Source organism: Chiloscyllium plagiosum, unplaced genomic scaffold (assembly GCF_037043375.1).
Source record: "Chiloscyllium plagiosum isolate Xiang-an unplaced genomic scaffold, Cpla_swu_hap1 HiC_scaffold_45, whole genome shotgun sequence".
In the NCBI taxonomy this organism is placed as follows: Eukaryota; Metazoa; Chordata; class Chondrichthyes; order Orectolobiformes; family Hemiscylliidae; genus Chiloscyllium; species Chiloscyllium plagiosum.
The window spans coordinates 35,271,449-35,719,714 of record NW_028270183.1 but is presented as its reverse complement, the minus strand read 5'-3'; the positions used below and the strand labels follow the sequence as shown (position 1 = coordinate 35,719,714).

At 53.7% G+C, this 448,266-nt stretch overlaps 2 protein-coding genes across 7 annotated transcripts; one reads left to right on the top strand and one right to left on the bottom strand.

The window, feature by feature from the left end:
* The first annotated feature begins 83,821 nt into the window (after nt 1-83,821).
* LOC148136469 (uncharacterized) lies at nt 83,822-95,312 on the top strand. The gene is made up of 2 exons (XM_087983161.1): nt 83,822-83,867; nt 93,375-95,312. Exon 2 carries the CDS (start codon nt 93,540-93,542, stop codon nt 94,701-94,703), a length of 1,164 nt encoding a protein of 387 aa, XP_087839287.1. The 5' UTR covers nt 83,822-83,867; nt 93,375-93,539; the 3' UTR covers nt 94,704-95,312.
* A 38,369-nt stretch (nt 95,313-133,681) lies between these two features.
* Nucleotides 133,682-418,571, bottom strand: LOC122552159 (CD209 antigen-like protein C). Of its 6 annotated transcripts, none has more exons than XM_087983484.1 (9): nt 418,481-418,571; nt 418,248-418,372; nt 417,422-417,541; nt 192,771-192,845; nt 187,192-187,266; nt 176,152-176,223; nt 168,281-168,429; nt 157,760-157,872; nt 151,447-152,393 (listed from the first exon to the last, which is right to left on the bottom strand). In XM_087983484.1, the coding sequence occupies exons 2-9, from the start codon at nt 418,333-418,335 to the stop codon at nt 152,108-152,110; spliced, it is 978 nt and encodes a 325-aa protein (XP_087839610.1). In that variant the 5' UTR covers nt 418,336-418,372; nt 418,481-418,571; the 3' UTR covers nt 151,447-152,107. The 6 variants fall into 6 exon arrangements, with proteins under 6 accessions (XP_087839613.1, XP_087839610.1, XP_087839614.1 ...); XM_087983488.1 differs by lacking the exon at nt 418,481-418,571 and adding an exon at nt 417,851-417,937 and having other exon boundaries at nt 418,248-418,371; XM_087983487.1 differs by lacking the exons at nt 151,447-152,393; nt 418,481-418,571 and adding an exon at nt 133,682-145,341 and having other exon boundaries at nt 418,248-418,434.
* Between the last annotated feature and the right edge of the window lie 29,695 nt (nt 418,572-448,266).

Genomic DNA, 448,266 nt, shown 5'->3' with positions numbered 1-448,266 from the left:
CGCAGCAGGTCAGGCAGCATCCAAAGAGTAGGAGAATTGACATTTCGGGCATGAGCCCGAAGAAGGGCTCATTCCTGGAGAAGGGCGCATGCCTGAAATGTCGATTCTCCTGCTCCTTGGATGCTGCCTGACCTGCTGCGCTTTTCCAGCAACACATTTTCAGCTCAGACTCAGATTTTTGGCAACGTCTGAGGAGGAATAGAGTTAAAGGGGAAGGTTAGAGGACAAAGAAGACTAAAGATCACGGGTGTCATAGAACAAGGGGCAAGAGTAAAAAATCATCCTTTAACAAGTTATCAAACCAATTGAATAGAAAATTTTGGAACCCACGGTTTTCCACACGTCATCTGGAAAAGAATTTGAGTGTTTTACAACAGATATAGGAGACAACTCAAGTAAGCTTGATAAAATTCTACAATTAGTCCTTGGCTGCCCGAAGGAGCAGGTTTGCGTGGTGGTGGTGGCAGTGATTGGACCATCTATGATATTTTTACATAATTTATGAATTTATTTGGACCTACAATAAGACATATTTCAGAGAGCAGGAACCTTCAAATTTGGAGACATGACTGGCTCATCTTAGCAGCAGAGTTCTTTGCCACACAGTGTTTAGCCATTGTGTGTAGAGATCCCTTTTCTCCTTCTCGCCTTCCACCCTCGTCTCTACATTCATCCCCACGCATTTGTGTCTCCAAACCTTCACCTCCTATCCTTCCCATCTCCATTTTCTCCCTCGCACTCATCTCACCCCATTCTTAACCCCATCCACCTCACTCCTTCCTCCTCTCATCCTCAATTTCCCCAGCTATTATTCTCCCCTCCCTCTCTGCTGCACCATTCGCACCATTCCTGGTTGGTTCTGTAAGATTCTTGTTCTCCATGATGAGGTCCTGCAAAAAGACTCAACTTTTGTCTGAACTGAGCTGCGAGTTTACATTCAGGTACCTGATAACTTGAAGCCAACATTAACATATAGGCTGTAAGAGCAAACCATTCAGCAGCTCAATCTGTATCTGTAGATTGTGTGGCAGTTGGTATTTGTAAAATTGTAAAATGGGGAAAGCATTGCATGGTCCCTTTAAAAGATACTTTCGTTTTCTGTGCTTAGAGATATAAAAAGGGATGTCTGTGAGCAGCTTGGGGGGATTTGCAGGTGCATAGAGAGCAGAGAAATTGCAACACATCAAAAAGCCAGACAGTTAGCAGACCAAGCAGCATTTTTACCAAGGCAACAAGGTTTGAATTTGGCCAATCAATTTGAACCAGGCACTTCGATACCAAAAACCTATCAAATTTAAATCTGATGATTTTGACAATCTAGGACCAATCCAATTGTAAAATATTCATAGATCATCAGGTTTTAAAAGAAGGGGGCAGTTGGAAAAAGCCCCACAGCTAACAGTAACAGCTCTCAGACAAAGCACTATCTACTTACCATGGTACCGCAGCACACTATGTAAATTCCTGACAGAAGAATCTAGAGAAAACGTTCCTGACAGAAGGAACAAAGTTCTGGAAGGCATGTAACCTAGTTGTAATTTTGAGAGACTAAATTATATTGTTTTGTTATATAAGTGGGGCTTTTATTTATTGGATCAGCATACCACTGGAATCTTGCCTTATTTGGAAAAAATTAGTAGCTAGAGGGAAATTGTTCTGTCTGTGAATAGTTTAGTTAATTTGTTCACTGTTAGAGTTAGATAACTAAATAGTTCCTTGTAGATTGTAAAGTGAGCAGCAGGGATTTCTTTTACTTAACCACAAGAAGTTGTTGAAAAACTGATTACATCTCTTCTCACACTCAGGGATGGGTGAGTTGGGTGATTTGGGTGATTTGGTTTTAGTTCTCGGAGGGAAGTTGACCTGTGCTTTATAACAAACACACAACACAGCCTTTCCTCAGGTTCAAAAATACAGAGATACAGAGCTAATGTTTCAAGTCGAAAATGACTCGATGTTGGGCTATGGAGCTGATCCTGAGATACCACACAATTTCATGCCATCCCAAACACCCACTGGATTAACAAGGATTCCCTGAATTTTTTTAAACTCCTAAACTTCTTAACATCAGCAGTCAGTTAGTGGCTGCCACATTGCGCCTTCTTGAAATTTTTAGTTTGGTCCTATTCTGTCTTGTCTTGGTCATACCTCCAGGCAGCCAGACAGTTTCCTTTGTTGGGTTTACCCAGCCAATGTACCAAAGACAGGCTGTACCTGTCCTCACCTGATATCCACACACGCACTGACCATCATTGAAGAGACAAAAAAACTACAGATGTTGGGATCCAAAATAGACAGTCAGGAGGCTGGAAGAACACAGCAAGCCAGGCAGAATCATGAAGTGGAGAAGTCAACGTTTCGGGTGCAACCCTTCTTCAGGACTGAAGAGAGGCAACCCTGATCACGCAGCTAACAAACTCAGAGCTCCAAAGATTTACAGTTTATCCCGCTGTTGATTTATTCCCAAATACTGCCTAACACGAGTACTTTAGGCCCTTATCTTTGAATTGACTGCAACAGGAAGTGAAACTTCTTTGCAAGTTTGACTCTAAGGCAACATTTCCAGTTGAATCTGTTTATATATTATTGTCACAATGAATTGCAATTTACCAACATGCTACATTCACTCAGTAAGTGAGATAGCCATATGATTCATGTTGTTATGACCTATTGTGGAAAGTTCACTGATTCTTAAGCTCCATTCTTCACAGGTTTGCCACAAAAGCTCATGATCTAATCAAAGGACACAAAGTTCCAAATTTACCAACCACTGGAATAAAATTTTCAGAACAATGACCAAGTTTGTATACTTAACATAATTTACTACTAATCACAAGTATGCAGCATAGTGGTTCAGTGTTTAACACTGCTGCCTCACAGAACCAGTGTTGATTTCATCCTGGGGCAACTGTCTGTGTGAAGTTTCATGGAATGGCCAGAGAAATGCAGGGTTTCAGGGATAGGGTTGGTATGGGTAGGATGCTCTTCAAAAGGTTGGTGTGGGCTCAAAGGAGCAAATGACCTGCTTCCACAGTGTAGGGATTCTATGTATAATTAAACAGCTAAGAACATATTCCCTTTTAAGACCCCTACACTCAAGAGAGAAATACTCAAGGAAACAAAATGATTTTATGGGTGGAGGAAAAGAGAACTGGGAACTGCAGCTCAATAGTGCCAGTACACAAGAATTATTTTAGTTAGTGGTTAAAAACAACAGTTTATAGCAACTAGTGAAAGCAAAAACTGAACCTATTTCAAGCTTCAGTTATTTTTACTGTAGAGACAGGGAGGAATCAGAGCTTTAGGCTTTTAATATTCAAGACTGGTCACAAGTGCACAAACCAATTAGCTATCTGTTGCTGGCCAAATTCCACTCTGCAAATTACCTTGGTGCTGTGCCACTTACATGCTGCAGCCCTCTTTGCTAGAACAAACCCACAATTGGGTAAACACTGCACACAATGAGTTTCAGTCATTTACTTTTGGAAATAACAGAATACCTTCCACAGCCTTTAGTTTTAAAACTACCCTTTTCTCCATTTTAGTCCACAATCACAAATACAGACAAAAAAAATGATATAGTCTTTACAATAAACATTCCCCAAAGTACATTTTGCACTTCATGGGTCTGTTGTGTACAGAAATATTATTGATTTAAAAGAAATACACACTGCTCCACTGAATTCTGTAGTTAACTTACTCCCACCTTCTTACACACTCAGTTTCTCCTTCCTCTCTCTCTGTCCCATTCTCTTGCATTACATTTCTCTCACCCCTGCTTTCACTCACTCTGTCTCTCACACAACACCATGCTTTTAGTTTCAACACTCCTTCCTTAATTCTCTTTCTCCCTATCCAGCCTCCATCCCTTTCACATCTTTTCCTCCTAACTTTCCACATACTGATACTGCATGTTCGTCTCTTCTCATTCCCTGCCTCTTAGACACAGCCTTCCTCATGATCCAAACTTCTACTCACTTACTTCAATGCTCTAATCTTCTCAATTCATCTCGAACTTTTAACCTTCTATCTCACATCCTCCATCCTCTGATTTTCAATTTGTTTATAGACAGCAAAACTGGCTATCATTTACCTGTGGCACGTGCAAATTCTATACATCCACTCAGTAGTCCTGTGCAATTGATCAGCTGCTAAGGTACAGGAAGGTTGTATTGTTCACTTTTTACTCAGGAATCTGGATAAAGAAACCAAGTCTTAGTGTTGAAATTCCAAGATTGTCTGGTCATTTGAAGAGAGTTTCAGCACCTCAATGAAGACACGAACACAATGAGATAAGTTTCTGCAATCCTCTGTGTATCATTCCTTGGCTGTTCTCACTATGGAAATAGGAAACCTGCGGCAATAGCTAATCAGGTTAAATAATGTAAGGTGTCAAATTATTGGTATTCTGATTTCAGATAATGTACAGGCGAGGACTGCGCAAATCCTTTTTCCAGGACATTACACTTTGAGTACGATAGTGATCTGTCCCTGGGATGAGGGAGGCTCATGCATCACTAACTCAAAGTCCTTTCTCACGTTTCCTTTTAAAATGACTAATTACAGAAGTGCAATCTGCGCCATTTTCACTTTGGGCAATAATGTATCAAATCAATGGCTTGTACCTTCCTTGTACAAGATTCTCATTGATTCACCAATAAATGGAAAATCAGCAGAAATGTAACAAGAAGTCAGTTTGAGGTTGCCAGTTTTCATGGATTTCTGCTAGATAAGGGTTCTGGGATATAGAGCAAGGGCAGTTAATTGCAGTAATCCCCTTTGAGTGGTGGAGGTGGACATCCATCGTGTGTTAACAGGGCCTGACCAAGGCACTCTAGTGTTAGAAAGTGGGTGGAGGAATCCAATAAGAGTCTAGAGCCCTCTCCAGTGATCCCTCGACATGACTATACCCTTCTCCCCAATGGGTGAGTTTCCCCTGAGGGTTTCTGTCTAGTGGTATTATTCACTACACTGTTAACTCAGAGATCCTGGTAATGTTCTGGGGAGCTGGAAATGTATTGCTGGAAAAGCGCAGCAGGTCAGGCAGCATCCAGGGAACAGGAGAATCGACGTTTCGGGCATAAGCCCTTCTTCAGGACTTATGCCCGAAACGTCGATTCTCCTGTTCCCTGGATGCTGCCTGACCTGCTGCGCTTTTCCAGCAACACATTTCCAGCTCTGATCTCCAGCATCTGCAGACCTCACTTTCTCCTCCCTAATGTTCTGGGGACCAAGGTTCAAATACCATAATGGCAAATGGACTGAATGATTGTACACGATAGCATCTCAGCCCAGCTTCAAATTGTTCATGTGCTTTTAATGTTCAATAAGGAGATGCTTTCTTTCCGATTTACCAGACAATGTTCAAATCCTACTGCTACGTTCCCCTTCGGCTTTACTAAGATATTTATCAAAAGTCTATGAGAACTTCTCAAAACCAATCATCATTGCGCCAAGTGAATTCCCCTATCCGAGATCCTTCAAAAACATTCAAACAATATCGATGTAATTTGCTTTTACCACTTCATAAATTTTGAATGCTGATTGTCTCATACTTGAATAGATGTTCTCTAACTAGAGTCACAGAATACGAAAGTCATATTGTTTGAAGAATTGTATAGAGTTCTGTTGTTTTAAAATCTTCAGGACCCTGGGACAACATTGAGAAAATGTCACACAACTGCACATGACTGAACATAAATAGCACGGTCTTGGTGGAGTTAGCACAGATGACACCAGACCACACTAAACTAGACAAGAATGGAGAATTTTAAGAGCAAAAGGATGTAAACATGCAGATGAATATATCGATTAATCCAAACGTAATCTATCATTAGATCAGAACTTGCCACATGTCTGATTACCATGTATAGCACCATTTAATATTAATTTATAATAAATTATAAATTGAAGCCTTGAAGTTGCCTTTTCACTAAAAGCCTGTACTGAACCCAATCTCATTGTACAACATCAAGTCACACAATAAATACGTTTGTCTGGCATCCAGGCCTTAATTCCTCAGTCTACCTGCCTTTACAGCCTTGTGATAAAACATTTTCTTCAAAAAACCCTCTGCGAAGAGATATATATAGTACATAGAAATTCCACGCTGCGCAAACAGACCATTAGGCCCAACTGGTCCACACCAACCCTCCAAAGAGTATCCCACCCAGACCCATTTCCCCTAACTAATGCACCTAACTAACACATCCCTGAACACTATGGGCAATTTAGCTTGACCAATTCATCTAAGTTGCACATCTTTGGATTGTGGGAGGAAACAGGACCACCCGGAGGAAGCCCACACAGACAAAGGGAGAATGTGCAAACTCCACACAGACAGTCACCAGAGGCTGGAATTGAACCCGGGTCACTGGCGCTGTGAGGCAGTAGTGCTCACCACTGAGCCATCATGCTGCCCCACAGAAAGTATGGCCCAACCTTGCTTCTCACTCTATCAGCAAGACAGTTCCTAGTTTCTAAAGCAGAGACTATCATTCAGTCTAGAAGACAACACTGAAATTTAACCATTGCTGGGACCAACGTTGGTAATGAGGCCCGAAATGGATTAGCGATCTCAAATTTTGGTATTGCGAGCTCAGAAGTAGCAACAATAGAGCTGTCCCATCCACCCCCAGTGTCATCATCTTTGTCCCCCACGGAAATACCTCAGTTTTCACTGAAGGGTCACAACATTGTTTAAGATTCATAATAGCATAATTGGGATGAAAGTTTGAGAAATTCTAACGCTAGAGAGCTAGGGCTCATTGGAAATGTGGCTGTTTAAAATATAAAAATACAGATTTGTTAGAAATTCAATTGCTCCAGTGCTTAAAAGATGACAAGCAGTTATAAAACCAATGGGTTGGATATTATGCAAGCAATGTTCAGCCTGTAAAACACCAGATACAGGTGTTCCAATGGAAACAGTAAACCATTGCCAAACTGGAAACAAACAACGGAAACTGAGAGTGAAACTAAATCTACATGTACAATAAACTCCAGATCAAATTCCTAATGCTGAAAACGAAACCACCAAGGAAGGATAAACTTTAATCTAGTTCTTTCAAATGAGAGGTTTCACATTGACAGGAGGGAGAGATCAGACTGGCTGGTTTGCTGACCATTAAAGAAGCAGGAGGGTTTGATTAATATGGGCCCAGAATTTACCACAGGCTCCTTCTATACTCCAACATCCTGGTAAAAGGCTTAGCCACATGGGCCAGGCAGAAATCATAGGCTTAGTGCTGTACCTGGCCTGCCTATACTACCTTCCCTAGGCCCCAGTCGGAGCAGCTATGCCCCAAGCACAAGGCACCCTCATCTCCAGAAGCACAGGGCCTAATTGTTAGCGTTCAATATACACTCACTGTCTGGGCCCTGATTTATGTTAAGATTAGGGCTTCAGAGGTGGAAGGGGAGGACATGCATTTGGATGGTTTTCTGATCCGTTCCCATTGAGTTTTCCCAGGGTAGGGTTAAGAAGAGGTTGATTTTCCAGCCACACAGAGAGGGGTAGTTGATTTCAATATTGGTGGACAGTTGAGCACAATTTTCCTTCTTTCAAATGACATTTTGAGTACTTCATTTTCCTTGGTGTGTGCAGTTGCACGCTCATATAACACTTTCCTTGGACATATCAATTGAAAATCTGAAACTGGCCTAATAAAAGGTTTTTAATTAGCTCCACATCTTAACAGTCACTTAACAGCAGCAGGTTTCAAATACCCCAATCCACTGCCCTCTCACAAAAAGTGCACTGCATTCAAGGGGCCCTGAAATCCCTGTGGGAATACAGTATTCAAATTGTACCCACTCCAGATTCTATCATTAGCTGAATATTGAATAAGAGGTTGAGCTAATGTTCAATGTGAGACCGTCATAGATGCAGCTTTGGAGAGAACCAGTGGGTAGCAGCTACAGTTAGTGTCAGTACCCCAGCTGAGAATCTAACATGGAAGAAGAAATCACAGAGCAACACTGAGCAGTCTTTTTAAAGAACACCATTTCTATATCTGCGTGTCCATGGTCAACACAACATCCAGTTGGGCTTGGCAATATCACCATATCCCAAGCTAGAGATATGTCCGAGGCAGAGAAATGAAAGCAAGGATGTTGCAAACAACTGAACATTCATGAATGAAAAAACTCTATTTACTTGACCTGATCTTGGGAAATAGGGCAGGACAGGTGAATGAGGTGATATTGGGGGAGCTTTTTCCGACCAGTGACCATAGTTCTATTGATTGCAAAAGTTATGGAGGGGGGAAAAAACTAGTCCACAGGTTCAAGTTCTAAATTGGGGCAAGGCAGGTTTTGATGGAATTAGACAGGAGGTGGCAGGAGCTGATTGCACTAGTTTATTTGAAGGTTAAGGGACATCTGACAAGTGGGAGGCCTTTAAGAGTAAGATAGAGTTCAAGATCTACATATTACTAAGAGGGTGAAAGGCAAGGTTGACAGGAATGGGGAACCCTGGTTGACAAGAGATGTTGAGGCTTTGACTAGAAAAGAAAAAGTGTAATGGCTCAGGTACGGGCAGCTGGGATCAAGGGAATCAAGATTCTGACATAAGGTATACATGCATTTAGAAAGTCGGAATTTAATTAGGAATAGTCAGCATGGCTATTTGCATGGAGATCATGCCTTACAAACTTGTTAGAGTTCTTCGAAGAAGTGACCAGGAGGGTTGCCAACAGCAGAGAGGTGTATGTAGTCGATATGGATTTCAGTAAGGTCTTTGATAAGGTTCCACATAGTAGGCTGCTCTGGAAGGTTAGATCCCATGGAATCTGGGGGAGCTGGCAAATTGGATACACAATTGGCTTGATAGTAGAAAGCAGAGGATAATAGTGGAACAATACTTGTTGGAATGGAAGCCTGGGACTAGTGGAGTGCCTCAAGGATCAGTGCTGGGCCCACTGCTGTTTGTTATCTATATCAATGATTTGGATGAGGGTATACAAGGCAGGATTAGTAAGTTTGCAGATGACACTATAATAGGCAATACCGTGGACAGTGAGGAAGGTTGTCAGAAATTGCAGCAGGACATTGATCAGCTGTGGAAGTGGACCGAGAAATGGCAAATGGAGTTTAATATAAATAAGTGTGAGGTCTTACATTTTGCAAAGTCAAATCAAGGAGTTTCATGGTGAATGGCCGGGCTTTAAGCAGTGTAGTGGAACAGAGGGACCTTGGAGTTCAGGTGCAGTGATCTGAAAGTGGAGTCACATGTAGGCATGGCAGTGAAGAAGGCTTCTGGCACACTGGCCTTCATCAGTCAAGGCACTGAGGCTTGAAGTTGGGAAGTTATGTTGCAGGTGTACAAAATGTTGTTGAGGCCGCACTTGGATTACTGTGTTTAGTTTTGGTCACCGAGGAAGGATGCTATTAAACTGGAAAGAGCGCAGAAGAATTTTACAAGGATGTTGCCAGGATTCAAAAGTCTGAGCTATAGGCAGAGGTTGAATAAGCTAGGACTTTTTACTTTAGAGAGTAGGAGACTGAGGGAGGATCTTACAGAAGTGTATTATCATGAGAGGCATGGATAGGGTGAATGCACTCAGTCTTTTTCTCAGGGTTGGAGAATCAAAGACTAGAGGGCATATTTTTAAGGTTAGAGGGGAAAGAATAAAAGGGAACCTCAGGGACAACGTTTTATTACACAGAGGGTGATGTGCATATGGAATGAGCTGGCAGCAGTAGTGGTTGAGCAGGTACATTAACAACATTTAAAAGGTATTTGGACAGATACATGGATAGGCAAGGTTTAGAAGGATATGGGCCAAGTGCAGGGAAATGGGGTTAGTATGGATGTACATTTTGGTTGGCATGGGCCAGTTTGGGCCAAAGGGCCTGTCTCCTTGCTGTAGGACTCTATGACTCCATTTACAGAGGGGACCATCACAGGCTGTATCAGAATCTTCTCCTTTGGTCTCTTATTACATGTGATCTGACATAATCTGACATCACTGATGATGCACACTGGACATCAGTGTAATAGTCATTTACCCTTTATATCACAAACTCTACTAGTTTCATTGAAAATTATGTTGTATACACCTTATTTCTATCAGACACCCACCACTTCTATCCTCAGCCTACACTGCCTCTGCATTTGCAGGGGAGGCAATGGCCTAGTGGTACTAATGCTGTATTGTTAAATCAGACTCATGTAATGTTCTGGGTACCCGGGTATGAATCCTGCCATGCTAGATGGTGGAATTTGAAGAAAGAAAGAGTCAAATAATTACTATGAAACCATATCAATTGTCAGGAAAAATCCATCTGGTCTTTTAGGAAAGGAAACTGCTATCCTTACCTCATCTGGCCTATATGTGACTCCAGACCAACAACAGTGTGGCTGACTTTTAAATGCACTCTGGAATCGGCAATAAATGCTGGCTCGTGACACCCTCATCCTGTAAGTGAATTAAAAAACTGAAATATTATAAATGTCAAAATGGAATGACAGTAACAATGCTGTTTTGAGAATGTGTGGCTCAGACTACATTTAAAGGATTTCAGTATGGAACTATTTTGTAGTGCCATTTTTACCACTGTCATTTTGAACTCAATAAACTGAGGGCCTGGCTCTCTGCACAAGCAACACAGCTTTTATAATAAGAACTGACCATCAGCTCTGATAAAGACTCATCTCGACTTGAAACATTACACCTTGCTCTCTTCCCACGGATGCTGCCTTACCTGCTGTGATCTCAAGCATTTGCTGACTCAGTACAGATTCCAGCATCTGCAGTAATTTGCTCCTACATTTTCTAATTAGAAATTGACTACAAGTGTTTGCTTAGTTTCCCACAGAGACTTTTGTCAGCTTTAAAAATACTTAACTGTTTCCTCTAACAGAAAGCAAATTGGAATGAGGACAGAAACTGCAATGTTCTCTCTTTCTCTGTCCCGCTGTATGTCATGGATATAGAGATACTGGTGTAATCTGCCAGGCCCCCCCCACTAACTTGGGAGCATTAACTTGCTCAAATGAGGAAACCAAATGGGCTGATTTCAGCAAATTTCAGGCGAGCAGACCTCAACTTAAAACAGGGTGCAATTTAGACGGGGGGGGGGGGAACGGTGGGAAGTAGTTTAAAGGAGACTAACAGAAGGTCGGTACAGAGATGAGCTGTTTGGAAATGAGAAGTACTGACTGCAACATAAAGGGAATGGTCAGGTGCACCAGAAGGATCCTTGGGAATGGAGGGAATAATCATCCCATTTATAATGTCCTATTTATAATTGGTGGAGCAAGTTAAAATTATCCTTTTCATTCCCAATTGCAGATCACCTGTCTAGATTAAGAACTGATTGAAGCCAAGACATTGACTTTTCTGCTTACAATCTGAATGTTGAAGACAGTAGGAACCATGGAAAGCTCATCCAATATCTTGGAAGAAGATACTCAACATAGATCTAAATAAACTCTTCAAATTTGGGATTTCTAGAGCAGTTTTAATGCAATGGGTCTGGGCTGGAGGACGACAGGAAGCATGGCACATTTGATGGACACCACAATGACACTAAGACATTCCAGAAACATGAATCTAGTTCAAAAAATCAAAAAAGTCGATTAAGATAAAAGGTGCAAAACCGTTTGCGTCTGGTGGACTTCAGTTCCAGATAGGGGAGAGGACGATCCCAGATCAACATCCTCTGCACTAATACCAGTTTATGGGTGCTTGCCAAATGTACATGTATGAAGCTGTTTTACTTTAAGTGTGCATTCAGCCAGTGTGCTAAATATTAAGTTTAATTTCACAACAGTAGATATGCTTGGTTTTAAAGCTGCTGTCATTTCATTGATGCAGAATGTGCTGAGAGTCATTTGATAATTGGGGAGAGGACCTGTAGGGCAACGATTTCAAAAGTGAGAGGTCAAGACCACAACTGATTTGCAAGTTTAAATTCTGGGGCTGTGAAATGGTAGCAATGGCTGCTATAAGACCATAAGACATAGGAGTGGAAGTAAGGCCATTCGACCCATCGGGTCCACTCCACCATTCAATCATGGCTGATGAGCATTTCAACTTACCCTCATTCTCCCCATAGTCCTTAATTCCTTGTGACATCAAGAATTTATCAATCTCTGCCTTGAAGACATTTAGCGTCTCGGCCTCCACTGCACTCTGCGGCAATGAATTCCACAGGCCCACCACTCTCTGGCTGAAGAAATGCCTCCGCATTTCTGTTCTGAATTTACCCCCTCTAATTCTAAGGCTGTGTCCACAGGTCCTAGTCTCCTCGCCTAACGGAAACAATTTCCTAGCGTCCACCCTTGCTATGGAGCTCAGATGCAAGTTACACCAGCTGTACTCCTGCTCTAACAGGGCCCTGTCATCACAGATTCCCCCTGAAACTGCAGCTGTGAAGGTCTCATGTTGAGCTCTAGTTTTAAAAGGGGTCACAGTGGGAAAGATATTTGGGAAGCACAGCTGTAGAGGCTAGATTATTTTAGAGAATTTACTCAACCGGTTAGAGCTAGTCTCAGTCCAGATTGTTCCATTTGTTCCAGTTCAGCAGGCCATGAATTTGAAATTATATCTTAAAATAGATTCAATTTCCACTTTGCCCTTGTTGTAATATTTAAGAAAATAATTCTTGCAACTTTTCAGATCTTATGCTAATTGACAATTGCATTATTCCATTTTCCAGTATCATAAGTCTTTACAGTTGTTTTAAAATGAGTGGGTTACCCAAATTCCAAAAGCTAAACAGGAAAACATGAACAAAATAAAATTAATAAAAGAAATCCCATTTCAATCTGCATTGTTTTTAATCATCCAAAACTATTAAATCTTGATGCTCTAAGAGATTTTAGCATCCTTGTATAAAATTCACCCAGTTAAAATGTAGAAATGACAAAAAAAAAGAAAGAAAATGCTATGTTGGCCTTTATTGTGAGGTACAGAATACAATAAAGAAGCTTCACTGTAATTATACAAGGCCTTAGTGAGACCACATCAGGTGCACTGTGTACAGTTTTGGTCTCAACATCTGAGGAAGGAATACTTAAATTTGAGGGATCACAAGTCCTTGTCTAATAAGGAAAAATGGACTTAAACAGGCCTATACCCCCTGGGGTAATAAGAGCTGGCCTGGTTCAAACAGAGATGATTTTGAAAGGACTCTCAGGACAAACACAGAGCTATATCCTCTGGCTGGAAAGTTTGGACCTACTAAAGGACACATTACCAGAATAACAGGACTGCCATTTCATTATGTGCTGAAGTGAAATCTCGTCACTCGCAGGCTTGTGAATTTTTGGAATTCTCTACTTTAGAAGGCTATGAATGCTCGATAGATGTTTGGGTTTTAGGTTAAGGTATCAGGTAGGAATGTGGACTTGAAGATCTTATTTAGTAGGTGGATCACCGTCAATGGGCTAAATTAACTGTGCCTGCTTTAATTTCTAATGTTTGCAGAGAAAATGGGCTTAAACCAATAGATGGTAATTGCAACAGAGGGGAAGGAGAAATTGGAACAGCAGCATTTTTGTGTTGCTCCTGTCCGCAGTTCTGTTTGTGCATTGATGTATTTCCTAGTTTCCCTGTGGGAGGGGCTTATTGGAGTAGAATTCAAGGTTCCTGCTTATCTTTTGGTTCTCCCTCTGATTAAATAGGAATATTGTTTGCTGATAAAGTGGAAACCTCATCTTTTATTGAGACTTATTTGGTGTCCATATTCTTACAAAATGTCTTCAAGAGTTTAAGATGCTCAGAGATCTCTGTATAGCAGTTATAGAGTCAGGGCTGTACAGCATGGAAACAGATCCTTTGGTCCAACTCGTCCATGCCGACCAGATACCCCAATCTAATCTAGTTCCATTTGTCAGCACTTGGCCCATATCCCTCTAAACCCTTCCTATTCATTTATCCATCCAGATGCCTTTTAAATGTTGCAATTGTACCAGCCTCCACCACTTCCTCTGGCAGCTCATTCTATACATGCACTACACTCTGCATGAAAAAGTTGTCCCTTGGGTCCCTCTCACCCTAAACCTATGCCTCCAGTTCTGGACTCCCCCATTCCAGGGAAAAGACTTTGTCTATTTACTCTATCCATGCCCCTCATGATTTTAAAGCCTCTTTAAGGTCACCTCTCAGCCCCTGACTCTCCAGGGAAAACATTCCCAACCTATTCAGCCTCTCCTTATTGCTCCAAAATGGCAACATTCTTGTAAATCTTTTCTGATCCCTTTCAAGTTTCACAATATCTGTCCTATAGGAGAGATACCAGACTGCACACAATAATCCAAAAGTGGCCTAACCAATGTCCTGTAGAGCTGCAACATGACCTCTCAACTCCTATACTCAAAGCTCTGACCAATAAAGGAAAGCATACCAAATGTCTTCTTCACTATCCTATCTACCTGCGACTCCACTTTCAAGGAACTATGAACCTGCACTGCTGAACTCTTTGTTCAGCAACACTTCCCAAGACCTTACCTTTATTGTTGAAGATTGCTATATTATTCATAAAAGACAGTGGTGAGCAATTAATGGATTTAATCAATCATATATTCAATCCTACGTTAACCTTTCATGGTAATCTGTTGCAGTTAAATAGTAATGGAAAAAGTATGTCACCTTGCTGATGGGCCTATTGATATGTAACTATAGCCCACCTCAGACATTATCACTGACTAGTCACATTTACTGCGGTCATTCTTTGTATTCTTGATGGTTCTACCAGTATCAAACATCATTGGCTAAAACAACTTTGAAAGAATGCAAGATGAACAGTGATCTTTGTAGACCACAGCCTACAGTGATGAGAAGGCTGTGTGAAGAGACTGCATGAGATCAATAGGAGTTGAGCCACAAGGAGTTTACTGTTTTCACAGAAGTGTCGATGGTCAATGAATACACATTCAAAATGATATTTTCAACTGCTGTGAAGATGATTTATACTTAATATTTTATCTGTGAACTTGATTTTGAAAGAATATGAAAAAATTGATTTATTTCAAGTTTTGCGTAGGTACCTGGATTGGTTTCTTTTAAATAAGCTATTAAAAGTTCACAACAGATATTGGAGCATTTGTTTTTACCAACATTTGCTAGAAATCAGATGAAGACTTTAATGCAGCAGGCTACAGAAGAAGGCTGATGATATGTTCCTGATACTTCAGACATTCAAAAGCCTGCCCTAGAGATATAATTTTAGTGGTTAAAAGAACCTGGTGGCACCCAATAAATTGGCTCTAATTTCTCTGTCAAATTTGCTTCTCCTGTTCAACTAAACATCTGAAGTTGATATTCAAAACAAATCCAGCTTTTTGTTTAGTGTTCTACATCTCAGATATGGTCCAAAATGTGCAAATGAAAAGTGAACTCACTTTACAGAGGAAACATAATTTGTTCCATCCATCCAGCATTTTAGAGATGGAAATATGGAGTCCAATTCAGTGATTTCCCTTCTGAGTTCAAATTTGTATGAATGCCTGTCATGAAATTAAAAGAGTTACTTCATTAATAAGAGTAGCACAGGTTGTAAGAGATATGAATAACAAGCTTTCTAAATGGCAATCTTCCATCTGAGTACTTAATCTATTCATTTTAAACCAGCTTTTCTCCCAACTGCAATAAGGAACAGATGAGATTAAAGACTTTGCTGAAAGATTAGTGTGGGAGAAATGGGTCTCAATTGATAGGGCCACAATGCAGCGAAACAGGCAGCTGTTCTATTACAAAAGCCTTCACTTGAACTATGATGGAAGCAGTGTTCTGGAGAATCAAGTAATAAGGGCTATCAAAAGGGTTTTAAACTAAATAAATATCTGAAGAGTTGGATAGGAGACCATGACAATTGTGTAGCATAACAATAAGAGTGTTAATAGCCAATGTGTAACAGAAAGAGACTGACCTTACAAGAATATCTCTGTTCAGGTAGTTCTTCTACAACACCGTAGTTGCGTACCCATGCAATGCCATGTTATAGAAAATCAAGCAATACAAATAATGGGGCCTATGGGAAAAACAGGGTTGAGGCGAACCACCAAAAATACCAATAAAAATCGAAACAAAAATAGTACTTAACGTAACAAACTGTAGCATAGTCTGACCTGAATTTGACCTGTTATAATCGACCTGTTGAATGGTACTGTACAGAGCAATTCATCAGAATCTTCAACTGATTACACTTGGTTGGCATTTATACCTGCTGGCTGCATTACATTCCAGCCAGTCTTTTGATTCCATCCAATGGTAACATTGCACAAGTCAGATCCCAGAATGAAACCTGCCTTGATAGATCAAGGGCTGAATCTTAGCAAAAGAAACTAAATGTCAGTTTTCAAGTTTTTTGGAGGGTTTCCTGTCCCCAAGCATCACAATGTCATTCACCTCATTTCACAAAGCCTGCCTCACTTATTACCTAACCCACCCTTTGGTGCTCCTCTCTCACATTCCTGCATCATACCACATGCCATTTCCAAAATAACTCACCACTTTCTGGATATCCTAGAATTGACCAGAATCTGGGGATTATCAGACTGCACCATCTTTATAAAGACGCTTTGCACAGAGACAAAGGGTTGTCAATCTAGAGCTGCCCTGCATGGTTCCTGACTTTAGCCCTGGATGTGGCAGACACTGAAAAATATATGCCTCTCCTTGTGGGCATGGACATGGAGATGCAGCTGATGGGGATGGATTGATGCAGAAGCAGGACATCCTTTCCCCCTATACCAGAGGATGCCATTCTACTGGTACCATGCCAACCTGGACTAGGGTTGCCAATCAGGAGAAAGTGAGGACTGCAGATCAGAGTTGAGAGTGTGGTGCTGGAAAAGCACAGCAGGTCAGGCAGCATCAGAGGATCAGGAGAATTGATGTTTTGGGTGTAAGTCCTTCATCAAGAATCTGATGAAGAGTTTATGCCTAAAACATCGATTCTCCAGCTCTTCGGATGCTGCCTGACCTGCCGTGCTTTTCCAGCACCACATTCTCGACTAGGGTTACCATTCAGTCCAGTGTAGTCTTAAGCATCTGCAATAATGCACATAATGTAGGAAGAAGATCAGTGACCTTCTCCACTCTGCCACACCTTCTCATTGATACCTCACATTCACTCTTTCTTTGCTACTGTGCCCACCATTTTCTGCAACATCTTCCCCTCTCACTCTCATCCTCGCTAACATCTGACCCTGACTAACCCCGAATCTCTTCTGCACAGCCGACTCACCTTTTCAGGGGCGGCAAAGTGGATAGCACTGCTGCCTCACAGCGCCAGAGACCCGAGTTCAATTCCCGCCTCAGGTCTGTGTGGAGTTTGCACATTCTCCCTGTGTCTGCGTGGGTTTCCTCCGGGTGCTCCGGCTTCCTCCCACAGTCCAAAAATGTGCAGCCCAGGTGAATTGGCGATGCTAAGTTGCCCGTAGTGTTAGGTGAAGGGGTTGCTCTTTGGAGGGTCGGTGTGGACTTGTTGGGCCAAAGGGCCTGTTTCCACACTGTAAGTAATCTAATCTAATCATTTTCACACATACACTGAAAGGAGCAGTGTGCTACCTACCTTTCTCTCCTTCACCCACTACATGCAGAGTTTCCTGACTCTGCCACCCTGAGCAGCTGACTGACCATATCCAAGCCCCTGTACTGCTTTTTTTTTTGCAGTTAGTTACCATAACGATTGGTCGCTGAAACAGATTCACATAAGTTTGCAATTTTATTTTAAAAACGTCTAGACATATTTTTTAAACAGAGTCAAAAGGTCTGGTGCTGAAATAGCGCAGCTGGTCAGGCAACATCCGCAAAGCAGGAGAGTCGTCATTTCGAGCATCAGCTCTTCATCAGATCATGCTCGAAACATTGACTCTCCTGCTCCTCTAATGCTGCCTGACCGGCTGCGCTTTTCCAGCACCACACTTTTCGACTCTGATCTCCAGCATGTGCAGTCCTCACTTTCTCCGATATTTAACAATAGAGAAAAGAAAACACTTAATACAAACAACAAAGCCAAATTTCAAACTGCTCCTCAACGCTGTTGTCCTTTCACTGTCAATCAATTCCAATGAAGTTTCATTCTTTTCTCAACGCTTAAAAGTTTTAAATTAACAGGTTGCTCCCAGCTTCTTGTCTTCAGGCTGTAGGCATTTTCACGATTCTTTTCCAAGTCCATTAGCATAAACATTTCACAATATCTTTCACAAAGCTCTTCACGAGAAAGCACATGAACCAATTGACCATGTGATGTCAACACGGCGTCCAATCCTCTGTGCACCATGACACCTAGTGCCGGGGATGAGCGAATGTGAGTTCACTTTATAAAAAAAGTTAGCAATTCACAAATCGCATTACAGGGCAATTTACTTTTAACAAACGAGCATTATAGGAGAACTATCCGTATTAGTGAAAAGTGTTGGAGGAGGCAAAAATGATAAAATTAGAAGCTTCTGCATTAGTAACAAGGCTGAAGAATTGAATGCATAAAAAGAAATAAATCTTGGATGACGTTTATCAGAATCTGGGGATTATCAGACCGCACCTTCAATAATTTGCTTACTTTTATTTTCTGATAGTAATTTTTTGAGTTCTTCTATCCCTTTCATTTTCTGAATTATAGATACTTGCAGAGTGTTGTTTGAAACCTCCATAGTAAAGACACGTTCACAATACTTGTTCACTATATCTGCGACTCAATTTTCTCAGGTGGACTATTTATTGATCAAACTCTCAATTTGTTAAATTTTCTTTTTCAAATATCTGTAGAATCTTTTACTATTTGTTCTTATACTCCAATTACTTTCATTAATCTTTTAGTCAATTTTTAAAGATATTCTGTCAAAACTTCAGAACTACTACCCACCGTCACATAATTATACACTTTTTATAAGTTTGAAACTATCTTTAGGTAACAACAGCATGTGATTCCAATCTTTGAATTTTTCTTTCTCATTGGAAATATATCAATTTTGTATATTCTAAAATAATCTCTCAAATGTCCATTGATATCATATTTCTATTACCCTATTTCTAAACCTAATTTGAGTTACTTCAGCTTCTTGCCTTCAAAATTGCCCTTCTTTAATTTTAAGACTTCAACTGAATGTAAAATTCAATTATATTACGACTCATGTTACTGCCTTCACTATGTGACTATTAATTAATCATGTCTCATTGCATTAAAAAATGTTTCATACAGCTTGCATGCTGGTTTGCTTCAAAATATTCTGTTCTAAGACTAACTTCTCATCACAGCTACCATTGCCCTTCTGATTTTCCTAATCTATTTGTAGATCAAAATCCCTCATGTTATCGCTGTACCTTTCTGACAAGCTCCCATCATTCCTTCTTTTATACTCCATCCTACCAGATGGGTGCTGTGGTGCTGGTGCTGAATTGGAGGGGGTGGGGTGGTTGAGAGACAGTGAGTGACATCTTGTCCTTATCATTTCTCATCTCCAAGAAGCTTTTAAGATTAGATTACATTACAGTGTGGAAACAGGCCCTTTGGCCCAACAAGTCCACACCGACCCGCCGAAGCGCAACCCACCCATACCCCTACATTTACCCCTATACCTAACACTACGGGCAACTTAGCATGGCCAATTCACCTGACCTGCACATCTCTGGACTGTGGGAGGAAACCGGAGCACCCGGAGGAAACCCACGCAGACACGGGGAGAACATGCAAACTCCACACAGTCAGTCGCCTGAGGCGGGAATTGAACCCGGGTCTCTGGCGCTGTGAGGCAACCAGCCTCACTGTGCCACCGTGCCTCCCACTATCCTGGTTTCCCTAAACTTTGGTCAACCTTCTCTTTCATATCGATAGCATCATTAATTAACAGAGTCACCCTCCCACTGTCTCCTAGTTCCTGTTCTTCTGAAATGTACCTATCAACATTCAGGTGCCAATCTATGTCACCCTGCAAGGGGTCGCTGTAATGGCTACCAGGTTAAATTTCCAATGGCCATCTATTTTCTAAACACTGAGGGTGGCACGGTGGCTCAGTGGTTATCACTGCTGCCTCACAGCGCTACAGACCCAGGTTTGATTCCTGCCTCGAGCAATTGTCTGTGTGGAGTTTGCACATTCTGTGTCTGCGTGGGTTTCCTCCGGGTGTTCCGGTTTCCTCCCACAATCAAAAAATGTGCAGGTTAGGTGAATTTGGCCGTGTTAAGTTGCCCATAGTGTTAGGTCCATTAGTCAGGAGTAAATATAGGGTAGGGGAATGGGACTGGGTGGGTTATTCTTCGGAGGGTCAGTGTGGACTTGTTGGGCCAAAGGGCCTGGTTTCATATTGTAGGGAATCTAATCTGAATGCTGTTAGCCTTCAGTTTTGTGCTTTTATTATTTTTGTAATTGCTAGCTTTATCTGTTGTTTCACCTTTAGGTTTTTACTCTCCACCCCTTCCTGACAAGTCTCACTTATTTCCCATATTAATTCCTTTCTTGCTTGCCTGGTTTCTATTCTTTGATTTAATCATACTTTACTAAATTTGCATTCTTGCCCACATTATTTAATTTAACAGTTTCTCAAATTCCTAGTTATGCAGTTCTTTTGTCAAATAATTTAATGATGTTGGTCAGACAAGAATTCCTTGAATTGCCCAGCCCTTTCCAAACTTAAGATTATTATATTCTATTAAGGAATTCAATAACTTCTCTGCCACTTACATTAACTAGTTGGACTGTCAATTTTGGGTTCTTTCTTCTCTCCTTTGTTCTTTTTATTTATTCACTCATGGGATGTGGGCATTGTTGCCTGGCCAGCAGTCATTGCCAGTCCCTATCTGCCCTTGAGAAGATGGTAGCGAACTGCCTCCTTAAACCACTGCAATCTATATGCTGTGATTTGAATCACAATGGCCACAGGGAGGGAATTCCAGGATTTTGACCTAGCGACAGTGAAGGAAACAGTGATACATTTCCAAGAAAGTATAATGAATGGCTTGGAGAGAACCTTGTAGATGGTGTGCTCCTATATCTATTGGCCTTTTCCTTTGAGATGGAAACAATTGTAGGTTTGGAAGGAGGTGTTAAAGTATCTTTGGTGAGTTTCTGCAGTACACAATGCTGCTCCTGAACATTGGTGTTGGAGAGTGTGCTTGCTTGTGGATGTGCTGCCAGTCAATCCAGCGGCTTTTAACCTGAATTATGTCAAGCTTATCAAGTGCTGTTTGGTCATGCAGGATTCAGTGATGGTAACGCTCATGATTCACAATAAAGAGCTTATGCTCGAAACATCAACATTCCTGCTCCTTGGCTGTGCTTTTCCAGCACCACATTCTTCACCTCTGATCTCCAGCATCTGCAGTCCTCACTTTCTCCTAACACTAATTAATGTCCGGGGTGATGGTTAGATTATCTCTTATTGAAGTTGGTCATTGCCTGGCATTTGTGTGGCAGGAATGCCATTTGCCACTTGTCAGCACAAGTCTGCATAATGTACAGATCTTGTTGCACTTACACATAATCTACTTCAGTATCTGAGGAGTCGCGAATGGTGCTGAATGTTGTACGATCATCAGCAAGTATTCCCACTTCTGACCATATGGCTGAGGGAAAGTCAATGCTGAAACAATTGAAGATACTTAGGCCAAGGACACTACCCTGAGCGACTCCTACAGAGATGGCCTGGACCTGAGACCACTGACCTCCAACAATTACAACCATCTTCCTATGTGCTGGATATGACTCCAACCAGCGAAGCCTCGTGATAACCACTGACTCCAGTTTTGTAGGCTCCTTAATGCCATACTTGGTAGAATGCAATCTTGATGTCAAGGTCTGTCACTCATCTCAGATTTGGAATTCAGCTTTTCTGTGCATGCTTGATCCAAGTCTGTAATGAGGTCAGGAACTGAGTGTCTCTGGCAGATCCCAAACTGGATATGACTAACCAGGTTATTGCTGAGCAGATGCTGTTTGATATCATTGCTGATGACACCTTCCATCATTTTACTGATATTGAGAATAGACTGATGGACAACAATTGGCAGGGTTGGATTTGTCCGGCTTTTTGTGTACCAGACATACCTAGGCAATTCTCCTAGGTATGGCAGAAGAGGAGCTTGACCAGGGGAGCGGCAAGTTATTTTTTTTTAGATTACGTACAGTGTGGAAACAGGCCCTTCGGCCCAACAAGTCCACACCGACCCGCCGAAGCACACCCACCCAGACCCATTCCCCTATATATACCCCTGCACCTAACACTACGGGCAATTTAGCATGGCCAATTCACCTAACCTGCACATCTTTGGACTGTGGGAGGAAACCGGAGCACCCGGAGGAAACCCACGCAGACACGGGGAGAATGTACAAACTCCACACAGTCAGTCGCCTGAGGCGGGAATTGAACCCAGGTCTCTGGCGCTGTAAGGCAGCAGTGCTAACCACTGTGCCACCGTGCCGCCCACTATGCCACCGTGCCGCCCACCAGAGCTTCTAGAGCACAAGTCTTCAGTACTAATGCTGAAATATCATTACGGCCATAGCCTTTGCAAAATCCAGTGCCTCAGTTACTTGACATCACGTAAAGTAAATCCAATTTGCATTTAACCCTGGTTTCTGCAATGCTGGGGACCACTGGTGGAGACAATGATGGTACTTCTGGCTGAAGATTGCTATGAATAATTCAGCCTTATCTCTTGCACTAATGTGTTGGGTTCTACTATCATTGAGAATTGGGATATTTGCGGAACTTCCTCCTCCAGTGAGTTGTTTAATTGTACACCTCAATTCATGACTGGATGTGGCAGGACTGCAGAACTTAAGTCTGATCTGTTGCTTCTGGGATCACTTAGCTTTCTACCACTTACTGCTTATACTGATCGGTGCGCAAATAATCCTTTTTGTAGCTTCATCATGTTGACAGCTCATTTTTAGGTATGCCTAGAGCTACTTGCAGCATGACCTCCTGCACTCTCCATTGAACTAGGATTGATCCCTGGCTTGATTGCAGTGGTTGAATGCAGGATATGCTAGACGGTAATTTGGGCTAGAATACAATTTCACTGCTGTTGACGGCCCATAGTACCTCATGATTGCCCAGTCTTGAACTGCTAGATCTGTTTGAAGTCTGTCCCATTTAGCATAGCGATAGTGTCACACTATTCTCAATGTGAACAAGGGAACTTCATCTCTTGAATAATGATGTATTACGAACAGCCTTGCAGTGTTACTTCAAGATGTAATGATGATTAAAATCTGCACTCAGAATCATTGAATTATTGTGCACTAAGTGTCCATTCATCCCAACATGTCTGCAGTAGCTTACAGAGCATTTTGAATTCATGTGAAATCCTACCTTTTCCTTATAACCCTTCTATTTAAACAATATTTCAAAGCTCTTTTGTGTGCCTCAATCGAACCTTCTATTACACTTCCAGGTAAAGCATTCTGTACCCTAACTACTTGCACATGAAATTTGTTTTTACACAGAGTCATAGAGATATATAAGCAAGGAAACAGACCCTTTCAGTCCAACTCACCCATGCCAACCAGATATCCTAAATTACTCAACTCCCATTCACCAGCACTTGGCCCATATCACTCTACACCCTTCCTATTCATATACCCATCCAGATGCCTTTAAAATGCTGTAATTGTACCAAACTCCACCACTTCCTCTGGAAGCTCATTCCATACATGCACCATCCTCTGTGTGAAAAAATTGTTCCTTAGGTCACATCTAAATCTTTCCCCTCTCGCCTTAAAACTATGCCCTCTAGTTTTGGACTTCTCCGAGGGTAATAATATCTGGATTACTCTCAGTGCTATGAGCTAGTGAGTGTAGGAATAGGAGGGTAGAACAGACAAATGTGTGACTGAGATGGTGGTGCAGGGGAGAAGAGTACACATTTTTGGATCATTGGAATCTCTTCTGGGGTAGAAGTGACCTGTATCTGAATTGGAAGGGAACTAATATACTGGCAGGGAGATTTGCTAGAGCTACTTGTGAGGATTTAAACTAGTAAGGTCAGGGGAGTGGGACCCAGGGAGATATTGAGGAAGTGAGACTGGTACAGTTGGAAAAAGAAGCAAGTCAAATAGTCAAGATAGGACTGACAAATTAAACTGGATTTATTTCAGTGCAAGAGGCCTAACAAGGAAGACAGATGAACTCAGTGCATGGTTAGGAACATGGGACTGGGCTATCATAGAGATTATAGAGATGTGGCTCAGGGATGGGCAGGACTGGCAGCTTCATGTTACAGGATACAAATGCTATAGGAAGAACAGTAGGGAGCGAGAAGGGAGGGGCTAGTGGAGTTTTTGATAAGGGATAACATTATGACTGTACTTAGGGAGGATATTCCTGGGGATACACCCAGGGAAGTTTATTGGGTGAAACTGAGAAATAAGGAAGGGATTGGGATTGTACGATTGACCCCCAAATAGTCAGAGGGAAATTAAAAAACAAATTTGTAATGAGACCTCAGTTATCTGTAAGAATAACAGGGTGGTTATGGTAGGAGATTTCAACTTTCCCAACTTGGACTGGGAATGCCATAGTGTTAAGGGTTTAGATGGAGAGGAATTTATTAAATTTGTACAAGAATTTTTTCTGATTCAGTATGTGGATGTACCTACCAGAGAAGGTGCAAAACTTGACCTGCTCTTGAGAAAGGCAGGGCAACTGACTGAGGTATCAGTGGGGAGCATTTTGAGCCAGCGATCATAATTCTATTAGTTTTAACACAGTGATGAAAAAGGATAGACAGGATCTAAAAGTTAAAGTTCTGGACTAGAGGAAGGCCAATTTCGACAGTATTAGGTAAGAACTTTCAATGTTGATGGGGGCGGATGTTCGCAGGTAAAGGGACGGTTGGAAAATGGAATGACTTCAAAAATGAGATAACAAGAGTCTACAGACAGTATGTTGATGTTAGGATGAAAGGCAAGGCTGGCAGGTATAGGGCATGCTGGATCACTAGAGAAATTAAGGTTTTGGTCAAGAAGAAAGAAGTGTTAGTTAAGAAGGGGTAAATGTAGGGGTATGGGTGGGTTGCGCTTCGGCGGGTCGGTGTGGACTTGTTGGGCCGAAGGGCCTGTTTCCATACTATAATGTAATGTAATGTAATCTAATCTAATCTAAAAGAAGGAAGAATATGTCACATGTAGACAGCAGAGGTCAAAGGAATCCTTAGAAGAGTATGAAGGCAGCAGGAGTATACTTGAGAGAGAAATCAGGAGGACAAAAATTAGACATGAGATAGCTTTGGCAAATAGGGTTAAGGAGAATCCCTAGGGACTTTATATACCTATACTTTAAGAACAAAAGAGTAACTACGGAGAGAATAGGACCCCTCAAAGATCAGCAAGGCAGCCTACATGTGGAACCGCAGGAGATGGAGTAGATACTAAACAAGTATTGTTAAAGTACCTGTGCGAGTTGGCTCAGGGAATCCCTAATGGAGTCAACCTGTAAGCCTCTCTTGGTTCTTCTAGGAGAAAGTGAGGACTGCAGATGCTGGAGATCAGAGCTGAAAAATGTGTTGCTGGAAAAGCGCAGCAGGTGAGGCAGCATCCAAGGAGCAGGAGAATCGATGTTTCGGGCATAAGCCCGATTCCTGAAGAAGGGCTTATGCCCGAAACGTTGATTCTCCTGTCTCTTGGTTCTTCCCAGAGATTGTATTCTGTGGTAATCTGGTATACAAAACTCTTACAGACAGTTTAGCTTAAATTATTACCTTTAATTGCCAATGGCATCAATGTTACACTGTAACATAGATACCTACAAGCCAGGCTTGAGCTAAGATTTTAAAAACATTAGCAGAGTAGTAGCGCCAAATCTTACCCCTAAGAGCTCTCTCAGGATACTCCCCTTATTGCTGCAAACAAGCTGTCTTTATATGGAAATTGGTATCAAAATTACAAAAACACCACATGCCCTTAATCAGATATGCAGCAATAAAATGACAAAAGTTTGCAGAGAAAGAGAAAGTCATTGACAGTTTTGAGTACACTTGACTAATTAAGCTACGTGCACTCAAAGTGGGAAATCCTAATCAAGCCAGGCTAAATGGCCAATTGCTTTTAGCTAGATAAGCTTCCCTTCTGACAGTACCTTCTGAGAGATGAGCCTAAACTATGTGAAAAAGACCATGAGGTAACTACACTTAGCTAACATGCCCAGTATCATCGTTCTACAAAATGGCTTTTTCATTTCAAATCATCTTAGATTCCCAAAATACAAATTAAATTCATAACATTCCGGATCTTGAGCTCCAGTGAACAACACGCAAACATTCAATTCATGACAAGTGTGCGCTCAAATCAGACCACAAAGAGTTAACCTTTCCACCAGCTTCCATTCCTGTCTTTCCCTCTCTCTCTCTCTCTCTGTGTCCCTTGAACATTTACAGAAGAATACTCTCTCTCTCTCTCTCACACACACACATGCATGGACAAGTTCCAACTTTCTTATGATGTCAGTTTCAGCCTTTGTATTTTCCTAGCTTGTAAGGGTAATGAGACATTCACATTCCAGAACAGTCAAGATTAGGGAGCTGTGCTTCATAAGTTCAAATCTGCTCAGTGTGATATCCATGAAAATGTATCAAGATTGTTCTAATTTGTGCATATTCCACTCATCTTATTAAATTACAAGTTAGTTTCCTATTGAGTATGAGTTTTGTTAAAAGTATTCAATATAAACCAGAAATTCAGTTACCAGCATCCCACTACGAAATGTGCACAGCGTCCAGCCCTCAGGGTAAAAAGGAAATACTGCCACCCATTCCTCAAGTGAATAAACGTTATCACCTTATTTACATCATCCATTGACACTAAGAACAGATGCCCTTAATTCTTCTGAACAGATGCCATGACCACCGCACCCCACCCCCAACGTTGGTCAATCGCTTTCCCGCATATTCTATTGCAGATGTGCAAGTCTACCAGCTTTCTCAGTATTTTGCATCACTGATCAGTGTTTTCTGTGGAGAAGGACATGAAAGATATAGAATGTGGGGAAACAGATGGTGACATCTCCAAAAATGTCCATGTGTCAGAGGTGGTCCTGGATGGCTTAAAATCCATAAAGGTGGATAAATCCCCAGGACCTGATCAGATGCATAGACAACTCTGTGGGAAGCTAGGGAAGTGATTGCTGGGTCCTTGGCTGAGATAGTTGGATCATCAATAGTCACAGATGAGGTTCCGGAACACTGGAGGTTGGCTAACATGATGCCATTACTTAAGAAAGGTAGTAAGGAAAAGCCAGAGAAGTATAGACTGGTGAGCCTGCCACCAGTGGCGGGCAAGTTGTTGGATGGAATTAACGAGTTTTACGAAGATTTGTAGCTTAGGTGGAGGTTCTAGATGTAGGTTTGCTCGCTGAGCTGGAAGGTTCGTTTTCAGACGTTTCGTCACCATACTAGGTAACTTCATCAGTGAGCTTCCGGATGAAGCACTGGTGGTATGGCCTGCTTTTTATTTGTGTTTAGGTTTCCTTGGGGTTGTGATGTCATTTCCTGTTCTTTTTCTCATGGGGTGGTTAATGGGATCCAAGTCAATGTGTTGGTTGATTGGAATGCCATGCTTCTAGAAATTCTCACGTGTCTCCCTGTTTGGCTTGTCTGAGGATGTATGTGTTGTCCCAGTCGAAGTGGTATCCTTCCTCATCTGTATGTAAAGTTACTCGTGAGAATGGGTCATGTCTTTTTGTGGCTAGTTGATGCTCATGTATCCTGGTGGCGAGTTTTCTGCCTATTTGTCCAAGGTAGTGTTTGTTACAGTTCTTGCAACATACTGGGCGGCACGGTGGCACAGTGGTTAGCACTGCTGCCTCACAGCACCGGACACCCGGGTTCAATTCCCGCCTCAGGCGACTGACTGAGTGGAGTTTGCACGTTCTCCCCGTGTCTGCGTAGGTTTCCTCCCACAGTCCAAAGATGTGCAGGTAGGTGAATTGGCCATGCTAAATTGCCCGTAGAGTTAGGTAAGGGGTAAATGTAGGGGTATGGGTGGGTTGTGCTTCAGCGGGTCGGTGTGGACTTGTTGGGCCAAAAGGCCTGTTTCCACACTGTAAGTAATCTAATCTAATCTAATTTTGTAAATGACATTTGTTGTCTGTATAGGGTATTTCAAGTTCATTAGGTGCTGTTTTCGTGCGTTGGTAGGTTTATGGGCTACCATGATGCCAAGACATCAGAGTAGCCTGGCAGTGATTTCCGAGATGTCTTTGATGGAAGGGAAGAGCAGCTAGGGTTTCTGGACGTGTTTTGTCTGTTTGTTTGGGTTTATTGCTGAGAAACATCAGCGGACTATATTCACTGGGTACCCGTTCTTTTTCAATACATTGTATACGTGATTTGACTCTGCTATTCGTAGTTCCCCTGTGCAGCAGTGAGTGTTGGCTCACTGAAATAATGTTCTAATGTAGCTTCGTTTGTGGATATTGGGATGATTGCTTCTGTAGTTGAGTATTTGGTCCGTATGTGTTATTTTCCTGTAAACGCTGGTTTGAAGTTCCCTGTTGGCTGTTCACCCTACTGTTGGATGGAATCCAAAAGGACAGGATTTCATGTATTTGTAAAGGTAAGGACTGATTAGGATAGTCAACATCACTTTGTGCATCGAAAATCATGTCTCACGAACTTGACTGAGTTTTTTGAAAAAGTAACGAAGTGGACTGATGAGGGCAGAGCAGTGATCGTGAACTTGATGGACTTCAGTAAGGCGTTCAACGGGTTAAATCACATGGAATACAAGGAGAACTATCCATTTGGATACAGAATTGGTGGTGGATGGTTGATTTTCAGACTGGAGGCCTGTGACTAGTGGTGTGCCACAAGGATTAATGCTGGGTCCATTGCTTTTCATTATTTATATAAATTGGATGTGAACATAGGAGGTATAGTTAGTAAGTCTGCAGATGACACCAAAATTGGAGGTGTAGTGGAGAGGGGAGAAGATTGCCTCAGATTACAACAGGATCTTGATCAGATAGGCCAATGGCAAATGAGTTTAATTTAGATAAATGTTAGGTGCTGCATTTTGGAAAGGCAAATCAGGACAGGACTTACACACTTAATGGTAAGGTCCTGGGGAGAGTTGCTGAACAAAGAAGAGACTTTGCAGTGCAGGTTCATAGTTCCTTGAAAGTAAAGTCAAAGATAGTGAAGGTGGTGTTTGGTATGCTTTCCTTTACTGGTCAGAGCATTCTGTAGGAGTTGGGAGAATTAGTAAGTTTTCCATCAACCACCATTCGCTGCCTTCTTTCAGAAAGCCAGTTTCCAATCCAAACTGCTAAATCACCCTCAATTCCATGTCTCTGTATTTTCTCCATCAGCCTACTATGTGGAACCTTATCAAAGGCTTTACTGAAGTCCATGCACACCACGTCAACTGCCCTACCCTCATCTACATGCTTGGTCACCTTCTCAAAAAACTCAATGAGGTTTGTGAGACACAACCTGCCCTTGACAAAACCATGTTGACTGTCTGAAATCAAATTGTTGCTTGCTAGATGATTATAAATCTTAACTCTTATAATCTTTTCCAAAACCTTTCCTACAACAGAAGCAAGGCTCATTGGTCTATAATTACCTGGGTTATCTCTGCTGCCCTTCTTGAACAAGGGCACAACATTTGCAATCCTCCAGTACTCTGGTACCAAACCTATAGACAATGACGACTCAAATCTGCTATCTCTTCCCTAGCTTCCCAGAGAATCCTCGGATAAATCCCATCCGGCCCTGGGGACTTGTCTATTTTCACTCCTTGTAGAATTGATAACACCTGTGCGTTACTAATGTCAATCCTTTCTAGTCTAATATCTCGTACCTCATTTTTCTCCTCTACAAGATTCTCCTTTTCCTGAGTAAACACCGATGAGAAATATTCATTTAGCACCTCTTCAATCTCTACAGGGTCCACACTCAACTTCCCACTTCTGTCTTTGACTGGCCCTATTCCTACCCTAACCATCCTTTTATTCCTCACATACCTGTAGAAAGCTTTAGGGTTCTCCTTTATTCTATTTGCTGAAGACTGCTCGCATCCTCTCTTTGCTCCTCTTAACTCTCGCTTTAAATTCTCCCTAGCTGATCTGTAACTCTCCATTGCCTTATCTGTACCATCTGCCTCATCAACACATAAGCCTCCTTCTTCTTCTTAACAAGAGATGCAATTTCTGGAGTAAACCACGGCTCCCTTACCTTATCATTTCCTCCCTGCCTGACAGGGACATACCTATCAAGGACACGCAATATCTGTTCCTTAAACCAGCTCCACATTTTGATTGTCTGCATCCCCTGCATTTTGCTACCCCATTCTATGCATCCTAATTCTTGCCTAATCGCATTATAATTGCCCTTGCCCCATTGATAACTCTTAACCTGTGGCATGTACCTATCCCTTTCCATTGCTAAACTAAACGTAACTGAATTATGGTCACTCTCTCCAAAGTGCTCGCCTACAACTAAGTCAAACACCTGGCCTGGTTCATTACCAAGCACCAGCGTGGCCTCCCCTCTTGTCGGCCCTTCGACATACCGGGTCAGGAAACCCTCCTGTACACATTGGACAAAAACTGATCCATCTGACGTACTCAAGCTATAACACTTCCAAGTCAATGTTGGGGAAGTTAGAGTCCCCCATATTGACCACCCTGTTCCTTTCACTCCTACACAGAATAATGTTGCTAATCCTCTCTTCCACCTCCCTGGAATTCTGCAGAGGCCTATAAAAAACTCCAAGCATTGTGACCTCTCCTCCCCTGTTTCTAACCTCAGCCCACACTACCTCAGTAGACGAGTCCTCATCAAAAGTTCTCTCAGCCACCGTTACACTTTCTTTGACTAACAAGGCCACACCTCCCCCTCTTTTACCGCCCTTGCCTGTTTTTAATGAAAGATCTAAACCCTGGAACCTGCAACATCCATTCCTCGCCCTGCTCTATCCATGTCTCCGAAATGGCCACAACATCGGAGTCCCAGGTACATGTCCATGCTGCAAACTCACTTACCTTATTTCGGATACTTCTGGCGGTGAAGTAGACACACTTCAAACCACTTCGCTGTCTACCAGCACATTCCTGTGACCCTGAAATCCAGTCCCTGTCCTTCCTACTCTCATCCTCCTGTGCCCTGCTATTACACCTCCGCTTCCCATTCTCTTTGCGATCTGAAGACTCCACTCTCCAGAAGAAACTGTCTTAGACGCCTCGACGGAAAAGAAAAACATTAGTTTGGGAGAGCCCAGCCATGGGGTTTTAAGATCCTCAAAGTCACTGATGGGGGGGGGGGCGGGGAGAGAGCTGCTGATTCCTCAGGCTCTCCACCACAGCCACTTACTGAAAGGCAGCCCCTTGGAGCGGGGAAGACAGGCCGCTCCTCACTCTCCCCGACCTCCGAAGATCACCCAGTGGCCCCTTTCTGACCCTGTTCCCTGCCTGGAGTCACATCCTTCCCACACCAGGCCCATTGCTCTCCGTTCAGGCAGGTGGCCCGCCGCCAGATGTACTCGCCCCTGGAATGTTCCAGAAGCGCTCGGCCTCCGCGCGGGGGGGGGGGAGGGGGCGGAAGGCCGCCTCGAGCCCCCTCACAGCTCGCCTCGATGACCGCCACGTGCTCCAGATTCACCAAACACAGCCTCTCCCCTTTCCCGCTCTCCGGTCCCTCGTGCGGCGACCGTTGGGCTGACACGGCCCCGCCCCACCACGTGCCCTAGATTGTCCAATCAGAGCTTCCCCTGTTGGCTTTAGGGCTCAACCCCGGTCAGTGCTCGGATCGCCCGGAGGGTGTTCGGCGGCCGGTTCTAACTTCCAATTTAAATAAGATGTCGAGAGTACTGGTGTCGGACTAGGGCGGACAAAGTCAAAAATCACATGACGCCCAACAGGTTTATTTGAAACCACAAGACCCGCTCCTTTTTCAGGTAGCTAGTGAGAGAGGATACATTGGTCACAGAATTGATAAGTAAACTATCCAAGGGTAATGCAATTGATATGAATGTATCAACAAACCTAAATGGCAGGAGTGTCTTTAATCAGTTAGAATAGGGATACAAATTTTGAATGATTTAATATGAAAATCCCAGAAGTTATTTCACGGTTCCTGTGAGGGTGAAAAGCAAGATTGACAGGAATTGGGAACCTGGATGACAAGCGATATTGAGGCTTTGACCAGAAAAAAAAATGGCTCAGGTAGAAGTAGCTGGGATTAAGGGAATCTCTGGAGGTATGTAGGAGTTCACTGAGAAAGGAAATCAAGAGGGCAAAAAGGGGGCATGAGATAACCTTGCCTAAGAGGATTAGGGTGAACCCAAAGAGGTTCCTTTGGTATATTAAATTGAAAAGATTAGAGAGAGAATAGGACTCCTCTAGGACCAAAGTGGGCAAGTATGTACAGAACTGCAGGAGATGGACAAGGTCCTCAATGAATATTTCTCTTCTGGATTTACTGTGGAGACAGAGATGAAAATTAGAAACTTGGGGAAGTTAGTGGTCATATTTTGGGGTCAGTCCATATCACAGTAGAGGTGCTGTTGGATGTATAGGAAGGTGGATAAACCTGACCAGATATATTCAAGAGCACTGTAAGAGGCTAGAGAAAAAACTGTGGGGGTGCTGGCTGATAGCTTGCATCATTGTTAGCCATGTGTGAGGTCCTGAAAGACTGGAGGGTAGCAAATGTTGTTCCTTAGTCATGAAGGGCTGCAAAGAAAAAGCTGGCAACTATAGACCAGCAAGCCTAACATCTGCGGTAGTTAAGTTACTTAAGAAGATTCCGTAATAAGTTATACATTCATTTGGATAGACAGGGTTTGATTAGGAGTAGTCAGTGTGGCTTTGTGCCTGGGGATCATATCTCACAAATTTGTTTGAATTCTTTGTTGAAGTGACCAGGAAGGTGGTTGAGGGCAGGGCGGTAGGTGTAGTCTATATGGATTTCAGTAAGGGCTTTGATCAGCTTCCACAGGCTGCTCTGGAAGGTTAGATCGCATGAAATCTGGGGGAGCTGGCAAACTGGATACACAATTAGCTTGATAGTAGAAAGCAGAGGGTAATAGTGGAAGGATACTTGTTGGACTGGAGACCTGTGACTAATGGAGTGCCTTGGTTTGGTGCTGGGCCCATTACTCTTTGTTATTTATAATCAATGATTTGGATGAGGGTGTACAAGGCAGGATTAGTAAGTTTTCAGATGACACTAAAATAGACAGTATCGTGGACAGTGAGAAAGGTTATCAGAAATTGCAGCAGGACATTGATCAGCTGGGGAAGTAGGCTGAGAACTGACAAATGGAAGTTAATATGAATAAGCATGAGGTCTTACATTTTGGAAGTTCACCAGGAGTTTCATGGTGAATGGCCGGGCTTTAAGGAGTGTAGTGGAACAGAGGGATCTTGGAGTTCACGTGCACTGATCTGAAAGTGGAGTCACAGGTAAGATAGGGCAGTGAAGAAGGCTTTTGGCACACTGGCCTTCTTCAGTCAGGGCAGTGAGTATAAAAGTTGGGAAGTTATGTTGCAGTTATACAGAATGTTGTTGAGGCCGCACTTGGAATGTTGTGTTCCATTTTGGTCACTTTTTTATAGAAAGGGTGTTATTAAACTGGGAAGAGTGCAGAAGAAATATACAGGGATGTTGCCAGCTCTCAAGGGATTGAGTTACAGGGAGAGATTGGACAAGCTAGGATGTTTTTCTTTTAGAGCGTGGGAGACTGAGGAGGGTTCTTGCAGTAGTGCATAAGATTATCAGGGCCATTCATAGGCTGAATGCACTCAGTCTTTTTCCCAGGATTGGGGAAATCGAGGACTGGAGGGCATCAGTTTAATATCAGAGGGGAAAGAATAAAAGGGAACCTGAGAGGCAACTTTTTTACGCAGAAAGGGGTACACATATGGAATGAGCTGCCAGCAGAAGTGTTTGAGGCAAGTACATTAACAAGATTTGAAAGGCATTTAGACAAACACAGGGATAGGGAAGGATTAAAAGGATATGGGCTAAGTGCAGGAAAATGGGGTTAGCGTTGATGGACATTTTGGTCGGCATGGATCAGTTTGGGCCAAAGGGCCTGTCTCCATGCCATAGGACTCTATGACTCTACGTCACTGCCCCGAGATACCTTAACTTTATAACATATGGAAGCAGAATTAGGCCATTCGGCCCACCGAGTCTGCTCTACCATTTGGTCATGGCTAACATGCATTTCCCTGTACTTGCATTTCCCTGCCTTCCCCCTGTGACCCTTCAACCTGTAACCAATTAAAAATCTGACTAACTCCTCCTAAAATTTACTCACTGTCCCAGTAACTACCACACTTTGGGGTAGCAAATTCCAGAGATTCACAGTCCATTGGAGAAGTAGTTTCTCCTCAACTGTTTTAGATTTGCTGTCCCTTATCCTCAGACTATGACCGTTCATCCTGGAATGCACCACAAGAGAAAGCATCTGATCCCCATCTACTTCATCAATACCTTTTGTCATCTTCCCTCATTCTGTTAAATTCTAGATAGTATAGGCCTAAACTGTTCAATCTGTCTTCATGTAACAAACCCCTCAGATTTGGGATCAATCTAGTGAACCTCCTCTGAACTGCCTCCATGCCACTACAGGGAACATAACTGTGCACAATACTCCAGGTGCAGTCTCAGCTTAAAAGTGCTGACATTTCAAGTCAGACATAAAACTTCAGCCCTCAATGTTGTGCTGATATTTTATCCTAAACACAATATTCCAGTGCAGTCTAACCAGGGTTCTATAACACTGAAGATCTGGACCTCAGTGTGGGAGGTCTCCGTTCTGTGATCGGTCAATAAGTGCTCACAATCGTTCCGGTTCTTTAAGACTTCATTCTTCATTTTCTTCATACGACTGGGCACAGATCATCCAGAAACAAAGGTTATAGACTTTTGTGTTCCTTGGAGGAGCTGCGTACATGGCTTAAAACAAAGACATTTTTATACTTTTAAAGAAAGTTTGGATGCGAGCATAAGAGGCATAGTTAGTAAGTTTGCAGATGACACCAAAATTGGAGGTGTAGTGAACAGTGAAGAGGGTTACCTCAGATTACAACAGGATCTGGACCAGATAGGCCAATGGGCTGAGAAGTGGCAGATGGAGTTTAATTCAGATAAATGCGAGGTGTTGCATTTTGGGAAAGCAAATCTTAGCAGGACTTATACACTTAATGGTAAAGTCCTAAGGAGTGTTGCTGAACAAAGAGACCTTGGAATGCAGGTTCATAGCTCCTTGAAAGTGGAGTCACAGGTAGATAGGATAGTGAAGAAGGCGTTTGGTATGCTTTCTTTTATTGGTCAGAGTATTGCGTACAGGAGTTGGGAGATCATGTTGCGGCTGTACAGGACACTGGTTAGGCCACTGTTGGATTATTGCATGCAATTCTGGTCTCCTTCCTATCAGAAAGATGTTGTGAAACTCAAAAGGGTTTAAAAAAGGTTTACAAGGATGTTGCCAGGGTTGGAGGATTTGAGCTGTACAGGCTGGGGCTGTTTTCCCTGGAGCGTCGGAGGCTGAGGGGTGACCTTATAGAGGTTTACAAAATTATGAGGGGCATGGATAGGATAAATAGACAAAGTCTTTTCCTTGGGGTCAGGGAGTCCAGAACTAGAGGGCGTAGGTTTAGGGTGAGAGGGGAAAGATATAAAAGAGACCTACGGGGCAATGTTTTCACACAGAGGGTGGTATGTGTATGGAATGAGCTGTCAGAGGAAGTGGTGGAGGCTGGTACAATTGCAACATTTAAGAGGCACTTGGATGGGTATATGAATAGAAAGGGTTTGGAGGGATATGGGCTGGGTGCTGGCAGGTGGGACTAGATTGGGTTGGGATATCTGGTCAGCATGGACGGGTTGGATTGAAGGGTCTGTTTCCATGCTGTACATCTCTGTGACTAAAGGTACAGGCCATAATCATATCGTATATTCAGACAATTTTTTACCAATCAATTTATGGTGTTATTTGACAGCTACTTGGTCCGATGATATTTCCTGGGAACCAACTTTGTTTTCCAACAGTCAGGCCATCCTTATCTCACTAACTGAGTCTTTGCACCTGCATCTGAAGGTCAGTTAGGATGGCCAATAACGTTTTATCTCGTCTAGTTATTTCTATGGTGTAAAGGAAGCATTGTCTGCTAATCTCTGTTGAAGCAGACTGTGAATAGTCAATTATGCAGCTATAGCAGAGTCAAAAGCCATTTTATGCAGCTTTTAGCAGAATTGTCAATTTGCAGCCTAGAAGCCATTTTGTAACATTATTTACATTGAGAAGCCTTTTTGTTGCCACCTAAGTTAGAAAGAGCATGTGTGAAGTGGTTGTTCCTGACAACTAGTTACCTCAGCTTGTATTCAGGTTTCAGATCCTCAACGCTGTAGCACAAGCTCGCGGCTCTTAAATTCAATCCCCCTGCTGATGAAAGCCAACACACCACATGTCGCTTCATTACCCTTTCAGCTTGGGTGGCAACTTTGATGGATCTATGGACATGGACCCCCAAGACTGTGTGAAGAGAAGGGACAGTATGTGTGTGTGTGCAGGGGAAGACAGAGTGTGCGCATGTGGGAAAGAGAGAGTGTTTGTGTGTATGGGGGGCAAAGGAAGAGTGTGTGGGGGGGGAGCGGAGTGTGTGTGGGAGAGGGGGAGAGAGTGTCTGTGTGGGGGGGGAGAGAGAGTGTTGGGGGGGAAGACAGAGGGTGTGTGTGGGGGGGCGGGAGGGAGAGGGTACATGTGTGGGAAAGGGAGTGTGTGTATGTGAGTGTACGTGTGAGAGAAAGGGAGAGTATGTGTGGTGAAGGGAGAGTGTGTGTGTGGGAAAGGAAGAGTGTGTTTGGGGGGTTGAAGGGGCAGCGTGTGGATGTGTATGTGTGAGAAATGGAGAGTGTGTGCACAGGTGTGGGTGGGGGAAATGGAGAGTGTGTGTATGCGCGTGTGTGTGTGGAAAATGGAGAGTGTGTGTGTGTGTATGTGAGTGTGTACATGTGAGAGAATGGGAGAGTGTGTGTGTATGTGAGTGTGTACGTGTGAGAGAATGGGAGAGTGTGTGTGTGGGAAAGGGAGTGTGTGTATGTGAGTGTGTACATGTGAGAGTGTGTGTGTGTGTGGGAAAGGGAGAGTGCATGTGTGGGAAAGGGAGAGTGTGTGTGAGTGTGTACATGTGAGTGAATTGGAGTGTGTGTGTGCATAGGAAAGGGAGAGTGTGTGCGCGTAGGAAAGGGAGAGTGTGCGTAGGAAAGGGAGAGTGTGTGTTGGGGGGGAAGGGAGAGTGTGTTGGAAAGGGAGAGTGGGTATGTGTGTTTGGGGGGTGAAAGGGCAGTATGTGTGTGCACGCATGTGTGGGAAAGGGAGAGTGTGTGTGTGGGAAAGGGAGTGTGTGTGTGTGGGAAAGAGAGTGTGTATGGGAAAGGAGGAGTGTGCGTGTGGGTGTGTGTGGGAAAGGGAGTGTGTGTGGGAAAGGAGGGTGGGTGTGTGTGTGGGAAAGGAGGGTGTGTGTGTGTGGGAAAGGAGAGTGTTTATGTGTGTGTGTGGGAAAGGAGGGTGTGTGTGTGGGAAAGGAGGGTGTGTGTGTGGGAAAGGAGGGTGTGTGTGTGGGAAAGGAGGGTATGTGTGTGTGGGAAAGGAGGGTATGTGTGTGTGGGAAAGGAGGGTGTGTGTGTGTGGGAAAGGAGGGTGTGTGTGTGTGGGAAAGGAGGGTGTGTGTGTGTGGGAAAGGAGGGTGTGTGGGAAAGGAGGAGAGTGTGTGTGGGAAAGGAGGGTGTGAGTGTGTGTGGGGGAAAGGAGGGTGTGTGTGTGTGGGAAAGGAGGGTGTGAGTGTGTGTGGGGGAAAGGAGGGTGTGTGTGTGTGGGAAAGGAGGGTGTGTGTGTGTGGGAAAGGAGTGTGTGTGTGTGTGGGAAAGGAGTATGTATGTGGGGGGGGGGGGAGGAGTGTGTGTGAGTGTGGGAAAGGAGGAGAGTGTGTGTGTGGGAAAGGAGGAGTGTGTGTGTCGGAAAGGAGGGTGTGTGTGGGAAAGGAGGGTGTGTATGTGTGTGTGGGAAAGGAGGGTGTGTGTGTGGGAAAGGAGGGTGTGTGTGTGTGGGAAAGGAGGGTGGGTGTGTGTGTTGGAAAGGAGGGTGTGTGTGTGGGAAAGGAGGGTGTTTATGTGTGTGTGGGAAAGGAGGGTGAGTGTGTGTGGGAAAGGAGGGTATGTGTGTGTGGGAAAGGAGGGTATGTGTGTGTGGGAAAGGAGGGTGTGTGTGTGTGGGAAAGGGGGGTGTATGTGGGAAAGGAGGGTGTGTGTGTGTGGGAAAGGAGGCTGTGTGTGTGTGGGAAAGGAGGCTGTGTGTGTGTGGGAAAGGAGGGTGTGTGTGGGGGAAAGGCGTATGTGTGTGGGGGAAAGGAGTGTGTGTGTGTGTGGGAAAGGAGGAGAGTGTGGGAAAGAAGGGCGTGTGTGGGAAAGGAGAGTGTGTGTGGGAAAGGAGGGTGTGTGTATGTGTGTGTGGGAAAGGAGGGTGTGTGTGTGTGGGAAAGGAGGGTGTGTGTGTGTGGGAAAGGAGGGTGTGTGTGTGGGAAAGGAGGGTGTGTGTGGGAAAGGAAGGTGTATATGTGTGTGTGGGAAAGGAGGGTGTGTGTGTGGGAAAGAAGGGTGTGTGTGGGAAAGGAGGGTATGTGTGTGTGGGAAAGGAGGGTGTGTGTGTGTGGGGGGGAAAGGAGGGTGTGTGTGTGTGGGGGGGAAAGGAGGGTGTGTGTGTGTGGGAAAGGAGTGTGTGTGGGAAAGGAGTATGTGTGTGGGGGGGGAAGGTGTGTGTGTGTGTGGGAAAGGAGGAGAGTGTGTGTGTGGGAAAGGAGGGTGTGTGTGTGTGTGGCGGGGGAAGGAGAGTGTGTGTGGGAAAGGAGGGTGTGTGTGGGAAAGGAGGGTGTGTGTGGGAAAGGAGGAGAGTGTGTGTGGGAAAGGAGGAGAGTGTGTGTGGGAAAGGAGGGTGTGTGTGTGTGGTAAAGGAGTGTATGTGTGGGGAGGAAAGGAGTGTGTGTGTGGGGAAAGGAGGAGGGTGTGTGTGGGAAAGGAGGAGTGTGTATGTGGGGGAAAGGAGGAGAGTGTGTGTGGGAAAGGAGGAGTGTGTGTGGGAAAGGAGGAGTGTGTGTGTGTGTGTGGGGGGAAGGAGAAGTGTGTCTGTGTGTGTGTGTGGGAAAGGAGTGTGTCTGGGAAACGGAGTGTGTGTGTGTCTGTAAGGGAAGTATGTGTGTGTTTGTGGAGGGGGAAGGGAGAGAGTGTGTGTGGGAAAGGGAGAGAGTGTGTGTGTGTGGGAAAGGGAGAGAGTGTGTGTGTGTGTGTGGGAAAGGGAGAGAGTGCGTGTGGGAAAGGGAGAGAGTGTGTTTGAGGTGGGGGGAGAAGGGAGAGTGTGTGTGGGGTGGGGGGGAGAAGGGAGTGTGTGTGTGTGGGGGCAGGTGGGGGATGGGAAGGGAGAGAGTGTGTGTGTAAGGGAAGTGTGTGGGGGGGGGTGGGGAGGGGAAGGGAGAGAGTGTGTGTGTGTGGGAAAGGGAGAGATTGTGTGTGTTTCTGTGGGAAAGGGAGAGTGTGTGTGTAAGGGAGGTGTGTGTTTATGGGGGGGAGGGAAGGGAGATTGTGTGTGTGTGAAAGGGAGAAAGTTTGTGTCTGGGGGGGTAGGGAGTGTGAGTTTGAGTGTGTGTGTGTGAGAGAAAGAAAGAAAGGCAGAGTGAATGTGTGTGAGAAAGAAAGGGAGAGTGAGTATGTGTGTGAGAAACGGAGAGAGAGAGAGTGTGCGTGAGAGAAAGGGAGAGTAGTGTGTTTGAGAGAAAGGGAGAGACAGTGTGCATGTAAGAGAAAGGGAGAGAGTGTGAGTGTGTGTGAAAGGGAGAGACTGAGTGTGTGTGTGAAAGGGAGAGACTGTGTGTGTGCAAAAGGGAGAGTGTGTGTGGGGGGGAGCAGGGATAGAGTGTGTTTATGTGGGGAAGGGCACAAGAGAGATTGTGTGTGTGGTAAAGGGAGAGACTGTGTGTGTCTGTGGGAAAGGGAGTGTGTGTGCCTGTGTAAGGGAAGTATGTGTGTGTATGTGGAGGGGGAAGGGAGAAAGTGTGTGTGTGGGAAATGGAGTGTGTATGTGTGTGTGTAGGAAAGGGAGAATGTGTGCGCGCGCACGTGTGGGAAAGGGAGAGAGGGTGGGTGGGTGTGCGCGTGCACACGCACATTGTGTGAAGGGGAGACTGTGTCTGGGGGGGGAGGAAAGTGAGAGAATGTGCGTGTGTGGGAAAGGGAGAGAGAGTATGTATGTGTGTGTGGGGTGGGGAAGGTGGAGAGTGTGTGTGGAGGTGTAAAGGAGAGAGTGTGCAAGAGAGAGGGAGCGAGGAAGAGAGTGTGTGTGAGAGATGGATCACGGGAGAGAGTGTGAGAGAGGCAGAGAGAGAGAGAAAGTGTTTGTGAGAGCAGGGGAGAGAGTGTGTATGTGAGAAAGAGGGAGGGAGAGAGAATGAGAGAAAGTTTGTGTCAGAGAGGGAAAGAGAGTGAGAGAAGGTGTCTAAGAGAGAGGGTGAGAGAGTGATTGAGAGTGTGTGTGAGAGAGGGAGAGAGAGTGATTGAGAGTGTGTCTGATAGAGTGAGGGAGAGAGTGTGGCAGAGAAGGAGGGAGTGACAGATTGTGTGTAAGAGAGTGGAGGGAGAGAGAGTGTATGTCAGAGAGCAAGGAAATGACAGTTTGTGTGAGAAGAAGGAAGAGGCTGAGTGTGCGTGAGAGGGAGAGAGTAAGAGAGAGTGTGTGTGAGGGAGGAAGAGTGTGAGGGAGTGTGTGTCAGAGAGGGAGGGAGAGAGAATGTGTGTCAGAGAGGGAGAGAAAGAGAGAGTGTGTGAAAGGGAGAGGAAGAGTGTGTGTGAGAGGGAGTGGAAGAATGTGTGTGAGAGGGAGAGGAAGAGTGTGTGAGAGAGGGAGAGGAAGAGAGAGTGTGAGAGGGGAAGAGAGAGAGTGTGTATGTCTGAGGGGGGAGAGAGAGTGAAAGAGAGAGGGAGAGAGTCAGTGTGTGTGAAAGGGAGAGAGTGAGAGTGTGTATGTAAGAGGGAGGGAGTGACAGAGTGTGTGAGAAAGGGAGGGAGAGAGTGTATGTGAGAGAGGGAAGGAGTGACAGAGTATGTGTAAGAGTATGTGTGATGGGGAGAGAGAATGTGAGAGAGAGTGGGAAAGACTGTATGTGTGAGAGGGTGAGAGAGTGTAACAGACAGAGTGTGTGTGTGTCAGAGGGAGAGAGTGTGTATGTCTGAGAGAGACAGTGTGCGTGAAAGTGCAAGAGAGACAGAGAGGGAGGAATGGACTGACAGATGTGTGACAGAGAGGGAGTGAGAGACTGAGAGAGGGAGGTAGAGTGTGTGTGGGGGGGGGGGGGAAGGAAAAGAGTGTGTGTGTGGGAAAGGGAGAGAGAGTATGTGTGTGTGCGCAAAAGGGAGAGTATGTGCGTGGGGGGGTGAGCAGGGAGAGTGTGTTTGTGTGGGGAAGGGCAAGAGAGTGTGTGTCTGCGTGTGTGTGGAGGGGGGAAGAGAGAGACTGTGTGTGTCTGTGGGAAAGGGAGTGTGTGTGTCTGTGTAAGGAAAGTGTGTGTGTTTGTGGAAGGGGAAGGGAGAAAGTGTGTGTGGGAAAGGGAGAGTGTGTGTGCGCGTGATTGTGGGAAAGGAAGAGAGGGTGAGCCTCTGTGTGTGTGCGCGCACACGCACATGTGTGTGGGAAGGGGAGAGAGTGTGTGGAGGGGAGGAAAGTGAGAGAATGTTCGTGTGTGAGAAAGAGAGAGTATGTATGTGTGTGTGCACAAAAGGCATGTGTGTGTGAGGCGGGGAAGGTGGAGAGTGTGTAAGAGAGGGAGAGAGAGTGTGTGAGAGAGAGGGAGCGAGGAAGAGAGTGTGTGTGAGAGAGGGATCACGAGAGAGAGTGTGTGAGAGGCAGAGAGAGAGAGAGAGAAAGTGTTTTATGTGAGAGCCGGGGATAGAGTGTGTGTGTGTGAGAAAGAGGGAGAGAGAGAGAGAGAGGAAGAGAGGGAAAGAGAGTGAGAAAAAGTGTGTGAGAGAGGGGGACAGAGTGATTGAGAGTGTGTGTCTGATAGAGTGAGGGAGAGAGTGTGTGTGTCAGAGAGGGAGGGAGTGACGGAGTGTGTGAGAGAGTGGAGGGAGAGACTGTATGTCAGAGAGCAAGGAAATGACAGAGTTTGTGTGAGAAGAAGGAAGAGGCTGAGTGCGTGAAAGGGAGAGAGAGTGTGTGTGAGAGAGGAAGAGCGTGTGAGGCAGTGTCAGAGAGGGAGGGGGAGAGAGCGTGTATCAGAGAGGGAGGGAGTGACGGAATGTGTGTGAGAGAGGGAGGGAGAGACGGAGTGTGAGAGAGGGAGAGAAAGAGAGTGTGTGAGAGAGTGAGAGAAAGTGTGAGAGGGAGAGAGAGTGTGTGTGTGAGAGGGAAAGAGAGTGATTGAGAGTATGTGAGAGAGAGGGAGAAAGCGTGAGAGTGTGTGTCTGATAGAGTGAGGGAGAGAGTGTGTGTATCAGAGAGGGAGGGAGTGACAGTGTGTGTGAGAGAGTGAAGGGAGTGTGCGTGAGGGAGAGATTGTGTGTGTGAGAGACGGAGGGTGTGAGAGAGGGAAAGAGTGAGAAAAAGTGTGTGAGAGGGGGGGAGAGTGATTGAGAGTGTGTGGTAGAGTGAGGGACTGAGTGTGTGTCAGAGAGGGAGGGAGTGACAGAGTGTTTGTGTGAGAGTGGAGGGAGAGAGAGTGTATGTCAGAGAGCGAGTAAATGACAGAGTTTGTGTGAGAAGAAGGAAGAGGCTGAGTGTGTGTGAGGGAGACAGAGAGAGTGTGTGTGTGTGTGAGAGAGAGAGGAAGAGAGTGTGAGGGAGAGAGTGTCAGAGAGGGAGAGAGTGTGTGTGTCAGAGAGGGAGGGAGTGACGGAGTGAGAGAGAGGGAGAGAAAGAGAGAATGTGTGAGAGGGAGAGGAAGAGTGTGTGTGAGAGAGAGAAAAAGAGTGTGTGTGATGGGGAGAGAGTGTGTGTGTGATGGGGAGAGGTGTGTGAGAGGGGGGGAGAGAGAGAGTGTGTGTGTGAGAGGGGGAGAGTGTGTGTGTGTGAGAGGGGGAGAGAGTGTGTGAGAGAGGGAGAGAGAATGTATGTCTGCGAGGGGGAGAGAGAGTGAAAGAGTGTGGGAGACAGTGAGTATGTGTGAAAGGGAGTGAGATTCAGTGTGTGTGAAAGGGAGAGAGTGAGAGTGTGTGTGTGAGAATGGGAGAGTGTGTGTGAGACGGGGAGAGAGTGAGAGTATGTGTGAGAGAGGGAGGGAGTGACGGTGTGAGAGAGAGAGTGTGTGTGAGAGTGGGAAAGACAATGTGTGAGAGGGGAGAGTGAATGTGTGACAGACAGAGAGTGTGTGTGTGTGTCAGAGGGAGAGAGAATGTATGTCTGAGGGGGAGAGAGAGAGTGTGTGCAAAAGTGCGAGAGAGACAGACAAAGAGAGAGAGAGGGAGGGACGGAGTGACAGAGAGGGAGGTAGAGAGAGTGTGTGGGAAAGGGAGAGAGTGTGTGTGTCTGTGTCAGGGAAGTGTGTGTGTGTTTGTGGGGGTTGCGGAAGGGAGAGAGTGTATGTGTGTGGGAAAGTGAGCGAGTGTGTGTGGGAAAGGGAGAGTATGAATGTGTATGTGGGTGGGTGAAGGGGGAGTGTGTGTGTTTGTGGGAAAGGGAGAATGTGTGTGGGGGGAAGGGAGAGAGTGTGTGTGTGCGCGCGTGTGTGGGAAAGGGAGTGCGCGTGTGTGGGAAAGGGAGAGTGTGTGTGTGTTTGGGGGGGGAACGGGCAGTGTGTATGTGTGTGAAAGGCAGTGTGTGTGTGTGTGTACGCGCGCACGCGTGGGAAAGGGAGTGTGTGGGTGTTTGTAGGAAAGGGAGTGTAGGTATGTATTTGTGTGTGGGAAATGGTGAGTGTGTGTAAGGGGGAGAGATTGTGTGTGCGTGTGGGTAAGAGAGAGGGTGTCTGTGTGTGGGAAAAGGGAGTGTGTGTGGGGGGGAGGGGAAGGGAGAGAGTGTGTGTGTCTGTGTGGGAAAGGGAGAGTGTGCGTGTGTCTTTGGGAAAGGGAGAGTGTGTGCATGTGTAAGGAAAGTGTGTGTGTATGGGGGGGGGAGGGAAGGGAGACTGTATGTATGGGAAAGGCGAGAGTTTGTGTCTGGGGGGAAGGGAGTGTGAGTTTGTGTGTGGGAGAGAGAAAGGAAGAGACAGTGAGTGTGTGTGTGTGAAAGGGAGAGAGAATGTGTGAGGGGGGATGGGGAGAGAGAGACACACTGTGTGTTGGGGGGAAAGGAGAGTGTGTGTGTGTGAGAAAGGGAGAGTGTGTTGGGGGTGGGGTGGGGAAGGTGGAGAGTGTGTAAGAGAGAGAGCGAGGAAGAGAGTGTGTGTGAGAGATGGATCGAGCGAGAGAGTATGTGAGTCAGAGAGAGAGGAAGTGTTTGTATGCGAGAGTGGGGGAGAGAGTGTGTGTGAGAGAGTGAGAGAAAGTGTGTGAGAGGGAGAGAGAGTGTGTGAGAGGGAAAGAGTGATTGAGAGTGTGTGAGAGGGAAAGAGTGATTGAGAGTGTGTGAGAGGAAGAGAGTGTGATCGAGAATATGTGAGAGAGAGGGAGAAAGAGTGAGAGTGTGTGTCTGATAGAGTGAGGGAGAGATGTGTGTATCAGAGAGGGAGGGAGTGACAGTGTGTGAGAGAGAGTGGAGAGAGAGGGAGTTTTTGTGAAAGAGCATGGAAATGACAGAGTTTGTATGAGAAGGGAGAGACTGAGTATGTGTGAGAGGGGAAGAGAGAGAGAGGGAGAGAGTGTCAGAGAGGGAGGGAGTGACAGTGTGTGTGAGAGAGTGGAGGGAGTGTGCGTGAGGGAGAGATTGTGTGTGTGAGAGACGGAGGGTGTGAGAGAGGGAAAGAGAGTGAGAAAAAGTGTGTGGGGGGGAGAGTGATAGAGAGTGTGTGTCTGGTAGAGTGAGGGACTGAGTGTGTGTCAAAGAGGGAGGGAGTGACGGAGTGAGAGAGAGGGAGAGAAAGAGAGAGTATGTGAGAAGGAGAGGAAGAGTGTGTGTGAGAGGGAGAGAGAGAGAAAGTGTGTATGTGATGGAGAGAGAGTGTGTGTGATGGGGAGAGTGTGTGTGTGATGGGGAGAGTGTGTGTGTGATGGGGAGAGAGAGTGTGTGTGTGATGGGGAGAGAGAGTGTGTGTGTGATGGGGAGAGAGAGTGTGTGTGTGAGAGGGGGAGAGAGAGTGTGTGAGGGGGGGGAGAGAGAGTGTATGTCTGTGTCAGAGGGAAAGAGAAGTGTATGTCCGCGAGGGGGAGAGGGAGTGACTGTGTGTGTGAGAGAGGGAGGGAGAGACGGAGTGTGTGAGAGGGAGAGAAAGACAGTGTGTGTGAGAGGGAGAGGAAGAGAGTGTGTGAGGGGGGAGAGAGAGAGAAAGAGTGTGTGTGTGACGGGGAGAGCGAGTGTGTGTGTGAGGGGGGAGAGTGTGTGTGAGAGGGGGAGAGAGAGTGTGTGCCTGAGGGGGAGAGAGAGTGAAAGAGAGTGTGTGAGAAAGGGAGTGAGAGTCAGTGTGTGTGAAAGTGAGTGGAGTGTGTGTGAGAGAGTGAGAGAGACGGGGGGAGAGAGAGAATGTGTATGTGTGAGGGAGGGAGTGACAGTGTGTGAAAGAGAGAGTGATGGGGGGAGAGAGTGTGTGAAAGAGTGGGAAAGACTATGTGTGAGAGGGGGAGAGTGAGTGTGTGACAGACAGAGAGTGCATGTGTGTGTCAAAGGGAGAGAGAGTGTATGTCTGAGAGAGGGAGAGAGAGCATGAGAGATAGTGTGTGCGAAAGTGCGAGAGAGACAGAGAGAGGGAGGGACGGAGTGACAGAGTGTGTGACAGAGAGGAAGTGAGAGACATAGAGGGGGGTAGAGAGAGTGTGTGTGGGAGGGGGGGTGGTGGAAGGAAAAGAGTGTGTGTGTATGTCTGTGTCAGGGAAGTGTGTGTGTGTTTGTGGGGGGGTGCAGAAGGGAGAGTGTATGTGTGTGAAAGTGAGCGAGTGTGTGGGAAAGGGAGAGTATGAATGTGTATGTAGGGGGGTGAAGGGGGAGTGTGTGTGTTTGTGCGAAAGGGAAAATGTGTGCGCTCGTGTGTCGGGGGGAGGGAGAGAGTGAATGAGTGTGTGTGTGTCTGGGAAAGGAAGTGTTTGTTTGCGGGGGGGAAGGGGCAGTGCGTGTGTGTGAAAGTGTGTGTGTGTGGGAAAGGGAAAGCGTGTGTGTGTTTGGGGAGGAAGGGGCAGTGTGTTTGTGAGTGAAAGGCAGTGTGCGTGTGTGTGCGCGCAAGCACGTGGGAAAGGGAGTGTGTGGGTGTTTAGGAAAGGGAGAGTACGTGTGTTTGTGTGTATGTGTGTGGGAAATGGTGAGTGTGTGTGTAAGGGGGAGAGTGTGTGTGCGCGCGCGTGAGGGTAAGGGAGAGTGTGTTTGTGGGTAAGGGAGAAGGTGTGTGTGTGTGGGAAAGGGAGTGTGTGGGGGGGGGAGAGGGGAAGGGAGAGAGTGTGTGTGTGTCTGTGGGAAAAAGAGAGTGTATGCATGTGTAAGGGAAGTGTATGTGAATGTGGGGGCAGGGAAGGGAGACTATGTATGGGAAAGGCGAGAGTTTGTGTCTGGGGGGAAGGGAGCGTGAGTTTGTGTGTTTGAGAGAGAAAGGAAGAGACAGTGAGTGTGTGTGTGTGAAAGGGCGAGAGAATGTGTGTGGGGGGGATGGGGAGAGAGAGAGACAGTGTGTGTGTTTGTGTGTGTGGGGAAAAGGAGAGTGTGTGTGAGAAAGGGAGAGAGTGTTGGGGGTGGGGTGGGGAAGGTGAAGAGTGTGTGAAAGAGTGTGTATGAGAGAGGGAGCGAGGAAGAGAGTGTGTGTGAGAGAGGGAGCGAGCGAGAGAGTATGTGAGTCAGAGAGAGAGAGAAAGCATTTGTATGTGAGAGTGGGGGGGAGAGAGAGTGCGTGTGAGAGTGAGAGAAAGTGTGTGAGAGAGGGAGAGAGTGAGAGTGTGTGAGACAGGCAAAGAGAGTGAGAGAAAGTGTGTGAGAGGAAGACTATGATTGAGAGTATGTGAGAGAGGGAGAAAGAGTGAGAGTGTGTGTCTGAGAGTGAGGGAGAGAGTGTGTGTATCAGAGAGGAAGGGAATGACAGTGTGCGTGAGAGAGTGGAGGGAGAGGGAGTATATGTTAAAGAGCATGGAAATGACAGAGTTTGTGTGAGAAGGGAGAGACTGAGTGTGTGTGAGAGAGGAAGAGAGTGAGAGTCTGAGAGAGGGAGAGAGTGTCAGAGAGGGAGGGAGTGATGGAGTGTGTGTGAGAAAGTGGAGGGAGAGAGAGTGAGTGTGCATGAGGGAGAGATTGTGTGTGTGTGTGTGTGAGAGACGGAGAGAGTGTGTGGGTGTGAGAGAGGGAAAGAGTGAGAAAAAGTGTGTGAGAGAGAGGGAGAGAGAGTGTGTGTGTCTGATAGAGTGAGGGAGAGAGTGTGTGCGTGTGAGAGGAAGAGAGAGAGAGTGTCAGAAGGAGGGAAGGAGAGAGTATGTCAGAGAGTGAGGAAGTGACACTTTGTGTGAGAGGAAGGGAGAGAGAGAGTGTGTGAGTCTGTGAGGGAGAGTGTGTCTTGAGAGAGGGAGGGAGGGAGAAAGAGTGTATGTAAGAGAGCAAAGAAATTACAGTTTGTGTGAGAAGGGAGAGACTGAGTGTGGGAGAGAGGGTGAGAGAGAGTGTGAGTCTGAGAGGGAGAGAGTGTCTGAGGGAGGGAGAGAGAGTGTGTGTCAGAGGTAGGGAGTGACAGTGTGTGTGAAAGGGAAGGAGAGACAGAGTTTGTGTGGGAGAAACAGTGTGTAAAAGAGTGTGTGTGAGAGAACATGGAACAGTACAGCATAGAACAGGCCCTTCAAACCACGATGTTGTGCCGATCATTGATCCTCATGTGAACTCTCAAATTTCTGTGACCTTAAATATAGAACATAGAACATAGAACAATACAGCACAGAACAGGCCCTTCGGCCCACGATGTTGTGCCGAACTTCTAACCTAGATTAAGTACCCATCCATGTACCTATCCAAATGCCGCTTAAAGGTCGCCAATGATTCCGACTCTACCACTCCCTGCCCCCACCACTCTCTGGGTAAAGAACCCACCCCTGACATCTCCCCTATACCTTCCACCCTTCACCTTAAATTTATGTCCCCTTGTAACACTCTGTTGTACCCGGGGAAAAAGTTTCTGACTGTCTACTCTATCTATTCCTCTGATCATCTTATAAACCTCTATCAAGTCACCCCTCATCCTTCGCCGTTCCAACGAGAAAAGGCCGAGAACTCTCAACCTATCCTCGTACGACTTCCTCTCCATTCCAGGCAACATCCTGGTAAATCTTCTCTGCACCCTCTCCAAAGCTTCCACATCTTTCCTAAAGTGAGGCGACCAGAACTGCACACAGTACTCCAACTGTGGCCTAACCAAAGTCCTGTACAGCTGCAACATCACTTCACGACTCTTGAATTCAATCCCTCTGCTAATGAACGATAATACTCCATAGGCCTTCTTACAAACTCTATCCACCTGAGTGGCAACCTTCAAAGATCTATGTACATAGACCCCAAGATCCCTCTGTTCCTCCACCTGACTAAGAATCCTACCATTAACCCTGTATTCCGCATTCTTATTTGTTCTTCCAAAATGGACAACCTCACACTTGGCAGGGTTGAACTCCATCTGCCACTCCTCAGCCCAGCTCTGCATCATATCTAAGTCCCTCTGCAGCCGACAACAGCCCTCCTCACTGTCCACAACTCCACCTATCTTCGTATCATCTGCAAATTTACTGACCCACCCTTCGACTCCCTCATCTAAGTCATTAATAAAAATTACAAACAGCAGAGGACCCAGAACTGATCCCTGCGGAACTCCACTTGTAACTGGGCTCCAGGCTGAATATTTACCATCTACCACCACTCTCTGCCTTCGACCGGTTAGCCAGTTTTCTATCCAATTGGCCAAATTTCCCTCTATCCCATGCCTCCTGACTTTCCGCATAAGCCTACCATGGGGAACCTTATCAAATGCCTTACTAAAATCCATGTACACTACATCCACTGCTCTTCCCTCATCCACATGCTTGGTCACCTCCTCGAAGAATTCAATAAGACTTGTAAGGCAAGACCTACCCTTCACAAATCCGTGCTGGCTGTCCCTAATCAAGCAGTGTCTTTCCAGATACTCATAAATCCTATCCCTCAGTACCCTTTCCATTACTTTGCCTACCACAGAAGTAAGACTAACAGGCCTGTAATTCCCGGGGTTATCCCTACATTCGCTACTCTCCAGTCCCCTGGTACCACCCCCGTTGCCAGTGAAGACGAGAAGATCATTGCCAACGGTACTGCAATTTCCTCTCTTGCTTCCCACATAATCCTAGGATATATCCCGTCAGGCCCGGGGGACTTGTCTATCCTCAAGTTGTTCAAAATGTCCAACACATCTTCCTTCCTAACAGGTATCTCTTCTAGCTTACCAGTCCATTTCACACTCTCCTCTTCTACAATACGGTCCCTCTCGTTCGTAAATACTGAAGAGAAGTACTTGTTCAAGACCTCTCCTATCTCTTCCGACTCAATACACAGTCTCCCACTACTGTCCTTGATCGGACCTACCCTCGTTCTCGTCATTCTCAGGTTTCTCACATACGCATAAAATGCCTTGGGGTTATCCTTGATCCTATCCGCCAACGATTTTTCATGCCCTCTCTTAGCTCTCCTATTCCCTTTCTTCAGGTCCCTTCTGGCTATCCTGTATCCCTCCACTGCTCTGTCTGAATCCTGTTTCCTCAACCTTATGTAAGCCTCCTTCTTCCTCTTTACCAGACATTCAACCTCTCTCGTCAACCAAGGCTCCCTCACACGACCATTTCTTTCCTGCCTGATAGGTACATACATATCATGGACACGTCGTATCTGCTCTTTGAAAAAGTTCCACATTTCCACCACATCCTTCCCTGACAGCGTATGCTCCCAACGTATGCTCCTCAAATCCTGCCTTACAGCATCGTAATTTCCCTTCCCCCAATTATAAAATCTACCTTGTTGTGCGCACCTATCTCTCTCCATAACCAAGGTGAAAGTCACAGAATTGTGGTCACCATCACCAAAATGTTCACCCACTAACAAGCCCACCACTTGTCCCGGTTCATTACCGAGTACCAAATCCAATATGGCCTCCCCTCTGGTTGGACAATCTACATACTGCGTTAGAAAAGCTTCCTGGACACACTGCACAAACACCGCCCCATCCAATCTACTTGATCTAAAGAGCTTCCAATCAATATTTGGGAAGTTGAAGTCGCCCATGACTACGACCCTGTGGCTTCTGCACCTTTCAAAAATCTGTTTCCCAATCTGTTTCTCCACATCTCTGCTGCTATTGGGGGGCCTATAGTAAACACCCAACAAGGTGACTGCACCTTTCCTATTTCTGACTTCAGCCCATACTACCTCCAGAGGCAGATCCCCCTCAAACTTCCTTTCTGCAGCCGTTATACCATTTCTAATTAGCAATGCCACCCCCCCCCTCCTTTTTTCCCACCCTCCCTAATCTTACTGAAACACCTGTAACCAGGAACCTCCAACAGCCATTCCTGTCCCACATCTATCCACGTTTCCGTGATGGCCACAACATCGTAGTCCCAGGTACCGATCCACGCCTTAAGTTCACCCACCTTATTTCTGATACTCCTTGCGTTGAAGTATACGCACTTGAGCCCATCTCTGTGTCCGCAAGTAGTCCCTGTCAGTGCTACCTTCTCCACAGCCTCCCTACAGTCTTGGGCAACCTGACAAATAGCTAATCTACTTGCTGGACTACAAGTCCGGATTCCATCCCCCTGCCAAATTAGTTTAACCCCCCCGAAGAGTGCTAGCAAACCTACCCCCCAGGATATTGGTGCCCTTCTGGTTCAGGTGCAACCCGTCCTGTTTGTACAGGTCCCACCTTCCCAGAATGCAGTCCAATTGTCCAAATATCTGAAGCCCTCCCTCCTACACCAGCCTTGCAGCCACGTGTTCAACTGCACTCTCTCCCTATTCTTTGCCTCACTGTCACGTGGCACCGGCAACAACCCAGAGATGACGACTCTGTCTGTCCTAGCTTTTAGCTTCCAGCCTAACTCCTTGAGCTCTTGAATGACCTCCCCACCCCTCTTCCTACCTATGTCGTTGGTGCCAATGTGCACCACGACTTCTGGCTGCACACCCTCCCCCTTAAGGATTCTGAAGACACGGTCTGAGACGTCTCGGACCCTAGCACCCGGGAGGCAACAAACCATCCGTGAGTCTCGCCCATGTCCACAGAACCGCCTGTCCGTCCCTCTAACTAGAGAGTCCCCTATAACTAGCGCTCTCCTCCTCTCCCCCTTTCCCTTCTGAGTCTCAGAGCCACAGACCCCTTCACTGCAGCTTACACCTGCAACGCTGTCCCCCCCAACAGTTTCCAAAGCTGTATATTTATTTTTTAGGGGAACGACCACAGGGGAACCCTGCACTGCCTGCTTCTTCCCCTTCCCACCTCTAACTGTTACCCAGCTACCTCTGTTCTCCGGCGTAACTATGTCCCTGTAGCTTCTATCAATCACCCTCTCAGCCTCTCGAATAATCCTCAGTTCATCCAACTCCAGTTCCAGTTCCCTAACTCGTTCGGTGAGGATCAGGATCTGACTGCATTTCCTGCAGACGAAGTTGGCAGGAGTATCGGTGGTCACCCCTACCTCAAACATCCTGCAGGAGGAACATTCCACCGCCTGCGCTGCCATGACTGTACACTTTCTCCAAAAACAAGAACACTGAGTCAATAACACTGAGTCACTTACCTGTGGACTTTAAATATCCCCATGACCTCGCTTCCACAACTGCTGCTGGCAACGCATTCCATGCTCTCACAACTCTCTGCGTAAAGAACCCGCCTCTGACATCCCCTCTATACTTTCCGCTAAACAGCTTAAAACTATGACCCCTCGTGTTAACAATTTCTGCCCTGGGAAAAAGTTTCTGGCTATCAACTCTATCTATGCCTCTCATTATCTTGTACAGCTCAATTAGGTCCCCTCTCTTCCTTTTTTCCAATGAAAAAAAGTCCAAGCTCAGTCAACCTCACTTCGTAAGGTAAGCCCTCCATTCCAGGCAGCATCCTGGTAAACCTCCTCTGAACCCTCTCCAAAGCATCCACATCTTTCCTATAATAGGGTGACCAGAACTAGACACAGTGTTGCAAGTGCGGTCTAACCAAAGTTTTATAGGGCTGCAACAAGATCTCACGGCTCTTAAACTCAATCCCCCTGTTAATGAAAGCCCAAACACCATATGCTTTCTTAACAACCCTGTCCACCTCGGTGGCAATTTTAAGGGATCTGTGTACCTGCATACCAAGATCCCTCTGTTCCTCCACACTGCCAAGAATCCTATCCTTAATCCTGTACTCAGCTTTCAAATTCGACCTTCCAAAATGCATCACTTCGCATTTATCCAGGTTGAACTCCATCTGCCACCTCTCAGCCCATCTCTGCATTCTGTCAATATCACGCTGCAGCCTACAACAGTCCTCTATACTGTAAACGACACCTCCAACCTTTGTGTCATCTGCAAACTTGCTGACCCATCCTTCAATCCCGTCATCCAAGTCATTAATAAAAATTACAAACAGTAGAGGCCCAAGAACAGAGCCCTGTGGAACACCACTCACCACTGACCTCCAGGCAGAATATTTTTCTTCCACTACCACTTGCTGTCAACCAGCCAATTCTGTATCCAGGCAGCTATATTTCCCTGTATCCCATTCCTCCTGACCTCCTGAACGAGCCTACCATGGGGATCCTTATCAAATGCCTTACTGAAGTCCATATACACAACATCCACAGCTCGACCCTCATCAACTTGTCTAATAACATCCTCAAAGAACTCATTAAGATTTGTGAGGCATGACCTGCCCCTCACAAAGCTATGCTGACTGCCTTTAATCAAGCCATGCTCTTCCAGATGGTCATAAATCCTATCCCTCAGAATCCTTTCCACCACCTTGCAGACGACAGATGTGAGACTTACTGGTCTGTAATTGCCGGAGATTTCCCTATTTCCTTTCTTGAAGAGAGGAATTACATTTGCCTCCCTCCAGTCCTCAGGTACGACTCCGGTGGAGAGCGATGATGCAAAGATCTTCGCAAGCGGCAAAGCAATCACATTTCTCGCTTCCCAAAGCAGCCAAGGACAAATCTGGTCTGGCCCTGGCAACTTGTCAATCTTAATGTTTGTCAAAATTTTCAACATATCAGCTTCCTCAATCTCTATCTGTTCCAGCATGTTTACCTGCTCCTCAATGGTTTCATTCACTACAAGGTCCTTTTCTTTAGTAAAGACAGATGCAAAAAACTCATTTAGGACTTCCCCTACCTCCTCAGACTCTATACACAAGTTTCCTATGCTATCCCTGATCGGCCCTACTCTTTCTTTGATCATTCTCTTATTCCTCAAATACATGTAAAATGCCTTTGGATTCTCCCTAATCCTTCCTGCCAAGCCTTTTTCATGCCCCCTCCTGGCTCTCCTCAGACCATGTTTGAGCTCCTTCCTTGCCTGCCTGTAATCCTCTAGATTCTGGATCAGTGGTGCTGGAAGAGCACAGCAGTTCAGGCAGCATCCAACGAGCAGCGAAATCGACGTTTCGGGCAAAAGCCCTTCATCAGGAATAAAGATACTGAGCCTGAAGCGTGGAGAGATAAGCTAGGGGAGGGTGGGGGTGGGGTGAGAGTAGCATAGAGTACATTGGGTGAGTGGGGGAGGAGATGAAGGTGATAGGTCAGGGAGGAGAGGGTGGAGTGGATAGGTGGAAAAGGAGCTAGGCAGGTCAGACAAGTCATGGGGACAGTGCTGAGCTGGAAGTTTGAAACTAGGATGAGGTGGGGGAAGGGGAAATGAGGAAGCTGTTGAAGTCCACATTGATGCCCTGGGGTTGAAGTGTTCCGAGGCGGAAGATGAGGCGTTCTTCCTCCAGGCGTCTGGTGGTGAGGGAGCGGCGGTGAAGGAGGCCCAGGACCTCCATGTCCTCAGCAGAGTGGGAGGGGGAGTTGAAATGTTGGGCCACGGGGCGGTTTGGTTGATTGGTGCGGGTGTCTCGGAGATGTTCCCTAAAGCGCTCTGCTAGGAGGCGCCCAGTCTCCCCAATGTAGAGGAGACCGCATCGGGAGCAACGGATACAATAAATGATATTAGTTGATGTGCAGGTAAAACTTTGATGGATGTGGAAGGCTCCTTTAGGGCCTTGGATCGAGGTGAGGGAGGAGGTGTGGGCAAAGGTTTTACAGTTCCTGCGGTGGCAGGGGAAAGTGCCAGGATGGGAGGGTGGGTCGTAGGGGGGCGTGGACCTGACCAGGTAGTCACGGAGGGAACGGTCTTTGCGGAAGGCGGAAAGGGGTGGGGAGGTAAATATATCCCTGGTGGTGTGGTCTTTTTGGAGGTGGCGGAAATGTTGGCGGATGATTTGGTTTATGCGAAGGTTTGTAGGTTGGAAGGTGAGCACCAGGGGCGTTCTATCCTTGTTACGGTTGGAGGGGTGGGATCTGAGGGCGGAGGTGCGGGATTTGGCGAGATTCGTTGGAGGGCATCTTTAACCACGTGGGAAGGGAAATTGCGGTCTCTAAAGAAGGAGGCCATCTGGTGTGTTCTATGGTGGAACTGGTCCTCCTGGGAGCAGATACGGCAGAGGTGGAGGAATTGGGAATACGGGATTGCATTTTTGCAAGAGTTGCGGTGGGAAGAGGTGTAATCCAGGTAGCAGTGGGAGTCGGTGGGTTTGTAAAAAATGTCAGTGTCAAGTTGGTCGTCACTAATGGAGATGGAGAGGTCCAGGAAGGGGAGGAAGGTGTCAGAGATGGTCCAGGTAAATTTAAGGTCAGGGTGGAATGTGTTGGTGAAGTTGATGAATTGCTCAACCTCATCGCAGGAGCACGAGGTGGCGCCAATGCAGTCATTAATGTAGTGGAGGAAGAGGTGGGAAGTGGTGCTGGTGTAATTACGGAAGATCAACTGTTTTATGTAGCCAACAAAGAGACAGGCATAGCTGGGGCCCATACGTGTGCCCATGGCTACCCCTTTGGTCTGGAGGAAGTGGGAGGATTCAAAGGATAAATTGTTAAGGGTGAGGACCAGTTCGTCCAAACGAATGAGAGTGTCGGTGGAAGGGTACTGTTGGGGACATCTGGGGAGGAAATAACGGAGGGCTTGGTGGCCCTGGTCATGGCGTATGGCCTCCATAACCAGCACAACTCAGGACATTCCAGAAGATTCCCCTGGCCTTGGAAACTCCATTAGCCATGCGGCTGATGCAGCTCCCACCCCCACACTGATTGATGATGTCATTTCCGCCCCCATCATGGCCACTCCCACAACCACTTCCGCCCCTTACAATTCCTCATGCATCACACGTGACATCACTTCCGGCCCTCACATCATCGCTGATGCCACATGCTCAGTGACTTCCGCCACCCCGACTGCCGTGGTCACCACCACTTCCGCCCCCACCAGCGCTACTCACCTGCATTCTGCTGACACGCCCCCCACAGACCCCACTGTCACTATCCCCACCCCCCAGAACCCCGAGGGGAACACTACCCCTGCTCATGACTCCACCCCCATTCCCCCCACCATCACACCCACTCGAGGTACTGGCTCCGACCCCACTCCCAGCTCCACACTCACACCAGATCCCAGCTCCCAGCCCTGCCGAGTTTTCACCATCCCTCCAGACCTCCCCCTCATTGAGGACAAACGATCAGTCCTCAGCAAAGGACTCAACTTCATCCCCCTCCGTCCACGCATCAATGAATTTAATACACGCTGTGACGTCGAACAATTCTTCCGTCGCCTCCGCCTCCAAGCTTACTTTCACAATCAGGAATCCCGCCCACATTCCAAGGACCCCTTCGCCCACACTGCATCCACCTGGACACCCCGTGCTGGCCTATTACCTGCCCTCGACCTCTTCATTTCCAACTGCCGCCGGGACATTAACTGCCTCAACCTGTCTACCCCCCTCCCCCACTCTAACCTCTCACCCTCACAACGCGCAGCCCTCCAATCCCTCTGCTCCAATCCCAACCTCACCATCAAGCCAGCGGATAAAGGGGCGCATTGGTAGTCTGGCGCACTGACCTCTATACCGCTGAAGCCAAACGCCAACTCGAGGAGACCTCTTCCTACTGCCCCCTCGACCATGACCCCACCCCCCCATCACCAAACCATCATCTCTCAGACCATACAGAACCTCATCACCTCAGGAGATCTCCCACCCACAGCTTCCAACCTCATAGTCCGGGAACCCCGCACTGCTCGGTTCTACCTCCTTCCTAAGAACCACAAGCCTGACCACCCTTGCCGACCCATTGTCTCAGCATGCTCCTGCCCCACTGAACTCATCTCTCCCTACCTTGACACTGTCCTATCCCCCCTAGTCCAGAAACTCCCCACATACGTTCGAGACACCCACCCAAGCCCTCCACCTCCTCCAAGACTTCCCTTACCCCGGCCCCCAAGGCCTCATCTTCACCATGGATATCCAATCCCTCTATACCTCCATCCGCCATGACCAGGGCCTCCAAGCCCTCCGTTTTTTCCTCTCCAGACATCCCCAACAGTACCCTTCCACCGACACTCTCATTCGTTTGGACGAACTGGTCCTCACCCTTAACAATTTCTCCTTTGAATCCTCCCACTTCTTCCAGACCAAAGGGGACATGTATGGGCATATGTATGGGCCCCAGCTATGCCTGTCTCTTTATTGGCTACATAAAACAGTTGATCTCGTAATTACACCGGCACCACTCCCCACCTCTTCCTCCGCTACATTGATGACTGCATTGGCGCCACCTCGTGCTCCCGCAAGGAGGTTGAGCAATTCATCAACTTCACCAACACATTCCACCCTGACCTTAAATTTACCTGGACCATCTCTGACACCTCCCTCCCCTTCCTGGACCTCTCCATCTCCATTAGTGACGACCGACTTGACACTGACATTTTTTACAAACCCATCGACTCCCACAGTTACCTGGATTACACCTCTTCCCAACCCATCTCTTACAAAAATGCCATCCCGTATTCCCAATTCCTCCGCCTCCGCTGTATCTGCTCCCAGGAGGACCAGTTCCACCATAGAACACACCAGATAGCCTCCTTCTTTAGAGACCACAATTTCCATTCCCACGTGGTTAAAGATGCCCTCCAACGCATCTCGTCCACATCCCGCATGTCCGCCCTCAGATCCCACCACTCCAACTGTAACAAGAATAGAACGCCCCTGGTGCTCACCTTCCACCCTACAAACCTTCGCATAAACCAAATCATCCGCCGATATTTCCGCCACCTCCAATAAGACCACACCACCAGGGATATATTTCCCTCCCCACCTCTTTCTGCCTTCCGCAAAGACCGTTCCCTCCGTGACTACCTGGTCAGGTCCACGCCCCCCTACGACCCACCCTCCCATCCTGGCACTTTCCCCTGCCACCGCAGGAACTGTAAAACCTGTGCCCACACCTCCTCCCTCACCTAAAGGAGCCTTCCACATCCATCAAGGTTTCACCTGCACATCCACTAATATCATTTATTGTATCCGTTGCTCCCGATGCGGTCTCCTCTACATTGGGGAGACTGGGCGTCTCCTAGCAGAGCGCTTTAGGGAACATCTCCGAGACACCCGCACCAATCAACCACACCGCCCCGTGGCCCAACATTTCAACTCCCCCTCCCACTCTGCCGAGGACATGGATGTCCTGGGCCTCCTTCACCGCCACACCCTCACCACCAGACGCCTGGAGGAAGAACGCCTCATCTTCCGCCTCGGAACACTTCAACCCCAGGGCATCAATGTGGACTTCAACAGCTTCCTCATTTCCCCTTCCCCCACATCATCCTAGTTTCAAACTTCCAGCTCAGCACTGTCCCCATGACCTGTCCGGACTTGTCCGACCTGCCTAGCTCCTTTTCCACCTATCCACTCCACCCTCTCATCCCTGACCTATCACCTTCATCTCCTCCCCCACTCACCCATTGTAAACTATGCTACTCTCTCCCCACCCCCACCCTCCCCTAGCTTATCTCTCCACGCTTCAGGCTCACTACCTTTATTCCTGATGAAGGGCTTTTGCCCGAAACGTCGATTTCGCTGCTCGTTGGATGCTGCCTGAACTGCTGTGCTCTTCCAGCACCACTGATCCAGAATCTGGTTTCCAGCATCTGCAGTCATTGTTTTTACCTCGTTGTAATCCTCTAGAGCTGAGCAAGACCCTTGCTTCCTCCACCTTACGTAAGCTGCCTTCTTTCTTTTGACGAGAAGCTCCTCCGCTCTCGTCATCCAAGGTTCCTTTATCTTACCCCTTCTTGCCTGTCTCAGAGGAACACATTTGTGTATCACTCGCAACAACTGTTCCTTAAACAGTCTCCACATGTCTATAGTGCCCTTCCCATGGAACAATTGCTCCCAGTCCATACTTCCCAACTCACGTCTGATAGCATCATAGTGTCCTTTTCCCCAATTAAATATCCTCCCATTGTGCCTGCTTCTCTCCTTCTCCATAGCTATATGGAATGTGAGGCAGTTGTGGTCACTGTCACCAAAATGCTCTCCCACCGCAAGATCTGACAACTGCCCCGGCTCATTGCCGAGCACCAAATCCAAAATGGCCTCTTCCCTCATCGGCTTGTCAACGTACTGAGTTAGGAAACCCTCCTGAACACACCTTACAAAAACAGCTCCTTCCAAACCATCTGCTCGAAGGAGGTTCCATTCAATATTGGGAAAGTTAAAGTCACCCATTACAACAACCCTACTACATTCACACTTTTCCAAAATCTGCCGACCTATGCTTTCTTCAATCTCCCTGCTGCTATTGGGGGGCCTGTAGTAAACCCCTAATGAGGTGACTGTTGCCTTACTGTTCCTAATTTCAACTCATACTGACTCAATAGGCAAATCTTCCTCGACAATGGAAGCTTCTGTAGCTGTGATACCCTCTCTGATTAGTAGTGCTACACCCCCTCCTCTTTTTCCCCCCTCCCTATTCTTTTTAAATGTTCTAAACCCTGTAACATCCAGCAATCATTCCTGCCCCTGAGAAACCCACGTCTCTGTTATGGCCACAACATCATAGCACCAGGTACTGATCCATGCTCTAAGCTCATCACTTTTATTCCTGATACTTCTTGCATTAAAGCAAACGCACTTTAACCGGTCCCTTGGTTCTTTCCCAGGAAATTCCTTCCCACTGGCTGCGCTACCTCTTGCTATTGCCTCATCTTCATCAACTCTCACCTCCGGTATACAGCTCAGGTTCCCACCCCCCTGCCATACTAGTTTAAACCCTCCTGAACTACTTTGTGCAAACCTTCCACCCAGGACATTGGTCCCCTTCCAGTTCAGATGCAACCCATCCTTCATGTACAGGTCCCACCTTCCCCAGAAGGCATCCCAATTATCTACATATCTGAAGCCCTCCCTCCTACACCAGCTGCGCAGCTACGTGTTAAACTGCGCCCGCTCCAAGTTCCTCGCCTCGCTATCTCGTGGCACCGGTAGTAAACCCGAGAACACTACTCTGTTTGTCCTGCTCTGCAGCTTCTACCCTAACTCCCTGAAATCACTTTTTATATCCTCGATCCTTTTCCTGGCTATATCATTGGTGCCAATATGTAACACGATTTCTGGGTGTTCGCCCTCCCCTTTCAGAATCTTATACACCCGATTGGGGACGGCCCAGACCCTGGCACCATATCTTCCGGGAATCCTGATCTTGACCACAAACTGTCCTGTCGATTTTCCTAACAATCGAGTCTCCTACTACTAGCGATTCTCTGATCTGCCCCCTTCCCTTCTGGGCCAGTGTCAGTCTCAGTGCCAGGGAACTGACCACTATGGCTTTCCTCTGGTAGGTCATCCCCCAAGCAGTATCCGAAATGATATACTTATTGCTGAGGGGAATGTCCACAGAAGGAGAGTGTGTGTGTGAGAGGGGAGAGAGAGAGAGTATGTGTGAGAGGAGAGAGAGAGTATGTGTGAGAGGAGAGAGAGAGAGAAGGGGAGAGAGAGAGAGAGTGTGTGTGTGAGGGGGAGAGAGAGTGTGTGTGTGTGTATGAGAAAAGGAAAGTGTGTGTGTGAGAAAAGGAGAATGTGTGTGTGAGAAAAGGAGAATGTGTGTGTGAGAAAAGGAGAATGTGTGTGTGAGAAGGAGAGTGTGTGTGTGAGAAAAGGAAAGTGTGTGTGAGAAAAGGAGAGTGTGTGTGTGAGAAAAGGAGAGTGTGTGTGTGAGAAGGAGAGTGTGATTACATTAGATTAGATTACATTACAGTGTGGAAACAGGCCCTTCGGCCCAACAATTCCACACCGACCCGCCGAAGCGCAACCCACCTATACCCCTACATTTACCCCATACCTAACACTACGGGCAATTTAGCATGGCCAATTCACCTGACCTGCACATCTTTGGACTGTGGGAGGAAACCGGAGCACCCGGAGGAAACCCATGCAGACACGGGGAGAACGTGCAAACTCCACACAGTCAGTCACCTGAGGTGGGAATTGAACCCGGGTCTCTGGCGCTGTGAGGCAGCAGTGCTAACCACTGTGCCATCATGCCACCCACAGGTCCCACCTTCCCCAGAGGGAATCCCAATTATCTACATATCTTCCCTTGTGTGTGTGAGAAAAGGAGAGTGTGTGTGTGAGGAGAGAGTGTGTGTGTGTGTGTGTGTGTGTGTGTGAGGAGAGAGTGTGTGTGAGGAGAGAGTGTGTGTGTGTGTGTGTGTGTGTGAGGAGAGAGTGTGTGTGTGAGGAGAGTGTGTGTGTGAGAGAGAAGGAGAGAGAGTGTGTGTGTGTCAGAGAAGGAGAGAGTGTGTGTGTGAGAGAAGGAGAGAGAGTGTGTGTGAGAGAAGGAGAGAGTGTGTGTGAGGAGAGAGTGTGTGTGTGTGTGAGAGAAGGAGAGAGAGTGTGTGTGAGAGAAGGAGAGAGAGTGTGTTTGTGTGAGAGAAGGAGAGAGAGTGCGTTTGTGTGGGAGAAGGAGAGAGAGTGAGTTTTTGTGAGAGAAGGAGAGTGTGTAAGAGAGAAGGAGAGTGTGTGTGAGAAGACAGTGTGAGAGAGAGGAGAGAAAGAGATTGTGCGTGTGTGAGAGAAGGAGAGAGAGCGTGTGCGTGTGTGAGAGAAGGAGAGAGAGCGTGTGTGTGTGTGAGAGAAGGAGAGAGAGCGTGTGTGTGTGTGAGAGAAGGAGAGAGAATGTGTGCGTGAGAGAGAAGGAGACAGAGTGTGCGTGAGAGAGAAGGAGACAGAGTGTGCGTGAGAGAGAAGGAGAGAGAGTGTGTTTGTGTGAGAGAAGGAGAGAGAGTGTGTTTGTGTGAGAGAAGGAGAGAGAGTGAGTTTGTGTGAGAGAAGGAGAGTGTGTGAGAGAGAAGGAGAGAAAGAGATTGTGCGTGTGTGAGAGAAGGACAGTGTGTGTGAGAGAGAGGAGGGAGAGCAAGATAGTGTGTGTGAGAGAGGAAGAGAGAGTGTGTATGAGTCTGAGAGAGGGAGAGATTGAGAGAGGGAGGGAGAGACAGTGTATGTCAGAGAGCGAGGAAGTGACAGTTTGTGTGAGAGGAAGGGAGAGACAGAGGGTGTGAGAGAGTGAGAGAGAGTGTGTATGCGTGAGAGAAGGAGAGAGAGAGTGTGCGTGAGGAGAGAGAGAGAGAGTGCTTGAGAAGGAGAGAGAGAGTGCGTGAGAGGGAGAGACAGAGTGCGTGAGAAGGAGAGTGTGAGAGAGAAGGAGAGAATGTGTGCGCAAGGCGAGAGTGTGTGTAGGAGAGTAGGAGAGAGAGCATGTGTGAGAGAGGAAGCAAGAGTGTTTGTATTTGAGAGGGTGAAAGGGAGGGAGAGTGAGTGTGTGAGAGAGGGAAGGAGAGGGAGTGTGTGAGGGAGGGAGAGGGAGTGTGAGAGAGAAGGAGGGAGTGGGAGTGAGAGGGAAGGAGAGGGAGTGAGAGAGAGAGAGAGAGGGAGGAAGTGTGAGAGAGAGAGGGAGGGAGTGTGAGAGAGAGGAGGAGGGGAGAGAGAGGGAGGGAGGGAGAGGGATTGTGAGCGGGAGGGAGAGGGAGTGTGAGAGAGAGGGAGTGTGAGAGAGAGGGAGTGTGAGAGGGAGGGATAGTGTGTGTGAGAGGAGAGAGAGTGTGTATGTAGGAGAGGAGGAGAGAGAGCATGTGAGAGAGGAAGCAAGAGTGTATTTGAGAGGGTGAAAGGGAGGGAGAGTGAGTGAGTGTGTGAGAGAGGGAAGGAGAGTGAGTGTGTGAGAGAGGAGCGGAGAGGGAGAGAGGGAGAGGGAGTGAGAGAGAGAGGGAAGGAGAGGGAGTGTGTGTGAGAGAGGGAGTGTGTGAGAGAGAGGGAGTGTGAGAGGGAGGGATAGTGTGTGCGAAAGGAGAGAGAGTGTGTATGTAGGAGAGGAGGAGAGAGAGCATGTGTGAGAGAGGAAGCAAGAGTGTATTTGAGAGGGTGAAAGGGAGGGAGAGTGAGTGTGTGAGAGAGGGAAGGAGAGTGAGTGTGAGAGAGAGGGACGGAGAGGGAGTGTGAGAGGGAGGGAGAGGGAGTGTGAGAGAGAAGGAGGGAGAGGGAAGGAGAGGGAGTGTGTGAGAGAGAGGGAGGGAGAGTGTGTGTGAGGGGGAGAGTGTGTGTGTGAGAGAGTGTGAGAGCGAGGGAGGGTGTGGGAGGGAGGGAGAGAGTATGGGAGGGAGGGAGAGGGAGTGTGAGAGAGAGGGAGGGAGAGGGAGTGTGAGAGAGGGAGTGAGATAGAGCGAGAGAGTGTGTGTGAGAGGGAGGTAGAGAGTGTGTGTGAGAGGGAGGGAGTGTGTGTGTGTGTGTGAGAGAGGGAGGGAGGGAGAGGGAGTGTGAGAGAGAAGGAGGGAGAAGGAAGGAGAGGGAGTGTGTGAGAGGGAGGGAGAGTGTGTGTGAGAGAGAGAGAGTGAGTGCGAGGGAGGGTGTGGGAGGGAGGGAGAGGGTGTGGGAGGGAGGGAGAGGGTGTGGGAGGGAGGGAGTGTGAGGGAGAGGGAGTGTGAGAGGGAGTGAGAGCGAGAGTGTGTGTGAGAGGGAGGGAGAGTGTGTGTGAGAGGGAGGGAGAGTGTGTGAGAGAGGGAGGGTGTGTGTGTGTGTGTGTGTGTGTGAGAGAGGGACGGAGAGGGAGGCAGGGAGAGGGAGTGTGAGAGAGAAGGAGGGAGAAGGAAGGAGAGGGAGTGTGTGAGAGGGAGGGAGAGTGTGTGAGAGGGAGGGAGAGTGTGTGTGAGAGGGAGGGAGTGTGTGAGAGGGAGGGAGAGTGTGTGTGAGAGGGAGGGAGAGTGTTTGTGTGAGAGGGAGGGAGAGTATGTGTGTGAGAGGGAGGGAGAGTGTGTGTGTGAGAGGCAGGGAGAGTGTGTGTGTGAGAGGGAGGGATAGTGTGTGCTTGAGGAGAGAGAGTGTGTATGTAGGAGAGGAGGAGAGAGAGTATGCGTGAGAGAGGAAGCGAGAGTGTATTTGAGAGGGTGAAAGGGAGGGAGAGTGAGTGAGTGTGAGAGAGAGGGACAGAGAGGGAGGGAGAGGGAGTGTGAGAGAGAAGGAGGGAGAGGGAAGGAGAGGGAGTGTGTGAGAGAGAGGGAGGGAGAGTGTGTGTGAGGCGGAGTGTGTGTGCGAGAGAGAGAGTGTGAGTGCGAGAGAGAGAGTGTGAGTGCGAGGGAGGGAGGGAGAGGGTGTGGGAGGGAGGGGGAGGGAGAGGGTGTGGGAGGGAGGGAGAGGGAGTGTGAGAGGGAGGGAGGGAGAGGGAGTGTGAGAGAGAAGGAGGGAGAGGGAAGGAGAAGGAGTGTGTGAGAGAGAGGGAGGGAGAGTGTGTGTTAGGGGGAGAGTGTGTGTGTGTGAGAGCGAGGGAGGGTGTGGGAGGGAGGGAGAGGGTATGGGAGGGAGGGAGAGGGAGTGTGAGAGGGAGAGGGAGTGTGAGAGGTAGAGGGAGTGTGAGAGGTAGAGGGAGTGTGAGAGAGAGCGAGAGTGTGTGTGAGAGGGAGGGAGAGTGTGTGTGTGTGAGAGGGAGGGAGAGTGTGTGAGAGGGAGGGAGAGTGTGTGAGAGGGAGGGAGAGTGTGTGTGTGTGAGAGGGAGGGAGAGTGTGTGTGTGTGAGAGGGAGGGAGAGTGTGTGTGTGTGTGAGAGGGAGGGAGAGTGTGTGTGTGAGAGAGAGGGAGAGTGTGTGTGTGAAAGGGCGGGAGAGTGTGTGTGAGAGGGAGGGAGAGTATGTGTGAGAGGGAGGGAGTGTGTGTGTGTGTGTGTGTGAGAGAGGGAGTGTGAGAGGGAGGGAGGGAGAGGGAGTGTGAGAGAGAAGGAGGGAGAGGGAAGGAGAGGGAGTGGTGAGAGGGAGTGAGAGTGTGTGTGAGAGGGGGAGAATGTGTGTGTGAGAGAGAGTGTGGGAGGAAGTGGGAGTGTGAGAGGGAGGAAGGGAGAGGGTGTGTGAGAGAGGGAGAGGGAGTGAGAGAGAGCGAGAGTATGTGTGAGAGAGGGAGGGAGAGTGTGTGTGAGAGGGAGGGAGAGTGTGTGTGAGAGGGAGGGAGAGTGTGTGTGAGAGGGAGGGAGAGTGTGTGTGAGAGGGAGGGAGAGTGTGTGTGTGTGTGAGAGGGAGGGAGAGTATGTGTGTGTGAGAGGGAGGGAGAGTATGTGTGTGAGAGAGGGAGGGAGAGTGTGTGTGTGTGAGAGGGAGGGAGAGTGTGTGTGAGAGAGGGAGGGAGAGTGTGTATGAGAGAGGGAGGGAGAATGTGTGTGTGAGAGGGAGGGATAGTGTGTGCTAGAGGAGAGAGAGTGTGTATGTAGGAGAGGAGGAGAGAGAGCATGCGTGAGAGAGGAAGCGAGAGTGTATTTGAGAGGGTGAAAGGGAGGGAGTGTGAGTGAGGGGGTGTGTGTGTGTGAGAGAGAGTGTGAGTGCGAGGGAGGGAGGGAGCGAGAGGGTGTGGGAGGGAGCGAGAGGGTGTGGGAGGGAGGGAGAGGGTGTGGGAGGGAGGGAGAGGGTGTGAGAGGGAGGGAGGGAGGGAGAGGGTGTGGGAGGGAGGGAGGGAGAGGGAGTGTGAGAGGGCGGGAGGGAGAGGGAGTGTGAGAGAGAGAAGGAGGGAGAGGGAAGGAGAGGGAGTGTGTGAGAGAGAGGGAGAGTGTGTGTGTGTGAGAAAGAGAGTGTGAGAGTGAGGGAGGGTGTGGGAGGGAGGGAGAGGGAGTAGGAGGGAAGGAGAGGGAGTGTGAGAGGGAGGGGGAGTGTGAGAGGGGGAGTGAGAGCGAGAGTGTGTGTGAGAGGGAGGGAGAGTGTGTGTGTGAGAGAGGGAGAGTGTGTGTGTGAGAGGGAGGGAGAGTGTGTGTGTGAGAGGGAGGGAGAGTGTGTGTGAGAGGGAGGGAGTGTGTGTGTGTGTGAGAGAGAGGGACGGAGACGGAGTGTGAGAGGGAGGGAAGGAGAGGGAGTGTGAGAGAGAAGGAGGGAGAGGGAAGGAGAGGGAGTGTGTGAGAGGGAGGGAGAGTGTGTGTGACGGGGGAGAGTGTGTGTGAGAGAGAGAGAGTGTGAGTGCAAGGGAGGGTGTGGGAGGGAGAGGGAGTGTGAGAGGGAGGCAGAGGGAGTGTGAGAGGGAGGAAGGGAGAGGGAGTGTGAGAGAGGGAGAGGGAGTGAGAGAGAGCGAGAGAGTGTGTGTGAGACGGAGGGAGAGTGTGTGTGAGAGGGAGGGAGAGTGTGTGTTTGAGAGGGAGGGAGAGTATGTGTGTGAGAGAGGGAAGGAGAGTCTATGTGTGAGAGAGGGAGGGAGAGTGTGTGTGTGAGAGAGGGAGGGAGAGTGTGTGTGTGAGAGAGGGAGGGAGAGTGTGTGTGAGAGAAAGGGAGGGAGAGTGTTTGTGAGAGAGGGGGGAAGAGTGTGTGTGTGTGTGAGAGGGAGGGAGTGTGTGTGTGAGAGGGAGGGATAGTGTGTGCTAGAGGAGAGAGAGTGTGTATGTAGGAGAGGAGGAGAGAGAGCATGCGTGAGAGAGGAAGCGAGAGTGTATTTGAGAGGGTGAAAGGGAGGGAGAGTGAGTGAGTGTGAGAGAGAGGGATGGAGAGGGAGTGTGAGAGAGAGGGATGGAGAGGGAGTGTGAGAGAGAAGGAGGGAGAGGGAGTGTGTGAGAGAGAGGGAGGGAGAGTGTGTGTGAGGGGGAGAGTGTGTGTGTGAGAGAGTGTGAGAGCGAGGGAGGGTGTGGGAGGGAGGGAGAGAGTATGGGAGGGAGGGAGAGGGAGTGTGAGAGAGAGGGAGGGAGAGGGAGTGTGAGAGAGGGAGTGAGATAGAGCGAGAGAGTGTGTGTGAGAGGGAGGTAGAGAGTGTGTGTGAGAGGGAGGGAGTGTGTGTGTGTGTGTGTGTGTGTGTGTGTGAGAGAGAGGGACGGAGAGGGAGGGAGGGAGAGGGAGTGTGAGAGAGAAGGAGGGAGAAGGAAGGAGAGGGAGTGTGTGAGAGGGAGGGAGAGTGTGTGTGAGAGAGAGAGAGTGAGTGCGAGGGAGGTTGAGGGAGGGAGTGGGAGGGAGTGGGAGGGAGAGGGAGTGAGAGCGAGAGAGTGTGTGTGAGAGGGAGGGAGAGTGTGTGTGAGAGGGAGGGAGAGTGTGTGAGAGAGGGAGGGAGAGTGTGTGAGAGAGGGAGGGAGTGTGTGTGTGTGTGTGTGAGAGAGAGGGACGGAGAGGGAGGCAGGGAGAGGGAGTGTGAGAGAGAAGGAGGGAGAAGGAAGGAGAGGGAGTGTGTGAGAGGGAGGGAGAGTGTGTGTGAGAGGGAGGGAGAGTGTGTGTGAGAGGGAGGGAGAGTGTGTGTGAGAGGGAGGGAGAGTGTGTGTGAGAGGGAGGGAGAGTGTGTGTGAGAGGGAGGGAGAGTGTGTGTGAGAGGGAGGGAGAGTGTGTGTGAGAGGGAGGGAGAGTGTTTGTGTGAGAGGGAGGGAGAGTATGTGTGTGAGAGGGAGGGAGAGTGTGTGTGTGAGAGGCAGGGAGAGTGTGTGTGTGAGAGGGAGGGATAGTGTGTGCTTGAGGAGAGAGAGTATGCGTGAGAGAGGAAGCGAGAGTGTATTTGAGAGGGTGAAAGGGAGGGAGAGTGAGTGAGTGTGAGAGAGAGGGACAGAGAGGGAGTGTGAGAGAGAAGGAGGGAGAGGGAAGGAGAGGGAGTGTGAGAGAGAAGGAGGGAGAGGGAAGGAGAGGGAGTGTGTGAGAGAGAGGGAGGGAGAGTGTGTGTGAGGCGGAGTGTGTGTGTGAGAGAGAGAGTGTGAGTGCGAGGGAGGGAGGGAGAGGGTGTGGGAGGGAGGGAGAGGGTGTGGGAGGGAGGGAGAGGGAGTGTGAGAGGGAGGGAGGGAGAGGGAGTGTGAGAGAGAAGGAGGGAGAGGGAAGGAGAAGGAGTGTGTGAGAGAGAGGGAGGGAGAGTGTGTGTTAGGGGGAGAGTGTGTGTGAGAGCGAGGGAGGGTGTGGGAGGGAGGGAGAGGGTATGGGAGGGAGGGAGAGGGAATGTGAGAGGGAGAGGGAGTGTGAGAGGTAGAGGGAGTGTGAGAGGGAGAGGGAGTGTGAGAGAGAGCGAGAGTGTGTGTGAGAGGGAGGGAGAGTGTGTGTGTGTGAGAGGGAGGGAGAGTGTGTGAGAGGGAGGGAGAGTGTGTGTGTGTGAGAGGGAGGGAGAGTGTGTGTGTGTGAGAGGGAGGGAGAGTGTGTGTGTGTGTGAGAGGGAGGGAGAGTGTGTGTGTGAGAGAGAGGGAGAGTGTGTGTGTGAAAGGGCGGGAGAGTGTGTGTGAGAGGGAGGGAGAGTATGTGTGAGAGGGAGGGAGTGTGTGTGTGTGTGTGTGAGAGAGGGAGTGTGAGAGGGAGGGAGGGAGAGGGAGTGTGAGAGAGAAGGAGGGAGAGGGAAGGAGAGGGAGTGGTGAGAGGGAGGGAGAGTGTGTGTGAGAGGGGGAGAATGTATGTGTGAGAGAGAGTGTGGGAGGAAGTGGGAGTGTGAGAGGGAGGAAGGGAGAGGGTGTGTGAGAGAGGGAGAGGGAGTGAGAGAGAGCAAGAGTATGTGTGAGAGAGGGAGGGAGAGTGTGTGTGAGAGGGAGGGAGAGTGTGTGTGTGTGAGAGGGAGGGAGAGTATGTGTGTGAGAGAGGGAGGGAGAGTGTGTGTGTGTGAGAGGGAGGGAGAGTGTGTGTGAGAGAGGGAGGGAGAGTGTGTATGAGAGAGGGAGGGAGAATGTGTGTGTGAGAGGGAGGGAGAGTGTGTGTGTGAGAGGGAGGGATAGTGTGTGTGTGTGAGAGGGAGGGAGAGTGTGTGTGTGAGAGGGAGGGATAGTGTGTGCTAGAGGAGAGAGAGTGTGTATGTAGGAGAGGAGGAGAGAGAGCATGCGTGAGAGAGGAAGCGAGAGTGTATTTGAGAGGGTGAAAGGGAGGGAGTGTGAGTGAGGGGGTGTGTGTGTGTGAGAGAGAGTGTGAGTGCGAGGGAGGGAGGGAGCGAGAGGGTGTGGGAGGGAGAGGGTGTGGGAGGGAGAGGGTGTGGGAGGGAGGGAGGGAGAGGGTGTGGGAGGGAGGGAGGGAGAGGGTGAGGGAGGGAGAGAGGGAGAGGGTGTGGGAGGGAGGGAGGGAGAGGGAGTGTGAGAGGGCGGGAGGGAGAGGGAGTGTGAGAGAGAGAAGGAGGGAGAGGGAAGGAGAGGGAGTGTGTGAGAGAGAGGGAGAGTGTGTGTGTGTGAGAAAGAGAGTGTGAGAGTGAGGGAGGGTGTGGGAGGGAGGGAGAGGGAGTAGGAGGGAAGGAGAGGGAGTGTGAGAGGGGGAGTGAGAGCGAGAGTGTGTGTGTGAGGGAGGGAGAGTGTGTGTGTGAGGGAGGGAGAGTGTGTGTGTGAGAGGGAGGGAGAGTGTGTGTGTGAGAGGGAGGGAGAGTGTGTGTGTGAGAGGGAGGGAGAGTGTGTGTGTGAGAGGGAGGGAGAGTGTGTGTGAGAGGGAGGGAGAGTGTGTGTGAGAGGGAGGGAGAGTGTGTGTGAGAGAGAGGGAGGGTGAGTGTGTGTGTGAGAGGGAGGGAGAGTGTGTGTGAGAGGGAGGGAGTGTGTGTGTGTGAGAGAGAGGGACGGAGACGGAGTGTGAGAGGGAGGGAGGGAGAGGGAGTGTGAGAGAGAAGGAGGGAGAGGGAAGGAGAGGGAGTGTGTGAGAGGGAGGGAGAGTGTGTGTGACGGGGGAGAGTGTGTGTGAGAGAGAGAGAGTGTGAGTGCAAGGGAGGGTGTGGGAGGGAGAGGGAGTGTGAGAGGGAGGGAGAGGGAGTGTGAGAGGGAGGAAGGGAGAGGGAGTGTGAGAGAGGGAGAGGGAGTGAGAGAGAGCGAGAGAGTGTGTGTGAGACGGAGGGAGAGTGTGTGTGAGAGGGAGGGAGAGTATGTGTGTGAGAGAGGGAGGGAGAGTCTATGTGTGAGAGAGGGAAGGAGAGTGTGTGTGTGAGAGAGGGAGGGAGAGTGTTTGTGAGAGAGGGGGGAAGAGTGTGTGTGTGTGAGAGGGAGGGAGTGTGTGTGTGTGAGAGGGAGGGATAGTGTGTGCTAGAGGAGAGAGAGTGTGTATGTAGGAGAGGAGGAGAGAGAGCAGGCGTGAGAGAGGAAGCGAGAGTGTATTTGAGAGGGTGAAAGGGAGGGAGAGTGAGTGAGTGTGTGAGAGAGGGAAGGAGAGTGAGTGTGAGAGAGAGGGATGGAGAGGGAGTGTGAGAGAGAGGGAGGGGGAGTGTGTGTGTATGTGAGAGAGAGAGAGTGTGAGTGCGAGGGAGGGAGAGTGTGCGTGGGAGGGAGGGAGAGGGTGTGGGAGGGAGGGAGAGGGTGTGGGAGGGAGGGAGAGGGTGTGGGAGGGAGGGAGAGGGTGTGGGAGGGAGGGAGAGGGAGTGAGAGGGAGGGAGAGGGAGTGTGTGAGGGAGGGAGATGGAGTGTGAGAGGGAGGGAGAGGGAGTGAGAGAGAGTGTGTGTGAGAGGGAGGGAGAGTGTGTGTGAGAGGGAGGGAGAGTGTGTGTGAGAGGGAGGGAGAGTGTGTGTGAGAGGGAGGGAGAGTGTGTGTGAGAGGGAGGGAGAGTGTGTGTGAGAGGGAGGGAGAGTGTGTGTGAGAGGGAGGGAGAGTGTGTGTGAAAGAGGGAGGGAGTGTGTGTGTGAGAGGGAGGGAGAGTGTGTGTGTGTGAGAGAGGGAGGGAGAGTGTTGTGTGAGAGGGAGGGAGGGAGAGTGTTGTGTGAGAGGGAGGGAGTGTGTGTTTGTGAGAGGGAGGGATAGTGTGTGCGAGAGGAGAGAGAGTGTGTATGTAGGAGAGGAGGAGAGAGAGCATGTGTGAGAGAGGAAGCGAGAGTGTGTGTGAGAGAGAGGGACGGAGAGGGAGTGTGAGAGGGAGGGGGGAAGAGGGAATGTGAGAGAGAGGGAAGGAGAGGGAGTGTGTGAGAGGGAGAGAGTGTGTGTGAGAGGGGGAGAGTGTGTGTGTGTGAGAGAGAGAGAGAGTGTGAGTGCGAGGGAGGGTGTGGGAGGGAGGGAGTGGGTGGGAGGGAGACGGAGTGTGAGAGAGAGGGAGGGAGAGAGAGAGAGCGAGAGAGAGAGTGTGTGTGAGAGGGAGGGAGAGTGTGTGTGAGAGGGAGGGAGAGTGTGTGTGTGAGAGGGAGGGATAGTGTGCGCTAGAGGAGAGAGAGTGTGTATGTAGGAGAGGAGGAGAGAGAGCATGCGTGAGAGAGGAAGCGAGAGTGTATTTGAGAGGGTGAAAGGGAGGGAGAGTGAGTGAGGGGGTGTGTGTGTGTGAGAGAGAGCGTGTGAGTGCGTGGGAGGGAGCGAGAGGGTGTGGGAGGGAGGGAGGGAGTGTGAGAGGGCGGGAGGGAGAGGGAGTGTGAGAGAGAGAAGGAGGGAGAGGGAAGGAGAGGGAGTGTGTGAGAGAGAGGGAGGGTGTGTGAGGGGGAGAGTGTGTGTGTGAGAAAGAGAGTGTGAGAGTGAGGGAGGGTGTGGGAGGGAGGGAGAGGGTATGGGAGGGAGGGAGAGGGTATGGGAGGGAGGGAGAGGGTATGGGAGGGAGGGAGAGGGTATGGGAGGGAGGGAGAGTGAGTAGGTGGGAAGGAGAGGGAGAGGGAGTGTGAGAGGGGGAGTGAGAGCGAGAGAGTGTGTGTGAGAGGGAGGGAGAGTGTGTGTGTGTGAGAGGGAGAGTGTGTGTGAGAGGGAGGGAGAGTGTGTGTGAGAGGGAGGGAGGGAGAGTGTGTGTGTGAGAGGGAGGGAGAGTGTGTGTGTGAGAGGGAGGGAGAGTGTGTGTGAGAGGGAGGGAGTGTGTGTGTGTGTGAGAGAGAGGGACGGAGACGGAGTGTGAGAGGGAGGGAGGGAGAGGGAGTGTGAGAGAGAAGGAGGGAGAGGGAAGGAGAGGGAGTGTGTGACGGGGGAGAGTGTGTGTGAGAGAGAGAGAGTGTGAGTGCAAGGGAGGGTGTGGGAGGGAGAGGGAGTGTGAGAGGGAGGGAGAGGGAGTGTGAGAGGGAGGAAGGGAGAGGGAGTGTGAGAGAGGGAGAGGGAGTGAGAGAGAGCGAGAGAGTGTGTGTGAGACGGAGGGAGAGTGTGTGTTTGAGAGGGAGGGAGAGTATGTGTGTGAGAGAGGGAAGGAGAGTCTATGTGTGAGAGAGGGAGGGAGAGTGTGTGTGTGAGAGAGGGAGGGAGAGTGTGTGTGAGAGAGAGGGAGGGAGTGTGTGTGTGTGAGAGGGAGGGATAGTGTGTGCTAGAGGAGAGAGAGTGTGTATGTAGGAGAGGAGGAGAGAGAGCATGCGTGAGAGAGGAAGCGAGAGTGTATTTGAGAGGGTGAAAGGGAGGGAGAGTGAGTGAGTGTGTGAGAGAGGGAAGGAGAGTGAGTGTGAGAGAGAGGGATGGAGATGGAATGTGAGAGAGAGGGAGGGGGAGTGTGTGAGTATGTGAGAGAGAGAGTGTGAGTGCGAGGGAGGGAGAGTGTGCGAGGGAGGGAGGGAGAGGGTGTGGGAGGGAGGGAGAGGGTGTGGGAGGGAGGGAGAGGGTGTGGGAGGGAGGGAGAGGGAGTGTGAGAGGGAGGGAGAGGGAGTGTGAGAGGGAGGGAGGGAGATGGAGTGTGAGAGAGTGTGTGTGAGAGGGAGGGAGAGTGTGTGTGAGAGGGAGGGAGAGTGTGTGTGAGAGGGAGGGAGAGTGTGTGTGAGAGGGAGGGAGAGTGTGTGTGAGAGGGAGGGAGAGTGTGTGTGAGAGGGAGGGAGAGTGTGTGAGAGGGAGGGAGAGTGTGTGAGAGGGAGGGAGAGTGTGTGTGAAAGAGGGAGGGAGTGTGTGTGTGAGAGGGAGGGAGAGTGTGTGTGTGTGAGAGAGGGAGGGAGAGTGTTGTGTGAGAGGGAGGGAGAGTGTGTTTGTGAGAGGGAGGGATAGTGTGTGCGAGAGGAGAGAGAGTGTGTATGTAGGAGAGGAGGAGAGAGAGCATGTGTGAGAGAGGAAGCGAGAGTGTGTGTGAGAGAGGGACGGAGAGGGAGTGTGAGAGGGAGGGGGGAAGAGGGAATGTGAGAGAGAGGGAAGGAGAGGGAGTGTGTGAGAGGGAGAGAGTGTGTGTGAGAGGGGGAGTGTGTGTGTGTGTGAGAGAGAGAGAGTGTGAGTGCGAGGGAGGGTGTGGGAGGGAGACGGGAGTGTGAGAGAGAGGGAGGGAGAGAGAGAGAGCGAGAGAGAGAGTGTGTGTGAGAGGGAGGGAGAGTGTGTGTGAGAGGGAGGGAGAGTGTGTGTGTGAGAGGGAGGGATAGTGTGTGTGTGAGAGGGAGGGATAGTGTGCGCTAGAGGAGAGAGAGTGTGTATGTAGGAGAGGAGGAGAGAGAGCATGCGTGAGAGAGGAAGCGAGAGTGTATGTGAGAGGGTGAAAGGGAGGGAGAGTCAGTGAGGGGGTGTGTGTGTGTGAGAGAGAGCGTGTGAGTGCGTGGGAGGGAGCGAGAGGGTGTGGGAGGGAGGGAGAGGGTGTGGGAGGGAGGGAGGGGGTGTGGGAGGGAGGGAGGGAGTGTGAGAGGGCGGGAGGGAGAGGGAGTGTGAGAGAGAGAAGGAGGGAGAGGGAAGGAGAGGGAGTGTGTGAGAGAGAGGGAGGGTGTGTGAGGGGGAGTGTGTGTGTGAGAAAGAGAGTGTGAGAGTGAGGGAGGGTGTGGGAGGGAGGGAGAGGGTATGGGAGGGAGGGAGAGGGTATGGGAGGGAGGGAGAGGGTATGGGAGGGAGGGAGAGGGTATGGGAGGGAGGGAGAGGGAGTAGGAGGGAAGGAGAGGGAGAGGGAGTGTGAGAGGGGGAGTGAGAGCGAGAGAGTGTGTGTGAGAGGGAGGGAGAGTGTGTGTGTGTGAGAGGGAGGGAGAGTGTGTGTGTGTGAGAGGGAGAGTGTGTGTGTGAGAGGGAGGGAGAGTGTGTGAGAGAGAGGGAGGGAGAGTGTGTGTGTGAGAGGGAGGGAGAGTGTGTGTGAGAGGGAGGGAGTGTGTGTGTGTGTGAGAGAGAAGGACGGAGACGGAGTGTGAGAGGGAGGGAGGGAGAGGGAGTGTGAGAGAGAAGGAGGGAGAGGGAAGGAGAGGGAGTGTGTGAGAGGGAGGGAGAGTGTGTGTGACGGGGGAGAGTGTGTGTGAGAGAGAGAGAGTGAGTGCAAGGGAGGGTGTGGGAGGGAGAGGGAGTGTGAGAGGGAGGGAGAGGGAGTGTGAGAGGGAGGAAGGGAGAGGGAGTGTGAGAGAGGGAGAGGGAGTGAGAGAGAGCGAGAGAGTGTGTGTGAGACGGAGGGAAAGTGTGTGTTTGAGAGGGAGGGAGAGTATGTGTGTGAGAGAGGGAAGGAGAGTCTATGTGTGAGAGAGGGAGGGAGAGTGTGTGTGTGTGAGAGAGGGAGGGAGAGTGTGTGTGAGAGAGAGGGAGGGAGTGTGTGTGTGTGAGAGGGAGGGATAGTGTGTGCTAGAGGAGAGAGAGTGTGTATGTAGGAGAGGAGGAGTGAGAGCATGCGTGAGAGAGGAAGCGAGAGTGTATTTGAGAGGGTGAAAGGGAGGGAGAGTGAGTGAGTGTGTGAGAGAGGGAAGGAGAGTGAGTGTGAGAGAGAGGGATGGAGAGGGAATGTGAGAGAGAGGGAGGGGGAGTGTGTGTGTATGTGAGAGAGAGAGAGTGTGAGTGCGAGGGAGGGAGAGTGTGCGAGGGAGGGGGGGAGAGGGTGTGGGAGGGAGGGAGAGGGAGTGTGAGAGGGAGGGAGAGGGAGTGTGAGAGGGAGGGAGGGAGATGGAGTGTGAGAGGGAGGGAGAGGGAGTGAGAGAGAGTGTGTGTGAGAGGGAGGGAGAGTGTGTGTGAGAGGGAGGGAGAGTGTGTGTGAGAGGGAGGGAGAGTGTGTGAGAGGGAGGGAGAGTGTGTGTGAAAGAGGGAGGGAGTGTGTGTGCGAGAGGGAGGGAGAGTGTGTGTGTGAGAGAGGGAGGGAGAGTGTTGTGTGAGAGGGAGGGAGGGAGAGTGTTGTGTGAGAGGGAGGGAGAGTGTGTTGTGTGAGAGGGAGGGATAGTGTGTGCGAGAGGAGAGAGAGTGTGTATGTAGGAGAGGAGGAGAGAGAGCATGTGTGCGAGAGGAAGCGAGAGTGTGTGTGAGAGAGGGGGACGGAGAGGGAGTGTGAGAGGGAGGGGGGAAGAGAGAATGTGAGAGAGAGGGAAGGAGAGGGAGTGTGTGAGAGGGAGAGTGTGTGTGTGAGAGGGGGAGAGTGTGTGTGTGTGAGAGAGAGAGAGTGTGAGTGCGAGGGAGGGTGTGGGAGGGAGGGAGTGGGAAGGAGGGAGACGGAGTGTGAGAGAGAGGGAGGGAGAGAGAGAGAGTGTGTGTGAGAGGGAGGGAGAGTGTGTGTGAGAGGGAGGGAGAGTGTGTGTGAGAGGGAGGGAGAGTGTGTGTGTGAGAGGGAGGGATAGTGTGCGCTAGAGGAGAGAGAGTGTGTATGTAGGAGAGGAGGAGAGAGAGCATGCGTGAGAGAGGAAGCGAGAGTGTATTTGAGAGGGTGAAAGGGAGGGAGAGTGAGTGAGTGTGTGAGAGAGGGAAGGAGAGTGAGTGTGAGAGAGAGGGATGGAGAGGGAATGTGAGAGAGAGGGAGGGGGAGTGTGTGTGTATGTGAGAGAGAGAGAGTGTGAGTGCGAGGGAGGGAGAGTGTGCGAGGGAGGGAGGGAGAGGGTGTGGGAGGGAGGGAGAGGGTGTGGGAGGGAGGGAGAGGGAGTGTGAGAGGGAGGGAGAGGGAGTGAGAGAGAGTGTGTGTGAGAGGGAGGGAGAGTGTGTGTGAGAGGGAGGGAGAGTGTGTGTGAGAGGGAGGGAGAGTGTGTGTGTGAGAGGGAGGGAGAGTGTGTGTGACAGGGAGGGAGAGTGTGTGAGAGGGAGGGAGAGTGTGTGTGAAAGAGGGAGGGAGTGTGTGAGAGGGAGGGAGAGTGTGTGTGTGTGAGAGAGGGAGGGAGAGTGTTGTGTGAGAGGGAGGGAGGGAGAGTGTTGTGTGAGAGGGAGGGAGAGTGTGTTTGTGAGAGGGAGGGATAGTGTGTGCGAGAGGAGAGAGAGTGTGTATGTAGGAGAGGAAGCGAGAGTGTGTGTGAGAGAGAGGGACGGAGAGGGAGTGTGAGAGGGAGGGGGGGAGAGAGAATGTGAGAGAGAGGGAAGGAGAGGGAGTGTGTGAGAGGGAGAGAGTGTGTGTGAGAGGGGGAGAGTGTGTGTGTGTGAGAGAGAGAGAGTGTGAGTGCGAGGGAGGGTGTGGGAGGGAGGGTGTGGGAGGGAGCGAGTGGGAGGGAGGGAGACGGAGTGTGAGAGAGAGAGAGGGAGAGAGAGAGAGCGAGAGAGTGTGTGTGAGAGGGAGGGAGAGTGTGTGTGTGAGAGGGAGGGATAGTGTGCGCTAGAGGAGAGAGAGTGTGTATGTAGGAGAGGAGGAGAGAGAGCATGCGTGAGAGAGGAAGCGAGAGTGTATTTGAGAGGGTGAAAGGGAGGGAGAGTGAGTGAGGGGGTGTGTGTGTGTGAGAGAGAGCGTGTGAGTGCGTGGGAGGGAGCGAGAGGGTGTGGGAGGGAGGGAGAGGGTGTGGGAGGGAGGGAGGGAGTGTGAGAGGGCGGGAGGGAGAGGGAGTGTGAGAGAGAGAAGGAGGGAGAGGGAAGGAGAGGGAGTGTGTGAGAGAGAGGGAGGGTGTGTGAGGGGGAGAGTGTGTGTGTGAGAAAGAGAGTGTGAGAGTGAGGGAGGGTGTGGGAGGGAGGGAGAGGGTATGGGAGGCAGGGAGAGGGAGTAGGAGGGAAGGAGAGGGAGAGGGAGTGTGAGAGGGGGAGTGAGAGCGAGAGAGTGTGTGTGAGAGGGAGGGAGAGTGTGTGTGTGTGTGAGAGGGAGAGTGTGTGTGTGAGAGGGAGGGAGAGTGTGTGTGAGAGAGGGAGGGAGAGTGTGTGTGTGAGAGGGAGGGAGAGTGTGTGTGAGAGGGAGGGAGTGTGTGTGTGTGTGAGAGAGAGGGACGGAGACGGAGTGTGAGAGGGAGGGAGGGAGAGGGAGTGTGAGAGAGAAGGAGGGAGAGGGAAGGAGAGGGAGTGTGTGAGAGGGAGGGAGAGTGTGTGTGACGGGGGAGAGTGTGTGTGAGAGAGAGAGAGTGTGAGTGCAAGGGAGGGTGTGGGAGGGAGAGGGAGTGTGAGAGGGAGGAAGGGAGAGGGAGTGTGAGAGAGGAGAGGGAGTGAGAGAGAGCGAGAGAGTGTGTGTGAGACGGAGGGAGAGTGTGTGTTTGAGAGGGAGGGAGAGTATGTGTGTGAGAGAGGGAAGGAGAGTCTATGTGTGAGAGAGGGAGGGAGAGTGTGTGTGTGAGAGAGGGAGGGAGAGTGTGTGTGTGTGAGAGGGAGGGAGTGTGTGTGTGTGAGAGGGAGGGATAGTGTGTGCTAGAGGAGAGAGAGTGTGTATGTAGGAGAGGAGGAGAGAGAGCAGGCGTGAGAGAGGAAGCGAGAGTGTATTTGAGAGGGTGAAAGGGAGGGAGAGTGAGTGAGTGTGTGAGAGAGGGAAGGAGAGTGAGTGTGAGAGAGAGGGATGGAGAGGGAATGTGAGAGAGAGGGAGGGGGAGTGTGTGTGTATGTGAGAGAGAGAAAGTGTGAGTGCGAGGGAGGGAGAGTGTGCGAGGGAGGGAGGGAGAGGGTGTGGGAGGGAGGGAGAGGGAGTGTGAGAGGGAGGGAGGGAGATGGAGTGTGAGAGGGAGGGAGAGGGTATGGGAGGGAGGGAGAGGGTATGGGAGGGAGGGAGAGGGTATGGGAGGGAGGGAGAGGGTATGGGAGGGAGGGAGAGGGAGTAGGAGGGAAGGAGAGGGAGAGAGCATGTGTGAGAGGGAGTGAGAGCGAGAGAGTGTGTGTGAGAGGGAGGGAGAGTGTGTGTGTGTGAGAGGGAGGGAGAGTGTGTGTGTGTGAGAGGGAGAGTGTGTGTGTGAGAGGGAGGGAGAGTGTGTGTGAGAGAGAGGGAGGGAGAGTGTGTGTGTGAGAGGGAGGGAGAGTGTGTGTGAGAGGGAGGGAGTGTGTGTGTGTGTGAGAGAGAAGGACGGAGACGGAGTGTGAGAGGGAGGGAGGGAGAGGGAGTGTGAGAGAGAAGGAGGGAGAGGGAAGGAGAGGGAGTGTGTGAGAGGGAGGGAGAGTGTGTGTGACGGGGGAGAGTGTGTGTGAGAGAGAGAGAGTGAGTGCAAGGGAGGGTGTGGGAGGGAGAGGGAGTGTGAGAGGGAGGGAGAGGGAGTGTGAGAGGGAGGAAGGGAGAGGGAGTGTGAGAGAGGGAGAGGGAGTGAGAGAGAGCGAGAGAGTGTGTGTGAGACGGAGGGAAAGTGTGTGTTTGAGAGGGAGGGAGAGTATGTGTGTGAGAGAGGGAAGGAGAGTCTATGTGTGAGAGAGGGAGGGAGAGTGTGTGTGTGTGAGAGAGGGAGGGAGAGTGTGTGTGAGAGAGAGGGAGGGAGTGTGTGTGTGTGAGAGGGAGGGATAGTGTGTGCTAGAGGAGAGAGAGTGTGTATGTAGGAGAGGAGGAGTGAGAGCATGCGTGAGAGAGGAAGCGAGAGTGTATTTGAGAGGGTGAAAGGGAGGGAGAGTGAGTGAGTGTGTGAGAGAGGGAAGGAGAGTGAGTGTGAGAGAGAGGGATGGAGAGGGAATGTGAGAGAGAGGGAGGGGGAGTGTGTGTGTATGTGAGAGAGAGAGAGTGTGAGTGCGAGGGAGGGAGAGTGTGCGAGGGAGGGGGGGAGAGGGTGTGGGAGGGAGGGAGAGGGAGTGTGAGAGGGAGGGAGAGGGAGTGTGAGAGGGAGGGAGGGAGATGGAGTGTGAGAGGGAGGGAGAGGGAGTGAGAGAGAGTGTGTGTGAGAGGGAGGGAGAGTGTGTGTGAGAGGGAGGGAGAGTGTGTGTGAGAGGGAGGGAGAGTGTGTGAGAGGGAGGGAGAGTGTGTGTGAAAGAGGGAGGGAGTGTGTGTGCGAGAGGGAGGGAGAGTGTGTGTGTGAGAGAGGGAGGGAGAGTGTTGTGTGAGAGGGAGGGAGGGAGAGTGTTGTGTGAGAGGGAGGGAGAGTGTGTTGTGTGAGAGGGAGGGATAGTGTGTGCGAGAGGAGAGAGAGTGTGTATGTAGGAGAGGAGGAGAGAGAGCATGTGTGCGAGAGGAAGCGAGAGTGTGTGTGAGAGAGGGGGACGGAGAGGGAGTGTGAGAGGGAGGGGGGAAGAGAGAATGTGAGAGAGAGGGAAGGAGAGGGAGTGTGTGAGAGGGAGAGAGTGTGTGTGAGAGGGGGAGAGTGTGTGTGTGTGAGAGAGAGAGAGTGTGAGTGCGAGGGAGGGTGTGGGAGGGAGGGAGTGGGAAGGAGGGAGACGGAGTGTGAGAGAGAGGGAGGGAGAGAGAGAGTGTGTGTGAGAGGGAGGGAGAGTGTGTGTGAGAGGGAGGGAGAGTGTGTGTGAGAGGGAGGGAGAGTGTGTGTGTGAGAGGGAGGGATAGTGTGCGCTAGAGGAGAGAGAGTGTGTATGTAGGAGAGGAGGAGAGAGAGCATGCGTGAGAGAGGAAGCGAGAGTGTATTTGAGAGGGTGAAAGGGAGGGAGAGTGAGTGAGTGTGTGAGAGAGGGAAGGAGAGTGAGTGTGAGAGAGAGGGATGGAGAGGGAATGTGAGAGAGAGGGAGGGGGAGTGTGTGTGTATGTGAGAGAGAGAGAGTGTGAGTGCGAGGGAGGGAGAGTGTGCGAGGGAGGGAGGGAGAGGGTGTGGGAGGGAGGGAGAGGGTGTGGGAGGGAGGGAGAGGGAGTGTGAGAGGGAGGGAGAGGGAGTGAGAGAGAGTGTGTGTGAGAGGGAGGGAGAGTGTGTGTGAGAGGGAGGGAGAGTGTGTGTGAGAGGGAGGGAGAGTGTGTGTGTGAGAGGGAGGGAGAGTGTGTGTGACAGGGAGGGAGAGTGTGTGAGAGGGAGGGAGAGTGTGTGTGAAAGAGGGAGGGAGTGTGTGAGAGGGAGGGAGAGTGTGTGTGTGTGAGAGAGGGAGGGAGAGTGTTGTGTGAGAGGGAGGGAGGGAGAGTGTTGTGTGAGAGGGAGGGAGAGTGTGTTTGTGAGAGGGAGGGATAGTGTGTGCGAGAGGAGAGAGAGTGTGTATGTAGGAGAGGAAGCGAGAGTGTGTGTGAGAGAGAGGGACGGAGAGGGAGTGTGAGAGGGAGGGGGGGAGAGAGAATGTGAGAGAGAGGGAAGGAGAGGGAGTGTGTGAGAGGGAGAGAGTGTGTGTGAGAGGGGGAGAGTGTGTGTGTGTGAGAGAGAGAGAGTGTGAGTGCGAGGGAGGGTGTGGGAGGGAGGGTGTGGGAGGGAGCGAGTGGGAGGGAGGGAGACGGAGTGTGAGAGAGAGAGAGGGAGAGAGAGAGAGCGAGAGAGTGTGTGTGAGAGGGAGGGAGAGTGTGTGTGTGAGAGGGAGGGATAGTGTGCGCTAGAGGAGAGAGAGTGTGTATGTAGGAGAGGAGGAGAGAGAGCATGCGTGAGAGAGGAAGCGAGAGTGTATTTGAGAGGGTGAAAGGGAGGGAGAGTGAGTGAGGGGGTGTGTGTGTGTGAGAGAGAGCGTGTGAGTGCGTGGGAGGGAGCGAGAGGGTGTGGGAGGGAGGGAGAGGGTGTGGGAGGGAGGGAGGGAGTGTGAGAGGGCGGGAGGGAGAGGGAGTGTGAGAGAGAGAAGGAGGGAGAGGGAAGGAGAGGGAGTGTGTGAGAGAGAGGGAGGGTGTGTGAGGGGGAGAGTGTGTGTGTGAGAAAGAGAGTGTGAGAGTGAGGGAGGGTGTGGGAGGGAGGGAGAGGGTATGGGAGGCAGGGAGAGGGAGTAGGAGGGAAGGAGAGGGAGAGGGAGTGTGAGAGGGGGAGTGAGAGCGAGAGAGTGTGTGTGAGAGGGAGGGAGAGTGTGTGTGTGTGTGAGAGGGAGAGTGTGTGTGTGAGAGGGAGGGAGAGTGTGTGTGAGAGAGGGAGGGAGAGTGTGTGTGTGAGAGGGAGGGAGAGTGTGTGTGAGAGGGAGGGAGTGTGTGTGTGTGTGAGAGAGAGGGACGGAGACGGAGTGTGAGAGGGAGGGAGGGAGAGGGAGTGTGAGAGAGAAGGAGGGAGAGGGAAGGAGAGGGAGTGTGTGAGAGGGAGGGAGAGTGTGTGTGACGGGGGAGAGTGTGTGTGAGAGAGAGAGAGTGTGAGTGCAAGGGAGGGTGTGGGAGGGAGAGGGAGTGTGAGAGGGAGGAAGGGAGAGGGAGTGTGAGAGAGGAGAGGGAGTGAGAGAGAGCGAGAGAGTGTGTGTGAGACGGAGGGAGAGTGTGTGTTTGAGAGGGAGGGAGAGTATGTGTGTGAGAGAGGGAAGGAGAGTCTATGTGTGAGAGAGGGAGGGAGAGTGTGTGTGTGTGAGAGGGAGGGAGTGTGTGTGTGTGAGAGGGAGGGATAGTGTGTGCTAGAGGAGAGAGAGTGTGTATGTAGGAGAGGAGGAGAGAGAGCAGGCGTGAGAGAGGAAGCGAGAGTGTATTTGAGAGGGTGAAAGGGAGGGAGAGTGAGTGAGTGTGTGAGAGAGGGAAGGAGAGTGAGTGTGAGAGAGAGGGATGGAGAGGGAATGTGAGAGAGAGGGAGGGGGAGTGTGTGTGTATGTGAGAGAGAGAAAGTGTGAGTGCGAGGGAGGGAGAGTGTGCGAGGGAGGGAGGGAGAGGGTGTGGGAGGGAGGGAGAGGGAGTGTGAGAGGGAGGGAGGGAGATGGAGTGTGAGAGGGAGGGAGAGGGAGTGTGAGAGGGAGGGAGAGGGAGTGAGAGAGAGAGAGAGTGTGTGTGAGAGAGGGAGGGAGAGTGTGTGAGAGAGGGAGGGAGAGTGTGTGTGAGAGGGAGGGAAAGTGTGTGTGAGAGGGAGGGAGAGTGTGTGAGAGGGAGGGAGAGTGTGTGAGAGGGAGGGAGAGTGTGTGAGAGGGAGGGAGAGTGTGTGAGAGGGAGGGAGAGTGTGTGTGAAAGAGAGAGGGAGTGTGTGTGAGAGGGAGGGAGAGTGTGTGAGAGGGAGGGAGAGTGTGTGTGTGTGTGAGAGAGGGAGGGAGAGTGTTGTGTGAGAGGGAGGGATAGTGTGTGAGAGAGGAGAGAGAGTGTGTATGTAGGAGAGGAGGAGAGAGAGCATGTGTGAGAGAGGAAGCGAGAGTGTGTGTGAGAGAGAGGGACGGAGAGGGAGTGTGAGAGGGAGGGGGGGGAAGAGGGAATGTGAGAGAGAGGGAAGGAGAGGGAGTGTGTGAGAGGGAGAGAGAGTGTGTGTGAGAGGGGGAGAGTGTGTGTGTGTGAGAGAGAGAGTGCGAGGGAGGGTGTGGGAGGGAGGGTGTGGGAGGGAGGGAGTGGGAGGGAGGGAGACGGAGTGTGAGAGAGAGGGAGGGAGAGAGAGAGAGCGAGAGTGTGTGTGAGAGGGAGGGAGAGTGTGTGTGAGAGGGAGGGAGAGTGTGTGTGTGTGAGAGGGAGGGAGAGTGTGTGTGTGTGAGAGGGAGGGAGAGTGTGTGTGTGTGAGAGGGAGGGAGAGTGTGTGTGTGTGAGAGGGAGGGAGAGTGTGTGTGTGAGAGGGAGGGAGAGTGTGTTTGTGAGAGGGAGGGATAGTGTGCGCTAGAGGAGAGAGAGTGTGTATGTAGGAGAGGAGGAGAGAGAGCATGCGTGAGAGAGGAAGCGAGAGTGTATTTGAGAGGGTGAAAGGGAGGGAGAGTGAGTGAGTGTGTGAGAGAGGGAAGGAGAGTGAGTGTGAGAGAGAGGGAAGGAGAGGGAGTGTGAGAGAGAGGGAGGGGGAGTTGTGTGTGTGTGAGAGAGACAGTGTGAGTGCGAGGGAGGGAGGGAGAGGGTGTGGGAGGAAGGTAGAGGGTGTGGGAGGGAGGGAGAGGGAGTGTGAGCGGGAGGGAGGGAGATGGAGTGTGAGAGGGAGGGAGAGGGAGTGAGAGAGAGCGAGAAGTGTGTGTGAGAGGAGGGAGAGTGTATGTGAGAGGGAGGGAGAGTGTGTGTGTGAGAGGGAGGGAGAGTGTGTGTGTGAGAGGGAGGGAGAGTGTGTGTGTGAAAGAGGGAGGGAGTGTGTGTGTGAGAGGGAGGGAGAGTGTGTGTGTGAGAGGGAGGGAGAGTGTGTGTGAGAGGGAGGGAGAGTGTGTGTGAGAGGGAGGGAGAGTGTGTGTGTGAGAGGGAGGGAGAGTGTGTTTGTGAGAGGGAGGGATAGTGTGTGCGAGAGGAGAGAGAGTGTATGTAGGAGAGGAGGAGAGAGAGCATGTGTGAGAGAGGAAGCGAGAGGGAGTGTGAGAGAGAGAGACGGAGAGGGAGTGTGAGAGAGAGGGAAGGAGAGGGAGTGTGTGAGAGGGAGAGAGAGTGTGTGTGAGAGGTGGAGAGTGTGTATGTGTGAGAGAGTGTGAGTGCGAGGGAGGGAGTGGGAGGGAGGGAGGGAGGGAGAGGGAGTGTGAGAGGGAGGGAGTGTGAGAGAGAGGGAGGGAGAGAGAGAGCAAGAGAGTGTGTGTGAGAGGGAGGGAGAGTGTGTGTGTGTGAGAGGGAGGGAGAGTGTGTGTGTGTGAGAGGGAGGGAGAGTGTGTGTGTGAGAGGGAGGGAGAGTGTGTGTGTGAGAGGGAGGGAGAGTGTGTGTGAGAGAGAGGGAGAGTGTGTGTGAGAGAGAGGGAGGGAGAGTGTGTGTGAGAGGGAGGGAGAGGGTGTGTGTGTGTGTGAGAGGGAGGGAGAGTGTGTGTGAGAGAGGGAGGGAGAGTGTGTGTGAGAGAGGGAGGGAGAGTGTGTGTGAGAGAGGGAGGGAGAGTGTGTGTGTGAGAGGGAGGGAGAGTGTGTGTGTGTGAGAGTGGGAGAGAGTGTGTGTGAGGGAGCGAGTGGGAGAGTGCGTGCGAGAGGGGAGAGAGAGTGTGCGCGAGAGGGGAGAGAGTGCGCACGCGAGAGGGGGAGAGAGAGTGCGTGCGTGAGAGAGGGAGAGAGAGTGCACGCGCGAGAGAGAGGGAGAGAGAGTGCGCGCGCGCGAGAGGGAGAGAGAGAATGCGCGCACGAGAGAGAGGGGGAGAGTGCGCGCACGAGAGAGAGGGGGAGAGTGCGCGCACGAGAGAGAGGGGGAGAGTGCGCGCGCGAGGGAGAGGGAGCGAGTGAGCATGCGCGCGAGAGAAATAGCAAGGGGGAGCGTGTGTGAGAGGGAGCGAGGGAGAGAGAGAGTATGTGTAAGAGCAGATACGAGGGAGTGAGTGTGTGAGAGAGAAAGGGAGAGTGTGTGTGAGAGGGAGAGCATGTGTGTGAGAGAGACTGAGTGAGCGAGAGTGCTACAGCGGGCGCACAGAGAGGGGAGCCAGAAGGTAAGCGGAGACCAGTTTAAATTAACGTTTTTCTTTTCACAGTCTGTTTTTTTTCCAACTAGGAGCGGGAACCCGGAAGTCGTCAATAGAGGCTTCTGGGAAGGTAAGAAGTTTGAGTGGAGAAGGAACCCGAGACACTACACGTGTAGTGTCTCCCACCCTCCCTCCTCCTGTAACCTAAAAAAAATCACTCAGTCGGCTGAAGAGGTAAGCTACTCAGTGTTCTTGTTTTGGAGACTAAGTATAGAGTAATGGCAACGCAGGCAGTGGAATGTTCCTCCTGCAGGATGTTTGAGGTAGGGGTGACCATCAATGCTCCTGCCGACTTCACCTGCAGGAAGTGCAGCCAGCTCCAGCTCCTCACAGACCGCTTTAGGGAACTGGAGCTGGAGTTGGATGAACTGAGGATTATTCGAGAGGCTGAGAGGGTGATAGATAGAAGCTACAGGGACATAGTTACACCAGAGAACAGAGGTAGTTGGCTAACAGTTAGAGGTGGGAAGGGGAGGAAGCAGGCAGTGCAGGGATCCCCTGTGGTCGTTCCCCTCAACAATAAAAATACCGCTTTGGATACTGTTGGAGGGGACAGCCTAGCAGGGGTAAGCTGCAGTGACTGGGTCTCTGGCACGAGGTCCGGCTCTGAGGCCCAGAAGAGAAAGGGGGAGAGGAGGAGAGCGCTAGTTATAGGAGACTCTATAGTTAGAGGGACAGACAGGTGGTTCTGTGGACATGGGCGAGACTCTCGGATGTTTTGTTGCCTCCCGGGTGCCAGGATCAAATACATCTCGGACCATGTCTTCAGAATCCTTAAAGGGAAGGGTGTGCAGCCAGAAGGTAGGTAGGAAGAGAGGTGGGGAGGCCATTCAAGAGCTCAGGAAGTTAGGCTGGAAGCTGAAAGCTAGGACAGACAGAGTCGTCATCTCTGGGTTGTTGCCGGTGCCCATGACAGTGAGGCAAGGAATAGGGAGAGAGTGTAGTTGAACACGTGGCTGCAAGGATGGTGTAGGAGGGAGGACTTCAGGTATTTGGACAATTGGACTGCATTCTGGGGAAGGTGGGACCTGTACAAGCAGGACGGGTTGCACCTGAACCAGAAGGGCACCAATATCCTGGGGGGGTAGGTTTGCCAGCACTCTTCGGGGGGGGGGGGTTTAAACTAATTTGGCAGGGGGATGGAATCCGGACTTGTAGTCCAGCAAGTAGATTAGCTGTTTTTCAGGATGTCCAAGAATGTAGGGAGGCTGTGGAGAAGGTAGCACTGACAGGGAATACTTGCAGACACAAAGATGGGCTCAAGTGTGTATACTTCAACGCAAGGAGTATCAGAAATAAGGTGGGTGAACCTAAGGCGTGGATCGGTACTTGGGACTGCAATGTTGTGGCCATCACGGAAACGTGGATAGAAGAGGGACAGGAATGGTTGTTGGAGGCTCCTGGTTACAGATGTTTTAGTAAGATTAGGGAGGGTGGTAAAAAAGGAGGGGGTGTGGCGTTGCTAATTAGAAATAGTATAACGGCTGCAGAAAGGCAGTTCGAGGGGGATTTGCCTTTGGAAGTAGTATGGGCTGAAGTCAGAAATAGGAAGGGTGCAATCATCTTGTTGGGTGTTTACTATAGGCCCCCCAATAGCAGTAGAGATGTGGAGAAACAGATTGGGAAACAGATTTTGGAAAGGTGCAGAAGCCACAGGGTCGTAGTCATGGGCGATTTCAACTTCCCAAATATTGATTGGAAGCTCTTTAGACCAAGTAGATTGGTCGGGGCGGTGTTTGTGCAGTGTGTCCAGGAAGCTTTTCTAACTCAGTATGTAGATTGTCTGGCCATATTGGATTTGGTACTTGGTAATGAACTGGGACAAGTGATGGGCTTGTTAGTGGATGAGCATTTTGGTGATGGTGACCACAATTCTGTGACTTTCACCTTGGTTATGGAGAGAGATAGATGCGTGCAACAGGGCAGGTTTTACAATTGAGGGAAGGGTAAATACGATGCTGAAAGACAGGATCTGAGGAGCATAAATTGGGAGCATAGGCTGTCAGGGAAGGATGTCATTGAAATGTGGAACTTTTCCAAGGAACAGATACGACGTGTCCTTGATATGTATGTACCTGTCAGGCAGGAAAGAGATGGTCGTATGAGGGAACCTTGGTTGACGAAGGAGATTGAATGTCTTGTAAGGAGGAAGAAGGAGGCTTACATAAAGCTGAGGAAACAAGGTTCAGACAGAGTGTTGGAGGGATAAAGGATAGCCAGGAGGGAGCTGAAGAAAGGGATTAGGAGAGCTAAGAGAGGGCATGAAAAATCTTTGGCGGGTAGGATCAAGGATAACCTCAAGGCCTTTTATGCATATGTGAGAAACATGAGAATGATGAGAACGAGGGTAGGTCCGATCAAGGACAGTAGTGGGAGACTGTGTATTGAGTCGGAAGAGATAGGAGAGGTCTTGAATCAGTACTTTTCTTCAGTATTTACAAATGAGAGGGACCGTATTGTTGAAGAGGAGAGTATGAAACGGACTGGTAAGCTAGATGAGATACTTGTTAGGAAGGAAGATGTGTTGGGCATTTTGAAAAACTTGTGGATAGACAAGTCCCCCGAACCTGACGGGACATATCCTAGGATTATGTGGGAAGCAAGAGAGGAAATTGCAGAACCGTTGGCAATGATCTTTTCGTCTTCACTGTCAATGGGGGTGGTGCCAGGGGACTGGAGAGTGGTGAATGTTGTGCCCCTGTTCAAAAAAGGGAATAGGGATAACCCCGGGAATTACAGGCAGTTAGTCTTACTTCGGTGGTAGGCAAAGTAATGGAAAGAGTACTGAGGGATAGGATTTATGAGTATCTAGAAAGACACTGCTTGATTAGGGACAGCCAGCACGGATTTGTGAGGTGTAGGTCTTGCCTTACAATTCTTATTGAATTCTTTGAGGAGGTGACCAAGCATGTGGATGAGGGTAGAGCAGTGGATGTAGTATACATGGATTTTAGTAAGGCATTTGATAAGGTTCCCCAAGGTAGGCTTATGCGGAAAGTCAGGAGGCATGGGATAGTGGGATGTTTGGCCAGTTGGATAGAGAATTGGCTAACCGGTCGAAGTCAGAGAGTGGTGTAGATGGTAAATATTCAGCCTGGAGCCCAGTTACAAGTGGAGTTCCGCAGGGATCAGTTCTGGGTCCTCTGCAGTTTGTAATTTTTTATTAATGACTTGGAAGAGGGAGTCGAAGGGTGGGTCAGTAAATTTGCAGACGATACGAAGATTGGTGGAGTTGTGGATAGTGAGGAGGGCTGTTGTCGGCTGCAAAGGGACTTAGATATGATGCAGAGCTGGGCTGAGGAGTGGCAGATGGAGTTCAGCCCTGTCAAGTGTGAGGTTGTCCATTTTGGAAAGACAAATAAGAATGCGGAATACAGGGTTAACGGTAGGGTTCTTAGGTGGAGGAGCAGAGGGATCTTGGGGTCTATGTTCATAGATCTTTGAAAGTTGCCACTCAGGTGGATGTAGCTTGTAAGAAGGCCTATGGTGTATTAGCGTTCATTAGCAGAGGGATTGAATTCAAGAGTCGTGAGGTGATGTTGCAGCTGTATAGGACTTTGGTAAGGCCACATTTGGAGTACTATGTGCCGTTCTGGTCGCCTCATTTTAGGAGAGATGTGGAAGCTTTGGAGAGGGTGCAGAGGAGATTCACCAGGATGTTGCCTGGAATGGAGAATAGGTCGTACGAGGATAGGTTGAGAGTGCTAGGCTCTTTCTCATTGGAACGGCGAAGGATGAGGGGTGACTTGATAGAGGTTTATAAGATGATCAGGGGAATAGATAGGGTAGACAGTCAGAGACTTTTTCCACGGGTACAACAGAGTGTTACAAGGGGACATAAATTTAAAGTGATGGGTGGAAGGTATAGGGGGGATGTCAGGGGTAGGTTCTTTACCCAGAGAGTGGTGGGGGCATGGAATGCGCTGCCTGTGGGAGTGGCAGAGTCAGAATAATTGTTGACCTTTAAGCGGCAATTGGATAGGTACATGGATAGGTCCTTAAGCTAGGACACATGTTCGGTACAACATCGTGGGCCGAAGGGCCTGTTCTGTGCTGTATTGTTCTATGTTCTAGGAGTGTTTGTATTTGAGAGGGTGAAAGGGAGGGACAGTGTGTGTGAGAGAGAGGGAAGGAGAGGGAGTGTGTGAGGGAGGGAGAGAGTGTTGAGAGAGAGGGAGTGTGAGGGAGAGGGAGTGTGAGGGAGAGGGAGTGTGAGGGAGAGGGAGTGTGAGGGAGAGGGAGTGTGAGGGAGAGGGAGTGTGAGGGAGAGGGTGTGTGAGGGAGAGGGAGCAAGTGAGAGTGAGTGTGTGAGAGGAGAGTGAGAGCGCGTGTGAGGAGAGTGAGAGCGCATGTGAGAAGGAGAGAGAGAGAAGGAGCAAGGGAGAATATGTGTAAGAGCAGGTACGAGGGAGTGAGTGCGTGAAAGGGAGAGCATGAGTATGTGAGAGACTGAGTGAGCAAGAGTGTTTGTATTTGAGAGGGTGAAAGGGAAGGAGAGTGAGTGTGTGAGAGAGGGAAGGAGAGGGAATGTGAGAGGAAGGGAGAGGGAGTGTGTGAGAAGAAGGGAGAGGGAGTATGTGAGAGGGAGGGAGAGGATGTGTGAGGGAGGGAGGGAGAGGGAGTGAGGGAGGGAGAGGGAGTGAGAGAGAGGAAGAGGGAGTATGTGGGGGAGGAAGGGAGAGGGAGTGAGAGAGAGGGTGGGAGAGTGTGTGTGTGAGAGGTAGGGAGAGTGTGTGTGTGTGTGAGGGAGCGAGTGAGAGAAGGAGAGAGGGAGTGTGTGAGAGGAGAGGGAGTGTGCGTGAGAGAAGGAGAGAGTGTGTGCGCGAGGAGAGAGAGTGTGTGTGTGTGTAAGAGAGTGTGAGAGAAGGAGCGAGGGATAGGGAGAGCATGTGTGAGAGAGGGAGCAAGGGAGAGAGAGCATGTGTGAGAGAGTGAGCGAGGGAGAGAGAGTATGTGTAAGAGCAGGTACGAGGGAGTGAGTGTGTGAGAGGGAAAGGGAGAGAGTATGTGAGAGGGAGAGTATGTGTGTGAGAGAGATGGAGTGAGGGCGAGTGTATTTGAGAGGGTGAAAGGGAGGGAGAGTGAGTGCGTGAGAGAGGGAAGGAGAGGGAGTGTGTGAGGGATGGAGGCAGGGAAGTGGGGTATGAGAGAGGGAGGGGGAGGGAATGAGAGAGGGAGGGGGAGGGAATGAGAGAGGGAGGGGGAGGGAATGAGAGAGGGAGGGGGAGGGAATGAGAGAGGGAGGGGGAGGGAATGAGAGAGGGAGGGGGAGGGAGTGAGAGAGGGAGGGAGAGGGATTGTGAGAGAGAGGGAGGGAGAGTGTGAGAGGGAGGGAAAGGGAGTGTGTGATGGGAGGGAGAGGGTGTGTGAGGGAGGAAGAGGGAGTGTGAGAGAGGGAGGGAGAGGGAGTGGGAGAGGGAGTGTGCGAGAGAGAGGGAGAGCAAGAGGGAGGGAGAGAGTGTGTGTGAGGGGGAGAGAGAGTGTGTGTGAGGGGGGAGAGGGAGGGAGAGGGAGTGTGTGTGAGAGAGAGGGACTGTAAGAGAGAGGGAGGAAGAGAGTGTGAGAGAGAGGGGAAGAGAGAGGGAGGGAGTGGGAGTGTGAGAGAGAGGGGCAGAGGAGGAGGAGTGTGTGAGAGAGGGAGGGAGAATGTGCATGTGAGAAAGGGAGGGAGAGAGTGTGAATGTGTGTGAGAGAGAGAGAGTGTGTTTGAGAGGGGAAGGGAGAGAGAATGTATTTGGGAGGGGGAGAGACAGAGACTCTGTGTGAGAGAGGGAGAGAGTATGTGTGAGAGAGGGAGAGAGTGTGTGTGAGAGAGGGAGAGAGTGTGTGTGAGAGAGGGAGAGAGTGTGTGTGAGAGAGGGAGAGAGTATGTGTGAGAGAGGGAGAGAGTGTGTGTGTGAGAGAGGGAGAGAGAGTGTGTGTGAGAGGGAGAGAGTGCGCGTGAAAGAGAGGGAGAGTGCATGTGTGAGAGAGGGAGAATGTGCACGTAAGAGTGTGTGTGTGAGAGAGAGGCAGGGACCAAGAATCTGTGTGAGAGGGGGAGGGAGGGAGGGACAGTGAAAGGGAGAGAGAGTGGGTGTGTGTGAGTGGGAAAGAGAGGGAGAGTGTGTATGAGGGAGAGGGAGAGTGTGTGTGAGAGAGAGGGGGGAGAGTGTGTGTGAGTGAGGGGGAGAGTGTGTGTGTGAGAGAGGGAGCAAGAGAGAGAGGATGAGAGGGAGAGAATGAGTGTATGGGAGAGAGGAAGGAAGAGAGAATGTGTGAGAGAGTATATGTGAGCGGGAGAGAGAGAGTGTGAGAGAGAGGCAGCAATGGAGAGAGTGTGTATCTGTGAGAGAGGGAGCAAGGGAGAGAGAGTGTATGTGTGAGAGCAGGTACGAGGGAGTGAGTGTGTGTGTGAGAGGGGGAGAGACAGTGAGAGGGAGAGAGTGTGTGTATGAGAGAGGGAGAGAGTGTGTGTGTGTGAGAGGGAGAGAGAGTGTGTGTGAAAGAGAGGGTAAGTGTGTGAAAGAGAGGGAGAGTGCATGTGAGAGAGAGGGAGGAAGAATGTGCGTGTGAGAGAGAGGGGCAGGGACCAAGAGTCTGTGTGAGTGGGAGAGAGAGAGAGTGAGTGTGTGTGAGAGTGGGAAAGAGAGAGAATGTGTTTGAGAGAGAGAGGGGGAGAGTGTGTGTGAGAGAGAGGGAGAGTGTGTGCGAGAGAGGGAGAGAGAGGGGAAGAGAGAGAGAGAGAGAGTGTGTGAGTGAGGGAGAGAGTGTGTGTGAGAGAGAGGTGGAGAGTGTGTGAGAGAGAGGTGGAGAGTGTGTGAGAGAGAGGGAGAGTGTGTGCGAGAGAGGGGAACAGAGAGAGAGTGTGAGTGAGGGAGAGAGTGTGTGTGTGAGAGAGGGGGAGAGCATGTGTGTGAGAGAGGGGGAGAGCGTGTGTGTGAGAGAGGGGGAGAGCGTGTGTGTGAGAGAGAGAGGGAGAGAGTGAGAGAGGGAGAAAATGAGTGTATGGGAGAGAGAGTATATGTGAGCGGGAGAGAGAGTGTGAGAGAGAGGCAGCAATGGAGAGAGAGTGTGTCTGTGAGAGAGGGAACGAGGGAGAGAGAGAGAGTGTATGTGTGAGAGCAGGCACGAGGGAATGTGTGTGTGTGAGAGGGAGAGTCAGTGTGTGTGAGAGGGAGAGGAAGTGTGTGTGTGTGAAGGGGGAGAGAGAGGGTGCATGAGAGAGGGTGAGAAAGAGAGTGTATGAGAGAGGGAGAGAGAGTGTGTGTGGGCAGGAGTGTGGGAGAAGGAGAGAGTATGTGAGAGCTGGAGAGAGTGTGTGTGTGGAAAATTGAGAGTGTGTGTAAGAGAGGGAGTGTGTGGGCGAGAGAGAGAGAGAGAGAGTGTGTGAGAGAATCACCAGGTCATCATTATGAATCATCTTGAATAAAATTGAGTTCTGCTATCAATAAATTTTGAATTTTCTTTGGATTGACTGATCCATGTTGATGTTTATGCTTCATTTTAGACACCTCCCTTGCATCATCTCTCTGTTCCAACGTACCCTCTGTTCCTGTCTCTCTGATGTGTTCATTTATGGGGTGTTTAGGGTGTAGGTTTGCTCACTGAGCTGTAGGTTTGATATCCAGACATTTCATTACCTGGCTAGGTAACATCATCAGTGGCGAAGCTGTTGTCTCCTGCTTTCTATTTATATGTTTGTCCTGGATGGGGTTCCTGGGGTTTGTGGTGATGTCATTTCCTGTTCATTTTCTGATGGGTTGATAGATGGTATCTAGATCTGTGTATTTGTTTATGGCGTTCTGGTTGGAGTGCCAGGCCTCTAGGAATTCGCTGGCATGTCTTTGCTTAGCCTGTCCCAAGATAGATGTGTTGTCCCAGTCGAAATGTTTTTTTTCCTCCGTGTGTAGGGCTACAAGAGAGAGAAGGTCGTGTCTTTTTGTGGCGAGCTGGTGTTCGTGTATCCTGGTGGCTAACTTTCTTCCTGTTTGTCCTACATAGTGTTTGTGGCAGTCCTTGCATGGAATTTTGTAGACTATATTGGTTTTGTCCATGGGTTGTACTGGGTCTTTTAAGTTTGTTAGTTTTTGTTTGAGAGTGTTGGTGGGTTTGTGTGCTACTAGGATTCCGAGGGTCTTAGTAGTCTGGCTGTCATTTCTGAAACTTCTTTGATGTATGGTAAGGTGGTTAGGGTTTCTGGCTGTGTTTGGTCTGCTTGTCGTGGTTTGTTCTTGAGGAATCTGCGGACTGTATTTTTTTGAGTATCCGTTCTTCTTGAATACGTTGTATAGGTGGTTCTCCTCTGCTTTCCGAAGTTCGTCTGTGCTGCAGTGTGTGGTGGCTCGTTGGAATAGTGTTCTGATTCAGCTTCGTTTGTGTGTGTTGGGATAGTTGCTGTTGTAGTTAAGTATTTGGTCAGTGTTTGTCCGTTGTCTGTATACGCAGGTTTGTAGTCCCCCGTTGTTTGTTCTTTCGACTTGAACGTCCAGGGATGCGAGTTTGTTGTCGGTTTCTTCCTCCTTGGTGAACTTTATGCCCCCTGTGAGGATGTTGTTGATGATATTGAATGTCTCTCCTATCTTGTTTTGTTTTGTGATGACAAAGGTGTCATCTACGTAGCGGACCCAGATTTTTGGTTTGATGGTTGGTAGGGCTGTTTGTTCTCGTCTTTGCATTACCGCTTCTGCCATGAATCCTGATAGCGGAGATCCCATGGGTGTGCCATTGGTTTGTTTGTAGATTATGTTGTTGAAGGTGAAGTGGGTGGTGAGGCACAGGTCCACTAGTGTCATGATGTTTTCGTTGGTAATGTGATTGATGGTGGTTGGGGTGTGTGTGATGGTCTCTTCTAAAAGTGTGGTAAGTGTTTCCTTTGCCAGGTCGATGTTGATGGAGGTGAACAGTGCTGTTACGTTGAATGAGATCATTGCTTTGTCTTCCCCTATTTTGGTGTTTTTGATGATTTTTAAGAATTCCTGGGTGAGTGGATGGAGTGCTGTGACTCTTCTACTAGGTATTTCAGTCTTGCATGTAGTTCTTTGGCCAGTCTGTAAGTTGGTGTTCCAGGTAGTGAGACTATGGGTCTGAGGGGGGGGCTCCTGGTTTATGGATTTTTGGCAGTCCATAGAATCGTGGGGTGTTGGTCCTGTCTGGTTTCAATTTTTGGAATTCCATCTTGTTTAATTGTCCGGAATGGTGTAATTTTCTTTAGAGGTTATGTAATTTTGTTTCCTAGTTGTGGGGTCGGTCTAGCGCCACCTGTTGGTAGGTGTTGGTGTCTGCGAGTAGTGCATTGGCTTTCTCTATGTATTCCCTCTGTTCAGGATGACTGTGAGCCGACCTTTGTCTGCAGGTAATGTAACGATGTTTTTGTCTTTTTTGAGGTTTTCTAGGGCTTTCTTTTCTTGTGTGTTCAGTTTGTTTCCTTCTCTCTTTCAGCTCAGAGTAGGTGCAACTGTCTGTCTGTCCCCGTGAGATTGTTGTCCTTCAGTGTGGTTTCTAATGCCGCTAGGAAATCCTTCTTGTCAGCGTCTCGGTAATTGAAATTTAATCCTTTTACTAGTACCGCCTTTTCTGTGTCTGATAGGGTTCGGTCTGATAAGTTCTTAATCCATGCCCCTGTGTTATCGGTTTTGTCTTTGTTTGTCAAGTTTTTTCTTCAGGTCCCGAGTTTTCTTTTTTTGTGTTTGTCGTCCATAGTCCCCTCAGACCCATAGTCTCACTACCCGGAACACCAACTTACAGACTGGCCAAAGAACTACACGCAAGACTGAAATACCTAGTAGAAGAGTCACAGCACTCCATCCACTCACCCAGGAATTCCTAAAAATCATCAAAAACACCAAAATAGGGGAAGACAAAGCAATGATCTCATTCAACGTAACAGCACTGTTCACCTCCATCAACATCGACCTGGCAAAGGAAACACTTACCACACTTTTAGAAGAGACCATCACACACACCCCAACCACCATCAATCACATTACCAACGAAGACATCATGATGCTAGTGGACCTGTGCCTCACCACCCACTTCACCTTCAACAACATAATCTACAAACAAACCAATGGCACACCCATGGGATCTCCGCTATCAGGATTCATAGCAGAAGCGGTAATGCAAAGACGAGAACAAACAGCCCTACCGACCATCAAACCAAAAATTTGGGTCCGCTACGTAGATGACATCTTTGTCATCTCAAAACGAAACAAGATAGAAGAGACATTTAATATCATCAACATCACCCTCACAGGCATAAAGTTCACCAAGGAGGGAGAAACCGACAACAAACTCGCATTCCTGGACGTGGCAGTCGAAAGAACGGACAACGGGGGACTACAAACCTGCGTATGCAGAAAACCAATAAAACTGACCAAATACTTAACTACACCAGCAACTATCCCAACACACAAAAAAGAAGCTGTATCAGAACACTATTCCAATGAGCAACCACACACTGCAGCACAGACGAACTTCGGAAAACAGAGGAGAACCACCTATACAACGTATTCAAAAAGAACGGATACTCAAAAAAATACAGTCCGCAGATTCCTCAAGAACAAACCACGACAAGCAGACCAAACACAGCCAGAAACCCTAACCACCTTACCATACATCAAAGAAGTTTCAGAAATGACAGCCAGACTACTAAGACCCCTCGGAATCCTAGTAGCACACAAACCCACCAACACTCTCAAACAAAAACTAACAAACTTAAAAGACCCAGTACAACCCATGGACAAAACCAAAATAGTCTACAAAATTCCATGCAAGGGCTGCCACAAACACTATGTAGGACAAACAGGAAGAAAGATAGCCACCAGGATACACGATCACCAGCTCGCCACAAAAAGACACGACCCTCTTTCTCTCGTAACCCTACACCATTTCGACTGGGACAACACATCTATCCTGGGACAGGCTAAGCAAAGACATGCCAGCGAATTCCTAGAGGCCTGGCACTCCAACCAGAACGGCATAAACAAACACATAGATCTCGATACCATCTATCAACCCCTCAGAAAATGAACAGGAAATGACATCACCACAAACCCCAGGAACCCCATCCAGGACAAACATATAAATAGAAAGCAGGAGACAACAGCTTCGCTTCACTTGGAGGTCGCCACTGATGATGTTACCTAGCCAGGTAATGAAACGTCTGGATATCAAGCCTACAGCTCAGCGAGCAAACCTACACCCTAAACCTCAACCTGAGCTACAAACCTTGCAAAAAGTGCTCATTTATTCCACCTATTATGTATCTATGGTGTTTGCCAAAACTGTTTCTTTGTGTTGGCACATATTCTAGCTCCTCCAGTTTTTGATCCCTAACAAGGGGATACATCTTCTTGAAGTTTATGTTATCAAACCCATACATAATTTTCAAGGTCTCTGCAGGGTCCCTGCTCAGATTTCTGTTTTCTGAAAGAATGGGCCCCAATACCTGCTGTATCATCCCTATGAATCTTTCACACATATTCTCCAGTGTCTCTGTATCCTTTTTGTAAGATCGGGATCAGAACTGTTTATCAATTTTGGATTGGAAACTGCCACAGAATATCGAAATGAGGTGCCTGGCCCCACTCTGAGTTTCCTTTGGGAGATTTCCTCAGAGCTTGTGCCCTGACAAACCCGAATACATAGAACATAGAACATAGAACAATACAGCACAGAACAGGCCCTTCGGCCCACGATGTTGTGCCGAACTTCTAACCTAGATTAAGTACCCATCCATGTACCTATCCAAATGCCGCTTAAAGGTCGCCAATGATTCCGACTCCACCACTCCCACGGGCAGCGCATTCCATGCCCCCACCACTCTCTGGGTAAAGAACCCACCCCTGACATCTCCCCTATACCTTCCACCCTTCACCTTAAATTTATGTCCCCTTGTAACACTCTGTTGTACCCGGGGAAAAAGTTTCTGACTGTCTACTCTATCTATTCCTCTGATCATCTTATAAACCTCTATCAAGTCACCCCTCATCCTTCGCCGTTCCAACGAGAAAAGGCCGAGAACTCTCAACCTATCCTCGTACGACTTCCTCTCCATTCCAGGCAACATCCTGGTAAATCTTCTCTGCACCCTCTCCAAAGCTTCCACATCTTTCCTATAGTGAGGCGACCAGAACTGCACACAGTACTCCAACTGTGGCCTAACCAAAGTCCTGTACAGCTGCAACATCACTTCACGACTCTTGAATTCAATCCCTCTGCTAATGAACGATAATACTCCATAGGCCTTCTTACAAACTCTATCCACCTGAGTGGCAACCTTCAAAGATCTATGTACATAGACCCCAAGATCCCTCTGTTCCTCCACCTGACTAAGAACCCTACCATTAACCCTGTATTCCGCATTCTTATTTGTTCTTCCAAAATGGACAACCTCACACTTGGCAGGGTTGAACTCCATCTGCCACTCCTCAGCCCAGCTCTGCATCATATCTAAGTCCCTCTGCAGCCGACAACAGCCCTCCTCACTGTCCACAACTCCACCTATCTTCGTATCATCTGCAAATTTACTGACCCACCCTTCGACTCCCTCATCTAAGTCATTAATAAAAATTACAAACAGCAGAGGACCCAGAACTGATCCCTGCGGAACTCCACTTGTAACTGGGCTCCAGGCTGAATATTTACCATCTACCACCACTCTCTGCCTTCGACCGGTTAGCCAGTTTTCTATCCAATTGGCCAAATTTCCCTCTATCCCATGCCTCCTGACTTTCCGCATAAGCCTACCATGGGGAACCTTATCAAATGCCTTACTAAAATCCATGTACACGACATCCACTGCTCTTCCCTCATCCACATGCTTGGTCACCTCCTCGAAGAATTCAATAAGACTTGTAAGGCAAGACCTACCCTTCACAAATCCGTGCTGGCTGTCCCTAATCAAGCAGTGTCTTTCCAGATACTCATAAATCCTATCCCTCAGTACCCTTTCCATTACTTTGCCTACCACAGAAGTAAGACTAACAGGCCTGTAATTCCCGGGGTTATCCCTATTCCCTTTTTTGAACAGGGGCACAACATTCGCTACTCTCCAGTCCCCTGGTACCACCCCCGTTGCCAGTGAAGACGAGAAGATCATTGCCAACGGTACTGCAATTTCCTCTCTTGCTTCCCACATAATCCTAGGATATATCCCGTCAGGCCCGGGGGACTTGTCTATCCTCAAGTTGTTCAAAATGTCCAACACATCTTCCTTTCTAACAGGTATCTCTTCTAGCTTACCAGTCCATTTCACACTCTCCTCTTCTACAATACGGTCCCTCTCGTTCGTAAATACTGAAGAGAAGTACTTGTTCAAGACCTCTCCTATCTCTTCCGACTCAATACACAGTCTCCCACTACTGTCCTTGATCGGACCTACCCTCGTTCTCGTCATTCTCAGGTTTCTCACATACGCATAAAATGCCTTGGGGTTATCCTTGATCCTATCCGCCAACGATTTTTCATGCCCTCTCTTAGCTCTCCTAATCCCTTTCTTCAGGTCCCTTCTGGCTATCCTGTATCCCTCCACTGCTCTGTCTGAATCCTGTTTCCTCAACCTTATGTAAGCCTCCTTCTTCCTCTTTACCAGACATTCAACCTCTCTCGTCAACCAAGGCTCCCTCACACGACCATTTCTTTCCTGCCTGATAGGTACATACATATCATGGACACGTCGTATCTGCTCTTTGAAAAAGTTCCACATTTCCACCACATCCTTCCCTGACAGCGTATGCTCCCAACGTATGCTCCTCAAATCCTGCCTTACAGCATCGTAATTTCCCTTCCCCCAATTATAAAATCTACCTTGTTGTGCGCACCTATCTCTCTCCATAACCAAGGTGAAAGTCACAGAATTGTGGTCACCATCACCAAAATGTTCACCCACTAACAAGCCCACCACTTGTCCCGGTTCATTACCGAGTACCAAATCCAATATGGCCTCCCCTCTGGTTGGACAATCTACATACTGAGTTAGAAAAGCTTCCTGGACACACTGCACAAACACCGCCCCATCCAATCTACTTGATCTAAAGAGCTTCCAATCAATATTTGGGAAGTTGAAGTCGCCCATGACTACGACCCTGTGGCTTCTGCACCTTTCAAAAATCTGTTTCCCAATCTGTTTCTCCACATCTCTGCTGCTATTGGGGGGCCTATAGTAAACACCCAACAAGGTGACTGCACCTTTCCTATTTCTGACTTCAGCCCATACTACCTCCAGAGGCAGATCCCCCTCAAACTTCCTTTCTGCAGCCGTTATACCATTTCTAATTAGCAATGCCACCCCCCCCTCCTTTTTTCCCACCCTCCCTAATCTTACTGAAACACCTGTAACCAGGAACCTCCAACAGCCATTCCTGTCCCACATCTATCCACGTTTCCGTGATGGCCACAACATCGTAGTCCCAGGTACCGATCCACGCCTTAAGTTCACCCACCTTATTTCTGATACTCCTTGCGTTGATGTATACGCACTTGAGCCCATCTCTGTGTCCGCTAGTAGTCCCTGTCAGTGCTACCTTCTCCACAGCCCCCCTACAGTCTTGGGCATCCTGACAAACAGCTAACCTACTTGCTGGACTACAAGTCCGGATCCCATCCCCCTGCCAAATTAGTTTAAAAATATACATTAGTTTAAAAATACAGTTTCAGTTATTTATTTAAGGTCAGGTCTGAGCAATTAGAAGGTTAGCCGTGTTTTTAAAAAGGGACTTTGAGCGAAGCCAGGGAATTATAGACTAGGAGGACTAACATTAGTAATGGGGAAAATACTGGAATCCATTATCAAGGAGTTTGTAGCGAGCATTAAAACGTAGTGGCAGGATCAGATACAGTCAGCATGGGTTCAGGAAGGGGAAATCATGCTTGACAAATCTGTTGGACTTCTATGAAAATCAGGAAGTCATAGAATCATAGAAATCATAGAATTCCACACTAGAATTATAGTGTGGAAACAGGCCATTTGGCCCAACAAGTCCACACCAACCCTTCGAAGAGTATTCCACCTAGACTCATTCCCCAACATTTCTCGTGTCTATTGCACCTAACCTTTTCTTCCCTGAATATTGAACAACAATTTAGCATGGCAAATTCACCTAAATTGCACATCTATGATAAGAAACCAGAACACCCGGAGGAAACCCACTCAGACACGGGGAGAATGTGCAAACTCCACACAAACCATTTAAGGTGCTGTGAGGCAACAGTGCCAACCACTGAGCCATCCTGTCACCTTAGTTACAGAAACTGTAACTACAGTGGAACCATGATTATCCGAACAATATGGGCAGGCAGTATTTCATTCGGCTGATTGATTATTCGGTTAGTTGATTCAGTCCTTTCCTCTGGGGCTCGGAGTTTTCTGAAGTTTACTTTTTCCTTGTAGTGCCTGCCTTGCTCCCTCTGTGTCAGGGTTTGGGTCTGAGCAGACACACATTTTTGTGTGTAAGGGACCTGCAGCATTGCTGAAGTCACCCTCTCCCAACAGCCCCCATCAGTTCAATGGGATTGACACAGCTAGCACTTACTAAGTCCGCTGCCCATTCAGGAGACTAGGCAGCAGCACACAGCGTGCGCGCCCCCAACCCCATCCCATCTACCCTCACCCTACCTACCCCCCAACCTCGTCCAACCCTGACCCGGGTCCGCCTCCCCACCCTCCCCCAACCGCACCCCTCCAAACAGAGACATGAATGAGAATTCCTAGAAGCATGGCATTCCAACTGGAACTCTATTAACAAACACATTGACTTGGATCCCATTTACTACCCCCGAGAAAAAAGAACACGGGCGGCACGGTGGCACAGTGGTTAGCACTGCTGCCTCACAGCACCAGAGGCCCGGGTTCAATTCCCGACTCAGACGACTGACTGTGTGGAGTTTGCACGTTCTCCCCGTGTCTGCGTGGGTTTCCTCCGGGTGCTCCGGTTTCCTCCCACAGTCCAAAAGATGTGCAGGTCAGGTGAATTGGCCATGCTAAATTGCCCATAGTGTTAGGTAAAAAGGGGTACATGTAGGGTGGGTTGCGCTTCGGTGGGTCGTTGTGGACTTGTTGGGCCGAAGGGCCTGTTTCCACACTGTAAGTAATCTAAAAAAAAACAGGAAATGATGTCACCACGGGAAATGATATAATCACAGGAAATGATATCACCAACCCAAGGAAAGCTAAACACATACATAGAAAGCGGGCCGTACCACCAGTGCTTCATCCAGAGGCTCACTGATGATGTTACCCAGTATGGTGACGAAACGGCTGCAAATGAACCTTCCAGCTCAGCGAGCAAACCTACATCCAGTTATTTAAAGTCTCCATTCTCCCTGACCAACCAGATGGACAATTAGGGATGAAGTAGGAGATGGCACAGGGCAGGGTGACACTAGGCACATGGACACACAAGATGGCCTCTGAGCCACAAGTTGGCCACTGGATGCACAAGATGGCCACTGGACCACAATATGGAGAGACACAGCAGAGCAAATACAGACACTGCCTGGGGCTACCAGAATGCAGCACAATACACTCACATACTAGTTGATTAGTTTAAGGCAGGTGGAGGAGAGAATATAAAAGAGTAGCATACACTGCCCACCGAAGTGTGGGCCAACATCTTTGATAGAAATGCTAACGGACTCAATACGAAGTGCTAATAGCCAGGGCTGCAGTAATTAGCGCCCATTACTACAGCAATGGACTTCTGTGTAGACATTGAAACTGGCAATGATTGTGCTGAAACTGACAATGATTCTGCAATGTTTGCCATAAACAAACCATGCTATAAAGACAATAACCTCATCAAAGACCTACTATTACAAAATATATAAAAGTATCTTGACGTGTGCTCCAAGTGGAGAGAAGAATTGTAGCTGACGACTGTGCTGTTGGTGTCGTTCCCTTCCCGGAGCTGCAGTATTTCCTTGTACAACAAACTCTATTGTTGAACCCCGACTCTGACTCAGAGGCTGCTGATTTTCCCCACAACAGGGGCATGACTGCATGTGAGAATTTCTCTCGCAGTCCTTAACATTAACCTCAGACTTCACAAAGGCTCATGGTTTTTGGTTAAGGGGGCAGGTGTATTTCCCACACACCATTCAACATTCAATGAAGCAGCTTCCCTCGACATTGGATAGTGCTGGGAGGAAGGGCTGAATGTACCAGTGCACATAGCATAACCTGTTATGAGTTGTCGATTGGTCTATGTGATAATCTAAAACCAGCTTGTGCCTCGGGAAGGATCTTCTCGGCTAATGGCTTGAGCTGGTTGTTCACGACGTGGGTGAGGATCTTCCCTGCTGTTGCTAACAGCGAAATTCCATGATAGTTTCTGCATTCAGTTCCACCTTTTGTAGGTGGTAACGATTGCTGAATCTCTAAAGTCTTTTGGTACGTCTTCGTTTATCCAGATCTTGATGAGAAGTTGATGCAGTTGGTAATGAAGCAGGTTACCTCCAATTTTGTAGACATCTGCTGGTATTTCATTGAGTCCAGCGGCCTTGTTTCATTGACTTCTTCAAGTGATTTTTTTGTTGTTTAGGGAGTCATAAGTAGGCTGTTTTGAAATGTTGTTGATCACATTCCTGTCAAATGGGACGGTTTGATTTTGAAGATGTTCAGAGTTCTCCCTCCATCTAGAATTGATGTCAACATTGCTGTTTTACTTTTGAGAGGGGCTTGACTGTGAGTGGATGGGCCAAAATAGCTTTAGTTGCATTGAAGAAGCTTCGAATGTCGTTGGCATTCTCTAGTTGTTAGATTTCCTGAGATTTCTTCCTCCACCATTGGTTTTTCAGGTTTTGGGTGCTCTTTTGGACTGCAGCCTTCTCTTTCTGATAGCGTTTCCTTTTGGACTGAATTGTCATTCTCATGGTAGATGAGATGAATCAATGGTCTGCCCACTGTAGTAACAGCGCTTGTTATCAATACATCTTGGTCACGAGATCGTACTATGATGTCGTCGATGAGGTGCCAGTGTTTGGAGCATGGATGCTGCCAGGAGATTTTATGCCTGTATTTCTGGCAAAATAGGGTGTTTGTAATCACCAGATTGTGTTCAGCACATTTGGTGAAGAGGAGTGTTCTATTGGCGCTGATATATATTGATAAAACCTTAAGTTATCTCGGGGCTGTGACTTGAAAAAATTCTGGGATTTACATGTTGATCAATTTAAACCTGCATACCCATTCCAAGTGATTAAAGACTTAACAGCAATCTAAGTTTGTTCAATACATCACATCAATTGTATGACACTGAACTTTTACTGTAAATTCTGTGTCCTATGATCCTGCCCCATTAACTACCTGGCGAAGGAGCAGATTCTAATTTAGTGTTGTGATTTTTAACCATGTGCAGGCAGGCTTTGACCTGCAGGCCCCCATTGCCTGGTTTAGTCACCCCTCTCGGGCTCACATCCTTTATAATGGACTCAGCAAAGGGTTCTATATAAAACACAAACAAGGCTAAAGAGAGTGTGCCGCCTGACTCTGCCTGGACTGGTTGGGTGTTGGGGAGGAGGTTGGAGGACTTGGAATTTGGTGGAATCTCCATCTTGACACCATCGCCTTCAACTTTGAGAGGCCTGGAGTCCGAGCATCCAGAATCAACTGCCTGTAGGTTTTGCGGGCATGTGCTTCCTGCTTTCCAGCTGCCGATGTGCGGCAGATGTCATGCACGGATCATCACCTGGTGTGGGCAAAACTCCTTCTGTTTGGTGACCGCATACTGGCACTTTAATAATCTTTTGCTGGAGGACAAGCGCTTTCAGGACTCCTTTAATTGGTTCTGGGCTGGTGGCAGAAGGAAGCCGGCAGGCTTCCCCTCCCTGAGGATATGGTGGGACGTGGGGAAGGCTCACGTCCGTGATTTCTGTCAGGTGTACACGAGCAGCTGGACAAAGAGGTGGAAATCCAGGATTTTGGAGGAGGAGGCGTTTTATCTGGAGTCACGTCTCGGTCAGCCCGATGTGTACTCGGCCCTGCTTGGCTGTATGAAAAGAAGAAGGCCGCACGCAGGATGCAGTTTGTCACTCAAATCCGACTTTTGTACACTGCTGCAGAGTGTCTGGTTAAAGTTAACAGATTCCTGACCGCTCCCCTTCACTTTGGGAGAGGTATATGTCAAGGCGGCCCCCTGTGTTCCCTGTGCGTGGAGCTTTTCCAGCGCCTAAAGCACGAATGTATTGTATCAGGTGAGGCTCTGAAACTGCTGGATTTGTCAAAAACATTTGGACATCGTCTGCATACAACGAAATGTTATGTAACTTTGACCCCACTTTTGGAGCTGATATATTGGGATCCCCACAAATGGCCTCCGACAATGGTTCAATCACCTACGTAAAAAGCAGTGGTGAAAGGGGACAGCCCTTTGCCTGATCGTACCCCGCTGCTGATGAATGCTGTGAGAGAGCCACTGTACAGAACCTTTACCCATTTCGCCCAAACCAAACTGCTCCAGAGTATAGAAAAGGTACGGCCACACAACTCGGTCAAATGCCTTCTCTGCATCTACAGAAATCATCAATTCCTGTATTGACTGTTGTTGACATTCTTGAATTACATTAAGCAGCCTCCTAACATTATTGGAGTATCTGCGACCCTTTATGAAGCCCATCTGATCCTCTTTAATAATGGAAGGTAATACAGTGTCCAGCCTTAATGCGAGTCTTAGGATTTTAAAGTCCGCATTTAAGAATGAAGTGGGCATGTATGAACCAGTCTTCGAGGTCCTTCCCTTTTTTAAGAATAAGTGAAATATTGGCCTCTCTCAGGAGATGGTGGGAGACAATCATGATTGTATGAATCATTAAACATATTGAGCATTGGGCCTAACAGTATACTTTTAAATTCCTTATAGAATTCACTGGGCAGTCCATCAGGACCGGGCGCCATTCCACTCTGAAGTTGCCTCACAGCTTCCTGCACTTTTGCTCTGATAAGGGGGCATTGAGAAAGGACACTTGTTCGGGAGTCACGTCTAGGAGCTTCAGATCGTTAAAAAAGATTTCATTTTGGCCTGCCCCTCCACACAACCCTTAAATTGGTATAACTTATAGTAAAATCTTGGAATGCAACATTAATCTTTTTAGAATCACATATTAGGTTCCCAGACTCGTCCCTAATCGCCATAATGGCTTGTAGGGCACTCCTTTTTCTGGTGAGATACGCTAAGTATTTGCCTAGTTTGTCACCATGCTCACATAACTTTTGTTTTGCAAAAGCCAGCTCCTTCTTTGCCGTCTGCGTAAGCACGGAATTTAATGCAGACCGCAGCGCCATAATCCTCTGTAGTTTGACCAAGGGTCTGTCAAAGCAAACGTTCTCAGCTGCCTTCAACTGTGCTTCAAGGAGACATTGCTTCTCACCCTTCTGCCGCTTCCTACTGGCGAATAGGAAATAACTAACACTCTAGCATAGGCTTTGGCAGTTTCCCAGAGAACGGATGAACTACCAACTGAGCTTAAGTTGTTGTCTTGGAACGCCTGAAATTCCCTAGAGAAATACTGGAGGATAAAGGGATACATTTGCCAGTGCCTCAAACCCATTGTAACGTCCTTAATCTTAACTGTAAGGTACACTGGAGCATGATCAGAGGTGCTAATATTACCAATCGTACAAGATGCCACCAAATCCAGGGTTACTGCAGGGGTCAGAAAAAAATCAATCCTTGTGTGACACCTGTGTGGATTGGAGAAAAACATAAAATCTCTGACTGTAGGGTGGAGACGCCTCCAGATGTCCACCAACCCTAACACCCCATATAGACCCACTAGCTGTTTAGTTTGTACAGAGGGTATCGAGGGACCCGTTAGGCAACCTGTCTACTGTGGGATCCATGAGATAGTTGAAATGTCCCTCTATAATGGGACTCGAGACTTATCAGTTTAGAAAAAGCATCAACCAAAAATTTAAGGGGATGAGCTGGACGGCAATAAACATTTAAAATACAATATTCTTCCCCATTTATCAAGGCTTTGATAGTTACAAACCTCCCGTGTGTGTCTTTAACACATTCTAACAACTTAAATGGGAGATTCTTCTAAACCAATATAGCCACTTCCCTACTTCTGGTATTAAATGATGAAAAATAAATTTGGTCAAAGCCATTCTGCTGCAATTTCACATGCTCCTTGTCATCCAAGTGTGTCTCCTGTAATAAAGCAGTATTCACCTCCTTTCTAAGACTCAAGAGTACCTTCTTTCTTTTAATTGTTGAGTGACTTCCCTTGATATTCCAGGTACACCATTTAATCAAGTCATTAGCCATAACCTTCTGCATTTACATTTAAATTCCAGACAGGAGGAACCCGAACCACAAATCACTGAGCCTTAGTGTCACATGATCCACCAAATATAAAAACTACATAAACTAAAACCACTACATTTAACAAACCTACAAAACTATTAAAAATTAAAAAACAACAAAAACCAAAAAACAAGCCAACATATAAAGCACCAACAGTGCTGAGTAGGGGACCCCCACCCAGAGGGGACAACTACCCATCCCAAATTGCCCATACGTAGGCATCTAACCATCCCAGCCACCTTCACTTCTCCCAGCTACAGGTGCACCACAAACACAAGCAGAAAAGAGTAAACACCCCATAGAACACCAATATGAATAAAAAAAGTTCTTTAAAAAAGGAATAAATACCCCACCCATCCTTTGGTGTATCCTAGCATAGAAATTAAAAATGTATATCTCAACTGCCGCCAAACATAGTGTAAACCAAATTATTATCAATAAGGAAAAAAATGAAAAATAAAGCTCCAACCAGACTTAAGACATACCCAAACAACACTACATGTACTAAATTTGTTCAAATTAGGTTAATTTGTCCACAAAGTCTCTTGCCTTTCCGACGTGTCAAGATGATGTATGGATCCATCTAAGGTGTTCTGAAGCACTGCCGGATACCTCAGGGAGCACTGAATCCCAAGCTCCCTCAATTTTGACATCGTTGTAAGATTTTCATTTCTGGATCACTGCCACTGAGAAGTCCTGAAAGAACATGATCTTAGAGCCCTTGTAAATTAGAGCCTTCAGATCCTACGCCAGACTCTGGAAGCCTCCATGACTCTCTCCTTATCCCAGTAATGATGGAACCGCAAGGAGACGACGAAGATGTTGACCCAGACCCGATCTCCATGCTGCGACCTGGTGAGCCCTCTCTATCTTCAATCATCTCATGCCAACATCCAAGTCAAGGAATTTCAGCAGCCAGTTCTCAACAAATTCCATAGGCCGCTCATCTTCTTTACCCTTAGGCAGACTGATGATCTGAATTTTTTTCCTCCTGCCCCTATTCTCAAGATCATCCACTTGGTCATGCAAATTATGGATCTGCGTCCCCAGGGTTTGGATCCTATCCTTGGATGAACTGACATCAGCTTCTATCACTGTGACTCTGTGCTCCACCGCATCTGTCCTCTTCTCCAAGTCTCTCAGCTGTTGCTCATGCTTCTGCAGCATGAGAGAGATTGGAGCCAGCTTTTCTTAAATCTGTTTCCCCAGCATTTTGTGAGCTTGTTTACCGGGGCCTGGAAAGTAATCAATTCCGAGGATTTTGCAGGATGAGCTGCAGACCCAGCCTCGGATGCTCGACCTCCCTTTTACAGCATCTGTGGACGGCTGGAAACGCAGGTAAGTTAACTTTTAGAAGTTTCTTGGGACTCCATGATCCTTCTGGAGCCCCAAGATATCGCGATAGTCTGGGTTGGGCGGGTTGTAGGTTCGTCTGCTTGTGCTGTGATACGGAGCTCTGCAGTGCGATCTTCTTAGATCACGGCCATCTTTGATCCCTTCACTCCCTTTTTGATTTTCTTAAAAACCTTCACCTCTGTTTTTGGTTGCACTTTAACCACACAGACCTGATTTCTGGGCACCCGGTGCCGGTGGTGGGGTTGGGTAGGTCAGAGGACCCTCTTGTGGACCTGCTCCTGGGCCTGGCCATACTGGCTAAAAACATTGCCCTTTGATGAGAAGGACATTGCTTGTCACTGGCCATCCTGATGTTTTCCTTTCTTCCTAGTGGTGGAAATTGAATAAAGATTTGTATACCTGTTGTCTTTCACTGTGTCTCACACCTGCACACACACAACATGGGTGCTGGGGAAAATATAACCACTACAAAAAAACCGCAGGATACTTAGAGTTTCGTCAGTTTAGGGGACTGACTCTGTGCTGGCTGGGCCACTGTCAGTGTGTTACTGCTGCTCATATCTGTGCTTTGGAGGAAGAGAGTTTTCCTTTTCTTTCTCCTCCTCTCTCATTCCTCCCCCCCCCCCCCTCTTTCCAGAGGAGATATAAAAAAAGGAATAATTACGCAGCATTGGCCTTTGATGAGAAGGGCATTGCTTGTCACTGGCCACTCAGGTGTTTCCTTTCTTCCTAGTGCTGAAATACAAATATTTAAATACCTGTTGTTCTTCACTGTGTCCTACACCTGCATACACATGACATGGGTGCTGGAGAAATATAAGCACTACTGCAGTTAGGCAGTAAGTGGGGGGGTTAAGAAAAAAATAGATTTGTACACCTGTTAATTTTCACTGTGTCTCACCTGCACACACACATCATGGGTGCTGGGGAAAATACAAGCACTACTGCTGTTAGGTTGTAATGTGGGAGAAATAGAGAAAAAAAGCTGCAGATTTGGAAAAAGAAATACCCAACTCCCTTCGGACTGAGGAGGGCTGGAATGGAGTTCCATCCAGTCACCAGACAGCCCTCACTTACCTGGCATGTCTCGTCTTAGTAATAACCCTCATGTAGTGAATGTGTACACTGTGTCAAAATGTAAATTGTCTATTTCATAATATGTTGAAGTGTCCATATGTGAAAATGACATGTAAAGTGCCTGTACATATATTTGTATCATATGAATTGTATGTTGAGAACCTTTGTTAGTAACGAGTTTTTTTTCTTCTGGCATTGGTATTCTGCATTGAGTGCAAGTTGGAGAAAGGCTGGTGTTTGTCCCATACTGTATATTGTCTGAGTCTACTGATTTTCCACATCCACATTTGTTGCTCTATTCTGCACTGTAGACCAGTGTGAAGCATGAGGTTAATTCGCTGCATCACCAGCCAGCACTCTATTCTGCAAGCAAACCATGAACTGACATGTACAAGGCTTCCTGATGTGAGAGCCACCTAGGGGTAACACCTTTGTTGCAAATTGGTTGATCAGATAAAAAGGTGTGCAAATGTCAGCAGGCAAATTGACAGTAATGCTTGTGGTTGTCAGCCATTATAACACTAACACAGAGTCATAGAGTCCTACAAAACAGAGACAGGCCCTTTGGCCCAAACTGGACCATGCTGACCAAAATGTCTGTCCACGTTGAGTCAATTTCCTTGTTCTTGGTCCATTTCCTTTTATTACCTTTCCTATCCATGTATTTGTCCAAATGCCTTTTAAATGTTGATAATGTACCCGCCTCAACCACTTTTACTGGCAGCTCATTCCATACCCGTACCACCCTCTGTGTAAAAAAAAGTTGCCCGCACGTTCCTTTTTATTCTTTCTCTTAGCTTAAACTGATGCCCTCTAGTTGTCAATTCCCCAACCCTGGGAAAAAGACTGAGTGCATTCACCCTATCCATGCCTCTCATGATCTTATACATTTCTATAAGATTACCCCTCTGTCTCCTATGCTCTAAAGAAAAGTCTCCTAGCTTGTCCAACCTCTCCCTCTAACTCAGACCCTTGGGTCATGGCAACATACTTGTAAATTTCCTCTGCACTCTTTCCAGTTTAATAACATCCTTCCTATATCAAGGTGACCAAAACTGAATACTCAAAGTGCGGCTTCACCAAACTCCTGTACACCTGCTACATAACTTTCCAACTTCTATACTCAATACCCTCATTGATGAAGGCCAGTGTGCCAAAAGACATATTCATTGCCCTGTCTCCATGTGAATCCACTTTCAAAACTATGCACCTGAACTCTAAGGTCCCTCTGTTTCACTACATTCCTTAAGGCCCTACCATTCACCATGAAACTCCTGCCTTGATTTGATTTTCCAAGATGCAAGACATCATAATTATCTATATTAAACTCCATTTGCCATTCCTCAGCCCACTCCCCCAGGTTCTGCTGCAATTTCTGATAATCTTCCTCACTGTCCACGATGCCGCCTATTTTAGTGTCATCTGCAAACTTACTAATCCTGCCTTGTACATTCTCATTCAAATCATTGATATAGATAACAAACAGCAGTGGGCCCAGCACCAACCCTTGAGGTACTCCACGAGTCGCAGGCCTCCAGTCCAACAAGCATTCTTCCACAATTACGCTCAGCTTCCTACCATCAAGCCAACTGTATATCGTATTTGCCAGGTCCCCTTGAATTCCATGAAATCTAACCTTCCAGAGCAGCCTATCATATGGAGCCATATCAAAGGCCTTTCTGAAATCTTAGAAAGACCACTTCCACCATCCTGCCCTCATTATCCTTCCTATTGTGTTGAGGAGAGGGGATGACACTGACTTCTGAACAGCCTGGAACCACACAGTCAGTGTACCTTATTTACTGCTGTTGGTGTCTTCCTACTGAGGGGAGTTTATTTTGACATTCTGTTTTTCTTTATTGATTGTGATTTTGTTTTCTGGGTTTTCTTTTTCCTTATTTCTGTTAATCTGAAGCTGTGCTCAGCTACACAGGCAGTTGCTACCACTACTGCTGCTACAGCCTGGGCCTGTTCCTGGAGCCTGGACCTCACCTGCACCCCAGCACTGCTGCTGCTGCCTGGGCCTACCAACACCTGGGCCTGCTTCCATTTCTGCTGCCTGGGCCCCACCTGCATCCAAGCCTCTCTCTACTGTTGCTGCTTGGGCTCCACCTGCACCTGGCACTGCGGCTGCTGCCTGGGCCGCACCTGCACATGGCACTGCTGCTGCCTGGGCCCCACTTGCACCTGGCACTGCTGCTGCCTGAGCCCCACCTGCACCTGGCACTGCTGCTGCCTGAGCCCCACCTGCACCTGGCACTGCTGCTGCCTGGGCCCCACCTGCACCTGGCACTGCTGCTGTTGTCTGTGCCCCACTTGCACCTGGCACTGCAGATGCTGCCTGGGCCACACCTGCACATGGCATTGCTGCTACTACTGCCTGGGCCCCACCTGCACCTGGCACTGCTGCTACAACCTTGGCCGCACCTGCACCTGGCACTGCTGCTGCCTGAGCCCCACCTGCACTTGGCACTGCTGCTGCCTGGGCCCCACCTGCACCTGGCACTGCTGCTGGTACCTGGGCCCCACCTGCACTTGGCACTGCTGCTGCCTGGGCCCCACCTGCACCTGGCACTGCTGCCTGCGCCCCACCTGCACCTGGCACTGCTGCTGTTTCCTGGGACCCACCTGCACCTGGCACTGCTGCTGTTGCCTGGGCCCCATCGACACCCTGGCCTACTACTGCTTCTGCCTGGGCCGCACCTGGCACTGCTGCTGCCTGAGCCCCACCTGCACCTGGCACTGCTGCTGCCTGGGCCCCACCTGCACCTGGCACTGCTGCTGCCTGGGCCCCACCTGCACCTGGCACTGCTGCTGTTGTCTGTGCCCCACCTGCATCTGGCACTGCAGATGCTGCCTGGGCCACACCTGCACCTGGCACTGCTGCTGGTACCTGGGCCCCACCTGCACTTGGCACTGCTGCTGCCTGGGCCCCACCTGCATCTGGCACTGCTGCTACTACTGCCTGGGCCCCACCTGCACCTGGCACTGCTGCCTGCGCCCCACCTGCACCTGGCACTGCTGCTGCCTGGGCCCCACCTGCACCTGGCACTGCTGCTGTTATCTGTGCCCCACCTGCACCTGGCACTGCTGCTGTTGCCTGTGCCCCACCTGCACCAAGCACTGCTGCTGCCGCCTGGGCCCTACCTGCACCTGGCACTGCTGCTGCCTGGGCCCCACCTGCACTTGGCACTGCTGCTGTTGCTGCCTGAGCTCCACCTGCACCTGGTACTGGTGCTGCTTCCTGGGCCCCACCTGCACCTGGCACTGCTGCTGCTGCCTGGGCCCCACTTGCACCTGGAACTGCTGCTGCTGCCTGGGCCCCATCGACACCCTGGCCTACCACTGCTGCTGCTGCCTGGGCCGCACCTGGCACTGCTGCTGCCTGGGCCCCACCTGCACCTGGCACTGCTGCTGTTGCCTGGGCCCCACCTGCACCTGGCACTGCTGCTGCCTGAGCCCCCCTGCACCTGGCACTGCTGCTGTTGCTGCCTGGGCTTCACCTGCACCTGGTACTGCTGCTGCCTGAGCCCCACCTGCACCTGGCACTGCTGCTGCTGCCTGGGCCCCACCTGCACCTGGCACTGCTGCTGCTGCCTGGGCCCCACCTGCACCTGGCACTGCTACTGCTGCTGCTTGGGCCACACCTGCACCTGGCACTGCTGCTGTTATCTGTGCCCCACCTGCACTTGGTACTGCTGCTGCTGCCTGGGCCCCACCTGTACCTGGCACTGCTGCTGCCTGGGCCCCATCGACACCCCAGCCTACCACTGCTGCTGCTGCCTGGGCCTCACCTGCACCTGGCACTGCTGCTGTTGCTGCCTGGGCCCCACCTGCACCTGGCACTGCTGCCCATGCTACCTGGGCTCCACCTGCACCTTGAACTGCTGCTGCTGCCTGGGCCCCACCTCCACGAGGGTGCCTAGGCCTAACACCTCTGCTGTTGCCAGGGCCACCGATACTCAGGACTGCCGTGACTACTGCCCCCAGCCTCCAAGTCTCATGACTACCATCTTCTGAGGCGGAGGAAGAACACCCGATGTTGCCCATCAGCATGTAATGGCGAGCCAAAAAATGGCCGGCCTTAGCCGCTGGTATAGCTGCTGCACTAGGTTCGGATGCTTCAGCCCGGGTGTAATCCCATCCCCCTTCAGGCACCTCACTAAATGCCTGAGCGTCAAGGCCTATTCCCACCCGAGTATGACCATCGAGGCTTGCAGCAGATGGCTAATGTGGTTGGGCCGCTAGCCACCGTCGCTGTTGCCTGAATGTATGGGAAGGCCATATTCTTCCTGAGGACCGAGAAGGCCGTCCACCTGACCATAGAGAAGGTCCTTGCTGTGAGCGAGACTCACCTACCCCTCGACCCACTGGAGGTCACGGCCTAGAGGGTCATGATCTCTAACATCCCGCCCTTTATTTCCAGCGAGCTTCTTCTCCCCCATCTCAACACCTTGGGGGAAATCCAGTGAGGTGTCCAACCGGTCCTGCTCAGTCAAAAGGACCCTGCCCTTAGGCACGTATTCCCCTTCCGGTGCCAAATATTCATTTGCCTGGCCCGGGAGGAGGTCACTGAGGGTTCTTTCACCCTCCTCCATGAGGGTGGGGCCTACTGCGTCTTCTGGACAGCGTGCGGTACCTCTTGTGCCACAAGGTGGGACACATATGGAAGAACTGCCCCACCCAGAAGTCTGCCCAGCCTACACCAGCAGCTGCAGTTGGCACCGCTGGACAACACCCACCAGCGAGAGTTAAGCCAGGGGCTTCTGGCAGGGAGGTGGGTGAGCAACTGGCCGGACTGAAGGCACGGAATACGACCTGGCATGCCAAGCCCATCCCTGTGGAGACAACCCCATCACCTCCTTCGAAATCTGACCCTCACCCTGCCTCATGTTAGTGCGACAATGCCCCTGTGGCCACACCATCAGTGTGGGAACCCTGACCCCCAGCCTCCCGTTTCCATGTCTCCTGACCACATGTCCAAGCCCCTTTCTGTTAAGGCAACCCATGGGGCATTGATGCCAGTCTTTGCCAGCAACACCTGGCCCAAGGGTTCCTGAGTCCAGGGCCTGCCCCATTCACCCAGTCCCGGGCACCAATCTTGGGGGACCCAATGCTGACCTCCATCCTGCAAGCAGCTCTTTCTCTGTTCAAAGTTTGTGAGAAGATTTGTAGCTCGTTGCTGTGGTTCTGTTCGCCGAGCTGGAAGTTTTTGTTGCAAACGTTTCGTCCCCTGTCTAGGTGACATTCTCCGTGCTTAGGAGCCTCCTGTGAAGCGCTTCTGTGGTGTTTCCTCCGGCATTTATAGTGGCCTGACCCTGCCGCTTCCGGTTGTCAGTTTCAGCTGTCCGCTGTAGTGGCCGGTATATTGGGTCCAGGTCGATGTGTTTGTTGATGGAGTTTGTGGATGAGTGCCATGCTTACATAGAACATAGAAGAATATAGAAGAATACAGCGCAGTACAGGCCCTTTGGCCCTCGATGTTGCGCCGATCCAAGCCCACCTAACCTATACTAACCCACTATCCTCCATATACCTATCTAATGCCCGCTTAAATGCCCATAAAGAGGGAGAGTCCACCACTGCTACTGGCAGGGCATTCCATGAACTTACGACTCGCTGAGTGAAGAACCTACCCCTAACTTCAGTCCTATATCTACCCCCCCTTAATTTAAAGCTATGCCCCCTTGTAATACCCGACTCCATACGCGGGAAAAGGTTCACACTGTCAACCCTATCTAACCCCCTAATCATCTTGTACACCTCAATCAAGTCACCCCTAAACCTTCTTTTCTCTAATGAAAACAGCCCCAAGTGTCTCAGTCTTTCCTCATACGATCTTCCTTCCATACCAGGCAACATCCTGGTAAAGCTCCTCTGCACCCGTTCCAGTGCCTCCACATCCTTCCTATAGTATGGCGACCAAAACTGCACACAATATTCCAGATGCGGCCGCACCAGAGTCTTATACATCTGCATCATGACCTCAGGACTCCAGAACTCAATTCCTCTACCAATAAAAGCCAGTACGCCATATGCCTTCCTCACTGCACTATTTACCTGGGTGGCAACTTTCAGAGATCTGTGTACATGGACACCAAGATCCCTCTGCTCATCCACACTACCAAGTATCCGACCATTAGCCCAGTACCCCATCTTTTTGTTATTCTTCCCAAAGTGAATCACCTCACACTTAGCTACATTGAATTCCATTTGCCACCTTTCTGCCCAGCTCTGCAGCTTCTCTATATCCTGCTGTAACCTGCCACATCCTTCCTCACTGTCAACAACTCCACCGACTTTCATATCATCCGCAAACTTGCTCACCCAACCTTCTAACCCCTCTTCCAGGTCATTTATAAAAATGACAAACAGCAATGGTCCCAAAACAGATCCTTGCGGAACACCGCTAGTGACGGCACTCCATGAAGAAACTTTGCCATCAACTACTACCCTCTGTCTTCTTCCATCCAGCCAATTCCTAATCCAAACCTCCAACTCACCCTCAATGCCATATCTCCGTATTTTCTGCAGTAGCCTACCATGGGGAACCTTATCAAACGCCTTACTAAAATCCATATATACCACATCTACCGCTTTCCCCTCATCAACCTCCTTCGTCACCTTTTCAAAGAATTCAATAAGGTTTGTGAGGCACGACCTGCCCTTCACAAAACCATGCTGACTATCCTTGATCACATTATTCCTATCCAGATGTGCATAAATCCTATCCCTTACAATTCTCTCTAAGACTTTGCCCACAACAGAAGTGAGACTCACCGGCCTATAGTTACTAGGGTTATCCCTACTCCCCTTTTTGAACAAGGGAACCACATTTGCTATCCTCCAGTCTTCTGGCACTACTCCAGTAGACAAAGAGGACATAAAAATCAAGGCCAATGGCTCTGCAATCTCCTCCCTTGCTTCCCAGAGAATCCTAGGATAAATGCCATCAGGCCCAGGGGACTTATCTATTTTCACCTTTTCCAGGATTTCCAACACCTCTTCTCTACATACCTCAAAGCCATCCATTCTACTCATTTATGACTCAGTATTCACATCGACGACAATGCCCTGTTCCTGAGTAAATACTGAAGAAAAGTATTCATTCAGTGTCTCCCCAATCTCTTCCACCTCCACACGCAACTTCCCACTACTATCCTTGACTGGACCTATTCCTACCCTAGTCATTCTTTTATTCCTAACATACCTATAGAAAGCCTTAGGGTTTTCCCTAATCCTACCGACTAAGGACCTTTCATGTCCCCTCCTTGCTGCTCTTAGCTCTCTCTTCAGGTCCTTCCTGGCTACCCTATAACTCTCAATCGCCCCAATTGAACCTTCACGTCTCATCTTGAGATAGGCCGCCCTCTTCCATTTAACAAGGATTTCCAATTCCTTATTAAACCACGGCTCCCTCGCACGACCCTTTCCTCCCTGCCTGACAGGTACATAATTATCAAGGACACTCAATAGTTGCTCCTTGAACAAGCTCCACATATCATTTACACTCTTGCCTTGGAGTCTACTTTTCCAAGCCACACATCCTAAGTCATGCCTCACCGCATCATAATTTCCCTGACCCCAGCTATAACTCTTGCCCTGTAGTACACACTTATCCCTCTCCATCACGAGAGTAAAAATCACCGAATTATGGTCACTATCCCCAAAGTGCTCACCTACCTCTAATTCTAACACCTGGCCTGGTTCGTTACCCAGAACCAAATCCAGTATGGCCTCACCTCTTGTTGGCCTCTCTACATATTGTGTCAGGAAACTCTCCTGCACACATTGAACAAACACTGACCCATCTAACGAACTTGAGCTATAGCTTTCCCAATCAATATCAGGAAAGTTAAAGTCCCCCATAACAACCACCCTATTACTGTCACTCATCTCCTGAATCACCTTCCCTATCCTTTCTTCAATGATTCTAGGACTATTAGGAGGCCTGTAAAAGACTCCTAACAGGGTGACCTCACCTTTCCTATTCCTAACCTCAGCCCAAACTACCTCAGATGGCAAGTCCTCATCCATCGTCCTTTCCACCACTGTAATACTATCTTTGACAAGCAATGCCACACCTCCCCCTCTTTTACCCCCACCTCTGACCCGACTAAAACATTTAAATCCTAGAACCTGCAACAGCCAATCCTGTCCCTGTTCTAGCCATGTCTCCGTAATAGCCACAACATCGAAGTCCCAGGTACCAACCCACGCTGCAAGTTCACCTACCTTATTTCGTATACTTCTTGCATTGAAGTATACACACTTCAAGCCACTTTCCTGTTTACAGACACCCTCCTTGGAAATTGATGCCATGTTCCTAACCTCCCTACACTCCAGGCCCTGCACCCTGAAGCTACAATCTGGGTTCCCATGCCCCTGCAGAGTTAGTTTAAACCCCCCCCAAGAGCACTAGCAAACCTCCCCCCAAGGATACTGGTGCCCCTCAGGTTCAGGTGTAGACCATCCTGTTTATAGAGGTCCCACCGTCCCCAGAAAGAACCCCAGTTATCCAAAAACCGGAATCCCTCCCTCCTGCACCATCCCTGTAGCCACGCATTTAAGTGTTCTCTTTCCCTATTCCTCGAATCTCTATCACGTGGCACGGGTAACAAACCAGAGACAACAACTCTGTTCGTTCTAACTCTGAGCTTCCAACCTAGCTCCCTGAAAGCCTGTCTAACATCCTCGGCACTCCTCCTACCTATGTCGTTGGTGCCAATGTGGACCACGACTTCGGGCTGCTCCCCCTCCCCCTCCAGGACCCGGAAAACACGATCAGAGACATCACGTACCCTTGCACCTGGGAGGCAACATACCAAACGTGAGTCTCTCTCGTTCCCACAAAACCGCCTATCTGTGCCCCTAACTATCGAGTCCCCAATTACTACTGCTCTGCTCTTCTTCACCCTTCCCTTCTGAGTAACGGGGACAGGCTCCGTGCCAGAGACCTGAGCCCCGTTACTTACCCCTGGTAAGTCATCCCCCCCACAAGTATCCAAAACGGTATACTTGTTCTTGAGGGGAACGGCCGCAGGGGGTCCCTGCACTGGCTGCTTCCTCCCAGTCCCCCTCACTGTCACCCATCTATCTGCCATCTTTGGAGTTACTACCTCCCTATAACTCTGATCTATGACCCCCTCTGCCTCCCGAATGATCCGAAGTTCATCCAACTCCAGCTCCAGTTCCCTAACACGGTCTTGGAGGAGCTGGAGATGGGTGCACTTCCTGCAAGTGTAATCGGCAGGGACGTCGATGGCATCCCTCACCTCATACATGTTGCAGGAGGAACATTGCACTGCCTTCACTGCCATCCCTCCAAAGCTAACTTATTTTAAAAAAAAACTGGGTCTAAAGAATACAACAAGCAAAATTCAGCACTTACCTACTTACCAAAACAGGTGTTATTATTAGGTTAGAGGAGGAGGGCGGGTGGGAGGCACTACCCGTGTAGTGCCTCGGGTTCCTCTCCTTCGCGCTTTTAAAGGGGGAAAAAACCTACCCAGGTAAGCTTACACTAACTGCTTCCGGGTCTCGGCTGCCCCTCTGGTCGTCGTCACTTCCCCCTGGTGCTCCCGCTCTTTCTGTGAAGAGAGAGTGAAAGAGAAAAAAAAAACACCGCTGCCCGCTACCGGTAAGCACTTTTAAAACCAAACGGTCTTACCTTCGCTGCTGCTCGCACTGGAAATGACCGACCGCCTCGAAGGGTGAGTATAAATACTCACCGCTTTCCTTCCCGGCTGCACCTCTGGCTTCTAGGAATTCCCTGGCTGTTCTTTGTTTGGCTTGCCCTATAATGGTAGTGTTGTCCCAGTCGAATTTATGTTGCTTGTCGTCTGCGTGTGTGGCTACTAGGGATAGCTGGTCATGTCGTTTCGTGGCTAGTTGGTGTTCATGGATGCGGATCGTTAGCTGTCTTCCTGTTTGTCCTATATAGTGTTTTGTGCAGTCCTTGCATGGGATTTTGTACACTACATTAGTTTTGCTCCATAGGACAGAACAGAACTACACACCGCAAAAAAACGGCACTAAAAGAAAAAATGGCCAAACTAACACACAACAAAGAGGACACCACAACACACATCAACAAAGAGGACACCACAACACATGTTAAAAACATCTCCCACAGACAGCTCACAGACACGGGAAGAACAATACTGGCCAAGAGACTCAACTACAACCACAGGGACGCCAAGACAGCAGACTTCCTAGCAGCCTTAGAATGCACACTCAGGAACAATGGACTAACAGAAGAGACACAACAAACAGTGAGACAAAGTATCGTACCCCTGATAACAAGGAAAAGACAAACACATAACCTCAACACCAAGGAGAGGGAAGCACTAAAATCACTAAGAAATGATAAGAACACAATCATACTACCAGCAGACAAAGGCAGAATGACGGTTATCCTGGACAAAGCAGAGTACATCCAAAAGGCACAACAACTACTTGCAGATACCAAAACCTACCAAAAGAGGGAGTTTGACCCCACCCCACAACTCACCAATAGGATAAACAACACACTGAGGAACCTACAAAAAAATTGGACAGATAACCAGGTCTGACCTACAAAGAATGAAACCTGAAAGCAACAACACCCCCAGATTCTATGGACTACCTAAAGTGCACAAACCAGACATCCCACTCAGACCCATAGTATCACTACCAGGGACACCATCACACAAACTGGCTAAAGAACTACAGCAGAAACTGAAACACCTGATCAGCGGATTCAGACACTCTATACAATCAACACAGGAATTCTTGGACATCATCAGAAATATACACATAGACAAGGAAGAAACCATGGTCTCATTCGACGTAACGGCACTGTTCACCTCTATTGACAAAGCCCTAGCCAGAGAAACAATAGCCAACCTGCTGAACAAATAACAGACAACAAGACTTTGAACCCATCAACAAAGACAGCATACTTAAACTACTGGACTTGTGCCTCACAACACACTTCACATTCAGATATACGAACAAATCAACGGAACACCCATGGGCTCACCGATCTCGGGACTCATAGCAGAAGCAGTAATGCAAAGGTTAGAACAAACAGTCTTACCACAAATTCAACCCAAACTCTGGGTCAGATATGTTGATGACACCTTTGTAATCATTAAAAACAGGGAAATAGAAAAACACACCTGATCATCAACTCCACACTCACAGGAATCCGATTCACGAGAGAGGAAGAAAAGGACAACCAACTCCCATTCCTAGACGTGATGGTACAGAGAACACCAAACGGAGAATTCACCACTAAGGTACACAGGAAAGCCACACACACAGACCAAGTCCTGAACTACGAAAGCAACCACCCCAATACACACAAACGAAGTTGCATCAAGACACTATTCAAAAGGGCCACAACACATTGCAGCACACCAGAACTGCAAAAAGAGGAAGAGGAACACCTATACAAGGTATTCGCCAACAACGGATATCCTCGCAATTTCATCAACAGATGCCTAAGGGAAAGACAACGGAACGAGGAAATGCCGCAACCCAAAGGACTAGCCACACTACCATACATCAAGAACATCTCTGAACTGACAGCCAGACTACTGCGACCACTAGGACTTATAACAGCACTCAAACCAACAGCCACACTCAGACAACAACTCACCAGAACGAAGGACCCGATACCCAGCATGAGCAAAACTAATGTAGTGTACAAAATCCCATGCAAGGACTGCACAAAACACTATATAGGACAAACAGGAAGACAGCTAACGATCCGCATCCATGAACACCAACTAGCCACGAAACGACATAACCAGCTATCCCTAGTAGCCACACAGGCAGACGACAAGCAACATGAATTCGACTGGGACAACACTACCATTATAGGGCAAGCCAAACAAAGAACAGCCAGGGAATTCCTAGAAGCATGGCACTCATCCACAAACTCCATCAACAAACACATCGACCTGGACCCAATATATCGGCCACTACAGCGGACAGCTGAAACTGACAACCGGAAGTGGCAGGGACAGGCCACTATAAATGCCGGAGGAAACACCACAGAAGCGCTTCACAGGAGGCTCCCAAGCACTGAGGATGTTACCTAGACAGGGGATGAAACGTTTGCAACAAAAACTTCCAGCTCGGCGAACAGAACCACAGCTCTTTCTCTGTGTCCGGGACAGGATGCTGTGCCCCACTCCATCCGTCATCACCTAGTAACTTGGGGCCGGACAGGAAGTGACAGAACTAGCTCTCCTGACCATTGCCACGCCTCCCTGTCTTCCCCCACCCAATCGTATTCTGCAAAAAGCTGGGGGGAAGAACCTCGGGTCCCATGACCATCAGAGTGGGCGGGAAGGGGAAAGCCTTCCCCACAGCCACTGTCACCTCAGGGAACAGGAGTGGGAGGGCATCCCCGCGGCATTCCAACAGCACTATCTCCATGACACCTCCTGGCTTTCCCACACCGTAGCCTGACCTGGAACCCCAGGGGTTGCAGCAGAATTCCCTGATGACACCACATCACCACCCCCTGGGGATAAGCCTATGCACCATGTAGGCCACGGTGTGGGCTGTAATAACAATTTTAATACTGCTGGGTCATCAAGTGGTGGATGGAGAAAGGTGTTATCCCCACTCCTCCCTCCAAGACTGTTTATCCAGGCACCTTGGCCCTGGGGGAAGACCTTTTCCCCAAGGAGCTGAGCGTCCCAGTGTTGGGAGAAGAGCAGGGCCCCAATCCTCCGCTGCCCAATGACCTGACCTCCGGGCACTCCTAGAAATGGCGCACTGAGGAAGTGATGCTGGGGGTGGGGTTGCAGGGGGTTTAAGGCCAATTGGAGGTGTCAGACCAGGCGAGGCGACTTCCCGGAGGAGGGTTTGGGTTCGGTGGTGGGCACCGGGGACGACGCGGAGTCTGTCTCCAGTGAGTTTTTTGAGTCCCAGGTGCTCCCCACTGAGCTGCCCCTCACCCCCCTCGAGGAACGCTAGGAATTTTTCAAGGAAACGCACAGTTGCCGAGATAGAGCTCAACTGGCACTCGACCGCTGGAGCTCCTTTGAGCAAAAGCATGTCAGAAACTTCCTCGGTGCACTCCTGGTGAGGGCGAGGGACTTCTGTGCCCCTCCCTTGTCCTCCCAGTAACTGTATACAATCCAAGCTCCTGGGCTGGATGCAAATGAGCAAAAGCATGTCAGAAACTTCCTCGGTGCACTCCTGGTGAGGGCGAGGGACTTCTGTGCCCCTCCCTTGTCCTCCCAGTAACTGTATACAATCGTACTGGTGGTGCACAGTACTGCTGACATGAAGACGACTATAGCCAGCCTCAACATCAAGGGCAAAAGGAGTCACAGCCCAGATTCCATAACTTTTCCGTCCTTGGGGATAGGAAGTATGCGGTGTGCTTCATGCAAGAAACCCACACTACCCCAGGAGATGAGCCACCTGGCTCCTGGAGTGGCAAGTGGGGGTCTACATGAGTCATCTCACCCGCAGATCTGGCAGGGTGGCTATCTTGTTGGCCCGGCATTTTCAGCCGGAGATCTTGGGGTCAGGGAGCCTGTGCCAGGCTGTTTGCTTCAGTTGACGGTTCGGCTGGAGTGGCATCGTGCTTCACTTCGTGAACATCTACGCTCCCTTGGCCAGACCAAGCCAACCGAGCTTCTATGGAGAAGTGTCCGTTCATCTTGCCTCCATCAACAAGAGCCTGTGCATTGTCTTCGAGGGAGATTTTAACAGCATCCTGGAGGACAGGGACCACGGCGGTGCCCGGACTAGTTGGTTGTCAGGGAGGAGGTTGGGGAACTTGGTCAAGTCCTTCGACTTCATGGATGTCTGGTGGAATCTCCATCCTGACACCATCATGTTCACCTTCGTGAGGGCTGGAGTGGGCGCGCGCAGAATCAACCGCCCGTGTGTTTCGCAGTGCTTTCCGGCAGCCTCCACATGGCAGGTGTCATGCATGGACATCACCTGGTGTGGACGGAGCTCCTCCCGTTTGGCGCCCAGCTCGGCTCCACGTACTAGGTAAAAATCCTTCCTGATGAAGGGCTTTTGCCCGAAACGTCGATTTCGCTGCTCCTTGGATGCTGCCTGAACTGCTGTGCTCTTCCAGCATCACTAATCCAGAATCGGTTCCACGTATTGGCACGTTAGTAACCTGCTGCTGGACGAGAAGTTCTGGGACTCGTTTCATCTTTCTGGGCCGGCTGGAGAAGGAAGCGGGGAAGCTTCCCCTCCCTGAGGCTGTGGTGGGCAAGGCTCATGTCCGCGTTTTCTGTCAGGAGTACGCGAGTGGGTCAAGAAAGACGCAGAAATCCAGGATCAAGAGTTGGAGAAGAAAGTATTCGATCCGCAGTCATGTCTCGGTCAGGCTGATGTGGACCCGGCCCTGCGGGAGGTGTACAAAGAGAAGAAGGCCATACTCCAAGACCTGCAGCTCATTGGGTCCCAGGGCACATACTTGTGGTCGCAGATGGACCATGGCTCCCTCTTCTACTCACTGGAATAAAGGCGCAGTACCTGTCAGCAGCCTTCTTCTTTCCAATGAGAACAGACCCAATTCTCTCAGCCTTTCCTCATAAGACCTTCCCTCCAGACCAGGCAACATCCTGGTAAATCTCCTCTGCACCTTTTCCAATGCTTCCACATCTTTTCTGTAATGAGGCGACCATAACTGTACACAATATTCAAAATGGGGCCGCACTAGTGTTTTGTATAGTTGCAGCATGATATTGCGGCTCTGGAACTAAATCCCTCTACCAATAAAACCTAACACACCATGTGCCTTCTTAACAGCACTATCAACCTGGGTGGCAACTTTCAGGGATCTATGCACATCCACACTACCAAGAATCTTTCCATTGACCCAGTATTCTGCCTTCCTGTTATTCTTCTCAAAGTGAATCACCTCACACTTAGCTGCATTGAACTCCATTTGCCACCTCTCAGCCCAATTCTGCAGTTTATTCAAATCCACCTGCAACATTGCTCCACACTGTCCACTACTCCACCAACTTTAGTGTCAGCTGCAAACTTACTAACCCATCCACCTATGCCTGCGTGTAAATCATTTGTAAAAATGACAAACAGCAGTGGTCCCAAAGCAGATCCTTGTGGCATACCACTAGTAACCAGACTCCAGACTGAATATTTTCCATCACCACATTCTCTGCCTTCTTTCAGAAAGCCAGTTTCTAATCCAAACTGCTAAATCACCCTCAAATCCATGCCTCTGCATTTTCTCCAACAGTCTACCACTGGGAACTTTATCAAAGGTTTTACTGAAGTCCATGTACACCACATCAACTGCCCTACCCTCATCCACATGCTTGGTCACCTTCTCAAAAACTCAACGATGTTTGTGAGACACGACCTGCCCTTGATAAAACCATGTTGACTATAAATCAAATTGTTGCTTGCTAGATGATTTTCTTTCTGTATTTTATGTGCATTTTATTTCTGTAACTTGTACCTTGTTTGAAATGAAGCTGGGAGTGATGCCATTAACAAATGAGGGCACTGAAAGGCTAATTGGACCGTGTTAATTAACAGAATCGACACTTAGCAATCTGAGACAAAATTTATTCAGATGGGGTATAGCTCAAAGGTTCTCTACTGAGTTACCAATAGTCATGAATGTTTTTTACATAAAATACTATCACATACCTTACTCTGGAAGACAATCTACCTATCTCTAATCTTGATATATGTTGCCTGATATAAATGCTAACTAAATGTTAAACTGGCTGGACAGGGGTCCAAACAACACTTAAATATAATACAACTTTACTACAGTTAAGTGGGATGAACTTATTCAAAGCTAGATAAATACTCATTTAAACAGGCAAAAATTAACATCATTTTCTCATAGTAATACTTTGCAATCTACCTCCCTAGCTTTCTAGTTAACTCTCACTAAATGGCATGTAGTGCCTTGATTGGTCAGAAGGTGCAAGCCCGACCCCTCAGCAATTTAACTAATCATTGTCCTGAGACTCCACGAAGGTTTGTTGACTGGTCCCAACAGAGCTTTGAGTTCTGTCAGTAATTTTATACACAATGGGCTATTTGGCATTAACCTTGGTCTGCCTTATAACACTAGGCTGTTTCTGTTCCTTTGTCATTTCACTCTTCAGCAGGGCATGTCCGTACAGCCCTGATTCAGTCCATGGCCAAAACACCATAGGTGCATTGACCCGGTGAAATTCCATCATGGGACTTGCTCACAGAGCTGATGGAGCTTGTACAAGTCCCACTCACATCTGCCTACTCCAACAAGCCAACATAACTGACTTCATCAGATAATATTTCATCCAAAGTTACTATTGGTCAGACTTAGTTTTTCTCTTGAGTTATACCTTGTGTAAGGTAGTGACACAGCATTTTAAAACTAAAACATGCAGCAAGATCCATAAGAGGCCACACAGTCCGAAGTCTCAGGCGAAAAAAAAAGCCTCCAGGAAACTATCACAGTTCTGAAAAGAATCCAGGCAATCTGCAAGTACACCCTGGAACTATTGAAGTTGGGGTTCAGGTTGATTCTCTCTGGATTGCCTAATCTAGTTCTCTCCAACATTACAGGAATTCTATCATTGAGAACCTGCAGTCTAAGGTTTATGAAGAGAAACCTATCACAAATCAGAATTCTCCACCACTCTTTGGAGATAAGCATTTTCCACAGGACTGTTAAGTGTAAAAGCCCAACAATTTTGCAAAACTTTATACCAACTGCTGGTGTACAGCCCCTGTTCCCTCAGGCCACGTGAGCTGATTCTTAGCTTTCACTTCAGTTGCACAGATGTTCATTGATATGAGGAACTCAGGATTATTTTGAGCTGGAACTGTCACCAATGGAAAGAGATTTTCAAGAGCTACTCGGTGGGGGTTAAACTCATCTGGGGGGGCAGTCGTGGTTGTGGCACAGACACTAGTGAGACAGAAAAGAAGGCTGAAGTTGCTACAGAATAGAAGTCGAAAAAAGCAAGTTAAGTGGGTAAGGCGAGCAAGAGCATGGCATAGAATGGGGGAAGACTGATGAATTAAAATGCATTTATTTAAATGCAAAAGGCTGACAGGTAAGGTAAATAAACTTAGGACATGGATGGGAACTTCGGACTGGGATATCACACCTAATGGGCAGCACTGTGGCTCAGTGGTTAGCACTGCTGCCTCACAGCGCCAGGAACCCAGGTTCAATTCCAACCTCTGGTGACTGTGTGGAGTTTGCACGTTCTCTCAAGATGCTCTGGTTTCCTCCCAGTCCAAAGATATGCAGGTTAGGTGAATTGGCAATGCTAAATTGCTATAGTATTCAGGAAAGTGTAGGGTAGGTGCATTAGTCTGGGGAAATGTAACGTAATAGGGTAGGGGAATGGATGTGTGGAATAATCTTTGAAGGGTTGGTGTGAACTTGTTGGCCTGTTTCCATACTGTAGGGATTCCATTTTTACATAAACATGTCTGAGGGAGGGACAGAACTAGTAGCTCAATGTTCAGAGCCTCAGATGCTTTAGGAAGGAGGAAGGGGAGGCAGGAGAGGAGGGCGAGTGGCATTTTTGATGAGGGAAAACATCACTGAGTACTTATGGAGTATATTCCTGAGGGATCACTCAGTGAAGCTATGTGGGTGAAATACAGAGAACTAATAAGGCTGGAACTCCACACAGTCACCAGAGGTTGGAATTGAACCTGGGTTCCTGGCGCTGTGAGGCAGCAGTGCTAACCACTGAGCCACAGTGCTGCCCATTAGGTGTGATATCCCAGTCCGAAGTTCCCATCCATGTCCTAAGTTTATTTACCTTACCTGTCAGCCTTTTGCATTTAATAATTTTGATGACTAAGTCAATATTGGGTCTACTCTGACAAGTTACGTTAGATCCCATGTGCTTTATCTTCTTGATCAGTTTCCAAGTTGGAGCTTGTCAAAGTATTTGGTACAATCCTTCTAAACTATATCAACAGCACTCCTTAGAACTGCGGATGCTGGATATCAGAAGCAAAAGCAGAAATTGCTGGGAAAACTCAGCACGTGGTAGCATCTGTGTAGAGAAAGCAGAGTTAACGTTTCATCCACACACCTAGTCACCCTCTTGAAAAATTCAGTTAGATTTGTTCAGCATGATCTCCCTCTGACAGGGCCATGCTGGTTATCCCTGATCAAACTTTGCCTCTTTAAATAGAAATTAATGCTCTCCTTCATTATTTTTGACAATAGTTTCCCTACCATTGATGTTAGTCTCTCCAGTCTGTATTTCCCTGGTCTCTTTCCCCCACCCTTCTGGTAAAGTGGAACTACATTAGTTGTCATCCAGTCTTCTGGTACCTACCCTGTGACCAGAGAGGAATTAAAAATTACAGTCAACGCCACTGTAATGTCTCCCTCATCTCCCATAGCAGTCTGGGATACAATTCCTCTGGACATGGGGATTTGGCCACTTTTAAGCCTGCCAAAGCTTCCAATTCCTTCTTACGCCCTATGATAACCTGCTCACAAACTTCACAATCCCTCTCCCTGAATTCTGTACCTACATCCTCCGCCCAAGTGAGGACAGATGTGACATACTCTTCGAACATTCTACCACAGTGCACTGACTCGCTGTACAGATTGATCACTTGGTCATTAATAGGGTCTACTCTTTCCCTGGTTATCCTCTTCCTTTTAATATACTTATGGAATATCTTGGGATTCTTCCTCATAATGTCTAAGATGTAGCTAGTCACTTGCATCGCCAAGGCATACAACGCTAAGGACCAAGTGTTGGAAAATGGGATGACAGTAGTGAGATGGTTGCTTTTGATTGGTGCGGGTGACATAGGCTGAAGGATTATTTTCTGTGCTGTAGATCTCTATGGCTCCCTAGGTTTACTGGCCAGTGTTTTTTCTTTGCTTTCCGAATTGCTTTCTTAAGTTCCCCTCACCCACTGCACTTTCCACACTCCACCAGGGTCTTCATCGAGCTGCTCCTTTTCTCTCTGTGAAAAGCTTCTAATTTGCCTCTGACCAAAGTGCCCTAAATGCTATCAGTGTCTGAGTTTTCCTCAACTAAAATCAATCCTTGATGATCTTTAATCAAAAACAAGCTGATAGCCTTCAAGATTTATTTCACCTGTCATTAGTCATCAAAGTATAAGCAATCTTCCATTAACAGCCTTTTCTGACAGAATCTGGATATCTGGATTTCAGGAGTTAGGTTATGAGAAGAGATAATACAAATTAGGCCTGTTCTTTCTAGAATTTAGAAGGTTAAGGAGTGATCTGATCAAAGTCTTCAAGATATTAGCAGGATAAGACAGAATAAATAAACTCTTTCGATTGGCTGGGGATTCTAGAACTAGGGGGCCATAGTCTGAGAATTCAGGAGAAATGTTAAGAAGCATTTCTACACACAAAGGGTGGTAGAGGTTTGGAATTCTCTTCCACAAATGGCAGAGGTTCAGTTGTTAATTTTAAATCTGTGACAGATTTTTTTGCAAAGCAAAAATAATAGATATGGGATTACAGACAAAGGCAGGTAAATGGAATTAGGTCACAAATCATCAATGATCTGATTGAATGGTGAAATAGGCTCAAGGGGCTGAATGACCTACTCCTGTTCCAAAGTTCCTACTGTTCCAGAAGGACTACCTGACATAGTTAGTGTTAAAATAAAAATACTGAAGTAACCAACTCAATCTGCCATTTTAAAATCTGGATTCCAAACACTTACAGAATCTGACATTGCTTTTAATCTTATTACCTGTACTTTATCTTGTAACTGTAATGTTTTGCTTTCTTTCAGCAATAGATGTATCAAAATAATAATGAATTCATCTTTAGAACATAGAACATTACAGCGCAGTACAGGTCCTTCGACCCTTGGTGTTGCGCCATCCCACGGAACCAATATGAAACATATCTATCCTACACTATTCCATTTTTATCCATATGACAAATATTGATTGTGTTAAAAATTAAAGCTGTGCTGATTAACGAAATAACTACATGGAGACCAGTATCCCATAAGACCAAAAGACATAGGGGCTGAAATTAGGCCGTTCAGCCCATCAGATCTGCTCTGCCATTCAATCATGATTGATATGTTTCTCAACCCTATTCTCCCACTATCTCCCTGTTACCCTGATCCCCTTGATACTCAAAAATGTACTATCTCTGCCTTATACTCAATGATCTGGCTTCCACAGCCTTTTGTGGCAATGAATTCCACTCACTGGCTGATGAAGTTTTTCCTTATCCCCATTCTAAAAAGGTCTTCCCTTTACTCTAAGCTTGTGCCTTCGGGTCCTAGTCTCTCCTACCAATGGAAACATCTTCTCTGTCCACACCATTCAGTATTCTGTATGTTTCATTTAGAACCCCTCCCCCCTCCCATTTCTTCTAAACTCCATCGAGTATAGACCCAGAGTCCTCAAACGTTCCTCATATGTTAAGCTTTTCACTCCTGGGACCGTTCTCATGAACCTCCTCTGAACATGCTCCAGGGCCAAGACATCCTTCCTGAGATATAGGACACAAAACTGCACATAATATTTCAAATGTGGTCTGACCAGAACCTGATAGTTTCTCAGAAGTTCATCCCTCTTCTATATTCAAGTCCTCTCAAAATAAATGTCGTCATTGCATTTGCCTTCCTGTCTTCCGACTCAACCTGCAAGTTTACCTTGAGAAAATCTTGGACTCACCTCTCAAGTTTTTTTGTACTTCAGATTTCTGAATTTTCTCCCCATTTAGAAAATAATCCATGACTTTTTCTTCCTACCAAAGTGCATGACCTCATACTTTCCAATGTTGTACTCCATCTGCCATTTCTTTGCCCACCCTCCTAAATGCCCAAATCCTTCCGCAGCCTCTCCATCTCCTCAATGCTACCTATCCCTCTACCTATCTTTATATTGTTTGCAAACTTAGCCAGAATTCCCTCAGTTCCTTCATCCAGCTTGTTAATGTATAAAGTGAAAAGTTATTGTCTCAACACTGAGCCTTGTGGAATACCGCTTGTCACTGGCTGCCATCCTGAGAAGGACCCATTCATCCCCACTGTCTGCTTTCTGCCAGACAAGCTTCCATCCATGCTAGCACCTCGCCTCCAACACCATGGGCCCTTACTTTACTCAGTAGTCTCCAAGGCAGCACCTTGTCAAAGGCCTTCTTGAAGTCCAGGTAGGTAATATCCATCGGCTCTCCTTGGTCTAACCTGCTTGTGACTTACTCCAAGAATTCTAACAGATTTGTCAGGCATGACCTACCTTCGATGAAACCTCGCTGACTTTGCCATTTTACCACACACCTCCAAGTATTCAGAAATCTCATCTACCACAATGAATTCCAGGATCTTACCCATGACCGAAGTTAGGCTCATGGGTCAGAAAGTTTCTGTCTTTTGCCTTACTCTCATTTTAAACAGGGGTGTCATGTCAGTGATTCTGCAGTCCTCTGGGATCTTTCCTAACTCTAGCAATTCCAGAAAGATCACTACAAACTTCAGCTATCTCCCTTATTAATACCCAAGGTGGGGGGGGGGGGGGGGGGGGGGGGGCACAGCCCTGTCCTTTTTAACTACCCCTAGGAGGAGTTTATGGTCTGTCACTGTGACAAATCCGTAGAGTATTGCTGGAACTTTGACACACCACGGATGACTGGCATACCTTACTCCTCTATCTGGGCGTATCTTCCTATGACATCTACCAAGATCCGGGAAATATACGCTATCGGGTGTTCCTCTCCACTGGTGAGCCACATTGTCCTGATAACGCACAGGGAGGCATCACATGTCAGCACCACATCTCCCATTGGGATCATAGTGGGCCAACACCTTAGACAATGATACCTGCTACTTCACTTCCTTAAAGGCTATTTCTTGTGTATGAGACAATTTCCAAGACTGTTTTAAATAGCAGATGTAAGGGTGTCAGGATGGAGGCCGGTTACGTATGAATTTTCCGTAATGATTCACCAACCCAAGGAAAGACCTAAGCTCTAGTATGGATATGGAAGCGAAGGCATCTTCAATCATCCTCACTTTATCTTCCAGCATGTGTAACACTGTCTTGTTGACTCTGCATCCCAAATAAGTCACTTAGGACACCTTGAACACACATTTTCTGCCTCCTGTCATTTAGTTTGAGTACTATGTCCAAGTTCTCTAAGTGCTCTTTCTTGGTCTTCCCAGTTATTAGCACATCATCCAGATAAATGTATCGTCGACTGGAAAATGGCAGGCTGACAATACCCCAAAAGACAGTGCCATATATTGGTACTAACCCTTATAGGTAATAATTGTAGCATATCTTTGAGAATCCTCATCTCACCGCAATTGTAAAGTACGCTTGGCTCATTTCCAGCTTCGTGAAGGACAGTCCCCTCACCAGTTTTGTGTGTAAGTTCTCAATGTGAAGTACTGGGTATTTATCCAACTGTGAAAACCAGTTTACCATTTGTTTAAAGTCTCCACAAAGACAAACTGATGTACTGGGCTTCATAATCTCTACAACTGGTGCTGCCCATTCCGCAAACTGTACTGATGCGATGATTCCTTCGCTTTCTAGTCTCCTGATTCCTGCCTCTACTTTTATGGGTAATGCTTCCTGGTCAACATACAAGGAGGCCTTGTTTCCTATTATGGTCCTTAGACATTGCTGAAAAACACTGATTTGGAGATGCCGGTGTTGGACTGGGGTGTACAAAGTTAAAAATCACACAACACCAGGTTATAGTCCAAAAGGTTTAATTGGAAGCACTAGCTTTCGGAGCGACGCTCCTTCATCAGGTGATAGTGATCACACAATCACCTGATGAAGGAGCATCACTCCGAAAGCTAGTGTGCTTCCAATTAAACCTGTTGGACTATAATCTGGTGTTGTGTGATTTTTAACTGAAAAACACTGGGTGTTTCATTAGGACTTCACTCAGGCAGCTATTTTCTAAACAAAAAATGTGATTCCAATCAAAGCGAATCTTTCTCAATCAATTTTGCCCCACCAAACTTGGGCCTGAGTTTTTTCTCCAGAGGTAATTGAACCTGTTGCTTCTCATTAAAGAACAGAACCGAAGTTGTACCCTTAATCTGTAAAGGTTCCCTGGTAAAGTTTCTCAGCCTGGCCAAGGTCTTATACAAATTTCAGGATTGGAATCCAGAGCGGATTTTGGTAAGACCTGGTTCTGCTATTACTACGATGCTATCAACTCCATTAGAACTGGGTGATCCTTTAACCAGATTTTTAATTTATTCTGATTTGAATGGTCCTCAATGATTTAACTGTTCCAGAGCTTATGTTGGTGGACTTTCCTGGATACCGACCTATGAGTTCTCTTAGCTGAAGATGTGTTGCTGGAAAAGCGCAGCAGATCAGGCAGCATCCAAAGAGCAGGAGAATCGATGTTTCAGGCATGAGCCCTTCTTCAGGAATGAGGAAAGTGTGCAATGAGTTCTCTTACTCGATTTAGTTTGAGTGGGACTCCTTTGCTGTCTCAAGCCCGCATATCAGCAATAAATATAATCATCTACAGGCCCTGATCCTCAAGAAAATTTTAACCATTTGGCTGAAACATGGCTTTGTTTTCTGGTTTTGCTGTGGGCTGACCTAGAGTCCCTCTGTTCAAGATGTATCCTGAGTGATGTTATGCAATTAGCTTCACTCTAGTGCTGTTCCCAAAACTAAGTCAGCCTGGCGAGGGTGTTCACTTCCATGGGCAGACCCTGTAACTCATAGCCTCCACTTGCCATATTTTCTAATGACAAAACTGGTTGTAGGTCCTGTTTGAAGTCCAATTGGGTCTCAGCTAGAAGGCACTTGTGATGTTCAGATCATTAATCCCACACACCGTATCATCTCTCAGCATTTCACTTAGGGTTAAACCAAAATCACATGCCTTTGCCAGTTGTCTTAACCTCGTCAAAATTCCCGGTATGAATTCCCCTGGTTCTTGTACTGCCAAGTGAAACCAACAGCTTCTTAGAATTAGAGGAAGCAGAAGGTCATAATATTCCTTAGCTTAATTCATCAAGTCTTGAAAGATTTAGGATCAAGTGCCACAGGGAAAGTAAGGCTCCTAAAACCCTAAAAAAAAACCTGTCGGCCGACTTTTTGTCTGCCCCAATGTCATTTGCCCAAAAAATAATACATTCTTTCCACATACAGGGCCCAGTCTTTGACAGGAGAGTTGAACGAGTCAAGTTTCCTAATTAGAAGCATTATGAAATGAATACCTAATCTAACTGAACGATGACTGTTGTAAGCGAAACACTTCAAGAATGTGGTTATCTCTTGTCATCACTGAAATAACTCCATGCAGTCCAGTATTCTGTCAGCAAGTCACCCGGTATTTACATGCTCAGAGCTCAAATCTGATCCAGTGAACTCACAGCTGGCTCCCAGAGTAAACAGAATCCCTGATGCTCCATCCTCCTGTTTATTTCTGTCAGCCAGGGCTCCCTGACTGTACCAGGTTAACAGGCCCAAACATGGAACTCCTATTCGATGTGACTCACCTGGCTGATCTCATTCCAATCACTACAGTAAATTTTAAAACTGGAGCACTCAGAAAACTGAATAGGAGCCAAATGAGCTAAACTAATTCATGTATTCACTGACCGCAAGGCACGGAGCCTGGTGGTGCTGACAGAGGATGCAGACCTGAGTATAGAGGGTCCTACCTCAAATCTTTTCACTGCTCAATCTGAGCAGTAACTCATTATGAATTTCCTTACATAAGTTCCTCTGCAAGTCGTTCACAATTCTCAGGTTTGTTTTCTAATCTTTCTGTGGCCATGGGTGACTAAATCTCTGTCAACTGCTCCAATTCTACACTTCTTTATGTCTTTGTATCCTCATTTTACATTTCTGAACTCTGTCATCTCCTCCAAACCTGCATATCTCTGTAACTTGCTCCAGTCCTATGAATCTTCCCTTCATCTCTCATTTCCTCCAAATGTACAGCCTTCTTCAAATATAGAAGATTCTCTGAGGACTGACAGGGTGGATGTTGTGGCGTGGGGTGGGGGTTAGGAAGACAAAGTGAGTGATATTGGTGACAGGTCTAACATGCCAAGTCAAATTTCCCAAAATTTGCATCATGACTTTCAAGCTGATTATTGGGCATGGAAAGATGCTACTGTCATCGATTAAGCAGCCCAAACAGTGTACTCTGTCCCATTCACCAAAATGTTTGATTATTAAAGGCTGTCTTCTGGGACACAGAGACTGGAGCTCACCATAGTGGACATTCTGTTTATGGAGGAGACCGGGAAGAAAAGTTGCTGAGTTTAGGGCTCAGTGGGTATCATGAAAGAGGCTTAGAAGGCATACAGAAAGATTACTGTATGGGGAAATGAGGTGTATTCTTTGAGCAGGCAGGTGAGGAGGGGCAGTGGTATTTGAATTTTATTGGGAAGAGTCGCATACAGTGATTGCAGAGAACGTAAATATTTGCATCAGTGACATCAAAAACATGGAAATTCACGAAGTTATCAAGTGCAATATTTGTAAAGTTCACAGTATGAGATGTTAAAACTCATTTACCAGAAAGGGATAATGTGCAAGTTGATAACTTCTAAGTAAAAGAGGAAATCACAGCATTCTGTGATCTCAAGGCAGAGCTACAATGTAATTCAGTTAGATGTTATACTATATTTAAGTTCATCATGAAAAATGTAAAAATACTTATCCAGTGCAAAAATACAAACAGAAACTCACAAACCAAGAATCATTCTTAAACAATGCAGTTTCAGCATATTGAAAACCAAACGCATAGTTATTGATAAAGAATGTGCAGGAAATTGACTCTTATAGTTTGTTTAGATTAATTAAAGCTGTTTTTGCTGACCCCATTAATGCATACCCATACTGCATGTGTGAAACATCTTGCCATGGCAGCTGAGGACACATTTATTTTCAAGGATTTTTCAATGTATATTTGTTCCTGAAATGACATTGCTGGTAAAAGCCAGCCTTTGACATGTTGAGGGAGTGGGCAGTTGCATTGCTGATGAAGTATAATGTGGATAAACGTGAGGTTTTCCATTTTGGCAGCAAAAACAGGAAGGCAGGTTCTTACCTGAATGGTGAGAGATTGAGAAATGGAGAGGTGGAACAGGACCTGGGTGTCCTTGTAGGAGTAAGTGAGGACTGCAGATGCTGGAGATCAGGGCTGAAAATGTGTTGCTGGAAAAGCGCAGCAGGTCAGGCAGCATCCAAGGAGCAGGAGAATTCTTCCTGAAGAAGGGCTCATGCCCAAAACGTCGATTTTCCTGCTCCTTGGATGCTGCCTGACCTGCTGCGCTTTTCCAGCAATACATTTTCAGCTCTGGGTGTCCTTGTAGACTAGTTGCTGAATGTAAGCATGTTGGTGCTAAAGACTGTGAAGGTAAATGGTACTTTGTCCTTCGTGATGAGAAGCTTCAAGTACAGGAGCAAGGATGTCTTGCTGCATTTATACAGAGTATTAATGAGACCACACCTGGAATACTGTGTTCAGTTTAGGTCTACTTATCTGAGGAAGGATGTTCTGCCAATGGTGGGCTTGCCACAAAGATTTACCAGACTGATATCTGGGATGACCGGACTGATGTATGATGACAGACTGGATTGGTTATGGTTATATTAACTACAATTTAGAAAAATACAAGATGATCTCACAGTAACCTATAAAATTCTAACACAGCTAGACAGGGTACACACAGGAAGGATGTTCCCAATGGCTTAGACAGTGTAGTGGTTAGCATGTATAGTAAGGTGATCACACCACAGGTTCACACTTCACAGGCAGGAAGGGAATGGGTGACCTCCAGGCAGGGCAGGAGGGCTAAGCAGGCATTACAGGAATCTCCAGAGGCTATTCCCCTGTAAAACAGATTGACTGTTTTGGATACAGTTGAGGGGAATGGCCTCTCGGGGGATAACAGCAGCAGCGATATTCATGGCACAGAGGGAGGGAGAGATAGGCTTAGAAATGCTGTACAGGGGATTCAATTGTGAGGGGAATAGATAGATGTTTCTGTGGCCACAAATGCGAGTCCAGGGTGGTGTGCTGCCCCCTGGTGCTCGGGTCCTGGATGTCTTGGAGCAGGTCCACAACATTCTGGAGGGGGGAAGTGGTCATGGCACCTATTGATACTAACAACAGGGAACAAAAAAGGGATGAGGTCCTGAGAGCAGAACATAGAGAACTAGGAAGAAAGTTGAAATGTAGGAATCAAAGATTGTTACTTCAGGATTCCTACCAGTGCCATGAGCTAGTCAGAGTAGAAACAGCAGGATATATAGGATGAGCACAGGAAGGTTGGAAGATGGTGCGAGGGGAGGATTTGAGATTCGAGGGGCGTTGAGACCAGTTCTGGGGGAGGTGGGACCTGTACAACTTGGAGGGGTTACACTTGTGCAGAACTGGGACTGATGTCTTTGTGGGGGTACTTGGTAGAGTGGTTGGGGAGGGTTTAAGCTAGTGTCGCTGGGGGATGGGAACCGGAGGTGCAGGGCAGTAGATGCAGAAATTGCAGGAGAAGTAGAGACCGAGGCAAACATTACTAATTTCAAGAACAAGCAGGGAGACCCTGTAGAAAAGTGCGGGGAGGTGCTCTGAAATGCATGTGTTTCTATGTGAGAAGTATAATAGGCAAGGGAGATGAACTTAGAGCTTTGGTTAGTACATGGAACTATGACATTGTTATGATTTCAGAGATTTAGGGAAAACAGGGACAGGACTGCCATCTGAATGCCCCAGGATTTAGATGTTACATTTAGATCACAACTCCTTGACCTTTATTACTGTCATGGAGAGGGGCAGGAGCAGATGGTATGGGAAAGTATTTATTTTGGAGAGAGGGAATTATAATGCTATTAGGCAGGAATTGGGGTGCCTAAGTTGGAAACAGATGTTCTCAGGGAAATGCACGACAGAAATGTGGAGGCTGTTTAGGGAGCACTTGCTGATAATGCTGCATAGGTTTGTCCCACTGAGGCAAGGAAGGGTGATGACAAGGGATGTGGAACATCTAGTCAAGAGGAAGAAAGAAGCTTACGTACGTTTGAGGAGGCGAGGATTAGACAAGGCTCCAGAGGGTTACAAGGTAGCCAGGAAGGAACTAAAGGATGGACTGAGGAGAGCTAGAAGGGGACACGAAAAAGCGTTAACAGGTAGGACTGAGGAAAACCCTAAGGCATTCTACCCCTATGGGAACAAGAGGATAGCCAGAGTAAGGCTATGGCCGATCAGGAATAGTGGAGGGAACTTGTGCCTAGAGTTGGAGGAAGTAGGGGAGGTCGTTAATGAATGCTTTGCTTCAGTATTAACTGCTGAGAGAGACTTGATGTTTATGAGGACAGCGTGAAACAAGTTGATATGCTTAAACAGATTGATGTTAAAAAGGAGGATATGCTGAAAATTTTGAAAAACATTAGGATAGATAAGTCCCCTGGGCCAGATGAGATATACCCAAGGTTTCTACTGGAAGTGAGGGAAGAGATTGCTGCACCTTTAGTGAAGATCTTTGCGTGCTCACTCTACACTGGAGTACTGCCAGAAGATTGAAGGGTGGCAAATGTTATTACTTTGCTCAAGGAAGGGAATAGGATAATCCAGGGAATTAGAGACCAGTCAGTCTTAATGTCTGTGCTGTGCAAAGTGTTGGAGAGAATTCTGACAGACAAGATACATGATTACATGGAAAACTATAATTTGATTAGAGATAGTCAGCATGGCTTTGTGAAGGGTAGGTCATACCGAACAAGCCTTATTGATTTCTTTGAGGATGTGACAAAAGTTATTGATGAAGATATAGCAGTGGATATGGTGTACATGGATTTTAGCAAGAGATTTGATGACATTCTCTAAGGTAGGCTCATTCAGAAAGTAAGAAGGCATGGGATATTGGGAAATTTGGCTGTATGGATACAGAATTAGCTGGTCAGTAGATGACAAAGGATGGTAGTTGATGGAAAATATTCAGCCTGCAGCTCACTGACCAGTGGTATTCCGCAGGGATCTGTTCTGGAACTTCTGCTCTTTGTGACTTTTATAAATGACTTCACTGAGGAAGTGGAAGGATGGATTAGTAAGATTGCCAATGATATGAAGGTTGGTGGAGTGGTGGATAGCATGGAGGGCTGTTGTAAGTTGTAACGGGACATTGACAGGATGCAGAGCTGTGTTGATAAGTGACAGGTTGAGTTCAACCTGGAAAAGTGTGAAGTGATTCATTTTAGAAAGTCAAATTTGAAGGTGGAATACAAGGTTAAAGGTTGGATTCTTGCCAGTGTGGAGGAACAGAGGAATCTTGGGATCGATGTCCATAGATCCCTTAAAGTTGCCATACAAGTTGATAGGGATGTTAAGAAGGCATATGATGTGTTGGCTTTCATTAGCTGGGGTATTGCATTTAAAAGCCACAAGGTCTAACATACGAGGAACGGCTGAGGATCCTGGGATTGTAACAAAAGAGTAACAAAAAGATGGGGTACTGGGCTAATGGTCGGATACTTGGTAGTGTGGATGAGCAGAGGGATCTTGGTGTCCATGTACACAGATCTCTGAAAGTTGCCACCCAGGTAAATAGTGCGGTGAAGAAGGCATATGGCGTACTGGCTTTTATTGGTAGAGGAATTGAGTTCCGGAGTCCTGAGATCATGTTGCAGTTGTATAAGACTCTGGTGCGGCCGCACCTGGAGTATTGTGTGCAGTTTTGGTCGCCATACTATAGGAAGGATGTGGAGGCACTGGAACGTTTACCAGGATGTTGCCTGGTATGGTAGGAAGATCGTATGAGGAAAGGCTGAGGCACTTGCGGTTGTTTTCATTGGAGAAAAGAAGGTTTATGGGTGACTTGATTGAGGTGTACAAGATGCTTAGGGGTTTAGATAGGGGTGACCGTGAGAACCTTTTTCCACGTATGGAGTCAGCTATTACAAGGGGGCATAGCTTTAAATTAAGGGGTGGTAGGTATAAGACAGATGTTGGGGGTAGGTTCTTTACTCAGCGAGTCGTGAGTTCATGGAATGCCCTACCAGTAGCAGTGGTGGACTCTCCCTCTTTATGGGCATTTAAGCGGGCATTGGATAGGCATATGGAGGATAGTGGGCTAGTGTAGGTTAGGTGGGCTTGGATCGGTGCAACATCGAGGGCCAAAGGGCCTGTACTGCGCTGTATTCTTCTATGTTCTATGTGCTATGTTCTATGTATTCATTGGCATTTAGAAGATTAAGGGGAAATCTAATAGAAACTTACAAGATAATACATGGCTTGGAGAGGGTGGATGCTAGGAAATTGTTTCCGTTAGGTGAGGAGACTAGGACCCGTGGACACAGCCTTAAAATTAGAGGGGGTAAATTCAGAACAGAAATGCGGAGACATTTCTTCAGCCAGAGAGTGGTGGGCCTGTGGAATTCATTGCCACAGAGTGCAGTGGAGGCTGGGACGCTAAATGTCTTCAAGGCAGAAATTGATAAATTCTTGATGTCACAAGGAATTAAGGGCTACGGGGAGAATGCGGGTAAGTGGAGTTGAAATGCCCATCAGCCATGATTGAATGGCGGAGTGGACTCGATGGGCCGAATGGCCTTACTTCCGCTCCTACGTCTTATGGTCTTATGGTTATGCTGCAGCTCTTTCGAGCCTTTGTTTGTACCACATGGAATATTGTGTTCAGTTCTGGTTGCCTCAAACCAGGATGCTCTCTGCACAGGAGGGCATGTCTTATAAAGAAAGGTTGAGGGAGCTCGGGATTTTCTCATTGGAGTGAAGAAGGGTGAGAGGCAACTTGGTAGAGCTGTACAAGATGATGAGAGGCATAGATAGAATGAATAGTTAGAGACTTTTTCTCAGGTCAGAAATAGCTATCACAATGGGGCATAACTTTAAGGTGACTGGAGGAAGGTAGAGGAGAGATGTCAGAGGTTGGTTCTTTACACAGAGTGGTGGGTGCATGGAATGCCAGCAATGGTAGTAGAGTCAGATCATTAGGAGAGGGGCAGGCGAGGTGAGGAGCCTGTGACAGGCAGTCAGTGTCACTGAGAGGGGCACTCGGCCTTTTGGCTAAGATCAAGTGTCTGTTCTTATCAGGACAGGGGTCGAGTTGCGAGTCATCAGAGCTAGTGGAGATCATCGCTGGATTGTGATTGGACGTTGGAGGATCGTTTGGTTGTGCTGACCTGCTATTGGTGGATCTTCATGCTGGCTTCGGCCTAACGCCAATTCAGGGACCAGCCAACCACAGAGCTATGGCCTCAACAGCTGCCCACAGCCCTGGGCAGGGGGTTCGAAACACAGTCCGGGTGACTGTGAAGAAGGTGGAGGATCGTACACCGGTGGATCGCATCCTGTTTATTAAGAAGATACTGCTGGGATGCTGTGGGTTCGCTGCAGCGGATGTGTACTGTCTGCAGGATTTCTCTGGGGCAGGCTACTTTGATGTGACCTTCAGGAGTGTGAAGCAGTGCGAACAGCTCCTGAAGGTCTTCAAGGAGAAGGAAGGGGAGCCGCTGTTTTCATCTTGTCAGCAACCCCATTGTGTGTGCTTCCTGCACAGAGAAATCGGGTTGTTACAATCCATATGTACAACCCCTATGTTCCAGCGACTGATGTCCTGACCTTCCTGGGAAGGTACGTCCAAGTTGAGGGAGAAGCCACTGATGTGATCGACACCTTTGGAGTCTGGACCAGTAAGCGGCAGGTGAGGGTGACTCTGAGGGTCGATGGCAATGGGAACATTCTCCACCCACCCTGGAGCTTCGCAATTGGAGGGAGCAGAAAGTGTGCCGAACCTGCGGGAAGCCGGGACACGTGGTGGCGGATTGCAAGGGGACCATCTGCAGGAACTGCAAACAGGAGGGTCACCTGACTAAGGACTGTCAGGAAGAACAGAGCTGCAACCTGTGCGGAGAGGCGGGCCACATGTACAAGACCTGCCCAAGACGGGGGGGGGGGCCCACTTACGCACAGATGGCTGGAGGTGGCAATGCGAGCCGTGGACCCCCAAAGACCAGTAAGGTGCACCCAGACAGCAGGGAAACAGAGTCTGGTGGCACCCAGAAAGAAGAACAGGCTGGAGTGGAGGAGGTGGCAGCCAGCGGAGAGACACAGCAGCTGATCCTAGCTCGAGGTGGGCAGATGGAAGCAATGGAGGAGAAGGTAATCGAGCAGAGGAGTGGATACCTGTTAAAAACAGGAAGAGAAAATCCGGCCAGGCACCCAAAGGGGGAAAAGACAGCTGCACGAGGGAGGGACGGCCAGCTCTTCGGATGGGGAAGATGGGCGCAAAGAATGTCATCACCACCAGAAGAAGAGACAGAGCGCCGTAGATAAAGAGGAGGGCATTTCCTCCCAACCAGGAAACAACGGGCCCCCCGAAGTCCACCCTCCACCCAGTGAGAACCAGGGGGTACCCACTGCCCCACAACTACAGACAACTGAGAGCTGCGATCCTTTGACAGTCCCATTGTCAGACACAGAACTGGACGGTGCGGACCCTTGCCTTGGCTCAATGACTCCAGAGCAGGTAAATGACCCCAGTGAGGAGCTGGATAGCTACCTCAGCCCAGCGAGGGTCCAGCAGTTTGTGCTCACCATGGGGATGCAGACAGCTTCCCCAGAGACAGGACAGTCAAATGGACAACAGTAACCCCATACACTGGGATTAAAAAAGGTTCATTTGCTATCGTATAACAGGGCACCCACTCAGTAGGTGTGTTCTGCTGAAGCCACAGCTAAATAATAAGAGACTGGATGGTTAATAAAGGGAACTGTAAATAGGATAAGTGTAAATTCGAGTAATTCAATCTGTTTTTTGTAATGTTAAGACATGCAATGTATATATCTATGAACGACATGACAAATTGTACAAGTACCAAAGATTTATTTCTATGAATAAAGTATATTTTAAAATTTTAAAAAAAGTAGAATCAGATCATTAGGGACATTTAAACAACTCTTGAATAGGCACATGGACGATAGTACAATGAAGGATATATAGGTTAGTTTGAACTTAGAATAGGATAAAAGATCAGCACACAACATTGAGGGCTGAAGGGCATGTACTGTGCTTTACTGTTCTCTGTTCTATGTTTCAGGTGTGATAGAAAAGGATGTATAAGGCATGGGGGAGTTGCATTACTGGCAAAGGAGTACCTCACAGCTGTACTGAGGGAGGATATATCAGAGGACTTGGGCAGTGAGGCAATATGGGTAGAACTCAGGAATAGGAAATGTGAAATCACAGTGTTGGGGGTATACCACAGGCATGCTGACAGCCAGCTGGAGATAGAGAAGAGAATATGTAGTCAGATTTTGGAAAGATGTAAAAACAGCAAGGTTTAGTGGTGGGTGATTTTAACTTCCTCTACATTGACTGGGACTCACTTTGTTCTCAGGGTTTGGATGGGGCAGAATGTGCAAGGACCATTCGGGAGGGTTTCTTGACATAGTACGCAAGCCGTTCCACCAGGGAAGGGGTTATATTGGACCTGGTTTTGGGAACTGAGCCTAGTCACGTGTGTGAAGTTTCAGTGGGGGAGCATTTCGTGAGTAGTGACCATTATACCTTAAGTTTTAAAGTACTCATGAATAGGCTTAACAGCAGTCTTCGGACTAAGGTGTTAAATTGGGGGAAAGTGAACTATAACATTAGGCAGGAACTGGACAGTGTTGACTGGAGGCAGCTGTTCAGGTGTAAATCTACACTGGGCATGTAAGAATATTTTAAACATCACTTGATAAAAGTTCAAGAGTGGCACATTCCTGCAAGAATGAAGGATAGGTATAGCAACTTATGTGAACTGTGGATGATCAGTGATGTATGGCTTTGGTCATAAAGGAAAATGAAGCATACATAAGGTGTAGGAGGATGGAAAGTGATAAAGCTCTTGAAGTATATAAGAAAAATAGGAAATAACTTAAACAAGTAATCAGAAAGATTAAAGGGATAATGAAAAGTCATTAGCGAACAGGATTAAGGAGAATCCCAAGGCTTTTTATAAAGATATAAAAAGCAAGAGAGTAGCCAGGGAAAGGGTTGGCCCACTCAAGGACAAAGGAGGGAGTCTATGTGTAGAAGAGGTAGGTGAGCTCCTAAATGAAGACTTTGTGTTGGCATTCACCAAAGAGAAGGAATTGGTGGAGATGATAACACGGAATGAAGTGTCGAGTTTCTAAGCTAAGTTACTATTAAAAAGGAAGAGGTGTTGTGCAACTTAAAAAGTATTAAGGTCAAAAAGTCCCCAAATCCTAATGGGATCTATCCCAGTATATTGAGAGAGGCAAGAGAAAAAATTGCTGGTCCATTGACAGACATCTTTGTATCCTTTTTGGTCACAGGTGAGCTCCCAGAGGACAGGAGAATAGCCAATTTTGTCCCATTATTTAAGAAGGGTAACAAGGATAATCCAGGAAATTACAGGCCTGTGGCCCTCACATTGGTGGTAGGGAAATTATTGGAAAAGTTCTCAGGGACAAGATCTATACGCATTTAGAAGGAAATGGACTTATGAGTAATAGACAGCATAGTTTTGGGTGGGGGAGGCCATGCCTCACTATCTTCGAGGTTTTTGAGAAGGTGATGAAGATGACTGAGGGAAAAGTCGTTGATGTTAAATACATAGACTTCAGTAAAGCCTTTGACAAGGCCCCTCATGGCAGACTGGTACAAGAGGTAAAGTCACATAGTATCAGGCGTGAGCTGGCAAGATGGATACAGAATTGGCTAAGGCAAAAGTGAGGACTGCAGATGCTGGAGATCAGAGTCTAGATTAGAGTGGTGCTGGGAAAGCACAGCAGGTCAGGCAACATCCGAGGAGCAGGAAAATCGATGTTTCAAAGCTTCATTCGTGATGAAGGGCTTTTGGCCGAAACGTTGATTTTCCTGCTCATCGGATGCTGCTTGACCTGCTGTGCTTTCCCAGCATCACTCTAATCTAGACACAGAACTGGCTTAGTCCTCAGAGACAGTGGGTAGCGTTGGAAAGATGTTTTTCAGAACAGAGGGCTGTGTCTAGTAGTGTTTCACCAGGATCAGTGCTGGGAACTCTGCTGTTGGTGATCTCCATAAAGGATTTGTAAGAAAATGTAGCTGATCTAATTAATAAGTTTGCAGACGATACAAAGATTGGTGGAGGTGCAGATAGTGAGGAGGATTGTCAGATGATACAGCAGGATATAGATCAGTAGGAGGCATGGGTATAAAAATAGCAGATGGAGTTTAATCTGGACAAATGTGAGGTGATGTACTGTGGAAGGTCAAGTACAAGTGGAAATTATACAGTGAATGGCAGAACCGTTAAGAGTATTGATATGCAGAGGGATCTGGATGTACAGGTCCACAAAATACTGAAGGTGGCAGCACAGGCAGGTAAGGTAGTAAAAAAGGCTTATGGCATGCTTGCCTTCATTGGAAGGGGCATTGAGTATGAGCTGTAGCTTTACAGAACTTTAGGCAAGCACACTTGGAATATTGCGTACCGTTCTGGTCACCACACTATCAGAAGGATGTGAATGCTTTGGACTGGGTACTGAAAAGGTTTACCATGATGTTGCCTGGTATGGGAGATTTTAGCTGTGAGGAAAGGTTGGATAGGCTGGGTTTGTTTTCACTGGAACACAGGAGGTTGAGGGGTGACCTGATAGAAGTTTAGAAGATTGTGTATGGAATGGATAGAGTGGAAAACATGAGGCTTTTTCCCAAGGTGGAGGGGTCAATTACTAGGGGGAACAGGTTCAAGGTGCAAGGGGGAAGGTTTAAAAGATTTGTGTGAGGCAAGTTATTTTACACAAAGAGTGAAGAGTGCCCAGAACATGCTGCCAGAGCAGCTGATGGAAGCAGATATAATAGCAGCATTCAAGAAGTACTGAGACGAATACATGAATAGGAAGGGTCCAGAGGGATGTGGATCCTGTAACTTAAGACAGTTTTATGTGGAAGGGCAAAATACATCAGCGCAGGCTTGGAGGGCTGAAGGGCCTGTTCCTGTGCTGTATTGTTCTTCATTCTTTAACTAGAGTCCAATACCAGGGTCACAGTTTAACAATATAGGGTTGGACATTCTAAACAGCACAACATGTTTAAGATCCCTTTAGTTCCTTTGCTTCAATGGGATTGGCTGGTGGGTGAAAGGAACAGAACACTTCAGTGTACAAACAGTGCACTGTCCCTTAAACATTGCGGAAATACGGAATTAAAATAGAAAGTGCTGGAGAAAATCAACAGGCCTGGTAGCATTTACGGCAAGCCATATAGATTTTGAGATGAGACAAAATATTTACACTCAGACAGTGGTGATCCTGTGGAATTCTCTGTCACAGAAAGCAGTTCCGGTCAAAACACTGAATATTTTCAAGAAGAAATTTGACAGCGTTATCAGGGCGAAAGGGATCAAAGAGTATGGGAGAAAGTGGAAGCAGGATACTGAATTGAGTACTCAGCCATGATCATATTGAAGAGCTAAATGTTCAACTCCTGCTCCTATTTTCTGCATTTCTGTTTCTTGCTGTCCAACCTGAACTGTCCTTTGAGAAAGTATTGGTGAGTCACAACGAGGTCATATTAGAAATTAATTGATGAAGCAGCATCATAGTTCTTTGCTTGCTTTGAATATGAATTACTCAGCAAGGGCAGGGTTATTTGCAGTATTTCATCCTGAATCTCACACACTCACTGCATTGCACACTGAACGCTATGCTGATTTGATATTGGTCCACTAGTCCATTGTCTTGTTGGGAATATAAAGCAAGGGAAGGGAGAGCAAATGATTCAACTCGTACAAAGTCTAATAATTCCATCCATTTAGAGTAGCTTCAAAGCATTTGTGTTCACTGCAGATCATACAAAGTGCTGTAATTGTATGAAGCCTAGTCGCAAAAAATGTTCAGATCAATCTGGTTTCAGCTGCTAATTTTCCAAATATTTGGCCTTTGATAACCTTCAGCCCTGAGTTACAGACCCATTGATCTAATCAGGTAACCTTGTTAAACAATGGTCTCCCAGGAAAGGGGAGGTGTTAGAGGACATGCAAGTGGCAGGGGCACAGAGTATGGGAATGGGAGGGCTGACAGGCGTTGGGGTGGGGAGGAAGAAATGAGAGGCAGAGATGGAGGGAAGAGGGGGAGGAGAATGATACCATGCTGCAGCTCATCTCTCTGAGGTTAGGCTGAAGCAAAACCATGGCGGTGGGCTTTTCTGTCCACACACTGAGAGCTAAAGGAGCAAGAATGGCTCATAATCCATTACATCCCTTGAAGGAGGAGGTGAGATGTCATGAATTCTAAACAGCCAACATGTTTAAGATCCCTTTAGTTCCTTTGCTTCAATGGGATTGGGCTGGTGGGTGAAAGGAACAGAACACTTACACTATCCCTTAAACATTGCAGAAATATGGAATAAAAATAGAAAGTGCTGGAGAAAATCAACAGGTCTGGAAGAATCTATGGCGAGCCATAAAGATTTAATGTTTTGAGTCCAGTATAACTTCTTCAGAACTAAAATATTAACTCTTTCACTTACCACACACACTGCCAGACCACCTGAGTTTCTATGGTTCTTATTACATATCTCCCAGCATCCACAGTATACCGTAATTATTGATCTGAATCAACATAGTACAGGAATATAGGGACCGTGCAACATACGAATCTTCACATCGCTGAATTGAGATAAAGGGGAATAGCCTGATTGCTTTCAGTGGGATTTTGGAACGTTACGGTCAGGAGAGTGAGGGAGATCACTTGCTACTCCCTTCTCCTGCCAATCCCAGCTTAGAGTTATTTACCCAAGGTACAACAGACTGAGCACTTCAAAGTGATTTACTTCCCTCCCTTTCCACTGGTGGAACATTAAGGAGAATTAAACTGTGCTGGCTTTTCACAGATCCAATGTTGAGAGACATTACATGATAGATCATTCCATTCTCCATTACTGTATATTTCTGCACAGTCTTCATCAGAAGCATTATTTGGTTCACCCTCAGACCAAAACCTAAAGAAAAGAGGAAAATACAATTCATGATAAGAATTCATACTGCAAATTAATGCAAAATCCCAGTGAGATTCAAACAGTTGAACTTCTAAGAATGGCTGAGTGTGCCTGTTGGTTGTACTAAACCACAGTAATGAAACCGAATGGATTAACTGGCATTGACATGGCACCAGAAAAGACAATAGTTTACCTCACCTTACTAACCTTGAAAATACCTCCTTCCTAACATTTGGGCTGAGGGTGTGGTGTGGGGCGCAGACCCAAAATTGTCTCACAGACTAGTCAAGAAATAGCCTGTGACCATCTTACCCACAGAATCCAAACATCCAAACACCACCATCAACAGAATAGGGTGTTTACCTGTTCCACAGTTAGGTCAGACACATTCGTGATGGCACACTAGTTTCTGGTTGGGAGGGAATAATCTTGGAAAGTCCTCAACCATTTGTCCAGTCAAACATGGTCAAGAAAACCTCCTGCTGACCATCATCTAATGCCCTCTCTGGGCTAATAAGTCAGTTCTGCAGCATACTGAACATTACTTGAATTCAAAGCTGAACTCAGAGCACAGAATGTACTGTGTGTGGGGGAACTGTGCCCAGCGCTGAGAATGATTCAGTAGGACCTCTGCTGACTGAGCTGGCCAGTGACATCGGCTTGACTGAGCTTGAGGTTGAGGTAATCAACACGAGGGATAATCGACTTTTGACTTTGACCTCCCCAAACTACCTATTGCGGATGCATCTATCCATGTCAGTAAGTTAAGAGCAAAAGGGATTCAGCACTCGAAACTGGGCATCATTGAGGTGCTATGGGCCATCAACAGCAGCAGAACTGTGGACGATTGTAACCTCATGGCTGGCAGAGTGAAGAGTGCAGGAAGGCATGCTAAGAGTAGCACCTGGTGCATCAAAAACTTGTCAACTTGGTGAAGCCACAGTACAGGGCACAGAAAATCAGAGAAATCAGTGCATGGTAGACAGTACTAAAAGATCTCAACAACCAACAAATCAAAGCAAAGTACTAGAGATGCTGGAAATCTGAAACAAACAGAGAGAATCCTGTATAAAGTAGCAACTATAACACCTCCAGTCAAAAATGAAGAGAAACAAAACATTTAATTTGATGTCTAGCATAGAGAAGGTGTCAGAATTCATCATGAAGGAGATTACTGCTGGGCATTTGCAAGAAATAAAACCAGGAAGTACTGGAGAAACTCAACAGGTCTGACAGCATCTAAGGAGAAAGAAATAGACTAGGTTTTTCTCTCTCTATTGATGCTACCAGACCTGCTGAATTTCTCCAGTACCTTCAGTACTGTTCAGTACCTACGCAGGCACTGTGCCCCAACTCTTCTGCCGTTACATCGATAACTGCTTCATTACAGCGGCCTGCAAGCAGGCTGAGCTGCAGCAGGTCATGACTTTGTCCACAACTTACTTCCTGCCCTCAAATTCACTTGGTCCATCTCGGACACCTCCCTCCCATTTGTTGACCTCTCCATTTCTGTTTCCGGCGACAGTCTCCAGACGGATGTTCACTATAAACCCCCAAACTCCCACAACTACCTGGATCACACCTCCTCCATTCATTATTCTGTAAGAACCCATCCCATTTTCCCAATTCCTCCGCATCTGCTTGGACGAGGAGACATTCCACTCGTGAGCATCCCAGACATCCACCTATTTCGAACAATGTGCTTTTCCTCCCTGTGATTCAGACAGCCCTCCACCACATCACTTCCATTCCCTGTTCCACTGCTTTAACAACTCCCCACCCCAAACGCAATAAAGACAGACTCCCCCTTGTCCTCACCTACCACCCCACCAGTGTCCGCATCCAACGCATCATTCTTAAACATTTCCGCCCACCCCAACTAGACCCCATCACCAAGAACATCTTCCCCTCCCCATCCCTCTCTGCCTGCTGCAAGGACAGACAGACCTTGGTTTGTGCCACTCTCCCCACCAACCATCCTGAACCCTCAGGTACCTTTATCTGCAACCGGAAAAGATGCAAAACGTGTTGGTACAGCACCCCCTTCATCTCCATCCAGGGCCCCAGATAGCCCTTCCAGGTGAGACAGAGGTTCACCTGCCTCTCTTCCAACCTAGTTTACTGCATCAGGTGCTCCTGATTTGGTCCTCTCTACATTGGGAAGACCAAATGTAAACTTAGGGAACGGTTCACCGAGCATCGCAGCCAAACTCGCAGGGGCCAACCTGACCTCCCAGTCACTGCCTATTTAATTTCCCCTTCCCATTCCTTCTCCAATTTCAAATAACCTTCATTCTAATCCAACAACTTCATTCCTCCCACTGACCAACCAGGTTGTACCCTGTACCTGTCGTCACCTCACCCCACTTCACCGCTCTGCCCCCACCACCCCCTTTATCTGCAGCTCCCAATGCATCCACCCCCAGTCCTGAAGAAGGGTTACACCCAATACTTCAACTTCTCCACCTCCTGACTCTGCCTGGCTCGCTGTGTCCATCCAGTCTCCTGTCTGTCTGCTGAATTTCCCCAGCATGCTTTGTTGAGATCAGGTTGAAGTTCTGTCAGCCCACCACATCCAGACGTGAATGGTAGTGGACAATTAAACAACTCACTGGAAGAGGAGGCTCCACAAATACCCCTATCTTCTGTGATGGAAGAGTCCAATACATCAGTGCAAAAGATAAGTCTGAAGCATTTGCAGCATTATTCAGCCAGAAATAGAGTGGATAATCCATCTTGGTCACCTGCAGTGGACCCTAGCATCAGAGATGCCAGTCAGGAGAACCAAGATGGCGGCGACCTAGCAAGTCTGAGTCTGTAGTGCTCTGCCCAAGACTCAGGAAAAATGGGCTTCCCACCTCCACCTGCCAAACCATTCAAAACAAGTTTTATTCAACACATTTAATCATTTTGCATCAAACTTGAGTAGTTTGGTGCTTTGCCAAACTGACTAAGGGAAAGAATGCCCGCAGCTCGTAGCAGGCAAGAACCCCTCCCCCCCCCCCCTCACCCCCCCCCCCCCACCCCCCCAGCTGCAGCAGAGACGTCCACAGCTGCCCCGGGGGACTTACCTACGTTGGCGAGCCTTGTTGCAGTAATTATCAAGCTGGAAGAGAAGATCGACGTCTTCATGGAGGAGTCCAGAAGCAGGTGGCAGTCGCTCTCGGTCGCACTGCAAAAGCACGACCGAGATATTGAAAAGATCGAACACCGAGTTGGAGGGGCGGAGCTAAAGGCCGTGACCTCTAAAGCTGCTGTGGAACCAGCCATGGGTCGAGTCCGGACTCTTGAACAGCAAGTCCAGGCCTTAGAAGATCACGTCGATGACCTCGAGAATCGGGGTCACCGAAAAAATATTCATTTGCTGGGCCTTCCCGAACGGGAAATGGAAGGCCAGCTTGCAGTGTTTCTGGAGCAGTGGCTCCCTTAGATGTTGAAGCTGGAGGCTGGATCAGGCCAGGTGCGGGTAGAGTGGACCCACCGGATTGCTATACGCAGGCCCAGATCGGACCAGCGCCCCCACCCGGTCCGGTTCCGGCTTCAGTGCTACAGAGAGAAGCAAAAGCTCTTGGAAGCCTCCAGGTCCCTTGAGAAAGATCCCCAGGCCATGACATATAAGGGATCTAGGATTATGCTGTTTCAGGATTTCTCCCCAGCTTTGGTCCGCAAGAGGAGGGCGTTTGATGAAACGAAGAAGTGTCTAAGGGACTTACACATCCGGTACTCCTCGCGCTACCCAGCAACGCTGCGTTTTAACCACAAAGGATCCGTCTATAACCTCAGATCACCGGAGAAGGCCAAGGAGTTTTTGGACTCTCTTAAATAGATTGTAAGAATTAACCCGTGTGGCTAATGATGCTGTTCTGCTCCCCCCCCCCCACCCCGGTTTACCCTTTTTTTCCCTTATTTCCTTTATTGTTTAATATCATTTCTGGGGGGTGGGGCTTATTTATTCTCCACTATGCGATTTGCTTTTTCTTTATAGGCCGGGCGGTTTAGTTGATTCAGGTGAGGGGGGTGGGGGCGTTTGCTTTGTCCTATGTTATTTCTTTCTTTTAAAGCGGGGTTTTTACTCTTTTTTTGTGTTATTATACTTAGTTATTACCTGCTGAGACTGTAACTTTATAGTTTTATATGTTTATACGTGGTATTATCTTTACTAAATGTATCCAGGTGTTCGTATGGGTGGGGGGGGGGGGGTGGGGGGGGGTAGGGTACTCACCGTTAACTTTAGCTTTATAGTACACTTTAATTTTTCTATTTTATTATGGGGTGCCTGGGTCGAGGGTGGGGCGCTAGTTGGGAGAGGATACGATGGGTTTTCAAATAGGAAGTGATGTCCCCTGGAAGCAAGGGGGAAAATCTCCTCTTAAGTATGTTTTTTATAATTTAGAAATAGTTTTTTACTATATTGGCGTGAGTGTGTTAAAGAATCTCTATTTTTGTGAATTTTCTATGGTCTATGCTCAGGGTGCTTTAGATGGGGTTCTTCCTCCTGGGGGTCTCAGACTTGCCTGGAGGATTATGGTTAGTCATTCGATTAAATGGTGCACCTGGAATGTCAAGGGGAGTAATTCGCCAATCAAAAGGAAGAAAATGCTATCAAACCTCAAAAAAGAAAGGGTTGATATAGCTCTCTTACAGGAGATACATTTACTGGATAAAGAGCATTTGAAATTACAACAGGGTGGATTTGATCAGGCCTTCTTTTCATCTTTCAGTTCAAAAAGTAGGGGAGTAGTCATTCTCATTCGGAAGAATCTCCCTTTCAAAATCTTAAGTCAGATAAAAGATGAATCTGGACGGTACATACTGATTAAAGCCCTTGTAAATGGAGAGGAATATGGGATTTTGAATCTTTATTGTCCCCGGCACATCCTTTCAAATTCATAATGGAAGCATTTTCCAAACTGATGGTTTTCGGGGTTCGCTACACAATTATAGGGGGAGATTTTAATTGCATCATGGACCCGGAGATAGACAGGATACCCAAGAGTACTGTGGGTAGATCCCCCGGATCCAGGCAATTGGCAGGTTTGAATAAAGAGCCAGGATTAGTAGATGTGTGGAGATGCCTCCACCCGCAAGGCAGAGATTTCTCTTTTTATTCTAATCCGCAGAAGTGTCACACTAGAATTGATACGTTTTTTGGCCCTTCGACCTTTTTGAATTCCATATTATCCTGCAAAATAGGTAATATAACAATTTCTGATCACGCTGCAGTGTATGTGGAAATCAAGGCTAGGAACAATGAAACGGCCCCCCGACATTGGAGAATGCATTCTTTCTTCATGAAGGATAGTAAATTCGTAAAATATTTCTCTCAAGAATTCAAAACCTTTTTGGAAATTAATTCAGGTACGGCTCGTAACCCCGTTGGTGATGTGGGAGAGCATTAAGGCTTATGTACGAGGTCTGATCATTTCATACTCGGAGACCCAGGAAAACCAAAAGGGAGAACAACGGCGTCTACTTGAGGCTCGCTTAAAGGCAGCTGAGACAGCGTACGTTGATAGGCCCTCTGTTGCTAAATTACAAAGGGTTATGGCCCTTTGGACAGCCCTGAATACCGCGCTTACCCAAACGGCAAAGAGGGAAATATTATTTGCAAAGCAAAGATTATATGAATATGGCAATAAGCCTGGGTAGATACCTAACGTTTCTCGCAAGTAATAAAAAGGCCCCTCAAGCTATCGCGTCCATCAGGGAAAGTGCTGGTACTCTGACTCTGATCATAAAAGGATCAACTCAATCTTCAGAAAGTTTTACTTTGTATAAATCGTAGGATTGTGAAGATAGAGCCAAGAAGATGGAGTCCTTTTTTAAAAGCCTGGCCTTTCCGGACTTAATCCCGGAACAGGTGTCGATCCCCTAACAACCCAGGAAGTACTTGACGCAATCAGGCAGCTTCAGAGCGGTAAAAAACCTATTCCAGATGGATTTCAGGTTGAATTCTACAAAGGGTTTACAGGAGTACTAGCTGGTCCACTTATGGACGTGTACAACTACTCATATAGTCAGGATTTGGCGATGCCGGTGTTGGACTGGGGTGTACAAAGTTGAAAATTACACAACACCAGGTTAGAGTCCAACAGGTTTAATTGGAAGCACACTAGCTTTCGGAGTGTTGCTTCTTCATCAGGTGATAGTGGAGGACACAATTCTAAGGCACAGAATTTATAGCAAAAATTTACAGTGTGATGTAACTGAAATTATACATTGAAAAATACCTCGATTGTCTGATGAGTCTTTCAACTGTATGAATACCATGATAGTTTCACTTCTTTCATGTGTAAATCACAAAACCTTTTTTTAAAAGTTGCATTCTCAGGTTAGCTGTTAATAATGGCGATAGCTAGACAATGATCTATGCCATCAATCTATGATTGATTCTAATCTAAAAAGTGAGAAACAGAGTTTTCCATGAATTCATGCAGTTTTTGAGCAAAGTACAATGTAACTCTGCAAATACAAATTCACCCCACAAAATATATGTGTGCATGTGGGTCTTTGTCTGTATGCGTGTGTCTGGGGTGGGGGGGTTGTGAGTGTCTGTGAGAGAGAGTGTATATGTGTGTGCATGAGTGTGGAGTTGTCTAAGTCTCTGAGAGGATGCCTGTGTGGGTGTGGGAGTGTGTGTGTCTGTAAGGGTATGTGTGAGTGTCTGTGTGCATGTCTGTGTATATGTGTGTCCGTGTGTGTGTGAGAGAGTGTGTGTGTGTGTGTGTGTGTAGGAGTGTCTGTGTGTGTGTGTATAGTGCAATGGTGATCACCTGTAATGTGACATGAACCCAAGGTCCCAGTTGAGGCCCTCCCTATGGGTACCGAACTTAGCTATCAGCCTCTGCTCGGCCACTTTTCGCTGCTGCCTGTCCCGAAGTCCGCCTTGGAGGATGGTCACCCGAAGGTCCGAGGCTGAATGTCCTGGACCACTGAAGTGTTCCCCAACTGGGAGGGAACCCTCCTGTCTGTTGACTGTTGTGTGGTGCCCATTCATCCGTTGTCGTAGCCTTTGCTCAGTTTCCCCAATGTACCATGCCTCAGGGCATCCTTGCCTGCAACGTATAAGATAGACAATATTGGCTGAGTCACATGAGTACCTGCCATGTACATGGTGGGAGGTGTCCCCATGTGTAATGGTGGTATCTATGTCCACACTTTGGCACGTCTTGCAGTGCCTACCGTGACAGGGTTGTATGGAGTTGTCCTGAGATCCGGGCAGTTTGCTACGAACAACGATCTGTTTGAGGTTTGGCGGTTGTTTAAAGGCAAGTAGTGGAGGTGTGGGGAAAGTCTTGGTGAGGTGCTCATCCTCATTGATAATGTGTTTGCAGGTCACGAAGAACATGGCGTAGGTTTTCAGCTCCTGGGAAATACTGAACAACGAAGGATACCCTGTCAGTTGCAGCTCATGTCTGTCTCCTGAGGAGGTCATTACAGTTCCTTGCTGTGGCACGTCGGAACTGGCGGTCGATGAGTTGGGCATCATACCCCGTTCTTGTGAGGGCATCCCTGAGTACTTCCAGGTGCCCGTCCCGTTCCTCCACATGTGAACAGATCTGCTGTATGCGTAGGGTTTGTCCATAGGGGCAGAGTTACATTGTAGTTTGTTCAAAAACTGCATGAATTCATGGAAAACTCTGTTATCTCACTTTTTAAATTAGAATCAATCTAAACACTATGGCATAGACAGAGAACATAGGGGGCTAACACCTTCAACATATTGTCGAGCTAACACCCATTGTTACAGCTAACCTGAGAATGCAACTTCTAAAAAAAGGTTTTGTGATTTACACATGAAAGAAGTGAAACTATCATGGTATTTGAACAGATGAAAGACTCAACAGACAATCGAAGTATTTTTCAATGTATAATTTCAGTTACATCACACTGTAAATTTTTGCAATAAGTTCTGTGCCTTAGAATTGTGTCCTCCACTATCACCTGATGAAGGAGCGTCGCTCCGAAAGCTAGTGTGCTTCCAATTAAACCTGGTGTTGTGTGATTTTTAACTTCATATAGTCAGGGCTGCCTCCCGCCTTCGTTGAGAGAAGCGAATATTTCTCTCATTCTCAAAAAAGGATAGGACCCAGAAGATTGCGCATCATACAGACCAATATCCTGGCTAAATGTAGATTTTAAAATTCTTTTTAAAACATTAGCATTGAGGCTGGAGAGGGTATTGCTATATATCATAAAAAAGGATCCGACGGGGTTTATCAAGGGCCGTAGATCATCTAATAATATTAGAAGGGTTTTGAATGTGATTCAAGTCTGTCATCAGGAAAAAGTACTGGGAATAGTAGTCTCATTGGACGCAGAGAAGGCATTGGACAGGGTTGAATGGTCATACCTGTTCTATACACTGGAAAGGTTTGGTGTTGGAAAGGTATTTGCTAAATGGGTCTCAACATTGTATAATGACCCCAAAGCAGCCATGATCACTAATGGTTTAGGCTCAGATAGCTTCAGTGTGGGTCAGGGATGTCCTCCCTCACCGTTACTATTCACGCTAACAATTGAGCCACTAGTGGAAGCTGACCCTAATATAACGGCCCCAAGGGTTGGCATGGGTAAACATAAAATTACCCTTTATGCAGATGATGTTCTCCTTTTTCTCAGTAATCCTTTGATGTCCGTGCCCCGCCTGATCCAAGATTATTAATTTATTTAGTGCACTCTCAGGTTACAAAATTAATTTCTCAAAATCGGAAGCCATGCCGATGGGTGTCCTCGCTAGTATGTCCCACTTATTGGACGGATCTTATTTTCCCTTTCAGTGGTCTCTTATTCTTATAATTAGGTATTCCTATCACCCCAGTATTTGGCCAGCTATACAAGGTCAATTTTATGCATCTACTGAAAAGAATAAAGCAGGACCTTCAAAGTTGGGGGGATATTCCAATTTCCTGGCTAGGTAGAATAGCTCTAATTAAAAAGAATGTCCTGCCCCGTCTCTTATACCCTATGAGAATGCTCCCGGTGATCCTGCCGAGGCCGGCATTGCACAAATTGTAAGGTTGGCTTGGTTCTTTCATCTGGAATCATAGACGGCCCCTCATTAAGTTAAAGAAGCTACAGCTTCCACAGGCAAGGGGAGGGCTGGATTTTCCAGACTTAGGAAATATCAGCTGAGTTCTCTAGTAAGCTACATAGCCGATTGGGTCTCGTCTGATCCGCAATCACTCTGGCTGGACATCGAGACTTCTCAAGCAAAGTGTCCTCTTATTAACCTCTTATTTTTAATAAGATGAAAGTCATTATGGAGCATTGTAAGAACCTTATAGTATTAAACACAATTAAAGCTTGGAAGATAATGTGGCAAAACGAGGGTAATTCACATAAAACCTCCCCTTATACTCCTATAGTGTGGGCATGGGGTTTTCAACCGGGGCTCACAGATGCCTCATTCAAATCCTGGAGATCCAGGGGTATCTCCTGTTTAGGGGATCTGTTTGATGAGGGGGTCATGATGTCTTTTGAACAGCTGCACCAGAAATTTGGACTACCTAATCGAGACCTCTTTCGATACTTTCAAATTCGAGATTACATACAGAAGAAGACTACATTATTAGATAGCCTTTATAAATCAGATAGGGAATGAAGTGTGTTGTGGCCAATGGGTTTACCCTCGGTCAGCACTCTCTATCATTTATTACATAACGAAGTTTCGGAAGACATGAATGATTACTTAGAACATGGGATCAGGAATTGGGGTTGGAAATATCCACAGAAATGAGGGACGACATCTGGGAAAGTGCCAGAAAAATCTCCATCTATAATAGAACCCAAGCCATTCAGTTAAAAATACTCCATAGGACTCATATAGCACCGGAACAACTGGCAGAATTTAGGGCAGGAGCATCTCCAGTGTGCCCCAAATGTAAAATAGAGGTGGGCACTCTCACACACTGCTTATGGACATGTCGTAAGATCCGTAAATACTGGGTCAGTGTAGCAAATGCTTTGACAGAATTCTTGGGAGCGGAAATTAAAGTAGATCCAGTATCTCTTCTCCTGGGCTTTTCGAGCTTGCCTTCCCTGGATGTGCACGGGAGGAAATTATTTTCAATTCTCTCCTTTTGTGCAAGGAAAAATATCTTAGTAAACCGCGTAGCTGAGGGCCCTCCAGGACTTTCGAATTGGTATTCGAATTTGGTCATGGAATGTATTCCCCTTGACTTCCTTACAAATATGGTGCTCCAAAAAACTAAATTATTTTATAAAATATGGCAGCCCTTCCTGAATTATATAGATACAGATATTTCAGCCATTTTGTCAAGGGCTTTCATCTAGTTGTGGCAGTGGTTCTGGCTGGTCCGGGGAACCTTGGGGGAAGGAATCCTGCATGAATATGGGTTTTATTATGACTTGATGTTAATTTGTTCTGAGCATGCACTTCACTATTTAATTACTATGTTATCCTTTTTTTTCTCGAGTAATGTAATATATTTTATTATACACTCTGGTTAGTTATAGGTTAGATTAGTAGTTAGTTGAGTTTTGTTTTCTCTTTTTTTTTCTTTATCTCTTCTTTTTGTTTGTTAGGTTTTGGTTATTATTTATTTAATATTTAATTGTATATTAATGTTTGTATTTGTGTGCATTATTTTGTAAGTTTGTAAAAACATGTTAAATTTTCAATAAAATTATCTATTAAAAGAAAAGAGATGCCAGTCTTGTGCCAATGATTCACTCTACCTGAGATCAAGGAATGATGTGAGGCACTGGACACTGCAAAGACTATAGGCCCTAACATTCTGGCATCAGTATTGGAGACTTGTGCTGCAGAACTTGCCACTCCACAAGCCAAGCACTTCCAGTGCAACAACAAATATGGCTTCCAGTTGCAATAATTGTCTGCCAGAAAAAAATGATGTTTGGTCAATAGCATTTTGTTTTAGTCATCTAATGCAAAAGTTATTTAAAAATATGAATTTTAAAGTATCACCTCAGCTAATCACTGATTTTCAAAGTTTTCAAGTCATTATTGATGTCTACAAACATTACTACAATATCTAATCTTCCATCGATCATCTTCAAGTGAGTGGATGGTTTAAATATCCATTTCTTATTTTCTCCCTCCCTGTTATCCAAAACAAACATTTGCTCTGTATCATTTCAAACACCTAAATGCTGCTTCCTGCTCTGACAGTGAGCATGAAGACAGTCAAGATGCACTGTCACTCAGTCTGACAAAAACAACCACCAGGTCAGAGATAGATACTGTGAGCAATTTAAAAGGTACAAGAGAATTAGGATCTGCAAACGTTGAGCATTGCTGTCAGGTCTGAGAGAATGGAAATCTCAGTTGCCAGCTCACCAGAAGGTGGGTTTACCCTCTGCTATGGCTGTAGAAGATGCAGAAGACAACTTCAATGCCCAGGCTATACAGGAAGAGTGATGGGTATGCACTTTAAAGTGCTCAGGGAATTGAGAATCTTGCCAGAAGGTCTGCATCCAAATTTCAAGGTGCACTGAAGAATCTGGTACTAACTTGGCACAGGGCTTTGTGCAGAGATTGGACCCCATTCCTGTCAGCAAAGTTTGGATGGTCACCTTCATTAATAAATGTGTGGAATTAAACAGGGTCCAGAATCCTTACAACAAATGCACCATTGTTGCAATATCTTCGTGGGGGAGTAGAAGTAAGACTGATGCTATCCCTCTTAATACCAGTATGTAATGCAATTTCAGCAAAGCTCGGGAAAAAGCTATTCTCTATCAAGAGTGCTCCCTTATAAGCTCTGCCATTGTGGTACCTGTTGAAAATAGCTACTTTTATTCTTCCCTTCCTCTTCAAGCAACTTGTCATGCTCTGCATGGCCTCTCCTCACTGTCCCAGTCATTCTCAATGTGAGGAATAAACATTCCTCAGGCAGCACTGGAAGTAACTGGTTTATGAACAAATCCTTCAGTCACCAAAATAAAATTAGCTAAATTACTCCTTATACTCTATTAAAACATTTAAAAAGTCGAGAAATGCTCTGGAAAATACACAGAATTGTAGCAATGCGCTGAATAAATATTCCAGCAACTGACCTGTAACTAGTTGTTGGTCTTTTTAAAGAACACTGCTGGGAGGTGCTGCATGCCACTGAGGGTGTGCTCAGATGTGGGAGTTTGAGGTTGGAGGTTAGAGGTCTGGATGAGTTACATCAAGGTCTGCCTGCTTGAAACAAAGCTGGTGTACACTGATGTGTGTGTACACACACCAGAGATGTCATTTTGCAACTTAAAGGGATCTTATAATGCCCTTTAGACAGCTCCTGTCCTGCCAGGCTTCACTTCATTTATCTCTAAATTAATTTTCCAGCCTAACGAAATAGCTGAAGCTCAACATCAAAACACATTCAGCTTTTTGTTTTGTGTCTAGTGTCCCAAATATTGTCCAAAATGTACAATCAGAAAATGAGCTCACATTACAGAGGAAGTGTAGTTTGTTCCATCCACCCAGCGCCAATCACCTTCAGAGTCAGAATCAGTGAGTCCAATCCAGTGATCTTTGTTTTGGAGCCACTTTTTTACAAACGCCTGCCAAGAAAATAAGAGAGTTGTTACAGGGAATGGAATAAAGCAACTTGCTGGTAATGGTAATGACAAGTTCTTTACTTCACAATCTTCCATCTGAGGCCTTAACCCGTTTATTTCAAACTAGCTTTGCTCCCTCTGAAACAGCTGTGATTACCGTAATTGTTTCTGTGAACAATTCAGTACTTTTTTCTTTTTATTCTATTTTCTATTCATTCAACGCACGTGGGTAGTAATTGTTGATCATCCCTAATTGCTGGTGGTGAGTCGCCTTCGAGAATGGTAGCAGTCTAAGGGGAGTGGTTTAAACGATTTTAACCAAGCAAGTGTGAAGGAACATCGATACAGCTCCAAGTCAGGACGGTGTGTTTCTTGGAGAGGAATTTGCCTGTGATAGCCCTGAAAATTTCACAGGTTTGGAAGATGCTGTTGAAGCAGCCTTGGTGAGTATGATGTTAGATACTGTTCCCACTGTGCAGTGTTGACGGTTGACTGCTGAAAGTGGTGATGTGATGTCGATCAACAACAACAAAGGCCACTTTGTCCTGGATGGTGTCAAGATTCTTGAGCACTGTTGGAGCTGCATTCATCCAGATGGTGGGGAATATTCCATCACACTCCTGACTTGTGCCTTGTAGAGAGTCTTTGGGGAGTGAGGAGGTGAGTTATTTGCTGCAGGATTCATAAAGTCATCAAGCAAAGAAATAGGCCTTTTGGCCCACCATTTCTATGCTGACCAAGAAGCATAAAACTATGCTTATTCCATTTTCTCTGCACTCTGTCCATAGCCTACCACGCCCTGGTCCTGAAGGGCTCATCCAGGTGTTTCTTACATGTTGCAACAGTATCTATGTTCACCACCTCTTCAGGCAGCATGCTCCAAATTTCTATCACCCTCCAGGTGAAAAATCTTTTTTTAAAACCCCTCTTAATGACTTAGTCCTCACCTTAAACTTATGCCCTCTGGGCTTAATCAAGTCTGCATGGGGAAAAATTCCCCTGTCTATGCCTCTTACAATTTTGTAAAGAGCCTTATAACTGGGATTTTCAATCCCCCAGGCAACATCCCGTTAAATCTCCTCTGCACTATCTCCAGTGCTATCATGTTGTTCCAATAGTGTGGTGATCAGAATTGCACATGGTATCGCATCTATGGACTAACTAAAGTGTTATAAAGTTGTAGTAAGACTTTCTTCCTCCTGTATTCTCTGCCTCAGCTAAAATGAAAGCAAGCATCCCATATGTCATCTTCACTACCCTGTCTACCTGTGCTGACACTTTCAGGGATCTATGTGCTGAGAAACAAAGGTCCCTTTGTTTCTCAGTACTTCCCAGGGACTTACCATTCACTGTGTGTACGTTTCCTTGAGTAGACTTTCCAAAATGGAATATCTTACACTTATCAAGGTTAAATTCCATTTGCCATTGCTCTGTCCAATTTACCAACTGATCAGTATTAGGCTGTAGCCTGAGACTATCCTCCTCACTGTCAACATAACAACAATTATAGTGGCATCTGCAAACTAATTATACTTTCTATAATCACATCCAAGTCATTAACGTACATAATAAACAGCAAGGATTGATATAAACCACATTTTCTGCACAACTTTTAATCAAGATAATTAGCCACCTTTTCAAAAAAGCTCAAGTTAAGTCTAACCATTTGGATACAGAACTGGATCGAAGGTAGAAGACAGAGGGTGGTGGTGGGGGGTTGCTTTTCAGAATGGAATCCCATGACCAGTGGTGTGCCACAAGGATCGGAGCTGGGTCCACTGCTTTTCATGATTTGGATGTAAACATAGGAGGTATAGCGAGTAAGTTTGAAGATGACACCAAAATTGGGGGTGTACTGAGCTAGGAATGATTTGGAGGTGCCAGTGTTCGACTGGGGTGGACAAAGTAAAAAAAAAAATCACATAACAAAAGGATTCTGGGTAATCCAAGATGGAGGATGAGAAAAATTTCTGGCTGTAACAGTGGCTCCTTTTTTTGAGGTATTTTCGGTGTTGGAGGTGATTTCTGTTTTATGTGCTTTTGCATTGTTTTAAACTTTGGGGAAAAAAAAGTCAAAACAACAGCAGTTTTAAAAGGGAGAAGAACAGACAAAGGAAGCACATGGTGAGGACAGTGCAGGAGAGAGAGAGAGAGAAAGAACTTGCACAGTTACTGCCTTTACTGTTTTTGAATTCATGTATCACTGGACATCAGAGTGAATCGGGGAAAATTAACAAACAGTGAATTTCACAACTAATCTTGGAGGAACCTGTTTGGGCAAAGTTCACAACACAGAATCAGATAAGTTAGTCGTTGTTTTAAGTCTATCCAATAGAAAGGCTGCAGTAGTGAGTAGAGTGGGTTCTTTCTTGATTATATGTCTTTGGAGATAAGTCTCTTGATTAAACTTAAAATATAAGCCATAACTATTAATTTAACCTGGGGCAGTGTTTTGTAGAGGAATAAGATGGTGTTACTTTCTAGGTCTGTAGATTGTGAAGGAGCAAAAATGGCCTTTGCAGTGATATGTACTTCTTGTCAGATGTGAAAGTTTAAAGAGAGTTTAAGGGTTACTGCGGATCATATCTGCCATAAATGTTGTTGGATGCGGATCTTACCAGATCGAATGGATCGGTTGGAGAGACAGTTAGAAACAATGAGGAACTTGCAACAGCAACAGTACGTGATGGATGGCAGTTATAGGAAGGGGGGAAAGTCTCAGATAGAGTCGCATAGATGGGTTAACTCCAGGAAGGGTAAGAGAGGTCGGCACCTAGGGCAGGAGTCTTTTGTGGATATACCCATTTCAAACAGGTATGCTGTTTTGGAAAATGTGATGGATTGTCAGGGGAACGTAGCACAAACAGCCAAGTTTCTGGTATTGAGACTGGCTCTAATGTAACGTTGGTTTCCAAGCGATCAATTGTGTTAGGGGATTCTGTAGTCCGAGGTACAGACAGACGTTTCTGTGGCCAGCAGAGAAAAAGCAGAATGATATGTTGTTTCCCTGGTGCCAGGATCAAGGATGTCTCAGAGAGGCTGCAGAATGTTCTCACGGGGGAGAGGGGCCAGCAGGAGGTCATTGTCCACATTGGAACCAACGATATAGGAAGGGAAAAGGTTGAGATTCTGAAGGGAGATTATAGAGAGTTAGGGAGTTATTTAAAAAGGCCCTCAAGGGTAGTAATATCTGGATTACTCCCAGTGCTATGAGCGAGTGAGGGCAGGAATAGGAGGATAGAGCAGATGAATGCATGGCTGAGGGGCTGGTGTATGGGAGAAGGATTCACATTTTTGGATCATTGGAATCTCTTTTTGGGTAGAAGTGACCTGTACAAGAAGGACGGATTGCATCTAATTTGGAAGGGGACTAATATACTGGCAGGGAAATTTGCTAGAACTGCTTTGGAGGATTTAAACTAGTAAGGTGGGGGGGGGGGGGGGGGGGGGGGGGTGGGACCCAGGGAGATAGTGAGGAAAATAGATCAATCTGAGACTATAACAGTTGAGAACAGAAGTGAGTCAAACAGTCAGGGCAGGCAGGGACAAGGTAGGACTAATAAATTAAATTGCATTTATTTCAATGCAAGAGGCATAACAGGGAAGGCAGATGAACTCAGGGCATGGTTAGGAACATGGGACTGGGATATCATAGCAATTCCAGAAACATGGCTCAGGGATGGACAAGACTGGCAGCTTAATATTCTAGGATACAAATGCTACAGGAAGGATAGAAAGGGAGGCAAGAGAGGAGGGGGAGTGACATTTTTGATAAGGGATAGCATTTCAGCTGTGCTGAGGGAGGATATTCCCAGAAATACATCCAGGGAAGTTATTTGGGTGGAACTGAGAAATAAGAAAGGGATGATCACCTTTTTAGGATTGTCTTATAGATCCCCCAATAGTCAGAGGGAAATTGAGAAACAAACTTATAAGGAGTTCTCACCTATCTGTAAGAATAATAGGGTAGTTATGGTAGGGGATTTTAACTTTCCAAACATAGACAGGGACTGCCATAGAGGTAAAGGTTTAGATGGAGAGGAATTTCTTAAGTGCGTACAAGACAATTTTCTGATTCAGTATGTGGATGTACCTACTAGAGAAGGTGCAAAACTTGATCTATTCTTGGGAAATAAGGTAGGGCAGGTGACTAAGGTGTCAGTGGGGAAGCTCGTTGGAGCCAGCGACCATAATTTTATTCATTTTAAAATAGTGAGGGAAAAGGATAGACCAGATCTAAAAGTTGAAGTTCTAAATTGGAGAAAGGCCAATTTTGATGGTATTAGGCAAGAACTTTCGAAAGCTAATTGGAGGCAGATGTTCGCAGGTAAAGGGACAGCTGGAAAATGGGAAGCCTTCAGAAATGAGATAACAAGAATCCAGAGAAAATATATTCCTGTCAGGGTGAAAGGAAAGGCTGGTAGATATAGGGAATGCTAAATGACTAAAGAAATTGAGGGTTTGGTTAAGAAAAAGAAGGAAGCATATATCAGCTATAGATTAGATTAGATTATTTACAGTATGGAAACAGGCCCTTCGGCCCAACAAGTCTACACCGACCCACCACCCACCCTGACCCATTTCCCTACATTTACCCCTTCACCTAACACTACAGGCAATTTAGCATGACAAATGCACCTAACCTACACATTTTTGGATTGTGGGAGGAAGCCCACGCAGACACAGGGAGAATGTGCAAACTCTACACAGTCAGTCACCTGAGACAGGAATTGAACCCGGGTCTCTAGCATTATGAGGCAGCAGTGCTAACCACTGTGCTACTGTACAGGATAGATCAAGTGAATCCTTAGAAGAGTACAGAGGAAGTAAGAGTATACTTAAGAGGGAAATCAGGAGGGCAAAAAGGGGACATGAGATAGCTTTGGTAAATAGAATTAAGGAGAATCCAAAAGGTTTTTACAAATATTGTAAGGACAAAAAGGCAAATACGGAAAGAATAGGGCCCCTCGAAGATCAGCAACACATTTTCAGCTCTGATCTCTAGCATCTGCAGTCCTCACTTTCTCCCCTCAAAGATCAGCAAGGCGGCCTTTGTGTGGAGCTGCAGAAAATGGGGGAGATACTAAATGAATATTTTGCATCAGTATTTACTATGGAAAAGGATATGGAAGATATACACTGTAGGGGAATAGATGGTGATATCTTGCAAAATGTCCAGATTACAGAGGAGGAAGTGCTGGATGTCTTGAAATGGGAAAAGATGTATAAATCCCTAGGACCTGTTCAGGTGTACCCGTGAACTCTGTGGGAAGCTAGAGAAGTAATTGCTGGGCCTCTTGCTGAGATATTTGTATCATCGATAGTCACAGGTGAGGTGCCGGAAGACTGGAGGTTGGCAAACGTGGTGCCACTGTTTAAGAAGGGTGGTAAGGACAAGCCAGGGAACTATAGACTGGTGAGCCTGACGTCGGTGGTGGGCAAGTTGTTGGAGGGAATCCTGAGGGACAGGATGTACATGTATTTTGAAAGGCAAGGACTGATTAGGGATAGTCAACATGGCTTTGTGCGTGGGAAATCATGTCTCACAAACTTGATTGAGTTTTTTGAAGAAGTAACAAAGAAGATTGATGAGGTCAGAGCAGTAAATGTGATCTATATGGACTTCAGTAAGGCATTCGACAAGGTTCCCCATGGGAGACTGATTAACAAGGTTAGATCTCATGGAATATAGGGAGAACTAGCCATTTGGATACAGAACTGGCTCAAAGGTAGAAGACAGAGGGTGGTGGTGGAGGGTTGTTTTTCAGACTGGAGGCCTGTGAGCAGTGGAGTGCCACAAGGATCGGTGCTGGGCCCTCTACTTTTTGTCATTTAAATAAATGATTTGGATGCAAGCATAAGAGGTACAGTCAGTAAATTTGCAGATGACACCAAAATTGGAGGTGTAGTGGACAGCAAAGAGGGTTACCTCAGATTACAACAGGATCTGGACCAGATGGGCCAATGGGCTGAGATGTGGCAGATGGAGTTTAATTCAGATAAATGCGAGTGCTGTATTTTGGGAAAGCAAATCTTAGCAGGACTTATACACTTAATGGTAAAGTCCTAGGGAGAGTTGCTGAACAAAGAGACATTGGAGTGCAGGTTCATAGCTCCTTGAAAGTGGAGTTGCAGGTAGATAGGATAGTGAAGAAGGCGTTTGGTATGCTTTCCTTTATTGGTCAGAGTATTGAGTACAGGGGTTGGGAGGTCATGTTGCGGCTGTACAGGACATTGGTTAGGCCACTGTTGGAATATTGCATGCAATTCTGGTCTCCTTCCTATCGGAAAGATGTTGTGAAAACTTGAAAGGGTTCAGAAAAGATTTACAAGGATGTTGCCAGAGTTGGAGGATTTGAGATCCAGGGAGAGGCTGAACAGGCTGGGGCTGTTTCCCTGGAGCGTCGGACACTGAGGGGTGACCTTATAGAAGTTTACAAAATTATGAGGGGCATGGATAAGGCAGGTAGGCAAAGCCTTTTCCCTGGGGTTGGGGAGTCCAGAACTAGAGGGCATAGGTTTAGGGTGAGAGGGGAAAGATATAAAAGAGACCTAAGGGACAACGTTTTCACGCAGAAGGTGGTACGTATATCGAATGAGCTGCCAGAGGATGTGGTGGAGGCTGGTACAATTGCAACATTTAAGAGGCATTTGGATGGATATATGAATAGGAAGGGTTTGGAGGGATATGGGTCGGGTGCTGGCAGGTGGGACTATATTGGGTTGGGATATCTGGTCGGCATGGACGGGTTGGACCGAAGGGTCTGTTTCCATGCTGTACATCTCCATGACTCTATGACCAGGTTATAGTTCAACAGGTGTATTTGGAATCATTCAATTTCCTGGCGCTGCTTCGAAAGCTACTGATTCCAAACAAACCTGTTGGACTATAACCTGGTGTTGTGTGATTTTAACTCTGAGCAAGGAAGGTTACCTCAGAGTACACCGGGATCTAGATCAGATGGGCCAATGGGCCTAGGAGTGGCTGATGGAGTTTAATTTAGATAAATGTAAGTTGCTGCATTTTGGAAAAAGCAAATCAAGGCAGGACTTACACATTTAATGGTAAGGTCCTGGGCAATGTTGCTGAACAAAAAAGCCTTGGAGAGCAAGTTGATAGTTCCTTGAAAGTGGAATCGCCGGTTGACAGGATAGTGAAGAAGGCATTTGGTATGCTTTCCCTTATTGGACAGAGCGTGAGTGTTGGAGTTGGGAGTCATGTTACGGCTGTACAGGACATTGGTTCGGCTACTTTTGGAATATCGTCTCCAATTCTGGTCTCCCTCTGCTCCTTCAATTGTGGAGAACACAATTGAAAGACAGAATTTATAACAAAAGTGTGATGTAACTGAAAAATATCTTGATTGTTTGTTAAGTCTCTCATCTATCAGAATGACCGAGTTAGTATCACTTCTTTCACATGTAAATCGCTCCGAAAGCTAGTGCTTCCAATTAAACCTGTTGGACTATAACCTGGTGTTGTGTGATTTTTAACTTTGTACAAAGAAATGAAACTTGTTGGACCACAGCAGTGGTTCAAGAATGCAGCTGACCACCACCTTCTCAAGGGTAACTGGAGACAGCAGTGTGGCTCCTTGGTTAGCACTGCTGCCTCACAGTGCCAGGGACCCAGGTTCAATTCCACCATTGGGTAACTGTCTGTGTGGAGTTTGCACATTGTCCACATGGGATTCCTCTTGGTGCTCTGGATACTTTCCACATTCCAAAGTTGTGCAGATTAGGTGGATTGGCCTTGCTAAATTGCCCATTGTATCCAGGGATGTGTAGGCAATGTGGATTATCTGTGGGAAATGCAGGGTATAGGGTTGGGTCTGGATGGGATGCTCTTGTGAGGGTCAATGTGGACTTGATGGGCTGAATGAACTGCTGCCACACTGTAGGGAGTCTATGAACTAGGGAACAGCAATAAATGCTGGCCCAGCCAGCGATGCACAAATTACTGACTAAGAAAATGTTGAAATTCCATCTGACTAAATCCATGTTTCTCTCACATGATTTGCCTACATTATGATTTGCCTACATTACTCTTGCTACATATCCCTGATCTCTTGAAGAGCATTAAGGTGGATAAGTCCCCAGGGCCCAATGGTATCTACCTCAGATTATTGAGAGGCAAGAGAGAAGAGTGCTGGAGCCTTGACCAAGACTTGTCTTCATTAGCCACAGGAGAGGTCCTCAAGGACCGGCGAGTAGCTGATGTTATTCCTTTGTTCAGGAAGGGATAATCCAGGAAACAATAGACCGGTGAGTCTCATATCAATGCTTGGGAAATTATTGGACAGAATTCTTTGGGATAGGACTTACACACATTTGGAAAGGCATGGCCTAATTATGGACAGTCAGCCTGACTTGGTGCAGGGCAGGCCAGGTCTAACAAACTTGGTTGAAGTTTTCGAGGAGGTGACAAAGGCAATCAATGACGGTAGTACAGTGGATGTTATCTAGATGGATTTTACTAAGACTTTCGACAAGGTCCCTCATCCAGTAGATTAAGATACATGAGACACCTGGCCTCATGGATTCAGAATTGCCTTGCCCATACAAAGTGGTGGAAGGGTGTTTTACTGGCCAGAGGTCAATGACTAGTGGTGTTCCACAGGGATCTGTAAAGGGACCTGTATTTGCGATATATATACATGATATGGATGAAAATGTAGATGGGTTGGACAGTGAGTTTGCAGGTGACACAAAGATCGGTGGAGTTGTGGATACTATAGAAGGTTGTCAAAGGATACTCTGTGATATAGATTAGTTGCAGATGTGGATGGAGTTATGGCAGAAGGTGTTTACTCTGGGCAAGAGTGAGACTTTGGGAGACCAAATGTTAAAGAAAAGTATACAGTGGATGGCAGGACCTTGAACAGCATTGACATGCAGAGAAGTGTTGGGGTTCAAGTCCATAGCTCCCTGAAAGTTGTCATGCAAGTAGATAAGGTGGTGAAGAAGGTGTATGGCATGCTTGCCCTTATTGGTTGGAGAACTGAGTACAAGATTCAGAATGTCATGTTGCAGATTTATAAGGCTTTGGTTAGGCCATACTTACAGTATTGCATTCAATTCTGGTTGTCACATTACAGGAAGGATATGGAGGCTTTGGAGAGGATGCAGGAGAGATTTACCAGGATGCTGCCTAGATTAGATTACATTACAGTGTGGAAACAGGCCCTTCAGCCCAACAAGTCCACACCGACCCGCCGAAGCGAAACCCACCCATACCCCTACATTTACCCCTTACCTAACACTACAGGCAATTTAGCATGGCCAATTCACCTGACCTGCACATCTTTGGGCTGTGGGAGGAAACTGGAGCACCCGGAGGAAACCCACGCAGACACGGGGAGAACGTGCAAACTCCACACAGTCAGTCGCCTGAGGCGGGAATTGAACCCGCATCTCTGGCGCTGTGAGGCAGCAGTGCTAACCACTGTGCCACCGTGCCGCCCTAGATGAGCTATAAGGAGAAGCTGGACAAACTAGGGTTGTTTTCTCTGGAGTGACAGAGGCTCGGGGAGACTTTTTTTTATAGACAGTGGTAGGAGTCTGGAACAGGCTGCCAGGGATGGTGTTGGAGGCAGATACAATAGGGCCATTTAAGGGACTTTTAGATTGGCACATGAATATGCAAGGAATGGAGGGATATAGACCAAGGGCAGGCTGATGGGTTTAATTTAATGTGGTGTCATGTTTGGCACATCATGGGCCGAAGGGCCTGTTCCTGTGCTATGTTCCTTCTATAGGTTATTTAATTGTCCACCACTTTTCATGACTGGATGTGACAGGACCACAGAGCTGAATTCTGACCCGTTGGTGTGAGCTCACTTAGCTCCGGCTATCACATGTTGCTTATCCTGTTTAGCAAGCAAGTAATCCTGTTTGGTAGCTTCACCAGGGTGAAGTCTCATTTATTTCGGTATGCCTAGTGCTCATGTAGTATGATCTCCTGCACCCTACATTGAACCAAGGTTGGTCTCCTGGCTTGTTGATATGTTGTGTGGGGGATATGCTGGGCCATGATGTTGCAGACTGTGCTGGGGTATGATTCTGCTGCTGTTGCAGATGGCACCCCGTGCCTCATGAATGCCCAGTTATAAGTTTCCAGTTTATTCACAATCTGTTCCATTTAGCATGGTGATCATGCTACACTACATGATACACATTATCCTCATGAGTACACATCCTTGACATTCCCACAAAGAAGGATACTGGACAGGGAGTGGAATCTGACATGAACGCAAATGATCGTCCAAGATTGATTTGAATAATAGGGCAGGATTTGGGCTGATGTTGTTGCACTTTACTTCTTATATTCTCTCTCTCTGAATTCCTGATTTGACATTTTCTGTGAGGTCACTGAGGAATTGGTGAGTTCAAAACTGTTTGAATCTCTTACCTGTTTCCAACGCCTATTAATGACAACAAGATTGGCATCCAGTGATGCACAGGATCTCTGGGCCTCTGTCCAATTCTTGCTTTCTGATGAAAAGTAATAACAGTTTCGTTGAAATCGCCTCCAGTCTTCAGGACACTCCCTCGATAGTTCTGTGAGGACATGGAAATAAATGTTTTGAGGCTGGAAAATCAGTTCACCCAACACAATGGTTTGTAACTGAAGACCTGTAGATCCCAATCCCAGAAGCAACTCGCCAGTCCCAGAATTCACCAGGATCAGTTGATCTTGCAGCAGTTAATTAGAGAGAGCCAGAGGGGGAAGCAGTCAGAGAAGGATTTACAGCGGAGAAGATTTGGTAAGCAGGATAGAAAAGGAGTGAGAAATATAGGGGCCTTGGGTAAGGGTGGTGTAGTGAAGCATGCGAGTAGAGGCTGCAGAGAAAAGGGACATTTGAGAGCCTAGGGCATCACCTGAACAACAAGCTCAGTGTCATTCAATGACTCAGCTAAAAATCACTTGAGGCACCCCTTTAGGAATAAGCTGTTGAGAAGTTTCTAGGTTTGCTTTACACAGTTTAGTTTCATGAAGTATACATGGGGATGCTAGGCTTCACCTGACAAAGGGGCAATGCTCCAAAGCCCTGTGATTTCAAATACACCTTGTGGAAGATAATCCAGTGTAGTGTGACGTCTAAGCTTTCCATGAAGATGGATGAGAAGGGCTGCATGTGGGCCATGCATTGACAGACTGTGGAAGTCAATAATTCTGCTCCTGTTGGTGGCCCATAGCATTTTGTGGATGCCCGGTTTTTGCCAACTAAGTTGCTCATGGACTATCCCATTCTGTGCGGTGACAGTGCCAGACTCCACAATGGAGGGTGTTCTCAATGTGTTAATAGGAGTTTGATTTCTTCAGGACTGTTCCAGTGTTCATTCCTACATGTGTCACAGTGGAGAGACAAAGTCTGTAATGCGTGGGCTGGGTGAGGAAGAGTACAAACAGTATCTGTCATCACAATGATTTCCTCACTGTTAAAGGGCAATTCTGGAGGTTTTCACACTCATCCACTGACTGTACCGCTGAGTAACAATAGACAGTGGGCTCTGAAACCACAGCAGGTCACACTTTGTGCACTGGTACCTTCAGCCCATCCTCCCAGCACGATACAATGTCGAGTTGAAGGTTGAGTGGTGTGTGTGACACTGGGAGACACTCTTGCCCACTTGACCAAAAGCCATAATCCTTTGTGAAGACAGAGGTTAATGTTGAGGACTCGGAGAAATTCTCACATGACTAATTGTCAATCTGATTGGTCAGTTCTGTTGACAATTGGACACTTTAAATACAGTTGATCAGGAATTTCGATGCTACATGGAGCTGAATAGGGTTCTGCAGCTTTCAATCAGCTGAGTCTTATCCTTAACAAAGTTGACAGCAGCATTTCACCTGATTTTATAACTGAAGACCTTACTGATCCACTTCAGAGATCATTAGTAAAGTTTGGTGGGAGTGAGACAGACTACGTAGGTGCTAGCAAGTTCCTGCTGCCTTAAGCACACTGGAGAACCAAGATTACTTTCCTTTGGTAACAACTTGTCCTCACCATTTAACCCTTCAAACACGGCTAACCCTCTAATTAGTCAGACCTGACCTTAAATAAATAACTGAAGTTGTATTTGGGTCTGTCAGGGCACAGGCTCTGAGGAAATCTCCCGATGGAAGCTCAGAGTGGGGCCCGGGCACCTCATTTAAATTCTCCGTGGCAGTTTCCTGTCCAAAATCGATGAAAAGTCCTTATCCCCATTTTACAAAAAGGATACAGAGGCACTGGAGAATATGTGTGAAAGGTTCATGGGGACTATACAGAAGGTGAGAGGCTATTTTTATCGGGGCCCGGTCTTTCAGAAAACAGAAATCTGAGCAGGGAACCTGCAGAGACGTTGAAAATTATATACGGGTTTGACAACATAGACTTCAAGAAGATGTTTCCCTTTGTTAGGAATCAAAGATTAGAGGAGCTACAATGCAGATCTTGCCACCGCAATGAAACGGTTTCAACAAATGCCATAAATACATTACAGATGAAAATAGATGAGCACATCAGGGGGAGTGGAATAGAGGTTACATTGAAAGAGGGAGTTGATGTCAGGCTGGGAGATGTCTAAAATGAAGCATAAACATCAATGTGCATCAGTCAATCCAAAGAAAGTTCAAAAGGCATAATTTTATTGACATCACAACTGAAATTTCTTCAATATTATTAACAATGATGTCCTGGTGATTCATTTTCAATTCCTGAAGAGACTGATGAAACCAGGGTGTGCTGACAAGGCAATGTGACACAGTGGGGCAAGATGGCGGGACACTTTGATGTGCCATTCATACAAAATGAAACTAAAGTGTCCACCAATTGACCTGATCCTCTCTGGATTCCTGGCTTCTGGTCATTAGCAAAGCCCTGGTCTTAGGCAATCGTGGTCACCCAGCAGTAGGGCCGTGGACTGTGTGGGTCAACTGCACCGCAGTTTTTCTAAGTGGGCCAATGAGAAGACACCTCTGGACACCAGCATTTATTAATAAAACTGTTTGGCTGTTGAAAATTATTGGAGAGGATTCGGAGAGACAGGATTTATGATTCGGACAGCACGTTGGTCAGTGGTCAGCACTGCTGCCTCACAGCACCTGGGATCCAGGTTCAACTTTAGCCTCGGGCAGTCTGTGTGGAGTTAACACATTCTCCCTGAGTGTGTGTGGGTTTCTTCCCACAATCCAAAGATGTGCACGTTAGGTCAAATGGCCATGCTAAATTACCCACAATGTTAGGGGATGCATAAGATTAGGTGCATTTGTCGGGGTAAATGTAGAGTAATAGGGTAAGGGAATGGGTCTGGGTGGGTTACTCTTTGGAGTGTCAGTGTGCACTATTGAGCCAAATAGCCTGTTTCCACACTATAGGAATTCTATGATTACTTGGAAAACCATAGTTTGATTAGAGATAATCAACATGGCTTCATGCCTCATAAGCATTATTTAATTCTTTAAGGATGTGACAAACACATTGATGAAGGTAGAACAGTGGATATGGTATACATGGATCTTAACAAGGTGTTTGATAAGGTTCCCCATGGTAGGCTCATTCAGAAATGAGGAGGCATGGGATATGGGGAAATTTAGCTAACTGGATAAAGAATTGGCAAGCCCATAGAAGACAGAGGGTGCCAGTAAAGGGATAGTATTCAGCCTGGAGCTCGGTGACCAGGCGTGTGTCACAGGGATTTGTTCCAGGACCTCTGCGCCTTGTGATTTTTATAAATGAATTGGATGAAAGTAGAAGGGTGGGTAAGTTTGCTGATGACAAGAAGGTTGGTGGAGTGGCGGATAGTGTGGAGGGCTGATTTCGGTTGGAATGGGACATTGACAGGATGCAAAATGGACTAACATGTGGTGGATGGAGTTCAACCTGGAAAAGTGTGAAGTGATTCATTTTGGAAGGTCAAATTTTAATACAGAGTTAAAGGCAGGATTCTGGGCAGTACAGAATTCTTGGTACAGAGAAATCTCAGGGTCCATGTCTGTAGATCCCTCAAAGTTGCCAACCAACTTGATAGGGTTATTAAGAAGGCTTGTGGTATGTTGGCTTTCATTAGCATGGGGATTGGGTTTAAGAGCCACGAGGTCATTGAATCCTATTGATTGGGATTCACTTAGTGTTCTTCTCTAGTTGAAGAAGAATTTGTATGGTGCACCCAGGAGGGTTTTATAGAGCAGTATGTAAATAGTCCAACTCAGGATAGAGCCACACTGGAACTGGTGTTGGGGAATGAGCCCAGCAAGGGGGTTTGAAGTTTCACTAGGGGATTACTCTGGGAATTGTTATGAAGATGTGGGTATACTTTATCTTTAAAAGAGTTAAGAGCTAGCAGAACTACCTGACAGCACCAAGTGTTCAGAATAAAGTAACAATGTAACGCTTGGTCGAAAGCTAGATTATCTGGGTTGCCTGGAAACGACAAAACAGATTCGAATTAGACCAATCAATTTAAACTATGCCCCAAAAAATACCAAACTTCAATCAAGTTTGAATTCAGCATATTGACAACCTGATGCTTCGGGGTTATAAAGGCCCGGGAAAACTGAAAAGGTGGGACAGCTACCAAGCCACCAGTGTCTGTAGACTGCCCAAAGACAAGCTCTCTTAAAGGTACCTTTATCGATCAGTAACCTGTGAAACAGAAATTCCCAAGAAGAAGAAAAGAGGACCAAGGAAGAGAAGCCCCGACATCTGGCTGGTTTTGAAAACTTGAAGTTTTGATAAATCTTAATAGGATGGTTTTATCGGACTAGTATTGTAGAAGGGGAAGGTAAAAGATAGGTTAGAGGAAGGAGTTGTAAATAGTTGTTAGTTAATTATTCTCTGTTATACCTTAAGAAATAAAGTTGTTAATTTTTACTTTAAATAATTCTTGGCCTCTCAAATTTTCAGATTATTGCACGGGATAAACATTTTTTTGTGTTGCTGGTTTTAATTAAGCAGGAAAGGTTTAGCCCATGTCGTAACAGTTTGGGGGCTCGTTGTTGGGATTTTAACTTGTTCAGACAGAATTGAATAAATCTGGGAATACGAAAAATCCCAGCAGATTTAAACACTTGCAGGTTAGTGTCCTTTAACACAGGTGAAGTCCTGGAGGACTGGAGAATTGCTAATTTTGTGACCTTGTTTAAGAAGGATAGCAGGGATAATCCAGGTATTTATAGACCAGTGAGCCTGATGTCAGTGGTAGGGAAACTGCTGGAGAAGATACTGAGGGATAGGATCTATTTACATTTGGAAGAAAATGGGCTTATCAGTGACAGGCAACATGGTTTTGTGCAGGGAAGGTCATAGCTTACCGACTTAATAGAATTTTTTGAGGAAGTGACAAAGTTAATTGATGAGGGATGTAGGTGTCACATACATGGACTTCAGTAAAGCTTTTGATAAGGTTCCCCATGGTAGGCTGATAGAGAAAGTGAAGTCGCAAGGATCCAGGGTGTACTAGCTAGGTAGATAGAAAACTGACTGGGCAGTAGGAGACAGAGAGTAGTCATGGAAGGGAATTTCTCAAAATGGAGAACTGTTTCCAGTGGTGTTCCACAGGGATCCATGTTGGGACCATTGTTGTTTGTGATATACATAAATGATCTGGAGAAAGGTATAAATAGTCTGATTTGCAAGTTTGCAGATGACAGTAAGATTGGCAGAGTGGCAGATCATGAAGGGGACTGCCCGAGAATGCAGCGGAATAGAGATAGATTGGAGAGTTGGGCAGATGGAGTTCAATTAGGCAAATGCAAGATGATGCATTTTGGAAGATCCAATTTAAGAGCTAACAAATGGTAAATGGAAATGCCCTGGGGAAAATTGATATACAGAGAGATTTGTGTTTGCAGGTCCATTGTACCTTGAAGGTGGCAACGCAGGTCGATAGAGTGGTCAAGAAGGCAAATGACATGCTTTCCTTCATCTGTCAGGGTATTGAGTGCAAGAGTTGGCAGGTCATGTTACCATTGTATAGGACTTTGGTTCAGTCACATTTGGAATACTGCATATAGTTCTGGTTGCCACATTACCAGAAGGATGTGGATGCTTTGGAGAGGGTGCAGAGGAGGCTCACCAGGAATGGAGGGTGCTAGATATGAAGAGAGGTTGAGTAGATTAGGATTATTTTCATTAGTAAGATGGAGGTTGAGGGGGTGGGGGGAGGGGGTACCGCATCAAGGTCTACAAAATCATCAGAGGTATAGACAGGGTGGATAGCAAAAAGCTTGTTCCCTAGAGTGGGGGACTAAATTACTGGTTCGTGGTGAGAGGGCAAAATCATTTTGAAGATGTGCGCGAGACGCTTTTTATGCAGAGGATGGTGGGCGACTGGAACGCACTGCCAGCAGAGGTGGTAGAGGTGAGCATGATAGCGTCAGTTCAGATGTATCTAGACAGATACATGATACAGATCCTTAGCAAATAGAGATGGGTTGGCACAGTGGCTCAGTGGATAGCACTGCTACCTCACAGTGCCATGGACCCAGGTTCAATTCCAGCCTCTGACGACTGTCTATGTGGAGTTTTCACATTCTCCCCATGTCTGCGTGGGTTTCCTCCAGGTGCTCCCACTTTCTCCCACAATCCAAAGATGTGCAAGTTAGGTGAGTTGGCCATGTAAATTGCCCATAGTGTTCAAGGAGTATAGGTTACGTGCATTTGGGGTAAATGTAGACTAATAGGGTAGGGGAATGAGTCTGGGTGGGTTACTCTTTGGACAGTCAGTGTGGACATGTTAGGCCAAATGGCCTGTTTCCACATTGTAGGGATATAGGTTTAGATAGAGGATCTGGATTGGCACAGGCTTGGAGGGTTGAAAAACCTGTTCATGTGTTGTAATTTCTTTTTTCCTTGTTATGCTGCAGCCCTTTTCAGTCCTGCTTAGTCCACACTTGGAATACTGTGTTCAGTTCTAGTCGCCTCATTAGAGGAAGGATGTGGAAGCTTTAGACAGGGTGCAGAGGAGATTTCCCAGAATGCTGCTGAGACTGGAGGGCATGCCTTATGAACAAAGGTTGAGGGAGCTTGGGCTTTTCAGATTAGTGCAAAGAAGGATGAGAGGTGACTTGATAGAGGTGTACAAGATGATGAAAGGCATCATCTGGATAAAGTGAATAGTAAGTGATTTTTTTTCCCAGGGCAGAAATGGCAATCACAAAGGGGCATAATTTTAATGTGATTGGAGGAAGGTTTAGAGGAGAGGTCAGAAGTCAGTTCTTTACAGAGGGCGGTGGGTGAATGGAATGCACTGCCAGCAGTGGTAGTAGTTGAGTCAGATACATTAAGCGACTTTTGATTAGGCAAATAGGTGATAGCAAAATGAAGTTATGAAAGTCAATTTGATTTTAAGAGTCGGATAAAAGGTCGGCACAACATCGAGGGCTGAAGAGCCTGTGCTGTGCTGTACCATGTTCTAAAAACTGCACAAGAGCTTCCAACCCAGGAATACAGAAAGGAGGAAATCATTTACTGATATTATCACATCACATAGAAGCACATTTTGCATGAAAAACTGGTAATAACTATTTGTGCTGTATTATCAATTCACTTGGTGCTATGGAAAATAAAGAGCATGAAACCAAGGGAAGGGTTAAAGCATGGAGACCACTGCTGATCTGTTGCAAGCGGTCTGTGGAATGCAAGATGGGATAAGAACAGTGGAATGCTCTTACACCAATTAGCAGAGTAAGGTTGAGGCTGACAGGTCGCTTTGGCAAGATGAGATAACACAGGTATCTCACTTGCTAAGTATCATAACAGCAGGATTGGGACCATAAATATTTGGGACATAACATTAAATATCAAATTAATAGTTAGTAGAGTCAGCCTGCTTGAGACTATTGACAATAAAGACATTAGGAAAATATTAAGTAGGGTCTGGAATGAAAGACCATTGTTGCAAAAGCTGACACTAAATATCTAATCGTGACATTAGAATAACATTAAATAGAATGTAGGAAAAACTATAGGGGCACAACTAAAGAGATAATGGGAACTAACATCACTGGTTTATCGTGTAGCTAGAGTGAGGAGCTTTAATTAATGTAGTTGGACATACTGATAAGCTAACAGAAACATGATAAAAAAGGTATAAAAAACCACAGACCCTGAGGTTCATGGGCATTCAAGTATCTGTTTTCTGTGTGTCACAGTTTTTTGTTTGTAAATAGAAAGACCTACTTCTTGAAGAATTCTCAGTGTTTCCTGGTGATTCTCTACATTTTCTCCACGACAATCCCAGTGCTTACCAATTTGATAGATGTTTTACTCTGTAACAGTAAGAGTAACTTACTCTTCTTCAGCTGTGAAATATCATTCCAAAGTTCATCAAGTGATCTGTTTGTCTTCTCAGTTAATCCTGTAACTGAAAGTGGAACAACAATTTAGATGACATGATGGTCTAACTCCAAGAGGTCACCATCAGCATCCTGTGGCAGATGCTTATGGTCTAAATCAGAAATGAAAAATCAGCATAAAGTGACTGTCCTTCCCTCTGTTCCCATTCTGATTCTTTGAAGTGTGATGTACACGATCAGAACACATAAATATTGGTGAATGTTTCCCAAAGTACAGAGGATGGCAGGAATATCCTATCAGGAGAGGTTGATTCAACAGGGCCTGTATTCACTTGAGTTTAGAAGGCTGAGAGGGGATCTGATTGAAATGTACATAATTCCAACAGGGATGGACAGACTAGATGTAGAAAGGATATTTTCCTCATTGTGAAGTCAAAAACAAGGGGGGCACAGTCTCAGATACAGGGTGGACCATTTAGGATTGAGACCAGGAAACATTTCTTCACTTTGAGGCTGGTAAATCTGTGGCATATGTTGGCACAGAAGGCTGTGGCAATTGGTCACTGAATATATTCAAAAAAGAGATTTTAAACACCTCCACAGATCTCGATAACTCATCACCAAGTCACTATTGCCTTACACATGGTTAGTACTTGACTAGTCCAGCTTCCTCACAGCCAGCTCTCAGAGCGAACAGCATGATATTTCTGACACTTCTGTTTATATCTGTCAGCCAGGGCTCCCTGATTGTACCAGGTTAACAGCCCCAATCAGGGAACTCATATCCTATGAGTCCTATTGGCTGACCTTATTCCAATCACTAAACCCTTCCCCCTCTAAATCCAGGAACGTAGGCATGTTCTTTTTCTCATAGCCTCTCCTGGGGATTTTTCACACTGGGTACGGTTCCTCCGACTCAGCATCGGATATGGGCAGGACGTACTGCACTGTAGTCTGCCTCTTGGACTTGGAGTGTCTCAGAAGATCAAGGCTTCTATGATGTGACATCTACTGTGTCTGACTCAGAGTCCAAGGTTTCTTCAATGTGAGGCAGTGGGAGTGATCCCGTGGGTTCTGACAACCTTCCTGGCTGTTCTGATCAGCCGGGTATGTTGAGGAAAGCTTGTCTGCTGAGTCAGTATGGGTGGAAGTTAGGAACAGCAAAGGAGCAGCCACCTCATTGGGGATTTTCTACAGACCCCCTAATAGCAGTGGAGAGATTGAAGATCTCATAGGCTGGCAGATTTTGGAAAAATGCAGATGTAGCAGGGTTGTTGTTATGGATGACTTCAACTTTCCCAACATCAACGGGAACCTCCTTAGTGCAGATGGTTTCGATGGAGCCATTTTTGTCAGGTGTGTTCAGGAGGGTTTCCTTACTCAGTATGCAGACAGGCTGACAAGGGGAGAGGCCATTTTGGATTTGGTGCATGGCAATGAGCCAGGACAGGTGTCAGATCTCACAGCGGGAGAGCACTTTGGTGAGTGACCACAACGGCCTCACATTTACTATAGCCATGGAGAGGTAAAGGAGCAGTTACCATGGCAAAATATTTAATTGGGGAAAAGGAAATTATTACATTATCAGACATGAGTTGGGAAGTACAGATTGGGAGCGTTTGTTCCACAGAAAGGGCACAACAGATATGGGGAAACTGTTTCAGGAACAGTTGCGAGTGATGCATAAATTTGTTCCTCTGAGGCAGGCAAGAAGGGGTAAGATTAAAGAGCTTTAGATAACGAGAACAGAGGTGCTTCTCGTCAAAAGGAAGCAAACAGCTTATGTAAGGTGGAGGAAGCAAGGATTTAGCACAGCTTTAGAGGTTTACAGGTTTACAGGTCTCCCTAATCCTTCCTTGGCGGGAAGGATTAGGGAGAACCCAAAGGCATTTTACTCATATATGAGGAATGAGAGAATGATCAGGGAGAAGGTAGGACCAGTCACGGATAGCGTAGAGAACTTGTGCGTGGAGTCTGAGCAGATAAGGGACCCCTAAATGAAAATTTTGCTTCAGTTTTCACTAAGGAAAGGGACCTTGTTGTGAGTGAGAACTTTGAGGAGCTGGGAAACAGGCTTGAACAGATAGAGATTGAGGAGGATGATGTGCTGGAAATTTTGGCAAACATTAAGACTGCTAAGTCCTCAGGCCTAGACCAGATTTATCTTAGGTTGCTCCGGGAAGTGAAAAAGGAGATTGCTAAGCTGCTGGTGAACATATTTGCTTCCTCACTCTCCACGGCAGTTGTACTGGAGGATTGGAGGGAGGCGAATGTTGTTCCTCTTTTCAAGAAGGGTAATAGGGAAATCCCTGGAAATTACAGACCAGTCAGTCTTACATCTGTGGTCAGCAAAGTTTTGGAAAGAATTCTGAGGGATAGGATTTATGACTATATGGAAAAAACATAGCATGATTAAAGGCAGTCAGCATGGCTTTGAAGGGGGCAGGTCATGCCTCACCAATCTTATTGAGTTCTTTGAGGAGGTGACGAAACAGGTTGACGAAGGTTGGACTCTGGCATTGATGTATATGCACTTCAGCAACCATTTGATAAGGTGTCCCATGGTAGGCTTATTCATAAAGTCAGGAGGTATGGGATACAGGGAGATTTGGCTATCTGGATTCAGAATTGGTTGGCTGACAGAAGGCAGAGAGTGGTTGTAGATGGAAAGTACTGTGTCTGGAGGTTATTGGTGAGTAGTGTTCTGCAGGGCTCTGTTCTTTGCCTCTGCTCTTTGTAGTTTTTATAAATGACTTGGATAAGTAGGTTGACAGGTAGGTTAGTAAATTTGCCAATGACACAAAGGTTGGAGGTGTCATTGATAGTATCGAGGGCTGTTGAAGGCTGCAGTGCGTCATTGACAGGATGCAGAGCTGGGTGAGAAATGGCAGATGGAGTTCAACCTGGACAAATGCGAAGTGATGCAAAAGTGCATCAACTCATATTGCCAGTGGGTTATAGAAAGATGATGTTGCGAGGTAGTGCATCAGCTACCAGCAGGGGTCATTTAGGAATGAGAAAAACAGAAGCTAAAATGCAAAAGCATTTTTGCTGGCCTGGACTGCACAAGGTTGTAGTTGAATTTTGCCAGATATGTCAGATATGTCCAGGTAATTGGAAAACCACAGGCAGAAATAAAATCTGAACTTTTAATCGCTATTCCTGCATTTGAGGAACCTTTTATAAGAGTCTTAATTGATTGCGTAGGACCCCTACCTAAAACAAAAAGTGGGAATCAGTATTTGTTAACAATAATGGATGTGACGACTAGATTTCCAGAGGCTGTTCCATTACACAACATCACAACTGAATGGATTATAGAGAAACTCAAATTTTTCACTAGATATAGACTACCCACAGAGATACAATCAGATCAAAGATCAAACTTCACAGCAAAATTATTCAAGATGTTATGGACAGCTTAGAAATAAAACAATTGAAATCTACTGCATACCTTTCAGAGTCGCAGGGAGCGCTTGAAAGGTGGCAATAGAAAGGTGGACCATGTTGAGGACTTATAGTCAAGACTATCCAGATATTTGGGATAAGGGAATTCCATTTGTGTTTTTTGTGATCAGAGATGCACCAAATGCATCAGCCAAATTCAGTCTGTTTGAATTAGTTTTTGGGCATGAAGTGAGAGGACTGCTAAAATTGATTAAGGAGAAATTGGTAAGTCAGAATTCAGAAACCACATATTTGTACTGTGTGTCAAATTTTAGAGATCAATTAAATAGAGAGGGGGAATTAGCTAGATAGTATCACAGCATACAATAAACTGGAAGCAGAAAAGAAATCAAAAACTGGCAATTTTGCTATCAGGAATAAGGTGTTGTTGTTACTTCCAGTGATAGGTGAACTTTTAAAAGTGTGGTTTTGTGGACCTTATTAAGTCAAAAGGAAATTGAGTGAGGTGAACTATTTGATAAGGACTCCAGACAGAAAGAAGTCTCACAGAGTGTGCAATTTCAATCTGCTCAAAAGATATTTTGACAGGGAAGGAAAGCCAAAGGAGACTGTGTTATTGGTTCCAACGCAGAGTAAAGAACCAAGTTCAGAGGATTCTGAATTGGACATTCCACAAATTAAATTGGACGTTGAGGAAATTGTCATAAATTGAGATAAATTATTGAGTTACTTTCCAGAGAAAACCGAAATGACCTGAGTTATTACTATCACATGGGGAGATATATGGAAATAACCTGGGAAGTACTAATCTAATTATGCATAATATAGATATAGAAGATGCTATTCCTATTAAGCAACATCCTTACAGGCACAACCCTCTAAAGTTGGCACAGGTTCAAAAGGAGGTTGAACGCATGCTCCAAGATGATAAAATTGAAGTGAGTTACAGGGACTGGAGCTCGCCCATTGTAATGGTGCCAAAACCAGATGGTACCCATTGGTTACATGTGGACTATTGCAAAGTCAATGCAGTTACAAAGACTGATGCATATCCGATTCCGCATTTGGAAAACTGTGTTGAGAAGGTGGGACAACCAACTAATATTTGTAAGTTGAACTTGCTCAGAGGATGCTGGCAGGTACCTTTGTCAGAACGAACAAAGTCAATTTTGGCTTTTGTAATGCCGAATGGACTGTATCAGTTTAAAGGCATGCAATTTGGTATGAAAAATGAACAAGCCACATTTCAGAGACTAAGCAATAAGGTCATTGCCAGAATACCTAATTATGTCATGTATATATTGAAGGCCTGGTGATTTTTAGTCACACATGGAAGGGACATATGCAACATTTATCGGACATGTATGATTGACTTCGGAAGGCAGGCTTGGTGATAAACATGGCTAAAAGTGAATTTGCCGAAGTCCAAGTCACCATCCTATGCCATGTTTTTGAATATGGACTAATGGCCTAATGGGATGCAAAAACAAAGATAATTGGGGTGTTTCCCATACCATCGACAAAAAGAGCAGTACTACAGTACCTGGGAGTGAATGGATTTTATCGAAAATTCGTACCAAATTTGAGCAGTGTCGCTGCTCTGCTCACTGAGTTGCTAAAGAAAGGCAAGAGGTTTCAGTGGACAACAGACTGTCAGAAGGCATTTGACAGCCTGAAAGCTGTGGTAACCAATGCCCCAGTACTAGCCACACCTAATTATCAAAGACATTTAAGGTAGCTATAGATGCAAGTGATGTGGGTGTCAGTGCTGTGCTCCAGTAAGAAGACAATGAGAAAATAGAAAGACCTGTCAGATATTTTTTCAGGAAACTGAACATTCATCAGCAGAAATATTTGACAGTTGAGAAGGAGACTTTGAGCTTGGTGTTGGCATTAGAACATTTCAAAGTTTATGTTACCAATCACGAATATGAGACAATCATATTCACTGATCATAACCCATTGAAGTTTGTACAGAAATTTAAGGACAAAAATACCAGATTGTTTAGATGGAACTTGTTGCTACAGCCATTCAATGTGAAAATTGTGCAGGTGGCAGGACGAGAAAACATTATTGCTGATGCATTATCAAGACTCGAATGAGAAATGGAGGCATTCAGTGGCAGGAGTACAACAGATTGAAATGGAATTAGTGTTGCATATTTGTAGTCAATGTAATGCATGAGTGTTGTAGAGTAAGATTAAAGAGTTTTAAAATGAAGCCATCTTTGGATATTGATGATTCATCTCTTTTTAAGGGGGAAGGTGTGACGGAGCTGTTCTTTTGAAAAAAGGACCACACAACCTTGTTAGATAGGTCATAAAAGACACAGACTCCGAAAAGTCTAAGTTTAAGGGTTTTAGGACCAGTTTGATTATAGGTAACAGATGCTGCCTCAGGCAACAGGTTTCAAGTTTTTGAAAAAACACTTGTACAATGAAAGAGGAGTGGCCAGTTCTCCCAGCTCAGCTTTTCTCTGGGTTGGTTTGGTTTGGATTTTCGCAGTAGTGTTGAAAAAGACTGCTGAATCCAAAGGAGCCAGTCCATGTTGATCTGTCTCTGACTTCGCTCAGTAAGAAACTGTGTTTGATATTATCTTTTGTGTCAAGGGGTATTTATGGAGATGGTTGCAAGGATTTGGAATGGCATCATTAAGTTGGGATGATCTGTTGGGTTTTTGGATCGGTTAAGTTATACTATATTCCGTTCTCTTTTGTGTTTCATCCCGTAATCTTGTAAACATATTTAAAACTATGTGGGTTAGCAAGCTGCATCACTCCTGAAATATTTGTGTCATAGAACATAGAACATAGAAGAATACAGCGCAGTACAGGCCCTTCGGCCCTCGATGTTGCGCCGATCCAAGCCCACCTAACCTACACTAGCCTACTATCCTCCATATGCCTATCCAATGCCCGCTTAAATGCCCATAATGAGGGAGAGTCCACCACTGCTACTGGCAGGGCATTCCATGAACTCACGACTCGCTGAGTAAAGAACCTACCCCTAACATCTGTCCTATATCTACCCCCCCTTAAAACCTACTTAAAACATACCTACTTAAAACAATTAGCAAAGCTAGGATCTGGGCCACTTTCTTGAGGGGGTCCAGCCTGGTCTTCAATGGGCATCCACAATGACTAATAACAAAAAGCCCATTAAAGGGCCAGTAAAGTCAACATTCAGCAAGTCCAGGCCATTCTGGTGAATGTGGTGTCATGCTGGTGGTAATTTTTGTCCATGTTAGTGCTCTGAGCACTATCCCAACAACGTGGTGATATCTATATCCAGAGGGGAATTTCTGTGTGGAGGTTGCACACTCTCCCTGTGCCTACCTAGTTTCCCTTCAGGTGATTTAGTTTCCCCCACAGTCCAAAGGTATGCTGGTTAGGTTAGGTGGACTGGCCATGCTAAATTGCCCATAGTGACCAAATGACCAAGTTGATTGATGAAGGAAGGCCTGTTGATGTCATATACACGGACTATAGTAAGCATTTGATAAGTTTCCCCATGGTAGACTAATGGAAAAAGTGAAGTCACGTGGTGTGCAGGGTGTTCTAGCTAAGTGGATAAAGAACTGGTTGAGCAACAGGAGACAGAGAGTAGTAGTTGAAGGGAGTTTCTCGAAATGGAGAAAGGTGACCAGTGGTGTTCCACAGGGTCCACTGTTGTTTGTAATATACATAAATGATCTGGAAGAGGGCACTATTGGTATGATCAGCAATTTTACAGATGACACAAAGATTGATGGAGTAGCAGAAAGCATAAGGAACTGTCAAAGAATACAGGAGAATATAGATAGATTCGAGAGTTGGGCAGAGAAGTGGCAGATGGAGTTCAATCCAGGCAAATGTGAGGTGATGCATTTAGGCAAGATTAATTCTAGAGCGAATTATACAATGAACGGTAGAGCCTTGGGAAAAGTTGATGGGCAGAGAGATCTGGGAGTGCAGGTCCATTGTACCCTGAAGGTTGCTGCACAGGTGGATAGAGTGGTTGAGAAGATATATGATATGCTTGCCTTCATTGGACGGGGTATTGAGTATAAGAGCTGTCAAGTCATGTTAAAATCGTACAAGACATTGGTTCAGCCGCATTTAGAATACTGCGTACAGTTCTGGGCGCCACATTACCAAAAGGATGTGGACGCTTTGGAAAGGGTGCAGAAAAGGTTTACGAGCTGTTGCCTGGTATGGAAGGTGCTAGCTATGAAGAGGTTGAGTAGGTTAGGTTTATTTTCATTAGAAAAAAGGAGATTGTGGGGGGACCTAATTGAGGTTGACAAAATCATGAAGGGTGTAGACAGGGTGGATAGAGACAAGCTTTTTCCCAGGGTGAAGGATTCAATAACGAGAGGTCATGGTTTCAAGGTGAGAGGTGGAAAGTTTAAGGGGGAATACACGCGGCAAGTACTTCACACAGAGGGTGGTGGGCGTCAGGAACGCATTGCCAGCAGAGGTGGTAGAGGCAGACATGATAGATTCATTTAAGATGCATCTGGACAGATGCATGAGTAGATGGGGAGCAGAGGGATACAGATGCTTAGAAATTGGGCGACCGGTTTAGACAGTAGATTTGGATCAGCTCAGGTTTGGAGGGCCGAAGGGCCTGTTCCTGGACTGTAAATGTTCTTTGTGTCCAGGTAAATTAGTCATGGGAATTGCAGGGTAGAGGCATGTGTTTGGGTGGGATGCTGTGGACTGTGTGGTTCAGTATGGACTCAATGGACCTGCTTCTACACTGTAGAGATAATATTCTATGATTCTCATCAACATCTTTGTTTGAGTCTGAGGTCTGTTATTATTACGAATTTACATCCACAAAGGTATTGGTGGAACACTCTCACAACAAAGATGACCACCTTCCTTCTCTATCTGGGCGTATTTGCACTCTGCATCAGTCAAAGCCCAGGAAGCATACGGTAATGGGTGTTACTCTCCACTGGGTTGTCTGTGAGCCAACACGATCCCATATGATGAGGCACTGCAAGTCAGTACCAGATCTCATTTGAGATCATTATGTGCCAATACCTTGGACAATGATAGCTGCTTCTTCCCTTCCCTGATGGCTGACCCCTTTTCAATATCCGATGTAAGGGTAACAAGATGGAGCCGAGGTTACATTTGAACTTCCCGCAATACTTCACTAATGCAAGACTGAAGCTCCTGTACAGATGTGGGACCCTTGGTAACTTCCCTTTATCTTGCAACACGTGTAACCCGAACTTCATGACTCTTAGCCCAAATAGGTCACTTGGGGTTCCTGGAACACATTTCTTTTCCCTTCCAAGCTGTATGTCCACCTTGGTGAAATATCTAACAACTATGTCCTAGTTCTCAAAGTGTTCTTTATTTGTCTTCCCTGTTATTAATATGTCAGGCAAATAAATGGAAACCTTGGAAAGACCACATAAAATGTTCTCCACCATTCACTGAAAAATGGCACAGGCTGATAATACCCCAAATGGCAGCTTGCATTTTGGTACAAACCCTTCTGGGTATGAATTGTAGCATTCTTCTGGCAAGTGTGTATTGCTCATGTCCAGCTTTATGAAGAACAGCTCCCTGCCAACTGAAGTCCTCTATGCAAAGGATTGGGTATTTTTCCAGCTACAAGAAGCAGTTTACTATTTGGTTAAAATCTCTCCAAAGGCCCATCTCAATTCACAATGGTTAAGACAGGTGTTGTCCATTCCACAAATTGCATTAAGGCAAATGGTACTGGGGGAGGGGGGAGCGTGCAAAATCATGGAATCTCCCCCTGGTCAACATGCAAGGTGGCCTCGGCTCCTTTCATAGTCCTTAGACCTTCTGAAAAACATCCAGGTATTTAATTAGGACTTCACTCAGGCAGCCATTTTCTAATCGGAAAATCAAGGGGAATATTTCTCAACCAATTTCATCCCATCAGGTTTGAGCCCGAGCCTTTTACTACAGTCAGTGGGAACTGAACCAGCTGCTTCTCAAAAGAGAGCAGAACCAAAGTCATACCCTGAATCTGTAAAGTTTCTTTAACGTAGGTTCTCAATCTAGCCAAGGTCTTGCAAATGGAAGGGTTGAAGTCCAGACTGAATTTTGTGAAATACTGGCTCTGTAATCACTGATACAGCCATGTCACTATCATCCTCCAATGGAACCGAGTGACCATTTAACCAGATGTTTATTTTTATTGGCTCTGATTTGGATGTTGCTAACAGTGTCCAGCGAGATGTAGGTGGGCTTTTTGGGGTGTGCATTCTCCTGGATACCAACCTCTTACTCAAGTTATGTCAGACTCTTTTACTGTCTTGAGTCTGCATACTGGCAGCAACTAAAATGGTTTACCAACCCGGATCCTGAAGAAAATGTGAACTGCCTGGCCAAGGCATGGCTTTGTTTTGGGGTTTTCCTGTGGGGCTTCTGTTCAGGATACGTCCTGAGTGAGGCTATGCAATTGCCTTCACTCAAATGGTGCCCCCCTCCAAGCTCAGTTGGCCTGGCTAGGACGTCCACTTCCATCAGTATACCCTGTAACTCAACCTCCACTTGCTGTATTTTCTAATGACAAAGGCAGATGTAGTGCCTATTTGAAGTCCAGTTGGGCTTCAGCTCTTAGGCACTTTTGCATGGTAACATTATTAGTCCCACATATCTAAAGGTCTCTCAGTATCTTATTAAGGGTTAAATCAAAGTCACACCATCTGCTAGATGTCTTAACCTCATCAAAGATCTCAACAAGGAATCCTCTGGTTCTAGAACTGGTGAGTAAATTCAATAGCACCTCAGAATTACAGAAGGCTTGGAGTTGTAATAGTCTTTAACTAAATCCTTAAACTCTTGAAAGGTTTTAGTATCTGGTGTCTCCAGGAACATTAGGCTCTTAATAGCCAAAAAAAGCTGTGGGTCCACAAGCTGTCAAGAGAATTACTTATTGCTGTTCATCTGCCCCAAAGGTGTTTGCTTGGAAAAACTAACGTATTCTTTCTGTATGTTGGGCCGTGTCTTCGATAACAGGATTGAATGAGTCAAGTTTCCCAAATCAAAGCATGATGCCAAAAATACTAACCACAGCTCAAAGATGAGTGTTCTGACAGAATTTCTTCAGAAGCATATTTTTTGTCTCATGTCACCACTGAAATACCTCTGCAAAAGTTGGTATCCCATCACCAAGTCACCCATTACTTACACGCGCATAGCACTTGATACTGATCCAGCTTCCTCAGAGCTAACTGTCAGAGTAAACAGAACCTCTGACACTTCTATTTATATCTGTCATTCAGAGCTCCCTGACTGCATCAGATTAGACAACTCATATTCTATGTGGTGCACCTGGCTGACCTCATTACAATCATTACACTTCTGATACATTTTTAGATATTACACAGCATTTTACCTGTGCTGACTGACAGTTAGATTTTAGCTCCTGACACAAACCAAACCCCGGTCATAATACCCAATGCTTACTCCAGTTACTGTCACACCAACAGAACCACCCTCCTTTATACTGTCCATTGGCAGAGCTCCAACCCTCCTGAATCAAAAGGATTTCAGCCCGGTCTCAGAGTGAGTGTCAAGAGAATGACCAGAGCCTATGACAAATTGAGGAACTCTCTGAATTGGAGACATGGTGATTCGTCAGGTCCACTCACCGCTACTTAGCAATTGGGTTAGATCCATCTTGATGTCAGTTTCTAACATTTTCATGTTGCTGAACAGCTGTGTAACTGAAAAGGAAACAAGATGATGATTCACACATCAGCATAAAGTTTAATCTGTCTCTCATGTCCCACAGGGAGAAAATCACATGATAAGACCTCTATTTGTACCTTGTCTTTAATGATCCCAACTGCTGTGTGTACACAATGTTGTTACTCTGTCCAGCTAAAGATTCTGCTGTGGGTTTACAAGCTTGACAAGTTTAACTAACATAATCAACAGAGTTAATCAATTGATGAGGTGTCAAGAACTACATTCAGTCTGAGTGCCAGAAGCAGTATAGTATTAGTAGAACTAGGCGTTTCCATAAAAAAGAAATGTTGTCAAGGTCTGCAGTTCACCATATTCAGTGATGGATCAAGATGAGGGACAAGTCAGTAACATGCCCAACCAAAATGTTGGAACAGCTCAAATACATAGAATGTGAATTCAAAATGCAGGACTGAGGATTTCACAATAATCTTCACCCTGATGTACCAAATGGGTGACATCCCAACAGGCCCAGTCTCACAGAGGTCCATCTTCACCTAATCCGATTCATTCCATGTGATTTTGAGAAACAGCTGAGAGCACTCAGTGCAGCAAAGGCTACAGGAGCTGACAATATAACAACTGCAGCATTGAAGACCTGCGTTCTATGATTTGTCTGCTTCAACTCAATCAAATTGTCCCAGGGAAGCTACAACATTGGGATCTCCTGCCTGTGTACTGTCAGTGCTGGGGCTAAAGGAGAGAGGCAGTAATGTCACACAGTGGGGTAGTGAGAAGAACGAAGGGGAAGTGATGGGACATAGTCTACTTGTAGAGATTAAGGAGAAAGTGAGGTCTGCAGATGCTGGAGATCAGAGCTAAAAATGTGTTGCTGGAAAAGCGCAGCAGGTCAGGCAGCATCCAGGGAACAGGAGAATCGACGTTTCGGGCATGAGCCCTTCTTCAGGAATGAGGAAAGTGTGCCAAGCAGGCTAAGATAAAAGGTAGGGAGGAGGGACTTGGGGGAGGGGCGTTGGAAATGCGATAGGTGGAAGGAGGTTAAGGTGAGGATGATAAGGTGAGGGTGATAGGCCGGAGTGGGGGTGGGGGCGGAGAGGTAAGGAAGAAGATTGCAGGTTAGGAAGGTGGTGCTGAGTTCAAGGGTTGGGACTGAGACAAGGTGGGGGGAGGGGAAATGAGGAAGCTGGAGAAGTCTGAGTTCATCCCTTGTGGTTGGAGGGTTCCTAGGCAGAAGATGAGGCGTTCTTCCTCCAGCCGCCGTGTTGCTATGGTCTGGCGATGGAGGAGTCCAAGGACCTGCAGGTCCTTGGTGGAGTGGGAGGGGGAGTTGAAGTGTTGAGCCACGGGGTGGTTGGGTTGGTTGGTCCGGGTGTCCCAGAGGTGTTCTCTGAAACGTTCCGCAAGTAGGCGGCCTGTCTCCCCAATATAGAGGAGGCCACATCGGGTGCAGCGGATGCAATAGATGATGTGTGTGGAGGTGCAGGTGAATTTGTGGCAGATATGGAAGGATCCCTTGGGGCCTTGGAGGGAAGTAAGGGGGGAGGTGTGGGCGCAAGTTTTGCATTTCTTGCGGTTACAAGGGAAGGTGCCGGGAGTGGAGGTTGGGTTGATGGGGATGTGGACCTGACGAGGGAGTCACGGAGGGAGTGGTCTTTTTGGAACACTGATAGGGGAGGGGAGGGAAATATATCCCTGGTGGTGGGGTCCGTTTGGAGGTGGCGGAAATGGCCAGCCATGATACGATGTATATGGAGGTTGGTAGGGTGGTAGGTGAGGACTAGTGGGGTTCTGTCCTGGTGGCGATTGGAGGAGTGGGGCTCAAGGGCGGAGGAGCAGGAAGTGGAGGAGATGCGGTGGAGAGCATCGTGAACCACGTCTGGGGGGAAATTGCTGTCTTTGAAGAAAGAGGCCATCTGGGTTGTTCGGTATTGGAACTGGTCCTCCTGGGAGTAGATGCGGCGGAGACGAAGGAATTGGGAATATGGGATGGTGTTTTTACAGGGGTCAGGGTGGGAGGAGGTGTAGTCTCGGTAGCTGTGGGAGTCGGTTGGTTTATAGTAAATGTCCGTGTTGATTCGGTCGCCCGAGATAGAAATGGAGAGGTCTAGGAAGGGGAGGTCGGGGTGGAAGGTGTTTGTAAAGTGGATGAACTGTTCAACCACCTCGTGGGAGCATGAGACAGCGCCAGTACAGTCACGGTGGTGCCAGTGTAGCTGCGGAAGATGGACTGTTCCACATATCCTACGAAGAGGCAGAGATTGTAGAGATTAAGGCCTGACATCACAAGACAGAGCATGGAAATTTCAAAGGCCCCAATCTCCTGTCCAGCTGAGGCAGAGTTTGGGAGGTTTTTAATTCACTCCAAGCAACTCAACAAACGTTAATCAGGACGTCATGAGTGAGATGGAACTGCTTCATTTGTCATTTCACTGCTTAGAGTTACAGTGGAACAAATTAGACAGTAATGTATCTGTGCTGATTAACTGTTAGAGTTTAGCGATGGAAATGTGTTGCTGGAAAAGCGCAGCAGGTCAGGCAGCATCTAGGGAACAGGAGAATCGACGTTTCGGGCATTAACCCTTCTTCAGGAATGAGGAAAGTTGGTCCAGCAGGCTAAGATAAAAGGTAGGGAGGAGGGACTTGGGGGAGGGGCGTCGGGAATGTGATAGGTGGAAAGAGGTCAAGGTGAGGGTGATAGGTCAGACTGGGGTGGGGGCGGAGAGGTCGGGAAGAAGATTGCAGGTTAGGAAGGCGGTGCTGAATTTGATGGATTTGACTGAGACAGGCTGGGGGGAGGGGAAATGAGGAAACTGGTGAAATCCGAGTTTATCCCTTGTGGTTGGAGGGTTCCTAGCCGGAAGATGAGGCGTTCTTCCTCCGAACACGCGGCGTGACATCGAACAATTCTTCCGCCGCCTTCGCCTCCGTGCCTACTTCTTTAACCAAGACTCCCGCCCACCCTCTGACGACCCCTTCTCCCGCCTCCAATACACCCCATCCACCTGGACACCCCGTGCTGGCCTCCTACCTGCCCTCGACCTCTTCATAGCAAACTGCCGCCGCGATATTAACCCCACCCCTCTCACCCACTCCAACCTCTCACCCTCGGAACGCGCAGCCCTCCACTCACTCCGTTGCAACCCCAACCTCACTATCAAACCAGCAGACAAGGGAGGCGCGGTAGTAGTTTGGCGCACCGACCTCTACACCGCTGAGGCCAAACGCCAGCTCGCAGATACCTCCTCCTACTGCCCCCTTGACCATGACCCCACCCCCCACCACCAAACCATCATCTCCCAGACCGTCCATAACCTCATCACCTCAGGGGATCTCCCATCCACCGCCTCCAACCTCATAGTCCCACAACCCCGCACCTCCCGCTTCTACCTCCTGCCCAAAATCCACAAACCTGACTGCCCCGGCCGACCCATTGTCTCAGCCTGCTCCTGCACCACCGAACTCATCTCTGCATACCTCGACACGGTCCTGTCCCCCTTAGTCCAAGAACTCCCCACCTACGTTCGGGACACCACCCATGCCCTCCACCTGCTCCATGATTTTCGCTTCCCCGGTCCCCAACGCCTTATTTTCACCATGGACATCCAGTCCCTGTACACCTCCATCCCCCATCACGAAGGACTCAAAGCCCTCCGCTTCTTTCTTTCCCGCCGTACCGACCTGTACCCTTCCACAGACACCCTCCTTCGACTGACTGAACTGGTCCTCACCCTGAACAACTTCTCTTTCCAATCCTCCCACTTCCTCCAAACGAAAGGAGTAGCCATGGGCACCCGCATGGGCCCCAGCTATGCCTGCCTCTTCGTAGGATATGTGGAACAATCCATCTTCCGCAACTACACTGGCCCCACCCCCCACCTTTTCCTCCGCTACATCGATGACTGTATCGGCGCCGCCTCGTGCTCCCACGAGGAGGTTGAACAGTTCATCCACTTCACCAACACCTTCCACCCCGACCTCAAATTCACCTGGACAGTCTCAGATTCCTCCCTCCCCTTCCTCGACCTTTCTATTTCTATCTCAGGACCGAATCAATACGGACATCTACTACAAACCAACCGACTCCCACAGCTACCTGGACTACACCTCCTCCCATCCTGCCCCCTGTAAAAACGCCATCCCATTCTCCCAATTCCTTTGACTCCGCCGCATCTGCTCCCAGGAGGACCAGTTCCAAAAACGCACATCCCAGATGGCCTCCTTCTTCAAGGACCGCAATTTCCCCCCCGACGTGGTCGACGATGCCCTCCACCGCATCTCTTCCACTTCCCGATCCTCCGCCCTTGAACCCCGCCCCTCCAACCGCCACCAGGACAGAACCCCACTGGTCCTCACCTACCACCCCACTAACCTCCATGTACAGCGCATCATCTGCCGCCATTTCCGCCACCTCCAAACGGACCCCACCACCAAGGATATATTTCCCTCCCCTCCCCTATCAGCATTCCGTAAAGACCACTCCCTCCGTGACTCCCTCGTCAGATCCACACCCCCCACAAACCCAACCTCCACTCCTGGCACCTTCCACTGCAACCGCAGGAGGTGCAAGACTTGCGCCCACACCTCCCCCCTCACCAAGGCCCCAAAGGAAACTTCCATATCCGCCACAGATTCACCTGTACCTCCACACATATCATCTATTGCATCCTTTGCACCCGATGTGGCCTCCTCTATATTGGGGAGACAGGCTGCCTACTTGCGGAGCGTTTCAGAGAACACCTCTGGGACACCCGGACCAACCAACCCAACCACCCTGTAGCTCAACATTTCAATTCCCCCTCCCACTCCACCAAGGATATGCAGGTCTTTGGACTCCTCCATCGTCAGACCACAGCGAAATGACGATTGGAGGAAGAACGCCTCATCTTCCGGCTAGGAACCCTCCAACCACAAGGGATGAACTCGGATTTCACCAGTTTCCTCATTTCCCCTCCCCCCAGCCTGTCTCAGTCAAATCCATCAAATTCAGCACCGCCTTCCTAACCTGCAATCTTCTTCCCGACCTCTCCGCCCCCACCCCAGTCTGACCTATCACCCTCACCTTGACCTCTTTCCACCTATCACATTTCCGACGCCCCTCCCCCAAGTCCCTCCTCCCTATCTTTTATCTTAGCCTGCTGGACCAACTTTCCTCATTCCTGAAGAAGGGCTAATGCCCGAAACGTCAATTCTCCTGTTCCCTAGATGCTGCCTGACCTGCTGCGCTTTTCCAGCAACACATTTCCATCTCTGATCTCCAGCATCTGCAGACCTCACTTTCTCCTGTTAGAGTTTAGCTCCTGACTCAAACCAAACCCAGGTCCTAACACTGAATGCTTACTCCAGTTACTGTCATACAAACAAGATCATTCTCCCTTACACCAGCACGGACGGAGCTCCAATCCTCCTGAATCAAAAGGATTTCAGCCCAGTCTCAAGATGAGTGTTGAGAGAATAACCAGAGCCTATGACAAATTGGGAACTCTCTGAATTAACATCATGGTGATAGGTCACACCCACTCACCGTTACTATGCAATTGGGCAAGATCCATCTTGAAGTCGGTTTCTACCATCTGCATGTCGCTATATGGCTGTGTAACTGAAAAGGAAATAAAATTCATATATAAGCACAAAATTTAACATGTCTCCCATGTCTCACAGGAAGAAAATCACATGGTAATTGTGTTGTGCGCGTATATTGTCTTTAAGGACCTCGTGCTATGTGTACACTATGTTGAAGGAATGATGAATGGAGAAATGATATATTGCTATGCTTTTATTACAGTGAAATACAACAAAATACAGTGAGAAGCTTCTGTTTGTCACCATAATGCAATGCTATTTTGATGGTTTAAGAATAAGACAAAATGAAAAGAATTAGCTAAAAGAAAATTCTCTCTGAGTGAAAGCTCCTAGCCGGCTCAGAACCACCACCGCCTCACTAGACTTTAACACCAAAATCGCCAAACCTCCATTGCCATCTTTAGCTGCTGGGTCTACTGCCCTCAGTGCTGGGCTCCCTCTCCCCTCCACACTGGGCTCCCTCTCTGTGCTGGGCTACCCCTGTCCTCAGTGCTGGGCTCCCTCTCCCCTCACACTGGGCTCACTCTCCTCCCTCACACTGAGCTCACTCCCCTCCCTCACACTGGGCTCACTCTCCTCCCTCACACTGAGCTCACTCTCCTCCCTCACACTGGGCTCACTCTCCCCCCCCCACACTGGGCTCACTCTCCTCCCTCACACTGGGCTCACTCACCTCCCTCACACTGGGCTCACTCTCCTCCCTCACACTGGGCTCACTCTCCTCCCTCACACTGAGCTCACTCTCCTCCCCCCACAGTGGGCTCACTCTCCTCCCTCACACTGAGCTCACTCTCCTCCCCCCCACACTGAGCTCACTCTCCTCCCCCCACACTGGGCTCACTCTCCTCCCCCCACACTGAGCTCACTCTCCTCCCCCCCCCCCCCACAGTGGGCTCACTCTCCTCCCCCCCACACTGAGCTCACTCTCCTCCCCCCCACACTGAGCTCACTCTCCTCCCCCCACACTGGGCTCACTCTCCTCCCCCCCACACTGGGCTCACTCTCCTCCCCCCACACTGGGCTCACTCTCCTCCCCCCACGCTGGGCTCACTCTCCTCCCCCCACACTGGGCTCACTCTCCTCTCCCCACACTGGGCTCACTCTCCCCCCCCCCCCCACAGTGGGCTCACTCTCCCCCCCCCACACTGAGCTCACTCTCCTCCCCCTCACACTGAGCTCACTCTCCTCCCCCCACACTGAGCTCACTCTCCTCCCTCACACTGAGCTCACTCTCCTCCCCCCCACACTGGGCTCACTCTCCTCCCCCACACTGAGCTAACTCTCCTCCCCCCCACACTGAGCTCACTCTCCTCCCCCCCACACTGGGCTCACTCTCCTCCCCCCACACTGAGCTCACTCTCCTCCCCCCCACACTGGGCTCACTCTCCTGACCCCCACACTGGGCTCACTCTCTTCCCCCCACACTGGGCTCACTCTCCTTCCCCCACACTGAGCTCACTCTCCTCCTCCCTCACACTGAGCTCACTCTCCTGACCCCCACACTGGGCTCACTCTCTTCCCCCCACACTGGGCTCACTCTCCTCCCCCCCACACTGGGCTCACTCTCCTCCCCCCACACTGAGCTCACTCTCCTCCCCCCCACACTGGGCTCACTCTCCTGACCCCCACACTGGGCTCACTCTCCTGACCCCCACACTGGGCTCACTCTCTTCCCCCCACACTGGGCTCACTCTCCTCCCCTCACACTGAGCTCACTCTCCTCCTCCCTCACACTGAGCTCACTCTCCTCCCCCCCACACTGGGCTCACTCTCCTGACCCCCACACTGAGCTCACTCTCCTCCCCACCACACTGGGCTCACTCTCCTCCCCCCACACTGAGCTCACTCTCCTCCCCCCACACTGGGCTCACTCTCCCCCCCCCTCACACTGGGCTCACTCTCCTCCCCCCACACTGAGCTCACACTCCTCCCCCCACACTGAGCTCACTCTCCCCCCCCCTCCCCACAGCGGGCTCACTCTCCCCCCCCCCCACACTGGGCTCACTCTCCCCACCCCCCCCGACAGTGGGCTCACTCTCCCCCCCCGACACTGAACTCACTCTCCTCCCTCACACTGGGCTCACTCTCCTCCCCCCACACTGGGCTCACTCTCCTCCCCCCACACTGGGCTCACTCTCCTCCCCCCACACTGAGCTCACACTCCTCCCCCCACACTGAGCTCACTCTCCCCCCCCCTCCCCACAGCGGGCTCACTCTCCCCCCCCCCCACACTGGGCTCACTCTCCCCCCCCCCCCGACAGTGGGCTCACTCTCCCCCCCCGACACTGAACTCACTCTCCTCCCTCACACTGGGCTCACTCTCCTCCCCTCACACTGGGCTCACTCTCCTCCCCCCACACTGGGCTCACTCTCCTCCCCCCACACTGGGCTCACTCTCCTCCCCCCACACTGAGCTCACTCTCCCCCCCCCTCCCCACAGCGGGCTCACTCTCCCCCCCCCCACACTGGGCTCACTCTCCCCCCCCCCCCCCCGACAGTGGGCTCACTCTCCCCCCCCGACACTGAACTCACTCTCCTCCCCTCACACTGGGCTCACTCTCCTCCCTCACACTGAGCTCACTCTCCTCCCCCTCACACTGAGCTCACTCTCCTCCCCCACACTGAGCTCACTCTCCTCCCTCACACTGGGCTCACTCTCCTCCCTCACACTGGGCTCACTCTCCTCCCTCACACTGAGCTCACTCTCCCCCCTCACACTGGGCTCACTCTCCTCCCTCACACTGGGCTCACTCTCCTCCCTCACACTGAGCTCACTCTCCCCCCTCACACTGGGCTCACTCTCCTCCCTCACACTGAGCTCACTCTCCTCCCCCCACATTGAGCTCACTCTCCTCCCCCCACACTGAGCTCACTCTCCCCCCTCACACTGGGCTCACTCACCCCCCTCACACTGAGCTCACTCTCCTCCCCCCACATTGAGCTCACTCTCCTCCCTCACACTGAGCTCACTCTCCTCCCTCACACTGAGCTCACTCTCCCCCCTCACATTGGGCTCACTCTCCTCCCTCACACTGGGCTCACTCACCCCCCTCACACTGAGCTCACTCTCCTCCCCCCACATTGAGCTCACTCTCCTCCCTCACACTGAGCTCACTCTCCTCCCTCACACTGAGCTCACTCTCCTCCCTCACACTGGGCTCACTCTCCTCCCTCACACTGGGCTCACTCTCCTCCCTCACACTGAGCTCACTCTCCTCCCCTCACACTGGGCTCACTCTCCTCCCTCACACTGGGCTCACTCTCCTCCCTCACACTGAGCTCAATCTCCTCCCTCACACTGAGCTCACTCTCCTCCCTCACACTGGACCCACTCTCCTCCCTCACACTGGGCTCACTCTCCTCCCTCACACTGGGCTCACTCTCCTCCCTCACATTGGGCTCACTCTCCCCCCTCACACTGAGCTCACTCTCCTCCCTCACACTGGGCTCACTCTCCTCCCTCACACAGGGCTCACTCTCCCCCCTCACACTGAGCTCACTCTCCTCCCTCACACTGAGCTCACTCTCCTCCCCTCACACTGGGCTCACTCTCCTCCCTCACACTGGGCTCACTCTCCTCCCTCACACTGAGCTCACTATCCTCCCCTCACACTGGGCTCACTCTCCTCCCTCACACTGGGCTCACTCTCCTCCCTCACACTGAGCTCACTCTCCTCCCTCACACTGAGCTCACTCTCCTCCCTCACACTGGGCTCACACTCCTCCCTCACACTGGGCTCACACTCCTCCCCCCCACACTGAGCTCACTCTCCTCCCCCCACACTGGGCTCACTCTCCCCCCCCCCTCACACTGGGCTCACTCTCCTCCCCCCACACTGAGCTCACACTCCTCCCCCCACACTGAGCTCACTCTCCCCCCCCCTCCCCACAGCGGGCTCACTCTCCCCCCGCCCCACACTGGGCTCACTCTCCCCACCCCCCCCGACAGTGGGCTCACTCTCCCCCCCCGACACTGAACTCACTCTCCTCCCTCACACTGGGCTCACTCTCCTCCCCCCACACTGGGCTCACTCTCCTCCCCCCACACTGGGCTCACTCTCCTCCCCCCACACTGAGCTCACACTCCTCCCCCCACACTGAGCTCACTCTCCCCCCCCTCCCCACAGCGGGCTCACTCTCCCCCCCCCCCACACTGGGCTCACTCTCCCCCCCCGACACTGAACTCACTCTCCTCCCTCACACTGGGCTCACTCTCCTCCCCTCACACTGGGCTCACTCTCCTCCCCCCACACTGGGCTCACTCTCCTCCCCCCACACTGGGCTCACTCTCCTCCCCCCACACTGAGCTCACTCTCCTCCCTCACACTGAGCTCACTCTCCTCCCTCACACTGGGCTCACTCTCCTCCCTCACACTGAGCTCACTCTCCTCCCTCACACTGAGCTCACTCTCCTCCCTCACACAGAGCTCACTCTCCTCCCTCACACTGGGCTCACTCTCCTCCCTCACACTGAGCTCACTCTCCTCCCCTCACACTGGGCTCACTCTCCTCCCTCACACTGGGCTCACTCTCCTCCCTCACACTGAGCTCAATCTCCTCCCTCACACTGGGCTCACTCACCCCCCTCACACTGAGCTCACTCTCCTCCCCTCACACTGAGCTCACTCTCCTCCCTCACACTGAGCTCACACTCCTCCCTCACACTGGGCCCACTCTCCTACCTCACACTGGGCTCACTCTCCTCCCTCACACTGGGCTCACTCTCCTCCCTCACACTGGGCTCACACTCCTCCCTCACACTGGGCTCACTCTCCTCCCACACACTGGGCTCACTCTCCTCCCTCACACTGAGCTCACTCTCCTCCCCCCCACACTGAGCTCACTCTCCTCCCCTCACACTGGGCTCACACTCCTCCCTCACACTGGGCTCACTCTCCTCCCACACACTGGGCTCACTCTCCTCCCTCACACTGAGCTCACTCTCCTCCCTCACACTGGGCTCACTCTCCTCCCTCACACTGGGCTCACTCTCCTCCCTCACACTGGGCTCACTCTCCTCCCTCACACTGAGCTCACTCTCCTCCCTCACACTGAGCTCACTCTCCTCCCTCACACTGGGCCCACTCTCCTCCCTCACACTGGGCTCACTCTCCTCCCTCACACTGGGCTCACTCTCCTCCCTCACACAGGGCTCACACTCCTCCCTCACACTGGGCCCACTCTCCTCCCTCACACTGGGCTCACTCTCCTCCCTCACACTGGGCTCACTCTCCTCCCTCACACTGGGCTCACTCTCCTCCCTCACACTGGGCTCACACTCTTCCCTCACACTGGGCTCACTCTCCTCCCACACACTGGGCTCACTCTCCTCCCTCACACTGAGCTCACTCTCCTCCCCTCACACTGAGCTCACTCTCCTCCCTCACACTGAGCTCACTCTCCTCCCCTCACACTGAGCTCACTCTCCTCCCTCACACTGAGTTCACTCTCCTCCCTCACACTGAGCTCACTCTCCTCCCTCACACTGGGCCCACTCTCCTCCCTCACACTGGGCTCACTCTCCTCCCTCACACTGGGCTCACTCTCCCCCCTCACACTGGGCTCACTCTCCTCCCTCACACTGGGCTCACTCTCCTCTCCTCACACTGAGCTCACTCTCCTCCCTCACACTGAGCTCACTCTCCTCCCTCACACTGAGCTCACTCTCCTCCCTTACACTGAGCTCACTCTCCTCCCTCACACTGAGCTCACTCTCCTCCCTCACACTGAGCTCACTCTCCTCCCCTCACACTGGGCTCACTCTCCTCCCTCACACTGAGCTCACTCTCCTCCCTCACACTGGACCCACTCTCCTCCCTCACACTGAGCTCACTCTCCTCCCTCACACTGAGCTCACTCTCCTCCCTCACACTGAGCTCACTCTCCTCCCTCACACTGAGCTCACTCTCCTCCCCTCACACTGGGCTCACTCTCCTCCCTCACACTGAGCTCACTCTCCTCCCTCACACTGGACCCACTCTCCTCCCTCACACTGAGCTCACTCTCCTCCCCCACACTGGGCTCACTCTCCTCCCTCACACTGAGCTCACTCTCCTCCCTCACACTGAGCTCACTCTCCTCCCTCACACTGGGCTCACTCTCCTCCCTCACACTGAGCTCACTCTCCTCCCTCACACTGAGCTCACTCTCCTCCCCTCACACTGGGCTCACTCTCCTCCCTCACACTGAGCTCACTCTCCTCCCTCACACTGGACCCACTCTCCTCCCTCACACTGAGCTCACTCTCCTCCCCCACACTGGGCTCACTCTCCTCCCTCACACTGAGCTCACTCTCCTCCCTCACACTGAGCTCACACTCCTCCCCCCCACACTGAGCTCACTCTCCTCCCTCACACTGAGCTCACTCTCCTCCCCTCACACTGGGCTCACTCTCCTCCCTCACAGTGAGCTCACTCTCCTCCCTCACACTGGGCTCACTCTCCTCCCTCACACTGAGCCCACACTCCTCCCCCCCACACTGAGCTCACTCTCCTCCCTCACACTGAGCTCACTCTCCTCCCCTCACACTGGGCTCACTCTCCTCCCTCACACTGAGCTCACTCTCCTCCCTCACACTGGGCTCACTCTCCTCCCTCACAGTGAGCTCACTCTCCTCCCTCACACTGGGCTCACTCTCCTCCCTCACACTGAGCTCACTCTCCTCCCTCACACTGAGCTCACTCTCCTCCCTCACACTGAGCTCACTCTCCTCCCTCACACTGAGCTCACTCTCCTCCCTCACACTGGGCTCACTCTCCTCCCTCACACACTGGGCTCACTCTCCTCCCTCACAGTGAGCTCACTCTCCTCCCTCACACTGGGCTCACTCTCCTCCCTCACAGTGAGCTCACTCACCTCCCTCACACTGAGCTCACTCTCCTCCCTCACACTGGGCTCACTCTCCTCCCTCACACTGGGCTCACTCTCCTCCCTCACACTGGGCTCACACTCCTCCCTCACACTGGGCTCACTCTCCTCCCTCACACTGGGCTCACTCTCCTCCCTCACACTGAGCTCACTCTCCTCCCCTCACACTGAGCTCACTCTCCCCCCCCCACACTGGGCTCACTCTCCTCCCTCACACTGAGCTCACTCTCCTCCCCCCCACACTGGGCTCACTCTCCTCCCTCACACTGGGCTCACTCTCCTCCCTCACACTGGGCTCACTCTCCTCCCTCACACTGAGCTCACTCTCCTCCCCCCCACACTGGGCTCACTCTCCTCCCTCACACTGGGCTCACTCTCCTCCCTCACACTGAGCTCACTCTCCTCCCTCACACTGGGCTCACTCTCCTCCCTCACACTGGGCTCACTCTCCTCCCTCACACTGGGCTCACTCTCCTCCCTCACACTGGGCTCACTCTCCTCCCCCCCACACTGAGCTCACTCTCCTCCCTCACACTGGGCTCACTCTCCTCCCTCACACTGGGCTCACTCTCCTCCCTCACACTGGGCTCACTCTCCTCCCTCACACTGAGCTCACTCTCCTCCCCCCCACACTGGGCTCACTCTCCTCCCTCACACTGGGCTCACTCTCCTCCCTCACACTGGGCTCACTCTCCTCCCTCACACTGGGCTCACTCTCCTCCCCCCCACACTGAGCTCACTCTCCTCCCTCACACTGGGCTCACTCTCCTCCCTCACACTGGGCTCACTCTCCTCCCTCACACTGGGCTCACTCTCCTCCCTCACACTGAGCTCACTCTCCTCCCCCCCACACTGGGCTCACTCTCCTCCCTCACACTGGGCTCACTCTCCTCCCTCACACTGAGCTCACTCTCCTCCCCCACACTGGGCTCACTCTCCTCCCTCACACTGGGCTCACTCTCCTCCCCCCCACACTGGGCTCACTCTCCTCCCTCACACTGGGCTCACTCTCCTCCCCCCCACACTGAGCTCACTCTCCTCCCTCACACTGGGCTCACTCTCCTCCCTCACACTGGGCTCACTCTCCTCCCCCCCACACTGGGCTCACTCTCCTCCCTCACACTGGGCTCACTCTCCTCCCTCACACTGAGCTCACTCTCCTCCCCCACACTGGGCTCACTCTCCTCCCTCACACTGGGCTCACTCTCCTCCCCCCCACACTGGGCTCACTCTCCTCCCTCACACTGGGCTCACTCTCCTCCCCCCCACACTGAGCTCACTCTCCTCCCTCACACTGGGCTCACTCTCCTCCCTCACACTGGGCTCACTCTCCTCCCCCCCACACTGGGCTCACTCTCCTCCCCCACACTGAGCTCACTCTCCTCCCTCACACTGGGCCCACTCTCCTCCCTCACACTGGGCTCACTCTCCTCCCTCACACTGGGCTCACTCTCCTCCCCCTCACACTGGGCCCACTCTCCTCCCTCACACTGGGCTCACTCTCCTCCCTCACACTGAGCTCACTCTCCTCCCTCACACTGGACTCACTCTCCTCCCTCACACTGGGCTCACTCTCCTCCCTCACACTGGGCTCACTCTCCTCCCCCTCACACTGGGCCCACTCTCCTCCCTCACACTGGGCTCACTCTCCTCCCTCACACTGAGCTCACTCTCCTCCCCCCCACACTGAGCTCACTCTCCTCCCCCCCCACACTGAGCTCACTCTCCTCCCTCACACTGGGCTCACTCTCCTCCCTCACACTGAGCTCACTCTCCTCCCTCACACTGGGCTCACTCTCCTCCCTCACACTGGGCTCACTCTCCTCCCTCACACTGAGCTCACTCTCCTCCCTCACACTAGGCTCACTCCCCTCCCTCACACTGGGCTCACTCTCCTCCCTCACACTGAGCTCACTCTCCCCCCTCACACTGAGCTCACTCTCCTCCCTCACACTGAGCTCACTCTCCTCCCCCCCACACTGAGCTCACTCTCCTCCCCTCACACTGGGCTCACTCTCCTCCCTCACACTGGGCTCACTCTCCTCCCTCACACTGGGCTCACACTCCTCCCTCACACTGAGCTCACTCTCCTCCCTCACACTGGCCCCACTCTCCTCCCTCACACTGAGCTCACTCTCCGCCCCCGCACTGAGCTCACCCTCCTCCCCCACACTGGCCCCACTCTCCTCGCTCACACTGAGCTCACTGTCCTCCCTCACACTGAGCTCACCCTCCTCCCCCACACTGGGCTCACTCTCCTCCCTCACACTGAGCTCACTCTCCCCCCCCGCACTGAGCTCACTCTCCTCCCTCACACTGGGCTCACTCTCCTCCCTCACACTGGGCTCACTCACCTCCCTCACACTGGGCTCACACTCCTCCCTCACACTGAGCTCACTCTCCTCCCTCACACTGAGCTTACTCTCCTCCCCCCCCACACAGAGCTCACTCTCCTCCCTCACACTGGGCTCACTCTCCTCCCTCACACTGGGCTCACTCTCCTCCCTCACACTGGGCTCACTCTCCTCCCTCACACTGGGCTCACTCTCCTCCCCTCACACTGAGCTCACTCTCCTCCCTCACACTGAGCTCACTCTCCTCTCCCCACACTGGGCACACTCTCCTCCCCTCACACTGAGCTCACTCTCCTCTCCCCACACTGGGCTCACTCTCCTCCCCTCACACTGAGCTCACTCTCCTCTCCCCACACTGGGCTCACTCTCCTCCCTCACACTGGGCTCACTCTCCTCCCTCACACTGGGCTCACTCTCCTCCCTCACACTGAGCTCACTCTCCTCCCTCACACTGGGCTCACTCTCCTCCCCTCACACTGAGCTCACTCTCCTCCCTCACACTGAGCTCACTCTCCTCCCTCACACTGGGCTCACTCTCCTCCCTCACACTGGGCTCACTCTCCTCCCTCACACTGAGCTCACTCTCCTCCCTCACACTGAGCTCACTCTCCTCCCTCACACTGGGCTCACTCTCCTCCCTCACACTGAGCTCACTCTCCTCCCCCCCACACTGAGCTCACTCTCCTCCCTCACACTGGGCTCACTCTCCTCCTCTCACACTGAACTCACTCTCCTCCCTCACACTGGGCTCACTCTCCTCCCTCACACTGGGCTCACTCTCCTCCCTCACACTGAGCTCACTCTCCTCCCCCCCACACTGGGCTCACTCTCCTCCCTCACACTGAGCTCACTCTCCTCCCTCACAGTGGGCTCACTCCCCTCCCTCACACTGGGCTCACTCTCCTCCCTCACAGTGGGCTCACTCTCCTCCCTCACATTGTGTTCACTCTCCCCCCCCCACACTGGGCTCACTCTCCTCCCTCACACTGGGCTCACTCTCCTCCCTCACACTGGGCTCACTCTCCTCCCTCACACTGGGCTCACTCTCCTCCCTCACACTGGGCCCACTCTCCTCCCTCACACTGGGCTCACTCTCCTCCCTCACACTGAGCCCACTCTCCTCCCTCACACTGAGCTCACTCTCCTCCCTCACACTGGGCTCACTCTCCTCCCTCACACTGAGCTCACTCTCCTCCCCTCACACTGGGCTCACTCTCCTCCCTCACACTGGGCTCACTCTCCTCCCTCACACTGAGCTCAATCTCCTCCCTCACACTGAGCTCACTCTCCTCCCTCACACTGGACCCACTCTCCTCCCTCACACTGGGCTCACTCTCCTCCCTCACACTGGGCTCACTCTCCTCCCTCACATTGGGCTCACTCTCCCCCCTCACACTGAGCTCACTCTCCTCCCTCACACTGGGCTCACTCTCCTCCCTCACACTGGGCTCACTCTCCCCCCTCACACTGAGCTCACTCTCCTCCCTCACACTGAGCTCACTCTCCTCCCCTCACACTGGGCTCACTCACCCCCCTCACACTGGGCTCACTCTCCTCCCCCCACATTGAGCTCACTCTCCTCCCCCCACATTGAGCTCACTCTCCTCCCCCCACACTGGGCTCACTCTCCTCCCCCCACATTGAGCTCACTCTCCTCCCCCCTCACACTGGGCTCACTCTCCTCCCCCCACATTGAGCTCACTCTCCTCCCCCCTCACACTGGGCTCACTCTCCTCCCTCACACTGGGCTCACTCTCCTCCCCCTCACACTGGGCTCACTCTCCTCCCCCCACATTGAGCTCACTCTCCTCCCCCCTCACACTGGGCTCACTCTCCTCCCTCACACTGGGCTCACTCTCCTCCCCCTCACACTGAGCTCACTCTCCTCCCTCACACTGGGCTCACTCTCCTCCCTCACACTGGGCTCACTCTCCTCCCCTCACACTGGGCTCACTCTCCTCCCCCCACATTGAGCTCACTCTCCTCCCCCCTCACACTGGGCTCACTCTCCTCCCTCACACTGGGCTCACTCTCCTCCCTCACACTGAGCTCACTCTCCTCCCTCACACTGAGCTCACTCTCCCCCCTCACACTGAGCTCACTCTCCTCCCCACACTGAGCTCACTCTCCTCCCTCACACTGGGCTCACTCTCCTCCCCCCCACGCTGGGCTCACTCTCCTCCCCCCCACGCTGGGCTCACTCTCCTCCCCCCACACTGGGCTCACTCTCCTCCCCCCACACTGAGCTCACTCTCCTCCCTCACACTGAGCTCACTCTCCTCCCCCCCACACTGGGCTCACTCTCCTCCCTCACACTGGGCTCACTCTCCTCCCCTCACACTGGGCTCACTCTCCTCCCTCACACTGAGCTCAATCTCCTCCCTCACACTGAGCTCACTCTCCTCCCTCACACTGGACCCACTCTCCTCCCTCACACTGGGCTCACTCTCCTCCCTCACACTGGGCTCACTCTCCTCCCTCACATTGGGCTCACTCTCCCCCCTCACACTGAGCTCACTCTCCTCCCTCACACTGGGCTCACTCTCCTCCCTCACACTGGGCTCACTCTCCCCCCTCACACTGAGCTCACTCTCCTCCCTCACACTGAGCTCACTCTCCTCCCCTCACACTGGGCTCACTCTCCTCCCTCACACTGGGCTCACTCTCCTCCCTCACACTGAGCTCACTCTCCTCCCCTCACACTGGGCTCACTCTCCTCCCTCACACTGGGCTCACTCTCCTCCCTCACACTGAGCTCACTCTCCTCCCTCACACTGAGCTCACTCTCCTCCCTCACACTGGGCTCACACTCCTCCCCCCCACACTGAGCTCACTCTCCTCCCTCACACTGGGCTCACTCCCCTCCCTCACACTGGACCCACTCTCCTCCCTCACACTGGGCTCACTCTCCTCCCTCACACTGAGCTCACTCTCCTCCCTCACACTGAGCTCACTCTCCTCCCTCACACTGAGCTCACTCTCCTCCCTCACACTGAGCTCACTCTCCTCCATCACACTGGGCTCACTCTCCTCCCTCACACTGAGCTCACTCTCCTCCCTCACACAGAGCTCACTCTCCTCCCTCACACTGGGCTCACTCTCCTCCCTCACACTGAGCTCACTCTCCTCCCTCACACTGGGCTCACTCTCCTCCCTCACACTGAGCTCACTCTCCTCCCTCACACTGGGCTCACTCTCCTCCCTCACACTGAGCTCACTCTCCTCCCTCACACTGAGCTCACTCTCCTCCCTCACACTGGGCTCACTCTCCTCCCTCACACTGAGCTCACTCTCCTCCCTCACACTGAGCTCACTCTCCTCCCTCACACAGAGCTCACTCTCCTCCCTCACACTGGGCTCACTCTCCTCCCTCACACTGAGCTCACTCTCCTCCCCTCACACTGGGCTCACTCTCCTCCCTCACACTGGGCTCACTCTCCTCCCTCACACTGAGCTCAATCTCCTCCCTCACACTGGGCTCACTCACCCCCCTCACACTGAGCTCACTCTCCTCCCCTCACACTGAGCTCACTCTCCTCCCTCACACTGAGCTCACACTCCTCCCTCACACTGGGCCCACTCTCCTCCCTCACACTGGGCTCACTCTCCTCCCTCACACTGGGCTCACTCTCCTCCCCTCACACTGGGCTCACACTCCTCCCTCACACTGGGCTCACTCTCCTCCCACACACTGGGCTCACTCTCCTCCCTCACACTGGGCTCACTCTCCTCCCCTCACACTGAGCTCACTCTCCTCCCTCACACTGAGCTCACTCTCCTCCCTCACACTGGACTCACTCTCCTCCCTCACACAGAGCCCACTCTCCTCCCTCACACTGAGCTCACTCTCCTCCATCACACTGGGCTCACTCTCCTCCCTCACACTGAGCTCACTCTCCTCCCTCACACTGGGCTCACTCTCCTCCCTCACACTGAGCTCACTCTCCTCCCTCACACTGAGCTCACTCTCCTCCCTCACACTGGGCCCACTCTCCTCCCTCACACTGGGCTCACTCTCCTCCCTCACACTGGGCTCACTCTCCTCCCTCACACTGGGCTCACACTCCTCCCTCACACTGGGCCCACTCTCCTCCCTCACACTGGGCTCACTCTCCTCCCTCACACTGGGCTCACACTCCTCCCTCACACTGGGCTCACTCTCCTCCCACACACTGGGCTCACTCTCCTCCCTCACACTGAGCTCACTCTCCTCCCCTCACACTGAGCTCACTCTCCTCCCTCACACTGAGCTCACTCTCCTCCCCTCACACTGAGCTCACTCTCCTCCCTCACACTGAGTTCACTCTCCTCCCTCACACTGAGCTCACTCTCCTCCCTCACACTGGGCCCACTCTCCTCCCTCACACTGGGCTCACTCTCCTCCCTCACACTGGGCTCACTCTCCCCCCTCACACTGGGCTCACTCTCCTCCCTCACACTGGGCTCACTCTCCTCTCCTCACACTGAGCTCACTCTCCTCCCTCACACTGAGCTCACTCTCCTCCCTCACACTGAGCTCACTCTCCTCCCTTACACTGAGCTCACTCTCCTCCCTCACACTGAGCTCACTCTCCTCCCTCACACTGGGCTCACTCTCCTCCCTCACACTGAGCTCACTCTCCTCCCTCACACTGAGCTCACTCTCCTCCCCTCACACTGGGCTCACTCTCCTCCCTCACACTGAGCTCACTCTCCTCCCTCACACTGGACCCACTCTCCTCCCTCACACTGAGCTCACTCTCCTCCCTCACACTGAGCTCACTCTCCTCCCTCACACTGAGCTCACTCTCCTCCCTCACACTGAGCTCACTCTCCTCCCCTCACACTGGGCTCACTCTCCTCCCTCACACTGAGCTCACTCTCCTCCCTCACACTGGACCCACTCTCCTCCCTCACACTGAGCTCACTCTCCTCCCCCACACTGGGCTCACTCTCCTCCCTCACACTGAGCTCACTCTCCTCCCTCACACTGAGCTCACTCTCCTCCCTCACACTGGGCTCACACTCCTCCCCCCCACACTGAGCTCACTCTCCTCCCTCACACTGGGCTCACTCTCCTCCCTCACACTGAGCTCACTCTCCTCCCTCACACTGAGCTCACACTCCTCCCCCCCACACTGAGCTCACTCTCCTCCCTCACACTGAGCTCACTCTCCTCCCCTCACACTGGGCTCACTCTCCTCCCTCACACTGAGCTCACTCTCCTCCCTCACACTGGGCTCACTCTCCTCCCTCACACTGAGCTCACTCTCCTCCCTCACACTGAGCTCACTCTCCTCCCTCACACTGAGCTCACTCTCCTCCCTTACACACTGGGCTCACTCTCCTCCCTCACAGTGAGCTCACTCTCCTCCCTCACACTGGGCTCACTCTCCTCCCTCACACTGAGCCCACACTCCTCCCCCCCACACTGAGCTCACTCTCCTCCCTCACACTGAGCTCACTCTCCTCCCCTCACACTGGGCTCACTCTCCTCCCTCACACTGAGCTCACTCTCCTCCCTCACACTGGGCTCACTCTCCTCCCTCACAGTGAGCTCACTCTCCTCCCTCACACTGGGCTCACTCTCCTCCCTCACACTGAGCTCACTCTCCTCCCTCACACTGAGCTCACTCTCCTCCCTCACACTGGGCTCACTCTCCTCCCTCACACTGGGCTCACTCTCCTCCCTCACAGTGAGCTCACTTACCTCCCTCACACTGAGCTCACTCTCCTCCCTCACACTGGGCTCACTCTCCTCCCTCACACTGGGCTCACTCTCCTCCCTCACACTGGGCTCACACTCCTCCCTCACACTGGGCTCACTCTCCTCCCTCACACTGGGCTCACTCTCCTCCCTCACACTGAGCTCACTCTCCTCCCCTCACACTGAGCTCACTCTCCCCCCCCCACACTGGGCTCACTCTCCTCCCTCACACTGAGCTCACTCTCCTCCCCCCCACACTGGGCTCACTCTCCTCCCTCACACTGGGCTCACTCTCCTCCCTCACACTGGGCTCACTCTCCTCCCTCACACTGAGCTCACTCTCCCCCCCCCACACTGGGCTCACTCTCCTCCCTCACACTGAGCTCACTCTCCCCCCCCCACACTGGGCTCACTCTCCTCCCTCACACTGGGCTCACTCTCCTCCCTCACACTGGGCTCACTCTCCTCCCTCACACTGGGCTCACACTCCTCCCTCACACTGGGCTCACTCTCCTCCCTCACACTGGGCTCACTCTCCTCCCTCACACTGGGCTCACTCTCCTCCCCCCCACACTGAGCTCACTCTCCTCCCCCCCACACTGAGCTCACTCTCCTCCCCCACCACACTGAGCTCACTCTCCTCCCCCCCACACTGAGCTCACTCTCCTCCCTCACACTGGGCTCACTCTCCTCCCTCACACTGAGCTCACTCTCCTCCCTCACACTGATCCCACTCTCCTCCCTCACACTGAGCTCACTCTCCTCCCTCACACTGGGCTCACTCTCCTCCCTCACACTGGGCTCACTCTCCTCCCTCACACTGAGCTCACTCTCCTCCCTCACACTAGGCTCACTCCCCTCCCTCACACTGAGCTCACTCTCCTCCCTCACACTAGGCTCACTCCCCTCCCTCACACTGAGCTCACTCTCCTCCCTCACACTGGGCTCACTCTCCTCCCTCACACTGAGCTCACTCTCCTCCCTCACACTAGGCTCACTCCCCTCCCTCACACTGGGCTCACTCTCCTCCCTCACACTGGGCTCACTCCCCTCCCTCACACTGGGCTCACTCTCCTCCCTCACACTGAGCTCACTCTCCCCCCTCACACTGAGCTCACTCTCCTCCCTCACACTGAGCTCACTCTCCTCCCCCCCACACTGAGCTCACTCTCCTCCCCTCACACTGGGCTCACTCTCCTCCCTCACACTGGGCTCACTCTCCTCCCTCACACTGGGCTCACACTCCTCCCTCACACTGAGCTCACTCTCCTCCCTCACACTGGCCCCACTCTCCTCCCTCACACTGAGCTCACTCTCCTCCCTCACACTGAGCTCACTCTCCTCCCCCCCACACTGGGCTCACTCTCCTCCCTCACACTGAGCTCACTCTCCCCCCCCGCACTGAGCTCACTCTCCTCCCCCACACTGGGCTCACTCTCCTCCCTCACACTGAGCTCACTCTCCCCCCCCGCACTGAGCTCACTCTCCTCCCTCACACTGGGCTCACTCTCCTCCCTCACACTGGGCTCACTCACCTCCCTCACACTGGGCTCACACTCCTCCCTCACACTGGGCTCATTCTCCTCCCTCACACTGAGCTCACTCTCCTCCCTCACACTGGGCTCACTCTCCTCCCTCACACTGAGCTCACTCTCCCCCCTCACACTGGGTTGACTCTACTCCCTCACACTGGGCTCACTCTCCTCCCTCACACTGAGCTTACTCTCCTCCCCCCCCACACAGAGCTCACTCTCCTCCCTCACACTGGGCTCACTCTCCTCCCTCACACTGAGCTCACTCTCCTCCCTCACACTGGGCTCACTCTCCTCCCTCACACTGAGCTCACTCTCCTCCCCTCACACTGAGCTCACTCTCCTCCCTCACACTGAGCTCACTCTCCTCTCCCCACACTGGGCTCACTCTCCTCCCCTCACACTGAGCTCACTCTCCTCTCCCCACACTGGGCTCACTCTCCTCCCCTCACACTGAGCTCACTCTCCTCTCCCCACACTCGGCTCACTCTCCTCCCTCACACTGGGCTCACTCTCCTCCCTCACACTGGGCTCACTCTCCTCCCTCACACTGGGCTCACTCTCCTCCCTCACACTGAGCTCACTCTCCTCCCTCACACTGGGCTCACTCTCCTCCCTCACACTGGGCTCACTCTCCTCCCTCACACTGAGCTCACTCTCCTCCCTCACACTGGGCTCACTCTCCTCCCTCACACTGGGCCCACTCTCCTCCCTCACACTGGGCTCACTCTCCTCCCCTCACACTGAACTCACTCTCCTCCCTCACACTGAGCTCACTCTCCTCCCTCACACTGGGCTCACTCTCCTCCCTCACACTGGGCTCACTCTCCTCCCTCACACTGGGCTCACTCTCCTCCCTCACACTGAGCTCACTCTCCTCCCCCCCACACTGAGCTCACTCTCCTCCCTCACACTGGGCTCACTCTCCTCCCTCACAGTGGGCTCACTCTCCTCCCTCACACTGGGCTCACTCTCCTCCCTCACACTGGGCTCACTCTCCTCCCTCACACTGGGCCCACTCTCCTCCCTCACACTGGGCTCACTCTCCTCCCTCACACTGAGCCCACTCTCCGTCCTCACACTGAGCTCACTCTCCTCCCTCACACTGAGCTCACTCTCCTCCCTCACACTGGGCTCACTCTCCTCCCTCACACTGAGCTCACTCTCCTCCCTCACACTGAGCTCACTCTCCTCCCTCACACTGGGCCCACTCTCCTCCCTCACAGTGGGCTCACTCTCCTCCCTCACACTGGGCTCACTCTCCTCCCTCACACTGAGCTCACTCTCCTCCCTCACACTGAGCTCACTCTCCTCCCTCACACTGGGCCCACTCTCCTCCCTCACAGTGGGCTCACTCTCCTCCCTCACACTGGGCTCACTCTCCTCCCTCACACTGAGCTCACTCTCCTCCCTCACACTGGGCTCACTCTCCTCCCTCACAGTGGGCTCACTCTCCTCCCTCACATTGTGTTCACTCTCCCCCCCCCACACTGGGCTCACTCTCCTCCCTCACACTGGGCTCACTCTCCTCCCTCACAGTGGGCTCACTCTCCTCCCTCACACTGGGCTCACTCTCCTCCCTCACACTGGGCTCACTCTCCTCCCTCACACTGGGCCCACTCTCCTCCCTCACACTGGGCTCACTCTCCTCCCTCACACTGAGCCCACTCTCCGTCCTCACACTGAGCTCACTCTCCTCCCTCACACTGAGCTCACTCTCCTCCCTCACACTGGGCTCACTCTCCTCCCTCACACTGAGCCCACTCTCCTCCCTCACACTGAGCTCACTCTCCCCCCTCACACTGAGCTCACTCTCCTCCCCCACATCGGGCTCATTCTAACCCCAACACTGGGCTCACTCTCCTCCCCCACATCGGGCTCACTCTAACCCCAGCACTGGGCTCACTCTCCTCCCCCACATCGGGCTCACTCTAACCCCAACACTGGGCTCACTGTCCTCCCCCACATCGGACTCACTCTAACCCCAACACTGGGCTCACTCTCCTCCCCCACATCGGGGTCACTCTAACCCCAACACTGGGCTCACTGTCCTCCCCCACATCGGGGTCACTCTAACCCCAACACTGGGCTCACTCTCCTCCCCCACATCGGGGTCACTCTAACCCCAACACTGGGCTCACTGTCCTCCCCCACATCGGGCTCACTCTAACCCCAACACTGGGCTCACTCTCCTCCCCCACATCGGACTCACTCTAACCCCAACACTGGGCTCACTGTCCTCCCCCACATCGGACTCACTCTAACCCCAACACTGGGCTCACTCTCCTCCCCCACATCGGGGTCACTCTAACCCCAACACTGGGCTCACTGTCCTCCCCCACATCGGGCTCACTCTAACCCCAACACTGGGCTCACTGTCCTCCCCCACATCGGGCTCACTCTAACCCCAACACTGGGCTCACTGTCCTCCCCCACATCGGGCTCACTCTAACCCCAACACTGGGCTCACTCTCCTCCCCCACATCGGGCTCACTCTAACCCCAACACTGGGCTCACTGTCCTCCCCCACATCGGGCTCACTCTAACCCCAACACTGGGCTCACTCTCCTCCCCCACATCGGGCTCACTCTAACCCCCACACTGAGCTCACTCTCCTCCCTCACACTGGGCTCACTCTCCTCCCTCACACTGAGCTCACTCTCCTCCCTCACACTGAGCTCACTCTCCTCCCTCACACTGGGCTCACTCTCCTCCCTCACACACTGGGCTCACTCTCCTCCCTCACAGTGAGCTCACTCTCCTCCCTCACACTGGGCTCACTCTCCTCCCTCACACTGGGCTCACTCTCCTCCCTCACAGTGAGCTCACTCACCTCCCTCACACTGAGCTCACTCTCCTCCCTCACACTGGGCTCACTCTCCTCCCTCACACTGGGCTCACTCTCCTCCCTCACACTGGGCTCACACTCCTCCCTCACACTGGGCTCACTCTCCTCCCTCACACTGGGCTCACTCTCCTCCCTCACACTGAGCTCACTCTCCTCCCCTCACACTGAGCTCACTCTCCCCCCCCCACACTGGGCTCACTCTCCTCCCTCACACTGAGCTCACTCTCCTCCCCCCCACACTGGGCTCACTCTCCTCCCTCACACTGGGCTCACTCTCCTCCCTCACACTGGGCTCACTCTCCTCCCTCACACTGAGCTCACTCTCCTCCCCACCACACTGGGCTCACTCTCCTCCCTCACACTGGGCTCACTCTCCTCCCTCACACTGGGCTCACTCTCCTCCCCCCCACACTGAGCTCACTCTCCTCCCCCCCACACTGAGCTCACTCTCCTCCCCCACCACACTGAGCTCACTCTCCTCCCCCCCACACTGAGCTCACTCTCCTCCCTCACACTGGGCTCACTCTCCTCCCTCACACTGAGCTCACTCTCCTCCCTCACACTGAGCCCACTCTCCTCCCTCACACTGAGCTCACTCTCCTCCCTCACACTGGGCTCACTCTCCTCCCTCACACTGGGCTCACTCTCCTCCCTCACACTGAGCTCACTCTCCTCCCTCACACTAGGCTCACTCCCCTCCCTCACACTGGGCTCACTCTCCTCCCTCACACTGAGCTCACTCTCCCCCCTCACACTGAGCTCACTCTCCTCCCTCACACTGAGCTCACTCTCCTCCCCCCCACACTGAGCTCACTCTCCTCCCCTCACACTGGGCTCACTCTCCTCCCTCACACTGGGCTCACTCTCCTCCCTCACACTGGGCTCACACTCCTCCCTCACACTGAGCTCACTCTCCCCCCTCACACTGGCCCCACTCTCCTCCCTCACACTGAGCTCACTCTCCTCCCTCACACTGAGCTCACTCTCCTCCCCCCCACACTGGGCTCACTCTCCTCCCTCACACTGAGCTCACTCTCCCCCCCCGCACTGAGCTCACTCTCCTCCCCCACACTGGGCTCACTCTCCTCCCTCACACTGAGCTCACTCTCCCCCCCCGCACTGAGCTCACTCTCCTCCCTCACACTGGGCTCACTCTCCTCCCTCACACTGGGCTCACTCACCTCCCTCACACTGGGCTCACACTCCTCCCTCACACTGGGCTCATTCTCCTCCCTCACACTGAGCTCACTCTCCTCCCTCACACTGGGCTCACTCTCCTCCCTCACACTGAGCTCACTCTCCCCCCTCACACTGGGTTGACTCTACTCCCTCACACTGGGCTCACTCTCCTCCCTCACACTGAGCTTACTCTCCTCCCCCCCCACACAGAGCTCACTCTCCTCCCTCACACTGGGCTCACTCTCCTCCCTCACACTGAGCTCACTCTCCTCCCTCACACTGGGCTCACTCTCCTCCCTCACACTGGGCTCACTCTCCTCCCCTCACACTGAGCTCACTCTCCTCCCTCACACTGAGCTCACTCTCCTCTCCCCACACTGGGCTCACTCTCCTCCCCTCACACTGAGCTCACTCTCCTCTCCCCACACTGGGCTCACTCTCCTCCCCTCACACTGAGCTCACTCTCCTCTCCCCACACTGGGCTCACTCTCCTCCCTCACACTGGGCTCACTCTCCTCCCTCACACTGGGCTCACTCTCCCCCCTCACACTGACCTCACTCTCCTCCCTCACACTGAGCTCACTCTCCTCCCTCACACTGGGCTCACTCTCCTCCCCTCACACTGAGCTCACTCTCCTCCCTCACACTGAGCTCACTCTCCTCCCTCACACTGGGCTCACTCTCCTCCCCTCACACTGAACTCACTCTCCTCCCTCACACTGAGCTCACTCTCCTCCCTCACACTGGGCACACTCTCCTCCCTCACATTGGGCTCACTCTCCTCCCTCACACTGAGCTCACTCTCCTCCCCCCCACACTGAGCTCACTCTCCTCCCTCACACTGGGCTCACTCTCCCCCCTCACACTGAGCTCACTCTCCTCCCTCACACTGGGCCCACTCTCCTCCCTCACACTGAGCTCACTCTCCTCCCCCCCACACTGAGCTCACTCTCCTCCCTCACACTGGGCTCACTCTCCCCCCTCACACTGAGCTCACTCTCCTCCCTCACACTGGGCTCACTCTCCTCCCTCACACTGAGCTCACTCTCCTCCCTCACACTGGGCTCACTCTCCTCCCTCACAGTGGGCTCACTCTCCTCCCTCACATTGTGTTCACTCTCCCCCCCCCCACACTGGGCTCACTCTCCTCCCTCACACTGGGCTCACTCTCCTCCCTCACACTGGGCTCACTCTCCTCCCTCACACTGAGCTCACTCTCCTCCCTCACACTGAGCTCACTCTCCTCCCTCACACTGGGCTCACTCTCCTCCCTCACACTGGGCTCACTCTCCTCCCTCACAGTGGGCTCACTCTCCTCCCTCACATTGTGTTCACTCTCCCCCCCCCCACACTGGGCTCACTCTCCTCCCTCACAGTGGGCTCACTCTCCTCCCTCACACTGAGCTCACTCTCCTCCCTCACACTGAGCTCACTCTCCTCCCTCACACTGGGCTCACTCTCCCCCCTCACACTGGGCTCACTCTCCTCCCTCACACTGAGCTCACTCTCCTCCCTCACACTGGGCTCACTCTCCTCCCTCACATTGTGTTCACTCTCCCCCCCCCCCACACTGGGCTCACTCTCCTCCCTCACACTGAGCTCACTCTCCTCCCTCACACTGAGCTCACTCTCCTCCCTCACACTGGGCTCACTCTCCTCCCTCACACTGGGCTCACTCTCCTCCCTCACACTGAGCTCACTCTCCTCCCTCACACTGAGCTCACTCTCCTCCCTCACACTGGGCTCACTCTCCTCCCTCACACTGGGCTCACTCTCCTCCCTCACACTGAGCTCACTCTCCTCCCTCACACTGGGCTCACTCTCCTCCCTCACAGTGGGCTCACTCTCCTCCCTCACACTGGGCTCACTCTCCGCCCTCACACTGGGCTCACTCTCCTCCCTCACACTGAGCTCACTCTCCTCCCCTCACACTGGGCTCACTCTCCTCCCTCACACTGGGCTCACTCTCCTCCCTCACACTGGGCTCACTCTCCTCCCTCACACTGGGCTCACTCTCCTCCCTCACACTGAGCCCACTCTCCTCCCTCACACTGAGCTCACTCTCCCCCCTCACACTGAGCTCACTCTCCTCCCCCACATCGGGCTCATTCTAACCCCAACACTGGGCTCACTCTCCTCCCCCACATCGGGCTCACTCGAACCCCAGCACTGGGCTCACTCTCCTCCCCCACATCGGGCTCACTCTAACCCCAACACTGGGCTCACTCTCCTCCCCCACATCGGGCTCACTCTAACCCCAACACTGGGCTCACTGTCCTCCCCCACATCGGGCTCACTCTAACCCCAACACTGGGCTCACTGTCCTCCCCCACATCTGGCTCACTCTAACCCCAACACTGGGCTCACTCTCCTCCCCCACATCGGGCTCACTCTAACCCCAACACTGGGCTCACTGTCCTCCCCCACATCGGGCTCACTCTAACCCCAACACTGGGCTCACTCTCCTCCCCCACATCGGGCTCACTCTAACCCCAACACTGGGCTCACTCTCCTCCCTCACATCGGGCTCACTCTAACCCCAACACTGGGCTTACTGTCCTCCCCCACATCGGACTCACTCTAACCCCAACACTGGGCTCACTCTCCTCCCCCACATCGGGGTCACTCTAACCCCAACACTGGGCTCACTGTCCTCCCCCACATCGGGCTCACTCTAACCCCAACACTGGGCTCACTCTCCTCCCCCACATCGGGCTCACTCTAACCCCAACACTGGGCTCACTCTCCTCCCTCACATCGGGCTCACTCTAACCCCAACACTGGGCTTACTGTCCTCCCCCACATCGGGCTCACTCTAACCCCAACACTGGGCTCACTGTCCTCCCCCACATCGGGCTCACTCTAACCCCAACACTGGGCTCACTGTCCTCCCCCACATCGGGCTCACTCTAACCCCAACACTGGGCTCACTGTTCTCCCCCACATCGGGCTCACTCTAACCCCAACACTGGGCTCACTGTCCTCCCCCACATCGGGCTCACTCTAACCCCAACACTGGGCTCACTCTCCTCCCCCACATCGGGCTCACTCTAACCCCAACACTGGGCTCACTCTCCTCCCCCACATCGGGCTCACTCTAACCCCAACACTGGGCTCACTCTCCTCCCCCACATCGGACTCACTCTAACCCCAACACTGGGCTCACTCTCCTCCCCCACATCGGACTCACTCTAACCCCAACACTGGGCTCACTCTCCTCCCCCACATCGGGCTCACTCTAACCCCAACACTGGGCTCACTGTCCTCCCCCACATCGGGGTCACTCTAACCCCAACACTGGGCTCACTCTCCTCCCCCACATCGGGCTCACTCTAACCCCAACACTGGGCTCACTCTCCTCCCCCACATCGGGGTCACTCTAACCCCAACACTGGGCTCACTCTCCTCCCCCACATCGGGCTCACTCTAACCCCAACACTGGGCTCACTGTCCTCCCCTACATCGGACTCACTCTAACCCCAACACTGGGCTCACTGTCCTCCCCTACATCGGACTCACTCTAACCCCAAAACTGGGCTCACTCTCCTCCCCCACATCGGCTCACTCTAACCCCAACACTGGGCTCACTCTCCTCCCCCTCATCGGGCTCACTCTAACCCCAAAACTGGGCTCACTCTCCTCCCCCACATCGGGCTCACTCTAACCCCAACACTGGGCTCACTCTCCTCCCCCACATCGGACTCACTCTAACCCCAAAACTGGGCTCACTCTCCTCCCCCACATCGGGCTCACTCTAACCCCAACACTGGGCTCACTCTCCTCCCCCTCATCGGGCTCACTCTAACCCCAAAACTGGGCTCACTCTCCTCCCCCACATCGGGCTCACTCTAACCCCAACACTGGGCTCACTCTCCTCCCCCTCATCGGGCTCACTCTAACCCCAAAACTGGGCTCACTCTCCTCCCCCACATCGGGCTCACTCTAACCCCAACACTGGGCTCACTCTCCTCCCCCACATCGGGCTCACTCTAACCCCAACACTGGGCTCACTGTCCTCCCCCACATCGGGCTCACTCTAACCCCAACACTGGGCTCACTCTCCTCCCCCACATCGGGCTCACTCTAACCCCAACACTGGGCTCACTCTCCTCCCTCACATCGGGCTCACTCTAACCCCAACAGTGGGCTCACTGTCCTCCTCCACATCGGGCTCACTCTAACCCCAACACTGGGCTCACTCTCCTCCCCCACATCGGGCTCATTCTAACCCCAACACTGGGCTCACTGTCCTCCCCCTCATCGGACTCATTCTAACCCCAACACTGGGCTCACTCTCCTCCCCCACATCGGGCTCACTCTAACCCCAACACTGGGCTCACTCTCCTCCCCCACATCGGACTCACTCTAACCCCAACACTGGGCTCACTCTCCTCCCCCACATCGGGCTCACTCTAACCCCAACACTGTGCTCACTCTCCTCCCCCACATCGGGCTCACTCTAACCCCAACACTGGGCTCACTCTCCTCCCCCACATCGGGCTCACTCTAACCCCAACACTGGGCTCACTCTCCTCCCCCACATCGGGCTCACTCTAACCCCAACACTGGGCTCACTCTCCTCCCTCACATCGGGCTCACTCTAACCCCAACACTGGGCTCACTCTCCTCCCCCACATCGGGCTCACTCTAACCCCAACACTGGGCTCACTCTCCTCCCCCACATCGGGCTCACTCTAACCCCAACACTGGGCTCACTGTCCTCCCCCACATCGGGCTCACTCTAACCCCAACACTGGGCTCACTCTCCTCCCCCACATCGGGCTCACTCTAACCCCAACACTGGGCTCACTGTCCTCCCCTACATCGGACACACTCTAACCCCAACACTGGGCTCACTCTCCTCCCCCACATCGGGCTCACTCTAACCCCAACACTGGGCTCACTCTCCTCCCTCACATCGGGCTCACTCTAACCCCAACAGTGGGCTCACTGTCCTCCTCCACATCGGGCTCACTCTAACCCCAACACTGGGCTCACTCTCCTCCCCCACATCGGGCTCACTCTAACCCCAACACTGGGCTCACTGTCCTCCCCCTCATCGGACTCATTCTAACCCCAACACTGGGCTCACTCTCCTCCCCCACATCGGGCTCACTCTAACCCCAACACTGGGCTCACTCTCCTCCCCCACATCGGACTCACTCTAACCCCAACACTGGGCTCACTCTCCTCCCCCACATCGGGCTCACTCTAACCCCAACACTGTGCTCACTCTCCTCCCCCACATCGGGCTCACTCTAACCCCAACACTGGGCTCACTCTCCTCCCCCACATCGGGCTCACTCTAACCCCAACACTGGGCTCACTCTCCTCCCCCACATCGGGCTCACTCTAACCCCAACACTGGGCTCACTCTCCTCCCCCACATCGGGCTCACTCTAACCCCAACACTGGGCTCACTCTCCTCCCCCACATCGGGCTCACTCTAACCCCAACACTGGGCTCACTCTCCTCCCCCACATCGGGGTCACTCTAACCCCAACACTGGGCTCACTCTCCTCCCCCACATCGGGCTCACTCTAACCCCACACTGGGCTCACTCTCCTCCCCCACATCGGGCTCACTCTAACCCCAACACTGGGCTCACTCTCCTCCCCCACATCGGGGTCACTCTAACCCCAACACTGGGCTCACTCTCCTCCCCCACATCAGGCTCACTCTAACCCCAACACTGGGCTCACTCTCCTCCCCCACATCGGGCTCACTCTAACCCCAACACTGGGCTCACTCTCCTCCCCCACATCGGACTCACTCTAACCCCAACACTGGGCTCACTCTCCTCCCCCACATCGGGCTCACTCTAACCCCAACACTGGGCTCACTCTCCTCCCCCACATCGGACTCACTCTAACCCCAACACTGGGCTCACTCTCCTCCCCCACATCGGGCTCACTCTAACCCCAATACTGGGCTCACTCTCCTCCCCCACATCGGGCTCACTCTAACCCCAACACTGGGCTCACTCTCCTCCCCCACATCGGGCTCACTCTAACCCCAACACTGGGCTCTCTGTCCTCCCCCACATCGGGCTCACTCTAACCCCAACACTGGGCTCACTCTCCTCCCCCACATCGGGCTCACTCTAACCCCAACACTGGGCTCACTCTCCTCCCCCACATCGGACTCACTCTAACCCCAACACTGGGCTCACTCTCCTCCCCCACATCGGGCTCACTCTAACCCCAACACTGTGCTCACTCTCCTCCCCCACATCGGGCTCACTCTAACCCCAACACTGGGCTCACTCTCCTCCCCCACATCGGGCTCACTCTAACCCCAACACTGGGCTCACTCTCCTCCCCCACATCGGGCTCACTCTAACCCCAACACTGGGCTCACTCTCCTCCCTCACATCGGGCTCACTCTAACCCCAACACTGGGCTCACTCTCCTCCCCCACATCGGGCTCACTCTAACCCCAACACTGGGCTCACTCTCCTCCCCCACATCGGGCTCACTCTAACCCCAACACTGGGCTCACTCTCCTCCCCCACATCGGGCTCACTCTAACCCCAACACTGGGCTCACTGTCCTCCCCTACATCGGACACAATCTAACCCCAACACTGGGCTCACTCTCCTCCCCCACATCGGGCTCACTCTAACCCCAACACTGGGCTCACTCTCCTCCCTCACATCGGGCTCACTCTAACCCCAACAGTGGGCTCACTGTCCTCCTCCACATCGGGCTCACTCTAACCCCAACACTGGGCTCACTCTCCTCCCCCACATCGGGCTCACTCTAACCCCAACACTGGGCTCACTGTCCTCCCCCTCATCGGACTCATTCTAACCCCAACACTGGGCTCACTCTCCTCCCCCACATCGGGCTCACTCTAACCCCAACACTGGGCTCACTCTCCTCCCCCACATCGGACTCACTCTAACCCCAACACTGGGCTCACTCTCCTCCCCCACATCGGGCTCACTCTAACCCCAACACTGTGCTCACTCTCCTCCCCCACATCGGGCTCACTCTAACCCCAACACTGGGCTCACTCTCCTCCCCCACATCGGGCTCACTCTAACCCCAACACTGGGCTCACTCTCCTCCCCCACATCGGGCTCACTCTAACCCCAACACTGGGCTCACTCTCCTCCCCCACATCGGGCTCACTCTAACCCCAACACTGGGCTCACTCTCCTCCCCCACATCGGGCTCACTCTAACCCCAACACTGGGCTCACTCTCCTCCCCCACATCGGGGTCACTCTAACCCCAACACTGGGCTCACTCTCCTCCCCCACATCGGGCTCACTCTAACCCCACACTGGGCTCACTCTCCTCCCCCACATCGGGCTCACTCTAACCCCAACACTGGGCTCACTCTCCTCCCCCACATCGGGGTCACTCTAACCCCAACACTGGGCTCACTCTCCTCCCCCACATCAGGCTCACTCTAACCCCAACACTGGGCTCACTCTCCTCCCCCACATCGGGCTCACTCTAACCCCAACACTGGGCTCACTCTAACCCCAACACTGGGCTCACTCTCCTCCCCCACATCGGACTCACTCTAACCCCAACACTGGGCTCACTCTCCTCCCCCACATCGGGCTCACTCCAACCCCAACACTGGGCTCACTCTCCTCCCCCACATCGGGCTCACTCTAACCCCAACACTGGGCTCACTCTCCTCCCCCACATCGGACTCACTCTAACCCCAACACTGGGCTCACTCTCCTCCCCCACATCGGGCTCACTCTAACCCCAATACTGGGCTCACTCTCCTCCCCCACATCGGGCTCACTCTAACCCCAACACTGGGCTCACTCTCCTCCCCCACATCGGGCTCACTCTAACCCCAACACTGGGCTCTCTGTCCTCCCCCACATCGGGCTCACTCTAACCCCAACACTGGGCTCACTCTCCTCCCCCACATCGGACTCACTCTAACCCCAACACTGGGCTCACTCTCCTCCCTCACATCGGACTCACTCTAACCCCAACACTGGGCTCACTCTCCTCCCCCACATCGGACTCACTCTAACCCCAACACTGGGCTCACTGTCCTCCCCCACATCGGGCTCACTCTAACCCCAACACTGGGCTCACTGTCCTCCCCCACATCGGGCTCACTCTAACCCCAACACTGGGCTCACTGTCCTCCCCCACATCGGGCTCACTCTAACCCCAACACTGGGCTCACTGTCCTCCCCTACATCGGGCTCACTCTAACCCCCACACTGGGCTCACTCTCCTCCCCCACATCGGGCTCACTCTAACCCCAACACTGGGCTCACTCTCCTCCCTCACATCGGGCTCACTCTAACCCCAACACTGGGCTTACTGTCCTCCCCCACATCGGGCTCACTCTAACCCCAACACTGGGCTCACTGTCCTCCCCCACATCGGGCTCACTCTAACCCCAACACTGGGCTCACTGTCCTCCCCCACATCGGGCTCACTCTAACCCCAACACTGGGCTCACTGTCCTCCCCCACATCGGGCTCACTCTAACCCCAACACTGGGCTCACTGTCCTCCCCCACATCGGGCTCACTCTAACCCCAACACTGGGCTCACTCTCCTCCCTCACATCGGGCTCACTCTAACCCCAACACTGGGCTCACTGTCCTCCCCCACATCGGGCTCACTCTAACCCCAACACTGGGCTCACTCTCCTCCCCCACATCGGGCTCACTCTAACCCCAACACTGGGCTCACTGTCCTCCCCCTCATCTGACTCATTCTAACCCCAACACTGGGCTCACTCTCCTCCCCCACATCGGGCTCACTCTAACCCCAACACTGGGCTCACTCTCCTCCCCCACATCGGACTCACTCTAACCCCAACACTGGGCTCACTCTCCTCCCCCACATCGGGCTCACTCTAACCCCAACACTGTGCTCACTCTCCTCCCCCACATCGGGCTCACTCTAACCCCAACACTGGGCTCACTCTCCTCCCCCACATCGGGCTCACTCTAACCCCAACACTGGGCTCACTCTCCTCCCCCACATCGGGCTCACTCTAACCCCAACACTGGGCTCACTCTCTTCCCTCACATCGGGCTCACTCTAACCCCAACACTGGGCTCACTCCCTCCCCCACATCGGGCTCACTCTAACCCCAACACTGGGCTCACTCTCCTCCCCCACATCGGGCTCACTCTAACCCCACACTGGGCTCACTCTCCTCCCCCACATCGGGCTCACTCTAACCCCAACACTGGGCTCACTCTCCTCCCCCACATCGGGGTCACTCTAACCCCAACACTGGGCTCACTCTCCTCCCCCACATCGGGCTCACTCTAACCCCACACTGGGCTCACTCTCCTCCCCCACATCGGGCTCACTCTAACCCCACACGGTGCTCACTCTCCTCCCCTACATCAGGCTCACTCTAACCCCAACACTGGGCTCACTCTCCTCCCCCACATCGGGCTCACTCTAACCCCAACACTGGGCTCACTCTCCTCCCCCACGTCGGGCTCACTCTCACCCCAACACTGGGCTCACTCTCCTCCCCCACATCGGACTCACTCTAACCCCAACACTGGGCTCACTCTCCTCCCCCACATCGGACTCACTCTAACCCCAACACTGGGCTCACTCTCCTCCCCCACATCGGGCTCACTCCAACCCCAACACTGGGCTCACTCTCCTCCCCCACATCGGGCTCACTCTAACCCCAACACTGGGCTCACTCTCCTCCCCCACATCGGACTCACTCTAACCCCAACACTGGGCTCACTCTCCTCCCCCACATCGGGCTCACTCTAACCCCAACACTGGGCTCACTCTCCTCCCCCACATCGGGCTCACTCTAACCCCAATACTGGGCTCACTCTCCTCCCCCACATCGGGCTCACTCTAACCCCAACACTGGGCTCACTCTCCTCCCCCACATCGGGCTCACTCTAACCCCAACACTGGGCTCTCTGTCCTCCCCCACATCGGGCTCACTCTAACCCCAACACTGGGCTCACTCTCCTCCCCCACATCGGACTCACTCTAACCCCAACACTGGGCTCACTCTCCTCCCCCACATCGGACTCACTCTAACCCCAACACTGGGCTCACTCTCCTCCCCCACATCGGACTCACTCTAAGCCCAACACTGGGCTCACTGTCCTCCCCCACATCGGGCTCACTCTAACCCCAACACTGGGCTCACTCTCCTCCCCCACATCGGGCTCACTCTAACCCCCACACTGGGCTCACTCTCCTCCCCCACATCGGGCTCACTCTAACCCCAACACTGGGCTCACTGTCCTCCCCCACATCGGGCTCACTCTAACCCCAACACTGGGCTCACTCTCCTCCCCCACGTCGAGCTCACTCTAACCCCAACACTGGGCTCACTCTCCTCCCCCACATCGGGCTCACTCTAACCCCAACACTGGGCTCACTGTCCTCCCCCACATCGGGCTCACTCTAACCCCAACACTGGGCTCACTGTCCTCCCCCACATCGGGCTCACTCTAACCCCAACACTGGGCTCACTGTCCTCCCCCACATCGGGCTCACTCTAACCCCAACACTGGGCTCACTGTCCTCCCCCACATCGGGCTCACTCTAACCCCAACACTGGGCTCACTGTCCTCCCCCACATCGGGCTCACTCTAACCCCAACACTGGGCTCACTGTCCTCCCCCACATCGGGCTCACTCTAACCCCAACACTGGGCTCACTCTCCTCCCCCACATCGGGCTCACTCTAACCTCAACACTGGGCTCACTCTCCTCCCCCACGTCGAGCTCACTCTAACCCCAACACTGGGCTCACTGTCCTCCCCCACATCAGGCTCACTCTAACCCCAACACTGGGCTCACTCTCCTCCCCCACGTCGAGCTCACTCTAACCCCAACACTGGGCTCACTCTCCTCCCCCACATCGGGCTCACTCTAACCCCAACACTGGGCTCACTGTCCTCCCCCACATCGGGCTCACTCTAACCCCAACACTGGGCTCACTGTCCTCCCCCACATCGGGCTCACTCTAACCCCAACACTGGGCTCACTGTCCTCCCCCACATCGGGCTCACTCTAACCCCAACACTGGGCTCACTGTCCTCCCCCACATCGGGCTCACTCTAACCCCAACACTGGGCTCACTCTCCTCCCCCACATCGGGCTCACTCTAACCTCAACACTGGGCTCACTCTCCTCCCCCACATCGGGCTCACTCTAACCTCAACACTGGGCTCACTCTCCTCCCCCACATCGGGCTCACTCTAACCTCAACACTGGGCTCACTCTCCTCCCCCACATCGGGCTCACTCTAACCCCAACACTGGGCTCACTCTCCTCCCCCACATCGGGCTCACTCTAACCCCAACACTGGGCTCACTCTCCTCCCCCACATCGGGCTCACTCTAACCTCAACACTGGGCTCACTCTCCTCCCCCACGTCGAGCTCACTCTAACCCCAACACTGGGCTCACTGTCCTCCCCCACATCGGGCTCACTCTAACCCCAACACTGGGCTCACTCTCCTCCCCCACATCGGGCTCACTCTAACCCCAACACTGGGCTCACTCTCCTCCCCCACATCGGACTCACTCTAACCCCAACACTGGGCTCACTCTCCTCCCCCACATCGGACTCACTCTAACCCCAACACTGGGCTCACTCTCCTCCCCCACATCGGGCTCACTCTAACCCCAACACTGGGCTCACTGTCCTCCCCCACATCGGGGTCACTCTAACCCCAACACTGGGCTCACTCTCCTCCCCCACATCTGGCTCACTCTAACCCCAACACTGGGCTCACTCTCCTCCCCCACATCGGGGTCACTCTAACCCCAACACTGGGCTCACTCTCCTCCCCCACATCGGGCTCACTCTAACCCCAACACTGGGCTCACTGTCCTCCCCTACATCGGACTCACTCTAACCCCAACACTGGGCTCACTGTCCTCCCCTACATCGGGCTCACTCTAACCCCAACACTGGGCTCACTCTCCTCCCCCACATCGGGCTCACTCTAACCCCAACACTGGGCTCACTGTCCTCCCCTACATCGGACTCACTCTAACCCCAAAACTGGGCTCACTCTCCTCCCCCACATCGGGCTCACTCTAACCCCAACACTGGGCTCACTCTCCTCCCCCTCATCGGGCTCACTCTAACCCCAAAACTGGGCTCACTCTCCTCCCCCACATCGGGCTCACTCTAACACCAACACTGGGCTCACTCTCCTCCCCCTCATCGGGCTCACTCTAACCCCAACACTGGGCTCACTCTCCTCCCCCACATCGGGCTCACTCTAACCCCAACACTGGGCTCACTGTCCTACCCCACATCGGGCTCACTCTAACCCCAACACTGGGCTCACTCTCCTCCCCCACATCGGGCTCACTCTAACCCCAACACTGGGCTCACTGTCCTCCCCCACATCGGGCTCACTCTAACCCCAACACTGGGCTCACTCTCCTCCCCCACATCGGGCTCACTCTAACCCCAACACTGGGCTCACTGTCCTCCCCCACATCGGGCTCACTCTAACCCCAACACTGGGCTCACTCCCTCCCCCACATCGGGCTCACTCTAACCCCAACACTGGGCTCACTCTCCTGCCCCACATCGGGGTCACTCTAACCCCAACACTGGGCTCACTGTCCTCCCCCACATCGGGCTCACTCTAACCCCAACACTGGGCTCACTCTCCTCCCCTACATCGGACACACTCTAACCCCAACACTGGGCTCACTCTCCTCCCCCACATCGGGCTCACTCTAACCCCAACACTGGGCTCACTCTCCTCCCTCACATCGGGCTCACTCTAACCCCAACACTGGGCTCACTGTCCTCCCCCACATCGGGCTCACTCTAACCCCAACAATGGGCTCACTGTCCTCCCCCTCATCGGACTCATTCTAACCCCAACACTGGGCTCACTCTCCTCCCCCACATCGGGCTCACTCTAACCCCAACACTGGGCTCACTCTCCTCCCCCACATCGGGCTCACTCTAACCCCAACACTGGGCTCACTCTCCTCCCCCACATCGGGCTCACTCTAACCCCAACACTGGGCTCACTCTCCTCCCCCACATCGGGCTCACTCTAACCCCAACACTGGGCTCACTCTCCTCCCCCTCATCGGGCTCACTCTAACCCCAACACTGTGCTCACTCTCCTCCCCAAAATCGGGCTCACTCTAACCCCAACACTGGGCTCACTGTCCTCCCCCACATCGGGCTCACTCTAACCCCAACACTGGGCTCACTCTCCTCCCCCACATCGGGCTCACTCTAACCCCAACACTGGGCTCACTCTCCTCCCCCACATCGGGCTCACTCTAACCCCACACTGGGCTCACTCTCCTCCCCCACATCGGGCTCACTCTAACCCCAACACTGGGCTCACTGTCCTCCCCCACATCGGGCTCACTCTAACCCCAACACTGGGCTCACTGTCCTCCCCCACATCGGGCTCACTCTAACCCCAACACTGGGCTCACTCTCCTCCCCCACATCGGGCTCACTCTAACCCCACACTGTGCTCACTCTCCTCCCCTACATCGGGCTCACTCTAACCCCAACACTGGGCTCACTCTCCTCCCCCTCATCGGACTCATTCTAACCCCAACACTGGGCTCACTCTCCTCCCCCACATCGGACTCACTCTAACCCCAACACTGGGCTCACTCTCCTCCCCCTCATCGGGCTCACTCTAACCCCAACACTGGGCTCACTCTCCTCCCCCTCATCGGGCTCACTGTAATACCAACACTGGGCTCACTCTCCTCCCCCACATCGGGCTCACTCTAACCCCAACACTGGGCTCACTCTCCTCCCCCACATCGGGCTCACTCTAACCCCAACACTGGGCTCACTCTCCTCCCCCACATCGGGCTCACTCTAACCCCAACACTGGGCTCACTCTCCTCCCCCACATCGGGCTCACTCTAACGCCAACACTGGGCTCACTCTCCTCCCCCACATCGGGCTCACTCTAACCCCAACACTGGGCTCACTCTCCTCCCCCACATCAGGGTCACTCTAACCCCAACACTGGGCTCACTCTCCTCCCCCACATCGGGCTCACTCTAACCCCAACACTGGGCTCACTCTCCTCCCCCACATCGGGCTCACTCTAACCCCAACACTGGGCTCACTCTCCTCCCCCACATCGGGGTCACTCTAACCCCAACACTGGGCTCACTCTCCTCCCCCACATCGGGCTCACTCTAACCCCACACTGTGCTCACTCTCCTCCCCTACATCAGGCTCACTCTAACCCCAGCACTGGGCTCACTCTCCTCCCCCACATCGGGCTCACTCTAACCCCACACTGTGCTCACTCTCCTCCCCTACATCGGGCTCACTCTAACCCCAACACTGGGCTCACTCTCCTCCCCCTCATCGGACTCATTCTAACCCCAACACTGGGCTCACTCTCCTCCCCCACATCGGACTCATTCTAACCCCAACACTGGGCTCACTCTCCTCCCCTACATCGGACTCACTCTAACCCCAACACTGGGCTCACTCTCCTCCCCCACATCGGGCTCACTCTAACCCCAACACTGGGCTCACTCTCCTCCCCCACATCGGACTCATTCTAACCCCAACACCGGGCTCACTGTCCTCCCCCACATCGGGCTCACTCTAACCCCAACACTGGGCTCACTCTCCTCCCCCACATCGGGCTCACTCTAACCCCAACACTGGGCTCACTCTCCTCCCCCACATCGGGCTCACTCTAACCCCAACACTGGGCTCACTCTCCTCCCCCACATCGGGCTCACTCTAACCCCAACACTGGGCTCACTGTCCTCCCCCAAATCGGGCTCACTCTAACCCCACACTGGGCTCACTCTCCTCCCCCACATCGGGCTCACTCTAACCCCAACACTGGCTCACTCTCCTCCCCTACATCGGGCTCACTCTAACCCCAACACTGGGCTCACTCTCCTCCCCTACATCTTGCTCACTCTAACCCCAACACTGGGCTCACTCTCCTCCCCCACATCGGACTCACTCTAACCCCAACAATGGGTTCACTCTCCTCCCTCACATCGGGCTCACTCTAACCCCAACACTGGGCTCACTCTCCTCCCCCACATCGGGCTCACTCTAACCCCAACACTGGGCTCACTCTCCTCCCCCACATCGGGCTCACTCTAACCCCAACACTGGGCTCACTGTCCTCCCCCACATCGGGCTCACTCTCACCCCAACACTGGGCTCACTGTCCTCCCCCACATCGGGCTCACTCTAACCCCAACACTGGGCTCACTCTCCTCCCCCACATCGGGCTCACTCTAACCCCACACTGTGCTCACTCTCCTCCCCTACATCGGGCTCACTCTAACCCCAACACTGGGCTCACTCTCCTCCCCCTCATCGGACTCATTCTAACCCCAACACTGGGCTCACTCTCCTCCCCCACATCGGACTCACTCTAACCCCAACACTGGGCTCACTCTCCTCCCCCACATCGGACTCACTCTAACCCCAACACTGGGCTCACTGTCCTCCCCCACATCGGGCTCACTCTCACCCCAACACTGGGCTCACTGTCCTCCCCCACATCGGGCTCACTCTAACCCCAACACTGGGCTCACTCTCCTCCCCCACATCGGGCTCACTCTAACCCCACACTGTGCTCACTCTCCTCCCCTACATCGGGCTCACTCTAACCCCAACACTGGGCTCACTCTCCTCCCCCTCATCGGACTCATTCTAACCCCAACACTGGGCTCACTCTCCTCCCCCACATCGGACTCACTCTAACCCCAACACTGGGCTCACTCTCCTCCCCCTCATCGGGCTCACTCTAACCCCAACACTGGGCTCACTCTCCTCCCCCTCATCGGGCTCACTGTAATACCAACACTGGGCTCACTCTCCTCCCCCACATCGGGCTCACTCTAACCCCAACACTGGGCTCACTCTCCTCCCCCACATCGGGCTCACTCTAACCCCAACAATGGGTTCACTCTCCTCCCTCACATCGGGCTCACTCTAACCCCAACACTGGGCTCACTCTCCTCCCCCACATCGGGCTCACTCTAACCCCAACACTGGGTTCACTCTCCTCCCCCACATCGGGCTCACTCTAACCCCAACACTGGGCTCACTCTCCTCCCCCACATCGGGCTCACTCTAACCCCAACACTGGGCTCACTGTCCTCCCCCACATCGGGCTCACTCTCACCCCAACACTGGGCTCACTGTCCTCCCCCACATCGGGCTCACTCTAACCCCAACACTGGGCTCACTCTCCTCCCCCACATCGGGCTCACTCTAACCCCACACTGTGCTCACTCTCCTCCCCTACATCGGGCTCACTCTAACCCCAACACTGGGCTCACTCTCCTCCCCCTCATCGGACTCATTCTAACCCCAACACTGGGCTCACTCTCCTCCCCCACATCGGACTCACTCTAACCCCAACACTGGGCTCACTCTCCTCCCCCTCATCGGGCTCACTCTAACCCCAACACTGGGCTCACTCTCCTCCCCCTCATCGGGCTCACTGTAATACCAACACTGGGCTCACTCTCCTCCCCCACATCGGGCTCACTCTAACCCCAACACTGGGCTCACTCTCCTCCCCCACATCGGGCTCACTCTAACCCCAACACTGGGCTCACTCTCCTCCCCCACATCGGGCTCACTCTAACCCCAACACTGGGCTCACTCTCCTCCCCCACATCGGGCTCACTCTAACGCCAACACTGGGCTCACTCTCCTCCCCCACATCGGGCTCACTCTAACCCCAACACTGGGCTCACTCTCCTCCCCCACATCAGGGTCACTCTAACCCCAACACTGGGCTCACTCTCCTCCCCCACATCGGGCTCACTCTAACCCCAACACTGGGCTCACTCTCCTCCCCCACATCGGGCTCACTCTAACCCCAACACTGGGCTCACTCTCCTCCCCCACATCGGGGTCACTCTAACCCCAACACTGGGCTCACTCTCCTCCCCCACATCGGGCTCACTCTAACCCCACACTGTGCTCACTCTCCTCCCCTACATCAGGCTCACTCTAACCCCAGCACTGGGCTCACTCTCCTCCCCCACATCGGGCTCACTCTAACCCCACACTGTGCTCACTCTCCTCCCCTACATCGGGCTCACTCTAACCCCAACACTGGGCTCACTCTCCTCCCCCTCATCGGACTCATTCTAACCCCAACACTGGGCTCACTCTCCTCCCCCACATCGGACTCATTCTAACCCCAACACTGGGCTCACTCTCCTCCCCTACATCGGACTCACTCTAACCCCAACACTGGGCTCACTCTCCTCCCCCACATCGGGCTCACTCTAACCCCAACACTGGGCTCACTCTCCTCCCCCACATCGGACTCATTCTAACCCCAACACCGGGCTCACTGTCCTCCCCCACATCGGGCTCACTCTAACCCCAACACTGGGCTCACTCTCCTCCCCCACATCGGGCTCACTCTAACCCCAACACTGGGCTCACTCTCCTCCCCCACATCGGGCTCACTCTAACCCCAACACTGGGCTCACTCTCCTCCCCCACATCGGGCTCACTCTAACCCCAACACTGGGCTCACTGTCCTCCCCCAAATCGGGCTCACTCTAACCCCACACTGGGCTCACTCTCCTCCCCCACATCGGGCTCACTCTAACCCCAACACTGGCTCACTCTCCTCCCCTACATCGGGCTCACTCTAACCCCAACACTGGGCTCACTCTCCTCCCCTACATCTTGCTCACTCTAACCCCAACACTGGGCTCACTCTCCTCCCCCACATCGGACTCACTCTAACCCCAACAATGGGTTCACTCTCCTCCCTCACATCGGGCTCACTCTAACCCCAACACTGGGCTCACTCTCCTCCCCCACATCGGGCTCACTCTAACCCCAACACTGGGTTCACTCTCCTCCCCCACATCGGGCTCACTCTAACCCCAACACTGGGCTCACTCTCCTCCCCCACATCGGGCTCACTCTAACCCCAACACTGGGCTCACTGTCCTCCCCCACATCGGGCTCACTCTCACCCCAACACTGGGCTCACTCTCCTCCCCCACATCGGGCTCACTCTAACCCCAACACTGGGCTCACTGTCCTCCCTCACATCGGGCTCACTCTAACCCCAACACTGGGCTCACTGTCCTCCCCCACATCGGGCTCACTCTAACCCCAACACTGGGCTCACTGTCCTCCCCCACATCGGGCTCACTCTTACCCCAACACTGGGCTCACTGTCCTCCCCCACATCGGGCTCACTCTAACCCCAACACTGGGCTCACTGTCCTCCCCCACATCGGGCTCACTCTAACCCCAACACTGGGCTCACTGTCCTCCCCCACATCGGGCTCACTCTTACCCCAACACTGGGCTCACTGTCCTCCCCCACATCGGGGTCACTGTAACCCCAACACTGGGCTCACTGTCCTCCCCCACATCGGGGTCACTCTAACCCCAACACTGGGCTCACTGTCCTCCCCCACATCGGGCTCACTCTAACCCCAACACTGGGCTCACTCTCCTCCTCCACATCGGGCTCACTCTAACCCCAACACTGGGCTCACTGTCCTCCCCCACATCGGGCTCACTCTAACCCCAACACTGGGCTCACTCTCCTCCCCCACATCGGGCTCACTCTAACCCCAACACTGGGCTCACTCTCCTCCCCCACATCGGGCTCACTCTAACCCCAACACTGGGCTCACTCTCCTCCCCCACATCGGGCTCACTCTAACCCCAACACTGGGCTCACTCTCCTCCCCCTCATCGGGCTCACTCTAACACCAACACTGGGCTCACTCTCCTCCCCCTCATCGGACTCATTCTAACCCCAACACTGGGCTCACTCTCCTCCCCCACATCGGACTCACTCTAACCCCAACACTGGGCTCACTCTCCTCCCCCTCATCGGACTCATTCTAACCCCAACACTGGGCTCACTCTCCTCCCCCACATCGGACTCACTCTAACCCCAACACTGGGCTCACTCTCCTCCCCCACATCGGGGTCACTCTAACCCCAACACTGGGCTCACTCTCCTCCCCCACATCGGGCTCACTCTAACCCCACACTGGGCTCACTCTCCTCCCCCACATCGGGCTCACTCTAACCCCAACACTGGGCTCACTCTCCTCCCCCACATCGGGGTCACTCTAACCCCAACACTGGGCTCACTCTCCTCCCCCTCATCGGGCTCACTCTAACCCCACACTGGGCTCACTCTCCTCCCCCACATGGGGCTCACTCTAACCCCACACTGTGCTCACTCTCCTCCCCTACATCAGGCTCACTCTAACCCCACACTGTGCTCACTCTCCTCCCCTACATCGGGCTCACTCTAACCCCAACACTGGGCTCACTCTCCTCCCCCTCATCGGACTCATTCTAACCCCAACACTGGGCTCACTCTCCTCCCCCACATCGGGCTCACTCTAACCCCAACACTGGGCTCACTCTCCTCCCCCACATCGGGCTCACTCTAACCCCAACACTGGGCTCACTCTCCTCCCCCACATCGGGCTCACTCTAACCCCAACACTGGGCTCACTCTCCTCCCCCACATCGGGCTCACTCTAACCCCAACACTGGGCTCACTCTCCTCCCCCACATCGGGCTCACTCTAACCCCAACACTGGGCTCACTCTCCTCCCCCACATCGGGCTCACTCTAACCCCAACACTGGGCTCACTCTCCTCCCCCACATCGGGCTCACTCTAACCCCAACACTGGGCTCACTCTCCTCCCCCACATCGGGCTCACTCTAACCCCAACACTGGGCTCACTCTCCTCCCCCACATCGGGCTCACTCTAACCCCAACACTGGGCTCACTCTCCTCCCCCACATCGGGCTCACTCTAACCCCAACACTGGGCTCACTGTCCTCCCCCACATCGGGCTCACTCTAACCCCAACACTGGGCTCACTGTCCTCCCCCACATCGGGCTCACTCTAACCCCAACACTGGGCTCACTCTCCTCCCCCACATCGGGGTCACTCTAACCCCAACACTGGGCTCACTGTCCTCCCCCAAATCGGGCTCACTCTAACCCCACACTGGGCTCACTCTCCTCCCCCACATCGGGCTCACTCTAACCCCAACACTGGGCTCACTCTCCTCCCCCACATCGGGCTCACTCTAACCCCAACACTGGGCTCACTCTCCTCCCCCACATCGGGCTCACTCTAACCCCAACACTGGGCTCACTCTCCTCCCCCACATCGGGCTCACTCTAACCCCAACACTGGGCTCACTCTCCTCCCCCACATCGGACTCACTCTAACCCCAACACTGGGTTCACTCTCCTCCCTCACATCGGGCTCACTCTAACCCCAACACTGGGCTCACTCTCCTCCCCCACATCGGGCTCACTCTAACCCCAACACTGGGCTCACTCTCCTCCCCCACATCGGACTCACTCTAACCCCAACACTGGGCTCACTCTCCTCCCCCACATCGGGCTCACTCTAACCCCAACACTGGGCTCACTCTCCTCCCCCACATCGGGCTCACTCTAACCCCAACACTGGGCTCACTGTCCTCCCCCACATCGGGCTCACTCTCACCCCAACACTGGGCTCACTCTCCTCCCCAACATCGGGCTCACTCTAACCCCAACACTGGGCTCACTGTCCTCCCTCACATCGGGCTCACTCTAACCCCAACACTGGGCTCACTCTCCTCCCCCACATCGGGCTCACTCTAACCCCAACACTGGGCTCACTGTCCTCCCCCACATCGGACTCACTCTAACCCCAACACTGGGCTCAGTGTCCTCCCCCACATCGGGCTCACTCTAACCCCAACACTGGGCTCACTGTCCTCCCCCACATCGGGCTCACTCTTACCCCAACACTGGGCTCACTGTCCTCCCCCACATCGGGCTCACTCTAACCCCAACACTGGGCTCACTGTCCTCCCCCACATCGGGCTCACTCTAACCCCAACACTGGGCTCACTGTCCTCCCCCACATCGGGCTCACTCTTACCCCAACACTGGGCTCACTGTCCTCCCCCACATCGGGGTCACTGTAACCCCAACACTGGGCTCACTGTCCTCCCCCACATCGGGCTCACTCTAACCCCAACACTGGGCTCACTCTCCTCCTCCACATCGGGCTCACTCTAACCCCAACACTGGGCTCACTGTCCTCCCCCACATCGGGCTCACTCTAACCCCAACACTGGGCTCACTCTCCTCCCCCACATCGGACTCACTCTAACCCCAACACTGGGCTCACTCTCCTCCCCCACGTCGGGCTCACTCTAACCCCAACACTGGGCTCACTCTCCTCCCCCACATCGGGCTCACTCTAACCCCAACACTGGGCTCACTCTCCTCCCCCACATCGGGCTCACTCTAACCCCAACACTGGGCTCACTCTCCTCCCCCACATCGGGCTCACTCTAACCCCAACACTGGGCTCACTGTCCTCCCCCACATCGGGCTCACTCTAACCCCAACACTGGGCTCACTCTCCTCCCCCACATCGGGCTCACTCTAACCCCAACACTGGGCTCACTCTCCTCCCCCACATCGGGGTCACTCTAACCCCAACACTGGGCTCACTGTCCTCCCCCACATCGGGCTCACTCTAACACCAACACTGGGCTCACTCTCCTCCCCCACATCGGGCTCACTCTAACCCCAACACTGGGCTCACTGTCCTCCCCCACATCGGGCTCACTCTAACACCAACACTGGGCTCACTCTCCTCCCCCACATCGGGCTCACTCTAACCCCAACACTGGGCTCACTGTCCTCCCCCACATCGGGCTCACTCTAACCCCAACACTGGGCTCACTCTCCTCCCCCACATCGGGCTCACTCTAACCCCAACACTGGGCTCACTGTCCTCCCCCACATCAGGGTCACTCTAACCCCAACACTGGGCTCACTCTCCTCCCCTACATCGGGCTCACTCTAACCCCAACACTGGGCTCACTCTCCTCTCCCACGTCGGGCTCACTCTAACCCCAACACTGGGCTCACTCTCCTCCCCCACATCGGGCTCACTCTAACCCCAACACTGGGCTCACTCTCCTCCCCCACATCGAGCTCACTCTAACCCCAACACCGGGCTCACTCTCCTCCCCCACATCGGGCTCACTCTAACCCCAACACTGGGCTCACTGTCCTCCCCCACATCGGGCTCACTCTAACCCCAACACTGGGCTCACTGTCCTCCCCCACATCGGGCTCACTCTAACCCCAACACTGGGCTCACTCTCCTCCCCCACATCGGGCTCACTCTAACCCCACACTGTGCTCACTCTCCTCCCCTACATCGGGCTCACTCTAACCCCAACACTGGGCTCACTCTCCTCCCCCTCATCGGACTCATTCTAACCCCAACACTGGGCTCACTCTCCTCCCCCACATCGGACTCACTCTAACCCCAACACTGGGCTCACTCTCCTCCCCCTCATCGGGCTCACTCTAACCCCAACACTGTGCTCACTCTCCTCCCCCACATCGGGCTCACTCTAACCCCAACACTGGGCTCACTCTCCTCCCCCACATCGGGCTCACTCTAACGCCAACACTGGGCTCACTCTCCTCCCCCACATCGGGCTCACTCTAACCCCAACACTGGGCTCACTCTCCTCCCCCACATCAGGGTCACTCTAACCCCAACACTGGGCTCACTCTCCTCCCCCACATCGGGCTCACTCTAACCCCAACACTGGGCTCACTCTCCTCCCCCACATCGGGCTCACTCTAACCCCAACACTGGGCTCACTCTCCTCCCCCACATCGGGGTCACTCTAACCCCAACACTGGGCTCACTCTCCTCCCCCACATCGGGCTCACTCTAACCCCACACTGTGCTCACTCTCCTCCCCTACATCAGGCTCACTCTAACCCCAGCACTGGGCTCACTCTCCTCCCCCACATCGGGCTCACTCTAACCCCACACTGTGCTCACTCTCCTCCCCTACATCGGGCTCACTCTAACCCCAACACTGGGCTCACTCTCCTCCCCCTCATCGGACTCATTCTAACCCCAACACTGGGCTCACTCTCCTCCCCCACATCGGACTCATTCTAACCCCAACACTGGGCTCACTCTCCTCCCCTACATCGGACTCACTCTAACCCCAACACTGGGCTCACTCTCCTCCCCCACATCGGGCTCACTCTAACCCCAACACTGGGCTCACTCTCCTCCCCCACATCGGACTCATTCTAACCCCAACACCGGGCTCACTGTCCTCCCCCACATCGGGCTCACTCTAACCCCAACACTGGGCTCACTCTCCTCCCCCACATCGGGCTCACTCTAACCCCAACACTGGGCTCACTCTCCTCCCCCACATCGGGCTCACTCTAACCCCAACACTGGGCTCACTCTCCTCCCCCACATCGGGCTCACTCTAACCCCAACACTGGGCTCACTGTCCTCCCCCAAATCGGGCTCACTCTAACCCCACACTGGGCTCACTCTCCTCCCCCACATCGGGCTCACTCTAACCCCAACACTGGCTCACTCTCCTCCCCTACATCGGGCTCACTCTAACCCCAACACTGGGCTCACTCTCCTCCCCTACATCTTGCTCACTCTAACCCCAACACTGGGCTCACTCTCCTCCCCCACATCGGACTCACTCTAACCCCAACAATGGGTTCACTCTCCTCCCTCACATCGGGCTCACTCTAACCCCAACACTGGGCTCACTCTCCTCCCCCACATCGGGCTCACTCTAACCCCAACACTGGGTTCACTCTCCTCCCCCACATCGGGCTCACTCTAACCCCAACACTGGGCTCACTCTCCTCCCCCACATCGGGCTCACTCTAACCCCAACACTGGGCTCACTGTCCTCCCCCACATCGGGCTCACTCTCACCCCAACACTGGGCTCACTCTCCTCCCCCACATCGGGCTCACTCTAACCCCAACACTGGGCTCACTGTCCTCCCTCACATCGGGCTCACTCTAACCCCAACACTGGGCTCACTGTCCTCCCCCACATCGGGCTCACTCTAACCCCAAAACTGGGCTCACTGTCCTCCCCCACATCGGGCTCACTCTTACCCCAACACTGGGCTCACTGTCCTCCCCCACATCGGGCTCACTCTAACCCCAACACTGGGCTCACTGTCCTCCCCCACATCGGGCTCACTCTAACCCCAACACTGGGCTCACTGTCCTCCCCCACATCGGGCTCACTCTTACCCCAACACTGGGCTCACTGTCCTCCCCCACATCGGGGTCACTGTAACCCCAACACTGGGCTCACTGTCCTCCCCCACATCGGGGTCACTCTAACCCCAACACTGGGCTCACTGTCCTCCCCCACATCGGGCTCACTCTAACCCCAACACTGGGCTCACTCTCCTCCTCCACATCGGGCTCACTCTAACCCCAACACTGGGCTCACTGTCCTCCCCCACATCGGGCTCACTCTAACCCCAACACTGGGCTCACTCTCCTCCCCCACATCGGGCTCACTCTAACCCCAACACTGGGCTCACTCTCCTCCCCCACATCGGGCTCACTCTAACCCCAACACTGGGCTCACTCTCCTCCCCCACGTCGGGCTCACTCTAACCCCAACACTGGGCTCACTCTCCTCCCCCACATCGGGCTCACTCTAACCCCAACACTGGGCTCACTCTCCTCCCCCTCATCGGGCTCACTCTAACACCAACACTGGGCTCACTCTCCTCCCCCTCATCGGACTCATTCTAACCCCAACACTGGGCTCACTCTCCTCCCCCACATCGGACTCACTCTAACCCCAACACTGGGCTCACTCTCCTCCCCCTCATCGGACTCATTCTAACCCCAACACTGGGCTCACTCTCCTCCCCCACATCGGACTCACTCTAACCCCAACACTGGGCTCACTCTCCTCCCCCACATCGGGGTCACTCTAACCCCAACACTGGGCTCACTCTCCTCCCCCACATCGGGCTCACTCTAACCCCACACTGGGCTCACTCTCCTCCCCCACATCGGGCTCACTCTAACCCCAACACTGGGCTCACTCTCCTCCCCCACATGGGGCTCACTCTAACCCCACACTGTGCTCACTCTCCTCCCCTACATCAGGCTCACTCTAACCCCACACTGTGCTCACTCTCCTCCCCTACATCGGGCTCACTCTAACCCCAACACTGGGCTCACTCTCCTCCCCCTCATCGGACTCATTCTAACCCCAACACTGGGCTCACTCTCCTCCCCCACATCGGGCTCACTCTAACCCCAACACTGGGCTCACTCTCCTCCCCCACATCGGGCTCACTCTAACCCCAACACTGGGCTCACTCTCCTCCCCCACATCGGGCTCACTCTAACCCCAACACTGGGCTCACTCTCCTCCCCCACATCGGGCTCACTCTAACCCCAACACTGGGCTCACTCTCCTCCCCCACATCGGGCTCACTCTAACCCCAACACTGGGCTCACTCTCCTCCCCCACATCGGGCTCACTCTAACCCCAACACTGGGCTCACTCTCCTCCCCCACATCGGGCTCACTCTAACCCCAACACTGGGCTCACTCTCCTCCCCCACATCGGGCTCACTCTAACCCCAACACTGGGCTCACTCTCCTCCCCCACATCGGGCTCACTCTAACCCCAACACTGGGCTCACTGTCCTCCCCAACATCGGGCTCACTCTAACCCCAACACTGGGCTCACTGTCCTCCCCCACATCGGGCTCACTCTAACCCCAACACTGGGCTCACTCTCCTCCCCCACATCGGGGTCACTCTAACCCCAACACTGGGCTCACTGTCCTCCCCCAAATCGGGCTCACTCTAACCCCACACTGGGCTCACTCTCCTCCCCCACATCGGGCTCACTCTAACCCCAACACTGGGCTCACTCTCCTCCCCCACATCGGGCTCACTCTAACCCCAACACTGGGCTCACTCTCCTCCCCCACATCGGGCTCACTCTAACCCCAACACTGGGCTCACTCTCCTCCCCCACATCGGGCTCACTCTAACCCCAACACTGGGCTCACTCTCCTCCCCCACATCGGACTCACTCTAACCCCAACACTGGGTTCACTCTCCTCCCTCACATCGGGCTCACTCTAACCCCAACACTGGGCTCACTCTCCTCCCCCACATCGGGCTCACTCTAACCCCAACACTGGGCTCACTCTCCTCCCCCACATCGGACTCACTCTAACCCCAACACTGGGCTCACTCTCCTCCCCCACATCGGGCTCACTCTAACCCCAACACTGGGCTCACTCTCCTCCCCCACATCGGGCTCACTCTAACCCCAACACTGGGCTCACTGTCCTCCCCCACATCGGGCTCACTCTCACCCCAACACTGGGCTCACTCTCCTCCCCAACATCGGGCTCACTCTAACCCCAACACTGGGCTCACTGTCCTCCCTCACATCGGGCTCACTCTAACCCCAACACTGGGCTCACTCTCCTCCCCCACATCGGGCTCACTCTAACCCCAACACTGGGCTCACTGTCCTCCCCCACATCGGACTCACTCTAACCCCAACACTGGGCTCAGTGTCCTCCCCCACATCGGGCTCACTCTAACCCCAACACTGGGCTCACTGTCCTCCCCCACATCGGGCTCACTCTTACCCCAACACTGGGCTCACTGTCCTCCCCCACATCGGGCTCACTCTAACCCCAACACTGGGCTCACTGTCCTCCCCCACATCGGGCTCACTCTAACCCCAACACTGGGCTCACTGTCCTCCCCCACATCGGGCTCACTCTTACCCCAACACTGGGCTCACTGTCCTCCCCCACATCGGGGTCACTGTAACCCCAACACTGGGCTCACTGTCCTCCCCCACATCGGGCTCACTCTAACCCCAACACTGGGCTCACTCTCCTCCTCCACATCGGGCTCACTCTAACCCCAACACTGGGCTCACTGTCCTCCCCCACATCGGGCTCACTCTAACCCCAACACTGGGCTCACTCTCCTCCCCCACATCGGACTCACTCTAACCCCAACACTGGGCTCACTCTCCTCCCCCACGTCGGGCTCACTCTAACCCCAACACTGGGCTCACTCTCCTCCCCCACATCGGGCTCACTCTAACCCCAACACTGGGCTCACTCTCCTCCCCCACATCGGGCTCACTCTAACCCCAACACTGGGCTCACTCTCCTCCCCCACATCGGGCTCACTCTAACCCCAACACTGGGCTCACTGTCCTCCCCCACATCGGGCTCACTCTAACCCCAACACTGGGCTCACTCTCCTCCCCCACATCGGGCTCACTCTAACCCCAACACTGGGCTCACTGTCCTCCCCCACATCGGGGTCACTCTAACCCCAACACTGGGCTCACTGTCCTCCCCCACATCGGGCTCACTCTAACACCAACACTGGGCTCACTCTCCTCCCCCACATCGGGCTCACTCTAACCCCAACACTGGGCTCACTGTCCTCCCCCACATCGGGCTCACTCTAACACCAACACTGGGCTCACTCTCCTCCCCCACATCGGGCTCACTCTAACCCCAACACTGGGCTCACTGTCCTCCCCCACATCGGGCTCACTCTAACCCCAACACTGGGCTCACTCTCCTCCCCCACATCGGGCTCACTCTAACCCCAACACTGGGCTCACTGTCCTCCCCCACATCAGGGTCACTCTAACCCCAACACTGGGCTCACTCTCCTCCCCCACATCGGGCTCACTCTAACCCCAACACTGGGCTCACTCTCCTCCCCCACATCGGACTCACTCTAACCCCAACACTGGGTTCACTCTCCTCCCCCACATCGGGCTCACTCTAACCCCAACACTGGGCTCACTCTCCTCCCCCACATCGGGCTCACTCTAACCCCAACACTGGGCTCACTCTCCTCCCCTACATCGGGCTCACTCTAACCCCAACACTGGGCTCACTCTCCTCTCCCACGTCGGGCTCACTCTAACCCCAACACTGGGCTCACTCTCCTCCCCCACATCGGGCTCACTCTAACCCCAACACTGGGCTCACTCTCCTCCCCCACATCGAGCTCACTCTAACCCCAACACCGGGCTCACTCTCCTCCCCCACATCGGGCTCACTCTAACCCCAACACTGTGCTCACTCTCCTCCCTCACATCGGGCTCACTCTAACCCCAACACTGGGCTCACTCTCCTCCCCCACATCGGACTCACTCTAACCCCAACACTGGGCTCACTCTCCTCCCCCACATCAGGCTCACTCTAACCCCAACACTGGGCTCACTCTCCTCCCCCACATCGGGCTCACTCTAACCCCAACACTGGGCTCACTCTCCTCCCCCACATCGGGCTCACTCTAACCCCAACACTGGGCTCACTCTCCTCCCCCACATCGGACTCACTCTAACCCCAACACTGGGCTCACTCTCCTCCCCCACATCAGGCTCACTCTAACCCCAACACTGGGCTCACTCTCCTCCCCCACATCGGGCTCACTCTAACCCCAACACTGGGCTCACTCTCCTCCCCCACATCAGGCTCACTCTAACCCCAACACTGGGCTCACTCTCCTCCCCCACATCGGGCTCACTCTAACCCCAACACTGGCTCACTCTCCTCCCCCACATCGGGCTCACTCTAACCCCAACACTGGGCTCACTCTCCTCCCCCACATCGGGCTCACTCTAACCCCAACACTGGGCTCACTGTCCTCCCCCACATCGGGCTCACTCTAACCCCAACACTGGGCTCACTGTCCTCCCCCACATCGGGCTCACTCTAACCCCAACACTGGGCTCACTGTCCTCCCACACATCGGGCTCACTCTAACCCCAACACTGGGTTCACTCTCCTCCCTCACATCGGGCTCACTCTAACCCCAACACTGGGTTCACTCTCCTCCCTCACATCGGGCTCACTCTAACCCCAACACTGGGCTCACTCTCCTCCCCCACATCGGGCTCACTCTAATCCCAACACTGGGCTCACTCTCCTCCCCCACATCGGGCTCACTCTAACCCCAACACTGGGCTCACTCTCCTCCCCCACATCGGGCTCACTCTAACCCCAACACTGGGCTCACTCTCCTCCCCCACATCGGGCTCACTCTAACCCCAACACTGGGCTCACTCTCCTCCCCCACATCGGGCTCACTCTAACCCCAACACTGGGCTCACTGTCCTCCCCCACATCGGGCTCACTCTAACCCCAACACCGGGCTCACTCTCCTCCCCCACATCGGGCTCACTCTAACCCCAACACTGGGCTCACTCTCCTCCCCCACATCGGGCTCACTCTAACCCCAACACTGGGCTCTCTCTCCTCCCCCACATCGGACTCACTCTAACCCCAACACTGCCTACTCTCCTCCCCCACATCGGGCTCACTCTAACCCCAACACTGGGCTCACTCTCCTCCCCCACATCGGGCTCACTCTAACCCCCACACTGGGCTCACTCTCCTCCCCCACATCGGGCTCACTCTAACCCCAACACTGGGCTCACTCTCCTCCCTCCCATCGGGCTCACTCTAACCCCAACACTGGGCTCACTGTCCTCCCTCACATCGGGCTCACTCTAACCCCAACACTGGGCTCACTGTCCTCCCCCACATCGGGCTCACTCTAACCCCAACACTGGGCTCACTCTCCTCCCCCACATCGGGCTCACTCTAACCCCAACACTGGGCTCACTCTCCTCCCTCCCATCGGGCTCACTCTAACCCCAACACTGGGCTCACTGTCCTCCCTCACATCGGGCTCACTCTAACCACAACACTGGGCTCACTGTCCTCCCCCACATCGTGCTCACTCTAACCCCAACACTGGGCTCACTCTCCTCCCCCACATCGGGCTCACTCTAACCCCAACACTGGGCTCACTGTCCTCCCCCACATCGGACTCACTCTAACCCCAACACTGGGCTCACTGTCCTCCCCCACATCGTGCTCACTCTAACCCCAACACTGGGCTCACTCTCCTCCCCCACATCGGGGTCACTCTAACCCCAACACTGGGCTCACTGTCCTCCCCCACATCGGGCTCACTCTAACCCCAACACTGCGCTCACTCTCCTCCCCCACATCGGGCTCACTCTTACCCCAACACTGGGCTCACTGTCCTCCCCCACATCGGGCTCACTCTAACCCCAACACTGGGCTCACTGTCCACCCCCACATCGGACTCACTCTAACCCCAACACTGGGCTCAATCTCCTCCCCCACATCGGGCTCACTCTAACCCCAACACTGGGCTCACTGTCCTCCCCCACATCGGGCTCACTCTAACCCCAACACTGGGCTCACTCTCCTCCCCCACATCGGGCTCACTCTAACCCCAACACTGGGCTTACTGTCCTCCCCCACATCGGGCTCACTCTAACCCCAACACTGGGCTCACTGTCCTCCCCCACATCGGGCTCACTCTAACCCCAACACTGGGCTCACTCTCCTCCCCCACATCGGGCTCACTCTAACCCCAACACTGGGCTCACTCTCCTCCCCCACATCGGGCTCACTCTAACCCCAACACTGGGCTCACTCTCCTCCCCCACATCGGACTCATTCTAACCCCAACACTGGGCTCACTCTCCTCCCCCTCATCGGACTCATTCTAACCCCAACACTGTGCTCACTCTCCTCCCCCACATCGGGCTCACTCTAACCCCAACACTGTGCTCACTCTCCTCCCCCACATCGGGCTCACTCTAACCCCAACACTGGGCTCACTCTCCTCCCCCACATCGGGCTCACTCTAACCCCAACACTGGGCTCACTCCCTCCCCCACATCGGGCTCATTCTAACCCCAACACTGGGCTCACTCCCTCCCCCACATCGGGCTCACTCTAACCCCAACACTGGGCTCACTCCCTCCCCCACATCAGGCTCATTCTAACCCCAACACTGGGCTCACTCCCTCCCCCACATCGGGCTCACTCTAACCCCAACACTGGGCTCACTCTCCTCCCCCACATCGGGCTCATTCTAACCCCAACACTGGGCTCACTCCCTCCCCCACATCGGGCTCACTCTAACCCCAACACTGGGCTTACTGTCCTCCCCCACATCGGGCTCACTCTAACCCCAACACTGGGCTCACTGTCCTGCCCCACATCGGACTCACTGTAACCCCAACACTGGGCTCACTCTCCTCCCCCTCATCGGACTCACTCTAACCCCAACACTGGGCTCACTGTCCTCCCCCACATCGGACTCACTCTGACCCCAACACTGGGTTCACTCTCCTCCCCCACATCGGGCTCACTCTAACCCCAACACTGGGCTCACTCTCCTCCCCCACATCGGGCTCACTCTAACCCCAACACTGGGCTCACTGTCCTCCCCCACATCGGGCTCACTCTAACCCCAACACTGGGCTCACTCTCCTCCCCCACATCGTGCTCACTCTAACCCCAACACTGGGCTCACTGCCCTCCCCCACATCGGGCTCACTCTAACCCCAACACTGGGCTCACTCTCCTCCCCCACATCGTGCGCACTCTAACCCCAACACTGGGCTCACTCTCCTCCCCCACATCGGGCTCACTCTAACCCCAAAACTGGGCTCACTGTCCTGCCCCACATCGGGCTCACTCTAACCCCAACACTGGGCTCACTCTCCTCCCCCACATCGTGCTCACTCTAACCCCAACACTGGGCTCACTCTCCTCCCCCACATCGGGCTCACTCTAACCCCAACACTGGGCTCACTCTCCTCCCCCACATCGGGCTCACTCTAACCCCAACACTGGGCTCACTCTCCTCCCCCACATCGGGCTCACTCTAACCCCAACACTGGGCTCACTGTCCTGCCCCACATCGGGCTCACTCTAACCCCAACACTGGGCTCACTCTCCTCCCCCACATCGTGCTCACTCGAACCCCAACACTGGGCTCACTCTCCTCCCCCACATCGGACTCACTCTAACCCCAACACTGGGCTCACTCTCCTCCCCCACATCGGGCTCACTCTAACCCCAACACTGGGCTCACTCTCCTCCCCCACATCGTGCTCACTCTAACCCCAACACTGGGCTCACTCTCCTCCCCCACATCGGGCTCACTCTAACCCCAACACTGGGCTCACTGTCCTGCCCCACATCGTGCTCACTCTAAACCCAACACTGGGCTCACTCTCCTCCCCCACGTCGGGCTCACTCTAACCCCAACACTGGGCTCACTCTCCTCCCCCACATCGGGCTCACTCTAACCCCAACACTGGGCTCACTCTCCTCCCCCACATCGGGCTCACTCTAACCCCAACACTGGGCTCACTGTCCTCCCCCACATCGGACTCACTCTAACCCCAACACTGGGCTCACTGTCCTCCCCCACATCGGGCTCACTCTAACCCCAACACTGGGCTCACTGTCCTCCCCCACATCGGGCTCACTCTAACCCCAACACTGGGCTCACTCTCCTCCCCCACATCGGGCTCACTCTAACCCCAACACTGGGCTCACTCTCCTCCCCTACATCGGGCTCACTCTAACCCCAACACTGGGTTCACTCTCCTCCCCAACATCGGGCTCACTCTAACCCCAACACTGGGTTCACTCTCCTCCCCCACATCGTGCTCACTCTAACCCCCACACTGGGTTCACTCTCCTCCCCCACATCGTGCTCACTCTAACCCCCACACTGGGCTCACTGTCCTCCCCCACATCGGGCTCACTCTAACCCCAACACTGGGTTCACTCTCCTCCCCCACATCGGGCTCACTCTAACCCCAACACTGGGCTCACTCTCCTCCCCCACATCGGGCTCACTCTAACCCCAACACTGGGCTCACTCTCCTCCCCCACATCGGGCTCACTCTAACCCCAACACTGGGCTCACTCTCCTCCCCTACATCGGGCTCACTCTAACCCCAACACTGGGTTCACTCTCCTCCCCAACATCGGGCTCACTCTAACCCCAACACTGGGTTCACTCTCCTCCCCCACATCGTGCTCACTCTAACCCCCACACTGGGCTCACTGTCCTCCCCCACATCGGGCTCACTCTAACCCCAACACTGGGTTCACTCTCCTCCCCCACATCGGGCTCACTCTAACCCCAACACTGGGCTCACTCTCCTCCCCCACATCGGGCTCACTCTAACCCCAACACTGGGCTCACTCGCCTCCCACACATCGGACTCACTCTAACCCCAACACTGGGCTCACTCGCCTCCCCCACATCGGGCTCACTCTAACCCCAACACTGGGTTCACTCTCCTCCCCCACATCGGGCTCACTCTAACCCCAACACTGGGCTCACTCTCCTCCCCCACATCGTGCTCACTCTAACCCCAACACTGGGCTCACTCTCCTCCCCCACATCGGGCTCACTCTAACCCCAACACTGGGCTCACTGTCCTGCCCCACATCGTGCTCACTCTAAACCCAACACTGGGCTCACTCTCCTCCCCCACGTCGGGCTCACTCTAACCCCAACACTGGGCTCACTCTCCTCCCCCACATCGGGCTCACTCTAACCCCAACACTGGGCTCACTCTCCTCCCCCACATCGGGCTCACTCTAACCCCAACACTGGGCTCACTGTCCTCCCCCACATCGGACTCACTCTAACCCCAACACTGGGCTCACTGTCCTCCCCCACATCGGGCTCACTCTAACCCCAACACTGGGCTCACTGTCCTCCCCCACATCGGGCTCACTCTAACCCCAACACTGGGCTCACTCTCCTCCCCCACATCGGGCTCACTCTAACCCCAACACTGGGCTCACTCTCCTCCCCTACATCGGGCTCACTCTAACCCCAACACTGGGTTCACTCTCCTCCCCAACATCGGGCTCACTCTAACCCCAACACTGGGTTCACTCTCCTCCCCCACATCGTGCTCACTCTAACCCCCACACTGGGTTCACTCTCCTCCCCCACATCGTGCTCACTCTAACCCCCACACTGGGCTCACTGTCCTCCCCCACATCGGGCTCACTCTAACCCCAACACTGGGTTCACTCTCCTCCCCCACATCGGGCTCACTCTAACCCCAACACTGGGCTCACTCTCCTCCCCCACATCGGGCTCACTCTAACCCCAACACTGGGCTCACTCTCCTCCCCCACATCGGGCTCACTCTAACCCCAACACTGGGCTCACTCTCCTCCCCTACATCGGGCTCACTCTAACCCCAACACTGGGTTCACTCTCCTCCCCAACATCGGGCTCACTCTAACCCCAACACTGGGTTCACTCTCCTCCCCCACATCGTGCTCACTCTAACCCCCACACTGGGCTCACTGTCCTCCCCCACATCGGGCTCACTCTAACCCCAACACTGGGTTCACTCTCCTCCCCCACATCGGGCTCACTCTAACCCCAACACTGGGCTCACTCTCCTCCCCCACATCGGGCTCACTCTAACCCCAACACTGGGCTCACTCGCCTCCCACACATCGGACTCACTCTAACCCCAACACTGGGCTCACTCGCCTCCCCCACATCGGGCTCACTCTAACCCCAACACTGGGTTCACTCTCCTCCCCCACATCGGGCTCACTCTAACCCCAACACTGGGCTCACTCTCCTCCCTCACATCGGGCTCACTCTAACCCCAACACTGGGCTCACTCTCCTCCCCCACATCGGACTCACTCTAACCCCAACACTGGGCTCACTCTCTTCCCCCACATCGGACTCACTCTAACCCCAACACTGGGCTCACTCTCCTCCCCCACATCGGACTCACTCTAACCCCAACACTGGGCTCACTCTCCTCCCCCACATCGGGCTCACTCTAACCCCAACACTGGGCTCACTCTCTTCCCCCACATCGGGCTCACTCTAACCCCAACACTGGGCTCACTCCCTCCCCCACATCGGGCTCACTCTAACCCCAACACTGGGCTCACTCTCCTCCCCCTCATCGGGCTCACTCTAACCCCAACACTGGGCTCACTCTCCTCGCCCACATCGGACTCACTCTAACCCCAACACTGGGCTCACTCTCCTCCCCCACATCGGGGTCACTCTAACCCCAACACTGGGCTCACTCTCCTCCCCCACATCGGGGTCACTCTAACCCCAACACTGGGCTCACTCTCCTCCCCCACATCGGGCTCACTCTAACCCCAACACTGGGCTCACTCTCCTCCCCCACATCGGGGTCACTCTAACTCCAACACTGGGCTCACTCTCCTCCCCCACATCGGGGTCACTCTAACCCCAACACTGGGCTCACTCCCTCCCCCACATCGGGCTCACTCTAACCCCAACACTGGGCTCACTGTCCTCCCCCACATCGGGCTCACTCTAACCCCAACACTGGGCTCACTCTCCTCCCCCACATCGGGCTCACTCTAACCCCAACACTGGGCTCACTCTCCTCCCCCACATCGGGGTCATTCTAACTCCAACACTGGGCTCACTCTCCTCCCCCACATCGGGGTCACTCTAACCCCAACACTGGGCTCACTCCCTCCCCCACATCGGGCTCACTCTAACCCCAACACTGGGCTCACTGTCCTCCCCTACATCGGGCTCACTCTAACCCCAACACTGGGCTCACTCTCCTCCCCCACATCGGGCTCACTCTAACCCCAACACTGGGCTCACTCTCCTCCCCCACATCGGGCTCACTCTAACCCCAACACTGGGTTCACTCTCCTCCCTCACATCGGGCTCACTCTAACCCCAACACTGGGCTCACTCTCCTCCCCCACATCGGGCTCACTCTAATCCCAACACTGGGCTCACTCTCCTCCCCCACATCGGGCTCACTCTAACCCCAACACTGGGCTCACTCTCCTCCCCCACATCGGGCTCACTCTAACCCCAACACTGGGCTCACTCTCCTCCCCCACATCGGGCTCACTCTAACCCCAACACTGGGCTCACTCTCCTCCCCCACATCGGGCTCACTCTAACCCCAACACTGGGCTCACTGTCCTCCCCCACATCGGGCTCACTCTAACCCCAACACCGGGCTCACTCTCCTCCCCCACATCGGGCTCACTCTAACCCCAACACTGGGCTCACTCTCCTCCCCCACATCGGACTCACTCTAACCCCAACACTGCCTACTCTCCTCCCCCACATCGGGCTCACTCTAACCCCAACACTGGGCTCACTCTCCTCCCCCACATCGGGCTCACTCTAACCCCCACACTGGGCTCACTCTCCTCCCCCACATCGGGCTCACTCTAACCCCAACACTGGGCTCACTCTCCTCCCTCCCATCGGGCTCACTCTAACCCCAACACTGGGCTCACTGTCCTCCCTCACATCGGGCTCACTCTAACCCCAACACTGGGCTCACTCTCCTCCCCCACATCGGGCTCACTCTAACCCCAACACTGGGCTCACTCTCCTCCCTCCCATCGGGCTCACTCTAACCCCAACACTGGGCTCACTGTCCTCCCTCACATCGGGCTCACTCTAACCACAACACTGGGCTCACTGTCCTCCCCCACATCGTGCTCACTCTAACCCCAACACTGGGCTCACTCTCCTCCCCCACATCGGGCTCACTCTAACCCCAACACTGGGCTCACTGTCCTCCCCCACATCGGACTCACTCTAACCCCAACACTGGGCTCACTGTCCTCCCCCACATCGTGCTCACTCTAACCCCAACACTGGGCTCACTCTCCTCCCCCACATCGGGGTCACTCTAACCCCAACACTGGGCTCACTGTCCTCCCCCACATCGGGCTCACTCTAACCCCAACACTGCGCTCACTCTCCTCCCCCACATCGGGCTCACTCTTACCCCAACACTGGGCTCACTGTCCTCCCCCACATCGGGCTCACTCTAACCCCAACACTGGGCTCACTGTCCACCCCCACATCGGACTCATTCTAACCCCAACACTGGGCTCACTCTCCTCCCCCTCATCGGACTCACTCTAACCCCAACACTGGGCTCACTCTCCTCCCCCACATCGGGCTCACTCTAACCCCAACACTGGGCTCACTCTCCTCCCCCACATCGGGCTCACTCTAACCCCAACACTGGGCTCACTCTCCTCCCCCACATCGGACTCATTCTAACCCCAACACTGGGCTCACTCTCCTCCCCCTCATCGGACTCACTCTAACCCCAACACTGGGCTCACTCTCCTCCCCCACATCGGGCTCACTCTAACCCCAACACTGGGCTCACTCCCTCCCCCACATCGGGCTCATTCTAACCCCAACACTGGGCTCACTCCCTCCCCCACATCGGGCTCACTCTAACCCCAACACTGGGCTCACTCCCTCCCCCACATCAGGCTCATTCTAACCCCAACACTGGGCTCACTCCCTCCCCCACATCGGGCTCACTCTAACCCCAACACTGGGCTCACTCTCCTCCCCCACATCGGGCTCATTCTAACCCCAACACTGGGCTCACTCCCTCCCCCACATCGGGCTCACTCTAACCCCAACACTGGGCTTACTGTCCTCCCCCACATCGGGCTCACTCTAACCCCAACACTGGGCTCACTGTCCTGCCCCACATCGGACTCACTGTAACCCCAACACTGGGCTCACTCTCCTCCCCCTCATCGGGCTCACTCTAACCCCAACACTGGGCTCACTCTCCTCCCCCACATCGGGCTCACTCTAACCCCAACACTGGGCTCACTCTCCTCCCCCACATCGGGCTCACTCTAACCCCAACACTGGGCTCACTCTCCTCCCCCACATCGGGCTCACTCTAACCCCAAAACTGGGCTCACTGTCCTCCCCCACATCGGACTCACTCTAACCCCAACACTGGGCTCACTGTCCTCCCCCACATCGGACTCACTCTGACCCCAACACTGGGTTCACTCTCCTCCCCCACATCGGGCTCACTCTAACCCCAACACTGGGCTCACTCTCCTCCACCACATCGGGCTCACTCTAACCCCAACACTGGGCTCACTGTCCTCCCCCACATCGGGCTCACTCTAACCCCAACACTGGGCTCACTCTCCTCCCCCACATCGTGCTCACTCTAACCCCAACACTGGGCTCACTGCCCTCCCCCACATCGGGCTCACTCTAACCCCAACACTGGGCTCACTCTCCTCCCCCACGTCGAGCTCACTCTAACCCCAACACTGGGCTCACTCTCCTCCCCCACATCATGCTCACTCTAACCCCAACACTGGGCTCACTCTCCTCCCCCACATCGGGCTCACTCTAACCCCAACACTGGGCTCACTCTCCTCCCCCACATCGGGGTCACTCTAACCCCAACACTGGGCTCACTCTCCTCCCCCACATCGGGCTCACTCTAACCCCAACACTGGGCTCACTCTCCTCCCCCACATCGGGCTCACTCTAACCCCAACACTGGGCTCACTATCCTCCCCCACATCGGGCTCACTCTAACCCCAACACTGGGCTCACTCTCCTCCCCCACATCGGGCTCACTCTAACCCCAACACTGGGCTCACTGTCCTCCCCCACATCGGGGTCACTCTAACCCCAACACTGGGCTCACTCTCCTCCCCCACATCGTGCTCACTCTAACCCCAACACTGGGCTCACTCTCCTCCCCCACATCGGGGTCACTCTAACCCCAACACTGGGCTCACTGTCCTGCCCCACATCGTGCTCACTCTAACCCCAACACTGGGCTCACTCTCCTCCCCCAAATCGGGCTCACTCTAACCCCAACACTGGGCTCACTCTCCTCCCCCACATCGGGCTCACTCTAACCCAACACTGGGCTCACTGTCCTCCCCCACATCGGGCTCACTCTAACCCCAACACTGGGCTCACTCTCCTCCCCCACATCGGGCTCACTCTAACCCCAACACTGGGCTCACTCTCCTCCCCTACATCGGGCTCACTCTAACCCCAACACTGGGTTCACTCTCCTCCCCAACATCGGGCTCACTCTAACCCCAACACTGGGTTCACTCTCCTCCCCCACATCGTGCTCACTCTAACCCCCACACTGGGTTCACTCTCCTCCCCCACATCGTGCTCACTCTAACCCCAACACTGGGTTCACTCTCCTCCCCCACATCGGGCTCACTCTAACCCCAACACTGGGCTCACTCTCCTCCCCAACATCGGGCTCACTCTAACCCCAACACTGGGCTCACTGTCCTCCCCCACATCGGGCTCACTCTAACCCCAACACTGGGCTCACTCTCCTCCCCCACATCGGGCTCACTCTAACCCCAACACTGGGCTCACTCTCCTCCCCCACATCGGGCTCACTCTAACCCCAACACTGGGCTCACTCTCCTCCCCCACATCGGGCTCACTCTAACCCCAACACTGGGCTCACTCTCCTCCCCCACATCGGGCTCACTCTAACCCCAACACTGGGCTCACTCTCCTCCCCCACATCGGGCTCACTCTAACCCCAACACTGGGCTCACTCTCCTCCCCTACATCGGGCTCACTCTAACCCCAACACTGGGTTCACTCTCCTCCCCAACATCGGGCTCACTCTAACCCCAACACTGGGTTCACTCTCCTCCCCCACATCGTGCTCACTCTAACCCCCACACTGGGCTCACTGTCCTCCCCCACATCGGGCTCACTCTAACCCCAACACTGGGTTCACTCTCCTCCCCCACATCGGGCTCACTCTAACCCCAACACTGGGCTCACTCTCCTCCCCCACATCGGGCTCACTCTAACCCCAACACTGGGCTCACTCGCCTCCCACACATCGGACTCACTCTAACCCCAACACTGGGCTCACTCGCCTCCCCCACATCGGGCTCACTCTAACCCCAACACTGGGTTCACTCTCCTCCCCCACATCGGGCTCACTCTAACCCCAACACTGGGCTCACTCTCCTCCCTCACATCGGGCTCACTCTAACCCCAACACTGGGCTCACTCTCTTCCCCCACATCGGGCTCACTCTAACCCCAACACTGGGCTCACTCCCTCCCCCACATCGGGCTCACTCTAACCCCAACACTGGGCTCACTCTCCTCCCCCTCATCGGGCTCACTCTAACCCCAACACTGGGCTCACTCTCCTCGCCCACATCGGACTCACTCTAACCCCAACACTGGGCTCACTCTCCTCCCCCACATCGGGGTCACTCTAACCCCAACACTGGGCTCACTCTCCTCCCCCACATCGGGGTCACTCTAACCCCAACACTGGGCTCACTCTCCTCCCCCACATCGGGCTCACTCTAACCCCAACACTGGGCTCACTCTCCTCCCCCACATCGGGGTCACTCTAACTCCAACACTGGGCTCACTCTCCTCCCCCACATCGGGGTCACTCTAACCCCAACACTGGGCTCACTCCCTCCCCCACATCGGGCTCACTCTAACCCCAACACTGGGCTCACTGTCCTCCCCCACATCGGGCTCACTCTAACCCCAACACTGGGCTCACTCTCCTCCCCCACATCGGGCTCACTCTAACCCCAACACTGGGCTCACTCTCCTCCCCCACATCGGGGTCATTCTAACTCCAACACTGGGCTCACTCTCCTCCCCCACATCGGGGTCACTCTAACCCCAACACTGGGCTCACTCCCTCCCCCACATCGGGCTCACTCTAACCCCAACACTGGGCTCACTCTCCTCCCCCACATCGGGCTCACTCTAACCCCAACACTGGGCTCACTCTCCTCCCCCACATCGGGCTCACTCTAACCCCAACACTGGGTTCACTCTCCTCCCCATCATCGGGCTCACTCTAACCCCAACACTGGGCTCACTGTCCTCCCTCACATCGGGGTCATTCTAACCCCAACACTGGGCTCACTCTCCTCCCCCACATCGGGCTCACTCTAACCCCAACACTGGGCTCACTCTCCTCCCCCACATCGGGCTCACTCTAACCCCAACACTGGGCTCACTCTCCTCCCCCACATCGGGCTCACTCTAACCCCAACACTGGGCTCACTGTCCTCCCCCACATCGGGGTCAATCTAACCCCAACACTGGGCTCACTCTCCTCCCCCACATCGGGGTCACTCTAACCTCAACACTGGGCTCACTCTAACCCCAACACTCGGCTCACTCTCCTCCCCGACATCGGGCTCACTCTAACCCCAACACTGGGCTCACTCTCCACCCCCACATCGGGCTCACTCTAACCCCAACACTGGGCTCACTCTCCTCCCCCACATCGGGCTCACTCTAACCCCAACACTGGGCTCACTCTCCTCCCCCACATCGGGCTCACTCTAACCCCAACACTGGGCTCACTGTCCGCCCCCACATCGGGCTCACTCTAACCCCAACACTGGGCTCACTCTCCACCCCCACATCGGGCTCACTCTAACCCCAACACTGGGCTCACTCTCCTCCCCCACATCGGGCTCACTCTAACCCCAACACTGGGCTCACTCTCCTCCCCCACATCGGGCTCACTCTAACCCCAACACTGGGCTCACTGTCCGCCCCCACATCGGGCTCACGCTAACCCCAACACTGGGCTCACTCTCCTCCCCCACATCGGGCTCACTCTAACCCCAACACTGGGCTCACTCTCCTCCCCCTCATCGGGCTCACTCTAACCCCAACACTGGGCTCACTGTCCTCCCCCACATCGGACTCACTCTAACCCCAACACTGGGCTCACTCTCCTCCCCCACATCGGGCTCACTCCAACCCCAACATTGGGCTCACTCTCCTCCCCCACATCAGGCTCACTCTAACCCCAACACTGGGCTCACTCTCCTCCCCCACATCGGGCTCACTCTAACCCCAACACTGGGCTCACTGTCCTCCCCCACATCGGGCTCACTCTAAACCCAACACTGGGCTCACTCTCCTCACCCACATCGGGCTCACTCTAACCCCAACACTGGGCTCACTGTCCTCCCCCACATCGGGCTCACTCTAACCCCAACACTGGGCTCACTCTCCTCCCCCACATCGGACTCACTCTAACCCCAACACTGGGCTCACTCTCCTCCCCCACATCGGGCTCACTCTAACCCCAACACTGGGCTCACTCTCCTCCCCCACATCGGGCTCACTCTAACCCCAACACTGGGCTCACTCTCCTCCCCCACATCGGGCTCACTCTAACCCCAACACTGGGCTCACTCTCCTCCCCCACATCGGGCTCACTCTAACCCCAACACTGGGCTCACTCTCCTCCCCCACGTCGGGCTCACTCTAACCCCAACACTGGGCTCACTCTCCTCCCCCACGTCGGACTCACTCTCACCCCAACACTGGGCTCACTCTCCTCCCCCACATCGGGCTCACTCTAACCCCAACACTGGGCTCACTGTCCTCCCCCACATCGGGCTCACTCTAACCCCAACACTGGGCTCACTCTCCTCCCCCACGTCGGGCTCACTCTAACCCCAACACTGGGCTCACTCTCCTCCCCCACGTCGGGCTCACTCTAACCCCAACACTGGGCTCACTCTCCTCCCCCACATCGGACTCACTCTAAACCCAACACTGGGCTCACTGTCCTCCCCCTCATTGGGCTCACTCTAACCCCAACACTGGGCTCACACTCCTCCCCCACATCGGGCTCACTCTAACCCCAACACTGGGCTCACTCGCCTCCCACACATCGGACTCACTCTAACCCCAACACTGGGCTCACTCGCCTCCCCCACATCGGGCTCACTCTAACCCCAACACTGGGTTCACCCTCCTCCCCCACATCGGGCTCACTCTAACCCCAACACTGGGCTCACTCTCCTCCCTCACATCGGGCTCACTCTAACCCCAACACTGGGCTCACTGTCCTCCCCCACATCGGACTCACTCTAACCCCAACACTGGGCTCACTCTCCTCCCCCACATCGGGCTCACTCTAACCCCAACACTGGGCTCACTCTCGTCCCCTACATCGGGCTCACTCTAACCCCAAAACTGGGCTCACTCTCCTCCCCCACATCGGGGTCACTCTTACCCCAACACTGGGCTCACTCTCCTCCCCCACATCGGACTCACTCTAACCCCAACACTGGGCTCACTGTCCTCCCCCACATCGGGCTCACTCTAACCCCAACACTGGGCTCACTGTCCTCCCCCACATCGGGCTCACTCTAACCCCAACACTGGGCTCACTCTCCTCCCCCACATCGGGGTCACTCTAACCCCAACACTGGGCTCACTCTCCTCCCCCACATCGGACTCACTCTAACCCCAACACTGGGCTCACTCTCCTCCCCCACATCGGGCTCACTCTAACCCCAACACTGGGCTCACTGTCCTCCCCCACATCGGGCTCACTCTAACCCCAACACTGGGCTCACTGTCCTCCCCCACATCGGGGTCACTCTAACCCCAACACTGGGCTCACTCTCCTCCCCCACATCGGGGTCACTCTAACCCCAACACTGGGCTCACTCTAACCCCACATCGGGCTCACTCTAACCCCAACACTGGGCTCACTCTCCTCCCCCACATCGAGCTCACTCTAACCCCAACACTGGGCTCACTGTCCTCCCCCACATCGGGCTCACTCTAACCCCAACACTGGGCTCACTGTCCTCCCCCACATCGAGCTCACTCTAACCCCAACAATGGGCTCACTCTCCTCCCCCACATCGGGCTCACTCTAACCCCAACACTGGGCTCACTCTCCTCCCCCACATCAGGCTCACTCTAACCCCAACACTGGGCTCACTGTCCTCCCCCACATCGGGCTCACTCTAACCCCAACACTGGGCTCACTCTCCTCCCCCACATCGGGCTCACTCTAACCCCAACACTGGGCTCACTCTCCTCCCCTACATCGGGCTCACTCTAACCCCAACACTGGGCTCACTCTCCTCCCCCACATCGGGCTCACTCTAACCCCAACACTGGGCTCACTGTCCTCCCCCACATCGGGCTCACTCTCACCCCAACACTGGGCTCACTCTCCTCCCTCACATCGAGCTCACTCTAACCCCAACAATGGGCTATCTCTCCTCCCCTACATCGGGCTCACTCTAACCCCAACACTGGGCTCACTCTCCTCCCCCACATCGGACTCACTCTAACCCCAACACTGGGCTCACTCTCCTCCCCCACATCGGGCTCACTCTAACCCCAACACTGGGCTCACTCTCCTCCCCCACATCGGGCTCACTCTAACCCCAACACTGGGCTCACTCTCCTCCCCCACATCGGGCTCACTCTAACCCCAACACTGGGCTCACTCTCCTCCCCCACATCGGACTCACTCTAACCCCAACACTGGGCTCACTCTCCTCCCCCACATCGGGCTCACTCTAACCCCAACACTGGGCTCACTCTCCTCCCCCACATCGGGCTCACTCTAACCCCAACACTGGGCTCACTGTCCTCCCCCACATCGGGGTCACTCTAACCCCAACACTGGGCTCTCTGTCCTCCCCCACATCGGACTCACTCTAACCCCAACACTGGGCTCACTCTCCTCCCCCACATCGGGCTCACTCTAACCCCAACACCGGGCTCACTCTCCTCCCCCACATCGGGCTCACTCTAACCCCAACACTGGGCTCACTGTCCTCCCCCACATCGGGCTCACTCTTATACCAACACTGGGCTCACTCTCCTCCCCCACATCGGACTCACTCTAACCCCAACACTGGGCTCACTGTCCTCCCTCACATCGGGCTCACTCTAACCCCAACACTGGGCTCACTCTCCTCCCCCACATCGGACTCACTCTAACCCCAACACTGGGCTCACTCTCCTCCCCTACATCGGGCTCACTCTAACCCCAACACTGGGCTCACTCTCCTCCCCCACATCGGGGTCACTCTAACCCCAACACTGGGCTCACTCTCCTCCCCCACATCGGGCTCACTCTAACCCCAACACTGGGCTCACTCTCCTCCCCCACATCGGACTCACTCTAACCCCAACACTGGGCTCACTGTCCTCCCCCACATCGGGCTCACTCTAACCCCAACACTGGGCTCACTCTCCTCCCCTACATCGGGCTCACTCTAACCCCAACACTGGGCTCACTCTCCTCCCCCACATCGGGCTCACTCTAACCCCAACACTGGGCTCACTGTCCTCCCCCACATCGGGCTCACTCTAACCCCAACACTGGGCTCACTCTCCTCCCCCACATCGGGCTCACTCTAACCCCAACACTGGGCTCACTGTCCTCCCCCACATCGGGCTCACTCTAACCCCAACACTGGGCTCACTCTCCTCCCCCACATCGGACTCACTCTAACCCCAACACTGGGCTCACTCTCCTCCCCCACATCGGGCTCACTCTAACCCCAACACTGGGCTCACTGTCCTCCCCCACATCGGGCTCACTCTAACCCCAACACTGGGCTCACTGTCCTCCCCCACATCGGGCTCACTCTAACCCCAACACTGGGCTCACTGTCCTCCCCCACATCTGGGTCACTGTAACCCCAACACTGGGCTCACTCTCCTCCCCCACATCGGGGTCAGTCTAACCCCAACACTGGGCTCACTGTCCTCCCCCACATCGGGCTCACTCTAACCCCAACACTGGGCTCACTCTCCTCCCCTACATCGGGCTCACTCTAACCCCAACACTGGGCTCACTCTCCTCCCCCACATCGGGCTCACTCTAACCCCAACACTGGGCTCACTGTCCTCCCCCACATCGGGCTCACTCTAACCCCAACACTGGGCTCACTCTCCTCCCCCACATCGGGCTCACTCTAACCCCAACACTGGGCTCACTCTCCTCCCCCACATCGGGCTCACTCTAACCCCAACACTGGGCTCACTCTCCTCCCCTACATCGGACTCACTCTCACCCCAACACTGGGCTCACTCTCCTCCCTCACATCGAGCTCACTCTAACCCCAACACTGGGCTTACTGTCCTCCCCCACATCGGGCTCACTCTAACCCCAACACTGGGCTCACTGTCCTCCCCCACATCGGGCTCACTCTCACCCCAACACTGGGTTCACTCTCCTCCCCCACATTGGGCTCATTCTAACCCCAACACTGGGCTCACTCTCCTCCCCCACATCGGGCTCACTCTAACCCCAACACTGGGCTCACTGTACTCCCCCACATCGGACTCACTCTAACCCCAACACTGGGCTCTCTGTCCTCCCCCACATCGGGCTCACTCTAACCCCAACACTGGGCTCACTCTCCTCCCCCACATCGGGCTCACTCTAACCCCAACACTGGGCTCTCTGTCCTCCCCCACATCGGGCTCACTCTAACCCCAACACTGGGCTCACTGTCCTCCCCCACATCGGGCTCACTCTAACCCCAACACTGGGCTCACTGTCCTCCCCCACATCGGGCTCACTCTAACCCCAACACTGGGCTCACTGTCCTCCCTCACATCGGGCTCACTCTAACCCCAAAACTGGGCTCACTCTCCTCCCCCACATCGGACTCACTCTAACCCCAACACTGGGCTCACTCTCCTCCCCTACATCGGGCTCACTCTAACCCCAACACTGGGCTCACTCTCCTCCCCCACGTCGGGCTCACTCTAACCCCAACACTGGGCTCACTCTCCTCCCCCACGTCGGGCTCACTCTAACCCCAACACTGGGCTCACTCTCCTCCCCCACATCGGGCTCACTCTAACCCCAACACTGGGCTCACTCTCCTCCCCCACATCGGGCTCACTCTAACCCCAACACTGGGCTCACTGTCCTCCCCCACATCGGGCTCACTCTAACCCCAACACTGGGCTCACTCTCCTCCCCCACGTCGGGCTCACTCTAACCCCAACACTGGGCTCACTCTCCTCCCCCACGTCGGGCTCACTCTAACCCCAACACTGGGCTCACTCTCCTCCCCCACATCGGACTCACTCTAAACCCAACACAGGGCTCACTGTCCTCCCCCTCATTGGGCTCACTCTAACCCCAACACTGGGCTCACTCTCCTCCCCCACATCGGGCTCACTCTAACCCCAACACTGGGCTCACTCTCCTCCCCCACATCGGGCTCACTCTAACCCCAACACTGGGCTCACTGTCCTCCCCCACATCGGACTCACTCTAACCCCAACACTGGGCTCACTCTCCTCCCCCACATCGGGCTCACTCTAACCCCAACACTGGGCTCACTCTCCTCCCCTACATCGGGCTCACTCTAACCCCAACACTGGGCTCACTCTCCTCCCCCACATCGGGGTCACTCTAACCCCAACACTGGGCTCACTCTCCTCCCCCACATCGGACTCACTCTAACCCCAACACTGGGCTCACTCTCCTCCCCCACATCGGGCTCACTGTAATACCAACACTGGGCTCACTCTCCTCCCCCACATCGGGCTCACTCTAACCCCAACACTGGGCTCACTCTCCTCCCCCACATCGGGGTCACTCTAACCCTAACACTGGGCTCACTCCCTCCCCCACATCGGGCTCACTCTAACCCCAACACTGGGCTCACTGTCCTCCCCTACATCGGGCTCACTCTAACCCCAACACTGGGCTCACTCTCCTCCCCCACATCGGGCTCACTCTAACCCCAACACTGGGCTCACTCTCCTCCCCCACATCGGGCTCACTCTAACCCCAACACTGGGCTCACTGTCCTCCCCCACATCGGGCTCACTCTAACCCCAACACTGGGCTCACTGTCCTCCCCCACATCGGGCTCACTCTAACCCCAACACTGGGCTCACTCTCCTCCCCCACATCGGGGTCACTCTAACCCCAACACTGGGCTCACTGTCCTCCCCCACATCGGGCTCACTCTAACCCCAACACTGGGCTCACTCTCCTCCCCCACGTCGGGCTCACTCTAACCCCAACACTGGGCTCACTCTCCTCCCCCACGTCGGGCTCACTCTAACCCCAACACTGGGCTCACTCTCCTCCCCCACATCGGACTCACTCTAAACCCAACACTGGGCTCACTGTCCTCCCCCTCATTGGGCTCACTCTAACCCCAACACTGGGCTCACTCTCCTCCCCCACATCGGGCTCACTCTAACCCCAACACTGGGCTCACTCTCCTCCCTCACATCGGGCTCACTCTAACCCCAACACTGGGCTCACTGTCCTCCCCCACATCGGACTCACTCTAACCCCAACACTGGGCTCACTCTCCTCCCCCACATCGGGCTCACTCTAACCCCAACACTGGGCTCACTCTCGTCCCCTACATCGGGCTCACTCTAACCCCAACACTGGGCTCACTCTCCTCCCCCACATCGGGGTCACTCTAACCCCAACACTGGGCTCACTCTCCTCCCCCACATCGGACTCACTCTAACCCCAACACTGGGCTCACTGTCCTCCCCCACATCGGGCTCACTCTAACCCCAACACTGGGCTCACTCTCCTCCCCCACATCGGGGTCACTCTAACCCCAACACTGGGCTCACTCTCCTCCCCCACATCGGACTCACTCTAACCCCAACACTGGGCTCACTCTCCTCCCCCACATCGGGCTCACTCTAACCCCAACACTGGGCTCACTGTCCTCCCCCACTTCGGGCTCACTCTAACCCCAACACTGGGCTCACTGTCCTCCCCCACATCGGGGTCACTCTAACCCCAACACTGGGCTCACTCTCCTCCCCCACATCGGGGTCACTCTAACCCCAACACTGGGCTCACTCTAACCCCACATCGGGCTCACTCTAACCCCAACACTGGGCTCACTCTCCTCCCCCACATCGAGCTCACTCTAACCCCAACACTGGGCTCACTCTCCTCCCCTACATCGGGCTCACTCTAACCCCAACACTGGGCTCACTCTCCTCCCCCACATCGGACTCACTCTAACCCCAACACTGGGCTCACTCTCCTCCCCCACATCGGGCTCACTCTAACCCTAACACTGGGCTCACTCTCCTCCCCTACATCGGGCTCACTCTAACCCCAACACTGGGCTCACTCTCCTCCCCCACATCGGGCTCACTCTAACCCCAACACTGGGCTCACTGTCCTCCCCCACATCGAGCTCACTCTAACCCCAACAATGGGCTCACTCTCCTCCCCCACATCGGGCTCACTCTAACCCCAACACTGGGCTCACTGTCCTCCCCCACATCGGGCTCACTCTCACCCCAACACTGGGCTCACTCTCCTCCCTCACATCGAGCTCACTCGAACCCCAACAATGGGCTCACTCTCCTCCCCTACATCGGGCTCACTCTAACCCCAACACTGGGCTCACTCTCCTCCCCCACATCGGACTCACTCTAACCCCAACACTGGGCTCACTGTCCTCCCCCACATCGGGCTCACTCTAACCCCAACACTGGGCTCACTCTCCTCCCCCACATCGGGCTCACTCTTATACCAACACTGGGCTCACTCTCCTCCCCCACATCGGGCTCACTCTAACCCCAACACTGGGCTCACTGTCCTCCCCCACATCGGGGTCACTCTAACCCCAACACTGGGCTCACTCTCCTCCCCCACATCGGACTCACTCTAACCCCAACACTGGGCTCACTGTCCTCCCTCACATCGGGCTCACTCTAACCCCAACACTGGGCTCACTCTCCTCCCCCACATCGGACTCACTCTAACCCCAACACTGGGCTCACTCTCCTCCCCTACATCGGGCTCACTCTAACCCCAACACTGGGCTCACTCTCCTCCCCCACATCGGGGTCACTCTAACCCCAACACTGGGCTCACTCTCCTCCCCCACATCGGGCTCACTCTAACCCCAACACTGGGCTCACTGTCCTCCCCCACATGGGGCTCACTCTAACCCCAACACTGGGCTCACTCTCCTCCCCCACATCGGACTCACTCTAACCCCAACACTGGGCTCACTCTCCTCCCCCACATCGGGCTCACTCTAACCCCAACACTGGGCTCACTCTCCTCCCCCACATCGGGGTCATTCTAACCCCAACACTGGGCTCACTCTCCTCCCCCACATCGGGGTCAGTCTAACCCCAACACTGGGCTCACTGTCCTCCCCCACATCGGGCTCACTCTAACCCCAACACTGGGCTCACTCTCCTCCCCTACATCGGGCTCACTCTAACCCCAACACTGGGCTCACTCTCCTCTCCCACATCGGGCTCACTCTAACCCCAACACTGGGCTCACTGTCCTCCCCCACATCGGGCTCACTCTAACCCCAACACTGGGCTCACTCTCCTCCCCCACATCGGGCTCACTCTAACCCCAACACTGGGCTCACTCTCCTCCCCCACATCGGGCTCACTCTAACCCCAACACTGGGCTCACTCTCCTCCCCTACATCGGACTCACTCTCACCCCAACACTGGGCTCACTCTCCTCCCTCACATCGAGCTCACTCTAACCCCAACACTGGGCTTACTGTCCTCCCCCACATCGGGCTCACTCTAACCCCAACACTGGTCTCACTGTCCTCCCCCACATCGGGCTCACTCTCACCCCAACACTGGGTTCACTCTCCTCCCCCACATTGGGCTCACTCTAACCCCAACACTGGGCTCACTGTCCTCCCCCACATCGGGCTCACTCTAACCCCAACACTGGGCTCACTGTCCTCTCCCACATCGGGCTCACTCTAACCCCAACACTGGGCTCACTGTCCTCTCCCACATCGGGCTCACTCTAACCCCAACACTGGGCTCACTCTCCTCCCCCACATCGGGCTCACTCTAACCCCAACACTGGGCTCACTGTACTCCCCCACATCGAAATCACTCTAACCCCAACACTGGGCTCTCTGTCCTCCCCCACATCGGGCTCACTCTAACCCCAACACTGGGCTCACTCTCCTCCCCCACATCGGGCTCACTCTAACCCCAACACTGGGCTCACTCTCCTCCCCCACATCGGACTCACTCTAACCCCAACACTGGGCTCTCTGTCCTCCCCCACATCGGGCTCACTCTAACCCCAACACTGGGCTCACTGTCCTCCCCTACATCGGGCTCACTCTAACCCCAACACTGGGCTCACTGTCCTCCCCCACATCGGGGTCACTCTAACCCCAACACTGGGCTCACTCTCCTCCCCCACATCGGGCTCACTCTAACCCCACACTGGGCTCACTCTCCTCCCCCACATCGGGCTCACTCTAACCCCATCACTGGGCTCACTCTCCTCCCCCTCATCGGGGTCACTCTAACCCCAACACTGGGCTCACTGTCCTCCCCCACATCGGGCTCACTCTAAACCCAACACTGGGCTCACTGTCCTCCCCCATATCGGGCTCACTCTAAACCCAACACTGGGCTCACTGTCCTCCCCCACATCGGGCTCACTCTAACCCCAACACTGGGCTCACTGTCCTCCCCCACATCGGGCTCACTCTAACCCCAACACTGGGCTCACTCGCCTCCCCCACATCGGACTCACTCTAACCCCAACACTGGGCTCACTGTCCTCCCCCACATCGGGCTCACTCTAACCCCAACACTGGGCTCACTCTCCTCCCCCACGTCGTGCTCACTCTAACCCCAACACTGGGCTCACTCTCCTCCCCCACATCTGGCTCACTCTAACCCCAACACTGGACTCACTGTCCTCCCCCACATCGGGCTCACTCTAACCCCAACACTGGGCTCACTCTCCTCCCCCACATCGGGCCCACTCTAACCCCAACACTGGGCTCACTCTCCTCCCCCACATCGGGCTCACTCTAACCCCAACACTGGGCTCACTGTCCTCCCACACATCAGGGTCACTCTAACACCAACACTGGGCTCACTCTAACCCCAACTCTGGGCTCACTGTCCTCCCCCGCACTGGGCTCACTCTATCCCCAAAACTGGGCTCACTCTCCTCCCCCACATCGGGCTCACTCTAACCCCAACACTGGGCTCACTGTCCTCCCCCACATCGGGCACACTCTAACCCCAACACTGGGCTCACTCTCCTCCCCCACATCGGGCTCACTCTAACCCCCACACTGGGCTCACTGTCCTCCCCCACATCGGGGTCACTCTAACCCCAACACTGGGCTCACTCTCCTCCCCCACATCGGGCTCACTCTAACCCCAACACTGGGCTCACTGTCCTCCCCCACATCGAGCTCACTCTAACCCCAACACTGGGTTCACTCTCCTCCCCCACATCGGACTCACTCTAACCCCAACACTGGGCTCACTCTCCTCCCCCACATCGGGCTCACTCTAACCCCAACAGTGGGCTCACTCTCCTCCCCCACATCGGGCTCACTCTAACCCCAACACTGGGCTCACTGTCCTCCCGCACATCGGGCTCACTCTAACCCCAACACTGGGCTCACTGTCCTCCCCCACATCGGGCTCACTCTAACCCCAACACTGGGCTCACTCTCCTCCCCCACATCGGGCTCACTCTAACCCCAACACTGGGCTCACTCTCCTCCCCCACATCGGGCTCACTCTAACCCCAACACTGGCCTCACTCTCCTCCCCCACATCGGACTCACTCTAACCCCAACACTGGGCTCACTGTCCTCCCCCACATCGGGCTCACTCTAACCCCAACACTGGGCTCACTCTCCTCCCCCACATCGGGCTCACTCTAACCCCAACACTGGGCTCACTCTCCTCCCCCACATCGGGCTCACTCTAACCCCAACACTGGGTTCACTCTCCTCCCCCACATCGTGCTCACTCTAACCCCAACACTGGGCTCACTCTCCTCCCCCACATCGGGGTCACTCTAACCCCAACACTGGGCTCACTCTCCTCACCCACATCGGACTCACTCTAAACCCAACACTGGGCTCACTCTCCTCCCCCACATCGGGCTCACTCAAACCCCAACACTGGGCTCACTGTCCTCCCCCACATCGGACTCACTCTAACCCCAACACTGGGCTCACTCTCCTCCCCCACATCTGGCTCACTCTAACCCCAACACTGGGCTCACTCTCCTCCCCCACATAGGGGTCACTCTAATACCAACACTGGGCTCACTCTCCTCCCCCACATCTGGCTCACTCGAACCCCAACACTGGGCTCACTCTCCTCCCCCACATCGGACTCACTCTAACCCCAACACTGGGCTCACTGTCCTCCCCCACATCGGACTCACTCTAACCCCAACACTGGGCTCACTCTCCTCCCCCACATCGGGCTCACTCTAACCCCAACACTGGGCTCACTGTCCTCCCCCACATCGGACTCACTCTAAACCCAACATTGGGCTCACTCTCCTGCCCCACATCGGACTCACTCGAACCCCAACACTGGGCTCACTCTCCTCCCCCACATCGGACTCACTCTAACCCCAACACTGGGCTCACTCTCCTCCCCCACATCGGGGTCACTCTAACCCCAACACTGGGCTCACTCTCCTCCCACACATCGGGCTCACTCTAACCCCAACACTGGGCTCACTGTCCTCCCCCACATCGGGCTCACTCTAACCCCAACACTGGGCTCACTCTCCTCCCCTACATCGGGCTCACTCTAACCCCAACACTGGGCTCACTCTCCTCCCCCACATCGGGCTCACTCTAACCCCAACACCGGGCTCACTCTCCTCCCACACATCGGGCTCACTCTAACCCCAACACTGGGCTCACTGTCCTCCCCCACATCGGGCTCACTCTAACCCCAACACTGGGCTCACTGTCCTCCCCCACATCGGGCTCACTCTAACCCCAACACTGGGCTCACTGTCCTCCCCCACATCGGGCTCACTCTCACCCCAACACTGGGCTCACTGTCCTACCCCACATCGGGCTCACTCTAACCCCAACACTGGGCTCACTCTCCTCCCCCACATCGGGCTCACTCTAACCCCAACACTGGGCTCACTCTCCTCCCCCACATCGTGCTCACTCTAACCCCAACACTGGGCTCAATCTCCTCCCTCACATCGGGCTCACTCTAACCCCAACACTGGGCTCACTCTCCTCCCCCACATCGGGGTCACTCTAACCCCAACACTGGGCTCACTGTCCTCCCCCACATCGGGCTCACTCTAACCCCAACACTGGGCTCACTCTCCTCCCCCACATCGGGCTCACTCTAACCCCAACACTGGGCTCACTCTCCTCCCCCACATCGGGGTCACTCTAACCCCAACACTGGGCTCACTCTCCTCCCCCACATCAGGCTCACTCTAACCCCAACACTGGGCTCACTCTCCTCCCCCACATCGGACTCACTCTAACCCCAACACTGGGCTCACTCTCCTCCCCCACATCGGACTCACTCTAACCCCAACACTGGGCTCACTCTCCTCCCCCACATCGGGCTCACTCTAACCCCAACACTGGGCTCACTCTCCTCCCACACATCGGGGTCACTCTAACCCCAACACTGGGCTCACTCTCCTCCCCTACATCGGGCTCACTCTAACCCCAACACTGGGCTCACTCTCCTCCCCCACATCGGGCTCACTCTAACCCCAACACTGGGCTCACTGTCCTCCCCCACATCGGGCTCACTCTAACCCCAACACTGGGCTCACTCTCCTCCCCCACATCGGGCTCACTCTAACCCCAACACTGGGCTCACTCTCCTCCCCCACATCGGGGTCACTCTAACCCCAACACTGGGCTCACTGTCCTCCCCCACATCGGGCTCACTCTAACCCCAACACTGGGCTCACTCTCCTCCCCCACATCGGGGTCACTCTAACCCCAACACTGGGCTCACTGTCCTCCCCCACATCGGGCTCACTCTAACCCCAACACTGGGCTCACTCTCCTCCCCCACATCGGGCTCACTCTAACCCCAACACTGGGCTCACTCTCCTCCCCCACATCGGGGTCACTCTAACCCCAACACTGGGCTCACTGTCCTCCCCCACATCGGGCTCACTCTAACCCCAACACTGGGCTCACTCTCCTCCCCCACATCGGGCTCACTCTAACCCCAACACTGGGCTCACTCTCCTCCCCCACATCGGGCTCACTCTAACCCCAACACTGGGCTCACTCTCCTCCCCCACATCGGGCTCACTCTAACCCCAACACTGGGCTCACTCTCCTCCCCCACATCGGGCTCACTCTAACCCCAACACTGGGCTCACTCTCCTCCCCCACATCGGGCTCACTCTAACCCCAACACTGGGCTCACTCTCCTCCCCCACATCGGGCTCACTCTAACCCCAACACTGGGCTCACTCTCCTCCCCCACATCGGGCTCACTCTAACCCCAACATTGGGCTCACTCTCCTCCCCCACATCGGACTCACTCTAACCCCAACACTGGGCTCACTCTCCTCCCCCACATCGGACTCACTCTAACCCCAACACTGGGCTCACTGTCCTCCCCCACATCGGACTCACTCTAACCCCAACACTGGGCTCACTGTCCACCCCCACATCGGACTCACTCTAACCCTAACACTGGGCTCACTCTCCTCCCCCACGTCAGGCTCACTCTAACCCCAACCCTGGGCTCACTGTCCTCCCCCACATCGGGCTCACTCTAACCCCAACACTGGGCTCACTCTCCTCCCCCACATCGGGCTCACTCTAACCCCAACACTGGGCTCACTGTCCTCCCCCACATCGGGCTCACTCTAACCCCAACACTGGGCTCACTCTCCTCCCCCACATCGGGCTCACTCTAACCCCAACACTGGGTTCACTCTCCTCCCCCACATCGGGCTCACTCTAACCCCAACACTGGGCTCACTGTCCTCCCCCACATAGGACTCACTCTAACCCCAACACTGGGCTCACTGTCCTCCCCCACATCGGACTCACTCTAACCCCAACACTGGGCTCACTCTCCTCCCCCACGTCAGGCTCACTCTAAACCCAACACTGGGCTCACTCTCCTCCCCCACATCGGGCTCACTCTAACCCCAACACTGGGCTCACTGTCCTCCCCCACATCGGGCTCACTCTAACCCCAACACTGGGCTCACTCTCCTCCCCCACATCGGGCTCACTCTAACCCCAACACTGGGCTCACTCTCCTCCCTCACATCGGGGTCACTCTAACACCAACACTGGGCTCACTGTCCTCCCCCACATCGGGCTCACTCTAACCCCAACACTGGGCTCACTCTCCTCCCCCACATCGGGCTCACTCTAACCCCAACACTGGGTTCACTCTCCTCCCCCATATCGTGCTCACTCTAACCCCAACACTGGGCTCACTGTCCTCCCCCACATCGGACTCACTCTAACCCCAACACTGGGTTCACTCGCCTCCCCCACATCGGGCTCACTCTAACCCCAACATTGGGCTCCCTCTCCTCCCCCACATCGGGCTCACTCTAACCCCAACACTGGTTCACTCGCCTCCCCCACATCGGGCTCACTCTAACCCCAACACTGGGCTCACTGTCCTCCCCCACATCGGGCTCACTCTAACCCCAACACTGGGCTCCCTCTCCTCCCCCACATCGGGCTCACTCTAATCCCAACATTGGGCTCACTCTCCTCCCCCACATCGGGCTCACTCTAACCCCAACACTGGGCTCACTCTCCTCCCCCACATCGGGCTCACTCTAACCCCAACACTGGGCTCCCTCTCCTCCCCCACATCGGGCTCACTCTAATCCCAACATTGGGCTCACTCTCCTCCCCCACATCGGGCTCACTCTAACCCCAACACTGGGCTCACTCTCCTCCCCCACATCGGGCTCACTCTAACCCCAACACTGGGCTCACTCTCCTCCCCCACATCGGGGTCACTCTAACCCCAACACTGGGTTCACTCGCCTCCCCCACATCAGGCTCACTCTAACCCCAACACTGGGCTCCCTCTCCTCCCCCACATCGGGCTCACTCTAACCCCAACACTGGGTTCACTCGCCTCCCCCACATCGGGGTCACTCTAACCCCAACTCTGGGCTCCCTCTCCTCCCCCACATCGGGCTCACTCTAACCCCAACACTGGGCTCACTGTCCTCCCCCACATCGGGGTCACTCTAACCCCAACACTGGGCTCACTCTCCTCCCCCACATCGGGCTCACTCTAACCCCAACACTGGGCTCACTCTCCTCCCCCACATCGGGCTCACTCTAACCCCAACACTGGGCTCACTCTCCTCCCCCACATCGGGCTCACTCTAACCCCAACACTGGGCTCACTCTCCTCCCCCACATCGGGCTCACTCTAACCCCAACACTGGGCTCACTCTCCTCCCCCACATCGGGCTCACTCTAATCCCAACATTGGGCTCACTCTCCTCCCCCACATCGGGCTCACTCTAACCCCAACACTGGGCTCACTCTCCTCCCCCACATCGGGCTCACTCTAACCCCAACACTGGGCTCACTCTCGTCCCCCACAGCGGGGTCACTCTAACCCCAACACTGGGCTCACTCTCCTCCCCCACATCGGGCTCACTCTAACCCCAACACTGGGCTCACTGTCCTCCCCCACATCGGGGTCACTAACCCCAACACTGGGCTCACTGTCCTCCCCCACATCGGGCTCACTCTAACCCCAACACTGGGCTGACTGTCCTCCCCCACATCGGGCTCACTCTAACCCCAACACTGGGCTCACTCTCCTCCCCCACATCGTGCTCACTCTAACCCCAACACTGGGCTCACTCTCCTCCCCCACATCGGACTCACTCTAACCCCAACACTGGGCTCACTGTCCTCCCCCACATCGGGCTCACTCTAACCCCAACACTGGGCTCACTCTCCTCCCCCACATCGGGCTCACTCTAACCCCAACACTGGGCTCACTCTCCTCCCCCACATCGGACTCACTCTAACCCCAACACTGGGCTCACTGTCCTCCCCCACATCGGGCTCACTCTAACCCCAACACTGGGCTCACTCTCCTCCCCCACATCGGGGTCACTCTAACCCCAACACTGGGTTCACTCTCCTCCCCCACATCGGGCTCACTCTAACCCCAACACCGGGCTCACTCTCCTCCCCCACATCGGGCTCACTCTAACCCCAACACTGGGCTCACTGTCCTCCCCCACATCGGGCTCACTCTAACCCCAACACTGGGCTCACTCTCCTCCCCCACATCGGGGTCACTCTAACCCCAACACTGGGTTCACTCTCCTCCCCCACATCGGGCTCACTCTAACCCCAACACTGGGCTCACTCTACTCCCCCACATCGGGGTCACTCTAACCCCAACACTGGGTTCACTCTCCTCCCCCACATCGGGCTCACTCTAACCCCAACACTGGGCTCACTGTCCTCCCCCACATCGGGCTCACTCTAACCCCAACACTGGGCTCACTCTCCTCCCCCACATCGGGGTCACTCTAACCCCAACACTGGGCTCACTCTCCTCCCTCACATCGGGCTATCTCTAACCCCAACACTGGGCTCACTGTCCTCCCCCACATCGGGCTCACTCTAACCCCAACACTGGGCTCACTCTCCTCCCCCTCATCGGGGTCACTCTAACCCCAACACTGGGCTCACTGTCCTCCCCCACATCGGGCTCACTCTAAACCCAACACTGGGCTCACTGTCCTCCCCCATATCGGGCTCACTCTAACCCCAACACTGGGCTCACTCTCCTCCCCCACATCGGGCTCACTCTAACCCCAACACTGGGCTCACTGTCCTCCCCCACATCGGGCTCACTCTAACCCCAACACTGGGCTCACTCTCCTCCCCCACATCGGGCTCACTCTAACCCCAACACTGGGCTCACTGTCCTCCCCCACATCGGGCTCACTCTAACCCCAACACTGGGCTCACTGTCCTCCCCCACATCGGGGTCACTCTAACCCCAACACTGGGCTCACTGTCCTCCCCCACATCGGGCTCACTCTAACCCCAACACTGGGCTCACTGTCCTCCCCCACATCGGGCTCACTCTAACCCCAACACTGGGCTCACTGTCCTCCCCCACATCGGGCTCACTCTAACCCCAACACTGGGCTCACTGTCCTCCCCCACATCGGGCTCACTCTAACCCCAACACTGGGCTCACTCTCCTCCCCCACATCGGGCTCACTCTAACCCCAACACTGGGCTCACTCTCCTCCCCTACATCGGGCTCACTCTAACCCCAACACTGGGCTCACTCTCCTCCCCCACATCGGGCTCACTCTAACCCCAACACTGGGCTCACTCGCCTCCCCCACATCGGACTCACTCTAACCCCAACACTGGGCTCACTCTCCTCCCCCACATCGTGCTCACTCTAACCCCAACACTGGGCTCACTCTCCTCCCACACATCGGGGTCACTCTAACACCAACACTGGGCTCACTCTAACCCCAACTCTGGGCTCACTGTCCTCCCCCGCACTGGGCTCACTCTATCCCCAAAATTGGGCTCACTCTCCTCCCCCACATCGGGCCCACTCTAACCCCAACACTGGGCTCACTCTCCTCCCCCACATCGGGCTCACTCTAACCCCAACACTGGGCTCACTCTCCTCCCCCACATCGGGCTCACTCTAACCCCCACACTGGGCTCACTGTCCTCCCCCACATCGGGCTCACTCTAACCCCAACACTGGGCTCACTGTCCTCCCGCACATCGGGCTCACTCTAACCCCAACACTGGGCTCACTGTCCTCCCCCACATCGGGCTCACTCTAACCCCAACACTGGGTTCACTCTCCTCCCCCACATCGGGCTCACTCTAACCCCAACACTGGGCTCACTGTCCTCCCCCACATCGGGCTCACTCTAACCCCAACACTGGGCTCACTCTCCTCCCCCACATCGGGCTCACTCTAACCCCAACACTGGGCTCACTGTCCTCCCCCACATCGGGCTCACTCTAACCCCAACACTGGGCTCACTCTCCTCCCCCACATCGGGCTCACTCTAACCCCAACACTGGGCTCACTCTCCTCCCCCACATCGGACTCACTCTAACCACAACACTGGGCTCACTCTCCTCCCACACATCGGGGTCACTCTAACCCCAACACTGGGCTCACTCTAACCCCAACACTGGGCTCACTCTAACCCCAACACTGGGCTCACTGTCCTCCCCCACATCGGGCTCACTCTAACCCCAACACTGGGCTCACTGTCTTCCCCCACATCGGGCTCACTCTAACCCCAACACTGGGCTCACTGTCCTCCCCCACATCGGGCTCACTCTAACCCCAACACTGGGCTCACTGTCCTCCCCCACATCGGGCTCACTCTAACCCCAACACTGGGCTCACTCTCCTCCCCCATATCAGGCTCACTCTAACCCCAACACTGGGTTCACTCTCCTCCCCCACATCGGGCTCACTCTAACCCCAACACTGGGCTCACTCTCCTCCCCTACATCGCGCTCACTCTAATCCCAACATTGGGCTCACTCTCCTCCCCCACATCGGGCTCACTCTAACCCCAACACTGGGCTCACTGTCCTCCCCCACATCGGGCTCACTCTAACCCCAACACTGGGCTCACTCTCCTCCCCCACATCGGGCTCACTCTAACCCCAACACTGGGCTCACTGTCCTCCCCCACGTCGGGCTCACTCTAACCCCAACACTGGGCTCACTCTCCTCCCCCACATCGGGCTCACTCTAACCCCAACACTGGGCTCACTCTCCTCGCCCACATCGGGCTCACTCTAACCCCAACACTGGGCTCACTGTCCTCCCTCACATCGGGCTCACTCTAACCCCAACACTGGGCTCCCTCTCCTCCCCCACATCGGACTCACTCTAACCCCAACACTGGGCTCACTCTCCTCCCCCACATCGGACTCACTCTAACCCCAACACTGGGCACACTGTCCTCCCCCACATCGGGCTCACTCTAACCCCAACACTGGGCTCCCTCTCCTCCCCCACATCGGACTCACTCTAACCCCAACACTGGGCACACTGTCCTCCCCCACATCGGGCTCACTCTAACCCCAACACTGGGATCACTCTCCTCCCCCACATCGGGGTCACTCTAACCCCAACACTGGGCTCACTCTCCTCCCCCACATCGGGCTCACTCTAACCCCAACACTGGGCTCACTGTCCTCCCCCACATCGGGGTCACTCTAAACCCAACACTGGGCTCACTCTCCTCCCCCACATCGGGGTCACTCTAACCCCAACACTGGGCTCACTCTCCTCCCCCACATCGGACTCACTTTAACCCCAACACTGGGCTCACTGTCCTCCCCCACATCGGGGTCACTCTAAACCCAACACTGGGCTCACTCTCCTCCCCCACATCGGGCTCACTCTAACCCCAACACTGGGCTCACTCTCCTCCCCCACATCGGGCTCACTCTAACCCCAACACTGGGCTCACTCTCCTCCTCCACATCGGGCTCACTCTAACCCCAACACTGGGCTCACTCTCCTCCCTCCCATCGGGCTCACTCTAACCCCAACACTGGGCTCACTCTCCTCCCTCCCATCGGGCTCACTCTAACCCCAACACTGGGCTCACTCTCCTCCTCCACATCGGGCTCACTCTAACCCCAACACTGGGCTCACTCTCCTCCCTCCCATCGGGCTCACTCTAACCCCAACACTGGGCTCACTCTCCTCCCCCACATCGGGCTCACTCTAACCCCAACACTGGGCTCACTCTCCTCCCTCCCATCGGGCTCACTCTAACCCCAACACTGGGCTCACTCTCCTCCCCCACATCGGGGTCACTCTAACCCCAACACTGGGCTCACTGTCCTCCCCCACATCGGACTCACTCTAACCCCAACACTGGGCTCACTCTCCTCCCCCACATCGGGTTCACTCTAACCCCAACACTGGGCTCACTCTCCTCCCCTACATCGGGCTCACTCTAACCCCAACACTGGGCTCACTCTCCTCCCCCACATCGGGCTCACTCTAACCCCAACACTGGGCTCACTCGCCTCCCCCACATCGGACTCACTCTAACCCCAACACTGGGCTCACTCTCCTCCCCCACATCGTGCTCACTCTAACCCCAACACTGGGCTCACTCTCCTCCCACACATCGGGGTCACTCTAACACCAACACTGGGCTCACTCTAACCCCAACTCTGGGCTCACTGTCCTCCCCCGCACTGGGCTCACTCTATCCCCAAAATTGGGCTCACTCTCCTCCCCCACATCGGGCCCACTCTAACCCCAACACTGGGCTCACTCTCCTCCCCCACATCGGGCTCACTCTAACCCCAACACTGGGCTCACTCTCCTCCCCCACATCGGGCTCACTCTAACCCCCACACTGGGCTCACTGTCCTCCCCCACATCGGGCTCACTCTAACCCCAACACTGGGCTCACTGTCCTCCCGCACATCGGGCTCACTCTAACCCCAACACTGGGCTCACTGTCCTCCCCCACATCGGGCTCACTCTAACCCCAACACTGGGTTCACTCTCCTCCCCCACATCGGGCTCACTCTAACCCCAACACTGGGCTCACTGTCCTCCCCCACATCGGACTCACTCTAACCACAACACTGGGCTCACTCTCCTCCCACACATCGGGGTCACTCTAACCCCAACACTGGGCTCACTCTAACCCCAACACTGGGCTCACTCTAACCCCAACACTGGGCTCACTGTCCTCCCCCACATCGGGCTCACTCTAACCCCAACACTGGGCTCACTGTCTTCCCCCACATCGGGCTCACTCTAACCCCAACACTGGGCTCACTGTCCTCCCCCACATCGGGCTCACTCTAACCCCAACACTGGGCTCACTGTCCTCCCCCACATCGGGCTCACTCTAACCCCAACACTGGGCTCACTCTCCTCCCCCATATCAGGCTCACTCTAACCCCAACACTGGGTTCACTCTCCTCCCCCACATCGGGCTCACTCTAACCCCAACACTGGGCTCACTCTCCTCCCCTACATCGCGCTCACTCTAATCCCAACATTGGGCTCACTCTCCTCCCCCACATCGGGCTCACTCTAACCCCAACACTGGGCTCACTGTCCTCCCCCACATCGGGCTCACTCTAACCCCAACACTGGGCTCACTCTCCTCCCCCACATCGGGCTCACTCTAACCCCAACACTGGGCTCACTGTCCTCCCCCACGTCGGGCTCACTCTAACCCCAACACTGGGCTCACTCTCCTCCCCCACATCGGGCTCACTCTAACCCCAACACTGGGCTCACTCTCCTCGCCCACATCGGGCTCACTCTAACCCCAACACTGGGCTCACTGTCCTCCCTCACATCGGGCTCACTCTAACCCCAACACTGGGCTCCCTCTCCTCCCCCACATCGGACTCACTCTAACCCCAACACTGGGCTCACTCTCCTCCCCCACATCGGACTCACTCTAACCCCAACACTGGGCACACTGTCCTCCCCCACATCGGGCTCACTCTAACCCCAACACTGGGCTCCCTCTCCTCCCCCACATCGGACTCACTCTAACCCCAACACTGGGCACACTGTCCTCCCCCACATCGGGCTCACTCTAACCCCAACACTGGGATCACTCTCCTCCCCCACATCGGGGTCACTCTAACCCCAACACTGGGCTCACTCTCCTCCCCCACATCGGGCTCACTCTAACCCCAACACTGGGCTCACTGTCCTCCCCCACATCGGGGTCACTCTAAACCCAACACTGGGCTCACTCTCCTCCCCCACATCGGGGTCACTCTAACCCCAACACTGGGCTCACTCTCCTCCCCCACATCGGACTCACTTTAACCCCAACACTGGGCTCACTGTCCTCCCCCACATCGGGGTCACTCTAAACCCAACACTGGGCTCACTCTCCTCCCCCACATCGGGCTCACTCTAACCCCAACACTGGGCTCACTCTCCTCCCCCACATCGGGCTCACTCTAACCCCAACACTGGGCTCACTCTCCTCCTCCACATCGGGCTCACTCTAACCCCAACACTGGGCTCACTCTCCTCCCTCCCATCGGGCTCACTCTAACCCCAACACTGGGCTCACTCTCCTCCCTCCCATCGGGCTCACTCTAACCCCAACACTGGGCTCACTCTCCTCCTCCACATCGGGCTCACTCTAACCCCAACACTGGGCTCACTCTCCTCCCTCCCATCGGGCTCACTCTAACCCCAACACTGGGCTCACTCTCCTCCCCCACATCGGGCTCACTCTAACCCCAACACTGGGCTCACTCTCCTCCCTCCCATCGGGCTCACTCTAACCCCAACACTGGGCTCACTCTCCTCCCCCACATCGGGGTCACTCTAACCCCAACACTGGGCTCACTGTCCTCCCCCACATCGGACTCACTCTAACCCCAACACTGGGCTCACTCTCCTCCCCCACATCGGGTTCACTCTAACCCCAACACTGGGCTCACTGTCCTCCCCCACATCGGGCTCACTCTAACCCCAACACTGGGCTCACTCTCCTCCCGCACATCGGGGTCACTCTAACCCCAACACTGGGCTCACTCTCCTCCCCCACATCGGGCTCACTCTAACCCCAACACTGGGCTCACTGTCCTCCCCCACATCGGGGTCACTCTAACCCCAACACTGGGCTCACTGTCCTCCCCCACATCGGGCTCACTCTAACCCCAACACTGGGCTCACTGTCCTCCCCCACATCGGGCTCATTCTAACCCCAACACTGGGCTCACTGTCCTCCCCCACATCGGGCTCACTCTAACCCCAACACTGGGCTCACTGTCCTCCCCCACATCGGGCTCACTCTAACCCCAACCCTGGACTCACTCACCTCCCCCACATCGGGCTCACTCTAACCCCAACACTGGGCTCACTCTCCTCGCTCCCATCGGACTCACTCTAACCCCAACACTGGGCTCACTGTCCTCCCCCACATCGGGCTCACTCTAACCCCAACACTGGGCTCACTGTCCTCCCTCCCATCGGACTCACTCCAACCCCAACACTGGGCTCACTCTCCTCCCCCACATCGGGCTCAGTCTAACCCCAACACTGGGCTCACTCTCCTCCCCCACATCGGGCTCACTCTAACCCCAACACTGGGCTCACTCTCCTCCCCCACATCGGGGTCACTCTAACCCCAACACTGGGCTCACTGTCCTCCCCCACATCGGACTCACTCTAACCCCAACACTGGGCTCACTCTCCTCCCCCACATCGGGCTCACTCCAACCCCAACATTGGGCTCACTCTCCTCCCCCACATCGGGCTCACTCTAACCCCAACACTGGGCTCACTGTCCTCCCCCACATCGGGCTCACTCTAACCCCAACACTGGGCTCACTCTCCTCCCCCACATCGGGCTCACTCTAACCCCAACACTGGGCTCACTCTCCTCCCCCACATCGGACTCACTCTAACCCCAACACTGGGCTCACTGTCCTCCCCCACATCGGGCTCACTCTAACCCCAACACTGGGCTCACTGTCCTCCCCCACATCGGGCTCACTCTAACCCCAACACTGGGCTCACTCTCCTCCCCCACATCGGACTCATTCTAACCCCAACACTGGGCTCACTGTCCTCCCCCTCATCGGGCTCACTCTAACCCCAACACTGGGCTCACTCTCCTCCCCCACATCGGACTCACTCTAACCCCAACACTGGGCTCACTCTCCTCCCCCACATCGGGCTCCCTCCAACCCCAACATTGGGCTCACTCTCCTCCCCCACATCGGGCTCACTCTAACCCCAACACTGGGCTCACTGTCCTCCCCCACATCGGGCTCACTCTAACCCCAACACTGGGCTCACTCTCCTCCCCCACATCTGGCTCACTCTAACCCCAACACTGGGCTCACTCTCCTCCCCCACATTGGGCTCACTCTAACCCCAACACTGGGCTCACTGTCCTCCCCCACATCGGGCTCACTCTAACCCCAACACTGGGCTCACTCTCCTCCCCTACATCGCGCTCACTCTAATCCCAACACTGGGCTCACTGTCCTCCCCCACATCGGGCTCACTCTGACCCCAACACTGGGCTCACTCTCGTCCCCCACATCGGGCTCACTCTAACCCCAACACTGGGCTCACTCTCCTCCCCCTCATCGGGCTCACTCTAACCCCAACACTGGGCTCACTCTCCTCGCCCACATCGGGCTCACTCTAACCCCAACACTGGGCTCACTCTCCTCCCCCACATCGGGCTCACTCTAACCCCAACACTGGGCTCACTCTCCTCCCCCACATCGGGCTCACTCTAACCCCAACACTGGGCTCACTCTCCTCCCCCACATCGGACTCACTCTAACCCCAACACTGGGCTCACTCTCCTCCCCCACATCGGGCTCACTCTAACCCCAACACTGGGCTCACTCTCCTCCCCCACATCGGGCTCACTCTAACCCCAACACTGGGCTCACTCTCCTCCCCCACATCGGGCTCACTCTAACCCCAACACTGGGCTCACTGTCCTCCCCCACATCGGGCTCACTCTAACCCCAACACTGGGCTCACTCTCCTCCCCCACATCGGGCTCACTCTAACCCCAACACTGGGCTCACTCTCCTCCCCCACATCGGGCTCACTCTAACCCCAACACTGGGCTCACTCTCCTCCCCCACATCAGGCTCACTCTAACCCCAACACTGGGCTCACTCTCCTCCCCCACATCGGGCTCACTCTAACCCCAACACTGGGCTCACTGTCCTCCCCCACATCGGGCTCACTCTAACCCCAACACTGGGCTTACTGTCCTCCCCCACATCGGGCTCACTCTAACCCCAACACTGGGCTCACTCTCCTCCCCCACATCGGGCTCACTCTAACCCCAACACTGGGATCACTCTCCTCCCCCACGTCGAGCTCACTCTAACCCCAACACTGGGCTCACCCTCCTCCCCCACATCAGGGTCACTCTAACCCCAACACTGGGCTCACTCTCCTCCCCCACATCAGGCTCACTCTAACCCCAACACTGGGCTCACTGTCCTCCCCCACATCGGGCTCACTCTAACCCCAACACTGGGCTCACTCTCCTCCCCCACATCAGGCTCACTCTAACCCCAACACTGGGCTCACTCTCCTCCCCCACATCGGGCTCACTCTAACCCCACACTGGGCTCACTCTCCTCCCCCACATCGGGCTCACTCTAACCCCAACACTGGGCTCACTCTCCTCCCCCACATCGGACTCACTCTAACCCCAACACTGGGCTCACTGTCCTCCCCCACATCGGGCTCACTCTAACCCCAACACTGGGCTCACTCTCCTCCCCCACATCAGGCTCACTCTAACCCCAACACTGGGCTCACTCTCCTCCCCCTCATCGGGCTCACTCTAACCCCAACACCGGGCTCACTCTCCTCCCCCACGTCAGGCTCACTCTAACCCCAACACTGGGCTCACTCTCCTCCCCCACATCGGGCTCACTCTAACCCCAACACTGGGCTCACTCTCCTCCCCCACATCGGGCTCACTCTAACCCCAACACTGGGCTCACTGTCCTCCCCCACATCGGGCTCACTCTAACCCCAACACTGGGCTCACTGTCCTCCCCCACATCGGGCTCACTCTAACCCCAACACTGGGCTCACTCTCCTCCCCCACATCGGGCTCACTCTAACCCCAACACTGGGCTCACTCTCCTCCCCCACATCGGGCTCACTCTAACCCCAACACTGGGCTCACTCTCCTCCCCCACATCAGGCTCACTCTAACCCCAACACTGGGCTCACTCTCCTCCCCCACATCGGGCTCACTCTAACCCCAACACTGGGCTCACTGTCCTCCCCCACATCGGGCTCACTCTAACCCCAACACTGGGCTTACTGTCCTCCCCCACATCGGGCTCACTCTAACCCCAACACTGGGCTCACTCTCCTCCCCCACATCGGGCTCACTCTAACCCCAACACTGGGATCACTCTCCTCCCCCACGTCGAGCTCACTCTAACCCCAACACTGGGCTCACCCTCCTCCCCCACATTAGGCTCACTCTAACCCCAACACTGGGCTCACTGTCCTCCCCCACATCGGGCTCACTCTAACCCCAACACTGGGCTCACCCTCCTCCCCCACATCAGGCTCACTCTAACCCCAACACTGGGCTCACTGTCCTCCCCCACATCGGACTCACTCTAACCCCAACACTGGGCTCACTGTCCTCCCCCACATCGGGCTCACTCTAACCCCAACACTGGGATCACTCTCCTCCCCCACGTCGAGCTCACTCGAACCCCAACACTTGGCTCACTCTCCTCCCCCACATCGGGGTCACTCTAACCCCAACACTGGGCTCACTCTCCTCCCCCACATCGGGCTCACTCTAACCCCAACACTGGGATCACTCTCCTCCCCCACGTCGAGCTCACTCTAACCCCAACACTTGGCTCACTCTCCTCCCCCACATCGGGGTCACTCTAACCCCAACACTGGGCTCACTCTCCTCCCCCACATCGGACTCACTCTAACCCCAACACTGGGCTCACTGTCCTCCCCCACATCGGACTCACTCTAACCCCAACACTGGGCTCACTCTCCTCCCCCACATCAGGCTCACTCTAACCCCAACACTGGGCTCACTGTCCTCCCCGACATCGGGCTCACTCTGACCTCAACACTGGGCTCACTGTCCTCCCCCACATCGGGGTCACTCTAACCCCAACACTGGGCTCACTCTCCTCCCCCACATCGGGGTCACTCTAACCCCAACACTGGGCTCACTCTCCTCCCCCACATCAGGCTCACTCTAACCGCAACACTGGGCTCACTGTCCTCCCCCAAATCGGGCTCACTCTAACCCCAACACTGGGCTCACTCTCCTCCCCCACATCGGGCTCACTCTAACCCCAACACTGGGCTCACTCTCCTCCCCCACATCGGACTCACTCTAACCCCAACACTGGGCTCACTCTCCTCCCCCACATCGGACTCACTCTAACCCCAACACTGGGCTCACTCTCCTCCCCCACATCGGGCTCACTCTAACCCCAACACTGGGCTCACTCTCCTCCCCCACATCGGGCTCACTCTAACCCCAACACTGGGCTCACTCTCCTCCCCCACATCGGGCTCACTCTAACCCCAACACTGGGCTCACTCTCCTCCCCCACATCAGGGTCACTCTAACCCCAACACTGGGCTCACTCTCCTCCCCCACATCAGGCTCACTCTAACCCCAACACTGGGCTCACTGTCCTCCCCCACATCGGGCTCACTCTAACCCCAACACTGGGCTCACTCTCCTCCCCCACATCGGGCTCACTCTAACCCCAACACTGGGCTCACTCTCCTCCCCCACATCGGGCTCACTCTAACCCCAACACTGGGCTCTCTGTCCTCCCCCACATCGGGCTCACTCTAACCCCAACACTGGGCTCACTCTCCTCCCCCACATCGGGCTCACTCTAACCCCACACTGGGCTCACTCTCCTCCCCCACATCGGGCTCACTCTAACCCCAACACTGGGCTCACTCTCCTCCCCCACATCGGACTCACTCTAACCCCAACACTGGGCTCACTGTCCTCCCCCACATCGGGCTCACTCTAACCCCAACACTGGGCTCACTCTCCTCCCCCACATCAGGCTCACTCTAACCCCAACACTGGGCTCACTCTCCTCCCCCTCATCGGACTCACTCTAACCCCAACACTGGGCTCACTCTCCTCCCCCACATCGGGCTCACTCTAACCCCAACACTGGGCTCACTCTCCTCCCCCTCATCGGACTCACTCTAACCCCAACACTGGGCTCACTGTCCTCCCCCACATCGGGCTCACTCTAACCCCAACACTGGGCTCACTCTCCTCCCCCACATCGGGCTCACTCTAACCCCAACACTGGGCTCACTCTCCTCCCCCACATCGGGCTCACTCTAACCCCAACACTGGGCTCACTCTCCTCCCCCTCATCGGACTCACTCTAACCCCAACACTGGGCTCACTCTCCTCCCCCACATCAGGCTCACTCTAACCCCAACACTGGGCTCACTCTCCTCCCCCTCATCGGACTCACTCTAACCCCAACACTGGGCTCACTGTCCTCCCCCACATCGGGCTCACTCTAACCCCAACACTGGGCTCACTCTCCTCCCCCACATCGGGCTCACTCTAACCCCAACACTGGGCTCACTCTCCTCCCCCACATCGGGCTCACTCTAACCCCAACACTGGGCTCACTCTCTTCCCCCACATCGGGCTCACTCTAACCCCAACACTGGGCTCACTCTCCTCCCCCTCATCGGGCTCACTCTAACCCCAACACCGGGCTCACTCTCCTCCCCCTCATCGGGCTCACTCTAACCCCAACACCGGGCTCACTCTCCTCCCCCTCATCGGGCTCACTCTAACCCCAACACTGGGCTCACTCTCCTCCCCCTCATCGGGCTCACTCTAACCCCAACACCGGGCTCACTCTCCTCCCCCTCATCGGGCTCACTCTAACCCCAACACTGGGCTCACTGTCCTCCCCCACATCGAGCTCACTCTAACCCCAACACTGGGCTCACTCTCCTCCCCCACATCGGGCTCACTCTAACCCCAACACTGGGCTCACTCTCCTCCCCCACATCGGACTCACTCTAACCCCAACACTGGGCTCACTCTCCTCCCCCACATCGGGCTCACTCTAACCCCAACACTGGGCTAACTCTCCTCCCCCACATCGGGCTCACTCTAACCCCAACACTGGGCTCACTCTCGTCCCCCACATCGGGCTCACTCTAACCCCAACACTGGGCTCACTCTCCTCCCCCTCATCGGGCTCACTCTAACCCCAACACTGGGCTCACTCTCCTCCCCCACATCGGGCTCACTCTAACCCCAACACTGGGCTCACTCTCCTCCCCCTCATCGGGCTCACTCTAACCCCAACACTGGGCTCACTCTCCTCCCCCACATCGGGCTCACTCTAACCCCAACACTGGGCTCACTCTCCTCCCCCACATCGGGCTCACTAACCCCAACACTGGGCTCACTCTCCTCCCCCACATCGGGCTCACTCTAACCCCAACACTGGGCTCACTCTCCTCCCCCACATCGGACTCACTCTAACCCCAACACTGGGCTCACTCTCCTCCCCCACATCGGGCTCACTCTAACCCCAACACTGGGCTCACTCTCCTCCCCCACATCTGGCTCACTCTAACCCCAACACTGGGCTCACTCTCCTCCCCCACATCAGGGTCACTCTAACCCCAACACTGGGCTCACTCTCCTCCCCCACATCAGGCTCACTCTAACCCCAACACTGGGCTCACTCTCCTCCCCCACATCGGGCTCACTCTAACCCCAACACTGGGCTCACTCTCCTCCCCCACATCTGGCTCACTCTAACCCCAACACTGGGCTCACTCTCCTCCCCCACATCAGGGTCACTCTAACCCCAACACTGGGCTCACTCTCCTCCCCCACATCAGGCTCACTCTAACCCCAACACTGGGCTCACTCTCCTCCCCCACATCGGGCTCACTCTAACCCCAACACTGGGCTCACTCTCCTCCCCCTCATCGGGCTCACTCTAACCCCAACACTGGGCTCACTCTCCTCCCCCACATCGGGCTCACTCTAACCCCACACTGGGCTCACTCTCCTCCCCCACATCGGGCTCACTCTAACCCCAACACTGGGCTCACTCTCCTCCCCCACATCGGACTCACTCTAACCCCAACACTGGGCTCACTGTCCTCCCCCACATCGGGCTCACTCTAACCCCAACACTGGGCTCACTCTCCTCCCCCACATCAGGCTCACTCTAACCCCAACACTGGGCTCACTCTCCTCCCCCTCATCGGGCTCACTCTAACCCCAACACCGGGCTCACTCTCCTCCCCCACATCGGGCTCACTCTAACCCCAACACTGGGCTCACTCTCCTCCCCCACATCGGGCTCACTCTAACCCCAACACTGGGCTCACTCTCTTCCCCCACATCGGGCTCACTCTAACCCCAACACTGGGCTCACTCTCCTCCCCCTCATCGGGCTCACTCTAACCCCAACACCGGGCTCACTCTCCTCCCCCTCATCGGGCTCACTCTAACCCCAACACTGGGCTCACTGTCCTCCCCCACATCGGGCTCACTCTAACCCCAACACTGGGCTCACTCCCCTCCCCCACATCGGGCTCACTCTAACCCCAACACTGGGCTCACTCCCCTCCCCCACATCGGGCTCACTCTAACCCCAACACTGGGCTCACTGTCCTCCCCCACATCGGACTCACTCTAACCCCAACACTGGGCTCACTCTCCTCCCCCACATCGGGCTCACTCTAACCCCAACACTGGGCTAACTCTCCTCCCCCACATCGGGCTCACTCTAACCCCAACACTGGGCTCACTCTCGTCCCCCACATCGGGCTCACTCTAACCCCAACACTGGGCTCACTCTCCTCCCCCTCATCGGGCTCACTCTAACCCCAACACTGGGCTCACTCTCCTCCCCCACATCGGGCTCACTCTAACCCCAACACTGGGCTCACTCTCCTCCCCCTCATCGGGCTCACTCTAACCCCAACACTGGGCTCACTCTCGTCCCCCACATCGGGCTCACTCTAACCCCAACACTGGGCTCACTCTCCTCCCCCACATCGGGCTCACTCTAACCCCAACACTGGGCTCACTCTCCTCCCCCACATCGGACTCACTCTAACCCCAACACTGGGCTCACTCTCCTCCCCCACATCGGGCTCACTCTAACCCCAACACTGGGCTCATTCTCGTCCCCCACATCGGGCTCACTCTAACCCCAACACTGGGCTCACTGTCCTCCCCCACATCGGGCTCACTCTAACCCCAACACTGGGCTCACTCTCCTCCCCCACATCGGGCTCACTCTAACCCCAACACTGGGCTCACTCTAACCCCAACACTGGGCTCACTGTCCTCCCCCACATCGGGCTCACTCTAACCCCAACACTGGGCTCACTCTCCTCCCCCACATCGGGCTCACTCTAACCCCAACACTGGGCTCACTCTCCTCCCCCACATCGGGCTCACTCTAACCCCAACACTGGGCTCACTCTCCTCCCCCACATCGGGCTCACTCTAACCCCAACACTGGGCTCACTCTCCTCCCCCACATCGGGCTCACTCTAACCCCAACACTGGGCTCACTCTCCTCCCCCACATCGGGCTCACTCTAACCCCAACACTGGGCTCACTCTCCTCCCCCACATCGGGCTCACTCTAACCCCAACACTGGGCTCACTATCCTCCCCCACATCGGGCTCACTCTAACCCCAACACTGCGCTCACTGTCCTCCCCCACATCGGGCTCACTCTAACCCCAACACTGGGCTCACTGTCCTCCCCCACATCGGGCTCACTCTAACCCCAACACTGGGCTCACTGTCCTCCCCCACATCGGGCTCACTCTAACCCCAACACTGGGCTCACTGTCCTCCCCCACATCGGGCTCACTCTAACCCCAACACTGGGCTCACTCTCCTCCCCCACATCGGGCTCACTCTAACCCCAACACTGGGCTCACTCTCCTCCCCCACATCAGGCTCACTCTAACCCCAACACTGGGCTCACTCTCCTCCCCCACATCGGGCTCACTCTAACCCCAACACTGGGCTCACTGTCCTCCCCCACATCGGGCTCACTCTAACCCCAACACTGGGCTCACTCTCCTCCCCCACATCAGGCTCACTCTAACCCCAACACTGGGCTCACTCTCCTCCCCCACATCGAGCTCACTCTAACCCCAACACTGGGCTCACTGTCCTGCCCCACATCGGGCTCACTCTAACCCCAACACTGGGCTCACTATCCTCCCCCACATCGGGCTCACTCTAACCCCAACACTGCGCTCACTGTCCTCCCCCACATCGGGCTCACTCTAACCCCAACACTGGGCTCACTGTCCTCCCCCACATCGGGCTCACTCTAACCCCAACACTGGGCTCACTGTCCTCCCCCACATCGGGCTCACTCTAACCCCAACACTGGGCTCACTCTCCTCCCCCACATCGGGCTCACTCTAACCCCAACACTGGGCTCACTCTCCTCCCCCACATCGGGCTCACTCTAACCCCAACACTGGGCTCACTCTCCTCCCCCACATCAGGCTCACTCTAACCCCAACACTGGGCTCACTCTCCTCCCCCACATCGGGCTCACTCTAACCCCAACACTGGGCTCACTGTCCTCCCCCACATCGGGCTCACTCTAACCCCAACACTGGGCTCACTGTCCTCCCCCACATCGGGCTCACTCTAACCCCAACACTGGGCTCACTCTCCTCCCCCACATCGGGCTCACTCTAACCCCAACACTGGGATCACTCTCCTCCCCCACGTCGAGCTCACTCTAACCCCAACACTGGGCTCACCCTCCTCCCCCACATCAGGCTCACTCTAACCCCAACACTGGGCTCACTGTCCTCCCCCACATCGGGCTCACTCTAACCCCAACACTGGGCTCACCCTCCTCCCCCACATCAGGCTCACTCTAACCCCAACACTGGGCTCACTCTCCTCCCCCACATCGGGCTCACTCTAACCCCAACACTGGGCTCACCCTCCTCCCCCACATCAGGCTCACTCTAACCCCAACACTTGGCTCACTCTCCTCCCCCACATCGGGCTCACTCTAACCCCAACACTGGGCTCACTCTCCTCCCCCACATCGGGCTCACTCTAACCCCAACACTGGGATCACTCTCCTCCCCCACGTCGAGCTCACTCTAACCCCAACACTTGGCTCACTCTCCTCCCCCACATCGGGGTCACTCTAACCCCAACACTGGGCTCACTCTCCTCCCCCACATCGGGGTCACTCTAACCCCAACACTGGGCTCACTCTCCTCCCCCACATCGGACTCACTCTAACCCCAACACTGGGCTCACTGTCCTCCCCCACATCGGACTCACTCTAACCCCAACACTGGGCTCACTCTCCTCCCCCACATCGGACTCACTCTAACCCCAACACTGGGCTCACTGTCCTCCCCCACATCGGGCTCACTCTAACCCCAACACTGGGCTCACTCTCCTCCCCCACATCGGGCTCACTCTAACCCCAACACTGGTCTCACTCTCCTCCCCCACATCGGGCTCACTCTAACCCCAACACTGGGCTCACTCTCCTCCCCCACATCGGACTCACTCTAAACCCAACACTGGGCTCACTCTCCTCCCCCACATCGGGCTCACTCTAACCCCAACACTGGGCTCACTCTCCTCCCCCACATCGGGCTCACTCTAACCCCAACACTGGGCTCACTCTCCTCCCCCACATCGGGCTCACTAACCCCAACACTGGGCTCACTCTCCTCCCCCACATCGGGCTCACTAACCCCAACACTGGGCTCACTGTCCTCCCCCACATCGGGCTCACTCTAACCCCAACACTGGGCTCACTCTCCTCCCCCACATCGGGCTCACTCTAACCCCAACACTGGGCTCACTGTCCTCCCCCATATCGGGCTCACTCTAACCCCAACACTGGGCTCACTGTCCTCCCCCACATCGGGCTCACTCTAACCCCAACACTGGGCTCACTCTCCTCCCCCACATCGGGCTCACTCTAACCCCAACACTGGGCTCACTGTCCTCCCCCTCATCGGGCTCACTCTAACCCCAACACTGGGCTCACTGTCCTCCCCCACATCGGTCTCACTCTAACCCCAACACTGGGCTCACTGTCCTCCCCCACATCGGGGTCACTCTAACCCCAACACTGGGCTCACTCTCCTCCCCCACATCGGACTCACTCTAACCCCAACACTGGGCTCACTCTCCTCCCCCACATCGGACTCACTCTAACCCCAACACTGGGCTCACTGTCCTCCCCCACATCGGGCTCACTCTAACCCCAACACTGGGCTCACTCTCCTCCCCCACATCGGACTCACTCTAACCCCAACACTGGGCTCACTGTCCTCCCCCACATCGGACTCACTCTAACCCCAAAACTGGGCTCACTCTCCTCCCCCACATTGGACTCACTCTAACCCCAACACTGGGCTCACTGTCCTCCCCCACATCGGGCTCACTCTAACCCCAACACTGGGCTCACTCTCCTCCCCCACATCGGGGTCACTCTAACCCCAACACTGGGCTCACTCTCCTCCCCCACATCAGGCTCACTCTAACCCCAACACTGGGCTCACTCTCCTCCCCCACATCGGGCTCACTCTAACCCCAACACTGGGCTCACTCTCCTCCCCCACATCGGGCTCACTCTAACCCCAACACTGGGCTCACTCTCCTCCCCCACATCGGGCTCACTAACCCCAACACTGGGCTCACTCTCCTCCCCCACATCGGGCTCACTAACCCCAACACTGGGCTCACTGTCCTCCCCCACATCGGGCTCACTCTAACCCCAACACTGGGCTCACTCTCCTCCCCCACATCGGGCTCACTCTAACCCCAACACTGGGCTCACTGTCCTCCCCCATATCGGGCTCACTGTAACCCCAACACTGGGCTCACTCTCCTCCCCCACATCGGGCTCACTCTAACCCCAACACTGGGATCACTCTCCTCCCCCACGTCGGGCTCACTCTAACCCCAAAACTGGGCTCACTCTCCTCCCCCACATCGGGCTCACTCTAACCCCAACACTGGGCTCACTCTCCTCCCCCACATCGGACTCACTCTAACCCCAACACTGGGCTCACTCTCCTCCCCCACATCGGGCTCACTCTAACCCCAACACTGGGCTCACTGTCCTCCCCCACATCGAGCTCACTCTAACCCCAACACTGGGCTCACTCTCCTCCCCCACATCGGGCTCACTCTAACCCCAAAAATGGGCTCACTGTCCTCCCCCACATCGGGCTCACTCTAACCCCAACACTGGGCTCACTGTCCTCCCCCACATCGGGCTCACTCTAACCCCAACATTGGGCTCACTGTCCTCCCCCACATCGGGGTCACTCTAACCCCAACACTCGGCTCACTGTCCTCCCCCACATCGGGCTCACTCTAACCCCAACACTGGGCTCACTCTCCTCCCCCACATCGGGCTCACTCTAACCCCAACACTGGGCTCACTCTCCTCCCCCACATCGGGCTCACTCTAACCCCAACACTGGGCTCACTCTCCTCCCCCACATTGGGCTCACTCTAACCCCAACACTGGGCTCACTGTCCTCCCCCACATCGGGCTCACTCTAACCCCAACACTGGGCTCACTCTCCTCCACCACATCGGACTCACTCTAACCCCAACACTGGGCTCATTCTCCTCCCCCACATCGGGCTCACTCTAACCCCAACACTGTGCTCACTCTCACCCCAACACTGGGCTCACTGTCCTCCCCCACATCGGGCTCACTCTCCTCCCCCACATCGGGCTCACTCTAACCCCAACACTGGGCTCACTCTCCTCCCCCACATCGGGGTCACTCTAACCCCAACACTGGGCTCACTCTCCACCCCCACATCGGACTCACTCTCACCCCAACACTGGGCTCACTCTCCTCCCCCACATCGGGCTCACTCTAACCCCAACACTGGGCTCACTGTCCTCCCCCACATCGGGCTCACTCTAACCCCAACACTGGGCTCACTGTCCTCCCCCACATCGGGCTCACTCTAACCCCAACACTGGGCTCACTCTCCTCCCCCACATCGGGCTCACTCTAACCCCAACACTGGGCTCACTGTCCTCCCCCTCATCGGGCTCACTCGAACCCCAACACTGGGCTCACTCTCCTCCCCCACATCGGGCTCACTCTAACCCCAACACTGGGCTCACTCTCCTCCCCCACATCGGGCTCACTCGAACCCCAACACTGGGCTCACTCTCCTCCCCCACATCGGACTCACTCTAACCCCAACACTGGGCTCACTCTCCTCCCCCACATCGGGCTCACTCTAACCCCAACACTGGGCTCACTCTCCTCCCCCACATCGGGCTCACTCTAACCCCAACACTGGGCTCACTCTCCTCCCCCACATCGGGCTCACTCTAACCCCAACACTGGGCTCACTCTCCTCCCCCACACTGTGCTCACTCTAACCCCAACACTGGGCTCACTCTCCTCCCCCACATCGGACTCACTCTAACCCCAACACTGGGCTCACTCTCCTCCCCCACATCGGGCTCACTCTAACCCCAACACTGGGCTCACTCTCCTCCCCCACATCGGGCTCACTCTAACCCCAACACTGGGCTCACTCTCCTCCCCCACATCGGGCTCACTCTAACCCCAACACTGGGCTCACTCTCCTCCCCCACATCAGGCTCACTCTAACCCCAACACTGGGCTCACTCTCCTCCCCCACATCGGACTCACTCTAACCCCAACACTGGGCTCACTCTCCTCCCCCACATCGGACTCACTCTAACCCCAACACCGGGCTCACTCTCCTCCCCCACATCGGGCTCACTCTAACCCCAACACTGGGCTCACTGTCCTCCCCCACATCGGGCTCACTCTAACCCCAACACTAGGCTCACTCTCCTCCCCCACATCGGGCTCACTCTAACCCCAACACCGGGCTCACTCTCCTCCCCCACATCGGGCTCACTCTAACCCCAACACTGGGCTCACTCTCCTCCCCCACATCGGGCTCACTCTAACCCCAACACTGGGCTCACTCTCCTCCCCCACATCGGGGTCACTCTAACCCCAACACTGGGCTCACTCCCTCCCCCACATCGGGCTCACTCTAACCCCAACACTGGGCTCACTCTCCTGCCCCACATCGGGCTCACTCTAACCCCAACAGTGGGCTCACTCTCCTCCCCCACATCGGGGTCACTCTAACCCCAACACTGGGCTCACTCTCCTCCCCCACATCAGGGTCACTCTAACCCCAACACTGGGCTCACTCTCCTCCCACACATCGGGCTCACTCTAACCCCAACACTGGGCTCACTGTCCTCCCCCACATCGGGCTCACTCTAACCCCAACACTGGGCTCACTGTCCTCCCCCACATCGGGCTCACTCTAACCCCAACACTGGGCTCACTCTCCTCCCCCACATCGGGCTCACTCTAACCCCAACACTGGGCTCACTGTCCTCCCCCACATCGGGGTCACTCTAACCCCAACACTGGGCTCACTCTCCTCCCACACATCGGGCTCACTCTAACCCCAACACTGGGCTCACTGTCCTCCCCCACATCGGGCTCACTCTAACCCCAACACTGGGCTCACTCTCCTCCCCCACATCGGGCTCACTCTAACCCCAACACTGGGCTCACTGTCCTCCCCCACATCGGGGTCACTCTAACCCCAACACTGGGCTCACTCTCCTCCCACACATCGGGCTCACTCTAACCCCAACACTGGGCTCACTGTCCTCCCCCACATCGGGCTCACTCTAACCCCAACACTGGGCTCACTCTCCTCCCCCACATCGGGCTCACTCTAACCCCAACACTGGGCTCACTGTCCTCCCCCACATCGGGGTCACTCTAACCCCAACACTGGGCTCACTCTCCTCCCACACATCGGGCTCACTCTAACCCCAACACTGGGCTCACTGTCCTCCCCCACATCGGGCTCACTCTAACCCCAACACTGGGCTCACTCTCCTCCCCCACATCGGGCTCACTCTAACCCCAACACTGGGCTCACTGTCCTCCCCCACATCGGGGTCACTCTAACCCCAACACTGGGCTCACTCTCCTCCCACACATCGGGCTCACTCTAACCCCAACACTGGGCTCACTGTCCTCCCCCACATCGGGCTCACTCTAACCCCAACACTGGGCTCACTGTCCTCCCCCACATCGGGCTCACTCTAACCCCAACACTGGGCTCACTCTCCTCCCCCACATCGGGCTCACTCTAACCCCAACACTGGGCTCACTCTCCTCCCCCACATCAGGCTCACTCTAACCCCAACACTGGGCTCACTGTCCTCCCTCACACTGGGCTCACTCTAACCCCAACACTGGGCTCACTGTCCTCCCCCACATCAGGCTCACTCTAACCCCAACACTGGGCTCACTCTCCTCCCCCACATCGGGCTCACTCTAACCCCAACACTGGGCTCACTCTCCTCCCCCACATCGGGCTCACTCTAACCCCAACACTGGGCTCACTGTCCTCCCCCACATCAGGCTCACTCTAACCCCAACACTGGGCTCACTGTCCTCCCCCACATCGGGCTCACTCTCACCCCAACACTGGGCTCACTCTCCTCCCCCAAATCGGGCTCACTCTAACCCCAACACTGGGCTCACTGTCCTCCCCCACATCGGGCTCACTCTAACCCCAACACTGGGCTCACTCTCCTCCCCCACATCGGGCTCACTCTAACCCCAACACTGGGCTCACTCTCCTCCCCCACATCGGGCTCACTCTAACCCCAACACTGGGCTCACTCTCCTCCCCCACATCGGGCTCACTCTAACCCCAACACTGGGCTCACTCTCCTCCCCCTCATCGGGCTCACTCTAACCCCAACACTGGGCTCACTGTCCTCCCCCACATCGGGCTCACTCTAACCCCAACACTGGGCTCACTCTCCTCCCCCACATCGGGCTCACTCTAACCCCAACACTGGGCTCACTGTCCTCCCCCACATCGGGCTCACTCTAACCCCAACACTGGTCTCACTCTCCTCCCCCACATCGGGGTCACTCTAACCCCAACACTGGGCTCACTGTCCTCCCCCACATCGGGCTCACTCTAACCCCAACACTGGGCTCACTCTCCTCCCCCTCATCGGGCTCACTCTAACCCCAACACTGGGCTCACTCCCTCCCCCACATCGGACTCACTCTAACCCCAACACTGGGTTCACTCTCCTCCCCCACATCGGGCTCACTCTAACCCCAACACTGGTCTCACTCTCCTCCCCCACATCGGGCTCACTCTAACCCCAACACTGGGCTCACTCTCCTCCCCCACATCGGGGTCACTCTAACCCCAACACTGGGCTCACTGTCCTCCCTCACATCGGGCTCACTCTAACCCCAACACTGGGCTCACTCTCCTCCCCCACATCGGACTCACTCTAACCCCAACACTGGGCTCACTCTCCTCCCCCACATCGGGCTCACTCTAACCCCAACACTGGGCTCACTGTCCTCCCCCACATCGGGGTCAGTCTAACCCCAACACTGGGCTCACTGTCCTCCCCCACATCGGACTCACTCTAACCCCAACACTGGGCTCACTCTCCTCCCCCACATCGGGCTCACTCTAACCCCAACACTGGGCTCACTCTCCTCCCCCACATCGGGCTCACTCTAACCCCAACACTGGGCTCACTCTCCTCCCCCACACTGTGCTCACTCTACCCACCAGACTGGCTCACTCTCCTCCCTCAACCCAGGCTCACTCTCTTCCCCACATGCTGAGCTCAATCTACTCCACTTCTATGTTCTATGTTCTATGTTCATACTGGGCTCACTCTCCTCCCCACATGCTGGGCTCACTCTCCTCCCCACATGCTGGGCTCCATCTACTCCGCCATACTGGGCTCACTCTCCTCCCCCAAACTGGACTCACCCTTCCTCTACCTCCACACTGTGCTCACTCTCCAGCTATGGACTAGGCTAGACCACTCAAAACATTATTAAGCAGGCAGCCCCAGACCATAACTCAGCAATTTGTTTTGGTAAGTGTACAGTGAAAATTACCCCGAGTAAGTAAGCTAGGATGACTACTATTTTCTAAAACAGACAAAACTTTACTCACAAGATTATACAATTAAACACAGAGAACAGAGTAAAGAACCTCCACAGAACTCAGTCTATTCAAACTAGAATTAATGATGTTGTTCCGAATATACACAACAGTCCCAATAAGCAAACTCCCTTTAAAACCCATTATAAATGGAACACATGCTTACAGGTTGAAGTTGAAGGGCAGAAAGAGAGAGAGGAGAGAGAGAGAGATTCCACACAGCTCACTGTTGAGCTCTGTACCAGTTCAGAACTGAACTAAACTGCTCAGCTCAGCTCGAGAGCTGACCACTCCCCTTTCTTTATACAGGTCACTCCTAACACATGACCATCTCAGTCTGAACTCTCATCTGTTTATGTATAAACAAAAGGCCTCTCAAAATCCTTTACATCTCTGTACCAAACCAGACTGATTGGAGCCCAGCCTGGTTTATTGCCCCTATTCATATACCCAACCAGATGCCTTTTAAATGTTGCAATTGTACCAGCCTCCACCACTTCCTCTGGCAGCTCATTCCATATACGTACCACCCTGTGCGTGAAAAAATTGCCCCGTAGGTCTCTTTTATATTTTTCTCCTTTCACCCTAAACATATGCCCTCTACTCTGGACTCTCCCAACCGAGGGGAAAGTGTTTGTCTATTTATCCTATTCATGCTCCTCATGATTTTGTAAACCTCTGTAGGGGCACCCCTCAGCCTCCGACGCTCCAGAGGAAACAGCCCCAGCCTGTTCAGCCTCTCCCTGTAGCTCAAATCTTTCAACTCTGGCAGCATCCTTGAAAATCTTTTCTGAACCCTTTCAAGTTTCACAACATCTTTCCGATAGGAAGGAGACCAGAACTGCACGTAATATTCCAACAGTGGCCTAACCAATATCCTGTACAGCCACAACATGAACTCCCAACTCCTGTGCTCAATGCTCTGACCAATAAAAGAAAGCATACTAAACGCTTTCTTCAATATCCTATCTACCTGCAGCTCTACTCTCAAGGAGCTATGAACCTGCACTCCAAGGTCTCTTTGTTCAGCAACACTTCCTAAATTAAACTACCTAAATAATCTAAATTAAAGTAATAACACACAAGAATGCATCTCACTTTCTTTCTCTGTAAATGCCTTTTGATATAACTGTTTTAACTCCTCATTTTTCTGCTATAATTCAATTAGCTTAGCAGAGCTAAAGATACTGGCATGTTTACCTATTTGCTCCCTCTCTGTTCCACTTATCTGATCAAAGTAGGTCTCGGATAACCTATCACCTCCATCCCCACCCCCATTCACCTATTGTACTCTATGCTACTTTCTCCCCACCCCCACACCCCTCTCATTTATCTCTCCACCCTGCAAGCACAATGCCTCTATTCCTGATGAAGGGCTTTTGCCCAAAACGTCGATGTTTCCTGCTCCTCGGATGCTGCCTGACCTGCTGTGCTTTTCCAGCACCACTCTAATCTCAACTCTGGTTTCCAGCATCTGTAGCCCTTATTTTTACCTTGGATAACGCTATGTCAGCTTTCTTATCTGTGCCTTTTGATCTCTCCTGCTTCAACTTGTGTTTCTGTGATCTTGTGATCACACAATCAGGGAAAATTCCTGGAAAAACATTCCTCATGTCTTCAGTTGCCTGCGTCTCCACTGGCTTTTCAACTAGAGTAGGCAGCACACCTACCAGTGAATCAGCGATAGCATTCACAAGGACAAATTGTATTCCTGGAGCTGAGAGTTTGTCCAGTGCTCCTACCACAAATTCTCCACTCTTCTCTGGACTCTCCAGCCTCACTTTACATAACTGAGCACTTTTTGTCTCACTGTGCATTCCTGTTACCAGGACCTTTTCTGGCAATAGTCCCTCAGGAATGCATATCCCCTCATCCTTCAGCATCACAGACTGAGAGGATCCTGTGTCCCTCAATATTGTAACCTCCTTACCCACTACTCCTAGCCTATGTGAATAAACTTACACATTTTAAGCAGTTCTGGCACTTCCTCCTTAACCACCCTCTGATTATCTTGTACACTCTGAGGCAGTTCTCTAGCTTCCCTTGTGCTTTTTGTTATTAGTCCAACAAAACTTCCAGGCTTGTCTGGTTTTCCCCCATCCCACCAACACGTGATCTCGTGTGGCCCACTTTATTACAATGAAAACACTGGAGCTTTTTAACTTCTTTGACCCCCTTAAGAGTTTCTTTTTTACCCTGTGGTAAATTATCCTTCCGATCTTCACTGAGATTTACCTGAAACTTTGTCTACAGGCTTCTGGTACAAGCTCATATACACTTAAAATGGCTTTTTCACCTCCTCATACTCCCCAGATACCTCCTCTGATAGGGATGCAAATACCTCGCTAGCCCTACCTACAAACTTTGTCTGGATCAAGAAAACCCACATTGCCATTGGACACTGCATTTGTTTAGCCACCTTTTCAAATGAGATGTAAAAGGTTTCCACATCCTTCTCATCAAATTTGGGCAATGCTTGAATGCCTGAATTGCTGTGCTCTTCCAGCACCATTAATCCAGAATCTTCCAGCACCATTAATCCAGAATCTTCCAGCACCACTAATAAGTGCTCACTCTCGCCACCGCCCCTACACTGGGCTCACTCTCCTCCCTCGCACTGGGCTCAGAGTTCTCCCTCACGCGAGACTGATTCTTCCCCCAACCACGCAGGTTCACTCTTCCCCTTCCTACACTGAGCTTGTTCTCCTCCTCCATACGAAGTTCACTCTATTCCCCCACCCTGGGCTGACACTCATTCCCACACTGGACCTACTCTCCATCTGAAACTTGCCTGTCTTTCCTCCCTCACACTGGATTCACTCTCCTCCCCAACAATGGGCTCACTCTCTCCCAAAATGCTGAGCGCACTCTCTTCCCCCACACTGAGCTCATTCTCCTTCCCCAACAATGGGCTCATGGGGCCTCTATATGTGGGTTCGCTCTCCTCCCTCGAACACTGAGCTTGTTCTCCACCCCCACGTTGGACTGACCCTCCCTCCCCACACTGTGCTAACTCCCCCATTGACACTGGGTCCACTCTACCCCCAACATTGCGCCCACTCTCCCCCTCAGATTGAACTCACTCTCCCCCTCCCCACAATGGCCCTACTCTGCTCATTCACAACAGGCCCAGTCTCCTCCCTCACACTGGGCCAACTCTTCTCCCCCATACCAGGCCCACTCTCCTTCTCCCCCATACCAGGCCCACTCTCCTTCTCTAACACTGAGTTAACTCTATTTCCCTCACACCAGGCTCACTCTCTCTCTGAGCCCCGCAATGCTGGGCTCACTGTCTCTCCCTGTGCAGGTTCTCACGCGCTCCTCCCTCCCAAAGGGCCCGCTCTCCTCCCTCCCACCAGGCTCACATACCAACCCCCACACTGGGCCCACTCTCCTCCGACGTTGGGCTTGCACTCTCCCCCTCAGGGTGCTCACTGCCCCCACCACCACACTGAGCTCACTGTCCTACCACTCACTGGACTCACTCTCATTTCCCAAGTGCTCACTCTCGCCATCCCTCCTACACCGGGCTCAATCTCTCCCTCGCAATGGGCTCACAGTCCTCCCTCACACGAGACTGACTCTTCCCTCTACCATGCAGGTTCACCCTATACCCTCCAACACTGAGCTTGTTCTCCTCCCCAACACTGAGTTTACTCTATTCCCCCATCCTGGACTGACACTCCTTCCCACACTGGGCTCACCTTCCACCTGAACCTTGCCCTACTCTCCTCCCTCACACTGTGTCTTCTCTCCTCTTTCCACTGGGCTCACTCTCCTCCCTCCATTGGACTCGCTCTTCCCCACATGCTGAGCTCACTCTCCTCCCCCACAATGAGCTCATTCTTCTCTCCTAACACTGGACTCACTGTGCCCCTCCACGTGGGTTCACTCTCTCTCCCACAAACATTGAGCCTGTTCTCCGTCCCCACACTAGGCTGACCCCATTGGGTCCACTCTCCCCCCAAACACTGGGGCCACTCTCCCCCCCAACACTGGGGCCACTCTCCCCCCCAACACTGGGTCCACTCTCCCCCCCAACACTGGGGCCACTCTCCCCCCAACACTGGGGCCACTCTCCCCCCCAACACTGGGTCCACTCTCCCCCCAACACTGGGGCCACTCTCCCCCCCAACACTGGGTCCACTCTCCCCCCCAACACTGGGGCCACTCTCCCCCCCAACACTGGGGCCACTCTCCCCCCAACACTGGGGCCACTCTCCCCCCAACACTGGGGCCACTCTCCCCCCCAACACTGGGTCCACTCTCCCCCCAACACTGGGGCCACTCTCCCCCCCAACACTGAGTCCACTCTCCCCCCCAACACTGGGGCCACTCTCCCCCCAACACTGGGGCCACTCTCCCCCCCAACACTGGGTCCACTCTCCCCCCAACACTGGGGCCACTCTCCCCCCCAACACTGGGTCCACTCTCCCCCCCAACACTGGGGCCACTCTCCCCCCCAACACTGGGGCCACTCGTCCACTCAGACTGGGCTTACTCTAACTCTCCCCCACAATAGCCCCACTCTCCTCCCATACACCAGGCTCACTCTCCTTCCCCGACACTGGGCTCACTCTGCTCCCCTCACACTGGGCTCACTCTGCTCCCCTCGCACCTGGCCCACCCTCCTCCCTCACATTGGGCCCACTCTCCTACCCCCATATTGTGCTCACCCTCCTCCCTCACACCTGGCTACCCTCCTCTCTCACACTCAGCCCACCCTCCTCCCTCACACCGGGCCCATTCTTTTACCCCAATACTGTGCTCACCCTCCTTCCCCCACACTGGGCTCTCTCTGCCCCACACTCTGAGTACACCCTACTCTCCCACACTGGGTTCACCCTCGTCCCCAAATGCTGGACCCACTCTACTCCCCTCATGCTGGGCCCACTCTCTTCCCGCACACTGAGCCCACCCTCCTCCCTCACACCAGGCCCCCTCTCCTACTCCCACATGCACTCACCCTCCTTCCCCCACACTGAGCTTGTTCTCTGCCCCATACACTGAGTACACTCTACTCACCCACACTGGGTTCACTCTCGTCCCGAGATGATGAACTCACTCTACTCCCCTCATGCTGGGCCCACTGTCCTCCCCCACACTGGATTCTAACCCCCCCAGACCCACACTTCACTCACTAAACCTGCCCCTTCCGACCCACCCAACGTGGACACATGCTACTCCCTGACCCTGGGCTCGCTCTCCTCCCGCACATTGGTCCCACTCTCCTCCCTCACAATGGGCCCCCTCTCCTCCCTCACACCAGGCTCGCTCTCCTTCCTCACACTGGGCCCACTCTCCTCCCTCACACTGGGCTCACTCTCCTCCCTCACACTGGGCCCACTCTCCTCCCTCACACTGGGCTCACTCTCCTCCCTCACACTGGGCCCACTCTCCTCCCTCACACTGGGCCCACTCTCCTCCCTCACACTGGGCCCACTCTCCTCCCTCACACTGGGCCCACTCTCCTCCCTCACACTGGGCTCACTCTCCTCCCTCACACTGGGCCCACTCTCCTCCCCCCATTGGGCTCGCACTGCCTACATACTGAATTCACTCTCGTCTTCCACACTGAGCTCATTCTCCTCCCCACGTGGGTTCACTTGCCCCCCTCGAACACTGAGCTTGTTCTCTGCCCTCATGCTGGACTGACCACCCTCCCGACACTGCGCTCACTCTCCCACTGACATTGGATCTACTCTCCACCCCCCCGACACTGGGCCCACTCTCCCCCTCAGACTCCCCTCCCCCAAATGGTCCACTCTCCTCCCACACACTGGGCTCACTCTATTTCTTCACGCTGGTCTCAGACTCAGTCAACCCCCACAATGCTGGGCTCATTGTCCCTCCCCACGCAGGTTCAAACTCACTCCCCCCTCACACTGGGCTCACTCTCCCGCACACGCTGAGCTCATTCTCCTCCTCCACGCTGAGCTCACTTTATTCCCCAATGCTGGGCTCACACTCCTTCCCTCACACTGGGCTGACTCTCCTCCTTCACACAATCCTCCTGCAGGTTCACTCTCCCCTCCACCCTCTCCAACACTGTGCTTGTTCTCCTCCCCTGCACTGAATACACACTACTCCCCCATACTTGGCTGACACTCCTCCCCACACTGTGCTCACACTCCAACTTCCAACCCCCTCCCCCCAATACAGGGCACACTTTCTCCCAATAGTGGGCCCACACTCCTCCCTCAGACTGGACCCACTCTCCTCCCTCACACTGGGCTCGCTTACCCCACACACTGGGCCCACTCTTCTCCACCACACTGAGATCACTCTCTCTCCCCAACATTGGGCTCACTCTTCTCCCCCACCCTCGGCTCACTCTCCTCATCTCTTGCTACGCTGCCCAGACTGGACTTGCTCTCCTTCCCCACACTGGACTCTTCCCTAATCTGCTGGAATTCTTTGAGGATGAACTCTGAAGATGGACAAGGGAGAGCCAGTGGATACAGTGTACCTGACTTTCAGAAAGCCTTTGATAAAGTCTCACATAGGAGATTAGTGAGCAAAATTAGGGCACATGGAATTGGGGGCAAAATACTGGCTTGGATTGAAAATTGGCTTGCTGACAAGGAAGCAAAGAGTAGTGATACTAGTGGGATACCACAAGGTTCGGTGCTGGGACAGCAGCTGTTTACAATATACATTAATGACATAGATGAAGGCAATAAAAGTAATATTAACAAATTTGCTGATGACAGAAAGCTGGGTAGCAGGGTGAAATGTGAGGAGGATGTTATGAAAATATGGGTTGACTTGGACAGACTAGGTGAGTGGACGGATGCATGGCAGATGCAGTTTAATGTGGATAAATGTGTGGTTATCCACTTTGGTGGCAAGAACAGGAAGGCAGATTACTGCCTAAATGGAGTCAAGTTAGGTAAAGGGGCAGTACAGAGAGATCTGGGTGTTCTTGTACATCAGTCAATGAAAGCAAGCATGCAGGTACAGCAGGTAGTGAAGAAGGCTAATAGCATGCTGGCCTTCATAACAAGAGGGATTGAGTATAGTAGCAAAGAGGTTCTTTTGCAGCTATACAGGGCCCTGGTGAGACCACTCCTGGAATATTGTGCGCAGTTTTGGTCTCCAAATTTGAGGAAAGATATTCTGGCTATTGAGGGAGTGCAGCGTAGGTTCACGAGGTCAATTCCCGGAATGGCGGGACTATCTAACGCTGAAAGATTGGAGCGACTGGGCTTGCATATGTTTGAGTTTAGAAGGCTGAGAGGGGATCTGATTGAGACGTATAAGATTATTAAAGGATTGGACACTCTGGAGGCAGGAAGCATGTTTCCGCTGATGGGTGAGTCCTGAACCAGAGGACACAGTTTAAAAATAAGGGGTAGGCCACTTAGAACAGAGATGAGGAGAAACTTCTTCATCCAGAGAGTGGTGGGTGTATGGAATGCTCTGCCCCAGAGGGCAGTGGAGGCCAAGTCTCTGGATACTTTCAAGAAAGAGATGGATAGAGTTCTTAAAGATAGTGAAATCAAGGGTTATGGGGATAAGGCAGGAACAGGATACTGATTGTGGATGATCAGCCATGATCTAAATGAATAGTGGTGCTGGCTCAAAGTGCTGAATGGCCTACTCCTGTACCTATTGTCTATACTGTCTTACCCACCGCCCACCCCGATACTGTGCTCACCAACCCCGCTCCCACTGGCCTCACCCTCCTCCTTCACGCTAGGCTCACACTTCCCCCCACCCCAACGCAACTTTACTCTCTCCCCCTCCAATAGAGAGCTTGTTCTCCTCCCGCACACTGAGCTCACTGTGTTTCCCCATCCTGGGTTGAAACTTCTCCCACACACTGCGCGCAATCTCCCCCCGACACTGGGCCCAGTCTCTTCCCTCACACCGGCCTAGCTCAACTTCACACGATGGGCCCACTTTTCTCCCTCACTGTGGGCTCTCACTTGCCCACAGGCTGCACTTAATCTCCTTCTTCCACTCTGTACACACACACTCGTCCCCCAAGTGCTCACTCTTGCCTCTACCCCTACACAGGGCTCACTCTCCCCTTCTCTCACACAGGGCGCACGGTCCTCCCTCACGATAGGCTGACTCCACCCTCCCAACAAACAACACGGGGTCTTTCTCACCACTCCAACACAGAACTAGTTTTTGCCCACACTCCTCCCCCACACTGGGCTCACACTCCTTCCCCCACACTGGGCTCACACTCGTTGCCCCACACTGGGCTCACACTCCTTCCCCCACACTGGGCTCACACTCGTTGCCCCACACTGGGCTCACACACCTTCCCTCACACTGGGCTCACACTCCTTCCCCCACACTGGGCTCACACTCCTTCCCCCACACTGGGCTCACACTCGTTGCCCCACACTGGGCTCACACTCCTTCCCCCACACTGGGGTCACACTCGTTGCCCCACACTGGGCTCACACACCTTCCCTCACACTGGGCTCACACTCCTTCCCCCACACTGGGCTCACACTCCTTCCACCACACTGGGCTCACACACCTTACCCCACACTGGGCTCACACACCATCCCCCACACTGGTCTCACACTCCTTACCCCACACTGGGCTCACACACCGTCCCCCACACTGGGCTCACACTCCTTCCCCCACACTGGGCTCACACTCCTTCCCCCACACTGGGCTCACACTCGTTGCCCCACACTGGGCTCACACACCTTCCCTCACACTGGGCTCACACTCCTTCCCCCACACTGGGCTCACACACCTTACCCCACACTGGGCTCACACACCATCCCCCACAATGGTCTCACACTCCTTACCCCACACTGGGCTCACACACCGTCCCCCACACTGGGCTCACACTCCTTCCCAGACACTGGGCTCACACTCCTTCCCCCACACTGGGCTCACACTCCTTCCCCCACACTGGGCTCACACTCCTTCCCCCACACTGGGCTCACACTCCTTCCCCCACACTGGGCTCACACACCTTCCCCCACACTGGGCTCACACTCCTTCCCCCACACTGGGCTCACACAACATCCCCCACACAGGGCTCACACTCCTTCCCCCACACTGGGCTCACACTCCTCCCCCCACACTGGGCTCACACAACATCCCCCACACTGGGCACACACACCTTCCCCCACACTGGGCTCACACTCCTTCCCCCACACTGGGCTCACACTCCTTCCCCCACACTGGGCTCACACTCCTTCCCCCACACTGGGCTCACACTCCTTCCCCCACACTGGGCTCACACACCTTCCCCCACACTGGGCTCACACTCCTTCCCCCACACTGGGCTCACACAACATCCCCCACACTGGGCTCACACTCATTCCCCCACACTGGGCTCACACTCCTCCCCCCACACTGGGCTCACACAACATCCCCCACACTGGGCTCACACAACATCCCCCACACTGGGCTCACACACCTTCCCCCACACTGGGCTCACACAACATCCCCCACACTGGGCTCACACACCTTCCCCCACACTGGGCTCACACACCTTCCCCCACACTGGGCTCACACACGACCCCCACACTGGGCTCACACTCCTTCCCCCACAAAGGGCTCACACCTACCCCCACACTGGGCTCACACACCATCCCCCACACTGGGCTCACACACGACCCCCACACTGGGCTCACACACCTTCCCCCACACTGGGCTCACACACCTTCCCCCACACTGGGCTCACACACGACCCCCACACTGGGCTCACACTCCTTCCCCCACAAAGGGCTCACACCTACCCCCACACTGGGCTCACACACCATCCCCCACACTGGGCTCACACACGACCCCCACACTGGGCTCACACACCATCCCCCACACTGGGCTCACACTCCTTACCCCACACTGGGCTCACACACCTTACCCCACACTGGGCTCACACACGACCCCCACACTGGGCTCACACACCTTCCCCCACACTGGGCTCACACTCCTTACCCCACACTGGGCTCACACACCCTCCCCCACACTGGGCTCACTCACCCTCCCCCACACTGGGCTTACACACCTTCCCGGATAAAGTGAAGTCTGCAGATGCTGGAGATCAAAGTTCAAACTTTTTTGCTGGAACAGCACAGCAGGTCAGGCAGCATCCAGGGAACAGGAGATTCGACGTTTCGGGCACAGGCCCTTCCTCAGGAATGCACAGTGTGAGCCCAGTGTCTGGTAAGGCCCTTTCCTGAGGAAGGGCCTGTGCCCGAAACGTCGAATCTCCTGTTCCCTGGATGCTGCCTGACCTGCTGTGCTGTTCCAGCAATAAAGTTTCAACTCACACACCTTGCCCCACGCTGGGCTCACAGACCATCCCCCACACTGGGCTCACACACCTTCCCCCACACTGGGCTCACACACCTTACCCCACACTGGGCTCACACACTTTCCCCCACACTGGGCTCACACACCTTCCCCCACACTGGGCTCACACTCCTTCCCCCACACTGGGCTCACACTCCTTCCCCCACACTGGGCTCACACTCCTTCCCCTCACACTGGGCTCACACACCTTGCCCCACACTGGGCTCACACACCATCCCCCACACTGGGCTCACACTCCTTCCCCCACACTGGGCTCACACACCTTCCCCCACACTGGGCTCACACTCCTTCCCCCACACTGGGCTCACACTCCTTCCCCCACACTGGGCTCACACTCCTTACCCCACACTGGGCTCACACACCTTCCCCCACACTGGGCTCACACACCTTCCCCCACACTGGGCTCACACTCCTTCCCCTCACACTGTGCTCACACTACTTCCCCCACACTGGGCTCACACACCTTACCCCACACTGGGCTCACACACCCTCCCCCACACTAGGCTCACACTCCTTACCCCACACTGGGCTCACACTCCTTCCCCCACACTGGGCTCACACTCCTTACCCCACACTGGGCTCACACACCTTACCCCACACTGGGCTCACACACCCTCCCCCACACTGGGCTCACACTCCTTACCCCACACTGGGCTCACACTCCTACCCCCACACTGGGCTCACACTCCTACCCACACACTGGGCTCACACTCCTACCCCCACACTGGGCTCACACTCCTTCCCCCACACTGGGCTCACACACCCTCCCCCACACTGGGCTCACACTCCTACCCCCACACTGGGCTCACACACCTACCCCCACACTGGGCGCACACACCCTCCCCCACACTGGGCTCACACTCCTTCCCCCACACTAGGCTCACACTCCTTACCCCACACTGGGCTCACACTCCTTACCCCACACTGGGCTCACACTCCTTCCCCCACACTGGGCTCACACTCCTACCCCCACACTGTGCTCACACTCCTTCCCCCACACTGGGCTCACAGTCCTTCCCCCACACTGGGCTCACACACCTTACCCCACACTGGGCTCACACACCTTCCCCCACACTGGGCTCACACTCCTTCCCCCACACTGGGCTCACACTCCTTCCTCCACACTGGGCTCACACTCCTTCCCCCACACTGGGCTCACACACCCTCCCCCACACTGGGCTCACACTCCTTCCCCCACACTGGGCTCACACACCTTCCCCCACACTGGGCTCACACACCTTCCCCCACACTGGGCTCACACACACTCCCCCACACTGGGCTCACACACCTTCCCTCACACTGGGCTCACACACCTTCCCCCACACTGGGCTCACACACCTTCCCCCACACTGGGCTCACACACCTTCCCCCACACTGGGCTCACACTCCTTCACCCACACTGGGCTCACACACTTTCCCCCACACTGGGCTCACACACCTTCCCCCACACTGGGCTCACACTCCTCCCCCCACACTGGGCTCACACTCCTCCCCCCACACTGGGCTCACACTCCTACCCCCACACTGGGCTCACACTCCTACCCCCACACTGGGCTCACACTCCTTCCCCCACACTGGGCTCACACTCCTACCCCCACACTGGGCTCACACTCCTCCCCCCACACTGGGCTCACACTCCTCCCCCCACACTGGGCTCACACTCCTCCCCCCACACTGGGCTCACACTCCTACCCCCACACTGGGCTCACACACCTTCCCCCACACTAGGCTCACACACCATACCCCACACTGGGCTCACACTCCTACCCCCACACTGGGCTCACACTCCTTCCCCCACACTGGGCTCACACTCCTCCCCTCACACTGGGCTCACACTCCTTCCCCCACACTGGGCTCACACTCCTCCCCTCACACTGGGCTCACACTCCTTCCCCCACACTGGGCTCACACTCCTACCCCCACACTGGGCTCACACTCCTACCCCCACACTGGGCTCACACTCCTCCCCTCACACTGGGCTCACACTCCTTCCCCCACACTGGGCTCACACTCCTACCCCCACACTGGGCTCACACTCCTACCCCCACACTGGGCTCACACTCCTCCCCTCACACTGGGCTCACACTCCTTCCCCCACACTGGGCTCACACTCCTCCCCTCACACTGGGCTCACACTCCTTCCCCCACACTGGGCTCACACTCCTTCCCCCACACTGGGCTCACACTCCTCCCCTCACACTGGGCTCACACTCCTTCCCCCACACTGGGCTCACACTCCTCCCCTCACACTGGGCTCACACTCCTTCCCCCACACTGGGCTCACACTCCTACCCCCACACTGGGCTCACACTCCTACCCCCACACTGGGCTCACACTCCTCCCCTCACACTGGGCTCACACTCCTTCCCCCACACTGGGCTCACACTCCTCCCCTCACACTGGGCTCACACTCCTTCCCCCACACTGGGCTCACACTCCTTCCCCCACACTGGGCTCACACTCCTTCCCCCACACTGGGCTCACACTCCTTCCCCCACACTGGGCTCACACACCCTCCCCCACACTGGGCTCACACTCCTTCCCCCACACTGGGCTCACACACCTTCCCCCACACTGGGCTCACACACCCTCCCCCACACTGGGCTCACACTCCTACCCCCACACTGGGCTCACACACCCTCCCCCACACTGGGCTCACACTCCTTCCCCCACACTGGGCTCACACTCCTTCCCCCACACTGGGCTCACACTCCTACCCCCACACTGGGCTCACACTCCTTCCCCCACACTGGGCTCACACTCCTACCCCCACACTGGGCTCACACTCCTACCCCCACACTGTGCTCACACACCAACCCCACACTGGGCTCACACACCACCCCCACACTGGGCTCACACACCTTCCCCCACACTGGGCTCACACTCCTACCCCCACACTGGGCTCACACACCTTCCCCCACACTGGGCTCACACTCCTTACCCCACACTGGGCTCACACACCTTCCCCCACACTGGGCTCACACTCCTTACCCCACACTGGGCTCACACACCTTCCCCCACACTGGGCTCACACACCTTCCCCCACACTGGGCTCACACTCCTTACCCCACACTGGGCTCACACTCCTTACCCCACACTGGGCTCACACTCCTACCCCCACACTGTGCTCACACACCACCCCCACACTGTGCTCACACACCACCCCCACACTGGGCTCACACACCTTCCCCCACACTGGGCTCACACTCCTACCCCCACACTGGGCTCACACACCTTCCCCCACACTAGGCTCACACTCCTTACCCCACACTGGGCTCACACACCTTCCCCCACACTGGGCTCACACTCCTTACCCCACACTGGGCTCACACTCCTACCCCCACACTGGACTCACACACCATCTCCCACACTGGGCTCACACACCATCCCCCACACTGGGCTCACACTCCTACCACCACACTGGACTCACACACCATCCCCCACACTGGGCTCACACTCCTACCCCCACACTGGGCTCACACTCCTTCCCCCACACTGGGCTCACACACCTTGCCCACACTGGGCTCACACTCCTTACCCCACACTGGGCTCACACTCCTTCCCCCACACTGGGCTCACACTCCTTACCCCACACTGGGCTCACACTCCTTCCCCCACACTGGGCTCACACTCCTTCCCCCACACTGGGCTCACACACCTTACCCCACACTGGGCTCACACACATTCCCCCACACTGGGCTCACACACCTTGCCCACACTGGGCTCACACTCCTTACCCCACACTGGGCTCACACTCCTTCCCCCACACTGGGCTCACACACCTTACCCCACACTGGGCTCACACACATTCCCCCACACTGGGCTCACACTCCTTCCCCCACACTGGGCTCACACTCCTTCCCCCACACTGGGCTCACACACCTTCCCCCACACTGGGCGCACACAACTTCCCCCACACTGGGCTCACACTCCTTCCCCCACACTGGGCTCACATTCCTTCCCCCACACTGGGTGCACACACCTTCCCCCCCACTGGGCGCACACACCTTCCCCCACACTGGGCGCACACACCTTCCCCCACACTGGGCTCACACTCCTTCCCCCACACTGGGCTCACACTCCTTACCCCACACTGGGCTCACACACCTTCCCCCACACTGGGCTCACACTGCTTCCCCCACACTGGGCTCACACTCCTTCCCCCACACTGGGCTCACACTCCTACCCCCACACTGGGCTCACACTCCTACCCCCACACTGGGCTCACACTCCTACCCCCACACTGGGCTCACACTCCTTCCCCCACACTGGGCTCACACTCCTACCCCCACACTGGGCTCACACTCCTACCCCCACACTGGGCTCACACTCCTCCCCTCACACTGGGCTCACACTCCTTCCCCCACACTGGGCTCACACTCCTCCCCTCACACTGGGCTCACACTCCTTCCCCCACACTGGGCTCACACTCCTTACCCCACACTGGGCTCACACTCCTACCCCCACACTGTGCTCACACTCCTCCCCTCACACTGGGCTCACACTCCTTCCCCCACACTGGGCTCACACTCCTTACCCCACACTGGGCTCACACTCCTACCCCCACACTGTGCTCACACACCACCCCCACACTGGGCTCACACACCTTCCCTCACACTGGGCTCACACTCCTTCCCCCACACTGGGCTCACACTCCTTACCCCACACTGGGCTCACACTCCTACCCCCACACTGTGCTCACACACCACCCCCACACTGGGCTCACACACCTACCCCCACACTGGGCTCACACACCTTCCCCCACACTAGGCTCACACTCCTTACCCCACACTGGGCTCACACACCTTCCCCCACACTGGGCTCACACACCTTCCCCCACACTGGGCTCACACTCCTACCCCCACACTGGGCTCACACTCCTACCCCCACACTGGGCTCACACTCCTTCCCCCACACTGGGCTCACACTCCTACCCCCACACTGGGCTCACACTCCTACCCCCACACTGGGCTCACACTCCTTCCCCCACACTGGGCTCACACTCCTCCCCTCACACTGGGCTCACACTCCTTCCCCCACACTGGGCTCACACTCCTTCCCCCACACTGGGCTCACACTCCTACCCCCACACTGGGCTCACACTCCTCCCCTCACACTGGGCTCACACTCCTTCCCCCACACTGGGCTCACACACCTTCCCCCACACTGGGCTCACACTCCTCCCCTCACACTGGGCTCACACTCCTTCCCCCACACTGGGCTCACACACCTTCCCCCACACTGGGCTCACACTCCTCCCCTCACACTGGGCTCACACTCCTTCCCCCACACTGGGCTCACACACCTTCCCCCACACTGGGCTCACACACCTTCCCCCACACTGGGCTCACACTCCTTCCCCCACACTGGGCTCACACTCCTTCCCCCACACTGGGCTCACACACCTTCCCCCACACTGGGCTCACACTCCTACCCCCACACTGGGCTCACACACCTTCCCCCACACTAGGCTCACACTCCTTACCCCACACTGGGCTCACACACCTTCCCCCACACTAGGCTCACACTCCTTACCCCACACTGGGCTCACACACCTTGCCCACACTGGGCTCACACTCCTTACCCCACACTGGGCTCACACTCCTTCCCCCACACTGGGCTCACACACCTTACCCCACACTGGGCTCACACACATTCCCCCACACTGGGCTCACACTCCTTCCCCCACACTGGGCTCACACTCCTTCCCCCACACTGGGCTCACACACCTTCCCCCACACTGGGCGCACACAACTTCCCCCACACTGGGCTCACACTCCTTCCCCCACACTGGGCTCACATTCCTTCCCCCACACTGGGTGCACACACCTTCCCCCCCACTGGGCGCACACACCTTCCCCCACACTGGGCGCACACACCTTCCCCCACACTGGGCTCACACTCCTTCCCCCACACTGGGCTCACACTCCTTACCCCACACTGGGCTCACACACCTTCCCCCACACTGGGCTCACACTGCTTCCCCCACACTGGGCTCACACTCCTTCCCCCACACTGGGCTCACACTCCTACCCCCACACTGGGCTCACACTCCTACCCCCACACTGGGCTCACACTCCTACCCCCACACTGGGCTCACACTCCTTCCCCCACACTGGGCTCACACTCCTACCCCCACACTGGGCTCACACTCCTACCCCCACACTGGGCTCACACTCCTCCCCTCACACTGGGCTCACACTCCTTCCCCCACACTGGGCTCACACTCCTCCCCTCACACTGGGCTCACACTCCTTCCCCCACACTGGGCTCACACTCCTTACCCCACACTGGGCTCACACTCCTACCCCCACACTGTGCTCACACTCCTCCCCTCACACTGGGCTCACACTCCTTCCCCCACACTGGGCTCACACTCCTTACCCCACACTGGGCTCACACTCCTACCCCCACACTGTGCTCACACACCACCCCCACACTGGGCTCACACACCTTCCCTCACACTGGGCTCACACTCCTTCCCCCACACTGGGCTCACACTCCTTACCCCACACTGGGCTCACACTCCTACCCCCACACTGTGCTCACACACATTCCCCCACACTGGGCTCACACTCCTTCCCCCACACTGGGCTCACACTCCTTACCCCACACTGGGCTCACACTCCTACCCCCACACTGTGCTCACACACCACCCCCACACTGGGCTCACACACCTTCCCTCACACTGGGCTCACACTCCTTCCCCCACACTGGGCTCACACTCCTTACCCCACACTGGGCTCACACTCCTACCCCCACACTGTGCTCACACACCACCCCCACACTGGGCTCACACACCTACCCCCACACTGGGCTCACACACCTTCCCCCACACTAGGCTCACACTCCTTACCCCACACTGGGCTCACACACCTTCCCCCACACTGGGCTCACACACCTTCCCCCACACTGGGCTCACACTCCTACCCCCACACTGGGCTCACACTCCTACCCCCACACTGGGCTCACACTCCTTCCCCCACACTGGGCTCACACTCCTACCCCCACACTGGGCTCACACTCCTACCCCCACACTGGGCTCACACTCCTTCCCCCACACTGGGCTCACACTCCTCCCCTCACACTGGGCTCACACTCCTTCCCCCACACTGGGCTCACACTCCTTCCCCCACACTGGGCTCACACTCCTACCCCCACACTGGGCTCACACTCCTCCCCTCACACTGGGCTCACACTCCTTCCCCCACACTGGGCTCACACACCTTCCCCCACACTGGGCTCACACTCCTCCCCTCACACTGGGCTCACACTCCTTCCCCCACACTGGGCTCACACACCTTCCCCCACACTGGGCTCACACTCCTCCCCTCACACTGGGCTCACACTCCTTCCCCCACACTGGGCTCACACACCTTCCCCCACACTGGGCTCACACACCTTCCCCCACACTGGGCTCACACTCCTTCCCCCACACTGGGCTCACACTCCTTCCCCCACACTGGGCTCACACACCTTCCCCCACACTGGGCTCACACTCCTACCCCCACACTGGGCTCACACACCTTCCCCCACACTAGGCTCACACTCCTTACCCCACACTGGGCTCACACACCTTCCCCCACACTGGGCTCACACTCCTTACCCCACACTGGGCTCACACTCCTTACCCCACACTGGGCTCACACTCCTTACCCCACACTGGGCTCACACTCCTACCCCCACACTGGACTCACACACCATCTCCCACACTGGGCTCACACTCCTTACCCCACACTGGGCTCACACACCTTCCCCCACACTGGGCTCACACTCCTTACCCCACACTGGGCTCACACTCCTTACCCCACACTGGGCTCACACTCCTTACCCCACACTGGGCTCACACTCCTACCCCCACACTGGACTCACACACCATCTCCCACACTGGGCTCACACTCCTTACCCCACACTGGGCTCACACTCCTTACCCCACACTGGGCTCACACTCCTTACCCCACACTGGGCTCACACTCCTACCCCCACACTGGACTCACACACCATCTCCCACACTGGGCTCACACTCCTTACCCCACACTGGGCTCACACACCTTCCCCCACACTGGGCTCACACTCCTTACCCCACACTGGGCTCACACTCCTTACCCCACACTGGGCTCACACTCCTTACCCCACACTGGGCTCACACTCCTACCCCCACACTGGGCTCACACTCCTTCCCCCACACTGGGCTCACACACCTTGCCCACACTGGGCTCACACTCCTTACCCCACACTGGGCTCACACTCCTTCCCCCACACTGGGCTCACACTCCTTACCCCACACTGGGCTCACACTCCTTCCCCCACACTGGGCTCACACTCCTTACCCCACACTGGGCTCACACTCCTACCCCCACACTGTGCTCACACTCCTACCCCCACACTTGGCTCACACACTTTCCCCCACACTGGGCTCACACTCCTTCCCCCACACTGGGCTCACACACCTTACCCCACACTGGGCTCACACACATTCCCCCACACTGGGCTCACACTCCTACCCCCACACTGGGCTCACACTCCTTCCCCCACACTGGGCTCACACACCTTCCCCCACACTGGGCGCACACAACTTCCCCCACACTGGGCTCACACTCCTTCCCCCACACTGGGCTCACACTCCTTCCCCCACACTGGGCTCACACACCTTGCCCACACTGGGCTCACACTCCTTACCCCACACTGGGCTCACACTCCTTCCCCCACACTGGGCTCACACTCCTTACCCCACACTGGGCTCACACTCCTTCCCCCACACTGGGCTCACACTCCTTACCCCACACTGGGCTCACACTCCTACCCCCACACTGTGCTCACACTCCTACCCCCACACTTGGCTCACACACTTTCCCCCACACTGGGCTCACACTCCTTCCCCCACACTGGGCTCACACACCTTACCCCACACTGGGCTCACACACATTCCCCCACACTGGGCTCACACACATTCCCCCACACTGGGCTCACACTCCTACCCCCACACTGGGCTCACACTCCTTCCCCCACACTGGGCTCACACACCTTCCCCCACACTGGGCGCACACAACTTCCCCCACACTGGGCTCACACTCCTTCCCCCACACTGGGCTCACACTCCTTCCCCCACACTGGGTGCACACACCTTCCCCCACACTGGGCTCACACTCCTTCCCTCACACTGGGCGCACACACCTTCCCCCCCACTGGGCGCACACACCATCCCCCACACTGGGCGCACACACCTTCCCCCACACTGGGCTCACACTCCTTCCCCCACACTGGGCTCACACTCCTTACCCCACACTGGGCTCACACACATTCCCCCACACTGGGCTCACACACCTTCCCCCACACTGGGCTCACACTCCTACCCCACACTGGGCTCACACTCCTTACCCCACACTGGGCTCACACTCCTACCCCCACACTGGGCTCACACACCATCCCCCACACTGGGCTCACACTCCTACCCCCACACTGGACTCACACACCATCCCCCACACTGGGCTCACACACCATCCCCCACACTGGGCTCACACTCCTTCCCCCACACTGGGCTCACACTCCTACCCCCACACTGGACTCACACACCATCCCCCACACTGGGCTCACACTCCTACCCCCACACTGGGCTCACACTCCTTCCCCCACACTGGGCTCACACACCTTGCCCACACTGGGCTCACACTCCTTCCCCCACACTGGGCTCACACTCCTTCCCCCACACTGGGCTCACACTCCTTCCCCCACACTGGGCTCACACACCTTGCCCACACTGGGCTCACACTCCTTACCCCACACTGGGCTCACACACCTTACCCCACACTGGGCTCACACACCCTCCCCCACACTGGGCTCACTCACCCTCCCCCACACTGGGCTCACACTCCTACCCCCACACTGGGCTCACACTCCTTCCCCCACACTGGGCTCACACACCTTCCCCCACACTGGGCGCACACAACTTCCCCCACACTGGGCTCACACTCCTTCCCCCACACTGGGCTCACACTCCTTCCCCCACACTGGGTGCACACACCTTCCCCCACACTGGGCGCACACAACTTCCCCCACACTGGGCTCACACTCCTTCCCCCACACTGGGCTCACACACCTTCCCTCACACTGGGCTCACATTCCTTCCCCCACACTGGGCGCACACACCTTCCCCCCCACTGGGCGCACACACCTTCCCCCACACTGGGCGCACACACCTTCCCCCACACTGGGCGCACACACCTTCCCCCACACTGGGTCACACTCCTTCTCCCACACTGGGCTCACACTCCTTCCCCCACACTGGGCGCACACACCTTCCCCCACACTGGGCTCACACTCCTTCCCCCACACTGGGCTGACACACATTCCCCCACACTGGGCTGACACACCTTCCCCCACACTGGGCTCACACACCGTCCCCCACACTGGGCTCACACACCTTCCCCCACACTGGGCTCACACTCCTACCCCCACACTGGGCTCACACACCCTCCCCCACACTGGGCTCACACTCCTACCCCCACACTGGGCTCACACACCTTCCCCCACACTGGGCTCACACTCCTTCCCCCACACTGGGCGCACACACCTTCCCCCACACTGGGCTCACACTCCTACCCCCACACTGGGCTCACACTCCTTCCCCCACACTGGGCGCACACACCTTCCCCCACACTGGGCTCACACACCCTCCCCCACACTGGGCTCACACACACTCCCCCACACTGGGCTCACACACCTTCCCCCACACTGGGCTCACACACCTACCGCCACACTGGGCTCACACACCCTCCCCCACACTGTGCTCACACTCCTACCCCCACACTGGGCTCACACACCCTCCCCCACACTGGGCTCACACACCTTCCCCCACACTGGGCTCACACACCCTCCCCCACACTGGGCTCACTCACCCTCCCCCACACTGGGCTCACACACCCTCCCCCACACTGGGCTCACACTCATTACCCCACACTGGGCTCACACACCTTCCCCCACACTGGGCTCACACTCCTTACCCCACACTGGGCTCACACACCTTCCCCCACACTGGGATCACACACCTTCCCCCACACTGGGCTCACACTCCTTCCCCCACACTGGGCTCACACTCCTTCCCCCACACTGGGTGCACACACCTTCCCCCACACTGGGCGCACACAACTTCCCCCACACTGGGCTCACACTCCTTCCCCCACACTGGGCTCACACACCTTCCCTCACACTGGGCTCACATTCCTACCCCCACACTGGGTCACACTCCTTCTCCCACACTGGGCTCACACTCCTTCCCCCACACTGGGCTCACACTCCTTACCCCACACTGGGCTCACACACATTCCCCCACACTGGGCTCACACTCCTACCCCCACACTGGGTCACACTCCTTCTCCCACACTGGGCTCACACTCCTTCCCCCACACTGGGCTGACACACATTCCCCCACACTGGGCTGACACACCTTCCCCCACACTGGGCTCACACACCGTCCCCCACACTGGGCTCACACACCTTTCCCCCCACTGGGCGCACACACCTTCCCCCACACTGGGCTCACACTCCTACTCCCACACTGGGCTCACACACCCTCCCCCACACTGGGCTCACACTCCTACCCCCACACTGGGCTCACACACCTTCCCCCACACTGGGCTCACACTCCTTCCCCCACACTGGGCTCACACTCCTTCCCCCACACTGGGCGCACACTCCTTCCCCCACACTGGGCGCACACACCTTCCCCCACACTGGGCTCACACACCCTCCCCCACACTGGGCTCACACACACTCCCCCACACTGGTCTCACACACCCTCCCCCACACTGGGCTCACACACCTTCCCCCACACTGGGCTCACACACCTACCGCCACACTGGGCTCACACACCCTCCCCCACACTGTGCTCACACTCCTACCCCCACACTGGGCTCACACACCCTCCCCCACACTGGGCTCACACACCTTCCCCCACACTGGGCTCACACACCCTCCCCCACACTGGGCTCACTCACCCTCCCCCACACTGGGCTCACACACCCTCCCCCACACTGGGCTCACACTCATTACCCCACACTGGGCTCACACACCCTCCCCCACACTGGGCTCACACACCCTCCCCCACACTGGGCTCACACTCATTACCCCACACTGGGCTCACACACCTTCCCCCACACTGGGATCACACACCTTCCCCCACACTGGGCTCACACTCCTAACCCCACACTGGGCTCACACACCTTCCCCCACACTGGGCTCACACACCTTCCCCCACACTGGGCTCACACACCTTCCCCCACACTGGGCTCACACACCTTACCCCACACTGGGCTCACACACCTTCCCCCACACTGGGCTCACACACCTTACCCCACACTGGGCTCACACACCTTCCCCACACTGGGCTCACACACCTTCCCCCACACTAGGCTCACACTCCTTACCCCACACTGGGCTCACACACCTTCCCCCACACTGGGCTCACACTCCTTACCCCACACTGGGCTCACACTCCTTACCCCACACTGGGCTCACACACCTTCCCCCACACTGGGCTCACACACCCTCCCCCATACTAGGCTCACACTCCATACCCCACACTGGGCTCACACACCTTCCCCCACACTGGGCTCACACTCCTTACCCCACACTGGGCTCACACTCCTTCCCCCACACTGGGCTTACACTCCTTCCCCCACACTGGGCTCACACTCCTTACCCCACACTGGGCTCACACACCTTCCCCCACACTGGGCTCACACTCCTTCCCCCACACTGGGCTCACACTCCTTCCCCCACACTGGGCTCACACACCTTACCCCACACTGGTCTCACACACCTTCCCCCACACTGGGCTCACACACCTTCCCAGTCACTGGGCTCACACACCCTCCCCCATGCTGGGCTCACACACCTTCCCCCACAATGGGCTCACACACCTTCCCCCACAATGGGCTCACACACCTTCCCCCACACTGGGCTCACACATCTTCCATCACACTGGGATCACACACTTGCCCCACACTGGGCTCACACACCTTCCCTCACACTGGGCTCACACATCTTCCCTCACTCTGGGCTCACACACTTGCCCCACACTGGGCTCACACACCTTCCCTCACACTGGGCTCACACATCTTCCCTCACTCTGGGCTCACACACTTCCCCCACACTGGGCTCACACTCCTTACCCCACACTGGGCTCACACACCTTCCCCCACACTGGGCTCACACTCCTTCCCCCACACTGGGCTCACACTCCTTCCCCCACACTGGGCTCACACACCTTCCTCACACTGGGCTCACAACTTCCCCCAGATGGGGCTCAAACACCCCAGGCTGGGCTCGCACACCTTCCCCCACACTGGGCTCACACACCATCCCCCACACTGGTCTCACACACCATCCACCACACTGGGCTCACACACCTTCCCCCACACTGGGCTCACACACCATCGCTCACACTGGGCTCACACACCTTCCCCCACACTGGGCTCACACACCATCTCTCACACTGGGCTCACACACCCTCCCCCACACTGGGCTCACACACCTTCCCCCAAACTGGGCTTACACACTATCCCTCACACTGGGCGCACACACATTCCCCCACACTGGGCTCACACACCCTCCCCCACACTGGGCTCACAAACCTTCCCCCACACTGGACTCACAAACCTTCCCCCACACTGGGCTCACACACCTTTCTCCACGCTGGGCTCACCCACCTTCCCCCACACTGGGCTCACACACCTTTCTCCACGCTGGGCTCACACACCTTACCCCACACTGGTCCCACACACCTTCCCCCTCACTGGGCTCACACACACTCCCCCACACTGGGCTCACACACCTTATCCCACACTGGTATCACACACCCTCCCCACACTGGGCTCACACACCTTCCCTCCCACTGGGCTCGCACACCTTCCCCCACACTGGGCTCACACACCATCCCCCACACTGGGCTCACACACCTTCCCTCACACTGGGCTCACACACCTTACCCCACACTGGTCTCACACACCTTCCCCCACACTGGGCTCACACACCTTCCCAGTCACTGCGCTCACACACCCTCCCCCATGCTGGGTTCACACACCTTCCCCCACAATGGGCTCACACACCTTCCCCCACACTGGGCTCACACACCTTCCCCCCACACTGGGCTCACACACCTTTCTCCACGCTGGGCTCACACACCTTACCCCACACTGGTCCCACACACCTTCCCCCACACTGGGCTCACACACACTCCCCCACACTGGGCTCACACACCTTATCCCACACTGGTATCACACACCCTCCCCACACTGGGCTCACACACCTTCCCTCCCACTGGGCTCGCACACCATCCCCCACACTGGGCTCACACACCATCCCCCACACTGGGCTCACACACCTTCCCTCACACTGGGCTCACACACCTTACCCCACACTGGTCTCACACACCTTCCCCCACACTGGGCTCACACACCTTCCCAGTCACTGGGCTCACACACCCTCCCCCATGCTGGGCTCACACACCTTCCCCCACAATGGGCTCACACACCTTCCCCCACACTGGGCTCACACATCTTCCATCACACTGGGCTCACACACTTGCCCCACACTGGGCTCACACACCTTCCCTCACACTGGGCTCACACATCTTCCCTCACTCTGGGCTCACACACTTGCCCCACACTGGGCTCACACACCTTCCCTCACACTGGGCTCACACATCTTCCCTCACTCTGGGCTCACACACTTGCCCCACACTGGTCTCACACACCTTACCCCACACTGGTCTCAAACACCCTCCCTCACACTGGGCTCACACACCTTCCCCCATACAGGTCTCACACACCCTCCCCCACACAGGTCTCACACACTTGCCCCACACTGGGCTCACACACCTTCCCTCACACAGGTCTCACACACTTGCCCCACACTGGTCTCACACACCTTACCCCACACTGGTCTCACACACCCTCCCCCACACTGGGCTCACACACCTTCCCCCACACTGGTCTCACACACCTTACCCCACACTGGGCTCACACACCATCCCCCACACTTGGCTCACACACCTCCCTCACACTGGGCTCACACACCTTCCCCCACACTGGGGATTACACACCTTCCCCCACACTGGGCTCACACTCCTTCCACCACACTGGGCTCACACACGTTCCCCCACACTGGGCTCACACACCTTCCCCTCACACTGAGCTCACACACCTTACCCCACACTGGGCTCACACACCCTCCCCCACACTGGGCTCACACACCTTACCCCACACTGGTCCCACACACCTTCCCTCACACTGGGCTCACACTCCTGTCCCCACACTGGGCTCACACACCTTCCCCCACACTGGGCTCACACACCATCCCTCACACTGGGCTCACACACCTTCCCCCACACTGGGCTCACACACCTTCCCCCACACTGGGCTCACAAACCTTCCACCACACATGGCTCACACATCTTTCCTCACACTGGGCTCACACACTTGCATCACACTGGGCTCACAAATCTTCCCTCACACTGGGCTCACACACTTGCCCCACACTGGGCTCACACACCATCCCTCACACTGGGCTCACACACCTTCCCCCACACTGGGCTCACACACCTTCCCCCACACTGGGCTCACAAACCTTCCACCACACATGGCTCACACATCTTTCCTCACACTGGGCTCACACACTTGCATCACACTGGGCTCACACATCTTTCCTCACACTGGGCTCACACACTTGCATCACACTGGGCTCACAAATCTTCCCTCACACTGGGCTCACACACTTGCATCACACTGGGCTCACAAATCTTCCCTCACACTGGGCTCACACACTTGCCCCACACTGGGCTCACACACCTTCCCTCACTCTGGGCTCACACTTCTTACCCCACACTGGGCTCACACACCTTACCCCACACTGGGCTCACACACCCTCCCACACACAGGGCTCAGACACCTTCCCCCACACTGGGCTCACACTCCTTCCCCCACACTGGGCTCACACACCTTCCCCCACACTGGTCTCACACACCTTTCCTCACACTGGGCTCACACACCCTCCCCCACACAGGGATCAGACACCTTCCCCCTCAATGGGCTCACACTCCTTCCACCACGCTGGTCTCACACACCTTACCCCACACAGGTCTCACACACTTGCCCCACACTGGTCTCACACACCTTCCCTCACACTGGGCTCACACACCTTCCCCCACACTGGGCTCACACACTTGCCCCACACTGGTCTCACACACCTTACCCCACACTGGGCTCACACACCTTCCCCCACACAGGTCTCACACACTTGTCCCACACTGGTCTCACACACCGTACCCCACACTGGGCTCACAAATCTTCACCCACACTGGGATCACACACCTTCCCCCACACTGGGCTCAGACAACTTCCCCCACACTGTTCTCACACACCTTCCCCCACACTGGGCTCACACACCTTCCCAGACGCTGGGATTACACACCCTCCCCTACACTGGTCTCACACACCTTCCCCCACACTGGTCTCACACTCCTTACCCCACACTGGGCTCACACACCCTCCACTGCACTGGGCTCACACACCCTCCCCCACACTGGGCTCACACACCTTACCCCACACTGGGCTCACACACCTTACCCCACACTGGGCTCACACACCCTCCCCCACACTGGGCTCACACACCTTACCCCACACTGGGCTCACACACCTTCCCGCACACTGGGCTCACACTCCTTCCACCACACTGGGCTCACACTCCTTCCTCCACACTGGGCTCACACACCATCCCCCACACTGGGCACACACACCTTCCCCCACACTGGGCTCACACACCTTACCCCACACTGGGCTCACACACTTTCCCCCACACTGGGCACACACACCTTCCCCTCACACTGAGCTCACACACCTTACCCCACACTGGGCTCACACACCTTACCCCACACTGGACTCACACACCTTACCCCACACTGGTCTCACACATCTTCCCTCACACTGGGCTCAAACTCATTACCCCACACTGGGCACACACACCTTCCCCCACACTGGGCTCACACACCTTACCCCACACTGGGCTCACACACCTTACCCCACGCTGGGCTCACACACGTTCGCCCTAACTGGGCTCACACACCTTACCGCACGCTGGCCTCACACACCTTCCCCCACACTGGGCTCACACACGTACCCCCACACTGGGCTCACACACCTTCCCCTCACACTGAGCTCACACACCTTACCCCACACTGGGCTCACACACCCTCCCCCACACTGGTCCCACACACCTTCCCCCACACTGGGCTCACACACACTCCCCCACACTGGGCTCACATACCTTCCCCCACACTGGGCTCACACACCCTCCCCACACTGGGCTCACACACCTTCCCTCCCACTGGGCTCGCACACCTTCCCCACACTGGGGTCACACACCATCCCCCACACTGGTCTCACACACCTTACCCCACACTGGTCTCACACACGTTCCCCCACACTGGGCTCACACACCTTCCCCACAATGGGCTCACACACCCTCCCAGACACTGGGCTCACACACTTGCCCCACACTGTTCTCACACACCTTACCCAACACAGGTCTCACACACCTTCCCCCACACTGGGCTCACACACCTTCCCCCACACTGGGCTCACACACCTTCCCCCACACTGGGCTCACACACGGTCCCCCACCCTGGGCTCACACTCCTTCCCCCACACTGGGCTCACACTCCTTCCCCCATACTGGGCTCACACACCTTCCTCACACTGGGCTCACACACCTTCCCCCAGATGGGGCTCAAACACCCCAGGCTGGGCTCGCACACCTTCCCTCACACTGGGCTCACACACCTTGCCCCACTCTGGGCTCACACACCATCCCTCACACTGGTCTCACACACCATCCCCCACACTGGGCTCACACACCTTTAGATTAGATTAGATTACATTACAGTGTGGAAACAGGCCCTTCGGCCCAACAAGTCCACCCCGACCTGCCGAAGCGCAACCCACCCATACGCCTACATTTACCCCTTACCTAACACTATGGACAATTTAGCATGGCCAATTCACCTGACCTGCACATCTTTGGACTGTGGGAGGAAACCGGAGAACCCGGAGGAAACCCACGCAGACACGGGGAGAACGTGCAAACTCCACACAGTCAGTCGCCTGAGGCGGGAATTGAACCCGGGTCTCTGGCGCTGTGAGGCAGCAGTGCTAACCACTGTGCCACCGTGCCGCCTTGCCCATACTGGGCTCACACATCCTCCGCCACCCTGGGCTCGCACTCGCTCCCATACGCGAAGCTCACACACCTTCCCCCACACTGGGCTCACACACCATCCCCCAAACTGGGCTCACAGTCCCTCCCTCACACTGGGCTCACAGTCCCTCCCTCACACTGGACTCACACACTCTCCTTCACACTGGCCTCACACACCCTCCCTCACACTGGGGTCACACACCTTCCCTCACACTGGGCTCACACACCTTCCCCCACACTGGGCTCACACACCTTCCCCCACACTGGGCTCACACACCTTCCCCCACACTGGGCTCACAATCCTCCCTCACAATGGGCTCACACACTCCTCCCTCACACAGGGCTCAAATACCCTCCCTCACACCGAGCTCAAACACTCTCCCTCACACCGAGGTCATACACCTCCCACAGGCTGGGCTCACACACCTTCCCCCTCACTAGGCTCACACACCTTCCCCCAGGATGGACTCACAGATCTTTCCCCACACTGGGCTCACACACCCTGCCACACGCAAGGCTCACACACCTTCCCCCACACTGGGCTCACACACCTTCCCTCACACTGGGCTCACACACTCTCCCTCACATTGGGCTCACACACACTCCCTCGCACTGGGCTCAAACACCTTCCCCCACCCCGCGCTCACATACCTCTCCCATGCTGGGCTCACACACCTCCTCCAATGCTGGACTCACACACCTTGCCCCACACTGGGCTCACACTTGTCTCCCACACTGGGCTCACACACCTTCCTTCACACTGGGCTCACACACCATCCCCCACACTGGGCTCACACACACTCCCCCACACAGGGCTCATACACCTTCCCTCACACTGGGCTCACACACCTTCCTTCACACTGGGCTCACACACCCTCCCCCACACTGGGCTCACACACATTCCCTCACACTGGGCTCACACACCTTCCCCCACACTGGGCTCACACACCTTCACTCACACTGGGCTCACACACCCTCCCCAACACCGGGCACACACACCTTCCCTCACACTGGGCTCACACACCTTCCCACACTCTGGGCTCACACACTTTCCCCCACACTGGGCTCACACACCATCCCCACTTTGGGCTCACACACCATCCACCACACTGCGCTCACACACCTTCCCTCACACTGGGCTCACACACCTTCCCACACTCTGGGCTCACACACCATTCCTCACACTGGGCTCACACAACCTCCCCCACACTGGGCTCACACACCTTCCCCACACTGGGCTCACACACCATCGCTCACACTGGGCTCACACACCTTCCCCCACACTGGGCTCACACACCATCCCTCAGACTGGGCTCACACACCCCCCCCTCCCACACTGGGCTCACACAACTTCCCCCAAACTGGGCTTACACACCATCCCCCACACTGGGCTCACACACCATCCCCCACACTGGGCTCACACACCATCCCCCACACTGGGCTCATACACCAGCCCCCACAGTGCGCTCACACTCCTTCCCCCACACTGGGCTCACACACTTTCCCCCACACTGGGCTTACACACCATCCCCCACACTGGGCTCACACACTTTCCCCCACACTGGGCTCACACACCATCCCTACACTTTGGGCTCACACACCATCCCCCACACTGGGCTCACACACCATCCCCCACACTGGGCTCACACACCATCCCCCACACTGGGCTCACACACCATCCCCCAATTTGGGCTCACACACCTTCCCCCACACTGGTCTCACACACCTTCCCCCACACAGGGCTCACACACCATCCCCCACACTGGGCTCACACACCATCCCCCAGTTTGGGCTCACACACCATCCCCCACACAGGGCTCACACACCATCCCCCACAGTGCGCTCACACACGATCCCCCACACTGGGCTCACACCTTCCCCCACACTGGGCTCACACACCATCCCCCACTTTGGGCTCACACACCTTCCCCCACACTGGGCTCGTTCACCTTCCCCCACACTGGGCTCAGACAACTTCCCCCACACTGTTCTCACACACCTTCCCCCACACTGGGCTCACACACCTTCCCAGACGCTGGGATTACACACCCTCCCCTACACTGGTCTCACACACCTTCCCCCACACTGGTCTCACACTCCTTACCCCACACTGGGCTCACACACCCTCCACTGCACTGGGCTCACACACCCTCCCCCACACTGGGCTCACACACCTTACCCCACACTGGGCTCACACACCTTACCCCACACTGGGCTCACACACCATCCCCCACACTGGGCTCACACACCTTCCCCTCACACTGAGCTCACACACCTTACCCCACACTGGGCTCACACACCCTCCCCCACACTGGGCTCACACACCTTACCCCACACTGGTCCCACACACCTTCTCCCACACTGGGCTCACACACACTCCCCCACACTGGGCTCACATACCTTCCCCCACACTGGGCTCACACACCCTCCCCACACTGGGCTCACACACCTTCCCTCCCACTGGGCTCGCACACCTTACCCACACTGGGGTCACAAACCATCCCCCACACTTGGATCACACACCTTCCCCCACACTGGTCTCACACACCTTACCCCACACTGGTCTCACACACGTTCCCCCACACTGGGCTCACACACCTTCCCCACAATGGGCTCACACACCTTCCCAGACACTGGGCTCACACACCTGCCCCACACTGTTCTCACACACCTTACCCAACACAGGTCTCACACACCTTCCCCCACACTGGGCTCACACACCATCCCCCACACTGGGCTCACACACCTTCCCCCACACTGGGCTCACACACGTTCCCCCACCCTGGGCTCACACTCCTTCCCCCACACAGGGCTCACACTCCTTCCCCCATACTGGGCTCACACACCTTCCTCACACTGGGCTCACACACCTTCCCCCAGATGGGGCTCAAACACCCCAGGCTGGGCTCGCACACCTTCCCTCAGACTGGGCTCACACACCTTGCCCCACTCTGGGCTCACACACCATCCCTCACACTGGTCTCACACACCATCCCCCACACTGGGCTCACACACCTTCCTCACACTGGGCTCACACACCTTCCCCCAGATGGGGCTCAAACACCCCAGGCTGGGCTCGCACACCTTCCCTCACACTGGGCTCACACACCTTGCCCCACTCTGGGCTCACACACCCACCCCCACACTGGTCTCACACACCATCCGCCACACTGGTCTCACACACCATCCCCCACACTGGGCTCCCACACCTTTAGATTAGATTAGATTACATTACAGTGTGGAAACAGGCCCTTCGGCCCAACAAGTCCACCCCGACCTGCCGAAGCGCAACCCACCCATACGCCTACATTTACCCCTTACCTAACACTATGGACAATTTAGCATGGCCAATTCACCTGACCTGCACATCTTTGGACTGTGGGAGGAAACCGGAGAACCCGGAGGAAACCCACGCAGACACGGGGAGAACGTGCAAACTCCACACAGTCAGTCGCCTGAGGCGGGAATTGAACCCGGGTCTCTGGCGCTGTGAGGCAGCAGTGCTAACCACTGTGCCACCGTGCCGCCTTGCCCATACTGGGCTCACACATCCTCCGCCACCCTGGGCTCGCACTCGCTCCCATACGCGAAGCTCACACACCTTCCCCCACACTGGGCTCACACACCTTCCCCCAAACTGGGCTCACAGTCCCTCCCTCACACTGGGCTCACAGTCCCTCCCTCACACTGGACTCACACACTCTCCTTCACACTGGCCTCACACACCCTCCCTCACACTGGGCTCGTACACACTCCCTCGCACTGGGGTCACACACCTTCCCTCACACTGGGCTCACACACCTTCCCCCACACTGGGCTCACACACCTTACCCCACACTGGGCTCACACACCTTCCCCCACACTGGGCTCACACACCTTCCCCCACACTGGGCTCACAATCCTCCCTCACAATGGGCTCACACACTCCTCCCTCACACAGGGCTCAAATACCCTCCCTCACACCGAGCTCAAACACTCTCCCTCACACCGAGGTCATACACCTCCCACAGGCTGGGCTCACACACCTTCCCCCTCACTAGGCTCACACACCTTCCCCCAGGATGGACTCACAGATCTTTCCCCACACTGGGCTCACACACCCTGCCACACGCAAGGCTCACTCACCTTACCCCACACTGGTCTCACACACTTCCCCCTTCACTGGGCTCACACACCTTCCCCCACACTGGGCTCACACACCTTCCCCCACACTGGGCTCACACACTCTCCCTCACACTGGGATCACACACACTCCCTCGCACTGGGCTCAAACACCTTCCCCCACCCCGCGCTCACATACCTCTCCCATGCTGGGCTCACACACCTCCTCCAATGCTGGACTCACACACCTTGCCCCACACTGGGCTCACACTTGTCTCCCACACTGGGCTCATACACCTTCCCTCACACTGGGCTCACACACCTTCCTTCACACTGGGCTCACACACCCTCCCCCACACTGGGCTCACACACCTTCCCTCACACTGGGCTCACACACCTTCCCCCACACTGGGCTCACACACCTTCACTCACACTGGGCTCACACACCCTCCCCAACACCGGGCACACACACCTTCCCTCACACTGGGCTCACACACCTTCCCACACTCTGGGCTCACACACCTTCCCCCACACTAGGCTCACACACCATCCCCCACACTGCGCTCACACACCTTCCCTCACACTGGGCTCACACACCTTCCCACACTCTGGGCTCACACACCATTCCTCACACTGGGCTCACACAACCTCCCCCACACTGGGCTCACACACCTTCCCCACACTGGGCTCACACACCATCGCTCACACTGGGCTCACACACCTTCCCCCACACTGGGCTCACACACCATCCCTCAGACTGGGCTCACACACCCCCCCCCTCCCACACTGGGCTCACACAACTTCCCCCAAACTGGGCTTACACACCATCCCCCACACTGGGCTCACACACCATCCCCCACACTGGGCTCACACACCATCCCCCACACTGGGCTCACACACCATCCCCCACACTGGGCTCATACACCAGCCCCCACAGTGCGCTCACACTCCTTCCCCCACACTGGGCTCACACACATTCCCCCACACTGGGCTCACACACCATCCCCCACACTGGGCTCACACACTTTCCCCCACACTGGGCTCACACACCATCCCCCACTTTGGGCTCACACACCATCCCCCACACTGGGCTCTCACACCATCCCCCACACTGGGCTCACACACCATCCCCCACACTGGGCTCACACACCATCCCCCACACTGGGCTCACACACCATCCCCCACACTGGGCTCACACACCATCCCCCACTCTGGGCTCACACACCATCCCCCACTTTGGGCTCACACACCTTCCCCCACACTGGGCTCACACACCTTCCCCCACACAGGGCTCACACACCATCCCCCACAGTGCGCTCACACACCATCCCCCACACTGGGCTCACACCTTCCCCCACACTGGGCTCACACACCATCCCCCACTTTGGGCTCACACACCTTCCCCCACACTGGTCTCACACACCTTCCCCCACACAGGGCTCACACACCTTCCCCCACAGTGCGCTCACACACCATCCCCCACACTGGGCTCACACTCATTCCCCCACACTGGGCTCACACACCATCCCCCACAGTGGGCTCACACACCATCCCCCACAGTGGGCTCACTCACCATCCCCCACACTGGGCTCACACACCATCGCTCACACTGGGCTCACACACCTTCCCCCACACTGGGCTCACACACCATCCCTCAGACTGGGCTCACACACCCCCCCCTCCCACACTGGGCTCACACAACTTCCCCCAAACTGGGCTTACACACCATCCCCCACACTGGGCGCACACACCTTCCCCCACACTGGGCTCACACTCCTAACCCCACACTGGGCTCACACACCTTCCCCCACACTGGGCTCACACACCTTCCCCCACACTGGGCTCACACACCTTCCCCCACACTGGGCTCACACACCTTACCCCACACTGGGCTCACACACCTTCCCCCACACTGGGCTCACACACCTTACCCCACACTGGGCTCACACACCTTCCCCACACTGGGCTCACACACCTTCCCCCACACTAGGCTCACACTCCTTACCCCACACTGGGCTCACACACCTTCCCCCACACTGGGCTCACACTCCTTACCCCACACTGTGCTCACACTCCTTACCCCACACTGGGCTCACACACCTTCCCCCACACTGGGCTCACACACCCTCCCCCATACTAGGCACACACTCCTTACCCCACACTGGGCTCACACACCTTCCCCCACACTGGGCTCACACTCCTTACCCCACACTGGGCTCACACTCCTTCCCCCACACTGGGCTTACACTCCTTCCCCCACACTGGGCTCACACTCCTTACCCCACACTGGGCTCACACACCTTCCCCCACACTGGGCTCACACTCCTTCCCCCACACTGGGCTCACACTCCGTCCCCCACACTGGGCTCACACACCTTCCTCACACTGGGCTCACAACTTCCCCCAGATGGGGCTCAAACACCCCAGGCTGGGCTCGCACACCTTCCCCCACACTGGGCTCACACACCATCCCCCACACTGGTCTCACACATCATCCGCCACACTGGGCTCACACACCTTCCCCCACACTGGGCTCACACACCATCGCTCACACTGGGCTCACACACCTTCCCCCACACTGGGCTCACACACCATCTCTCACACTGGGCTCACACACCATCCCCCACACTGGGCTCACACCTTCCCCCACACTGGGCTCACACACCATCCCCCACTTTGGGCTCACACACCTTCCCCCACACTGGTCTCACACACCTTCCCCCACACAGGGCTCACACACCATCCCCCACAGTGCGCTCACACACCATCCCCCACACTGGGCTCACACTCATTCCCCCACACTGGGCTCACACACCATCCCCCACAGTGGGCTCACACACCATCCCCCACAGTGGGCTCACTCACCATCCCCCACACTGGGCTCACACACCATCGCTCACACTGGGCTCACACACCTTCCCCCACACTGGGCTCACACACCATCCCTCAGACTGGGCTCACACCCCCCCCCCTCCCACACTGGGCTCACACAACTTCCCCCAAACTGGGCTTACACACCATCCCCTACACTGGGCGCACACACCTTCCCCCACACTGGGCTCACACACCTTACCCCACACTGGGCTCACACACCTTCCCTCACACTGGGCTCACATTCCTTCCCCCACACTGGGCTCACACACCTTCCCTCACACTGGGCTCACATTCCTTCCCCCACACTGGGCGCACACACCTTCCCCCACACTGGGCGCACACACCTTCCCCCACACTGGGCTCACACTCCTTCCCCCACACTGGGCTCACACTCCTTACCCCACACTGGGCTCACATTCCTTCCCCCACACTGGGCGCACACACCTTCCCCCACAATGGGCTCACACACATTCCCCCACACTGGGCTCACACTCCTACCCCCACACTGGGCTCACACTCCTTCTCCCACACTGGGCTCACACACCTTCCCCCACACTGGGCTCACACTCCTTCCCCCACACTGGGCTGACACACATTCCCCCACACTGGGCTGACACACATTCCCCCACACTGGGCTCACACTCCTTCCCCCACACTGGGCTCACACACCGTCCCCCACACTGGGCTCACACACCTTCCCCCACACTGGGCTCACACACCATCCCTCACACTGGGCTCAGACACTATCCCCCACACTGGGCTCACACACCTTCCCCCACACTGGGCTCACACACCTTCCCCCACACTGGGCTCACACTCCTTCCCCCACACTGGGCGCACACACCTTCCCCCACACTGGGCTCACACTCCTACCCCCACACTGGGCTCACACACCCTCCCCCACACTGGGCTCACACACACTCCCCCACACTGGTCTCACACACCCTCCCCCACACTGGGCTCACACTCCTTCCCCCACACTGGGCTCACACACCTACCGCCACACTGGGCTCACACACCCTCCCCCACACTGTGCTCACACTCCTACCCCCACACTGGGCTCACACACCCTCCCCCACATTGGGCTCACACACCTTCCCCCACACTGGGCTCACACACCCTCCCCCACACTGGTCTCACACACCTTCCCCCACACAGGGCTCACACACCATCCCCCACAGTGCGCTCACACACCATCCCCCACACTGGGCTCACACTCATTCCCCCACACTGGGCTCACACACCATCCCCCACAGTGGGCTCACACACCATCCCCCACAGTGGGCTCACTCACCATCCCCCACACTGGGCTCACACACCATCGCTCACACTGGGCTCACACACCTTCCCCCACACTGGGCTCACACACCATCCCTCAGACTGGGCTCACACACCCCCCCCTCCCACACTGGGGTCACACAACTTCCCCCAAACTGGGCTTACACACCATCCCCTACACTGGGCGCACACACCTTCCCCCACACTGGGCTCACACACCATCCCCCACACTGGGCTCACACACCATCCCTCAGACTGGGCTCACACACCCCCCCCTCCCACACTGGGGTCACACAACTTCCCCCAAACTGGGCTTACACACCATCCCCTACACTGGGCGCACACACCTTCCCCCACACTGGGCTCACACACCTTCCCTCACACTGGGCTCACATTCCTTCCCCCACACTGGGCTCACACTCCTTACCCCACACTGGGCTCACATTCCTTCCCCCACACTGGGCGCACACACCTTCCCCCACACTGGGCTCACACACATTCCCCCACACTGGGCTCACACTCCTACCCCCACACTGGGCTCACACTCCTTCTCCCACACTGGGCTCACACACCTTCCCCCACACTGGGCTCACACTCCTTCCCCCACACTGGGCTGACACACATTCCCCCACACTGGGCTGACACACATTCCCCCACACTGGGCTCACACTCCTTCCCCCACACTGGGCGCACACACCTTCCCCCACACTGGGCTCACACTCCTACCCCCACACTGGGCTCACACACCCTCCCCCACACTGGGCTCACACTCCTACCCCCACACTGGGCTCACACACCTTCCCCCACACTGGGCTCACACTCCTTCCCCCACACTGGGCGCACACACCTTCCCCCACACTGGGCTCACACTCCTACCCCCACACTGGGCTCACACACCCTCCCCCACACTGGGCTCACACACACTCCCCCACACTGGTCTCACACACCCTCCCCCACACTGGGCTCACACTCCTTCCCCCACACTGGGCTCACACACCTACCGCCACACTGGGCTCACACACCCTCCCCCACACTGTGCTCACACTCCTACCCCCACACTGGGCTCACACACCCTCCCCCACACTGGGCTCACACACCTTCCCCCACACTGGGCTCACACACCCTCCCCCACACTGGGCTCACACACCCTCCCCCACACTGGGCTCACACACCCTCCCCCACACTGGGCTCACACTCATTACCCCACACTGGGCTCACACACCTTCCCCCACACTGGGCTCACACTCCTTACCCCACACTGGGCTCACACACCTTCCCCCACACTGGGATCACACACCTTCCCCCACACTGGGCTCACACTCCTAACCCCACACTGGGCTCACACACCTTCCCCCACACTGGGCTCACACACCTTCCCCCACACTGGGCTCACACACCTTCCCCCACACTGGGCTCACACACCTTCCCCCACACTGGGCTCACACTCCTTACCCCACACTGGGCTCACACACCTTCCCCCACACTGGGCTCACACACCTTACCCCACACTGGGCTCACACACCTTCCCCACACTGGGCTCACACACCTTCCCCCACACTAGGCTCACACTCCTTACCCCACACTGGGCTCACACACCTTCCCCTACACTGGGCTCACACTCCTTACCCCACACTGGGCTCACACTCCTTACCCCACACTGGGCTCACACACCTTCCCCCACACTGGGCTCACACACCCTCCCCCATACTAGGCTCACACTCCTTACCCCACACTGGGCTCACACACCTTCCCCCACACTGGGCTCACACTCCTTACCCCACACTGGGCTCACACTCCTTCCCCCACACTGGGCTTACACTCCTTCCCCCACACTGGGCTCACACTCCTTACCCCACACTGGGCTCACACACCTTCCCCCACACTGGGCTCACACTCCTTCCCCCACACTGGGCTCACACTCCTTCCCCCACACTGGGCTCACACACCTTCCTCACACTGGGCTCACAACTTCCCCCAGATGGGGCTCAAACACCCCAGGCTGGGCTCGCACACCTTCCCCCACACTGGGCTCACACACCATCCCCCACACTGGTCTCACACACCATCCGCCACACTGGGCTCACACACCTTCCCCCACACTGGGCTCACACACCATCGCTCACACTGGGCTCACACACCTTCCCCCACACTGGGCTCACACACCATCTCTCACACTGGGCTCACACACCCTCCCCCACACTGGGCTCACACACCTTCCCCCAAACTGGGCTTACACACCATCCCTCACACTGGGCGCACACACATTCCCCCACACTGGGCTCACACACCCTCCCCCACACTGGGCTCACAAACTTTCCCCCACACTGGGCTCACAAACCTTCCCCCACACTGGGCTCACACACCTTTCTCCACGCTGGGCTCACACACCTTCCCCCACACTGGGCTCACACACCTTTCTCCACGCTGGGCTCACACACCTTACCCCACACTGGTCCCACACACCTTCCCCCTCACTGGGCTCACACACACTCCCCCACACTGGCATCACACACCTTATCCCACACTGGTATCACACACCCTCCCCACACTGGGCTCACACACCTTCCCTCCCATTGGGCTCGCACACCTTCCCCCACACTGGGCTCACACACCATCCCCCACACTGGGCTCACACACCTTCCCTCACACTGGGCTCACACACCTTACCCCACACTGGGCTGACACACATTCCCCCACACTGGGCTGACACACATTCCCCCACACTGGGCTCACACTCCTTCCCCCACACTGGGCTCACACACCGTCCCCCACACTGGGCTCACACACCTTCCCCCACACTGGGCTCACACACCATCCCTCACACTGGGCTCAGACACTATCCCCCACACTGGGCTCACACACCTTCCCCCACACTGGGCTTACACTCCTTCCCCCACACTGGGCTCACACACCGTCCCCCACACTGGGCTCACACACCTTCCCCCACACTGGGCTCACACACCATCCCTCACACTGGGCTCAGACACTATCCCCCACACTGGGCTCACACACCTTCCCCCACACTGGGCTCACACACCTTCCCCCACACTGGGCTCACACTCCTTCCCCCACACTGGGCGCACACACCTTCCCCCACACTGGGCTCACACTCCTACCCCCACACTGGGCTCACACACCCTCCCCCACACTGGGCTCACACACACTCCCCCACACTGGTCTCACACACCCTCCCCCACACTGGGCTCACACTCCTTCCCCCACACTGGGCTCACACACCTACCGCCACACTGGGCTCACACACCCTCCCCCACACTGTGCTCACACTCCTACCCCCACACTGGGCTCACACACCCTCCCCCACATTGGGCTCACACACCTTCCCCCACACTGGGCTCACACACCCTCCCCCACACTGGTCTCACACACCTTCCCCCACACAGGGCTCACACACCATCCCCCACAGTGCGCTCACACACCATCCCCCACACTGGGCTCACACTCATTCCCCCACACTGGGCTCACACACCATCCCCCACAGTGGGCTCACACACCATCCCCCACAGTGGGCTCACTCACCATCCCCCACACTGGGCTCACACACCATCGCTCACACTGGGCTCACACACCTTCCCCCACACTGGGCTCACACACCATCCCTCAGACTGGGCTCACACACCCCCCCCTCCCACACTGGGGTCACACAACTTCCCCCAAACTGGGCTTACACACCATCCCCTACACTGGGCGCACACACCTTCCCCCACACTGGGCTCACACACCATCCCCCACACTGGGCTCACACACCTTCCCTCACACTGGGCTCACATTCCTTCCCCCACACTGGGCTCACACTCCTTACCCCACACTGGGCTCACATTCCTTCCCCCACACTGGGCGCACACACCTTCCCCCACACTGGGCTCACACACATTCCCCCACACTGGGCTCACACTCCTACCCCCACACTGGGCTCACACTCCTTCTCCCACACTGGGCTCACACACCTTCCCCCACACTGGGCTCACACTCCTTCCCCCACACTGGGCTGACACACATTCCCCCACACTGGGCTGACACACATTCCCCCACACTGGGCTGACACACATTCCCCCACACTGGGCGCACACACCTTCCCCCACACTGGGCTCACACTCCTACCCCCACACTGGGCTCACACACCCTCCCCCACACTGGGCTCACACTCCTACCCCCACACTGGGCTCACACACCTTCCCCCACACTGGGCTCACACTCCTTCCCCCACACTGGGCGCACACACCTTCCCCCACACTGGGCTCACACTCCTACCCCCACACTGGGCTCACACACCCTCCCCCACACTGGGCTCACACACACTCCCCCACACTGGTCTCACACACCCTCCCCCACACTGGGCTCACACTCCTTCCCCCACACTGGGCTCACACACCTACCGCCACACTGGGCTCACACACCCTCCCCCACACTGTGCTCACACTCCTACCCCCACACTGGGCTCACACACCCTCCCCCACACTGGGCTCACACACCTTCCCCCACACTGGGCTCACACACCCTCCCCCACACTGGGCTCACACACCCTCCCCCACACTGGGCTCACACACCCTCCCCCACACTGGGCTCACACTCATTACCCCACACTGGGCTCACACACCTTCCCCCACACTGGGCTCACACTCCTTACCCCACACTGGGCTCACACACCTTCCCCCACACTGGGATCACACACCTTCCCCCACACTGGGCTCACACTCCTAACCCCACACTGGGCTCACACACCTTCCCCCACACTGGGCTCACACACCTTCCCCCACACTGGGCTCACACACCTTCCCCCACACTGGGCTCACACACCTTCCCCCACACTGGGCTCACACTCCTTACCCCACACTGGGCTCACACACCTTCCCCCACACTGGGCTCACACACCTTACCCCACACTGGGCTCACACACCTTCCCCACACTGGGCTCACACACCTTCCCCCACACTAGGCTCACACTCCTTACCCCACACTGGGCTCACACACCTTCCCCTACACTGGGCTCACACTCCTTACCCCACACTGGGCTCACACTCCTTACCCCACACTGGGCTCACACACCTTCCCCCACACTGGGCTCACACACCCTCCCCCATACTAGGCTCACACTCCTTACCCCACACTGGGCTCACACACCTTCCCCCACACTGGGCTCACACTCCTTACCCCACACTGGGCTCACACTCCTTCCCCCACACTGGGCTTACACTCCTTCCCCCACACTGGGCTCACACTCCTTACCCCACACTGGGCTCACACACCTTCCCCCACACTGGGCTCACACTCCTTCCCCCACACTGGGCTCACACTCCTTCCCCCACACTGGGCTCACACACCTTCCTCACACTGGGCTCACAACTTCCCCCAGATGGGGCTCAAACACCCCAGGCTGGGCTCGCACACCTTCCCCCACACTGGGCTCACACACCATCCCCCACACTGGTCTCACACACCATCCGCCACACTGGGCTCACACACCTTCCCCCACACTGGGCTCACACACCATCGCTCACACTGGGCTCACACACCTTCCCCCACACTGGGCTCACACACCATCTCTCACACTGGGCTCACACACCCTCCCCCACACTGGGCTCACACACCTTCCCCCAAACTGGGCTTACACACCATCCCTCACACTGGGCGCACACACATTCCCCCACACTGGGCTCACACACCCTCCCCCACACTGGGCTCACAAACCTTCCCCCACACTGGGCTCACAAACCTTCCCCCACACTGGGCTCACACACCTTTCTCCACGCTGGGCTCACACACCTTCCCCCACACTGGGCTCACACACCTTTCTCCACGCTGGGCTCACACACCTTACCCCACACTGGTCCCACACACCTTCCCCCTCACTGGGCTCACACACACTCCCCCACACTGGCATCACACACCTTATCCCACACTGGTATCACACACCCTCCCCACACTGGGCTCACACACCTTCCCTCCCATTGGGCTCGCACACCTTCCCCCACACTGGGCTCACACACCATCCCCCACACTGGGCTCACACACCTTCCCTCACACTGGGCTCACACACCTTACCCCACACTGGTCTCACACACCTTCCCCCACACTGGGCTCACACACCTTCCCAGTCACTGCGCTCACACACCCTCCCCCATGCTGGGCTCACACACCTTCCCCCACAATGGGCTCACACACCTTCCCCCACACTGGGCTCACACACCTTCCCCCCACACTGGGCTCACACACCTTTCTCCACGCTGGGCTCACACACCTTACCCCACACTGGTCCCACACACCTTCCCCCACACTGGGCTCACACACACTCCCCCACACTGGGCTCACACACCTTATCCCACACTGGTATCACACACCCTCCCCACACTGGGCTCACACACCTTCCCTCCCACTGGGCTCGCACACCATCCCCCACACTGGGCTCACACACCATCCCCCACACTGGGCTCACACACCTTCCCTCACACTGGGCTCACACACCTTACCCCACACTGGTCTCACACACCTTCCCCCACACTGGGCTCACACACCTTCCCAGTCACTGGGCTCACACACCTTCCCTCCCACTGGGCTCGCACACCATCCCCCACACTGGGCTCACACACCATCCCCCACACTGGGCTCACACACCTTCCCTCACACTGGGCTCACACACCTTCCCCCACACTGGGCTCACACACCTTCCCCCCACACTGGGCTCACACACCTTTCTCCACGCTGGGCTCACACACCTTACCCCACACTGGTCCCACACACCTTCCCCCACACTGGGCTCACACACACTCCCCCACACTGGGCTCACACACCTTATCCCACACTGGTATCACACACCCTCCCCACACTGGGCTCACACACCTTCCCTCCCACTGGGCTCGCACACCATCCCCCACACTGGGCTCACACACCATCCCCCACACTGGGCTCACACACCTTCCCTCACACTGGGTTCACACACCTTACCCCACACTGGTCTCACACACCTTCCCCCACACTGGGCTCACACACCTTCCCAGTCACTGGGCTCACACACCCTCCCCCATGCTGGGCTCACACACCTTCCCCCACAATGGGCTCACACACCTTCCCCCACAATGGGCTCACACACCTTCCCCCACACTGGGCTCACACATCTTCCATCACACTGGGCTCACACACTTGCCCCACACTGGGCTCACACAACTTCCCTCACACTGGGCTCACACATCTTCCCTCACTCTGGGCTCACACACTTGCCCCACACTGGGCTCACACACCTTCCCTCACACTGGGCTCACACATCTTCCCTCACTCTGGGCTCACACACTTCCCCCACACTGGGCTCACACTCCTTACCCCACACTGGGCTCACACACCTTCCCCCACACTGGGCTCACACTCCTTCCCCCACACTGGGCTCACACTCCTTCCCCCACACTGGGCTCACACACCTTCCTCACACTGGGCTCACAACTTCCCCCAGATGGGGCTCAAACACCCCAGGCTGGGCTCGCACACCTTCCCCCACACTGGGCTCACACACCATCCCCCACACTGGTCTCACACACCATCCGCCACACTGGGCTCACACACCTTCCCCCACACTGGGCTCACACACCATCGCTCACACTGGGCTCACACACCTTCCCCCACACTGGGCTCACACACCATCTCTCACACTGGGCTCACACACCCTCCCCCACACTGGGCTCACACACCTTCCCCCAAACTGGGCTTACACACCATCCCTCACACTGGGCGCACACACATTCCCCCACACTGGGCTCACACACCCTCCCCCACACTGGGCTCACAAACCTTCCCCCACACTGGGCTCACAAACCTTCCCCCACACTGGGCTCACACACCTTTCTCCACGCTGGGCTCACACACCTTCCCCCACACTGGGCTCACACACCTTTCTCCACGCTGGGCTCACACACCTTCCCCCACACTGGTCCCACACACCTTCCCCCTCACTGGGCTCACACACACTCCCCCACACTGGGCTCACACACCTTATCCCACACTGGTATCACACACCCTCCCCACACTGGGCTCACACACCTTCCCTCCCACTGGGCTCGCACACCTTCCCCCACACTGGGCTCACACACCATCCCCCACACTGGGCTCACACACCTTCCCTCACACTGGGCTCACACACCTTACCCCACACTGGTCTCACACACCTTCCCCCACACTGGGCTCACACACCTTCCCAGTCACTGCGCTCACACACCCTCCCCCATGCTGGGCTCACACACCTTCCCCCACAATGGGCTCACACACCTTCCCCCACACTGGGCTCACACACCTTCCCCCCACACTGGGCTCACACACCTTTCTCCACGCTGGGCTCACACACCTTACCCCACACTGGGCTCACACACACTCCCCCACACTGGGCTCACACACCTTATCCCACACTGGTATCACACACCCTCCCCACACTGGGCTCACACACCTTCCCTCCCACTGGGCTCGCACACCATCCCCCACACTGGGCTCACACACCATCCCCCACACTGGGCTCACACACCTTCCCTCACACTGGGCTCACACACCTTACCCCACACTGGTCTCACACACCTTCCCCCACACTGGGCTCACACACCTTCCCAGTCACTGGGCTCACACACCCTCCCCCATGCTGGGCTCACACACCTTCCCCCACAATGGGCTCACACACCTTCCCCCACACTGGGCTCACACATCTTCCATCACACTGGGCTCACACACTTGCCCCACACTGGGCTCACACACCTTCCCTCACACTGGGCTCACACATCTTCCCTCACTCTGGGCTCACACACTTGCCCCACACTGGGCTCACACACCTTCCCTCACACTGGGCTCACACACCTTACCCCACACTGGTCTCACACACCTTCCCCCACACTGGGCTCACACACCTTCCCAGTCACTGGGCTCACACACCTTCCCTCCCACTGGGCTCGCACACCATCCCCCACACTGGGCTCACACACCATCCCCCACACTGGGCTCACACACCTTCCCTCACACTGGGCTCACACACCTTCCCCCACACTGGGCTCACACACCTTCCCCCCACACTGGGCTCACACACCTTTCTCCACGCTGGGCTCACACACCTTACCCCACACTGGTCCCACACACCTTCCCCCACACTGGGCTCACACACACTCCCCCACACTGGGCTCACACACCTTATCCCACACTGGTATCACACACCCTCCCCACACTGGGCTCACACACCTTCCCTCCCACTGGGCTCGCACACCATCCCCCACACTGGGCTCACACACCATCCCCCACACTGGGCTCACACACCTTCCCTCACACTGGGCTCACACACCTTACCCCACACTGGTCTCACACACCTTCCCCCACACTGGGCTCACACACCTTCCCAGTCACTGGGCTCACACACCCTCCCCCATGCTGGGCTCACACACCTTCCCCCACAATGGGCTCACACACCTTCCCCCACAATGGGCTCACACACCTTCCCCCACACTGGGCTCACACATCTTCCATCACACTGGGCTCACACACTTGCCCCACACTGGGCTCACACACCTTCCCTCACACTGGGCTCACACATCTTCCCTCACTCTGGGCTCACACACTTGCCCCACACTGGGCTCACACACCTTCCCTCACACTGGGCTCACACATCTTCCCTCACTCTGGGCTCACACACTTCCCCCACACTGGGCTCACACTCCTTACCCCACACTGGGCTCACACACCTTCCCCCACACTGGGCTCACACTCCTTCCCCCACACTGGGCTCACACTCCTTCCCCCACACTGGGCTCACACACCTTCCTCACACTGGGCTCACAACTTCCCCCAGATGGGGCTCAAACACCCCAGGCTGGGCTCGCACACCTTCCCCCACACTGGGCTCACACACCATCCCCCACACTGGTCTCACACACCATCCGCCACACTGGGCTCACACACCTTCCCCCACACTGGGCTCACACACCATCGCTCACACTGGGCTCACACACCTTCCCCCACACTGGGCTCACACACCATCTCTCACACTGGGCTCACACACCCTCCCCCACACTGGGCTCACACACCTTCCCCCAAACTGGGCTTACACACCATCCCTCACACTGGGCGCACACACATTCCCCCACACTGGGCTCACACACCCTCCCCCACACTGGGCTCACAAACCTTCCCCCACACTGGGCTCACAAACCTTCCCCCACACTGGGCTCACACACCTTTCTCCACGCTGGGCTCACACACCTTCCCCCACACTGGGCTCACACACCTTTCTCCACGCTGGGCTCACACACCTTCCCCCACACTGGTCCCACACACCTTCCCCCTCACTGGGCTCACACACACTCCCCCACACTGGGCTCACACACCTTATCCCACACTGGTATCACACACCCTCCCCACACTGGGCTCACACACCTTCCCTCCCACTGGGCTCGCACACCTTCCCCCACACTGGGCTCACACACCATCCCCCACACTGGGCTCACACACCTTCCCTCACACTGGGCTCACACACCTTACCCCACACTGGTCTCACACACCTTCCCCCACACTGGGCTCACACACCTTCCCAGTCACTGCGCTCACACACCCTCCCCCATGCTGGGCTCACACACCTTCCCCCACAATGGGCTCACACACCTTCCCCCACACTGGGCTCACACACCTTCCCCCCACACTGGGCTCACACACCTTTCTCCACGCTGGGCTCACACACCTTACCCCACACTGGGCTCACACACACTCCCCCACACTGGGCTCACACACCTTATCCCACACTGGTATCACACACCCTCCCCACACTGGGCTCACACACCTTCCCTCCCACTGGGCTCGCACACCATCCCCCACACTGGGCTCACACACCATCCCCCACACTGGGCTCACACACCTTCCCTCACACTGGGCTCACACACCTTACCCCACACTGGTCTCACACACCTTCCCCCACACTGGGCTCACACACCTTCCCAGTCACTGGGCTCACACACCCTCCCCCATGCTGGGCTCACACACCTTCCCCCACAATGGGCTCACACACCTTCCCCCACACTGGGCTCACACATCTTCCATCACACTGGGCTCACACACTTGCCCCACACTGGGCTCACACACCTTCCCTCACACTGGGCTCACACATCTTCCCTCACTCTGGGCTCACACACTTGCCCCACACTGGGCTCACACACCTTCCCTCACACTGGGCTCACACATCTTCCCTCACTCTGGGCTCACACACTTACCCCACACTGGTGTCACACACCTTACCCCACACTGGTCTCAAACACCCTCCCTCACACTGGGCTCACACACCTTCCCCCATACAGGTCTCACACACCCTCCCCCACACAGGTCACACACACTTGCCCCACACTGGGCTCACACACCTTCCCTCACACAGGTCTCACACACTTGCCCCACACTGGTCTCACACACCTTACCCCACACTGGTCTCACACACCCTCCCCCACACTGGGCTCACACACCTTCCCCCACACTGGTCTCACACACCTTACCCCACACTGGGCTCACACACCATCCCCCACACTTGGCTCACACACCTCCCTCACACTGGGCTCACACACCTTCCCCCACACTGGGGATTACACACCTTCCCCCACACTGGGCTCACACTCCTTCCACCACACTGGGCTCACACACGTTTCCCCACACTGGGCTCACACACCTTCCCCTCACACTGAGCTCACACACCTTACCCCACACTGGGCTCACACACCCTCCCCCACACTGGGCTCACACACCTTACCCCACACTGGTCCCACACACCTTCCCTCACACTGCGCTCACACTCCTGTCCCCACACTGGGCTCACACACCTTCCCCCACACTGGGCTCACACACCATCCCTCACACTGGGCTCACACACCTTCCCCCACACTGGGCTCACACACCTTCCCCCACACTGGGCTCACAAACCTTCCACCACACGTGGCTCACACATCTTTCCTCACACTGGGCTCACACACTTGCATCACACTGGGCTCACAAATCTTCCCTCACACTGGGCTCACACACTTGCCCCACACTGGGCTCACACATCTTCCCTCACACTGGGCTCACACACTTGCCCCACACTGGGCTCACACACCTTCCCTCACTCTGGGCTCACACTTCTTACCCCACACTGGGCTCACACACCTTACCCCACACTGGGCTCACACACCTTACCCCACACTGGTCTCACACACCTTACTCCACACTGGGCTCACACACCCTCCCCCATGCTGGGCTCACACACCTTCCCCCACAATGGGCTCACACACCCTCCCACACACAGGGCTCAGACAACTTCCCTTACACTGGGCTCACACACCTTCCCCCACACTGGTCTCACACACCTTTCCTCACACTGGGCTCACACACCCACCCCACACAGGGATCAGACACCTTCCCCCACAATGGGCTCACACTCCATCCACCACGCTGGTCTCACACACCTTACCCCACACAGGTCTCACACACTTGCCCCACACTGGTCTCACACACCTTCCCTCACACTGGGCTCACACACCTTCCCCCACACTGGGCTCACACACTTGCCCCACACTGGTCTCACACACTTGCCCCACACTGTTCTCACACACCCTCCCCTACACTGGTCTCACACACCTTCCCCCACACTGGGCTCACACTCCTTACCCCACACTGGGCTCACACACCCTCCACTGCACTGGGCTCACACACCCTCCCCCACACTGGGCTCACACTCATTACCCCACACTGGGCTCACACACCTTACCCCACACTGGGCTCACACACCATCCCCCACTCTGGGCTCACACTCGTTCCCCCACTCTGGGCTCACACACCTTCCCCCACACTGGGCTCACACTCCTTCCACCACACTGGGCTCACACTCCTTCCTCCACACTGGGCTCACACACCATCCCCCACACTGGGCACACACTCCTTCCACCACACTGGGCTCACACACCTTCCCCCACACTGGGCTCACACTCCTTCCACCACACTGGGCTCACACTCCTTCCTCCACACTGGGCTCACACACCATCCCTCACACTGAGCTCACACACCTTACCCCACACTGGGCTCACACACCTTACCCCACACTGGGCTCACACACCTTACCCCACACTGGTCTCACACATCTTCCCTCACACTGGGCTCAAACTCATTACCCCACACTGGGCACACACACCTTCCCCCACACTGGGCTCACACACCTTACCCCACACTGGGCTCACACACCTTACCCCACGCTGGGCTCACACACGTTCGCCCTAACTGGGCTCACACACCTTACCGCACGCTGGCCTCACACACCTTCCCCCACACTGGGCTCACACACGTTCCCCCACACTGGGCTCACACACCTTCCCCTCACACTGAGCTCACACACCTTACCCCACACTGGGCTCACACACCCTCCCCCACACTGGTCCCACACACCTTCCCCCACACTGGGCTCACACACACTCCCCCACACTGGGCTCACATACCTTCCCCCACACTGGGCTCACACACCCTCCCCACACTGGGCTCACACACCTTCCCTCCCACTGGGCTCGCACACCTTCCCCACACTGGGGTCACACACCATCCCCCACACTTGGATCACACACCTTCCCCCACACTGGTCTCACACACCTTACCCCACACTGGTCTCACACACGTTCCCCCACACTGGGCTCACACACCTTCCCCACAATGGGCTCACACACCTTCCCAGACACTGGGCTCACACACTTGCCCCACACTGTTCTCACACACCTTACCCAACACAGGTCTCACACACCTTCCCCCACACTGGGCTCACACACCTTCCCCCACACTGGGCTCACACACCTTCCCCCACACTGGGCTCACACACGTTCCCCCACCCTGGGCTCACACTCCTTCCCCCACACTGGGCTCACACTCCTTCCCCCATACTGGGCTCACACACCTTCCTCACACTGAGCTCACACACCTTCCCCCAGATGGGGCTCAAACACCCCAGGCTGGGCTCGCACACCTTCCCTCACACTGGGCTCACACACCTTGCCCCACTCTGGGCTCACACACCATCCCTCACACTGGTCTCACACACCATCCCCCACACTGGGCTCACACACCTTTAGATTAGATTAGATTACATTACAGTGTGGAAACAGGCCCTTCGGCCCAACAAGTCCACCCCGACCTGCCGAAGCGCAACCCACCCATACGCCTACATTTACCCCTTACCTAACACTATGGACAATTTAGCATGGCCAATTCACCTGACCTGCACATCTTTGGACTGTGGGAGGAAACCGGAGAACCCGGAGGAAACCCACGCAGACACGGGGAGAACGTGCAAACTCCACACAGTCAGTCGCCTGAGGCGGGAATTGAACCCGGGTCTCTGGCGCTGTGAGGCAGCAGTGCTAACCACTGTGCCACCGTGCCGCATTGCCCATACTGGGCTCACACATCCTCCGCCACCCTGGGCTCGCACTCGCTCCCATACGCGAAGCTCACACACCTTCCCCCACACTGGGCTCACACACCTTCCCCCAAACTGGGCTCACAGTCCCTCCCTCACACTGGGCTCACAGTCCCTCCCTCACACTGGACTCACACACTCTCCTTCACACTGGCCTCACACACCCTCCCTCACACTGGGCTCGTACACACTCCCTCGCACTGGGGTCACACACCTTCCCTCACACTGGGCTCACACACCTTCCCCCACACTGGGCTCACACACCTTCCCCCACACTGGGCTCACACACCTTCCCCCACACTGGGCTCACAATCCTCCCTCACAATGGGCTCACACACTCCTCCCTCACACAGGGCTCAAATACCCTCCCTCACACCGAGCTCAAACACTCTCCCTCACACCGAGGTCATACACCTCCCACAGGCTGGGCTCACACACCTTCCCCCTCACTAGGCTCACACACCTTCCCCCAGGATGGACTCACAGATCTTTCCCCACACTGGGCTCACACACCCTGCCACACGCAAGGCTCACTCACCTTACCCCACACTGGTCTCACACACTTCCCCCTTCACTGGGCTCACACACCTTCCCTCACACTGGGCTCACACACTCTCCCTCACACTGGGCTCACACACACTCCCTCGCACTGGGCTCAAACACCTTCCCCCACCCCGCGCTCACATACCTCTCCCATGCTGGGCTCACACACCTCCTCCAATGCTGGACTCACACACCTTGCCCCACACTGGGCTCACACTTGTCTCCCACACTGGGCTCACACACCATCCTTCACACTGGGCTCACACACCATCCCCCACACTGGGCTCACACACACTCCCCCACACAGGGCTCATACACCTTCCCTCACACTGGGCTCACACACCTTCCTTCACACTGGGCTCACACACCCTCCCCCACACTGGGCTCACACACCTTCCCTCACACTGAGCTCACACACCTTCCCCCACACTGGGCTCACACACCTTCACTCACACTGGGCTCACACACCCTCCCCAACACCGGGCACACACACCTTCCCTCACACTGGGCTCACACACCTTCCCACACTCTGGGCTCACACACTTTCCCCCACACTGGGCTCACACACCATCCCCCACTTTGGGCTCACACACCATCCCCCACACTGCGCTCACACACCTTCCCTCACACTGGGCTCACACACCTTCCCACACTCTGGGCTCACACACCATTCCTCACACTGGGCTCACACAACCTCCCCCACACTGGGCTCACACACCTTCCCCACACTGGGCTCACACACCATCGCTCACACTGGGCTCACACACCTTCCCCCACACTGGGCTCACACACCATCCCTCAGACTGGGCTCACACACCCCCCCCTCCCACACTGGGCTCACACAACTTCCCCCAAACTGGGCTTACACACCATCCCCCACACTGGGCTCACACACCATCCCCCACACTGGGCTCACACAGCATCCCCCACACTGGGCTCATACACCAGCCCCCACAGTGCGCTCACACTCCTTCCCCCACACTGGGCTCACACACTTTCCCCCACACTGGGCTTACACACCATCCCCCACACTGGGCTCACACACTTTCCCCCACACTGGGCTCACACACCATCCCTACACTTTGGGCTCACACACCATCCCCCACACTGGGCTCACACACCATCCCCCACACTGGGCTCACACACCATCCCCCACACTGGGCTCACACACCATCCCCCACTTTGGGCTCACACACCTTCCCCCACACTGGTCTCACACACCTTCCCCCACACAGGGCTCACACACCATCCCCCACAGTGCGCTCACACACGATCCCCCACACTGGGCTCACACCTTCCCCCACACTGGGCTCACACACCATCCCCCACTTTGGGCTCACACACCTTCCCCCACACTGGGCTCGTTCACCTTCCCCCACACTGGGCTCAGACAACTTCCCCCACACTGTTCTCACACACCTTCCCCCACACTGGGCTCACACACCTTCCCAGACGCTGGGATTACACACCCTCCCCTACACTGGTCTCACACACCTTCCCCCACACTGGTCTCACACTCCTTACCCCACACTGGGCTCACACACCCTCCACTGCACTGGGCTCACACACCCTCCCCCACACTGGGCTCACACACCTTACCCCACACTGGGCTCACACACCTTACCCCACACTGGGCTCACACACCATCCCCCACACTGGGCTCACACACCTTCCCCTCACACTGAGCTCACACACCTTACCCCACACTGGGCTCACACACCCTCCCCCACACTGGGCTCACACACCTTACCCCACACTGGTCCCACACACCTTCCCCCACACTGGGCTCACACACACTCCCCCACACTGGGCTCACATACCTTCCCCCACACTAGGCTCACACACCCTCCCCACACTGGGCTCACACACCTTCCCTCCCACTGGGCTCGCACACCTTCCCCACACTGGGGTCACACACCATCCCCCACACTTGGATCACACACCTTCCCCCACACTGGTCTCACACACCTTACCCCACACTGGTCTCACACACGTTCCCCCACACTGGGCTCACACACCTTCCCCACAATGGGCTCACACACCTTCCCAGACACTGGGCTCACACACCTGCCCCACACTGTTCTCACACACCTTACCCAACACAGGTCTCACACACCTTCCCCCACACTGGGCTCACACACCATCCCCCACACTGGGCTCACACACCTTCCCCCACACTGGGCTCACACACGTTCCCCCACCCTGGGCTCACACTCCTTCCCCCACACTGGGCTCACACTCCTTCCCCCATACTGGGCTCACACACCTTCCTCACACTGGGCTCACACACCTTCCCCCAGATGGGGCTCAAACACCCCAGGCTGGGCTCGCACACCTTCCCTCACACTGGGCTCACACACCTTGCCCCACTCTGGGCTCACACACCATCCCTCACACTGGTCTCACACACCATCCCCCACACTGGGCTCACACACCTTCCTCACACTGGGCTCACACACCTTCCCCCAGATGGGGCTCAAACACCCAAGGCTGGGCTCGCACACCATCCCCCACACTGGGCTCACACACCTTCCTCACACTGGGCTCACACACCTTCCCCCAGATGGGGCTCAAACACCCCAGGCTGGGCTCGCACACCTTCCCTCACACTGGGCTCACACACCTTGCCCCACACTGGGCTCACACACCTTCCCCCACACTGGGCTCACACACCTTCCCCCACACTGGGCTCACACACTCTCCCTCACACTGGGATCACACACACTCCCTCGCACTGGGCTCAAACACCTTCCCCCACCCCGCGCTCACATACCTCTCCCATGCTGGGCTCACACACCTCCTCCAATGCTGGACTCACACACCTTGCCCCACACTGGGCTCACACTTGTCTCCCACACTGGGCTCACACACCTTCCCTCACACTGGGCTCACACACCATCCTTCACACTGGGCTCACACACCATCCCCCACACTGGGCTCACACACACTCCCCCACACAGGGCTCATACACCTTCCCTCACACTGGGCTCACACACCTTCCTTCACACTGGGCTCACACACCCTCCCCCACACTGGGCTCACACACCTTCCCTCACACTGGGCTCACACACCTTCCCCCACACTGGGCTCACACACCTTCACTCACACTGGGCTCACACACCCTCCACAACACCGGGCACACACACCTTCCCTCACACTGGGCTCACACACCTTCCCACACTCTGGGCTCACACACCTTCCCCCACACTAGGCTCACACACCATCCCCCACACTGCGCTCACACACCTTCCCTCACACTGGGCTCACACACCTTCCCACACTCTGGGCTCACACACCATTCCTCACACTGGGCTCACACAACCTCCCCCACACTGGGCTCACACACCTTCCCCACACTGGGCTCACACACCATCGCTCACACTGGGCTCACACACCTTCCCCAACACTGGGCTCACACACCATCCCTCAGACTGGGCTCACACACCCCCCCCTCCCACACTGGGCTCACACAACTTCCCCCAAACTGGGCTTACACACCATCCCCCACACTGGGCTCACACTCCTTCCCCCACACTGGGCTCACACACATTCCCCCACACTGGGCTCACACACCATCCCCCACACTGGGCTCACACACTTTCCCCCACACTGGGCTCACACACCATCCCCCACTTTGGGCTCACACACCATCCCCCACACTGGGCTCACACACCATCCCCCACACTGGGCTCACACACCATCCCCCACACTGGGCTCACACACCATCCCCCACTCTGGGCTCACACACCATCCCCCACTTTGGGCTCACAAACCTTCCCCCACACTGGGCTCACACACCTTCCCCCACACTGGGCTCACACACCATCCCTCAGACTGGGCTCACACACCCCCCCCCTCCCACACTGGGCTCACACAACTTCCCCCAAACTGGGCTTACACACCATCCCCCACACTGGGCTCACACACCATCCCCCACACTGGGCTCACACACCATCCCCCACACTGGGCTCACACACCATCCCCCACACTGGGCTCATACACCAGCCCCCACAGTGTGCTCACACTCCTTCCCCCACACTGGGCTCACACACTTTCCCCCACACTGGGCTCACACACCATCCCCCACACTGGGCTCACACACTTTCCCCCACACTGGGCTCACACACCATCCCCCACTTTGGGCTCACACACCATCCCCCACACTGGGCTCACACACCATCCCCCACACTGGGCTCACACACCATCCCCCACACTGGGCTCACACACCATCCCCCACACTGGGCTCACACACCATCCCCCACTTTGGGCTCACACACCTTCGCCCACACAGGGCTCACACACCATACCTCACAGTGCGCTCACACACCATCCCCCACACCAAGCTCACACCTTCCCCCACACTGGGCTCACACACCATCCCCCACTTTGGGCTCACACACCTTCCCCCACACTGGTCTCACACACCTTCTCCCACACAGGGCTCACACACCATCCCCCACAGTGCGCTCACACACCATCCCCCACAGTGCGCTCACACACCATCCCCCACACTGGGCTCACACTCATTCCCCCACACTGGGCTCACACACCATCCCCCACAGTGGGCTCACACACCATCCCCCACAGTGGGCTCACTCACCATCCCCCACAGTGGGCTCACACTCCTTCCCCCACAATGGGCTCACACTCATTTCCCCACACTGGGCTCACACACCTTCCCCCACACTGGGCTCATTCACCTTCCCCCACACTGGGCTCACACTAGGTCCCCCACACTGGCTCACATACCTCTTTCCACACTGGGCTCACACACCTTCCCCCACACTGGGCTCACACACCTTGCCCCACACTGGTTTCACAGACCTACCCCACACTTGTCTCACACACTTTCCCTCACACTTGTCTCACAACCTTCCCTCACACTGGGCTCACACACCTTCCCTCACACTGAACTCGTTCACCTTCCCCCACACTGGGCTCACACACCTTGCCCCACACTGGGCTCACACACCTTGCCCCACACTGGGCTCACACACCTTCCCCCACACTGGGCTCACACACTTTCCCCCACACTGGGCTCACACACCATCCCCCACACTGGGCTCACACACTTTCCCCCACACTGGGCTCACACACCATCCCTCACACTGGGCTCAGACACTATCCCCCACACTGGGCTCACACACTTTCCCCCACACTGGGCTCACACACCATCCCCCACACTGGGCTCACACACTTTCCCTCACACTGGGCTCACACACCATCCCCCACACTGGGCTCACACACCATCCCCCACTTTGGGCTCACACACCTTCCCCCACACTGGTCACACACACCTTCCCCCACACTGGGCTCACACACCATCCCCCACACTGGGCTCACACACCATCCCCCACTTTGGGCTCACACACCTTCCCCCACACTGGTCTCACACACCTTCCCTCACACTGGGCTCACACACCATCCCACACACTGGGCTCACACTCCTTCCCCCACTCTGGGCTCACACACCATCCCCCACACTGGGCTCACACTCATTCCCCCACACTGGGCTCACACACCATCCCCCACTCTGGGCTCACACTCGTTTCCCCACTCTGGGCTCATACTCGTTCCCCCACACTGGGCTCACACACCATCCCCCACACTGGGCTCATACACCATCCCCCACACTGGGCTCACACACCATCCCCCACACTGGGCTCACACACCATCCCCCACACTGGGCTCACACACCATCCCCCACACTGGGCTCACACACCATCCCCCACACTGGGCTCACACTCCTTCCCCCACACTGGGCTCATACACCAGCCCCCACAGTGCGCTCACACTCCTTCCCCCACACTGGGCTCACACACCATCCCCCACTTTGGGCTCACACACCCCCCCCCCCCCCCCCCCACACTGGGCTCACACACTTTCCCCCACACTGGGCTCACACACCATCCCCCACGCTGGGCTCACACACCATCCCCCACACTGGGCTCACACACCATCCCCCACACTGGGCTCATACACCAGCCCCCAGAGTGCGCTCACACTCCTTCCCCCACACTGGGCTCACACACTTTCCCCCACACTGGGCTCACACACGATCCCCCACACTGGGCTCACACACTTTCCCCCACACTGGGCTCACACACCATCCCCCACTTTGGGCTCACACACCTTCCCCCACACTGGTCTCACACACCTTCCCCCACACTGGACTCATACACCATCCCCCACTCTGGGCTCACACTCATTCCCCCACACTGGGCTCACACACCATCCCCCACAGTGGGCTCACACACCATCCCCCACAGTGGGCTCACTCACCATCCCCCACAGTGGGCTCACACACCTTCCCCCACACTGGGCTCATTCACCTTCCCCCACACTGGGCTCACACTACGTCCCCCACACTGGCTCACATACCTCTTTCCACACTGGGCTCACACACCTTCCCCCACACTGGGCTCACACACCTTCCCCCACACTGGGCTCACACACCTTGCCCCACACTGGTCTCACAGACCTACCCCACACTTGTCTCACACACTTTCCCTCACACTTGTCTCACAACCTTCCCTCACACTGGGCTCGTTCACCTTCCCCCACACTGGGCTCACACACCTTCCCCCACACTGGGCTCACACACCTTACCCCACACTGGGCTCACACACCTTGCCCACACTGGGCTCACACTCCTTCCCCCACACTGGTCTCACAGACATTCCCCCACACTGGGCTCACACACCTTGCCCCACGCTGGGCTCACACACCTTCCCCCACACTGGGCTCACACACCTTGCCCCACGCTGGGCTCACACTCCTTACCCCACACTGGGCTCACATTCCTTTCCCCACACTGGTCTTACACACCTTCCTCCACAATGGGCTCACACTCCTTCTCCCACGCTGGGCTCACACAACTTCCCCCACACTAGGCTCACACACCTTCCCCCACACTGGGCTCACACACCTTACCCCACACTGGGCTCACACACCACCCCCACACTGGGCTCACACACCTTCCCCCACACTGGTCTCACACTCCTTACCCCACACTGGGCTCACACACCTTCCCCCACACTGGGCTCACACACCTTCCCAGACACTGGGCTCACACACCTTACCCCACCCTGGGCTCACACACCTTGCCCCACACTGGGCTCACACACCTTCCCCCACACTGGGCTCACACACCTTCCCTCACACTGGGCTCACACACCTTACCGCTCGCTGGGCTCACACACCTTCCCCCACACTGGGCTCACACACCGTCCCCCACACTGAGCTCACACACCTTACCCCACACTGGGCTCACAAACCTTCCCAGACACTGGGCTCACACTCCTTACCCCACTGGGCTCACACACCTTACCCCACACTGGTCTCACACACCTTCCCAGACACTGGGCTCACACTCCTTACCCCACACTGGGCTCACATTCCTTTCCCCACACTGGTCTTACACATCTTCCCCCACAATGGGCTCACACTCCTTACCCCACTGGGCTCACACACCTTACCCCACACTGGTCTCACACACCTTCCCAGACACTGGGCTCACACTCCTTACCCCACACTGGGCTCACATTCCTTTCCCCACACTGGTCTTACACACCTTCCTCCACAATGGGCTCACACTCCTTCTCCCACGCTGGGCTCACACAACTTCCCCCACACTAGGCTCACACACCACCCCCACACTGGGCTCACACACCTTCCCCCACACTGGGCAAACACTCCTTACCCCACACTGGTCTCACAAACCTTCCCAGACACTGGGCTCACACTCCTTACCCCACACTGGGCTCACATTCCTTTCCCCACACTGGTCTTACACACCTTCCTCCACAATGGGCTCACACTCCTTCTCCCACGCTGGGCTCACACAACTTCCCCCACACTAGGCTCACACACCACCCCCACACTGGGCTCACACACCTTCCCCCACACTGGGCTCACACACCTTCCCCCACACTGGGCTCACACACCTTACCCCACACTGGGCTCACACACCACCCCCACACTGGGCTCACACACCTTCCCCCACACTGGGCTCACACTCCTTACCCCACACTGGGCTCACACACTCTCCCCCACACTGGGCTCACTCACCCTCCCCAACACTGGGCTCACACACCTTGCCCCACGCTGGGCTCACAGACCATCCCCCACACTGGGCTCACACACCCTCCCCCACACTGGTCTCACAGACCTTCCCCCACACTGGGCTCACACACTTTCCCCCACACTGGGCTCACACACCTTGCCCCACACTGGGCTCACACACCCTCCCGCAAACTGGGCTCATTCACCATCCCCCACACTGGGCTCACACTCCTTCCCCCACACTGGGCTCACACACCTTCCCTCGCACTGGGCTCACACACCATCCCTCACACTGGGCTCACACACCATCCCCCACACTGGGCTCACACACTATCCCCCACACTGGGCTCACACACTATCCCCCAACTGGGCTCACACACCATCCCCCACTCTGGGCTCACACACCATCCCCCACTATGGGCTCACACACCATCCCCCACACTGGGCTCACACACTTTCCCCCACACTGGGCTCACACACCATCCCCCACACTGGGCTCACACACCATCCCCCACACTGGGCTCACACACCATCCCCCACACTGGGCTCACACACCATCCCCCACACTGGGCTCACACACTATCCCCCACACTGGGCTCACACACCTTACCACACACTGGGCTCACAAACCTTCCCAGACACTGGGCTCACACTCATTACCCCACACTGGGCTCATATTCCTTTCCCCACACTGGTCTCACACACCTTCCCAGACACTGGGCTCACACTCCTTACCCCACTGGGCTCACACACCTTACCCCACACTGGTCTCACACACCTTCCCAGACACTGGGCTCACACACCTTCCCCCTAACTGGGCTCACACACCTTACCCCACACTGGGCTCACATTCCTTTCCCCACACTGGTCTTACACATCTTCCCCCACAATGGGCACACACTCCTTACCCCACACTGGGCTCACACACCTTCCCCCACACTGGTCTCACACACCTTCCCAGACACTGGGCTCACACTCCTTACCCCACACTGGGCTCACATTCCTTTCCCCACACTGGTCTTACACACCTTCATCCACAATGGGCTCACACTCCTTCTCCCACGCTGGGCTCACACAACTTCCCCCACACTAGGCTCACACACCACCCCCACACTGGGCTCACACACCTTCCCCCACACTGGGCAAACACTCCTTACCCCACACTGGGCTCACATTCCTTACCCCACACTGGTCTTACACATCTTCCCCCACAATGGGCTCACACTCCTTACCACACTGGGCTCACACACCTTACCCCACACTGGTCTCACACACCTTCCCAGACACTGGGCTCACACTCCTTACCCCACACTGGGCTCACATTCCTTTCCCCACACAGGTCTTACACACCTTCCTCCACAATGGGCTCACACTCCTTCTCCCACGCTGGGCTCACACAACTTCCCCCACACTAGGCTCACACACCACCCCCACACTGGGCTCACACACCTTCCCCCACACTGGGCTCACACACCTTACCCCACACTGGGCTCACACACCACCCCCACACTGGGCTCACACACCTTCCCCCACACTGGGCTCACACTCCTTACCCCACACTGGGCTCACACACTCTCCCCCACAATGGGCTCACTCACCCTCCCCAACACTGGGCTCACACACCTTGCCCCACGCTGGGCTCACAGACCATCCCCCACACTGGGCTCACACACCCTCCCCCACACTGGTCTCACAGACCTTCCCCCACACTGGGCTCACACACTTTCCCCCACACTGGGCTCACACACCTTGCCCCACACTGGTCTCACACACCTTCCCGCACACTGGGCTCACACACCCTCCCGCAAACTGGGCTCATTCACCATCCCCCACACGGGCTCACACTCCTTCCCCCACACTGGGCTCACACACCTTCCCTCGCACTGGGCTCACACACCATCCCTCACACTGGGCTCACACACCATCCCCCACACTGGGCTCACACACCATCCCCCACACTGGGCTCACACACCATCCCCCACACTGGGCTCACACACCATCCCCCACACTGGGCTCACACACTATCCCCAACTGGGCTCACACACCATCCCCCACTCTGGGCTCACACACCATCCCCCACTATGGGCTCACACACCATCCCCCACACTGGGCTCACACACTTTCCCCCACACTGGGCTCACACACCATCCCCCACACTGGGCTCACACACCATCCCCCACACTGGGCTCACACACCATCCCCCACACTGGGCTCACACACTATCCCCCACACTGGGCTCACACACCATCCCCCACTCTGGGCTCACATACCATCCCCCACTCTGGGCTCACACACCATCCCCCACACTGGGTTCACACACTTTCCCCCACACTGGGCTCACACACCATCCCCCACACTGGACTCACCCACCATCCCTCACACTGGGCTCACACACCATCCCCCACTCTGGGCTCACTCCATCCCTCACACTGGGCTCACACACCATCGCCCCACACTGGGCTCACTCACTTTCCCCCACACTGGGCTCACACACCATCCCCCACACTGGGCTCACACACTTTCCCCCACAGTGCGCTCACACACCATCCCCCACACTGGGCTCACACACCATCCCCCACTTTGGGCTCACACACCTTCCCCCACACTGGTCTCACACACCATCCCACACACTGGGCTCACACTCCTTCCCCCACTCTGGGCTCACACACCATCCCCCACACTGGGCTCACACTCATTCCCCCACACTGGGCTCACACACCATCCCCCACTCTGGGCTCACACTCGTTTCCCAACTCTGGGCTCACACTCGTTCCCCCACACTGGGCTCACACACCATCCCCCACACTGGGCTCATACACCAGCCCCCACAGTGCGCTCACACTCCTTCCCACACACTGGGCTCACACACTTTCCCCCACACTGGGCTCACACACCATCCCCCACACTGGGCTCACACACCATCCCCCACACTGGGCTCACACATCTTCCCCCACACTGGGTTCACAGACCATCCCCCACACTGGGCTCACACACCATCCCCCACACTGGGCTCACACACTTTCCCCCACACTGGGCTCACACACCATCCCCCACTTTGGGCTCACACACCTTCCCCCACACTGGTCTCACACACCTTCCCCCACACTGGGCTCACACACCCTCCCTCACACTGGGCTCACACACCATCCCCCACAGTGCGCTCACACACCATCCCCCACACTGGGCTCATACACCAGCCCCCACAGTGCGCTCACACTCCTTCCCCCACACTGGGCTCACACACCATCCCCCACTCTGGGCTCACACTCGTTCCCCCACTCTGGGCTCACACACCATCCCCCACAGTGGGCTCACACACCATCCCCCACAGTGGGCTCACACTCCTTCCCCCACAGTGGGCTCACACACCATTCCTCACACTGGGCTCAAACACCTTCCCCCACAATGGGCTCACACTCATTTCCCCACACTGGGCTCACACACCTTCCCCCACACTGGGCTCATTCACATTCCCCCACACTGGGCTCACACTACGTCCCCCACACTGGCTCACATACCTCTGTCCACACTGGGCTCACACACCTTGCCCCACACTGGGCTCACACACCTTGCCCCACACTGGTCTCACAGACCTACCCCACACTTGGCTCACACACTTTCCCTCACACTTGTCTCACAACCTTCCCTCACACTGGGCTCACACACCTTCCCTCACACTGGGCTCGTTCACCTTCCCCCACACTGGGCTCACATACCATCCCCCACTTTGGGCTCACACACCTTCCCATACACTGGTCTCACACACCTTCCCCCACACTGGGCTGACACACCATCCCCCACAGTGCGCGCACACACCTCCCCTCACACTGGGCTCACACATCATCCCACACACTGGGCTCACACTCCTTCCCCCACTCTGGGCTCACACACCATCCCCCACACTGGGCTCACACTCATTCCCCCACACTGGGCTCACACACCATCCCCCACTCTGGGCTCACAATCGTTTCCACACTCTGGGCTCACACTCGTTCCCCCACACTGGGCTCACACACTATCCCCCACATTGGGCTCATATACCAGCCCCCACAGTGCGCTCACACTCCTTCCCCCACACTGGGCTCACACACCATCCCCCACTCTGGGTTCACACTCATTCCCCCACACTGGGCTCACACACCATCCCCCACTCTGGGCTCACACTCGTTCCCCCACTCTGGGCTCACACTCGTTCCCTCACTCTAGGCTCACACACCATCCCCCACAGTGGGCTCACACTCCTTCCCCCACAGTGGGCTCACACACCATCCCCCACACTGGGCTCACACACCATCCCCCACGCTCGGCTCACATTCCTTTCCCCACACTGGTCATACATATCTTCCTCCACAATGGGCTCACACACCTTCCCTCAAACTGGGATCACACACCTTACCCCACACTGGGCTCACACACCTTGCCCCACACTGGTCTCACAGACCTTCCCCCACACAGGGCTCACACACCTTGCTCCACACTGGGCTCACACACCTTCCCCCACACTGGGCTCACACACCTTACCCCACACTGGGCTCACACACCTTACCCCACACTGGGCTCACACACCCTCCCCCACACTGGGCTCACACACCTTCCCTCACACTGGGCTCACACACCTTACCTCACACTGGGCTTACACACCTTCCCTCACACTGGCCTCGCACACCTTCCCCCACGCTGGGCTCACACACCTTCCCAGACACTGGGCTCACACACCTTACCCCACGCTGGGCTCACACACCTTCCCTCACACTGGGCTCACACACCTTACCCCACGCTGGGCTCACACACCTTCCCCCACACTGGGCTCACACACCTTCCCCCACACTGGGCTCACACACCTTACCCCACGCTGGGCTCACACACCTTCCCCCACACTGGGCTCACACACCTTCCCCCACACTGGGCTCACACACCTTCCCAGACACTGGGCTCACACACCTTACCCCACACTGGGCTCATATTCCTTTCCCCACACTGGTCTCACACACCTTCCCAGACACTGGGCTCACACTCCTTACCCCACTGGGCTCACACACCTTACCCCACACTGGTCTCACACACCTTCCCAGACACTGGGCTCACACTCCTTACCCCACACTGGGCTCACATTCCTTTCCCCACACTGGTCTTACACATCTTCCCCCACAATGGGCTCACACTCCTTACCCCACACTGGGCTCACATTCCTTTCCCCACACTGGTCTTACACACCTTCCTCCACAATGGGCTCACACTCCTTCTCCCACGCTGGGCTCACACAACTTCCCCCACACTTGGCTCACACACCACCCCCACACTGGGCTCACACACCTTCCCCCACACTGGGCTCACACACCCTCCCCCACACTGGGCTCACACTCCTACCCCCACACTGGGCTCACACACGACCCCCACACTGGGCTCACACACCTTCCCCCACACTGGGCTCACACACCTTTCCCCACACTGGGCTCACACACCTTCCCAGACACTGGGCTCACACACCTTACCCCACACTGGGCTCATATTCCTTTCCCCACACTGGTCTCAAACACCTTCCCAGACACTGGGCTCACACTCCTTACCCCACTGGGCTCACACACCTTACCCCACACTGGTCTCACACACCTTCCCAGACACTGGGCTCACACTCCTTACCCCACACTGGGCTCACATTCCTTTCCCCACACTGGTCTTACACATCTTCCCCCACAATGGGCTCACACTCCTTCTCCCACGCTGGGCTCACACAACTTCCCCCACACTAGGCTCACACACCACCCCCACACTGGGCTCACACACCTTCCCCCACACTGGGCTCACACACCTTCCCCCACACTGGGCTCACACACCTTACCCCACACTGGGCTCACACACGACCCCCACACTGGGCTCACACACCTTCCCCCACACTGGGCTCACACTCCTTACCCCACACTGGGCTCACACACCCTCCCCCACACTGGGCTCACTCACCCTCCCCCACACTGGGCTCACACACCTTGCGGAGAAAGTGAGGTCTGCAGATGCTGGAGATCAATGTTGAAACTTTATTGCTGGAACAGCACAGCAGGTCAGGCAGCATCCAGGGAACAGGAGATTCGACGTTTCGGGCACAGGCCCTTCCTCAGGAATGCACAGTGTGAGCCCAGTGTCTGGGAAGGCCCTTTCCTGAGGAAGGGCCTGTGCCCGAAACGTCGAATCTCCTGTTCCCTGGATGCTGCCTGACCTGCTGTGCTGTTCCAGCAATAAAGTTTCAACTCACACACCTTGCCCCACGCTGGGCTCACAGACCATCCCCCACACTGGGCTCACACACCTTCCCCCACACATATTTTCACACACCTTCCCCCTAACAGGTCTCACACACCTTATCCCACACTCGTCTCACACACCTTCCCTCACACTGGGCTCGCACAACTTCCCCCACACTGGGCTCACACACCTTTCCCCACACTGTTCTCACAGACCTTCCCGCACACTGGTCTCACAGACCTTCCCCCACACTGGGCTCACACACTTTCCCCCACACTGGGCTCACACACTTTCCCCCACACTGGTCTCACAGACCTTCCCCCACACTGGGCTCACACACTTTCCCCCACACTGGGCTCACACACCTTGCCCCACACTGGTCTCACACACTTTCCCCCACACTGGGCTCACACACTTTCCCCCACACTGGTCTCACAGACCTTCCCCCACACTGGGCTCACACACTTTCCCCCACACTGGGCTCACACACCTTGCCCCACACTGGTCTCACACACCTTCCCAGACACTGGGCTCACACAACTTGCCCCACACTGGGCTCACACACCTTCCCCCACACTGGGCTCACACATCTTACCCCACACTGGGCTCCTACACCTTACCCCACACTAGGCTCACACACCTTCCCCCACAATGTGCTCACACACCTTCCCCCACACTGGGCTCATTCACCTTCCCCCACACTGGGCTCACACAGCCTCCCCCACACTGGGCTCACACACCTTGCCCCACGCTGGGCTCACAGACCAATCCCCACACTGGGCTCACACACGTTGCCCCACGCTGGGCTCACAGACCATCCCCCACACTGGGCTCACACACCTTCCCTCAGACTGGGCTCACACACCCTCCCGCACACTGGGCTCATTCACCATCCCCCACACTGGGCTCACACTCCTTCCCACACAATGTGCTCACACACCTTCCCCCACAATGTGCTCACACACCTTCCCCCACACTGGGCTCATTCACCTTCCCCCACACTGGGCTCACACAGCCTCCCCCACACTGGGCTCACACACCTTGCCCCACGCTGGGCTCACAGACCAATCCCCACACTGGGCTCACACACGTTGCCCCACGCTGGGCTCACAGACCATCCCCCACACTGGGCTCACACACCTTCCCTCAGACTGGGCTCACACACCCTCCCGCACACTGGGCTCATTCACCTTCCCCCACACTGGGCTCACACACCTTGCTCCACACTGGGCTCACACACCTTCCCCTACACTGGGCTCACACACCTTACCCCACACTGGGCTCACACACCCTCCCCCACACTGGGCTCACACACCTTACACCACACTGGGCTCACACACCTTACCTCACACTGGGCTTACACACCTTCCCTCACACTGGCCTCGCACACCTTCCCCCACGCTGGGCTCACACACCTTCCCAGACACTGGGCTCACACACCTTACCCCACGCTGGGCTCACACACCTTCCCTCACACTGGGCTCACACACCTTCCCCCACACTGGGCTCACACACCTTCCCCCACACTGGGCTCATTCACCTTCCCCCACACTGGGCTCACACACCTTACCCCACGCTGGGCTCACACACCTTCCCTCACACTGGGCTCACACACCTTACCCCACGCTGGGCTCACACACCTTCCCCCACACTGGGCTCACACACCTTCCCCCACACTGGGCTCACACACCTTACCCCACGCTGGGCTCACACACCTTCCCCCACACTGGGCTCACACACCTTCCCCCACACTGGGCTCACACACCTTCCCCCACACTGGGCTCACACACCTTCCCAGACACTGGGCTCACACACCTTCCCCCACACTGGGCTCACACACCTTCCCCCACACTGGGCTCACACACCTTCCCCCACACTGGGCTCACACACCGTCCCCCACACTGGGCACACACACCTTCCCCTCACACTGAGCTCACACACCTTACCCCACACTGGGCTCACACACCTTACCCCACACTGGGCTCACACACCTTACCCCACACTGGTCTCACAAACCTTCCCAGACACTGGGCACACACACCTTACCCCACTCTGGGCTCATATTCCTTTCCCCACACTGGTCTCACACACCTTCCCAGACACTGGGCTCACACTCCTTACCCCACTGGGCTCACACACCTTACCCCACACTGGTCTCACACACCTTCCCAGACACTGGGCTCACACTCCTTACCCCACAATGGGCTCACATTCCTTTCCCCACACTGGTCATACACACCTTCCTCCACAATGGGTTCACACTCCTTCTCCCACACTGGGCTCACACAACTTCCCCCACACTAGGCTCACACACCTTCCCCCACACTGTTCTCACAGACCTTCCCGCACACTGGTCTCACAGACCTTCCCCCACACTGGGCTCACACACTTTCCCCCACACTGGGCTCACACACTTTCCCCCACACTGGTCTCACAGACCTTCCCCCACACTGGGCTCACACACTTTCCCCCACACTGGGCTCACACACCTTGCCCCACACTGGTCTCACACACCTTCCCAGACACTGGGCTCACACAACTTGCCCCACACTGGGCTCACACACCTTCCCCCACCCTGGGCTCACACATCTTACCCCACACTGGGCTCCTACACCTTACCCCACACTAGGCTCACACACCTTCCCCCACAATGTGCTCACACACCTTCCCCCACACTGGGCTCATTCACCTTCCCCCACACTGGGCTCACACAGCCTCCCCCACACTGGGCTCACACACCTTGCCCCACGCTGGGCTCACAGACCAATCCCCACACTGGGCTCACACACGTTGCCCCACGCTGGGCTCACAGACCATCCCCCACACTGGGCTCACACACCTTCCCTCAGACTGGGCTCACACACCCTCCCGCACACTGGGCTCATTCACCATCCCCCACACTGGGCTCACACTCCTTCCCACACAATGTGCTCACACACCTTCCCCCACACTGGGCTCATTCACCTTCCCCCACACTGGGCTCACACACCTTGCTCCACACTGGGCTCACACACCTTCCCCCACACTGGGCTCACACACCTTACCCCACACTGGGCTCACACACCCTCCCCCACACTGGGCTCACACACCTTACACCACACTGGGCTCACACACCTTACCTCACACTGGGCTTACACACCTTCCCTCACACTGGCCTCGCACACCTTCCCCCACGCTGGGCTCACACACCTTCCCAGACACTGGGCTCACACACCTTACCCCACGCTGGGCTCACACACCTTCCCTCACACTGGGCTCACACACCTTCCCCCACACTGGGCTCATTCACCTTCCCCCACACTGGGCTCACACTCCTACCCCCACACTGGGCTCACACACCTTACCCCACGCTGGGCTCACACACCTTCCCTCACACTGGGCTCACACACCTTACCCCACGCTGGGCTCACACACCTTCCCCCACACTGGGCTCACACACCTTCCCCCACACTGGGCTCACACACCTTACCCCACGCTGGGCTCACACACCTTCCCCCACACTGGGCTCACACACCTTCCCCCACACTGGGCTCACACACCTTCCCCCACACTGGGCTCACACACCTTCCCAGACACTGGGCTCACACACCTTCCCCCACACTGGGCTCACACACCTTCCCCCACACTGGGCTCACACACCTTCCCCCACACTGGGCTCACACACCGTCCCCCACACTGGGCACACACACCTTCCCCTCACACGGAGCTCACACACCTTACCCCACACTGGGCTCACACACCTTACCCCACACTGGGCTCACACACCTTACCCCACACTGGTCTCACAAACCTTCCCAGACACTGGGCTCACACACCTTACCCCACTCTGGGCTCATATTCCTTTCCCCACACTGGTCTCACACACCTTCCCAGACACTGGGCTCACACTCCTTACCCCACTGGGCTCACACACCTTACCCCACACTGGTCTCACACACCTTCCCAGACACTGGGCTCACACTCCTTACCCCACAATGGGCTCACATTCCTTTCCCCACACTGGTCTTACACATCTTCCCCCACAATGGGCTCACACTCCTTACCCCACACTGGGCTCACATTCCTTTCCCCACACTGGTCTTACACACCTTCCTCCACAATGGGTTCACACTCCTTCTCCCACGCTGGGCTCACACAACTTCCCCCACATTGTGCTCACACTCCTACCCCCACACTGGGCTCACACACGACCCCCACACTGGGCTCACACTCCTTACCCCACACTGGGCTCACACACCTTCCCTCACACTGGGCTCGCACAACTTCCCACACACTGGGCTCACACACCTTACCCCACACTGGGCTCACACACCTTCCCCCACACTGGGCTCACACAACTTCCCCCACACTAGGCTCACACACCACCCCCACACTGGGCTCACACACCTTCCCCCACACTGGGCTCACACACCTTCCCCCACACTGGGCTCACACACCTTACCCCACACTGGGCTCACACACGACCCCCACACTGGGCTCACACACCTTCCCCCACACTGGGCTCACACTCCTTACCCCACACTGGGCTCACACACCCTCCCCCACACTGGGCTCACTCACCCTCCCCCACACTGGGCTCACACACCTTGCGGAGAAAGTGAGGTCTGCAGATGCTGGAGATCAATGTTGAAACTTTATTGCTGGAACAGCACAGCAGGTCAGGCAGCATCCAGGGAACAGGAGATTCGACGTTTCGGGCACAGGCCCTTCCTCAGGAATGCACAGTGTGAGCCCAGTGTCTGGGAAGGCCCTTTCCTGAGGAAGGGCTTGTGCCCGAAACGTCGAATCTCCTGTTCCCTGGATGCTGCCTGACCTGCTGTGCTGTTCCAGCAATAAAGTTTCAACTCACACACCTTGCCCCACGCTGGGCTCACAGACCATCCCCCGCACTGGGCTCACACACCTTCCCCCACACTGGTCTCACACACCTTCCCCCTAACAGGTCTCACACACCTTATCCCACACTCGTCTCACACACCTTCCCTCACACTGGGCTCGCACAACTTCCCCCACACTGGGCTCACACACCTTCCCCCACACTGTTCTCACAGACCTTCCCGCACACTGGTCTCACAGACCTTCCCCCACACTGGGCTCACACACTTTCCCCCACACTGGTCTCACACACCTTCCCAGACACTGGGCTCACACACCTTGCCCCACCCTGGGCTCACACATCTTATCCCACACTCGTCTCACACACCTTCCCAGACACTGGGCTCACACACCTTCCCCCACCCTGGGCTCACACATCTTACCCCACACTGGGCTCCTACACCTTACCCCACACTAGGCTCACACACCTTCCCCCACAATGTGCTCACACACCTTCCCCCACACTGGGCTCATTCACCTTCCCCCACACTGGGCTCACACAGCCTCCCCCACACTGGGCTCACACACCTTGCCCCACGCTGGGCTCACAGACCAAGCCCCACGCTGGGCTCACAGACCATCCCCCACACTGGGCTCACACACCTTCCCTCAGACTGGGCTCACACACCCTCCCGCACACTGGGCTCATTCACCATCCCCCACACTGGGCTCACACTCCTTCCCACACAATGTGCTCACGCACCTTCCCCCACACTGGGCTCATTCACCTTCCCCCACACTGGGCTCACACACCTTGCTCCACACTGGGCTCACACACCTTCCCCCACACTGGGCTCACACACCTTACCCCACACAATGTGCTCACGCACCTTCCCCCACACTGGGCTCATTCACCTTCCCCCACACTGGGCTCACACACCTTGCTCCACACTGGGCTCACACACCTTCCCCCACACTGGGCTCACACACCTTACCCCACACTGGGCTCACACACCTTACACCACACTGGGCTCACACACCTTACCTCACACTGGGCTTACACACCTTCCCTCACACTGGCCTCGCACACCTTCCCCCACGCTGGGCTCACACACCTTCCCAGACACTGGGCTCACACACCTTACCCCACGCTGGGCTCACACACCTTCCCTCACACTGGGCTCACACACCTTACCCCACGCTGGGCTCACACACCTTCCCCCACACTGGGCTCACACACCTTCCCCCACACTGGGCTCACACACCTTACCCCACGCTGGGCTCACACACCTTCCCCCACACTGGGCTCACACACCTTCCCCCACACTGGGCTCACACACCTTCCCCCACACTGGGCTCACACACCTTCCCAGACACTGGGCTCACACACCTTCCCCCACACTGGGCTCACACACCTTCCCCCACACTGGGCTCACACACCTTCCCCCACACTGGGCTCACACACCTTCCCCCACACTGGGCTCACACACCTTCCCAGACACTGGGCTCACACACCTTCCCCCGCACTGGGCTCACACACCTTCCCCCACACTGGGCTCACACACCTTCCCCCACACTGGGCTCACACACCTTCCCCCACACTGGGCTCACACACCTTCCCAGACACTGGGCTCACACACCTTCCCCCGCACTGGGCTCACACACCTTACCGCTCGCTGGGCTCACACACCTTCCCCCACACTGGGCTCACACACCTTCCCCCACACTGGGCTCACACACCGTCCCCCACACTGGGCACACACACCTTCCCCTCACACTGAGCTCACACACCTTACCCCACACTGGGCTCACACACCTTACCCCACACTGGGCTCACACACCTTACCCCACACTGGTCTCACAAACCTTCCCAGACACTGGGCTCACACACCTTACCCCACACTGGGCTCATATTCCTTTCCCCACACTGGTCTCACACACCTTCCCAGACACTGGGCTCACACTCCTTCCCCCACACTGGGCTCACACACCTTCCCCCACACTGGGCTCACACACCTTACCCCACACTGGTCTCACACACCTTCCCAGACACTGGGCTCACACTCCTTCCCCCACAATGGGCTCACACTCCTTACCCCACACTGGGCTCACATTCCTTTCCCCACACTGGTCTTACACACCTTCCTCCACAATGGGCTCACACTCCTTCTCCCACGCTGGGCTCACACAACTTCCCCCACACTTGGCTCACACACCACCCCCACACTGGGCTCACACATCTTCCCCCACACTGGGCTCACACACCCTCCCCCACACTGGGCTCACACTCCTACCCCCACACTGGGCTCACACACGACCACCACACTGGGCTCACACACCTTCCCCCACACTGGGCTCACACACCTTCCCTCACACTGGGCTCGCACAACTTCCCACACACTGGGCTCACACACCTTACCCCACACTGGGCTCACACACCTTCCCAGACACTGGGCTCACACACCTTACCCCACACTGGGCTCATATTCCTTTCCCCACACTGGTCTCACACACCTTCCCAGACACTGGGCTCACACTCCTTACCCCACTGGGCTCACACACCTTACCCCACACTGGTCTCCCACACCTTCCCAGACACTGGGCTCACACTCCTTACCCCACACTGGGCTCACATTCCTTTCCCCACACTGGTCTTACACATCTTCCCCCACAATGGGCTCACACTCCTTACCCCACACTGGGCTCACATTCCTTTCCCCACACTAGTCTTACACACCTTCCTCCACAATGGGCTCACACTCCTTCTCCCACGCTGGGCTCACACAACTTCCCCCACACTAGGCTCACACACCACCCCCACACTGGGCTCACACACCTTCCCCCACACTGGGCTCACACACCTTCCCCCACACTGGGCTCACACACCTTACCCCACACTGGGCTCACACACCTTCCCCCACACTGGGCTCACACACCTTCCCCCACACTGGGCTCACACTCCTTACCCCACACTGGGCTCACACACCCTCCCCCACACTGGGCTCACTCACCCTCCCCCACACTGGGCTCACACTCCTTACCCCACACTGGGCTCACACACCCTCCCCCACACTGGGCTCACTCACCCTCCCCCACACTGGGCTCACACACCTTGCGGAGAAAGTGAGGTCTGCAGATGCTGGAGATCAATGTTGAAACTTTATTGCTGGAACAGTACAGCAGGTCAGGCAGCATCCAGGGAACAGGAGATTCGACGTTTCGGGCACAGGCCCTTCCTCAGGAATGCACAGTGTGAGCCCAGTGTCTGGGAAGGCCCTTTCCTGAGGAAGGGCCTGTGCCCGAAACGTCGAATCTCCTGTTCCCTGGATGCTGCCTGACCTGCTGTGCTGTTCCAGCAATAAAGTTTCAACTCACACACCTTGCCCCACGCTGGGCTCACAGACCATCCCCCACACTGGGCTCACACACCTTCCCCCACACATATTTTCACACACCTTCCCCCTAACAGGTCTCACACACCTTATCCCACACTCGTCTCACACACCTTCCCTCACACTGGGCTCGCACAACTTCCCCCACACTGGGCTCACACACCTTCCCCCACACTGTTCTCACAGACCTTCCCGCACACTGGTCTCACAGACCTTCCCCCACACTGGGCTCACACACTTTCCCCCACACTGGGCTCACACACCTTCCCAGACACTGGGCTCACACACCTTGCCCCACACTGGTCTCACACACCTTCCCAGACACTGGGCTCACACACCTTGCCCCACACTGGGCTCACACACCTTCCCCCACCCTGGGCTCACACATCTTACCCCACACTGGGCTCCTACACCTTACCCCACACTAGGCTCACACACCTTCCCCCACAATGTGCTCACACACCTTCCCCCACACTGGGCTCATTCACCTTCCCCCACACTGGGCTCACAGACCTTCCCCCACACTGGGCTCACACACTTTCCCCCACACTGGGCTCACACACCTTGCCCCACACTGGTCTCACACACCTTCCCAGACACTGGGCTCACACACCTTGCCCCACACTGGGCTCACACACCTTCCCTCACACTGGGCTCGCACAACTTCCCCCACACTGGGCTCACACACCTTGCCCCACGCTGGGATCACAGACCAATCCCCACACTGGGCTCACACACGTTGCCCCACGCTGGGCTCACAGACCATCCCCCACACTGGGCTCACACACCTTCCCTCAGACTGGGCTCACACACCCTCCCGCACACTGGGCTCATTCACCATCCCCCACACTGGGCTCACACACCTTCCCCCACACTGGGCTCACACACCTTCCCTCACACTGGGCACACACACCTTCCTCACACTGGGCTCACACACCTTCCCCCACACTGGGCTCACACACCTTCCCTCACACTGGGCTCACACACCTTCCTCACACTGGGCTCACACACCATCCCTCACACTGGGCTCACACACCTTCCCCCACACTGGGCTCACACACCTTCCCTCACACTGGGCTCGCACAACTTCCCATACAATGGGCTCACACACCTTCCCCCACACTGGGCTCACACACCTTCCCTCACAATGTGCTCACACACCTTCCCCCACACTGGGCTCATTCACCTTCCCCCACACTGGGCTCACAGACCTTCCCCCACACTGGGCTCACACACTTTCCCCCACACTGGGCTCACACACCTTGCCCCACACTGGTCTCACACACCTTCCCAGACACTGGGCTCACACACCTTGCCCCACACTGGGCTCACACACCTTCCCTCACACTGGGCTCGCACAACTTCCCCCACACTGGGCTCACACACCTTGCCCCACGCTGGGCTCACAGACCAATCCCCACACTGGGCTCACACACGTTGCCCCACGCTGGGCTCACAGACCATCCCCCACACTGGGCTCACACACCTTCCCTCAGACTGGGCTCACACACCCTCCCGCACACTGGGCTCATTCACCATCCCCCACACTGGGCTCACACACCTTCCCCCACACTGGGCTCACACACCTTCCCTCACACTGGGCTCACACACCTTCCCCCACACTGGGCTCACACACCTTCCCCCACACTGGGCTCACACACCTTCCCTCACACTGGGCTCACACACCTTCCTCACACTGGGCTCACACACCATCCCTCACACTGGGCTCACACACCTTCCCCCACACTGGGCTCACACACCTTCCCTCACACTGGGCTCGCACAACTTCCCATACAATGGGCTCACACACCATCCCCCACTTTGGGCTCACACAACATCCCCCGCAGTGGGCTCACACACCTTCCCCCACACTGGTCTCACACACCTTCCCCCACACTGGGCTCACACACCTTACCCCACACTGGGCTCATTCACCTTCCCCACACTGGGCTCACACACCTTGCCCCACGCTGGGCTCACAGACCATCCCCCACACTGGGCTCACACTCCTTCCCCCCACACTGGGCTCCCACACCTTCCCCCACACTGGGCTCACACACCTTCCCCCCACACTGGGCTCCCACACCTTCCCCCACACTGGGCTCACACACCTTCCCTCACACTGGGCTCCCACACCTTCCCCCACACTGGGCTCCCACACCTTCCCCCACACTGGGCTCACACACCTTCCCCCACACTGGGCTCACACACCTTCCCCCACACTGGGCTCACACACTTTCCCCCACACTGGTCTCACACACCTTCCCTCACACTGGGCTCGCACAACTTCCCACACACTGGGCTCACACACCTTACCCCACACTGGGCTCACACACCCTCCCCCACACTGGGCTCACACACCTTACCCCACACTGGTCCCACACACCTTCCCTCACACTGGGCTCACACTCCTGTCCCCACACTGGGCTCACACACCTTCCCCCACACTGGGCTCACACACCATCCCTCACACTGGGCTCACACACCTTCCCCCACACTGGGCTCACACACCTTCCCCCACACTGGGCTCACAAACCTTCCACCACACATGGCTCACACATCTTTCCTCACACTGGGCTCACACACTTGCATCACACTGGGCTCACAAATCTTCCCTCACACTGGGCTCACACACTTGCCCCACACTGGGCTCACACATCTTCCCTCACACTGGGCTCACACACCACCCCCACACTGGGCTCACACACCTTCCACCACACTGGTCTCACACACCTTCCCTTACACTGGGCTCACACACCTTCCCCCAATCTGGGCTCACACACCTTCCCCCACACTGGGCTCACACACCTTCCCCCACACTGGGCTCACACACCTTACCTCACACTGGGCTTACACACCTTCCCTCACACTAGCCTCGCACACCTTCACCCACACTGGCCTCACACACCTTCCCAGACACTGGGCTCACACACCTTCCCCCACACTGGGCTCACACACCTTCCCCCACACTGAGCTCACACACCGTCCCCCACACTGGGCTCACACACCTTACCCCACACTGGGCTCACACACCTTACCCCCACTGGTCTCACAAACCTTCCCAGACACTGGGCTCACACACCTTACCCCACACTGGTCTCACACACCTTCCTCCACAATGGGCTCACACACCTTCCCCCACACTGGGCTCACACACCTTACCCCACACTGGTCTCACACACCTTCCCAGACACTGGGCTCACACTCCTTACCCCACACTGGGCTCACATTCCTTTCCCCACACTGGGCTCACACACCTTCCTCCACAATGGGCTCACACTCCTTCTCCCACGCTGGGCTCACATTCCTTTCCCCACACTGGTCTTACACACCTTCCTCCACAATGGGCTCACACTCCTTCTCCCACGCTGGGCTCACACAACTTCCCCCACACTAGGCTCACACACCACCCCCACACTGGGCTCACACACCTACCCCCACACTGGGCTCACACACCTTCCCCCACACTGGTCTCACACACCTTCCCCGACACAGGGCTCACACACCATCCCCCACACTGAACTCATACACCATCCCCCACTCTGGGCTCACACTCATTCCCCCACACTGGGCTCACACACCATCCCCCACACTGGGCTCACACACCATCCCCCACAGTGGGCTCACTCACCATCCCCCAAGTGGGCTCACACTCCTTCCCCCACAATGGGCTCACACACCTTCCCCCACACTGGGCTCATTCACCTTCCCCCACACTGGGCTCACTCACTCTCCCTCACACTGGGCTCACACACACTCCCTCGCACTGGGCTCACACACCTTCCCCCACACTGGGCTCACACACCCTCCCACGCACTGGGCTCACACACCTTCCCCCTCACTGGGCTCACACACCTTCCCACACTCTGGGTTCACAGACCTTCCCTCACACTGGGCTCATACACCTTACCCCCACACTGGGCTCACACACACTCCCTCGCACTGGGCTCAAACACCTTCGCCCACCCCGCGCTCACATACCTCTCCCATGCTGGGCTCACTCACCGTCTCCAATGCTGGACTCACACACCTTGCCCCACACTGGGCTCACACACCTTGTCCCACACTGGGCTCACACTTAACTCCCACACTGGGTTCACACACCATCCCCCACACTGGGCTCACACATCATCCCTCACACTGGGCTCACACACCATCCCCCACACTGGGCTCACACATCATCCCTCACACTGGGTTCACACACCATCCCCCACACTGGGCTCACACATCATCCCTCACACTGGGCTCACACACCATCCCCCACACTGGGCTCACACACTTTCCCCCACACTGGGCTCACACACCATCCCCCACACTGGGCTCACACACCATCCCCCTCTTTGGGCTCACACACCTTCCCCCACACTGGGCTCACACACCTTCCCTCACACTGGGCTCACACACCATCCCCCACACTGGGCTCACACACCATCCCCCACTTTGGGCTCACACACCTTCCCCCACACTGGGCTCACACACCCTCCCCCACACTGGGCTCACACACCTTCCCTCACACTGGGCTCACACACCTTCCCACACTCTGGGTTCACACACCTTCCCCCACACTGGGCTGACACACATTGCCGCACACTGGGCTCACACACCCTCCCCCACACTGGGCTCCCACACCTTCCCCCACACTGGGCTCACACACCTTCCTCCCACACTGCACTCTCACACCTTCACCCACACTGGGCTCACACACCCTCCCCCACACTGGGCTCACACACCGTCCCTCACACTGGGCTAATACACCTTCCACCACACTGGGCTCACACACTTGCCCCACACTGGTCTCCCACACCTTCCCCCACACTGGTCTCACACACCCTCCCCCACACTGGTCTCACACACCCTCCCCCACACTGGGCTCACACACCTTCCCCCACACTGGTCTCACACACCCTCCCCCACACTGGGCTCACACACCTTCCCCCACACTGGGCTCACACACCCTCCCCCGACACTGGGCTCACACACCTTCCCCCACACTGGGCTCAGACACCTTCCCCCACACTGGGGCTCACACACTTGCCCCACACTGGGCTCACACACTTGCCCCACACTAGGCTCACACACCTTCCCGCACACAGGTCTCACACACTTGCCCCGCACTGGTCTCCCACACCTTACCCCACACAGGTCTCACACACCCTCCCCCACACTGGGCTCACACAACCTCCCCCACACTGGGCTCACACACCCTCCCAACACACAGGTCTCACACACCTTCCCTCACACTGGGCTCACACACCTCCCCCCACACTGGGCTCACACACCTTCCCCCACACAGGTCTCACACACCTTACCCCACACTGGGCTCACACACCGTACCCCACACTGGGCTCACACACCTTCCCCCACACTGGGCTCATACACCATCCCCCACACTGGGCTCACACACCTTCCCTCACACTGGGCTCACACAACTTACCCCACACTGGTCTCACACACCCTCCCGCACACTGGGCTCACACACCTTACCCCACACTGGGCTCACACACCCTCCCCCACACTGAGCTCACACATCTTCCCCCACACTGGGCTCATACACCATCCCCCACACTGGGCTCACACACCCTCCCTCACACTGGGCTCACACAACTTACCCCACACTGGTCTCACACACCTACCCCCACACTGGGCTCACACACCTTCCCAGACACTGGGCTCACACACACTCCCCCAGGCTGGGCTCACACACCTTACCCCACACTGGGCTCACACACCATCCCCCACAATGGGCTCACACACCCTCCCCCACATTGGGCTCACACACCCTCCCCCACACTGAGCTCACACACGTTCCCTCGCACTGGGATCCCACACCTTCCCCCACACTGGGCTCACACACCATCCCCCACACTGGGCTCACACACCTTCCCTCACACTGGGCTCACACACCTTACCCCACACTGGTCTCACACACCTTCCCCCACACTGGTCTCACACAACTTCCCCCACACTGGGCTCACACACCTTCCCAGACACTGGGCTCACAATCCTTCCCCCACACTGGGCTCACACACCTTCCCTCACACTAGGCTCACACACCATCCCTCACACTGGGCTCACACACCATCCCTCGCACTGGGATCCCACACCTTGCCCCACACTGGGCTCACACACCATCCCCAACCCTGGGCTCACACACCTCCCTCACACTGGGCTCACACACCTTCCCTCACAATGGGCTCACACATCATCCCTCACACTGGGCTCACACACCTTCCCCCACACTGGGCTCACACACCATCCCCCACACTGGGCTCACACGTCATCCCCCACACTGGGCTCACACACCATCCCCCACACTGGGCTCACACAGTATCCCCCACACTGGGCTCACACACCATCCCCCACACTGGGCTCACACACCATCCCCCACACTGGGCTCACACGTTATCCCCCACACTGGGCTCACACACCATCCCCCACACTGGGCTCACACACTATCCCCCACACTGGGCTCACACACCATCCCCCACACTGGGCTCACACACCATCCCCACACTGGGCTCACACACCATCCCTCACACTGGGCTCACACATCATCCCCCACACTGGGCACACACTTTCCCCCACACTGGGCTCACACACCATCCCCCACACTGGGCTCACACACCTTCCCCCACAGTAGGCTCACACACCATCCCTCACACACGGCTCACACACTTTTCCCCCCCACTGGGCTCACACACCATCCCCCACAGTGTGCTCACACACCTCCCCCACACTGGGCTCACACACCTCCCCTCACACTGGACTCACACACCCTCCCCGACACTGGGCTCACACTCCTTCCCACACACAGGGCTCACACACCTTCCCTCACACTGGGCTCACACACCTTCCCCCACACTGGGCACACACACCCTCCCCCTTCACTGGGCTCACACTCCTTCCCCTACACTGGGCTCACACACCTTCCCCCACACTGGGCTCACACACCTTCCCTCACACTGGGCTCACACACCTTCCCTCACACTGGGCTCAAACACCTTCCCTCACACTGGGCTCACACACCCTGGCCCACACTGGGCTCACACACCTTCCCCCACACTGGGCTCACACACCTTCCCCCACACTGGCCTCACCCACCTTCCCCCACACTGGGCTCACACTCCTTCCCCCACACTGGGCTCACACACCTCCCCCCACACTGGGCTCACAAACCTTCCCCCCACACTGGGCTCACAAACCTTCCCCCCACACTGGGCTCACACACCTACCCCCACACTCGGCTCACACACCTTCCCTCACACTGGGCTCACACACCTTACCGCACACTGGGCTCACACACCTTCCCCCACACTGGGCTCACACACCTTACCCCACACTGGGCTCACACACCTTCCCTCACACTGGGCTCACACACCTTCCCCCACACTGGGCTCACACACCTTCCCCCACACTGGGCTCACACACCTTCCCTCACACTGGGCTCACACACCTTCCCCCACACTGGGCTCACACACCTGCCCCCACACTGGGCTCACACACCTTCCCTCACACTGGGCTCACACACTTTACCCCACACTGGGCTCACACCGCATCCCCCGCACTGGGCTCACACACCTTCCCCCACACTGGGCTCACACACCTGCCCCCATACTGGGCTCACACACCCTCCCCCATGCTGGGCTCACACACCTTCCCCCACACTGGGCTCACACACCTTCCCCCACACTGGGCTCACACACCTTCCCTCACACTGGGCTCACACACCTTCCCTCACACTGGGCTCACACACCTTCCCACACACTGGGCTCACTCTCATCCCTCACATTGGGCTCACTCTCCTCCCTCACACTGGGCTCACTCTCCTCCCTCACACTGGGCTCACTCTCCTCCCTCACACTGGGCTCACTCTCCTCCCTCACATTGGGCTCACTCTCCTCCCTCACACTGGGCCCACTCTCCCCCCTCACACTGGGCTCACTCTCCTCCCTCACACTGGGCTCACTCTCCTCCCTCACACTGGGCCCACTCTCCTCCCTCACACTGAGCTCACTCTCCTCCCTCACACTGGGCTCACTCTCCTCCCTCACACTGAGCTCACTCTCCTCCCTCACACTGGGCTCACTCACCTCCCTCACACTGGGCTCACTCACCTCCCTCACACTGGGCTCACTCTCCTCCCTCACACTGGGCTCACTCTCCTCCTCACACTGGGGTCACTCTACTCCCTCACACAGGCCACACTTTCCTCCCTCACACTGAGCTCACTCTCCTCCCTCACACTGAGCTCACTCTCCTCCCTCACACTGGGCTCACTCTCCTCCCTCACACTGGGCTCACTCTCCTCCCTCACACTCAGCTCACTCTCCTCCCTCACACTGAGCTCACTCTCCTCCCTCACACTGGGCTCACTCTCCTCCCTCACACTGAGCTCACTCTCCTCCCTCACACTGGGCTCACTCTCCTCCCTCACACTGGGCTCACTCTCCTCCCTCACACTCAGCTCACTCTCCTCCCTCACAGTGAGCTCACTCTCCTCCCTCACACTGGGCTCACTCTCCTCCCCTCACACTGGGCTCACTCTCCTCCCTCACACTGAGCTCACTCTCCTCCCTCACACTGGGCTCACTCTCCTCCCTCACACTGGGCTCACTCTCCTCCCTCACACTCAGCTCACTCTCCTCCCTCACAGTGAGCTCACTCTCCTCCCTCACACTGGGCTCACTCTCCTCCCTCACACTGGGCTCACTCTCCTCCCTCACAGTGAGCTCACTCTCCTCCCTCACACTGGGCTCACTCTCCTCCCCTCACACTGGGCTCACTCTCCTCCCTCACAGTGAGCTCACTCTCCTCCCTCACACTGGGCTCACTCTCCTCCCTCACACTGGGCGCACTCTCCTCCCTCACACTGGGCTCACTCTCCTCCCTCACACTGGGCTCACTCTCCTCCCTCACAGTGAGCTCACTCTCCTCCCTCACACTGGGCTCACTCTCCTCCCCTCACACTGGGCTCACTCTCCTCCCTCACAGTGAGCTCACTCTCCTCCCTCACACTGGGCTCACTCTCCTCCCTCACACTGGGCTCACTCTCCTCCCTCACACTGGGCTCACTCTCCTCCCTCACACTGGGCCCACTCTCCTCCCTCACACTGACCTCACTCTCCTCCCTCACACTGGGCTCACTCTCCTCCATCACACTGGGCTCACTCTCCTCCCTCACACTCAGCTCACTCTCCTCCCTCACAGTGAGCTCACTCTCCTCCCTCACACTGGGCTCACTCACCTCCCTCACACTGAGCTCACTCTCCTCCCTCACCGTGAGCTCACTCTCCTCCCTCACACTGGGCCCACTCTCCTCCCTCACATTGGGCTCACTCTCCTCCCTCACACTGGGCCCACTCTCCTCCCTCACATTGGGTTCACTCACCTCCCTCACACTGGGCTCACTCTCCTCCCTCACACTGTGCTCACTCTCCTCCTTCACACTGAGCTCACTCTCCTCCCTCACACTGAGCTCACTCTCCTCCCTCACACTGGCCCCACTCTCCTCCCTCACACTGAGCTCACTCCCCTCCCTCACACTGAGCTCACTCCCCTCCCTCACACTGAGCTCACTCTCCTCCCTCACACTGAGCTCACTCTCCTCCCTCACACTGGCCCCACTCTCCTCCTTCACACTGAGCTCACTCTCCTCCCTCACACTGAGCTCACTCTCCTCCCTCACACTGGCCCCACTCTCCTCCCTCACACTGGACCCACTCTCCTCCCTCACACTGGGCTCACTCTCCTCCTTCACACTGGGCTCACTCTCCTCCCTCACACTGAGCTCACTCACCTCCCTCACACTGGGCTCACTCTCCTCCCTCACACTGAGCTCACTCTCCTCCCTCACACTGGGCTCACTCTCCTCCCTCACACTGGACCCACTCTCCTCCCTCACAGTGGGCTCACTCTCGTCCCTCACACTGGGTTCACTCACCTCCCTCACACTGGGCTCACTCCCCTCCCTCACACTGGGCTCACTCTCCTCCCTCACACTGGGTTCACTCACCTCCCTCACACTGGGCTCACTCCCCTCCCTCACACTGGGCTCACTCTCCTCCCTCACACTGGCCCCACTCTCCTCCCTCACACTGGGCTCACTCTCCTCCCTCACACTGGCCCCACTCTCCTCCCTCACACTGAGCTCACTCTCCTCCCTCACACTGGGCTCACTCACCTCCCTCACACTGAGCTCACTCTCCTCCCTCACACTGGCCCCACTCTCCTCCCTCACACTGAGCTCACTCTCCTCCCTCACACTGGCCCCACTCTCCTCCCTCACACTGGCCCCACTCTCCTCCCTCACACTGAGCTCACTCTCCTCCCCCCCACACTGAGCTCACTGTCCTCCCCCTCACACTGGGCTCACTCTCCTCCCTCACACTGAGCTCACTCTCCCCCCCCTCACACTGGGCTCACTCTCCTCCCTCACACTGGACCCACTCTCCTCCCTCACAGTGGGCTCACTCTCCTCCCTCACACTGGGTTCACTCACCTCCCTCACACTGGGCTCACTCCCCTCCCTCACACTGGGCTCACTCTCCTCCCTCACACTGGGTTCACTCACCTCCCTCACACTGGGCTCACTCCCCTCCCTCACACTGGGCTCACTCTCCTCCCTCACACTGGCCCCACTCTCCTCCTTCACACTGAGCTCACACTCCTCCCTCACACTGAGCTCACTCTCCTCCCTCACACTGGCCCCACTCTCCTCCCTCACACTGGGCTCACTCTCCTCCCTCACACTGGCCCCACTCTCCTCCCTCACACTGGGCTCACTCTCCTCCCTCACACTGAGCTCACTCTCCTCCCTCACACTGGCCCCACTCTCCTCCCTCACACTGGGCTCACTCTCCTCCCTCACACTGGCCCCACTCTCCTCCCTCACACTGGGCTCACTCTCCTCCCTCACACTGAGCTCACTCTCCTCCCTCACACTGGCCCCACTCTCCTCCCTCACACTGGGCTTACTCTCCTCCCTCACACTGGCCCCACTCTCCTCCCTCACACTGGCCCCACTCTCCTCCCTCACACTGATCTCACTCTCCTCCCTCACACTGAGCTCACTCTCCTCCCTCACACTGGCCCCACTCTCCTCCCTCACACTGGCCCCACTCTCCTCCCTCACACTGATCTCACTCTCCTCCCTCACACTGAGCTCACTCTCCTCCCTCACACTGGCCCCACTCTCCTCCCTCACACTGGCCCCACTCTCCTCCCTCACACTGGCCCCACTCTCCTCCCTCACACTGGCCCCACTCTCCTCCCTCACACTGATCTCACTCTCCTCCCTCACACTGAGCTCACTCTCCTCCCTCACACTGGGCTCACTCTCCTCCCCCCCACACTGGGCTCACTCTCCTCCCCCCCACACTGGGCTCACTCTCCTCCCCCCCACACTGGGCTCACTCTCCTCCCTCACACTGGGCTCACTCTCCTCCCTCACACTGGGCTCACTCTCCTCCCTCACACTGGCTCACTCTCCTCCCTCACACTGGGCTCACTCTCCTCCCTCACACTGAGCTCACTCTCCTCCCTCACACTGAGCTCACTCTCCTCCCTCACACTGTGCTCACTCTCCTCCCTCACACTGAGCTCACTCTCCTCCCCCACACTGGGCTCACTCTCCTCCCTCACACTGAGCTCACTCTCCTCCCCCACACTGGGCTCACTCTCCTCCCTCACACTGAGCTCACTCTCCTCCCTCACACTGAGCTCACTCTCCTCCCTCACACTGTGCTCACTCTCCTCCCTCACACTGAGCTCACTCTCCTCCCCCACACTGGGCTCACTCTCCTCCCTCACACTGAGCTCACTCTCCTCCCCCACACTGGGCTCACTCTCCTCCCCCACACTGGGCTCACTCTCCTCCCTCACACTGAGCTCACTCTCCTCCCTCACACTGGGCTCACTCTCCTCCCTCACACTGAGCTCACTCTCCTCCCCCCACACTGAGCTCACTCTCCTCCCCTCACACTGGACTCACTCTCCTCCCTCACACTGAGCTCACTCTCCTCCCTCACACTGAGCTCACTCTCCTCCCCCCACACTGAGCTCACTCTCCTCCCCTCACACTGGGCTCACTCTCCTCCCTCACACTGAGCTCACTCTCCTCCCCTCACACTGGGCTCACTCTCCTCCCTCACACTGGGCTCACTCTCCTCCCCTCACACTGGGGTCACTCTCCTCCCTCACACTGGGGTCACTCTCCTCCCTCACACTGAGCTCACTCTCCTCCCTCACACTGGGGTCACTCTCCTCCCTCACACTGGGCTCACTCTCCTCCCTCACACTGGGCTCACTCTCCTCCCTCAAACTGACCTCACTCTCCTCCCTCACACTGACCTCACTCTCCTCCCTCACACTGGGCTCACTCTCCTCCCTCACACTGACCTCACTCTCCTCCCTCACAGTTTGCTCACTCTCCTCCATCACACTGGGATCACTCTCCTCCCCTCACACTGGGCTCACTCTCCTCCCTCACACTGGGCTCACTCTCCTCCCTCACACTGGGCTCACTCTCCTCCCTCACACTGGGCTCACTCTCCACCCCTCACACTGGGGTCACTCTCCTCCCTCACACTGGGCTCACTCTCCTCCCTCACACTGAGCTCACTCTCCTCCCTCACACTGGGCTCACTCTCCTCCCTCACACTGGGCTCACTCTCCTCCCTCACACTGAGCTCACTCTCCTCCACTCACACTGGGCTCACTCTCCTCCCTCACACTGGGCTCACTCTCCTCCCCTCACACTGGGCTCACTCTCCTCCCTCACACTGGGCTCACTCTCCTCCCTCACACTGAGCTCACTCTCCTCCACTCACACTGGGCTCACTCTCCTCCCTCACACTGGGCTCACTCTCCTCCCCTCACACTGGGCTCACTCTCCTCCCTCACACTGAGCTCACTCTCCTCCCTCGCACTGAGTTCACTCTCCTCCCTCACACTGAGCTCACTCTCCTCCCTCACACTGAGTTCACTCTCCTCCCTCTCACTGGGCTCACTCTCCTCCCTTACACTGGGTTCACTCTCCTCCCTCACACTGAGCTCACTCTCCTCCCTCACACTGAGCTCACTCTCCTCCCTCACACTGAGCTCACTCTCCTCCCTCTCACTGGGCTCACTCTCCTCCCTCACACTGGGCTCACTCTCCTCCCTCACACTGGGCTCACTCTCCTCCCTCACACTGGGCTCACTCTCCTCCCTCACACTGGGCCCACTCTCCCCCCTCACACTGAGCTCACTCTCCTCCCTCACACTGGGCCCACTCTACCCCCTCACACTGGGCTCACTCTCCTCCCCCACAGTGAGCTCACTCTCCTCCCTCACACGGGGCCCACTCTCCTCCCTCACACTGGGCTCACTCTCCTCCCCTCACACTGGGCCCACTCTCCTCCATCACACTGGGCTCACTCTCCTCCCTCACACTGGGCTCACTCTCCTCCCTCACACTGGGCTCACTCTCCTCCCTCACACTGGGCCCACTCACCTCCCTCACACTGGGCTCACTCTCCTCCCCCCCACACTGGGCCCACTCTCCTCCCCCACACTGAGCTCACTCTCCTCCCTCACACTGGGCTCACTCTCCTCCCTCACACTGGGCCCACTCTCCCCCCTCACACTGAGCTCACTCCCCTCCCTCACACTGGGCCCACTCTCCTCCCTCACACTGGGCTCACTCTCCTCCCTCACACTGACCTCACTCTCCTCCCTCACACTGGGCTCACTCTCCTCCCTCACACTGAGCTCACTCTCCTCCCTCACACTGGGCTCACTCTCCTCCCTCACACTGGGCTCACTCTCCTCCCTCACACTGAGCTCACTCTCCTCCCTCACACTGAGCTCACTCTCCTCCCTCACATTGGGCTCACTCTCCTCCCTCACACTGGGCTCACTCTCCTCCCTCACACTGAGCTCACTCTCCTCCCTCACACTGGGCTCACTCTCCTCCCTCACACTGAGCTCACTCTCCTCCCTCACATTGGGCTCACTCTCCTCCCTCACACTGAGCTCACTCTCCTCCCTCACACTGAGCTCACTCTCCTCCCTCACATTGGGCTCACTCTCCTCCCTCACACTGAGCTCACTCTCCTCCCTCACACTGGTCTCACTCTCCTCCCTCACACTGAGCTCGCTCTCCTCCCTCACACTGGCCCCACTCTCCTCCCTCACACTGGGCTCACTCTCCTCCCTCACACTGGGCTCACTCTCCTCCCTCACACTGAGCTCACTCTCCTCCCTCACACTGGCCGCACTCTCCTCCCTCACACTGGGCTCACTCTCCTCCCTCACACTGAGCTCACTCTCCTCCCTCACACTGGCCGCACTCTCCTCCCTCACACTGGGCTCACTCTCCTCCCTCACACTGGGCCCACTCTCCTCCCTCACACTGGGCCCACTCTCCTCCCTCACACTGGGCCCACTCTCCTCCCTCACACTGAGCTCACTCTCCTCCCTCACACTGAGCTCACTCTCCTCCCTCACACTGAGCTCACTCTCCTCCCTCACACTGGGCTCACTCTTCTCCCTCATACTGGGCTCACTCTCCTCCCTCACACTGACCTCACTCTCCTCCCTCACACTGGGCTCACTCTCCTCCCTCACACTGAGCTCACTCTCCTCCCTCACACTGGGCTCACTCTCCTCCACTAATAGTGGGTTCACTCTCCTCCCTCACTGTGGGCTCACTCTCCTCCCTCACACTGGGCTCACTCTCCTCCCTCACACTGAGCTCACTCTCCTCCCTCACACTGGGCTCACTCTCCTCCCTCACACTGAGCTCACTCTCCTCCCTCACACTGAGCTCACTCTCCTCCCTCACATTGGGCTCACTCTCCTCCCTCACACTGAGCTCACTCTCCTCCCTCACACTGAGCTCACTCTCCTCCCTCACATTGGGCTCACTCTCCTCCCTCACACTGAGCTCACTCTCCTCCCTCACACTGAGCTCACTCTCCTCCCTCACATTGGGCTCACTCTCCTCCCTCACACTGAGCTCGCTCTCCTCCCTCACACTGGCCCCACTCTCCTCCCTCAAACTGGGCTCACTCTCCTCCCTCACACTGGGCCCACTCTCCTCCCTCACACTGAGCTCACTCTCCTCCCTCACACTGAGCTCACTCTCCTCCCTCACACTGGGCTCACTCTCCTCCCTCACACTGAGCTCACTCTCCTCCCTCACACTGGCCCCACTCTCCTCCCTCACACTGGGCTCACTCTCCTCCCTCACACTGAGCTCACTCTCCTCCCTCACACTGAGCTCACTCTCCTCCCTCACACTGGGCCCACTCTCCTCCCTCACACTGGGCTCACTCTCCTCCCTCACACTGAGCTCACTCTCCTCCCTCACACTGGGCTCACTCTCCTCCCTCACACTGAGCTCACTCTCCTCCCTCACACTGAGCTCACTCTCCTCCCTCTCACTGGGCTCACTCTCCTCCCTCACACTGGGCCCACTCTCCTCCCTCACACTGGGCTCACTCTCCTCTCTCACACTGGGTTCACTCTCCCCCCTCACACTGGGCTCACTCTCCTCCCTCACACTGAGCTCACTCTCCTCCCTCACACTGGGCTCACTCTCCTCCCTCATACTGGGGCCAATCTCCTCCCTCACACTGAGCTCACTCTCCTCCCTCACACTGAGCTCACTCTCCTCCCTCACACTGGGCTCACTCTCCTCCCTCACACTGGGCTCACTCTCCTCCCTCACACTGGGCCCACTCTCCTCCCTCACACTGGGCTCACTCTCCTCCCTCACACTGGGCCCACTCTCCTCCCCCCACACTGGGCTCACTCTCCTCCCTCACACTGAGCTCACTCTCCTCCCTCACACTGAGCTCACTCTCCTCCCTCACACTGAGCTCACTCTCCTCCCTCACACTGAGCTCACTCTCCTCCCTCACATTGAGCTCACTCTCCTCCCTCACACTGAGCTCACTCTACTCCCCCACACTGGGCTCACTCTCCTCCCTCACACTGAGCTCACTCTCCTCCCTCACACTGAGCCCACTCTCCTCCCTCACACTGAGCTCACTCTCCTCCCTCACACTGAGCCCACTCTCCTCCCTCACACTGAGATTACTCTCCTCCCTCACACTGAGCTCACTCTCCTCCCTCACACTGAGCTCACTCTTCTCCCCCACACTGAGCTCACTCTCCTCCCTCACACTGGGCTCACTATCCTCCCTCACACTGGGCTCACTCTCCTCCCTCACACTGGGCTCACTCTCCTCCCTCACACTGAGCTCACTCTCCTCCCTCACACCGGGCCCACTCTCCTCCCTCACACTGAGCTCACTCTCCTCCCTCACACTGAGCTCACTCTCCTCCCTCACACTGGGCTCACTCCCCTCCCTCACACTGAGCTCACTCCCCTCCCTCACACTGAGCTCACTCTCCTCCCTCACAGTGAGCTCACTCTCCTCCCTCACACTGGGCCCACTCTCCTCCCTCACACTGGGCTCACTCTCCTCCCTCACACTGAGCCCACTCTCCTCCCTCACACTGAGCTCACTCTCCTCCCTCACACTGAGCCCACTCTCCTCCCTCACAGTGAGCTCACTCTCCTCCCTCACACTGGGCTCACTCTCCTCCCTCACACTGAGCCCACTCTCCTCCCTCACACTGAGCTCACTCTCCTCCCTCACACTGAGCTCACTCTCCTACCTCACACTGGCCCCACTCACCTCCCTCACACTGGGCCCACTCTCCTCCCTCACACTGAGCTCACACTCCTCCCTCACACTGAGCTCACTCTCCTCCCTCACACTGGGCTCACTCTCCTCCCTCACACTGGGCTCTCTCTCCTCCCTCACACTGGGCTCTCTCTCCTCCCTCACACTGAGCTCACTCTCCTCCCTCACACTGAGCTCACTCTCCCCCCTCACACTGAGCTCAGTCTCCTCCCTCACACTGAGCTCACTCTCCTCCCTCACACTGAGCTCACTCTACTCCCCCACACTGGGCTCACTCTCCTCCCTCACACTGAGCTCACTCTCCTCCCTCACACTGAGCTCACTCTCCTCCCTCACACTGAGCTCACTCTACTCCCCCACACTGGGCTCACTCTCCTCCCTCACACTGAGCTCACTCTCCTCCCTCACACTGAGCCCACTCTCCTCCCTCACACTGAGCTTACTCTCCTCCCTTACACTGAGCTCACTCTCCTCCCTCACACTGGCCCCACTCTCCTCCCTCACATTGAGCTCACTCTCCTCCCGCACACTGAGCTCCCTCACCTCCCTCACACTGGGCTCACTCTCCTCCCTCACACTGGGCTCACTCTCCTCCCTCACACTGGCCCCACTCTCCTCCCTCACACTGGGCTCACTCTCCTCCCTCACACTGAGCTCACTCTACTCCCCCACACTGGGCTCACTCTCCTCCCTCACACTGAGCTCACTCTCCTCCCTCACACTGAGTTCACTCTCCTCCCTCACACTGAGCTCACTCTACTCCCCCACACTGGGCTCACTCTCCTCCCTCACACTGAGCTCACTCTCCTCCCTCACACTGAGCCCACTCTCCTCCCTCACACTGAGCTCACTCTCCTCCCTCACACTGAGCTCACTCTCCTCCCTCACACTGGCCCCACTCTCCTCCCTCACACTGGGCTCACTCTCCTCCCTCACACTGAGCTCACTCTCCTCCCTCACACTGGGCTCACTCACCTCCCTCACACTGGGCTCACTCTCCTCCCTCACACTGGGCTCACTCTCCTCCCTCACACTGGGCTCACTATCCTCCCTCACACTGGGCTCAATCTCCTCCCTCACACTGGGTTCACTCTCCTCCCTCACACTGGGCTCACTCTCCTCCCTCACACTGGGCTCACTATCCTCCCTCACACTGGGCTCACGCTCCTCCCTCACACTGAGCTCACTCTCCTCCCTCACACTGGGTTCACTCTCCTCCCCTCACACTGGGCTCACTCTCCTCCCTCACACTGGGCTCACTCACCTCCCTCACACTGAGCTCACTCTCCTCCCTCACACTGGGCTCACTCTCCTCCTTCACACTGAGCTCACTCTCCTCCCTCACACTGGGCTCACTCTCCTCCCCTCACACTGAGCTCACTCTCCTCCCTCACACTGGGCTCACTCTCCTCCCTCACACTGGGCTCACTCTCCTCCCTCACACTGGGCTCACTCTCCTCCACTAATAGTGGGTTCACTCTCCTCCCTCACTGTGGGCTCACTCTCCTCCCTCACACTGGGCTCACTCTCCTCCCTCACACTGGGCTCACTCTCCTCCACTAATAGTGGGTTCACTCTCCTCCCTCACAGTGGGCTCACTCTCCTCCCTCACACTGGGTTCAAACGCCTCCCTCACACTGGGCTCACTCTCCTCCCTCACACTGAGCTCTCTCTCCTCCCTCACACTGGGCTCACTCTCCTCCCTCACACTGAGCTCACTCTCCTCCCTCACACTGAGCTCACTCTACTCCCCCACACTGGGCTCACTCTCCTCCCTCACACTGAGCTCACTCTCCTCCCGCACACTGAGCTCACTCTCCTCCCTCACACTGGCCCCACTCTCCTCCCTCACACTGGGCTCACTCTCCTCCCTCACATTGGGCTCACTCTCCTCCCTCACACTGAGCTCACTCTCCTCCCTCACACTGGGCTCACTATCCTCCCTCACAGGGGCTCACTATCCTCCCTCACACTGAGCTCACTCTCCTCCCTCACACTGGGCTCACTCTCCTACCTCACACTGGGCTCACTCTCCTCCCTCACACTGGGCTCACTCTCCTCCCCCTCACACTGGGCTCACTCTCCTCCACTAATAGTGGGTTCACTCTCCTCCCTCACTGTGGGTTCACTCTCCTCCCTCACACTGGGCTCACTCTCCTCCCACACACTGACCTCACTCTCCTCCCTCACACTGGGCTCACTCTCCTCCCTCACACTGAGCTCACTCTCCTCCCTCACACTGGGCTCACTCTCCTCCCTCACACTGGCTCACTCTCCTCCCTCACACTGGGCTCACTCTCCTCCCCCACACTGAGCTCACTCTCCTCCCTCACACTGAGCTCACTCTCCTCCCCCACACTGAGCTCACTCTCCTCCCTCACACTGAGCTCACCCTCCTCCCCCACACTGAGCTCACTCTCCTCCCTCACACTGAGCTCACTCTCCTCCCTCACACTGGGCTCACTCTCCTCCCTCACACTGAGCTCACTCTCCTCCCTCACACTGGGCTCACTCTCCTCCCCTCACACTGGGCTCACTCTCCTCCCTCACACTGGGCTCACTCTCCTCCCTCACACTGAGCTCACTCTCCTCCCTCACACTGGGCTCACTCTCCTCCCTCACACTGAGCTCACTCTTCTCCCTCACACTGAGCTCACTCTCCTCCCTCACACTGGGCCCACTCTCCTCCCTCACACTGAGCTCACTCTCCTCCCTCACACTGAGCTCACTCTCCTCCCTCACACTGGGCTCACTCTCCTCCCTCACATTGGGCTCACTCTCCTCCCTCACACTGAGCTCACTCTCCTCCCTCACACTGAGCTCACTCTCCTCCTTCACACTGGGTTCACTCACCTCCCTCACACTGGGCTCACTCTCCTCCCTCACACTGGGCTCACTCTCCTCCTTCACACTGAGCTCTCTCTCCTCCCTCACACTGAGCTCACTCTCCTCCCTCACACTGAGCTCACTCTCCTCCCTCACACTGGCCCCACTCTCCTCCCTCACACTGAGCTCACTCTCCTTCCTCACACTGGCCCCACTCTCCTCCCTCACACTGGCCCCACTCTCCTCCCTCAGACTGGGCTCACTCTCCTCCCTCTCACTGGGCTCACTCTCCTCCTTCACACTGAGCTCACTCTCCTCCCTCTCACTGGGCTCACTCTCCTCCTTCACACTGGGCTCACTCTCCTCCCTCACACTGAGCTCACTCTCCTCCCCCACACTGAGCTCACTCTCCTCCCTCACACTGAGCTCACTCTCCTCCCTCACACTGGGCTCAATCTCCTCCCTCACACTGGGCTCACTCTCCTCCCTCACACTGAGCTCACTCTCCTCCCTCACACTGGGCTCACTCTCCTCCCCTCACACTGGGCTCACTCTCCTCCCTCACACTGGGCTCACTCTCCTCCCTCACACTGGCCCCACTCTCCTCCCTCACACTGAGCTCACTCTCCTCCCTCTCACTGGGCTCACTCTCCTCCTTCACACTGGGCTCACTCTCCTCCCTCACACTGAGCTCACTCTCCTCCCCCACACTGAGCTCACTCTCCTCCCTCACACTGAGCTCACTCTCCTCCCTCACACTGGGCTCAATCTCCTCCCTCACACTGGGCTCACTCTCCTCCCTCACACTGAGCTCACTCTCCTCCCTCACACTGGGCTCACTCTCCTCCCCTCACACTGGGCTCACTCTCCTCCCTCACACTGGGCTCACTCTCCTCCCTCACACTGGCCCCACTCTCCTCCCTCACACTGAGCTCACTCTCCTCCCTCACACTGGGCTCACTCTCCTCCCTCACACTGAGCTCACTCTCCTCCCTCACACTGAGCTCACTCTCCTCCCTCACACTGAGCTCACTCTCCTCCCTCACACTGGGCTCACTCTCCTCCCTCACACTGAGCTCACTCTCCTCCCTCACACTGGGCTCACTCACCTCCCTCACACTGGGCTCACTCTCCTCCCTCACACTGGGCTCACTCTCCTCCCTCACACTGAGCTCACTCTCCTCCTTCACACTGAGCTCACTCTCCTACCTCACACTGAGCTCACTCTCCTCCCTCACACTGAGCTCACTCTCCTCCCTCACACTGGCCCCACTCTCCTCCCTCACACTGAGCTCACTCTCCTCCCTCACACTGGCCCCACTCTCCTCCCTCACACTGAGCTCACTCTCCTCCCTCTCACTGGGCTCACTCTCCTCCTTCACACTGGGCTCACTCTCCTCCCTCACACTGAGCTCACTCTCCTCCCCCACACTGAGCTCACTCTCCTCCCTCACACTGAGCTCACTCTCCTCCCTCACACTGGGCTCAATCTCCTCCCTCACACTGGGCTCACTCTCCTCCCTCACACTGGGCTCACTCTCCTCCCCTCACACTGGGCTCACTCTCCTCCCTCACACTGGGCTCACTCTCCTCCCTCACACTGGCCCCACTCTCCTCCCTCACACTGAGCTCACTCTCCTCCCTCACACTGGGCTCACTCTCCTCCCTCACACTGAGCTCACTCTCCTCCCTCACACTGAGCTCACTCTCCTCCCTCACACTGAGCTCACTCTCCTCCCTCACACTGGGCTCACTCTCCTCCCTCACACTGAGCTCACTCTCCTCCCTCACACTGGGCTCACTCTCCTCCCTCACACTGGGCTCACTCTCCTCCCTCACACTGAGCTCACTCTCCTCCCTCACACTGGGCTCACTCTCCTCCCTCACACTGAGCTCACTCTTCTCCCTCACACTGAGCTCACTCTCCTCCCTCACACTGGGCCCACTCTCCTCCCTCACACTGGGCCCACTCTCCTCCCTCACACTGAGCTCACTCTCCTCCCTCACACTGAGCTCACTCTCCTCCCTCACACTGGGCTCACTCTCCTCCCTCACACTGAGCTCACTCTCCTCCCTCACACTGGGCCCACTCTCCTCCCCCCACACTGAGCTCACTCTCCTCCCTCACACTGGGCCCACTCTCCTCCCTCAAACTGACCTCACTCTCCTCCCTCACAGTGGGCTCACTCTCCTCCCTCACACTGAGCTCACTCTCCTCCTTCACACTGGGTTCACTCACCTCCCTCACACTGGGCTCACTCTCCTCCCTCACACTGGGCTCACTCTCCTCCCTCACACTGAGCTCACTCTCCTCCTTCACACTGAGCTCACTCTCCTCCCTCACACTGAGCTCACTCTCCTCCCTCACACTGAGCTCACTCTCCTCCCTCACACTGGCCCCACTCTCCTCCCTCACACTGAGCTCACTCTCCTTCCTCACACTGGCCCCACTCTCCTCCCTCACACTGGCCCCACTCTCCTCCCTCACACTGGGCTCACTCTCCTCCCTCACACTGAGCTCACTCTCCTCCTTCACACTGAGCTCACTCTCCTCCCTCTCACTGGGCTCACTCTCCTCCTTCACACTGGGCTCACTCTCCTCCCTCACACTGAGCTCACTCTCCTCCCCCACACTGAGCTCACTCTCCTCCCTCACACTGAGCTCACTCTCCTCCCTCACACTGGGCTCAATCTCCTCCCTCACACTGAGCTCACTCTCCTCCCTCTCACTGGGCTCACTCTCCTCCTTCACACTGGGCTCACTCTCCTCCCTCACACTGAGCTCACTCTCCTCCCTCTCACTGGGCTCACTCTCCTCCTTCACACTGGGCTCACTCTCCTCCCTCACACTGAGCTCACTCTCCTCCCCCACACTGAGCTCACTCTCCTCCCTCACACTGAGCTCACTCTCCTCCCTCACACTGGGCTCAATCTCCTCCCTCACACTGGGCTCACTCTCCTCCCTCACACTGGGCTCACTCTCCTCCCTCACACTGGGCTCACTCTCCTCCCCTCACACTGGGCTCACTCTCCTCCCTCACACTGGGCTCACTCTCCTCCCTCACACTGGCCCCACTCTCCTCCCTCACACTGAGCTCACTCTCCTCCCTCACACTGGGCTCACTCTCCTCCCTCACACTGAGCTCACTCTCCTCCCTCACACTGAGCTCACTCTCCTCCCTCACACTGAGCTCACTCTCCTCCCTCACACTGGGCTCACTCTCCTCCCTCACACTGAGCTCACTCTCCTCCCTCACACTGGGCTCACTCTCCTCCCTCACACTGAGCTCACTCTCCTCCCTCACACTGTGCTCACTCTCCTCCCTCACACTGGGCTCACTCTCCTCCCTCACACTGAGCTCACTCTCCTCCCTCACACTGAGCTCACTCTCCTCCCCCACACTGGGCTCACTCTCCTCCCTCACACTGAGCTCACTCACCTCCCTCACACTGAGCTCACTCTCCTCCCCTCACACTGAGCTCACTCTCCTCCCTCACACTGAGCTCACTCTCCTCCCCTCACACTGGGGTCACTCTCCTCCCTCACACTGGGCTCACTCTCCTCCCTCACACTGGGCTCACTCTCCTCCCTCACACTGGGCTCACTCTCCTCCCTCACACTGGGCTCACTCTCCTCCCTCACACTGAGCTCACTCTCCTCCCTCACACTGGGCTCACTCTCCTCCCTCACACTGAGCTCACTCTCCTCCCTCAGAGTGGGCTCACTCTCCTCCCTCACACTGGGCTCACTCTCCTCCCTCACACTGAGCTCACTCTCCTCCCTCACACTGGGCTCACTCTCCTCCCTCACACTGGGCTCACTCTCCTCCCTCACACTGGGCTCACTCTCCTCCCTCACACTGGGCTCACTCTCCTCCCTCACACTGGGCTCACTCTCCGCCCTCACACTGAGCTCACTCTCCTCCCCTCACACTGGGGTCACTCTCCTCCCTCACACTGGGCTCACTCTCCTCCCTCACACTGGGCTCACTCTCCTCCCTCACACTGAGCTCACTCTCCTCCCTCACACTGAGCTCACTCTCCTCCCCTCACACTGGGCTCACTCTCCTCCCTCACACTGAGCTCACTCTCCTCCCTCACACTGGGCTCACTCTCCTCCCTCACACTGGGCTCACTCTCCTCCCCTCACACTGGGCTCACTCTCCTCCCTCACACTGAGCTCACTCTCCTCCCTCACACTGGGCTCACTCTCCTCCCCTCACACTGGGCTCACTCTCCTCCCTCACACTGAGCTCACTCTCCTCCCTCACACTGAGCTCACTCTCCTCCCCTCACACTGGGCTCACTCTCCTCCCTCACACTGAGCTCACTCTCCTCCCTCACACTGGGCTCACTCTCCTCCCTCACACTGAGCTCACTCTCCTCCCTCACACTGGTCTCACTCTCCTCCCTCACACTGAGCTCGCTCTCCTCCCTCACACTGGGCTCACTCTCCTCCCTCACACTGGGCCCACTCTCCTCCCTCACACTGAGCTCACTCTCCTCCCTCACACTGGGCTCACTCTCCTCCCTTACACTGGGTTCACTCTCCTCCCTCACACTGAGCTCACTCTCCTCCCTCACACTGGGCTCACTCTCCTCCCTTACACTGGGTTCACTCTCCTCCCTCACACTGAGCTCACTCTCCTCCCTCACACTGGGCTCACTCTCCTCCCTCACACTGGGCTCACTCTCCTCCCTCACACTGAGCTCACTCTCCTCCCGCACACTGGGCTCACTCTCCTCCCTCACACTGGGCTCACTCTCCTCCCTCACACTGGGCTCACTCTCCCCCCTCACACTGGGCCCACTCTCCTCCCTCACACTGGGCTCACTCTCCCCCCTCACACTGGGCCCACTCTCCTCCCTCACACTGGGTTCACTCTCCTCCCTCACACTGGTCTCACTCTCCTCCCTCACACTGAGCTCACTCTCCTCCCCTCACAGTGAGCTCACTCTCCTCCCTCACACTGGGTTCACTCTCCTCCCTCACACTGGGCTCACTCTCCTCCCTCACACTGAGCTCACTCTCCTCCCTCACACTGGGCTCACTCTCCTCCCTCACACTGGGCTCACTCTCCTCCCTCACACTGAGCTCACTCTCCTCCCGCACACTGGGCTCACTCTCCTCCCTCACACTGGGCTCACTCTCCTCCCTCACACTGGGCTCACTCTCCCCCCTCACACTGGGCCCACTCTCCTCCCTCACACTGGGTTCACTCTCCTCCCTCACACTGGTCTCACTCTACTCCCCCACACTGGGCTCACTCTCCTCCCTCACACTGAGCTCACTCTCCTCCCTCACACTGAGCCCACTCTCCTCCCTCACACTGGGCCCACTCTCCTCCCTCACACTGAGCTCACTCTCCTCCCTCACACTGAGCTCACTCTCCTCCCTCACACTGAGCTCACTCTACTCCCCCACACTGGGCTCACTCTCCTCCCTCACACTGAGCTCACTCTCCTCCCTCACACTGAGCCCACTCTCCTCCCTCACACTGAGCTCACTCTCCTCCCTCACACTGGGCTCACTCTCCTCCCTCACACTGAGCTCACTCTCCTCCCTCACACTGAGCTCACTCTACTCCCCCACACTGAGCTCACTCTCCTCCCTCACACTGAGCTCACTCTCCTCCCTCACACTGGGCTCACTCTCCTCCCTCACACTGGGCTCACTATCCTCCCTCACACTGGGCTCACTCTCCTCCCTCACACTGGGCTCACTCTCCTCCCTCACACTGAGCTCACTCTCCTCCCTCACACTGGGCTCACTCTCCTCCCCTCACACTGGGCTCACTCTCCTCCACTAATAGTGGGTTCACTCTCCTCCCTCACACTGGGCCCTCTCTCCTCCCTCACACTGGGCTCACTCTCCTCCCTCACACTGAGCTCACTCTCCTCCCTCACACTGAGCTCACTCTCCTCCCTCACACTGGCCCCACTCTCCTCCCTCACACTGAGCTCACTCTCCTCCCTCACACTGAGCTCACTCTCCTCCCTCACACTGAGCTCACTCTCCTCCCTCACACTGGGCTCACTCTCCTCCCTCACACTGGCCCCACTCTCCTCCCTCACACTGAGCTCACTCTCCTCCCTCACACTGGGCTCACTCTCCTCCCTCACACTGAGCTCACTCTCCTCCCTCACACTGAGCTCACTCTCCTCCCCCACACTGGGCTCACTCTCCTCCCTCACACTGGGCTCACTCTCCTCCCTCACACTGAGCTCACTCTCCTCCCTCACACTGGGCCCACTCTCCTCCCTCACACTGAGCTCACTCTCCTCCCTCACACTGGGCTCACTCTCCTCCCTCACACTGGGCTCACTCTCCTCCCTCACACTGAGCTCACTCTACTCCCCCACACTGGGCTCACTCTCCTCCCTCACACTGAGCTCACTCTCCTCCCTCACACTGAGCTCACTCTCCTCCCTCACACTGAGCTCACTCTACTACCCCACACTGGGCTCACTCTCCTCCCTCACACTGAGCTCACTCTCCTCCCTCACACTGAGCTCACTCTCCTCCCTCACACTGAGCTCACTCTCCTCCCTCACACTGAGCTCACTCTCCTCCCTCACACTGAGCCCACTCTCCTCCCTCACACTGGGCTCACTCTCCTCCCTCACACTGGGCTCACTCTCCTCCCTCACACTGAGCTCACTCTCCTCCCTCACACTGAGCTCACTCTCCTCCCTCACACTGGGCTCACTCTCCTCCCTCACACTGAGCTCACTCTCCTCCCTCACACTGAGCTCACTCTCCTCCCTTACACTGAGCTCACTCTCCTCCCTCACACTGGGCTCACTCTCCTCCCTCACACTGAGCTCACTCTCCTCCCTCACACTGGGTTCACTCACCTCCCTCACACTGGGCTCCCTCACCTCCCTCACACTGAGCCCACACTCCTCCCCCCCACACTGGGCTCACTCTCCTCCCCCACACTGGGCTCACTCTCCTCCCTCACACTGGGCTCACTCTCCTCCCTCACACTGGGCTCACTCACCTCCCTCACACTGGGCTCACTCTCCTCCCTCACACTGGGCTCACTCTCCTCCCTCACACTGGGCTCACTCTCCTCCCTCACACTGGGCTCACTATCCTCCCTCACACTGGGCTCACTCTCCTCCCTCACACTGAGCTCACTCTCCTCCCTCACACTGGGCTCACTCTCCTCCCTCACACTGGGCTCACTCTCCTCCACTAATAGTGGGTTCACTCTCCTCCCTCACAGTGGGCTCACTCTCCTCCCTCACACTGGGCTCACTCTCCTCCCTCACACTGGGCTCACTCTCCTCCCTCACACTGGGCTCACTCTCCTCCCTCACACTGGGCTCACTCTCCTCCCCCCACACTGAGCTCACTCTCCTCCCTCACACTGAGCTCACTCTCCTCCCTCACATTGGGCTCACTCTCCTCCCCTCACACTGGGCTCACTCTCCTCCCTCACACTGGGCTCACTGTCCTCCCTCACACTGGGCTCACTCTCCTCCCCCCACACTGGGCTCACTCTCCTCCCTCACACTGGGCTCACTCTCCTCCCTCACACTGGGCTCACTCTCCTCCCTCACACTGGGCTCACTCTCCTCCCCTCACACTGGGCTCATTCTCCTCCCTCACACTGGGCTCACTCTCCTCCCTCACACTGGGCTCACTCACCTCCCTCACACTGAGCTCACTCTCCTCCCTCACACTGAGCTCACTCTCCTCCCTCACACTGAGCTCACTCTCCTCCCTCACACTGAGCTCACTCTCCTCCCTCACACTGGGCTCACTCTCCTCCCTCACACTGGGCTCACTCTCCTCCCTCACACTGAACTCACTCTCCTCCCCTCACACTGGGCTCACTCTCCTCCCTCACACTGGGATCACTCTCCTCCCTCACACTGGGATCACTCACCTCCCTCACACTGAGCTCACTCTCCTCCCTTACACTGAGCTCACTCTCCTCCCTCACACTGGGCTCACTCTCCTCCCTCACACTGAGCTCACTCTCCTCCCTCACACTGAGCTCACTCTCCTCCCCCACACTGAGCTCACTCTCCTCCCTCACACTGAGCTCACTCTCCTCCCTCACACTTGGCCCACTCTCCTCCCTCACACTGGGCTCACTCTCCTCCCTCACACTGAGCTCACTCTCCTCCCTCACACTGGGCTCACTCTCCTCCCTCACACTGGGCTCACTCTCCTCCCTCACACTGGGCTCACTCTCCTCCCTCACACTGGGCCCACTCTCCCCCCTCTCACTGGGCTCACTCTCATCCCTCACACTGAGCTCACTCTCCTCCCTCACACTGAGCTCACTCTCCTCCCTCACACTGAGCTCACTCTCCTCCCTCACACTGAGCTCACTCTCCTCCCTCACACTGAGCTCACTCTCCTCCCTCACACTGAGCTCACTCTCCTCCCTCACACTGAGCTCACTCTCCTCCCTCACACTGAGCTCACTCTCCTCCCTCACACTGGGCTCACTCTCCTCCCTCACACTGGGCTCACTCTCCTCCCTCACACTGGGCTCACTCTCCTCCCCTCACACTGGGCCCACTCTCCTCCCCTCACACTGGGCCCACTCTCCCCCCTCACAGTGGGCTCACTCTCCTCCCTCTCACTGGGCTCACTCTCCTCCCTTAGACTGGGCTCACTCTCCTCCCTCACACTGAGCTCACTCTCCTCCCTCACACTGAGCCCACTCTCCTCCCTCACACTGAGCTCACTCTCCTCCCTTACACTGAGCTCACTCTCCTCCCTCACACTGGCCCCACTCTCCTCCCTCACACTGGGCTCACTCTCCTCCCTCACACTGAGCTCACTCTCCTCCCTCACACTGGGCTCACTCTCCTCCCTCACACTGAGCTCACTCTCCTCCCTCACACTGGGCTCACTCTCCTCCCTCACACTGAGCTCACTCTCCTCCCGCACACTGAGCTCACTCTCCTCCCTCACACTGGCCCCACTCTCCTCCATCACACTGGGCTCACTCTCCTCCCTCACACTGAGCTCACTCTCCTCCCTCACACTGGGTTCACTCACCTCCCTCACACTGGGCTCCCTCATATCCCTCACACTGGGCTCACTCACCTCCCTCACACTGGGCTCACTCTCCTCCCTCACACTGGGCTCACTCTCCTCCCTCACACTGGGCTCACTCTCCTCCCTCACACTGGGCTCACTCTCCTCCCTCACACTGGGCTCACTATCCTCCCTCACACTGGGCTCACTCTCCTCACTCACACTGGGCTCACTCTCCTCCACTAATAGTGGGTTCACTCTCCTCCCTCACTGTGGGCTCACTCTCCTCCCTCACACTGGGTTCACTCTCCTCCCTCACTGTGGGCTCACTCTCCTCCCTCACACTGGGTTCAATCGCCTCCCTCACACTGAGGTCTCTCTCCTCCCTCACACTGAGCTCACTCTCCCCCCTCACACTGAGCTCACTCTCCTCCCTCACACTGAGCTCACTCTCCTCCCTCACACTGAGCTCACTCTCCTCCCTCACACTGAGCTCACTCTCCTCCCTCACACTGGGCTCACTCTCCTCCCTCACACTGAGCTCACTCTCCTCCCTCACACTGAGCTCACTCTCCTCCCTCACACTGAGCTCACTCTCCTCCCTCACACTGGGCTCACTCTCCTCCCTCACACTGAGCTCACTCTCCTCCCTCACACTGAGCTCACTCTCCTCCCTCACACTGGGCTCACTCTCCTCCCTCACACTGAGCTCACTCTCCTCCCTCACACTGGGCTCACTCTCCTCCCTCACACTGGGCTCACTCTCCTCCCTCACACTGGGCTCACTCTCCTCCCTCACACTGGGCTCACTCTCCTCCCTCACACTGAGCTCACTCTCCTCCCTCACACTGAGCTCACTCTCCTCCCTCACACTGGGCTCACTCTCCTCCCTCACACTGAGCTCACTCTCCTCCCTCACACTGAGCTCACTCTCCTCCCTCACACTGGGCTCACTCTCCTCCCTCACACTGAGCTCACTCTCCTCCCTCACACTGGGCTCACTCTCCTCCCTCACACTGGGCTCACTCACCTCCCTCACACTGGGCTCACTCTCCTCCCTTACACTGAGCTCACTCTCCTCCCTCACACTGGGCTCACACTCCTCCCCCCACACTGGGCTCACTCTCCTCCCTTACACTGGGCTCACTCTCCTCCCTCACACTGGCCCCACTCTCCTCCCTCACACTGGGCTCACTCTCCTCCCTCACACTGAGCTCACTCTCCTCCCTCACACTGGGCTCACTCTCCTCCCTTACACTGAGCTCACTCTCCTCCCTCACACTGGGCTCACTCTCCTCCCTCACACTGAGCTCACTCTCCTCCCTCACACTGGGCTCACTCTCCTCCCTCACACTGGGCTCACTCTCCTCCCTCACACTGGGCTCACTCTCCTCCCTCACACTGGGCTCACTCTCCTCCCTCACACTGAGCTCACTCTCCTCCCTCACACTGAGCTCACTCTCCTCCCTCACACTGGGCTCACTCTCCTCCCTCACACTGGGCTCACTCTCCTCCCTCACACTGGCCCCACTCTCCTCCCTCACACTGGGCTCACTCTCCTCCCTCACACTGAGCTCACTCTCCTCCCTCACACTGGGCTCACTCTCCTCCCTTACACTGAGCTCACTCTCCTCCCTCACACTGGGCTCACTCTCCTCCCTTACACTGAGCTCACTCTCCTCCCTTACACTGAGCTCACTCTCCTCCCTCACACTGGGCTCACTCTCCTCCCTCACACTGAACTCACTCTCTTCCCCTCACACTGGGCTCACTCTCCTCCCTCACACTGGGATCACTCTCCTCCCTCACACTGGGATCACTCACCTCCCTCACACTGAGCTCACTCTCCTCCCTTACACTGAGCTCACTCTCCTCCCTCACACTGGGCTCACTCTCCTCCCTCACACTGAGCTCACTCTCCTCCCTCACACTGAGCTCACTCTCCTCCCCCACACTGAGCTCACTCTCCTCCCTCACACTGAGCTCACTCTCCTCCCTCACACTTGGCCCACTCTCCTCCCTCACACTGGGCTCACTCTCCTCCCTCACACTGAGCTCACTCTCCTCCCTCACACTGGGCTCACTCTCCTCCCTCACACTGGGCTCACTCTCCTCCCTCACACTGGGCTCACTCTCCTCCCTCACACTGGGCCCACTCTCCCCCCTCTCACTGGGCTCACTCTCATCCCTCACACTGAGCTCACTCTCCTCCCTCACACTGAGCTCACTCTCCTCCCTCACACTGAGCTCACTCTCCTCCCTCACACTGAGCTCACTCTCCTCCCTCACACTGGGCTCACTCTCCTCCCTCACACTGGGCTCACTCTCCTCCCTCACACTGGGCTCACTCTCCTCCCCTCACACTGGGCCCACTCTCCTCCCCTCACACTGGGCCCACTCTCCCCCCTCACAGTGGGCTCACTCTCCTCCCTCTCACTGGGCTCACTCTCCTCCCTTAGACTGGGCTCACTCTCCTCCCTCACACTGAGCTCACTCTCCTCCCTCACACTGAGCCCACTCTCCTCCCTCACACTGAGCTCACTCTCCTCCCTTACACTGAGCTCACTCTCCTCCCTCACACTGGCCCCACTCTCCTCCCTCACACTGGGCTCACTCTCCTCCCTCACACTGAGCTCACTCTCCTCCCTCACACTGGGCTCACTCTCCTCCCTCACACTGAGCTCACTCTCCTCCCTCACACTGGGCTCACTCTCCTCCCTCACACTGAGCTCACTCTCCTCCCGCACACTGAGCTCACTCTCCTCCCTCACACTGGCCCCACTCTCCTCCATCACACTGGGCTCACTCTCCTCCCTCACACTGAGCTCACTCTCCTCCCTCACACTGGGTTCACTCACCTCCCTCACACTGGGCTCCCTCATATCCCTCACACTGGGCTCACTCACCTCCCTCACACTGGGCTCACTCTCCTCCCTCACACTGGGCTCACTCTCCTCCCTCACACTGGGCTCACTCTCCTCCCTCACACTGGGCTCACTCTCCTCCCTCACACTGGGCTCACTATCCTCCCTCACACTGGGCTCACTCTCCTCACTCACACTGGGCTCACTCTCCTCCACTAATAGTGGGTTCACTCTCCTCCCTCACTGTGGGCTCACTCTCCTCCCTCACACTGGGTTCACTCTCCTCCCTCACTGTGGGCTCACTCTCCTCCCTCACACTGGGTTCAATCGCCTCCCTCACACTGAGGTCTCTCTCCTCCCTCACACTGAGCTCACTCTCCCCCCTCACACTGAGCTCACTCTCCTCCCTCACACTGAGCTCACTCTCCTCCCTCACACTGAGCTCACTCTCCTCCCTCACACTGAGCTCACTCTCCTCCCTCACACTGGGCTCACTCTCCTCCCTCACACTGAGCTCACTCTCCTCCCTCACACTGAGCTCACTCTCCTCCCTCACACTGAGCTCACTCTCCTCCCTCACACTGGGCTCACTCTCCTCCCTCACACTGAGCTCACTCTCCTCCCTCACACTGAGCTCACTCTCCTCCCTCACACTGGGCTCACTCTCCTCCCTCACACTGAGCTCACTCTCCTCCCTCACACTGGGCTCACTCTCCTCCCTCACACTGGGCTCACTCTCCTCCCTCACACTGGGCTCACTCTCCTCCCTCACACTGGGCTCACTCTCCTCCCTCACACTGAGCTCACTCTCCTCCCTCACACTGAGCTCACTCTCCTCCCTCACACTGGGCTCACTCTCCTCCCTCACACTGAGCTCACTCTCCTCCCTCACACTGGGCTCACTCTCCTCCCTCACACTGGGCTCACTCTCCTCCCTCACACTGAGCTCACTCTCCTCCCTCACACTGGGCTCACTCTCCTCCCTCACACTGGGCTCACTCTCCTCCCTCACACTGAGCTCACTCTCCTCCCTCACACTGGGCTCACTCTCCTCCCTCACACTGGGCTCACTCTCCTCCCTCACACTGAGCTCACTCTCCTCCCTCACACTGAGCTCACTCTCCTCCCTCACACTGGGCTCACTCTCCTCCCTCACACTGAGCTCACTCTCCTCCCTCACACTGGGCTCACTCTCCTCCCTCACACTGAGCTCACTCTCCTCCCTCACACTGGGCTCACTCTCCTCCCTCACACTGGGCTCACTCTCCTCCCTCACACTGGGCTCACTCTCCTCCCTCACACTGGGCTCACTCTCCTCCCTCACACTGGGCTCACTCTCCTCCCTCACACTGAGCTCACTCTCCTCCCTCACACTGAGCTCACTCTCCTCCCTCACACTGGGCTCACTCTCCTCCCTCACACTGAGCTCACTCTCCTCCCTCACACTGGGCTCACTCTCCTCCCTCACACTGGGCTCACTCACCTCCCTCACACTGGGCTCACTCTCCTCCCTTACACTGAGCTCACTCTCCTCCCTCACACTGGGCTCACACTCCTCCCCCCACACTGGGCTCACTCTCCTCCCTTACACTGGGCTCACTCTCCTCCCTCACACTGGCCCCACTCTCCTCCCTCACACTGGGCTCACTCTCCTCCCTCACACTGAGCTCACTCTCCTCCCTCACACTGGGCTCACTCTCCTCCCTTACACTGAGCTCACTCTCCTCCCTCACACTGGGCTCACTCTCCTCCCTTACACTGAGCTCACTCTCCTCCCTTAAACTGAGCTCACTCTCCTCCCTCACACTGGGCTCACTCTCCTCCCTTACACTGAGCTCACTCTCCTCCCTTACACTGAGCTCACTCTCCTCCCTCACACTGGGCTCACTCTCCTCCCTTACACTGAGCTCACTCTCCTCCCTCACATTGGGCTCACTCTCCTCCCTCACACTGGGATCACTCTCCTCCCTCACACTGGGCTCACTCTCCTCCCTCACACTGGGCTCACTCTCCTCCACTAATAGTGGGTTCACTCTCCTCCCTCACACTGAGCTCACTCTCCTCCCCCCACACTGGGCTCACTCTCCTCCCTTACACTGAGCTCACTCTCCTCCCTCACACTGAGCTCACTCTCCTCCCTCACACTGGGCTCACTCTCCTCCCTGACACTGAGCTCACTCTCCTCCCTCACATTGGGCTCACTCTCCTCCCTCACACTGGGCTCACTCTCCTCCCTTACACTGAGCTCACTCTCCTCCCTTACACTGAGCTCAGTCTCCTCCCTCACACTGGGCTCACTCTCCTCCCTTACACTGAGCTCACTCTCCTCCCTCACATTGGGCTCACTCTCCTCCCTCACACTGGGCTCACTCTCCTCCCTCACACTGGGCTCACTCTCCTCCCTCACACTGGGCTCACTCTCCTCCACTAATAGTGGGTTCACTCTCCTCCCTCACACTGAGCTCACTCTCCTCCCCCCACACTGGGCTCACTCTCCTCCCTCACACTGGGCTCACTCTCCTCCCTCACACTGGGCTCACTCTCCTCCCTCACACTGGGCTCACTCTCCTCCACTAATAGTGGGTTCACTCTCCTCCCTCACACTGAGCTCACTCTCCTCCCTCACACTGAGCTCACTCTCCTCCCTCACACTGGGCTCACTCTCCTCCACTAATAGTGGGTTCACTCTCCTCCCTCACACTGGGCTCACTCTCCTCCACTAATAGTGGGTTCACTCTCCTCCCTCACACTGAGCTCACTCTCCTCCCCCCACACTGGGCTCACTCTCCTCCCTCACACTGAGCTCACTCTCCTCCCTCACACTGAGCTCACTCTCCTCCCTCACACTGGGCTCACTCTCCTCCCTCACACTGGGCTCACTCTCCTCCACTAATAGTGGGTTCACTCTCCTCCCTCACACTGAGCTCACTCTCCTCCCTCACACTGAGCTCACTCTCCTCCCCCACACTGGGCCCACTCTCCTCCCTCACACTGGGCTCACTCTCCTCCCTCACACTGAGCTCACTCTCCTCCCTCACACTGAGCTCACTCTCCTCCCCCACACTGGGCTCACTCTCCTCCCTCACACTGAGCTCACTCTCCTCCCCCACACTGAGCTCACTCTCCTCCCTCACACTGGGCCCACTCTCCTCCCTCACACTGGGCTCACTCTCCTCCCTCACACTGGGCTCACTCTCCTCCCTCACACTGAGCTCACTCTCCTCCCTCACACTGGGCTCACTCTCCTCCCTCACACTGAGCTCACTCTCCTCCCTCACACTGAGCTCACTCTCCTCCCTCACACTGGGCCCACTCTCCTCCCTCACACTGGGCTCACTCTCCTCCCTCACACTGGGCTCACTCTCCTCCCTTACACTGAGCTCACTCTCCTCCCTCACACTGGGCCCACTCTCCTCCCTCACACTGGGCTCACTCTCCTCCCTCACACTGGGCTCACTCTCCTCCCTCACACTGAGCTCACTCTCCTCCCTCACACTGAGCTCACTCTCCTCCCTCACACTGGGCTCACTCTCCTCCCTCACACTGAGCTCACTCTCCTCCCTCACACTGGGCTCACTCTCCTCCCTCACACTGAGCTCACTCTCCTCCCTCACACTGAGCTCACTCTCCTCCCTCACACTGGGCCCACTCTCCTCCCTCACACTGAGCTCACTCTCCTCCCTCACAGTGGGCCCACTCTCCTCCCTCACACTGGGCTCACTCTCCTCCCTCACACTGGGCTCACTCTCCTCCCTCACACTGGGCTCACTCTCCTCCCTCACACTGAGCTCACTCTCCTCCCTCACACTGGGCTCACTCTCCTCCCTCACACTGGGCTCACTCACCTCCCTCACACTGAGCTCACTCTCCTCCCTCACATTGGGCTCACTCTCCTCCCTCACACTGGGCTCACTCTCCTCCCTCACACTGGGCTCACTCTCCTCCCTCACACTGGGCTCACTCTCCTCCACTAATAGTGGGTTCACTCTCCTCCCTCACACTGAGCTCACTCTCCTCCCTCACACTGAGCTCACTCTCCTCCCTCACACTGGGCTCACTCTCCTCCCTCACACTGAGCTCACTCTCCTCCCTCACACTGAGCTCACTCTCCTCCCTCACACTGGGCTCACTCTCCTCCCTCACACTGGGCTCACTCTCCTCCCTCACACTGAGCTCACTCTCCTCCCTCACACTGAGCTCACTCTCCTCCCTCACACTGGGCTCACTCTCCTCCCTCACACTGAGCTCACTCTCCTCCCCCACACTGGGCCCACTCTCCTCCCTCACACTGAGCTCACTCTCCTCCCCCACACTGGGCCCACTCTCCTCCCTCACACTGAGCTCACTCTCCTCCCTCACACTGGGCCCACTCTCCTCCCTCACACTGAGCTCACTCTCCTCCCTCACACTGGGCTCACTCTCCTCCCTCACACTGAGCTCACTCTCCTCCCTCACACTGAGCTCACTCTCCTCCCTCACACTGGGCTCACTCTCCTCCCTCACACTGAGCTCACTCTCCTCCCTCACACTGGGCTCACTCTCCTCCCTCACACTGAGCTCACTCTCCTCCCTCACACTGAGCTCACTCTCCTCCCTCACACTGGGCCCACTCTCCTCCCTCACACTGGGCTCACTCTCCTCCCTCACACTGGGCTCACTCTCCTCCCTCACACTGAGCTCACTCTCCTCCCTCACACTGGGCTCACTCTCCTCCCTCACACTGGGCCCACTCTCCTCGCTCACACTGAGCTCACTCTCCTCCCTCACACTGAGCTCACTCTCCTCCCTCACACTGGGCCCACTCTCCTCCCTCACACTGCGCTCACTCTCCTCCCCCCACACTGAGCTCACTCTCCTCCCTCACACTGGGCTCACTCTCCTCCCTCACACTGGGCTCACTCTCCTCCCTCACACTGGGCTCACACACCTCCCTCACACTGAGCTCACTCTCCTCCCTCACACTGGGCTCACTCTCCTCCCTCACACTGAGCTCACAGTCCTCCCTCACACTGAGCTCACTCTTCTCCCTCACACTGAGCTCACTCTCCTCCCTCACACTGAGCTCACTCTCCTCCCTCACACTGGGCTCACTCTCCTCCCTCACACTGGGCTCACTCTCCTCCCTCACACTGAGCTCACAGTCCTCCCTCACACTGAGCTCACTCTTCTCCCTCACACTGAGCTCACTCTCCTCCCTCACACTGAGCTCACTCTCCTCCCTCACACTGGGCTCACTCTCCTCCCCCCACACTGAGCTCACTCTCCTCCCTCACACTGGGCTCACTCTCCTCCCTCACACTGGGCTCACTCTCCTCCCTCACACTGGGCTCACACACCTCCCTCACACTGAGCTCACTCTCCTCCCTCACACTGGGCTCACTCTCCTCCCTCACACTGAGCTCACTCTCCTCCCTCACACTGAGCTCACTCTCCTCCCTCACACTGGGCTCACTCTCCTCCCTCACACTGGGCTCACTCTCCTCCCTCACACTGGGCCCACTCTCCTCCCCCACACTGAGCTCACTCTCCTCCCCTCACACTGGGCTCACTCTCCTCCCTCACACTGGGCTCACTCTCCTCCCTCACACTGAGCTCACTCTCCTCCCTCACACTGGGCTCACTATCCTCCCTCACACTGGGCCCACTCTCCTCCCCCCACACTGAGCTCACTCTCCTCCCTCACACTGGGCTCACTCTCCTCCCTCACACTGAGCTCACTCTCCTCCCTCACACTGAGCTCACTCTCCTCCCTCACACTGGGCCCACTCTCCTCCCTCACACTGAGCTCACTCTCCTCCCTCACACTGAGCTCACTCTCCTCCCTCACACTGAGCTCACTCTCCTCCCTCACACTGGGCCCACTCTCCTCCCTCACACTGGGCTCACTCTCCTCCCTCACACTGGGCTCACTCTCCTCCCTCACACTGGGCTCACTCTCCTCCCCTCACACTGAGCTCACTCTCCTCCCTCACACTGGGCTCACTCTCCTCCCTCACACTGGGCTCACTCTCCTCCCTCACACTGAGCTCACTCTCCTCCCTCACAGTGGGCCCACTCTCCTCCCTCACACTGGGCTCACTCTCCTCCCTCACACTGGGCTCACTCTCCTCCCTCACACTGGGCTCACTCTCCTCCCCTCACACTGGGCTCACTCTCCTCCCTCAGACTGGGCTCACTCTCCTCCCTCACACTGGGTTCACTCTCCTCCCTCACACGGGGCTCACTCTCCTCCCTCACACTGAGCTCACTCTCCTCCCTCACACTGAGCTCACTCTCCTCCCTCACACTGGGCCCACTCTCCTCCCTCACACGGGGCCCACTCTCCTCCCTCACACTGAGCTCACTCTCCTCCCTCACACTGGGCTCACTCTCCTCCCTCACACTGGGCTCACTCTCCTCCCTCACACTGGGCTCACTCTCCTCCCCTCACACTGGGCTCACTCTCCTCCCTCACACTGTGTTCACTCTCCTCCCTCACACTGGGCTCACTCTCCTCCCTCACACTGGGCCCACTCTCCTCCCTCACACTGAGCTCACTCTCCTCCCTCACACTGAGCTCACTCTCCTCCCTCACACTGAGCTCACTCTCCTCCCTCACACTGAGCTCACTCTCCTCCCTCACACTGGGCTCACTCTCCTCCCTCACACTGGCCCCACTCTCCTCCCTCACACTGAGCTCACTCTCCTCCCTCACACTGAGCTCACTCTCCTCCCTCACACTGAGCTCACTCTCCTCCCTCACACTGAGCTCACTCTCCTCCCTCACACTGGCCCCACTCTCCTCCCTCACACTGAGCTCACTCTCCTCCCTCACACTGAGCTCACTCTCATCCCTCACACTGGGCTCACTCTCCTCCCTCACACTGAGCTCACTCTCCTCCCTCACACTGGGCTCACTCTCCTCCCTCACACTGAGCTCACTCTCCTCCCTCACACTGGGCTCACTCTCCTCCCTCACACTGAGCTCACTCTCCTCCCTCACACTGAGCTCACTCTCCTCCCTCACACTGGGCTCACTCTCCTCCCTCACACTGGGCTCACTCTCCTCCCTCACACTGGGCTCACTCACCTCCCTCACACTGAGCTCACTCTCCTCCCTCACACTGGGCTCACTCTCCTCCCTCACACTGAGCTCACTCTCCTCCCTCACACTGAGCTCACTCTCCTCCCTCACACTGGGCTCACTCTCCTCCCTCACACTGGGCTCACTCTCCTCCCTCACACTGGGCTCACTCACCTCCCTCACACTGAGCTCACTCTCCTCCCTCACACTGGGCTCACTCTCCTCCCTCACACTGAGCTCACTCTCCTCCCTCACACTGGGCCCACTCTCCTCCCTCACACTGGGCTCACCCTCCTCCCTCACAGTGGGCCCACTCTCCTCCCTCACACTGGGCTCACTCTCCTCCCTCACACTGTGTTCACTCTCCTCCCTCACACTGAGCTCACTCTCCTCCCTCACACTGGGCTCACTCTCCTCCCTCACATTGGGCCCACTCTCCTCCCTCACACTGGGCTCACCCTCCTCCCTCACAGTGGGCCCACTCTCCTCCCTCACACTGGGCTCACTCTCCTCCCTCACACTGTGTTCACTCTCCTCCCTCACACTGAGCTCACTCTCCTCCCTCACACTGGGCTCACTCTCCTCCCTCACACTGAACCCACTCTCCTCCCTCACACTGGGCTCACCCTCCTCCCTCACAGTGGGCCCACTCTCCTCCCTCACACTGAGCTCACTCTCCTCCCTCACACTGGGCTCACTCTCCTCCCTCACACTGAACCCACTCTCCTCCCTCACACTGGGCTCACCCTCCTCCCTCACAGTGGGCCCACTCTCCTCCCTCACACTGAGCTCACTCTCCTCCCTCACACTGTGTTCACTCTCCTCCCTCACACTGAGCTCACTCTCCTCCCTCACAGTGAGCTCACTCTCCACCCTCACACTGGGCTCACTCTCCTCCCTCACACTGAGCTCACTCTCCTCCCTCACACTGAGCTCACTCTCCTCCCTCACACTGGGCCCACTCTCCTCCCACACACTGGGCTCACTCTCCTCCCCTCACACTGAGCTCACTCTCCTCCCTCACACTGAGCTCACTGTCCTCCCTCACACTGTGTTCACTCTCCTCCCTCACACTGGGCTCACTCTCCTCCCTCACACTGGGCTCACTCTCCTCCCTCACACTGAGCTCACTCTCCTCCCTCACACTGAGCTCACTCTCCTCCCTCACACTGGGCTCACTCTCCTCCCTCACACTGGCCCCACTCTCCTCCCTCACACTGAGCTCACTCTCCTCCCTCACACTGAGCTCACTCTCCTCCCTCACACTGAGCTCACTCTCCTCCCTCACACTGAGCTCACTCTCCTCCCTCACACTGGCCCCACTCTCCTCCCTCACACTGAGCTCACTCTCCTCCCTCACACTGAGCTCACTCTCCTCCCTCACACTGGGCTCACTCACCTCCCTCACACTGAGCTCACTCTCCTCCCTCACACTGGGCTCACTCTCCTCCCTCACACTGTGTTCACTCTCCTCCCTCACACTGAGCTCACTCTCCTCCCTCACACTGGGCTCACTCTCCTCCCTCACACTGAACCCACTCTCCTCCCTCACACTGGGCTCACCCTCCTCCCTCACAGTGGGCCCACTCTCCTCCCTCACACTGAGCTCACTCTCCTCCCTCACACTGAGCTCACTCTCCTCCCTCACACTGAGCTCACTCTCCTCCCTCACAGTGAGCTCACTCTCCTCCCTCACACTGAGCTCACTCTCCTCCCTCACACTGAGCTCACTCTCCTCCCTCACACTGAGCTCACTCTCCTCCCTCACAGTGAGCTCACTCTCCTCCCTCACACTGAGCTCACTCTCCTCCCTCACACTGGGCTCACTCTCCTCCCTCACACTGGGCCCACTCTCCTCCCTCACAGTGAGCTCACTCTCCTCCCTCACACTGAGCTCACTCTCCTCCCTCACACTGAGCTCACTCTCCTCCCTCACAGTGAGCTCACTCTCCTCCCTCACACTGAGCTCACTCTCCTCCCTCACACTGAGCTCACTCTCCTCCCTCACAGTGAGCTCACTCTCCTCCCTCACACTGAGCTCACTCTCCTCCCTCACACTGGTCTCACTCTCCTCCCTCACACTGGGCTCACTCTCCTCCCCTCACACTGTGTTCACTCTCCTCCCTCACACTGAGCTCACTCTCCTCCCTCACACTGGGCTCACTCTCCTCCCTCACACTGGGCCCACTCTCCTCCCTCACACTGGGCTCACCCTCCTCCCTCACAGTGGGCCCACTCTCCTCCCTCACACTGGGCTCACTCTCCTCCCTCACACTGTGTTCACTCTCCTCCCTCACACTGGGCTCACTCTCCTCCCTCACAGTGAGCTCACTCTCCTCCCTCACAGTGAGCTCACTCTCCTCCCTCACAGTGAGCTCACTCTCCTCCCTCACACTGAGCTCACTCTCCTCCCTCACACTGAGCTCACTCTCCTCCCTCACACTGAGCTCACTCTCCTCCCTCACAGTGAGCTCACTCTCCTCCCTCACACTGAGCTCACTCTCCTCCCTCACACTGAGCTCACTCTCCTCCCTCACACTGAGCTCACTCTCCTCCCTCACACTGGGCTCACTCTCCTCCCCCCCACACTGGGCCCACTCTCCTCCCTCACACTGGGCTCACTCTCCTCCCTCACACTGAGCTCACTCTCCTCCCTCACACTGGGCTCACTCTCCTCCCTCACACTGTGTTCACTCTCCTCCCTCACACTGAGCTCACTCTCCTCCCTCACAGTGAGCTCACTCTCCTCCCTCACACTGAGCTCACTCTCCTCCCTCACACTGAGCTCACTCTCCTCCCTCACACTGAGCTCACTCTCCTCCCTCACACTGGGCTCACTCTCCTCCCCCCCACACTGGGCCCACTCTCCTCCCTCACACTGGGCTCACTCTCCTCCCCTCACACTGTGTTCACTCTCCTCCCTCACACTGTGTTCACTCTCCTCCCTCACACTGTGCTCACTCTCCTCTCCCACATTGAGCTCACTCTCCTCCCTCACACTGGGCTCACTCTCCTCCCTCACACTGAGCTCACTCTCCTCCCTCACACTGGGCTCACTCTCCTCCCTCACACTGTGTTCACTCTCCTCCCCTCACACTGTGTTCACTCTCCTCCCTCACGCTGTGTTCACTCTCCTCCCTCACACTGTGCTCGCTTACATCCCTCACACAGGGCTCTCTTTCCTCCCTCCACACTAGGCTCACATGCCTTCTCTCATGCCAGGCTCACTCTCCTCCATCACACTAGGCCTACTCTGCCCCTGCAACACTGGGCTCACTGACCTTCCACACGCAGGTTCTCTCCCCACCCCTCCAACATTGAGCTTGTTCTCCTCCCCGACACTGAGCTCACTCTACTCTGCAACACTGGGTTGACACTCCTCCCCACACTGTGCTCACTCTCCCACTGACACTGGGCATACTCTCTCCCTTATATTGGCCCACTCTCCTCTCTCACAGAGGGCCCACACTCCTCCCTCCTCTACACTGGACCAATGCTTCTCCCTCATACTGGCCTCTCTCTGCCTCACCCTGCCTCCTGTAAAAACGCCATCCCTTATTCCCAATTCCTCCGCCTCTGCCGCATCTGTTCCCAGGATGAAAAATTCCACCGCAGAAAATCCCAGATGGCCTCCTTCTTCAAAGACCAAAATTTCCCACCCGTATGGTCAACTACACCCTCCAATGCATCTCAGCTGGGTTTGCTTTCCTGCCGTTATGCTGTGCTCACTCTCGCTTCACCCTCCGGGCTGGGCTCACTCTGCTCCCCTCCCTCAACTCTGGGCTCACTGCCCCTCCCCACATGAGTTCACACTCCCCCCTCCAAAATTAAGCTTCTTCACCTTCACTGAGCTCACTCTACTCCCCCACAGTGGGATGACACGCCTCCACATATGGCCCTCACTCTCTTCCCTCACACTGGGCCCACTCTCCTCCCTCACACTGGGCCCACTCTCCTCCCTCACACTGAGCTCACTCTCCTCCCTCACACTGGGCCCACTCTCCTCCCTCACACTGAGCTCACTCTCCTCCCTCACACTGGGCCCACTCTCCTCCCTCACACTGGGCCCACTCTCCTCCCTCACACTGGGCCCACTCTCCTCCCTCACACTGGGCCCACTCTCCTCCCCCACACTGGGCCCACTCTCCTCCCTCACACTGAGCTCACTCTCCTCCCCCCCACACTGGGCTCACTCTCCTCCCTCACACTGGGCTCACTCTCCTCCCTCACACTGGGCCCACTCTCCTCCCTCACACTGGGCCCACTCTCCTCCCTCACACTGGGCTCACTCTCCTCCCTCACACTGGGCTCACTCTCCTCCCTCACACTGGGCTCACTCTCCTCCCTCACACTGAGCTCACTCTCCTCCCTCACACTGGGCTCACTCTCCTCCCTCACACTGAGCTCACTCTCCTCCCTCACACTGAGCTCACTCTCCTCCCTCACACTGAGCCCACTCTCCTCCCTCACACTGAGCTCACTCTCCTCCCTCACACTGGGCTCACTCTCCTCCCTCACAGTGGGCCCACTCTCCTCCCTCACAGTGGAATTTCTCTCCTCCCCTCCTCAACACTACCCTCACTACCCCTCCCCACGTGGGTTCACTCTCCCCCCTCCAACATTAAGCTTGTTCACCTCCCCCACACTGAGTTCACTCTCCTCCCTCACACTGGGCTCACTCTCCTCCTCAACATTGGTCTCGCTCCTCTCCCCTCACGCTATGCTCCCTCTCCTTCCCCCACACTGGGCTCAATCCTGGCCCTCACTCTGCACAGCCAACACCGCCCCCCTCACACACGCACTTGGCTCACTGTCCCTCTCCCTGGCAATGGGCTCCATCTTCCCCTACAATGCTGAGCTCACATCCCCCCCCCCCTCCGCCAAAGCTGGGCTCAGTGCCCCTCCTCATGTGGGTTCGTCTACCCCTCCCACCCCCTCTCCTACACTGAGCTCATTCTCTTCCCCGCACCGGGCTCATCTTCCCCTTCCCCCACACTGGGCTCACTTTACTCCTGCACACCAGCTCACTGGGCCCACACTGCTGCCCCTCCCTCCCCCACACTGCGTTCACTCTGCCGCCCCTCCCCTCACTCTGAGCTCACTGTCCTCTTTCCACACGGGGCTGTCTCTCCTCCCCTGCACTGGGCGCAACCTGCCCCCCCACCACCACGCTGAGCTCACTCCCACTCACACTCCACCTCCACTGGGCTCACTCTCCTACCCTCACACCAGGCTCATTCTCCTCCCCCATGAGTGTTACTGCTGTTGCTGGGAGGAGTCGAGTCTCTTGCTGTGGCTGCAGCTGGACATACTTGGGAAGCCGGGTCTGCTCTAGCTCACCCGAAGGTGCCGTGCAAGGCTTTTAAAGACACAGAATTGGGGAAAGAAAAATTGCATAAGTGAAAAAACAAAAAGAACCAGAAAGCAGACAGAAGTGCATAAGCCCTGAACCAGGAACTTGCTGCTACTCCTCCACCATCTTGACAGATTTGCTGTGAGTTCACAAACTGTAGGCATACAACACTGCTACGCTCTTGTAACACCTTCCTTACAACCTGCTTGACAGTTTTAAATAAATTAACCATCCAGAAAAATGTCCATAGTACAAGAGAAGAAGATTGTGGGTGTCATAAAACACAAAAAGGTGGACAATACCCTAGAACTCAGTGGTAAACTAGGGAAGTGATTGCTGGGCCCTTTGTTGAGATACTTGTATCACCAAAAGCTGAAGGTGAGGTGCTGGAAGACTGGAGGTTGGCTAATGGCTCGGCACTATTTAAGATATGTGGTAAGGTAAAGCAGGAAACTATAGACCGGTGAACCTGACATCAGTGGCGGTCAAGTTGTTGGAGGGGATCGTGAGGGACAGAATTTCCATGTATTTGGAAAGGCAAGCCCTTGTACCACAGGGCAAGAGTTATAGCTGGGGTAAAGGCAATTTACGATGCGATTAGGCAAGATTTAGGATGCATAGGATGGGGAAGGAAATTGCAGGAAATGGGCACAATTGAAATTTGGTGCTTGTTCAAGGAGCAGCTGCTTTGTGTCCTTGATAAGTATGTATCTGTCAGGCAGGGAGGAAGCAATCAAATGAGGGAGCTGTGGTTTACTGAAGAAGTTGAAGCTTTTGTCAAGAGCAAAAAGGAGGTTTACGTGAGGAGGAGATGTGAAGGCTCAGTTCGGGCGCTTGAGATTTATAAGTTAGCCAGGAAGGACCTAAAGAGAGCGCGAAGAAGAGTTACGAGAGGACAGGAATATTTGGCAGGTTGGATCAAGGAAAACCCTAAAGCTTTTCATAGGTATGTTACGAATAAAAGAACAACGAGAGTACGATTAGGACCAGTCAAGGACAGTAGTGGGAACTTGTGCGTGGAGTCCAAGGAGATAGGAGAGGTGCTAAATAAATATTTTTCATCTGTATTCACACTGGAAAAAGACATTGTTGTCAAGGACAATGCTGAGATAAAGGCGATTAGATTAGACAGGATTGAGGTGCATAAGGAGGTCGTCTTAGCAATTCTGGAGAGTGTGAAAATAGATAAGGCCCCTGGGCTTGATAGGATTTATCCTCTGATTCACTGGGAAGCCAGGAATGAGATTGTAGAGCCTTTGGCTTTAATCTTTACGTCATCATTGCCTACAGGAATAGTGCCAGAAGACAGGAGGACAGCAAACGTTGTCCCCTTGTTCAAGAAGGGGAATACTTCAGTTGTGGGTAAAGTGTTGGAAAGGATTATAAGAGATAGGATTTATAATCATCCAGAAAGGAATAATTTGATTAGGGATAGTCAACATGGTTTTGTGAAGGGTAGGTCGTGCCTCGCAAACTTTATTGAGTTCTTTGAGAAGGTGACCAAACAGATGGATGAGGGTAACGGGGTTGATGTGGTGTACACTGATTTCAGTTATGCGCTTGATAAGGTTCCCCATGGTAGGCAATTGGAGGGATGGGATTGTTGGTGATTTAGCGGTTTGAATCAGAAATTGGCTCTGTGGTTGATAGAAAATATTCACCCTGGCATTCGGTTATTAGTGCTGTACCGCAAGGATTTGTTTTGGGGTCATTGCTGTTCGTCATTTTTATAAATGACCTGGATGAGGGCGTAGAAGGATGGGCTAGTAAATTTGCAGATGAGACTAAGATAGATGGCGTTGTGGACGGTATAGAAGGATGAGGAACATAGATAAGCTGCAGAGCTTGGCTGAGAGTTGGCAAATGGAGTTTAATGCGGAAAAGTGTGAGGTGATTCACTTTGGAAGGAGTAGCAGGAATACAGAGTACTGGGTTAATGGTAAAATTCTTTGCAGTGTAGATGAGCAGAGAAATCTCCAGGCCCATGTACACAGATCCCTAAAAGTTTGCCACACAGGTTGATAGGATTGTTCAGAAGGCATACGGTGTGTTAGCTTATATTGGTAGAGGGACTGAGTTTCAGAGCCATGAGGTCATGAGGCTGTTTTCTTTAGAGAGAAGAAGTTGAAAGGTGACTTAATAGAGACAAATAAGATTATCAAAGGATTGCATAGGGTGGACAGTGAGAGCCATTTTCTTCAGATGGTGATGTCTAACATGAGGGAGCATAACTTTAAATTGTGGGGTGATAACTACAGAACAGAATTCAGAGGTAATTTCTTTACTTAGAAACTAGTAGGAGCGTACTAAACTGTCAACTTTAAAAGCATTTAAATGGCCATTGGATAAACATATGGATGATAATGGAATAGTATAGGTTAGATAGGCTTCAGATTGGCATCACAGGGTGGTGCAACATCAATGGCCAAAGGTTCTGTACTGCGCTGTAATGTTCAATTACTTATGTTCTACGATTAGGGATAGCCAACATGGCCTTGTGCATGGGAAATCGAGTCTCACTAACTTGATTCAGTTTTTTGAAGAAGTCACAAAGCAAATTACTGTGGATGCTGGAATCTGAAACCAAAAGAGAAAATGCTGGAAAATCTCAGCAGGTCTGGCAGCATCTGTAAGGAGAGAAAAGAGCTGATGTTTCAAGTCTAACTGACCCTTTGTCAAAGAGGATTGATGTGACCTATGTGGACTTCAAGGACAGACCCCCCTGGTGCTCACCTTCCACCCTACCAACCTTCGCATAAACTACATCATCCGCCGACATTTCCACCACCTCCAAAAAGACCCCACCACCAGGGATATATTTCCCTCCCCACCCCTTTCCACAAAGACCGTTCCCTCCGTGACTACCTGGTCAGGTCCACACCCCCCAACAACCCACCCTCCCTTCCTGGCACCTTCCCCTGCCACTGCAGAAATTGCAAAACCCGCACCACACCTCCCCCCTCACCTCTATCCAAGGCCCTAAAGGAGCCTTCCACATCCATCAAAGTTTTACCTGCACAACCACTAATATCATTTATTGTATCCGTTGCTCCCGATGCGGTCTCCTCTACATTGGGGAGACTGGGCGCCTCCTAGCAGAGCGCTTTAGGGCACATCTCCGAGACACCCGCACCAATCAACCAAACCGCCCTGTGGCCCAACATTTCAACTCCCCCTCCCACTCTGCCGAGGACATGGAGGTCCTGGGCCTCCTCCACTGCTGCTCCCTCACCACCCGACACCTGGAGGATGAACGCCTCATCTTCTGCCTCGGAACACTTCAACCCCAGGGCATCAATGTGGATTTCACCAGTTTCCTCATTTCCCCTTCCCCCACCTCACCCTAGCTCCAGCCTTCCAGCTCAGCACTGTCCCCATGACCTGTCCTACCTGCCAATCTCTCTTTCCACCTATCCGCCCGACCCTCCTCTCTGACCTATCACCTCCATTCCCCCCCCATTCACCCATTGTACTGTTTGCTACCTTCCCCCACCCTCCTCTCTGACCTATCACCTCCATCCCCACCCCCATTTACCTATTGTACTCTATGCTACTTTCTCCCCATCCCCACCACCCTCTCATTTATCTCTCCACCCTGCAGGCACCCTGCCTCTATTCCTGATGAAGGGCTTTTGCCCGAAACGTTGATTTTCCTACTCCTCGAATACTGCCTGACCTGCTGTGCTTTTCCAGCACCACTCTAATCTAGACTCTGGTTTCCAGCATCTGCAGCCCTTGTTTTTACCAATGTGGACTTCAGTAAAGCATTCGACAGTGTTCCGCATGGTTGACTGCTTAACAAGAGCACAATCTCCCCGTGTCTGCGTGGATTTCCTCCGGGTGCTCCGGTTTCCTCCCACAGTCCAAAGATGTGCAGGTCAGGTGAATTGGCCACGCTAAATTGCCCGTAGTATGTTAGGTGAAGGGGTAAATGTAGGGGAATGGGTCTGGGTGGGTTGCTCTTCGGAGGACTTGTTGTGCCGATGGGCCTGTTTCCACACTGTAAGTAATCTAATCTAATCTAATCTAAAATTACATCACATGGAATACAGGGAGACCTAGCCATTTGGATATAGAACTGGCTCGAATAGGAGACAATGGACTTACTAAAACATACAGACAGGTGGCAGAGGCAATTTACTATGGAGAAGTGTGAGGTAAGAAGTGAGAAAGAGAAAAATTAGGAAATATGAACCTATTAAATGTACAGCTGACATGGGAAAGTTACACAGGGTGACACAGCACAGGAACAGTATATTCATGGTTTGTGACCATGTCATTTGTTTTCCCTCCATTGATCCATTGACCCTTGGATTTAAACATTATCCAGCTCACTCAGAGATAGTTTCTCACAGAAAGTCACATTCAGTTCAGCAGGAAGTAATAATGAACAAACTAAAACCCAAAATAGGAACCAAAAATTATCAAACTCCACAAAGTTAGCAAAATCTTTTACATCTGGCAAATTCCTTCCTGCGGTAGAAAGATTATCACAGAATCATAAAATTAGAGTGCAGGAGGCCATTCAGCCTATTTTGTCTGCATCAGCTTTGCAAATGGGTTTATCCATATTTAGTTGTTGCAGAATCAAAATCTGGCTTGTATCTACTGTTAAAACGTTTCATCAACGAAGTCTCTAAAATCCTCAATCATTATTTCTATACTGATTAAACCCTAAATCAGTGCAGTCATAGCAATCCATTGAATGAACAGTATTCATATGATCTACACTGGAATAGAAACTCAATAATACAACATTTTCACATAAACCCGGGTACATCCTGGTTGAATGACAAAGTCTTCCTCTTCCTTCACCGATGACAGATCATTGCTGCAGTCCATGTTGCTTCAGAAAATTAACAGTTGAGCTGCTCCCATTGTTGAGATCCTCTGAGACGATGTGCTCTGGATTTGGAAACTGTGAGGACTGTGTGAATGACTGCTGTGCCCTACAGGGGACACGCTCACCCATGAGGAGACAAGGCAGCAACTGGGCTACTGACTGAATTGTGGCATAGATGATGGCACGGCAATGGGGGGGGGGGGCAGTGCTTTGAATGGAGTCCAAATCATCCAGGCTCATTTCACTGCTGCATTATTAATAAGTTTAATTAATGCACAACTGAAAATTACATTTGTCAATTGTCATTGGATTATTCACATAACACTAACGCTACCCCTACCCCAACACAGTTCAAAATGACACAACGCTTACACAGTATCACTGCAGCAGTAAGCATCCCCATGGACAGCAGGATGGAGAGACCCAGGAGAATGCAGATGACCAGAGGTGACCATTTTCCTTGGACAGGCTCTGTTGATTGAGCACCATGTTCTGTAAAGTGTAAGTTAAAGTCATCACGGAAAGGATTGTGAACTTGTGAGCAACAGCGCAAGTGTTTTTTTCATTTAGTGTTAAGAGAAGAGGTAGAATGTTTTAAACATTAGACCTGATTGGCATGCACTTGTTCAGCTCACAAACATTCATTTAACAGCAGCTAAAAAATCTCAGACCAGAAAATAATTGAAATGACAAAATGTATGGGCTATTACAAAGAACAGATATAAAATGCCTGTACTATTATGAAAACTATTGTGTAATCTACATCATAAAAGAAATAAAGACAATTTTTAAATCACAAACCTCCCTCCTTGTCAATTCTGCAATGTTTCACTGACCCCTCTTCAACATCTTTACTTCAAAGTCTTCCTCATAGATTTCACTGTGAATCTATAACACCATCAGTTAAAAGGGTGGTCTCACAATTTTTTTTTCACCGATTGATTTATTTCATTGTATGTTCACAACACAAACAAGTCAAAAAGATAGTCACAGAAGACTGGCTGACCCTATTACGTTATATCACTGTGCAGCTCTAAACTCCATCAATTCTGAAGTAGAATTTCTTGACAACACTTTGTCTCTAACAATCAAAAATGACACTTACATTGTTGTTCATTGATTTGAAAGTTAATTACTTCTCGTTCATTAACAAAGACTCAGTAACTTGTACAATCATGACCAGACTACTGATGTTTACCTGATTTTAGGTTTTGCTGTTTCATGTCTAGTTCCAGTTGGTCATGACACAAGTTTTCCAGATTGGTATAAATGTTGTCTAGCTCCATGTTCTCACTTAGGAGATCTTCCTGTCTTTACAGGCACCTAGAGAAAAACAACATTTTATTCTCACAGTTTCTCTTCCGGAATTTCTGTTTCTTATCAGCTGAAAAGGTAAGGACGTATGAAAAAGACATTAAGATAATTTCATACTTCTGCTTTTTGATGATGGCATGCACTTGTATCCACTTCCTTTAACACAACTAAATTTGTTTCCGCTCTTAACGAATAAGAGTGGCAGGTGGGCGGCACGGTGGCACAGTGGTTAGCACTGCTGCCTGACAGCGCCAGAGACCCGGGTTCAATTCCTGCCTCAGGCAACTCCATGTGTGGAGTTTGCACATTCTCCCTGTGTCTGTGTGGGGGTGCTCCGGTTTCCTCCCACAGCCCAAAGATGTGCAGGTTAGGTGAATTGGCCATGCTAAATTGCCCATAGTGTTCGGGTAAATGTAGGGGAATGAGTCTGGGTGGGTGCGCTTCGGCGGGTCGGTGTGGACATGTTGGGCTGAAGGGCCTGTTTCCGCACTGTAATTAATCTAATTTCTTATAAAGAATATATTGCTGCCCTGTGATTGATTACTGAAAATGCTGCTGCAATATTTTCCAGTCTGTTGCCCACACAAAGCTATGTGGGAGGTGGCTGAAAATGTGTTGCTGGAAAAGCGCAGCAGGTCAGGCAGCATCCAGGGAACAGGAGAATCGACATTTCGGGCATAAGCCCTTCTTCAGGAATGGGAGGTAGTATGGCGAAGAGAAAGTAAGAGGCTTCAAGGCCGACATAATATAATGGGGCAAGAGTGAAGTCCACTTCAGTTGAAAAGACCAGAATGACAGCTATTATTTAAATGGTGATAGATTGCGAATGTTTGTTGAACTAAGGAACCTGGGTATCATTGTACACTAGCCACTGGAAGTAAATATTGGTGCCACAAGCTATGCCATGCTATGCTATGTTGGCCTTTAAACACAACAGGATTTGAGTTCAGGAGCAAGAGTCTTACTCCAACCGTACAGCGTCTTAGTGTACTGTGTGCAGTTTTGGTCTCCTCATCTAAGAAAACATACACATGCTAACGAGGTACTGCAGTGAAGGTTCAGATTCCTGGGATAGCAGGATTGTCACGTGAAGGAAGATTGGGTCAATTTGGCCTGTATTTGCAGGAGTTTAGAAACAACACTGAACCCCAACTATCAAAGTTGCAGTGCAGTGTACTATGTTGACAGTATCCTCTACAAGACAGTGTGGAGATGGGATACTCCTCACTTGCCTGGATGGATGCAGCTCTAGCAACACTCAAAAATCTCGACAACATCCAGGACAAAGCCACTCACTTGATTACACAACATCCATAAACATCCACTTCTTCCCCAACTAACGCTCAGTAGCAGCAACGTGTACAAGATGTACAGAAATTAGATTTAGATCTAATGACAATCAGATAATCTGCTGTCAGGGATGTTTCTTAAGGGTTTAAATATTGGCCACAACATTGGGGAGAGCTCCCCAACCCTCCCCCCCAATAAGCTGGGAGAGCAGAAGTAGTCTTTGGGTGATCACTCAGTCAAAATGTGGTGAGTCTTTCAAAGCAGCACTCCACAGTGCTGCAGAGCCTAGATCAGCCTCAGTATGTGTTCAAATGCTGGATCAATCATGAACCATGATGATTTTGCCTTGTTGTAACCTGGGCGGATAGCTTGGCAAGTTGGTGTTAAAAGAGCAATTGTCTCACCTGAACCTCAGCAAAAAGCAACACTTGTGACCTCTGTGCTTGACTGAAATCTGAGACCCGAGAAGGGAAACAGGAATGAAGGTAGCAACCCAGATAGTCCTTTCCTGCATAGCAATGTGTGAAAAACTGAATCAAATGAAATTCCAGGAAACCTCATGCCCAATTCCTTATAGTGGCATAATTCCTCAAAATCACACAACACCAGGTTATAGTCCAACAGGTTCATTGAAAGCACAGCAGTCAGAGCTTCATCAGGTGGCTGTGCAGGACAAGACTATAAGACACAGAACTTATAGCAAAATTTTACAGTATCATGTAACTGAAATTATATATTATAAAAGACCTGGATTGTTGGTTAAGGATCTCATCTTTTAGAATGACCATGTTGGTTTCAGTTCTTTTGCATGTAAATCATGAAACTTTTTTTAAAAGTTACATTCTCAAATTCACTTGGTGTTGTGTGATTTTTAACTTTGCACACCCCAGTACAACACCGGCATCTCCAAATCGTGTTACAGTTCACATGTCTTGATGTGTTGAAGTGCTCCTACACAGTGCCAGCCCAGTGGGTGTAACATGGTTCGGTGAACGTCACTGACAGTCTGCAGGCACTCTTGACTGGAGGTCTGGATCTAGACAGCCTGGCCTCAGGCGGCAGCCCCTCAGCCCATGTGGCTGGCTGGGTTGGCTGACCAGTAGAAGCTCGGACACTGGGCCAAGGTGGGGAAGAGTTAGGATGGGGTGGGGTGTTGTTGGCTGAGGACATCATTCTCAGGCAGGATCCCAATGACATTTAATATAGCTGCTGGCCTCTGATTGACTCAAAGCTCTCGGAGGGTAGGATATCCAGCCTCAGCTCCTTAATCTTCAGGGGAGAAGCCTGTCGTCACAAATTAAGTCAGTAACTGGCACTTAATTGGGGTGGGGAGTGTGGGGCTGTGGGACGGGGGGGGGGGGGGGGGAGGGGGTAGGGCTGTCCAAAAAGAGGGGTCACGCTCATCATCCACAAGATTACACTCATTGTCTAACATTGTCCAGTCTGAGAAACACTCATTTACCTTTGTTCTTTTTTAAATGTAAACAATCATTCTCCGACTGCATGTCATAGAGTCATGGAGATGTACAGCATGGAAACAGACCTTCGGTCCAACCCGTCCATGCCGACCAGATATCCCAACCCAATCTAGTCCCACCTGCCAGCACCTGGCCCATATCCCTCCAAACCCTTCCTATTCATGTACCCATCCAAATGCCTCTTAAATGTTGCAATTGTACCAGCCTCCACCACATCCTCTGGCAGCTCATTCCATGCACGTACCACCCTCTGTGTGAAAAAATTGCCGCTTAGGTCTCTTTTATATCTTTCCCCTCTCACTCTAAGCCTATGCCCTCTAGTTCTGGACTCCCCGACCCTAGGGAAAATACTTTATCTATTTATCCTATCCATGCCCCTCATAATTTTGTAAACCTCAACAAGGTCAACCCTCAGCCTCCGACGCTCCAGGGAAAACAGCCCCAGTCTGTTCAGCCTCTCCCTGTAGCTCAGATCTTCCAACCCTGGCAACATCCTTGTAAATCTTTTCTGAACCCTTTCAAGTTTCACAACATCTTTTTGATAGGAAGGAGACCAGAATTGCACACAATATTCCAACAGTGGCCTAACCAATGTCCTGTACAGCTGCAACATGACCTCCCAACTCCTGTACTCAATACCCTGACAAATAAAGGAAAACATACCAAAAGCCTTCTTCACTATCCTATCTACCTGCGACTCCACTTTCAAGGAGTTATGAACTTGCATTCCAATATCTCTTTGTTCAGCAACACTCCCTAGGACCTTACCATTAAGTGTATAAGCCCTACTAAGATTTGCTTTCCCAAAATACAGCACTTCGCATTTATCTGAATTAAACTCCATCTGCCAGTTCTCAGCCCATTGGCCCATCTGGTCCGGATCCTGTTATAATCTGAGGTAACCCTCTTCACTGTCTACTACACCTCCAATTTTGGTGTCATCTGCAAACTTACTGACTGTGCCTCTTATGCTCACATCCAAATCATTTATTTAAATGACAAAAAGTAGAGGGCCCAGCACCGATCCTTGTGGCACTCCACTGGTCACAGGCCTCCAGTCTGAAAAAACCCTCCACCACCACCCTCTTCTACCTTTGAGCCAGTTCTGTATCCAAATGGCTAGTTCTCCCTTTATTCAATGAGACCTAACCTTGCTAATCAGTGTCCCATGGGGAACCTTGTCGAATGCCCTACTGAAGTCCATATAGATCTACTGCTATGCCCTCATCAATCTTCTTTGTTACTTCTTCAAAAAGCTGAATCAAGTTTGTGAGACATGATTTCCCACGCACAAAGCCATGTTGACTATCCCTAATCAGTCCTTTCCTTTCCAAATACATGTACATCCTGTCCCTCAGGATTCCCTCCAACAACTTGCCCACCATCGATGTCAGCCTCACCGGTCTATAGATCCCTGGCTTGTCTTTACCGCCCTTCTTAAACAGTGACATCACGTTTGCCAACCTCCAGTCTTCCAGTACCTCACCTGTGACTATCGATGATACAAATATTGCAGCAAGAGGCCCAGCAAGAGGCCCAGCTTCCCACAGAGTTCTCAGGTACACCTGATCAGGTCCTGCGGACTTATCCACCTTTAACCATTTCAAGATATCCAGCACGTCCTCCTCTGTAAACTGGACATTTTGCAAGATGTCACCATCTATTTCCCTACAGTCTATATTTTCAATATCCTTTTCTACAGTAAATACTGATGCAAAATATTCATTTAGCATCTCCCCCATTTTCTGTGGCTCCACACAAAGGCCTCCTTGCTGATCTTTGAGAGGCCCTATTCTCTAGGAGAAAGTGAGGACTGCAGATGCTGGAGATCAGAGCTGAAAATGTGTTGCTGGAAAAGCGCAGCAGGTCAGGCAGCATCCAAGGAGCAGGAGAATCAGGAAGAAGGGCTCATGCCCGAAACGTCGATTCTCCTGCTCCTTGGATGCTGCCTGACCTGCTGCGCTTTTCCAGCAACACATTTTCAGCTCGGGCCCTATTCTCTCCTTAGTTACCCTTTTGTCCTTAATATATTTGTAAAAACCCTTTGGATTCTCCTTAATTGTATTTGCCAACGCTATCTCATGTCCCCGTTTTGACCTCCTGACTTCCCTCTTAAGTATACTCCTACTTCCTTTATACTCTTCTCAGGATTCCCTCGATCTATCCTGTCTATACCTGACATATGCTTCCTTCTTTTTCTTAACCAAACCCTCAATTTCTTTAGTCATCCAGCATTCTCTATACCTATCAGCCTTCCCTTTCACCCTGACAGGAATATACTTTCTCTGGATTCTTGTTATCTCATTTCTGAAGGCTTCCCATTTTCCAGCCGTCCCTTTACCTGCGAACATCTGCCTCCAATCAGCTTTCGAAAGTTCTTGCCTAATACCATCAAAATTGGCCTTTCTCCAATTTAGAACTTCAACTTTTAGATCTGGTCGATCCTTTTCCCTCACTATTTTAAAATGAATAGAATTATGGTCGCTGGCTCCAACGAGCTTCCCCACTGATACCTCAGTCACCTGCCCTGCCTTATTTCCCAAGAGGAGGTCAAGTTTTGCAACTTCTCTAGTCGGTACATCCACATACTGAATCAGAAAACTGTCTTGTACACACTTAAGAAATTCCTCTCCATCTAAACCTCTAACCCTGTCGATGTTTGGAAAGTTAAAATCTCCTACCATAACTACCTTATTATTCTTACAGATAGCTGAGATATCCTTACAAGTTTGTTTCTCAATTTCTCTCTGACTATTGGGGGGTCTATAATACAATCCCAATAAGGTGATCATCCCTTTCTTATTTCTCAGTTCCACCCAAATAATTTCCCTGGATGTATTTCTGGGAATATCCTCCCTCAGCACAGCTGTAATGCTATCTCTTATCAAAAATGCCACTCCCCCTCCTCTCTTACCTCCCTTTCTATCCTTCCTGTAGCATTTGTATCCTGGAACACTAAGCTGCCAGTCTTGCCCATCCCTGAGCCATGTTTCTGGACTTGCTATGATATCCCAGTCCCATGTTCCTAACCATGCCCTGAGTTCATCTGCCCTCCCTGTTAGGCCCCTTGCATTGAAATAAATGCAGTTTAATTTATTAGTCCTACCTTGTCCCTGCCTGCCCTGACTGTTTGGCTCGCTTCTGTTCTCAACTGTACCCATTCTCAGATTGATCTCTTTCCTCACTATCTCCCTGGGTCCCCCCCCGCCCCCCACTTTACTAGTTTAAATCCTCCTGAGCAGTTCTAGCAAATTTCCCTGCCAGTATATTAGTCCCCTTCCAATTTAGGTGCAATCCGTCCTTCTTGTACAGGTCACTTCTACCCCAAAAGCGATTCCAATGATCCAAAAATGTGAATCCTTCTCCCATACACCAGCTCCTCAGCCATGCATTCATCTACTCTATCCTCCTATTCCTGCCCTCACTAGCTCGTATCGCTGGGAGTAATCCAGTTATTACTACGCTTGAGGACCTCCTTTTTAAATTTCTGCCTAACTCTCTGTAATCTCCCTTCAGAATCTCAACCTTTTCCCTTCCAGTGTCGTTGGTTCCAATGTGGACAATGACCTCCTGCTGGGCCCTCTCCCCCGTGAGAACATTCTACACCCTCTCTGAGACATCCTTGATCCTGGCACCAGGGAAACAACACACCATTCTGCTTTTTCTCTGTCTGTCTGTACCTCTGACTACAGAATCCCCTAACACAACTGATCGCTTGGAAGCCGACGTACCCCTCGTTGCATTAGAGGCAGTCTCAATACCAGGAACTTGGCTGTTCGTGCTACGTTCCCCTGACAATCCATCACCCCTTACATTTTCCAAAACAGCATACCTGTTTGAAATGGGTATATCCACAAAAGACTCCTGCTGTAGCTGCCTACCTCTCTTACCCTTCCTGGAGTTAACTCATCTATGTGACTGTATCTGAGACTTTCCTCCTTCCTATAACTGCCATCCATCATATACTGTTGCTGTTGCAAATTCCTCATCGCTTCTATCTGTCTCTCCAACCGATCCTCTTGTTCTGATAAGATTTGCATCCAACAGCATTTATGGCAGATATAATCCGCAGTAACCCTTAAATTCTCTTTAAACTCCCACATCTGACAAGAAGTACATATCACTGCAAAGGCCATTTTTGCTTCTTCACAATCTACAGTCCCAGAAAATAACATCGTCTTAATCCTCTACAAACACTGCCCCAGGTTAAATGAATAGTTATGGCTTATATTTTAAGTTTAATCAAGAGACTTATCTCCAAAGACATATAATCAAGAAAGAACCCACTCTACTCACTACTGCAGCCTTTCTATTGGACAGACTTAAAACAATGACTAACTTATCTGATTCTGTGCTGTGAACTTCGCCCAAACCGGTTCCTCCAAGATTAGTTGTGAAATTCACTGTTTGTTAATTGTCCCAGATGCACTCCGATGTCCAGCGACACATGAATTCAAAAACAGTAAAGGCAGTAACTGTGCAGGTTCTCTCTTTCTCTCTCTCTCCTGCACTGTCCTCACCATGCAGAGTCATGCAAAATGGAATCAGATCCTTTGGTTCAACCAATCCCATGTCGACCATGTTCTTAAATTAAACTAATCTCATCTGCCTACAGTTGGTCCATATCCCCCCAGACCTTTCCTATTCATGAACGTATCCCAATGGTTTTTAAACATTGTAACGGTACCTGCATCCACTCCTTTGTCTGGCAGTTTATTTCACACCTGAACCACTCGATGTAAAAATGTTGGCTCTAAAGTCCCTTTTAAATATTTCTCCTCTCACATTAAAAATATGCTCCCTAGTTTTGAACTCTCTCACCTTAGGGAAAAGATCCTGCCATTCACCTTATCTATATCTCTCATGATTGTACAAATCTCAATAAGGTTGCCCCGACAATCTTCGACGTTGCAGTGAAGGAATCCCGGTCTTTCCAGTCTATTTTTATACCTCAAACCTTCTAATCCCGGCAACATCCTTTTCTGAGCCCTCTCCAGTTTAATAACATGTTCCTATAACAGTGCGAAAAGAACCACACAGTGTACTCCAGGAGAGTGCAGGGATTTGCAAGGAGCAATTTCAATGCAAACTCTTAATCCTTCAGCATCCCATTTGTAGCCTCATCATCACTGGTGATCCCTCGCAAATGAAGAAGACTCTTCCCTCTCACGGCGAGTGTGTTTTCAGTTTGTTAACCAACACTTTATGTGACACTTCATTAAAACCCTTAGATGTCGAGAAGTTTGTAAGTTCAGTTAAAAAGGAAAAAAAAATGTGAGGTTTAGGAAATCAACAAAATCCTTGAGGAGTGTAAAGAAAGCACTACTAAATTTAACACACAAATTAGGAGGGCTAGAAGGGGCCATGAAAATAGATTCATTTGATACATTTATGGGTGGCATGGTGGCTCAGTGGTTAGCACTACTGTCCCACAGCACGAGGGACCTGGGTTTAATACCAGCCTTCGGTGACTGTGTGGAGTTTGGAGATTCTCCCTTGTGCCTGTGTGGGCTTCTGCCAGATGTTCCGGTTTCCTCCCACAGTCCAAAGATGCTCAGGTTAGGTGGATTGGCTATGCAAAATTACCTACAGTGTCCAGGGATATGCAGGCTAGGTTGATTAGCCATGGTAAATGCAGGGGTTGGGGGTTGGTTCTGGTGGGATTTTCTTCAGAGGGTTGGTGCAGATTTGATGATCTGCATTGTAGGAATTCTATATTAGGAGGCAGAGGGTAACTAGAGGAAAGGGTAGATCCACTCAAGGACAAAGGAGGGAATTTCTGTGTGCGGCAGGAGGGAGTGGGTGAGGTCTTTAATGAGTCCTTTACATTGATATTCACCAAGGACAAAGACATGGATGACAATACACTTAGAGAGGCATGTCAATATTAAGGAGGTGGTGGTGCTGAGTATCTTGAAAAACATTAATATAGACAAATTCCCTAGGCCTAATGAGATCTATCCCAGAATACTCAAGATGGCAAAGGAGGAAGTTGATGGGGCCTTGACAGAAATCTTTGTATCTTCTTTAATCACAGACAATGTCCCAGAATACTGCAGAGTAGCTAATATTGTTCCTTTGTTCAAGAAGTCCACATGGATAATCCAGGAAATTATTGGAAAAGATTCCAAGGGACACTATTTACTCGCATTTGGAAATGAATGGGCGTATTAGGGATATTCAGCATGCTTTTATGCAGGAGAGGCCTAGTCTCACAAATTTGATGAGTCTTTTTTGAGGAAGTGACAAAGATAATTGAGGGTATGGCAGTGGATGTTTGTCAATATTGGTAGGCTGGTCCAGAAAATCAAATCACATGGGGTTCTTGGTGAGTTGACAAATTGGATACAGAATTGGTTTTGTCATTGAAGGCAGAGAGTAGTTGTGGAGAGGAACTCTGTGATCAGTGGTGTTCCATAAGCATCAGTGCTAGGACCTCTGTTATTTGCAATGTGTGTAATACATAAATATACAAAATTGATTTAGATAGAAATGTAGGTGGTCTGGTTAATAAGTTTGCGGATGACACAAAAATAGCAAAGGATACTTAGTTAAAATATTTTGGATGGAAGAGTTTTTGTCAGGTGTGTCCAGGAAGGGTTCCTGATGCAATATGTAGATACGCGGATTAGAGGGGAGATCTGATTGGATTTGGTGCTTGGAATGAGGTATCAGATCTTTCGGTGGGAGACCATTTCAGAGATTGTCTTCACAACTCCATGACCTTTACTATATTCATGGAGAGGGACAGAAGCAGACGGTATGGGAAAGTATTTAATTAGGGAGGGGGAATTACAAGGAGAAAGTGAGTCTGCAGATGCTGGAGATCAAAGTTGAAACTTTATTGCTGGAACAGCACAGCAGGTCAGGCAGCATCCAGGGAACAGGAGATTCGACGTTTCGGGCACAGGCCCTTCTTCAGGAATGCAAGGGGGAATTACAATGCTATTAGGCAGGAAATGGGGCACCTATGTTGGGAACAGATGTTCTCAGGGAAATGCACGACAGAAATGTGGAGGTTGTTTCAGAAGCACTTGCTGAAAGTATTGGACAGGTTTGTCTCACTGAGGGAAGGAAGGGACGGTAGGGTGACGGAACCTTGGGTGGCAAGGGATTTGGAACTTCCAATCAAGAGGAAGAAGGAAGCTTACTTATGGTTGAGAAGGCAAGGATCTGACAAGGCTTTAGAGGGTTACAAGGTAGCCAGGAAAGGAACTGAAGAATGGACTTAGGAGAGCTGGAAGGAGGCATGAAAAAGCTTTAGTGGGTAGGATTAAGGAAAACCCTAAGGTGTTCTACACTTATGTGAGGAACAAGAGAATGGCCAGACTGAGGGTAGGCCTGATCAAGGATAGTGGAGGCGAACTTGCACTGAGAGTCGGAGGAAGTAAGAGTGATCCTTAATGAATACTTTGCTTCAGTATTCACATTTCTGAGGACAGTGTGAGCAGACTGATATGCTAGAACAGGTTGATGTTGGAAAGGAGAATGTGCTGAAATTTTTGAAAGATATAAGCATGGATAAGTCCCCTGACCCAAATGGCATATAGCCTAGTTTAAAACAGGAGGAGAGGGAAGAGATTGCTGCACTGGGCGGCATAGTAGCTCAGTGGCTAGCACTGCTGCCTCACAGTGCCACGGTCCCAGGTTCGATTTCAGCCTTGGGTGACTGACTGTGAGGAGTTTGCACATTCTCCCCGTGTCTGCATGGGTTTCCTCCGGGTGCTCTGGTTTCCTCCCACAGTCCAAAGATGTGCAGGTCAGGTGAATTGTCAATACTAAATTGCCCGTAGTGTCAGGTGCTTTAGTCAGAGGGTCTGGGTGGGTTTCTCTTCGGCGGGTCGGTGTGGACTTGTTGGGCCGAAGGGCCTGTTTCCACATTGTAGGTAATCTAATCTTTGGCGATGATCTTTGAACATAGAACATAGAACATAGAACATAGAACATAGAACAATACAGCACAGAACAGGCCCTTCGGCCCACGATGTTGTGCCGAACATTTGCCCTTACTTAAGCACCTATCCATGCACCTATCCAATTGCCGCTTAAAGGTCACCAATGATTCTGACTCTACCACTCCCACAGGCAGTGCATTCCATGCCCCCACCACTCTCTGGGTAAAGAACCCACCCCTGAAATCCCCCCATACCTTCCACCCTTCACCTTAAATTTATGTCCCCTTGTAACACTCTGTTGTACCAGGGGAAAAAGTTTCTGATTGTCTACTCTATCTATTCCCCTGATCATCTTATACACCTCTATCAAGTCACCCCTCATCCTTCTCCGTTCCAATGAGAAACGGCCTAGCACTCTCAACCTATCCTCATATGACCTATTCTCCATTCCAGGCAACATCCTGGTAAATCTTCTCTGCACCCTCTCCAAAGCTTCCACATCTTTCCTAAAGTGAGGCGACCAGAACTGCACACAGTACTCCAAATGTGGCCTTACCAAGGTCCTGTACAGCTGTTACATCACTTCACGACTCTTGAATTCAATCCCTCTGCTAATGAACGCTAACACACCATAGGCCTTCTTACAAGCTCTATCCACCTGAGTGGCAACTTTCAAAGATCGATGAACATAGATCACCTGGCAGTGATGAAGTCACTGCACCCATGCCAGGTCCCGTGCTAGACACACATGAGCCCTGCAACTAAGAGTCCCTGGCTCTGTGCTGCTGCCTTGTGGTAACCAGCAGTCTCTATGCTGGGCCTGCTGCAACCAGGAGTCCCTAGCTCTACTGCCAGGCCAGGTCACTGTCGCAACCTCACCAAACGTACAGTTCTGGCTGCTCTCCTCTAAGATATCACGTCCTCCGCCACTCCTGACGGGAAGATGATGAAGCAAAAGAAAAAAAAACAAGAAGATAAAAAAGGTAAGGAAAGAAGGAAGGAAACGACTGCCTGGAGCAGATGGGCCCAGGAGCTGGTACACACCCTACCAGGCCAGCACTGTCATCTTGGATTATAACAGGCGACCTGATAAAAGTATATAAAATTATGAGAAGCATAAATAGGGTGAAAATGTCAAGGGGCCCATAGTTTTAAGATGAGAGGGGTAAAGGGAGACAGTTTAAAGGATATACTGCATGCAAGAAAACTTGGTTACACAGAGGTTGGAACATGCTGCCGAGAGAGGTAGTTAAAACAGATACAATAACAAAGTTTAAGAGGCATTTCAACAAATACATTAAGAGAAGCAGAGAATAGAGGGTTACAGAACATGCGCAGTCAGTATCATGGTATCAAGCACGGAGGGCCGAAGAGTTTGTTCCTGCATCATACAGTTCTACATTCTAAAGTCCGTATGGACGGCACCCATTGTATGCCCAACATACAAACTAGGAGCAAGAGGAGGCCATTCAGCTCCTTTTAACGAGGTCATGTTTGATTTGATAGCAGCTGTGATAGGGTGGCAGGGGATAGTTGGAGATGAAACCCACAGCAAGTGAAAATAAAGGTCCAATACACAAAGGGATTGAGATAGTAAGGGAAGACTAGAAGTTAGACCTCTGATAATGGGGGCTATGTGTGAGTTGGAAATGGATTGGCTATGCTGAAATGAGCCCCCTTTATGACAGGGCCTGGGGGGGGGGGGGTGGTAGAAATCTGCAATGCACTGCCTGGGACGGTAGTTGAGGCAGGAGGCCTCACAACCTTTAAAAAATACTTGGATGAGCACTTGAAGTTTCATAACGCTCATGGCCATGGACCTAATGTGAGAAAGTAGGAATAATGTAGATGGAAATGTATTTTTGAAGGTGCAGATTTGATGGGCTGAAAAACCTCTTTTTCACACTGTATGATTCCACAGATCTACTAACCTTCGCTTTCCCCAGAATCACAAGGATCTACCCATCTTTGCAATAAAAATGGTTAATAATCCCCTCTGCTGCTTTCTGAGACAAAGAGTTGCCTAAAAGGATGATCCCTGTTTTTAAAACAATGCCACCTAATTCTGAGCTCACAATTCTGAGATCACAACTCCTTTTCATATTCACCTTGTCAAAATCATTGGGGATCTTTTTATCTGAATCAACCACCCCTCAGTCTCCTAATTTCCAGTTTAAAAAAAAAGTCCAGCCTGACTAATGTATCCTCATGAGTCAACCTGCTCATTCCAGGTTTCAAACTAAACACTAGCCTTGCCTTTCAATTCAGAAAGAATTAAGTAGACAAGCCAAGTACGTCTGTCTTTTATATTGGCTCTTTGTGCACAAGAGGTGAAAATAATATCCCTTTGTACAGCCACTACTGGTAAACAACAGCTGATATGATTCAAGCTGATGGTATTATTGAACAGGGACTTGACTTGACTTTGGCTTTAAAGAAGAGGAAATATAAGCAGCAGATTTTACTTTAACATTAAACAAGTTTATTAACAAAAGAAATGAAGATTAAACAGAATAAACTGAACAATCTACTTATAACACAAATTCAAAAACGTTTAAACATGTTGTAAAAGTACAAGCCCATTAATTCCAACATGCTCCATTATAAATTGAAAATAAACAGGACATGTCTTCCATAGTACCCAGTACACACCTCTGGTACCAGGTTAGAGTCCAACAGGTTTAATTGGAAGCACACTAGCTTTCAGAGCGACGCTCCTTCATCAGGTGATAGTCACCTAACTATCACCTGATGAAGGAGCGTTGCTCCGAAAGCTGGTGTGCTTCCAATTAAACCTGTTGGACTCTAACCTGGTGTTGTGTGATTTTTAACTTTGTACACCCCAGTCCAACACCGGCATCTCCAAATCATGACCTCTGGTACAGTAGCCAAAACATCACTCATGCACTACTCATATTAGAGTCCCTGTATCTAATGACCCAGTATGATTAAGTTCACTTGTGACTAATTTTTTTTTGACTGGAACTACAGATAGCTTCTTTTCAGAGCTCCAATGTACTCACTTGAGTAAACTCTTCAGGGTTTTATTTCAACATTTTTGCTGCAGGCACATCCTAACTCTTTATCCATAGGTAACCTAGTTCACTCTATATTTTTCCCTTCCCCTCTTCCATGGACTTCACGCGACTACCCAACTCAAAGTAACAGATTGAACAGTAACAGTCTATTGGCCAAAGGAATGGGTATTTCCTTTAAGGGAGAAAGTGAGGACTCAGATGCTGGAGATCAGAGTCAAAGAGAGTGGTACTGAGAAAGCACAGCAGTCAAGGAGCATCTGAGGAGCAGAACAGTTGACGTTTCGAGCATAAGCTCTTCATCAGGAATGGGGGAGGGGGTCCACGTGGACTGAGAGATAAATGGAGACAGGGTGGGTTGGGGGGGATGGAGGCTGGAAATGGGATAGGTAGATGAAGGTTAGGGTGAAGGTGATGAGTCAGAGCGGAGGAAGATGAGGCATTCTTCCTGTAGGCATCGGGTGGCTAGAGTTTGGAAGTGGAGGCCCAGGACTTTGCATGTCCTTGGCGGAGTGGGAGGGGGTGTTGAAGTGTTCGGCCATGGGGCAGTGGGGTTGCTTAGTGCGTGTGTCCCAGAGATGCATCAAGTTGATGTCCTGTCTCCCCAGTGTAGAGGAGACCACAATGAGAGCAATGGCCACAGTAGGTGATGTGTGTGAAAATACAGGTAAATCTCTGGAGTCTTGGATGGAGTGAAGGGTGGAGGTGTCCACCTTCCTTGCCACTATCCGCTCCACCCTTCTCTCTGACCTATCACCTTCACCCCCACCTTCATCTACCTATCGCATTCCCAACTACTTTCTGCCCAGCTCCACCACCTCTTCCCATTTATCTCTCAGTCCCCTTGGGCCACCCCCTCATTCTTGTTGAAGAGCTTATGCTCAAAAGTTCGATTCTCCTACTCCTCTGATGCTGCCTGACTGACTGTGCTTTTCCAGCACCACACTCTTCGACAGTATGTCCCTTAAGCCTAGAAAACACAAGTTTATCTTGCTGGTCACAAAACAATCTAAAATAAATAAAATGCATTAATGGTGCACAAAAGAAAACCCATTCACCCTGAAATCAGACCTCAAAATTGGTTTTAAAGAAATCATCATGGCTACAGGAGTTACAATTATCAACTTCTAACACACAAACTCACTGGTTACTCTATTGAAAATTATATTGTAAACCTAAAACATTTGTGATGCTTGTTTGAATAACCCATGCACATGATGAGCTGAATGAACTCCTTATGTGCTTTTGTGATATACTGTATATAAATTACAAAGGTTACATCACTCAACACATTAACAGATCATAAAACTGAGCCATGCAATCCATATTTAATAAGAAATAAGATTACCAGACAACAGTTTAAGGCAACAACAGATTTGATGTGAAAGTACTGGAAAATCATCTTATTTTTCAGACACACTAATCTAATTGGTTGCCCAACAGTAAGTAATCTCCCAAGTACCATGAGAAGCTCATCCCCTGAAGGCACAGAATAACTGAGAATCTTTTTGCAGGATGATGCAGAGACAGCTGCAAATTCCACAAACACAGGGCAGTCAGGTGAAGGTGGTAGGGGAAAATTGGGATTAAAGGGTAGGTGAGGAATAAATGGGAGTTGGGAGTCAAGGGAAAGGTGGGGAGTAAAAGAAATGTTTGGGATTAAAAGGGGAGTTAAGGATCAAGGGAAGCTAAGGATTAAAGAGAATTTTGGTATCGGGGGAAGTTGGGGATTAAAGGGACTTTGGACGTCAAGGGGAAGTTGGGAATTAAAGGGGAGTTGGAGTAGAGGAACATCCAGGGAAATGGAATGAAGATGGGCGTGATGGAGGAGGGGTTACATTTGCAGGGGGTGGTGAAATAGAGATAGCGATAAAGGTGAAGGAGTGTGTGGATGGAATAGAGAGATGCAGTGAAAGTGGAGGTTGGACATGTTGGGGAGGTGGGAGACGGAGACACATGGGGTAGATTGATTGATGAATTGACTTGGGTGAAACCAGGCCCATAGAGGCAGAACAACATCACACTGATTTTTCACAGAGCCAATTGTGCTATTTCGCTTCAGAAGTTATTGTGTCACAGATTTCATTTCTGTTACCATTGGGCTGGCCACTCCTCCAAAACCTGAATGTGGAAAGAGAATAAGACAGAATGGATGGACTGTGCATGAATTATAGGGTAAGGACCTTCTCTATTGTACTCACTACCACAAGAGTTTGTACTGTCAACTGATTGCTACATATTTAACAGAGTCATAGTAACCTTTGAAATAGCACAATAATGATCCTATATATATGGGGAATGTTCTGCGTGACCAGCTCATAAACATTTATCTATAAATTTCTGACACTAATATAAAACATCTTCCTTGTTCCTATCACTCATGAAACTTGACTAATGTCAAACAGTTGAACATATGAATGTGCAGAATCAAACATATTAACCAGGGAAGTGGAATGAAGATGGGCGTGATGGGGGAGGAGACTTCAAAAAGACTGATAAAGCATAAAGTCTGAAGTGGGGATATTCGCTATGATGATGCTGCTCCTTTAACAAGGTTATGCTATCCTTGGCTTTTTTGTTTTCTACAGAGATCGTAAAAGCAGTGATTCTGCTGTTTTAAGGCAAATTTGATTACAGCTAATAGATACAGCCTCATGGAAAAGAGTTTTAAGTTAAAACAAACTTGTACAATGAAAGGGGTGTGGCCAGTTCTCCCACCTCCGCTTTACTCTGGTCTGGTTTGACAAAGATGCATGTCCATGCTGATCTTCCCTCTCTCTCTGACAGCTCTCCTATAGGACCCTGTGTTTGATTTTACCTTTTATGGGATATTTATGGGGATTGTTTCAAGTATTTGGAACAGCATTATTCAGTTGGGATAATCTGTTGGGTTTTCAGATAGGTTAAGCTATTCTACATTCTATTCTCTTTTCTTTGTCTCATTCAGCAATCTTGTGAGTAAATTCTGTTTTGTTTAAAACTGTGTGATTTGACCAATGTGCCCTTTACAGCATGGAAATAACTCAAGTAGATTAGACATTGCTGGCCATCCTGACTGACCTTCAGGTGCGGGTGCAATGGCTCGGATGGTGAGGTAAGAGTGGCCTAAGCATTGGAAAATAAAGTTGGTTACCAGGAAATATCATTGGACCAAGTAACTGTCAAATAAAGCAATACTGTGTATTGACTGGTAATTGCTTGAATGTACAATGTGATTACGGCCTGTACACGGCCTGTATGAAAATGTCTTCATTTTAAGCCACGTGTGCAGTTTCTCCAAGGAACACGGAACTGCACAACTCTGTATTTCTGGACGCTCTGTACCCGGCCGTATGAAAAATAAAGAGTGAAGTCTTAACAGCCAGACAGATTGCAAGTGTTTATTGACCCATCGCCGAACCAAGACACCCCCGCATGCTTCAGGAATGCGATATGTAGCTTAAGGAGAAAGTGAGGTCTGCAGATGCTGGAGATCAAAGTTGAAACTTTATTGCTGGAACAGCACAGCAGGTCAGGCAGCATCCAGGGAACAGGAGATTCGACGTTTCGGGCACAGGCCGAAGAAGGGCCTGTGCCCGAAACGTCGAATCTCCTGTTCCCTGGATGCTGCCTGACCTGCTGTGCTGTTCCAGCAATAAAGTTTCAACAACGATATGTAGCTTAAGGTGGGGTAGGATTCCTGAAGAAGGGCTCATGCCCGAAACATCGATTCTCCTGCTCCTTGGATACTGCCTGACCTGCTGCGCTTTTCCAGCAGCACATTTTCAGCTCTGATAATGATAGGTCAGAGTGGATGGTCGAGCGGATAGGTGGGAAGGAAGATTGACAGGTAGAGTCATAGAGATGCATGCATGGAAACAGACTGTTCGATCCAACTCATCCATGCTGGTTCTTTAAGACTTCATATGGGCGGCACGGTGGCACAGTGGTTAGCACTGCAGCCTCGCAGTGCCAGAGACCTGGGTTCAATTCCCGCCTCAGGTCGACTCTCTGTGTGGAGTTTGCACATTCGCCCCGTGTCTGCGTGGGGGTGCTCTGGTTTCCTCCCACAATCCAAAAATGTGCAGGTTAGGTGAATTGGCCATGCTAAATTGCCTGTAGTGTTAGGTGTAGGGGAATGGGTCTGGGTGGGTTGCACTTCGGTGGGTTGGTGTGATCTTGTTGGGCCTGTTTCTACACTGTAATCTAATCTAAAAAAATGCTATAGTTCATTCTTTATTTTGACATAAGACCGGTTACAGAGTGTCCGGAAACAGAGGTTGTGTACTTCCATATTCCTCGGAGGATCTACACATATGGCTTAAAACAAAGACATTTTTCTACTTTTCTTAGAGGAGCATACAGGCCATGATCACACAATACATTCAAACAATTACTAATTAATACATGACATTGACTCTATAACTGTCAAATAAGACAGACCCTTCGATCCAACCCATCCATGCCAACCAGATATCCCCAAACCAATCTTGTCCCACCTGCAAGCACCCGGCCCATATCCCTCCAAACCCTTCCTATTCATATACCCATCCAAATGTCTCTTAAATGTTGCAATTGTACCAGCCTCCACCACATCCTCTGGCAGCTCATTCCATGCACATACCACCCTATGTGTGAAAAAGTTGTCCCGTAGGTCTCTTTTATATCTTTCCCCTCTCACCCTAAACCCATGCTGTCTAGTTCTGGACTCCCCGACCTCAGGGAAAAGACTTTGTCTATTTACCCTATCCATGCCCCTCATAATTTTGTAAACCTCTCTAAGGTCACCCCTCAGTCTCCAACGCTCCAGGGAAAACAACCCCAGCCTGTTCAGCCTCTCCCTGTAGCTCAAATCCTCCAACCCTGGCAACATCCTTGTAAATCTTTTCTGAACCCTTTCAAGTTTCACAACATTTTTCCAACAGGAAGGAGACCAGAATTGCACGCAATATTCCAACAGTGGCCTAACCAATGTCTCGTCCAGCCACAACATGACCTCCCATCTCCTGTACTCAATACTCTTGACCAATAAAGGAAAGCATACCAAACGCCTTCTTCACTATCCTATCTTGCTGTGACTCCACTTTCAAGGAGCTATGAACCTGCACTCCAAGGTCTCTTTGTTCAGCAACACTCCCTAGGACTGTACCATTAAATGTATAAGTCCTGCTAAGATTTGCTTTCCCAAAATACAGCACCTCGCATTTATCTGAATTAAACTCCATCTGCCACTTCTCAGCCCATTGGTCCATCTGGTCAAGATCCCATTGTTATCTGAGGTAACCCTCTTCACTGTCCACTATACCTCCAATTTTGGTGTCATCTGCAAACTTACTAACTGTACCTCTTATGCTCGCATCCAAATCATTTATGTAAATGACAAAAAGTAGAGGACCCAGCACCGATCCTTGTGGCACTCCACTGGTCACAGGCCTCCAGTCTGAAAAACAACCCTCCACCACCACTTAGTCCAATGATATTTCCTGGGAACCAACATTATTTTACAACACCCTTATCTCACTAACCGAGCCATTGCACCTGCATCTGAAGGTCAGTTTGGATGGCCAGTAATGTCTTATCTTGTCTAATTATTTCTATGTCAGCAGACTGTGGTTAGTCAATTATGATTTGGAGATGCCAGTGTTGGACTGGGGTATACAAAGTTAAAAATCACACAACACCAGGTTATAGTCCAACAGGTTTAATGATGAAGGAGCGTCGCTCCGAAAGCTAGTGTGCTTCCAATTAAACACGTTAGTCAATTATGCAGCTATCGCAGAATTAGCAGTTAGTTACTTAAAGCCATTTTATCCAGCTTTAGCAGAATTGTCAATTTGCAGCCTAGAAGCCATTTTGTCATGTTATTTGCATCAAGAAGCCATCTTGTTGCCACCTAGGTTATTAAGAGCATCTGTTAAGTGGTTGTTCCTGACAACAACTAGTCATGTCAGCCCGTATTCAGGTTTCAGATCCTCATCTTCCCGCTTTAGTCATTTCATGACGACACCATAGGGCGGGAGGACATAGATTAACTCAGTCCAATTGAATGGACGCTAGCACCTGCCATACCACCTTCTCCTCAGAGGAGGAGGAAGCAGGAGTGGGCAACTGCTCCTCCACATTTTCATCAGGTTGGAGAAGGAGCATTTCTGAGGGGAACCATTGTTGTCAATAGAATTCATTAACTTAGCAATAACACATTTAATGGTAGCAATGCCAAAGAGACAAATTAAAATAACACCATACCACATTGCCAGATTTATCAACCAGTTGTACCATGAGCCAAAACCCCAACCTCCCCATCCAGTGTCTTCTGTCATTTGATTGACGAAGGTGCGGGTGTTATCTACGTGCTTGGTAATATTCTCGATGAGGTCGATAACCCCCATCATACATTTGCCCTTCACTGTGGCGCACACCCCACCCTCTTTGGCAAGTCCACAGTTGAGGGTGTACTGGCTTTGCTGGAAAAATAGATGTAATTCTGAGAGCATATCCTTAACCCCTGCTAAGGCTGAGGCCATCTCTTTGCCCCAGAGGGTGAGGCCACAAATAAGATAGTTTCGGTTTTGATGGCTAATAATTCCTGCAGATCCTCCTAACAAGAAAAGCACTAAGAAATGTGTAGCCGACAGGCTGGGCTTTACTGTTGCCCAAAGTCTTAGCATCTCTCCAATATGCACAGAATTCAGATGAAACTGAACGTTTGGTAAGGAGACCTCAATCTCATTCCCAGGTAGTTGGACAGGGAACAGTGGTCGGGAAAAGTCTCCCTACAGGTACAGCAACAGCACGGGGAGTACATATTTCATGAAGAACAAGGAAGTTACTCATTTTGCCTTGGCTAAAAAGATGATGATTAGATTGCATTACTTACAGTGTAGAAACGGGCCCTTCGGCCCAACAAGTCCACACCAACCCTACGAACCCTCCTGATGAAGGGCTTTTGCCCGAAACGTCGATTTTGCCTGTCCTCGGATGCTGCCTGAACTGCTGTGCTATTCCAGCACCACTGATCCAGAATCTGGTTTCCAGCATCTGCAGTCATTGTTTTTACCTACGAAGAACAACCCACTCAGACCCATTCCCTATATTTACCCCTGCACTTAACACTACGAGCAATTTAGCATGGCCAATTCACCTAACCTGCACATTTTTGGACTGTGGGAGGAAACCGGAGACACGGGGAGAATGTGCAAACTCCACACAGACAGTTGTCTGAGGCGGGAATTGAACCAGAGTCTCTGGCACTGTGAAGCAGCAGCGCTAACCACTACTGGGCCACCGTGCCGCCCATAACCGGATTTAGTATAGATAATGGAAGGGGCTTCCCAATAAAAAGCAAGCCTATCTTGGTAACTACCCTGAACGAACGGGTAGTCAATGGCTACAAATTATGGCTGCCTTGGGCACTTAGAATGAAAACTGTTCAATAAAAAGGTGGGTCTTTTTGTAAGAGATGTGTTATCGTCCTAGATGGTTCCTTCAATCCCACATGGATGGAACATGGAGGTGCTGTTAATGGTCTCAGTGAACATGGGTGGTGCTGTTACCCATACCACTAAGAGCTGGAATACCAGCAATAACAGAGACACACTCCTCCAGTAGGCATACACATGAAATGCAAGACCCCACAGGCGAGCAGTAGCGGTCGGTACATTTGACAAAGGCACGTGGAATAGTCTTAGTCACATTTACGTAAGTACACCCCCATTCCATACTGTTGTAACGATTGGGATAGGCTACCCCGGACTTATTAGAGGAAGTTCACAAGCAACTAGCAGGTGGGGATAAATGAGAGTCAAAAGAAACATTGTCAGGTAAACACCTTAGATGTATTCCATACTCCATCACTGGGATTCGGGAGAGGGAAAGGGATCAAGTTGTCCTTTGGTGATGTAAGGGCATAACAGACCACTTCATCCTGGCCGAATATTTTATTGTGACTTTGAAAAAAAAACAATTTGTTAGTGAAAGACAGCATTTCCCCCTTTTCTCTTTTGTGGCTTCCAGATTTAGACCTTTTTGGATAGGGGCAAGGCTTACCAGGGCGTCCCATCGCACAATTGAAATCAAACTGGCATAAAGCACCTTGACAGGGTAAATGAACTGTCCAATCTTCTTGATGCAGTTGACCATTGCGACAGTCATTCTTGGTAACGTTCCATACATCGAAGGAATCAGACTCATGGAACACAACAACATCTTTTCGGCATAACTGGTACACAGTCTCTGGTTGCTCAGGATCACATCGATAAACAGTCCCTTCTTGAGCACTGATGTTGATGACGACGAGTCCACATAACAGGGTAAGTTCAATCTTCATCATCTCCCCCCTTGCAAGGGGCTCATCTGATGACCTTGCAATGGTGGAAGTGCCTGGCGACCTTATCAGCAGTAGGGGTGGTGAGGACAACCTGGAAGGGCCCCTCCCATTGAGACTGGAAGCCACGGCATGTTGGCTGGCTGGAAGAAGACAGAGGGTAGTAGTTGATGGCAAAGGTTCATCTTGGAGTGCCGTCACTAGCGGTGTTCCGCAAGGATCTGTTTTGGGACCATTGCTGTTTGTCATTTTTATAAATGACCTGGAGGAGGGGTTAGAAGGTTGGGTGAGTAAGTTTGCGGATGATACGAAAGTCGGAGGAGTTGTAGACAGTGAGGAAGGATGTGGCAGGTTACAGCGGGATATAGATAAGCTGCAGAACTGGGCAGAAAGGTGGCAAATGGAGTTCAATGTAGCTAAGTGTGAGGTGATTCACTTTGGTAAGAGTAATAAAAAGATGGGGTACTGGGCTAACGGTCGGATACTTAGTAGTGTGGATGAGCAGAGGGATCTTGGTGTCCATGTACACAAATCTTTGAAAGTTGCCACCCAGGTAAATAGTGCGGTGAAGAAGGCATATGGCGTACTGGCTTTTATTGGTAGAGGAATTGAGTTCCGGAATACTGAGGTCATGTTGCAGTTGTATAAGACTCTGGTGCGGCCACATCTGGAGTATTGTGTGCAGTTTTGGTCGCCATACTATAGGAAGGATGTGGAGGCACTGGAACGGGTGCAGAGGAGGTTTACCAGGATGTTGCCTGGTATGGTAGAAAGATCGTATGAGGAAAGGCTGAGGCACTTGGGGTTGTTTTCATTGGAGAAAAGAAGGTTTAGGGGTGACTTGATAGAGGTGTATAAGATGATTAGGGGTTTAGATAGGGTCGACAGTGAGAATCTTTTTCCACGTATGGAGTCAGCTATTACAAGGGGGCATAGCTTTAAATTAAGGGGGGGTAGGTATAGGACAGATGTTAGGGGTAGGTTCTTTACTCAGCGAGTCGTGAGTTCATGGAATGCCCTGCCAGTAGCAGTGGTGGACTCTCCCTCATTATGGGCATTTAAGCGGGCATTGGATAGGCATATGGAGGATAGTGGGCTAGTGTAGGTTAGGTGGGCTTGGATCGGCGCAACATCGAGGGCCGAAGGGCCTGTACTGCGCTGTATTCTTCTATGTTCTATGTCCATTGTAATAGAGTATAAACCATTCCCTCCTTGCCCAAGTTTATACAATAATTCACATGATCAACAAAAACAGGCAAAGAAGGAATACAAACTTGTCCAGCAGGGGTCACACACATTTTGGTTTCAGTATCGAGGGAGTACCCTTTTTGAGGCCATAGTTTGTGCTATTCAGGAGGGGGCTACCCCTATGATTTCTGGACTTTACCCAGGTCTGGAATACCTATCCCCATAATGTCTCTATCCAGGTTTTGCTGGGGGCCCAATGGGACCAGATGTTTCGAGGTGTAAGGCTGCCCGCTCGGCAGCAGTATCCACCTGCTCATTACTTTGGAGACCATCAGTTGCATCAGCGTGAGCAGAACGTCTTAATAACTGCCAGATTGATTGGACAAAACAGCATTCTAATAACACTGCCCCGTGGGGGTTAACAATCCTGCATGTTCCCACAAGGCTCCAAAATCGTGGGTCATACCAAAAGCACAATGAAGAGTCAGTGTATATTAGCAGATTTTCCTTTTGTTAGGATGCAAGCATGTCAATTCCCCACATTAGCTCCAAGGTAACATTAAAGACACATTTCCACAGTTAATGCAAGGGTCAGCTATTTGTCTCTGGCGGATTTTGCTGTCTTGTTCCCAGTCTTAAAGGTGTAATACTGGGGCCTGCCTGTCCTCATTTCCAGGGTCCCCTCATGAAAGGGTTGCTCAGCAATGGTCATTGGGTGGGCATCCGAGGTAGGTTCCACCTCCAATGGGTATCCTGGTCCCAATCAACCCTGTCACGGCTGGCACACGATATTTGGGGTTGTGAGGGCGCTGGATATTATCAGTTTTACCTGTAACTTGCATAGTGGTTCAGTTTGGTTCTGGCCATCCCAATAGAAAACCACCACTCACCTCATTTGCGATTGGATGTTCCTGGACTAGTTCATATTGTTTGTCTGGACTATGTCAGTGACACCAAGAGGAAAACGTTACAAAAGCATCGGGTGAAACAAAGCTGATTCAGCTTTTTGATTTTTTTTCAATTGCATACCACTTCCGTCAGGCAGAAAGTCACATATTGCAGTCTTGTAACACAAACGATTCATGTTCAGTCTGCTCCCAGAATTTTGATGCGTTTACATCCGTATCACTCTTGGACATGTTGAGCAAATTGGGTCGGTTTGTTCTTGGGGTCAGGGGTGCGCTTCATTAACATGACTCTAATTTGTGAATGGGCCATGGTTTAGGAAGGCGCCGGCCTCATCCCCATGATATCGGCTATGAAGACCGGATGCTTCATTTTCAAAAGAAGGTTTGTGATGGTGATGGTGATGGTGATGGTGTGTGCATGCATGTGTGTGTGTGCATGTACGCAGGCACGCTGGGGACAATCAGGAGATGTTAGGAGCTCAGTGGTATCCAGGAACAAAATCCCCATCCTCAAATAGGGTTGGTATGCCAGACATCGATTGTATTCGGAATCCCAAGCCTAAGTTCTTTATTTTACAGCGCTGCTGCTTAAACCCTGTTTGCATATTTCTCCTCCGCCTTAGCGGCCTTACATTGTTTCTCATGTCCCTTTTATTTTTTCATCCACAGTCAGCTATGAATGTCTCCCAGTTTTTGGGAGTTCCAAATGCTATACATACCTCAATCCCTCAATCACATGCAAAATTCCTTCAACCGGCCAGTAAGGTATCTTTCCATTGTTTAATTAGCAACGAATAACTGCAGCCATGCTTCAAGTTAACCATGAAGCAATGAGTCAGGTCACTGAATGTGTAAAAAAATAAAACCAAGCGATCCTGCCAATTAATTCTGATTTTGTGATTCAGGGCTAATAGAATTGATTATTAAAAAATAAATAAAATAATCATTATCTGTAATTGAGAGGTGGAAACAGAACAAGTAACTAAAATATTTTAAAAGTCCTGAATATAAACTGCAAATTCATTTATTCAGTATTCAATATTTAAAATGTAAAATGTATACAGTTTCCAACCCTGAAATCCATTATAATTACTTGGTTCTAGTCTCTTAATGTAAATCCCAGATTAGGTTCCTTAAGCAGTCAATCCTCATTTACAATGCTATAAGCCGTGAAATAACTGCAGCTGCCTTAAAAGATCTTGTCTACTCACATGGTAACAAAAAACTTCTAATGAATAAATAATGGCCGAATCCAAAGACACAGATATTAACAATAGGATGTTAATTTTGTTACATGATTTATCACAACATACTGTGAACCGAAGCTTCAATTGTCATTGAGGGAGGGGAATTGATATAAAATAAAGCTTCCACTGGCACACTGTAATCACCAATTAAACACAGCAGTCTTAAAATTAAGTGGAAACAAACGAGTCTGAAACAAAAATTAAATCTGCTAGTATCATTTCCTGAAAACAATGCTGTTAGTTCAGGATATTTTGGATCTATCTTTAAATTTTGTAAAACCAGAAGTATAACTAAATTAAATAAGGTTCATGCAATTCCGCCACTCAAATGTTAAAGTCTGAAGTGATTTTCCTCAATGTTAGATTTAGAATTTAACTAAAATTGTGCAGAGACATGCTCTCATCCTGAAACAGAATGATTCTGCACCTGAGGCCCAGATTTAGTGCTACTGCTTGACTTCCTTTAGTCAATTCTTTCATTAGTACAACATGTCGGGGTGAGAGGGGTGAAAATGATCTTTGGCAGTAGCATGAAATTATGGGGAATTTGACAACAATTTTATACTGATGTCAAATGGTGCAGAATCGAAGGAGAAGACTTCTTTAAAAGGTTATAATTTCATCTTCTTCCATATTAAACTGATTTTAAATTAAATAAGATTGGCTTTCATGTAAGCATAAAAGTGATCAGTTAGAAATTGACATTAGGCAGCCATGGCCTGTAAGAAGAACAGGCATTAGTATTACATGTTAAAAGAAATCATGTTAAATTCCCAAAATGCAAATCAAATTAAAAAAGTCCCAGATCTCAAGCTCCAGGTTACAAAACATTCAATCACCAACGAGCAAATGTGCATTCAAACCGCATTTCAAAGGGTTAAATCTTCTGCAAGCTGCAGGGAATCAGCGCTGAGTCTCTCTCTCACACACACACATGAACATTTTAAGGGTAATGAGACACTCACATTCTAGAATATGAGGAAGATTAGCCTCATAATTCCAGGTGGTGGCACATAGCTGCTTCACCAAGTGTGGTCACTGACAAGCTTTCTTTTTAAGCAACCACCCTCTATATTTCATAAAGAACAAACACCAACACAAACAGTACAAAACCATAGCAGACAAACAGGACAAAGCAGCAAAGCAAGCCAGGCCAAACAGATACAACAGAGAAGATAATGTCGACCTAAAACTTTCACTCATCAGAAACCCGACAACGAATGAGACTAATGATTTCTGCAAAATATTGTCGACATTCTAAAACCCTGACAGTCTTGTTATAATATATCGCTTTACTTCTTTGTTTCAGCTTTCACGGAATAATTTGGATACCACCAATTTGAGTCCCTGACTTATTTGAAGTACTTCCTTATGTAGGTCCCTGACTAGTTAGTGGAGACCCCAACCCCTTTTTAATCTTTTCTGAATGCATTCTTAATAAGGCCGATTTTCTCGGGTTGGACTGAGATGATAAGCAGCGAGGGGTTGAGTCAACCGCGACTTGAACGAGAGGAAAACCAAATGGAGAAAATATTCACGTCTGGCCGGCCAATTCCTCTACACTCAATAGTGGAGGACTCAATGGTCTTACACCGGTGCCCATCTGTCCATACCAAGCCCAAGTCATTGCACCAGATGAAGATCTGGACCCCCTGGAGGAGAGGGGTCTCTCTGTTCTGTGATCAGTCACTAAGCATCTACATTCAGCCTGGTTCTTTAAGACTTCATTCTTTATTTCTTCATCCAGTCGGGTACAGTGCATCTGGAAACACAGTGGTTGTGTACTTGCCTCATCCTCGGAGGAGCTGCTTCCAATGTCAATTTTAATCTGTGAGGGATAGAAATTGGGGAATAGAGAAATCCTCACATGGAAAAATAGTTCTCAGTGACAATCATAAGGTAGAAAGGAAACCCTTGAAGGCGAAAGAGAAGTTAAGAACTCTGGAGTTTTCACTGCAGTAAAGTAAACCACGTGAAATCAGTGTTTTTGGGTTTGGAAAAGCACTGGGAAGTCGAATGTAGGAAATCTGGATAAGCCAGTGAATTTTGTTGGAGTTGTAACTGAAAGCACAATGAAGTCTAAAAAAGTGCAGCAGAATGTACAACCTGGTTGGAAGTTGGTTAAGGAGGAAGTGCCAGATCTGCTTAAACAAAAAACTTGCAAAGGGAAAGTTTATTTGCATAGGCCAGGAGCAGCAGATGAAGACCATAAGACCATAAGACACAGGAGCGGAAGTAAGGCCATTCGGCCCATCGAGTCCACTCCGCCATTCATTCATGGCTGATGGGCATATAAAGAGGTTACAATATTAGGAGATACAAGATCCTCACAATCTTTGATGTGTAAAAATGAGGAGATATGTACCTCCTGAAGGAGTATTGTCAGAATAGGTGCTAGTAACGGGAATTCATGGTGAGATAAGAAGTGCTCAATTATATGCAGTGAGGTTAGGGTGCCCAGTGAAAAGTAGAGAAGTCATGCTGAGAGTACTGGGCAAACTCTTGGCTCTCGGAATACAATTTGTCTTTGCGAATGATATAGTTGGTCACAGGTAGGAGTACTTCCTATGTGGTTGAAAAGCCAGTGGAAACTCGGGCAATTGAACTCATGCAAGAACATACCCTGGAATTTTTCTTGACTGTGTGGCAACAAAGTCACAAAGTCACCAGTTGAAACAGGAGATATCAAAGAGTACAATTACGAAAATTCAAGTGAAGTTAGCAGAGACCCTGTTTGATCCAGTGGTTGAGACAAAATTGGAGTAGATAGATGACAAAAGCAGACATCTTTAGTTCAGAGAAATTAACTGAGTTACGGCAGAAAGATGAGAAACTAATCCAATTGTATTTAAAAAGTGTGGGTAGAAGAAGGATGTGGGTATATCCCGGTATGCTACGATTTTAAGAATGATGTTTTATTGAGGAAATGGAGATCATTGCATGCTTAGGCAGAAGAGAAGTGGACAGAGGTTCATCACGTCAGCTTTAGTAGGTTATAGGAAGGAGGTGTTGCGGGTAGCACACTAACTACCAGTAGGGGGTTGTTTAGGCTAAGAAAAACCCAAGCTAAAATACAAAAGCATTTTTCCTGGCCTGGACTTTTCCTCTGCCCTGAAGCTCTTCAACCATGTTCTGAAACAAACTCGACTCCATGCTACTTTCTCCCCACCCCCACCCTCCTCTCGCTTATCTCTCTACCCTTCAGGCTCTCTGCCTTTATTCGTAATGAAGGGCTTTTGCCCGAAACGTCGATTTTGCTACTCCTAGGATGCTGCCTGAACTGCTGTGCTCTTCCAGCACCACTGATCCAAAATCTGGTTTCCAGCATCTGTAGTCATTGTTTTTACCTGGACAAAGATGTAGTTAAATTTTGCCAGACATGTCATACATGTCAGGTAATTGGAAAACCCCAGTCAGTAATAAAACCTGCATCTTTAATACCAATTACTGAATTTGAGGAACTTTTTACAAAAGTCTTAATTGATTGCGTAGGACCCCTACCTAACACAAAGTGTGAATGGGTATTTATTAACAATAACGTCCACTAGATTTCCAGAGGCCATTCCATTGCACAAAGTCACAACTAAAAGGATTGTAGAGAAGTTCTCAAAGTTTTCACTAGATACAGACTACCCACAGAAATAAATCAGATAAAGGGTAAACTTCACATCAAAATTATTCAAGGAAGTTTTGGATAGCTTAGGAATAAAATAATTCAAATCTACTGTATACCGTCCAGAGTCACGGGGAGCGCTAGAAAAATGGTATCAGACATTAAAGACCATGTTGAGGGCTTATGTACATCTTTATGACTCTATCCAGACGATAGGGATAAGGGAATTTGTACTATTTGTGATCAGAGATGCACCAAATGAATCGACCAAATTTAATCTATTTGAATTAATTTTTGGGGCATGAAGTGAGAAGACCATTAAAATTGACTAAGAGACCACATATTTGGACTATGTATCAAATTTTCAGTGATGATTAAACGGAGAGGGGGAGTTGGCGAGGCAGCATTTAAAAGTATCAATGAAACAGGAAGCAGACAAGAAATCAAAAACTCGTAATTTTGCTATCGGTGATAAGGTATTAGTGTTACTTCCAGTGATAGATTAACTTTTCAAAACAAGGTTTAGTGGACCTTGTCAAATCAAAAAGAAATTGAATGAAGTGAACTATTTAATAAGGACTCCAGACAGAAAGAAATCTCACAGTGTGTCATGTGAATATGCTCAAAAGGTATTTTGACAGGGAAGGAAAAACAAAGAGTGAAGAACCAATTTCAGAGGATTCTGAATTTGACATTCCTCAAATTAAGTTAAACAGTGAGGAAGTTGTCAAAAACTTCAATGAATTATTGAGTTACCTTCCAAAGGAAAATCAAAATGACCTGAAAGAGTTATTACTATCACATGGAGAGATATGTGGAAATAATCTGGGAAGTACTAACCTAATGTATGATGTAAATATAGGAGAAGCTGTTCTGATTAAGCAACATCCTTGTAGCATAACTGTCTAAAGTTGGCACAGGTTCAAAAGGAGATTGAACACACGCTC

What these genes read in the sequence shown, in the direction of transcription:
- LOC122552159 (XM_087983484.1), bottom strand. Translation starts at nt 418,335, where the DNA reads ATGGAGCTAGACAACATTTATACCAATCTGGAAAACTTGTGTCATGAC. An exon ending in TATTTCACAGCTGAAGAAGA is followed by an intron (nt 168,430 to 176,151) that starts GTAAGTTACTCT and finishes ATGTCCTCACAG; the next exon opens with AACTATCGAGGGAGTGTCCT. An exon ending in TTAATAGGCGTTGGAAACAG is followed by an intron (nt 157,873 to 168,280) that starts GTAAGAGATTCA and finishes TTTTCTTGGCAG; the next exon opens with GCGTTTGTAAAAAAGTGGCT.
- LOC148136469 (XM_087983161.1), top strand. Translation starts at nt 93,540, where the DNA reads ATGATCTCATTCAACGTAACAGCACTGTTCACCTCCATCAACATCGAC.